This window comes from Triturus cristatus, chromosome 3_1, assembly GCF_964204655.1.
Source record: "Triturus cristatus chromosome 3_1, aTriCri1.1, whole genome shotgun sequence".
In the NCBI taxonomy this organism is placed as follows: domain Eukaryota; kingdom Metazoa; phylum Chordata; class Amphibia; order Caudata; family Salamandridae; genus Triturus; species Triturus cristatus.
Genome location: NC_140583.1, coordinates 916,197,106 through 916,773,821, shown reverse-complemented (window position 1 = coordinate 916,773,821; position 576,716 = coordinate 916,197,106). Strand labels below are relative to the sequence as shown.

The window sequence follows — 576,716 nt, the reverse complement described above, 5'->3', positions numbered from 1 at the left end:
ACATTGGCAGGTTTTTATGGTCCTAACCTGGACGATTCATCTCCCTTAGAGTCTCTCTTTTCAAGTCTGTTGCACTTTCCAGATCCCATAATTCTTACAGGGGATTTTAATATAGTGCTGGATCCAATGTTAGATAAGACCCCCCGTAGTAGACAGTTGACCCCCTCTAAAGCTAGAGCTTTTTTATTGAGTTCCATTAAGCAGTATGGGTTCACCGACATTTGGCGGGCAAGAGCAGGTACAAAACCAGGTTTTTCATTTCACAATTATAAGTACCACCATCAATCTAGAATTGATTACTTCCTGATAAGTTTCGCCTTGGTTGATTCTGTTAAAGATATTTCTTACTATCCATCACACCTTTCAGATCATTCTGCTGTTCTTCTTGAGATAGTCGGGGTTATTAAACCTCTTACTACTTCCTGGTCATTTGACAGATCTCTACTCTCTTGTCCCCAAGATGTCCTGTCTATTAGAGCTGACACTCTTGAGTTTATGCGTATCAATTTTGGATCCTTAGACCCTCCGGTCGTTTGGGACGCATTCAAGTGTTGTCTTCGAGGATTAATTAAAAATAAGGTAGTATATCGAAGGAGGCAATACACGCAGAAGATATCATCCATTGAAGCTGCACTTCTTCAAGTGCAAGCGGAAGTTAATTTTACTAGTCAAGACTCTACAGATAGATGTCTTGCTCTCCATGAGAAACTTGCTTCCCTTAAAGCTGATCTGGCATCTGTATTAAACGAACGTATTTTGCATAAATGGGAAGCGAGTAAATTATCGCACTTTGAATATGGAGAAGGGGCAGGCAAGCTGTTGGCCTGGAAAACCAAATCTGATAGGGCGCATAATATAATAACCGCTGTAACATCTCCCCAGGGCACTGTCTTCTCGGATTTGGAGATTAGAACCACTTTTAAAAACTTCTTCCAGAACATCTATCAGGAGGATAATAACATAGACTCATCAGCTATTGAGAGTTGGTTAGCGGGTATTTCTCTTCCGAGATTATCGGATCTGCAATCTGAAATACTGGAAAGGGAGATAACCAGGGAAGAGGTAGAGGAGGCTGTGCGAGCTGCCAAGGCAGGGAAAGCTGCTGGTCCGGATGGTTTACCGGTAGAGCTATATAAGATCCTAGTTGAAGAAATTTCTCCTTCTCTTACATCATTGTTTAATCAAATCTTAGTAGGAGGGGTTACACCACCAGCAACTTGGAATGACGCTTCCATTACCCTTATATTAAAACCTGGCAAACCCCCTACCGATTGTGGCTCTTACCGCCCTATATCTATATTAAATGCTGATTATAAAATTTTTGCATCTCTGTTGGCAAGAAGGCTGGGTCGAGTCATTCCAACATTAGTACATCCCAACCAAAAGGGTTTCATTGCAGGCCGTCAGCTCTTCGAGCTAACATACGACCTAATAGGGGCTATCGACATGGCCACTTTGAGTGCAGCTCCACTGGCCATTTTAACACTCGATGCGACTAAGGCCTTCGACAGGGTCAATTGGTTGTACCTGTCGGGGGCCTTGACCAAGTTTGGTCTGGGAGGAAATTTTCGAAGGGCTGTACGTTTGCTATACAATCGCCCAACAGCTCGGGTACTTGTTAACGGAGGTCTTTCTGATGCATTTGTTATCTCCAGAGGGACCCGTCAGGGTTGTCCTCTTTCCCCCCTCCTATTTGATCTCTATATTGAGCCTCTCGCTCAAAAAATACGCGAAGAACACTCCATCATACCTTTCGCATGTAGGGGATGGGAGAAGAAGGTTGCGTTATATGCGGATGATCTCATGGTTATGACCTCTGACATCGATTCTGCCTTCCCGGCTGTCATCGGGCTGGCTGTGGAATTTGGAAATGTTTCTGGTTATGAGGTAAACGCAGCCAAAACAGAAACATTGGTGTGGAACGATGTCGGTAGCAGCTGTGGTAATGGCTCAAATAAGACTCTTCGCTATTTGGGCTTAAACATTACTAAGGATATCTCTCAGATCGCCCCTACCAACTTTGCTAGAATTGCAAAAGAATGTCGCAAATTGATGAGAGCTTGGCTTCACCTTCCCCTTACTGTAATTGGTAGAGTTAACCTGGTGAAAATGTCTATTCTCCCTAGGGTTTCTTTCTTGTTTAATACAATTCCTCTTTACTTTGAACCCGTTTTGTTGGCTAAACTCCAGAGCGAGATAAGCTCTTTTATTTGGTGTAATAAAAACCCAAGGATAGCCTGGAAAAAGATAAGGCGTCGGAGAGAGAAGGGGGGCTTGGCCGGGCCTGACCTACAGGTTTATCTCTGGGCATTCCAGCTTTCCCACTCACGTATGCTTTTAAAAACACCTTCTGGCGTCGGGATCGGCAATTTGTTTGCCACTCTGTTGAAGTGCGAAGGAGTTGGGCAGTCTGGTTTTCTGTTTAAATTCGGAGACCCCAAATTCTTCAAAAAGGTCAAGTTGAAGATCCTACAGGGTCTGGCAAGAACTTGGGCAAAAATAAAATCCCGTATTAACTTGGGGTATTATTCTAGCAGAGCTCCTCTATGGGACCTCCCTGAGGCGCCAACCTGGCTAAATGACGCACTGGCTTTACCACTCAGGGAATCTGGGTTGGTTGTTTGGGGGGATCTCTTTGTGGAAGGGACTTTGCTCCCCTGGGAGGACCTAGTTCGTAAAGTTGGGCCCAATCTTTCGAGATTTAAATATCTACAAATAGCAAGTTGGGCCCAAGCGGTAAGAATGCGACCTACGCGTTCTATTAAGTTCATTCTAGGGGGAGGAAGTCAGTTGGAAACCCTCTTAGTTGATCAGCCTGCTGTAAAAAAAGAGGTCTCGCTATGGTACTCCTTAATAATGGATGAAATGGACGGCGATTTTCTTCTCCCGGAACAGCTGTGGAGTTCCCTGGTACCGACCCCCAATCTTGTAGATCTTTGGTTGTTTTCCTGTAAACTGCTGTGGGAATTAGTGAAACCAGCTAGGCTACGCAGGAATCACTTGTTTACATTACATAGGGCTTACTACTCTCCACATAGACTTTCGAAATTCGCGGCTGGTGGTCTGGTGGCTTGTCCGAGATGTGGACTTATGGAGGCTACTGATGCTCACATGTTTTTTGAATGCCCTCACTTAACTCCATTTTGGGACGCAATTAGTAGCAAACTCTCGGCCTGGCTAGGTCGTCCGCTATTAATAGATCTGAAGCTAGTAATTTTTGGAACATCAGATTGCACACGATCAACGGCTGGTAATCTTCTATTCTACGCAATGTTGGTGGCTCGTAGAGAAATCTGTAAACGTTGGAAAGAGCCCACTGTACCATCTTTCTTTGAGTGGCGTAGATCCCTGCTTCAGTTCTCTATATTAGATATCGCCAGGGCTGGTAATCGTGACAGGAGAAACTTTTGGAGGTTACTGGATGGCCTGGTTTGAATTTGTTGTGCTGGCTGGGGTTTTTTTTTTTTTTGTTTTTTTTTTTTTGTTTGTTTTTCCCCAGCTCCGATGATTATCCTGCCTTGGTACTATCTTGCTGTTCTTCTCTTTTTCCGATGGTCCAGGCTCGTAGGTCTCTACGGTAACAGCACATATAACCTTAAAGTTGGTTAACTTCTGTCTGTTGACTAGTAAGGGTTGGGCTGCTGGGGTGACCATGGCAGCTGTAGGGCTCCTGTATTTGACTTGTCACCTACTGCCCTTCCAGCATCAGCTGTGACAGCGCATTGGTACACTCGCAACTTTCGCCACCCATACAGTTGGCTCTCAGTAGTCTGGAACCATGGCAGTAAATGAGGAACAAAAAAAAAAAACAAAAAAAACATTGGCCATTCTAGCACTGAGGGAGTCTATTTTGGACTCAATTGAAGTCAGGCTGGCCTGCATGGTTATCAGCAAGTCCTGCAAATAATCAGTTCCAGCGTGTTCCACAGGAGGTGCATCGCCCTCAACTAATTTATCAGGGCTGGTGACCATGCCACGGGGATTCCAGTGAGTGTCAAATTGGAGTTTAGTCTGTCATCCATCGGTCTTGACTGTCGTGGCTCAGCAGATGACTGGCAAAAGTTGCAGCGATCCAAATAAGAGCTGAATAAGTCTTCCAATGTTGCACCGAACATCGACGCAACCGGAGATAAGAACAGGACTCCAGGATCGATGCGGAAAACCTCGAAGGTCGGCAAATGGCGAGATGGGGCCATGGAAAATACCCCCTTTAAATTCTGCCCTGAGTGCCACCACAAGTTTACACAACGCGACCCATACAAAGTGTGCAACCTCTGCCTACCGAAGGACCATAAGGACAAGGACTGAGGGGCCTGCGCGACGTTCCTGCCAAACACTCTGGACTCGCCGAAAGCAGAGAGGCTCACTACGCCACCATGTCTCAAACATCTAAGAAGACTTCTCTTAAGGACCTGGTCCTGTCCAGTGATGACAAGGACCAGGGAATGCCAGTAGAGTCGACACACAAGGGACCGAATGTCGAAATTCTGGAAGGTGACTCCCAGAATCCATGCGCCCACAAGAAGGCGAGCGACACAGGGAAGAAGACGGATAGGGTAAGTCACCATACACATCCGTCTGAACCGAAGGGCCAAGAAGGAAAGGCACAACCCAAGGCAGCCCGATTTCGAAGAAAAAGGCAATCTAAGGTCAGCCACGATCTAAAGAATCCCACGGAACCCTTCCAAGGGATACCGAAGTGAAAATCACATAAGATGCTGAAAACACGGGTCGAACACAAACCCCCAAAGGGAAGAGCAACACCGTCTAAAGACGCAAGCGTGAGCAAGACAAAGTCTCCGGTATCCAACGCTGAGAGAACACTCTAGGTCGAAAAGAAGAGAACGTCTCTAGGCTGAGATGGTGACACTCCGGAAGGAAAGTTCGACGCGTCACTTGAAGACTTCCGGATTCCAAAAGTCCCGGTCACTGAACTGGAAAACGTCGACGCGGAAGACACCGAAGGAGAAGAGAAAGACCTACTCTAATCCCCTCCAACCCCCTAACCTCGCGAAGATCACTAGGACTACGGAGACGCTCCAGAAGAGAAGGAAGCCTACGAAAGTTTCAAGGACACATGGAATGCCCTCGACACCAAAAGTCCAGAGGAGGAGGTATGCTGTTATCCGTCGTATGCATCACCACCAGATGACAGCCTTCTACAACCAGCTGGTTAAAAGGGCAGCAGACCCTTTCGGGGTACCCCTCGAATTGGAAAAAGGAGACACTTGTTTCCTGCTGGAAACACTGTTCCCTGCTAACTAGGGAACACCTTGCCAATCCTTCCAAGCATCCTATACCAGGGCAAGGAAACCGTTAAGGAACCAGCCTCAAGCAAAGGAGTGACACCAAGGGTCGAGGAAAAAATACAAGGCCTCGTCCAAGGACCCTAAATATATTCAGGGCAACACTGTGCTTGACTCAATCGTCGCCACGGCCAGAAAAAGAGCTAATGCACTCCAACACTGGACCCCCACGAGAAAAAGAAAGTAAATGGATATCGTAGGAAGAAAGATGGCGAAAGAAGCAACACAATGGTGCATAGCTAACTGCAATGCTGTCCTGAACGTATACGGACACCAGCAGTGGGACGACATGGAGGAGCTCATCAACCAGCTCCCTGGGGCGGACAAAAAGAGGAAAATCTATTGTCAAAGAAGGCAGAAACATCGCTAACAAATGCCTTAAATCTGCATTAGATGCAGCACACACTGCCAGCAAATGTGCACAGGCACCACCGTAAGAAGGCATGTTTGGCTTAGGATCTCCGGGTTCAAACAGCAGGTACAAACCATCATCAACAGGCCCTTCACAGTGGATGTACTATTTAGTTGGAGGTAGACTAATCCATCCAACAAAGCAAAAAGGACAATGAAACCGCGTGATGGGAATCCTGCAGCAAATAGGTACCTTCAAAAGAGGTGGGTTCAACAACAGAAAACCCACAAGATGAGGTGCATTTGGCCAAGGACAGCAAATATCACAACCGCAACAAGGCCAAGGAAACGGACAACAGACCAGCTAACAATCTGGATAGCAAGGTTGGCAACAACAACCCAAGCAGCCCTTTTGAGGGAAAAGGCAGGGGCAGAGGCCAGCCATCTAGAGGAAGAGGAAACTGCTCAAATTGACTTCCAAATACAAGAGGACCCACATCAAACGCCAGTGGGGGGGGGGAAGAACATCACAATTCAAACGGTGGCAAAAAATCACAACAGACAATTGGATATTAAATCTGGTGAAATACAGGTATTGCATAGAGCTAACAAAGACACCACCTGCAAACCCACCAAGAACAAAAGGTTTTCTAAAACAAGAACTCACACACTTAAATTTAGAAATTAAGGAACTACAGCAAAAACAAGCAATAGAAACACTTCAAAGGAAACTCTTCACCATACTTCCTAGTTCCCAAACAGGGCCTATCACTAAGACCAATCCTGGACTGAAGATTCATAAACAAGTTCATCTTAACTTAACACTTCTAAATGGCGACGCTACAAGAAATAATTCCCCAAATAAAAAAGGGAGATTACATGGAAACAATAGACCTCAAAGACTCCTACTTAGACATTCATATTAACAAAAAACATAGAAAATACCTACGGTTGCGGATGTCAAAGTTCACGAAGCAAGATGGCGGCCCGTAACGGCGGCCGATGCAGTAATGCAGTGAGGGCAGCGTGTTAAGCCCCAAGGAGATCCGGCTGCAGCCCGCAGACGCGGCCCTACCCGACCCGGACAATATCGGCCTGAATTACGGAGACGGCGATGCCTACGGCACTTAACGGGTGCAGGCTCTCCAGACAGGCTCTTCGTTTGGCGCTGGCCGCGTTAGCGGCTCTCTTCTGCCAGTGGATTCCGCGGAAGCGAGAAGGGGCGGAGTCCGGCTTCAAGGCTGCGGGGAGTGGCGGCGTGCAGCTCACGGCCAGGGAAGATTGATAGTAGTAGTCTCGGGAGTCTCAGCAGGTGATCACCGGGTCTTAGGACGCAGAGGGACATCATGGCCCCCAAAGCGGCTGCTGGTGTTAAAGCGGTGCTCCACAGGAGGAGATCGAGGGTGAGGAGAACCCGCGAGGACCTCAAATACCAGGAGGACAAATGAGGAAAAAACAACAGGTTGCAGGCAGGACCCGGCTTGCGGCAGCTTCAATCGCGGACATCTTCCCTAAAGTCGGTAAGGAGAAGGGGCCTAAGGGTGCTGACGTTGGTGCAAACTCACTGGTGGATACTCTTCCTGGTAACCCTCTCCTATCTCTTGAGGAACGCTCTGACTCTACCACCCCTACTGGTTTATCCTCCGCTAATATTCCAAGCTCATCATCTTTCCCTGTAGAGAAGGAAGTCGTCCCAGTTGAGCCGGCCCTGAGGAGGTCATCGCAGCACCCTTGGATACAGGGAAAGGATGTGGTGGTATCTCGGGTCAGACCTCTGGGGTTGATCGCACGGGAGGTCAGCCAGGGCTAGGAACAGTAGTAAACAGCGAGCCTCAGAAAGCTGATCTGTTGCCTACTGGTACAATCACCGATAAGGAGAAAGTGCCGAGTGAATATTACTTTTCTGTCTCTGATGGGGCGGAGTGGTCCGAGGAAGAACGTAGCTCTTATTTAGGCTCAGAATCTGACCCTGAGTATGATCTTCCGGCAACTATAGTACGGCCTCCGGTGGTCAAGGATCACGCTCTGAAAAGCGGTCATTCTTCCCGAGAACTGAGCTGGGATCACTCTCCCGACTTAGCCCTGCAGGGAGGACCTGCGGTGGATAGCACTCATCGTTCACTTTTGGAGACCATACACCAGGAGATACTTGCCCACAGGGATGAAACTCACCAGGATAATCGAAAAAAGGCTCAGGCTGCAATGAGGAAGATGCAGGGAGTGGTAAGGAAGATATCGAAAATTTGCACCAATATGGCGGACAGAGTCTCCAGTCTGGAAGAGCGGGTGGTATCCACTGAGGCCGAGGTAGCAGTGGCTACTAGCAAAGTTAATGCCCAATGCTCCCAGGTTGTGGACCTACAGTGGAAAATGGATGAGATGGAGAACAGGATCCGTAGGAATAACTTGAGGGTCTTGGGGATCCCGGAGGGGGTGGAAGGATCGGACATTAGGGCCTTTATCATCAAGCTCTTTGAGCAAGCATTTCCAGAGCTTTCAAGCTGGAATTGGTCTATCGAAATAAGAGTCCACCGCACCCCCTTCAAGATTCGGTCTAATGCTAAAGAAGGGGTTAAGCCCAGAGCAGTTCTGATATTTTTTGGCAACTTCATATTGAGGCAGTCCATTGCAGAAAAGGCCAGACCAGATGCCAGGAGGAGCGACAACGGGTTTTCCTTCTTTGTCCGCCCTGATTACTGCCATGCGACTGTGCAGCGAAGATGGTGATTGAGGGAAATGATTAAACCGTTTCAGGAGAAGAGGATTCAAGCCTATCTTATAAATCCAGCTCAGTTAAAAGTGATCAACGAAGGGAGGACTCTTTTTCTCGTCTGAAATTAAAGCGAAGGAGTATCTGGTCTCGTTGGGCAAGAAGGTGGATTAGTTTGTGGACTGGATATGGGTTGTAAAATGGGGGGTAAAATAATTTCACAGGAATTGGGTGAGGATACGTCCTAAGTCAATCCGATGGGAGTTGATCTGTAAAATAAGTTAAGGGGCTTTAAAGGGTATCATCTATTTTGTTTTTCAGTGCCTGTCCTCACTTGCTCACTGCAGCTCCATCATATGCACAGACTAGGTCTGAGCGCTTCACCAAGGAGGGTTTGGGTGTGGGTCAGTGTAAGGGGAGGGGTTCACATGTGAGGGAGTTCTGGGAGGGTGGAAGGGAGGCGAGGGTTTGGGGGTTGAGGGGCGAAAAAATAAGGGAAAAAATTGCAGTTTGTCTCAGCCTGTTTATTTTTTTTAGTCAGATTATGGTTTTAGGGATTCCGAAGGAGCCTAAAGAGCTGGGTTATTGCTGCGTCCAAATAGTACGTCAAGATGGCATGCATTAGGATTTGCTCTGTTAACATAGGTGGGTTAAATGACTGGAGGAAACGTCTAAGGCTGGCTCACTTTGTTAAGAATGATAGAATCTATATTCTCTGTCTTCAGGAGACTCACCTTCCCTGGTCTAAAAGGGGCTTTATGTCTTTCAATGGTTTTGAGTTGGTGGCTTGTTCTACCCAATCTTCAACAAACAGAGGAGTTGCGATTTTATTAAAAAAAATATGTGGTAGAGATCAGGCGGACTAAGGTGGATAGCAATGGGAGATGGGTTTTGGTGGAATTAGAAAGGGGCCTGACACGTTGTGTAGTGTATGGGTCAAATGAAGATGATCCGGAGCTTTTTGACATACTAGAGCTAGCCACCTGGTCAACCCCCATAATAATGTGTGGGGATTTAAATATCTCCTCTGACTGGGGTGACTCAGTTGTGTATCAGGGTCGTAAACCAAGAGTTTTCAGGGCAATAAAAGCCCTTATCAACTCTCATGGGTTGAAGGATGTATGGGGTGTAAAAGAACCGTTAAAGCCTGGCTTTACATATTTTTCAAATCCTTTTCAGAAATACACGAAGTTGGACTATTTTTTTTATTTCTTCTACTGAAATAAACAGAGTAGGAAACTCCCGAAAATATTGTCTGACCACAATCCTTTGATATTGTCTTATCAAATATCTGGACCTGACAAGGTCAGGACCAGGTGGACATTTGAGAGGCGTCTGTTGGCGGATACAAGATTTACTAGGCATTTGTTGAATTGGGTAGACTAGTTTTTTGCAGCCAATAGGTTCAGCGCTTCTAGGAATGGCGTTTGGGAGTCATTCAAAGCCGCTTAAAGGGGGGAATCTATGTTTTGGGGCCAGGATAAGAAAGGAGGATAAGAGGGAAATGGAGAGGTTAATGGGTATTCTGTCTGATGCAGAAGCACAGCATATGAGAGATATAATTATGGGAGGGGATAGCAGTAAGAGTCAGAGTGAATTGCTGAAAATTAGAGCGGAATTACAGAAGTCGATTACCCAGAAGGCTTCGGGAGAGTATCAAACATCTAAGGCTAAGCGCTATGAAACTGAAGAGCAGGCCGGCAGAGTGTTAGCTCTGCAAATAAGACGGGGGAAAGCTAGGAATATTATTTATCGGATTGAAGAAAATGGGGAGGAATTCACTCGGGGAAATGAGATAATACAGGCTTTTAAAAACTTCTATCAATGCCTGTATGACGAGGGACGGTAGTCAGGGGGATGAGGTGGTGGATAATGGTCCTTGCCTCAATAGTCTGGAGAAGGATGAATTGGATAGGGATATCAGTGGCGGGGAGATAATTGAGGCCTTACGTGAGCTAGCCTCTGGTAAGGCCGCTGGCCCGTATGGGATCGCTATGGTGGTCTACAAATGTCTAGAACCAGTGATTATTCCGTTATTAGTGGATCTATTTAATGGAATATTGTGTACAGGAGTGGTTCCAGCCTCCTGGTTAGAAACCAATATAGTAGTCTTTCATAAGAAAGGGAAACCCCGGGAGAAACTAGGCTCTTATCGCCCAATCTCGCTAATTAATGCGGACACTAAGCTATACTCAAAGATTTGGGCGAAGAGGTTGGGCAGGATCATTGGTGGTCTAGTCTCCCCCTGGCAACATGGGTTTATCCCGGGTCGCAGCACTACGGACCACATTAGAAGAGCAATAGCGCTGTTCGATGCCCAGGCGGCAGGGGGAGGAGAGATGGCCATGATCCTGCTTGACGCAGAAAAGGCCTTCGATAGGGTCGTCTGAGATTTCCTTTGGGGTGTGCTGGTGGGGAGAAAGTTATCAGAGCTCTCAAAGCTATGTACATAGATCCGGTCGCGAGGGTGGTGGTTATGGGAGAGAGCTCTGAGAAGATAGTCATAAAGAGAGGCACCCGTCAAGGCTGCCCCTGCTCCCCGATCCTCTTCGCTTTGTACATTGACCCACTCATCCAGAAAATACTAGCGTCCCCCAGGATTATCCCGGTGGTTTGCAATGTCCACATTAGTAAAATCTTGGCCTATGCCGACGATTTGGCAATTACAACCAACCCTCAACAGACGCTCATGGCCCTGGTCGAAATAGCAGAGGAATTTGGCAAGTGGTCGGGCTACCTTTTAAATGAATCTAAAACCCAAATAATTTGCACTGGGAATATAGTTAAAAGTGATACGAGATATGTGGACTCAGCAACATATCTAGGGATTAAGATTAATACCTCAGTGGAGGAAATAATAGCTGAGAATTATCCCCCACTCCTGAAATCCATTGAAAAAGAGCTAAAGAGGATAGACTTGTTCTCCAGTATTGGGGTGTCTTTCATAGATTCACATGCTTGAATATTCCCCGTCGTCGGAGTGGGAGTCCCACGGTAAATAATATAGCAATATATACAGCCATAATATATATATTATATATATATATATATATATATATATATAAGTAATCATATAAAAACAGAGATTTAAGTAAGTGATAACATCAAGAATGTCCCTATATGAAATCTCCATAGAGATACATGGAAAGAGAAAAAAGACATTCGCAGTCTATCTCTGTCATTATGTTAGTCCAAACTACGGCCAATCAGGCGCCAGCTCCTCTCTAGAACCTTCTCCTCAGAGCTCCTCACCTCAGATTTTCTACCGCACGTCGTGTGAAAGGGAGTCTCCCTGAGCTCTGCTCAGTTTTTTCTCTTCAGGATGACTTCAAGTAAGAAGTCTTTGTTTAGACCTTGTTCTTTTGTGGAAAGCTACGTTATTCTCTGAAGATCCACACAGTAAGTGTATTTACTGTCTTTACCCTAACCATGAAGTGGGTGAATGTAAATTCTGTAGAATTTTCTACAAAAACTCTGAAAGACAGGGAAGGCCGTCTCTTGTTGTGGCTCCAGAGACTTAAGGATAAAGATGAAGTAATTTTCTGAGGTAGAAAACTTTACTTCTGGCCGTTCCCTCACAGCCTCAAAACGCAGTAGTGTACAGGAGTTACCTGCTCCTTTCCTTAAAAAGAAGAAAATGTCTCTGACTATGACATCTGCCACTTCTTCATTGAATACTGCTGTGTCGCCCACGAGACTTGGTTCTCAGGCTAGTGTGGTTTTCAACTTTCCAGTTTAAAAAAGTTTCCGACCGTCGACGATGGCTCCGTCGACGATGGCTCCGTCGACGATGGCTCCGTCGACGATGGCTCCGTCGACGATGGCTCCGTCGACGATGGCTCCGTCGACGATGGCTCCGTCGACGATGGCTCCGTCGGCAATGATTCTTTCGATGGTGGTTCCGTCGACAATGGTTCCATCGACGATTCCGTCTGCGAAGATGTTTTCAATAGCCTTCTATGCCTCAGAGCCCGTCGACTGCAGTCTCATCGGTGAGAAAAAAAAAAAAAAAGGTTTAAAAAAGACGACTTCTGTACAGAGGTCATTAAAAATCCAAATCTCTTCCACATATACAGCGACTACTTTGTCCTTTGCTGCTGTTCCTTTATTACCATTACCACCGAGTACTTGACAAGATATGTCAGGTGAGGTTTTATCGGTGGAGGATTCCCGCCTTCCTTCACCATTGTTTTACCACTGACTCAGATCAAGATTCAGAAGAAGGTTTCGCTGAATCGGTTGGGACGGCACACAGTCCCTTAGATTTAGTAATAAGATGCCAGGAAGATAATAGTGATGATGAGGAACAATTTTATCAGGAAGAAATTCCTAGGGATGACAAACTGCGACGCTACCATTGTCACTGATAATTAATCTGCAACTCATGTTGGACGACTATAATCGGCGTTTTTTTTTCCTTTATCACCACAAGTGTCTGTGGTTCCGCTTATTCCAGTGGTGCCAACAACTATATCGGAACCGGTACCGGCTCCAATACTTTCTGTGGTAATACCTACAGTACCGCTGAGACATTCTTCAACTCGGACAGTACCTCCTCATGATACTGAAGAAGAAGAAATTCCTCAGGACAGGGAGGATGGTGAGATTCTCGATGATGGTGGCGATGCTGATGATGATGATGGTATGGCGGAGTGGGATAACTATCATGCCCAAACACCATTTCCCTCTCCGGTGCTACCTGGTGACTCACCACCTGTTGATATGCAAGTTCCACCAGTTAAGGGATAGAACAGCACAACAGTTCAAATTAACGAAGGATTATTTCCTGTACGATTTCAAAGGTCAGCCTGTTAAACAAACACATACAATCCCTATAATCGAATTTATTTGGGAGGAAGGCAAAAAGATTATGAAGGCCTAAAATAGTTTTCCAGCACGGGTGCCTAGATTGGAGAAAAAGTACAAATCACCATTAGGAGCACCAGCGTGACTCACTGGTCAAGTGAAGCCAGATTCTGTAGTCACACAGGCAGCGCAACGCCGGGCTAGAAACCCTGCATCTACGATCACTGCACCACCTGATCGTGGTGGATGTCGTTTGGATGCCATAGGGTGAAAATTCTCTTCGATGGCTTCCACCATGGTGAGAGCGGCTAATGCTTTAGCCGTCCTGGGTCGTTAGGACCGTCAAGTATGGGCGGATATGTCAACACTAGTTGAGCAACTGCCGGAACCGTCAAAGACCATGGCATATGACGAAGAGGCTTTACTCGGAGATCATGTGGATGAAGCTCTCCAATCGATAAAGAAAGATACAGACACTGCTCGCTCTCTGGGCACATTGCAATTTCGAAAACAGCCCTTTCGGGGTGCACGCGGACGCGGCACCTCCTCTAATTTTCGAAGAGGAAACAATCAATATCGACCTTATAACCAGGGTTCAAACCGATATTCCTCTAACCAACAGCAAACTTCTCGACAGCAGTCTTCCAAGATTTACAGAGGAAAATCCTCTTACAAGGGTTCCACTCCTAAGAGACATGACTTGTATCAGTCCCAGAAAATTGGAGGTTGAATCTATCGGTACTATTTTCAATGGTCCTCCATACAAGGAACCGGTGGGTTTTGGAAATTCTAGAAGGAGGTCACACTTTGGAGTTCATCGAATTCCCTCCACCCATACCTCCTACCAGACTACCACCGGCTCATATCAAAGAACTGTTACAACAAGTTCAACTTCTATAACACAAGGGAGCCATAGGAGTAGTACCAAGATCTCAAAAGAGGGAAAGGATTTATTCCCGATTCTTCCTTATCACCAAGAGGAAGGGGGAATGGAAGCCCATTCTAGATCTGAGGGCTCTCAGCAGGTATCTAAAGAAACAATTTTTTTCATAGGCGAACGCTTGTAGAGATCTTGCAATTATTTTCACACAATCGACCTCCAAGATGCATATTTGCATATCTCCACACTAAGACAACATCGAAAATTTCTTCGTGTTCGAGTGGGTCGAGAGGATTTTCCAGTTCAAAGTATAACCAATTGGACTACGCTCGGCCCCTCGAGTGTTTACAAGGGTGCTAGCCCCTGTGGTAGCGTACTACGTTTCCAGGGTGTTCAGATCTTTCTATATCTGGCCGACTATCTCCTAAGATCACGATCGAAAGTTCAACTTCTACAACACACACATCTTTGCCAGGAGGTGTTTTCGCGCCTTAGGGCTCTCCATAAATACCACAAAGTCCCATCTACAGCCTTTTCATCGCACGGATTTTCTGGGAGCAACTTTAGATACAGTATCAGCAAGGGCACTTCTCTCCCAAGACCGTCTTCAAAAAATTCTCCGACTGGTAACCCTTATCAGATCAAAAAGATCAGTTTCTGTAAGAATATTGAAGTCATTTCTGAAAATGGCGTCATCATGCTCCCTCATTACAGATTACAGACACGCCCCATCCAAGGAGAACTGGATGTCCAAAAACGCCAGGTTACAGGTTCTTTAAACAATGTTGTAAACGTCACAGATCGGAGGAGGTTGGCGCTAAAGTGGTGGACACAACCGTTAAATCAAACGGAAGGCATTTCTTTTCTGACAATGATACCAGACATGACAATAACAGACGCCTCTCTGGAAGGATGGGGTGCTCATTTGGAGGATTTATCAATAAAAGGAAAATGGTCTATGTCGAAAAAAATAAATTAAAAAAAAATAATAATAAATAAATAAAAACCTGCCACGTCAACAGGTTGGAACTCATGGCTATATATTTCTGGCTCTCAAAGCTTTTCATCCTTTAATCCAAGGAGAATCAGTCCTGATACAGACAGACAATACAACCTGCATGCACTATATAAACAAGCAGGGCGGAACAAACTCTCAAACTGTCTCGACTAGCTCAGTCGATTTGGGATTGGTCTGTCAACCATCGCATCATGATTGCAACAGTTCATCGACCGGGGGTATCCAATATCCTGGCGGATTCCCTGAGCAGGTCCTCCTCTTCGACCCACGAATGGGAGTTGCATCAACCAACTCTAGAGAGGATATTTCAACGATCGGGTCGCCCACAGCTGGATCTCTTTGCCACACTAGAGAACCGGAAATGCCGAGATTACGCAAGCTGGCATCCCCACAAAGGATCTCTGGGCAATGCCTTTTTGATGAACTGGTACAATCTGTTTGACTACGTTTGTTCTTCCCCCAATCCCACTCATACCTCGAGTTTCTGTGGAAGATGCGGAGGCAACCTTGCCATCTACTTCTATAGCCCCCCGTTGGCCTCGACAGGCATGGTTCTCAGAACTACTCCTACTGTCTCAATGCGAACCAATCCTTCTACATCCTCGTGCAGATCTGACGATGGACAAAAAAAAAAAAAAAAATTGTCATCCGTATCCCTCCTCACTGAGCTTATCAGCTTGGAACCTGAGCACTGTGAATTTGCCCATTTAGACATTCCACAGGACTGTAGAGACATTTTGGCTCAGGCGAGGGCTCTTTCTACGGTGAAAACGTACAAATTAAAGTGGAAAAGGTTCTCCACTGGTGTGCATCTAATGGGGCGCACCCGTTTTCACTCCAATCCAGAACAATTGTTACCGTTTTTTCTTGCATTTCGCTAACTCCGGATTCTCTCATGCAACCTTTAGGGGTTTTTTCTGGCGGCAATTTCCCGTTTCCGTCAGGATGGTTCAACTTCCCTTTGTTATTCAAGGATTATCCATCAATTCTTCTAGGGGTTATTTTGCAAATTTCCTCCTGTTAGACGCCCTCCTCCATTGTGGCATCTGAACATCGTATTGGCTCAACTAATGAGACCACCGTACGAACCGATTCACAAGGTCGAGTTGAAGTATCTAACATGGAAGGTGGCTCTTCTTCGGGCGCTAACGTCTTCACGTCGCGTCCGTGACATTCATGCATTTACAGTAAATCCACCTTTTTCCTACAGTTCAAACCAGATTCTGTAGTATTGCGTACAAATCCAACTTTCTTGCCGAAGGTGCCTTCAGACTTTCATATTAATGAACCAGTGATTTTAAGAACTTTCTTTGCTAATCCGCAAACTCCTGCGGAGCAGAGATTACATTCCCTGGATGTGTAACGATGTTTAACATTCTACATCAGCAGAACGGCTGCTTTACGAAAGACTGATCAACTATTCATAGCGTTTGGACGCTTTCACAAGGGTCGTCCAGTGACGAAACCAACTATTGCACGTTGAGTTTCAGCTGCCATCGTTTTCTGCCATATAAGGCAAACAAGCCATTGCAGTCACCAGTGAGGGCTCACTCCACCAGAGCAATGTCTTCCTCAACTGCTTTATTTGCTGGAGTGCCTTTGCATCAGATCTGCAGAGCAGCTACGTGGTCGAGCAGACACACGTTTACAAGACACTATTGCTTGACAATCTTTAAACGAGGAGTATGCTGCAGTTGAGCAGGCAGTGCTTCGCAATCTTTTTAAATAAGATGAGCCTCTTCCTTCCCTCCTCCATATTGTTTCCATTTATAATTGACATAATGATGCATTTATACTGTTACAGTTATTCAGTACTGTCATATTCATAAGAAGATTGATTGTCATTACAATTTCGAAGCTGTGTGATCATGGAAACAATGATGGTTACTGCTAGCTATTCTATATTCAAGCATGTGAATCTATGAAAGACACCCCAATACTGGAGAAGAACAATTGTTACTTACCTGTAAACAGGTGGTTCTCCAGTATTGGTGTCTTTCATAGATTCACATGCGACCCTCCCTCCTCCCTTCAGAGGCTCTCTTCTCCTCATACACTCTAAAAGTCACTTTGGTGCTACGAAAATCTGAGGTGAGGAGCTCTGAGGAGAAGGTTCTAGAGAGGAGCTGGCGCCTGATTGGCCGTAGTTTGGACTAACATAATGACAGAGATAGACTGCGAATGTCTTTTTTCTCTTTCCATGTATCTCTATGGAGATTTCATATAGGGACATTCTTGATGTTATCACTTACTTGTATCTCTGTTTTTATATGATTACTTATGTATATATATATATATATTATGGCTGTATATATTGCTATATTATTTACCGTGGGACTCCCACTCCGACGACGGGGAATATTCAAGCATGTGAATCTATGAAAGACACCAATACTGGAGAACCACCTGTTTACAGGTAAGTAACAATTGTTCTTAGATCTCTCTCTGATCGGGAGGGTAAATGTTTTAAAAATGTCTATTTTCTAGAGTCCTTTATTTGTTTAGAGCAATACCCCTTTTTTTGGAGGAAAAATTAATTAATAGCTTGGATTCTATTTTCATAAGATTTGTTTGGCAGTATGGCAGGGTCAGGCGCTCTACAAATCTTATGTCACTTCCCAGGGAAAGGGGAGGGCTGGCCCTGCCAAACTTGAGATTTTATCATTTGGTCTTGTCTCTTGACACAAATGTCCATTTTGTTTCAACACGAGACTAATTTTGGTGTTATTAATTCGGCAGCCCAGGATATACCCTCCATTTTTGAGTTGTTAATTGGGGAAAAGGCCATTGGGCTGCTGTGGCGGGAAGTTGATCGAAGATACTATAGGAGGCCCCGCCTGAAGATCTTGGAAGGGGTCTGGGGGGTTAGGAGGTCTATTTTTAAGCCATGCAAAATTCCAAAGGTAAATCGCTATCTCCACTTGTGTAACTCTAGTTTGCTCCCTTATGTGGGGGCCGACCGGAATTTACAGGTATGGAGGGATTTAGGTATTAGGACCTTTGGGGATATATGGGGAGGCCTCGAACCGCTTGGTTTTGATGCCCTTCAACAAAGGTTTGATATCCCGGTCAATCACCACGATCTAGTGGTTGTTACGCACAGGCTGCAAGCAGAAATACAATGGTGGGCATCCAACAGCATAGCACAAGGCAGACCTTTCAGGACCCCAACTCCTTCTGTGACAATCACTACAAACATTATCCCTCAGCAGATGGGGAGCGCACCTCAAACAGCTAAACGTACGTGGTCAATGGAATGAACAGGATTCCATAAAACACATCAACTACTTAGAAATAAACTGTGTTCCTAGCACTGAGAGCGTTCCAGAAACACATTCAGGAGAAAACTGTGATCCAAACAGACACCACCACAACATTGTTCTACCTCAACAAACTGAGGTACAAAATCATTCCCACTGAGCAAGCTAGCATAGGAAATCTGGCAATGGGCACATCCCAAGCGATCAGCTTGCAAACAGTACATCTACCAGGAGTAGACAACACGACAGCTGAGCAGACACAACTGTTCCCACGAATGGGAGCTGAACCACAAAACGGTACAATACATCTTCAATCTCTGGGAACACCAGTGATAGACCTGTTTGCAACAATACAGAACAAGAAATGCCAGTTCTTTGCCTCTAGATTTCCACACCACCTGTCGAGGGACTGCCCTGTCGCTAAATTGGTAGGGGACATTTGCATACGCCCTTCTGCCCCTTGGTTTTCCCCTCTGCTGCGTGAGGAAAAGAGCAAGTGTAAGCAGCTGGAACGCAAATGGAGAGTAAATTATGATCCCTTAGCCAAATCGGCTTACAAAACTGCCCTAAATCATTTCCACAAACTTAAACGCTCTTCTATGAGAGCTTACTTTTCCAATCTTATTCAACAGGCGCAGAATTCCTCTAAAACCCTTTTCTCCATTATAAAAGATTTCGTAAACCCCCCTGCTTCAAAACCCCTCTGTACTCCCACTCAAGATCTCTGCAATGGATTGTCTGATTTCTTTCAAGAGAAGATAGTCAAACTTTCTTCCTCCTTTGCAGCAACGACTCCTGACCACTCTGAAGATCGCTCTTGTCCCCTCTCCTGTTCTTTCAATTCTTTTTGCGAGCTAACTCCAGACCCTGCGTTAGGCTTGCTACACAACGTCAAGTCTGGTTCCCCCCTAGACCCAGTCCCGGCCAAAGTTATGAGCACCCTCGCCCCCATTCTAGTGAACCCGTTTCTTTCCATCTGGAATGCCTTTGTCGCGTGGCCAATTTCCCTTAGTTTGGAAACAGGCCAGGATTGTCCCCATACTGAAAAAACCCGGTGCCGATCCTTTTCTTTTTAGCAACTATCGACCTATTTCGCTTCTGCCTAAACCTGCCAAAATTCTGGAGAAGGTGGTACAGAAACAGTTGGCACTGTACCTTGAGTCAAACCAGCTACTACACGACTCCCAGTCCGGCTTTAGAACCGGCTATAGCACTGAGACAGCGTTGCTTGAAGTCTCAGAAATCATCAGGGAATCAGTGGATAGGGGCGAGGAGGCCATGTTGGTCCTCCTCGACCTATCCGCTGCTTTTGATACTGTTTCCCATAAATTACTTACCACCCGCTTACAACAGCTAGGGGTGGGTGGGACAGTGCTGGCCTGGATCACTTCTTTTTTGTCCACTCGTTCTCAAAGGGTTTTGATGCACACTTTTGAATCCGAGGACAAACCCCTCTTGTGCGGAGTGCCCCAGGGCTCTGCTTTGAGCCCTCTACTCTTCAATTCTTATGTGGCTCCTCTGGCCAAGGTAGTCGAGTCCTGGGGTGTCAGGGTGGTCTCCTATGCTGACGATACTCAGCTTATTTTCTCCTTTCGAGACCATTCTGACCCCCTCTTTTCCAACTTTAGAAACTGCCTTGGCGACATTTGCACCTGGATGTCAGCTAATCATCTTGCCCTTAACACCGACAAAACGGAGGTTCTTTTCTTCAGCAAGAAATCCCCCCCCCCCCTGCTATCCTTTGGTGGCCTACCATCTTGAATCCTCCTCCCACCCCTGTTCAGGCAGCTCGTAACCTTGGCTTCACTTTTGACAACTCTTTGTCTGGAAGTGTACAAGTCAACAAAGTGGTAGGGGCCTGTTTCTCCAAACTACGTATGATCAGGAAAATCTTCCCCTTCCTCCCCCAATCTTCACGCAAAACTGTGGTCCAGGCTCTTATCACCACCCATTTGGACTATGCGAACAGTCTTTATGCAGGTGCCCCTCTATACCTTATCAACCGCCTGCAAATAGTTCAAAACGTGGCAGCCCGGCTCATTGGTAATATCCCTGCCCGTACTTCAGTCAGAGCCTACCGAGAAGACCTTCACTGGCTTCCCATTTCACGCCGCATCGATTTCAAAATCCTGACCCTGACATTTCGGGCTATTCATGGAATTGGCCCGCTTTATTTGAGAAAGCGTCTTAAAATCTCTGTTTCAGTTAGGCATCTAAGATCCAACTACCTTCGTCTTCTGATGGTACCAAGATTCAAGCTTTCTCGGAGTGGCGGCAGATCTTTCACCGTCACTGCCGCAAAGCTCTGGAACAGCCTTCCCCTTGATCTCAGGTTTTGCGAATCGGAGCAAGCTTTTCGACGCAAACTTAAGACCTGGTTGTTCTCTAAGCGTTAGGGCCTGGCATTGTCAGATTCTCGCATTTTCCTTGTCCCTCTGTGGGATATGACTCTGGTTACTCTTTTTGGGGGATAATTTTGTAATCTTAGCGCCGGGACACCTCCGCCGGAGGTAGCTGTGCGCTTTACGGATGTATGACGTTACAACGCATGCTTTTACACCGCATGCCGTTACAACGCATTTTTTACACCGCAAGATCTGTTACAACGCCAGCCTTTACAACGCATGCTTTTACAACGACGTACACTAGATGGAGTGCTGACATTAGAAATGTATAATTTACTATTCTAACTCCAGTCCACGTTGCAGTAGGGAAGGTGTTTGGATAGTAAAACTACACTATTTCTAATGTTAGCACGCCATCTAGTGCATTTCGTTGTAATAGCATGCGTTGTAATGGCATGCGTTGTAACAGATTTCGCGTTGTAATAGTTTCGTTGTAATGGTAGTGCGGTGTAAAAGTTGCGTTGTAAAGGTTGTTCACCGCGCTTTACAAGCTTCATAAATAAATAAATAAATAAATACGCCTTTTCTCCAATACCCCTAATCCAAAGAGTGCTAGAAAGGGCAAGAAAACCAGGAACAAACGTAATTCTCATTGCCCCGCAATGGCCAAGACAGACATGGTACTGCAGCCTGTTAGAACTGTCCATGGGAAGGATGATCAAGATCAAAACATACAAGGACCTATTGACAATGCTACAGGGCCAAATCTTCCACTCTGAGCCAAAGACGCTACAACTAGCGGCCTGGCAGCTGAATACGTAGAGTTTGGCCAGCTCAACCAGCCTCCACAAACCATGAAAATCCTAAAGGAGGCGAGTAGGCAAGCTATAAGAACATGCTATGCCGCAAAATGGAAGCGATTACACCTCCTGGTGCACAGCTAATAACATAAATTCGATCACCACACAGTGATCACCTATTGTGAGAAAGTGGCTCTGTATATACTGTTCCCAAATAGGTACAGTGTGTACACAGTCCACAGTCCGCAGAGGTTAAAGTTAGATATAACCTTATTCTCTAAAGTGGTAGCTTGGTCGAGCAGTAAGGCAGTATCAGAGGACAGTGTAAAGCATTTGTTGTACACACTGTCAGCAAATGGTCTCACACACTCAAGAACTGAATCTAGGCCAATGGTTTATATAAAATATATGGTTGTTTTATTTTAGAACCAACAATAGGTATCAAAATATACTTTGTCAGAATGAGATGCTTTAAATACTTTTGCAATATGCAATTGACTTTTGTTGGTAATAGTTACAGGTTTTTGCAATAGGCAACACAATTTCAAACACAGTAATACATTGAGCTCAATGGGAACTTTAAGTTTTATGCAATTAATTACTTTCAGGATTACTTTTCTAACTCCAGGACTGGATCCTAGATTCAGTCCTGGGACAGTTCTTGGAAACAAGTGAGTAAATTCGGTTAAGTCACTGATGTGATTTTTAAACAATATTTTGCTATTTTAAATGATCAAATTACCAATGTTATCCTATGGAAGGAAATTCACTTGGCAGGTAAGTGGGGTTATGGTTACTTTTTATAGGTCAATGTTGGATCCTGGATCCAGCACTAGTGTACCACCTGTAAGCAGTTGAGAAACTGCGTTTAAGTTATACAGGCGATTTTTAAGGAATATTTATAAGTTTGTAAAATCGACACTTAGAAGAAATTTCATAGAAAAACAGTCAATGGTTCCCTATGGAAGAAAATTTAAGTTGCGGGTAAAGTATGTTCTTGTTCCTTTTGTAATCCAGGGCTGGGCTCCTAGGCTCAGTACTGGGACCTCTAGCTAAAACAGGTAGCAATTATGTTTTCAGAGTTGGTACGATTTTTTAAAGAATATTTGTAGTTTGCAAAAATCGACACTTAGAAGAAATTTCACAGAAAAACAATCAATGATTTCCTATGGAAGAAAATTGGGTCAGTGGTAAGTACGGTTGTGAGTACTTTTCAGGGTCAGTCCTGGGCACCAAGATCCAGCACTGGGATCTCTCCTAGTAGCAGGTGAGTATTTCCGTTTTCGCTACTCGGTTGATTTTAGGTGAATATTTTAAGTTTTAGAAACTCCACACTTTGACTGGTTTCTTCGGAAATTTCTTCTATGTTACCCTATGGATGAAAAGTGAGTTATCGGCTTTTGGGTAAGGACTCGACTGGCAGAGTTAAGGTTCTGGGCACTCTCGGGGGTCTCCCAGGGTCAGGTTGGTACAGTTGTTACACCCTCAACGGCACTGGGGCGGCAGGGTGCAGAGTGAGTTGGGCCCAATATTATCCTATGGGAGGCAGGGGGGCCTTGGTTGGTGGCTGCTGACTAGCAGGCCACGCGGCTGTGGGAGCTGACCTCCTGGTCACTTGCTCAGGGCAAATGGGGAAGTGGGTAGGAGTAGAAGTTGCACTGCCAGGGCCACTCGGACGGCTGGGTGCAGGGTGCTTTGGAGCCTTCGGGCGCTCAATGGATTCCAATGGGAAAGCTCAAGGATGAACAAAGGCTGCAAGCTCGGACGAAGATTCTTCAGATGCCACCACCACTTCGAGAGGTAAGTTGGGTAGTTGGAGGATAGGTAGGTACCCAGGAGTTGGGCACAGGCGGCCGCAGGGTGCCGGGTGCAGGGGTGCCTTTTGTTGGGAGATCTTACCCTCTGTTGATAGCGGTTGGGGGGGGGGGGGTACCTTGTTCTGAGGCTGGAGGCGTTGGGAGCGTCTTGGTGAGTCCTTGGGTGCCGGATTCAGGGTCACATTTGCCGGGGGAACGTCCTCGGGGTCTTGGTTCACTCCGGCACAGGCCAGGCTTGTTGGGTGCAGAGTGTGCAGGGTTCGCGGTTCCGGGCTGATGCCAGGGTTTAGAAGCTAGTTTTGAGCAGAGCCTCTGCTCATGGGAGTCCCAGATTCTAAGAGCCAGAAGATAGCCAGGTCCTCCGGGGTTTGTGAGGTTGCTGGCCACAAGAGGTGCCGGGATGGAGCAGGAACAGGTTCGAGGGTCGACAGGCCGGTAGGTCTGGGGCCAAAGCAGTTGGTGTCTTCCTCTTCTTAGCAGCTGCATGGCAGGTCTTTCTTTCTTGCTCTTCTTAGTTTTTCGGAATCTGGAATCTGAGGAAGGAAGGTTCAGGGTGCGCCTAAATAGTAGATTTAGGGGCGTTACAGGTAGGTAAAGGGCAGGGACCAATGGGTCCCTGCCCTGGGGTGGGTACACCCCCTATCCTGCCACTCTCCTGTGGGAGGGGGACAGTAGCCTAGTCCTGATTGGGCGCTCGCTATCTTGAAGATGGGAGGCCCTGTCCAGAGATGTGCTTCACCTCGCCTCCCCCACCTGAGGGGTGGGGTGGCAGGCTGGCACATCCCCTGTCCTTATTTGGGGTTTCCGGCCAGGCTTCCCGCCAGAGTGGGGGTAGCAAGTGGCCTGGGGAAGCTCAGAGGCGGCATGCCTTTGAAGCTTCCCCCTGCCCATCCTGGGGAGGAGACCTAGCACTTCGCCCAGGATGTGCAATGTTGCAGGCCCAGGAGAGCAGGGGCTCTCCTACCCAGGGGTCCAACATCATGTCTGCTGTGTGGCAGCCTAGGCATCCTCCCAGACCAGACGTGGATTGTAGGTTAGGTTTCAGGGGGCATCTCTAAGATGCCCTCTGGGGTGCTTGGTACATTGAATCCCACACTGGCATCAGTGCGGGTTTAATGTGCTGAGAAGTTTGATACCAAACTTCTCAGTCTTCAGTGTTGCCACTTTGGTGCTGTGGAGTTCGTGTTTGACGAGCTCTCAGCACCATGTACTCTTAAATGGCAGCACTGCACTTACAGTGCCCAGGAATGGACCTGGGTACAGTAGGGGCACAGGGCTCATGCTCCTGTGCCCACACCACTGGCATAGGGCACACAGCTATAGGGGTGACTGATGTATGCCAGGGCAGTGTAGGTGGTGGGCATGGCACACAGGGATGTGTGCCATGTCAACTTTGTTTTGTCTTGTACCCAGACACTCAGCCTGCCAGGGCAGTGTGTGTTAGGGTACAGTGCCTCTAAGGGTGGCACAATGAATGCTGCAGCCCTTAGATGCCTTCCCTGGTCACAAGGCCCTGGGCACCTAGGGTACCATTTACCAAGGGCTGACATGTAGCCAGGGCTTGCCAATTTGGGTTTGAGGTTTTTATGGAAGGAACATAGGCCCTGGGCACCTGATTGGCAGCAGTACCGGGCACACTCAAAGTACATTCAGCCATTCAGCAAAACGTGGGGGCATACCATGCAAGAAAGATGGCTCTTTCTCACAGGTATGCCAGTAATTATTGCTTCAGTGGAGTGCCAGCTATCATACAGAGTCAGCAAATTAACTGTAGTTGAAGTATGGGGTTGCTTAGTCATTCTCTGAATGTTTTATAGAATTCTTCTGAGCCAGGGGCTTTACTGGATTTAAGGGAGATAGTGGCCTCAGCAATTTCTTGACTGGTGAGAGGGGCATTGATTTTATGTTCCTCTTCAATAAGTGAGGGAAGGGATAAATTATTTAGGAGTTTTTCACATTCACGCTCTGTTATCTCCGTGTTTGGAGAATTAAGGGCCTCATAGTATACTTTAAAAGTGTCTACAATCCGCAGGATTGTGGATTAGATTTGTCCTTTATTGCCATAATACAGTTCCTTTGTTTGTATTTTAGATGAGGCAAGCATCTTTCCTGCCTTATTGGCCTCGCATAATCTTATACTCTTGGTTTTTAACCCAAATCCCTCCTTGTGTACTTAAAATGTTGTTATATTTGTATTTTTTAGTAGTGAGGGAAACAAAGCGGGAGTTTTCTTTGGAACCAGTATGAAGATGTTCTAGAGTTTTAATCTCCCTTTCTAGAGTTTGTAATTTTGAGTTAGTTTCTTTGTTTGTTTTTGACGTGATTTGTATAAGGCTGCCTTTAATCGTGGCCTTTAGTGCTTCCCATCTAGTTAACTGGGAGCAGTCTGATTTGGGATTGGGTTTGAATAAATGTTATTTGACCGTGTATATAAAGAAAATACTATCCACTTAGGAGGGTCGTATTCGGAGAGGATAGGATTGTCTGTGGAATAGCAGTATTCATGATGCATATTAGGTGTTGACCAGATACCAGTTGGGTTAGGTATTGGTCGGATCTTAGCCAGTAACTGGTGAGCTATTGGATGTGGGTCGATACAGTTAGCACAGTGTGGCCTTTATCTGGTGTCTGTTTGGTATCCGATTGCTAGAGTACTCTCTGGGTCAAACCATTGGTGCAGGGACGTTAAGTGTTCTATTGATTTTGGGGGGTGTTAAGCAGAGATCAAGGCATATGTATGTGTATGTCCGGGTTCATTTTTTAAGGTTAATGGGTTTAAGAGTGCAGTTTTAGTCGCTCAAATTGTTTGTCGAGGGCCTAGAGGAAGCCCCCAAATGCCTTGTTACATCGTTACATTACTTCTTTGCATCATTAAAACATCTTTGTCAATGATGACCAGATAGGTTTAAGCCAAACTATATTAGTCAAACCTGCAAAAGCCAACATTTCGGGGTTTTCGACGTAAGTCCATGAACGATTCTTCTTTTTCATCCAGGAATCTCACCTGGTTTTGATGGTCGCTGAAGATATGCTTTGCATGCACCATCCAGGTTAATCCGGAATGTCGCTGGGCCGGCAAAGGAGAACATGTTTTTATTACACAGTCTCTGGTGTAAGGCAAGGAAGCCTTTCCTTTCCTAGTCTCAACAGTGCCCTTCAAAAAATCCTGTGATGTAGATTCTACTTCCATTCTAATTCGATACATTTATTTTTCGTCCTGTGTTCAAGCATCTTTTGTGCATGTTGGAACCTTTGTGGTTTGCAGACGATGGGTCTTGGCTTTTCTGTACGAGAAGGCTTGAAGGTAGGTACTCTGTGTCCTTTCCATCTCCAGTTCTTTGATAAATTGGATGCCGGTTGTTTTTGGGAGCCACAATTCTAGGCACTTCGTGCATGAACCGCTGTCTTCTGCCCCCTCAGGTGTGCCAGAAATTCAAAGGTGCCCCTTCCTATTGCGATCTTCCAGTTCTAACATATGAATTTGCCGAGTTGAGGTGGACTTCAATTAGGTTATGTTGTCTTTTTCATTCGGTTGCAAGTCTTGAAGATTACTGATCCTATCTTCTGGTTTGGCGATTCTGTTGATCGTTTTGATGTTGGATCTGATTGCAGAAATGCTGTTTTGCATTACATCAGTATTTGTCTGTTGATTTGGGTAAGTCTTGTACCTCTGCCATGTTTTTTCGCAATCCTGTCCACAGTCGCATTGATATCTGCCTCTCCTTCAACGGGAGAGTCAATGTATAATGGGGGTCATATTGTGGCCTCATAGGAGTTGGTTTGGTTTCCTTGTCTGCCATAATATCCACTCTAGATCTGCACTCATGGAGATTAATTGGTGCTGAAGGCACAATGAAGCGACATGCCAGATATCTGGATTTTTAGTGTAAGTAATTATTGGTCGATCGTGAATTGAGACCGTGGCTCTAAGTGCCCTCTAAAAGATCCGAGTGCAGTTTGAGGCTTACTTGGTGACACAGTGAACCCCTCTGACTTGTGCTTGTCTTGCCGCTCGTAGTAGGTACTCTGAGATGGGGTTGTGTTGCAGTAGAGTGGTTACCCTCTTCTTTGTCTGGGCACTGTTTACTGAGTGAGTCAGTATGTACTGATTGTGGGTGAGGCGGAAGGTTAGATCACTTGAATGATTGCGTCTCCTAGTGGTGGGTAGGCTGATTTTCCAATAGCTAGATGTACTTGCAGGGAGGGGCTGTTACCCCATTATTTGGAGTGCTGATATGGCACTCGACTGTTTGATTAAGGCGCTATATTCAGGTAGCAGAGCAAAGCATTGTACTGCATGTGACAATGAGATGATGATGATGATGATGGCAATGGTGTTGGCGAAGGTGGTGGCGCAGTTTACTACCAATTGTAGTAGTAGTCTGGGGGGGGAGGGGGGGGGAGGGGGGGGGGGGGGAAGCGCAGCTCTCTGCTCCTGTTGGGCCTACCGCGTGGATTAAGCTTTTAGTTTTTTGGCTGGATGTGAGGCCTGGTATGGGGTATGGGGTGGGTACTGATGCATGACGGGGAGGTCCAGTTTCCAAGTACCCCTTCGCTTAGGCTGTTGGCGCGTACCCTTGGGTGCAGCACATTTCCCCCCAGATCAAGGGGGCCACTAAATAGTTTAGAACTGGGCAGTGCGGTTTTAAAGTGCTGTTTTCTGACTTGTGGTTCTCTCTGGGATTTGGAGGCCAGATGTGGGCATGGTGTGAAGTTAGTGCAGGCCTTTGATGGGGCGCTGCAGGGTGGTACATTTTGTGTTTACCCCTACGTGTCTCTCTCGGAATCAGCAAGTTTTTCCCTAAGCCTAAAGGGCCACAAAACTTTGTTCTCCCCAGGTGAGTTGGAATATCAGGTGGACTCTTCCGGGCTGCTGGAGATAGCCTATCTTCATTGTTTCAGTTGGATATGGATCAGCGATCCGATGTTATGCAATCTTGATTTAGTCATTGTGTTTTTCCCTCTTACCCCCTTCGTTTAGGGAGGCCTGGCCTGGCTTTTATTAAATATTTTGGCAGAGGCAGTTGGCCTAGCTTATTGTTAATAACCTTTGTTGAAATCATTGAGCTTTAAACAACGGATTATCATATTATTGTAACAGGCTGTCCATGTAATCTAACACTATCTTTCTAGGGGAAGGATTTGTGCTGTTGGTTACCACCTTTGACGAACCCAATGGGTAGAAGATTTGCACTGTTATAATTCTAGCTCTTTAAAAGGCCTGGCATGCTTATCTTTCTGCCAGGTTCTTGTAATAAAGAAAAATAATTAAATAACACATTCATCCTTGTATAAATATACCCTACACGCTAGGAGGTGGAAATAAAGATTTACTCCTACAAACAGTACTAGTAGGCAATCTACAAAGACCAGTGCCTGGGTTAAATATGGTGGCATGCACTTGGAATAGATTAATAACACTGTGTAGTACAGGCAAGATAATGCTAGCTGTTATTGCAGCTAGAAAACCACCTGACTATCCCACTATCCTAGATACCCAACGTGAGGGGACATCTACATAATACATGTATGCACAGGTTAGGAGATCTATAGGAGATTTATTTTACACTCCAGAGTTACTGGGATAGAGTGCCATGCACCCCTCTAGATGTATTCATAGTGTTGCCTGAGAGACACTGTGACAGAGGTATCATACTCATTTGAGCTCTGAGCGACAGTTACTCACCATGTTCACTTCCACACCAGCATGACTGATAACACGTTTGAACAATATATTACTAAATACAATTTTGGCAGGATACAGGGATCGTGGGAGACTGACCTGGGATTTGCAATCTCAGATGCCCTATGGTCATCCCACTCACAGAACAGGGAAGCATCTATAAACGGAAGGCATAGGCTAATCCACTCTATTTTTACACAAGTGCAATTACACACGCTCAGTCTAAGAAATATGGGCATAGACGTCTCTTCACATTGTAAAAGATGTGCATCACTAGATGCGGACTTCATGTATCAAGCTTGGCCAGTTATTAGAGTATTATTCAGATAACTTGCATACTACCAAAGCTGGTTGGCTTTGAAGTAAAAGGTACCTTGCTAGAAACCCTCATGGAATGTGATCACCCAAATTGTGTAGGACGTTTATGGCGCTGGCACTAAAATGGTGTATTGCTTTGAGTCCAAAGGTTTAGGACCGGGCCAAAGACTACCTCACCTTCTGTAATGACAAATCTAAGATTTTTTTTGCGCTTATGTTGGAAGTGCTTTTTCTGTGAAAAAAGTGAACAGAGAGCAGCATTAATATGCCATAAATGCTTTTGCATATTGGATATTTGAGAGATCTGTTTTAATGCCTACTGATGTTAAAACCTTCCTGCTCTATGTAAGAATATTAATTTAACTGTGATGGACCCTGTGAAGCTCCATACAAATCCAATGATGCTAGCACTCTTGTATCAGTCAAGGATTTGTCATCTGAAAACCTTGTGTTAATGAATAAAAAATCCGCTGTGATTATATTCCATAGGTCAAGTCACAGCTTCAAACATAACCAGAATCCCTTTAGCAATCTGACTTCTGTAGAGGAGGATAAGAGTACCTTCAATATTTAAATTACATTCTGACTGTCGACCAGTTAGCGTAGTTATATTTTTCCCTCCAGTGTAGGTTTCCATGTTAATCATCCGTTACAGCCATGTACTTGTACCTTAAACCTCTTCCATTTTTTGGAGCTAAAAAAACCATTTTTTTTTAAAAGAGGTGATCTCTTAATTTCCTTCTGGAACCATAAAGGGTACGAATGAGCATATCGGTAAAGTATGATGAGAGAATGCCTTCGTTCCCTAGTGTGGTGAAAAATGTACTCTATCACTACAGCATCTAGTAATTCTCTTCAGAATGTCACATGTAACTTTGCAACATGTATGTTGGGTCTACAAACGTATGTTCTAATGTTATCCAAAGAATTCAAATGAATGCCTTTGGTGGGATCCTCTCCTAACCTGCATACTACGTAGTTATTAAAGTGACGGGTAGATTAGATAAGCAAGAATAGTGAGTCTTTTAATGCCACTCCGCAGCAGCACTTGAAAATATTGTATATCATAAACCATCTAGAACAGGACATTAGAAACCCATAACCAGTCCATGTATAGAACAATCTTTCTCTTGAATGTGCGATTTGTTGAATCAAACTTGCTCTCCTTCCTTTACATAGACTAGGAGTAGATAAAAACCACCATGATAACCATTATAGAAGACTGAATTTCTGTGTATTTATCTGGAAAAAAATCCTTGTTAAAAATTCCTACTGAGCAATTACAAGATATGTGAGACAACGGATTATCATGTTCAATAAGTATTCCTTACATGTAATAAAATAATTGTCGTGAAACATTCTGTTCGAGGCATATGAGCTGCAGATTACACACTGTGTATAGATCGCCATCTGGTGTTGGGCCCGGATGTTTGCAGTTGTTTTTCCTCTTGGAAAGTCACAAGGTCTGTGACTCCTCCTTTGGATTGTATTGCGCATGGGCTTTGGCTCCATCCTCAGTTTTTTTCCGCCATCGGGCTCGGATGTGATCTTCGTGCTCCGGTTCCGAATAGTTTCCAGTTCTCCAATCGACGCGCAATCCTCACCCCTTTTCGCGGTATTATTTTCGATCGCGATTTCCTCGACGACGGCCTTTGGGCCTACCCAAGCTCCGGTCCTGGCTAATGGAAAGGACTCCCTTCAAGAAGTGCCCTCGATGTGGGTCCAAATTCCCCCACACCGACCTTCACAAAGTATGCAACCTCTGCCTCTCCCCTGAACACAAGGCTCGAGACTGTCCGGCGTGCAAATCCTTCCGGTCCGGGAAAACCGTTCGAGACCGGAGGGAACGAAGAACTATGGCACACTCGTCGACGGCGATCCCAGACGACCTCTTCGGGGAAGGTGTCGGCGCTCCAGAAGGACAACACACCGACGGCCTCGTCAGCACCTCCGAAGCCGACGATTCAGATGTGGAGGACATCACTCCGGCACATAGGGTCGTGAGTACCGAAATCCACCCCCTCCCCCCCCACCACCACACCATCCACGGCATCGAAAAAGGCTTCGGTCACGCCTTCGCCTCCGAGCCTAGGCACGACCAAGAACACTGCTTCCCACACCGCACCTTCGGGACCGGTAAAGAAGCCTATTAAGCCTTCCGGCGGCTCGGGCTCGAGCCAGCCCACCGTCTGTGCCGAGAAACACTCCTCCACACCGAAAAAGAAAATGGCCTCCTCCTCGGCACCGAGCTCCATACCGAAACACTCGGCGCTGAGAACCAGCACCAACTCCTCGGTACCGACACCGTCCCCGGAACCGAGCCAAAAACACAAGGCCACCGACACCCTTATCTCGAAGCCAAAAACCATCTCGGAACCAAGTAACCAACCAGCCTTTTCCAAGCTGCATAGTTGAAACAGCGGACTAGTGCAGACTCTAAAACAAAAAAACCAACGGCCCGATGCCTTCGGCGCCGACAGACAAACCACTCTCTCAAGAACTTTTTACGCCTGATCCATTGCAAAATACACTGGTCAAGGATCCTAAAACCAGACATTTGATGCTCACCATCAAAAAGACAGCTGGTCAAGCCTGCCCCAGCTCCACCTCCAAAGAGGAAAGACTGCTACCTCCCCTTTGAGAATACCTTCGCCACCCCCTCCACCTCCTCCCTCTTCCCCCCCCCCCCCCCCCCACCTCATCATTCCCCCCCCACACCCTCTCCGGATGATGACAATGTCTATGATGACATAGGGGACGAACCCATGACCAACCTACAGGGGACTCCACTCCTACAGGCTCCCCAGACCCATGGGACGTCTGTAACATTCCTAACGTCCCGCAGGATGATCTCTACCCTTCGAGACCATCCCCACCAGAAGACTCATTGGGGTTCAGCCACCTACTCCACAGGGCTGCACACTACCAGGGTGTGGATCTCCATACCGACCTTATGGAGGAGGACTTCCTCCTTGATACTTTCGACACCACACATGTGGCCACCTCCATACTGCCCATGCTCAAAAGAGTTATCAAACACGCGCCAGAGGTCTTTAAAGACCCAGTCAGAGCCAGGGTCATTAACCCTTGCATAGACAAAAAATATAAAGCCGCCCCTACAGATCCCGCCTACATCACAGGGCCAGCACCACTAGGATTCCCTAGTAGTGTCAGCACGAAAGCGAGCAAACTCCCAAGCATCAGGCGAGGCACCACCACCTGACAGTCAAAACTCTTGGACCCATCGGGCAAGCGCACTGCATCCCAAGCTGCCAACATATGGCGCATCGCAAATACACAAGCGCTTCTGGCAAGATATGACAGGGCACATTATGACGAACTAGAAGCCATAATGCAACACCTCCCTGACAAATATAAAAATAGAGCCAATGAGTTAATTCAGGAGGGCAAAACAATCTCCAATACCTCCATCCGCTGTGCCCTAGATGCAGCTGACACCACCTCTAGGGCAATTAACACCAGCATCCTCCTCCATCTACATGCCTGGCTATGGATTTCAGGTTTCAAACCAGAGGTGCAAGCTTCCATCCTGAACCACCCTTTTGACCAGGAACATCTGTTCGGCCCAAAAGTAGATGAGCCCTGGAAAAAATGAAGAAAGACACTGATATGGCGAAATCTATCGGAGCCTTACAATCACACCCTCCCAGGCACTCTTTTCGCCGCTCTTCCTTTTGAAGCACATCCAGAGGCTACTCCTCTGACACCACTTCCTATAAAGCCCCTACCCAATCCACCTTTACAAAGGGATACCAAAGAGGCGGCTACAGGGGCAACAATAACAAAGGCAGAGGCAAGACAAACACCTCCCGCTCTGCCTTCACCCCTACCCAATAACTTCCCTCCACTCCCCCCAGACCATCCCACTCCGGTCGGGTGCAGACTCCAAAATTTCCTTCGTGTCTGGACTATCACCTCAGACAAATGGGTAATTCAAATAATTCGGTCAGGATACTGCCTCAAACTAACATCTATGTCCCGTCCCCCCCGCAAACATTCCACCCAAACAACGCCCCATGTCACGGGAACATTTAACATTACTAAAGCAGTAAGTAATCTTCCTACTACAAAAGGGTGCAATAGAACCAGTGCCTACCAATCCACAAAATATGGGAGTTTACTCCCTATATTTTCTCATACCAAAAAGGGACGACACTCTAAGGCCCATCCTAGACCTCAGACCCCCAAATCAATATATATACACTCAGACCTTTTCCACATGGTCACACTCCAGCAAGTACTTCCACTGCTCTCCCAAAACGACTTCCTGGCCACGTTAGACCTCAAAGACGACTACTTCCACATTCCTGTTCACAACGCTCACAGGAAGTTTCTCAGATTTGTGGTGGACGGCCAACACTACCAATTCAAAGTGCTCCCCTTTGGAGTCACCACAGCACCACGGTTGTTTACCAAGGGCCTAGCGTTAGTGGCAGCACACCTGCGACGGCAACACATTCATGTCTTCCCATACCTAAACGACTGGCTCATAAAAGCCAGCTCATACAACCAATGTGTACAACACACCTAAGCCACTATCCAATTGCTTCACGACCTGGGCTTCACAATAAATCACATGAAGTCCCATCTGCCACCATCCCACGTAAAGCTATATCTCAGTGCCACCATAGACACCGCAAAAGCGCTAGCCTACCCCAGTCCAGCCAGGATAGCAAGCATTCACGCTCTCCGTACCAAATTTCAGTCAGAACACGCTCTTCCAGCTCGAGTGTTCATGCAACGAATAGGAATGATGGCCTCTTACATATTCATAGTACCCCACGCAAGACTCCAGATGCGTCTTCTCCAAGAGTGCTTAGCGCGCCAATGGAACCAGGCCCAGGGTCAATTGACAGATCTGGTCTTGGTAGACGGTCGGGCCCATCGCTCTCTGCAGTGGTGGACCACCACAAACATTTCCAAAGGGCGACTGTTCCTGGACCCGGTTCCTCAGATAGTACTGACAGCAGACGCATCTCTCTCTGTCTGAGGAGCTCACCTATTACATCACACCATGCAGGGCAGGTGGACACCTCAACAAAAGTTACTCCACATCAACTATCTGGAGTTACTAGCCATATTCTTAGCACTAAAAGCCTTTCAAACTCGTCTCGGGCAAGGCCGTCTTAGTCCGCACCGACAACATGACAGCCATGTACTATATACAGAAACAAGGCGGCACACACTCTCCGCAGCTCTCTCAGCTAGCACAGAGCATATGGAGATGGGCCATACCCCAAAACATGTTTCTCCTAGCCCAACATGTCCCAGGAGTCAAACACTATGGCTGATCTGCTGAGCAGACAAACCCATAAATTCACGAATGGGAACTCCATCCACAAGTTCTTCACCCGTACTTTCAAATTTGGGGGCATCCACAGATAGACCTCTTCGCCACCCACAAACACCAAATGCCCAAGCTTCGCCGCCAGATATCCACACCCATTGTCCAAAGGCAATGCGATATGGATGAATTGGTCAAGCAAATTTGCGTACGCTTTTCTGCCTCTCCCACTCATTCCATTAGTGGTGCAAAAACTACAACAGCACTCCCACACTCTCATCCTAGTAGCTCCAACTTGGGCCAGACAACAGTGGTACATCACACTGCTGGAACTATCTGTAGTACCGCACCAAAAGCTACACCTCTCTCCACGCCTCTTAACCCAGAACCATGGAGAGATCAGGCACCCGTACCCAGCTCAGCTCAACCTTGCGATCTGGCTCCTGAAATCCTAGAATTCGGTTATCTAAATCTTCCCCCTGACTGCATGAACGTCATTCGAGAAGCTAGACGACCCACCACTAGAGCTTGCTACGCAGCCAAGTGGAAACGTTTTGTGGTCTATCCTCACAACAATAACTTCTATCCCCTAGATGTGTCCATTCAACACATCATAGGCTATTTACTACACCTACAAAGAGGCAATCTAGCCTACACGTCTATTACACTGCACCTTGCAGCCATAGCGGCTTATCTACAAAACAGGCACCATCTATCACTCTTTAGAGTACCTGCCATAAAAGCCTTCATGGAAGGCCTCAAAAGAAAAATTCCCCCCAGAGTGCCACCCTCACCTGTGTGGAACCTAAACCTCGTTCTCACCAGACTAATGGGGCCTCCCTTTGAACCTCTACACAAATGTGAACTCCAATTCCTAACATGGAAAACTGCCTTTCTTGTAGCCATCACTTCCCTCAGAAGGGTCAGTGAGATACAAGCCCTTACCATTCAAGAACCTTTTCTCCAAATGCACCATAACAAGGTGGTTCTCCGTACTAATCCAAAATTCCTCCCTAAAGTCATTTCTCCCTTTCACCTAAACCAATCTGTGGAACTACCAGTTTTGCAGCGTGAATCTTTCTGGTGGTTGGGTCCGGATTCGTAGTCTTTCTTTTATTTTTGTATTTTTATTTTTGTAGCGCAGATGGGCGTCGACGTCCCACCATTTGGTGCACCTCTCGTGGCGTCGTCCTGCTTCCTGCGGAAGTCCCACCTCGGGGCGCCATCTTCAGATTCTTTTTTTCTGCCGTTGGGTCTGGATCATCACCGTGAAGCTCCAGAGTTTTTTGGCGAAGAAAGAAGAAAAAGCACGAGTTTCATCGAAGAAGAAGTTGAGGAAGACTACAGAAAGGAAGAGCAACAAGCCGGGACGACGAAGGAGGAGAACCTCGATCTTCGACGTCCAACGGAGAATGCGCACTCAGGGACACTGAGCGCAGAAATGGACAAAACACCTTTTAAATTCTGCCGTAACTGCCACCACAAATATGCGCAGAAGGACCAACATCCGGTCTGCAACCTCTGCCTGCCAGTTGACCACGAGAGCAAGGACTGCAACGCCTGTTCGGCCTTCACACCGAAGACGCTCCGGGTGAGAGAGAGACAGAGGAGAGCCAACTACAACATGGAGGGCAAGGGGAAGGGCCCAACACTGTACGAACTGTGCCTCTCCACCGACAACGAAGACAACGTCGCTGAAGGACCTGATGACTTCACGGTCGCAGAGACCGATAAGAAAACGTCTGACAAGGTAGGTGACCCGTCGAGCACTAAACCCTCGACAGGGCCCCGAAAAACAGTCAGACTCTCGAAAAACTGAGTCAAAGTCCTCAAAAGGAACACGGGCGCCGAACATTTCGACGACCGCGAGTGGATCCAAGGACCAAGGGACCGGCGGATCCTTTGAGAAGGACTCCGAGGTGCCGAAGACCGCCGAAAGGCAAAGGTCGTCGAAGCAAGGCCATGAAAGTGGGCGATCGACTTCGAAAGATAGTCGCGTCGACACAAGCTCCGAGGAAAAGACCGGCGCTCGACGTCTAACGCGCCTCCGAAATGGAGAAGAAAAAGAGAAGGCTTGAAGCAGTGATGGAGAGCATCCTTCAAAGGAAAAGGGAGTTCGACGAGAAGATGCGAAAATTCACTATCCCAACGAAACCACAGTCTATCATCGTCTAGGTCGAGGAACAGGAGGAGTTCGACGCAGAACTGTCGAAGACTCCCGGAGAGGAAGAAGACCTTTACTATGAGGGTGAAGAATATGAGGAACAACAATCGAACTACGGCTCTACGTCGACGACAGGACCTGGAGTGGCAGGACCTCGACGCCGAAAATCCAGAAGCGCCTGTTGAGACTTACCCTTCGAGGCCTTAGCCGCCAGATGACATAGGGGCTTACAACATGGTAGTCAAAAGCGCGGCTACAGCTTTTGGTGTTAAACTGGAGGAAGAAAAGCCTAAAGCAGACTTTTTACTGGAGACACTGCTCCCTATCCAAACTAGGAGCCAGTTCCTCCCCATGCTCCAGAGTGTCATGAACCAGGGGAACGAGGCGTTCAAGGACCCAGCAACATGCAGGTCCATCACACCTAGGACGGAGAAAAAATATAAACACTCCTCCCAGGACCCTCCATACATAAAAGGATCCGTCACAGCAGATTCAATCATTGCATCTACTGCCAGGAAGAGGGCAAATGTCCCAGCAACCTCTGGACCACCTCCAGACAAGCAAAACAGGAGGATGGACCTGACGGGGAGGAAAATAGAGAGAAACGCGGCAATGCAGTGGCGCATGGCGAACTCCAATGCCCTACTAAACAGGCACCAGTACCAACACTGGGAAGAAATGGGGGAACTGATGAAGCACCTCCCCGAGCAATACCAACAAAGAGCTGCGCACCTAGTGGAGGAAGGAAAGAATATACCAAACTCTTGCCTTAAAACAGCGTTGGATGGAGCAGAAACATCAAGCAGGCTGATGGCAATTGGAATAACAGAAAGAAGGCAAGCCTGGCTCAGGATTTCAGGCTTCAAGCTAGAAGTTCAGAACAACATCCTGAACACAACCCTTTCAATGGAGAGACGCTGTTCAGGGCACCGGTGGATGAAAAACTCACCCAGCTCAAAAAGGAGAACGAAACAGCAAGGTCCATGGGGGGCCCTGCAATTCAGAGGAATGAGAAGAGGTACCCCGACACGGAGACCTTACGGAAGAGGAGAAAACCAGCCGGGAACGTCACACCAAACATTCCAGCAGGCCCATCGGGGCGACAATCACGGGCAGCAGGCCCAGCAGAAACAACACTGGCAGTACCAGCCTCGGGGCCAGTCCTTTCGGAGCAGGGGGAATGGACGAGGCCAGAGACGCAGAGGGGAGACCAACCCACCTCAAAGTGACTTCACACGGAAAAGAGTGCTCACCCACAAAAACCCTCCGAGGTTGGAGCACAAAAGATCAAAGACGAGAGGGTTACACAGACCAAACGCCAACGAACATGCAACACCAGTAGGCTGCAGACTGAGACGTTTCCTTCAAGAATGGAAAAAGATAAACGACAAATGGATACTGAACATCATACAGTTTGGGTACTGTATAGAGTTGGAAAGGAAACCACCAAACAGAAAAGCAAAGAGGAGGGAGCACTCAGGACAGGAGCTAGTGCAACTCGTAGAAGAAGCACAAGAACTACTCCTAAAGGATGCCATAGAGCCAGTACCTTTCAAAGAAAGGAACAAGGGAGTGTACTCAAACTACTTCCTGGTACCAAAGGTGGACGGAACACGAAGGCCCATCCTGGATCTACGGTTCCTAAACAAGTACGTAAGGAGACACAAATTCAAAATGACGTACCTACAAGATGTACTCCCGCAAATGAGAGACGGAGACTTCATGTCCACCGTGGATCTCAAAGATGCCTACCTGCACATCCCAATGAACAGGCAGCACAAAGGTCTGTTAAGGTTCGCCATTGGCAAGGAACACTACCAATTCACAACCTTGGCATTCGGGCTAAAGTCCGTACCAAGGGTTTTCACAAAATGCCTGGCGGCAGTGGCAGCGTACCTGCGGAGGGAAGGGATTCAAGTATAACCTTACCTCGACGACTGGCTAATAAAGGCAAGTTCACGCGAAAAGTGTGAGGAACACGCACAGCGGGTCACGAACACACTAACGAAGCTGGGATTCTCAATACACTGGGGAAAATCCTCTATGGAACCAGAACAGGTGAAGATCTTCCTGGGGGCAAAGATCAACACCTTACAGAGAACAGTGATGCCCAGCGACAAGAGAACACTGACCCTGCTGAAGAAGACGCGCCTCTACCAGAAGGGGCAAGCTCTGACAGTGAGAACAGCGAGGAAGATCATGGGGATGATGGCGTCATGCATTCACCTAGTTCCCAATGTACGCCTACACATGAGGCCTTTGCAGGAATGGCTGCAACAGCAATGGTCACAGGCAAACGTAAGTTGGGAGGATCTAGTGGTTGTAACGCACGCGGTGCACGAAGAGATAGCATGGTGGAACAGGGAGAACATAACTATAGGGAAGCCCTTGACACCACCAAACCCAACGGTGACCATCACCACAGACTCATCTCAGATAGGATGGGGAGCACATATGGACAAGCTCAAATTGAGGGGTCTGTGGACTCCAGCGGATGCGGTCAAACACATCAACTACCTGGAGTTGAAGACCGTATTCCTAGCCCCGAAAGCCTTCCAGAAAAAACTGTACAGCCAGAAGGTGTTGATACAAACAGACAATACAACAACGATGTTCTACATCAACAAGCGGGGAGGAACAGTCATTTCCCCTATCCAACCTGGTGCAGGAGATTTAGAGATGGGCCATTTCACTCAAAATATGCCTGCTGGCCATTCACCTACCGGGGAAGGACAATGTGGAAGCAGACTGGCTCAGCAGGCAGACTTCGGTGTTCCACGAGTGGGAGCTCAATGGACAGGAAACGCAAAGGCTATTCAGAAGGTGGGGTACACCGACAATAGACCTGTTTGCAACACACCAGAAAGCAAAATGCCAAAGCTTCGCATCCAGACAACCAGAAAACCAATCCAAGGGCAATGCCCTATGGATAAGCTGGTCAAAAACATTTGCCTACGCTTTTCCACCAATACCACTGATACACAGGGTACTCAACAAGTGCAGGACCAGCAAGATGACGCTGATCCTAGTGGCACCACAGTGGGCAAGACAGACCTGGTACTCGCAAATTGTGGAGATGGCACAGGGACCACCACACAAGTTCACCAAAAGAAAGGACTTACTCTCCATGCAGAACGGAGAGGTTCTACACCCAGAGCCAGAGATCCTCGGCCTAGCGGCATGGCTCCCGAAGACCTAGAATTTGCACACCTTGGGCTACCTCAAAGCACTATGCAAGTGCTCCGGGAAGCAAGGAGACCGACGACACGGAAATGCTATGGGGAAAATTGGAAGAGGTACACACATTGGTGCAGGAGACATGAACTGCAAAATAAGATGACAAGGGAATAAACGGTGCTAAGATACCTCACGCACCTACTAAAGGCTAAACTATGTTCATCCTCACTAAGGGTACTCCTCGCAGCGATTGTTGCCTACACACGAGGTGAGACGGGTGAAAGTTTCTTTACATCAAGAGTTGTAAAGAGGTTCCTGGAGGGGGCAAAAAGGATAGCGCCACCAAAAAGGATGCCGGCGGCGGCGTGGAACCTCAACTTAGTCCTAACGGAACTTATGAAGGTGCCCTTTGAAACCCATTCACAAGGCCTCCCTGCAAATGCTAACAATGAAGACAGCCTTTCTGGTGGCAATAACCTCGCTGCGCAGAGTAAGCGAGCTGCAAGCGCTAACGCTGCAAGAGCCCTACATCCAGATACACAAGGACAGAGTCGTAATGAGAACGGACCCACACTTCATGCCGAAGGTGGTGTCGGCATTTCATATGAACCAGACAATACAAATACCAAGCTTCTTTCAGAACCCTACCACAGGCGCAGAAAGGGCACTGCACACTCTGGACACTAGAAGGGCGGTGATGCACTACATTGAGAGAACCAAGGAGCACAGGAAAACTAAGCAGTTTTTTGTGTCCTTCACAACAAGCTTCCTGGGTAGGCCAGTAACAAAGGGCACCATTGCGCGATGAATCGCACTCACGATACAGTTCTGTCACAAACAGGCAGGGCAAGAACTACCAGAAAGGGCACGGGCCTACTCCACAAGGAAGAAAGGAGCAACAGTTGCCTTTCTGGCAAACACACCCATTCAAGACATATGCCTGGCGGCAACATGGGCTTCGGTGCACACGTTCACTAAGCACTACTGCGTGGATATACCAATGAATAAGGAAGCACAAGTAGGACAAAAGGTGCTTTAACATGTATTCAATGACCAACGCTCATCTTCCACCCAGCCGCCACAAAGATGACCAACCGCTACAAAATCGATGCACAGCATAGTGAATCCAGAAAGATTCACGCTGCAAAACGAATAGTTTCTTACCTGTCGGTGTAGTTTTGCAGCTTGAAGATCTTTCTGGATTCACTAGCGAACCCTCCCACCTCCGCCAGAAAGATGAGGATGGAGAAAAGGGGGGAAAGACAGAGAATGAAGAACAAAAGATTTGAAAAGAAATGTGAGAAATACGGTAAATGGCCTAGGGTTAAAAAAAAAATAAAAAAAAGAATCCGAAGATTGTGCCCCGAGGTGGGACTTAAGCAGGACGACGTCACGAGAGGTGCACCAAATGGTGGGACGTGGACGCCCAACTGGGCTAAAAAAAGACTACGAATCCGGACCCAACCACCAGACCGCGGAATAATGCACAGCATAGTGAATCCAGAAAGATCTTCAAGCTGCAAAACTACACCGACAGGTAAACTATTTGTTTACTTCTCGCAACCACAGACCGTTGCAGAAAGAGCTCTCCACACATTAGATGTAAAACGAGCCTAGCTGTACTACATCGAGAGAACACAACCCTTTTGTAAGACCAAACAACTGTTTGTGTCTTTCTCACCACCACATAAAGGCAACCCCATCTCCAAATCGGGGATAGCTAGGTGGATTGTCAAATGCATTCAGATTTGCTACCACAAAGCAAAACGAACGCTATCTGTTCCCCATAAAGCCCACTCTACACGTAAGATAGGGGCTTCCATGGCATTTTTAGGGAACATTCCCTTAGATATCTGCAGAGCAGCTACATGGTCAACACCACACACTTTCACTAAACACTATTGTGTAGATGCGCAAACTAAGCAACAGGCTAGTGTGGGCCAGGCTGTACTCAAGACATTGTTTCACACCACTGCAACAGATACTGGTGGTCACCGCTAAGGATGGGTACTGCTATATAATCTATGCAGTGTGTAACCTGCAGCTCATATCCCTCGAACGGCAAATGCTACTTACCAGTATGCATCTGTTCTTGGCATGTAGAGCTGCAGATCTACACACGCCCACCCGCCTCCCCGGCTACCTTTATCTGTTCCAGTTTATCTTATTTAGATACAACACACATGGGCATCTTCACTGTTATTACTACGCTCCATCTTTCCCTGCTGGCGAAAAACAATCTGATGATGGAGCCGAAGCCCATGCGCAATACGATCCAAAGGAGGAGTCACAGACCTCGTGACTTCCAAAGACTTTCCAAGAGGAAAAACAACTGCAAACATCCGGGCCCAACACCAGATGGCGATCTATGCACTGTGTAGATCTGCAGCTCTACATGCCAAGAACAGATGCATACTGGTAAGTAGCATTTGCCTTTTCTCTTTTTGTTGTATTTTTTTATACATGAAATGAAACCAACCAATGGAGGGGGTGAGGGAGGGATAATAATAGCCTCCATGTCTTTAATGAAATTCAGATTTTATTAGCATAGAATTTTGAGATTCACTATTTCATTACAACATTGTTCATGTTGGTAGCCCTCCAGTACCACATTTGACATGTGTTCAGTAGGTTTACAATAATGTTTAGCAAACGTGCAAGCATTAGACCAATCAGCTGCATTCATCATGTCGTTCAGTCTACCACCTTTCCAGAGGGCTTGACTAGCCATGTCGCCTCTCAAGGAATGTGCCACCAAATGTATTCAAATCAACACCTGCCTCCTGAATAGTACATTTCACCCACCTGGCATTTGTTGCTGTGGTCAGTGCTTGATAAGGTTTTACTAAAGAAATCAATTGTTCTGATGGATGCATCTGCCAGTGGATTCCTCACCTTGTGAATATCCCCTGCGCCAGCAACATTCGGAAACTTTTGTAGCAGTCCATGCCGATGAGGTCGAAGACTATGTCACAGAGACACGGCTCCGCTTACGACTCCCCTGACGTCACCGGCTCCATAAGAAGACCTCGTCGGCGTGATGACGTCAGTTCCCTTTTTTCCGCGCTGTCTACTCCAACGGTTTTCGGGACTCTCTCTGTAGCTGTATTTGATACTTTGTTTTCTGCTGGTTTCTCTCTCTTCTTGTCCTCAGCTGAAAATGTCAACGAAGAAGTCTGGTTTTAAGCCCTGCCGGTAGCGAGGAAAGCACATGTCCATAACGGATCCGCATGAAGACTGCGTATGGTGTCTTTCATCGGACCACAATGTAGATGGGTGTTCTTCCTGTCGCAAAATGAGCTCCAAGGCTCTAAGGGACAGGGAAGCCAAATTGTTAGTTGCCAAGATGAAGAAGGAAAAAAGAGGCCGGAGAAGATGGAGATCAAGGTTGAGGTCGGCGTCGAAGTCTACTTAGGGACATGCTTGTAAGTCCAAGAAGCACAAGAAAAAAGAGGCATGGATCTCGACATTGCTCGGATAGGGATACGGCTCCGAAATCGACCTCGCCCTCCTGACGCCTTCAGGACCTTGTATCTCCTTCACCTGTTCCTGATTCTCCTATTGGCCTGTCGTCAACTGTGGCTTCACCGGAGCATTCTCCGGCACCGTCTCCATCTCTGACGCCAGCTCCGGCTCTGGTTCTGATTGAGGAGCATCCAGCTCCGGGTGAGCCTTCGGCTCCGCTGGTTCCACCGTAGGCACTGGTCGGCCAGAGTCCGGTGATGCCTCAGCCTGAGTCTTATCCATAGTTTCCAGGTCAGGATCCTACGCATTATTTTAATGCTATGTATGGTGTCTTCTCCAGAGCCTTGTACCCCTCTGGTGGATCTTCGGGTCCTATGGCCTTCAGTTTGGGAGTTCCCCAAGCTTACCCTCGGGCTCTCTTCATGCCATTTTTCCCGGCTACGCCGTCTTGGCATCCACCGGCGCCGAGGACATTGACGCCGACTCGACCTCGTTCGGTGCCGGCTGTTCCTTTGGATCCGCACTCGACGCTGGCGCCGTCTGATTCAGTCACGGCGCCGCCGACTCCTGCTGTGAGGATCAGGTTTAGGAGGGAGGCCCAAAGGGTACTGGAGGAACAGAGGTACCTGATGGAGGAAGTAGAAGAAGGTGAGCTGATGGAGTCGGACGATGTGTTTGATGAATTGAAGGAGGTTGATGCTCCTTCAAAGGATGTGGCTCCATACCACGCTGTTATTATAAAAGGCGGCTGAACTTCTAGATCTGCAGTTGCCATCTGCAGAGTTTAAGCCTAACATCCTGACAGAGGTTCTGCACTCTCCTTATACTGCATCGGAGCCTTTGCTCCCTTTTAACGACGCCATTATAGAACCAGTAATGGAGGTATGGCGTAAGCCCTTCTCTGCTCCTGCAGTTTCTAAAGTTATTGCTAGGAGGTATAGGATGGCTCCAGGGGACCGAGACTTTATAACATCTCATCCATCTCCGGAGAGTCTGGTGGTTCAGGCTGCCTGTTAAAGAAAATCAACAGGTGCTTTTCCCCAAGTTCGGAGTGACCGGGATGTGAAGAAATTGGACCAGTCGGCCAAGATGGTCTTCTCTTCTGCCAGTATGACCTTAAAATCGACGAATGCCACGTTTCTCTTGGACTGATATATCCATGCTCTTATGGATTCAGCAAAGCAATTGGCCCCAAAGCTGTCAGAAGAGGATAGGATGAACTTTAGGTTGAAATCTTTTATTGGCATTTCAAAAATACACTGAAGAAAAAACTTCAACAAAAGGAAATAATAGCGCCCTGTTCAGTTTCAGGTTGATGCGTAAGTCTCTCAGTTCTGTATTGCACCCTGGGACAGGCTACAACCAATGTGGGAATGTCATAGTGATCTCCAATAGGGTGCTATGAAACAAAAGTAAGGAATCGAAACCCCCCCACCCACACCCCCCCATTCCCTCCCTCTATTCTGCATCTGTCAAACCCAATCTCTCTTAATTTCATCAGCGCCCTGACGTTACCCTTCTTTCTGTGTCTCAGATAGTCTCAGTAAGCGGAGATAGCGGGGACATGTAACTTCCCTAAACTCGGTGGCCAACAGTGACAGGAAGGGCTTCCACAATTCTCCGTACTTGGATCCCTCCCCTGACCGCGTCAATGTGAGTTTCTCCATGCCCAGGACATGCCACAAGCGATACAACCAGCCCGTGAAAGTCGGTGAGGCGTGGGAGCGCCAATGAGTAAGTATGTTCTGCATCGCTGAACCCAGCGCTATGGCCATTAGCCTACCTCTGCGTGACTTAAGTGGGTATGTCAAAGGGTTTGGGAGACCTAGCAATACATACGCCGGAAAGCGCGGTATCGTAGTGTCAAGATGTTTGTCTATTTCATCGAGCACCTGAGTCCAGTACGCCCGAACTCCCTTGCAATCACAAAGTAGATGAGTCAGGGTGCCTATCTGCCCACAACCCCTCCAACAATACGCCTCCCTCTTCTTATCCATCGCGTGTAGGCGTTCTGGAGTGTAATACCAATAGGTCGCCACTTTTGTAAGTGTATCTGTGAGTCCCATATGGTACGCGGAGTGCCGGGCCCTGTAGTATATACCCTCCCACTCCTCGTGAGTCAAAGATCTACCTAGCTCCCTCTCCCTCTCCCAGCGCATTCTTCCTGCATTGTATGTGTGCGTGAATCGCCTTTGGAGTGTTCTGTAGAGGTCAGTGATCAATTGCTTGTCGGAAGAGCGCGTTATTAACCACCGCTCGTACGGAGAGAGTCGCCGGTCTGCCCACGGTCGGACCCTCCCATCCAGCACCCAGTGTCGGACCTGAAGGTATCGAATGCGTTCCACCTCCGGCAATCCGTAGTCCTGCCTGAATTGCTGGAACGGGCGCACCCCTTCAGCGTCGTACATATGAAATAAGAAGCGGCAACCCGCCGGCTTCCACCTATGAAGGCTGCCGAATCCATACCAGGGGAAAAATCTGGATTGTCCAACAAAGTGGTAAGCGGGGAAGGGAAGGTGGTAAGCTCGCGAGCCACATTAGTGCGATCCCAGATCTCCAGAGGAACGAGAGTAATATGGGAGGCATAGAGGTTGGGGGGCCTGTGCTGTCTCCGCAGGAAGGGAATTTCCTGCAGAGGTCTAGCTGCTACCGCCTGATCCTGAAACAGCCAGTGCTTTTCCGACTCCCAGCGACTCCACTAGGTAGCGTAGTTGCGAGGCTTGGAAATAAAGTTGGAGATCCGGGATCCCAAGTCCCCCGCTCTCGGGAGTCAGAGTGGACAGTCGTCTCTTCATGCGGGGCTTCCGTCCATTCCAAATGAACTGGGCCAACTCCGACTGCGTCTGCTGGATTCAGCCAGCAGGCGGGTACAGGGGTATGGTGCGGAAAAGATAAAGGATCTGCGGCAGGATGGTCATTTTGACTGCCGCAATCTTGCCCAACCACGAGAGAGGATAGTATTTCCACTGCCCAAGCTCTCTGCGAATCTTCTGGCGCAGAGCAGCATAATTGAGGGTCACCACCCGGGAAAGCGTAGAGGCCAACTGGATCCCCAGGTAGGGAATCGAGTCCTTTGCCCACTGAAAGGGGAGCGAACCTTCTAAGTACTGCCGCGTGGAGGGGGTCAACGAAAGGTCTAGCGCCATTGATTTGTCCGCATTATCCTTGAACCCCGCCACCTGTGCGAAGGCGTCCAAATCCGCCATACACGCCGGTAGCGCCTCCCGAGGGTTTGATAGAGTAACACGTCATCTGCATATAGGCTGATGGTATGGGTATATCCCCCGAACTTAATCCCGGAGATTCCCGGATTTTGCCTGATTTTCTGAGCCAGGGGTTCCATGTATGCAGCGAAAAGCAGCGGCGACAGTGGACACCCCTGCCTCGTGCCCCGCGTGATGGGGAAGCTAGCGGACGTGTGCCCATTGACTCGGACCATGGCTGACGGGAATTTATAGCAGTTGAAGATGTGGGTGCGGAATCTCTCCCCCATCCCCATCCGTAGCAACACCTGCTCCAGGTAGGGCCAGTGGACCCGATCAAACGCTTTTTCGGCGTCTATCACGAGGAACATATATTCTCCCGATGTGCGAGAGGCATTCTTGACCAGGTGCATGACACGTTTCGTGTTGTCTGGGGCTTGCCGTTCTGGGATGAACCCCGCCTGATCCGGGTCGATTAGGTTTGGCATGCAAGGCGCTAATCGACTGGCCAGGATCCCAGAGTAGAGCTTAAGATCAACGTTCAACAGGGAGATGGGGCGGAACGCTCCACAACGAGTCCGGTCTTTCCCCGGCTTGGGAATCACCGCTATGTGAGCCCGCAAGAGGTCCTGGGGAATCGCTCCCACGACCGAGAAGGAGTTGAAGAGCCGGGTAAGAAGGGGCACCAGGAAAGTACAGAATTTCTTATAGAAAATGGCGGTGAAGCCATCATCCCTGGGCCCTTCGCCAGCTTCAACCGGGAGATAGCCGCAATCACCTCCTCAGGGCGTATGTCTCTGTCCAGCTGGTCTGCCTGGACCCTGGTCAGAGTGGGGAGCTCGACGGAATCCAGAAAGGCCGCCCTGTTGTCCGCTGCCGACCCCGAACCGTCATATAGGGCTGCATAGTAAGCTCGGAACGATTCTGCTATGTCCCTGTCGTCCGTGACTCTTGTGCCATCCTCCCGGCGAATCTCGCGCACCCCCTGGCGTCTCCGGACCTCCCGGAGTTTGTGTGCGAGTAAGCGTCCTCACCTATCACCCCCGTATAGTAAGCGTGTTTTAAACGGAGAGCAGCGTATTCCGCTCTATCTTGATCAAGAGCCATCCGCTGCTGCCGGATGGCCCTCAGTTGCCGCCACGTCCTGGGGGCACCCGTCCTCTGATGCATTTGTTCCAGCTCCTTAGTTTTTTATGTGAGTTCCTCCCGCTTACACCGCCGCTCAGTTGTCGGCAGCCGCTATAGCAATAAACTCCCCCCTGAGGACCGCTTTCAATGCCGCCCATTGCGACGCAAGGGTCGTGGCAGTGTTGTCATTATGCGTAAAAATCCTTGATCGTCCCAGTGATCTGCCGCAGCACGTCCTCTCGGTGCAGCAGTGAGTCCCGAAGACGCCATACTCTATCCGGCTGTACCATCGGCGGCAGAGACAACGCGACATACACCGGAGCATGGTCTGAGAGTGAGATCGCCCCCATCTCAACTGCCACTGCCATCTCTCTAACTGCGGACAACGCTAGAAGATAATCCAGCCGTACGTATGTTTTATGCGCATGCGAGTAATAGGTTAACTCCCGGTCCTGCGGGTGAAAGCTACGCCACAAATCTTCGAGCCCCAACTCTTGTAATCTAGCAAGCCCAGTCGTAGAAATTGCCCCCGTTTGATGTGTACGTTGGCAAGATCTATCGCGTATGTTGTCAAAAACAAGATTTAGATCTCCCCCCAAGAGAATGAGCCTATCACTCGAGCTGTCCTCGAACTTCGGCTTCCTTCTGCAGGACCTCCCCTCTAAAACGCTGGGCCACTAGGATCGCAACTCCTGCTGTCTTAGTAAGACTAGAGGAAAAGAGTTGGACCGCGAATTTGCGGAATCGAAGCCTGTGACAGTCCTGAGCGAGTAAATGGGTCTCTTGAAGGAGGCAGATATCGGCCTGCGAGTTCTCAATGCACGACAGCACAGCTCTGCGCTTAACCGGGCTGTTGAGGCCCCGAACATTGAGTGTTAATATTTTAAGTGTAGGAGGCGCCATGTGATCTCACTTGAAATGTCAGGATGTGCCATGTAGAGGGTGCTGCTCGTGCCCGGGAACCGTCCACAGATTGACGTTCCCCTTTCCCTGCATGTTGGCTGCCCACTTTGCCCTACTCCCTGACAGACGCGGAACCCCCTTCCCTCTTCCAGTCACCCTCCCTCCGAACATCTCAACATCGTAACATCAAAAGTCCAGAACCAGTGCCCTCCACTCTCCAGTGGATGGTGATGGAAGGGCGCAAGGAACAGTAACACAATGAAGAGGCCCCTCTCCCGCAGACAACCCTTTCAAGGATCCAGCAAAGTAGCCCACCACAGCCATTACTCAGCCGCACCAGGCGAGGTGCTTCGCAAGCCTACGGAGACAGTCTCTAATGCATGCTGCTGCCCTATGAGGATCTCCGCTACTGGGGGTTTCTTCGCACGTTTACGACGGCCCTGTCGACGCCAGCCGGGTCCCACCGTTGCGGCCCCCGTTGGACCCTCTTCCGCCCCACTGTCCTCCTGTGGTAAGGTCACGCCCAACAGCTTAGCCGCTTCCGACAGGGACCTCAGCTGATATAGTGTATTGTCAATGAGGAACACCAATCGGAACGGGATGTCCCCAGCTATATTGGATGCTGCGTTGTTGGAGGTGTCGTAATGGGCTTGAACAGCCTACGTTTATGAAGCGTAAGCGCCGACAAATCCTGATATAGCACTGGTGCGTGGTCCCGAAACTTCACGGGATGCTGCCGGCGGGCGTTATGTAGTATATCTTCTTTGGTGCGGTAGTCTTGAACACACACCAGGATATCCGATGGGCTGGCTGCCGCGGGGGACCCACTCTGTGCTCGGTCAATTTGCAGCTCGGTCAATTTGCAGCTCCGTCTCCAGTGGGCGCTCCAAGATATGCTTGAGGAGTTCCCTCGTGAAGGTAAAGAGATCCTTCGAGTCCTCAGTAGTATGCACCCCTCGAATTCGTATATTATGGCGCCGGGACCGGTTTTCCAGGTCCTCCACGTGCGACTGAAGGTCCACCTGCTGGTCGTGAATCCGGAGGATTTCTTGTTGAAGTGCCGCCAGCTCCGAATCACGGCCGTCTCCCTTTTCCTCCAGCGCAGCAACCCGTTCCCCAATACTGTCCACATCTCTGCGCACTTCCTTAACCTCCGCAGTGAATTCCTTTTGGAGGTTTTGGATATCAGTCCGTAGGCCAGTGAACATTGATTCCATAAACGACTTAATGATGGGTTCCGATCCGTCCGGCTGCCCGGGCGGGCTACCCGCCGCGCCCGACGCCATGACGCCTGTTGAGGGCCCTTACCTGAGGTTTCGCCAACAGCTCCTTCAGGGTCTTGTCTCTGCGGCCTTTCGGGGGGACCATAACGTGCTTCAAGTCCACCTTTATCCCATCCAGGGGGGCTCAGCACCACCCGACCATCAACCAGCGCCAGTCTCGGGTCCCTCTCCCCCGGCTCCGCCGCCTCCGATGCCAAGCCAAAGCTGGCGAGCCTCACTGGTCTGGAATGTGTCTTCTGCTAATGCCCCGGGTCCGCGACTTCCTCAATCCTCCTCTCGGCCCTTGCGCCGCCGGGTAGCGCCTCTCGTACTCAAAGAGCCAATCAGTCGCATCTCACCCGCTGCGGCCCAGGGGCGCTCAGTTGCTGTTGTCAGGGGGAGGCCGAGGGCCCAGAATGCCTCGCTGACCCGCGCCCGGGCTTCCCTCACGCCTCTTCCCCGCCTGCGTCTCCCCCAGGGACCTTCCGGGGTGCTCCCGTCTGGAGGTTCCGTCTCTGGACCACCACCGCGCTACTTGTCCCTTCAGGCCGGCCCCACAGATCTCTTCCACCGCAGCGACTACGCTAGGGCCCGCGTTCCACCGTGCACCCCTCCGGGCTCGTCTCCAGCGTCGGTGCGGGCCCCGCTCCACCTTGGTCACGTTGAGCCCCGGTCCTCCACTCAGTCTCCACAGGGTGTAGGTCCCACAACAAGGGGGGCAGCTCCCCCACGACTTCGAGGGCGATCCAGAGGCCGCGCCGCCCCCCGCAAAGGGCCCCACACCCTCGGGGCGTGAAGCCCGGTCCCCGGCTCCGTCAGTCCACTGATTCCGGCCTGCTCCGACCCCCGAGGCCCACCGGCGTGTGGACGGGAGTCTCTCTTGCTGTATGCTCCGCCCCCTGGGGCCAATTACCGCTCAACTGTGGGGCTCTCACCTTTGCGTGGTCTGACGGGTGCACCGCCGGCTCCCGAGTTCCCTGGGTGCTGCACTGATCTCTGCGCCCGGAGGTTGGCCGCCTGTCTCCCAGAAATGGCCGCCACACGTCTGCCCCGGACCCCCACCGGTGGCGCCAGCAGCGCGATCACTTGCCTGCCTGGTGTCGGCACCCCCGCGGGGGCCCCGGGGCTCCGGTCCGATCCAAGGTCCGCCGCACCTCCGAGGCCGTCGGTCCTCGTCCCTCCACTGCCTGGACCGTCGCGCTGGCTTCACCCGGGCTGGCCGCTCCGCTCCACCGGGTCCCCTCGCTACCAGGCCAGTCCTCCGTCCCCGTCTCCAGGGGGGTAGGCGCCGAGCTCTCCCACGCCCGGTCCGCTAGCTCTCGGGGACCATGGGGCCGCAGTCCGCCTCCAGTCGTCCCTGCCTGAATGCCCTCGAGAGCCTTCCGCCCCTCCTCGCGGCAGACCCCGCTAGCGCCGGGCCGCCATCGGCTCCGCGGTACGGGTCTCAGATGCACTCTGCCGATCGGCCTCCGCTCTCTCGCCGGGCACCCCCTGGGCTATTATCTGAGGTGGCGGCCAGTTGGAAGCGGCCGGACACCGAGCTTACTGTGAGTCGCCCGCGGGAGAGGCAACACCACACGTCCACCTAGGCTGCCATCTTGACCACGCCCCCTAGGATGAACTTTAATGAGGTCCTGTCGGATACACAAGCAGCTGCACGTCAGGTAATCCAAAGCGGCTTGGCTACAGCTGACTCGGTAACAAGAATCATGGGTTCTTCTGTTGCTACGAGGAGGAGTGCGTGGCTCAAATCTTCAGAGTTCTCCCCTGATGTGCAATCAACACTCCTGGACTTGCCTTTTGATGGCTCTGGCCTTTTTGGCAAGAAAGCGGATGCTAAGGAGAGTAAGGCCACGGCTAAATCTTTGGGCCTTCAAACTCCGCCAAGGGGTTCGTTCAAGAGATACAGGGGCTTCGGAAGGTCAACCTTTTGTTCTTACAGAGCCCCAGCAGCAAAACACTCTGTATAAGACCTACAGAGGCAGAATCAGAGGTCGCACTCTAGGTCGACGGCTCTCCTCTTCTTCCTCCTCCTCAGCCCCTCCCACCACTGCAAAGCAGCCCTAGATCCTGGGGGGCCGGCTTACCCATTTTCTACAAAATTGGGAATCGGTTACTACAGATCTATGTGTTCTAGATCTTGTAGAAAATGGGTACGCCCTTCCCTTTCGGGAATTCCCTCCAAACTACCCTCCTTGCCAAGGTGCTTGCTCGGAGGATCACCTTCTCCTGCAGGAGGAAGTCCTGACATTACTAAAAAAGGTGCGATAGAGGTGGTTCCAGAGCGGGAAAGGGGTCAGGGATGCTACTCCCGGTATTTCCTGATTCCGAAAAAGGACGGCAGATTGCGTCCAATATTGGACCTCAGGATCTTGAATCTTTTTCTGAAGCAAGAGAAATTCAAGATGCTCACCCTTGTGCAGGTTCTTCAAGCGCTGCATCAGGAGGACTGGATGGTGTCTAGGAAGTATATCTGGTTTACGGTAGGGTCGCAACATAATCAGTTTGCGGTCCTTCCATTTGGTATTACTACTGCACCTAGTCTTCACGAAGGTGATGGAAGTGGTGGCAGCCCATCTCAGAAGGTCGGGGATTTCAGTTTTCCCCTATCTGGACGACTGGCTGATCAAAGCGGAGTTGCCAGAGAAGGTGCTTCATCATCTGCAGGTTACAACTCCGCTGTTGTACAAATTGGGCTTTTCGATAAACGTGCCCAAATCTCACCTGGTGCCCTCTCAGCGCAACCTGTTCATAGGGGCGGTACTGGACACTACTGTGTGTCGGGCATTCCCAACTCCACAAAGGATTCTCGACATACAGGAAATGATTCTCTTGTTTTACAATGGAGCGGTCGTTCCAGTCCTGAAGGACCTTCGCCTGCTCGGTCTGTTTGCTTCCTGCATTCTGTTGGTCAAGCATGCACGCTGGCACATGAGGGCACTCCAGTGGTGCCTCCGCAGGCAGTGGTATCCGCACAAAGGAGATCTCTGGGAGTCTGTGAGGATCTCCAGAGAAGCTGCGGCGGATCTGTCTTGGTGGAGCGTGGAAGGCAATCTGTCTCAAGGAAAGCCCTTCCATCTACCTTCATCGGTGGCCACAGTGATAACTGATGCATCCACTTTAGGGTGGGGTGCGCATCTGAGGGTTCTGGAGATCAAGGGTCTTTGGTCCCCAAAGGAAAGGTTGCTTCACTTCAACCTTCTGGAATTACGGGCGATACATTTGGCGTTCAAGGCCTTCCTCCCTTCCCTTCGCGGTCAGTCGGTTCAAGTCTTGACGGACAACACTACGGCGATGTGGTATGTCAACAAGCAGGGAGGAGTGGGGTCGCTTTGTCTCTGCAGAGAGGCTCTGCGTCTCTGGTCCTGGGTTCAGGATCAGCAGATTTGTCTGATAGCAACTTATTTGGCCGCGGTTCTGAACATTTGTGCAGACAGTCTGTCGGCAGTTCTCCGCCGACCACGAGTGGAGGCTTCATCCAGAGGTGGTTGGTCACGTTTTCCGGATGAGGGGAACCCCTCGGGTGGACCGGTTTGCCACTCCCAAGAACGCTCACTGCCTGTCTTTCTGCAATCTCCAGTATCCGATGCAGGGAGCTTTGGGGGATGCGTTTCAGTTGAGTTGGGGCACTCATCTCCTTTACGCGTTTCCTCCCATACCCTTGATTCCTCGAGTTCTGAGGAAGATTCGCCAAGACCGGGCCCAAGTCATATTGATCGCCCCGGATTGGCCAAGAAGGGTGTGGTATACAGATCTTCTCCACCTCTCCTCGTGCCATCCGCTCCGTCTCCCTCTCAGGGCAGACCTCTTCTCTCTGATGGAGGGGCAGGTTCTACACCCCCACCTCCAGAGCTTACACCTTCATACCTGGAGATTGAACGGGGCAACCTGAATTCTTTTTCTCTCCCGCCAGATGTGGTAGATGTAATTTTGTCTGCCAGATGTCATTCCACCAAATCTATCTATTCCTATAGGTGGTCTAAATTTGTTCTCTGGTGTGGGGAGAAATCTATTGATCCTTTAAGGGCTTGTTTATCTGACATTCTTCAGTTTGCCGTTTCTCTTGCTGAGCAAGGTTTTGCTGTAGCCACTCTAAAGGTATATCTTTCAACCTTGTCGGCATTCCTTTGTTTGCCGGATCAACCATCATTGTTCAAATCTCCTATTGTTTTACGATTTCTGAAAGTCCTTACAAACAAGTTTCCTCCGACTCCTTTTATTGTGCCTCAATGGGACTTAAATCTTGTCTTAACTTACCTGATGGGTTCTCCCTTCGAGCCTTTACACAAGTGTCCCTTGAGACTGTCTTTCAAAACGGTTTTTCTCATTGCGATCACCTCGTCAAGGAAGGTAAGTGAGCTTCAAGCTCTGAATTCAAAACCCCCGTTTTTGACCACTCATGCTGAAAGAATGGTACTCAGGACCAGGGCTGCTTTTCTGCCTAAGGTGGTAACTCCTTTCCATCTGGGGTAATCCATTACCCTTCCTACCTTCTATCCTCCCCCTCACCCTTCCAAGGAGGAGCAGCGGCTTCACCGTCTGGACCCGAAGAGGGCGGTGAGCTTCTACCTTGATAGGACAAAGGACTTTCGAGTGGACGACCAGCTCTTTGTGGGCTTTGTTGGCTGCAGGAAAGGCAGAGTGGTGCACAAGCGCACCCTTTCCAGATGGATTGTCTTCTGCATCAAGATATGCTACTCTTTGGCCGGTAAGGAACCTCCAGAGGGTTTAAGGGCTCATTCTACTAGAGCGAAGTCTTCCACGTCTGCTTTGTCTAGGGGCGTTCCTGTGGAGGACATTTGTAGGGCGGCAACTTGGGCCTCCCTTCACACTTTCGCAAAGCATTACTGCTTGGATTCTGAGGTGAGGGGGGGAGGACATTTTGCTCTTTCCGTCCTTCAGAACTTTCTGGTATAGAAGTGTGGACACCCTCCTCCGGGAGTGGGACTGCTGTGGGAATCTTTTCACAAGGTGAGGAATCCACTGGCAGATGTATCCATCAGAAGAACAAGTTACTTACCTTCGGTAACGCTTTTTCTGGTGGATACAGTATCTGCCTGTGGATTCCTCCCTGACCCACCTGCCTCCCTGTTGTCCACCCTTGTATACCTATAATTCTAATGATGATGTTTCAAAATGTATTTGTTACTGTCCAAGGCATTGTTATTTCTTTTGCCTTCCTATTTATTCTCCACACTGTGTGTTGCTTTGTATATTATATACTGTGTATACTGTGTATATATTGCTGTGAGTCCATCCGTGTGCCTCGAAGGCACGGAAAAAAGGGCGGAACTGACGTCATCACACCGACTAGGTCTTCTTATGGAGCCGGTGACGTCAGCGGAGTCGCGAGCAGAGCTGTGTTTCTGTGACGTCGTCTTCGACCTCATCGGCGTGGACTGCTACAAAAGTTTCCGAATGTTGCAGGCGATATTCACAAGGTGAGAAATCCACAGGCAGATACTGTATCCACCAGAAAAAGCGTTACCGAAGGTAAGTAACTTGTTCTTTACACCTTCAGGTCGAAATTCATCCATTCGGGAATCCTATTCTCCCATGCAATACACTACACACAATTTCTTGCATGAGCTATATCTAGGATAAAAGAAGGGACCAGACTGTCTTAGTTCTTTTAGTAATTTCAGAGGGAATGTAAAGTCTGTTACCTCTAATGTCTAAACATCCAAAACTCTGACGAGATCATACAAAGTAGTGAAGCAAACTTCATATTACATCTTTGTTTCCAAATACCTACTACCTGGCCAAGCAGAAAACCAATTTAATGTCGCACAGGGTCTAATATCTTGGGCTATGCGGTCTTCTTAACCTAATGCTCTTAAGTACTCGACATACACTCACGTTTTTTCTATTGCTCCTGCTATTAATCAAACAATGACTTGTGGCTCTGTAGTAGTTAATAGTCCTGTAACTTCAACCCTTATTTAACTGTTCTACAAGGAAATTAACAATATCAACTACAGGGGCCTCCACGGGATCCAAGTTTCTTTGCATGCACCAACGTACCCAGGATCTCCAAATCCCTCTACCTTTATTAGTCACCCAAGATTCTTGGAGGCGCTCTTCCCTTAAGGCCTGACGTCTCTGAAGATCGCCTGACACTTTCCATGCAACAAGTCGGTGTCTGAGCCAGAGGATGTTTCTCTCCAGCTATGTCCTTCAGTAGACCTGAAGCAGGAAGAAAAAATGGAATGCCGCAAGCTAGTTCCTAGGTCATCGGGGAACCATGTCTGAGGTTTAAAATTGAGTTACCAGAACAAGTTGGCATCTCTTTCCTCATTTTAAGAAGGACCCTCTGTATCCTTGCAAACAGTGACCGTGTATGCATTCGCTCCTTTTCCAGCTGTGACGAAAAGCGCTCACTGCTAAAGCTCCCAGAAATGGCAGCAAATAAATCTATTTCCAGTAGACCCCAGCTTGGATTATTCTCCAGAAGCACTCCATGTTTAATTTGCAATCGCTGTAGTTTCTCAAAAATCTTGAATTCCAGTCCTCAAACATTTTCCTTCCCAAGCAAAACTGTCATCAAGCTGATTTTTATGGTCTAAACAAAAAAAGCCCACAACTTCTTGGCTATGTCATCCAGATCTTGCGATTTTGTACCTCCCAAACGATTTACACTGCAGAAACATTGTCCATTTTCAATAGAACTGCTCTGCCTTGTAAGCAATACCTGAAACTCAGAGCATAAAGACCTTCTGTCAATACTAAAAAGTGTGATGCAACCTCTGTTTGACCACAGTCCACCAGTTTCCTGTACACCCAAATGTCCCCGTCCCCCCCCCCCCTCCTCCCCCCACACCAGTTGGACTCGCATCAGACTACAAAATGAAATCTGGGGAAAAGCTAAATATTGCGCAGCCATTCTAGGTGTTCTAGTTCTCTAACCACCAAGCAAGTTCTATCCTTGCCTTGTAATACTAAGATATCTTGTCTCTGTCCCATAAACCTCGTCGAAGAGCTCTCGCTTTAATCCTCTGCAGAGCACGATAATGAAAAGGGCCTGGAAATATTTCCTAAATAAGAGACCCAAGTCTTGCTAGTTCCCTCAGTATAAGTATTTTTTTAAGGACATATTTGATCTCCCCCTGAATCTTAGCTATCTTTCGATGGACGAGTCGAACTATATTCATCGTATCTATGGCCAAGCCTAGGAATTCTAGTGAGAGCGAGTCGGCGTAAGAATGGACTTTTCCTTCTTTACTATAAAACCTAAACTTTCCAAAAGGAGCATGACCTGATCCAAGTCTTTTAAAACATGTGACCTCAACTGGGACATAATTCGGATGTCGTCTAGATAAACATCATTTGGACGCCCCTCTCTCTGAGGTAGGAAGCTACTACACTCATCTTGGTGAAACACCAACGTGGTTAGGAAAGGCCGAAGGGGAGTAAAAGTATTTGGAAAGGAGACACCGCAAAAAGAATTGAAGGTATGGTTGATGCTCCTTGGCCATGGGAATTGTGAAGTAGGCATCCTTGAGATCCAACTTTACTAACCAGTTGTCCTTCAACCGCAAATCCCTTCCATCTTGAAGTGCCTGCACACCAAGACTGGGTTAAGTCCCTTAGTTTCCTAACCGGTCTCCAACCATTCTGTTTTCTCCACTAGGAAAAGGGCACTTATGAACCCTCTTTTCACGCTATAGTTATACAATTGCCCCTTTTCCTATCATAGATTTACCTCTTCATCTACAGTTTTTTTTTTTTTTATCAACATTCAGGATCGGTGTCTTGGAATGGCATATTGAAAGGGTGTTTCTAAGAAATCTGTTCTGAAACACTGAACTGTTTGTAGGGCCAAAGGATCTTGAGTGATAGTCTCCCAAACATGGGAAAAGTTTGTTGTAACCCAACTCTTCAATGTGAAGAAGAAAACGGAGATATTGTACTCTCCCTGAATACTGGAGGGACCTTGGCCACAAGGTCTACATCCTCTAGCCCGTTGCTGTAGCCCTCTTTGGGGATCGAAAGTGAGAGCCGCTCCACCTTGGTAGCCTCTTTGAAGTTATTAAATTGGGACCTTTTGGGAGCCCCAGTTAAAGAGTCCCATACCGGCCCGACCAAACACACCTGGGCTGAAAACTCTACTCATGTGGGTTTGGGCCCAGTAAATGTAGCTACATATTTGCTCAAAGTATGTATCTTTTTCTCCAAAGAGTAGCCCCTTGGGACTCTCTTGCGTCTTATTTTCTGTTAAATCTGCTAGTTTGGGACAAATTTTTAAAAGCATGGCTTTGCGTCTCTCCACCTTCAAGCCGGCATCGGCATTCCCTAGGAGAATCATGGCGCGCTGGTGCCAGCCCCAAAGATCTAGATCTGTGGGAAGTTCTTTAATGTAAGCTTCTTCAGACATGTCTGTTCTGGCAAGAGGTCAAACTATGTCTCGGAGGCGATCCTGACAAAGTTTAAGGGATCTCTAGTCCCTTTCTCTGTCCATTTTGAAAAGAAAAGTGATGAGTGGAGGAACAAGGTCAGGTGTTAGACATTCAGCCTTGTGGACATTGCACATTTCCTTCTCTAGGGGTTTCTGATCCACCTTTTGAGTAAGTTATAATAATAATAATAATAATAATAATCTTTATTCGGTTTTTGACATTATAAAACCATAAAAGATATCATGACAAACAAGTGTTCGCAATAAAATTTGTTAAGAAAAATATGTTTGGAAAAACAGTTAAAAAAAAAGAACATGTAAAAAGTTAGGTAAAAAATGATTTCACTATTTTACAAGTTTTTTCTGTGCCTCATAATACACTTTAAAAAATTCAATACATGATACACTGTACATTCAGAGTCCAAAGTTTGAAGAGCCAGCATAGCAGGACGACATTGTCTATAGCCCCATTTCTTTAATAAAGGAAATAACCAAATTTTTCGATGGGAATGAAAGAATTTGCAAAACAGTAGTGTATGCAGATTAGACTGTTGTGAAAGATCGTCACATGGACATGGTTCCATCTGGGTTTTCCAGTTGTTTTTCTCCGGGAATGTAACTAGTCTGAAAAAAAGATTCATTCTGAACCTTGTTAGGAGCATCTTTTCATAAGTTGTAAGCTCCATGGTCAAATATAGCTGGATCTTCAGAGACTGCTGTGTCATTATTGCATGAGTGGCTGATTTTTTCGCAATCACTGTTGTCAGTCTAAGGGATTCCAGGTGACTCAAAGCAGCTAGTTTCAATTCCCTTTTGGATATTTCCTTCACTTTTTCCGGCATTTGATAGTATTTTTCTAGGCCCAAATCGCAGAAAAAGTCTCTTACGTAGGAGAGCCAGGCTATTTTGTGAGCATGGTCCAGATCCATAGTGTCGCGTAAGATGGTTTTAGTCAGACTATTTTTTCCTGATACCCATACTCGCCTCCAGAGCAAAATAGGTTGGATTTTTATTAAGTCTTCGATATATGGGATTCCAAGTTCTATGTGTGAGGCATAGATGGAAGTGCCTCTTGGAGTTGATAAAAGGAACCTCATGAAGATGTTCTCCTCTTTTTGGACGGGGCCGGTGGGTACATGTCCCCAGAGCCCTGCGCCATATAGAGCAGTGGCTTGACATTTTGCAACATAGATCTGTAACAATTCTACCGATGGTCTTTTGCCCAGGTTGTTGGAGAATTTCATCAATGCCATAATTGCTCGTTTAAAAAGATGTCTCCTGGCCTCAACTGCCGCTTTCCAATTCAGGGCGTCGTCGATCATAATGCCTAGGTAAGGGTACTGTGAGGTCTTTTCGATTCTTTGTTCCTTTAAGAAGATGGGCTTTGTTGTTTTTCTTGACCCGCCAACTACCATAACAAAAGTTTTTTTAACATTTATATGGAGGTCCAGGGCACCCATGAAGTCTGCATATTTTGATAGAGATTTCTGCAGTTCAATGGGGGTACGTGCTAGGATAACTGCATCGTCCGCGTAGAGCAGAGCGGGGATCGGGCGACCTTTTGCTCTTGGAAGGTCTCTCCCTCCTCTCAGCATAGATTTTTCTAGGCCGTTGGTGTACAGAGAGAAGAGGAAGGGGGCAAGAACGCAGCCTTGTCTCACACCCCGCTCTACCCTAAAGGGCGATGTCAGTTCTCCTTGTGTCCCATACCTCACTCTCGCCGTGGCTTCACTGTATAGCTCTCTCAGAAAGTCCAAAAGCGGGGGATCTACCCCCATTTCTCTCAACAGTGACCAGAGCCTTGCATGCGAGACGCAGTCGAATGCGGAGGACAGGTCCACATAAACCATATAGATGGAACCAGGTTTTGCATGGGTATATTTTGAAATTAACAGGCTTAGATTTAGGGCTTGTTCGACGGTTCCAAAGCCCTCCCTGAACCCGAACTGTAAGTCTGATAGAATGTTTTTGTCTTCTACCCATTGCTGTAGCTTTTCGAGAAGGACTCTGCCAACCAGTTTGCCCACAGAGTCAAGGAGCGAAATTGGTCTGTAACACTTAGGGTCTTGTCGGTCCCCCTTCTTAAAGATTGGGACCATGATAGAGGATGACCATGACTCTAACAGCCCAAGTTTCATTGTTGCAAGGCAAACTCTGGTGAGAATTGGTACCCAGAGATCTGGAAGATGTTTAAATAGATCTACTGGGACCCCATCGGGACCTGGAGCTTTCCCACTCTTACTTAATGATAGGGCCGTATCAATGTCCTGGAGCTCTACCTCCATTAAGATTGGATATACAACTGGGTTGATAATGGAATGGTGTTCTTTGCTCGTAGATGTCAGTTTGAAGATTTTTGAAAAATGATTTACCCACACATCCTCTTCAATGGCCACATCTATTTTTGGGCCATTGTTTTCCATTAACAGAGGGGATTTGACTATTTTCCAGAATGCCTGGCTGTTTTTCTGGAATGCACTTTTGTGCAAAGCCTTCCACAAAGATTGTTTCAATTCTTTTTTTCTGATTTTTCTGGCGATGTTATACTCCCGTCGAAGAGATTGGATATTAGTAATATCTCTGAGTGGATTTCCGAGAGCTTTTTTCAGCTTGGTATGTGCCTTGGTACAATCTTGGTTGAACCAGCCTGTAGAGCTTATGGTGTTTCGTTTAGGTGTTTTGGTTAGTAGCTTTCTCACTTGCTCTATTATTATCTTGTAGTTTTCGATGATTTCATGCATCCCTGCATGTGGATCGAGGCAGATCAAGATGTTGTTGTAAGTGGATTCTACTAACTGTTTTGTAATGGTATTGGGGTCCAGTTTTTCCCATTTTATGGTAAATCCGTTTTTTTTCCCCAATTCAATCCTGTTCTGTGTTAAGGATTTTGCTATATTTACCATATGTGTTCTTAGGTGGTTTGTTTGAAAATGTATTTTCAAAGCGGAATGATCGCTCAAGGTGTTTTCCAGGATTTTAAAGTTGTTAATTTGTTCTTTGAGGCATTCAGTTGCTATTATGTAGTCAACGGTGGTGTTGTAGCCCCTTCCTCTGTAGGTAGGTTCCATTTTGTTGTTTGATTGATGCATGGGATTTATAATTTGCAAATCCAGTTCGGAAAATAATTTATTCATGGCTGATCCCACGCTTGAGTGAATAAAGTGGGGTAAAGGGTTCTCAAATTCATCCACTATTCCACAAATATCGTTTTTGGTGCAGGGATGTAGGTTAAAATCACCACCCCAAATTATGTTAGCATATTCATTGATTTGGTTGGGATGCCTATGTTCATTTATTTTTCCTTGTATTTGGGAAAGAACAATCAAAAAGTTGTCATCCGTTAGATTATTGTAGATGTTAATTAGTATTACGGAGAGCTTTTTCCCTATTTTGAGCGTAAGGAGCTGAAAGTTTGAAAGAAGGTCTATCTTGGAAATCTTCAGGTCAGAGATTGTGTTTGCTAGATAAATGGCCAATCCCCCTTTAGGTCTACCTTAAGTACTAGGGAGGGCAGGCGATGTAAATGTTTTGTATCCCTCGAAATGTATAGGTGTAGTTGACCAGGTTTCTTGTAAGCAGATGATTTGTGTCTCCTTCAAAAAATCTGCTGCAGAGCCGTCCTCTATTTTGTTTCGGAGACCCGCCACATTCCAAAAGATCACAGAAAGCTGTGAAGAGGTACAATCTGGAACGATAGCTTCTGTTTGTGCAGCCGCTATAATAGGGATAGATGGTGCCGGGGTTATTTGTGAGGACTCCGAGGAATTAGTCGTTAGTCAATCGACCATTTCCAGACCGCTGAAGCGATTCGTGGTCGGAATGCCTAACCAGTTTTGCCCCTTGATGGTATCTCTATAGTTAAGTCCATGTAATTGGTGGGGCGGTCTCTCCCACTGCTCCCAATTTCTGGGTCTATTTTGTGGGCCCATAGTCTGCCATGGGGCTTCTCTTTGCTGGAGATTCTGATTTACAGGCCACCAGGAGTTGAGAGGGTCATAATGTCGTAGCGGTAGATTTGGACCGATGAACTCTAATTCCCAGGGCTGTGGAATGGGTTTCCGCCAGATATTATCGGTGTCGTGTAAGATGTTATTATTACTAGGTCTTTTTGGGTAAAAGTAAGACAACGATCTTATAGTGATCACCCCTGTGGTGTTACTATGTTCCCAGGAGCAGATGTACTCAGCTATTGTGGGGTCCTCAAATGAAATTACGACACAGTCTCCCCGAATAGTTTTTTTTCTGTGGCCCACCCACGAGGTCCTAGTGACTGAAACTATTCTTGCTTTCCAAGGTGGGGGAACCGGACGATTTGTATTCAACCAATACTGGACCTTGTTTTTCAATGACCAGTTTGGTTCGGTCCCCTCACCTGTAATCTCCGGGACCCCTGTCATGACTACCACATATGGACACGCCTCAGGTGGCATGTTTAGGTTGGGTCTTTGTTCAGTGGTCCCTTTCAGGGGTCCTTTGATTTTTAATGGCTGCGTATTTGTTGTAGCTAGATTTTTGGGGGCAGATATACTAATGCTTGGCGTTTTTGGCGATGACAAAACCTGGGGATTATTTTGTGTGGGAATATTCAAGGGTTTGGGAATTGGGTTTTGTGGATTACGGATGTTTGGTACTATTGGGGGTATTAGTGAAGGTTGTTTTTTGGGGTGTGGAAGGGATAGAGTTGCAGGTTGATTAAGTGTCGGAGGAGCAGTCGTGGGATTTAAAGCTGGTTTTGGAAGGGCTTGAGAGGATATAGATTTGATAGAGCCAGAGATCTTTATTAATTGACTCTCGATGTTGGTCAGTCTGCTTTCTAATGGACGAATATAGGAATTTAAGAGGGAAGCTATTTCTTTAGTTAGTTTCGATAAGTCTTTCTTTGCCTTGATGGGGTGGGGTTAGGGAATCTGGCGTAGTAATATCTCGGAGGGCATGTGGTGGCTGGTGAATTTCTATCACGTTTTTATTTAAGGAGACAGAATCATGGGGCAATTCGAGAGAATCTGTATCTCCGACCAAAGTTGGATGATCGGTTGGCTTGGTTTTTTCAGTTTGGTTTAAGTTTTTCCTAACGGTTCTTTTCTTTATAGCCCCCTCCCTCCTCCCTCTCTTTTGCCTTACTTCTTCGGGGGTTGGATCGAGAAAAATGTTTGGGGTTTTTTCTAGATCACTTTCTGCAAGGGATATACTGAGTTGAGAAGCTGATAGGTCTACAGTGTTAGGGAGGCTAGGTCTGTTTGGAGCTGTATCCCTTTGAGGTATCCGAGGCTGTATGACCGGAGATCTCACATTTGCCAATAGACCCATTGAGGATCGGCGCGCCATTGCAAGTTCTGTTGAGACCCTCCCCTCAATTAAACTTAAACTTTGGTCTATGAATGTATTGGCTTTTGCGAGAAAGTCATCCATTGGGCCTAGCAATTTCTCTCCTATACCGTTTTTTTTTGATTTTTTATGCTTGCTGGATCTCGTATTCATTTTTGCCGGGATAGGAACAAGGGATGTTTTCTGAGACAGCTATAGAATTAGCAGAAGCAAGACACGGAAGTAGTAAGTACCTGCAATGTGATGCTCTCGATAACAAGGATTTGGAGGATGGGCCGGGCCGGGCTCTCACGTTCTCGAACGGCCTCAAACGGCCCGCTCTTTGCCCGGTCTTCGCCCCGGGCTGCGTCCCGCGCGCGTCCCGCGTTACGCGGTCCGGAGCGCGCTCTTTGAAGGATGGTAAATTGTGGGGGCGTGGCGGTGTGAGGGGGCGCGGCTCACGCGGGAAGAGGACCAGCTGGAGCAGTTGGATGCTGGTCCTCGCAGTCCCGGGGCCTGCGCCTCTCCCTCCTCTGCTGTTGCACAGCTGATTCCGGCGTCCCAGCGGCTCCCAGGGCACTGAATAGGTGGTTGAAGCTACTCCTGTAGCGTGACGGTGTCAGTTCAGGCAGAACACACTATTGCGAGTTGCCCACATGCTCAAGGAGCCACCACTCAGCCCTCCTGGGCTTCTTAATGTTGTGGGGAGAGAACATCTCTTCTCCCAGAGGGTTTTTAATGACTTTAGAAGAAGAGACCAAATAATCATTGAAGAGGTCATCCCAATCCATATCTCCATGATCAAGATCAAACACCTATTCGTCATAGACCTCTCCCTCATAATGTTGGTCGGAAAACTCAACTTCCCGAGTCTCTAAGAGTTGCGTGCTGGTAGGGTCACTTCAAGCCACGGTCGTGTCAAATCCAGACAACTCTTTTGTGCCGCCTAGGACACCACTCTTTTTTGAGGTGCTTTGACCTCCCAATAATTTTGAGGGTAAAGACCCATTTTCAAAGTGCTTGATTTCATTCCCCCCCCCCCCCCCCCCTGTCTTTTTAACCGCCCTATTCGTGGTATGAGTCCCCGCTCAGAGATGGAACACCTCCTTCATCGTTTTTCGGTTAGACCTTTTTTGGCTCTACACTCGGGTAGGTGTTTCATGTACGCAGTTATGCATCTCATGTATTCATTTAAAAAAAAAAAAAAATCCTGCCATCTAGAAAAACAGGAGAGTCTATTTCCTGTTGAGACCTAGTGCGCAAAAATATGGTCCTCAAATGTTTGCTAGTAGGCAATAGGGGAGTATGTTGGGTATAAATTTGCCTCAAGCAATAACCACTAATATTAAATATCTTCCCCAAAAATGCCTCAACATAGCAATGCAGGTGAGGTATCCGTAACACTCAAACACGGTTAAAATAGGGGCTGAGGAGACTTGGACTTACCGGCAATCAGCTGAGACACTGTCAAAACTTACATGACACGTTGGTGTCTCCAGCTGCAACTTAGTGGAAACTAGAACAAAAGGGCTGTAGCCCAAACCAAAATTGCTGCAGTCTTGTGATGAGACGTCGCCATTGAGCATCCCTTCTACGGGAGCTCAAGTCTGTGGGGAATCCTCTGTGGGCAAGTGCTCGAGCACTTGCCGAAAATGCAACGCCAAGCGGCCCAGAATGGGCTTGTGGTTTTCAGCAGGGCACCCAGCGGCAGCGTGTAACCCGCAGCCTCTTGGCAGTGGAACAGGGCTCGACATGCTGCTTTCAAGGCGGCCTTAGCCATGGCCTTAAACGGGGTAAAAAACACCAATGCGGTCTCTGGGGCAAACTACAATAGCGCGATCATTCGCACGGAACAAACTGGTAAATCAAAAAAAAACATTAGTTGGAGTGTTTCTATAAATTGGAAACCAAAAAGCAAAGTGCAAATACATAAACTAATCATAAACACTCAATTGAATAGTATGTTAGTATGATTGAAATAAGTTGAATAGTATGATAAAAAATGAGTTAAATGAACACACACAATAACTAAGAAGAGCAAAATGCTACTTATCTTGCTGAACAGCAGCATTCAAAAGAGGAAGATGGTTCTATACATGGACTGGTTATGTGCTGCTAATGTTCCATTCTAGATTGTTTGATGTAACATACTTGCTGCTGCCGTGTGGCATTAAAAGACAATGCATAATGGTAGCCTCTGGCCTTGAAAAATCTTGTGGTAGTCTTCATGTCTGTTGTGTTAAGCTTGACGACAATGGATTACAATTTATATCTAGAGAAGGTGGTAATACTAGAGCACCAGTGGTACTAGTACGTGCAGGTTTCTCTGGGTGGTCCTAAGCTGTTGGGCACAATCTTAGTTTTGGATGCACAATCAATTGGCTAGGTTGTTAATATTTTAATCTTCCATTTTGTAGCAAGTAGTTGGTTTGTAGAATTTTTAGGCTTGAGGAAAAATGGGGAACATGTTAATTTACATCTTATTTCTTTGACTAAAATGTACATCAGCGACTTGGAGGTTGAAAGTACAGCTTTTCAAATCTGACCTTCATTCAGAAAGGAAATGGCTAGATGTTTTAGTAAACTACATAGACATAATATTATTGTATGCGTTTGCTTGGGTTTTGCTTGCATTTGCAGAGAATAGGTCAGGGAAAACGCAAATGCCATATGTGGTCCAAAAAAATCTTCTGTATTTGTTGTTTGTAGTGACTCAAGGGTAGTCCAGTTCAATTCCAGTCACTTTTACGCTGAAGTGCTTCAAAGATTATTTTGGTGCAAAAACTGTTGCAAGGGTTTCTGGGGATCAATGGAAATAGTAGAACTAGTTTAATTTCACTACTGGGTAAGATATTTCCACAGTCTTTGGAGCTAGTATGCAAAACTTGATAATTCCATGTTAACTCTTGCACTGTATATATCTGCATTTGGGGGTATTCTTTTGGTGCAAATACTTCAGTTTCATTAAACCTGCTGGTGTCAGTAGGTATGTGTGGGCATGACTTGAATGGCACAGAGGCAGAATATTGGCATACATACCCTAAAGTATTGTATAAAGTGGAATTCTTTGGAGGCATTGTTCCTGGCTGTGTTTCTGAAGATTTCATACCTAATACAGCATTTGCAAAATCTGTTCACATTGGGAGTCCGGTGAGGAGCAGGGTTGCAAAACAGGTTCCAAGGACTAGCAGAGATTCATATGCCTCTTGATGCAAACACAGTAGTTGCTTGCTTTGAATCCTGAGGAACGTTCACCCATTATCTGACCATTTACTTCGAAACGTCTATCTTCAGGCTCCAACTTTAATCTTCCCCTATTATGAAGGTGTGAGAAAGTGCCATCTTTCTTGCATGGTATGCCCCCACTTTTTGCTGAATTGCTGAATGTACTTTGAGTGTGCCCTGGACTCCTGCCAATCAGGTGCCCAGAGCCTATGTTCCTTCCCTAAAACACACAAAAACCCAAATTGGCAAACCCTGGCCACATGTCAGCCCCTGGTAAATGATACCCTAGGTACCCAGGGCCTTGTGACCAGGGAAGGTCCTAAGGGCTGCAGCACTCATTGTGCCACCCTTAGAGGCCCTGTACCCTAACACACACACACTGCCTTTGCAGGCTGGGTGTCTGGGTGCAAGACAAAACAAAGTCGACATGGCACACATCCCTGTGTGCCATGCCCATCACCTACACTGCCATGGCATATATCAGCCACCCCTCTAGCTGGGTGTCTTATGCCAATGGTGTGGGCACAGGAGCAGGAGCCCTGTGCCCCTACAGTACCCAGGTCCATTCCTGGGCACTAAGTGCAGTGCTGTCATTTAAGAAGTACATGGTGCTGAGAGCTCGTCAAACACGAACTCCACAGCACCATAATGGCAACACTGAAGACTGAGAAGTTTGGTATGAAACTTCTCAGCACATTAAACCCACACTGATGCCAGTGTGGGATTTAAGGTACCAAGCACCCCAGAGGGCATCTTAGAGATGCCCCCTTAAACCTAACCTACAATACCCGTCTGCTGTGTGGCAGCCTAGGCAGCCTCAGAGCAGACATGTTGCTGGACCCCTGGGTGGGAGAGCCCCAGCTTTCCTGGGCCTTCAACAATGCACATCCTGGGCGAGGTGCTAAATCTCCTCCCCCAGGATGGGCAGGGGGGAAGCTTCAAAGGCATGCCGCCTCCCACTGCAACCTCACACTCTGGCGGGAAGCTTGGCCGGAAATCCCAAATAAGGACAGGGGATGTGCCAGCCTGCCAACCCCACCCCTCAGGTGGGGGAGGCGAGGTGAAGCACATCTCCGGGCTCTCGCCATCTTGAAGATGGGAAGCCCTACCCTATCAGGACTAGGCTACTGCCCCCCTCCCACAGGAGAGGCAGGATAGGGGGTGTACCCACCCCAGGACAGGGACCCATTGGTCCCTGCCCTTCACCTACCTGTGACGCCCCTAAATCTAGTATTTAGGGGCACCCTGAACCTTCCTTCCCCAGATTCCAAAATCCGAAGAAGAGCAAGAAGAAAGAAGACCTGCCCTGCAGCTGCTAAGAAAAGGAAGACTGCTTTGGCCCCAGCCCTACCGGCCTGTCGACCCTCGAACCTGCTCCAACCCGGCATCTCTTGTGGCCAGCAACCTCACAAACGCCGGAGGACCTGGCTACCTTTTGGCTCTAAGCCCCTGGGACTCCCATGAGTAGAGGCTCTACTCAAAACCTACCTCTAATCCCTGGCAACAGCCCGGAACCGCGAACCCAGCACACTCTGCACCAGCCAAGCCTGGCCAGTGCCGGAGTGAATAAAGACCACGGACGACCCCACGGCGACTGTGACCCCGAGTCCGGCACCCAAGGACCTCCCTCGACACTCCTGAAGAAGCCTGCAGCCTCAGAACAAGGTGCCCCCCCCCCTACCGCAATCAATAGAGGGTAAGATTTCCTGACACCAAAAGGCACCCCTGCACGCGGCGCCCCACGGCCCCCTGTGCCCAATCCCGGGGTACCTGCCTATCCTCCAACTACCCAACTTACCTCTCGAAGTGGTGGTGGCACCTGAAGAATCCTCGTCCCCGAGCTTGCAGTCTTTTTCTAAACCGGAGATTTCCCATTGAAATCAATTGAGCGCCCGAGGGCTCAAAAGCACTCTGCACCCAGCCGCCCGAGTGGCCCTGGCAGTGCAACCTCTACACCTACCTATTTCCCCACTTGCCCTGAGTAAGTGACCAGGAGCCCAGCTCCCACATCTGCGTGGCTTGCTAGTCAGCAGCCACCAACCAAGTCCCCCCTATCCCTCATAGGATAACATTGGGCCTAACTCTCACTGCACCCGGCCGCCCCAGAGTCGCTGAGGGTGAACCAACTGTACCTACCTGACCCTGGGGGACCCCTGATTCTATGCCCAGAACCTCAACTCTGCCAGTCGAGTACTTTAAACCAATAACTCTATTTTCTTCATAGGGTAATATTGACTGGCTTTTTCCTGAAATTTCTTCTAAGTGTGGACTTTTCAAATCTTAAAATATTCACCAAAAATCAGCCGAGTAACAAACGAAAATACTCACCTGCTCTTAGGTGAGCTCCCAGTGCTGGATCTTGGTGCCCAGCACTGACTCTGAAAAATACTTACAACTGTACTTACCAGTAACCCAATTTTCTCCCATAGGAAATCATTGACTGTTTTTCGGTGAAATTTCTTCTAAGTGTCAATTTCTGCAATTCTTTAAAAATCGTATAATATCTGAAAACGTAATTACTTACCTGTTTTGGATAAAGGTCCCAGTACTGAGTCTAGGTACCCAGTACTGGATTACAAAAGTAACAAACATACTGTACCTGCAACTTGAATTTTCTTCCATAGGGAATCATTGACTGTTTTCTATGAAATTTGTTCGAAGTGTCAACTTTTAAAATGGCTAAATATTGTTTAAAAGTCATCACAGTGGGGCGTGGCCAAGATGGCGGCTTGAGCGGACGCGTTTCCCGGTCTCTCCTGCCGGCCGTCCAGCAAAAGCACCGGCGACCGGCTGTAGCCAGAGTATCGAGGGTGGTGGGGGCCGGTCGCCGCTTCGTCAGCTCTGGGGGCGGCATTTCCGTTCGGATGCAAGTCCCTGGCCCCGCACGCAGGTGAAAGGCGAGCCTGGGCGATCCAGCCGGGAGGCAGTGCGGCGCCATTGCCAGGGGGAGTGCGGGAGACCCGACCGGCAGCGCTGTCCGGAGGAGGGTTGGAGGCCGGCAAGCAAGCTGAGATTTACCCCTGCATGTGTCCGGGAGGTGTGCGGAGGAGTGCGGGGCCGTCCGCCCTGTGACCTGCTGGTGTGGAGGAGGTGCGGAGACCCAGGGGAGCATTCGGCAGAGAGGAGCACCCGGCGGAGCCGCGGGAGCGGCGCGATGATCGGGTGAGCAGTGGCCCTTGAGAGGAACTGGAAGAGATGGTGGGGAGCGGGCCGACCCGAGCCATCGGAGCTGCAGAGCGGCCTGCCCGGGGTGCCCAGATGACGAGAGCTTCGCCTAAGATGGCCGCCTAGATACGCATTCGGGACCAGCGAGGCCTGGGAGCTTTCTGCCTTCACGGAGGCTGTGGACCCTGCGGCGGCGGCGGACTGCGGGGAGTGACTTCAGCTGGCGGCTTGGCGAGGTGAGGAGGCCGGGGTGCCCCGAGAAGCGGCTGGAGGGAGCAGGCATAGGCGGGGGCCCGGTGGCCGGCGGGGCCGCTTCTTCGCCCGGGGACAGCTCTGTGGAGCAGGTTGACGCCGGTGAGGGCCGGAAGAGGCCCAGCGAGTGTGCGGGAGGCCTGAGCCGCGGACCTACGGGCAGGCGGTGGTGAGGTGGAGGCCTGACAGGGGCAGCCTGTGGGACAGGCCAGCCGGCAGGGGACAGTGGTCGAGTGGGCGGCTCGAGCAGGTTGCCTGGAGCCGGAGGACACGTGAGGTGGCACCGAGGGCGCAGCGTGCCAGAGCGGAGTTTGACGTCGGCCCCGTTCCATCGGGGTGGATTGCTGGCAGGCGGAGGGGAGCGGCGGCGGACCCCGGGCGGCGGGGCTGGGCCCTCCCGGGCACGAGACGACGACGGGAAGGTGGAGACCAGTAATGGTGCCCCCGAAGCAGCGGAAGGATAAGACGTTGAAAGATCTGTTTGCCCAAACCCCGGCAGGTTCCGCGCCGAGAGCCATGGCGGCGGCGTCCAGCCACTAAGCGACACAGCAGGAGGGTGCGGATCAGATTACTAAATCCTTCCTGGAATCCATGTTCTCGGCCCTGCGAACGCATATACAAAACCTGCAAAAGGAATTCACAGCTGAGCTCAAAGAGGTCCGTAGAGACGTGGACAGCATTGGAGAGAGGGTCGCGGTGCTGGAGGAGAAGGGCGACAGGCGGGACACAGAGCTGGCGGCGCTGCAACAGGAACTTATTCGGGTCCACGAACAGCAAGTGGACCTCCAGTCCCACATGGAAGACCTTGAGAATCGTTCCCGACGCCACAATATTCGAGTTCGAGGAGTAAAGCCCACGGCGGACACGAAAGATTTATTCGGCTTCACGACGGCGCTCTTTAACCACATCCTGGACCGTCCATTGGATGCGGACCTGCGTATCGACCGGGCACATCGTATGGGTCCTCCCAGGTCGGAGGCCGCTGCTCCCTCGGACATTCTGGTGTGCATACAGGACTATCGCACCAAGGAAGAGATACTCCGGAAAGCACGTCAGAAACACCCCGTGACTTTTAGGGACCATGCCCCGGTCCTCTATCAGGACCTCTCGGCGCTCACGCTCCACAAACGCAGGAGGTTCCGGCCGATCACGGCACATCTACGGCAGCGCAACATCCCATACAGTTGGGGACACCCTTTTCGCCTGGTGTTTCGCATTGGAAACACCCTATACCAGCTGCGCTCCCTGAAAGAGGCGGCGCAGCTACTGGAGATCGAGCTGCCGGCGGAGGACAGCGGAGACGAGGGTGGCTTGGCGGACGCGCGGCCCGAGCGGCCGGGGTGGGGCCGACAGGGACGTGGCAGGCGCGCCAAGAAGCCCCCGGCGGCGGAGATCCTCAGAGGCCAGCAGGCGGCGTTGGAGACTGTCTCTGCGGGACTGCGTGCCCCCTCACCCACTTGAGCGGAATGCTGCGGTGCTTGGCTCGCTGGCTGGGCTGTCGGCGGGAGAGAGGCCTCTCCATTGGGACACTTTATGCCTCACTACTTCCTTCTATTTTTGGGGAAGATGGAGGACACTGTTACATGACCTTTTTCCTTCTTTTTTCATTTACTTGTTGAAATTTGGGTGTGGGGAGGAGGTGGGGGGAAGGGGGCTGTTCTTCTCAGCGGGGTCCGGGGTTCCACGTCCATCACTAGGTGGGGTCGCAGCTGTTGGCAGGCTGAGGAGCGGGCGAGTAGGTCACACCTGGGGCGCTCCCTGGTAGGGCAAGGAATAGCAGGTCAAGGGCCTTCTAGGCTCTATAGTTGAAGCAAATGGCCCCTCATACACTCAGGGTACTATCACTTAATGTCCGGGGGCTTAACAATCCGGTCAAGCGGAGGGCGGTCCTGTCCTGTCTAGAGAACACACGGGTGGACATCTGTCTCCTGCAGGAGACGCATCTCCTAGCGCTGGACTGTCATAGGCTCAGGTCCCGTAAGTTCCCGACACAGCTTTTCTCCTCGGGTCCTGCCAAGGCAGCGGGGGTGGCGATCTTGGTGGCCCAGCGGTTTCGTGGGGAGGTTTTGCAGAAGGAGGTGGAGATTAGGGGACGGCTCTTGGCCTATAGGTTTGTTCTGGGGGCCCAGACCTTCACCATTGGCTCCATCTATTCCCCAAATGAGGGTCAGGAGCGCTTCTTACAGGCTGCAATCACAGAAGTTTTGTCCACCAGGGACCGTAACGTCCTTTTGGGGGGCGATTTGAATCTCGTTTTTGATAATATGCAGGACAGGTCCTGCCAGCGGACACATCAGGCGGGGGCGTTTTTGGCGGCGGGAGTGGCCCGCCTACGGGACCTAGGGATGTCCGACCTGTGGCGGAGTTTTCACCCCCGGGCTCGTGAGTACTCCTACTACTCTCACGCACACAAGACCTACGCCAGGCTTGATTACTTCTTGGTGCGGGCATTGGCCACGGAGGTGGAGATAGGGGTGGCCTCCCTTTCTGATCATGCGCCGCTCCTCCTGGTTCTGGCTCTACCACCGGTGGTGCGCCCGGACAGAGTGTGGCGTCTCCGAGATGCTTTGCTGCATCGAGAGGAGGTCAGGGTGCAGATACGTAGGGCTATCAAAGACTTTCTCGAGCACAACGCCGACACAACCTTAGCGACCCAATGGGCGGCTCTGAAAGCCGTCCTTCGGGGGGAACTCATCGCTATTTTGTCAGCTGACAATAGGGAGCGGGGGCGTAAAAGGGAGGAGCTCACGCGGGCGACCAAAGAGCTGGAACAGATACACCAGAGGACGGGGGCTCCCCGAGTGTGGCGCCAACTTAAAGCCGCCCGACAACAACTAGCGGCTCTAGATCAAGATAGAGTGGAGTACGCCGCCCTACGCCTCAAACATGCGTACTATACCGGGGGAGACAGATGCGGGCGGCTATTGGCTCATAAGCTGCGGGAGGCACGCAACAGGCAGGGGGTCCGGGAGCTATGCCGAGAGGACGGCGCGAGGCTCACGGATGATCGCGACATAGCTGAGGCATTCCGGGCGTAGTATGCTGACCTTTATGCGGGCTCCTCCCTGGCAGCTGATCAAGGGGCGGACTATCTGAGCGCGGTCACCCTACCAGCGCTGTCTGGGGGCCAGGCGGACCAACTGGACAGAGACATTCGCTCGGAGGAAGTGATCGCTGCTATAGCGCGGCTGAAGCTGGGGAAAGCCCCGGGGCCGGACGGCTTCACCGCGATCTTCTACAAACAATTCTGCAACCAGTTGGCCCCCTTGCTCACCAAGCTATTTAACTCCTTCGCGACAGAGGGTGCGATCCCGGCGGATCTACTGGAGGCCCATGTAACGGTCATCCCTAAATCGAGGATGGATAAGACCAGATGCGGGGCCTATCGCCCCATTTCCTTATTGAATGTAGACCTCAAGCTCTACACGGGCATTTTGGCTAGCCGGTTGGCGCCTTGTATGCAGGGCCTCATAGACCCGGATCAGGTGGGGTTTATCCCGGAGCGTCAGGCCCCCGACAATACGAAGCGAGTCCTACATTTGATTGAGAAGGCCTCCAGGACGACGGGGGAATACATGCTTCTCACGATCGATGCAGAAAAAGCGTTCGATCGGGTCCATTGGCCATACCTGGAGCAGGTGCTGCTGAAAATGGGCCTGGGGGAGAGATTCTGCACCCATATATTCAACTGTTACAAATTCCCCTCTGCGGCGGTCCGAGTGAATGGGCACACGTCCTCTAACTTCCGGATAGAACGGAGCACGCAACAGGGGTGCCCGCTGTCGCCGCTGCTTTTTGCCGCCTATATGGAACCTTTAGCCCAGACGATACGACAGAACCCGAACATCACTGGCATCAAGTTTGGGGGCTACATACACACCATCAGCCTGTATGCGGACGATGTGCTGCTCTCTATCGCTAATCCACGGGAGTCTCTCCCGGCCTGCATGGCGGACCTGGACACCTTCGCGGGGGTGGCTGGGTTTAAGGTAAATATGGATAAATCGCAGGCTCTTAGCCTCTCTTTGACTCGGCCCACCAGGGATTACCTGCGGTCCATGCTTCCCTTCCAGTGGGAGGAGGAGTCTATCCCCTATTTGGGGATACAGCTGGCCCCGACGCTGCCGCAGGTGGTGGCCCTCAACTACGCAGCTTTGAGCCGGAAAATCCGTCGGGAGCTGGGACGCTGGAAGTATTGCCCCCTTTCCTGGCTGGGTAGAATCGCCGCGGTCAAGATGACTGTCTTGCCGCAGCTCCTCTATATATTCCGCACGATTCCCCTATACCCGCCTGCCGGTTGGCTCCGGCGGACGCAAGCGGAGCTGGCCCAGTTCATTTGGAACGGGCGGAAACCACGCATGAAGAGGCTGTTATCCACTCTCCCTCCTGAGAGCGGGGGGTTGGGGGTTCCCGATCTTCAGCTATACTTCCGAGCCACACAGCTGCGCTACCTAGTGGAGTGGAGTCGCTGGGAGTCGGAGAAACACTGGCTTTTCCAAGATCAGGCAGTTCCAGCCCGGCCCCTGCAGGAGATTCCCTTTCTACGTAGGCAACACAGGCCCCCTAACCTGTACGCCTCACACATCACCCGAGTGCCTTTAGAGATCTGGGATCGAGTGAGCATTACGCATGACTACACCACGTTCCCCTCCCCGCTTACTCACTTGTTTGACAACCCGGAGTTCACCCCAGGGATGCACTCGGAGGCGTTTAGCCGGTGGAAGCAGTCTGGTTGCCGCTTCCTCTACCACATGTATGACGGGGAAGGTGCATATCCCTTCGCACAATTCTCACAGGAATATGGACTGCAAGAGACGGAGAGGCTCCGTTACCTGCAAGTGCGGCACTGGGCCCTGGACAGACGGGTGCGCCCGTTGGCTGATCGGAGTTTCTCACGGTATGAGAGGTGGCTTCTTACGCGCACCTCGGATAAACAATTAATCTCCGACTTGTATGGAATGCTGCAGGCTCGGCATACACATACCTTCAATGCGGGGAGAACGCGGTGGGAGAGAGCTGGAGTGAACTCTGACCCACAAAGAATGGGAAGGAATATACCACAGAGCCCGCCACTCTGCGTATCATATGGGCCTTACCGACACGCTCACGAAGGTGGCAACCTACTGGTACTATACCCCAGAGCGGCTCCATGCAATGGATCATCGGAGGGAGGCGTGTTGGAGAGGATGCGGACAGGGAGGCACACTGACGCACTTACTGTGTGAGTGTGAATATATTCGGCCGTTTTGGGCGCAGGTGCTTGATGAGGTGGATAGTCACTTCAACACTGAGATACCACGTTTTCCCGCCTACACACTGCTGGGCCTGCCGAATCCCTTGACCTACCCGCTTTGTTCTAGGAGGGGAAGACTGATAGCCATAGCATTGGGTTCTGCGACACAAACTATACTCACTGGCGCACTAACAACGTTCCATCCTTCACTGAGTGGCTGCATCGGTTATGGCACGTCCTGGGTATGGAAAAACTCTCATTGATGTTGGCGGGAGAGGGTTCTAAATATGGGGAGCTATGGAAACCCTTCTTGGCAATGCTGGTCTCTGAATTCGGGAGGTTACTTGTTCCGTTACCTGCGCTTACTGCGCCTCGCCGAGGAGCAGAAGAAAGAATAGCGCTTCCAGATTGCGGGGGTCCCCGAGGGTTGGAGGGAGATGGACGTGGAACGAAGGGTGGTGGAGGGGGGGGGAAAGGGGGATGGGAGGGTGCGGGGGGGGGGGGGGGAAAGGGGGATGGGAGGGTGCGGGGGGGGGCGCTTGGGTCCTTGGCGCGGCTGATGCTGCAGAATTGACTGGAGGGGAGGCACGGACTCACGCCACGTTGTCAGGGGCAGGGGTTCTGTTTCATGTTGGTTCTTTGTTTAATTTAGGAGCACCATGGGGAGCTTGTAGTTTCAACGGGTCGTCTGCCGTCAGGCGTCGCCTGGGGGCCCCCGGACTATTGCATGAGGCCTATGGACAATATGTATGTGTTATTATCCAAATTTTGCAGATGCGGCCGGCCCGGAAGGGTTGTGGGCGACTTGCTGTGTATAATTGTGAACAATGCGCTATACCTTGTCGCTCCTTGATGTTAGCAGATTCACGGTACGCCGGCCCTTTGGGTTGTAGGCATTTTGCTTCTGTTCCCTGGTTTGAGCTCCGACAATTAATAATAAACCAATTTAATCCTTAAAAGTAATCACAGTAGTTTTACTTCTTTATCACCTTAGCCCTGCTATCATCATCGTTCAACCTTCTCCTGTATCCCTTTTGATAACTTGGCATGTATTTGTTTATTCTCCCGTTCTTTCCACCACATTGAGTTCGGAACGAGAACCTTCTGCTTCCCACTGTAATGCACCCAAACATAACGTGTATTTGTAAAGTGCACGCTCACCACAACAGGAGCTCTTGGCGCTGAATAACTGATGTTTGTTACCCAACTCAATGGTACTCACTTTATTGACTTAAAAAGTATGAAAGGCTGAGTTGGACCTGCCAGGATTTGAACTTGTGACCATGAGGTCAAACACGGGCACCTACAGTGGACGCATTAGTCTACTAAGCCACCAGACAAGACTACTGCCTACCCTGCGCCATGAAGAATCTATATTTTAAAATATTATGCAACACCTACATCTAATTGTAAAAATGCCTTTCGACAGTAAGCGAACCTTATGGTAGCCTTCACCTCTGTGGGTATGTTCGAGGCTCCTTTTTGATCCTGATAATCACTCAAGGGTAACTTCCTAAAGAAAAGGAGAAGCTGGCCAATGCGGGTGTTAGTGAGTGAAACTTACTTCACAAAAAAGGTTGGAAAGAAATATTGTGGAGGTGGGAATTTCTCCTTTTGGTAAAAGCGCTCTCCCACACCCATGCGGGTATCGTGCTTCATCATTGGGCGTTGCTCCTCGTGGGGGTGGTGCTGCAGTCCCCCACAGGCCCTGCGAGAGGAGTCTTTGTTGGCGTTCTTTTTGGAGTAACCCCACAGTTGAGTGTGTGTGTGTGCCTTTATTCAAGGGTCCGAGTGGTAAGGTTAAAATGGATGTCAAGGAAGGCATCTAGAAAAATTGTATCAGAGGGGTGAGTATTTTCCTGTTCTCTTGTTAGTGAGTGTAATTGATAGTGAAAATGTTAGGGCGACATGTTTTGCGCCTTACATGGGTCCCTAGTGGATCCTGTGGCGCTTCATCAGGACCGTGCTGAAAGTGAAAAACGGGAGTAAAAATAGGAATCTGAGACGACGACACTCAGTATTCCTATAGTATCTATATTCAGGTTAATTGGCATCAGAGCGCCTAAAGGAACTTCCACTAGGCGTTCCTAGATCCAACCTAGAGAGGAAAGACAAAAAGGGCAAAACTGTAATAGGGAGATAATCATATACTTGTGATCAAGTAGTACATATGACTAAAACATTCGTTGTCATGGTGCGGGCAAGGGGGCATGCTGTAACATTCACACCCCCTATTGTCAGTGTCAGCGCAGTGCTCATTCACACCACTATTTCAATCCTCCCTTGTCAAAATATACTAATTTCCTTGGCTGTGACACCTTATTGGACTTCTAGCAAACATTTGCAGGTGCTATCTAAATCTTTTTCCCTCCATTACTTCACCTAATTTGCTGTGTCACTCCAAGGCAGAGCATGAACTTTTAACTCGCCGAAAAAGCGCTTTGAATGCCTCGTCAATACAATATATAAACCTGTGGCACTACTTAAACCAGGCTATATTTTTTTGGGACAAATGCTAGATCTCTAACTGTACATATGAAGAACCTAAAGTTGGAGGTCTGTCTCAATACTCCAACTGTTGACAAAAAATAACATTGAATACACGTAAATGTATCCATCCAAGGTACATATGTCAGTAATGAACTGACTCGTGGAAAGTTTAGGTGGCTGTACTTAAATATCAAATTGACCTTTATGGTGTCTCTGCATCTTTCACAATACTGCCTGCTCACAATAGAGCTTAAAACCTTGCTGGAAGTATTTGAGAAACTTTATAGTTTGGTGTCTTTGTAGTAGCTGGTTTAACCAAATGAGTAACTTAAGGTCTTCTATGAAATAGTGAATGGCTGGTGACACAGCTGTTGGATGTTTCTGGAACTATTTTAGAAAATGTTTTAAATTTGGTATTCAGCAAGAAGATCAAACTATTGAATCAAACCTTTGGTACATACAATATCTTCGTCTAGCACTGTATTGAAGGATTTGGTCACCCTCCTTATGCACTGAAAGCACTTTAGCCAATGTTTTACTCAAGTTCTTTATTTATATTCCTCCCACTTGAGTGGTCTACTCTACCTTCTCTTGAACTAGACTTGGCAGCTGCTGACCATGTGTTTAGCGTGTTAAAGTCAAATTTATGCTTAATCATCAAACTGTTCGTGGTTATTTAGACTTCCGGTGTACATTTCATACCAACACTACTTCACAAATGCATGAGCTAAAAGTGAAGCCAGTCCATGATCCCAAGGGCAGTCTAGTTGGAGTGGAGGCCGCACACCCTTCATTATTTCCTCTTTGCCCATGTATGATTGAAATTGGAGATTTAGTGGAAATAATAGCAGATTTTGTCTTCGACCTCTATTGCATTTTATTGCGAAACTGTTAGCTACCTTTGTACTACAAAGTCTGTGTGGACTTAAAGTTTTTTAGGTTTTTCTTCATTCATCAAAATATTGTTGCTCTTTTAGGCAGAGATTGACAATGTTGTAGAAAGACCTGCTGGGGCACTTGCTGGGCAAGAACACATGGCTGGGTGTGCTCCAATCCTTCCTGATGTTTTGTAGGGAAGTGGGCAATCTACTAAAAAAACAAATGGGATGAGTACCCCTTCAGATTAAACAAACTGCATTTTGGATGAATTTTCAATATGTTCAGCTCACTATTTACATTTTGTCATGTTGGTTTTAGATCTATGCAGCATTGTCACTTTAACCACAACAGACCTCATTGAGGCCATTTTAGTTTATCTGATGGTTTGAACCGTTCTTTAGAAGTGTTTACAAATCCATAATTTGTGCAATCTAGGTCTATCAGCCTTAAGCATTTTTGCCTGTGTTACTGGTTAGCCTAATACAGTTTAACAGTGATAAAAGCGTGAGGTAAAATATCCTTTTTCCTTGTGTACTGAACAAACTGTTTTTATTTTTACCAGGATCGAGGTTGGAAGCTGTAACTACTTGTGAGCTTTGTAAAGAGAAGCTTCGTCTTGATTTGGAGGACTTTGATGTTCGTGAACTATACAGGGCACACCACAGTGAAAGGGTTAGTATCTTTTTTGAGAGATTGTGTAGCAAGTAATCCTGACCGAATATTTTTTTTCCCTTTGCTTTCACTTTTTATCAGTTTGACTTTTGTTGGCTCTTTTGTGGCATTTCAGTTGAGGCCAAGATAAGAGCAGTTCCACTCAACAATTGTGAAGCAATGGGGATAGAAAACATTGTGCAGGATGAGTTGTTCCAATAAATTGATTTGGTACTTCAACCAACCTTCACTCCAGTTACTAATATGAAAATGCCATTGTTTTCTAACCCCCCCCGCATCCCACTACCACAGTTCCATCTTGACAGAAATGTGAATTACCCTAAACACAAAAATTGTGAAATTGCCTAGCCACATGCCAACTTATCTAACTCTACCAACATAGCAGTTGGCTGCATTGAACTAGTCACTGGTAAATTTCAACTTTCTCAGCACAGCCATTCCCTAGTTGCCAACGTAATCGCTCCATAGTTCACACACCAAATATCCATAATCAAGCAGCCGCTAATACCTACAGCACAATTTACATCTACTCCTTTCCCGAGGACACATTCTCCTTTCTTGCACTGAGCAGGAGCTAGTCCTTTCCGTACCTACTGACATACCTTTTCATTACCTCATTTAATTTATTTTTCTGGTCAAGCACAGCGCCACCCTTTCAACCAATGCCTGGGTTTGTGCCCCACCATCAGTCTTCTGGACACTGTTCATGTTATAGTGACTATTTTTCCCAACCTCCTTCACAACATGTTGATCATCCACCACTAGCTCAGCCCAGCACTAGCATTTGTTTAAAATTATTTGTATTTGGGGGGCTTAGCAGGCCGACATGGCGGACGCGTGCTAGCCAGCTCCGTCCAGCCCAACATTAATCTGACGTTTATCCTGGCTCCCTCGGACCAGTCCTGGAGGAAGCATTTCGGTGCCTGTCACCGGTGAGGGCAGTTTGGTGAGCGGCAGCGGTGACCGGAGCAGCTGGGTACTGGAACTGACATTTCTGTGAGGCGCGGCCTGGTGTCTGGAGGCGGAGCCGGGAAGTAGTTTTTGGCGAGCCCTGGAGGTGACACGAGCCGCGCGGCTGCCCATGTGAGCCTGCGGCGGCTTGCGGTTCCGACTGCCCAGTGGCAGTGGCGATTTTCGCGGGGCACGTCAGGCTCTGGGACCGGGCTGAAAACACCGGTGAGGATCTGAGGGGGGCGCCCTGGGCGGCGGGGAGATACTGCTGCACCCACACACCGCGCCCAGAAGTGAGGCTGGTTTCTGAGGTCCCGGTCGCGGCCCCCCCCCCGGCCCTCCTGGACATTTGGTGGCTACAGTGCGGCGGTGACAGCAGGGAGAGCAGGAGGCCTCCCCCCTCCAGGCTGGTGACTGTGCCGGGGGATCAGCAGCTGCATCGGGCCGCGGTGGAGGGGCTAGGGAGGCCCTACAGGAGCTGTCTGGTCGCTCCTTGATCCTTGGGGCCCCGTAGTGAAGACGGCGATTGGGCCCTGTGGTACTTTAACCTTGGGGGATTCCTGGGCCTTTGAAGAGATTGGCTGGGAGTGTGCTCCCCCGGGGGCGCCCCGTGATGGGCCAGTGGCAAGAGCAAGACCGGGATGGACAGCGCGGCCGCAGGGTGAGGACGGTGGATCTTGACTGACCTTCGCTGCTGTGTTAGCCCTGGGCGTGGATGCAGGTTGGTTGGCCTGTATTGGTGAAAGTTCCTCTGCCTTGGCTGTGGTGGCGGGGCCTGTGATCGGTGGCTGCGCCTGTTCGTGCCCCCGGGGAACGCGAGTGAGCAGTTTGGGGTCCGGAGGACGGCTTCACCGGCGGGACCACACAGCCTTGGCGCTCAGCGACTTCAACGGGCGGGTTGGTGCGGGGTCAGTTTGCCGGACGAGGTTCGCACCAGTGGATTGCGGGCCCCGGGCCGGGGGTGCCTTCCCTCCTATCTTCCTTTCTTCTTTTCCTCACTTGGGCGCGGGCCGGGCCACGGATCCCCCCGTGGTGTGCCTGTGCAGAGGATGCACTGGTGCCGGTGTCCAGTCCACCTTGACCTGAATTTGCAGAGTGTCCGTTGAAAGCAGTCATGACTAGGGACAAGGGCGGCGGTGGATCCACGAAGCATGGGCCTATAGACCAGTTCACTGGCCCTGGAGCGACGGGTGGGGCCGCCGGTGTTTCCAAGATGCCGTACCAGACAACGCGGCCCTGATGGCGGCAATCACCCAATCCCGGGATATGCTCTATACCAAAATTGTTGCAGTGGGAGCGGATGTTATGTTACTACGCCAGGATTTACGGAACGCGGTGTCCCGCATCACGGAGGCAGAGACCCCGCATTTCAGGGGTGGAAGACGACGTTGGGGTTCTCAAGCAGAGGGTGGCAGGTTTGGAAAGCATTCAGAAGGGCTTGGCACTCTGGGTCGAGGATGCTGAAGGGCGGGCCCAGCGGAACAACCTGCGCTGTGTTGGCTTCCCGGAGGGGTGCGAGAATGGCAATATGGAGCGATTCCTTACCCCAGTATTGGAACTTTCATAGATTCTCATGCTTTGTATCATTCCCCGTCGTCGGAATGGGAGCCTCGGTAACAAATATATATATATATATGTATATAACCATAGAAACAAAAGAGAAAAATAGGCCTAGGCCTCATCTCATTTTGTAGTATATCACCCTCTTTGTGTAAAAGAGCCCAAACTTTTGCCAGGACCAATCAGCACAGCCTCACCCTCTGGAACCTTCCTGAGAGAGCTCAGAGCCTCAGATTTTTCTACCGCACGTTGTGCTAGGGAGTCTCCACTGAGCTCTGCTCAGTTTATCAGAATTTTACTATTGGTTATCTTTATTGCAATCTTTTGTGACAGAATGTCAGAAAAGGAGAAGAAAGCATTATTCAGATCTTGTGCTTCTTGTGGGAAGAAGAGACTGTTTGTGGAAGATAAGCATGAAAACTGCATATACTGCCTGTACCCGGAACACAAGGCCACAGACTGTAAAATTTGTCGGACCTTCTCGACCAAGACCTTGAGAGACAGAGAGGGTCGCTTGCTGACGTGGCTGCAGAAGCTAAAGACCAGGACGGAGGTCCTCTCTTCGGATGAGGAGGAATCTATCTCTGGTACCTCCTCCAGGAGATCTAAGAAGAGGGGTAGGTCATCTCCCTCCACCTCTGTGGAACCCCCTCTCAAAGCCCCTCACGGGATCTCTGACAGGTCTGAGGAGGCTGGTCCCATGAAATCTCCTCACGGCAGTGTAAAGGAGAGGCAGGGACGGGATTCTGCTGTGGACGTAGCCCTTAAGGACAAAAAGGAGGTTGCAACATCTTCCCCTCCGTCCCAGAAGGAGAAATATGTGAAAAAACATGCTGCAGAAACTCCTCAGTCAATTCCAGTGAAGAAACCGCGTCCGTCGACGCAGGCTAAAGCAGGTACGTCGACGACGATCTCCATAGTTAAGACTGTTTCCATGGGGTCGTCGACGAGACCGTCGACTATATCTTCTTCATCGTCTACGACGGCTACTTTCTCTTCTTCGGCGGTGTCGACGACAAAGACCACGTCGACGACGACGAGTTCGTCGATGTTGCTGACGACTAGTTCGTCGACGAGACCGTCGACGGGTGCTCCGCCGACGATGAAACATGCTCAGTCGACGAAGAAGAAAGCTCCGTCGACGACTGCTCCGTCGACTATGATTTCGGAACTGTCGACGGCCTCATCGTTGACGACTATTCTAGCTCCGTCGACGACAGTTACCCTTCAGTCGACGTCGTCGTCGAGTTCGTCGACGCTGGGAATCCCTTTGCCGTCGACCATCGACGACGAAAAATTCAGGATTTGCCATCCAAAGATTAAAGATTACGCCGGACATGACTTCTCCTAGGCGGGTCACGCCTTTGCCACCATCCATGCTTCTCGAGGACTCTGAAGAGGATGAAGAGGATGGGCAGTATGGGGACGCATACAGCCTTTCAGACCTGAATGTGAAACAGCAGGACACTGATACGGAGGACTTTTATGGTCCAGAGGTGCAGGAGGGGCGGCAAAGCTTGACACAGGAAGTACACCCCCGCTCTCTGAGGCAGGATATGATTGCCTTGCCAGTGGCTTTAGTGACGGATTTGCAACTGATGCTGCAAGACTATAAATCTCGTTTTCCGACATTGCCGGATCGCACTCCGGTGCGTCCTTCTACGTCTGTAGTGCCACGTGACATGGCAATGGACTTGCCACCTCTGCCAAGGGACATACCTCGTACCACTTCACCGGTGGTACCCTTAGTGGTTCCCCAACCTTCAGGTACGGAACCTGCCGATCGAGACACACAAGATGTGGATACGGACGAGGACGACGAGGGACAGGTGATCCCTCTTACTGATCCAGGGGATCCTGATGGGGATCCTGATGGGGACCCTGATGATACGCAGGATCCGGATGCTGTGGGCCGAGAGACAAATATTTCGCCTCCAGCAGACATTGGTGGTTTCCATAATTTGATGGAGCGGGCATCCAAGAGGTTTGGTCTGCCCCTTACAGTGGAGCAGTCCGACTGCTTCCTATATGACTTTAAAGCTCAGTATAAGAAGTCGGTCAGATCAATTCCCATCATAGAACATGTCTGGGTTGAGGGAATTAAGACGATGCAGAATCCGGCGACGGTCATTCCGGTTCTTCCCCGGCTGGAGAAGAAATACAAGGCCCCTGAGGGCAGTCCTGCGTGTCTTCTAGGACAACCTAAGCCGGATTCCGTTATTTCACAAGCCGCACAAAGCAAGTCAAAAAATCCGTCCACTCCATTAACCACGCCTCCAGATAAAGAAGGCAGAAGGCTGGACAATGTGGGTAAAAGATTCTCCACCATGGCCAGCTTGTTGGTGTGTGCAGCTAATTCTCTGGCTATTCTGGGCAGGTACGACCGCCAGATGTGGTGTGATATGGAGCCGTTCATGGACCAGCTACCAGACTCGAGTCAAGAGGAAGCCAAGCAGGTTCTGATGGAAGGAGAAAGATGCTCTTCGGAAGTCATTGACTGTGCGATGGACATAGCTTCTACTGCTTTCAGGGCTTTGGCAGGGTCAGCGGTCTTGCGCCGTCAAGGCTGGTTGAAGGCGACCTGGTTTCGCCAGGAGGTCCAGAATAAGATCTTGGACCTTCCCTTTGACGGGGAGATGCTTTTTGGTAAGCATGTGGATGACGCCCTCCAAAGCATTAAAAAGGACACAGACACAGCTAAGTCCTTGGGATCTTTGAACTATCGCAAAGTGCCATTCAGAGGGGCACGTTGTGGTAAATAATTTAATTACCGGGACTTAATTTGATACAGAAACATAATAAAAATAGCTCAGTAAATAAGAGGCAGAATCCGTGGTATTAGAGGTTCGGAATGGGCTTTATTCCAATGGACGATTCGAATCGGTTGCTCCAAGTTCCATCACCACGAAGGTTCAGGAAGTGAAGTACATACATTATTGATAATTAATCACTTTTATACAATAGGCATTACAGTGAAGCAAATGCAAGAGGCGTAACAATTGATAGCAAAGATAACATTTCACATGCGTAGCTGAAGGAGGCGTAATTGGGAGTAACAAGGAAACGTCATTGGTTGTGATGTCACATATGGGTGGACCTATGAAATAATTTCGCAATGTCAGCAGAAATACTTGGCAGAGATGCGCGCACAGCAGTATGACGTGTGATTGACGTGCAACTAGGGGGTGAAGGGGACTTGACATTTAGCTCTACATGTGGCGACAGAAGTCTGGAGGGTCAAGTCAACCTAATCCCAAATCATATCTAACATCCTATGTTTAAAGAACTATGTTATCCAGAAGAGAGGTTTCTTAGAGTAGAATCTTATTCTATACTGACTATACTGACTGTTAGTGCGTGTACAAGCGTCTAAGTGTCTACACTAGATGCGAGGGTAGGAATCTTCCATAGTAACAGGGCTATGAATTACTTGCATAAAGACAGAGAAACCGGGCCTTTGCTCGGTAGCTGGAAGAATGTTTACTGAAACTACTAGACAGGAATGCATTGGGCAGGGAGCGGAGCAGATAATTTCGAAGGTGAAATACAGTTTCTTGGCAGGCAACAGGCTGATGTCAGGCTTCGTGAGCCGCGCAGGGAATGAGACAAAGTTCATGGTCACAGATGCAGGCTCAGACTGGAGCTTCAGAGGCAGAAAGCAAGAAAAGCTTGATGACAGAATCAGGGCCTACTTGCCTGGACTGTAAAATGGCATAAGTGAACCATATAAAGCCGGTGGCCTTTCATACTTAGGAATGGAATATCCGGCCTATTCATGGCTGATCTGAAAGAGGACATGTTGACGGTGGACGCACATGTGTTTGCGTCTTCATAACTGGAACTGGAGGAAACATACATGTACTTGTGATTCATACATGAAACCGTTGGGGTCCAAGATAGGGGACATAACTGATCAGAAAAATCCATATTTCCACAACGTGGTCGGGGGTTTTCTAATTACAGAGGAAACCAACGTCAATATTCCACACAATCAGGACAGTCCTATAAAGGTCAATACTCCAGCCAGCGCCAAGGACAGTCGGCGTCTTTCTCCCGACAGTCCCAGAGGACGTCAGAATCGTCCGGGACGAGACAACGCCAAGAGGCAATAGCGGCCTCCTGGCTCTGGCTACTGTTCCTCCCCTACCACAAACACCGGTCAGGGGCAGGATATCTTTTTGTCTGGACAGCTGGGTGCGTTTAACATCAGACCGGTGGGTCTTGAATATCGTTCAGAGTGGCCATATTTGGAGTTCCAAGATCTTCCTCCAACAAGAGCTCCGGACGCCCGTGCATCGAAACATCTCCGACTATTACATCTCGAAGCCCACCAACTTTTCATCAAGGAGGCGATAGAGCCCGTGCCGCTTTCACAAAGGGGCAAGGGGTTTTATTCCAGGTTCTTCCTGGTTCGGAAGACGGAGGATACATGGCGTCCTATACTAGACCTCAGGGAGCTCAACACCTATCTCATCACTCTCTTTCAGGATGGTCACTCTTCAGGATATTCTACGACTACTCAATCCGGGAGATTTTTTGGCGTCCCTGGATTTAGAGGATGCATACTTTCATGTTCCGATCCACCCAGCTCACAGGCAATATCTACGCTTCACAGTAGGCAAGAGCCATTTCCAGTTCAAGGTGCTCCCGTTTGGCCTTCGGTCGGCACCCCGAATTTTCACGAAGATGCTGGCACCAGTCGCTGCTTTTCTAAGGAAGCAGTCCTTGGAAGTGTTCCCGTACTTGGACGACTGGCTCGTCAAGGCTCCGTCGTTCAGGGCAACGTCTCAGGCAGTGTCAACTTGCATACGATTGTTCGCCCATTTGGGTCTTCAGCTCAATGTGTCCAAGTCGGAGCTGATACCCTCCAGGTCACGGAAGTTCCTTGGGGCTATTCTGGACACGAAACGATGCACGGCTCGTCCGTCGGAGGAGCGTCAGGGCAAACTGACCACTTATGCTCGTCAAATGCTGCACAAGAGACCTGTATCGGTTCGACAGTACAAGTCCTTGCTCGGATCAATCTCATCCTGCATACCTTTGATACCGCATTGCAGGCTTCATATGCGTCCTTTACAGGAGGAGTTGGACAAACAATGGCGCCAGGCAGAAGGCTCGTTCAACGACAGGGTGTGGATAACGCCTGCCATGCGCAAAGCCTGCAAATGGTGGCTGGTGAAGGAGAACATCGCAGGAGGATTAACGTTCCGGATCCCTCCTTCTCCTATGGTGGTGACCACAGATGCTTCCCTAGAAGGATGGGGAGCTGTCCTCCAGGAGCTTCAGGTCAGCGGTCACTGGAGTCCAGCAGACAGACTACGCCACATCAATCTTTTGGAGCTGAGGGCCATTCACTTAGCCTTGCTGGCGTTCCTTCTCAGACTTCAGAATCGTGCAGTGCTGGTCCGGACAGACAACACGACGGCCATGCACTATATCAACAAGCAAGGGGGAACAAGGTCGCGGACTCTGTCCAAAGAAGCTCAGATGATCTGGGATTTTGCGATCTCTCACAAGATCACTCTGCAAGCCGAGCACCTAGCAGGGTGTCTCAACATCACAGCGGATGCCCTAAGTCGACAGACGGAAGTGACGCACGAGTGGGAGTTGGATCAGGCCACGCTGGAAGCAGTGTTCAAGAGATGGGGTACTCCGACCATAGACCTCTTTGCGTCCCCGGAGAACGCCAAGTGCCGGTTTTACGCAAGCAAAATTCCCCAGCAAGGGTCTCTGGGGAATGCCCTTTCGATTGCTTGGTTCGGCGCATTTTGCTACGCCTTTCCTCCAATTCCCCTCATTCCTCGAGTTCTCAGGAAAGTCAGGGCGGAACCATGCAAGATGATTCTCATTGCTCCAGCATGGGCGCGACAGTTCTGGTACACGGAACTCCTGCTTCTCTCCCAGGATCGCCCGATTCGCTTGCCACTGATTCCATCTCTGTTGTCGCGAGATCAGGGGCAGGTGCTCCATCCGGATCCGGAGTCACTTCACTTGTCAGCGTGGCTCCTGAACACAGAGAATTCCGCCATCTGAATCTCTCCAAGGAGTGCAGGGATGTTTTATCTCAGGCGCGGGCACCAAGCACTAATAAGACCTACAGGGCAAAATGGAAGAGATTTTGTTTGTGGTGCCAGAGGAATAAACTCCATCCTTACAAATCCCGGCCACATCAGGTTTTGCCTTACATCCTGTCTCTGGCTAAATCAGGTCTGGCGCACTCTTCGATCAAGGTACATCTGGCTGCCATATCCCGCTTTCGACGGAAGACATCGGGGCCATCTCTATGGTCCGCAAGGATTGTTAAGCAGTTCCTTAAGGGGTTATTTCGGATGTTTCCTCCGGTCCGACCACCCCCTCCTATCTGGCAGCTTAACCTAGTACTGGCTCAACTGATGAAAGCGCCCTTTGAGCCTATTCACAAGGCGGACTTGAAGTTCCTATCGTGGAAACTAGCCCTTCTCTTGGCATTAACTTCGGCTAGGAGGGTTAGTGAACTCCAGGCTCTCTCTATAGTGGAGCCTTTTCTGCAGTTAAAGCGGGATGTGATGATTTTGAGAACCAACCCAAAATTCATCCCGAAGGTGCCTTCGGAGTTTCATTTGAATGAACCCTTAATTTTGAACTCCTTTTTTCCGCGTCCTTCCACACAAGCGGAACGAACATTGCATTCTTTGGATGTCCAAAGATGTCTGAAATTCTATCTCGAGCGCACACGCTCTTTCAGAAAGTCTACTCAGCTATTTATTGCCTACAGTGCACCACGGAAGGGGTTGCCGCTCGCCAAGAGTGGCATTTCCCGCTGGATCTCCAGTGCAATTCAGTACTGTCATCAGGCTGCGGGCAAACCTTTGGATAAAAGGGCCCGGGCTCATTCTACGAGAGCGATGACGTCTTCAGTGGCTCTCTTTGCGGGAGTGGCGATCAAGGACATTTGCAGGGCTGCAACGTGGAGCAGTGTACACACCTTCACGAAGCACTACTGCCTGGAATCGGTGGGACGAGCTGACGCTGCTGTTGGTCAAGCAGTCCTCCGGAATCTTTTTCAATGAGAGGTGAGCTTTCCCTACAATCCCTCCATCCTGGTAAGCACATTTGGTTTCAGTAATGGTTGTTTTATCATGTACACTGAGATGATTTTGTAAAGCCATGTGTTTTCCGAAATGTGCTTGTCGTGATTTACTGCTTGCTATTCTGATACAAAGCATGAGAATCTATGAAAGTTTCAATACTGGGGTAAGAAAACAAGTTGCTTACCTGTAACTTTGGTTCCCCAGTATTGGTAACTTTCATAGATTCTCATGCGCCCACCCACCTCCCCTGGGAAAGCTCTGCCGGTTTACTAAGGTAGTGGCTGTTGGCACAACGGCTACGAAAATCTGAGGCTCTGAGCTCTCTCAGGAAGGTTCCAGAGGGTGAGGCTGTGCTGATTGGTCCTGGCAAAAGTTTGGGCTCTTTTACACAGAGGGTGATATACTACAAAATGAGATGAGGCCTAGGCCTATTTTTCTCTTTTGTTTCTATGGTTATACATATGTATATATATATATATATTTTTGTTACCGAGGCTCCCATTCCGACGACGGGGAATGATACAAAGCATGAGAATCTATGAAAGTTACCAATACTGGGGAACCAAAGTTACAGGTAAGTAACTTGTTTTCTTACGCAGTGGTTGGAGAGTTGGCTCCCTCCGGATACGCTGTCCCGGTGCTTCGTCGTGGAGCGGGCCCACAGAGCGCTTCTTCAGAATCCCCCGGTGGGGGCTAGTCCACGACCGGTGATTGCGAGACTTTTGAATTACCTCGACCGAGATACTGTGCTGGAACAGGCCCGCACCAAAGAACCTTTGGCTCTATAACAATCCACGTATCCTGGTGTTCCCGGATTATACACGACTCGTGCTGCAGCAAAGCCAATCGTTCATGACGGCGAAGGCCAGACTAAGAGACCTCAATCTCCTGATTCTTTACTATTCCCTGCTCGCTTGCGGGTGGTCTTTCAATCCTGCACCCACTTCTTTGACTCTCCGGAAGAGGTCTTTGAGTGGACAGACGAAACAGTGCGGGTGAGTACGCCGCCTGGGCTGCAGTCAGACTCGTCATTAAGTGAGGGGCCGTCAAAGAATTCTCGCGGACAGCGCCGGAGGGAGCATAGAAGATCGCGGTCCCAGAGGCGCTCTGTTTCCCGTGGAGCCTCTTCCCTGGAGGACCCTGCCTCCCAGCCCCAGACATTGGACCCTTGATTCTCGTGAATAGGATGGCGCCGGGGTGCTTCTTTAATTGGACTGTGTGACTGTTTGATTTAAGTGGTATAGAGGGAGCCCTTAGGAGGGCTGAATCCCCACCTGTCCAGGGCTTGTGGGGGGTTGGCCTGGGTGACATGGGCTGCAAGTTGGGGATCCATTGGCGGGTGCGGACTGTGCACCCCCTGTTGGGGGCCTGGTGCCAACCCCGCAGCGACAGGTACTTCAGTGTTCTTGAGGTATGGGTGGGGGGGGGGGTTGTTATGGGGAAGGGTTTGGTTAGGGGTATGAGTTGCGCTTTTACACTGTGCCCATCAGGTCGTGCGCACACGCGGTTGGGACCTCAGATCCATGCTACATCTATGCATGTCGTCCAATGTCTAGTGGGGCTGGGGTGTCCCCGGGCACCCTCCATATTGTCAGTTGGAATGTGCGTGGGGTTCTGGATACAATTTAAGCGAGGGGCAGTCCTCCGTCAGGCGAAAAGGGTCGGAGCAGACATCTTCTTTTTGCAGGAAACCCATCTGATGGGCTCCAAGGCCCTGTGCCTGCAGCGTTATGGCTTCCAGCAGGTCTTTCACGCTGGGTTCATGCAGGATTCTAGGGGAGTAGCGGTCCTAATACATCGCAGGGTTCCATACGTGCACACGCAACAATGGCTGGATCCGCAGGGGCGGTACCTGTTTCTTCGGGGCAAGATTGGGGAGGAATCTATTGTACTGGGGTGTGTACACGCCCCTCCCCCCTTACAGTGGTCCTTGGTGGAGCGATTGCTCTCCTTATGGGCGGACATGCCGGACGTGGCCTCAGTGGTGGGTGGAGATTGGAATGATGTTATGGATATGGGCAGGGACAGAAGCAGGGCTGAGTGGCACTCAGCCCACGAAATTGCATTCTCTGGTTATGAGCCTCGATTGGGTAGACAACTGGCGGCACGGGGATAGGAGGGAATTTACGTACCTCTCAGCGGTCCATAAGACTTCTCCAGGATAGACTGTTTTCGTCCCCCGGGCGACTGCAACGCGGGTAATGTCCGCTAGGATCCTTCCTAGGGGACTGTCGGACCACTCACCGGTGCTAGTGGCGCTGCAGCTGGGTAGGGGGCAGCAACCCTTTCGCTGGCTCCTAGCAGTATGGAACTTGCAGAATGCAAACTACGAGATGCTTATGAGGGAGGCGATCGCGGACTACTTTGTCGCTAATGTGGGGTTGGTCTCCAGTGCAGTAACACTTTGAGAGGCACCGAATCCCACTCTACGAGGGGTGGACATTGCATGGTGCGTGGCAGCCCGTAGAAAGCGTCGATGAGTTGGTTAGGGCTGAGGCAGAGGTGGAAGCACTTGAGCGTCGGAGGCGGGTGGCGGACCAGAGGTGCAATAGCTACTGCTGGCGCAACAGTCCTATGCCTCTCTCCTGATGGATGAGGCTCGCCAAATATGGCTAGCAACACGTAGCAGAATTTGTCAATGGGGCGACAAGTCGAGCAAGATGCATCGGCTCTGCCAGGGTGTTTTTCATCCCCAGGCCATCCGGGGCGTGCTGGATGAGAGGGATAATTGACCCTATGACCATAGCGGAGAGTTTCGCCACCTACTACGCGGATTTATACGCCCCTCTGGAGTGTTTACCGGAGGCAACGGCAGACAAATTCATTGAGGACCTCCCGCCCAGAGCTGTGTCCGATGAGACACGCCAGCAGCTGGAGCTCCCCCCTCTCGGAGGAGGAACTGGGTAAGGCCCTGGGTGAGCTCAATTCAGGGAAGGCACCGGGACCCAATGGGTTCCCCAGTGAGTTCCATCGTCTATACAATTTACAACTAGCATCTTACTATCGGGCGGCGGTGGATGAGGCCAGGGAGGCCGGTCGGCTCCCACCGGACTGGCAACACGCAGAGGTGGTGGTGTTCCATAAGCCTGGTCGGCCCCCGGAGCAGCATGCTTCATACCACCCTATCTCCCTCAATGTTGAGTCCAAGGTTTTGGCCAAAGCCCTGGCTAATCTCCTCCTGCCCCACATTTCGGTTTTGGTCCACCCGGACCAGGCCGGGTTCATGCCTCAGAGGGCGACGTGGCACAACATACGGCAGGCACACGTAGCACTGGCAGTGGTCCGACAGACGGGGGAGCCGGCTGCGCTCCTACTGGCGGACATGGACAGGTCATTTGATTCCCTGAGCTGGGTTTATCTGTTCGCCCTCCTTCGTTGGCTTAATCTCGGCCCTCGGTTTCTGTCGTATGTGATGCTCCTGTATACCGAATTGACAGCTTCGGTCCACGTGGCGGGTGCGGTCTCATCCAGCTTTCCCATCCGACGTGGCACCAGACGGGTGCCCCCTGTCGCCCTATCTATTAGCCCTCGCCATGGAGCCATTGGCGGCCTGGGTGCGTATAGACGCACAGTTGAATGGATTTGAGTGGGCCCCAGGTCAATCTGACAGGATCGCATTATATGCGGATGATGTCTTCTTCTTTTTAACGGCATTGGACAGGTTGGGCCGCGCATCCTGGAGATCATGCAAATATTCAGGGAAACGACCGGGTTGTATATGAACCCCACGCTGTGGGTCTTGGGACCTCGGTTGAGAGTGGGCACGTGGGCGTCTGAGCCGCAGTTAGCCGAGGGAGGACTTAAATATCAGAGTCTTCCTGTCGGAGGTGCCGGCGATATCGTGGGAGCGGAACTTGGCACCGGTATCGGAGCACGTCCGTGCAGACATTAAGACCTGGTCCCGTATGCCTCTAACTATATATGGTAGATCGGCGATCTTTAAGATGGTTGCGCCCCGCATGCTATATCAATTACAGAATCACCCGTTCCCGCCTCGCTGGTTCCGACTGGTGAATTCGGTGCTGGGCTGGTTCCTTTGGGGGCAGAGGGCGGTGCGTGTGGCGTTGCGCACATGCTTTTGCTCCACCTACTGTGGAGGCCTGGTGACCTCAGATATTCTTTCATACTACCAGGCCTCACACCTGTCAGTCCTCAATGAGTGGTGGTATGGGGACAGGGGGGACCCGGCCTATGCATTGGAGCGGCACCTAATGGGGCAAAACACAATCCTCTACTCTGCAACGTTGCGGTGTGCACTGCCGCCGGTGTCAAAGCTAGTCTTCCAAATCTGGCGGCAGTCTCTAAGAATGGGGTGGTGGAATACACTAACTAGGGAAACTCCTCTGTGGCTCAACGGACGCCTGCCTGACCTGGCGGCCCTACAGGTCTTCAGGGGATGGGATGCCATAGGTATTTCGACCCTGGGAGAAGTAGTGCGGAATGGGTCTCTTAAATCGTTCCGGGATCTGTAGGAAGAATTTTTCATCCCTCAGGCACAGTTTTACCAGTACCTCCAGCTCTGCCATGCGCTTTCCCCCAGCCTGGAGGGTCTCGACTTCATCCCCGAGTTTAGCCCGTTGGAGGCAAAGGTCTTCATGAGTGACCTCGAAACCAAAAAGATCTTGCGGATATATCAGTCCCTGGTCACCCACAGTGTGCCTACGTTGAAAAAGCTACGGAAGGTGTGGGAGGAGGACGTGGGTATGTTGGAGGAAGATTAGAGGTAGGCCCTAGCCGCCCCTCGGGGAGTGGCCATAGCGATGCACCTCCGACTCACCCAATTCAAGTACCTCCACCGGGTTTAATATACTCGGGTTTGACTGTATCGGGCGGGCCTGGTTGCCTCCCTGGAATGCCTCTGTGGTGGGGCGGAGGGCACATTCCTGCATACGGTCTGGCAATGCTTGTCGCTGGATCGTTTCTGGAGGAGTTTTTTCTTGCCTATCTGAGGTGCTGGGGTGGTTGCTCCCACGCACGCCACAGCTTGCCCTGCTGCATGTGATGGACGGGATCGGGGGCAATATTTAAAAACGGCATCTTATGCAGCTGGGCCTTACGTTGGCGAAACGTGATATTGCCAGGATGTGGAAGGACACGCGGGCCTCCTCGGTGGCCGCCTGGAAAAATGGCCTGGACTTCTGCATGGGGCTGGAGCAGCCAGTCTTTGTGGCCCGGGGATGTCCGCGTAAGCACTACAAAATATGGAAGCGGTGGGCAGACTATAGAGGCCTGTGGCTGGAGCTTCCGATTGCAACAGAGGATATCCCAGTGGAATGAGGGTAGAGAGATAGGGTGGTTGGGCCTGGCACCTGGGGGGTGGGGGGGTTGCCTGGGGTGTTTGTGTGCTAAGAGCGGGATGGGCTTTCTTCAGTTCTGGTATTTTGTCTGTTTCTTTCCTTTTTGGTCCTTGGTTATCGGCGGGTGGGCGATCATCAGTGGGAATTGCGCAACTCAGGGGGGCGGGGGGTTGACTTGTGGGGAGTTGGGGTTGATATCCGGTACGACACTCCATGTCAGATTGTGGTTGTTTTGTTTATAAAAAGGTCAATTGCGGTCATGCCAATGTATAACTGGATACTGCAGTGGCCTCTGGGGTACAGAGCCCTGCGTTTTATTGTGCAAATTAACAATAAAAATGTGTTTTTTGTTTTTTTTTTTAATTATTTGTATTTGTTGTTTTTTCTTCTCTCTTATTGAAGCTTCACTTGAGTAGTTTATACATGGGCATGGACGCATCCGAGGTATAGATTCCATGTTGTCGCTGCGAAACGCTACTTCAAACCGGAGCGTTTTTTAAGAAATCCATGCTTAACCTTCTGATAATAATTTCCTGTTTTGGAAAAGTAAGTCTGTGGCTTGGCTGTCCTTGCTGAGATTTGCATGAAACATGCAGGTTAAAGGTTTCCATGCTGCAAGAGTACCTAACTTTAATTCTTAGGAGGTCCATTATGAGTACCACTGAGCTGGGAAGAAAGGAACATCTACTAAGCACAAAAGGTTTTTCAATTTGTATTATGTAAATTGCCATCATTCATATAGTTATGAAAATATACTTGAATTCAGTGCTTTAAATGTAATGTGTGTTGAATGTGTATGTCATTTCCTTGCCTTTCTTAAGAATGGGATGCTATGTCTTGCAGCAATTTAAGCTCTTTTGTTATTACGATACACATTAATCAAGCTTGGACTTTGAGCTTTATAAAACAATTGATTCATATTACAGTTACGGTCTTAGCAAATTGTGAAGTGTTTTTGTGTTAATCTTGCTGGCTCTAGAGGGAGGTGTAGCCAGTGTCTGACTGCGCTCCCTTTGATGTGGGACCTCCTTCTCCCAGCTGGAAAACATTTCTGACAGAGCATTATGATTTTTAATTGTCTGAATTTACAGAGGTGCTTTTGGCTCTTTTGTTAAGCTAGTATCCATTCTGTTGCAGAAAGATCTTAACTCAATCTGAAGTTTCTAGGGTGGCATTGCCTAGAGCAAATGTATCCTGTTCCTGCATGACCAACACACTACTTATGAAGTATTTGCTAGTATGCCTATCTTGGACCATCGGAAGCTGGGACATCATGCTGTGCAGTTTGACACTTGCCCTGGTTAGGGCAGAAAGATATCACGAGTTCTCATAGGATTGTTAAAATAAATTTCACTCTAGCAAGGCACCACTTTGCCAAAAAATCAAAAGCATGCCCTTTGAGAAAAAAAAATTATGAATTTTTTAAAATTAAGCTATAGGCTTAACAAGTTGACAGTTTTGGAACCTTATGAGCAGAACTGTATAGATAAGGACGTGGAAACGTTTTTTCAGTGAAGACTTCCGATATGTGGGGGAACACTAGAAGAGGTTCTGGAGCTGTTGCGTTCACATCCTGCTGAACCTTCATCTAATAAAACTGCAAACTACTGTCATTTAGGGCATCAACACACTGCAGGTGTACAGGCTTCCGTCCAAGATGCTGATTTTGAAGACAAACCTTTACTCTGGCAGATATTATTCAGTTTTTAGTCCATGATTAATGTAGTTTTAAAACTTGCTATTGGAAAGTTAGGATTGTTGCAGCTAGAATTGAAAGATAATCTCAAGTGCAAGGCTACACTTGGTGGAGCCCTCCAGAAGTACATGGATTTCACACTGCAATATCATGTAGGATGGTATTGGGTGTCAGATTAACCTTCTCTGAGTTTCATTTGATGCCACAGGGAGCAGAGTTGAAACGTGTGCTCAAATGAATCGGACGATAACAAACTATTCCACGTATTAGCAGATAGGACGATATGACCATCAATAGTGAGACATCAATACATCGATTAAGATGAATGGAGCTTGTTAATGATTAATGGGGTTTGAAGCTTACTGCTACCAAGATAGAAAATAATTTATATAAAATGCCTTTAGTATTACTACCACTGCTTTGATATAGATTGTATTTTTTTGACCCAATACCGGTCATATAGGACCACCTCAGATGGATCACAAATGCTGTTGATGATCATATTTTTTTGTTTGTTCAGGAGCTTAATCAAAACATTTATTTAAAAAAAAAAGACATCAGTAGTGGTATTCCCTCACTACTTATGGAGAAAGGGGAAGAAGCAGATGGAATTGTGAAGGATGATGAAATGTATGTTTCAATTAGTTTTTTGATGAAGCTGACATCAGGAACTTCTGTTGGTATTGGGGGAAGGCATACACTTGATGCTTCTACTCTGTATTCCATACACAGCGGCATGTCTAGACATCCGGTAGGTTAGGTTCCTAACAAACCAGGATACTAAAATCGGAAGTCCAGAGAGGGATTTGCAACATACCCTTTTAGGTAGGAAACAAAGACCGACGTAAAGACAGCCTGGGCAGCCACATGGTGAAGGATTGCCAATGCAGTCATTGGACCAAGCCTCTTATATCTAGACCCATCCAAGCAGCTTGAGCTTCACTACCACCCCTCAATCTACCCTGCTCTGAAACTGTTGTAGGTGGTAGACAACAAGCCACAGTCCAGCTTTCCTGTTTTCTTTCTGTTTTTGAGCATAAGGGAGGTTAGCTTGCGCACCTTCATGCTATTTACCTGTTTTGCATTATTTGGCTAAAAGGGACCTTGACAAAGTTCCATGATGGTTAAAGTCTTGTCTGTGAATGTGAAAGGTCTAAATGGAACCATCAAATGGCATGCACTATGGCATATAGGCAAAAGTGAAGGGCAGGTGGTTTAAGAGACTGAATATGCTAATATATCAGTGGTGCATTGTCTGGTTTCTTAATTTTACTTGAAAGGGGTACACACAAATGCAGTGCTGACTGTATATTTGCACTGTAGCATTAGCTTAAAAGCACTATTGCATAATCTGGCTTGCTGTCTTTGTGGACAATGCTCTATACTAATTAGTGGTGGTTTAATCTTTGGTTCGAAACCCATTCCATATCATAGTATAGCATACTTTTTTTTTTTTGATGCTGTACCGTTTACATTGATGGGGTCAATAAATGTTGCACCTGCTTGAATGCCCTCTCTAGGCAGTACCTTAATTTGCATTCAAAACCCTTTCCAAAGCAAGCCATGCCTCCGTCACACCTAATAAAACATAAATGTTTCCCATTTCAAACATCATTACACTGTGTAGAGTGAGCAGGATTAACCGGGCAGAGCAGTAGGATGGTACTCGGTTTTTATAACTGTCTTATCATTGTATACTGGTGACGTAAATAGAAATGCAATTTTTTGTGGTTTTCTTGCCTCTATTGTAGCTTTTTAATGAACTCGACTGATTCCAAGTTATAGCACTACTTTGGATGTTTTCTCACTATACCATGGACGATTTTACAGCTAACCTTTAATGTTTGATGATTAGTTTTGCAATCGAATGCCACGCATCAAACTAATATTTTGCTTAGCCACTGGGTTTCTGTTCTTGCAGAATTCACATAGTGCTTTGAATGGGCCTTTTGATCTAGAACGCACAGGAGCATCTCCCTACTGCTGCACTTCAGAAAGATTAAACCAACAATTGTATCCACTGGCAGGCATAACATACTAACTGTTTACATATCTTGATGCACAGACTGTTTTTAACAATCCTTATAATGCATCTTGTATATATTTTTTTTTAGGCGGACTATGAGTTTCTCAGCTCTGGGCTCTACCTTGTTGTCTTATTACATTTATGTGAGCAGCGTTTCACTAACCTTTTGGGAACAACAAATGAAGCAAGCACAGAAGCAAGCACACATGATCGAGTAAGTTGATGCATGTTTGTACCAATGATGAAAACCCTTTAAGATGCCTTAAGAGGAATTACGTCTGTCCCAGACCTGTTTCACAGTAAATGCTCAGGATTGGAAATAAAGTGCCTTGTCAATGGCGATCTGGTAACCTACATACGGATGGAGTGGTGGCCTTTAGAAATCTACTGGCTCATCTATTGAAATTTGTAGAGCACTAAATGTTGAGTCAAGCAGCTCCAAGCTTTGTCTAGTAAGTAACTTTGTTCATAGTGTTTTGAGACTTAAAGCTACTTCTCATTTTGAAAGCTAAGCCCAAAGTACTCTTTGGTCGGGTGATAAAGCTATTTTGTATGTACCAGTTTATATAATACTTTGTACATCTGACGAGGCTTAGTGAATCAATTTGCTTCATGTTCCGGATTTTAAAGGAAGAGGTTTGTTAATTGTTCCCAATGTGGTGTATTCAGTAAGATGCACAAGCATTATTAGATTTTGTGCGCTTTGAGCATTTTAAGCCTGATTCGCCTCCTTTGTCTGTGGATCCTAAGTATTCACTGAAGAAAACGGGGACTGTTTGGATCTCATGGTGGGCAATGGAGAGGACTTTGAATGAGATTATTTTGTCCACAGGAAGGCAGTACATGGCCTTGAGAGTGGTCTTGCCTGATTAAGTTTAACACATTTGATGTAGCATGGCAGATCTATAGTTGTTTGCTGATTAGGTGTTGAGACAAATATGAAGGCAACCTATGCATGACTATACTATAGCTCCAGGGGCCGGGCCCCATGAGTGTTCCAACTGAAGGAAAATTTTGCCTTTGGTTATAATGAAGAATAAATCGCCTGGTTGATCTATTTAGGAAAGAGGTTTAACTCCATAATCATCCCTTGATTCTGTACTTGAGCAGGGGTATTATGCAATGGTCTGATTTCCTTTGACCTGGATGGTGGTGCTTGCATATTTCTGCGTCATTCCCCAAGCAAGTATCTGTATTACCAGCGTAGCACAATCTTAAGCCAAGGCAATACGTTTTCTCGTTGAGCCACTATCCTATGACCGTTCAATAGGGTACAATTTCAGACATTGTCAATTACAAAGCCTCAGTTATTTTTCTTTTTAAAACTTTTAAATATTTTGTGAGAATCATTCCTAAATGTTTTAGATTGTGAATAAACCACTTGTTTTGGTGTATCATATTTTACTATAGAATGCTAAATCCTGTTATGGTATAAAACACTACCATTTGAAATTGTGTGGCCAATTCAACTTGTATTTTTTTTTAAACTATTTACCATTTTGATACATAAAATATCCAAAAACATGAGTGTTCACTGTCACATCTGCTACAGCATGTCAATCATACCGCCAATAGGAATTAAGCCATATAACCTCGTCATGTGGTTATGTCGACCCCAAGGATATACCCAAGTCGATCATATATGGGGTTCACATCAGTCCCGCTCTTCCCCAAACCTCCACACAAGTTATGAAATGTATCAAGCTAGTACAATTGAAATATGATACACCAGCATGTTACAGGATGACCCAACAATTCTCCTATGATCGGTCGAACAGTTTGTTACCCCACCCTGGTTGGGACTCTGCCCTGCTCTAGTTGTGTACCTGAGGCCTGGTGCACGGCGGCTGCATAACTCCTGAGTGGGCCCCAGATATCCCTTGGACGTGAAGAATGTGGCAGCGTGCTAGTGTATAGTTCACTATTTGTATTACAATATGTTAAACTATTTCACCAATTTTTTAATGTGAAAGTGGTCTTACGGCCCCAGTTGAAATTCAACTGGTATTCACATCACAAAGCTGCCAGTTATTATGGTTCAAAGCCTGGTTGCTGTGTCCTCTACCAGCTTCGGTCAAGCTTAAACTAAGGAAAACAGTAATTTCAGCGTGGCCTTGTAGATTTATATATACGCAAATAAAACTTGCTTTTTTACCTCAATATATTTTTTTCTTTAGCTCACCTATATAAACTTGAAATGGTATAATTCTGCTGTGGAGATTTTCCGTCTTCTCCTCCCACTGCAAACCCACACATCTCCTCAGCTTTAATTGGTGCCTTGATTAAAGTGATTTCAATTTCCTGAGTGTAGGAATGTAGCCTTTTTTGACATGGTCACCCCCACGTTTTGCCTGGTAACCAATGTGAATTCAACTGGAAGAATACTGTGTTCGTGCCAACCAGGTTCCCAGTGCCAGAGCTCTTTATCAAATCCTGTACAATTGTTAGCCCAATTGGCAAAAACTTTAGCACCCTCTGTAAGATCCTAGTAAATGGCACCCCTGGCACCAAGTGCCTGAGGTACTAAAAAGGGTCCCTAAGGGCAGCAGAACAAATTGTGCCATCCTAAGGGACCCATCACCAAGCATATGCAAGGCTGCCAGTGCAGGCTGCATGTCTTTGTTCAGACAAAAGTTAAAACATAACCTGTCACACCTCCCTGTGTGCCATGTCCCCCAACACTGCATGTAATATTTGTAAATCACCTCTACAGCAGGCCTGACGGCCCTGAGGCAGGGTGCTGTGCATTTCACGTGAGGGCATACCTGCATGAGTAGATATGCCCCTGTGCTGGTCATTACTATTACTGCCAGTGGAAATGGACAGGTAAGCCATTTTGGAACATGTGCTGGACACTGGCAATAAGGAGTTCCCCCAGCTACATGATGGCATCACTGAAAATGGGGATGTTTGTCATCAGTGCAAGTTTGGTCAGTCCCAAATTTCCTATTTGGGACATGGCATCACAGGTGAAGGTGTTAAACCTAAAACCGAGCTAATCGCAGTTATATCTAAGATGCCCCAGCCTTCCAAGAAAGAAGAGGTGCAAATGTCTTCGGGAGTGGTGGAATTTTATGCCCGATTTGTCCCCAATTTTGCGAGTCGTGCAGTAACCATGTCTACTCAGAAAGGGTGTTGAGTTTGGCTGAACTGAGGAGTGTGGCAAGGAGTTTGCAGATCTTAAAGTTGCATTGTTGTCTGCGCAGTTTTTAAAAAGTTTTGTTTCAGGAAAGTCTTGCATACTTGCTGATTCCAGTGAGAGAGTAATGGGTACTATTTTGAAACAAAGGCAGGGAGAAAGTGAGGTCACCATAGCTTTTGCGTCCTGACCGTTGTGTGTGCAGAAGTGTGATTCTTGACTATTGAGAGATAAGCTCTAGCGGTCTGTTGAGCAATTCGAAGTTCATACAATTTTTGGAGGATTTTAAGTTTCTGGTGTGAGCAGATTACAAACCGTTATAGGAGGGTTTAGGAAAAAAAGGGCCTGGACTGTATTTCGTCTAGGATCTGCAAGTGGGTTGTAGCGTTTCAGGATTTTCAGTTTATGGTCTCATCTGCCTGGTGTTGAGAACAAAGTAACGACCACAGCAACGAGACTGCCCTTATAACTGCCACTGACGACATTCGCAGCCTCCTCGAAAAAGTCCTACGACATGACCACATTACTCAACACCTCCGTGACCTCCACTGGCTCCCTGTCAGAAAAAGAATAACCTTCAAACTGTTCACTCACTCCTACAAAGCCCGCCTTAACCCCGGACCCCAATCCCTCAAAAATAGAATCTCCTTCCACGCCCACAAGAGATACTTCCGCGCTAGCCTCAGTCCTAGGCATCCACAGGGCCAGAGCTGGTGGTAGATCATTCTCCCACATCGTGACCAAAACCGGGAACGAACTCCCCCTCCGCATCAGACGAAGCCTGACACTGCACCTATTCATAAAGGAGCTCCACCTCCCCCCAAGCGCCTTGACACCCTCACTGGTTTTGTTTTTACAAAAAATCCTTTGACTGATTGTTTGTCGAGGCTAGCAGTAAATTCCTGTGCTAAGGATGAGCACCATTGGTGGAAGGATGTTGTCAAGGTGTGCAGTGTAACACAGGGTTGTGTTACGGAAATTGAATGGGGAACAGAAAGAGGAGAAGGATGATGTGGTGAAGAATATGACACAATTCATCTCTTGAGGACATGGCTGGAAGAAGCTTGAAAAGTTTGCTGGTTTGCCAAAATATTTGAGGGGCTGTCTGTAAACAATGGCATCCTGATGAGAGGTAGGTTAGTTTCACCACAAGGTATCTGGGAGCGATTGATTGTTTCTCATGAAGTTAATCAGGACATCAGTAAGACCAAAGAAGATCTTAGGCGTGTGTATTGGTGTCCTGGTATAGATCTTGTGGTTGAGAGGATAGTTCAATACTGTTGCGAGTGTAAGCTAAGTGATAAGAATTTGAAAGTGAGAACGTCACACATGATTTTTATAGAAATTCCCCACAGAGGTTTGGGAGGAAAGTGAGCTAGATCGGACCATAAATGGGCCAAACTCTGTGTGTGTCGCCATGGACATGCTATCAATTTGGCCTGAGATGGGAGTATCTAATATCAATACAGTGGCTGTCATAAAGTTTTTGACTGAAGTATTTGTGAGGGAAGTGAATCCCAGGATGTTTCTGAAGGATAATGGATTGTGATGGACTCCTAGAGAAATGGAGAAGTTTCTGGGTGAGAGGGGTATCATTCATAAAAAGTGTGCCCTCAATCATCCAGAAACAATTGAATGTTTGAGGGGTTTAATAGGGCTCCTAAGGAAGCCATTCAAATTGAAAGGAGTAATGGTGAGGATTGGGTCCAAGCTGCCTAGAGACTTGGTGGAAGAATACAGACTCTCCCTACATTCTGCAACTTGTGCTAGGCCATTTATCTTGCTCAAGAAACGTAGGCCTTATACAGTGGTGGATCCTCGCTGGTTGAGAAACTACAGGAAGAGTGAAAAGTGCTGATGAGTTGATGAGAAAAACGGAAGCAAGAGAGATATGCCTACAGGGGGCGAGAAGAAAAATGCAGACCAGAATTTGCTGATAAAGGTGGGTGATGTAGTCAAAATAAGGCTGCCAGAATGCGTATGTGGGATTTCTCAGTTCAGTAGAACGTATGTTGTGATTAAGGTTTTCCAGGGGGCAGCCAGATTTGATGGTCTCATCTGGAATCACAACTACATTGATGTGGTGAAAAAGAATTTTGTTTTGTGAGCTTGATTAAAAGGGGAAGATATGTGGGAATGAGCACATTAAGTCATGACATGTTGTTCGTATTAAGTGTTCATTAGGACCTTACTGTGTTCGGTTCTTTCTTGACCTTTTTCTATAACAATTCCTGCTGCTGCAGAAAATTCGACGTAGAATGTATACACTTACACAGGAGTGGTAAAAGGCTGTTGGCTGAGAGGTTCATCTCAGGATGTGGCTGGAGATTTTAGGATGAATAAACCTATTTTGAAGACCTACTCATCTTGCGTGGATCATGAGGAAAAAAACGATTCACACACTGCTTTTAATGTGTATAAAAATGATGGTCCAGTAGGAATAGATGCACAAGATCAAGCCTGCAGATTCATTCTGGGAACTTTGTCTGGCCAGTCCCTTGGTGAAAAACCAGTACCTGCGTCCAGTGGACCCTAGGGTTAAGGTTTATTCACAACTCCTAGGGTTAAGGTTTATTCACAACTTTGCTATGCAAATCGACTCACTATTAGTTACTATGTTTTAACTGTGCACTTTAAAGCAGATTTCGATTTTGAATCTGTTCTCACCACACAAGTAGCATTCTGAATGCATTTGTTAGCACATACGAACTATTGAAACTCATTGTACTTGGATTTAGCTCCGTGCACAGTACATAAATGTCAAGTGGGTTAGGGCGGTGCAGCCAGATTGTCTTCTGGACTTGAAAAAACCAATGTGATCATATTTTCCTGGCCTTTTCCTCCTTACTTTGGCTCCTTGTGACTGAACAGATTCTTCTTAAATCAGCCCGATTTGTACACAAATTGGGTATGATCCTAGACCTACTCCTTTGTCTCGCTGTTTGGCATAAACCACTCTGCTGTCTCCGATCGAGTGAGGCATTTTGTCTTCTACGCTTTGAAGTGGGGCTTTCTCTGTAGTAATAAATGGAGCTCTTTTCCTATCTCCATTTGATCTGTATTTGACCTGATCAAATTCAGGAAAATCTTGTAGACCAGATTGTTTCCATGTGCTTGCTTTCCACAATGATGTCTCCTTACTGGAGTTGTGTTTAAGTGCAATATACAAACATGGGGTACACCATTTTTTTTTTATTTTTAGAAAAAACATTCATTAAATAAAAATAATTAAAATAAGGCCAACCTTAAGTCTAGCTTTGACTAGCTGATGAGGGGTTGGATGCTTTCATTATACTAGACTATGCCAGCCTGACCCACTTTCTGAGGATTCCCCATCAACAATATTGACTAAAGCTTGATCATCTTTGGCTTGATGAAGAGACTCATCATTTAAGCCTATGAATTTTTTACTGAGATAGGAGTGATGCAGGGTTCTAGACACTTCCTCTGAGTCTTCTCAAACAGGCGCAATCCCACCCTGTATCACTCACACACTAATCTTCAGCAGCCCAGCTCTGACCCAGAAGCCTCTTCTGTCTGTGCACCACTTTATATCACAGAACTGGGCTACCTCTGTAAACCTTGCCGATGCTTTAGCCATCCTGTCACCATATGACGTACCTCTGGAACAACATTGTAGTAGTTATAGGAAAGCTAGCAGAAAAGGATAATCTTAAAGTGAAAGTGGGTGAGCACTCTTCCTCTGCATTAATTGGTGCATAAATAGATACTTTTTCAGCTAATTCGCTTTAGATAGGGACTGTCCGTCTTGCCTAATGTGGATAATATAATTCAGATCAGAGTTCCAGTTAAGTCGTATGTACTTCCTTTTTGAAGGAGAAAATCCCTTTGAAGAAACAAAGTTTGTGATACTCTATAGACTATTAAAACTAACATACAGATGCTGCCATTTTCGGATTACAGATTTCACTCTTTTTATGCTGATGCCAATAAGGATTGAATCGATTTTAGCAATCCTATATCTTACAGTAGCTACAGCAAGGGTCCCCGCAACGGATATCTGATGGAGTACGGTGTCTGTGCCGCAATACTTAGAAAAGCTTTTCCCCCCTCAGCCCTTTTTGACCTTGCAGGTGGGAAGCAGTGTTCCTTTTGTTTAGTTTACCATTTGGTAGAACATTTTATTGGTCAGGTAGGTGCTAGATATTGTCCCTCATTTACCTTCGAATTCATATAGCAACCTTTTAGAGAGCTACCAAGAAAGTCATGTTCGAGGCATATGAGCTTCAGATTATACACTGTGCATAGATCGCCATCTGGTGTTGGGCCCGGATGTTTGCAGTTTGTTTTTCCTCTTGGAAAGTCTTTGGGAGTCACAAGGTCGGTGACTCCTCCTCTGGTTAGTATTGCGCATGGGCTTCGGCTCCATCCTCAGATTGTTTTTTTTCCGCCATCGGGCTCGGATGTAAAACTTCGCGCTCCGGTTCCGAACTTCCCAGTTCACCGATCGTCGCACAAATCCTCGCTCATCGAGCTTCTTCAAAGATATAAATCATCTTACTCATCTTCTCTTCGGCACTTCGATTCCGGTGGTCGACGGTGGCCTTTGGGCCTATTCCGGCTCCGGTCTCGGCTGATGGAAAGAACTCCCTTCAAGAAGTGCCCTCGATGGTGGTCAAAGTTTCCCCACACCGATCTCCATGAGGTTTGCAACCTCTACCTCTCCCCAGAACACGAGGCCCGAGACTGTCCCGCCTGCAAGTCTTTTCGCTCAAAAAAGACCATTCGAGATCGACGGGCTAGACGCAACATGGCGCACTCCTCGACCACCGCTCCAGTCGACATCTTCGGGGATGACGTCGAAGCTCAGGGACAGCAGGACATCGAACAGGACGACGACTACCTCGTCAGCGCTTCCGAGGCCGACGACTCAGATGTGGAGGACATCACCCCGGCGCAGCGGGTCGTGAGTACAATTCCCCCTCCCTCGCCGATCCCGAAAAAGGCTTCGGTCACACCTTCGCCTCCGGGCCTAGGCAAGAGCAAGGACACTGCTTCTGACACCCCACCTCCGGGCCCGGTAAAGAAGCCTTCTAAGCCTTCCGGCAGCTCGGGCTCGAGCCAGCCGGCCACCGGTGCCGACAAACACCCTTCGGCACCGAAGAAAAAATCGGCCTCCACCTCCACATCAAACCTGGCACTGAAGTCTTCGGTGCCGAAACCTGCTCCGGTGCCGACCAAACATCACAAGACCCTCTGCACCGACACTCCCGTGCCGAGACCCCCTTCGGCACCGACCAAAAAAACCGGAGGTTCCCAGGAAGCATGGCTTCAACAAACCTAAGAAGCCGTCGGCCCCGAAACAGTCGGCGCCGACCGACCAACCGGTGTCACAGGAGCTCTTCACGCCGGATCCTTTGCAGAAAACACTCACCAAGGATCCAAAGACCGGACACTTGACATAGTCTTCAAAAAAGAGACACTTGGACAAGCCGGCTCCACCGTTGAAGAGAAAGGACATTGCTACCTCTCCTTTCAGGGTGCCTTCCCCCTCCTCCTTTACCTCCTCCACCCTCTCCACCTCCACCACCTCATCGTTCCCCCACCTTGTCCCCTGTCCCAGACGATTTGGGGGACCCTTACTATGATCCAGCAGATGTGCCACAAGATCCCACCCCTACTGGATACCCAGACCCATGGGATGATTATAACAATCCGGACATCCCAGATGTCCCACAGGATGACCTTTATCCATCTAGGCCATCCCCTCCTGAAGATTCCTTGGGTTTTCACCACTTGTTACAATGGGCGGCACACTACCACGGGGTGGAGTTACATACCGACCCAGTGGAGGAGGACTTCCTCCTAGACACCTTCGATGATACACATAGGTCCACTGCCATTCTACCTATGTTAAAGGGCGTAATTAAACATGCCCCTGAGGTTTTTAAAGACCCAGTCAGGGCCAGGGTCCTAAACCCTCGGATAGAAAAGAAGTACAAAGCCGCCCCTACAGACCCTTCTTACATTAAGGGCCCTGCACCATTAGATTCCCTAGTGGTCTCTACAGCCAGGAAGCGCTCAAATTGTCAGGCGAAGCACCCCCACCTGACAGAGTCCAAGCTGCTAGATGCGTCAGGGAAGCGCACTGCATCACAAGCGGCCAATATATGGCGTATTGCCAATACGCAAGCACTGTTGGCCCGATACGACAGGGCGCACTATGATGAGCTAGAGACCATCATGCACCATCTCCCTGAAAAGTACAAGACTAGGGCTAATGAACTTATTCAAGAGGGAAAAACAATAACCAATACCTCGATACGATGTGCCCTAGATGCGGCAGATACAGCCTCCAGGGCCATAAACACCAGTGTCCTTCTCCGTCGCCATACCTGGCTCAGGGTTTCAGGGTTTAAACCAGAGGTTCAAGCCTCTATACTAAATCACCCATTCGACGAAGACCATCTATTTGGCCCTAAAGTAGATGAAGCCCTGGAAAAAGTGAAAAAAGATAGACACTGCAATCTATGGGAGCCCTACAAACACAGACTCCCAGGCGCTCCTTTCGCCGTTCTTCCTTTCGGGGCACGGGCAGAGGCTACTCATCGGACAGTGCATCCACGTCCTATAAATCCCCCCCTCAGTCTACCTTCACAAAAGGTTATCAAAGAGGTGGATACAGAGGTAATAATAAGGGCAGAGGCAAAACGAATACCGCCCGCTCTGCCACACCTCCTGCCCAATGACTTCCCCCGCTCCCTCCAGACCATTCCACTCCGGTCGGAGGCAGACTACGACATTTCCTTCACGTCTGGGAGACAATCACCTCAGACAAATGGGTGACACAAATTATTCAGTCAGGGTACTGCCTAGAATTAACATCTACACCCCCCCAACATTCCACCCAGGCACCGCCCTATGTCGCAAGAACATACTGCGCTACTAACACGAGGTGATCTCCCTCCTGCAAAAAGGAGCAATAGAGCAGGTCCCCATAAATCAACGAAATTTAGGGGTCTACTCCCTGTACTTTCTAATTCCAAAGACAGACGAGACTCTACGACCTATCTTAGATCTCAGACCTCTAAACACTTACATTCATTCGGCTGCACACCTCAGAAGACAGCACATTCACGTCTTCCCCTATCTGGACGATTGGCTCATAAAAGCCACGTCCTACCAACAGTGTGTGCACCATACCGCCGCTACAGTCCAACTACTTCACCAGCTAGGCTTCATGGTGAACCATCAAAAATCCCACCTGGTACCATCACACACAACAATATCTCGGTGCCACCATAGACACCTCCAAGGGTATAGCCTATCCCACCCCTGCCAGGATTGCAAAAATACAGGCGCTGCGTCAAAAATTCCTATCCCAACACTCTCTCGCAGCAAGAGTTTTTATGCAGCTCATAGGGATGATGGCCTCTTGCATCTTTATAGTGCCACATGCAAGACTCCAAATGCGCCCACTCCAAGAGTGTTTGGCTTACCAGTGGAACCAGGCCCAGGGGAAACTGACAGATCTGGTGTTGGTAGACGGTCGCACCCATCGCTCTCTGCAGTGATGGAACACCACAAACCTTTCCAGAGGTCGACCGTTCCTGGACCCAGTCCCACAAATAATCCTAACGACAGATGCATCGCTCTCCGGCGGGGGAGCTAATCTGTTACATCTCACAGCACAGGGCACATGGACGCCGCAACAGAAGTTACTCCACATAAACCATCAGGAGTTACTGGCGATCTTCCTTGCCCTAAAATCCTTCCAGGCGCATATTTTAGGCAAGGCAGTCCTCATTCGCACAGACATGACTGCCATGTACTACATTCAAAAACAGGGGGGCACACACTCCAAGCTCTCTGTTAGCACAGAGCATATGGAGATGGGCAATTCCACAAAAGATTTTTCTCCTAGGCCAACACGTCCCAGGAGTACAAAACACCATGGCAGATCTGCTGAGCAGACACACACAGCAGATCCACGAGTGGGAACTTCACCCACAGGTTCTTCACCCGTTCTTTCAGAAGTGGGGGCATCCTCACATAGACCTATTCGCCACCCACGAAAACAAAAAATGCCCAAGCTTCGCCGCCAGATACCCACACCCATTCTCCAAAGGCAATGCGATATGGATGAACTGGTCAAACAAATTTGCATATGCTTTTCCACCTCTCCCACTAATTCCATTAGTGGTGCGAAAGCTACAGCAGCATTCCCTAACTCTGTTCCTAGTAGTTCCAACATGGGCCAGACTAACGTGGTACACCACGCTGCTGGAACTCTCAGTAGTACCACACCAAAAGCTACACCTCTCACCATGCCTCCTAACCCAGAACCATGGAGAGATCAGGCACCTGGACCCAGCTCAGCTCAACCTTGCGATCTGGCTCCTGAGGTCCTAGAATTTGGATACCTTAACCTTCCCCCTGATTGCATGAACATTATCAGGGAAGCTAGACGCCCTACTACTAGGGCGTGTTATGCAGCAAAGTGGAAAAGATTTGTTGTTTACTGCCACAACAACACAATAAATCCCTTAAATGTATCCACACAACACATTATATGTTATTTACTCCATTTACAAAGGTGTAACCTAGCATATACCTCCATTCGGTTACACCTTGCTGCAATTGCTGCTTATTTACAAAACAGGCAGCACCTCTCACTTTTCAAAGTGCCTGCCATCAAAGCCTTTATGGAAGGCCTCAAAAGAGTAATTCCACCCAGAGTGCCACCCTCACCTGTTTGGAACTTGAATATAGTCCTTACACGGTTAATGGGACCCCCTTTCGAACCATTACATAAGTGCGAGCTGCAATTCCTCACATGGAAAACAGCTTTTCTAGTGGCCATCACTTCCCTCAGAAGAGTTAGTGAAATACAAGCACTCGCGATACAGAAACCTTTTCTTCAGATGCATCACAACAAGGTTGTACTACGCACCAATCCCAAGTTTCTACCCAAAGTCATTTCTCCATTCCATCTAAACCAGTCGGTAGAATTACCAGTCTTTTTCTCGCAACCCCAAACAGTTGCGGAAAGAGCCTTACACACACTGGATGTTAAAAGGGCTCTACTTTACTACATCCAGAGAACACAACCTTTCAGGAAAACCAAACAGCTATTTGTTTCCTTCTCCCCACCACACAAAGGCAACCCTATATCTAAATAAGGGATAGCTAGGTGGATTGTAAAATGCATACAGATTTGCTACCACAAAGCAAAACTAACGCTATCGGTTCCCCCTAAAGCCCACTCTACAAGGAAGATAGGGGCTTCTATGGCTTTCCTAGGGAACATACCACTAGATGACATCTGCAAAGCAGCGACATGGTCAACACCACACACCTTCACAAAACATTACTGTGTAGATGTGCAAACCAAGCAACAAGCTAGTGTGGGTCAAGCTCTACTAAAAACACTGTTTCAAACGACTGCAACGGATGCCGGTGGTCGCCGCTAGGGTTGGGTACTGCTATATAATCTATGCACAGTGTATAATCTGCAGCTAATATGCCTCGAACGGAATATGCTACTTACCAGTATGCATCTGTTCTTGGCATGTAGAGCTGCAGATCTATACACGCCCACCCGCCTCCTGTATCCGTTCCAGTCTTCTCATTTAGATACAATACACATGGGTTTCTTTACTGTTACTACTACGCTCCATCTTTCCCTGCTGGCGAAAAACAATCCGAGGATGGAGCCGAAGCCCATGCGCAATACTAACCAGAGGAGGAGTTGCCGACCTCGTGACTCCCAAAGACTTTCCAAGAGGAAAAACAAACTGCAAACATCCGGGCCCAACACCAGATGGTGATCTATGCACAGTGTATAGATCTGCAGCTCTACATGCCAAGAACAGATGCATACTGGTAAGTAGCATATTCCTTCTCAAACACCCACAGGAAACCAAGACCAAAACCCAAGATTCGCTTTTGAAGAGTAACATATAAACTATACCAGAGGCACAGAAATGTCAGATTTTACTCCATATTCCTTCTTTTGCTCAGGATCTAGAGAATGGCCTATAATAGATCTGCAATGGTTCAACAAATGTGAAACTGATTCTACCGAGGCTTCCTCCCTGTCATCAGAAAAGGCGACAAGGATGCCTATTTAACATCCTGATCCAACCACGGTACATAGTGCTTTTCCCCCCCAGGTAGAGTGGCATACCTACTTGTGCCATGTCCAAGTCTGCCTCTTAGATATTTAAAACTATATGGCTCTAGTGACTCCTTTCTGTGAAGTAGAGGTCTTGTTGTTTATCTGTACCTCAAAGATTAGCTCATCAGGACTTTGTTCAATCCTCTGTGGCAGGCACTTAAATCCACCATTTGTCTGCTGTAAGTGTTACGACTTGCTTTATATCTTGATGGACATAATCTTTCTGGGTGCCCTGATTACTACCTGTGTGGGAAAGGCTCATCTATCTGCTGAGAGGGTTCAGAAAATTGTGCTCCTGGTTTTTCATATTTATTCACTAAAAACGGTCCTCTTCCGAAAGCCTCTGACTGAGACCGATCTGAGGGCACCTAAACCTGCAATGGCTCAAAGTTGATGGAGACTAGGACAACCTCGCCACCATTGCTGTGCATTTTAGGAAAGACCTTGTATAGTGGCTCAACCGCGACCTTCTCGCAGGCCAAATTCTATCCTTCCTGTTTACAAATCTCTCTTGCAGCAGATCCCTCCATGCTGGGATGGGAGTTCACATGCAGGACCTTTACTTCAGCAGTCTGTGGTCCCAGCCAAAGGCAAAATTACACTTTAACATATAGGTGCTTTGCCCTGCCAGCTAGCCCCTCCAAGATTTCCTTCCATGTGTGAACAAACCTATGGTAATGATTTGAAAAAAATATCTGGAAGTGGGGAGTAACAGGTTCTCTGTTGCTAGAAGCTCAGTGCCTTGTGGGTTGGGTCATGCAAGTCGCTGTGAACATTTCAGATGAGCATTTCTGAGGCCCAAAAATGTCAATGTTTTCGGCAGACAGCCAAGCTAAAGCTCGTCTGCAGTTATGAATCTGAGATGCTAATCTAAAAGCTATTTCTACTAATTTAGTCCTGGAGAGCCCATCCTTGGGACCTATTATCAAATGACCAGCATACCAATTGCTCACCAGCAGATGAACCTGTCTGAGTTGCCAATGCGAGTCATTTACAAAGAGCTGGTTTGCAGGTCTCGCTATGCCTTCTTTAGATCCGGACGCCCCAGAATTGTGCAAGCTGAGGCAGGAGCCACAAACAAGGATTCTGATGGCTCTGACCTGGGTGAGGCAGCATTGATTTTTAGAATGTTGGTAAAATGTAAATACTGTTGCCAGTTTAGTTAGGCAGACCTTCGTTTGTTATCCCAGACAACAACCTAGTTCTCCAGTATTGGTTTATCATTCATAGATTCACATGCTTGATTCCTTCCCTGTCGTCAAGGTGAGTCCCACGATACATTAAAAGCAGTAAGTAATGACTTTAACATTGAAGTAAAGGAAAAAAAAAACATTCACTTTAATCTCGTACTAGTCATGAAGGAATGGTCCAAATTCCAGCCAATCAGGCGACAGCACTCTCTAGAACCCTCTCCACAGAGGCTCCAGACTCAGATTTTCTACCACTTGTTGTGGAAAGGGAGTCTCCCTGAGCTCTGCTCTGTATTTTCTCTTTTAGCCTACTAAACAACTTTTTTTCTTCAGATCAGGATGTCTTCTACAAAAAGGTCTCTATTTAGGCATAGTGACTCCTGTGGGAAGCTCAGACTACACTTGGATGAACCCCACAAGAAGTGTATTTACTGCCTTCACCGTATTCACCAGGTGACACTGTAAAATCTGCAGAACTTTCTCTCAAAAGCCTTTGAGAGATAGAGGGGGATGCCTTCTTCTGTGGCTACAGAAGTCGAAGAACAAAGACAATCCTCTGTCTGACAGCGATTCCTCCCTCAAAACTACTTGTTACAAAAAAGAGGGCAAGTGAGATGGATTTGGTCTCTCCTAAGGGTACAGAGGTGCTTAAGAAACAGCACTATCCTGTAAAATCTAATAATCAGCCCTCCTCATCCAAAAAGGAGTCTGTCTCACCAGGTTAATTCCGTGTACTCTAAAACTTCTACTGCCTCCTCTAAGGGAAACTCAACTCCAGGTCTTAGCCCCAAGCTGGGATTTGCTTTCTTGCGGAACTACTAAACATACATAACAATGACGTGTAGGACTGAGCAGCCGGGTGCCCCATAACCCAAGCAAAGGCTTCACATGACAGGGTGGTCCACCGCTGCGGGGTTACAGTCAGCGGATGATGAATAGGGCTGCGTGCCCCACCCACATTGTTCCTCCGACACAAGCTTACACATAAAATGTGTGACCAGACTCTTGAATTAATCCCAAAAAGGGTGCAAAAAGTGTTTCATTAAGTCCTTCAGTTTTGCTTTTTAGTTGTCCTTGTTGTAGTTCCGCCTGCTTCCATACCATTAAAGCCATGGTACAAAACAGACTAACGTTATCACAATACGCCTCCCTTAACCTCTTCGATGCCGGAACGGTTCCGTCATGCATGTCGGTTGGGCTGTGCTTATGACGGAACCGTTCCGTCATGGCCCCGCCCGCGCTCAGAACTTTCAGCACCGCGCGGGAATCCGCGCAGCGCTGAAGAGGTTAAATAGAATCCTTACTGCACCCACACGCTAGTGTGTGCTGACCAGTTTGTTACCTGCTGATAACCGCTTCCACAAATAGATATAGCGTGCGAGAGAAATGCGGACTTGTTAATGCAATGTCATACTTTTTGTTATGGTGTCATGACTCCTGAAAAGTATTGCCTGTAATGTATACCATGCTTATGACCTCTGTTGACATGTTATATGTATTCATAACAAAAATAAAGCAATAACAGAGTTAAAAAAACAAAGACAACTTCAAGGTCTCTACCGGAGACTATTTCGTCACCTCAGAAAGATGCTCCGTCTAAGTCGTTGACGACACGCTAAACAGCAAAATCTTGCGTCGCCATAACTACAACAACGTTGACCTTCTCCTCTCCTTAAACTAAACTGATAATGTCTTTGTCTATTTCTCCGCCGACCATAGTTTTAGGAAAGGTGAGGCCTTCTACATCGATGGCTGCATCGTCTATGAAAACGACTATGAAAAAGGACTATCATTGAAAGATTCGTCGTTGGATAGCTCATTGCCACTGCAGCTCTTAAAAGCAAGAATCTCTTGTAGATGGTTGCTCCGCCAACGGACTCCAAGCCAATGTCCACGGACTTGCGTCGATTATTTTCGACGTCAAGGATGTAGACAGAAGAACCAGTCCTCCAGAAGACATTTTGGATTATGGGGATGACTAGTAAGGGGATTCAGATGGACAGGTTTCGTGTGGCTCATAGACCTTCGGATAAAATGCCAGGAGGATGATTAGGAGTAAGTTTACTACCCTCAAGACACCAACCAGGATGGAGGAAACAAATAATTCAAATACCGGTTTCCTTAATATCAAATCTGCAATACATGGTGGAAGATTAGTACCGCAGATTCCCTCCATCGGAACAGGCTACCTCAGTCCCTCAAACTCCGAGAGCCCAACCATCTTTGATATTAAGATCTCCTCCTCCTTTTTCTCCACCACCCGCAGCACCGCAACTGCAGGTTCAAAAGAATCACACTGATGAAAGAGTGAGAACTGGATGATGTATCACTGCCTAACGAATGGGACGATTATCAGATACAGATGCAGTCTCCAACCCACCTCCGGTGGCTTCACCACCGGAATATATAGGGGGTTTTCATACCCTTATGGAAAGATCAGCAAAGAGTTCACAGCTTCCCATTGTTACCAAAGAAGCAGATTATTTCCTTTACGTTTAAGGAACAAACCAAGACAGGTTCGTTCAATCCCCACAGTCGATTTTGTATGGAAGAAAGGCCTAAAGGTAATGTGAACACCAGCTCCAATTCCAGCAGTCTTACCTAAGTTAGTAAAGAAATATAAGGCGCCTGACAACTCGCCTGCCTGGTTTATAGGGCAACCAAAGCCGGATTCCGTGATTTCCTAGGCTGATAAATGCCATGAAGAATCCTGCTTCACCCCTATCCGCCCCTCCTGACAGACTGAAGACGGCCTGGCTCCATTGGCCAGAAATTCTCTATTATTGCAGCAAACGCGGTTAGAGCAGCAAACACTCTCCTTTCTAGGTAGATATGACTGCCAAATGTGGTCTGACATTTCGCCATTCGTTTATCTGTCGCCTGAGGACTCTAGGGCAGAAGCATGGAAAATTCTTCAGTAGGGGGAAGGATCTCGGAGATTGATTGCTCTGTAGATGTTTAATCTACAGGTTTCCGTCAGTTGGCGGGGGGGGGCGTCCTAAGACGGCAAGGATGGTTGAGTGCCACCTCTTTCCGCCAGGAAGTACAAAAAAAAATCATCGATATGCCTTATGATGGCAAATCCCTGTTTGGTCAACACATTGATGAAGCACTACAAGGGATTAAGAAAGATACGGATACAGCGAAGGTGCTAGGCACCTTGCAGTTTAAGAGACGGCCTTTTCGTGGAGCTAGACGCCACGGTTCGTCTTCTTTTTGGGGAGGTTATAACCAATACAAACAGTTCCAATCGTACCAGGGACACTCTCAATATACGTCAACACAACGCCAGCAATCGTACAAGCAACCTCCTGCCACTATAGAGGAAAAAATGCCTTCAGAGGCAGAGATGCCACCAAGAAGCAGTGACTAACCAAGTGCACAGGGAGGGATAGGATTTTATTCAAGATTTTTCCTCATAAGAAAAATATCAGGAGAATGGCGCCCCAGCTTGGACCTACATCACCTCAATTTCCTGAAAAAACAGACCTTTTGTATGTTCTCTTCAGGAGGTGCTTCAAGTCGTGAATCAAGGAGGTCATATGACTACCCTAGATCTGCAGGACACCTATTTCCACATCCCCATTCACCCCAAACACAGGAAATTATTACGCTTCAGAGTGGCCGGCATGGACTATCAGTTTCGGGTTCTTCCATTTGGCCTTCATTTGGCACCTCAAGTGTTCAAGTCTCTGGCACCGGTGGTGGGTCTTCTATGACAAGCAGGGATTCAAATTTTCCCTTACCTGGACAATGTCTCGTAAAAGCTAAATCCTTTACAGTGGCAAGCAGTCGTACTCCGGAATGCCTGTCCCTTATCCAGTCTCTGGGGCTGTCCAACGGTACTAAGTCTAAGCTAATCCCCTCGAGGGTCTGAACGTTTTTAGGGGCAACTTTAGACACCATACAGGTAAAGACCTTCGCCTCAAAGGAAAGGCAGGAAAAGATTCATAAGCTGGCCGCTCTACTCGGATGAGACACTTGCAAGAAGCACTAGACAGTGTAAGAATGTGCCCTTTTTCTGGATGGTTGCCCCCACTCTTTGCTGAACTGCTGATGTACTTTGAGTGTGCCCTGGGCTCCTGCCAATCAGGTACCCAGGGCGGCATATGTTCTTTCTGTAAAACTGCATTGAAGACCAAACCCAATTGGCACTCTCTGGCAACAGGTCAGCCCCTGGTAAATGGTACCACAGGAACCCACAGCACTGTGACCAGGTAAGGCCTCTAAGGGCTGCAGCACTCGTTGTGCCTCCCTTGGAGGCCCTGTACCTTTACACTCACACACTGCCTTTGCAGGGTGTGTGTTTTGGTTCAGAACAAAGTGAAGAGTCGGCATGGCGCACATCCCTCTGTGCTATGCCTACAACCCACGGCCCTGGCATAGGTCAGTCACACCTCTAGCTAGGTGCACTGTACCAGTTGTGAGGGTACAGGTGCATGAGCCCTGTACCCCTACAGTGTGTAAGCCAATTCTTAGACCTTGTAAGTGCAGTAATGCCATTAGGAGTATATGGCGCTGGGAGTTTGTCATTACTAACTCTACTGTACCATAATAGCTTTACTGAAAACTGAAAAGTTTGGTATCAAACTTCTCAACACATTAAACCCACTGATGCCAGTGTGGTATTTAATGAAAAATGCACAGAGGGCATCTTTGAGATGCCCCCTGAAAAATGACCTAACACTAGTGCCCTGACTGAGTGGCTGCTCTCCAGCTGCCACCACCAGACATGTTTCTGGACCCCCGGGTCGCGAGCTTGCTGCTCTTGGGGGTCTGAAACAATGCACATCCTGGGATGAGGTGCCAAGCCACCTCCCCCAGGATGGGCAGGGTCCACGAAGGGGAAGCTTTAACGGCTTGCTGCCTTGGTGAGCTTCCCCAGGCCTTTCGCTGCTCCCAAGAACTGGTCACCACTGGTTCTGACCCCACTTTGGGCTGCAGAACCAGCAGGAAAACCAAGTGAGGAAGGCAGGTGTGCCCACGTCTGCCAACCCCACCCCTTATGTGGGGGAGACGAGGTGAAGCACAACTCAGCCCCCACCATCTTGGAGATGGGGGACCCAGCCAACCAGAGAGGCATATTCCCCCTCCCACTGGACAGTGGCATAATAGGGGGTGTACCCTCAAGAAATGGACCCATTGGTCCCAACCTTTTACTTACCTGTAACACCCCTAAATCTAGCATATAGGAGCACCCCTGAACCTTGCCTCCTCAGACAATCGACGACCAAGAAAAAAAGGACTGAACGGCTGTGCCGAAGCTAAGAGGATGACGCCCACTGACTTGGCCCCAGCCCTACCGGCCTGTCCCCACCTCGAAACTGCAGAATTGAAACTCTGGTGTGTCCTGCAGCCAGCAACCTCAAGAACCCTGAGGACCTGCCCTGCCTTCCAAAAGAAAAAGCCTCTGTCTCCTGTGAACACTGGATTTGTTCACCCACCGACTCCAGCTCCGGCAAAATCTGCGAGTCTGCACCTGTTGCCCAGGCCTGAGTTAGTGGCCCAACACCATGAGGAGGTCTCCCCGGCAACCCTGACCTAAGATCTGGTCATCTCTGGCCTGCCTAGAGTCTCCCAGCGAAGCCTGCAGCCCCTTTCTGGAGTATCCCCGCGACCGGACCTGGTAAGAGACACCCGATGCCTAAAGACACCCCTGCACCCGAAGCCCCAGGCATCCTAACTTACCTATCAAACCGGTGGTCACCTCCAGAAGATCTTTGTCCCCGAGCCTGCAGTCTTTGTTGAAACTGGAGGATCTCAATTGAAATCAACAGAGTACCCAACGCCAAACCTGCACCCAGTCGCCCCTATGCCGCTGTGGGTGCACTTTTTGTGCTAAACCGGATCCCCCTTCGCCCTTACCCTAACACCAGGAGCTTTGCTCCCTCAACGCAGTGGCCTGCTCGTTAGCAGCCACCAACCGGAGGCCCTCTATCCCCCATTGGATAATATTGGGCCTCAGCACTCTGCTCCCGGCTGCCCTAGTGCAGCTGAGGGTGTAACAAGGGCATCCTTGACCCTGGGGGAACCCTTGTTCTTACCCCAGAAACTCTACCCCAAAGACCGATTACCTGGTAACCATTAACTTAATTTCTCTCCATAGGAACCTATTGACTGTTTCTCTCTGAAAAATGTTCGAAGTGTGGAGTTGATATCTATGGAAACCTGAAAAAATAGCAATTGTGTAAAACTGATTTTACTTACCTTTTCTCTAGGAAAGGGCCCAGTGTGATATCTAGGCCTATCACACGGTGTAGAAAAAGTAACTTAAAAAGTAATCTGTACAGTAATTTCAATACCTTAATTTACCTGTATTTCAAACAACTGCATTTGAACTTGTATTCACTTGTAAACACTGCATAATATATTGGAAAGCATTTATTTAACTTACCTGTGCCAGGCTTGGCTTGGTTCTAGAAATAAAATAACTTATCAATATTTTTATACAAACAAAATTGGTCTGAGTTCAGTCTTTGTGTGTGACATCATTTGCTGATTGTGTTCAACAAATGCTTAACACTACCCTCTGATACAGCCTTACTGTTGGTCACCACCACCACAAATAGAGAGTAAGGTGCTATCTACTTTTACCTCTGCCTACCTTTGGGCTTCTACTGGACTGTGCACATTATACCTCATTTTGGTATAGTATGTACTGAGCCAGCTTCCTACAGTCAGTGGTTACAGATCTCTGGGTCCTTCGAGGATATCAGGATAACTCCGCAGATTAAAGATGCTTTTCAATGGATGACTCACATGCCAAATGTAACGACAGGCCACTCATTCCGTAGTACGTAATTACAACTGACACCGCACTCGAAGGTTGGTGAGTGCATCTAGAGGGTTTGATGGTCAAGGGCAAATTGGACAGCCAACAGTCCCTAAACATCAGTTTGTTGGAACTCAAGGCTTTCCCTGGCTCTGAAGTATTTTCTTTCAAAAATCTCAGGAGCTTCAGTTTTAATCCAGACAGACAATACTACAAGTATGTATTATCTAACCAAACAGGGCGGAACAAGATTGACTGCCCTGTCTCTACAAGCCCAACAAATTTGGTAATGGGCAATTCAGGACCAGATAACAGCGGACCATGTTTCAGGAGTGGCCATTATCCTTTGCAGATTCCCTGAACAGGTCAATCTCTACCAGCCGCGAGTGGAAACCGCATCAACCAACGTTGGATCGCCGCTTTCAGTCGTTAGACAAACCGAATTTGGACTTACTTGCGACCAATCCGAGCTGTAAATGCCGGTACTTTGCCAGCTGGCTACCCCAGCAGGGATCATGCGGGAATGCGTTGTTCATAAAATGGTCAAAGATTTATGCCTACGCTTTCCTCCGATTCCTTTAATTCCGAGGGTGCTCCGCAAGATGAAGGAACCTTGCCGAATGCTGCTCATAGCACCCAGGTGGCCATGCCAGTTCTAGTTCACGGAGCTGCTCCTTCTGAGTGCAAACCCATTCAGTTACATCTGATACCGAACCTGTTAACTACAAATCACGGCCAGGTCCATCATCCAGACTTAACATCTCTTAGATTGTCGGCTTGGCTCCTGAAAACTGAGTTAGCCGGTTTACCCATCCCTGCTGATAGTCGGGAAGTCCTTGCAAATGCTAGAGCTTAGTCCACTATAAAAGCTTACAAGCTCACATCGAAAAGATTCCGTCATTGGTGTTCAAGCTTCGAGATGCATCCTATCCAGTCACCACCAGAGCAGCTAATGCATTTTTTCCTACGGTTGGTGCTGCTGTCGTCCCCAATCTCAAGTGTTAATGGTGTTAACTCATATAGTACCAATGAATAAGTCTGGATCTGCACCTGTAGCGTAATTGACTGTAGTGAGGCATATAATTCGGAAGTATTGTCATAGGACAAGTTTCAACCAAGCTGCCTCTGGGGGAGAGGGTTGCAAGTGAAATTGGCAGTTTGACTAAAAGTAGTGCAATGGCAGTAAAACAACGCAATCCCAGTGGTAATGGCGTAATATACCCCATTAAGTCATAAGGTGGTCAGCCAAAAGTGTGTTCGATCATACGGGATAGACTTGAGAGATGATTTCAACCTTCTGGAAGGATGTCTATTCCACTCAAAGTCAAATGGAAGAAGTCTGCATGATCTGCCCAACATTTCGGGCATTTGTGAGATCTGGAAGGGTCGAATTATACTAGAGCAACAGGGCTGTGTAGGCTCTGTGCAGATGCTTATAATGTAGTGGCTTATGTCGGTGATTACCAGACATAAGCTTAGTCTGCATACAGTACTAATAGAATACCATACCTTCTTCAATATTGGAGTACCCAGGTCTTGTTTCCATGCTGACCTAGCCTTCACCGGTCCAGAGAGACTTAATTTCAAGGATACGTGATATAATTTAAAAACCAGGTGGCTATTCTCTGGCAATGTGATAGACGGTAGCGGTGGGAAATCTTTGGGTTCAGACTGGAAGGTGGGTAACACTGCCCACAATGTACAGTGTAAACGATGAAAGGTGAAGCTCTCCAGGATAGACTTGTTATCTGCTGTAGCCATTGCGGAGCTGGGTTTGAGTATACCTTCTAAAAACATGGCACGGGTCACCCGTGTGCACCAAGTGTACGCGAACTCTTTGTTCGAGAGTGAGTGGGACCCAAGGGTTACTTATGAGTGAAATATGGGGAGAGGAAATGGATTCCCCACCTCGATACCGCAGGAGCTTGAACCATGGCCAACTAGTAGTGGCTAGCGTTTGGATTGTATTTGGGTCGCGCGATTGTCCTTGGGGCAATATGGTGTCAAGAATTTAGATGTGGTAATTGTGCGCGTTCAGGTTTGAGGAATGGCAGTCTGGCATCCGTATACCAGTAGTAAGTATAATGTGCTTGGCCACATAAAAATAGAACTGAAAATCTGGAACTCAAAAACTGCCGCGCTCATATGGTAATGTCAGGATATCCAGTGGATACGAGGACGGGAACAGGCCCATATTAATTGAATAAGCAGCCCATGCAGTGAAGTAAAAAAAGTGCAAGTTGAGGCAATGGGAACATTTAAAAAAACAAAGCGGGGTACAACTACCATTTTAATAATTGCTATACGCCCGGCCTTACCCAGCGGAAGCTTAATCCACCTTTCCACCTGCGTCTCCCTCCTCATCAAGGCAGGACTATAGTTGTGCCGGATTACTTCTGAGTGCTCCCTGTGAATATGAATGCCCAGATAGTTAGTATAGTCTGTGATCTTGATTTTCCCTTGCAATGGTGCACAAAGTGCGTGGCGTCTGAGTGGAAATAACTCTGACTGCCAATTAATGCAGTCCAGAGGAAACTCCAAATCGCTACACCTCGTGCACCGATTGAGGCAGGTTAACTGCGGGGTGGCAAATAAACATTGTCTGCATAAAGGGAAGGTAATGTCCCATTGGAAAATCTGAGTCCTTCATAAATGGTTTTCCTTGATGTGGCGATCAAGAGGATCCATGGCATTCGTGAATAAAAGGAGAGGGGGCAACCCTGTCGGGTAACGTAAGTGGACCGTTTAGACTCAATCGGACCACCGAGTCTTGATATAACAGTCTCATTAGTTTGCTAAAACCGTGAGGCATTGCCCAGTTTGGCTAGTGTAGCATGCAAAAAAAAGCACTTGAGGGAATCCAATTCCTTTTCGGCATCTAGAAATGCAGCCACTGAAGGAACAGTAGGGGAGCTTTAATTGACCACAGCGAATAAGGTGCGTAGGTTAATTGAAGTAGAACAGTGTAATACAAAGCCAAATTGAACAGGAGAAATAATGCGATCCATTAGTAGAGCAATGCGGGTAGCTAAATCTTTGGCCAAACATTCATTTTTGAAATTGAGCATGGACGATAATGGTTGATACGAAGAGCAGTAATGGGCAGTGTATCTTCACCAGCACCCTAGCGAGTAGTGTAACATGATTTGCATTAGTCAGTGAAGTCTGCAGTATAGTGGCAGTATCAGTACAGTTCGCTCTCTGCAAGTGTTACATATGTTGCTTAGTATGAGGGACGAAGCAAACGTGCCAGTGTTTGGTTCGGCTGGTCACCTTCCCAGTACCGTCGCGCTCTAGCATATTTACCCAAATATGTGAACTCGCGCTGAGCAAGGTAGTGGAACTAATGTAACAATTTCGATCTTTCGTGCAGCTGATGGTCAGGGGATTGCGTCTCTACTAGCAGAGTCTAGCTCAGTCTATCCACCGTATCCAGTTCAGCAGAGATCTTGCGCAAAACACCCCCTCATGCTTCGAGATGCACATTTCTCGCACAGTCTTTGAAGGCCTCCCATAGTATAGATGGTCTTTTAACAGTGCCAGTATTTATGGAGACAAATTTAACTATGACTTCTTGGATTTCAATACGAAAAAACTTATCGCAAAGGGCAGTTGAGGGATAGCACCATTGTCGAAACAGGGGTATGCGCAGCGTGATCACAACAGGGATGTGGTCTGACTGTGTGCAGGGGAGATGAGCAGTGGTGTGTAACCACAAGAGTGTGCTTGGAGAAATGTACCAGTGGTCAATGCGAGGTCACACATTGTGTGGAGCAGAGTAGAAAGTATACTTGCGCTGTGTCGGATGTTTGTGGTGCCATGCATCTGTCAAGTGAAGTGTGCCCAGAAGGTCTGAGAGTCTGTAAAGAATGAGGTTTGAAGATGACTGTAGAGCCAGTGGAATCAAGTTTTGGCTGTCTGTGAGATTTAGGTCACCACCCATTAAAATGTAATCGGTCTGGTGTTGGCTGATCTGTGATAATAAATCGGCAAAAAAGTCGGAGTCTGTTAGTGGTAAATGTGTATGCACCAAACACAGTGCAACTCGCCACTTGCACTACTGGGGTGTAATCGGGATATTGTGAAATGGTAGACCCCTGCTATTGTAAGGACCACCCCGGTTGTGGGCCATACATAGTGCTGTATCAGTCTCTGAAATTTGTCTGGCAATAATCTGCCGGGACGGTGCCCCAGGAACTGGCCAGGGGCCAAGTATGCGGTGCGCCCTCAACTATAAAAGAATTCGTGACGGACTTCCTTTCAAAAAAGATCTGCCTGCCATTAGTTGTTCCACGAAGGTGTCCATCCATCCCATGTTGGATACCGGCATGCCAGCTATACGAATGTTATTTCGGCAGGACCTCGCCTCTAAATCTTCATTCTTGGCTGCAACGGTTTTGAAGCGCTCCACAATTTCATGACGCTTCGTTGTATCAGCATTGCCATCTTCAGTTTCTGACATCCTGCACTTAGCACTAAGTCTCACATTATTGTGGTCCAAGCACTCCCGACATAGCGTCAAAGCGTCCCGCCAAAGTATCAAACTTAGAATCAATAGACTTAAAGCTGGTGTTCGGCCATATTAGCTGCAGTACCATAGGATCAGGGGTCCGCCATTGTGTGAGATGAGGGTGAGCGCTGGCGGCATGGGCCCTAGCAGGCTCAAATGTAAGTGGTTTCTGTTTAGGGTTGCCGTGTCCTATTGCCTTGTATGCCACTCCTATCAGGGATGCCTTATTGATATTGACTGCAATGGCAGAAAGCTCAGCAAAGGATGGACAGGTATACGCAAAACTACACTAGCTAGATGGTAGGCACGGAGGCAGCAGGGGGAAAGTTCGCAGGGACAGCACTGAGATTGGCAGGTACAATATGAAGCTAGTTACCAGTCAATGAAAATTTCTAAAAGCTGGTCATAATAGTAGAGGGCACCTCTGTGGGCAAACACACACTCTGCACCCACCAAGCCTGGCCTGAGTGAACGAAGACCACGAGGACGACCCCACGGCGACTGTGACCCCGAGTCCAGCACCCAAGTACTTCAATCGATGCGCCTGATGACGCCTGCAGCCTCAGAACCAGGTACCCCCCCCCCCCCCCCCCCCCAACCGCGATCAACAGAGGGTAAGATTTCCCGACACCAAAAGGCACCCCTGCACCCGGCACCCTGCGACCCCTGTGCCCAACTCCTGGGTACCTACCTATCCTCCAACTACCCAACATACCTCTCAAAGTGGTGTTGGCACCTGAAGAATCTTCGTCCCCGAGCTTGCAGTCTTTTTCCAAACCAGAGCTTTCCCATTGAAATCAATTGAGAGCCCGACGGCTCAAAAGCACCCTGCACCCAGCCGCCCGAGTGGCCCTGGCAGTGTGACCTTTGCACCCATCTGCTTCCCCATTTTCCCTGAGCAAGTGACCGGGAGCCCAGCTCCCACAGCCGCGTGGCCTGCTAGTCAGCAGCCACCATCCAAGGCCCCCCTGCCTCCCATTGTATAACATTGGGCCTAACTCACTCTGCACCCGGCTGCCACTGTGCCGCTGAGGGTAGAACAACTGTACCTACCTGACCCTGGGAGACCCCAGAGTCTGTGCCCAGAACCTTAACTTTGCCAGTCGAGTACTTACTTGAAAGCCGATAACTCCATTTTCTCCAACATTGACTGGTTTTTCCTGAAATTTCTTCCAAGTGTGGACTTTTCAAAACTTAAAATATTCACCAAAAATCAGCCGAGTAACGAAAACGAAAATACTCACCTGCTATTAGGTGAGCTCCCAGTGCTGGATCTTGGTGCCCAGCACTGACCCTGAAAAATATTCACAACCATACTATACCTGCAACTTGAATTTTCTTCAATAGGGAATCATTGACGGTTTTCTATGAAATATTTTCTGTCAACTTTTAAAATAGCAAAATATTGTCTAAAAATCATAACCGTAACAAAGTCGACTTTTATCACTTGTTTCGAAGTAATGACCCAGGACTGAATCTAGAATCCAATCCTGGAATCCCAAAAGTAATCCTAAAAGTAATTTATTGCAAATAACTTGAAACTTCCATTGAACTCAATGCATTATTGTTTTTAAAATTGTGTTGCCTATTGCAACCACTTGTAACTTTCTACAAAAGCCAATTGCATATTGCAAAAGTATTTAAACATCTAATTCTGAGAGTATATTTTAATACTGATTGTTGGTTCTTTTTTTTTTTTAATTTTTTTATTTTCATCATCACAAATGACACAAGTACTATAATCCAAAAGAAAAAACCTAGAGAAAAATTTAACATCACCTTAGTAATAGATCAAAAAGAACATAGAAAATTGCAAGGAGAAGGAGAGCCACAATCATAAGTAAATCAAGCAGGACCATATAAACAGTTTCATATAGTACTTAAATAATATAGAATTATATAATCAAAAAGACATGGGTCGCCACAATACTTCAAATTTAGCTAAAGAGCGAATTCCCCTTGCCTTCGCTAGGGCGGCCACTAAGCCGTAAATTTCCTTAATTATGACCCAACAATCCTCAACCAACGGCGGTGTGGGAGAAATCCATACCCTGGCTATAGTTAATCTAGCGGAAGCCATCAAAATTGAAAAAAGACATGCCATATCTGGATTATTCTCCCTATATCCCAACATAATTTCTAAATCAGTAAGTGGTTGATCCAACCCAAGTTTAGACTGTAAGAGTTGTTCCATTTTCTTCCAAAAAGCCAACAGAACTGGGCATGATATAAACATGTGTAATAAATTAGCAGCATATAATCCACATTTAGGACAGTGTTTTTTTATCACCCGCCACATTTCCTTGGGCCCATTTAGCTATTTTAGCCGGAGTATAATACAACATACAAACAGTACGTAATTGCTGAAGTTGCAATTTAACAGAATGGACCGATTTTTTTCAGATTCCCTAATGCTTGTTTGATCATACTGGGTGAGACCACTATACCCAAAGTTTGACTCCAGCATTCGGCTAATTTTTTACTACCATCTAATTTAAAACCATGTAAATGTGTATACATCAGCCCTATTAGAGATTTAGTCTTTCTTCCATATATACAATCCCAGACATTTGATTCCATAGGCTCAACTATCCTTAGATTTGAAGTCAAATAGTTTCTTACTTGCAGATATTTAAAGTAAGAATGTAATGGCAAGTTATAAATTAAACACAAATTTTCAAAAGATTTGATTCCTTTCTCACTATATATCTCGCCCAGACATGTAATTCCATACTTAGCCCAAGATTTACCAGCCTGATCCTGAAAAACCTCGGGAAAAAGAGGATTCCCCCACAATGGGCATTTGTTATGAAATAGTGATAGTTTACACTTAGAAGACATATCTCTCCAAACATATACAGTATCCCTTACAGTCTTAAACTTGACTCTTTTAAAATAGTTAGGGTCGTTTATTCCATATAAAAACATATCCAGTTGATTACCTAAAATAAACTTAAAGAATGAATCCGTCTGGTCCAAACCCAACAAACAGCGGAAACGTCCTGTAAATGAGGCCCAAAAATATATTTTGAAGTCCGGGAAACCTAGTCCGCCTTGTTCGTATGAAGATTTGAGTAGCTCAATTGCCCTCCTAGGTTTCTTATAGCCCCATATGAAGCTGCTACAGATACCCTCAAGTTTTTTAAAATAAGTATTAGGAATTTTCAAAGGTATTGAACGAAAAAGATATAAAATGTTTAGGAAGTATTTTCATTTTAATTAAGTTACATCTGCCAAGTAGACCTAAAGGAAGCCTATGCCAGATTCTAAACAACTTAGTAATTGCCCGTAGGAGTGGTACATAATTAAGATCAATAATCTGAGTAACTTTAGCTGTTATCTTTACCCCTAGATAGGTCACGGTTGTATATGCCCCGGAAATAGATTTATGTATCCCGGCTGTAGTGAGTACCTGAGTTTTATTAACATTTAATTTATACCCTGAGACATTCCCATATTTCTCTGCTTCTTGCTTAATCCTCATCACAGCCTCACTTGGATTAGTTGCGTAAACCGCTATATCGTCGGCATATGCCGTAAGTTTAAGTTTGAAAGTACCTGATTCCAGCGGATTAATGTGCGGACAAGATTGTAAAGTACGTAAAAATGGCTCTATGTATAAAGCAAAAAGTAGTGGAGACAAATGGCAGCCCTGTCTAGTCCCACATAGAATCCTAAAAGGTGCTGATCGGGATCCCATATAGGAGAGATTCGCTTGTGGATTACAATATAAAGCCTGTATACAAGATTGAAACTGCATGCCTATACCGATCTTAGATAGCACTGCCCATAAGAACTCCCACCTCACCCGGTCGAACGCTTTTTCCGCGTCTAATAAAATCATTCCAAAATCAGTTTTCTTTTGCTCTGCGTAGTCTAATGCTCCAATAGCCATATTCACGTGAGCGGTGGTATCCCTCCCTGCTATAAATCCATGTTGTCTTTCAGAAACTAAATCCGGCATAAGCGGAGCTAGACGGGTTGCCAAGATCTTTGAAAATATTTTTGCATCTGCATTAATAAGAGAAATTGGCCGGTATGACCCACATTCAGTTGGTATTTTATCCTTTTTTAGAAAAAACACAATCTGTGTCTGGTTCCATGAAGTCGGTACTATTCCACTGACAGCTACAGATTGTATTACACTAGTAAGGGGTAGAAGCAAGGTCTTCTTAAAGGTTCTATAAAATTCCAGCGGCAGTGAATCCGTGCCAGTAGCTTTCCCAATAGGCAATGTTAATAATGCTGCCTCCACCTCTTCCAGCGAAACCATTTCATCCAAAGTAGCAACTTTCTCACTATCTGCCACTGGAAGTTCACTATTAATAATGTAACTTAATACCTCATCTACAGTAATTAAGTCGACTTTCACCACTTGATTCTGAATATTGTCCCAGGGCTGGATCTAGGAGCCAGACCTGGAATTCCAAAAGTAATCTGAAAAGTAATTTATTACAAATAACCTGAATTTACCATTGAGCTCAGTGCATTGTTATGTTTAGGAAATAGGATTGTTTATTGCAACCAACTGTGACTATTTACAAAAATCCATTGCTTATTGCAAAAATATTTATATTCAACCTCTCATTCTGAGTTAGTATATTTTTATTCCCTTTGTGGTTCTAAAATAAAACAAGCATATATTTTGTATATGTAAACCATTGGCCTAGAGCTCAGTTCTTGAGTGTGTGAGACCATTTGCTGGCTGAGTGTGTGCAACAAATGCTTTACACTGTCCTCTGATACTGCCTTACTGCTCGATCAAGCTGCCACTTTAGAGAGTAAGGTTATATCTAACTTTAGCCTCGGCCAAACCTCTGGGGACTGTGGACTCTGTACAGCCTGTACCTATTTGGGAACAGTATATACAGAGCCACTTTCTCACAAAGGTCTCTTCCGTTAATAGGGAGAACCTTGCTCAATCTATTAGCTACTGGTATGAGCATGCAGTATCAGCAGTTATGCACTTTGAAGTTTTCAATGTGTCTTTCACTGGGAACCACGTTTTGCCTAGAATAGAACCTGGGACTCCTGTATGCTTTCGTGCCGGTGATGCTTATGCCAAAGCTTGACGCCCACTGTCAACCTGCCATACACTACCTTCTCCCCAGATGAACTGGCTCTGCAGATGTGAGTATCTGCCCTTCCAAAAGTTGTGGTGGTGGTCCACATCGGTCAAACCATCTCACCGCTGACGTTCTAGGATCTGGTGCACCCCTCAGACTAAGAGCAATGAACTTCTACATCGATCGGATCAGATAAGAGTGGAGCACTTTGTGGGGTTCGTTGGAATTGAAAAAGGCAAGACTATGCAGAAAAGGACCATCACCTGCTGGATTATGCTCTGCATTAGGATCCGCTAAGCATAGGTTAAAATCCAGCCTTTGGAGGGACTGTGAGGTCGTTCCACTATGGCTGCTACCATTGCGTTGGCACAGTGGGTCTTGGAAGTCTGCCAGGCAGGTATGTTCATGAAGTACTACTGTGTGGATATCCAGGTTCACAGTCAGGGGCACTTCACCCGCTTGATCCCACAGGACTTTCTGATTTGACTCCATTCACAGACTCGCCACCAGATAGTTACTGCTTTGGTATCTATTCAAAAGTGGAGGAACCCGGGTAGAAGTCTCTATCGGAAGAACAAGGTTTGGAGCATGTGTGGCAAGAGATATACTTGCTTTGCATACTCCTGCCTAGGGCTGGGTCCGGATGTGAGCAAGTTGTTTTTCTTTGAAGAAATCTTTTAAGTCACAAAGTTAGGTGACTCCTCCTCTTGGTAATCGTGCGCATGGGCATCAACTCCATTGTCTGTTTTCTTTCCGGCATCAGGTGTGTGTATTACGGCACTCAGGTTCAAACTGTTTCTGGCATCTTTTTGGTGGGTAATCCACTGTACCCTAGTCTCTTTTGTTGTCGAATGCGTTTCCATCCCTCGCGTATCGAAAGTCAGTATCGACTCGCTTGTGGGGTTGAGCATTCAAATCTTGTGCTTTGGGCCGTCCCCCATCCACGCAAACTCACTCTTAACTCGAACGATGATACTCCACATGACAAAACAGACTCCCAAGTCGATTCTGCATCCGGTGCCATTCCAAGCACCCGTGGACCCACCTTCAAGTGGTCTGCAATATCTGCTTATTCCACAAGCACAAAGAAGACTGTAAAGCCTTTCTATTTCGATCCAAAAAGACCCTGGGTGACCAACAGTCACGATGCAGAGATATGCAGAAACAGGACATCGAACACCCGCCTGATATCTTTGGTCAACAAGATATCGAACCAGAAAAGGAACCTTTCGACTTCACCTGCCGAAGAGGAAGGAGCCTTTTGGTTGAAGATTCTGATTCCGACTTGGATATACATTTGAAGTTGCATGATCTTCCGCTAGGTCCATGTGCCATGAGTACTCAAATCCCTCACTTGCCCCCACCAAAACCTTCGGTTCCTACAAAACAAAAGGCTGCCACTGCCATCTTGCCATTGTAGGCACCGAGAATAAATTCAGCTTTCCGGCCCTTTTGCTCGGCACCGAAAGCACATACAAAGCCTTCCTGCTCCTCACTGAGGTGAGATCACACCTGTTAGACTCCCTCCGCTCCCTTTCTGAAAGTGAAAACCGGTATGGTTCCAAAACCTTCAACACAAACAGAAATCTACTCCTGCTACTCTCCCGGAGCCAATTTTAGTAATGATGCAGGAAAGATTTGATCAGAATTAAAAACTGATCGATATACACGGGCCGCATTATCACAAAGAATGCATTGGTGCCTTCTACAAAGAGGCAGACTTCTTTCCAACAGGACATTAATCTTCCAATGCCTATGAAAAAGAAGACAAGCATTGGCATAGCCAATAGGTCTCGCATTTGGGACCTTATAAGTGTTTAGCCATGCAACAGTTGCATAACTAAATACTTATAAGGTCCCAAAGCGAGACCTATTGGCTATGCAAAGCGGCCGTGCGGCCGGGAAAGCTAAAGTGATCACGATCACGATCAAACATCAAAGCGGCCATGCAGCCGCGAAAGTGAAAGTAATCACGGTAAAGCGCGGCGCGCGCGCCCGCGCACATCCACTGTAGCTCTAGGCTGGCCTGGTAGCACTTTTTGGAGCCCTCTCAGTAAGTCTCGCCAGACCAGCGCATGCGCTGGGTCAGGCGAGACCTAAAAAAGGGCACGACTACCAGTCCGCTGCACCCTGTTAATCCTCCTCATATCATATACTTCCATCACCTGCACCTCACTCACCACACAATCCTTTCACCATTACACCTCTTAAGATCTCCACATGCAGACCAAGATGCAGATGCAGGAGATGACAACTATGGAGCACTGCCCCCAGCACCAGACCCCTTGCAGGATTGACATTGACCCTCCATGGGAGGGTGGGGCGGGGGGAGGGGTTGAGGTACAGACGCATACCTATATTCTGCCAAACCCTCACCTCCTGATAATACTTCATCATATCAGGAGCTTATAGCTAGGGCAGCAGTGAACAATGGGGTTACACTACACAAATAACCCATGGAAGATTTTTTTAATTTATTTATGGCTTTGTGCACCACACACAGGTCATCTCAATCTCTTCCAATGTTGAAAGGCGTGATGTGCCATGCAGATTATATTTTTAAGGACCCTGCACGTGCTCGCATCATTACCCCCAGGGTAGGTAAAATATATACAGCTGCACCATCTAACCCAATGTTTATTCCAAGCCAGCTTCCACCAGACTCCCTAGTTGTTTCAAATGTCCGTAAAAGGGAAAATTCACAAACTACAGCAGATTCACCACCTCCTGATAAGGAATCAAAACTTATTGATGCGCCAGGTACATGGGTCTCTACACAATCTGCTAATCATTTGTGAATTGCAAATACGCATGGGCTGTTGGGCATGTATGACAGAGCTCACTTGAATGACATGGAGGAGCTCCTCCCATATCTCCTAGAGGTGCATAAAAAAGTGTCAAGAACAGTCCAAGAGGGAAAATTAATTTCCAAGTCGATCCAGCAGATGCGCACTGAAACTGCTGATTCTGCCGCCAGAGGCATCCATACAAGTGCCCTCCTACGGAGGCATGCTTGGCTGTGTATCTCTGGATGTAAGACAGAAGTCCAGCAAACTTTATTAAACGCCCTCTTTGATAAGGAGCATCTCTTTGGCCCCAAGTAGAGGAGGCCATAGAAAAATTGAAAAAAGATACTGATGTTTTCAAATCTATTGAAGCGCTTCAAACACCGAACACTTGAGTCTCCTTTCGTCGATCCACTTATACAGCAGGTTCCAAAATCACCTCCACAGATGCCTCTATTTTCCTAAAGGTCACAAACTCAATCCTCTCCATCTAGAAGATATTTTAGAGGTAACTACAGGGGTGACCACTCCGAAGTTCAGAGCAAAGGTACACAGACCCATAATGCCACATACAGCAATAAACAGTAACTCACTTATTCTCCTGATCATCCCACACCGGTCAGGGGTCGACTACACTAGTTTCTTCCCACCTGGTAGTCGATAACATCAGACAAGTGGGTGCTGAACATTATCCAACATGGTTTTTGCTTTGTACTCCTAAGCAATCCTCCCAATATTCCACCTTGCCCTCACAAACTTTCTCTGGAACATCAGCTGCTCAAACAGGAAGAGCAAGTAATTACTCAGAGGAGCTATAAAGCCAGTTCCTCTACAACTTCATGGTTTAGGGTTTATTCCTTATACGTCCTAATTGCCAAGAAGGACGGCTCTCTGAAGCCCATTTTATATCTACGGCCTATAAATCACTATACACTATCGCAATACTTCTATATGGTCACATTTGAGCAAGTGCTTCAACTTCTACAGCAAGGCATCTTCATGTCCGCGTTAGACTTAAAGGACGCTTACTTTCACATCCCCATTCACCCAGCACATTGCAAATTCCTCAGATTTGTGATAGCAGGAAAACATTTCTAATTCAAAGTCCTTCCCTTCGAAGTCACCACTGCGCCCAATATGTTCAACAAATGCTTAGCAATGGTAGCAGTGCGTTTACACGGACAAAACCTTTAATGTCTTCCTGTATCTAGACAACTGGCTTATAGAATCCAATACACACTACCTATGTCATCAACACACTCAAATTACCATAAATCTACATCAGCTGGGATTCACTATCAATACTCAAATTCCATCTTCAACCTTCACAGCTATAACAATATCTAGGGGCTTTTATCAACACTCTGGTCTAGCCTATCCAAATACAGCCTGGATTCAAAATGTCCAAACCACTGCTACCACAATTTCAAGCTAATCAATACCGAACAGTCAAAATGTTCATGCATCTTCTGGGGATAATTGCATCATGCATTGCCATAGTGCGGCATGCAAGACTAAAAATACGTCCTCTATAGAAATATTTAGCACTACTGTGGACTCAATCACAGTGTCAATTGCACGATCTAGTGTTTGTAGACAGCCACACTCGTCATACTCTGGAGTGGTGGAACACACACAGCCTGTTAAAAGGGTGGCCGTTTATAGACGTGCCAGAGGAATGGAAGCCAACACAAGTGAGAAGTCTTCCTGACTTCTCTTCGGAGATGCAATTGGTCGAAGCATAGCCCTGTTCCAGCCCAAACTGGACTTTCTGGTGCCCAGAGCTTGTGTGGCACCTTATCTCATTGCCATATTCGAGGTTTACATGCGTCTCATGGTGACCTCTGGAGTGCCTTTGGGCTCCATGGGACCTGTGGATGACATTGATTTCCTGCTGACGGGCCCTTCATCAGTGCCATTAGCTCCCTTTATGCTGTTCCAAACAGCAAAGTTGGCTCAGTCAACATCAACTATGTTGCTGACCCTTGTTCAGATGAGGCCCTCGCTGCCTGGTGTGCTGCAGATTCTCATCGCATCCCTGACTCCATAGGTGCCTTTGCCAGCTTGAGAGCTCGCGTAGATGCATTAACAAAGAATGGAGGCCCAATGTCCCCTGGTAGGGAGACCGTTCCATTAACACCATACTCTTTTTGAGCGGTTTGTCTAGGAACTTGATCAGGAGGACCTTCAAGATCCCCCTACAAGAATTTCTAATGGCATGGATACATTGCCTGGACTGGAGTTCCGGGACCAGTCTTGGCATCTTCACCCTGTAAGCACATCATACCACTCCACCATTAGAAAAGCAGTAGATATTCTTATAAGCAGTAGATATTCTTGAGTTGCCTTTGCCCACTGCTAAATCTAAGACCAATATTCTGACTGCAGACCTTCAGCCTTCCACCCTCTAACGAGGCTATCCTAAGCCCCATTCTGGCTTTGTGTAGTAAAGCATCACTCCTGCAGTCACTAGCTAAATCACCAGAAAGTATAGCCCTTCCCTGGATGATAGATTATGGTTATCCAAACATCCCTCAGTAAAAAGCCTAGTGATTGAGGCCTCTTCTTTCAGGCTTATGCCTTGGAAGTTTCCTACCACACCAGCTAATGAGTCAAAGATTATGACTTGGGCCAAAAGTCTTTGCAATGGGAGCCTGTCCTTGAAATTGCTTAATGCCATGTGTCTGCTTGGATGCTATGTGCACTCCATTTGGGACATAGTAACTATGATGGGCCCGATTTGTCTTACCCCTCAACTTCCTCCAACTCCGAGCCGACCTTGCTCAGCAGCAGCTTCAGAACTCCTTGGCCTTGGCACACCTCCGGCAGTAGCTCCTCCTTCCCATGTATCCTCTACTGCCCCCACATGGAAGCAGCTCCCTTGTCTGGCCATTTGAGGCTGGTAGGAGGCCAGGTGTCTCTTTTCCTGCAGGCCTGGGAGGCCATAACCTCAGACCAGTGGATCATGGATTGTGGAAAAGGGGTTCCAGCAATCTCCACCCCGAATTCCCCATTCATATGTTTTGGAGGAACACCCTGTCCTACTGTAGCAAGAGGTGGCCGCTTTCCTTCAGAAGGAAGATTGGACAAGGATGCTGCTCGCAATACTTTGTTCCAAAGAGGGATGGCCGTCAGTCTGATCCTGGACCTCGGTCTTGAACTTCTTTCTGCGCAAGGAGAATTTCAAGATGCTTGCTCAGGTTCTTGTGACACTCTAGATTGGAAACTGATGGGGACGCCAGACTTGTAGGATGCGTATTTTCATACACCCATCCGGAAGTTCAATAGGAAGTTCCTGTGTTTTGGGGTGGGTATGACTCCCTATCAGATGGTGAGTTCTCCCTTTTGACCTGACATTGGGACCACAAGCTTTCACAAAGGGGATTAGTGGTGGCAGCTAATCTCCCAAGGTCAAGGAATTCAATTGTTTCCCTATCTGAAAGAATGACTTCTGAAGACCAGGACTCCAGAGATGGCAGGGTCATCCTTGCTGCACTACCTGGGTTTTTCCTATTCATGTACCAAAGTCTCGCCTGGGGCGCCTTCACTTTCTTCTTCACATAGGGGCATTACTGGATGCCATTTTGGGGTGAGCACATAGGGGCATTACTGGATACCCTTTTGGGGTGAGCCTTCCCACTTGTGTTGAGGATATTTGGCATTTGTGTTATTTCTGTGATTCCAGGAAGCTGCTTGGATTCCAGTCCTGTGTCCTTTGCATGCTCGAACTGTTGTATTCTTGCATTCTTCTGGTCATGCAAGTCCACTGCAATGTGAGGACTCTCCAGTCAGGCCTCTACATGCAGTGGTTCAGGCAGGAGTGTGACCTTGTGGACTCTGGGACACAGCAGCAAAGCTTGCCCGGTGGAAAACTTTATAGGACTGATATCTTTCTATTCCTTCCCCATTTTTCTCTCCCCACCCCTAGAAGCATGGCACTGGTAGTGACGAATACCTTCAGGATGCAGCGGTTTAGTGGTGGGGGAGGGGTGCTCACCTGGAGGAGCTTGAGATCAGAATCCTCTGATCCCTAGCAGAGCTGGGTTTCCACATCAAGGTGCCCAGTGTGATTCTCCTAGCTCCCCCCCTTACCTCCCTTCGCTGCCCGTCAGTCCATATCTTGACAGACAATGCAACCTTTATGTGGTATGTTGTCAAGCAAAGTGGCGTAGGGGCCCAATCTGTCATGAAGCTCTGGTCCAGGACGTTCATCTTGCCGACCACGAGTGGCATCTCTTCCCAGAAGTTGGAAAGCGCATCTTCAATCAATGGGGCATGCCTTAAGCGCACATCTTTCCTGCTCTATTAGATTGGCTTATGTTCTGTGCCCTTCAGTATCTGGTGCACGGAGCATTGGGGGACTTGTATAGTGGAGAGGAAAGTTTCACTTCAGTTGAAACATTTCTGCTCATACCGGGTCCCCGAAATCCTTAGTAGCTCTGGATTGACCAAGAAGAATGTAGTACGCAGACGTTCTGCACCTCTCCCTGTGCTCCATCTCAGTCTTCCTCTTTCTCTCACGGTGGGTCTCTCCCAATCAGAGGCAGATCTTCCATCCTTTCCTTCACCAAATCTGTTTACTCCAGTAGGTTGCACAGGTTTGTCGCTTGGAGCACAGACCATAAGAATAGACTGCTTTAAAGCATGAATGTCTCACATTCTCAAACTTGCTCATTCTGTGGCCCTGAAAGGCTGTGCTGTGGGAACAATGAAGTGGTATCTAGTGCCTTGTCAGCTTTCCTCTGTGCCCCGAATTAACTGTCCCTTTTCAAGTTTTCCATTGTTTTGTGCTTTTTAAAGGTCAGACTAATGTTTCCACTATCTTTTGTTATGTCGTAGTGGAATTTAAACCTGGTTCTTACATTTATTATGGAAGCTGTTTGAGCCCATTCATAGTTCTTTAAGACTTCTAACCTTCAAGGTTTTCTTGTGCCCATTACTAGGCCAGGCATGTCGGTGAGTTGCAAGCACTGAGCGTCCTGCTTCCTCACTGCTTTCTTTCTGAAGAAGTTGGTCCTCCGACCCAGAGTGCTTTACTCCAGAAGGTGGTGAATCCTTTACATCTGGGTCAATCTATCACTGTTCCTTTACCCACCTTACCCTATAAAATAGGGGTCGCAGAAGCTGCACAGGCTGAGTCCAGAAAGAGCAATGAGCTTTTGTATCTACTGCGTGAAGGACTTCTGTAAGGATGGTCAGCTCGTCATAGGCTATGTAGGCAGGAAAAAAGGAACAATAGCGTACCTTATCTAGTTGGATTGTGTGCATTAACATCTGCTATGCCATGGCCCTAAAAGCCACATGAGGGCATTAGGGCACACTTCACAAGAGGCAAGTCTTCAACTTCTACCTTGGTTAGGGGTGGTCCCTGTAGGTGACATTTGCAGAGCTGCCACGTTGTCATCCATCCGTACCTTTCTCAGGCATTATTACTGAGAGTCGGCAGTGAGGAGGGAAGAGTATTTTGCTCAAATTTTGCTACAGGACTTACTAGTATAAGCATCCATCCATCCTGTATGTGATTATCGCTTGGGAATTTTTTTCACGAGTTGCGGAATCTGGAGGCAAAAATCTATCGGAAGAAAAAGTTACTTGCCTTCGGTAATATTTCTGGTGGATATTCCACCTGCAGGTTTCTTCCCATTCACTCCCTGTTTCACAGATTGTTAGGGGACAACATAATAGGGTTCCAAGTTTCTGTTGTTGCACTACTTTTCTTATCTGATGTCCTTCTCATCCTACTACTTTGGCGATGTGGGGAAATAATCTATGTAAACTGATGCTGGTCCGAGTTGTGGAGAAAGGGTTTCTAGACCTTCCTTGCACCTGGAGAAGTATTCAAGAGGTGAGGGATCTACAGGTAGAGTATACACCAGAAATAGTTTTACCAGAGGTAAGTAACTTTTATGGGATACATCGCCACGCCTTAACCATTCACTGACTTCTAGACTCTGCATTTGTTTCAAGCATTTTTGGCTTCTCTGCTAGGAGCCAAGACAGTTGAAGCAGAAGGCAGTTACTGTAATGTAAGGCAGGGAAGTGTAAAGTTCTGCTGCTGTCGCTGTGGATGCTTCTAATGCAGTCTTAGTTCGGTTATTTTGCCTGTATTTGTTGATTCCTTCCATCCTGGGGGCTGTTGACTTCCAGCAGCTTTGCTCCTGTGCCTCATCTTGTGGAGGGTTTTGTGACAGTTAAGTTACTGGTCTGAGTTATGTGGACGCTCCTGCTGGTGCAACATAGGCTTTCCTGTTCGTTGGTTCATCTTTTTCTTGTTTATTCATTCTTGTATGATATTGCCCCTCTCCATGGGACAGAGTGTGGGTTACGCTTTACTCTGAGCAAGCCAAGTTTGCCCGGATGTCCTTGTATTCCAGTTTCACTCCTGCTGATGTCTGTCTGATCAAGACTTCTAGCTGCAGATTCCTTACCTTGGAATTATCTGCAGGCGTCGGCTGGATCTGGATTTTTTTGTTTTTAGCAGTACCCCGGTAGGTGGCGGCGTTCTGCTCCGCATAATGGGTTCTGTGTCGGAAGTGATGTGCGCAGTACCTGTAAAGGCACCACCCCAGCACGCTGACATCAGTTATTCTCTTACTGCGCCATTCAGCTCAGATGCGGAGAGAGCGAACCCGTCATTTTTTGACTGACCCGTTTTGCCTTTTTGTCGAAGTGTTTTGAGATTGTTTTCCTGGTGTGACAGGTATGTCAGCTAGAGAGCCGGCTTCAACCCCCGCAGCACTGGTCTCCGGCAGATGCCGGTGAAGGACCCGCATCTTGTTTGCTTCTGGTGCCTCGAGAGTGACCAAGACGTGAAGACCTGCATCGATTGCAGCGTCATACGCCCCAAGACCTTAAAGGAGCACTCCCTCAAACTCCATGCTGCTCGATGTGTGATGCTGCAATGGTCTTGAACCCGGGCGAGAGGCTGGTCCCGGTATTGGTCATGGAGCCCAAGATTCTTGTTGCACTCTAAATCAGGTTAGTCTCACCACAAGAAGGTTAGGAAGTCAGAGGTCTTCGACTCTGCCCGTCAATATAGTCATCCGTCTAGACAAGGGAGTGTAGTCATTTGAAGCCTGGCTCCACAGTTGAGACTGCACCTTGGCCAGCTCCATGCCTCCCCGAGTTTCTGGGAGCTGGATCAGCCCCCCACCCAATTCCAGGAGTTCTGAAGCCATGAACCTCCTATTTGGGTGAATTGTTCCTGCTAGGACGCCTTCAAGGTCCCGTGGTTCGGAAGAGGCACCCACTGGTTCTCTGCCAGCGGTTCCTTCCCCGTCTCTAGTTGGGACTCTTATTCCCGATACCGACGCTCCCGGTTTCCTCTGGCTTCCCATCCCCATTCTCATCCCCGACTACGACGCGGAGCCGGAGGGGCGGCATCCGATGCCGGTGCCTACAGAAATTGTCTTCCAGACTCCAGCCCTATGCCTGTGGGCTGGGACTCTGGGAGGAGCGAGAGGAGTCACTAGACCCTAAAGAATACCAGCCCCATGACCCTAAAAGTGACTGGTGTGAGGATTTGGCTGATGCCAGCGATCTGGACACCTCTATATATTGGTATGGTGTCTCCTCCTACCGTTGCTATGGAGGAGGAAGTCTTCTTTGCAATGGTGGTGAGAAGAGTGGCCTAGGTCCTGGACCATAAACTACCCTCAGTGGAAGTAAAGACTAATATTTTGACGGAGGTGCTTCAGCCGGTAGTTCTACGGAGAACAGGGGTGCCAGTCTCCCACCCCCAGACGATGGCGGACTCCCACATTCGCTGTGGTTCACTATCCTCATGCTTTAGTCCCACCTGGCTCCCTCTGAGACGCTCCCTTTCAACGGAGCTGCTCTATACACAGTGCAGTTTCAGACCCATCCTGCCAAATGGCGTCCAGGATATTCAGTCTTACCCGATGTTTGAGCCTTTATCCTGGATTTCGCTGAGACTGACTCTGAGGCTGCTGGGACTCATGGCCTCTTGCATCCTGCTTGTGACACATGCCCGCTGGCGCATGCAGACTCTACAGTGAGACCGGACGGTTCCAGTGGGCGCCTAGCGTCAGAGGAATCTTTGACATGGCCCAGACCTCGGAGGGAACTGAAAAATCTGCAGTGGTGGTTAACGAACTGTGATTGGTTCAGCGGCAGACCCCTCTCCCTTCCTCCAACCAGATCTGACAATGGTGACCGATGCGTCCCTTCTGGGATAGGGCGGCCATCTGGGGGTGGTGAACATCAGTGGCCTTTCAGGTCTGGTGTAATCTGGATTCCACATCAACCTTCTGGAGCTCTGTGGCATTAACAGCCTTTCTACCATCCATCTAGGGAAGGCGAGTGCAGGTGTTCATGGACCACACCTCTGCCATGTGGTACTGCAGCAAACCTGGCTGGGTGGAGTCGTGGACCATTTGTCAAGAAGCACAGCTTCTCTGTGTACTGTTGGAATGCCAGGGCATTTCCCTGGAGGTTCAACACCTGGCTCTCTGAACTTCGGGGCATTTGAACTCTGCTGAAGATCCTAGTGGGTCACTAATGACGTCTCCATCTTTAGGTGGCGCAAGCGCCTTCAGCTGGAGTATTTCTATGTGCTGGAGTTTCCAAGACGGCGCTTGCTCTGAGAGGCTTTTTGTCTTGAATGGAATTCATGCCTCCTGCCCATACCACTCCTGCCCAGAGTTCTCAAGAATATCAGGAACAGCCTGGCCCAAGTCATCCTTGTGGTTCCGGACTGGACTTGTAGAATTTGGTATCCTGAGCGGTTGAGCATGGCCATCAGGCTGCCGCATCGGGAGGATCTTCTGGTGCAGCAGAAGGGGGAGGGTTCTCCACCCAAATCTGTGAAGGCTCTGTCTTCATGCGTGCAGCTTGAGCGGTGACAGTTGACAGCTTTCGACCTTCCTCCTGAAGTCGGCAGTGTTAACTTGCTAGCCAGGTGTCCCTCCACGAAGATGATAGAAGCCTGATGTGGGGCAAGTTTGTGGCATGGCATGCAGAGTAACAGGTTGACCCTGTTTCTGCTAAAGTCCTTCTCTCTATCCTTACCCTAGCTCAGCAGGGCTCTCCTCTGGGCACCCTAAAGGGCTATCTGTCTGTCACTCAGCCTTTCTGTGGTTGCCAGATCAGCCATCCCGCTTCAAATCCCCGATTGTAAATTGGTTCTTGAAAGATTTGCAACACGTTTCCTCCTTCCTTCATCCTACCTCAGTGGGTCATTGAATCTAGTCCTAACGTTTCTAATGTGCACTGTCTTCGAGCCATTGCACAACTGTCTTCTCAGGTTCCTTACCATCAAGACTGCCTTCCTTGTGGCAATAACATCTGCCCGGAGGATCAGTGACCTTCAGGCTTTGTCATGCAGGTCTCCATACATGAACATCTACAGAGACAAGGGGAAAATTATAGATAGTTGACATTTGGAAGCTATAACAGATAGAATACACATTAATTTTTGGTTCCTTATGTACCTTTACAATTTGTCTAAATTCCTACTGGTTAAATAGATTGCCGTCCTAGTTAAGTAATTTTTATAGTATGTTGAAATGCCGTGGGCTGGTCATTTATTAGTAAGTACGTTTCTGTAGGCACTTTACCCTTGATGGCTTTGAAATAATTTTTAAGGATATTTTTATGACTGAGTATTACATGATTTATTTTTTGTATTTGTGTATGAATGTAATTGTTGTCTTGTACTTTTATGATTTTAATTAATCGAATAAAGTGGATTGATTCATACAGAGACAAGCTGGTTCGAGGCATGTGGGCTGCTGAATTCATATCTGTGCATAGATCGCCGCCTAGTGTTGGGTCCGGATGATTGCACATTGTTGTCCTGGAAGAGTCTTTGAAGTATCACGAGATAGGTGGCTCCTCCCCTGGACTACAGTGCGCATGGGCATCCCCTCCATCCTTAGATTGTTTTTTTCCGCCATTGGGTTCGGATGTCCTACTCTTAGCTCTTAGAGTATTTAGGCCTTTCTTCGTCGGTATTGTTTTCGTTCGGCGCCGAATAGTTTCATCGAAGTTAGCCATCTGCCCTTCGACGTCCGAGGCCCGATCAAGATCGACGATGGAATCAAAAACATCGAATAGCCCCTTCAAGCGTTGCCCTCTTTGCAACGCTAAGTATGCTCGCTTCGACGTGCACCCGGTGTGCAACAAGTGCCTCTCTCCAAACCACGACGAAGCCACCTGCATGGCGTGCTCCAGGTTTCGATCAAAGAAGACCCTTCGCATTCGTCGAGCAGCTCGGCTTGAGGCGCAGAAAGCGGCGCCGCACCCGGACAACATCTTCGGGACCGAAGATGAGGAGGTCGTGGACCTTTAAGTTTAGGGAGAGATGTCGGATCCGGCGTCGGAGCGTGAATCCGACTATGATGCCGAAGACGAACATATAATAGATGAAGAGGAGGATGACGTCGTCGTACAGGTAGACGACGAAGAGGCCCTTGGGGCCGAGGAGGATGGCTCAGAACATGAGCTAGGCCCTCAGGTCGCCACAGTGCCGAAGGAGGCACTCGATAAGGCTCAGGTCGCGGGATCGCCACAAGGCCTTACCCAAGATCATTCCTCTCGTTCTGCCGCCCCGCATAAACGCCCGGCGTCGAACTATCCTAAAGAGCCATCGGTATCCAAAGCGCCATCACTCGATCAACGAGAATCGAAACTGAAGGCCACAGCACCGAAATCGAAACAGAAAGTAAAAGGGTCTCTCCACGGCGACAAGGCTTTGAAGCCCTCGGAGCCGAAGACACAAAAGACGGCTGTCGACGCCAAGAGAGGTCATGGGGACGTCGAGCCAAGGGTGGCGCCGAAACTCAAAGCCAAGGTCGCCGACCCCAAAGTATCGGCGCCAAAGAGCGTCCACACAGATATGGAGGGCGGCCATTGAGAGCCAACGCATCCCACTATTCCGGTCCAGAAGACGTCATCTGGTACGGGGCTTGATGCCACAAAGAAGAAGGCGTTGAAGGACCGTGTCCAATCCACGACGCCATCGCCCTTTCTCAAGCAGAAGGTGTCTGAGTCGTTATTGCGCATCCACGACAAGGCTTCCACAACTGGTGCGAAGACAGCCCCGCAGCCGAAAACGGTCAGCGCGGTCCACATCGCGTCAACGCATATAAAGTTCGGCCTCCCACCAGCGGTGCGACCGAAAATGTTCGCAAAGAAGGGTCTCGACCCGCAAGAAGCTCTCGACCCGAAGAAAACTGTCGATGCACCAACAGGATCACAGATGGGACAGAGACCTGTTGCAGTGCCTCACGACGATGAGGTTCCACGGCAGTTTATCGACGCCACCACTGGTAGACTTTCCATATACAAACGGAAAATCGTAACAGAGACACCAATGGAGCCATACAAGATTCCATTAAAAAAGAAGAGAACCACATCACCAGTTCTGGTGGAACATATTCAATTTGGCACACCAGAAACTCAGCCATTCTCGCCCACACACTCTGATACGGATGCTGGAGATGATGGTGATGCTGAGGGCACTTATCCTGTGGATACTGACCCTGAGGACCAAAACCAACCTTGGGTGGACAATACGGATGCAGGCGACACACATACTGCTCCGGACACACAGGCATATGTGGCAAAAACATCTCCTACAGAGGACACTGCTGCTTTCAATGCCTTAATTGAAAGAGCCGCCAACAATCATGACGTACAGCTCCACACTGATCCTTTTGAGGACGACTTTCTAATGGATACCTTCTCTACTTCAGAAAGATCTGTGAAAACTCTGCCCATGCTGAAGGGGGTCCTAAAACAGGCTAATGACATTTTTAAGGAGACCACTAGGGCGAGAGTCCTTAACCCTAGAATTGAAAAAAAATATAGGCCAGCTCCAGTGGACCCTGCCTACATAAAAGGACAGTTGCCTTTGGACTCATTGGTGGTTTCCAATGCTCGGAAGAGAGCAAACTCACAGACAACGGGTGATGCTCCTCCCCCCAACAAAGAGTCTAAGGTCTTGGAAACATCGGGAAAGAGGGTTGCTGCACAGGCAGCTAACATCTGGAGAATTGCCAACACTCAGGCACTCCTCGCTAGATACGACAGGGCGCATTATGACACCCTAGAGACACTGCTGCAGCACCTCCCAGATCAGTATAAGGAAGGAGCGGAGACACTTATTAGAGAAGGGAAGCTCATTAGTAACGCTTGCATTAAATGCGCTCTTGACGCAGCTGACACTGCAGCTAGGGCTATCAACACCAGCGTCATGTTAAGAAGGCATGCTTGGTTGAGAATCTCTGGATTCAAACCAGAGATACAAACAACTATACTCAACCAACCGGTCAAACCTAACTCCCTCTTTGGCCCTGAGGTTGACACCACCCTAGAGAAACTCAAAAAAGATACAGAGACTGCAAAGTCTATGGGGGCTCTGCAATCCCAGCAGTTTCGGAGTGGGTCCTTTCGTCGCTCTAGCAACAGAGGACCATCTAAAACACAGAACTCCCAACAGTCGCAGTACACTAAAGGAGGTACACAGCCCACCTATAACAAGAATAATAGAGGTGGATACCGTGGAAACAACATCAAGGGCAGAGGCAGAGTAAACAGCTCCAGGTCCTCCGCCACCAACAAACAGTGACGCCTTGTCACTGCCCCCTGACCACGTAACACCTGTCGGGGGGGAGACTACAGAGGTTCCTGCCAGTCTGGGAATCCATTACTACAGACAGGTGGGTGAGAGAAATTGTCCAGTACGGTTATTGTCTGGAGTTCACGTCCACTCCACCCAACATACCACCAAGACACCGTCATATGTCCGCAGAGCACTTGCACTTATTCCAACAGGAGGTTCTCAGTATGCTCCAAAAAGGAGCCATAGAACTCGTGCCTGCAAAGAAACAAGGCTCAGGGGTGTACTCACTGTATTTTCTGATCCCCAAAAAGGATGGATCTCTCAGACCCATACTAGATCTAAGACCTCTAAACCGTTACATTCTGTCAGCATTTTCACATGCTCACTCTGCAACAAGTACTACCGTTGCTCAGTCAGGGAGACTTTCTCGCAACATTAGACCTCAGATGCGTATTTCCATATACCCATACACCCCTCACACAGAGTATCTCAGGTTCACTGTTCTCAATCAGCATTACCAGTTAAAAGTCCTCCCTTTCGGGGTAACTACGGCACCCAGAGTGTTCACCAAGTGCCTGGCTACAGTGGCGGCACACTTAAGGAGACAACACATACATGTCTATCCTTATCTGGACGACTGGCTGTCCAGGGAAAGTCGGTCCAGCACTGTGCCAGCCACATGTCCCACACCATTCACCTTCTTCACAGCCTGGGCTTCTCACTGAATTATCCAAAGTCCCACCTTCAACCCAACCACGTACAGCAGTACCTAGGCGCAACCATAGACACTCTGGCAGCCACGGCACAACCAAATTCAGTCAGGATCAACAGCATTCAGTTGCTCATAAAGAAATTCAGACCTCAACACTCACTCCCAGCAAGAGTGTTTATGCAGTTGATAGGCATGATGGCCTCCTGCATCTTCATAGTCCCACACGCAAGATTACATATGCGCCCGCTTCAGGAGTGCTTGGCACGTCAGTGGAATCAGGCCCACGGACAGTTAAAAGACCTAGTGTTGGTGAGCGGTCGGGCATACAACTCTCTGCATTGGTGGATCCACAAAACCTTTGCAAGGGCCGACCGTTCCAGGAGCCTGTTCCACAAATCATACTGACGGCGGACGCGTCGCTCTAGGGATGGGGAGCTCATGTACTCAATCACACAGTGCAGGGACTATGGACGACACAGCAAAAGAAGATGCACATCAACCTTCTGGAACTGATTGCGATCTTCCTAGCCATGAAAGCATTCAAAGTACACCTGTGCAACAAAGTCGTGTTGATCCGAACAGACAACATGACTGCCATGTACTACATACAGAAGCAGGGAGGAACACACTCGCCACAGTTGTCTCATAGCATGTGGAAGTGGGCCTTTCAGAGGAACATCTTCCTCATGGCGGAACACCTCCCGGGCAAAGACAACCAGATGGCAGATCTGCTCAGCAGACACAGCCACCAAATGCACGAGTGGGAGATGCATCCATCAGTACTCCAACCGTACTTCCAGCAGTGGGGTCATCCAGAGATAGACCTATTCGCCACAAAGGAAAACGCAAAATGCCAAAACTTTGCCGCCAGGTTCCCTCATCCACAGTCGCAGAGCAATGCAATATGGATGAACTGGTCCTGCAGATTTGCGTACGCTTTTCCCCCAGCACCATTAATACCGCTGGTTGCACGCAAACTCAAGCAACACTCTGACGCTCATCCTGGTTGCTCCAACGTGGGCACGTCAGCCATGGTACACCACGTTTCTGGAACTCTCCGTGGTACCGCATCAAAGGCTACGGCTCACACCCACACTTTTAACGCAGAGCCATGGCGAGATTCAGCACCCAGATCCGCAACAGCTGAACCTGGCGATCTGGCTCCTGAGATCTTAGAATTTGGCTACCTAAACTTGCCTCCAGAATGTATGAATATCAAGGAGGCAAGGAGACCCACTACCAGAGCATGCTATGCGGCCAAGTGGAAAAGATTTGTCATTTATTGTAAAAATGACATAAATCCGCTGGATGCGTCAACTCAAAACATTACCTGTTTTTTATTACACTTATACAGATGCAATCTGGCATACAATTCCATCCGTATACATTTAACCGCACTAGCAGCTTACCTTCAAAACAGACAGCACCTCTCACTGTTCAAAGTGCCTGCCATCAAAGCTTTCCTAGAGGGCCTCAAACGTGTGATTCCCCCTAGACACCCCCCTTTGCCAGTCTGGAACCTAAATGTGGTCCTCACCAGACTAATGGGACCGCCTTTTGAACCTCTATACTCCTGTGAGATTCAATTTCTAACCTGGAAAGTAGCTTTTCTAGTTGCCATTACTTCACTAAGAAGAGTTAGTGAACTTCAGGCACTAACCATTCAAGAGCCATTTATGCAGGTTCATGCAAACAGGGTCGTACTACTCACCAACCCTACATTCATGCCCAAGGTGATATCGCAGTTCCATATGAACCAATCCATAGAACTGCCCGTGTTTTATCCTAATCCTGAGAATGTAGCAGAGAGAATGCTTCACACACTTGATATCAAAAGAGCTCTCATGTACTATATTGATAGAACACAAAATTTCAGGAAGACAAAACAACTGTTTGTTGCCTTCTCTCCACAGCACAAAGGCAACCCCATTTCCAAAGCAGGAATAGCTAGGTGGATCGTTAAGTGTATACAGATTTGCTATCAAAAAGCTAAGCGCACACTAACGATTCCTCCTTGAGCCCACTCCACACGAAAATTGGGGGCCTCCATGGCTTTCCTGGGAAATATTCCTTTAGAGGAGATATGTAGAGCAGCCGCATGGTCCACTATACATACCTTTACCAAACACTACTGTGTAGATCTACACTCAAGACAGCAAGCTGCTGTAGGACAGGCTGTTCTCAAAACTCTTTTTCAGACTGCTGCAGCTGGCACGGGAAGCCGCCGCTAAAGGGAGGGACTGCTATATGTTCGAGGCATGTGGGCTGCTGAATTCATATCTGTGCATAGATCGCCGCCTAGTGTTGGGTCCGGATGATTGCACATTGTTGTCCTGGAAGAGTCTTCGAAGTATCACGAGATAGGTGACTCCTCCCCTGGACCACAGTGCGCATTGGCATCCTCTCCATCCTTAGATTGTTTTTTTCCGCCATTGGGTTCGGATGTGCTTATCTTAGCTCAAGTTAGGAAATTTCAGTTTAAGGCCAAAAGGCCTTTAGTTATCGTCTGTACTGTTCCCGTTCGGTATCGAATAGTTTCTTAGTGCTTTAGCACCTTCTTTCAGCTTTTCGGATCCGCTGGGTCCGAACATCGAACTTCAATCGACGATGGAATCGAGGACTCCGTTAAAAAGGTGTCCTTTATGCCACGCGAAATACCCACACCTCGACGTCCACCCGGTATGCAATAAATGTCTCTCACCGGATCATGATGAGTCGAAATGTATGGCCTGTGCCCGATTCCGCTCAAAGAAGACTCTCCGGAATCGATGGGCAGCGAGATTGGAGGTGCAGCAATCGGCGCCTGCCCCAGCCAACATCTTTAGCACCGAAGATGAGCACGCCGAGAGCGTGGAAGACGTAGACTCCAGCCCCGCTTCCGAACACGATTCCCGATCGGAAGACGACGATGAGGTGATCTTTCAGAGAGAAGTCGTCGTCGAAGAGGTAGGAGACTACGATGAGGCCTTTGGGGCCGAGGAAGATAGCTCCAGTGAGGAGCTGGGCCAACCCGTCGATACGGAGGCCGACAAAATACGTCGTCATGAGGCTCAGGTCGAGGGATCGCCTTCGGGCCTTACCCGAGATCAATCTCACGGTTCTTCGGCCCCTCCTTCAGGCCCGGCCTCGAACATTTCGCAAGAGCCATTATTGTCGAAGACGACTGGGTTCCCTTCAGCGAAACCGAAACCATCCATCGCACCAGTTCCATCGAAACCGAAAGTGAAACTGGTTGTGATCGGCTCGAAGGCCTCGAGGCCCTCCACTCCTTCGACGCCGGCAAAGGTCATCGGCTCCGAACGCGCAAAAAGGGATTTCGGTGCAGAGCTCACCGCAGCGGATACGGTTGCCGAGCAAAAGAGAAAGGCCCTCGGACCCCACAAGGCGCCTCGGCCTCTGGCACCGAAGACATCGGCCCCAACCACCAAAGTCAAGGTGGCCACCTCGTCTCCGTCGACGTCTAAGACGACGGCGCCCGCTAAGTCATCGACTCAAACGACCGTCGATACCTCCCTTCGGATCGATGACCCCTTGACTGCAAAGAAGTCGGGGGCTGCTTCGACGCCTACCTCTAAGGTGCCGACCGGTTCCAAAGAGCCATCTGCGTTCACCGTGCAACAAGTCTCTGCATCGTTGCAACGCATCAGAGAACGGGCAGCCCTCCACTCTACGTCGGGTCCCGACACGCACAAGGCTTCCAAAGCACCCTCGGCGCTGACCAACTTCACGTTTGGGTTGCTGCCGCCCACGGCGCCGAAACTGTTAGAGATTCGGACACGTGTCTGCCAGACACAGTCCCCAGCCACTGGACAAACAGATCTCGAGCCTTCACAGCCACAATTTATCGACTCAAACACTGGCAGGTTGATGCTCCGCAAAAGGAAAATCACGCCAGAGAGGGGATTGGACTCCTATAAAATTCCTCTCAAACACAAATTGCCAGCAGGGTCAGAGCCAGTGCTTCATGAACACTTTCAGCCCTTCCATCAGGATCCACCGTCCTTTTCTCCGACGCCTTCAGAGGCAGACGCAGTAGAGGACTATGTAGGGGATGATACCACCTACCCTGGGGATATCGATCCTGATGATCACCTGCAAGACCCAGATCAGGCATGGGATGACCCCACAGACCAGGGTACCGCACCAGATACCCATGATACGCAGCTTTATAACATAAAGACATCTCCCACAGAGGACACTGCTGCCTTTAATGCCCTCATAGAACGGGCTGCTGCCAATCATGGAGTGGAACTCCATTCTGACACTTGTCGAAGAAGACTTCTTGGTGGACAGTTTCGCCTCTTCCGAAAGAACTCTCAAGACTCTGCCCATGTTAAAAGGGGTTCTCAAACCTGCCAAAGACATTTTTAAGGAAACAACCAGGGCACGGGTGCTAAACCCCAGGATTGAAAAAAAGTACAAGCCTGCACCCGGAGACCCTATGTACATTAGGGGTCAGTTACCTTTGGACTCCATGGTGGTTGCTAATGCTCGCAAAAGAGCCCACTCACAAACTACAGGTGATGCTCCTCCCCCAGACAAGGAGTCCAAAGTGCAGGAGACATCAGGCAAACGGATTGCAGCGCAAGCAGCGAACATCTGGCGCATTGCAAACACACAGGCACTCCTGGCCCGTTATGATAGGTCCCACTACGACACACTCGAATCCCTACTCCAACATTTGCCAGATGAATATAAAGAGGCAGCGGAGATCCTCATTAGAGAGGGACAACTCCTTACCAACGCATCCATCAAGTGCGCACTGGATGCAGCCGACACAGCGGCCAGGGCAATCAACACAAGCGTCATGTTGAGACGGCATGCATGGTTGAGAATCTCCTGCTTCAAGCCAGAGATTCAGAACAATATCCTGAATCAACCGGTCAACCCAGACTATTTATTTGGCCCTGAAGTTGACACTACCCTCGAGAATTAAAAAAGACACTGACACTGCGAAATCAATGGGGGCTCTGCAGACGCAGCAGTTTCGTAGTGGCTCCTTTCGTCGCCCCGGGAATAGAGGAGCAGCTAGAGGTCAGGGGTCACAGCAGCAGTACACTAAAGGGGGCACACAAAGTACCTACGATAAAACCAACAGAGGTGGATATCGTGGCTCCAGCACCAAGGGCAGAGGATGTGGTTACGGCAACACCAGGTCCTCCCCCAAAAACAAAGTGACGCCCTCTCCCTGCCCCCCCGACCACATAACACCTGTCGGGGGGAGACTCCAACAGTTCCTGTCAGCGTGGAAGACCATCACCACAGACAAGTGGGTCAGGGACATTATCCAACACGGTTACTGTCTCGAATTAACGTCCACTCCACCCGACATACCGCCAAAGCACCGTCCTATGTCCGTAGAGCACTTGGCGTTATTGCAGCAGGAAGTGCCAAGTATGCTACAAAAAGGTGCAATAGAGGTCGTGCCCGTCAACCAGCAGGGGACAGGGGTGTTCTCTCTGTACTTCTTAATCCCAAAAAAGGACGGGTCGCTCAGACCTATACTAGACCTGAGACCCCTCAACCAATGCATTCTCTCAGAGCATTTCCATATGCTCACCCTACAGCAGGTTCTCCCGCTACTCAGTCAGGGGGACTTCCTAGCCACACTGGACCTAAAAGATGCGTATTTCCACATACCCATACACCCTTCACACAGGAAATATCTCAGGTTCACTATTCAAGGCCATCACTATCAGTTCAAAGTTCTCCCCTTCGGAGTAACCGCACCCAGGGTTTTTACCAAGTGCCTAGCAACAGTGGCGGCACATCTACGTAGACAACACATTCACGTCTTCCCTTACCTGGACGACTGGCTTGTTCAGGCAAAGTCGGCCCAGCAATGTGCCAGCCACATGTCCCTCACCATTCACCTTCTTCACAGTCTGGGATTCTCACTAAATTATCCGAAATCACATCTCTAACCCGCACACGTACGACAGTACCTGGACGCGACCATAAACACTCTGGCAGCCACAGCTCAGCCAAATTTAGTGAGGATCAACAGCATACAACTGCTAATCTCAAAGTTCAAACCTCAACACTCCCTTCCTGCGCGAGTGTTCATGCAGTTGATAGGCATGATGGCCTCCTTCATTTTCATAGTCCCGCACGTGAGACTACATATGCGCCCGCTTCAGGAGTGCTTAGTACGTCAATGGAATCAGGCTCACGGACAATTAAAAGACCTAGTGTTGGTGAGCGGTCGGGCATACAACTCTCTGCATTGGTGGAATCCACAAAACCTTTGCAAGGGCCGACCGTTCCAAGAGCCTGTTCCACAAATAATACTGACAGCGGACGCCTCTCTCCAGGGTTGGGGAGCTCATTTACTCACTTACACAGTGCAGGGACTATGGACAACACAACAAAAGAAGATGCACATCAACGTTCTGGAACTGATGGCAATCTTCCTAGCCATGAAGGCATTCAAAGTACACTTGTGCAACAAAGTCGTGTTGATCCGGACGGACAACATGACTGCCATGTACTACATACAGAAGCAGGGAGGAACACACTCTCCACAGTTGTCTCATCTGGCTCAGAGCATGTGGAAGTGGGCCATTCAGAGGAACATATTCCTCATGGCGGAACACCTCCCAGGCAAGGACAACCAGATGGCGGATCTGCTCAGCAGACACAGCCACCAAATGCACGAGTGGGAGCTACACCCATCAGTACTCCAACCGTACTTCCAACAGTGGGGTCATCCAGAGATAGACCTATTCGCCACAAACGAAAACGCAAAATGCCAAAGCTTTGCCGCCAGGTTCCCACATCCACAGTCATAGGGCAATGCGATATGGATGAACTGGTCCGGCAGATTTGCGTACGCTTTTCCCCCAGCGCCATTAATACCTCTAGTGGCCCGCAAACTGCGACAGCACTCCCTGACACTCATCCTAGTTGCTCCCACATGGGCGCGCCAACCATGGTACACCACCTTTCTGGAACTTTCTGTGGTGCCGTATCAAAGGCTGCGGATCAAACCCGCACTTTTAACGCAGAACCATGGCGAGATTCAGCACCCAGATCCGCAACAGCTGAACCTGGCAATCTGGCTCCTGAAATCCTAGAGTTTGGCTACCTAAACCTGCCCCCTGACTGTATGGATATCATCAAGGAGGCCAGGAGACCCACTACCAGAGCTTGCTATGCGGCTATATGGAAAAGGTTTGTCATTTACTACAACAACAATGACATTAACCCGCTGGACGCATCCATTCAAAACATCATCTGTTATCTCTTACACTTATACCGATGCAATCTGGCATACAACTCAATACGTATCCATTTAACCGCAATAGCAGCCTATCTCCAAAACAGGCAGCACCTCTCTTTATTCAGAGTGCCTGCCATCAAAGCCTTCTTGGAGGGACTCAAACGAGTAATTCCCCCAAGACACCCACTGGCACCAGTGTGGAACCTCAATTTAGTCCTCACCAGATTAATGGGTCCACCCTTTGAACCTCTCCATGTGAGATTCAATTCCTCACCTGGAAAGTAGCTTTCTTAGTGGCAATCACTTCATTAAGAAGAGTTAGTGAGCTCCAGGCACTAACCATTCAAGAGCCATTCATACAGGTTCACGCAAACAGGGTTGTACTACGTACCAACCCCAAATTCATGCCCAAAGTGATATCGCAGCTCCACATGAATCAAACTATTGAACTGCCTGTTTTCTTTCAAAATCCACAAAATGTCGCAGAGAGAATGCTCCATACACTAGATGTAAAGAGGGCCCTCATGTACTATATAGACAGAACAAAGGACTTTAGGAAATCAAAACAACTTTTCGTTGCCTTTTCTCCACAACACAAGGGCAACGCCATTTCCAAAGCAGGGATAGCCAGATGGATCGTTAAATGTATTCAAATTTGCTATCAAAAAGGTAAACGCACATTAACGATTCCCCCACGAGCCCACTCAACACGAAAGTTAGGGGCATCCATGGCTTTCCTAGGAAACATTCCATTACAGGAAATATGTAGAGCAGCCACATGGTCCACTATACATACATTTACCAAACACTACTGTGTAGATGTACACTCAAAACAGCAGGCAGCTGTAGGACAGGCTGTTCTCAAAACTCTTTTTCAGACTGCTGCAGCTGGCACGGGTAGCCGCCGCTAATGGAGGAACTGCTATGTATTCTATGCACAGATATGAATTCAGCAGCCCACATGCCTCAAACTGAATATGCTACTTACCAGTATGCATCTGTTCTTGGCATGTAGGGCTGCTGACATTCATATCGCCCACCCTCCTCCCCGGCGCCTGTAGCGGCTGCAGCACTCAGAATTACTATATAGCATGGTCATCACTTACTGTATCTACTCCATCACTGCCACAATGGCGAAAAACAATCTAAGGATGGAGAGGATGCCCATGCGCACTGTGGTCCAGGGGAGGAGTCACCTATCTCGTGATACTTCGAAGACTCTTCCAGGACAACAATGTGCAATCATCCGGACCCAACACTAGGTGGCGATCTATGCACAGATATGAATTCAGCAGCCCTACATGCCAAGAACAGATGCATACTGGTAAGTAGCATATTCGATTCATCACATGCCAATAAATCACCTTGCCTACCGTTTAGACTCTGCCACATCCCTCTAAAGAGGAGGAGCCAACTGGAACCAAATGGATCATTGTTGTTCTACCTTGACAACAAGGGTGTTCCGAGTGGGTGACCAACTCTTGGTGGGGTATGTCGCTGCGAAGAAAGAAAAGGCCGTGCAGAAGCTGACCATCTCCTAATGGATCGTACTATGCATTAAGATCCGCTACGTATTCGCCAATAAGCAACACCCGGAGGGTTTGCATGCTTATTCCATCAGAGCCAAGGTTGCAAACACTGCATCAACATGTGGATTTCCGGTCCTGGATATCTTCCAGGCAGCAACGTGGGCTTTCCACACACATTCACAAAGCATTACTGCCCGGACAGTCCAGTCTGTCGGGACAGGCACTTTTGCTTGTTTGGTCCTGCAGGACTTTCTAGTGTGAATCAGTGAATGCAGACCCACCTCCTGGAGGTATTGCTTGGGTATCTGTACTAAGGTGAGAAATCTTCGGCTGGAAGTCTCGATCAGATGACCTTCGGTAAAGCATCATCTTGTATAGACTCTAGCTAGCTGCAAAATCCTTACCGACCCACCCATCCTCCCTGCTCTGCAAATGAAACTCTAGGGACAGGACTGTTCCCCTTTCTAGGCTCTAGTTTTTCACACCAATGGTTAGTGTTCTTCATGGCTCTGCGCTCCTAGTGTGGAAAGTAGTAAAAAGAAACTGAAGTCGGATCGCCAGGTTGGCACCTGTATATGCACAGCGCATGTCACTTCTGGCATGGACGATACCAAGCATAGCGGAGGGATGCCACCTACCGGCTCACAGGGTTACTGCTCACAAAACTTTTTCCAGATCCTGTCTGATTCCTGGAGATAATTCTAAGGTAAGGAATCTGCGGCTAGATAGTCTACCAGATAGGGTGTTACCGAAGGTAACTTGTTCGTGTCTGTGCTTGGTGGTCAAACTTTTCAGGTTCTGGTACCTCCTGTTTGGTTGGCATCTTACTACCTTTATAATTAAATGAATTACATGTTTGAGGCATATGAGCTGCAGATAATACACTGTGCATAGATCGCCATCTGGTGTTGGGCCCGGATGTTTGCAGTTTGTTTTTCCTCTTGGAAAGTCTTTGGGAGTCACGAGGTCGGTGACTCCTCCTCTGGTTAGTATTGCGCATGGGCTTCGGCTCCATCCTCAGATTGTTTTTTTCCGCCATCGAGCTCGGATGTTAAACTTCGCGCTCCGGTTCTGAACTTCCCAGTTCACCGATCGCCGCACAAATCCTCGCTCATCGAGCTTCTTCAAAGACATAAATCATCTTAGTCATCTTCTCTTCGGCACTTCTTCGATTCCGGTGGTCGTCGGCCTTCGGGCCTATACCGGCTCCGGTCTCGGCTGATGGCAAGAACTCCCTTCAAGAAGTGCCCTTGATGTGGGTCCAAGTTTCCCCACACCGATCTCCATGAGGTGTGCAACCTCTGCCTCTCCCCAGAACACGAGGCCCGAGACTGTCCCGCCTGCAAGTCTCTTCGCTCAAAAAAGGCCATTCGAGATCGACGGGCTAGACGCAACATGGCGCACTCCTCGACCTCCGCTCCAGTCGACATCTCCGGGACAGCAGGACATCGAACAGGAGGACGACTACCTCGTCAGCGCTTCCGAGGCCGACGACTCTGATGTGGAGGACATCACCCCGGTGCAGCGGGTCGTGAGTACAATTCCCCCTCCCCTGCCGATCCCGAAAAAGGCTTCGGTCACACCTTCGCCTCCGGGCCTAGGCAAGAGCAAGGACACTGCTTCTGACACCCCACCTCCGGGCCCGGTAAAGAAGCCTAAGCCTTCCGGCAGCTCGGGCTCGAGCCAGCCGGCCACCGGTGCCGACAAACACCCTTCGGCACCGAAGAAAAAATCGGCCTTCACCTCCACACCAAAGTCTTCGGTGCCGAAACCTGCTCCGGTGCCGACCAAACATCACAAGACCATCGGTACCGACACTCCCGTGCTGAGACCCCCTTCGGCACCGACCAAAAAACCGGAGGTTTCCAGGAAGCACGGCTTCGACTAACCTAAGAAGCCGTCGGCCCCGAAACAGTCGGCGCCGACCGATCAACCAGTGTCACAGGAGCTCTTCACGCCGGATCCTTTGCAGAAAACCCTCACCAAGGATCCAAAGACCGGACACTTGACATAGTCTTCAAAAAAGAGACACTTGGACAAGCCGGCTCCACCTCCACCTCCAAAGAGAAAGGACATTGCTACCTCTCCTTTCAGGGTGCCTTCACCTCCTCCTTTACCTCCTCCACCCTCTCCACCTCCACCTCCACCCCCTCCACCTCATCGTTCCCCCACCTTGTCCCCTGTCCCAGACGATTTGGGGGACCCTTACTATGATCCAACAGATGTGCCACAAGATCCCACCCCTACTGGATACCCAGACCCATGGGATGATTATAACAATCCGGACATCCCAGATGTCCCACAGGATGACCTTTATCCATCTAGGCCATCCCCTCCTCAAGATTCCTTGGGTTTTCACTTCTTGTTACAACGGGCGGCACACTACCACGGTGTGGAGTTGCATACCGACCCAGTGGAGGAGGACTTCCTCCTAGACACCTTTGACGATACACATAGGTCCACTGCCATTCTACCTATGTTAAAGGGCGTAATTAAACATGCCCCTGGGGTTTTTAAAGACCCAGTCAGGGCCAGGTGTCCTAAACCCTCGGATAGAAAAGAAGTACAAAGCCGCCCCTACAGACCCTTTTACATCAAGGGCCCTGCACCATTAGATTCCCTAGTGGTATCTACAGCCAGGAAGCGCTCAAATTCTCAGGCGTCAGGCGAAGCACCCCCACCTGACAGAGTCCAAGCTCCTAGATGCGTCAGGGAAGCGCACTGCGTCACAAGCGGCCAATATATGGCGTATTGCCAATACGCAAGCACTGTTGGCCCGATACGACAGGGCGCACTATGATGAGCTAGAGACCATCATGCACCATCTCCCTGAAAAGTACAAGACTTGGGCTAATGAACTTATTCAAGAGGGAAAACAATAACCAATACCTCGATACGATGTGCCCTAGATGCGGCAGATACAGCCTCCAGGGCCATAAACACCAGTGTCCTTCTCAGTCGCCATGCCTGGCTCAGGGTTTCCGGGTTTAAACCAGAGGTTCAAGCCTCTATACTAAATCACCCATTCGACCAAGACCATCTATTTGGCCCTAAAGTAGATGAAGCCCTGGAAAAAATGAAAAAAGATACTGACACAGCGAAATCCATGGGAGCCCTGCAGTCACATAGTCCCAGGCGCTCCTTTCGCCGTTCTTCCTTTCGGGGCACGGGCAGAGGCTACTCATCGGACAGTGCATCCACGTCCTATAAATCCCCCCCTCAGTCTACCTTCACAAAAGGTTATCAAAGAGGCGGATACAGAGGTAATAATAAGGGCAGAGGCAAAACGAATACCGCCCGCTCTGCCACACCTCCTGCCCAATGACTTCCCCCGCTCCCTCCAGACCATTCCACTCCGGTCGGAGGCAGACTACGACATTTCCTTCACGTCTGGGAGACAATCACCTCAGACAAATGGGTGACACAAATTATTCAGTCAGGGTACTGCCTAGAATTAACATCTACACCCCCCAACATTTACCCAGGCACCGCCCTATGTCGCAAGAACATACTGCGCTACTAACACAAGAGGTGATCTCCCTCCTGCAAAAAGGAGCAATAGAGCAGGTCCCCATAAATCAACGAAATTTAGGGGTCTACTCCCTGTACTTTCTGATTCCAAAGACAGACGAGACTCTACGACCTATCTTAGATCTCAGACCTCTAAACACTTACATTCATTCGGACCATTTTCACATGGTAACCCTCCAACAGGTTCTTCCACTTCTCTCCCAGAACGATTTTCTCACCACTCTGGTCTTGAAAGACGCGTACTTTCACATCCCTGTACACCAATCTCACAGAAAGTACCTCAGGTTTGTGGTAGACGGACAACACTACCAGTTCAAGGTGCTCCCGTTCGGGGTAACAGCACCAAGGGTGTTCACCAAGTGCCTGGCAATAGTGGCTGCACACCTCAGAAAACAGCACATTCACGTCTTCCCCTATCTGGACGATTGGCTGATAAAAACCACGTCCTATCAACAATGTGTGCAACATACCGCCGCTACAGTCCAACTACTTCACCAGCTAGGCTTCACGGTGAACCATCAAAAATCCCACCTGGTACCATCACACAAAAAACAATATCTCGGTGCCACCATAGGCACCTCCAAGGGTATAGCCTATCCCAACCCTGCCAGGATTGCAAAGATACAGGCGCTGCGTCAAATTCCTATCCCAACACTCTCTCCCAGCAAGAGTGTTTATGCAGATCATAGGGATGATGGCCTCTTGCATCTTTATAGTGCCACATGCAAGACTCCAAATGCGCCCACTCCAAGAGTGTTTGGCTTACCAGTGGAACCAGGCCCAGGGGAAACTGACAGATCTGGTGTTGGTAGACGGTCGCACCCATCGCTCTCTGCAGTGGTGGAACACCACAAACCTTTCCAGAGGTCGACCGTTCCTGGACCCAGTCCCACAAATAATCCTAACGACAGATGCATCGCTCTCCGGCGGGGGAGCTAATCTGTTACATCTCACAGCACAGGGCACATGGACGCCGCAACAGAAGTTATTCCACATAAACCATCTGGAGTTACTGGCGATCTTCCTCGCCCTAAAATCCTTCCAGGTGCAGATTTTAGGCAAGGTAGTCCTCATTCGCACAGACAACATGACTGCCATGTACTACATTCAAAAACAGGGGGGCACACACTCTCCACAGCTCTCTGTTAGCATAGAGCATATGGAGATGGGCAATTCCACAAAAGATTTTTCTCCTAGCCCAACACGTCCCAGGAGTACAAAACACCATGGCAGATCTGCTGAGCAGACACACACAGCAGATCCACGAGTGGGAACTTCACCCACAGGTTCTTCACCCGTTCTTTCAGAAGTGGGGGCATCCTCACATAGATCTATTCGCCACCCACAAACAAAAAATGCCCAAGTTTCGCCGCCAGATTCCCACACCCATTGTCCAAAGGCAATGCGATATGGATGAACTGGTCAAACAAATTTGCATACGCTTTTCCACCTCTCCCACTAATTCCATTAGTGGTGCGAAAGCTACAGCAGCATTCCCTAACTCTGATCCTAGTAGCTCCAACATGGGCCAGACAACCGTGGTACACCACGCTGCTGGAACTATCATTAGTACCACACCAAAAGCTACACCTCTCACCATGCCTCCTAACCCAGAATCATGGAGAGATCAGGCACCCGGGCCCAGCTCAGCCTTGCGATCTGGCTCCTGAGGTCCTAGAATTTGGATACCTTAACCTTCCCCCTGATTGCATGAACATTATCAGGGAAGCTAGACGCCCTACTACTAGGGCGTGTTATGCAGCAAAGTGGAAAAGATTTGTTGTTTACTGCCACAACAATTCAATAAATCCCTCAAATGTATCCATACAACACATTTTATGTTATTTACTCCATTTACAAAGGTGTAACCTAGCATATACCTCCATTCGGTTACACCTTGCTGCAATTGCTGCCTAGTTACAAAACGGGCAGCACCTCTCACTTTTCAAAGTGCCTGCCATCAAAGCCTTTATGGAAGGCCTCATAAGAGTAATTCCACCCAGAGTGCCACCCTCACCTGTTTGGAACTTGAATATAGTCCTTACACGGTTAATGGGACCCCCTTTCGAACCATTACATAAGTGCGAGCTGCAATTCCTCACATGGAAGACAGCTTTCCTAGTGGCCATCACTTCCCTCAGAAGAGTTAGTGAAATACAAGCACTCACGATACAGAAACCTTTTCTTCAGATGCATCACAACAAGGTTGTACTACGCACCAATCCCAAGTTTCTACCCAAAGTCATTTCTCCATTCTATCTAAACCAGTCTGTAGAATTACCAGTCTTTTTCTCGCAACCCCAAACAGTTGCGGAAAGAGCCTTACACACACTGGATGTTAAAAGGGCTCTACTTTACTACATCCAGAGAACACAACCTTTCAGGAAAACCAAACAGCTATGTTTCCTTCTCCCCACCACACAAAGGCAACCCTATTTCTAAATCAGGGATAGCTAGGTGGATTGTAAAATGCATACAGATTTGCTACCACAAAGCAAAACGAACGCTATCGGTTCCCCCTAAAGCCCACTCTACAAGGAAGATAGGGGCTTCTATGGCTTTCCTAGGGAACATACCACTAGATGACATCTGCAAAGCAGCCACATGGTCAACACCGCACACCTTCACAAAACATTACTGTGTAGATGTGCAAACCAAGCAACAAGCTAGGGTGGGCCAAGCTGTACTAAAAACACTGTTTCAAACGACTGCAACGGATGCCGGTGGTCGCCGCTAGGGTTGGGTACTGCTATATAATCTATGCACAGTGTATAGTCTGCAGCTCATATGCCTCGAACGGAATATGCTACTTACCAGTATGCATCTGTTCTTGGCATGTAGAGCTGCAGATCTATATACGCCCACCTGCCTCCCCGGCTACCTGTATACGTTCCAGTCTTATCTTATTTAGATACAATACACATGGGTTTCTTTACTGTTACTACTGCGCTCCATCTTTCCCTGCTGGCGAAAAACAATCCGAGGATGGAGCCGAAGCCCATGCGCAATACTAACCAGAGGAGGAGTCACCGACCTCGTGACTCCCAAAGACTTTCCAAGAGGAAAAACAAACTGCAAACATCCGGGCCCAACACCAGATGGCGATCTATGCACAGTGTATAGATCTGCAGCTCTACATGCCAAGAACAGATGCATACTGGTAAGTAGCATATTTCTTATAGGACGCTCGACTACCCTGGGTTTGTCTAGGTGCTATAGCTCTTGGCAGACAACTTGGATATGAGAGGAACACAAGTCTAACTGTTGAAAAGCCATGTTTTAAGAGTTTTCCGGATAGAAAACAATTCAGTTCTTTTCTAAAGATCTGAGGGTATTGAATTCTAAAGCTTGGTAGTACAGATGAAGCTCCTGTCCCCTCAGTTAGATCTTTTAAATTTGGGTACTGCTAATTTTCGAGCTGACTATGCAAGTGATCTGAGGGGCGTACCTTTGGAAGCGTTTGTCACTTGGACCCCACCCCGTGCATGGCAAGTCTAAATGCTTTTAATGTGAAGCAAGTGGAGCTGGGAGAGGCCCTGAGAAACAAATTGGTACTTGGGAATTCTCAGGAGTAGTCGTGCCACAGCATTCTGAAGAATTTGCAGTTTTTGTAGGCATCTTTTCTGTATGTTGGTAAACAAGGCATTGCAATGTTAAATTTTGGAAATCCGAGTTTACACAACGTTTTACCGTAGATCACATGGGATGAACGGATGAATTTTCCTTTCGTGTCTTAATCAAAAAAGGTGATGAATTAATAGCATTAAATAACAGCATTGATCTGCCCATCAAAAGAAAGTTTGCAGTCAAAGAGCACCCCTAGGTTTTTGGCCTTGGAGACAGGGGAGGGAGGCGCTTCAAAATCCTGTGGCTGCTGTCTAGGAAACCAAAAAGATGTTTTCCTGCCAATCAGTCGCACCTTGGTTTTATCAGAGTTCAATTTGTTATAGTTACGGGACATTCAGTTCCCAATCTGGAGCTTGAAATCTGTATCATCTGGATTTACTGGTCACTGACACCACTATCTGGGTATAGTCTGCCTAGGACACCACTGCAAGGCCAAACTATATGATCAAATCAGCCAGGGGGGTTCATCCTAAAGATCAAAAAGAGTAGGGCTCAATGAAGAGCCGTGTGGGACCCAACATAGTAGGAAAAAAGAGGGAGAGTTAAACTCATCCAGGGCGACAAACTGCTCTCTGTCTGTGAGGAAAGAGTTCAGAAGCTGGAGTGCCCTACCCCTGATACCTAGAGAGCGAAGACAGTCCATAAGCAGGCCATGATTAACTATGTTGAATGCTGCTGAGAGAGCCAACAAAATCAGGGCAGCATCTAGGCTTTGTCTGATTATATTTTTTATTTTTTTTGTTTTCTTCTTTCGTAGGCAGGGATAAGGATCAATTTGGCGCTATGTTGGCTTCTGAAGTAAAATTGTGCATCATCTAGAAGACGGTTGTTACTGATGAAAGCAAAAACAACAGATGATAAATTGGATGCTGAACAAAACAAGCAGTTCCCCCAGTCGCCCTGCTCTCCATGGAAACGGTCCAGTTCAAACTTCAAGGCCATGGCCTTTCTGGGCTGGAAACGAGCATCCTAGGACCGGTTTGGCAGTATCACCCCTCATCAGCCAGGCTTGCTTGAATCCAGTGGCACAGTGAGCACGGGACCCACATCTGGGCATATGTTTCCCACTCAAGGCGAAAAGAGCAGATGGATGGAATGCTGAACAAATCATTCACCCCCAGTGACAGATTGCTTCTGTTCCAAGGAGGACCTGCCTTGGCAGTTCAGGCTGGACGGTTCTCATGGGGAGCGGGGTCAAGACTGATTTGAATATGGCTGGGTCCAAACTGGGGTGGCATGTAGGCAAAAAATATTGTTAAAACCAGATTCTGTGACTGGGGGTAAATGTTTGATTTGTTCAGCATTCCATCCATCATTTGTTTTTTTTGCTGTTACTGATGAAAGCTGAAAGTTAAGAGTTAATGTTCTAATCTGCAATCTACGCTGGGAAGGCGAGAGATTGGGTGGTAATTATTAGTATCGTTGGTATCTTCCTTTACATGTTATACAGGCTAGTGGGCACCCATTTTGTTTGAGATGTGGTTGGAATGGTTTTCACAGTCCTCCTCCTGATAGCTCTTTAGACTCCACAGGTTTACAGGCTCTCCTTGCGAGTAGCGACATTCTTTGTTGCTTCGGCCTCTACTTATAGCACCAACTTCTGCAAGATGCCACGTGAGGTTTCTCTTGCGGCATTTGGATATAGTTACTTTCTTCTTTATTCAGCTTGTGCTCCTGTTTTCCATTTGTCCTTGTTAATACAATATGATGCTCTTCTGGATCTTAGCATCTGGAGGTGGCCATTTTGTCTGGATGACTTGTTGTATCCTTCCCCTTTTCGTTCAGGTGGTTAAGATCTGGAGTATGACTCTTTTCCTTCCATTGGGGTGGCCTTTGGTTTTGTCACCTTTTGTTGGCATCTTTGATCTGCCAGATCAATTGGTTCTGCGGTGTTGGGTGCTGCTGTTAAGGCGCTTTTTTTTTAATCTTGTATCCTTTTCTGTATTAGCTGATGCCCAAAGGTGTGCCGGTATTAAGCCCTCTCCTTTTTTTAATTGTCTGCCTTAATTTAGATATGTTACTATTTGGGATGTGTAAGGAGGCCAAGTTCCAGTGGGCAATTTGGACCAAAGCGTGCACAGCTATGACAATTTGTCACAAACTAATCCCTTTCAAACTATTTTATTGCTTTCATCATATCGTATTTATGTTCCTTTTGTTTCTTGTTTTCTTTGTATTCAATAAACAGAATTTTACATACAAAATGAACATTTTTGTTGTTCCAAGTGCCATGTATATAACATAGTTATCAACCTAAATCAAACCGTATAAACATTAAATTTCAGCACCCAATGTATCTTGGGACTGATGTCCCTTCGTCAGGGGAAAACCTGTTGAAGACAAACAAAAACAGACTTGTGTACAAATATGGTTCATGACGCTTCACAAATACAGCAGTTTTTTAAGACCAAAATATTCTTTTGTATCTCCAGAATTTTATCCCTCAACGCAAAAACCATATCCATGCCAATCACTGTTACTCTGAGATAATATATTTATAACACCAAGAACTTTGAAGGGGGGTCCGAGGGTATAAATATTTAAAGACCTGCAAGAAGTTGTACCCCTATAAACATACACTGTAAACACAAACTTCTCGGGTCTAAGACAACTTGAAGCAATAAAACGAAGATAAAGTGAATCTGTGTCTCATTAACAAAAACCTAATGGGGAAGCAATTCTGTACTACAACGGAGTACCGACGGAGAGAGCGGGGCTTCCTTCCCTGATTTGTAACCAGGTTGAGGTGGGCTCACTTGTCCTTTAAATTGGACAAGTTCTAGTGATCCTGAATCCGCACTTGGATTACTGGTTTTGTATTAAGGAACTTTATACATATTTATCTTTTGCACTTCACAGCAGCAGTTTTTTGTTGATCGGTCCTGAAGAAAGCCAGACATACTTGTTAGATGGTTAATGGCTGAAACATGTCGACCTTTTTTTCAATCTAGCAGTTTTCAATAGATCCTGCTTTGCACTGCTTTTTAATCCTGCCAGTATAGATGAGTTAAAGTTTCTTTTCATCTGCACTAGGCAGTTTTAGTTTTACACTTTTTCACTCCCTTATTGCGCTGCACCCTCACATCACTAAACTGCTTGTCTTTGGGATTCTAGTATCCATACTTTAGGTTTAACTAAAAACATCCCTGAGCTCCCACCTCTCAGTGAGGTGGTTGTAGCCCTCAGTGGGACTAGATTTTCCCACTGGGAGGAGAAAGCCCAAATGATGAAGCATGTCACCTCTGGTGAGTGAGGGCATTCGTCCTAAAAAGGGATTGCTTCCCCCATTAGGTTTTTGTTAATGAGACAGATTCACTTTTCATCTCTTTCTTTGTTTTATTGCTTCAAGTTGTCTCAGACCCGAGAAGTTTATTGTATTTACACTCCGAGATAATACACATGTGAAATACCTTAAAAGAAACCACTGTTCATGCCGAAAAAGAAACCCATTTCCAAAAGAATTCACTATGTGCCTAAGCCTTTACTTGCAATTCATCGACTCTTTCAGAGTCAAACAAGAATGTGCTGCAACCTAAAGTAATCAAAGAGTCCCAGTTCTCAAGAAACTCTATTAAAAAAACATTGTTCACACATCGTATCAATACAAATGTCGGACAAAGCTAAATCAAGCGTACCTCTACTCATTACCCCTGCTAGGTCGCTTGTTCAAAGTTGTTCACCGTTTCCTCTATTGGCGAAAAAAACAACTTATCAGAATCTCACCACCAGAAAGAGCGGTAATTTTTCTATTCCTTATAGGTTTCTCCTGTTATTACCTCCGAATCTGACGTTCACGGCCGATATCTGTGTCGTAGCATGTTAAAATGCTCTAATTCCAACAGCATTCATACTGACGTACTCTCCCAATAACTACCGCGTCTGGTATAGGCGCCATATTGGAGTGGTGATCAACCGCTATGACTCTGGGAAAGTTGCGAAGTTAAATCAAATGAATTCCGCTAACTATCTGATGTATCGGCACAAACGGCATAACTATATCAAGACAAGATATCCTAGACTATCGTTCTCATATAGCAAAGTCCTGTCTGCACCACTGCGCTGGATCCTCTGGACCGCGCTGCCATTCATAATAAATTGGCCGTGCCAGCGCAAGCGCCATGTTAAAAAGTGTTGGGAAATAAATTAGCTTTCACTCAATCATGTCAACCATAGCGGTCCAAAATTGAGTTGATATAATGGTTTAACCCCTGACGCAGCCCTGCTTATACTCTTGTATTCCATATACCTCATGAAATACAATCTCATTGAACGCAACTTTCATCGAAATTTAATTGTATAACTACTATCCTATGCTGGCTGTATTGTCACATAGAAAACTGCGTAATCTCGAAATGGGGGGGGGGGGGGGGGGGGGAGGAAGAGAGTCAACAAAAGAGAGAAAAAGAACCATAAGGGTTCAAATGGTTTAAATGGTTTAAATTGATCATACTAACGTTGGCGCCAAAATTCAATCACTGGACATAAGCCTTTCTGTGTGCATTATCAAGGTGGGTGTTCACAAGCTATCCATGAAGGAACCTCATCATGTGCCCTTAAGATCTAGTAAGGGCAGTGGCACTCTTTACAGACACTATTAGTCTGCTCATTTGTCATGTTACATTTCATATGTTCAGGAAATGTAATTAACCTCGTGTACAATCGTAATGTCATTCATGTTTTTCCTAAACTACAATGTTTTTCATTAAATGTAATTTCTGTGTCTACATGATGCTGGCTGTCGTTTATTTGTGATGTGCCTACATTTCAGTGAAGCTAACTCAACTATCGGGAGAATATTATAAGAAGTATTCCATCTCGAATTTATCATTCAGAACTTTGGGGTTCAGTGTTAAATTTTTTTAATACAAAAGGCTTCATGTTCTAGTAGTTTTCTGGAGTGGTCTGTTCCCTGAAGAAATGGTACTTCAATAATGTTAAACTTGATTTGTGCGAAAGTGTATCCATTCTGATTCCAATGTACTGCCAAGTTGGAATTTATATTATTCTTTATCTTGCTCCGTGAGGCGGATTTTAATTTTCCTTTATTTTATCTATATACAGTAAGCCGCATGGACATTTGATTTCGTATGCTACATTGCTGGCATTACAGTCCGATGAAAGATTGTTTGATACGTTCTCCTGTTCTAGGGTGAAATGTGTCCCCTGTAATAACGTTGTTGCAATGAATACAATTGACACTTCTTAGTGCCTGCTTTTCCTGGGGGTGTCTTGATAATATTCCTAGACAAGATTTCCTTAATGTTTCGAGATCTTGCATAGGCAAACCGTGGTTTCTCCGTGAACAGTCCATTAAAATCCACTTCTTCCTCTAGAAGTTCCCATTCTTTACGGATAATGTTTATTTCCTTGGATACTGTTGAAAACCTAGATACAAACACCATTCTTTGTGTTTCTTTCTGTAACACCTTCCGATCTATGGAAATTGCCCTTTATACATGGCTTTCCAACAACTCTTCTGGATATCCTCGTTGCTTAAAGCGTCCTTTTGTTCATCGTTGATTTACACATCATGTTCTCTGAAGATATTCTCCTCGTTCTCAAGAATTGAGAATATGGTAAATTTCTGATCAAGTTTGGTGGATGAAAGCTCTGGAAAAGTAACAAGTTGTTGATGCTACCTATCTATCGTTGATTTGCTGTGTCTTTCAGGATACACTTCCAACCTGCCACTGCCTAAATTTGAATAGATTAGCCCGATTGCCTTGGTGGTGCATCCATTGGCCATTTTTTGTCTCGGGCCCTCCTCCATGGGGCACTACTTGGTGGTTAGATTCATGACTCGGTTAGTCTGTAGGTTGAAGTATCCATCGGAAGAAAGTTACTAAACTTCTGTAACTACCTTTCTATTGTATGCTCATCTACCTCCAGATTCCTCACCAAACATGGCTACCTCTCCACTCTGAGGTTACTCTCATGAAAATACGACATCGGATGTCTTTTGAACACTGCCTTCTAGTGATATCCGAGTGCTGGGTGGTGCCATGATGTCCCATCCAGGGAGGCATCTGAGAGGCCTTGCGAGCCATGGTGCCACCTGCCAGTGTGAGAGGGCTATTACAGATTTTCCGGATCGCGTCTAGCGGAGATTCTTGAGGTGAGGCATCTACTGGTAGGTAAAGTATCCACTGGAAAAAAAAATTCTTTTCCTTCCTGAATGCAGTCTTTGGATGACGTATGTTGCAGTAATTGAACCATTTAGTACTACTTACTCTGGGTTTGAAAGATCACGTGAAAAGTTTATCCTTCCAACTAGCCTAAATATTTGAATGAATTTTATTGACTTTTTGGTCTGGCTTGTGGAGAGGCATGGCTCGCTGCTTGACCTCACCTGGTCTAGTCAGCAGTTGGGTGCTTATAGGATATCTAGATCATAAATACACACTTTCCTCTTTAGAAATAAAAAACGGCCCAGGTTTCCAATTAGGTACAATTTTAAAAGTCCTATAATAGCTTCCACTACAGTCCCACCAAAATCTTTTTTTGGACTGTTACACTAGCAGTGGATGTTATCCATTTTACAGTCCATGTGAATACATTTGGTAATCCATTTGTGTACGCTGTGGAGCTTAAAGTGAATGGCCTAGTGAAAGCTGATGTTGCCCTAAGGTTTACGTATTAGTAAACTATTTGATCACACTTACGCTGTGCCGCACTGCTTAGTCATTAAGATAAGATGTAGGCAATGCATTGTTTTAATGTTGATTTGATAAGGTGTTTAGTTGGCATTAGTCAGAACCTTCCCTTTTTTTTTCTTTCCAGTTTACTAACCTTGCAAGGACTCTTCAAGCACACTTGGCAGACCTTGAAAGTAAGTTCATTTTGTTTGACATAATGTTACAATTTTAAGCAACTGTCTGACATTCCAGTGAAAATGATGTCTACTAGTTTGTGTTGCCTTTCATTGAACTGAGAAAAATAGAAGGGACGTTTTAGCCTTGAACGTCTCATGTCGGTCTAATAAAGGATATGGCTATCAAAATGATCGTAGTGGTGAATTAAAATAACGTAGTCCTTTTCTGTTTCCATTTGTGTGGTGAAATCTTAATTTTCTTATTTAATTTAAAGTGTTGTCTTGTTTACCTTTCAATACACTACACATGCTGCCTTCGATAATAGGTTGGTAAATTGGCTGGCCCATTTTTCAGGTTTTCATCTAGATCTAGTCGTCACAATGCTGGGATTTGCTTTTCAGCCATTAATTGTTCTTGGCTGTATTAACAGAGTTCAGATAAGACACTTAATGCCGGATTCAAACATATATACAGGTGGTTAGAACTCACCTGGTTATTTAGGAATGTATGTGGTCCGATATAGATTAGAGGTGTGTTTGCTGAAGGATTATAATTATTGACCTTTTCAAGCCCAATGTGACCAGATGTGCATGTCTCGGACACAAATCTTGAAACTCGTGAATTTTCTTTGGCCCACTTTCAGAGAGCGCATGATGGCACTGCATTTTATTTTTTTGTCTGTAATATTATGGAGGACACTCTCCAGAGTGACCCAAATGCATGGGATTAACATGGTGTGCTGTTGGTCAGGTAGAACATAAACGCTTGACATTGATACATATGGCCTTGATTTCTTAAGATATTAATCTAGTGGCATTGTTCTGTGCCCTTTCAAGAACTGAAGTAAACTAAGTTGCACGATGTTCACCCTCAGTCCGAATGCTGGTACATGACTTATTTCATGAACGGTGACGTACTGTATTGTGCACCTCCTACCTGATCGGTACACCAGCAGTAATGTTTTCAAGAGTTTAGGCTCATAGATATTTTCTCGGACGGTCACAACTGGTATCTATTTTAATTCAACAAATGGGGGATAGAAGGTGGTTTGCGAGTGCTGTGTTTTCCTTCTAGATTTCTTAAGCAGTGGTGTTGCATTACCAGGCGTCAAGGACAGGTAATGACAGGTCATAGCAAGACCTGTCCAAAAAAGGCACATTAAATGGAAGCACGATTCCTTTATTTCCTGCAAGCGTATGTTGCAAGACTTAAATAAGAGGATCGTTGCCACTTACCTGGTTGTCATCTAAATATTGTGAAGATGCATTAATTCCCTTCTGCACTATTGACCTACAAAGCTTTGGCTGTGGCTGGGGCCATCAGGATGTGTATATTCTGTTTTAACAATAACACAGGAGAGGAGGAGCCTAGCGCGCAACCAAGATGGCCACGTAGGTGCGAGGCTCCCGAGGACCACCACGACCTCCTGAATTAATCCTGGCTATATCCTGTCCTTGTTGAGGGGACTGCATCGGTGAACCCGAGCTGAGGCGCCTTCCGTTTTTCTTTTTCGAATCGGACCCCGGACACCGGTGGGAGCACCGATTGAAGGTTGCGGCCTTCTCCGCGCTGGCCCCCCGGATTGGAGTAGTGGGGCGATCCGGGGACAAAGCGAACAACAGCGGCGGGCAGGGCTGGGCGACTCGCGTATCCCGTGCTTTCACTTTCGCTTTTGCGCTCTCCTTGCCCTCAAGCGAGGTAGGGTTGCGGAGCGGGGTGCGGTGGTGTGGCCTTGTCCAGGTGCCCAGCTGACCCGCCGGCCGTGAGTCGTCCTGCGGCCCAGTGGTCGCCCTCCCCCCCCCCCCACCCCCCCCCCCCCCCCCCCGGAACCCGTGAACTGGTTTATCGGCCCTTTCGAGGAGATTGGCACGACGGTGGGAGAGCAGGCATGTCCACCAAACAAGATGGCGACCGGGCGAAGGTGAAGACGACCCGCCGCGGCCCGGCGCCTCAATCCAACAGCATGGACCGCTACACCCTCCAGAAGGGATCTCCGGAGACATCGCGCACATCCCCGGCGGGCCCGACGGAGGCATCTGCTCAATCGTTGGATCTGACCCTCCGGGACGTCATGGGCGCCATCGCAGAGATGAAGGCCTCGGTGGACCAGCGCTTCGACACCCTAGCGCAAAAGATAGACTCGGTCCTGGTGGATGTTAGCCTTGTGAGGGCTGACTTGTCCAAAACCAACGACCGGGTCGATTCCCTGGCCCACACCACAACGAGCCTCGCGACGGACGTGGTGGCCCTCCAAAAGGAGGTGCGCCGGCTTGGCCAGGCGAGCGCCCTGATGGACCGGCGACTGGAGGATTCCGAGGGTCGGGCCCGGAGGAATAACGTTCGCATTGTGGGAGTGCCGGAGGGACGAGAGGCGGAGGCGGCAGATCTTTTTGTGGAAGAATTGATCCTTACCCATCTCCAGCCCCGGGGGCTGAGTAAGCTTTTTGCGGTGGAACGTGCTCACCGGGTCCCTGGGGGCAGACCTAAGGCCGGTGCCCCGCCGCGGCCTCTCATTGCCCGGATTTTTAATTTTCGGGACAGAGACGCTATCCTGCAGACCTCCAGGCAACAGGGACCGGTCAAGCTTGATAACATGGATGTGCATTTCTACCCAGACTTTACTCCGGCGGTCCAAAAACTGAGATTGAGTTTTCTTGGAGTTAAACGTCGCCTACGGGACCTGAACCTTAAGTACTCAATGCTTTTTCCAGCTAAGCTAAGGGTGGAGGTGGATGGGCGCACGCACTTTTTTGACCGACCCGAGGCGGCTGGGGACTGGTTGGACACTCTGCCTGGAGATCGGGGCCGAGGGGGTGGGGGGGGTGCGGTTGGCGGGGAGGGCCCGCCGGATCAGAACTGAGGGGTGAAGAATAGGCCTTGCTCTGGACAACATTCCTTGACCATTTACTGATCGTTTATGTTCCCCTCCGATGGAGGTCGTGTGGGGTCTGTTGGGGGCTTCCCTCCTCCTCTGGGGGACTAGTTAGTTTTTCATCTATGGGGCGACAGGCACACTGCACTTTGGGGGGGCTGTCTGGGCTCATGCAGGGGTGCAGGGAGGGGGGAGTTCTGTTGGGATGGGGGGGTGGGGGGGGTGTGTTGTTTGTTTGCACCGCAAGGCAAGCCCTTTACTGTATTGTTGCTCTCGAGATGCTCTGTGGGGGACGACTGATTGCTTCTACGTATGATGGGGGGTAGGGATTTGACTGTGTTGTCATGGAATGTTAACGGCCTGGGGGACAGGATTAAGCGTGGGGTGGTCCTGCAGTACCTGAAACGTATCTCACCAGATGTTATCTTCCTGCAGGAGACACACCTTATAGGTAACTCCTTTCATGCCATGAATCGGCGAGGCTATCGTTTGGTGGCCCACTCGGGCTTCACCTCGGGCTCGCGGGGGGTGGGTATCATGATTAAGAACTCGCTCCCGTTGGAGATTGATGAGGTGCGCCATGATGAGAGGGGACGCTACACTGTTCTGGTGGGTAGAATGGAGGGTAGAGTGTTTGTTTTTATATCAGTGTACGTCCCGCCTGGGTTACAATCTACTACATTTGCGGATTTGGGGCGCCTCCTCCTGGACCTCCCGGGTGGCCTGCTGGTGGTTTGGGTGGACTTTAATGCGGTAGTTTCTGGGTCTATGGATCGCCATCCCCCTAGGGACCTCCCCTGGGCACAGGCCTGGCTGTCCGGCCTTTTAGATACTCTGGGCCTGGTGGATTGCTGGCGACTAAAGCATTCCGCGCTGCGGCAATACACCTTCCACTCGGGTGCCCATGGTAGCCTCTCGCGGCTTGATTACATCCTTGTCCCGGCGGCCTATGCTGGGAGGGTGGGAGAGGTGTGCCATCTGGCGCGGGGCATTTCAGATCACTCCCCAGTACTGTTACACTTCGATGTCTTCCCTAGGGTGGAGGGCAGGGTGGCTCCAATCAATGCTTGGTACTTGCGTGACCCCACTATTCGTGCCGACTTGATCAAATCCTTACAGCGATACTTTGATGAGAATGTGGGGTCTGTCCCTTCGGCCATCTCCCTGTGGGAGGCTTTTAAGGTAGTTCTCAGAGGGGAGGCCCTCTCCTTTATCTCCCATGCCCGGAGGCGCGAGCGGGAGGAGGTAACCCGGGTGGAGGCCGAAATTGCGGAACTAGAGGGAGACCTGGGGAGCGGGGTAACAGACGCCAAGTTGCATGTTCTGCACCTCAAGCAGGCGGCCTATAGGGCCCTCGTCACGGAGGCGGCCAGGGGCCTCAGTAGAGAGCAACAGGGGCGACTGTATGATGTGGGTGATAAGGCTGGTAAATTGATTGCGTGGTTGGACAAGAGGGAGAGAGCGAGCCGTGTGGTTCCTTTGATTGAGGGGATGGATGGTGTGCCTGTCACCGAGCCGGAAGCCATTGTCTCCTGCTTCGCGGATTACTTCCGCGAGGTGTACTCCCCGGTTTCTCCCTGCTCGGAGGAAGATTCCCATGCCCTGCTTCGGGACATCGCGCTGCCCTCCCTTACGGTGGAGGACAGGGAGTTGCTGGACGCTCCTCCCACCTCGGACGAAATTGCCCTGGCTATTCGCTCGGTCGCATCCGGCAAGGCCATGGGCCCCAATGGTATCCCCATCGAGCTCTACAAGCTGCGACCGGATGTACTGGCGCCCCACCTGCGCGCCATGTTCCTGGCGGCCCACTCGCAGGGTACCCTCCCGCCGGACCAGCGTCTGGCCACAATCGTGGTGATCCACAAGGAGGGGAGACCCCGTGAGCGGGTTACATCCTATAGGCCTATCTCGCTCTTGAACGCGGAGCCCAAAATCCTCGCCAAGGTACTGGCCAACCGGCTGGTTGGCGTGGTGGGCGATTTGGTCCACCAAGACCAATCTGGCTTTATACCCCATCGCAACACGGCTCTTAATCTGCGACGCTTGCATGGGGTGCTCGCGCGTGTCCCGTTTGTGCGGGAGCCGGCCATCTTGGCGTCCTTAGACGCCACCATGGCGTTTGACACGCTTGAATGGCCATACATCTGGGCGATGCTGGCGAAATTTGGATTTGGACCGGGATTCATTAGCTGGGTCAAATTGTTGTATTCGGGCCCATTGGCGCAGGTGGTGGTGAATGGGCGAGTCTCGGCCCCCTTCGCGCTGGGGCGGGACACGCGTCAGGGTTGCCCCTTGTCACCGCTCCTGTTTGCATTGGCCTTGGAGCCCTTGGCGGAGTGGCTGCGGTGGCACCCCTCCATCCGTGGTCTCCGCTGGACCCCCGAGCATGAGGACCGCGTGTCCCTCTACGCCGATGATATCCTTTTGTATCTCGCCTCCCCGCGTAACTCGCTGATTGTCCTGGTTGATGTTTTGCGCTCCTTCGGTCGTAACTCAGGCCTTGTCATCAACTGGGCGAAATCCTGCGTGTATGTACTCTCCGGGGAGGCTCCGGCCCTACCACGGGACTGCCCGATCCAGATTGCCTCCCAGGGGTTCCGGTACCTGGGTATATATATTACTCTAGACCCGGAGGCCCGCTACGAGCGGAACTTGCTACCCCCCCTCCAGCGCTTGCGGGAGGACGTTGCGCGCTGGCGGCGTCTTCCGCTTTCGCCGCTTGGCCGAGCGGCCTTGTTTAAAATGATGTCCTTGCCGCGCTTTCTGTATGCGCTTCAGAACACTATGGACTTGGTTCCGGCGCGCTACTTCCGTGAGGTGGAGAGCCTGCAGCGGCGCCTGTTCTGGGACGGGAGGCCGTGTATTGCTCTGGCTAAATTGACGCTCCCGTGGTACGATGGGGGGGTTGCCCTCCCGGACATTAAACGGTATTACTGGGCCTCCCAGCTAGCTGCGATTAATCATGGCCTTTACGGGCCCGCCCTGAACCCGGCATTTGAAATGGACAAGATGCTCCTGCCCGGTGGCGACTACAATCGAGCGCTCTACTCTGGCGCGCCCGACTCCCGTCTGACGGGACCGACGCGTGTCATGGTGCGTGTCTGGCACGCGGCTAATGCAGCGATGGGGTGGAAGGACCGTTTGACCCGGGCGACACCGCTATATGCGTCTGAGAGGTTGGGCTCCCTGTGGACATCGAAGGGCTTCGAGAAGTGGGACACGATCGGAATCAGCACAGTGGGAGACCTCTGGACAAGGGGTGGATTCAAAACTTTTGAGACGCTGCGGACGGAATTTCAGCTGCAAGGCAGTGAGTACTTTCGGTACTTACAAGTCCGCCACGCGCTGGGCTCCGTCTTCCCTGATGTCGCGTCCATTCCGGAGTCTTCCCCCCTGGAGGACAGAGTGCTGGATGGCCATGTCCCAGACAGCACGATCTCCCTTATATATAAAAAACTGATCAACGACAGATCGTGCCTGCTGACTAGTCTCCGCGAGGCCTGGGTTGCCGACGGGCTGGAACTGGACGACGAGGACTGGATTTCCGCGGTGGCCTCTCCGAAGGAGGTGGCCATCCCGGCTCGCCTTCGCTTCGTCCAGCTTAAGATCCTCCACCGGGTTTACGTGACGGGGCCAAGGCTTCTACGTATGGGCTTTGTTGGTGACGGATTGTGTAAGCGTGGCTGTGGTGCCTTGGCAACTTTCATGCATATTCTGTGGGAATGCCCACAGGTGGAGCGATTCTGGCGTGGTGTGCATGAGGTCCTGCGTGTGGTGACGCGTGTTGTGCTGTTGCCTGAAGCGAGGAGATGCTTGCTGAATGTATGGGAACCAAATGACTATTCGGTCCCACAGACGCGGTGGGTGACTCTGGGATACATGATAGCTAAGCGCGACATTGCTCAATTGTGGGGATCCCGGTGGCCCCCAGCGGTGTTGGCCTGGAAAGAACATATGGATTGGTGTATGTTTCGTGAAAAGGTAGTGTATGTGGCGAGGGGTAAGCCTGGGGCATGGGTGAAAATCTGGGGCCCCTGGAACGCCTATCGCGGGGGTATTTGTGAGCCGCCACTGCTGCCGGCCGCCTCACCAGCTCCGTCCCCCTAGCCGACCCCCTCCCCCAGCCGCGGGCATGTGGTTCCCCTGTCCCTGATCTATTCCCATTCCCCTCTTCAGAGTTTGGCTGCGGGTTGGGATCCCCCACTTAAGGAGCACGTGCCGTCACTTTGGATGGCGGGTTGCCTTGCGGGTGTGGTTTTTTGTGTTGTTCTGTCTTGAAAAAAGGAAACCGTATTGTGGGCTTGGAGTTATGTGGCCTGCGCTATTGATATCTCCTGATTTATCGATCTGCACCGCCAAGAGACTCTTACTGTAGGTATGTCATATGCTTCTGCCACTCTAGCGGCCGGCCGGATGGTTGTAGGCCCATACTTGTAACCTTTTTTAATATGTAATAAACGGTTTCCAAAAAAAAAAAAAAAAAAAAATAACACAGGACAAAGTGGGAGAAGGCCCAAGGGAAATTTTTTTAAAGACCAGCAGGTTGTAAATCCCCTTAACCAAATCACTATAACACTAAACAACCCGGGTCTGGTGCTGAGTCAACAGGGATAGACAAAGCATATCTACTGGTTCCGACATCTCCAGTTAGAGAAGGACCCTTCTGGGAACAGAACCCATCAATCACCGAGGAGTCAGTGTGTTGTCATCATCTGGGTCTGTCTTGATACACCGCAACAAGTCTAGGTGGAACGACCTGTTTGCGAGTGAAGAGAGATGGCATACAAGGGTTGCAGTCAGATCTCCACTAGAGATGACAAAAACCAAAAAGTGAACTCTCGCTCACGTGAGAGGGGTTCTAAAAGTGCAGCACTAAATCATAAAGAGTGAATAAAAATGGCTAGGGGAACTCAAAAGTGCTTTAATTGGTAGAGTACCTCTGCCAAAATTAAAAAGCAAAATGGCAACCATAGCATAAATACATTGTCATTATGCTCATTGTCCATAGTATCTGGTCGACATGTTTCTGCCCGCTGCGATCTAGATAGTATCAAGGGCATTCATCAGGACCTAATTTGCTGCTACTATGTAAAAGGTGTGAAAGTATAAAAATATATAACAGACATTCCTACCACCGGTTGAACTCTACGGATGTCAAAACCGGATACCCCAGAATTCTGGGTAATACCCTCACCTCAACCTGGTTTCTACTCAGGGAAGGGGGCCCCGCTCTCTCCGTCGGTACCCCGGGGCGGTCTATGAGTAAAGACCACTCGCAAACAGGTCGTTCCACCTAGACTTGTTGCGGTGTATCAAGAGAGACAGACCCAGATGATGACAACACACTGACTCCTCGGTGATTGATGGGTTCTGTTCCCAGAAGGGTCCTTCTCTAACTGGAGATGTCGGAACCAGTAGATATGCTTTTTGTCTATCCCTGTTGACTCAGCACCAGACCCGGGTTGTTTAGTGTTATAGTGTATAGTATTCTGTTTTAACCCCACCACTACAACCTCTACCTCATGAAATATGGGCTGTGTATGTTCCAGTATAGTGGATAAGGATCCAGAAGAGGAAGGCAAACCGCTTAATGAGGAAAGAGTGCAGTGATTATTTAGTACTGGACGAAGACTTGTCGGAGTCGCACTATGCATCCCCGTCATACCACAGTATGATCAGTGTTCAGGCTGTATGTTAAATGGAGGAACGTGCCTTTAACCTTCTGGAGAAGCCACCTGTTGCATAATATGGACTAGACATGGCTCTCCCAACATCTGTTGAGGTATCGGTTTCTCATCTAGCTGTTTGAATTAGGAGTTCCACATTGAGCAACAAAGGGATGGAATATTGAAGTAGCAAGGGGCTAAACGAACAGGTTTATTGTGTGATGTTCCTCCAGTTCCAGTCTTTGAAGATATGCATGCACAATTTGGTATGTTTTTCTGCATTTTTATAAGATGGTAACGTGCTAAAGTCTCAAGACAAAGTATGCTTTATTTTTAAAAGCTGTATGCTGTTAGTTTCTGTGCTATGATTAGAGAATGATCCTTTTCCCAAATTAATGGCACTCTATTTATCGATCTCAGAAGGATAAACGATTCTGTTTGACCTGCTGGCCTTCGAACACTCGACCTGCAGATGATGCAGACTAACAAAACTGGCTATTTAATTTGAACACTAGTGAACAACTGGTATCAAAGTATGTCATTGCCATATATTGTTTGTATTCCATTACTTTCGGACTGTTAAGATGGTTTCTCAGCTCTGTTGAGGTTTCTTAGCGCACTATGCAGAAGGTTAATCAGTTTCTTTTTTTTTAGAAAAGTTTTGTAATATCTGTTAAACTGCATTCAATAAAAATACGCTGAGCATGAATTCCAGTGACAATATCGAACGCAGTTTGGTCATAGAGGTACAGCACAAACATAAGTGTCCGTCAGAGGATTGATATCCCTGGTCGTGGCGAGTAAGTAGCTCTCCCAGAACGGATAAAGCCATCCACTGTAGGCAACAATCCCTACCGTAACCTAGTTTTAAGTGCGCGCTCATTCATTGGAGTAGTTTCTATAGTTCAGTCATGGGTTAAGAATATTTTTGCATTTTCTAGGGTAGCCAGAATCCTCGCACACTTTTCTAAGCAAGTCTTTACCAGTCCGTATTAGCAAGCAAACTCAAGATTCTGGATCGCCAAATTGCACCCACCCCCAACTCCCGTCTTGGCCACATCTCAGAGAGCAATTTTAATCAATTTCTTGAGCCACTACTACAAGTATTCAAGTGTCTTTTATAGAGCTGCATACTTTCTGGTTTAAGCACAGCTGGGACTGTTCTTGATGAGGTTGAAAATTGATTTTCACAATTTCAAAAAGATTATATAAGAATATTTTTATTTTTTTCTAGCTTCTGAAGATGATTCTGAAGCAGATGGAGATTGCTGAAGATTGCTGAACATGGAAGACAAAAGAGTTGATAAAGTTAAAATTAAATTGAAAAGTAACTTATTAAGTTACACCAGTGTTTTGTTTATTTCTTTTCTCTATATACAGGTTTATTAAATACAAATTTCGATTATGGTTTTTCTAATCTAATTCACGCACTATAGAATGCCTTTTAACGAGAGGAGTTAATTTTTTTCTTTTTCTGCTATTGGTCTGGAGTGCATCTTCAACAAGTTTTTGGAAACGTTCTGAATTGTACCTTTTTATCATTTTGAAGAGTGAATTGCTTATAGAACAGATGTTCAAGTTCAGAACTTCAAACACTAGCCACTTCCAGTCTCCATCCATGGGTGTCTTCTGGCCTCTAATTAGTAAGTCAGTTGAAGCAGCCCTCCTGCCAGAGGCTAAATGCACGAGAATGCTGGGGATCCATGTTTAACGTTGGAGGGGTAAAGGTGCAGGCGGAGTGGTCACTCAGACTGTTGATGCCACAGACTGCCGGAACATCATAGGAGAATGGCTGTCCCCTAGTGCTAGGAAATCTGAGCTTCACGATCTATAAATTTCATTCAAACATGTTTAAAGACCCCCTTACTGTCTAGAATGAGAACTTTAAACACCATTAATTCCATGGGTGAAGTACCCTTTATTTTTGGACAGCCGTATGGCCTTTTAAAATGGTGAGTGGTTTGCCTTGTTTATTACGCAAATCTGTGTTTCATTATTGTGTTGCTCTAATAATTTATTAGGAAAAATCATTGGCCTTTGCAACAGTTTTTGCTCTTTTACAGGTAATCTAATTACTAGTGTTAGTTGGTTAAGAACATATTAATGTTGGCTAAAGCATTTAATTTGTTGGGGGAAAAAAATCATGCCTTATTGCTTTTTCAGTGTTGGCAATTATGAATGGGTTTTTTAATGTTACAATTTAAAATGTTCTGAATACTAGGCAAACTCCTTAAGTAAAGAGCAATAAGAACTTTTATGGGGCTTTTCCTTTCAAGTACTTTGATTGCATACACATGCATTGATTTGGAAATGGCTAAGTGGGTAGTTAAATTTAATTGTTTATAAATAGCCCATCATCTAGTAATGCAGTGGGGGGTAGAGCTGCAATTCATAACATTTTACTGGAAACCTTTTAACCCTAGCATCATAAACACCGATTATAAAAATGTTTTATAGTTACTGCACTTGTTTATTACAATGAATAAAATGTCACACATATGTGTCACCCACCCTACGTTGTCTGTGGTTGTTGTGCAGTTTCTTTTACTTGTAGAATTTAGTACACACCAACCATGGCAGGCACTCCTGATGGAATTTATGGAAGTCTCTAATTCCTGAACTGTCTGCTTCATAGCAAGCGTTTCTTTTTTAATTACATTTCAGTTACCCGAGGCGTTTAGGTGCTATTATAATGAACTTTATTTCCAATGTGATTTCCTACTTCAGCCACCTGTTGATAAATGCAAATAGACTGGTCAAATTAAACAAGTCATGGTTGGAGCCATGGTAATGCTCTGGAATTATTGATAAATTGGATATTTGATGGTTAGGGTGTCTGGTTGACCTGTGCATACTTACACTTGGCAATACAATATAAAATGCCATATCCTAAGCTACAAAAGGTTCAGGGCCTCCAACCCCTCCTCGACCCAATCTTAGCATGTGATTTATTGTCGAACTAATGTTGTAGGTGTGGTATTATGCATTTATTAAAGGTAGGGCCTTACTTCCTAGTCAGTTAATGTTTATAGGGATGAGGTGCAAATACCAAATGTGTGGAAAATAATCGTCCTATATCGGAGTGTACAGGCTTAAATGAACATAAGTATCAGTAACAAAATACACTTTAAGGTTGGAAAAAATATATAATTGTCACTCGTAAACATCCATGTTAGAACATTTGTTGTGCCAGAGTGCACAAGACATCCATTGCTAGCTATAGACCATAATTCCTGTCGCTCGATTTCCTACCGCATTTCGTAAGATTTACTCCATGCTGACATGCTTTGCATTTAAAACTCTTTCTAAAACCTGTTCTCTGTTGTAGCCATGATTGATTGTCCAAGCTCTCTTGAAATTCACTGTTAACAATCTGATCTTTTAACGATTTAGACATCTTATAGGTTATTTCAGGATGTATTTTAATCTCTGGACCCAAAACCGGATCTCCTCTGATAAGGTGCCAATGTTTTTTTTGTTTTTTTTAGTATGGATCTAACATTATGCTTCGATTTATAACTACTTTTAATACTATGAGTTTTTAAACCAACTTGTTCTTTCTTACACTGTCTTAGGTGGTTCGAATAGTGCCTTCTCTCTGTTTAGATTCCTAGCTTTGTCCGATGCCCAACATATGTTTTTTGGTGCGTAGCCCCTTTGAATAAACCTACTGGTCATCTCTTGTTCTACTGTCATATTCTTCTGTGTTGCTGCTATAAAACTCACCAAAAGGAGTACTCCTAAGGAGTGGAATTGGATGGGAGGTCTCTGCATGCAAAATTGTATTTCCAGATGGGGGCTTACGAAAAATAGGCGTTTCCAGTTTATCTCCTTTGGGTTTTATTCTAATATCCAGGAAGACTATTGAGGTTTTACTGTAGTGTCCCACACGTTTTAAATTAAGATTGTTTGCGTTAAGGTCACTTATCAACAAATCAATATTCGCTTCCGTGCTCTGCCACAGCACGAAAACTTCATCAATAAACCTTACCCACAGTAAGACACCATCAGTCTTGTTCCAGTTCCAGGCCACCGAGCACCCGCTCCTCCCACCAGACAAGTTGTACATTAGCATAACTGGGGGCGAAGCAGGTGCCCATGGCTGTCCCTTGTTCCTACTGGAGCAGCTCATTCCCAAACATAAAAATGTTTTTTGTAAGGCAACACTCCATCTCTAATAGCATTCTGTAATGGTTTAAAAATCTCATTGGTCTCATGTAAAAAACATATTCAGTGGCCCTTAATCCATCAGTATGTCTTATATTCATATAGAGTGTAGCAATGCCAAGAGTTAGTAAAACCATAGTGTCATCCCAGTGTACATCATATGCATGCTTCAAAATATCAGTGGAGTCTTTTATATGCGATGTTAATGATCTCACAATAGGATAAAAAAAGTAGTCAATATATTTGGAGACATTTTCGAACAAACCATTGCACGACGATATTATGGATCTCCGGTGGATTTACAATGCTTTTATGCCCTTTAGGCATCACATAAAAGACCGGTATGACTGGATTCGCTTGTTTTATAAACATGAACTCCTCCCCAACTCAGGAGTTGCTGTTTCCTCCATTCCAGTCTCTCAAAAAATTTATTTTACCATCGTGTACTTATATTTCAATTTGTTTCTAACATTCACTGTTATTCAGTTGACTTAGTGCCTCTTTTTTGTACATATCGCGCCTCCTTTGTCCGAGGGCTTCACTAGGATTCAGTCTTCCTTCAGAATTCTTTTTGACTCTCTGGATTTTTACTTGCTTGGAAATTATCTTTTTCTTTTGATACGCCTTCTTATAGTACAACTGTCTTAAATCCATTGCCACATTGTCAGAAAAAATATTCAAATTGTCCCTCACCATTTGGGGTATAGAACGTGACCGAGGGCGAAAAGGAATATGGTCTTCCTTTACCAGGTGTCAATTCAAGGACCCAATTCAATCATTGTTTCCGGGGAGCCCCTCCTCTGAGGCAACACCCTCATCATTTTCTTTATATAATGACCAAAGATCTAAGATGGGTACGTCTGTTACCGCTAGATTAACTTGTTCATTAGGGGGAATAACCCTTGTTGGAGGTGTTAAGGATGCTTGGAGGCTTCTATTGTTATGCAGTGTAGACAATTTAGCTTGTGAACACATTTGTAAAGGTCCATTCTACTGTTTGCATAATTAAACTCATTTTCATCACAGTATGAAAGGCCTAATTCCAGTACCGATTTTTCCTCTTTCGATAATTCTGCTTAAATTTATCACTGTGGTATTGAAAGTTTTCTTTGATATGTTTCGTATTGGAGCGCATTGATCTGACGGTTTGCCCTCCTCGAGCTTCTCTGGTATCCTTCTCCTCCTCTCCTTTGTTTCCTTTTCCCCCTCCCTCGACCTCTCGTTGTTCGGTGGTCTGTCCTTTGGTCTAGCTGTAAAAAATGAAGTTAATCAGTGACCGTGAGCCTTGTATTGGTTACACCACTTCTTATGTGTTCCTCCTGCTCCACTTCAGAACCAGTATTTGAGCTGGCTTCGCTCTGTGAGGTTTCTTGGCATGTATCCATGCCACTTTGAACTTTTTGTCTCCTCTGTGAATCAAATCTCTTAGCAAATGTATATATGTGCCCTGTCTCATAATCTAGACTGTCACTTAAAAATGTGGTCGCTTTTCTGTCTTTAATTCGTTTCTCATATTTATCTAGTCTGCTCTTTAAGTCTCCTTTAAACTTGACCACTTTCACTTGATCTCCATGTTTTTCCAAAATGGTATTCAGTTCCTTAATTTTCATTATCACAGCTTGTCTCTCTAATTCCGCATATTTAATCAAAATCCAGATCATATTAGTGGAGCTGTTTGCAATATTATCCGCTCATTCACACGAGTTCTGGATTGGGGTTTTCATACGTTGGCGTAATCATGATACGCAATCCTCTTGGAACTCTGCCAGCTTGAATGTACTGTCTCAGGGATGCCACTTCCCACCAACGTGAGATTTCTCTTTTTATTTTGGCCAACTGCATTATTAATTAAAGGGACTGATTCCCCTCTATCCCTATTCAAAGATGTACCTGTCATCAAAGAGCTTGAGAGCTTCTTGCTCTCGTGCTGCACATTCCTCATCGCTTTTGTAGGTGGATTACCCCAGGCTTGGCCGGCGACTCCCTTTCTCTCCTTTCTCTGCAACAGGAGAGGTCGTTGCTTTCCCATCCCGGCTCCTGTTTTCCCTTGGCTCGACCAGCTTACCAGAGTGCAAGTGCTTCTCTGCTGCCAGAAATCTTCTGATCGCAGTCTGCGGAATCCTCACGTTTTCACTTCACTTTTTGCTCTTCTGGCAGTTGTCGTCTGGTTTACAGGGGACACGGCTGCCTCCTTGCTTCCAATATCCAGATAGCGGTTATACCAGTGTGCTTCCTGAGTGCTGGGGGTGCTGGCTGTGAGATGCCCGCCACCTCTCTATGTATCACAAGTAAATCACCACTCTTGTAACCGGCAATAGTCCAGCACTCCAAGGGGTAGTTTCCACTCTACTTTTACTAATAGTGCCGGCATCCATATATATGTGTGTGTGTGTGTGTAGATATATATATGTGTGTGTGTGTGTGTATGCATATGAGCATTGGCATAGCCAATAGGTCTCACCTTTGAGCCCTTATGAGTTTTTAGCTATTCAGTACATTACCTATTACATTGTCAAAGTTTGTGGTAAATCAATGTTGGGAGATATAATATGCTGTTAAGTAAGCAGCTTCAGTCACCCAGCAAGGCTGGGGCAGAGTCAGTCACATGCAAGGCAAAGTCTTCTGGATTCAGCTTGGAATTATGCCACACTTGATTGCATGATCAATCAGTGCTTTTGAAAGTGCAATAGATCTGCTTACTTGTAGTATTATACATCTGGTTGTAATGACGCATGCAGCAACATACCAGTTGGGCGGCGCACTTGCTAAGCACATATTTTTAGCTTATGTCTTTGTAAGCCACGCCCTTAATTACATCAACCACTCCCCTTTGAAAGACCCACGTTTTTTTCATCCCACTTAAAGCTCTGATACTCTGTCTGGGACGGTGGAATATGAGGGGCAGAAAATCCTTTTCCCAAGGGAAACCCTCTTATCCCACCCTTGACGCACTCTTGCCAGGGGCCTTGATGCTGAGAGAATATGATAAGGTGTTAAATTGGGTGAGACACGCAGTGGACAGGGATTCATTTCTACTCTCCGCATCTAACGAATGAATCACTTGATCTATAAAAAGAATGCCAGCAGCACCGTTACCTAGTTAAGTAAAATGCTCAAGTGATGAACGAAGGTAACGTCGGTTTTTACTTTCAGTTTCGAAGTCCAATAATACTTTAGCTAATGGAAATTTGTTTTATTTTAGAACAGGTGATTATATCTCCATTTTTCACATTTATAGGAATTATGCTACTGATAGAAGTTGCTGCTTGCATATAGCGCTTAAAATGTCAAAAATGTTTTAGAGGAATAATATAACACAAACCATGACCACAAATCTCTACTCAAGTTATACGTTTTTTAAAATTCATCCCAGGCATCAACTTGCTTGAGTTTGAACTAAAAATGATAATCACATAAGGGTGAATGTGTGCATTTTGTACAGAAGTCTTTGTGCGCATGCGCTCAGAGGAGGTGGTGTTACAACCTGCAGTCGGTCATTTTCGCCTCTGCCACAAATACTTTAGGGCGGGCCCTGCCTTTCATGTGATCTAAACCCACCCCTATGTGCAGTTCTTCCCTCTCTGGGGGGCGCCACCGACGTAATCTTCCAGGGTTGTTGCACAAGCCATTAGTAAAGCAATGTGAGTTGGGTTTACGATGAAGGATACAACAGCACATTAATGGATAAATGCAAAAAGATTTAAAGCCCAGCAGCAGGTGCTCCCTGCAGTAGTCCATTAAAAAATGAAGAGACAAAAAAGCAGAAAGGCTTAATAGTGCTTTTTGGCAAAATACGCAGAGGATGGAGTAATTAAGGATGGCTGCAGCGGAGTACTGCAAGTGATAAAACTGCAAAGGGGGGTGGGGGGAGGGGTCATGCATCCGTCCGTCCTGTGCAGCAGACGTGACTGTTTGTTTGCGGGCAGTGAAACCCCGGTGCTCGGATTTTAGAAGTAAGGTTTGTATAAAGAAGTTAAAATGCTACTACCGCACTCTCTTACAGACAGAACCAATTAAATGCTCCAGCCCCTCAACTTCCTGACTGAGAAAAGCAGTTGATGGCAGGCGTTTAAGAGGGTGATCACATTAAGGGGAATGAAAAAAAACACTTTTTCGTAGGGCAATATAGGTTTGATAAGGGACTCGCCCAATTAGTCTATGCAGGCATTTTTTTCGTTAAGCACGTGAATGGATGTAAAAAGGAGTAACCTTCGTGAAATGCAGGTCAGCTGACGGGCTTGTTTTCTCAAATACATCAGTCAGACTGAACAGACCTAGGCAATAGCGTCATTCTAGTACAAGGAGTTGAAATGAGACACAGGCTGTTAACTGAAATTAACGTTGCGTCCAACAGACTATCTGAATCCCTCCACTTGTTCTTCCCGCCATCACAGAATCCGAATAGCGTGCAGCGAAAACATATTTTATGTCAAAACACCTTCCAGCATCGACAATCTCTCAATTCAACCTCATTTGGAAGGTGTCACTATCCTTGAGCTAGTTTTCACTCAAACAGAATGCTTTAACTTCAATGGGATCCCCCTCCCAGCCTTCCAAACTGTGGTGCCACCATTGGATTCGGGAGGAACCCCACCCCAATAAAGAACAGTCAATCTAGCCGCCGTGAAGGCTCAGACGTTAGGGAGACATGCCTCTAAAAACATGCTAGTGCCAACAGTTCAGCGCTGCGGAATAACGCCAGGACTGTGTGCGTGTGCACACGACTGCAGCCAGACATGCTGATATGGATATAAAGCGCTCGTGCATTCCCAGGGAAGCCTCTGGAGTGAAGAAGCGGGTGTGAGTTGGGGACGAGGAGCGGCGTTCAAAGGATCAAACATGACCCAAAACAGATGGTAGCCTCTGCTGGCTCCCGAGAGCAAAACGCTCTGGGAGTAAATATTATGTAAAAGTGGAAAGGGAATATGAGGCATATAACCAGTAGGCAGCATTGTTAACCAGTAGGCTGCATTGAAAGAGCAAGAATCGCAAAAACTGGCCCTGTTTAAGAATCTCGCAGTATCTCCATCATGCCCCACAGGTGACAAGTTGGTTCATTTTTCCGGCTCCTTCTGCTAGGTTTCTGGAGCACTGAGCTCTTTTATTGACTAAAGTCCGGAACATTTCACTTGATTTTGGTGAAAAGCTTTTAACTTAGTAGTTGCCAGTACCTGCTGTTTTGACAACCTATTTTCTGACAGAACATATTCTTTATTTCTGTCAAAAATGCCTTCATTGTTTGTGTAGTTTCTTGCCTGTGGCGAGAATGCCTAGACTGATCCCCATGCTCTGTCTATTGTTTGCCTTCCAGAGTCTCACCGTCCTTACTCCTGTCCTCATTGTCAGAAGCTATCAAGGCTCATACTGAGGAACAGAGAAAAGATAGGGCTTCATGGACTCCAGGTGAGAGGATCATCCACAAGAGGCCTGGGGAAACGTTCTGCTTCCTTCAAAGAGTCCTACACTCAGCCTAAAAAAAACACCAGGGAGGCAGATCCAGAGAAAAACGCCACGGATCAAGGTCTCTGTCACCATAGAGGTAGGATGTCGAAAAAAGTACGTTTGCTCTCAGTCGAAGCTGCCACCAAAAGCAGGAACTGGGCATTTCTCGCTGTCTGTGTGCACTCTACGTCGAAGACTGCATCACTGGTTTAGCACCATATGTCGAGGCACTGCACACCACCAAGGCAGACATGATCCATCTAAGCGCATGGAGTCAAAGTATGCAACGCCGTCAGAGTATTCGGAGCTCCTAGCTTCGACATCGAAGACAGTCAGTGTTGCCGTTGAGTGCTAAACGGCATAACATGAAAAACAAGTCTACTTTGACTGGGGAATGCAGAGGGGGACATCACCTGATGTATAGTGTTGGTGGTGACATCACGGCCTCGAACACCAAGGTCTTGATCGATCTCAGTCTCCTGTTCACCTCTCTCCAGGGTATATGGAGGACTTGAAGAAACTACCAGTTTCTGCAACATCAGACTCTGAATATTCGCAGGCAATTTCATCTTCCAGACCTCGTACACCATCTCCAAAGAGGACACCTTCATCTCGGTTCTCTGAGTACTGCCTCTATACTGCCTACTTCCACTCCAAAAGTATCTCCACAAAAGGGACCAAGATCTCAACGTTCCAGGTCGAGGTCTAGGACCAGGTCCAGGAGATTTGATCTCGCACCAGACAGAGGTGATTACCATGAAATCACAAACACATCTGGGCACACCAAATCACTATATCTATAATCCAAAAAACAACCGTCGCAAAGTGAGAATAAAGATTGATGACACTCGAGAGAAGTATTAGTCCAATAAGCCACAATTCAAAATGTCCTTTCAGTTGAGGAAAAAAGAAAGTGTCTTGAATCAGGTTGTTCTTTATATTTAAGTTTCAGTTCACAATGGAATGACAAAGCAACGGCAGCCGATGTACGTTTCGCCCCCCTGGGCTTTTTCAAGGCTTAATTATGAGAATACCGTTTAGATCATAAAGGGCAAAAGCTTCTGAATTAGAGAAATCCGAAAAATCTCGCGGGTAGAGTGCCATTTCAATTACGATGGAAGTCCCCACATCAGTAGACACTGAGGTATTGTGTCCCTTTTACGACGGTCGGCACTTCCGCGTACAGCTGACAATTTTGTTTAGAATGGCTATTCCATATGGTTTAAGTCCCCTCCTCCAGCTGGTCCCCCACCAAAATATCCTGGTACCAACTACCTCTTCTGCGATCAGAATCCACCACCTCGATGCAAAAAGTGGCATCAAAGAGAATTGGGAATATTTGTGGTGCAAAAGAAAGGCCTGAAGTTCAGCCATCCTAGACCTAGGAGTGCTGAACAAATACATCTGACAAAATTAATTTAGGATGCTGGCTCTGCACCAAATAAATCCACAAATGCAGCAAGGTGATTGGATGTGTGCTGTTGATCTGCAGGACACATACTTCCATATCCCAATATCTACCACGCCTTGAAAATTCCTCTGTTTTACTGTGGGATCTTGGCACTACCTATTCAAAATGCTACCATTCGGCCTATAATCTGCGCCATGAACGTTCTCAAAGTGCATGGATGTAGTCTCCGCTTTCCTAAGGAGACAAAGATCGTCATTTAACCATACCTCAACGACTGGCTAAAAAAAAGCTCCTCTCTGTCACCAACAATGGAGCATTTTTGTTTGTGTGTGAAGACTGTTAAGCCTGGGTCTTCACATAAAATTCCAGGAATCAGTCGAGCCAGTCCAAACACACTACTTAATAGCTACACTGGATACTCAGTCTAATAGAGTATATCCTTCAGAGGAGAGACTATCCTCCATTACTCAGAAGTGTCGCACTCTTCTGAAGTCTCCTTGTCCTTCTGCAAGGCAGATAGCATCTCTTCTAGGGTTCATTGCCCGTACATGTATCATAGTTCCCAACAAGCGGTCGCACATGCAACCTCTACAGCAGTGTTAGGAGGCTCCATATAACCATTCTTCCAACTGCTGGGAAGGCGAACTAATGCTCTCAAAAGCTGCACAGCAATCTCATCCATGGTGTTCTCAAAGGAACAATTGCATGGTGGGGGTGTCTTATCAGGAACTACCCAGGCAAACACTGGTCACAGACTCCTCCTTTAAGGGATGGGGAACTGGTATGGATTCCTTTCACACTCGGTGTATGTTTGGACAGAGAACAAATCTACCATTTACAAGTTGGAACTCCGGGCAATCCACCTGGTTTTGAAGTCCTCTCCAGCTCTCACGACCAACTGCATTCTTGTCCAAACTGACAATGATGCATTATGTGAACAAGCAGGGGAACTCACTTTCTTTCTCAAGAGGCACAGACCATCTGGAAATAGCTAGTAGCCGGGAATCTCCCGATAACGACCATCCATCTGACAACTCAAAACGAGCAAGCAGACTGTCAGTGGCAATTTACAAGACCACCAGGATTGGACTCTCAGTGACTACGTCTTGCAGGAAATATTCCTGGACTGGGGGTATCCTCATATAGACTTGTTTGCAGATGTCCGGCACAAAATATGCCGTGACTAGGTGTCCAGTTTTGCAGCGCAAATCCTTTCAGGATTCACATGCTGTGCATTATTCCGCCATCTAGTGGTTGAGTCCGGAATTGAAGTATTTCTGCTTTTTTCTTTTTTTCTGTTGGTGGGTTTCGACATACCACCATTTTGCAATCTTCTGATTCTTTTTTTCTGCCCTTGGGTCTGGATAGTTACGGAAGGAACTCCTGAAGATTGGAGAGAAGAATCGACGAAAATGACTAAGTCTACAGAACAGGAGAAGTTCTTCGACGTACCAGTCTTCAAGTTTAGGAGGCGGGGCGAAGAGGAAAACTCAAGACTTCGTCATACGAGGAATGCACATGAGGGGGCTCCCTGTGCGCGGTAATGGACAAGACACCATTCAAGTTCTGTGACAATTATCACCACAAGTACGCACAGAAGGATCAGCATCCGGTCTGCAACCTTTGCCTGCCGCTGGACCACCTAAGCGACGACTGCAACACATGCTCGGCTTTTACCCCCAAAACTTCTAGAGTAAGAGAAACGGAGAAGAGCAAATTACAACATGCAGGGTCAAGGCCCACCACCATAGCTGCAAGACCTGGGCCTCTCCAGCGAAAAGGGGACAACGTCGCCGAGGGGCCTGAATGCGAAGAGGACGCGTATGTCCCAGTCGTACACCGAAGGAGGTAACGGAACCATCGACCTTGAAAGAGATAGGCGAACCACGAAAGAGTGACTCTAAATCCTCGAAAGGAGCCTCGGCGTCGAAGCATTCAACTACCGCAAGCGACCAAGGACAAACAGTACGTCGGTTCCTTAGACAAGGACTCCGACGGCAAAAGCCCTAGAAAAAACAAAGTCAACAGAACACACTACCAATTCAAGGTGCAAGCATTCGGACTGAAATCAGCACCAAGTCTTCACAAAATACCTAGCTGCTGTAGCTGCCCATCTAAGAAGGCAAGGAGTTCATGTTTACCCGTACCTGGCCGACTGGTTAGTAAGAGCAAGCTCCTACAATCCCTGCAAACCACGTATACAGCAAGTCATACAGACACTGGTCCAACTCAGTTTCTCAATACACTAGGACAAATAGTCAACAGAACCAGACCAAGTAAAGGTGTTCTTAGGGGCAGAAATCAACACAATACTAGGGAAGGTAATCCCAAACAGGAAAATAACAGCACTACTGAAGGAGACACATCTATACCATAAGGGGCGAGCACTGACAGTGAGGACTGTGGGGAAACTGCTAGGAATGATGGCTTCATTCATTCATCTAGTCCCAAATATTCGACTGCACATAAGACCATTCCAGGAATGGCTTCAAGAACAATGGTCACAAGCAACGGGGAGTTGGGAGGATCTAGTGGTTGTCACACAGGCAGTTCATCAAGAGATGGCGAACATAGCACAGGGGAGACTTTTCACACAACCTTCAACAGTGACCATCACAACAGATGCTCCCCAGGTAGGATGGGGAGCGCACATGAACAACCTGAGAGTAAGGGGATTATGGAAACAACAGGATGTGGTAAATCACATCAATTTCCTGGAGTTAAACAGTTTTCCTAGCCTTAAAAGCCTTTCAGAAAGAACTTTACGGGAAGGTGTTAATACAAAAACACAACACAACCACCATGTTTTACATAAACAAGGGGGGGGACACAGTCTTTAACACTCCAACCTAGCCCAACAACTATGGAGATGGGCGATCTCAAGGAGAATAGATATACTAGCAATACATCTGCCAGGAAAGGACAATGTGGAAGCAGACAAACTTCAACATCCAACGAGTGGGAACTGAATCAATCGGAAAAACAAAAGATATTCATCAAATGGGGAACCCTGCAAATCGACCTATTTGCAACTCCCCACAATGCGAAATGCCAACACTTCGCATCCAGGCCACCGTGCAAACAGTCCCTAGGGAATGCGCTATGAATAGACTAGTCAGGGATATTTGCTTACGCTTTCCCCCAATACCACTACTACACAGGACATTAATACTCGTAGCACCTCAGTGGGCCAGACAGACTTGGTAATCACAGATAATGGAGATAACTCAAGGATCAATGCACAGGTTTACAAAGAGAAAGGACCTCTTAACAATGCAAAACGGAAAGGTACTACACTCAGAACCAGAGAGCCTAAGCCTAACGGCATGGCTCCTGAAGACTTAGAATTCACGTACCGCAATATTCCAGAGAGCACTATGGCAGTGCTCCAAGAGGCCAGGAAACCTACAACAAGAAAGTGTTACACAGCAAAATGGAAAATATCCTCTCAATGGTGCCTTAAGGAAAAACTTTCAAAAAATATCACAAGGCAATCAACCGTTCTAAAATACTTAACATATTTACTACATAATAAACTTAGCTGCACATCTATAAGAGTACACTTAGCAGCAATTATAGCATACACAAGAGGCGAAACAGGGAAAAGCTTTTTACATCCCACGTGGTCAAAGGATTTCTAGAAAGCGCAAAGAGAATAGCACCTCCAAAAAGAATGCCAGCACCTGCATGGAACCTCAATGTAGTGCTCCCTCAGATGAAGAAAGCACAGTTCGAACCACTCCACAAAGCAACGCTACAAATGCTCACATTAAAGACTGCATTATCTGAAAGAAACAAGTTAGATTCCTCACCTTAGAATATCCCCAGGCGTCTGGCTGAATCCGGAAAGATTTTTCGTCAGCAATACCCTTGCGCGTCGCTAGGCGTAGTCTGCGTCCGTTGTCTGCGTCGTGATCGCCGGAATGACGTCGTTGGAGTACTTAGACGCTGCCCTCGCGCGCTGACGTCAGTTCTTTTTTCTGCACCAGTAAGCGCCGATCCGGGAAGAGCATACCCTTTTAGTCACTTTTTGACTAAACTTTTTGAACTCTTTTGGTTCTATTTCCAGTCAACCTCTACTCTGGTGCCCGTAGGGATGCCTGGATTCAAACCTTGTGACGCCTGTCACCGACTGATGTAGGTCACGGATCACCACCGCCGGGGTGTCTATTGCCTTGGGGCCGACCACGATGCTGAGTCGTGCCACGACTGCCGAGCCTTGACCTCGGCGGTCCCGCAAGCTGCTCGAGATCCGGCAGTCTGCTCCGCGCCGCTCAAGGTCCCGGTCGAGGAGGAGGTCGAGGGACCGATCGCGAAGCCGCAGCCATCACCGCTCATCGGGGTCGAAGTCTTCGCACTCCGGTAAGTCGAAGCACAGCAAGAAGTCGAAGAGGCGACATCGCTCTTTCTGACTCTCCTCGCCGGTTGCGCGACTTGGCTGAGGGTTCGGGTGGCACCACCCGCGCAGCTGCGTCGGAGCCGCAGGAGTCCCGTCTGACCCCATACCCTCCAGTCCCTGGGTCTGACGCGACTCCGGCGGGGATCAGAGACTTCCTCGTGGCCATGAGGAGCCTGGCTCTGCCGTCGACGCCTGCCGGCGCTCCTTCGGGCCCCACAGGCTCGACTGGGAGGCCTAGTGAGCCGGCGGCGCCGTCACCGACGCCGCTCCCGACGCCGCAGGCCCCCGCAAGATCCAGGCCTGGATCCCGGTCGACCTTACGACGCCGGTGCCGACCCCTCCGGAGGCCGCACCCGGCGCCGATGGATGACAGATTCATCTACTGCCCGGCGCCGACCCTTCCACCTGTATACCAGGAGTCGGATGACAGACGACTGGGAGGGGTCTGAGGACCCTCTGGCACAGCAGTGCCAGTTATCTCAGGACTGGCAGACGAACTGGGGGATGCCAGTGGACTTGATATCTCCCCTGACACTGGCTTCATCTCTCCTCTATTCGTGGCTACGGAGGAGGGTGCTACGTATTCTGTGGTGCTGCGCAAGGTGGCTGAAGCCCTCGGGCTGGAGCTGCCTGCTGTGGCCGTGGGGACTAATCTCACTGAAGTGCTTCAACCACCGGCAAGCTCCTCGGAGCCTCTGCTGCAATTCAGTGAAGCACTGACCGTTCTGATGGGCACCTGGTCCAAGCCCTCCACAGTTCCTCCTGTGGACCGGAACGTGGCCCGGCGCCACCGCCCTGCACCGGGCGACCCCAGTTTTCTGTGGGTGCACCCCACGCCCGAGAGCCTGGCTATCCAGGCCTCTACCTCCCAGACCTCCTTCCCGTCCGCTCCCCCAGATCGGGAATCCAAAAGGTTGGAACAGTTTGGGAAGAAACTGTTCTCCTCCCTTAGTTTGGGGTTGCTGTCTATCAACACCGCGTGCCTTTTGGACCATTACTCTCACTCCCTGTGGGATATGGTGGAGGATGTGTGCTGCCCCAGTGTCCGGAGGAGGCCTGGACACTGCTCGCCCAGGCTCTTGCCGAGGGGCGGGATGCGGCACGTTATTCAATCCGATGTGGACTGGAGTCAACAGACTCGCTAGGCAGGGCAATTGCGACCTCTGTGGTGATTCGTCGTTACGGCTGGCTGCGGTCCATGAATTTCTCCGGGGTTGTCCAGAGCACCCTCATGGACATGCCCTTCGATGGCCGTCGCCTTTTCGGAGACAAAGCGGATAGTGCGCTGGAGCGCTTTAAGGACTCCAGGGATATGGCCAAGTCCTTTGGCCTCTCGGTCCGCGCCCGCAACCTTCTGCTTTTTGCCGCTTTTGTGGCCAAGGAAGGGGCGCCCCCTCACGTCTGCCTAGCCACAGGCTGCAGAACCAGCCTCAATGCGGACGCGGATTCCACCGAGGCGGAGCAGGGGGACAACGAGCCGGTCCGTTCACATCTACCCCAGCAGCATTCGCCTCAATGCCCATTCCATGCCTGTGGGAGGCAGAGTTTGCCATCACCTGCTCCACTGGCGTGCCATCACCTCGGACAGGTGGGTGCTGCAAATCGTCCGAAGGGGCTACTCCCTCCCCTTCGAGGCGACCCCTCCAGCCATGCCACCGCAGTAGCACCGAATTTTGGGGGATCTCTTGCGACTTCTGCAGGAGGAAGTTACGGCCCTCTTGGCCAAGGGGGCTATCGAGCGCGTTCCTGGCCCAGAAGTAGGTCGTGGTTGTTATTCCCACTAATTTCTGGTTCCCAAGAAGGGCAAAGGGGGCTTATGCCCTATCCTGGACCTCAGGAGCGTCAACGCCTTCCTCAGGAAGGAGAAGTTCAAGATACTCACCTTAGCTCAGGTTCTGGCTGCCCTAGACCCTAGACCAGTGTTTCCCAAACTGGGGTCCGAGGACCCCCAGGGGTCCGTGGCACATTCCCAGGGGGTCCGCAGACAGCAGTTTCAAAAGCACTGCAAAGTTCCTTGTAAAATTAGCAGTTTTCGAGCAACTATAAAAGTGTCAAGAAAATGCCAGTGATTAATGTACCTGCTGGAGAGAGATGAGTTTTGTCTAGTGACAGCTTTGACTTATCTAATGTGACACAGAGGGTTAATATGCCTACTGCAAAGAACGTGTACAATGCATTTTAAAAAACAGTATTTTATGTGCATAGGTCAGTGGGCTACTGATTTTGTCACAGATTCTTTTGTCACTGTGCATTCATAAGGGACAATCGTAATCTAGCACAGTGTCCTATAAACTGTCAAAGAGCTGCTTGCAAACTGCATGGTAAAAGTTAGCAACATTTGTTTATTCCCAGTCTATCATTATCCTGATGCTGCTATGTACCCACTTCCTGCACATGAACAATTTTGTAATGCCTTTTTGTCACTTCTATGTGTGCTGCCTAATGCAGCACACATGGAAGTTACAAAACGCCATTATTATTAAAGATTGTTTATGTGCAGGAAGGGTCACCATCCTGAACATAAACAATCAAAGGTGTTTTGCTTTTTCAGTTGGAAAAAGCAAAAACGAGGAGAATTAAGGCATTTCTCCTCATTTCGCCAAGTTAAGACCAGGTTTTTCATGGTCTTAATTTTGGTGCTGTCTCCTATTTAAGCTGACCTTGTAAGTAGAGGGCAGCGTCAAAATCAATGGGTGTTGGAGTGAAATGCCCACTGCAACTCCCACTGCCCACCTTTTTCACACTGAGCATTGCGTGAAAGGGGTCCTTATTTACAAGGCAGCGTTAAGCCACAATAAGTGGCTTAACGCTGCCTTGTAAATAAGGCAAAGACCCTATTGCCACAGGAACATTGCAAAAGGTGATGTTCCCATGGCGATAGGGACTTGTAAATATGCCCCTAAAATCCTTAGTAATTTGAGTATTTGTTTTGTTTGATCACGTTTGTTTATTGTTTTCAAATTACTGTTTTAATGTTAGAAATTTAAATCCTACAAATTGCTTGGGGGTCCCCGGCTTCCAGTCGTGACTCAATGGGGGTCCTCAGGAGTCAAAAGTTTGGGAACCACTGCCCTAGACCCTTGAGACTGGATGGTAGCGTTGGACTTGCAGGACGCTTATTTCCACATCCCCGTCCTGCCGGCCCACCGGTGTTACCTCCAGTTCACTGTAGGCCACGAGCACTTTCAGTTTACCGTGCTCCCCTTCGGCCTCACCAGTGCCCCTCGGGTGTTCACGAAAGTGATGGTGGTGGTCGCAGCTCACCTGCGCAGATTAGGGATTCCAGTCTTCCCCTATCTTGACGGCTGGCTGTTGAAGGCGGGTTCGGCCCAGGCAGTCGTCTCCCACCTCCAGACTACGGCCGACATGCATTTGCTGGGGTTCTCCATCAACGTGCCGAAGTCTCATCTGAGTACCTCTCAGACGCTCCTTTTCATTGGAGCGGTTCTGGACTCGGCACAGTTTTGGGTCTATCCTCCGGAACAGCGGCTTCGGGATATTCAGGCTCTGATTCCTATCTTTCAGCCTTTGTCCCGAGTTTCGGTCAGGTTGGTACTGTGGCTGCTGGGTCTGATGGCCTCCTGCATCCTGCTAGTGCATCATGCCAGGTGGCGGATACGGGCTCTGCAGTGGGACCTGAAGTTCCAGTGGGCCTAGCATCGGGTCAACCTGTCCGACCATGTCCTGATCTCAGAGGGCACTGCAAGACAGTTGCAGTGGTGGCTCACGGACCGCGATTGGGTAAGTGGCGGATCCCTCTCCCTACCCCAACCGGAGCACGTAGTGGTGACGGATGCGTCCCTCCTGGGATGGGGGGGGGCCACATGGAAGAGGTGGAGATCAGAGGCCTCTGGTCTCCGGCGGAGTCCCGGCTCCATATCAATCTATTGGAGCTGCGGGCCATCCGGCTTGTACTGAAGATATTCCTTCCCTCTGTTCAGGGAAGTGTAGTGCAGGTGTTCACGGACCACACCACCGCCATGTGGTATTGCAACAAACAGGGCGGGCGGGGGCGGGTCGTGGACCCTTTGTCAGGAGGCTCTGCGTCTCTGGACATGGCTGGAACATCAGGGCATCACCCTGGTGGTTCAACACCTGGCGGGCTCTCTGAACGCCAGGGCGGACGAACTCAGCTGCCGGTGCATGATGGCTCACGAATGGCGTCTGAACTCGGACGTGGCGCAAGGCCTCTTTCGGCAGTGGGGAGAGCCTTGGTTAGATCTCTTTGCCACCGGAAAGAATGTGCAATGTCAGCAGTTCTGCGCGTTGGAATTTCCAAGGCAGCACTCGCTTGGAGACGCTTTTCGTCGCGAGTGGAGCTGCGGTCTGTTGTACGCCTTTCTGCCTATACCACTTCTGCCCAGAGTGCTGAAGAAGATCAGGCGCGACCGGGCCTAAGCCATCCTTGTGGCTCTGGATTGAGCACGAAGATACTGGTATCCTGAGCTACTCAGTCTATCGATCGATCCCCTGATTCGACTGCCTCTTCAGGAGGACCTTCTGTCGCAGCAGCAGGGGACGGTCCTCCACCCGAACCTGTCCAGCCTCCACCTCCATGCGTGGAGATTGAGCGGCGGCAGTTGATGCCATTTGACTTGCCTCCTGAAGTCTAATGTTGTTCTGGCAGCCAGGCGTCCCTCCACAAAATCGGTATACGCCTGCAGGTGGAACAAATTTGTGGCATAGTGCACAGCAAAGGCTGTGGATCCCCTTTCTGCCCCTCTTTCTGAGGTTCTCCTCTCCCTTCTTTCCCTGGCCCAGCAGGGCTCTGCTCTGGGCACACTCAAGGGATATCTTTCAGCTATTTCTTCCTTCTTACGGCTTCCTGATCGTCCTTCTCTTTTTAAATCCCCTGTTTCTCGATTCTTTAAGGGCATTACTCACATGTTTCCTCCTGTCCCCTTTGTAATGCCTCAGTGGGATTTGAATCTAGTCGTGAACTATCTGATGTGCGCTCCCTTTGAGCCACTTCATAATTGTTCCCTTCGTCTTCTGACTCTTAAGACTGCTTTCCTGGTTGCCATCACCTCTGCCAGAAAGCTGAGTGAGCTCCAGGCTCTCTTCTAAGCTTTCCTTTCTGTCCATCCGGACAAAGTTGTTCTTAGGACTCGTCCTTCCTTTCTCCCTAAGGTGGTAACTGCCTTCCACATTGGCCAGTCTGTTACACTGCCCACCTTCTTTCCGCCTCTGCATCCCTCAAAAGAGGAAGAGAGGCTCCACCGTCTGGACCCAAAACGGGCGCTGTCCTATCTGGACTGCACCAAACAGTTCCGGGTGGACGACCAACTCTTTGTTGACTACGTGGGCGCTAAGAAGGGGCGGGCGGTGCACAAGCGAACCATCTCTCGGTGGGTCGTTTTGTGTATCAAGGCCTGTTATTCTTTAGCTAAAAAGGAACCTCCTGTAGGGCTGAGGGCCCATTCCACTCAGGCCACAGCGGCGACCACTGCCCTGGGCCGGGGGGTCCCCTTGCAGGACATTTGTCAGGCAGCAACGTGGGCCTCGCTGCACACGTTTGCCAAACATTATTGCCTGGACAGCCAAGTCTGGAGAGACTGCTTCTTTGGGTGTTCTCTTCTCCAAGACTTTCTGGTGTGTTCTTGGTTCGCAGACCCACCGCCGGGGTTGGCATTGCTGGGGTATCTATTCTAAGGTGAGGAATCTAACGAACGTGTTTCTTTCAGATGAACAAGTTACTTACCTTCGGTAACGACGATATATCTGTAAGAAACATTAGTTAGTTAGATTCCTCATCGCCCCACCCATCCTCCCTGTTCTGCGAATCGATATCTAGAGTTGAGGTCATCCCTTTCAGGGCCCTAGATTCTTGGCACCAGTGTCGGTCTCTTGCATGGCTCTGCGTTCCTGGCGCAGAAAGCTATGTGCAAGAACTAACGTCAGCACGTAAGGGCGGTGGTGTCTATGTACTCTGTCATTCTGGCGATCACGATGCCAACGACGGATGCGGAGCCGCAGACGACACCTAGCGACACGCAAGGGTATTGCTGACAAAAAAATCTTTCTGGATCCAGCCTGACGCCTGGGGATATTCTAAGGTGAGGAATCTAACTAAAGTTTCTTACAGATGTATCGTTACCGAAGGTAAGTAACTTGTTCTTTAGTTGTAATTACATCACTATGGAGAGTAAGTGAATTCAAAGCGCTAACAATACAAATACCAAGCGTCTTTCAAAAGCCAAAATGGCAAGCAGGAAGGGCATTGCACACTCGACGCCAGAAGGGCGGCCATGTATTACATGGCAAGAACCAAAGAATACAGAAAAACAAAACAAATCTTTGTATCATTTGCCATCAGTTTTCTTGGACGACCAGTGACCAAAAATACAATTGCAAGATGGATTGCGCATGCCATACAGTTATCCCAGAAACAGGCACGTCAAACATTGCAAGGAGCTCCACTGGGTCACTCAACAAGGAAAAAAGGAGCAACAGTCGCTTTCCTAGCAAATACTCCTATTCAAGACACTTGCCAAGCAGCAACATGGTCCTCAGTACACACGTTCACAAAGCATTACTGCATGGACATTCAAATGAATGAATAAGCACAAGTAGGACAAAAGGTCTTACAACATATACTCACTAACCAGTGCTCATCTTCCATCAAACCACCACAAGACTAGCAAACCGCTACTAAGTCTATGCACAGCATGTGAATCCAGTAAAGATTCACGCTGCAAAACGTATAGTTTCTTACCTGTCGGTGTAGTTTTGCAGCTTGAAGAATTTTCTGAATTCACTAGCGAACCCACCCTCCTCCATCAGAATGATAAGACAGGAGGAACTATATAAAGAAAATGAACAATAAAGACAACAAAAAAAATCCGAAGATGGTGACCAAAGGTGGCCATATCAGAGTTGCATTTCTCTTCAATCTGGGTACACCTTGCGGTCGTTACAGCTAATAAGAAATCTCCCTCACAAGTTTCCTTTTTCAGAAGGTTGTAAAGGACTTTCTCAAGGAGCTTTAAAAGGAGTTTAGCCCATTCGGAAATCCCTCTCCTCCATGGGAACTCAACATTTTCCTTTCTAAATTGATAGGCCCTCAATTTAAGCCAATCCATAAAGCCTCTTTTCAACATCTCGCCTCGAAAGCGGATTTGGTGATGGCTATCCCTTCGCCCGTAGGGTACGTGAAATTCAAGCCCTATGTGCAGAATTACCATATACTCTTTCACTTTAACATTTGAGTGGGTATGAGGACTCGCCCCAGTTTTCTCCCAAAGGTAGTCTCAGTTTCACATCAGTCAGACAATCTTTCAACCTACCTTCTTTCCCTAATGCATATGACTATTGAATAGGATCCCCTGGAAGAGAAGGATACATTGCCTACCTGTAAACCTAGTTCTCCAAGGGTAATCGTTCTCAAAGTCATAAGTAACCCACCCACCTACCCGGGTGGAAGCCATTGAACTCTCAGCCAGTTCTGTATATATAATTCTTTATCTCTGCAAAGATTACCTGCCCTAACTGTCACCTCTGGAACATGATGGGATATAGGGGGGTACTGTGAGGTTCTTAAAGGCACAGTGCCAGTTATTTCTATGCTTACTCTTTCAGTGCAGCCAATTGGTTAGCAATGCCTCGTATTCCCTTTCCTTTTTAAATAAAGGTTTTGGAGAAGCTTCCTATAGTCTTTATTTCTTTGCATGAATTGTATTGACACTAAGGTTTTAAAAGCAAAGTAAATTTAATCTGCCCATTTTTAATCTGGTCATTTTACTTATTTCTATAGGCTGTGTGTGTGTGTATATGTATATGTGCGTGTATGTATGTATATATGTTTATATATATATATTTTTTTTTTAACGCTTTACAGACTGAGCAAAGAAAACAATGATTACATACAAACACAATCTGAATTTGAGGCTGAGTCCACAATTGGAATCACTCAATTTGATTAAAACCAGTGCAGGAAAGTCAGTTTAGGGCAAAATAGACTTTCCTGCCTATGATGCCAAAAGATGCCCTGGATTTTTTCCATGACAGAGTAACAGAAGATCTCAAACAACTTAATTGTATAGTAAAACGTAATAGAGGAAAAATCAGATACCGGGATTTGCAATATAACCAGCTAATGCGCAAGTTCAAAAAGAACAATGTAAATGTATAGATATTTATATAGCGCAAATCACCAACCGGTCTCTAAGCGCTTGCTTAGGGAACCCGTCCTGGTATTCCCCTGTGAGATAACCCAGCAGGGCATCCACAAGGTGAAAGCCAGGCATCCCGCCGCGAGGGGCCATTGTGGAGATTAAGCAAGCTATTGCCCAGAGTCGCAGAGTGTGAACCCATGAATCGAGTATGCACTGGAGCGAGAATAATCGAGTCCATGGACAATTTATGGACTCAAGACCCAGCCGGGAATTGAACCCTGGTCCCGGGCTGACCTCTGCTTCCAGGTCTGCCTACTCTAACCAGTGAGCCACACTTCTCCGAATTGGTAATAAATAAGTCTGACAAAGGCGGCAATGTCGTAATCTGGCCGAAAAAGGATTATATATTCAGCAAGTACACCATCAACTTAATAATGCAGATTGCTATGAAAAAACTAATGAAAACCTACAATAAAGCAAAGGAGGGTCTCATAAAGGACCTCTTGCAATGGAAAAGAAAAGGCCTTATTTCCAAGGATGAATTTCATTTTATGCACAATGAATGGCTAGTGCTACCAACTATGTATTTTATCCTTAAAATACAAGAACATGAACCTGTTCCAGGCTGACCAATAATTTCGGCTGTTAGAGTTATCAGTGAGTACTTGCACGATTTATTGATTATTTCCTTCAAGAGCAAGTTAAAAATCGACCTATTTGCATCAAGGACACTGGAGACTTTTTATCTAAACTCAAAAACATCACATGGACCGAGGGGATGCTGCTTGTAACACTGGACATAAAGTCCCTTTATACAAGTATTGATCATGAAGTGAGACTAGCAGCAGTCAGACACTTTCTGAATACAAGACTTCTAATGAGTTACAACCTTAATGTCATGTTAATTGAATTAATCAGATGGTGTTTGTTTAATAATTTCTTTCTGTTTGGCAGGGAACTTTACAGACAAAAACACGGAGTGGCGATGGGAGTCTGCTTCTCCCCCAGCTATACCTGTTTGCATGTGGGCTGGTGGGAGGAGCAGGTTCTCAGTTACCCATGCCACACAATATAATGCCCATGTGGTGTATTGGCTTATTCGTTGATATTTTTATAATTTGGAGAGGGAGTCAGCTCAGTTCTGCAAATTTTATAAGGGATATCAATAGGAACAATGTGAATCTTAAGTTTACATCAAATGTGAGTAGTCAGACAGTAGAATTCCTTGATGTAAAAGTATATATTTCGGAAATGAAGATTGAGATAGCTTTGCATAGGAAAAACATGGCTGGTAACACCACATTGCATGCACAGAGTGCTCATCCTAAACATCTAATAGCCAGTATCCCCTTTGGGGAATTCCTAAGATTAAAAAGAATTTGCAGCACGGAAGGAGAACTTGCTAAAAGCATGGAGGAAGCCATAGTGAGGTTCAAAGCGAGGGGATATACTAATAGAGTCCTCCTGACAGAAGAGGGCAACAAAGCCAAAATTAGAACGAGGGAATCCCTGCTACTTCAGTACAGTGAAGGAAGCACTAATAAAGCCACAACAACATCAGAATTAAGAGAAGATAATAACACGGCTAGGCTTATAACTAAATTTAGTGGCCAACAAAGACAAATAAAAGCCATTATCGAGGAAAAACTGGCCCATTATATTGACTGATGCTGTCTTGGCCCCAAGACTACCTGCGGCTCCGTCTATCACATTTAGAAGTATGCCTTCTATGAGAACGCAGCTAGTGAAAGCCAGCCCTGAATTAAGTCTGATTACCTCATGGCTTGAACCATGAAATATTTCTTTTTTTTTTTTTTTTTAAGTGCTCATCTTGTAGAGCCTGTATATTTGGTGTCAACACCACACATTATGAGACATCCTTTGACACGGATAGGGTAGCCATTAGAGGCAACTTCAATTGTAGAACGGACTTTGCTGTGTATGTCCTCACGTGCACTTGTGGCTTAAAATATGCGGGCAGCACTAAACTGCACGTGAGAATTCTACAGCACTTGAAGGCTATTGTTAATAGCGATGTGACATTTCCTGTGGCCAGACTTTTCAAAGCCGTACATAACAAACTTGAATGTCTGAAATACTTTTTGTGGCTGACTCAGTCCCTACCCTGAGACGAGGAGGGAATAGAGAGAAACTGCTGCTCCAGCTCGAGACTCGTTTGATATTAGAGCTGGACAGTAAGACTCCTAACGGGCTGAACAACAACTAAGATTCACCTAGTGTTTTTGATACTTATACAATTTACTCCATATTTATCCCTCCGTGTATTTTAGCTTACTTTATAAAACACAAACATTTTTATAAAATAAACTTGTTTTTTAATAAAAATGATAAAATATTAAAAATCCACCGTAGTGTGACACAGGTTTGCACTTTTTTTTGCACATTAGCACTTACATAGTTAATTTGCACTTTAAGATTTAGTAAGCACATTAGCATTTTATTCTATCAGATATTCTGTTTACAATTTATATTGCTGCTATAAGCGTAAGTATTTAACCAGACTCTTAAGTTCAAGTGAAATTTCTTTTAAATAGGCATATGTAGTTTTGTTTTATCATTATAGGAGATAAGCATATCAAAGTATGTTGGTCAACGCATTCATGCGGATATAATTAAAGCAGTCAATCCTGGTACTATGGAGATAGAATATAGTCTGCATATTAAGTTTCAGTATGAATTATAATTAAAATTGATGTTTTAACTCCATTCATGTGACCTTTTTAATATATATTTATTTATGTATATATTTATTTATAACAAACGTGCCTAGAATTAGAAACCAAAGTTACTTGTTGAATGTTGTGTACAGCCCCCACTTGGGATTATGCACACTGAGATCGTAGGCAGCAATTGTTAAACAGTCTGTGCACTATGTGTAACACAACGTCACAGGTAGGCGGTGGTATTTATGAAAGACTGAAATGCATTGTAACCATGTGATCAAGGTAACTGCTGTTTACCGAAACGCGTAATGAATACTTACGCGTGAAATAAAGAATTGCGTACCTAAAAGTGGAGTTTGTGGTGCCCTTCTATTGCGATCGCACTGAGGAGGCAGTAAAGGAGGGGTGCTGGTTGGTGTTTTCTCTCTCTCTCTCTCTATATATATATTTACAGGGACATTATAGTTAGGCTCAGATTTTACTTGCACGAAACCGGAGATTCAGCAGTTAGTTAACTGAGCTAACTAGAACTTACGCCCCCGCAGTGCACTGCTTATGACCTCACTTATTGGATCACTCATGACATCATCCAGTGACTGAGTGTTTTTTTAAATGTTGTATTAAATATATATACCAAGGTGTATTGGTGAATCAGTGGGTGTATGAGTGCCTGTATGGATGATTCAGCGGGTGCGTGACTGTATAAGTGAGTGATTAGGTGTCTCATTGAATGTATGGTTGAGTGACTAGGTTTGTGAATGTCTATCAGTTGGTGTCTAAGTGGCTGTATGGTTTGGTGAGTGGGTACATGATTGGCTATATGGGTGGGTGATTGGTTGAGTACCTGATGGGTGTCCGAGTGGGTGGCTGTATGTGTGTAGCTGTGTGGGTGAGTGAGTGGCTGTGTAACACTGATGAGTGTCAGTGGCTGTGTAGGTGAGTGGTTGTGTGAGTGACACTGAGTGAGTGGGTATCTAAATGGCTGTATAAGTGATTAACTGGTTTTAAAAGTAGCTGTGAGTGGCTGTTTGAGTGTTTGCTTAAGAGGTGGTGTGTGAGTGGTTGTATTGGAGAGAGTGTGTTAATTGAGTGAGCAGACATGAGTGCTTGTATGGATGTTTGAATGTGTATGTTAGTGGTTGTGTGAGTGCTTCTATGGTTGAGTAAGTGGCTGTGTTGAGAGGCTGTATGGGTGTGAGTGGCTGCATAGGTGAATAGGTCTGTGTGTGAGTAGCTGTGTGGGTGAGTTACTGGTTGTATGAGTGGCTGTGTGTGAGTGGCTCTAAGGAGGAGTGAGGGGTTGTGTGAGTACTTGTATGGGTGCGTGAGGTTGTGTGGGCGTACGCGAGGTATGAGGGTGTGTGTATTCTGTGGATATTGACCAGGTTATGGGTGATGCAATATGTGAGGTCATCAGTAGTGCATTACGGGGATGTAAGTTATTGTTAGCTCAGGCAATTACAACTGCTGAATTTCACTGTTTTTGTACAAGTAAAATCTGAGCCCAATCATAAAGTCCCTGTAGACTGTTTTTTGAGTCACTTTCTACCGTTTTTTCAAATCTATTTCTGAACTATAGCGTCCCTGTAACCTTTGGATTTTTTTTAAGTGAAATTCTATTGTTTTTTAACTACTATGTGCTTTTACAGTGTGGTGAAGAAAAGGAGCGGGGCTTCCAACTAGCTCTCAGCAATCCCCCCTGTGTCGGACTTACTTGAGGTAACAGGAGGGGTTGTTGGCCTCCAAGGACCCTCAGCATTTAGGGGGACTCGATCCCCCAAACAGTACTGCATCAGGAGGATTGTTTGCATGGTAGTGAATAAGGGGGCGGGGCCTTGGATCACCTCTCTTCAATCCCGCTGTGTGGGACTTACTGGAGGTAACAGGGAGGGGTTGTTGGCTCCCAAGACCACTCACCAGCCAAGGGGGACTTTGTCCCCATACAAGTTGTGTGCCAGGAGGCTCCTTTGCAGAGTGGTTAGAAAGGGGGCAGGTCCTTCGGCAACTTTGCTTGGGGCTGGTTAAAAAAAAATTATGGTAAGGGGGCTGCGCGCCCCTCCCCCAAGCCAATTTTAGCCACATGGGACCCCATACTTTGGGGCCTGGCCATAGAGAAATGGGTGAAGTTACCACACAGCCCCCCCTACCGGAGCTGATTTTGGCCCCAGGTATCCCATCCTCCAGGGTCCAGCCTGTTTTTTTTTGTTTTTTTTACTTTTAATAGGGGTGGGGACCGCGTGGCTCCCCTCCCTGGGCTGATTTTGCCCCCCTTCTCCTAAGGCCCAGCCATATGCTAATGAGGTAAGGGGGCCACGTGGCCCCACTCCCAAGGCTGCTCCCCCCCAATCCCTGGGGCTTAGCCTCTTTATTCTGGGTGCCCTGGTCCCACCCAGGGTACCCAGTTACCCCTATTGGGGACTGCAGGGGGAACCTCAAGGCCCCCACGGTCCCTGGCCGCTCCCTGCCTCCTGTGAGAGCCAGCAGTGCTTTGACACACAAGGAGCTACTAAACATGCAGCTCCTTGTGTCTCAAACCATTTGTTTCCTCTGTTTGCAGACGAAACCTCAGCTCTCAGCAGGCAGGGGCGGTTTTACAGTTCCCACTTGCTGTCAGCAGTGTTTGGTCTGACTTGGCGGGAGCTGTCAGAGCTCCTTCCAAGTCAGGGCAAACTGCTATGTCCCGGGGGTGGGGGCGGGGGGGGTGTAGGTCCCCAGGGCCTGTTCCTTTCATCTAGGAGGTGCTGGTCCGGGGGGGTGGGGGGGTGTTCTACATGGGCCCACATCATAATTAATTGCATCATATTTTTTTTAAATGCCCTTGGGAGGTGGTGGTGCTTAGGAGAGGGGTTCTGTGTGGCGGCCCCACCTCAAAATTGTAAAAATAATCCTAGCGAGGGGTTGTTCCCCGGGCTGCGGGGACCAGGCATTACCACCCCCCCCCCTTCCCGCATTTGGTTGTTTTGCCCAGGGGCGGTGGCTGTCCCTGTCATTTAAAAAGCCTTGGAAGGGGCTCCATGCGTCCCCCGTCCTTTGTTTATAATGCCGTCATGCCCCTGCACCTGGGTGCTTCATTCCAATTTTGCAGCGGATCCACCTGCGATTTTGCTGCAAAATTGATAACAGAAAAAAAGTTTTAACCCTGACCATGCCACTAGTTCTAGGGGGTCAGGGCAGTCCTACCGTGCCCCGCTTTCGTTTTCTTTTTTTTAATGTTTATTGTGGGACTCTACTCAAGCAGATTTCCAAGATGGCTGCCAACACTTCTTGGCTCAAGTGTTGGCAGCCAATCCGATTTCAAAGCTGGAATTGCTGGACCAGCACCCCTATATATACACAATTTTGGATTTCCCTTAATATTTTGTGGACCAAAGCTAGCTTTTTGCCAAACTTGGTATTCTGTCCAGCGGTTCGGGCTATAGGTGTCTCTAAAGGTCCTGTGGTAATTAACATGGCGGAAACACATTTTGGGACCACCCTTTTTTCTCGGCCCCCGCTGATGAACCACCCTGAATTTCCAGCTAGATGCTGAAGTAACGGGCAAACTTATTTGGGAAATTTCCGGAATTCATCAACCGACTCCAAAGATGTAAACAACTGAAAATTACCTTTTTGATATAAACTAGGTCCTAACTAGAACTCCCTACTGGTGATTGCCAATAGGAGATATATATATATATATATATATATGTGCTACCGTGAACAGAGCGTCGGAGAACGCCTGAAAGCAGGCAGCCTAAAGGAGGGGAAAGGGGTAAAGGTGCCCGTGGATGCGTAGTGCATCCAAAAGGGGCAAATCCTAGCGCTTGGCATAAAGAACAACAAGATTCAATGGGCTATTAAGCAGCTGAACCGCTGTCGGGCAATGAAGAGCAGTCATTGAAGTGACAGATTCATTGGTTTGGGAAGTATGTACCGATAATGGAGAATTGGGTTAAGTTGCTGGAGGAGGCTGTGGGAGCCATTTTTGATGAGGAAAGACCAGGAACCAGCAGCTCCAATAAAGATTCAGGAGCAGAAATTGGCACAAAAAACGATGGGCAGTCTATTATGCAGCAATTAGAAAAACTAAGGCGCACCAAAATATCCAAATGGTGGGAAATTAGATAATTAGACAAATACCTTGAGGTTGGAAGAGTCCCCCGAGGTGTAAGAATCCTGATTGCTCCTTGTGAGAAAGTGCCATCTTTCTTGCATGGTATGCACCCGCTTTTTGCAGAATTGCTGATGTACGTTGACTGACTGTGCCCTGGGCTCCTGCCAATCAGGTACCCAGGGCCTGTTTTCCTTCCCTAAAACTGCATGAAGCCTAAACCCAATTGGCATCTCTGGCCACATGTCAGCCCCTAGTAAATGGTACCTTAGGTACCCAGGGCCTTGTGACCAGAGAAGGCCCCTAAGGGCTGCAGCACTTATTGTGCCACCCTTAGAGGCCCTGTACCCTGACACACACACTGCCTTTGCAGGCTGAGAGTCTTGGTGCAGAACAAAACAGAGTCGACATTGTACACATCTGTGTGCCATGCCCACAACACACACTGCCCTGGCATACCTCAGTCACCCCTCTAGCTGGGTGCCCCATGCCAGTGGTGTGGGTACAGGGGGATGAGCCCTGTACCCCTACAGTACCCAGGTCCCTGTAAGTGCAGTGCTGCCATTAAGAGTATATGGTGCTGGGAGGTCGTCATCACGAACTCCACAGCACCATGATGGCTGCACTGAAGATTGAGAAGTTTGATATCCTACAAATATTCCTTAAAAATCGCCTGTGTAACAAACTATTTCTTTCAACTGTTTACATGAAATGCACCAGGGTTGAATCCAGGATCCAACCCTGAATAAGAAAATCACACGCAAAGTAACTGAAATTGCATTTACTTAAAAAGTCCCATTGAGCTCAATGTTATAATGGTTTGAATTGTGTTGCCTATTGCAACAACTGTAACTATTACATTCAAAAGTCTATTGCCTGTTGAAAGTATTTAACTAAAGCATCTCATTCTGAGAAGGTATATTTTGATACCTACTTGTGGTTCTAAAATAAAACTGTTTTTATATACAAACCATTGGCCTAGAGTTCAGTTCTTGTGTGTGAGACCATTTGCTGACTGTGTGTACAACAAATGCTTTACACTGTCCTCTGATACTGCCTTACTGCTCGACCAAGCTACCACTTTAGAGAGTAAGGTTATATCTAACTTTAGCCTCTGCCAAACCTCTGGGGACTGTGGACTCTTTGCACACTGAACCTTACTTTGGTACAGTATATACAGACCCACTTTCTTACGCTCCTACTTTTGAGAATTTAGACCTTGAGATGTTGCAGGAATGGGCGAATAATAACGCGGAATCCTCCAACAATCTGATGAGGATTCTTGTAAAATATGCCAAGAAAGACAGAGAAAAGATTAAACGGCTACAACTTGAACTGGGAAGCTTGGCAAATCTCAAAACAGTCTCCAAATTTGAAAAAGATTTGGAAAGCAAATTAAGTAAATATGAGAGAACCATCAAAGACAGAAAAGCGACTAAATTCACCCGGGACGGCCTGAACTATCAAAGGGTACACATTTTTACCTTAGCTAAAAGGTTTGATACCCTGCGCTGACAAGAGATGTCCTGCAATCCAGCACCAATGAGCAAAAATAACGAGAAAAGAAAAGTTGCTGATACAAGCTCAGAATGGAGCTCAGAGGTGGATACAGACCTCGAGGAAGGTAGGAATGCAAGGGGTAACATGGATAAACCCTCAACTGTGTCAAGAAATGCGTTTTTTAGGTGTGGATTAGATTATCAATGCCAGACAAAGACCTGTAAGAGAGGAAAGAGGCCAGGGTTTCAAAAGAAACTACAACGGAGGAGGAGAAGGCATGGAACTATGGTCTGTATCCAGAACGAAGGAAAATAAACTGAACTAACGGAGTCGACCTCCATCACTGTGATTAATCTTTCTCCTTTAGACCTATCCGGGGTGGAGATGAACATCTTATCACTAGGCCTGTCATTTTGCAGTCGCACAATTTTTAATTACATACAACTCGTACTGAAACTAAGAAAATACTTCAGTAATCGAGTCACCCGAAGCAAACAAGATTTGGAAAGATCTGAACCAGGGAGTGGAGGAAACCTAGTGGTGGAAGACTTAATTCTGCTCAGAGACCTGGATGAGCTGGAGAGGAATATAGCCAATCCAGATTTGGAACTGTCCTGCACAAACACCGCAGAAAGGCTAGGCCTGGATATATATGTAATGTGTGCCACTGAATTTAAAAAGTCGACATTTACACCATGCTGAAGGACTCCATTGATCTTTTTTCGAACCAGGTGGTCATGGACCTCAAAGAATTGGCAAAAGAATTTAGCAAGAACTGTAACAAAAATACAAAAGTGGAAGAGAAAAATTATGCAAAAATCATGGACAAAGTCAAATCCCGAACGGACATTGTAGTAAGGCAATCGGACAAAGGGGGCAATATAGTCCTTTGGCCACTTTGTAAATACAATGACGAAGCAAGGTTGCAACTGAGGGACGTGGAATGGTACCAGAGAGTCCTGCATAGCAATATCCTGGAAGTAAAAACGAAGTACCATAAGGAGCTGGCTAGATGGAGGGGCATGGGTCTGATATCAGAAGCTGAGCTGCAATATTTGAAAGTAGACGACCCGGTGACTCCCATATTATATTTAATACAGAAGGTCCACAAAGATATGGTGACCCCCTCCTGGCAGGCCGATAATATCAGTGATTAGAAGCCTCTTTGAAACCACCTCCAGATAGCTAGATCAAAGTTTGCAAGATTTTGTTACCACGTTACCATCCCATATACAAGATACTGGGGACTTTCTGAGGAAACTACACGAAATCGAGTGGGAAGAGGAAGATTTGTTAATCACTCTTGACGTCACCTCTCTCTATACGAGCATTGCACACAAAGATGGACTAAGGGCCCTTAGACATTATTTAGGCAGCAGACCATTACAAGTGTACCAATATTCAGAAATGCTATTAAAAATGGCAGAACTTTGTTTGGAGAACAACTTTTTCCTGTTTGGCAATGACACCTAGCGACAACTCAGGGGAACAGCCATGGGCACCTGCTTCACCCCCAGCTATGCAAATCTTCACATGGGCTGGTGGGAGGAGCAGGTGGTCAGAGTTACACACAGGAAGGAGTGGAAGGAAAACATCAAGGTCTGGGTCAGATTCATTGATGACTTGTTCATCATATGGAAAGGGTCATTAGTCGGTGCTAGAGTGTTTGTAGCAGCCCTCAATGTGAATGCTCTTAATCTCAAGTTTACGTGTAACATAAGTGGTTCTACTGTACACTTTTTAGATTTGGAGGTTTTTATAAGTGATGGTATTTTACATACTCGTACTTTTAGAAAATCCACTGCGGGGAACTCTGTGTTGCACTGTAGTAGCTTCCACCCTCAGAAACTCAGAGTATTCCCTACGTGGAGCAGCTCTGCATGAAGAGAAATTGCAGCGAAGCGAGCTCCTTAAAACAAGCACAAACTGATTTGAATAGGAGGTTCAAGGAGAGAGGATATAGTCAGACCATTCTTGCTCAAGCAGTAGTATAGGTAGAAGAACGATCAAGACAAGAAATACTCTTTGGAGAAAGAAAGAAAAAGAATGAGGGCTCGAAACAGGACATAAGGATGATTACCGGGTACAATGCCTATCATGCAAGGGTGAGAGACTGCATGAATAGGCATTGGCACCTGGTAAAAGGAGACCCTACCCTTAATAGCTTAGTCTTATGAAGACCCCTTGTCTCCTACAGGAGAGCAAAATCAATGCGACAGCAGCTAGTGAATAGCAGCCCGGAGCTAATCGGAAGCTGGTTGAAGGCCAAGCCTGGTTTCAATAAATATCTTAAATGTAAGGCCTGCAAACATGGGGTGAATAAAAAAGAGATACAGTTGCCATTTATGAACCAACCTTGGAGGATTCCTAGGTGTTTTAACTGTAAAAGTGACCTTGTGGTGTACATGCTTCAATGTACCTGCCCTTCAGTATATGTAGGCAGCACAATCCATATGGCCCATATCAGAATTCTACAGCACCTCAGGGCTGTGAAGAACAAGGATCTATCTTATCCAGTTGCCCACCACATCAATGAGATCCACATGGGCAAAGTTGGGGATTTAACATCTTTGTAATAGACTCGGTTCCCAAAACGAGAAGGGGGGGGGGGGGGGGAAACGTGAGGGCAAGCTGAGACAACTGGAGTCGCGATATATTGTAATGTTTGACCGTATGAGTCCAAATGGCCTAAACGCTGATGAAGACTTGTATGTCCATTTGGCATAATTGGCACATCCCAATACAGCTTCCATGACCCAGTCTTCCCCTTTTAGAGGTGGTTGTATAAGAAATCCCTAAAGATGAAAAAAATCAATTGAGGAAAACGAGTCTGTAGTACGCTTTTATGACCTTTTTAGATTGTGTAAACTGCACATAGACACCTGTTTAAAACAATCAGATGTTGAACATACCCTGGAGTGTTTATTAAAAGATCTCCTTTTTCAAAAAGAGACCCTTTTAAGAGTTTGAAAAAATGTGTTTACTGAATGTATCAATTAATCTGGTGTGTTGCGATGGAATTTTAATGATCCCTTTCATTTAACATTGGATTAATCATTAGAAGTTTGTAGTTTTGCACATAGCTAGCGCTGATACAACTAGCAAAGTATCACAGGCACTTTACTGTAATCAGCAGTGGTTATTGCAACTTTGCACATATTTAAACTGGGATACACAGATACTATTAATGCGCCATCTGCACCTTAGTGACGCTAAGATCCTATGTAAGCACAGGCACTTTACTTCACCTGGCAGCTGCAGTTGCAACTTTGCACTTGAAGAGATAGGAGTATCCGTGTGATGCCCTTAGCTGCTAGTTTGAGAATAGTGCTAATTTGAATTGGGCACCTTAAAAGTAGGTATTTGCAAGCAGCACGTAGCACTTTGAGGTTAAAAGAATCATTCTTACATAGAGAATTGGTGAGATCTGGCATAAAGGTGAATTATATATTCAAGCATTAAAACTCCCATAAGACATGGAATTAAAGAGCACTTGCAATCTAAGTCAGAGAACAGGTAAAAGAACGTTAGAAACCCTAGCCTACAAGTATGGTTTGCAGTAGAACACAGCACTTGCGCGTCTTGCCATAACTTTAAAAATGTTATTATTATTTTTTTTACAGTTTTATATAGCACGAACATGACCCTAATCGGGTATCCGAGCGCTTTACATAGCACCTGTTGCATTACACGAGGACACATTCATTTTTATTTTGTAAGGCACGGGGAGATTAAGTGATTTGCCCAGAATCACAGGATGTTCAGCGTTCTTGCCGAGACTCGAACCCAGTTCCCCAGATTAAGGGTCGACCTCCTTAGCTGTTAGGCCAACTCCTCTCCCCAAACTTTGACACGCAGTCCTAATATAGATGGATTTGCGTGCATCATATGTTGAACAATTTAAGAAATATTCCATGTCTAGTGTACAATGTTGTAACAAATTAAATGGATTTGAAGAGTTAGTTGATAAATCGCACCAGATGATGCATCAGGTGATGAGATATTTGCTATATCTATCAAGGGCTTGCTTGCCTGGTTCAATAAAGTTCATTGAGAGTGACAAAACAAAAAACAAAAGAAAAAGCAATTATAGAGGGAAACAAAAGATTAAAATGTAAAAATGTATTAAGAATTGAAAAGGTTAAGATAGTTGCTTGTTTTAAGAAAACACAATATATTCAATGTAAAATATGAGCTTTATCGGTACTGTGTGGTATGTTTTCTATGTCTAGGTTACCACGAGATGGCAGCAATGCTTTTAAAATAGAGTTGGGAGTTTGGCTCTTTATGTGATCAAGGCAGGGGACCCTGCTGAAACGCGTTGTAGCCCAAATTTTGAAACAAATTATAATTATACCTCAAGCTTGGATTGCGGTGTCGTGTTCTGGTGCGAGGAGTTCAAGTGCTGATTCTGTTTATGGATATATATATATATATATATATATATATATATATATATATATATAGAGTGCTCGAGGGATCTTGTGCATGGGCAGGACTATTCAGTGCTTATGTCTTTGATAAGGATTCCCCTGGAAGAGAACTAGGAAGCAATTTATCAGCCTATAACTGCACCCCATTGAACATGCCACTTTAATAAAAGGGGGACTCCTTTCCCAGGTGCCTTGAAAAAGACCCAGGTTTGAGCAGTGTTTAAGTCGGTTGCAAAATGGAAATGATTTGTCCACTTCTGTATGATTAAGCATACACATTCTGATGGATACTTCTGCATGCAAATTCCTTGCTTGTAATATCCCAAGAGCCAGACTGGATCCTGAACAGTGGCGGCTCCTCCGCTATGGCGGTGGAGTTACACCCCTCGGTGTTTAAGCAGTGCAACGTAAAGGAAATCTAATATGATAACTGAGTTATGATTTTATGTTTGTGCTGCTTTGCAGGTGGCTGGGCGAGGCTGCTCTGCTCTCTGGGCAGGGGAGGATTGGTTTGCCCACTCCTAAGTGCACATGACTGTTTGGCCAGCCCTCTCGGGTTGCCCAAAACAGTCATGTGCAATTTTATTGTTCTCCATGCAGGATACATTACAGCCTGCATCTACAACATGCTTAGGCTCCCGTTCTCTGGCTGAGCGTCGAACCAGGACACTCAGACTAATCACAACGCTGCAATTGTGATTGTAGTGTTGGGATTGGTCAGGGGAGCCTGGCTGTGCTTCCTGTTCCTTGGGTCAAGACGAGGAGAGCAGGAATAGAGATGCAGGAACCAGCGGCAAGGTAAGTGTTTATATATTGTATCTGATAGACTACTAGCCGCAGATTCCTTAACATAGAATTATCCCCAGGCGTGAGACTGGACCCGGATAACTTTCTTGCCCAGCATCTCTGCGCGCCGGGGGGGCGGTACCGCGCAACTCCGCCCGAAGTCCTCCGCGGGCGTGACATCAGCGAGGTCACATAAGCCCCACCCCGGCGAGCTGACAGCAGTTATCATCTTTTCCGCGTGCAACGCGGACCAGGATCGTGTTCCTGGCCTGTTTTCAGGCCTTCCTTTTACGCTTAGCGTTTTCTTGGGTACAGTGTGCGAATGCCTTCGGGCTTCAAGACGTGCTCGTCTTGCGCTCACAAGATGTCAGCAATGGATCCTCACCCCATCTGTATGTGGTGTTTGGGGGAGCACCACAACTCCATGGACTGCAAGGCGTGTCTGCAAATGAAGCCGAAGTCCCGGCAGGAGCACCGGATGGAACTCCTTTTGGCCCGCATGTCCAGGTCGGCGGCGGCGCCGCGTCAGTCACCTGCGGAGGGCTTCAAGACCCGCTGCTTCCATCTCTGACATCGACCCACCCCAAGGCTGTAAGGGCGTCGCTCACCTGTTGGTAGGTGTCGCAGTTTGTCCCCGAGGCCCGGTCCCCGGCCTGTTGGGGGTGTGGGTTCGCCGCGGGTGGTGCGGCCCCCCGTGTCTTCACCCTATCTGCCTTTTCCCTGGTGCGGTGGCCACCAGAGCCCAGATGGAGGCCTATGCGGCTGCCTTGCAGGCCTCTTTGGCTCTTTCCTCTTCTCCTTCCTCGGACGTCTGCGGATCCCTTGCTGCGTGCGGGGGCTCCTGCGTCATCGCAGACTGGTTTGGATCCAGGTTTGGAGGATGTGGTGCCGTCTGGGTGTGGCCCTTCAGGGTTGCCTCCTTCGGGCCACGGCGCCTCTGCCTCGCCGCAAACCCCCGCGGGGTGACCTGTGGTGTCGCGGGAGGTTGCCGGGGTTCGGGCGTGTCCTCCAGTCCCCCTTTGGGCAGGCGGCGGCCTTGTATGAGGCCGAGGTGATGCCGCTCAGGCGCCGGTGGCTGCTGGCACTGGCGGTGCCGTAGAGGCCCGCTAGGGGTCAGCGTGTCCCTGGGCCCCCCTCATCCCTCCACGCAGGTGGCTGCCTCGTCAGAGGTCGAGTCGATGCCTTTTCGGCGCCGTTCCTTAGCTGCCCCAGCTCCGACCCAGCCCCGGTCTCCCGTGCCACACGCTGTGGTAGAGTTCATTCCGGCGTCCCCTTTGGCGCCAGTCGACGTTGACCTGACACCGGTGGCGGACTATGGCACCGGTTCGACGTCAGGTCGTTGATTCTTCTTCAGACGCCCCTCTTCAGAGGTTCTTCAGCTGTTTTTCTTCTTCTCCGGAGATGGGTTGCCGTGTCGTGGCTTTTCCCCGGTGTCTTCTAAGGACGGCTCTTCACCGTCGCCGCGCCCGCAGTCTTTGCCAGAGGTGCCTCAGGTTCCCCATACATCGGTCCACCCTCCCCGTTTCGAGCTTGGCCTTTCCTTCCTCCGGTTGGGCAGGGGGACAGCCGCCTTAGCTTGCAGCCGTCACCCACGGAGGAACTGCTTTTCCCGCTGCGGGGCCCTACAGAGGCGAGTGCTGCCTTAGCTCGTGCTATTTCCATGGCTGAGGGCATCTTGCGCATGGGCGATCCAGCAGCCCATTTCCCCACAGATCATCTGCTGGAGATTCTCCACCAGGGCTCTGGTGGACGGGAGCTGCTTCTTCCCTTCGAGGCTGCGCTCCACAATTCTCTTTTGGGGGCCTGGGGCATCCTGCCACGGGGACCCGGTGCCCCAGCCTCTTTTGCACCGCCACCGTCTTGCTCCGCATGATCCGGTCTGTCTTTCCCTCCACCCTTCTACCAGCGGCCTTTCCCTCCTTGCCATCGGTGTTGTCTCCCCGGTCGTGGTAGGTCCGCTGGTTGGATTCCTGGGGGCGCAACATCTTTGCCTCCTCCAGTACTGCTTTGCGGGCCCTTAACACTCTGTGTATTAGCCAGAGCCACTTCTTGCTTATGGGACTCGGCGGAGTTCCTTCTGTCTTCTGTCTCTCACGAAGGTGCCTGCATAGATCTGGCACCATGTGTTGGATGGCCGAGAGCTGGCGGCGTTTATTCTTCACTCAGCTCTGGACGTTTCGGAGGTGCTTGGTCGTACCATGGCAACTTTGGTGGCACTTCGTCGCCATGCCTTGCTAAGGGATAGTGTTTTCCCTGAGAACGTTAGAGAACGGCTGGTTGACCTCCCCTTTGATGGCGCTCTGTTCCACACCCCTGTGGATTCTGTCTTTCAGAGATTCCTTGCGGGGCTTCGCCCTCCTCCCCATCAGTGACCTGCCTGTTGGTCTGTGTTTTGGGAGGTGTTCTCCCGTTGTTTTCCTGGGGCCTTGTAACGGGTAGTCCCGGTTGTGTGTTCTGTCTGGTTGGTGTGCCTTGGGGGTCCTTTTGTGGGCCCTTGGTGCTGTTGGCTGCTGATCCGGACCTTTTGTTGCCTTGTGGTTTTGGCTGTTGGTAAGCCCGGTAGGCCCTGAGATTAGACCTTCTGTCTCTTCTTTATTGGCCGCTTCATAAGCCGTCTGTGGGTATTTTCTGTAGGTCTTTATGTTTTGTCCTCTGCTGCGGATATTTTTTCCTAAGAGTTGTTCCCATGGTTCTTGGGATGTAACCTACCCTATGTGGGGTACTTGTAGCTATTATATAGCTCTGTCATGTGCTGGGGAGGTGTGGTCACCCTTTCAGGTTCCTTGCTCTCTCTGGCGTCACGGTATGTCGCAGGTGCGATCTTCTTGCCAATTGTCTTGGAGCAGCTTGTGCTAGGTCCATCCTTCTCCTTGTCGCCATGCCGCTCGGCCGGTCTGGCCTGCTGTCTGCGGCATGGTGTTGTGGCAGTTCCGGATTTTTGTCCTGTGTTTTGGATGGGTCCTCTGCCTGATGCTCCAGAGGGTTTGGCTTTCCTTGGCCTGTGTTCAGGTGGCCGGCTTGGGCCTGTTCTCCGTCTCCCTCTTATTTTCTGCCGGCTCCTCCACTTCTTCGTGGTCTGTGTGTGTGTGTGTGTGTTCTGGCTCGCCCCTCCCTTGGGGTGTGTCCTAGTCCTCCCAGGCCTCTGCCTTCGGTTGGCATCTGCCTTTTCCTGGGTGCGCTGTTCCGGTGTGTTGCCTGTTGCTGTCGACGCGTGCCAGTGCAGGACTACTTGTTCTGCTCCACCATGGTGCTCTTGATGCGTTTCCTTGCACCCCTGCTTCTGGTTCCGTTGGGGCTTCGTGCAACAGTGCTTTTCTTCTTCCGCCTGTACTGTTGGCAGTGGCGCCATTCCGGCCTTGTCTGCTGTTTGCGGCCACAGTGTTTTCAGCTCTTTTCTATCTCTGTGCGCGTGTTTCTTCTAGTGGGCCCTGCCACAGGCTCTACCTCTTCTCACTGGTTTTGAAGTGACCCTTGTGTTCCTTGAGGTATTTGGGTGCTGTCTGCCCCTGCGGGGTGTTGGGCGCTCTCTCTTGGTTGGGCTTAGGATCTCCTGGCCCTTTTCCTTCTTGTTCTTGTGCCATGTCCCCTACTAGGGCCCCGATCTCTCCTGGTGGGGAGGCTCTCTCGAAGGCCCTCCTCCCTTCTTGGTATGGCTAGGGTATCTATTCTACATTAAGCAATCTGCGGCTAGTAGTCTCTATCAGATGTACATGTTACTTACCTTCGGTAACAATGTATCTGGTAGAGACCATTCTAGCTGCAGATTGCTTCACGATCACTACCCACCCTTCCTCCCTGTTCTGCGAGGACCCTCTGCTTGGATTTCTGCAGTCGCCTCCCTCTGGGTGGCTTGTCTTCTGTGGGTGTCCTCCTCGTTTTCTTCCCGTCAGGCTTCCCTCCAGCTGGTTTCTCTCCAGCGTGAGGGCCTTCTTTTGCTCTTTCCCTCTGTCATTAGGGTTTCTGATTCCCACCCGGTCTTCTGCGTTGGGGGTTATTTTACCTGTCCTTTGAACGCCTTCTCCTTTCAGAGGTTATGGCCCTCCTTGGCAATGTAGTCTGCGGATGGATTACCTGTCCTTTGACCTTCTACTCCTTTCAGGCAGTATGGCTATCCTTGGCAGTGTAGTCTGGGGATGGATTGCTGCTGTTCCTCTATTCTGGGGTTGTGGCCCTTCCCTTTGTGGTTGTGGTTGCAGAATGTCTCTCTCTCTTCTGTCACGGCACTTTCCCATGCTTGTGCCTCCAGGATGGCTCTCGCCTTGACTTGCATGGTGGTTCCACGGAGTGGTGCTTTGCGCTTTTCTTGCTCTGGCCTGCTGTCGCCTTCTGGTGCCTTGGTGCCACCTGGTGGTGATTCTCACCTTTTGTTTCTCTCTATTTTGTTCTCTGGTTTTTAGCACACTGTTCCCATGCTATCCTCAGTTTTGTTGTGATGGCTCCACGTTGTGGCGCGGAAAAAGTTCTCCGGAGCAAACTGACGTCAGTGTGCCGGGTTGGGGCTTATGTGACCTCGCTGATGTCACAGCCGCGGAGGATGTCGGGGCGCAGTCACGTGGTACTGCACCCCGGCACACAGATTCTGGGCAAGAAATTTTTCCGGGTCCAGTCTCACGCCTGGGGATAATTCTACGTTGAGGAATCTGCGGCTAGAATCATCTCTACCAGATCCATCGTTGCCGAAGGTAAGTAACTTGTACTTTAAATTGCACCCCCCGTGCCCACCCCACCACCCACTGATCCGGAAACTAGAGGGTGCTGGCTTAATGTCAACTCCTGAAGCTGTATCAGATGAAGTCACTGCAACCATGTAGCGCCCATGCTCGTGGAAAAATGTAAGTTCACTTTTTTCCCTCTGCGTGTGAAGTGGATCCAGATTTTCCTCTGTTTGAGTTGTCCCTATTCCTCACAGAAAATGTACTTAAAAGTGCAAGTACGATGCTTCTGTTAGACCTTGTACCATTGGCGCGAGTCTCCCTTCCATTTTTTCTGATTGCCTCCTCTGTTTTTTATATGTTTTGCTGGTTTAGATGCTTTGGCCACTGTGGCACTGCTATTCAGTGCAACAGTGCAAGTGCTCCCCATGTTAAATTGATGTATTGATTAGTGACTCCATGATTGGGTTATTTGGTTTACTTGTCAGACCCTAGTACAGTGCACCATGTGTGCCACGGGCTTGTAAATCAAATGCTGCTGGTGGGCTTGCAGCACTGGTTGTGCCACCCACAGAAGCAGCTTGTAAAGTGTGTCTCAGGCCATTTTAACTGGCCAAGTGCACCCACTTGCCAGTCTCTTAACCTTCCCTTTTCTTCATATCAGACATCCCTATGGTAGGCCCAAGGGCAGGGTGCATTGTAAGTATAAGGTAGGACATGCGCTGGTGGGTGTGTGGCATGTCCTAATAGTGAATTACAGCCATTTTCGTTTTTCACTATTGCAAGGCTACCTGTTCCCCATAGGCCAGAATGGGCAGTTTGATTATTACATCTTATAATCCTAACTGACTCAGGGAACTAGGTAGAAATTCGAGTGTAGTATGCCTGAACTCAGAATGATAAAATACATCTTTTAGTGAAGTTGGCTTTAACATTCTGTGTTTGAAAATACCACTTTTAGAAAGTAGGTATTTTCTTGCTTAACTGTCCAAGACTGCCTCTGCTAGGTTATGTATTGTGTGTCTGGAGTTTGAGTGACAGGGGCTGGGGGATTCCAGGAGACAGGGTGAGTCATCACAGGGCTGAATAGAGAGATTTGCATGTAGATGGGTGGGAGGAGCTGCACCTGAGACCTGAATAGGGCTGTGCCTTCCCGCCACAATGCTGGCTCCACTTCCTGTGGTGTCTCTGATGTCCCTGGCCTACACTGTGAAAGGAAAGGAGGAGTCTTGTCAACAATGTGCTCCAGGACTGACAAACTGGTTTGGACTAAGCAGAGGCCTCTCTGCCTTCAGAGAACAAAGAGAAAAGTAGCATAACTATGGGGACCCAGACCCCAAGACTTTAGATCACTTCTGGAATAACAAGACAAACCTCTGCCAAGGAGAAGACCCAAAGGAAGCTGTAGGAGTTGTACTGCCCCCCTGCCAGTGTGCTGGGTTGGCCTACAGTGGTTTCTTCAGTGCCAAGGAGAGGAGAAGGATCTTTCAAAGGACTTTCATCATCTTGCAGAATATTACTCCAAGGGCTTGAACTTGTGCTTGCCTCCTGCTGAAGTTTTAGGGACAAAAGACTTCACCACCAGCTCCCCTCTGAATTTCCATGCTGGGAATTCTATCTGCAGAAGCCTGCGTGTCGCTGGGAGCTGGAATCGCGACGCAACAAGAAGCGTGTCACCGCCGCAGCTGTAGTCGTCGCATCACCAGAGAAGCGTGCCGCCGCATCTCCCCGGAAGTGTGTCTTCATCAGAGAAGCATGTCGCAGGGCCTGCCGCGGCTCCAAAGTGCAGAGTCGCCGCAAGGCTGCCAGAGCGTGCACGCATCGTCTCAATCATTGTCGCATCACATCGAGGCGCCATCTTGCTGCATCGCAACCGGGCCGCAGTACAAGAATCTACGCATCACCTCCTCTCTGGTAAGGATCAAGACGCATCTCATACTCTGCGCAAGCATTGAGGCGCATCGTCTACCCCGAAGCAAGGAACCGACGCATCTCCAACGCTGTGAGCCTTTTGTTTATTTTGCGTTACGCATCCAGGTACTTTTGTAAGAACTGTCGCATTTAGCATCAACTTGAACTTAGTTAATTCTACCATCTTTAAGTCGTTTCGTTTGAAAAACTTTATTCGATTCATGTGAATCATAAAAGTACATGGTCACAATAATAAAGCACTGCTTAAAAATATTATTCCATATTACATTTTACACATACATCATTAAGTCAATTTTGAGTACAGTATTGTGGATGTTTGTGGTCTTGTGTGAAGTCTATATAAAGAATACTTATTTTTTATAAAACCCGTTTGGTGTCCATCTGTAGTGTTTTCACTGTATTACTGAATGTGTTCACAAATGCTTAACACACTGCCTCTGAGATAAGCCTGTCTGCTCGTGCCAATCTATCAAGGGGGTGAGCAGGGGTTATCCAGTAGTGTAATCCCCTTTCCCTGGCTTAGAAGCAAGGGTCACTATTTGGTCAAAGGTACCTACCTCTGCCAACTAGAGACCCCAAGTTCTAACATTGGTGGTCAGCGGTGAGGATTTGGACCTGCCTTTGTGACTGATGTACAGTAATTGGTGTACACTACTAGTGAGTGCAGACCAAAGGCAACCACATACTTTTTGGTAGAGTTCTTTTTTTCCTTGGACTGTTATTTTTTTCCTGAGAACTGCCATGAGTAGGCCAGCATCTGTTGCATCTATGGATCTCGAGTTTGAGGAAGGGAGGTTGGAAACCTACACTTTGAAACAGCTCAAGCATCTCTGCAAGAAATTGAAAGTTGCTACACCAGTCATTTCTAAAAAGGATGACTACCAAAAGGCGCTGAGGGCCTGGGTAGAAGCAAGAAATGCCCCATAGTCAGTGGTGGAGCCAGATGAGGATGCAGATGGGCAACTGGATAGGCCAGTGTTTCCAGCCAGGTAAGGAGTGCCGTCCCCACCTGGCAGTAGTATGTCTTCCAAAGATCTGTCCCCCAGAGAGTTGGAAGACGGGGAGAAATAGGGCACACAAGCTAGAGATGGCTAAGCTTAAGATGGAGGGTCAGAGGGAAATAGAGAATAAAAAGTTGTCCTTGGAGAGAGAGAGAGAGAGAGAGAGAGAATGGAGCATGAGAGGATGTTGAAGGAGTTAGAGATCAAGGCAAAGGGCTTAGAGATCGCTCCCTCTGGTGGCAGCACACCATCTGTGCCTTCAGAAAGCAGAGTGTATATTCCCAAGGATGTCATCGAAGATTTCCACTAGCATGAGGATATTGGGCAGTGGTTTGAAGCCTGAGATAGCAATGTTGGCCCACCGGGTCCGTGAGAAGGATTGGGGAGCTGGGGTGTGGGGCCGCTTTGTGAGTGAGGGATACTTTGTTAGACCTGCCCAGTGAGACTAGGATGTCTTATGCCCACATGAAGGAAGCCCTAATGACAAGGTATGGTTTTACCTCAGAGCTCTATAGACAGAGGTTTAGGAGTTACAAGAAGCTGGAGGGAACCACTTGGGTAGAATGTGTCTTTCTGTTGCAGAGCTGTGGATGGTTGGGTGAAGGGTAGCAAAGTGGATACTTTTGAAGAGCTCTATGATTTGTTTGCATGGGAGCACTTGTCTGCTAACTGTTTTCCAGTGCTACGCCAGCACCTTATTGATAGCAAGTTAACTAACCCTAGGAAGCTTGCTGAGGAGGCGGACTGCTGGGTCAGTACCAGGGTCCACAAGGGTCATGTGGGAGATGCCGCCAAGGGTGGGCAGGGTCCCCAGCAAAAGAGTGGGGGGGACAAGGGTAAACAGAGGGAGTTCCAGAAAGGGCCCAAAGTTATTCCCAAGGGAACCAAGGGAAAGGTTCCCAGTCTCCCCCTGAGAAGAAGTAAGAGGACCCGACAGGTAAACCTGTTCAGAGGGGCCCCCTACAAGTGCTTTACGTGTGGTCAAGTGGGTCACCATTGGTTTGATGCACAGTGTCCCATGAAGGATTCCAAAGTGCCAACACGTGCACCACCCTGTCAGATGGTGAGTGTAGCCCTGGGAGGAGAGAAGGGAGCCCGAGGTGGGTGGGGTCCCGCAGAAATGTCCCTTGTCTCATTAGGAGACTTTGAGATGGTCCCTAAAACTCAGCTGCCTGATAACACTAAAAAATACAGGCCGTGGGTGACCATCAATGGCCATAGAGTGGAGGCTCCTAGAGACACAGGAGCCAGTGTGACAGCTGTCAAGTGTCACCTGGTGTCTCAATAGCAGGTTGTTCTCAGTGCCTTTTACCCAGTTGTTGCTGCTGACAACACAGAGAGCCACTGCAAGGTGGCTCAGGTTCCCTTACGGGGGAGGGGGGGGGGTCTCTGGTACTCTTCAAGTAGCTGGATTGTCTGTTGGGCAATGATTTGGAAAGCTCCCCTTGGGCTAAGGTGGAGAAGAAGGCTCATTTGGAGATTTTGGGTCTGCCTGAGTGGGCATGTTTAGCCACTTGTTCTATGGCAGCCAGTAATGGTGTTCAAGAGGTCCTGGAGCCTGAAAGGATGGCCCAGGGACCTGCCTTAAAGAGAAGAGGTAGGGGACGCAGGAAACCAGCCCCCAGTGTTCCCACGGTCCAGGAGGAGGCAGACCTTGAGAGGGATGCCCTGGAACCTACAGGGGAACAGGTTGCTGAACTGGGGTACCTGCCTGAGCTGACCCATTAGCAGCAAGTAGGAGGACCCTCCAGGGAGGAATTTTGTGCAGAACAGAAGTGCCCTTCTCTTGTGGGTTTGCGGCAACAGGCCACAAACCAGGCAGCAGGTGATCAGTCTGGATCACATTGGATCTACTGGGAGCACGACCTCCTGTATACAGAGCCGAAGGTTGCTGAGCCTGGATCAGCCCGTGCGCTGGTGGTACCCCAGCGCTTCAGAGCCTTCCTACTGGGGTTGGCTCATGATGTACCTTTAGCTGGACATCTGGGGCAGGACAAGACCTTTGAGAGGCTTGTCACACACTTTTATTGGCCCCAGATGCGGAAGAGTTCAGACACTCATTGTAGGATCTGTCAAACTTGCCAGGCAAGTGGGAAAAGTGGAAGAAAGCAAAAGGCTCCTCTCCAACCTTTTCCTGTAGTCAGTACCCCCTTTGAACGGGTGGGTATTGACATTGTGGGGCCACTGGACCCCAAGACAGCCATGGGCAACAGGTTTATCTTGGTCTTGGTGGACCATGCCACCCGGTACCCGGAAGTCATCCTGCTCAGGACAGTGACAGCCCCCGTGGTGGGATGTGCACTGATGGGATCTTCTTCTGCGTGGGGTTCCCCAGAGAGGTGGTGTCAGACCGTGATACCAACTTCATATCCAGTTATATGAAGTCCCTGTGGAAGGAGTGTGGTGTTACATACAAGTTCACCACTTCTTACCACCACCAAGGTAATAGGCTGGGCTGGTTGAGAGATTCAACCGTACCCTTAAAGGCATGATCATGGGTCTTAAGGAACCAATGAGGCATAAGTGGGACGTCCTCTTGCCATGCCTTCGGTTTGCTTACCGTGAAGTGCCACAAAAGTCCCTAGGGTTCAGTCCCTTTGAACTGTTGTATGGACACCCGGTAAGAGGACCTTTGAGTCTGGTCAAGGAAGGCTGGGTGCAATCTCCCAGGAAACCTCCCCAGGATGTATACAGTTACATGCTGGCCTTCAGGATCCAGACTCAGCCATTCAGAGAGCTCACTCAGGCGAATCTGGAAGCCAGCCAGGAAGAGATGAAGCGGTGGTACGATCAGAATGCCACTCTGATTGAGCTTCAACCTGGACAGAAAGTTTGGGTCATAGCCCCTGTAGAGCCTTGTGCGCTCCAGGACAGGTGGACCGGTCCATTTGAGGTGGTGGAGTACAAGAGTGATGTCACCTACCTGGTGAACTTGCAGTCTCCAAGGAACCCTTTGCGGGTCCTACATGTTAACCACCTGAAGCCCCATTTAGAAAGGTCTGAAGTGGGCATTACCTAGCGACAGATGATGGAATGGAGGAGGAGACAGAGCCTCTTCCTGACCTCCTGTCTACAACAGAGCAAGATGGGTCAGTGGATGGTGTCAGCCTCTCTGCCACCCTGACCCCTGATCAGCAGCAAGATTGTCGCCAACTGTTCGGACAATTCTCCAAGTCTCCAAGATGTTTGTCTTAGGGGTGATTGAGTCCTCCAACACTCCTTGGGCCAGCCCAGTGGTCTTGGTCCCAAAGGCTGCCTCGCCTGGTACCACACCCGAACTCCGGTTCTGTGTGGAATACCGAGGACTCAATTCAGTCACCAGGACTGACGCGCACCCCATCCCCAAAGCAGACGAGCTCATTGATCAGTTAGGGGCTGCACGGTACCTCAGCACATTTGATTTGACGTCTGGGTACTGGCAGATCGCCCTAACTGATGGGGCCAAAGAGAGGTCAGCATTCTCCACACCAGATGGGCACTACCCATTCCGGGTTATGCCCTTTGGGATGAAGAATGCCCCTGCCACCTTTCAGAGGTTGGTCAATCAGGTGTTGGCTTGGCTGGAAGATTTCAGTGCCGCCTACCTGGATGACTTTGCAGTGTTCAGCGCCAGTTGGGAAGAAAATCTGCGCCACCTCTGGGAAGTGTTGATGGCACTGCGCAAGGCAGGCCTCACGATCAAGGCGAGTAAGGGCCAGATCGGGCAGGGTTCCGTGGTGTACTTGGGGCACCAGGTAGGGAACGGCCAGGTGGCGCCCCTACAACCCAAGATTAATACCATCCTGGCATGGGAACCCCCTAAGACTCAGACACAGGTGAGAGCCTTTTTAGGACTCACGGGGTATTAAAGGAGCTTTGTCAAGGGTTATGGCACTATTGTTGCCCCCTTGACTGAGCTGACTTCCAGGAAGCAGCCCAAGAAAGTGAACTGGACTGACACCTGTCAGAAGGCTTTTGACGCTCTGAAGACTGCCATGTGCACAGCACCCATGCTTCAAGCACCCAACTCCTCAAAAGAATTAATTGTTCAAACAGATGCTTCAGAGCATGGTGTGGGGGCTGTTCTATCACAGATTAATGAGGAGAGCCAAGACCAACCTGTAGCCTTCATCAGTAGGAGGTTACTTCCACGGGAACAGAGGTGGAGTGCAATTGCGCGTGAGGCATTTGCTGTGGTCTGGGCACTGAAGAAGTTGAGACCATACCTGTTTGGGACTCATTTCCGGGTTCAGACAGACCACAGGCCCCTCAGATGGTTGATGCAGATGAGGGGTGAGAACCCAAAGTTGTTGAGGTGGTCCATTTCCCTACAGGGGATGGACTTTACGGTGGAAGACCGCCCTGGTACAGAACACGCCAATGCTGATGGTCTGTCCAGATCTTTCCCCCTTAGTGATGATAACTCCCAAGGGGAAGTGTAGTTCTTCCCACATTTTAGCTGGAGGGGGACACGTGTTAGACCTGGTACCATTGGCCTGAGTCTCCCTTCCATGTTTTCTGATTGCCTCCTCTGTTTTGATATGTTTTGCTGGTTTAGATGCTTTGGCCACTGTGCCACTGCTATTCAGTGCAACAGTGCAAGTGCTCCCTATGTTAAATTGATGTATTGATTAGTGACTCCATGATTGGGTTATTTGGTTTACTTGTCAGACCCTAGTACAGTGCACCATGCATGCCCAGGGCTTGTAAATCAAATGCTGCTGGTGGGCTTGCAGCACTGGCTGTGCCACCCACAGAAGCAGCTTGTAAAGTGTGTCTCAGGCCATTTTAACTGGCCAAGTGCACCCACTTGCCAGTCTCTTAACCTTCCCTTTTCTTCATATCAGACATCCCTATGGTAGGCCCAAGGGCAGGGTGCATTGTAAGTATAAGGTAGGACATGCGCTGGTGGGTGTGTGGCATGTCCTAATAGTGAATTACAGCCATTTTCGTTTTTCACTATTGCAAGGCTACCTGTTCCCCATAGGCCAGAATGGGCAGTTTGATTATTACATCTTATAATCCTAACTGACTCAGGGAACTAGGTAGAAATTCGAGTGTAGTATGCCTGAACTCAGAATGATAAAATACATCTTTTAGTGAAGTTGGCTTTAACATTCTGTGTTTGAAAATACCACTTTTAGAAAGTAGGTATTTTCTTGCTTAACTGTCCAAGACTGCCTCTGCTAGGTTATGTATTGTGTGTCTGGAGTTTGAGTGACAGGGGCTGGGGGATTCCAGGAGACAGGGTGAGTCATCACAGGGCTGAATAGAGAGATTTGCATGTAGATGGGTGGGAGGAGCTGCACCTGAGACCTGAATAGGGCTGTGCCTTCCCGCCACAATGCTGGCTCCACTTCCTGTGGTGTCTCTGATGTCCCTGGCCTACACTGTGAAAGGAAAGGAGGAGTCTTGTCAACAATGTGCTCCAGGACTGACAAACTGGTTTGGACTAAGCAGAGGCCTCTCTGCCTTCAGAGAACAAAGAGAAAAGTAGCATAACTATGGGGACCCAGACCCCAAGACTTTAGATCACTTCTGGAATAACAAGACAAACCTCTGCCAAGGAGAAGACCCAAAGGAAGCTGTAGGAGTTGTACTGCCCCCCTGCCAGTGTGCTGGGTTGGCCTACAGTGGTTTCTTCAGTGCCAAGGAGAGGAGAAGGATCTTTCAAAGGACTTTCATCATCTTGCAGAATATTACTCCAAGGGCTTGAACTTGTGCTTGCCTCCTGCTGAAGTTTTAGGGACAAAAGACTTCACCACCAGCTCCCCTCTGAATTTCCATGCTGGGAATTCTATCTGCAGAAGCCTGCGTGTCGCTGGGAGCTGGAATCGCGACGCAACAAGAAGCGTGTCACCGCCGCAGCTGTAGTCGTCGCATCACCAGAGAAGCGTGCCGCCGCATCTCCCCGGAAGTGTGTCTTCATCAGAGAAGCATGTCGCAGGGCCTGCCGCGGCTCCAAAGTGCAGAGTCGCCGCAAGGCTGCCAGAGCGTGCACGCATCGTCTCAATCATTGTCGCATCACATCGAGGCGCCATCTTGCTGCATCGCAACCGGGCCGCAGTACAAGAATCTACGCATCACCTCCTCTCTGGTAAGGATCAAGACGCATCTCATACTCTGCGCAAGCATTGAGGCGCATCGTCTACCCCGAAGCAAGGAACCGACGCATCTCCAACGCTGTGAGCCTTTTGTTTATTTTGCGTTACGCATCCAGGTACTTTTGTAAGAACTGTCGCATTTAGCATCAACTTGAACTTAGTTAATTCTACCATCTTTAAGTCGTTTCGTTTGAAAAACTTTATTCGATTCATGTGAATCATAAAAGTACATGGTCACAATAATAAAGCACTGCTTAAAAATATTATTCCATATTACATTTTACACATACATCATTAAGTCAATTTTGAGTACAGTATTGTGGATGTTTGTGGTCTTGTGTGAAGTCTATATAAAGAATACTTATTTTTTATAAAACCCGTTTGGTGTCCATCTGTAGTGTTTTCACTGTATTACTGAATGTGTTCACAAATGCTTAACACACTGCCTCTGAGATAAGCCTGTCTGCTCGTGCCAATCTATCAAGGGGGTGAGCAGGGGTTATCCAGTAGTGTAATCCCCTTTCCCTGGCTTAGAAGCAAGGGTCACTATTTGGTCAAAGGTACCTACCTCTGCCAACTAGAGACCCCAAGTTCTAACATTGGTGGTCAGCGGTGAGGATTTGGACCTGCCTTTGTGACTGATGTACAGTAATTGGTGTACACTACTAGTGAGTGCAGACCAAAGGCAACCACATACTTTTTGGTAGAGTTCTTTTTTTCCTTGGACTGTTATTTTTTTCCTGAGAACTGCCATGAGTAGGCCAGCATCTGTTGCATCTATGGATCTCGAGTTTGAGGAAGGGAGGTTGGAAACCTACACTTTGAAACAGCTCAAGCATCTCTGCAAGAAATTGAAAGTTGCTACACCAGTCATTTCTAAAAAGGATGACTACCAAAAGGCGCTGAGGGCCTGGGTAGAAGCAAGAAATGCCCCATAGTCAGTGGTGGAGCCAGATGAGGATGCAGATGGGCAACTGGATAGGCCAGTGTTTCCAGCCAGGTAAGGAGTGCCGTCCCCACCTGGCAGTAGTATGTCTTCCAAAGATCTGTCCCCCAGAGAGTTGGAAGACGGGGAGAAATAGGGCACACAAGCTAGAGATGGCTAAGCTTAAGATGGAGGGTCAGAGGGAAATAGAGAATAAAAAGTTGTCCTTGGAGAGAGAGAGAGAGAGAGAGAGAGAATGGAGCATGAGAGGATGTTGAAGGAGTTAGAGATCAAGGCAAAGGGCTTAGAGATCGCTCCCTCTGGTGGCAGCACACCATCTGTGCCTTCAGAAAGCAGAGTGTATATTCCCAAGGATGTCATCGAAGATTTCCACTAGCATGAGGATATTGGGCAGTGGTTTGAAGCCTGAGATAGCAATGTTGGCCCACCGGGTCCGTGAGAAGGATTGGGGAGCTGGGGTGTGGGGCCGCTTTGTGAGTGAGGGATACTTTGTTAGACCTGCCCAGTGAGACTAGGATGTCTTATGCCCACATGAAGGAAGCCCTAATGACAAGGTATGGTTTTACCTCAGAGCTCTATAGACAGAGGTTTAGGAGTTACAAGAAGCTGGAGGGAACCACTTGGGTAGAATGTGTCTTTCTGTTGCAGAGCTGTGGATGGTTGGGTGAAGGGTAGCAAAGTGGATACTTTTGAAGAGCTCTATGATTTGTTTGCATGGGAGCACTTGTCTGCTAACTGTTTTCCAGTGCTACGCCAGCACCTTATTGATAGCAAGTTAACTAACCCTAGGAAGCTTGCTGAGGAGGCGGACTGCTGGGTCAGTACCAGGGTCCACAAGGGTCATGTGGGAGATGCCGCCAAGGGTGGGCAGGGTCCCCAGCAAAAGAGTGGGGGGGACAAGGGTAAACAGAGGGAGTTCCAGAAAGGGCCCAAAGTTATTCCCAAGGGAACCAAGGGAAAGGTTCCCAGTCTCCCCCTGAGAAGAAGTAAGAGGACCCGACAGGTAAACCTGTTCAGAGGGGCCCCCTACAAGTGCTTTACGTGTGGTCAAGTGGGTCACCATTGGTTTGATGCACAGTGTCCCATGAAGGATTCCAAAGTGCCAACACGTGCACCACCCTGTCAGATGGTGAGTGTAGCCCTGGGAGGAGAGAAGGGAGCCCGAGGTGGGTGGGGTCCCGCAGAAATGTCCCTTGTCTCATTAGGAGACTTTGAGATGGTCCCTAAAACTCAGCTGCCTGATAACACTAAAAAATACAGGCCGTGGGTGACCATCAATGGCCATAGAGTGGAGGCTCCTAGAGACACAGGAGCCAGTGTGACAGCTGTCAAGTGTCACCTGGTGTCTCAATAGCAGGTTGTTCTCAGTGCCTTTTACCCAGTTGTTGCTGCTGACAACACAGAGAGCCACTGCAAGGTGGCTCAGGTTCCCTTACGGGGGAGGGGGGGGGGTCTCTGGTACTCTTCAAGTAGCTGGATTGTCTGTTGGGCAATGATTTGGAAAGCTCCCCTTGGGCTAAGGTGGAGAAGAAGGCTCATTTGGAGATTTTGGGTCTGCCTGAGTGGGCATGTTTAGCCACTTGTTCTATGGCAGCCAGTAATGGTGTTCAAGAGGTCCTGGAGCCTGAAAGGATGGCCCAGGGACCTGCCTTAAAGAGAAGAGGTAGGGGACGCAGGAAACCAGCCCCCAGTGTTCCCACGGTCCAGGAGGAGGCAGACCTTGAGAGGGATGCCCTGGAACCTACAGGGGAACAGGTTGCTGAACTGGGGTACCTGCCTGAGCTGACCCATTAGCAGCAAGTAGGAGGACCCTCCAGGGAGGAATTTTGTGCAGAACAGAAGTGCCCTTCTCTTGTGGGTTTGCGGCAACAGGCCACAAACCAGGCAGCAGGTGATCAGTCTGGATCACATTGGATCTACTGGGAGCACGACCTCCTGTATACAGAGCCGAAGGTTGCTGAGCCTGGATCAGCCCGTGCGCTGGTGGTACCCCAGCGCTTCAGAGCCTTCCTACTGGGGTTGGCTCATGATGTACCTTTAGCTGGACATCTGGGGCAGGACAAGACCTTTGAGAGGCTTGTCACACACTTTTATTGGCCCCAGATGCGGAAGAGTTCAGACACTCATTGTAGGATCTGTCAAACTTGCCAGGCAAGTGGGAAAAGTGGAAGAAAGCAAAAGGCTCCTCTCCAACCTTTTCCTGTAGTCAGTACCCCCTTTGAACGGGTGGGTATTGACATTGTGGGGCCACTGGACCCCAAGACAGCCATGGGCAACAGGTTTATCTTGGTCTTGGTGGACCATGCCACCCGGTACCCGGAAGTCATCCTGCTCAGGACAGTGACAGCCCCCGTGGTGGGATGTGCACTGATGGGATCTTCTTCTGCGTGGGGTTCCCCAGAGAGGTGGTGTCAGACCGTGATACCAACTTCATATCCAGTTATATGAAGTCCCTGTGGAAGGAGTGTGGTGTTACATACAAGTTCACCACTTCTTACCACCACCAAGGTAATAGGCTGGGCTGGTTGAGAGATTCAACCGTACCCTTAAAGGCATGATCATGGGTCTTAAGGAACCAATGAGGCATAAGTGGGACGTCCTCTTGCCATGCCTTCGGTTTGCTTACCGTGAAGTGCCACAAAAGTCCCTAGGGTTCAGTCCCTTTGAACTGTTGTATGGACACCCGGTAAGAGGACCTTTGAGTCTGGTCAAGGAAGGCTGGGTGCAATCTCCCAGGAAACCTCCCCAGGATGTATACAGTTACATGCTGGCCTTCAGGATCCAGACTCAGCCATTCAGAGAGCTCACTCAGGCGAATCTGGAAGCCAGCCAGGAAGAGATGAAGCGGTGGTACGATCAGAATGCCACTCTGATTGAGCTTCAACCTGGACAGAAAGTTTGGGTCATAGCCCCTGTAGAGCCTTGTGCGCTCCAGGACAGGTGGACCGGTCCATTTGAGGTGGTGGAGTACAAGAGTGATGTCACCTACCTGGTGAACTTGCAGTCTCCAAGGAACCCTTTGCGGGTCCTACATGTTAACCACCTGAAGCCCCATTTAGAAAGGTCTGAAGTGGGCATTACCTAGCGACAGATGATGGAATGGAGGAGGAGACAGAGCCTCTTCCTGACCTCCTGTCTACAACAGAGCAAGATGGGTCAGTGGATGGTGTCAGCCTCTCTGCCACCCTGACCCCTGATCAGCAGCAAGATTGTCGCCAACTGTTCGGACAATTCTCCAAGTCTCCAAGATGTTTGTCTTAGGGGTGATTGAGTCCTCCAACACTCCTTGGGCCAGCCCAGTGGTCTTGGTCCCAAAGGCTGCCTCGCCTGGTACCACACCCGAACTCCGGTTCTGTGTGGAATACCGAGGACTCAATTCAGTCACCAGGACTGACGCGCACCCCATCCCCAAAGCAGACGAGCTCATTGATCAGTTAGGGGCTGCACGGTACCTCAGCACATTTGATTTGACGTCTGGGTACTGGCAGATCGCCCTAACTGATGGGGCCAAAGAGAGGTCAGCATTCTCCACACCAGATGGGCACTACCCATTCCGGGTTATGCCCTTTGGGATGAAGAATGCCCCTGCCACCTTTCAGAGGTTGGTCAATCAGGTGTTGGCTTGGCTGGAAGATTTCAGTGCCGCCTACCTGGATGACTTTGCAGTGTTCAGCGCCAGTTGGGAAGAAAATCTGCGCCACCTCTGGGAAGTGTTGATGGCACTGCGCAAGGCAGGCCTCACGATCAAGGCGAGTAAGGGCCAGATCGGGCAGGGTTCCGTGGTGTACTTGGGGCACCAGGTAGGGAACGGCCAGGTGGCGCCCCTACAACCCAAGATTAATACCATCCTGGCATGGGAACCCCCTAAGACTCAGACACAGGTGAGAGCCTTTTTAGGACTCACGGGGTATTAAAGGAGCTTTGTCAAGGGTTATGGCACTATTGTTGCCCCCTTGACTGAGCTGACTTCCAGGAAGCAGCCCAAGAAAGTGAACTGGACTGACACCTGTCAGAAGGCTTTTGACGCTCTGAAGACTGCCATGTGCACAGCACCCATGCTTCAAGCACCCAACTCCTCAAAAGAATTAATTGTTCAAACAGATGCTTCAGAGCATGGTGTGGGGGCTGTTCTATCACAGATTAATGAGGAGAGCCAAGACCAACCTGTAGCCTTCATCAGTAGGAGGTTACTTCCACGGGAACAGAGGTGGAGTGCAATTGCGCGTGAGGCATTTGCTGTGGTCTGGGCACTGAAGAAGTTGAGACCATACCTGTTTGGGACTCATTTCCGGGTTCAGACAGACCACAGGCCCCTCAGATGGTTGATGCAGATGAGGGGTGAGAACCCAAAGTTGTTGAGGTGGTCCATTTCCCTACAGGGGATGGACTTTACGGTGGAAGACCGCCCTGGTACAGAACACGCCAATGCTGATGGTCTGTCCAGATCTTTCCCCCTTAGTGATGATAACTCCCAAGGGGAAGTGTAGTTCTTCCCACATTTTAGCTGGAGGGGGACACGTGTTAGACCTGGTACCATTGGCCTGAGTCTCCCTTCCATGTTTTCTGATTGCCTCCTCTGTTTTGATATGTTTTGCTGGTTTAGATGCTTTGGCCACTGTGCCACTGCTATTCAGTGCAACAGTGCAAGTGCTCCCTATGTTAAATTGATGTATTGATTAGTGACTCCATGATTGGGTTATTTGGTTTACTTGTCAGACCCTAGTACAGTGCACCATGCATGCCCAGGGCTTGTAAATCAAATGCTGCTGGTGGGCTTGCAGCACTGGCTGTGCCACCCACAGAAGCAGCTTGTAAAGTGTGTCTCAGGCCTGCCACTGCAGAGTCTGTGTGCAGTCTCTGACTGCCATGTTGACTGGCCAAGTGCACCCACTTGCCAGTCCCCAAACCTTCCCTTTTCTTCATATCAGACACCCCTATGGTAGGCCCAAGGGCAGGGTGCATTGTAAGTATAAGGTAGGACATGCACTGGTGTGTGTGTGGCATGTCCTAATAGTGAATTACAGCCATTTTCGTTTTTCACTATTGCAAGGCTCACTGTTCCCCATAAGCCAGAATGGGCAGTTTGATTATTACATCTTATAATCCTAACTGACTCAGGGAACATGGTAGAAATTCGAGTGTAGTATGCCTGAACTCAGAATGATAAAATACATCTTTTAGTGAAGTTGGCTTTAACATTCTGTGTTTGAAAATACCACTTTTAGAAAGTAGGTATTTTCTTGCTTAACTGTCCAAGACTGCCTCTGCTAGGTAGTGTATTGTGTGTCTGGAGTTTGAGTGACAGGGGCTGGGGGATGCCAGGAGACAGGGTGAGTCATCCAGGGCTGAATAGAGAGATCTGCATGTAGATGGGTGGGAGGAGCTGCACCTGGGACCTGAATAGGGCTGTGCCTTCCCTCCACAATGCTGCCTCCACCTCCTGTGGTGCGTCTGACCCTGGCCTACACTGTGAAAGGAAAGGAGTCTTGTCAACAAAGTGCTACAGGACTGACCAGAACTGGTTTGGACTAGGCAGAGGCCCCTCTGCCTTCAGAGAACAAAGAGAAAAGTAGTATAAATATGGGGACCCAGACCCCAAGACTTTAGATCACTTCTGGAACAACAAGACAAACCTCTGCCAAGGAGAAGACCCAAAGGAAGCTGTAGGAGTTGTACTGCCCCCCTGCCAGTGTGCTGTGTTGCTGGGTTGGCCTACAGTGGTGTCTTCAGTGCCAAGGAGAAGAGAAGGAACTTTCAAAGGACTCATCTTGCGGAATATTACTCCAAGGGCTTCAACTTGTGCTTGCCTCCTGCTGAAGTCTCAGGGACAAAAGACTTCACCACCAGCACCCCTCTGAATTTCCATGCTGGGAATTCTATCTGCAGAAATCTGCGTCTCGCTGGGAGCTGGAAGCGTGACGTAATAAGAAGCGTGTCGCCGCCGCAGCTGTAGTCGTCACATCGCCAGAGAAGTGTGCTGCCGCCGCATCTCCCCGGAAGCGTGTCTTTGTCACAGTTGTCTGCTGTCGCATCCCGGAGAAGCGTGTCGCCACCGTGAGGGTCGCCGTCACATCACCAGAGAAGCGTGTTGCAGGGTCTGTCGCGGCTCCAAAGTACAGAGTCGCCACAAGGCTGCCAGGGCGTGCATGCATTGTTGCATCAAGGGTGCCATCTTATCGCATCCCACCAGATTGTCACATCGAGGCGCCATCTTGCCGCATCGCAACCGGGCTGCAGTACGAGTATCTACACATCACCTCTCCGGTAAGGATGAAGACGCATCCCCTACTCTGCGCAAGCATTGAGGCGCGACGCATCGTCTCCCCCGAAGCAAGGAACTGACTCGTCTCCAACGCTGCAAGCCTTTTGTTTATTTTGCGTTACGCATCCAGGTACTTTTGTGAGAACTGTCGCATTTACCATCAACTTGAACTAAGTTAATTCTACCATCTTTAAGTCAATTTTGAGTACAGTATTGTGGATTTTTGTCGTTTGTGGTCTTGTGTTAAGTCTATATAGAGAATACTTATTTTTATAAAACCTGTGTGGTGTCCATCTGTAGTGTTTTCACTGTATTACTGTATGTGTTCACAAATGCTCAACACATTGCCTCTGAGATAAGCCTGTCTGCTCGTGCCAAGCTACCAAGGGGGTGAGCAGGGGTTATCCAGTAGTGTAATCCCCTTTCCCTGACTTAGAAGCACGGGTCCCTATTTGGTCAAGGGTACCTACCTCTGCCAACTAGAGACCCCCAGTTCTAACAGCTTCCTACCAAGCACTTGAGCTTTAAGCCCTGCATTGGCTTTGAGGCACAGATGTCTATCACTGACCTCCACTCTAATTGTGTCTATCTTGGGTATCATCACGACTGGTTCCTGTGATTTCTGTTGGTGTGCACATGAAAGCCATCCAGGAACACAAGGCCCAGCTGTTCATGCCTTATACCCAGAATATAGGAAACACTGCAAAGGAAAGTCGCCTAGACTCCCTTCAACTCCCACAGGATTCTCATCCTCTGAGCCAGATTTGGTTGTTGTGGAGCTTGGTTTACTCTTCTCTGAGCATACGTACCAATGGCTCCACTAGACTTGACCCCAGAGCCACCTCCATCTTTACTGTCTTTATTACAAGCTTTCCTAGTCCCTTACGCACCAAATCCCTTGTGCCCAGAACAACCAACTCTATTCTATTAATAGTTCCCAAACCCAGGATCCGACCCGGATCGACTTCTTAAAGCTATTTAATCTGCCTTCGCCAAGGCTACTTGGCAGGCCGTCTGATCCCATGACTTCATATGGCATAGCAATGTTTGTACAAACACAAAAAATCCTCGGGTCTAGAATGCCAAACTAAACAAGAAAGAGACATTCATTTATCACCTATCACTTGTTTTTTCGCCGTAGCACTTTTTCTAAGGTCCTGAGGAAAGCCGTGACACCTTTTTGGGTCTATAAGGCTGAAACATGTAGACCTGGTTTTGTCTGTCACATGCTATTATTTCACACTGGTGGTGCACTGTTTTTAATCCTGGCACTAGGAACGAGTCAAAGCTTTTTTTCGCTCTTGGTAGCTAGTTTTAGAATCACTGTCCCCACATTTTTCAAATTAATTTGTTTGCACTGCGCCCTTCACCCCACTAGTTCTGTGTCTTCTCATCTGAGGATTTAGTATATCCTTAACAGAGTAGGAATAACACATGCCTGAGCTCCTCCTTCTCAGTGAGGGAGTTGTAGCCCTTGGCGGGGCTAGGTGTCCTCGTCAAGAGGAGAATCCCAGATGATGAAGCATGCCACATAGGTGGGTGATGTGATTTTGCCCTAATTAAGGGACTCTCCCAAATGCCTGGAGACAATCTTCAGTGTCTTTCTTGTTTAGTTTGGCACTGTAGACCCGAGGATTATTTTGTGTTCGTTCATTACTGTTTTGGAATCTAATCCTCGCTGTTCTATAAACTTCACTTGGACCCCCATTCTCTTTTGTATTTATCTATTGTGAGCAGCCACGGCTGCGGGTCCCGCATTCCGTCCTTGAATCCAAGGCTGTTCTTTCCTTAGCTCTCGCTAGAAACCTGCTCATATATACCAGGATTAAGTTTGCATTCTTTGTCTTCACCATCATGTCAGAAATACAGGGTTTGGCCTTTGATCAAGCCACAGTCCAGGCAATCCTGACGCCACCTAGTATTATTGACACTATCCAGAGTGGGTCCTCTGCACAAGGAGATGACTGGGGGAAACTCCTCACTCTTAAAAGATCACATTCGCGTACCCAGATACATGGTGCAATTATGACAGAGTACCTGCGGGGGAATTGCGCCCCTATGGGCTTCATAGTAACTAACGCACCTAGACTGTTTCTAGATAAAACATTTATGAAGGACTGGTCCATTATCGCCAGGCGGTGCACAAGAGACTGGCGGATTTTAATAATCAGCACAGCTAAACGCATTGCTGACACGATCCTGGTTGAGATCTAGACCCTTGAGACACACAAAATCAATCATCTCAGTAACTTGTATAAGAAACAGGAAGAGGAGACCAACAGGAGTCCAAGTACTCCATTCTCATGGCCAAAATCAACAAATCTAAAAAAAGATCTGACACATTTCTCCTTTGAAAAAGTCTACCCCTAGAGCGCAGTTCTGACTTGAGGCAAGATGGCGGCCAGTCCTCTGGCCGAGTGAGCCGGTACTAGCGTTCTCTCCCCCCATCAGGAGCTGCTAACCCTTATGCTCCATAGCGCGGGGTCCCAGCCGGTGGTGGAAGTTCTTACCTGTAACCGCTGACGGATAATGCTTTGGCGGCTCTGTTGTTCACGCCGCAACCTCCATTACCGGATTTCGGCTGCACGGCGCTTTCCTGGAAGCAGCTTGTTCGCGCTCCACTTCGCTCAGCGCCCTCAGCCTTGTCGGCCCGGTCAGTCTCCTGTCGGCCGAGCGATGCCTCCAAAAAACCAATCAAAGATCCTTCCTCGGGCCGCAGCGGAGTCCACTGTAGTAACTCTGGCGCCAGCTCCAGCCCAGCCCACACCGCCAGTAGCACTGCCAGCTGCAGATGCTTCTAAAAAGACCCAGGCACCTATAATAGCCAGTAAAACGTCTAAGCCGGATTTGGTCCCGGTACCGGCAATGTTTAAACCACGGGTGAGCTCTACTGGTAAGGGCACTTAGAGCCCTGCTGTTGGGAGATCCTCTCGTCTTCCTTATGCTCCCCACATGGCCATTACAGATTCTGCACCTGCAGCTGGTAAGACAAATGCTGTTTCTCCGTCTTCTGTTGCAATGTTTAAAAATATTGATGGGGGCACATCTTTAGCCGTAACTCTACAAACTGAGGTGGAGCAGCCTGTTGACAATCTGATGGGGGTGGCTCCATGTACTGAGGCTGCTCTGGATCTGGGCTCACCATCAAGGGGAATGCTGGGAGACGTCGTCTCATTAGGCCTCGCACTCAGTTCACAAATGGCAGCATCCCATGCCCCTCACACTGAATTGCTGCAGACTCCTGTACCCTCTGTAGGCGCTGATGTTGACACAGATGGAGATCATTTATTTCTCTGTCTGAACATACGGGCTCTTCGGTTGAGGACAATGGGTTAGACAAAGACTGGACTGATGACGAGGGCAGTGATATGGGAGACTGGCGAACCAACGATGCCTTGAATTCTATTGGCATCTCTAGAGGTCTCCCCACAGTTCGTAAGGCATCTCAAGATCCTGGCTCAAATATTGGTTCGTTGGCCTGGGACTATTCATTTTCTGCTCAGTCAGTACCCCATGGCACTTCTCAAGACCTAGCGCCCCATGCTCTGGAAATCTAATACTGGCTCACCTCCTGGTGAAATGACACTGGCTATAATCTATCAAACAATAATGGCCCACCGAGAGGAGACTCGTCAGGAAAGTGCCAGCGCACAAGGGGCGTGCTGTAGGGTCCAAAACTCTCTGCGTAGAGTAATTAAGACCTGTACTGATATTGCATCTAGGGTCACGGAGGCAGAAACTCGGATCTCTACACTTGAAGATGATCTAGTGACTCAAAAGTCCACCATAGATGCAATCCAGTCACAGAGGGTTGACATTCAAGGAAAACTGGTCGACATGGAGAACCGGGCATGGAGGAACAACTTAAGAATTTTGGGGGTTCCCGAGGGCACGGAAGGATCGGACACCCGTCAGTTTGTGATTGACTTATTCACAGAAGCGTTTCCAGAGGTGAAGGAATGGGACTGGCGGTTGGAGATCCAACGTGCCCATCGTTTCCCCTTCAAACCAAAACAGCGTTCGGGTCAAACAGACAAAAGACCCCGTGCCATTTTAATCTGCCTACACAATTTTTTAGCTAGAGAAAGGATCTATGATCTAGCCAGGCCTGATAGGCAAAGGTCTGGAAAAGGCTGTCAGTTTTTTGTTAGGCCGGACTTTTGTCCAGCCACGGTAGAGCGGAGGTGGCAGCTCCGCCAGCTGATTGCCCCTTTTCAGTCTAAGGGGGCGCAAGTCTTTTTGCTTTTTCCATCTAAACTTAAAATTATCCATCAAGGCCAGACTAGATTTTTGGAGTCTGAAATTCAGGCAAAAGCATTTTTGGATTCATTGTAATAAATGTAACTATGTAATTATATGTTCATAACGATATATTTTTTCCTCTTTAGTTATTAGAAGGGTTAATGCTCTCTTAAGGGATGTATTCCAGTTCTTTTTTTTTTTTTTTTTTTTTTGCTAGAAAGCTTTTTTGGTCTCTGGAGGGCTTATCCCCTTTTTTTTTCTTTTTGAGTATATTTTTGTGAAATTAGAAGCGACTCTTGGGGGAAGGGGGGTCCCTGCTCATACCAGCTTCTCCATCACTGGGACTACGGTCCCTGCCTTGCTTGGGGGGTGGTGCGGGCATGGGGGGGGGGTCTTGCAGGGGTGGGGGGGTTGGGAGGGTGGGGTTGGGGCGCATTCAAAAAAATAACCTTGAAACATATTCTTTTTATCATGGTAATCGTGGATTAATTCTGGAAATTATCATAATGGTGATGATTATTCTTAAAATCCTCAATGGCATCTGGTAAAATATCTATTGCTTCATGGAATGTTTGTGGCCTGAATAATGGGAAAAAGTGAGCCTTATTTGCACGGGTTATCCAAGCTCTTCACTTAGAGGTACTGTGTCTGCAGGAAACTCACGTTCCCTGGAATAATAGAGAATGTCTTAAAATTCCTGGGTTTGACCTAATAGTATGTTCTCTCCAGACCTCTATGATAAGGGGGGTGGCTATTTTATTGAAACGTGGGGTAGGCTCATGCTTAAGAACTAGCCAAGATACCGGGGGGAGATGGGCAATTGCGGAGCTCCTGATTAACGGCTCATTGCTGACGGTTTGCACGGTGTATAGTTCAAATCTGGATGACCCTGTACTCTTAGATTATTTAAACGTAGAATTGGCATTATGGCCCCAGCCTATTTGTCTCTGTGGGGACTTTAATATTAATTTATCAGCCAATTTCAACATAGTGGGAGGGCAGACTTACGTGGGCCTAAAGCCTAGAGTTTATAGAGCTTTGCAAGCCCTCGTGCAAGAACATTTCATGATTGATATATGGTTTCGTCATTGTAAGGATATAGATGGCTCTACATATTTCTCTGCTCCCCATAAGAAAATGGTCAGTTTGGATTATTTCTTTGTGTCAGATCAACTGGCAGATACTACATCAATTGCTATTTCTCCCAGAATTATTTCGGACCACAATCTTTTGATTATTAATTGTACTGTAATGGGTGCTGTAAGAATCCCCAGACCTTGGAGCTTTGAGAGAAAACTGTTACTTGAACCAACTTATTTAGACCATTTGAGACCTTGGGTAATTGAATTTCTGAACATTAATAGAGGCTCAGCCCCTAGTAATATAGTTTGGGACTCACTTAAGGCCGCAGTCCGCGGTGAGACCAAAAGTTTCTCATTCTTTCGTCAGAAGCAAATCCAGGAACAAATTAAGGCTCGGATTGATGAATTACGTTGTGCAGAGGTCCAGCTTACAAGCATGATTAGGGATGGTGGTGATATACTTCCTATTCAGTTGCAGGTTGCACGAATCAAAGCCTCCCTGCTTGAGTTCTTTGGCCAGGATCTTGCGGCTAAATACCTGCAGTACCGCTTGACGATGTTCGAGTATGGTGAAAAATCCAGCCGGGTCCTTGCCAAGCGGCTGCAGCAGCGAGGTTTAGCTAACCGTATTACTAGGATTCAGGACCCTCTGGGGGTTATTCGTGATACCCCTGATGGGGTTTTGACAGTTTTCTCTGAATTTTATCGCTCTTTATATATTGAGGAAGTCACCGTTCACACTGTAGATTTTGAATTTAGTGCTTTTATTGATTAACTTAATACATTAAAAATTTCAGATCATGAGAATGCGGTTCTTGCCGCACCCATTGTGTGGGAGGAAGTAGAAATAGCATTAAACTCATTGGCCAGCGGCAAGGCAGCAGGTCCCGATTCTATCCCTTTGGAATTTTACAGCACATTCCGGACGGAGATTCAGGAGGACCTTTTAATGACCCTCAGAGACGCCCAGCTTGGTAAGATTCCAGACTCCTGGCGTCTCACAACTATCATTTTGTTTAAAAAAAAAAAAAAGGCAAACCTGAGCTGGATCCCGCCTCGATTCGTCCGATCTCATTGATCAATACGGACAGCAAAATCTTTTCAAAAATCCTGGTGGCTAGACTAGCATCGGTGATATCCCCATTAGTTTCCATCCGGCAACACGGATTCATCCCCGGAAGGGACACGGCGGACCATGTCTGCCGTGTTTGAGCTCTTCTGGACTGGGCCCAAGTCACGCGATCTTCCCTTGGAGCAATCCTGTTGGACGCCGAAAAGGCGTTCGACAGGGTTGCTTGGGGTTTTTTGTGGAAGGTTCTCCATTGGAAGGGGCTTTGTCCAAATTTCATACATGCTTTACAATCACTTTATATCGCCCCTAAAGCAACTTTGTCAATTTCAGGGTTGTTCTCAAGGCCGTTTGATATTAACAGGGGCACTAGACAGGTCTGCCCCTGTTCGCCCCTGTTATTTGCTCTCTATATCGTTCCTTTCATAAATAAAATAGAGCTTTCTTGTAATATTTTGCCTGTTAAGATCAATGCGGTCGACTTTAAAGCTTTGGCATACGCCGATGATATTATTGTCTTAACCAGCAATTTGTCATCTTCATTTTTGGCTATCAAGAACCTGGCGGAACATTTTGGCCAACTTTCAGGGTACAAACTTAATGTTCAGAAAACCCAGGTTATCCAATCGTCCGCTATGGGTGTGTCGGAGGCACCAGTCGTGCAAAGTGCAATGTATTTGGGGGTTAAAATCACGGCTGCAGTAGAGCAGCTACCTGAAATGAATATTTTACCTATTATAGATATTGCTAACTTTACTCTGCGTAGGCTGGATAATCTACATCTTTATTTGGTAGGAGGAATGTATTAAAGATGTTGATTTTGCCAAAATGTTTGTACATTTTTAGGGCTATCCCCCTGGAATTTGCTCAATCTAGTCTTATTAGTGCAGAAAGATGTTGTAATAGGTTTTTGTGGAATTATCGTCTTCCCCGTAGGGCTGCTAAATGGATGCATCTACCATTGGACAGGGGTGGGTGGTCAGTCCCTAATCTGTTGCTGTATAATTGGTCCGCTTTATTGCAACATCTGGCATTCCCACATTTTGGCTTGCGAGTCTCACTCCCACCACCATGTAGTCCCTCTATCTTTGAGATCGGCTTAGGAGAAGAGGCTATAGTAGAGAAATAGTAGCCCACACAGGTATATATATAAAATATATGTATTTATTCTAGACAGAATCCCACAGTCGCTTTATGTGACTAGTGGCAAAGTTACACTTCAAACAAGCATTTATAAACACAATAAATAGCACAGAAATCAATGGGCCCCAGGGGGGGACCAAACCATATACTAAAATAGTGGTATAAGAACCACGACAATTCTACAGGCAATGCCTAGGGCATTCAGGATCGCTTGCCCCTTCAGAATCCACCCACAGTTATGAGGAAGGGGACCCACGGGAGACGCGTGCAAAGCAAAGAGCTGCTATCGGGATCGCAATGTTAGCCTATGGAGAATGTCGCGGTTTGAAATAAACAGTTTAAAACTACTTCTAGCAGGAGTACAAAGTTAAAACTTTAGACTTAAACTTTTGAGATGCCAACAACCACGGGAGTACCGAAGTACCACTGTTACCTGCCCCAGGGAAGCCGGGTGCATAGGTCGTTTCTGCTGTCGGGTCGCGGGCTGATTTTCAATGGGAAAATAGTCAAAAGTTCTGCTAGCCAAAAGCGTCGATGCCGTGAAGATCAAAGATGTGGAGAATGTAGAGAAGAACCTGAAAGCAGAGGGGACAGAGTCTGGGTCACGGCAAAGTGACCAGGAGGCTCAAAGCAAAGAGCCCTTCGATGTCGGGTGCTTCAGGTGCGAGGTGCTGTTGCTTGGATCTGCAGCCACGGGCTCCGGGAGGCTTCAAGGAAGACCAGCTTCCGGAGGGCAACTGTCCCACATTGGATGAGGGTCGCTGCGGTGTTAGTGTCCGGATTGGATCCACTAAGCCTTGGCAACCGCAATCCACAAAGAATAAACAAATCAGCTACAGTGCAAACCCACGAAGTCTGAGAGAGGTCTCCTTCAAGGAGACTGTAGAGCAGGCCTGGAGCAACCAGGGGAACTCTTGTTTTCAAAGATAGACTTCCACTAGGGCCCACAAATCGAGAGACAAGGGACCGCGGGAGGCGGCAATTTGGCGTGTGTAAAAGGGCACCCACGGGCCACCGGAGGGGGCTAGGGCACTTGTCTTTGGCACAATTGCTGTAGAGTGGTTGGCTCGTAAACGGGCCAAAGCACAACTTCCCCACTGGTCAGGGTCTTGTGCTATGCAAGAGGTGGCTGGTGTCTTGGGGTATTGGGGATCTCGGCACCCACGCGGTCCACGGTGCCCAAACTCGTTGAGCACACTCACTGGCCTCTGGGATGCGCTGGCAACCCACCTCAAGGTTTCTGGAAGTCGTCAAAGTTCGTGAGAGCAGCGAAGTTCCAACCGGGTCACTTGCAGTGTTTCAGGTGCCTGCCAAGCAGGGAGAGAACTCCTTTATCCCAAGGGAGATTTCTTCAGTAAGCTGGGGAGCAGCTCGTCGAAGGTCGTTCTGTAAAGTTCCAAATTAATCTGAGGCTCTGGGGCCACGTTATTCACCTTTATCCCCAAGATTAGGGGAGTGTCCAGAGTAGTGTCCACCAATGGCTGGTGAGGTGGGAAAGGGTGGCTACACCCTCTCCCCTTTGTGTGATCCTGCCTGGGCGAGGGGCAGGATGCCCCTGAACCGGTTCCAAGCGGTGTATGCAGAATTAGGTCTCTGCAGCTGCCTACGTGCAACTCTGAAAGGACATTTGGAGCACCCACCCTGTTCCAATCCACATTATCCTGTCTGGGGAGATGCTACCACCTCCCTGCCACAGGAGCCCTATTGTCCAGCTGCGAGGCTGGGGTTTTCCCCAGCAACAGCCAGCCAGGGTCGTGTAGGTGGCGGGCAGTAGCCATTTTGTGAAACTTGTGCACTTTTAAATTGGTGTCTAAATTCTACCGCTTTTCCCATATCGCCCTTCTAGCAAGGGGGAATCGTACCCTCATGCCCATGGCTGGACTGGGGGTATGATTCCTACATGTTTGACACCAAACACGATATGGTTCTGTGTAGCCATTCTCAAGTTATCGCAATAGACTTATAATGCGGTTAAGAGTATATGGTATGGCTACACTACAAACAACCCAGTAACGATTTTACGAAGGTTGCAGAGAGGCCCTACTCATGTAGGGGTCCCCCCTCACACATACCTCAGCACCCTGCCTTGTAGGATTACCAAGGCCTGCTATAGGGGTGACCTATGAGAGTATATGTGTTGTAATGGGGTGGGATATAGGGTACCTATATCCCTGTAAGGGGTGCTAGCACCACCTTACCCAGACTACAATAGTGGTCTGGTGGTGTCAGTTTGTATGGCTGTCCCAGGGTGGCACAATAAGTGCTGCAGCCCTGGTAGGCCTACTGGGGGACCCATGCCCTGGGTACCTAGGGTACCATCTACAAGGGACTGGTAGGGCATGCCCAGCATCCAATTAGGTTTGTACCTAGAGTACTCACATCCGTTTTAGGGAGAAAGCAGATAGGCTGGGGTCCTGGATAGCAGGATCCCAGCCAGACTAGTCAAAAACCACTCAAATACCAGGCAAAAAGTTGGGGGCAACCATTAGTCAGTTTCCACTCTCCTACACCATGGTATTTTCACATTGGGGGACTTAGCTTATGAGGGCAATATGGCCTCTTTTTCATTTCTAAAAGATAAGTATGGATTGGATTCACATGAATTCTTCAAGTATTTGCAGATACGCAGCTATATAGACCATCTTCTCCATAATACCCCTACCGCGCTTACTAAAAATACACTTATGTTTCTGATTTTAAGGAAGGCTCGAATAGGGGCCCTCTATCAGAATTTATTATCGGGTCTTCGCGATGATCTCTCCTCTCAGAATGCGAAATTAGAAGTTAAGCTAGGTAAGGTTGGTATAGATATTATTCAGGCATTGGACCTTTCTAATACTGTGTTAATCTCCGGGAGCTTACGTTCCCAAAGCTATATGGCTTTGCTCGATTTGTACTTTACTCCCGCTAAAATATCTAAATGGGGAGGCAGTGGTGTTCAGGGCTGTCCAAGATGTGGCCTGCCGGCAGCCAATGATGTACACATGTTTTTTTCTTGTGTTACATTACACGTATTTCTTCAAGATGTCCAATCTTTTATTAATAGCTCCCTTAACATTCAGGTGGTACTTTCTTCCGAGTTAGTAATAACGGGGTGTGAAATTGACTTATGCTTTGACAGAATATCTTATGAGTCTGCTTTTCTCTGCATTGCAATGTCTCTAATTCGATTGTTTATAACTTCTGAATGGATTAACCCGGTACCTCCTACCTTTGTGAATTGGAGAGCAAGAATTCTTGCTCTCCACAACTTGGAATCAGCTGTGTTCTTAAGAGGGGGTAAGAGGAGGCGTGTGAAGGGGTTGAAAATATGGGTGCCCTTTATGCATTGCTTGAATAATTAACTTTTTTTTTGTATTCTCCCCCTCTCATGGTATCTTCCGATATGTGTGATTTACCTGACCTTGTGTTCTTGCTTATTTCATTATGATTCTCATGTTAAACTACATAATGTATTTACTTTCTGTATTGATTGCCATGATTACTTGTCATTTTGTTTTCTATTATGTTATCAAGCTGACTAAAAAAAATGATAAAGTCTACCCCTATACAAGAGATAATTATACTCCACCAGAATTCAGTCACAAAGGAAAGAAATATGGATCAAATTACTCGACCTCAGGCAGTGATGACTGGTTGAGCGACTGATTTGGCAAACAACACGGACCCTCAAAGCACAGGCAGAGTGCGAAGCAACACAAAGAACTAGAGGAGCAGTCAACGAGGTCCCCACCAGGCACAACGGTGGCCAACCACACCTTGGGGTTCCTCAAGAACTACTCGGAGCAAGACTAAACCAACTCCACAACCAGGGAGCAGTCACGAAGCGACCCAGTGGTAAACTTGAGTGACCGGTGACTCACCTCAGAAGAACAAGCAGTACTCCACAGAGGACTGGGGTAAGTCCCCACCTACAAAGGAGATACCCTCCAAATTCAACAAGAATTGGCCCAATTATTTCGCAAAATCCAGTTGCACTTCTTCAAAGACAAAATCTCAGATGTTTATAGAGGAAGGACCTTCCAAAACTGGCCTGAAGAACCGATCGACCTTTAATCTACCTTCTCACTTGATTCCTGCTCAGATGCTCACCTTCGAGATAGCAGTCTCAGAGGAAGTCACTACTTTGTGCAACACCAACAGACATTTCCAGAACCTTCCCAATAGAGAACAAAAGGCTCTACAAACACTGGCTAATGATGAAACCATCACTATTAAGCCTGCAGACAAGGGTGGGGCGATTGTCATCATGAGTACATCGTCTTATCGCACAGAATGCCTACGACAATTAGAAAACAGACGTTTCTACTGAGCATTGAAAGCAGACCCCACAAGGAGATTGACTTTAGAGATAGCCAAACTGATGGAAGAAGCCAAAGACAAAGGGTGGATCACACCTGAAGAGGCAGCATTTCTCACCACATCCCACCCAGTGCCTCCCTATTTTTATATATTGCCCAAAATACATAATGAACAAATGCCAACTCCGGGGCCACCCATTATCTCTGGCATTGGGTCCCTCCTAGGGCCACTGTCAACCTTTGTGGATCATTTCCTTGGACCCCTTGTTCGTGAGATGCCAACCTATCTCCAGGACACTAAAGACATCCTGAGACTATTAATGGATACTCCGTTTGATACCACCAGAGACTACCTTGTCTCATTTGACGTTGAGTCTCTTTACACCTGCATCCCTCAAGATGAGACTCTGGCCGCAATACAGACCTTACTTAACAACCGGGATTTAGATACCATCTCTCCAGTGCATTTCATTATGGAATGCGCCCTACTAGCCTTGAAGGAGAACTTTTTTCATTTTTAAGATACTCTATATTTACAGATAGCGTTTTCGCGCCCAGCTTAGCTTATCTGTATGTACACTTGTTCGAACAAGAACACATCTTGAGAGAAACGAACCCTCATAGAACCCATATTCTTTTTTGGAAGTGCTATATTGATGACGTTTTCATCTGGCGGGGAGAACCGGATACCATCAATGACTTCCACCAATGGCTCAATACAAGTAATGAATTTTTAAAATTCACATTTGAGTTCAGTAACACCAGCTTACCATTCCTGGAAATACGAATCTTTCGCTCAGGTGATGGACTTGGGGCAGACCTTTACAGAAAACCAATGGCTCGGAACTCTCTCCTGTCCTACAATAGCTACCACCCTAAATCGCTTTGTGATAATCTGCCGTACGGGCAATTTCTGCGCATTAGAAGGAACTGTTCCTCCAGGTAGAAATTCAATGAACATGCCAGGACACTTTCCACTCAACTCAGGAAAAGGCATTACCCGGCCAAATTGTTCCGACGCTCTCTGAAAAGGGCAGCGAACAACAGAAAGGCGTTGATTGAGATAGCTACCCTCAAAGAGGAGCCACCCAGGATTACTTGTGTCAACATGTTCTGTACACTCTCCAACCAAATACAGAAGAGTATTTTTTTTTTTTTGAAGATTCGGAGTTTAGGAAATACTCCTATTCCAGAACCCCTGTTTGCCTTTAAAAGGAGCGCCAACCTCAAGGACAAGCTGGTTCACACAAGACCGAGGAACAAAAGACCCCTGAATCGGGACACACTGTGGGGTCTGCCAGCGATCCAAGGACATTTTACGTGTAGTGCTTCTGCTGTGTGCCCACAGACCAAACATACCATCTCCATTGACATTGGAACATTAGAATTTGCTGGTCTGTCCTCAGCCAGTGGGCTGGGTACTTCTCCAGAGATCGACATGGATGTTCAAACTGGCCCGTAATAGTCAGAAGTAATGTCCTTCCGTGCTGTAGTGAAGAAGGCTGTTGAAGTCCAGGAGGTGCATCTTGCAACACTGGAGAACACAAACATCTTCCCTGAAGTTCTCCCTACAGCACCAACTGAGACGCCCCACCCCTTTCCCTTCAGTGAGGCATTACTGGACATTGTTCTGGCACCCTGTGTGACACCCACTTTTTCCCGCTGTCAATAGGCTAATAGCACTATATTACTGCCCTGCCCCGCCCCAGGTGATCCACCTACCCTTTCCACCCATCCTTGAGCCGAGAACCTAGTTATAAAAGCCTCCAGCTTCTCTGGTTAGTTTACTGGGACCTTCTGCCTAGAGGCCTGGGATATGACCTTATTTTAGCAGTTAGCATGGTCTTCAAACCACTTGATGTTACCAGCCTCATAGCACAATACTCTTGCTTTGTGGGACAGTGGACACATAGTTGTGTAGCACATTCCAGAGGTTATGATAGCACACTTCCAAGAAGTGGTCTGGGATGATAAGAATGCCGGTTGGATGCCATATCATTGTCCAGACTGGACACTGCTGTTTCAGTGACTTGGGTGATGGGTACCTCAATCTCCATCCGAAATTCTGCCTAGTTTTGCACATCCAACTTTTTCCTCCAATGTCAAGCTAATCTCTTGCACCTTCAGTTTGATGCAGCATGTCTTTTTGGGGATAAAGCGGATTCTTGGAAAGCCACTGCCGAGTCCTTGGGATAACAATTGTTACCTCTGGCCCGCTATCAGTGTCCATTTTGCCATTTTCGATGCTTCTCAAAGGAATTATTTCGCTAACACAAGCCCCTAACACAGTAACTGCAAAATCCGCTAGTCAAACAGTGTAGAGGCAGGACTGGTTGTAAGGCTGTGGATGAACCCAACAAGCCTCCTCCTCTCCCGCATCACCAGGCAAGCAGTTCTTGATTGCGTCCCCAAACTTTCTGCTGACCTGTGAGGCAATTTCTGCAGACCGGTGGGTCCTCCAAATCATGAAAAGAGGTTACACCCTTTCCTTCCTTTAGGATCCACCCAGTGCCTCTACCCCTTCCCCGTTCGCCATCCCACATTACTCTCTCCAGACCACCTCTCCATCCTGCAACAAGTGACAGCACTCTTACGGAAAGAAGCTGTGGAGTTCGTGCCAGAGCAGGTGATGGCATAGAGATGCTACTCTCAATATTTCCTGTTTCCCAGAGTGATAATGGTGTGCTTCTGATCTTGGACCTCAGGGAATTGAATTTCTTCAACAAGAAGTTTAAAGATGCTGACACTAGCTCAGGTGTTACTGGCATTGGAAGCTAGAGACAGGATGGTATAATTCGACCTGCAGGGTGCCTACTGCCATATCCCAGTCCTGCAGTCTCATCTGAAGTATTTTCACTTTGTAGTGGGTTATATGCACTACCAATTTACGGTAATCCTGTTTGTGAAGACCTGAGGTGCCCATGTCAATCCAAAGTATAATGGTAGTGGTTGCGGTCCATAACCTAAACGAGTGGCTGAGCAAAGTGGGCTCACCTGGGTTGGTGTTGCACCATTTGCAGTCAAAGGTCTCACTACTGTTTGACCTGGCCTTTTCAGTCATAAGCCCAAATCTCATTTGAGGCCCTTCCAACAATGCCAGTTCCATCGGGTCTGTTCTAGACACCACCCTTCTCCACACCTTTCTTAAACCTTAGAGGATTCTAGGCAACCAGCAAATGGTCTCTTCCAGCAGTGTTCAAGAGTCACAGTCCTGAAGATCTTTTGACTAAGTGTGCTGGCTTACTGCATTCTTCTAGGCACACCTGCTTGCTGGCAGATGAGGGACCTGCAATTGCCCCTCAGTTGGACTCCTTCATAATCCCCCAGTGATGCAGCAGAAGTGATTTGATGGGGGGAATGAGTCAAACCTGCATGAAGGGATGGCCTTCATTCCTCCTTTGACTGTAACTATGGTTGTGACGCTGCCTCCACCTTGGAGTGGGGAATTGATGTGGAGAATCTGGAAGTCTGAGGCCTCTGATCTTCAGGAGTGCAGGTGCTTCTCAGCAAATTTCTGGAACTGTGAGTGATTCCGGTATTTTAAGTCTTTGCTCCCCTCCAGCCAAGGGCAGTCCATCTAGATCTTGATAAACAGCAATGTAGTACATGGGCAACGAAGGGAGAGTAGCGTCAACTCCTTTGCCTGGAAGGTTTCAGGCTGTGGTCTTGTGCACACCACAAAGAGATCTGGTTGACAGGCACTCACCTAGAAAGGTCTTTAAACGTCAGAGCCATCAGCCTGACCAAGCAGTATCTTGCCAGTCAGAGGTTGCAAGTTCTACTGGAAGCAGTCCAAGACATCTGTGCCCAGTGGGGCTACTCAATTGGATTTGTTCCACACCTTGGAAAATGCTCAGTGCGAGCAGTTTTATGTACCCCCCCCCCCCCACAATACTTGATTCCTTGAGTTCTGAAGAATATTCACCAAGGACAGTCCGTAGTCTTTCTTATCGCCCTGGATTTGCAAAGAAAGGTGTGGTAGACAGACATTCAGCACTTCTCCACAGACTGGACCTCCTGTTTATCCCTGCCCCATCCCACAAAGTTGGAGGAGTGTTGGTATAAGTTGGATCCTAGGCGAGCGGTTAACTACTGCATAGACTGCACCAAAGACCTACAACTGGATGACCAGCTCTTTGTGGGATACAGTGGAGCCAAGAAAAGGTCAGTGGTAAAAAGGGGAATTCTGTCCCATTGGATCATCCTCTAAATCAAGACCTGCTATGCTTTAGCCAGGAAAGAACATCCAGGAGCTGTTGGGCCCATTCCACCAGGGCCAAATCAACCAGTACTGCTCTTGCCAGAGGAGTCCTGACTACAGATCTGCAAGGCATCTACGTGGATGTCTCAACACACTTTGGCTAAGCGTTACTGTCTGGATTCCAAAGTGCGTAGAAATGGCCACTTCACCAAATCTGTTTTACTGGATTTCCTCATCTAACCGTGAAGAATCTGCTGGTAGAAGTACCAATCAAAAGAAAAATGTACTTACCTGCGGTAATTATCTTCTGGTGGATACTCTCATCTGCCAGCAGATTCTTCACAGACCAGCCTTCTACCCAGTTTTTTAAAAATTGTATAATTCTTTTTATTAAGTCATCGACATAAAATATACAGTACAGAGGATTCAGTATGTTTGTGCACAGTGGAGACAAGCAGCAGTTACAAAATACAACATTGCCTTTTAGAGGAATGCTATGGGGTAGGGGCATCATCATAATCGATGCTACGTGGCGGGCTACATATATTCCCTCTAAGAGTTCTAGGGGTTCCATATTCTGGACCATTTTTGGGGGCAACCTCGGGCCGCGTAGACTGTATTTTCCCTGTACGTGCACCAATCAAGATCTTTTTTCCAGTCTGTTATTGTGGGTGTGTGCGCCGCTCCCCAGAGCTGGGCAATGTTCCTCTTAGCTACCATTAGGCCAAGTGAGACCCATTGTGTTCGGTGAGTGTTCAGGTCTGTGGGCTCCCAAATGTTCAGGAGGCATCTACGTGCCTCCGGACGGAGGACGATTGTTAGTACTTCACTGATTACTTCATGCACCTTTCGCCAGTAGGATTGATTATGTTCGCAATCCCAGATTATATGAATAAATGTGCCTAACTGATTGCACCTTCTTCTACATTCCCCTCCCCTGAACCCTCCCATCTGCAACAGTCGGGGTCCTGTAACGTAGACTTTGTGGAGGATTTTGAGCTGTATTAGCCTACGTCGTGCTGAGATTGCGACTATTCTCGGGGAGGATACTGCTTCCTGCCACTCTTCATCGTCCATTTCAATACCATCCCTTCCCCATTTTTCCCGTAGTGTGTCGAGGGGGTTTACCATGTTGTTTATCAGTTTCCTTTATATTAAAGATGTAGTTTTTTCGGGTAGGTGACCATCAAGTATTCTGTCTTCCAGAGGGGAGGAACCCTTTGGAAGCAGTGATTGGAGTGCATGACAGGCATGTGTGTATTGAAAATGCTCTGAGTCAGCTACCTCGTGTTGCTGTTGAAGCATAGTAAAGGTCTTTACCCCGCCCTTTTCACAGAGGTCCTTAATTTGCGAAATCCCAATAAGTTCCCATCTGTCAAATCCCTTTGATCTCCATAGGTCTCCCAGCATTTGGGAGTCCCATAGCGGGGTTGCTAGCGTGAGTTTCTGCCCCATCCAAGCGATCTGGTGGCAGCATGCCAGACGCTAACTGAGTGTTTAGTAGGGCCTGTCAGTGGATATCAACCAGGTTTTGAGTAGAGTGCCCAATTGTAGTTTCCCCCAGGGAGCAGCTACCTATCCAGGTTATATCCGGGGTCATCGGGTCGGCCATATGGCCGCCAGGTGTGCTGCCCAATAGTATTTCTTGTTTTCCGGTAGGCTGATGCTCTCATCATACCAGTTTAGTGTGAGTCTGTGTAGCGCGATACGTGGTTTCCCATCCCACAATAGGTCCCTCAGGAGCCCTTCAATTTCTCTAAAGTACGAGCTCGGGACAGAATCCAACGAGTTCTACAAAGCATACAGAAAACGGGGTAGCGACATCCTTTTAAAAAGAGCCGCTTTGCCCCACAACGAAAGAGGAAGTACTTTCCAGCTGGTTATGTCTCGCTTGAGCCTCTGCAATGGTGAGATGAGATTACGACTGTAGCAGAGTATCTGATCTAGGGAGATAAATATTCCCAGATATTTTAAACCCTCTGTGTTAACTTGTATTGGGCAGTTTCGCGGTGGGGAAAGCGGGTCTCCTCTGAGGGCGTACAAAAGGGATTTTGTCCAGTTAACACAGAACCCGGAGTACCTGCCAAATATAGCTAGGATGTCAAGGACTGCGACCAGGGACGTCCCGGGGGAGGCGAGGTATAGTAGTATGTTGTCTGCGTAGAATGAAATACGGTCCTCCCAATCTGGGGACCAGCGCAGTCTGCGTATCACTGAATCCCTCCGGATCCCTGCTGCAAGGGGTTCCAAGGCAAGAGCAAATAGAAGGGGAGAGAGCGGGCATCCCTGGTGGGTCCCACGACTGCACTTAAACATGTCTGATTTTTTGTTGTTGATACGACTTGCGCCATGGGCTCGTGGTACAGGAGGCGTATCCATTGTATGAAAACCTGGCCCAAACCCCATCTAAGTAAGTAATGCAAAGAGATAGGGCCACTCAACAGTGTCGAATGCTTGTTCCTGGATCATGGCCGCTCTGCCCAGGACTCCATGGACTCTGCGTAGGTTCAGTGCCGTATTTCGATGTGGCATGAAGCCTGACTGATCTGGGTGTATTAGGCATCCAGTTATTTTTTACTAAACGATTAGCCAGTGGCTTTGCCAAAATTTTGGGCTCTGTATTGAGGAGCGAGATAGGGCGGTATGAAGCACAGTCTGTTTTAGATTTACCCTCTTTATGGATGGTGACGATGGTGGCCACCCTTTGATCCAATGGCAATATCCCCCGCTACCGGCTCTCCTCGTACATAGCTTTCAAGTATGGAGCCAATTTATCCGGCCTGAGTTTGTAAAGTTTTTTTTTTTTAAATAGTTTTTATTCATCAATATACACATAAATTGCAGGCCCCTGAAATCCCAGAGGTACCTGCCGAAGCATTACAACCATAAAATCATTGACGTTTTACATTAGTAAAATACATGAAGATGCACTTCATATGAAAAACATGAAGTGCATGAAAACATGACCCCCGCCCCCCCTCCCCCCCCCAACTCCCGGATCCCCCCCCCCCGACCGCACCAAACCGTGACCAACAAGCAACATCCTGCATGAGCATAGACTAGACAGTTCTGACCCCGGGCCCAGATTAAGCCCTCCCACCCCAGGGGAACTAAAGGGACCCCTCTTCCCACTCCTCCAGGACTGGCTCCAGGGGGATACCTCTGTAATCTGCCCAACGCTTCCATATCTTGTAATGTTTACGTGGACACCCCCTGGCTGCAAATATGGGGAGCTCCAAACCCATGCTAAATTCCAGACCCCTCTTCCATACATTCAGAGAAGGAGCCACCGGAGCCTTCCATGCCCGGGTGACATCTTTGGCCAGCGTGAGGCCCAACAGTAGCAGGTGCCTCCTATATATGTTTCCTCCAATATCAGCCATGACGTGCAGGAGTGTCAGCTTAGGGTCCACGGGAAGATCCCAGCCCAGCACCTCGGATAGGCAGGACAGCACCCCTCTCCAGAAACGGGATTATGAAACACAGAGCCATACCGTGTGAATGAAGGAACCCTCCTCCCGCCCACATCGGAGACACTCCGGAGATGCGATCAGTCTCGCCCGCCACAGCCTCCTACGTGTAAAATAAACCCTGTGCAAGTATTTAAATTGAATAAGGCGTAGTCGAATGGCTATGGCTGGCCCACGGGGCAAGGCCAGCGCCTCCATCCAGTCCGTCTCATCGAGGGGACCAACATCTCCCTCCCATTTCCCCTTTAGATACTGGAGCGAGGAGGAGCTGTGAATGACGAGCATTCGGTATATCTTGGAAATTTTCCGCTCTTGGAGGTCCCCCATGAAGAGCTTCGCTTCCACGGGGCTAAACTCAGCTATGGAATCCAATCCCGCTAGGCTGGGGGAGAGTGCATGGTGGAATTGGAGGTATCTATAGAACTGTGTCCGGGGCATGCTGAGTTTGTAAAGTTTGATGGGAATGCTATTTGGACCCAGAGCCTTACAGAAGTTTCATGATCGGACCACTAGTGCTATTTCGTCTGAAGTCAGGGCGCTTTCCAAAAAGTTACGGTCGTCAACCCAGAGTGTGGGGAAAGTAATAGCCCTCAAATATTGGTGAGAGTCGTCTTCATTGTAGGGTGCTACGGTCGTGTACACTGTGTTAAAATGGCTGGAGAACCGGTTGACGATGTTCTGTGGGTCTGTTATGGGAGCCATATCTGTATCTCTAAGCTCAGGGACCAGTCTGTTAGCCCACTCTATTTTTATCAAGCCAGGCTATAAGTTTCCCCGCCTTGTCACCCAGGTCATATATTCTGCCCAGCTTTTCCCTCTCCAAAGTTTTAGCTCTGTCAGTCACTAGTGCCTTATAGCTGTCTTGTTTAAGGCGGAGCGAATGGAGTGCCTCAGGTGTGTTGCCCGTTTCTAGTTCATGTTCCATCTGATAAATCTCCGCCTCAACATCTGAGATATCTTTCTGTCTATCCTTCTTCCTCCCAGATATTAATGATAGAGCTTGACCCCGGATCACTGACTTGAAGGCTTCCCATAGAGTCTGAAAAGAGTCCACCGTCCCCATATTCTCCCGGACGTAGTCATTAGGGGTCGGCGGGATTTGCGTAGTCGTGCTACGCAAAGCTCCGCAAAATGGTAAAAATTTTCCGTGAGCACGCAGAGTTCTGCGAACATGCGAAATTGCTTGTTCCGCCCGTTCGCGATGCTTTTTTGCTGTTCGCGAATGCTGTTTCGGGGGGAAATATCGCCGCGGAATGCAAAATTACCCAAATTCCGCAAATTCCACAAGCAGAATGGAATTTACCACCCAGGCCTAGTAGTCATCCATGGATTTGATCAGGTCTTTATGAATCGTCGGATCCCGTAGGTACCACGGGTTTTTTGGGGACAAGTCTTCCCACCCGTGTTTGGTTAAGGACTATGTGAACCCACATCGGGGAGTGGTTGGAAATACCCCAAGCTAAGTGTCGGATATCATGAATGTGCATGATTTGTAGTGTGGGGACTATAATGTAGTCAATGCGGGAGAGACTATGGTGCGCACCAGAGTGGAACGTATGCTGTATTTTGTCTGGGTTGTATGTTCTCCATCCATCAACAAGCCCCATGGCCTCCAGAAAATCTGGCAGCCAACGTGACGACTGCCCTATCACATGTGGGGGGTGGTGGTCTAACGTTCCTGAAACTACAGAATTGAGGTCGTCCCCAAGTACTAGCAATCCATCCCGTAATGCGAGTAAAATGGCGCCCAGGTCTATAAATGTTGTAGCCTGTAGTCCTGTTGGTATGTAGACTGACATGAGCGTAATAGTCCGCCCCTCCCATTTACCCGTGATCCCTATATATCGGCCCTGTTCGTCAGTCCATGTGGAGTTTACTGTGAAGGGAAATGATTTTTTCAACCTGATACCCACGCCCCGCTAGCTAGTTGTGAATCCAGCATGTGCGATCATTGTATAGCCCCATCTGTGCATTGCCTTATACGAATTTCCCACTATGTGCGTTTCTTGAAGCATGACAGTGTCGGGGGCCTGTCTTCTAATATAGTGAAGAACCACACTTCGTTTGATCTTGTCCCCAAGTCCATTAACATTCCAACTTAATATTTTAGCACTCCTGTCCCATTGCGCACTCATTTAGTCCAAAATAAGTCTCTGTATCCTCTACGGTGAGGTCCATATGTACTGTCGATGTAGGAACCACAACATTAAACAAACAACCCCCAGCCCAGCAACCCCCCTCCCCGCTTCCCTGCACTCTGGGCGTAGAACTGCCCATTCACAACTTGCCTGTCGCCCTAGTGATTAACTAAAAGTAGATGTAAGTGGGGGTGTATTGTCCCGTTCCCCTGTTCCCCCTTTTAGAATGTTGTAATACAGTTCCCAAGAAGAGTCACGTTCAGTAGTGCCAGGTGGCGAAAACCGGGAGAGGGCCCCGGCGGGTGGTGACCACCATGGGTCCCCAATACCCGAGTCTGCACTCCCGGGGCTTCCTTTAGGTCCGTTGAGGTCTCACCACCATCCTGTGTTGCTTCAATCCCTTAGCTAGGATGCCGGGCCATCGCCGCCGTTATGGTTACCAGTGTGTTGATCTGCCCGGCTCTCAAGCCAGTCGGAAGCCGCCTCCGGGTGCTCAAAGAACCAGACTCGCCCCCACCAGCCTCCACATGAAGGCGTGTTGGGAAGAGCATCGCATATTTAAAACCCTTCTCCCCGAGTTTCTTCTTTACCATCAAAAAGGACCGTCTCTGTTTCTGTACCATTTGTGTGAAGTCCAGGAAAAAGGTGATCACGGCGTTCTATCAAAGTGGAGTGGTGGCGCTGTTCTGGCATTCGGAAGGATCACATCTTTGTCCCTGAAATTCAAGACTCTCGCCAACATTGGACACGGGGGGTCTCCCTGCCTTTGGCACCCCCTTGGAACCCTGTGTGCCCTCTCGATGACGAAAAATTTGCTGAGGCCTTTGGGCTGTAGATGGTTAAGGATAAGGTCCTCCACAAAGAGGTCTGGCACCTGTCCCTCTGCCTTCTCCGGCACCCCCTGTATATGTATATTGTTTCACCAAAGCCACCCTTCATAATCATCCAGTTTGAATTTGGCAAAATTGCGGAAGGACTGCAAGTCACGAACATCACTCTGGAGTTATGTGACATCTCCAACTAGGTTCGTCGTCGTGATTTCTACTTGTTTGACCTTTTCTTTGAGTTTAGTGAGGTCTGCACGGGTAAGATTGACGTCGATTGAAAGGGAGTCCATCTTGTGCTCCAGGGGAGGTCTTTATGCCAGTTATGGCTTCCATGATGTCTTTTAGAGTCAACTCCGGATTTTCTCCTCCCGCGTCGCTCATAGATTTACCCCTGGTGTGAGGCTACTGTGGCGAGTCCCTGGGGAAGGTGTATCGGTCAAGTTTATTGGTTTGGACGGTTTTGGAGCCCTTTGACCCTGCTGTTTTAATCTTGTCCATGGCGGCGTCTGCGTGTGTTCAGGACAGCGTAGGCCAGTCCCTGTTCGCCCCTGGGTCACAGCAGCCTGTGTTTGTGGAGCTATTCCTGGGCACCGCAAGCCGATGAGTCCGCTAGGCAGAGGGGTTCCCGGGAAGTTGAGGTGTGCTTCTCTACTCTGCACATGTGTACTTTCTGAGTATGGCCTTGCTGTGCAGCTATGATGGCTCAGGCAGTCTTCTGGACCTCGCACCGCCCCGACCAGATCACCTCCAGGCCTAGCACAGGGCTCCCTCAGCAAGAGTGGGTCGTCTCCTCTTCGTTTTAGCTCTTCACCACTTCAATTATAGGAAAGGTGGTAGAGGGGGAGCCCCGATGAGTCCCACCGCAGGCACCCCACTACTTCTCACCGTGTCTTCTGGCACGCACCAAGCGTTTAAGCACCGTCTCGGTGTTTCACAGGCCCCCTCTTCCTGCACCGCTTCTCCGCACAACCCGGGTCCCTCTGCTGGTTGTCGCACCGTCGTCCAAGTCTGGCGGGTGTCACTCAGCTTGATGATGGCTCCGGTTCGGGCTGCGGAGTCTGCTCCGAGTCTTACTGCCGCCGAAGTCTGCTGCTCTCGGTCCCTCTGTCGGCCACACGCAGCACTTTAGGCCCCGGCTCATGCGTCAAAGGACGGGGCTTGCAGCGTCTGCAGTATTCGATCCCGGGTCCCGGGAGCCCCCAGCAACGGGTCCGCACACCTTCCGGCACGGTTTACTCCTCCTGGGACTTGGATAGGTACATCGGATAGACGTCGCGGAAATAGGGATTACGGAGAAAACGAGTTAGGCGGCCATCGCGGTCTGCTGCTTGGCCAAGCCCCCCCTTCTGCCCAGTTTGATGGGGCTGTCCTAGGGGAAAATGGAGTAAGATACCAAATGTTTATCTTTGGTACTACACTAATCTAGATCGATGCCAGTTCATCTGATCACCTCAAAGGCTTTGATAACATGAATGGAAACTGACGTTGTTTCGCAGGTTGGGTGTTACATAACTTCAGTGATGCCATGACTTTACTTTCGGTGTTACTGCAAAGTTAGGTGCCCCCTACCAATGATGTGAGTTTTAAAGTTTCCCAATCCAGTCTGGCGCCTGGGATGATAATATAGGTGATGAATTTGCAGGTAGATAAGAGTATCCACCAGAAAGATTACTGCAGGTAAGTAACTTTTTCACATCTGCAAGCTGCAGACCTCCTCGCCCCCAGCCTGGGACAATAATGGTGCCTCTGTTTAAGCCGTTAAATTCTTTCCAAATGCAGTATCTTACATGGAAGGTTGCACTTCTTGGAGCAATCTCTTTATTTTCCAGAGTCTGAATTGCAGACCTTAACGGTGGAAGAGCCTTTCATTCAGGTCCATAAGGATCAGGTTGTCATGGGGACAAATCTGAGATTCCTGCAACAGGTTATCTCCAGATTTATCAATATCAATCGGACAAAGAACTTATCTATTTTCTTTCTGCAAGCTTGGTGAGTGGCAAAACGAGCATTGCACACATATGACATAAAGTGGGCAGTAATGTACTATGTCGACCGTACTGAATCTTTTCTCAAGCCAAAGCAAGTTAGTTGTTTTTGCAAAAGCCCTTTTGGGAAATCCAGTTTTTGAATGAGGCCTTGCTAGATGGATGGTAAAATGTATCAAAGCATGTGATACTAAAGCTAAACATACTCTGAATGAGGATCCTAGATCACATTCTTCTCACAAGAAGAGAGCCAAAATGGCCTACCTACAAAACATACCACTTGCAGATATATGATACATGGTCCACACCACACCTTTACAGGACATTACTTTAACATTCATGCCTGGCAAGAAGCCGAGATCGAGCAGACCATTCTTAAAACATTATTCCAAGCATTTACCGCATTGGCTTGCAAGCCATCGCTTTAGTGGGAGAGCTCTGCTTTCAAATCTATACACAGCAGGCCATCGAGAGCTACACATGCTAGAAACTGAAAAATGTTACTTACCATCTGTCTGTAGCTTTTAGTGCTGTAGATTCACATGCGTCCTCCCATGTTCCTGGATACAACTTTGGGACCGATGCTTTACATTAATGGCTTGTCTTTCACAATTCCCCTGCAAAACTCTACTGTAATTCTTCATTCCACTTACTTTCACTCACCCATGGGAATGGGAAAGTGCAATCTATGGTGGAGTCTGTCCTGTTGCATTGTGGGTTTCTTGGCGGGATCAACAGTTACTTTGAAACTGAACCTTCTGCGTAGAAGGAAAACAACTTACAACATCCATGCTAACTAAGAAGCAAGAGTGTGCAGCATGTGAATATAAACCACTGCAGCCAATAGTTACAAGGCAAGTACATTTTTCCTTTCTAAGATACCGGCATCTAACAAAATGTGTCACCTGGTATACCTTTTTTATTAAACTTAATAAAATAATCCTACTAGTCAGGTAGCCTATACATCCTGCATAAAGAATAGTTCGGGCTTTATCTGCAATGTTGTGTCTTGAATCAACACATAACCAGAAGTAAAATTAGACCTTCTAAAAGGAAACTGTGATGCCTAAGAGAAAGGCAGAGAACAAACTACACAGTTAATCCTAGAAACCCGCTCATCAATATGACAGCTTAAGTATCAGAGCCATCTAGTATGCTGGCTGTACCACAAATAAACAAATTGCAAACGATCTACTATCACTTATCTCATAACTGTAGCATCTCTGATTAAATGATAGCTAGTAATAAGAGCCTGTTTCATAGTAGTCCTCTCATAACCTGTAACATAGCTCCATACCTGATAATCTGCAGCTAGATGTCTAACTTTTGAATTCTCCCAGGCGTCCGACTGGATCTGGAATGTTTTCAGCAGTCCCTCTGCGTGCTGGGGGGCGGCGTCGTCTTACAACTCCGTGATGACATACACTCCAGTTGTGAAGTGGAGTCATAAAAGTCCCCTCTGGCGCGCGGACGTCCGTTTCTTCTTTTTTTTGCTGCAACATGGATCCGGAGAAGCGGTTCCTCAGGCTGTTTTTTCTGGCCTATTTCGCCCGTTTTTGTCGGTTGAGAACAGTGTGCCCTTTTTCCCATGTCGTCAGGCTTTAAGCCTTGTGGGTCTTGTACTCTGCAGATGTCTGCTACAGACCCACATTCAGTTTGTATGCGGTGTTTGAGAGAACACAACGACTGAGGATTGCGGCTTCTGCCAGAAGCTGAAGCCAAAGGCACTGCAGGAAGGCCATATGAAGTTACTGGTGGCATCCCTGTCGCGGTCCTCTGAGACTTCACGCCATTGGTCTTCATCTTCCAAAACAGAGGTCCCTTCACGGGGCTGTTCCAGGAGCTGAAGCGGATCTCGGAGACGTCGTTCTCCAGAGACTTCCAAAGGTAAGTGCAAGTGTTTGAAGTTGCAGCAGCCCCGACTTCGCTGCATGAAGACTCCATCTCCCACGACTCTTCCCGCTCGCTGGTAGAGGAGGCCGTACACCAATTTAACCCATGTCTCCCCGTCTTTCTGGGAGCCGGGGCATAAATGGTCCAGATGAGGGAGTACTATAACCCTCTACATCTCATCTTTGGGCCTATGCCTTCCTCTGGAACACCTCGGGTCCCAAGGAGGTGAGTGGAGCTATGCTGATAAGTTTGCCATCTGTGGTGCCATCTGAGTCGTTGGGTCGGCACGAGCCGACTCCACTCCGGTGCACAGCCCTTCGGAGGACTCCACCTTAGGTGTCCGTTCTTGATCAGCCGACTTCCGTATTGAAGTCAGTGGAGCCGATTGAAGTAACTCCTCCACTTATTGACGTCGAAGTGTGGCCTTCTCGGCGTCGGGTGTGGAGTCGATAGAGCAAACCGAGGGAATGTACCATTTTGCCTTCCTTCTCATGGTTAAACTTCTGGAAGTCATCTTGCGGAGGGTGATACAAGGGAGTCAGGACCATTTCTGAGATTATTCCACCTCAAGTGGAGGAGTATTGGATATCGGCATTCGGTGAGGCTAGTGGGCTGGATTCTTCCCCAGTCTTGTGCTATTTTCTCCACCTAGTCTCACTACTGAAGCAAGTTCCTCCTTTGCTGATATTTTGAGGAGAGTGGCTGCAGTTTTGGACATGTCACTGCCTACGGTGGAGTAGTCTACCGACCCTCTGACCTTTATCAGGGACAGTAGAGGGAAGAGCCTGTTCTTTCATACAGTGAGGTCCTGTTGACATATTGTTGAGTACTTGGGCAAAGCCTGATACAGGGGTCTTGGTGGACCGTGCTATATCATGCAGGCACCTGCCTGCGCCTGAAGACCCAGTTTGTCTCCTCAGGCATCTTACCACTCATAGCTTGGAAGTTCTGGCTGCTACAGCCTCACAGGATATGGATTCTTCACCTAAGACGCCATTGACTAGAGAGTCTAGAAATCAGGATGCATGTGCCAAACACATATTTTCTGCGGCTAGTTCTGGTTTAAGGCCCACCATTACGTCTTGCGTTCTTGGGCATTTTTCCCATTCTTTGTGGGATTCTTTGCAGGCTACGTTGCCATCACTTCCGGATGACCTCAGTTCTGATGTTAAACAGCTGATTAGAGGTGGCCAACAGGCGACCAAACTGATAATCAGCACTGGTATGGATACTTCTGTTTCAGTACGTTGGCCCTTGACATCTTCGGTGGCACTACGACGTCATGCATGGTTACGAACTTTAGGTTTTTCACGTTATCTGTCCGAATTGCTTTAGTTAGAGGCTTTAACACATTGCTAAAGGCAACTTCTCAGTCCCCGTGAAATGAATAGACCAGTCTGAAAAAACACCATTTGACAATAATTTGCACTCTAGTTAGTGTTTCTGCATCAGTCAGTGTATTTTGAGGAACTAATATCACTTTGCTGAAAAAGCCTGATGTGTATAAGCAAATATAACATTGCAGATATAAATCCCAAATAAAGAATGGTAAAACTGTTTCTTGTGCAGAATACAGTGAAAACCACTTGAAAATGTTTTTACAATCTATTATACATGATCAAACTGTTCGAGTCCATCCCTTCCAGAGGTTTTGTGAATCCTTGCTTAAGCTTAGCTGACTGACACATATATGCTCACTCACACAGTTGGAAATATAGACTGTATTTGTGTTTTAGTTTCACGTACCATTGAAAAGCCCCTTTTTGCTTTACTACTAACTTTAATGCTGTTCAATTAACCTGCATGAAATTGGGCACAAAACGAGCACTGTAAGTTTGGGTACACGTTAACAAAAAAATTATTCCGATCTGTTGGTTTGGTGTAGATGATAGAAACCAGCCGACTGTCTTGGTTAGTAATTACAATGTCCAGAAAGGTATTCTGGTTCCTACTGATCGTAGAGGTAAACCCAATCCTATTATCCACTGTAGTTAATCTTTCAATCGCTTTGGATAGTTCCTGTTGAGATCCCTTCCATAGTACAAATATATCATCGATGTACCAACGGTACATGATGAGATTGTCTATCCACTCTTGTTGATTCAGTATGTGTCAAAAATCATTTCTAGGGCCGGGTCTAGTTACATATTTTCCAGAGTGGTAAAGAAGTTTCAAAGAATACTTAAAAAAATATCTGATAAGCATGATTACCAGCATCTACACCAAACCAACAGATCGTAATAATTTACTCCATTACACAAGCTTTCACCAACTTTCCTTAAAAAAACATTTACCATATTCGCATCTGTAAAGGCTAAAACGGATTTCATCCGATAGCCACCTTCGTTACAACAGCTTTATTACCACTGTGGAAAATTTCAAACAAAGGGGCTATCCTATAACCATCCGACAAGGGCCGGTTCACAAAGCAGAAAACCGAACATGTGAAAGCTTGCTCAAATACAATGAAAAACCCAAAGAGAATGAAAGCAGAGCAGTTTTTGTATCTAAATTCTCTACTCGCAGTTACAGGATAAAATAAACTCTACTGAAATATTGGCCAATGCTTCAAATGGAAAAAGATTTCAGAGACTTATTTGAACATCAACCTAAATTTGCCTACTTACTCACAAGCAATCGCAAACAAATTCTCAATAAAAAACTAACAAAAAACCTCAAACAAAAAAAAAATCAGAAATCCATGGTCGCCATCCATTTCAACAACAAAGACCATAATATATGTCAACTCAGGTTTATGATTCTTGAACATGTACCTATTATAGCTGGCAGGGACAATACCAGATTCTTTCTTAAAAGCTAAGTTTTCTGGACTAACTATTTTGACCCAGTAAACCCCAAGGGTCATAATGAACGTATGGATTTGAATTGCTTTTTCTAGACCAGACTCCGTTGACCTTTTTAAAACATTTACTGTGTAAGTTTGACTATAAAGAGCAATTTATTGGTTTCATCATACTACTAAGTGTACATTTCAAAATGTGTTAACTGTACTGTTACAAGTTTTACAGTTCTCAGACAATTACACTCTTCAGCACACCACACTTCACACGTGTTTGCGGTTTTACGTTTCTCACGGTTTGGTTTATTCACGTCTTCTATGTTTTTCACTTGTTTTAAGGTTTTTTTTTTTTAGAACTATGAATCTTTGTTTTTCAATGCAGGACCCTTAGCAGCTCCTTTGGGTCACGTGGCCATACACTTCCGGGTGAAGGAAGAGTTTTAATCCGGGTAACGTTATCGCGCATATACACTCACATTTGAATTTGGGAGACACGGGTAGACATCACTTGACCTCTACGGGCAAGTCTTGCACCACACTTGTTGTGTTTTTGTAACCTCTGTTTGACGGTCCGCTATTTATAATCCCGTAATTATGACGTTTCCGCAATTCCTCGTAAGACACAAGTTCACCGTGTAAGTTATTTTCTTGGGAATGTAAGTTAAACTTTGGGTGATAAGGATAACAGAATTAACAACACGTACACCATTGTTCAAAAAGACATGTCGGGAGACGTGAATAGAGGAGTTGTCCTTACTGTAAATATCAGGCACCACCCTTTTTTTAAAAAAAAAAGAAGTCGGGATTAACCCACTCCATTCTTTAGATTCTTTGATTCATTAATACATGAACAAATAATTGAGCACCTTCGCGAGTTTCACGAGCACCTAGAAGGCATGAATACACTGGCTCTTCAATTCACGATTACCATTAATTACTTGAATTTTTGGACACACCTAGCATCACTGGTCACCACAATTGATTAGCATGGTGAAGTCATCAACTAAAGTAAAGTTGAGTTTCTTCTATTTTTTTAGGAGCAATCCCCTGATTGAAGGGTGCAGCCCGATATGCATTGGGCACATTTATGTTTTTGGATACAAACGTTTGAAGTCAAATGATTAGAATGGATAAATGAAATCAGAAAATTATTCATGAAATTAATAATAAATAAATGTTATTTTGAAAACCTAACGCAACCTAAAGAAATTATCTCACAAGCGCAGTTGGGGACGCTCCCTTGGGTCTGGGGACGGCGCAATCATCATTGGTTCATACCTCATACTCATGAGGATTTACCATCCTGCACCAAAAACAAGATTTTAAACTACGTAACGGAGAGTGCATGAGTCTCACCATAAGGGCTTACCTGCTCCCATAGGTGGGAGGTGCATAGGTCTCAACTTTGGCAGATACTTGCTTTTCCTTGAGGATATGGGTTTGGGGGACTGCCCTGGGTGAGGAGAGTAGTGACTCCCTGAGACACCGGGAAATGAGGTCTATAGCAAGTGAGTTAAGAGTGGGCTGAAGGAAGGTTCAGAGTAGTGTGTACTGTAGGAAAGCTGGAGCTGTGAGTCAAGCGGCCACCCACTATAGAATTCCCAGATCGCTGCACTCCCCATCGCTCTATTTACCCCACTTTTTGGCACATTAACTATTTATTGGTAATTGACTTTAAAAGGGGGGAGGATATTTTTAAAAACTAGAGGTGTACCTGCATTGGTATACTTCCCACCTTGGCAAGGAGTTGGATGGTGGTACCTTTAGCTGACATGAAGGGCAGTCCACTGTGGTGGACATTGGCGACCCTTGCTGGAAGTGACTGTGGGCATTGGCTACCCTTGCTGGAAGTGAGACATCATGTAATGAAGAGGTTCCCTGGTGTATGGAACGTAACCCTATGGCTGCTAAGTGAGAAATCGATTTAATTCCGCCTCGCATTCAAGCAGGTTTAAGAGGCTGAGGAGAGGAATAGAACCTCTGGCATTAGGGTGGGACCTTATGCTACTTACTTCTGTTAGAGGTCCATTCGAGGTGTTTCTTATTCATGAATTAGATATAGCACTGTTGACTCTAATTAAAAAGCTGTACGAGACAAGAGGTAATGCTCATTGTCTCTTGGATACTAATTTTTGCACTAAACTTAATGTACTGCTCCTATTGCCTGGGAAGTAGCGTTAGATATTTGTTAGTAGGAAAAAGGCAGACCTGTTCAGTTTTTTCAGTTCTTTTATGCAACACTATCCTAGAGGGAAGGCCAAGTGTACTGTTCGTGGATCATTTTTGTATGGTTTGGCATTTCCTGGGTTGTATGAGGAACAGACCTCTCGACAAACTAGGTCCAGATTCACATTCGTAAGCTGGGTATAAAGGACAATATTAGCATACAGTGAAGCAATGTGAGGGTACCCCTTAATGCAAACCCCCCTATATGCATGGCATTCTCTATAAGCCCACACAAATGGTTTAATCAGAGTAGCAAATAGTGGTGATGGTGGTTATTCTTTATACCCCGAGACAGTGAGATCAACCATTAAGACACTCACTCTTATCCTAGCAGAGGGAGCAGAACACAGGAGCTGGTCCAATTTTAGAAAGAATGTTCTTACCCCATGTTTGCATTGGACTTCTAATGGGAAACTCGGTTCTAAAAAATCAAAAAAGTCAGGGTTGACATGGTTAAAAGCAGCAGTGAAGGTGTGAGGTTTATATAATGTACAGTGCTCTAGTTTAAGCTCCGACTACTCGGGGAGAGTTAGAAGAAACTAGTCTTTGTTTTCTTATTTAATTCATATTCAAGTGAGTTGAGTAGATGGGTCCCATTTTGTGTAATATGTGTCGATCTCCATTGTATATTATTGACCACAACTGTGATGCACCTAATTATCATCATACAACTCGAATGTCTGAAGTTCGGCGAGCCTGAGGCAGTATTATGAATGTTTTTGGATTGGTAGATGCATGGCAAACAATCCTGCTGTGTATGGATTTACCTGATATATACATATAGTATATTTCCTCCTACAATATTCATGCAATCAATAGTATTTGGGCCCCACCATGATATTATCAACGGCTATGCGTGAGGTTCATCTAATTGTTTAATCTAATCATGCTCCGCTATGGCTGGTTCTTATTCCACAGATGTAGAGAACACCATTTTTGTGGAATATGGATTGGTCTGTGTTGAAAAAGTAATTGGTCTTGATGTAACTGTAGCTATAGTGGATTTTTCGCCGATAAATGGAGTGCACTACTTATGGTATAATAATATTGTAAGAGGTGTTATGCAGGGTCTGATGATCTCCCATCAGCTAGTTAAGTGGAATACCCAACATGGGTTGAGAAAGGATTTCTGTAATCCACTGAAAAATCATCCTACCACTGCAGTCTTTACTGAAAACAATCTGTGCCCTGGAAATATGTGTGCAGATGCATGTGGTGAGAGGTAAGATACAGGCCTTTTTTGGAGACTACAGAACGAGTGGCTATAAATGTCTGTCACTGACTAGTGAAAAATAGTTTTAAATCATAGAATTTGATTTTCGAGTGGAGCAATGGTTGCAGATCCCTAAAGTGTTGTCAAGGTTTTCTTAAACAAAGCAACTAACAGATCTTCAGAACAAGCCAATTTGTAACCAATATTGGCGGTCTGTAAGGTTTGTGGGTTATTAAGGTATCCGGTAGGGACTTTACTACCAAGTTGACTGGGATTGGGGGTGTCTTAAAAGAGTTGTTTCATTGTAATATTGATGCCCGGAAGGATACAAATTAAGGCTTGTGCTTTAAAATCCTATTATTAGAGATTGGTGGTGAAAGTTGTTGAAAGCTACAGAGAATGTCAATAAACCACAATTAAGTCAAAGGAAATGTTACCTATTTCAACTATGATTTATGCTCATTACAAACACCATTTACTAAAATGCTCAAAATAATATTTCAATTACACATTCAAAATTTCTCTAATTTAGGAATTTAAACTGATTTCTAAAGGAACACCACAAACTTCAACAGAAGATTGCGAAAACTACTTTCAATATCAAGAAGGACATCGAATTGAAAATAAGCTTTATTCGATATCCCAATGTGAATCATAAAGCGTATATAGAAAAAGTATACAATATTCAAGTTATAAATTAATTTAAAAATGCATATGTTTTTTCCTCCTCCTTTTTACTTTCTAGAACAACTTTCTACGGATGATAACAGCCTATAAAAACCATGACAAACACATGTATACAAATTTGGAACGGATTGTAAATATAAAAAGGCTGGTCGACATTGCACAAAGTTTAAAGGCTTTAACAATGGCTTAATTAAACAATTCATCAAATCTGAATAATATTTACACAAGAAAACAATGTGCATGGTATTCTGCATGGATACACTGTCACAGGGGCAGTTCTCTAATTCATGTGACCAGTTATTTGTGTTAGGAAAACTGGTTAAGCGATGGAAAATATCCATCCTGAAGCGTGACAATGGAAATCTGTGCTGGGTATTGTATACATTTGCTAAGTAAGGTTGCATATCATGAGTGGTCAGGATCAGTTGATTTTTCTTGAGTACAGAGAGTTTCATTATCTCTGTAGACAGTTTCAATTCCTCAAGCAGTGTTAGGCACTCAGACTTTAGTGCTTTCCTGGAGATACTGATCAAAGGCTCTGGATGATCAAAATACTTGGGGTGACCAATTTTAGACAAACCATTTTTTACATACTTGAGCAAAGCTATTTTGGAAGCGCACACGGATCTTCAGCAATCCTTTAAAATAGCTCGGTTGAGATCTGTGTGCTCGGATGACCAGATTTCATACCAGAGCAGGATAGGCTGTATCTTGGTCAGATCTGCCAGGTAGGAAGCACCCAGTTCCGAGTGGCAAACAGAGGTGGAACAACTTTTAGGAAGGGCAAGGAGAGTCCTTAAATAGGCAATCAGAAAGAAACAGTTCGTTATAGATTTCTTACCTTAGAATTACCCCCAGGCGTGAGACTGGATCCGAAAGTTTTTCGTCAGCAGTACCCCTGCGCGTTGGAAGGTGGCGTCAGTCGACTCTGCGTCCGTCATTGGCATCATGGTTGCCAGGATGACATCGTGGTAGCTACATAGGCGCTGCCCTCGCACGCTGACGTAAGTTCTTTCTTTTTCTGCGCCAGCAAGCGCAGATCCAGAGAGAGCGGTACCCCCAGTCACTTTTTGATAACGTTTTTTTTTTTTAGACTTTTGTCGACTTAGTTTTTGAGTCTTCAACTGCCTCCTGGTGCACGAGGGATGCCCGGTTTCAAGGCATGCGGCCCCTGTACCCGACTGATGTCGGTGACGGATCCGCACAGCGTGTGCCTCTACTGCCTGGAGCGTGGCCATGAACCCAAGTCGTGCTCCAACTGTCAAACCATGGCCCCGAAGTCTTTGGCGGAGCAGTCCCAAATACTCCTCGAGGCCCGGCAGTCTGCTCCACGTCGCACAAGGTCCCGGTTGTGTGGGAGGTCAAGGGACGGATCGCAGAGTCACCATCACTCCTCTTCAAAGTCTTCGCACTCTGGGTCAGGTAGGTCGAAGCATATAAAGAAGTCGAAGAAGCATCGTCGCTCTTTGACTTCCCCTCGTCCGTTGGCCAATGCGACGCAGGGTGCTGGTGGTGCCTCTCCCGCGTCTCCACATGCAGAGCCTTTGGGTTGACTCCGCCCTTCCCTCCTTTCCCGGGAGCGACCCCTGCATGCATCGCTTTATGAAGCGATGCATGCCATCTTTGGGCAGCCCGACTCCGCCGGCGTGCCTTTGGGCCCCGTGGACTTGTTTGGGGGCCCTAGGCCTTCTACGCCAGCAGCTCCGGCCTCGGGACTGCAGAGCCCCCTTGGATCCAGGCCTGGATCCGGTTCAGCGACTGTCGACCTCATGGCACCTCCACCGGCACTGACTCCACCGGCACCACGTCCACTGCCGACGCCGGCTGGACACCGGCTTCCAACCCGACGTGGACACGGAGCCGGACCGGCGTCGGCCGAGGAGGGTGAGGAAGAATGGGAGGGGTCTGGGGACCCTTTGACAGACCAGTTGGAGTACTATCTGGACTGGAGAGAGGAACTGGGGGGATGCCAGTGGTCTGGATACCTCCTCAGACCTAGGCATGTTGTCTCCTCCTACCCTGGCTACGTAGGAGGGAGCGTCATATGCAGTGGTGTTGCGTAGGGCAGTCGAGGCTCTCAACCAACAGCTTCCTATGGTTGTAGTCCGGACTAACCACCTGACAGAGGTGCTTCAGTCGGTAGTGAGCTCTTCGGAGCCCCTGCTGCCGTTTAATGAACATCCTTTTGGGCACCTGGTCCAGGCCCAACACAGAGGCTCCCGTGGACAGGATGAATGCCCGACGCTTGGTGGTTCAAGCCTCTGTTTCTAAAGGCGCCTTCCCTACCGCACCACTGGAAAGGTAATCCAAAAAGCTGGACCACCTTGGGAAGAAAATGTTTTCTTCCGCCAGCTTGGGACTGCGGTCGGTAAACACTGCATGTCTGTTGGGCCGTTACACCCACTCTGTGTGTGTTACGGTGGCGCAGGTGCTGCTTCAATGCCCGGAGGAGGCCTGGGCCATACTCTCCCGTGCTGTTGCCGAGGGGAGAGATACAGTGAAGTTTACCATCCGCTGTGGGCTGGATACCGCCAACACACTTGGCAGGACGATTTCAACGTCAGTAGCCCTTCGACGCTATGCCTGGTTGCGTTCAACTGGTTTTTCAGGGGATGTCCAATCCACACTTATGGACATGCCCTTTGACCGTCTCCTTTTTGGCGACAAGGCACACAACATGCTGGAGCACTTTAAGGACTCTTGGGCTGCGGCCAGGTCCTTGGGCCTCTCCCCCACCCACCCTGCGCAGTCTACCTTTCGCCCCTTTTGTGGCTATGGAGGTGTGCCCCACTATGCCCCGCCCAGAGCCACAAGCCGGCGCAAGCTGTTCAGCCCCAGCGTGGCCGGGGACGTGGGAACCACAGACGTGGTTCTGGGGGCTAGCGGGCGGGCCAGTCCACCACAGCCCCCTCTGCAGCAACCACCAAACCTTCCTAGTCCGACCTTTCAGGGCCACCAAACGCCAGTGGGCGGCAGGATCCGCCATCACCTCCCCCACTGGCGCACCATCAGGTCGGACAGGTGGTATTTGCAAATAGTCCGAAGGGGCTACTCCCTCCCATTCGAGACTACCCCTCCCTCCATGCCACCTCAGTACCATTGCATGTCGGAGGATCACCTGGCCCAGGAAGTTTCGGAACTCTTGGCCAAGGATGCCATCGAGCACGTTCCTGTCCCAGAAGTAGGTCGTGGTTGCTATTCCCACTGCTTTCTGGTTCCTAAGAAAGACAAAGGCCTGCGTCCTATCTTGGATCTCAGGAAGGTCAACCGCTTTCTCCGGAAGGAGAAGTTCAAGATGTTGACTCTCGCTCAGGTCTTGTCTGCCCTTAACCCTGGAGACTGGATGGTAGCGTTGGACTTGCAGGACGCTTACTTTCACATTCCCGTCCTGCCGGCCCACCAGCGCTACCTGCGGTTCACGGTATGCCACAAGCACTTTCAGTTTACCATGCTCCCCTTTGGCCTTACCAGCACCCCTCGGGTGTTCACGAAAGTGATGGCGGTAGTCGCAGCTCATCTGCAGAGATCAGGGGTTCCAGTCTTCCCCTATCTCGAAGACTGGCTGTTGAAGGCGGGCTCGGCCCAGTCTATCATCTCCCACCTCCAGACTACGGCTGACCTGCATTCGCTGGAGTTCTCCATCAACATGCCAAAGTCACACCTGACCCTCTCTCAGAAGCTCCTCTTCATCTGAGTTATCCTCCCGAACAGCGAGTCCAGGATATTCAGGCTATGATTCCAATCTTTCAGCCTCTATCCCGGGTTTCGGTCAGGAATGTCCCTGAGGCTGCTGGGCCTCATGGCCTCCTGCTGGTCAATCATGCCAGGTGGCATATATGGGCTCTGCAGTGGGATCTGAAGTTCCAGTTGGCGCCTCATCAGGGGAATCTGTCTGATTGCATCCAGATCTCGGAGGGCACTGCACGACAATTGCAGTGGTGGCTCACAAACCAGGATTGGGTGAACGGCAGATCCCTCTCCCTTCCCCAACCAGAACACACAGTGGTGATAGACTCATCCCTTCTGGGATGGAGCAGCTACATGTGAGAGGTGTAGATCAGAGGCCTCTGGTCTCCGGCGGAGTCCAAGCCCCACATCAACCTTCTGGAGCTTCGGGCGATCTCTCTGGCACTCAAAGCCTTCCTTCCCTCTGTCTGGAGAAGAGTGGTGCATTTATTCACGGACAACACCACTGCCATGTGGTACTGCAACAAACAAGGCAGGGTGGGGTCGTGGACCCTATGTCAGGAGGCCCTCTGCCTCTGGACATGGCTGGAACATCAGGGCATATCCCTGGTGGTTCAACACCTGGCAGGTTCACTGAACGCCAGGGTGTATGAACTCAGGTGCAGGATGGATCACGAATGGTGTCTTCACTCAGAGGTGGTGCAAGGTCTCTTTCAGCAGTGGGGAGCGCCTTGGTTAGATCTATTCGCCACCGGAGGGAACACGCAATGTCAGCAATTCTGAGTGTTGTAATTTTCAATGCGGCACTTGCTAGGTGACGCTTTTCGTCGTGAGTGGAGTTGCGGTCTTCTATACGGCTTTCTGCCTATACCAGTTCTGCCCAGAGTGCTGAAGAAGATTAAGCGCGACTGGGCCCAAATCATTCTTGTGGCTCCAGATTGGGCACAAAGAGTCTGGTATCCCGAGCTGCTCAACATGGCCATCGATCCTCCGATCAGACTGCCTCTTTGGGAGGATCTTCTGTTGCAGTAGCAGCAGACGGTCCTCCACCCGAACCTGTTCAGCCTCCACCTCCTTGCGTGGAGATTGAGGGTGGCAATTGACGTCATTTGACCTGGCTCCCGAAGTCTGTGATGTAATCTTGGCAGCCAGGTGTCCCTCCACTAAGATGGTATACACCTGCAGATGGAATACGTTTGTGGCATGGTGCTCAGCAAAGGCTGTGGATCCCCTTTCTGCCCCTCTTTCTGAGGTTCTCTTGTTCCTCCTTTCTTTCGCCCAGCAGGGCTCTGCACTGGGCACTCTTAAGGGCTACCTCTTGGCCATTTCATCATTTCTCAGGCTCCCTGATCAGCCTTCTCTTTTCAAGTACCCTGTTGTAAATAGATTTCTTAAGGGCATTACTCATCTTTTTCCTCCTGTTCCCTTCGTAATGCCCCAGTGGGGCTTGAACTTGGTTCTGACATATCTTATGTGCGCTCCGTTTGAGCCACTACATAACTGTCCTCTACATCTTCTCACTTTGAAAACTGCTTTTCTGGTGGCCATCACCTCTGTGCGCAGGGTGAGTGAGCTACAAGCTCTGTCCTCCAAGCCTCCCTTTCTGGCTGTTCATCCAGACAAGGACATCCTTAGAACTAGACCTTCCTTTCTTCCCAAGGTGGTTACTTCTTTCCACATTAGCCAAACCATCACTTTGCCCATCTTCTTTCCGCCTCCTTCGAAAGAGTAAGAGAGGCTCCACCGTCTGGATCCAAAGCGTGTGCTTTCTTTTTACTTGGATCGCCCAAAACAATTCCGGGTGGACAACCAGCTCTTTGTTGGTTACGTGGGCGCTAAGAAAGGTCGGGCCGTGCACAAACGCACCATCTCCAGGTGGGTCGTTCTGTGCATCAAAGCCTGCTATTCTTTAGCTGAGAAGGAGCCTCCAGTGGGGTTGCACACCCATTCCACCAGGGCGATGACAGCTACTACTGCTTTGGGACAAGAAGTCCCCTTAAATGACATCTGTCAGGCAGCTACGTGGGCATTGCTGCACACGTTTACAAAACACTACTGCCTGGACAGCCAAGTCCGGAGAGACAGCTTCTTTGGCCATTCTGTTCTCCAGGACTTTTTGGTGTGAACTTGGTTCGCAGACCCACCTCTGGGGTTGGTATTGCTGGGGTATCTATTCTAAGGTAAGGAATCTATAACTAACAGTTTCTTTCGGATGAACAAGTTACTTACCTTCGGTAACGATATATCTATAAGAAACATAGGTTATTTATAGATTCCTCACCGCCCCACCCATCCTCCCCGTTCTGCGAACTGATTTCTAGGGTTAAGGACATCCTTTCAGGGCCCTAGTTTTGTGCACCAGTGGTCAGTGTCTTACTTGGCTCTGCGATTCTGGCGTGGAAAGTCGTTTACAGAACTGACTGCACGAGGGCGGCATCTATGTAGCTACCGCAACATCATTCCGGCGACCACGACGCCGACGACTGACACGGAGTCGACCGATGATGCCTTCTGACGCGCAGGGGTACTGCTGACGAAAAACTTTCCGGATCTAGTCTGACGCCTTGGCGGTAATTCTAATGTAAGGAATCTATAACTAACCTATGTTTTTTACCGATGTGTTGTTACCGAAGGTAAGTAACTTGTTCTTTTCTACTAGCTGCAGTGAATCAACATTAACTTAACCCCGCAACTCTGACCCATACATAGCTGTAGTCAGGCATTTGGTCTTATATATGGTCATCTCTCCTGGATGCTGATTACTAAGCTTCCTAGAGAAGTTAAGAAAGGCTGAAATGGTATTAACAAATTGAAGCCTTCTGGAGTTCACCACACTTCTCCAGTTTCCATCTTGGTCAAATAAAATCCCTAAATATGAAAAGGATGGAGTGTGTGTTATTTTGGTACTCTCAATTAAGATGGCATGGCATTTTGTAACTATTTTCCCTGATTTCATTTTAAAGGTTTTACTTATGTTAATTTGCAGACCCAGATTCTGCATGTACTGGACAAATTCAATGAGCAATCTCTGTAAGCCCAACTGGGTTTGGGCCATGAGTACCGCGCCGTCTGCATAGAGGAGGGCCAGTATGGGTCGATGCCCAACTTGGAGAAGATCAATAAATGTACTTGCTAGGGCACTACCCAAGCTATTCATACACAAATTAAACAAGAAAGGGGCGAGCACACCCTTGCCGAACCCCTCTCTCTCTGCTAAATGGCTGTGTGCATTCTCCTTTTAGGCCATAGCATACTCTGGCCCTGCTGTGCAAGTACATGTTTCTAAGGAAGTTGACTATTCTAGTATCCACACCCATTATGAGCATGATCGTCCATAGTTTATTGTACGCAACACAATCAAAAGCAGAAGATAAGTCAACAAATACTAAAAAAAAATTACCTTGTTTGATGTGCACGTATTTTCCCTATTAATAAATTCAGATTGATAGCCTGTTCAATTGTCCCTATTCCTGGTCGGAATCGATATTGTAGATCCGAGATGATATTGTTCGAGTCAGCCCAATCCTGTAATCTGGACAAAAGAATGCGGGCAGCCACTTTAATGAAAGAATCCAGTAAGGAAATGGGTCTGTATTGCGCAGGACTATTACGATCGCCTTTCTTATAGATCGGCACTATAAGGGATTCTGACCAGGTATTTAAAAATTCAGAACTCCGCTGGCTCCGAAGAGGAGTGTCAAGAGGGGGCCCCAGAGGACGATGTTAGATTTATAAAGATTGATCCGGATACCATCTGGGCCTGGTGCTTTACCTCCTTTACTTGCCTTTAAGGCCAGAATGACCTCGTCGAGGGTGAAATTGGGGGTAGGTTTGATCATGAGGAAGTAACATCTTGAAAAAGTAAATTGTAGGTGCCAATAAAGGAGGTTCAATAACTCTCCACTTAATTTGAATAGACATTAGAATAGTGAGCTAGCTATTCCGCCTCCGTGATAGCGCTCTCAATTTGGGGGCTATCTGCTTCTCTTAAAAAAAATGGGAGTTGATAACATGCCAGAAGGCTGTGTTATTATGAAGGCATGCCTCATGTAGATTTCCCCAAGCCACCTCCTCTAAGCCTTTTTATGGAGTTTTATGGCAAGCCTAGAAGCATATCTACAATCATGTTACGAGTCCTAGTATAAGCAGAGTCGAACCAACCACAGTTCACCTTTCCTTCATGTTTCTGATAAGAGGATAGCCCTTCTTTGTTTCCGTTGGTGATTAGTTTAAATGCATCGATAATTTTTCCCCCCTCAGCAGTCTCATCTAAGCAAATCTCAAAGGCATTGCTCTCTTTAGTAATTAACTGCTCTAAATATTTTGGATCTATCATGGACCATCGCAGGGGATATCCATTTAAACTGGAGATTTCGATGTTCTCAACTATGGTTTACCCCCTGTTGATTATTAGGGTTGATATTCATATCTATACTCTGGGGAAAGAGATCGCTAATTGCAATATCCTATATAACGAAATTGGTAGGCAGCGCAGAATAACGATGTGGTAACAGCAGATACACTTTTCTCCCCTCTCTCATTAAATGTGCTATTTACTTTACCCGGGGGGGGGGGGCGCTGAGTTGATTAATTTGTTACAGAAATCCAAGTCATTTTTGAAAAGTAGTTCATTAAGTAGATCTCCATAGCCTGTGTGTGAGGAGTGATATCACCATTGTCCGTGTTATCCACAACACAGACTTTTGAATGGCAGGGGACACAATCGGAGGTTAATGTCACCCCCCCTTGACCCCCCCAATAGAGTAATCCGTTCTCTTGAATCATTTAAATATAGTGGCTCATGGTCAGTATCAAGTTGGTGTAGGGCAGATGTTATATCTATATTACAGGCATTATTGTAAAAATGTATTATCAACATTGTTGACAGTGAAATCTGAATGGAAATGATTTGATAAACTTTAGTGGGCGTCACGACGATGTTTGTGGAGATCAACTTATTTGACACATAGGTACATAAGCCGCCTTTAGGCCTACCACAGATCAAAGGAACGGCTGAGGTAGGAAACACTTGAAAACCATTAAAATGTATCGGTTTGACAGATCAGGTTTCTTGTAAACTTACAATTTGAAATCTGGACACAAAATCTAACCACTCTTCAATATTACGCTTGCGACGTAACCCCGCCACATTCCAGAATAGGACGGCGGTGGCAGTAATAGTTGAACTAGCCTGGGTATAATCTTCCAAGGTAGCCCTAGAAACCAGATAAAAACTAGTCTTTGGAGGTGAGAAACAGCAATCAACCATTGTATCAACCTGTGCACACATACTATGATTTAAAGTATCATGTAAGCCTTCACAGTTGCCCTCTCTGTTCCAGTTGACTGAGGCTGTCCACTCCAGTGAGTGGGGACTGTCTGCCAAACCTGTTATAAGTCGGAATGGTATATGGTGGGGGGCAAGATTGCACCGGGTTAGAGTGTGCTGACTGATGATGTGCTTGACTCCGCCTGGAAGGTTTAGAGATAATCAACTGGATCTGCCTTATATAGTTCTGACCAGTTCGGGGGTTTTAAAAGATAACACTATGCAGTCTCCCTGGAATGATTAACGTTCCCTACCGACCCATTTAACTCTCCTTGCCATCTTGATATCTATGAAGAGAGCTCCCCCTAGCCCCACCCTAGCATTTAACCAGGTAAGAGATGTATTACTGAGTGAATCCCAAGATTCTTGTACCAGCCTGGAGAGGATAGGAACATTCGCCAGAATCCTCACTTAGGCTGTCGCTGCCGGGTGTAGGTCCAGAGAATCCGATTTTTTGATAACATGATTAAAAATTGTTTTTTTGTTAAAAATGTGTTACTAAAGAAAGGGGTGGGGGGGATCACAAATAATAGGGATATCTTTTATCAGTAAGTGCATGGACCTGTTGAAACAGAGGAGTTGGATTAGCTCTAAAACCAGTCAGTGGAGTATTAGTCAACGGAACGATAGACAGTCCAGCTACTAAAGGTAGTGGTTAAGATCGATCACAATGCCCTGAGGAAGGTCTAATGACTTTTAAATGTTCTGAACAGGTCCTACGCACACGTTTCTCAGGGTGTGAGTTCTCAGTGTAAAACCATCATTTTGAATGATTGTTTGTACAAAATATGAAGGTTAACATCAGGAATGTCTTTCAACTAGAAGTTTATGACACGTTTCTTCAAATAGATACAGAAAGAAAAACCAGCCGACACGTGTTTCATCATACGTGAATCATCCCGTGACTCTTCAGGGCTGTTAGGGATGAGAACGTGGCTGTGCGTACAATCGCTGGACCGGTGAAAGTTCAATTCCGCTCCGTCTCGTCTTCCGGTTAGTCTCCACCGACCGACCACTACGGTCCAACCGTAGGACAGACATACACGTCCTCCTACTTTTCACGGATTACGAACCTTGGGGTTAGTGACTGACCTGTCCTCCCCTCTACTCGTCGTGGCATCTCCACGCACCTTTCATTATTCACTCATCTCACCGACCGGAATTGAACTTTCACCGGTCCAGCGATTGTACGCACAGCCGCGTTCTCATCCCTAACAGCCCTGAAGAGTCACGGGATGATTCCCGTGTGACGAAACACGTGTCGGCTGGTTTTTCTTTCTGTATCTATTTGAAGAAACGTGTCATAAACTTCTATTTGAAAGACATTCCTGATGTTGACCTTCATATTTTGTACAAACAATAATTCAAAATGATGGTTTTACACTGAGAACTCACACCCTGAGAAACGTGTGCGCAGGACCTGTTCAGAATTTCCAGTGGGGGTTTCCTACCCACACTCTCGTAGGTTTTTTTTTTTTTAGCTGGGGTTTGTTTCCCCTGACCTTGCAGCACCGTAATCACTCATCAATTCTTACATTCTTGTGTCAATTTGCTTGAGCGCCATTTTCTTCCTGTCCTAACCAAACCCTTCACTGAACCAGTCGACTTTGAAATGTTGCTGGGGCATTGCCATATTGTTCTCCGTTAGGGGCGGCTTGCAGGTTGTGAGTATACCTTCTCCAGTCTGCACAGGTTGATTCAGTACTTTTTATTTGTTTTTTTTATCTGTCAGTAAGTGCACTAAAGGATATATTTACCATATCTACCAGTGCTTGTACTGAGGTCACCAGGGTATTCTAATCCTGGATAATGTGGGCGCATTTTTGTTTTGTGCTCTGGTTGTCTTTTTTGTAGCTGCATGGTTCTGTGTCATTATTTTGCTATTAGTCTGTTCGCCCCCCTCCCAGTGGTTCTGAAATGGAATGGCCAGCATGAGTACTTGGTATTTTTGGACGTTTTATTGGGGTTGAGAGTTCAGAATACACAGTGAGGTGTATTTAAGAATGCTCTTGTCTCTTTCAGTTACATCTGAGTTCGCTCTGCTGGGAGAATTAGACAGAAATTAATGTCACTTCACTTGGATTTTACAGGCCCAGAGATCTCCTCAGTGCAGGTAGTTAAAGTTTCCTCCACAGTCATAGACTGCTTTTCTATCGCCCCCGTTGCACCTGTTATATAATTCATAATAGAAGATTGACTTTCATTTGGGGATTTAACCACCGTCATTCCTGGATGTTTTCTTTACCCCATGTTTAATACCTCGCCATAGGATGACGAATAAGGCACGATCAAATTATAACCACGTTTGATTGGAATATTTAACAAGTAGGAGAGGAACAATGTTTTGGTCCAAAGCCAAACTGGACTTGGTTTGAACGATCAGTCATCTTTACTCTGCAGCTTAAGTCAACCCTTAGTGCAGGGCCAGAGTCAAGCAGAAACAAATATCAATAAAAACATATCATGAGAATTGTCATGCAGCAGACCTCATACTGTAGTCGCTCTGCCGAAAAGCTCCAGAAGGTTTGCGTCACGAGGCCAAGAGAGGTGGTCCAGCCGTGCCTCTCCCTGTCGCGATGGCCTCGCCCATGGCCTGGGCTTCATCCGGGCGCGGGTCTCTGCAGCCCTTAAGTAGGGCTGATTCCAAACAGCTATTGAGGTGCGCAGGGGATTATGGGTGATGTAGTGCCCCCGAGGCCGCGGTTCACCCCCGCGGTGACCAAGGCTCCAGAATTGAGGAAGCACTCCAGCAGCAGGCGTCAGATGGTGAACACTTGCGGCACTCTCACACCGCCGTTGATGTCAGGTGAGACCCAGGACGGCAGCAAACAAATCCCCCAAGAAGGACATATGAAATCCGTGTTTGTAGGAATAGAAACATGTAAGTGAGCTATGGTTAAAGCACCAAAAGTAAACTTGAAAGACAACACAATTTAACATTGTTTATGTGCAACTAGAAAAGAGGGGACTGTTTGAAAACCGACTTTTTACAATTTGAAATACTGTCCTACACCTTATAAATGATGTATATTTTATTGAGAGAGGGAACACTGGTAGAGTAAGGAGCACCAAGAATACATTACAGTAAGGGTTATCTGTATGTCAGGACACCCTCAGGTTGCCTTGATGTACGCTGATTACACGTTGATCTATTTGAAGATACAGAGGTGGGAACTGCGTGAGGACAGGTCATGACGACCCTGGATAACTTTGGGAGGATGTCCGGGCTACATATTAACTGGGGGAACGGGAAGTTATGTTTGTGTCCCTTATTATGAGCTCCGGAGGCCCAGCGGCACACGTTGGAGTCCTGCTGCAGTGGTGATACGATTCAAATATCTCGGGATACAAATCTACCATACAGAACAAGACTGGGTAGAGGGGAACATGGGGCTGGCATCGTTTCAAGAAACGCTCTCTTGGACACCCTTCCTTGCTCGCCTGTGGGTAGCAGGGAATAGCAACAATGATGGTCCTTCCTACGCTTCTAGACTTCGAGGCTCTGCCGATCGTCATGGAGTTTCAGCAGGGCCGGACTGGCCGTAGCGGGCACCAGGCGATCCCCCGGTGCGCCGCACGGGTGGGGGCCGGTATTGTGCCCCTGGGGGCCGTTTTTGTTTCAGGGCCATTTTTGCAGCAAAATCGGCCCTGTAACAAAATCGTCCGAAAACCGGCCCTGGCAAAGAGCTCGGCGGCACCCCCAAGCCCCAGGGGGGGCCGGCCGAGCACTTTGCCAGGGCCGGTTTTGGTTCCCAGTCCGGCCCTGGGTTTCAGCATCTGCTTGACTCCTTTATATGGGGCACTGGAAGGCATAGGGCGGCCATAAATAACCACATTGTACACCGCAATGGAAGAGGGGGAATTATGAACTCTACTATGCGGCGGCACAACTTCAAAGGCTTATGCGGTCGCGCGGGGACACACCGAATTCGGAGCGGGAGATGGTAGACCAGGAGCTGGGTGGCAGACCCTTCCTTGTTGGAGTGGCTCTTGGGCTCCCCGGGCTCCACGGCCTCCCCCTCATACGGTTTTGTAATCAACTTCTACGAGTGGCCACATGGTGCTGGAAGAAATATGTTCATAATAGCAAGACGACGGTTCCATATGCCCCGGGGCTTCCATTGCGGGCTACTCCCCTAGGCAGGCGCCTGGCAGAGACATACCAGATGTGAGGGGGGGGGGGGGGCGGGGCAGACTGCGGTGGCACTACGGACAGGGGGGGGGGACGTGGTTACTGAAGGGAGGTTACACCCGTTTAACGATGTAGTTGCTGGGTGCGGTTTGGTCCCAGGACAATTCCCTTTCTAGGTCTCGCCTGACCCAGCGCATGCGCTGGTCTCGCGAGACTTTTTGTGAGGGCTCCAAAAAGTGCTACCAGGCTAGCCTAGAGCTACAGTACATGTGCGCGGGCGCGCGCTATCACTTTCACTTTCACGGCCGCTTGGCATAGCCAATAGGTCTCGCTTTTGGGACCTTATAAGTATTTAGTTATGCAACTGTTGCATGGCTAAACACTTATAAGGTCCCACAGGCGCGACCTGTTGGCTATGCCAATGCTTGTTTACTCAGCTTTGGGTGGTGTGGCAGGTCAGATGTAGGGGTTGGAACTTGATTTGCCACCAGCGGCGGACCAACTGACTGCAATACTGGACACAGATGTAGTTTCGGGTTTGTATGATGCGCTCCTACAAGGGAGCGATGGCCCAGGCAGCCAGGATCAGACGCGATGGTGGGAGGGACGATTGTTGACGGTAATTCCAGAGGCCGCATGGGTGAGAGGTCTGGGCCCTGTCAAGGCAGTTTCCAGGAACCCCTGTTTTCACTTTACACAATTCAATGATGTCCTCCACCCATCTCTCACCAGACCCAATTGCGAGAATGTATGAAGGCACCAGGCCTGTCTGTCCCAGATGGCAGGCTGACCTGGCTGATTTTATCCACATGTTGTGGGCTTGCCCGATAATCACTGAGCTCTGGAGGGAGGTTCTGCACTGCATGTCAGAGGTCACCACATCCACCTTACCACAGGACTCATTGCGCTGCTTACTCCGCATGGGAGTGGTAACCGAGCGCATGAGGCAAATAGTTGGCTTTAAGTGTTTGTTTGACTTTGGTACTGGCTAAGTGCCCCGTAGCCATGTTGTGGAAGTTGGTGACCGTTCCTCCACTTGTGGCGGAAAGATGCGTACAAATGGGCCTTTGCTAAACTGGTGGTACATGCAGGAGCTAGGGCATGGGATGGGAGATGTTGCTCGTGGGGTCAGTGGGAGGTCTACTTACAGGTTCATGGCACTCCCCGTCAGTATATTGGATTGACCTAATGGGGTGTGTCTGGAGGTGGTGGTTTACAGAGTTCCTGATGGGAGTGTTGTGAGACATTCCAGGATGGTGTATGGATTGGGTCAAGGGACCACGTGACCTTTTCCTGATATGGGAGTTGTAGGGAAGGAGGGGTGGGCAGCGTGCATTGTTTAATTCCTTTTATAGGGGTGTTTTTCATGGAGACTGTTAGAATTCTAATACCTTGAGTGGAAATATGCTCATGGGAGTTGCAGGGATCCTAAGGTTTTTGCTTTTTATGCCATGATCAATGTTGAAGTTAATGTTGTATATATATATCTCCCGAAGCCTTTGCCATTGTATTTGAGCTATTAATACTGTGTTAAAACAGATATATATATTTTTTTCAATACATCCATTACAGTTTCACGCTGATAAGCACAGCCTTTAATAAATACTTTGTTTAGTTTTCATAACTTAAAGGCTGCCTTCAGTCAGTTTCATGTGAGTTGAAAAGATGTTTTTTATCGGATTCAAGCCTGATATTGCACAATACCTAATGCTGCTAAAGTTGCTTAGGTCACAGGAACCAGAAGTGGAAACATTGAATGACTGCCTTTGATTCCAGGTCCACAACACCCACATCCAGGCTTATGACCAAGCACACATACTCCAAAACTCAGGATGGTGTTAAACAGTAATTTAAGAAAGAGAGATACGTTGCAAATGCAGTGATGCACTCACGTGGGAAACTGTATCAGTGCTGCAGTCTTGGTACCATCACGATGAGTAAAAGCATTCCTCGTGAACCCCAGATCCAGTTGAGTCATTTCATCTGCAGTTTGTGTTAGACAAGAACCAGAGTGGTGAACTCAGTCTGGTGTATTTGTGTAAATACACACTCAGTGGTGCAGCCCTCAGAGCAGGGTACGTCTAGGGCAGTGCCAGTACAAGGGGGCACATGAGTTATTGGCACACTCATTTTCTTAGTTGCGATTGCTGTGGCTCTTTCATTTTCTGTGGTGGACAAACCAGTGGGGAATGGCATTTTGTCATTCCTGAACATTGTGCTGATTGCCTTTAAACGGTTGTAGTGTTTAATCTCTTATATGCTTTCTACTCTTTTGTATTCTCATTCTTTATTTCGGTAGGTGTACCATAAAAGAACATACACATGTATACAGACCATACAAAAACGATAAAAAAACTGAAAGGTCGTAATAAAAACAGGTTTGAAGTAAAAAAGGTGTGAAGGTTAAAACAGTAAAAAAATCAGTCACTTAAAAGTCAATGTTTCATCTTTAAGAAAGTTCATCCGTTCCCACCACATAAAGCTTAAAAAACGAGATACAGCATAAACTATTTGGAGTTCGGCGTTGTATTTTAGGAGCCTGAATGCTTCTTTGCAGTGGCGTGTACCGAGGTTCCTACACAGCTGAATCAACCATCTGTGTCTGGTTTTGTGATATCCTGGGCAAAAGAAGAATACATGAAGTTCAGTCTCCTCTCCTGATCTACAAGCTGGACACCCCAGAGTGGCGCTGTTCGCTCATCTGTTAGTGAATGTGCGCAGGGGGAGAGTGCCATGCCGAAATTGCACGTACAGTTTTTCTGGCTAGTGCCGGACGTATTTCATCTAAGCAAGGCTCTATGGAGTACATGTCCTTGACTGCCAGGAAATTTACAGTGAGGGATCCAGTGGTGGAGGTTTTTGTGAAGTTTAGCAAGTTTGCCCACCCTGTAACTTCTTACTAACTGTGTGCGCGTGATCGCCGCGCAAGCTGTGTCCGGGTTGTACCATAGCTTGTCTCTGCCAATAGTACTGAGAACTTCCCTGATATGTGCAAACCAAGCCAGCTTGCCTATGCCAGGAGTTCCAGGAGCTCAGACCTGTACTTGGCCAATTCAGGTGTTGCCCATAGCCGTCGCCAAAATAACAGAGGTCTGCACCCAATTTTCTCTGCGATAGGTCTCACGCCTAGATCCAAATGCAGTGGTACTAGTGGGGAGCTCCCCCGGTACACCGAATAGCTGCCTGAGGAAGCTGTTCTCTGTTTTGATGATAGACCTGGGGTGACAGTGCCCCCAGAGTTCAGCCCCGTACAAGGCGGCACTCCGGAGTTGGGTTTTATACATCTCTATAACTGGACTCACGGGCTTGTGAATACAGTTTCTATACAATTTGGCCAGGCCACCAGCGGTCTGAGCCAGTTTAAGGCAAGTTTTGTCCGTTTGAGGCCCCCAGGCCATACTTTCGGTTAAGGTGAGGCCCAGGTAGTCAAAAACGGATACCCGCTCTAGGAGAGTGCCATTCATATGCGGGTTGGGGCGAGTTGTTCTACCGGGGTTGAAGACCATATATTTTGTGTTTTCTATGTTAATCTCCAGACCCCTGTGCCTACAGAACTCACAGAACCCATCTGGTATCCTCTGAATGCCCATAGGGGACTTGGAGAGGAGAAAGGCGTCATCGGCAAACATCATTGCTGGAATTAGCTTGTGTGCTAGTTTAGGGGCGTCTATGTCCTTCAATGTGCTCAATACATCTACCAGTCCATTGATATAGATACAGAACAAGGTAGGGGCGAGCACACAGCCCTGTCTGACTCCCCTATTGATGGGGATTGGCAACGTAAGTTCCCCATTCTTCCCATACCTGATTAGGGCATATTTATCAGTGTGTAGCCTGCTCAGTGTGTTCAAGAGATAGTGGAGTATTCCTAGTTCATTCAGCACCACCCAGAGAGCATCTCTGGGAACCAGGTCGAAAGCACTTTTAAGGTCCATGAAGACCAGATACAAGCTACTGCCTTCTACGTACACCGATTTCCAATAGAGAAGTTGGAGCCTAAAATTCTGGTCTACGGTTGATGTCTTTTCTCTAAAACCAGCTTGCAGGGGACTCATGATCTTGTGTTCCTCCAGCCAGGATTGCAAACGATCTAATAGGATTCTAGCACATACTTTTTGTGATATGTTGATCAGATTGATCGGTCTATAATAAGTGGGTAATAGAGGAGATCCCTTTTTATACACTGGGAGGATCTCAGCTCCTGCCCAGGTAGCAGGGAGTGGCATCCCTATTAAGATAGCATTGTAGACTACCCGTAGATAGGGGCCCCAGATGTTGGGTTCGGTCTGAAAGAGATCCCCTGGTATCTTGTTCAAACCAGTTGCTTTGTCGAGCACTATTCTATTAAGGGCTTTGATTACTTCTGCCAGAGTAATCTCCAGGGCAACTGGAGTAGGACCCAAGGGTGGCAGGATGGCTAGGGTCTGATTACTAATCTCAGCCTCATGTGTAGCATAAAGAGCTTTGCAGTCAGGGACTCCTTGATCTTGGCAACATCAGCAAGGGATGCAGCGATACCTGATGATCTTACAAGCTCTGCAAAAATCTCAGAATTGGGAATAATGGCTTCAAATAGTAGGGCCAGTTTTTTGGGCAATTTTTCTATCCATGCCCACCTGACTTTTCGCCTGTTATTAGTGAGTGTCAATCTGTTATCAGTTGTTGAGGCTGGGTCAGGGGTTCCCCTGATGGTTGGCAAAGACATTTCAAGTGTTAAAGCATTATGGTCACTATCATGGCGTGGCTTGACAGCGAAATCAACAACCCGGGCCCCCCATCCTGGTTTCTACTAGGATGTAATCTATGATAGAAGAGTGACCAACTCTGTTATAAGTGTGCTTCTCGGGAGAATCAGATCTGGTTCTACTATTGCAAGCACGCAGAGAATGCTTTACGGTTAGAACTTTGATTTGGAGAGCCAGCAGTGTCCAGGCCCTAATTGGACTCAGGGATAGCCCACAATTCATCCTCCTCTGTGACAGGTGTGCCATTGAGGTCTTTCTTAGGCTCAAATGGGCAATTGAGGTCACTCCCCAGAACCCCCATAGCATTGTTTGAAAAACTAGAGATCAAGCCATCAAGTTGCTCTTGGGTCAATGATTCTTGGCCGGTCCTCACCGGCCTCGAATAGACATTGATTAAAGCTATTTTGAAATCCGAAGCAAATGTCAGCATGATGCACAGTATGTCAGGTGAACAGTGCACCACAGGGGAGGCCGTACAGCCCAGATGGGAGCCTACCCAGGTACATAGCCCACCAGAAGGTCTACCCTGTCCCCTAGAAACAGCTGGTATTACAAACGAGGCAAACCCCATACATAAAACTTACTCTGTTGTCCAGGATTCCTGAAACAGGCATATATCAAAGGGATCCACAATCCCCCCCCCCCCGCCCAGCGAGTTCGGGCAACCAATCTTGCTCTTCAGACCTGCCACATTCCAGGATAGTATCTTGAGTTTATTCAGAACATTTGGGGTAACTAAATTACCTCCCTGGACCTCATCTGCTATTGAAACAGCTAGCTCGGATGGCGCTAGGTGGCACTTACTCAAAATATCTGTAGAAGCCGCTAAGTAGGTCCTGTTGTCTAGGTTGCTAAAAGTTTCTAGGGTACCAGAGGAGTGAGTTGGAGCATTACAGAGTGTAGAGAGAAAAGAAACGTTCTTCAGTGCCAATGGGGTGCACGTGGGACTAAGAGTCACTAATGTGCCGCTTGTCAGTTTGGAGTGGGCAACAGCGCCGGGATAGATATCCAAAGAGCTTCTATCGAGATCCTGAATAGAGAGCCTAGGTACTGTGGTCTTGGCAACCAAGGCCCTTCTCACTGAAAGTTCTCTTGCTCCTACCATCCAGGGATCCCACCCAACCCCAAGTCAATCGACTTCTTCTAAAACCTCAAATCTGTTTGCCAATGGTAAATTAAAAATGTGTGGTCTCGGTTGAAGGAATGGTTCATGTCCCTGCGTTGGCTGATTCTGGTGCCAGTCGTTCTGTATCAAGTTGAGTAAGCACTGGAGCAAGTTCTTCTCTCACAATGTCCCTGATTTGACCTCTTAGAGCTTCCATCAGGGGAGCCACCCAGGCTGGGAGTGACATGTCCGTTTGCAGGCTGGGCCCTTCAGTTCAGACCTGGTTGTTCACAGATCCCATATTAGCCGGTATTTCGTCATTGGGCTTATTACGCTTAGCCCCCGCCTTAGTAGGCTGTTTCGTTTTGCTGGTCTTGGTTGTGCCCTTATTGTCACCCCTCCTCCGTGTAGTTACTTTGGATATTGTTCCTGTGTCCTCAACGGATGCTTGAGGTGATTACACCAAAGATCTTCCCAATGCACTAGAACTGGTGAGCGACACCGTATAATAGCATGCTTGTCGGAGGTCAGGGGTTAATGACAGTCAAAGTTCTTTTAGTTCTATCTCCGTGGCCACATCCCCAATGGCCCTCTGGAGCATCCTATCAATAGAAGTCTGCAGGGGGGTAAGGGCTGTGGAGCATGGTGAATTATGTTTATGGTACGCTTACCCATCGTTAGGAGTTCTGGAGGACACGTGAAAAAAAAAAAAATTTGCTCATTTGCCTACCAGCTGGTCAGAGATTTGACACACAGGGTCATAATACAGGAGATACAGGGGAAAAAAGATTGCCAGTCACAGAATAAAAACTGAACGGCTAGGCAAATAGTTAAAAGGACACTTACAGATTGTTGCAGTGGTGTTCACACCTGGGCTAATGTTGAACCGGGCCATGGGGCTTTCGTAGTTTCCAAGGTGGAAGTCCCAAAATGCGATCACATTTGGTATCCAGATGGTAGAACCAAGGGAGGGGGCCCAGCCCAGTCTCTTCCAGTCTATGACGGGCTAAGACGGGCCCGTCTTGGCCCAGTCTTCGCCTGGTCCGAGCCCGCGCGCGCCCGCGAGTGTCACGTGCAGCAGGAGCTTGTGTGGACTTTTAAAGTGCCTCCAGGCATTGGAGATTTGCGTAGGCGGCAGCGGCCGTGTTTGAGGGCGGGACTTGTGGCTTTGGTCCCCCCTCAATGCAGCTGGGCAGGCAGGCAGGCGGCAACAAAGACGGGCGTCTCGTGCAGCGGGAGCCTGTGTGGACTTTTAAAGCGCCTCCGGGCGCGGGAGATTTGTGTAGGTGGCAGCAGCTGCTTTGGAGGGCGGGACTTGTGGCTTCGGTCCCCCCTCAATGCAGCGGAGCAGGCAGGCGGCAACAAAGACGGGTGTCTTTTGTATTGTCATGTACTATGTACTTTTCATTTCCAAACAATCTTTCTAAGGGCTTTTCTTGGGCTGTCGCTAATATTGGTAAACGCTAAGGGGCATATTTACTAATCTTTCCCACAATACAGGGCAGCAAGCAAAGTTGCTGCATTGCATGAAAGACAGATAGCCAAAATGCACCTTATCTGCTAAAATATGGAATATCCAATAGACACTTCTAGCTGCAGATTCCTTAACTTTGAATTATCCCCAGGCCAGATCTGGAGATTTTTCGTGAGCAGTACCCCTGTGCGCCAGTAGGTGGCATTGGCTGTGCATGGCATTGACAGCACCAGAAATTACTTGCACACTGCCTATATAAGCGCCACCCCAGTGCGCTGATGTGAGTACTTTTCGCACCAGTCAGAGCAGATCCTGAGTAGAGCTGCCCCCAGTAACTTTTTGGCTGACCTTTTCCAGCCTTTTGTTCAAGACTTTTTGAGACATTGTCTTGTGGTGTGGCAAATGGCAGGATGTCCGCGAGGAAGGCTGGTTTTAAGCCCTGTGGAACCTGTCACTAACAGTTGTCGGTGACGGATTCACACCGTATCTGCCTCTGATGTCTAGAGTGCGACCATAACGTGAAGACCTGCATCGATGATCGCACTGTGCACCCAGGGGCCTTTAGGGGATGGCCCCTCCAGCTCCTTGCTTTGGACGTGCTACTCCGCGACAGTCTTGATTTCAGTGCAGAGAAAATGCCTGGGATCAGTCGCAGAGCCATCGATCTTCATTGCAGTCCAAGTTGTTCAGGTAAGCCCCACAAGAAAAAGAGGTCTTTGACTTTCCCCTGTCCGTTGAAGTCATCTGACGAGACGAGGGAATGTCTGCATTGAAGGGCTGTGTCCTGCGGCTGGGCTGTCTCTGCGCCTCCCTGAATTTCTTGGAGCAGAGTGACCCCTGCTCAACTCCATGAGTTTTGATTCCATGCATCTCATATTTGGATGGCCTGTCGCTGTTTGTGCATGTTCAGGCCCCTAGGGGTTGGGAAGGGCCCCTACTGGTTTTCCGCTAGCGGGCTCACCCCAGTGCCATTTCGGCCCCTTGAATCCATGAACTGATTCAGACCGATACCAGTCGAGCCATTTCGACCTTCCCCGGCACTGGTCTCTTTGCCGACAGACCCAGCACCGGTGGCATCGCCCCAGTTCTTATCCCTGACTCGGACATCGCACCGACTGGAGCCATTCCTTCCAAGCCAGAGCCTCAGCACTATTCCTGTGGGCTAGGACTTGGGGAAGATTGGCAGGGCTGCTGGATACAGGACCCCGTAGATCCCAGTGAGGACAACTGGTGTGAGGATTTGGTGGATACCAGCGGACTGCACACCTCCGTATACTTGCTTGATCTATCATCGTACGTGGCTATGGAGGAGGGAGCCTCATTTGCAAAGGTGGTGAGAAGAGTGGCCGAGGTCCAATACCTTATGCTACCCTCTGTGGCTGTCAAGAAGAACATCTTGGTAGAGGTGCTTCAACCGGGAGTCACCTCATCCAAACGGCTTCTCCCATTTATTAAACTCCTCACTGACATCCTAATTGGGGACTGGTCAAAGCCCTGCACACGGACTCCTGTGATTAGCACAATAGCCTGCCACCATCGCCTCGCCCCAAGGGATCCCAACTTCCTCACCCTACCTCGGAGAGATTGGTGATCCAAGCTTACACATCCAAACTAAATCCTTGTGCATTACCTACCACTCCACCAGATAAGGAATTCAAGAGGTTGGATACCTTAGACAAGAAGATGTTTTCTTCCACCAGCCTGGTACTGCTGTCTGTAAACACCACATGCCTCTTGGGCCGAATCTCCTACTCACTCTGGGACCTCGGTTCGAAGGTGCTGCCTATGGTCTTTTAGGAGGTCCAAACCATACTCTCCCAAGCTATTGCTAATGGGAGGGACGTAGCTAAGTTTAGCTTTTGCTGTGGACTAGATATGACTGACTCACTGGGCCAAGCAGTTTTATCGTTGGTGGCCCTTTGGTGCCATGTCTGGTTGAGACCCACTGGTTTTTCAAAGGCGGTCCAAGCCTCGCTCATGGACATGCCCTTTGATGGCTCCCATCTTTTCGGAGACAAAGCGGACTCCACGCTAGAGCACTTCAAGGACAGCAGTGTTACGGCCAGGTCCTTCAGCTTTTCAAAGGTACTTTGACTACCCCAGTCTGGCCTTTGCTCCTATCGTGGCAACGGAAGGTGCTTCCTGCCATGTCTCTACCCGCCCAGCTGCCACAGCCCAGCCACCATGGCACGCAAGCGTCCCATCGCTTTCCTGCAGCACCCACAGAACTTGTTGGTCAGGTAGCCAGAGGTAAGACCAGTCCACCACTCACCCCCGCAGCCACAGCCTCGAAGCCTGTTTAGTTTTCACCCCAATCATCATGGGCATCCATTGGAAGGCAGGACATGCCATTACCTGCACCACTGAAGGTCGATAACATACATTGGTTCTCCAGATTGTCTGAAGGGGCTACTCCCTTCCCTTCATGTCTACCCCCTAACCCATGCCATCTACTTGCGACAGGCTAACGGAAGACTTCATCTCTTTACTGTGCCAGGAAGTGGAGACTTTCTTGGTCGAGGATGCCAGCATCAGAAGTACGGTGTGGTTGCTATTCTCGCTACATTTTGGTGCCCAAGAAAGACGGAGTCTGCTTCTTATCCTAGACCTGCACCTTAAAAATTCTCACACTTGCTCAAGTCCTGACTACCCTGGACCCGGGAGACTAGATGGTAGTGTTGAACTTGCAGGACGCATACTTCCACAACCCTGTTCTGCCTGCCAATAGATGTTACCTGCGGTTCACGGAAGGCCATAAGCACTTTCTGTTCAACGTGCTTCCCTTTGGCCGTACTAGTGCCCCATGGGTGTTCACCAAGGTGACAGCGGTGGTTGCAGCTAGTCTGCGGAGATTAGGGGTGCCAGTCTTCCCCTATCTTGATGACTGGGTCTTGAAGGCAAGCTCTCACCAGGCAGTTGCCTCCCCTCCTCTAGACTACGGCAGACCTTCCGCACTCACTTGGGTTTACTATCAATGTGCTGAAGTCACACCTGACCCCTTCTCATACGCTCCATTTCATCAGGGCTGTTCTGGAAACAGTGCAGTTTCAGACCTATCCGCCCCAAAGAGCAAGTCCAGGATATTCAGTCTATGATACCAATATTTTATCCTCTATCCTGGATTTTGGTTAGACTGACTCCAAGGCTGCTGGGCCTCATGGCCTTCTGCATCCTGCTTGTGACACATGCCTGTTGACATATGCAGACTCTGCAGTGGGAGCTGAAGTTCCATTGGGTGCAGCATCAGGGGAATCTTTCCGATGTGGTCTCAGAGGGTACTGCAAAAAATCTGCAGTGGTGGTTAACGAACCGCAATTGAGTCTGCAGCAGACCGCACTCCCTTTCCCAACCAGTTATAACAGTGGTGATACGTGTCACTCCTTAGATGGTAGGTCATCTGGGAGAGTTGGTGTTCAGAGGACTCTGGTCTCCATTGGAATTGGAACTTAATATCAACCTGTTGGAGCTGTGAGTGATCTGACCGGCACCCTCCATCAAGAAAAGTCTAGAGCAGGTGTTCACAGACAACACCACCAATATGTGGCACTGCAACAAACAGGGCAGGTTGGGGTTGCGGACCCTCTGTCAAGAAGCCCTGCATCTATGGACTTTGCTGGAATGTCAGAGCATTTCCCTGGTGGTTCAACACACAGCCGATCTTTGAACTCTCCGCGGACAAACTCAGCTGAAGATGCTCAGTGGATCTCAAATGGCGCCTCCATCTGGAGGTGGTGCAAAGTCTCTTTCAGTAGTAAGGACAACCTTGGTTAGATCTGTACGCCACCGCTGAGAACACGCAATTTCAAAACGTCTGCATGCTGGAGTTTCCAAGGCTGCTCTCGCTTGGAGACACTCCTGCCCGCAGTTCTCATGAAGATCAGGAATGATCGGGCCCAAATCATCCTTATGGTCTGGACCGGGCTTTGAGTGGCTGGTATATCAGGCTGATAAGCATGGCTATCGGTCTTCCAATCTGTTGCAACAGCTGGTTCAGCACCCAAACCAGTCAATGCTCAGCCTTCATGCTTGGAGATTGTCTGGTGACAGTTGACAACTTTTGAACTTCTGCCCAAAGTTTGTGATGTTATCTTGGCTGCCCAACGTCTCTCCACCAAAACGGTAGACACTGGATGTTGGGGCAGGCTTGTGGCATGGTGCACAGCCAAACAGGTTGACCCCCCTCATCTGCCCCCCTTTATCAAGTGTTGTTCTTTATCTTTATCCTTGACCAGCAGGGCTCTGCATTGGGCACCTCAAAGGGTTGGTTCTCTGCTATCTCTGATTTCCTGAGGCTGCCATATCAACCTTCCCTCTTCAAGCCCCCTATTGTAAATATGTTCCTTAAGGGTCTCCAGCCCATTTCCACCAAATCCATTTGTAACGACTCAATGGCACCTTAATTTGGTTCATACTTTTCTGATGTGCACTCCCTTTGATCCGCTTCATACCTGTCCTCTTAGGCTTCTCAACATCAAGACTGCCTTTCTGGTAGCATTTACATTTGCCCAGAGAGTCAGTGAACTGCAGGCACTGTCATTTCCGCTTCCATATGTCTTTCTTCCTAGATAAACAGGTATTTCGGACTGAAGAGTCCTTACTGAAAATAGTCACCCCGTTCCACGTATGCCAGTCCATCACTTTGCCTACCTTTTATGCTCTGCCTCATACTTCTAAAAAAGAGGAGAGACTGCACCAGCTGCACCCAAAAAGCACGTTTTCGTTCTACCTTGACCGCTCTAAACCGTTCCGGGTGAGCAATCAACTTATTGTGGTATGTGTTGTGGCCATGAAAGGGAAGGCTATGCAGAAATGAACCATCTCCCGATGGATCGTACTCTGCATTAAGATCTGCTATGCATTGGCATAAAAACAGCCCCCGAAGGGCTTGCTTGCTCATTCCATATGAGCAAAAGCTGCTACTACTGCATTGGCCAGGACCGGAGCTCCACATGCTATCTGCCAGGCCGCAATGTGTGCCTTGCTACACATGTTTACTAAACACTACTGGCTGGACAGTCAGGTCTGTTGGGGATAGGCCCTTTATACATTCGGTCCTGCAGGATTTTCTGGTTGAAATCATGTTTGCAGACCCACCTCTGGAAGGTATTGCCCCTACCCACAATCTGGGCAACACCTTAGATCCCATTTTTGCCAATAATACCCAGGTAAGACGCCCTGATTTTCACTGCGTGGTCAGACCACTTCCTTATTCCTTTTAAGATCAATGGGATGTCGTCCATTCCTGGCTGTTCAAAAGCCTTCACTGTTAAAACGCGTGAATGGTCCTTGATTACTCTCCCTGTCTTTCCTGAGGATTTGACCAGCAAAATTCCTCAGCTAGACACCTGCTGTCTCACAACCAACTGACAGGCGATAGCATGGATAAAGGAGGTGCTATACTTACTAGCCCCAATGAAAGCATGCAACATCTCCCGCTCAAAACCCACTTCCGAATGGTTCACGGAAGATCTTTTATCCATGAAATAGGTTTGTAAGCGCCTTGAATGTCTGTGGCGTAAGAGCTACCAGACTTGTGACAAAATCGCTTACCTGAAAGCGCTGAAGGAGTACCACAGACAAATTGGTTCCACTCGGACCATATTTTTTACTCAAAAGACAGAAGAGGCAAAACATTTGTCACGTGAGATTTTTAGAATCGTGAAGCCCCTTTTCTCCCTGGGGCGAGTCTCTGCTGTCACAATTCCCACGACTAATAGTTGCAATCAGATTGCACACTCCTTCTCCAAGAAATTACTAACATATATGCTTCCTTTCCAGAAAAGGCCAGAAATTATCAATTCCCTACCCTGGGTCTCTCTCCATCTATCCCCCCCGATGGCCTGGCCAGTATTGATACGGTGGCTGAGACCCTTGCTCTCTGTACCAAAGTGAAATAAGGGTCTCTGTGTGATCCCGCTCCTCCGGCAATGCTGGAATGGGGCATAGGGGAGATTGCCCCTGTGCCATGCAATCTGCTTAACATGTCGTTTACAACTGGGTTTATACCATCAGACTTGAAACATGCGATGGGGATCCCCCTGATAAAAAAGCCCATGTTGGAACCCTCAAAACCTGAAAATCTCAGGCCAATTTCTTTACCTTTTTTTATGAAAGTGGCCGAAAAACATGTAAACCACAAATTGATGGAAGTTCATAGAGGAGAAATAACTTCTACATGAGACCCAGTCTGGATTCAGACCCCTTTTCAGAACAGAATCTGCTCTTCTTCTTATCTCTGGATCCCTATGCTGTACTACTCGTTAGATCAAGACCGCTGCCTTAGTGCTGCTTGACTTGAGTGCGGCCTTTGATACCGTGTCCCATGGTCTACTACTTTGTCGGCTATGGAGCCAGGGCATCGAGGGAAGTGCGCTTGACTGGCTCACTGACTTTCTCCACAGCCGTACCTTTTAGGTATTCCAGAAACCCTCTACCTCGGAAACCCTCTTCCTCCAGTAGGGAGTGCCGCAAGGTTCAGCGCAAAGCCCAACCTTGTTCAATCTCCAATTACACCCATTGTTGGATGTGATTGAGCGACACAGTGTCAGTATGGCGTCCTATGCTGACTATACTCCGCTGATCCTTATCCTCACACAGAATGACAGCAGCACTGCAACAAATTAAAAAATTGCTTGGCAGACCTGACTAAATGGATGGATGTCAGCTGCCTGCGACTTAATGCAGGGAAAAGAGAGGTCCTACTGGTATGGAAACAACCTTCAATCTTGTCCTTTGCGTGATGGCCGAAGGAGCTGGGCCCCACTCCAGCTCCTCAATCAAAAGTAAAAAACCTTGGCTGCTCGTTCTATTTGTTGCCTCTCCTTTGGTAGCCAGATCTCAGCTACAGTTGGCTTCCGTTTTTGTTTCCCTAAAATGCTCCTAAAAATTCTGGGGCTCCTTCCAGATTCAGCTAAGAAGACTGTTGTCCAGGCCCTAGTGGTTTCTCGACTGGACTACTGCAACATGCTCTATTTAGGGGCCACGAAAGGCAGACTGAGAAAGATCCAAAGAATACAAAACGCTGCTGCCAGTCTGCTCTTGAACATTCCGAGACTCTCCCCTCTGGGCACTGCACTTGCTCAACTTCAGTGGCTCCCCATCTAGGACAGAATATCCTTTAATGCACTCTGCTTCTGTCACAAAATACTCAACCAGAAGGGACCTTACTACTTCTTCCCATTGATCAAACCATACCTTCCCAAAAGACATCTCAGAACCTCAGCACTGTTTTGACAGTGATTCCGCGGATCAATAGGATTTGTCTTGGTGGCAGCTCCTTTAGATTTCTGGGTGCTAAACTATGGAACTCCTTGCCTCTGTATCTCAGAATGGAACCTACCGAGATCCTGTTCAGAAGAAAATTAAAAACCTGGTTCTGCAGGCAAAACTGTCAGTAGGTCTAGGGTAGGGTCCATGAGTTATCTATGAGAAATCTTAGCACGGGGTAACTTCAATTTGAGTAACTAGGCGCTTTACAAAACACTAACATAACATATTGCTTGGGTATCTGTTCTAAGGTAAGGTATCTACGGCTTGAAGTCTCTATCAGATGGACAAGTTACTTACCTTCAGTAATGCCTTATTTGGTGGAGACTCTATCTAGCTGCAGATTCCTTACTGACCCAACTATCCTCCCCGTGTACGGATTTTAGAATTTAGGGCTGCTCCCCTTTTCAGGGCCCAAGTTCCACACACCAGTGGTCATTGTTCTTTGTGGCTCTGCACTTCTGACGTGGAAAGCCGTGAAAAGAAACTGAGGTCAGCATGCTTGGTTGGTGCCTCTATAGGCACCGTGCATGTCATTTCTTGTGTGGACGATGACACCTACCAGCAGGCAGTGGTACCACTGACAAAACATTTCCAGATCCGGTCTGATGCCTGGAGATAATTCTATAGTAAGGAGTCTGAGGCTAGATAGTCTCTATCAGATAAGGCATTACCGAAGGTAAGTAAATTGTTTATTTTTGCTGTCTCCTAGCACTGGCACACTGTGTGCTGCCTGGCACCAAGGCAGGCACACTTCACCATGGTGTAAGGATGTCTACGTTACCGGCAGGATTGTTTTTTGTGTATAAAGGAATACCTTCCTTCACAAAAACAATCCTTAGAAGCAATTTCCTCTTACTGTGCATGCTTCAGAATGCAGCACGTGGAAAGAGGGAAGTAGCAAGGAGAAATAAATATATTTTTCTTCGTTAACCCTGCTCCAGGGATGCGTAGCTTTTTGCCACAATCCCAGGTTTACTCTTCTTAGTGTATGGTGGATGCATGAGATCATTCATACCACAGTCTGCTTAATGCAAAGTAACGCAAGGCAGTGATTTGTGCTGGCTTGCGTTACTTTGAATGTGCTAAACCACGCAAAGTGGCTTTGCGTGGCTTAGTAAATGCCTAAATTGATTTTGTGGCAGAGGCTGTGCCATAAAAGTGACGCAACCTCAACGCAAAACCTTAGTAAATCTGCCCCCTAATGTGTCTCATTTTCATGAAGATTTCTGTGATGTTCACAAAAATTTGAAAACACAAAGCACTAAAATTATGAAACGTAAAAAAAAAAAAAAGGATAACTCTTAGAACAGTCTTGTGTTTTGAAGAGACACGTTAATGCTGGTGACTGACAGCACTTTGTAGTTTATGCACCAAGACAGAATTACCAATGCAAGTTAAGATGCACTTCTCTGTGAAACTGATCTCGATTGTACTGTTATGTTAAATGCTGCCAAATTGGTAACCTCCAAAATGTGCATTTGTGACATAATTGACATTGCAATGGGCAAGCTCCATCTTTTGGTTGTACTTAAAAAGTACTTCTTGTGCAATGGTGTGACGCTTTTTCTGCACAAAAACAACCCTTAAGTGCATTTTCCTCTTTGTATACACTGCAGAATGCAGCATGTATACAAAGAGGAAGTAACGAGGAGAAATAATATATTTCTCTTCATTACGCCATGGTTGGGGAAACACTATTTTGGCGTAATCCCATGTTTACAGGCCTTTGTAAATCTGGGATTGTGCGAAAAACCATGGGTGGATGCGGTTGTATGCATATACTCTTCCATCCATGGAATGCCTCCCCGCCGCAGTGTATTGTAAGACAGAAATATGCGCTGCCTTGCGTTACTTTGGATGTATTAAACCACGCAGAGCAACTCAAGATGGCTTAGTAAATCCCACTAAAGGACTTCCATTGCCTTACAACGACTTGCGTCACACTAGGGCAATGCAAGCCCTTAGTAAATCTGGCCCATAGTATTTAACCCTTTCATAAATAGAAATCGTAAACTTAACCACCAGAAACTTTATTTACAGAGCACAATATAAATGCATGGAAGCCATGACAATACATGCCTATTATTACGACTGGAAAAGGAGACTGTCTTCTAGTGGGGAAAAACACAGGAAATAACAAAACATGACACCACACTCTACTTCAGTTATTTGCTCTTGCTGACTGAATAAAGTGCATTACACAACTTTTCTACCTGGTGAGAAACTTTCAGAAACTTAGAAAAACTAATTTTTTATATGATTTAGCCTTCCAATGAATGAAGTGGTACACACTAAAAGACAAGTGAATGCACATTTGTTGTTTAGTCTACATATAGATTAAATAATAAAGCCTCCTTGAGCATCCAGACAATTATTTGCATTACTACTGCCAACAACTCAACACCAAACTAAGCATAAATCCACCAGTATGTACTCCCTGCAATGTGCAAATGTACAACTAGCCCCAAGCTTTGTAGCAAAATATAATCACCATCATCCTTGCACATGGCACTAACTACCAATACACTTCACCATTACATACACTTATATCCAGTAGCACCAACACGCATTCACATTGCTCACTACCTTCTTTGATATTTATTTGATTTGAGGAACAAACATAACATTGAATCAGAAAAATACATCATAATTAACTGGCTACTGTCCAATACACCAATAAATCCTCCCTAGCTGTTCATTTAAACTATGTTTGTTGGCCTGGTTAGTAATCAGAAATGATGTAACTGTGTGGTCAATACTATAATTTTTTATACCTCAAAATGTAGGTCTCTTAGTCCTCTTTTATCGCCTGTTGCTTGTTCCATCTCCCTTTGTGCAGCCATAGCCATTTTCCAGCTATGAGTTGTTTTGTGGTGCGTTTGACACAGAGCTAGCTAGATAAGACTGCAGCTGGTACAGATGTCTCTTCATCTGGTCGTGGGTGTAGTCTGTTAAGTCTCCAATCCACTCTTTAGGTCTCGCCTGACCCAGCGCATGTGCTGGTCTGGCGAGACTTATTGAGAGGGCTCCAAAAAGTGCTACCAGGCCAGCCTAGAGCTACAGTGCATGTGCGCGGGCGCGCGCGCCGCGCTTGACCATGATCACTTTCACTTTCGCGGCCGCATGTTTACTCTCTTTCTTGTGAGTTGCTCTCCTCTTACACTTGCTCTCCGAGTTGCTTCCCCCACCTAATCCCCTTCCCCTTTGGCATGTTTTTTAAATTAATTTATTTAAACCATCCCTACGTTCTATCCCTTGCTAGTGCCACTGAATGGCTGACTCTCCCCGTCCCGTCCACTGTTTTTCCCAGGATATCGCAGGCACCTCAACTCGCTTTAAAAAATAATTCACAATCCCCCTTCACCCAGCTCCTTTATTGCTCCACACTTCAACCACAATTACGGCTACCTGGCCCTACTTCACTTAAATGGAACCCGTGCGCATCTCTTAAATTGCTTCCCCCACCCCCCATCACCACTTGCAAATCTGTCATCATGCTCATAAGCTTAAAAACAAGCATTGGCATAGCCAATAGGTCTTATAAGTGTTTAGCCATGCAACTGTTGCATAACTAAATACTTATAAGGTCCCAAAAGCGAGACCTATTGGCTATGCCAATGCTTGTTTACTACAGGAACTGGGTCTCCACCGTGTGCAGCGCCAACGTTTTGTTGGGCTTTCAGCAGAAGACTAGTAGTACCGATTGGGTAAACATCATATTTGTTCAGCATATTCCTCTCATACCCAATAGGGATAATGGGCATGGGGTTAATGTCAACGTAATCATGACAGTAACATACCTGCCAACTCACATGCAGCCACCGTGTGACACACAATATCATCTCCCATATCACGGTCTCCCGGTGAGCGGCCGATATCACATGGTGGCAGGGAAAGCGTGATGAAAACCACTGTAAATAGTGGATTTCCAGCTCATTATCTGAGGCTTTCAACTGCTGACGTCCCTTTAGGGGTGTGAAAACACCCCAGGACATCGGCACCTACCTCAGCAAGCTTTGTTTTAGGTTGTGGGGGTATTGGGGGGTGCGGGGTGTGGTTCCAAAGTGCCTTACAGGTACTTCTCGGCACGGGGTCCTGCCCCCTTCAGGGCCCGCCCCCTCCTCACACTGTGAGATTGTTCTTCATATTGGCAACAATTTTTGTTCAATATATGAATATTGCCGTACACTGCCAGGCTAAATGTATGAAGTATATCACACCCCACTGCAGCAAACTGTATGAAGGCCCAAGGCTATGCAGCCTCTGTGGTGGATAAGATATGACCTATGTAGGGATTCAAATGTATTAGCGGATGTTTACCATTAAGAGAAACTCTTGTTTGGGCCATTACCTACTATGGCCTACATCGGCTTCTTGTGCCTTCATAGCCCATAGTACCACCCTTGCTTGTCTGATTGAGTGACTTCTATTTGAAGTGAAGTAGTGATTAGAAATGTGAGCGATAGTTTTTGTCGAGGCTCTAGAGGAGATGATGAATGCCATTTCTGCCCGCAGTATAAGAAAATATCAGGAGGTATGGGATTGACAATGTCTTTATTGGCCTTCTAGATTACAAATGCATTACTTGGAGATAAGTTACCGAGTATGCAAAATCCCTCCCTCTCTGACTGGGCTTGTGCTTTGGACTCTCGTCTCAGTGGCAATAGTGGGTTATCATCTAAGTGGAGTGTGGGACAACAGAGCTCTTCATGTAACTGATGTAAAGCAGCCACCAGTGGCTCCACTGCCAAGGTAACAAGCATTTGCAATGCAATAGGTTTCGCATTTGCGAGAGTTTGAGCAATTGGCATTGTAAATGACAATGACTTTTATTTACGAGTTGTTTTTCATAACTGATAAATGAAAGGAATTGTCATTTATAATGCCAATTGCTTAAAGTCTTGCAAATGCGAAACCTATTGAATTGTAAATGCTTGCTAATATATGGTAGCTTTTTTACAACCATCCATGCAGCCCTTTATAAATACATTTCTGAGTACACTGTCAATCCTGCATGATGGGATTAACTGCGTGCACTTCAAGTGGTGCACTGTAGAACCAGGGAACACAAGTACAAGCACACCCTGGAGTCCCACCTTTAGGCTTTGAAGTTTTACTCAATTCATCAAACACGCACTGTGGTTTACCACATACTTAATAAACCCCGGCACCCTCCTCTTTCCCCCCTGTGCATGCCTGCTCTCTTTAATTCAAGCCTTGTGTCAGTCTGTAATGCAATTGGTGCTGACGTGATCTGATACCTTCAGGTAAAGTTTGCGCCATATAAAAGTGCAAACAAATAAATAAATTAAATAAAGCCTACCTGTAGCATGTCCGTTTTTATTCTGCAATGCCACTTGCCTTCAGGTCCCTGTACTGCATAACTGCACCAGGCTGTGGGTGACCTCTGTGGCAGGAACAATGGGTTGCGGGTCAGACGCGGGGAAGGTAGCCATTGTCCTGTGGCTGCACCACGGGGTAACAGAGCGAGGGCAGTTCCATGGCAGTGTAGTCTTCCGTGCAGGCTGGGCATGGGGGTTGCTGTTGGCCGACGGGAAGTGATGAGGAGGTGCAGGTTTGGTGTGCAAGCTTCCTGATACACTGATCTTAGGCAGGCTAAGGTAATTTAAAAAACCACACCAAATGGGTGCCTGGCTAAAACATGCCTATTAAAGTGAAAAAACCCCCAAAAATATGGGCGCTGTGCTAAAACATAAAATGCGGCGCACTAAAACACTGATCTTGGGCAGGCGTGGGTTGGCAAAGCGCTGGGGCCCTGTGGCCCATATTGATGTAGGGCAGTACCGTCGGCAGGCAGAATGTGGCAGGGGGAGTCCAGTGTCACGCTGCAAAAGGGTCTGGATCCGTGCACGAAGATGAAGCCACTGACGTCGCTGAGGTAGCTGCTAGATGACAGGCTGGCAGCACTGGCGGCGGCAGGGAGATAGCAACGGCAGGCCACAGAAATAAAAAAAAACACAAAAAAGGGCACGGGCTAAAACATGAGGTGCGGCGCACATTCACGGTAAAGTTACAAATAAAATTCACATATTAGGGTGCCGTGCTAAAACATGAAGCGTGGCGCCCTTGCATGTTAAAGTTAGAAAAAGGTTACAAATAAAATTCACATATTAGGGCGCTGTGCTAAAACATGAAGCGTGGCGCCCTTGCATAATAAAGTTAAAAAAAATCTTACAAAATAGGGCGCCTTGCTAAAACATATAGCGCGGTGCCCTAGAGCAACAAGCGTGCGCGCCACGTGAGTGGTGCGCGCGCGCGTTGGCAAAAGTAGGCTAGCAAGTGGTGTGCGATGCGGTGCGCGTGCAGGCAAAGGAAAGCCATGGGGCTGAAAGCTGGCGGTTGCGCGCGTGCACGCTCGCGTAATCTCAAGCTTGTCGCCAGCCAGCAGCACTTTGAAAGTCACCTACTAAATGTCTCTTCGGGCAGCGCATGCGCGCTGACTTGGCGAGACCTAAAAAGTAAAGGAGATAAAGGTCAACTCTATCATGTCCTTGTGTAATAGTTTTTTTGGCGGAGTACATGCCATTCATTCTGATCAGTGCCATTGGTTGCATGTATAGTAATTTCCTCCAACTGAGTCTTTTCATCCCCTCTCCAATGCCACAAACGGAAAAGACCACTTAGTGGTGTTGTGAAAAACTGCTATTTTCTCAACATCCGCTATGATCTGGCGCATAACAGAAATGAGTGCAATAGGTTGTTGTATGTGGAACGGTTCAGGATGTATCTTGATTGGTCTGGCATGCCTAAGCCTCACTTGTGTTTGAGCAGCCCCATGGGGAGATCCCTGGTCAATATTTTGTTATATATTATGATGAAAGATAATGATCTGCCAGTTACAACATAAGGGGGGCTTATCCGGTTTAGAAAGGGTAATGACCCAGTACTTCTCTTACCATTGAATACAAAAAACCGATTGTAATGCGTTTCTGCATACATTGGGTAATATTTATAAAGAAATGATGCAGCGCTGCAAGCAATTTAGAAGCGCTGCATCACCAAAACACTGGGAAGCACCGTATTCACAAGAATACAGTGCACCCCTGTGCTTTCCCTTGCACCGGCGCTAAAAAAGCTGCCGAGCACCAATGCAGACACCCTTGCGCCATGGTGCAAGGGTGCCTGCGTTGCAGGAATGATTGTTTATGTGCTGAAAGGGACATTTTTCCCTTCCTGCACATAAACAATCATTAATGGCGATTTGCTCTTTCTATGTGTGCTGCACAATGCAGCACACATAGAAAGAGCAAAACGCTGAGAAATAATAGTATTTCTCCTCGTTGCGCCACTCTAATGCCTGATTTTCAATGGTGTTAGTTTTTGGCGCTGCCTCAGACTTACAGATCCTTGTAAATCTGGGGCAGTGTCAAAAAGCAATGGGTGTTGCAGTAGAACACCCATAGCAACACCCATTCCACACCCATTTGATGTAGAAAACTGCATAAAAGGGTACAATATTTACAATGCGGCGTTAAGTCGCACAAAGTGGCCTAGCGCTGCAATTTTTAATATATTGATTAAACCCCAAAGCTTTTAATCAATTGCCCAAGAATCCTCCTTGGTATATTTCCGAGCCACTACACATTTACGTCGAAATGCAACTTCTCTATCCGCCTCCACTGTGAATACTTACATGGCATCTTCAATAGTGCTTGGTACATTTTTGTGTTGCCTGATGCTATCTGTTGTGTCGATAGGGCCTTCCAGTTATTTTCCAACATGGAAATATGGCTCCTGAAAGATGTAAGCACCCCTTGATGGTTGTCCTGAAACATACTTCTGCTGATAACCACCTAGAATGCATCACACATTATGCTTGTGCTTGGAGCTGCACCCAGGTTGAAGCTAAAGTATTTAACAATGGCTTTGTGTAGCTTGGCTTGGAAGACGCAGTACAGCAGTGCCATTCATGTAAATGAGCTTTATCGAATAATGTTTCAGTTAAGTGTGAAATGTGTTGACGCACAAACCTGTCTCTCATTTCCCTACCCCATGCGCATCAACAGCTCAGATTGGAAGCGGTGTAGTCCCTGTATGGACTTTGGTGCTCCCCGATGGACCCGTCTCTACTTAGTAAGTTCTGTATATTTGCATGAAGAAGTAAACACTCTAAATAAGAATGACAGACACGGGCTAAAGTTTTAAGATTTACTCGAGGTATGTAGGTACAGAAATACCTAGCTGGACAATCAGCCAGGTTAGCATATAAATCATAAGCGCAAAGAACTCAGTAAATTTCAATGGAAAATCCAGCACAAGGGCCACATGAACAGAGGGAAACCACATTTTTATAGCACTTTAGACAAAGGGTTTGATACATTCACTACACAAGCACATAGTTTTCGGGCTATGCCCCAATGGGGAACAAACAAGAAGAAACTATTTACTACAGAATACACTTACGATGATAACGTAATGCCATTACATTAGAATCAGATATTCTCAGACCCTACTTTAGTAACATAAATTGATACATAGTATGTGACACGGCATGGGAGAGCAAGGCTGTCCTTGCTTAGGTACCTTGCACTCAGTGTAACTGGAAAAGTCTCAATCTTACCGTGTCAAGCTCACAATTCTTTATTATAGCAAGAAAACTACAGCAGTGATCACATGGTCAATTACATCATATTGAAAATGGAAGAAAGCATGAAATTGGCTTATGTTAGCACAAGCTTGATTTCTAATACATTAAACACTACAAAAAGAAAATCAGATTCCACAACTTTCTAATGCTGCTGCCAACGTGCCATATATCCAGCCAGAAGTCTAATCTCAAGAGTTTATTGTGTACTGAGGGGTGAAAAGTGAATTCCTTAGTTGGGTGGTGTCTATTTCAAAGCCATTTTATATGGTTTGCAAACCTGTATCAGGCCCCTAGCGATTTGTAAAATCAGGCTGGTTACTGTATTGAGTAGGTCCAAGGTGCAGTGTAGAGCAGTAGTAAGGTCTACTTTCTAAAGAATCTCTTTCAGGGTAGGATTATGATTGGTTGTCTTTACCATGATGTTAGACCTGTCATTCTTCAGGTGGTCTTTCCCCAAACCTTTTGCCTGCTTACCTCCTCTTTTTGCTGGCCTTAGGACTCTGAGTCATTTACCACTGCTAACCAGTGCTAAACTGCATGTGCTTCTCCCCTAAACATTGTGAAATGTATCATATACCCAGGGCCTGCAGCACTGCTTGTGTCACCTACATAAGTAGCCTTTGAAACCTTTCTCAGGACTGCCATTTCAAGGCCTGTGCATGCAGTTTACTGTCACTTTGACTTGGCATGTAAAACCACTTGCCAAGCCTTAAACCCTCCTTGTAGTACACATAAGTCACCCCCTAAGGTAGGCCCTAGGTAGCCCGAAGGGCATGGTGCTGTATAACTCAAAGGTAGTACATGTACTTTTAAGTTTTACATGTCCTGGTAGTGACAAACAGTTAAATGTGTTTTTCACTACTGTGAGGCCTACTTCTTCCATAGACTAGCATTAGGAATGCCTTAAAATACTTTAAAGCTGTAATTCCTGACTAGGAAGGAGTAGCTGCATCATGTTTCATAACTTTTAAATAGTAATGATAAATCCTATCTACTTGTAAAGTTGGATTTAACATTACTGTTTTAGAAATGTCACTTTTAGAAAATTGCAGAAACCAAAGGAAATGATGGACGGAGTTTTGAACATTGCAAGCACTCACCCCCAGTCAACTGATCTGGGTTTAATCCATCACCGTTCTTTAGCCCACTCTGCCACCCCAGTTCAGACATGGCCATATGCAAATCAGTCTGACCCTGTGCCTCATGGGAACAGTCCAGCCCGAACTGCCAAGCCATGTCTTCCCTGGACCGGAAACAAGCGTCCTAGGACCGGTTTCTGGCATTTCAGCCGTCTTTAGCCAGGCTTGCTTGAATCCAGTGGCAAAGTGAGCAAGGGACTCACGTCTGAGCATACCCTGCCAACTTATGGCGAACAAAGCAGAAACCAAAGGACTGTTCCCTTAAGGCACAGGGTCAGACTGATTTGCATATGCCCATGTCTGAACTGGGGTGGCAGAGTGGGCCAAAGAACGGTGATGGATTAAACCCAGATCAGTTGACTGGGGGTGAGTGCTTGCAATGTTCAACACTCCGTCCATCATTTCCTTTGGTTTTTGCTTTGTTCGCCATAAGTTGGCAGGGTATGCTCAGACGTGAGTCCCTTGCTCACTTTTCCACTGGATTCAAGCAAGCCTGGCTGAAGACGGCTGAAATGCCAGAAACCGGTCCTAGGAAGCTTGTTTCCGGTCCAGGGATGACATGGCTTGGCAGTTCGGGCTGGACTGTTCCCTTAAGGCACAGGGTCAGACTGATTTGCATATGGCCATGTCTGAACTGGGGTGGCAGAGTGGGCTTAAGAACAGTGATGGATTAAACCCAGATCAGTTGACTGGGGGTGAGTGCTTGCAATGTTCAACACTCCGTCCATCATTTCCTTTGGTTTTTGCTTTGTTCGCCATAAGTTGGCAGGGTATGCTCAGACGTGAGTCCCTTGCTCACTTTGCCACTGGATTCAAGCAAGCCTGGCTGAAGATGGCTGAAATGCCAGAAACCGGTCCTAGGAAGCTTGTTTCCGGTCCAGGGAAGACATGGCTAGGCAGTTCGGGCTGGACTGTTCCCTTAAGGCACAGGGTCAGACTGATTTGCATATGGCCATGTCTGAACTGGGGTGGCAGAGTGGGCTAAAGAACGGTGATGGATTAAACCCAGATCAGTTGACTGGGGGTGAGTGCTTGCAATGTTCAACACTCCGTCCATTATTTCCTTTGGTTTTTACGTTTAGAAAATTGACATTTCTCTGCACTTATTGCTCTTTGTGCCTTGCAGCCTGTACCCAGTACATGTCTGGGAAGGGTGACAGCTACACTTTATGCATTCCCTCTAGACAGCCACAAATACAGTAAGGATGGGTGCACCAGAGAACTCATCTGCATTCATCTACATTCTAAGCATACTGTGCAGGAAGAGGGAGGGGAAGCTGACCACACAAGGGACTGATTACAGATAGCCTGGCAGACATGGCTGGGATGAAAGGGGACCTGTGCACTTCAAGGGCCATCTTTGAAGTCACTCCCACTTCAGAAGCACATTTTGGTGTAAGTACTGGGGCTCTGACCCTGCCATGACAGTACACTACTGGACCTGTGAAGAACTCTGCCAAGAGTAAGAACTGTTGTGCTACAAGTATTGCCACTCTGTCAGACTACTGCTCTGAAGGAACTGCTTTCTGCTTTGCTGAGCTTGCCTGCTGATCTCTGCCCTGCTGAGTACAAGGACTGGACCCATCTCAGTTGAACCCAGAGTAACTCCAAGGGCTTGTTGGCTTGCCCCCTGTTATGAAGTCTCAGGGCCATCAAATACTTCTTTTAACACTGCAACAACATCTGGACTCAACCTTCTGTGAGTCCTGTCCTGCCAAGTGGTGCTAATCCAGTACTGGGCCCTTGTAAGGTGATTTCTGCTGTCAAGAATCATCAAAATCAATGCAGTGACGATTGCACCGATCATTGCCCTCCGATGCCGACGCAGAAGCCGATCAACGACATTGATTCGATGGACAGTGCGGCTCGATGATGCAGTGCCTGCATTGTAAAGGGGTCCTTCACCGCCTGCATGGATCAGAACAGATGCATCAAGACTTCGGCATCATCGCTTTGCTCCACCCAGGTACTTTCTCAGCAGGACCTGCGTGAGTCCTGTAGCTGGCTTGCTCCCCAGCATGACCTGAAGTAACCACTTGGATCTATTGACTTCTAAGCACTATTGTATTATTTAAAAACTTCATAACTCATAAAATACAATCTATTTTTCCAACCCTGTGTGGAGTAGTGTTGTGGTGTTTTCATTGTGTTACTATGTGTATGTGTTGCACAAATGCTTTGCACATTGCATCTTTAGATATGCCTGACTGCTCTGTGCCAAGCTACCAGAGGGTGAGCACAGTTTATCCAGTAGTGTGTATCTAGCTTACCCTGACTAGGATTGTGGTCCCTACTTGGAAAGTGTGCATATCTCTGCCAAATAGAGACCCAATTTCTAACACATGGGAAAGGACAGGTCACCAATGTTGAGAGTATAGGAATTAATTGAGGTAACATATTCTTCTTGAACATGATGGAAAAGTGTGCTTCTTTCAATTGCTACTCCCCTAGAGTGTGTAGAATATGAAGGTAATCATCTAAATGCGCACCATTACTGGCAAAGTTGAAACATGGCAAGTTTAGTAGCTGCGTGTTTTATGGAAATACCATGTTTATATGGTGCTTATCTAGGAAAACTAGGACTGGCATTCCAGGGGTTGTTGAGACATCTCGCGTTCCATGTGATAAACAAAGTTTGATATTTAGTATTAAAATAACATAGCACAATCACAATTAAATTTCATGTATGTGAGCTTATAGAAACTCTTAGTATTTGTTATGGGTTCAGAATGAAGGCCCTTGGAACATCCTCATTTGCTTTCCCTAGACGTTAGCAGGCCCAGACAGATGCTGGAGTCGGGGTTCTTATATTGTAAACGTTGTTCCTAATCATCACATAACCCCTGCCATTGGTCGTATACACATTTGTTAGTCGACAAGGAGAGTGGATAAGAAGGTATCATTGATATTAATTACCATAACAGTGACGATCAATTGAGACTTCACAGGAAATGGCAAGGAGAATTAAAATGAGTTTAAATGTGTTCAAAGCAAATCATTAATTCATTAAGTATTCAAACTTTAGTAATCATTATTACAGATTCAAATAATCTAGAACTCGATATTTTAGAATAAGGTAAAGTAGCATGTTGGTAAGAATTACAAACAGAATCCAGAATATGCAGCTAGTGTGTTTCAGAAAGAAAATCCCTAATCTAAATTAAAGAAGGTTTGGGGGAATACAGCATTTATTGAGCAATATAAAGTAAGGTGTCAGCTTCGGAAAATTAAAGGATGGTTTCTGATGAGAGAATAAGAATGCATAGGAATAAAGCCTTAGCACTCAGGCTGTAGAGATTAGCAGAGACTAGAAGGGTCTTCTCACCTCGAAGTCAGCAAGCATTTCTAAGATCTGCTCTCTCTAGTCTAAAGAATACATGCTATTATAATGTAACAAAACATTAGGTGTAACATTGCAACTCGTTCCCAATTCCAGGAACAAATCATTCTCTTCCAAAGGCTGGGAGCAGGTAAACTCCCCAGTTTTTCATATGTCTACAATGGTTTAAAAATGGCTATGTCCTTGATTTGTTACTCTGAACAGAATCTTGTGATTCAGACAGCTCTTCCCATGAGTCACACTTCCTGGCATCTTCCTCTTCTCCCAGTGAGAACCTCACCATTAGTTGTCTTATATATAATATATTCCTATTTACCAGCCAACAGTAGGCCTCTGGAAAAATACAGCATCTGCAGTGGGACGAAAATAAAAACATCTCGTGCAAAGCAACTGCAAAAATGCGTGAACAGGCCTATTATCAAAATGGTATCAGTGTTTAAGCTTACTTAAATCATTACAATAGGTTCACTCGAATGTCTGCTTATAATGGCTAAGTGTGATTACCCACTACACATTTTGTGCTTACTGTGCATGTTATTTAACGTTGAAATTTGCACTTTACTATTAAATGCGTTTATTTGCAAAATGTGAAGTTTCACCCAGCCCAGATTATTGACCGCTTGTTGTCACTAATGTGTGTTGTGGGATGTCCTTGCTGGAGATGAACCTATTATTGATATGGTCATCATAGATTCATGGGATGTGTTGCTGAGGTCCTTATATCAGTTTCTAAGTTAGAGGATACGAGTCAGTAGCTGATGCCTATCTATTTGGACTTAGTCACTGCCACTCTGTCTTGATTGCTCTTTGTCAGTAGTGGTGGTCTCTCTGCTTTCTTCCAGAAATCAGTTATTTGCAACAGTGAAGAAATGTGCTCAAACTTCCACAGTTATTTTCAGATTTCTGTATATAGCATGGAGTGAGGTTTAAGTGTGTTTTGGAGTTTTTCTTGATGGCCATACATTATTTCATGTTTCTTGGCCTGTTAAAGACTGGAAATATAGACAGGGAATAACATTCATGCTTCTATTTCCTTTCTTGAGCCAGCCTAAAAATTATATTTCTGTCTCTGTAAGTTCAAATCCTCATAATGGTTGATTAGCAGGCACTCCTGGGCGAGGGAAAGGTGCCCGAGAGCATTGGGATTGCTCCACTGTAAAGATGGGAGAAAGACTGGATCTGCCAAATCAACTAGATGTTTTTCTACAGATGTCTCCATCTTTCCTGCTGCTGTGGTGTTTCTGGGGGAGCATGCCTTGTCTATATTTTTGGCTTTTAATACTTCCAAGAGCTTTTCAATTTGCAGACCTTTTTCATTATTGGTGGTAGCATTATCATCTTCAACATCACAAATCCTGTGCCAGAGTTGTTTGATTTCAGAGGAGTCTGTTTCAGGTGGCAGGACTGTCTGTTCTGATTCAGCACCACCCTCTTTCGACGGTTGTCTTATATTGAGAAATACTTTTATTTCTCCTTGTTTTTGCTTTGCTGCATTATGCAGCACACATAGAAACAGCAAAACACCATTAATGATTGTTTAGGTGCAGAAAGGGACACCTTCCTGCACATAACCGATAATTAAATAATGATTATTTGCTACTTATACGTGTGCTGCATTCTGCAGCACACATAGAAGTAACAAATGCCATTATGGATTGTTGATGTGCAGGAAAATGTCCCTTCCTGCTCGTAATCATTACTTGCAACATAGGCACCCTTGCACTATGGTGAAAGGGTGCCTGCATTGTCACTAGACAGTTAATTTTAGCTCCAGCGCTAGGGAACACATATGGGTGCGCTGTAGTGTTGTAAATGTGGCACATCCCTTCGCTTTGAAAATGTCAGAGAATGGTGCTGCGAAATTTGGTACAGCCCCATGCTGCGACATTTCATTGTACACATGCGCCTATATTTCTTCATTAAGTGATTAATGCTGCCCCATTTGAATGGTTGGTGCTGCATATGTTGCCTGGCTAAGGAAGCTCACTAATGTGCATCCATCTTGGTTGCTATTCTCTGATTGCCACTACCATTGAGCCAAAAATGAACCACCATTATTATTGCTAACTCATGTTGCCACCATAATAAGCATTAATAGAAGAATAGGCTCGTCCTGTCCTCTCGATACAGCTGACTGACCGAGACAGGAGACGGGGTGCAGTTTGGCCATTACGTGGAGGGCCTTCCTGAGTGGATGAGTGGACTATTGGCAGTCTCTTCATGAGCAGCAACAGAGCAGAGACCAAAGCCAGGTATGCAACTTGGCGGTGTGGAAGTAAGCCGGTTTAGTGTGAGAAAAAACTGCTGAAAACAAGCTGTTTTGGACTAAGATGCAACTGAACCGCAAAGTCGAGTCACATGAGGCTTAGGGTTAAATTTCTAACACACTCCTTCAAACATACTAGACAGAACTGCACTGGGGTGCTCCGCCACGAAGTTTGTGGATCTACCCTGCCCTCTCTGCCCCTCTAGGAGAGTCTCCATTAGGACGCTCTCTGAAGGGTTGTAGCCCTTAATGGCCGTGCTGTCAAGGATGGGTGCACTTGAGGTTAGCCTTTCCGATACCTCTGGAGGTCCTGGGGGGTTAGAGTAACAATTTCTCTCTCTGGATTGCTAATCCCAGAGAGCCTGTTTCAATCTGGATGTGTTGCGGATTGGTGATCTGCAGAAGACACGTAGGGAGTCTTCACTCTTCCCTCCGGACAGCAAACATGGACTCTAACAAAGGCAAGAAGGACCACAATCTAAGAGATATGCTGATCCGCTTTCCTAATACCCTGCCTGGAGAAGGGTCCACCTCGCAGCCTAGCCAGAGCCTCAGAGCTGGTAGGGAAGAGGGTGCACCACCGAGAAGAGCCTTTATGGAATCCCTTTTTGACACACTGAGATCGGATCTACAGTTGGTGAAGCACAACTTGACATGAGAACTTCAAGAAGAGAAGAAAGTGAAGCTGTTGGAAACAGAGTATGCACATTGGAAAATTGACAGCCCAAGGTGAGGAAATAACAATCCTACAGCAAGAGGTGGTGCATCTTCAGGAACAACAACTAGATCGCCAAGAGCACACATAGGATTTAGAAAATCATTCCCGTCGGACCAACATCAGAATCAGGGGGGTCCCAAATGAAGCTGAGGGGACAGATATCAAGGGGTTTGATACGCGCTCCATTCCAGTAGATATTAGGCAATGAGGACACATTGGAAATTCAGATTGACAAGAGCGAATAGAGTGGGCTGCTTGGTGGAAATAACGCAAAGCCCCCAGACATCCTGCATGCACCCACAATTTCGCAAACAAAGGAGGAAATATTTAAGAGAGCACAAGCTGCTCATCCCTTAATGTTCCAAGGTCACACACTGGCCTAGTTTCAGGAACTCTTGCTGAATAAACTCCATAAACAGAGACTTTAAGCTGATCAAGAACTACCTAGGAAGTAATGATACCTCCTATGGCTGAGGCCAGCTGTTTTGTTTAATATACCGATATTTCACCAGGTCTGCTCAATTTCCGACGTGTTAGGTACGAACTGGGTGGGGGAGGGGTGCCCAAATGACCCTCCTATACATGGACATGGAACATCTAGATGATAAAATACAAAGAAGTATGGAGGGATGATAAATGAACATGCGAAGGCTACCAAAAGGTTAGAGAACATAGGAGGCAAGATGGCGGCCGCTTAGGAGTGCCAGCAGCGGCGCTAGCAGGCTATTGCGGGTTGAGTCCATGAATCGACACCCATGTAAAGACTGAAAGAAGGAAAGACGGAAAAAACAGCCAATCTGATTACAGGAATCCCCCCTCCCTATCCCCCATGCGATACCCTCGTAAAAAAATTTGGTTATGTTGCTCAAGAATCGTGCAATTGCTATTGCAATTGCTATTGCCTCAGAAACCGAGAAGCAGTCGGGTGATGGCTCCCAAGATAGCGGCAAGTTCCGCTACCATTAAAGCGGCGGCGGGCGCTCGAAAAATTCGGGGCAAAATTCCGGCGGATTTAGCGGCTTCGGTGCATTCTCCCGGCCGCCCACAGCAGATCTTTTCACCTGACCCGCCGGCACCGAGGCGAGGAAGAGGTAGAGCCAACAACAAGAACCGCCCGGCTGGTCCGTCCGTGGTGGAGCTCTTCCTAAGCACGAAGGAAGCGCAGGCTGGAGCTGCGGCTGTAAACAATGACGCCGCCCGGGGGCAGAATAAGGAGGTGAGTCGGGAGGAGATTCAGGACACCCCCGAGGCAGATGGTATTATCTCTACATATGCACAGGAAGGGGAGGTCGAGAAAGAGATTCCCCCCCCCCCTCCTCAGCTGATATCGGAGATGGGGAGAATGCCAGAGCAATATTACGAGAGGAGAACTTTGCTGTTGCAGCAGAAAATTCGCCTCTAGCTTCCCCTGAAGGGTTGGCGGTATCAGAGGCTGTAGAGGCAGCATGCAAAATCAAAACAGGCAAAGGGGGGTACATGGACGGCAATGATGGCAGAGAGATTAAGATTAAGGTTAACAAAAAAGGTAAAGCAGGAATGGCACGGGAGCATGAGAGTCAAAAAAGAGGGCAACCGGTGACCCCTATTCTTGAACTGAATGAAGTGACTATGTCAACAGAATCATTAGATAAATCTAGAGGTGAACAAGATAAGGAACCCAGTGATTGTTTCTTTTCGGTCTCAGAGGGGACGGAATGGTCGGACGATGCCCTGAGTACATCACCTGGGGCTAGTAGCCTAGAATCAGATTCTGTAGACAGTGATGTCGACCGCCCCTTGACAGCTAAAAAAAAAAATCTTCCATAAAAAATACTACACAAAGTCGGGGGAAGAAAGACTTGAAATGGGATTATTCAGCGGCTGCCCCTCTATCATGCCCACTCCTAGGCACATCACCAGTAGAGTCTAATGGGATTAATGATACATCCCCCACATTGGATATAATTTACCAAGCTATCCTTGCGCACAGGGAGGAAACATGCCAAGATTGCCGGAAAACTCAGGCAACTATAAGGAAAATGCAGGGGGTTGTCAGAAAGCTCTCTAAAACCTGCTTCAATATAGGAGAAAGAGTCATGAATCTTGAATACAGAATTGTGGCAACGGAATCGGAAACAGCAAGTGCTGTGGCCCTGGTGAGGGCCCAAGGATCACAAATTCAAGATATCCAGTGGAAGCTGGAAGAATTTGAAAATAGACAAAGAAGGAATAACCTTAGGTTGCTGGGGGTACAGGAGGGTATGGAGGGGTCCGACGCCAGGGCATATATAACTGACCTCTTTAAGGCTGCTTTCCCCGAATTGTCTGAGTGGAACTGGGCAGTAGAAATACAGAGAGCACATCGCACTCCTTTTAAACCACGCGTGCCTGCAAAGGAGAGGGATAGACCACGGGCCATATTAGTATTCTTTGGCAATTTCCTACTCCGGCAAACAATCTCAGATAAAGCTAGACCAGATGCTAAAAGATCAAGCGGGGGGATTTCATTTTTCGTGCGGCCAGACTTCGGTAGAAAGGCGCTGGAGGCTGAGACAGCTGATAAAACCTTTCCAGGAAAACAATCTCCAGGCCTATCTCGTCAATCCTGCACAACTTAAGGTCATTAACCAGGGGCTCACGCGGTATTTCTCATCAGAAATAAAAGCTAAAGAATATTTGGACTCCCTGGACAAATAAAGTGGGCCTGGTATATCTAATAATGGGGGTGGCCGAGGGAAGAGAAAAAATAGGGAAAGGAAAGGTATTGTAGGATATAAAAGGTCATTTAAAAAAGAAAATGTTTTTGGGGTGTAGTGGGAAGGAGCGGGCATGGGAGCTGTCATGTTGAATTCTTATAGTACTGCATAATAGGTGGTCTTGGTTTTATGATACCTGGAATATGTATGGGTGTAATGTTTAAAACATTTTTTTGCTGGGCTTTATAGGACCCTGGCCTCTAGCACGGCGCGCATCATATGCACAGACTAAGGTCTGAGCGCCTCAATTGGGTGGTGGGACGATTCCAGGTTAGGGAGGGAGGGATGGAGGGAGGGGCCCTTAGGGGGTGTCTGGTTGGGGGGAAACAGGGTGAGGAAAAGGGGGAAAAAATTAAAAAGGAAAATACCTGGTGTTATGTTTTCTTATGGTTTAAGTTTCTTAGTGTAAAATATTTGATTGGGCTAAGACAAAGGAGACTGGTTAACTCAGCAAATATTAATGGGGAAGCATAAGATCTGCTCAGTTAATATTGGGGGCCTGAATGATTGGAACAAGAGACAAAGGCTCGGGCAATTCGTCAAATCAAACCAGATAGATTAAATTTGTTTACAGGAGACTCATCTACCTTGGGCTAGGAAGCATCTGCTAAGTATAAGAGGTTTTGATTTGTTGGCTTGTTCCGCACAGACATCTACCGTTAGAGGTGTGGCAATATTGGCTAAATCAATGATGGGAGGGGCTAGATGCCAACGGGGAGATGTTTTAGGTAGGTGGACATTGGTGGAACTTGAGCTGGGATTTACAGTATGTACAATTTATGGCTCTAACCAGGATGAGCCCGAGCTGTTTGATCAATTGGAGATAGAACTGGCGAATTGGCCAGGCCCCTTGGTGGTGTGCGGAGACTTTAATATCCCTGCAGACTTTACAGATGTTGTCAATAATGCCGGCTATACAGGTCGTAAGCCTAAGGTATTTCGAGTACTGAGATCTCTAATTACATCACATGGGTTGTCGGATGTTTGGGGGATAAAGTACCGAATAACCCAGGATTTACATATTTTTCATGTCCTTTCAAGAGGTATACTAAATTGGATTATTTTTTTATCTCATCAACGGAACTGAAGAGAGTCGGTATAACAAAATTACCAAAATTGATTTCCGATCATAGTCCTCTAATTATGGAGTATGATATAGATATTTTAAATAAGGGTCATTCAAGATGGACGTTTGAGAGGAGATTATTAGCAGATCCTAAATTTGTAGAGTATATAAGGATTTGGTCTCAAAATTATTATGATATGAACCGGTATAGCACATCTAGAAATATGGTCTGGGATTCCTTTAAAACTGCTCTGAGAGGGGAAACTATTAGTTATTTAGCTAGGTTAAAGAAAGAGGCTAGAGAAGAGAATGAGAAATTAGTGGGCAGATTGACAGAAGCAGAAGAATTACATATGATGGATATTGTTCATGGGAGGGAGGCCGTCGAAAGTCAGCAGAAGATTCTCATCATTAAAGCAGAATTACATAAGTGGATAGCTTTGAAAACTGCTGATGAATATCAGATTTACAGGGGCAAGATGTATGAGACAGGAGAGCAGGCAGGCAAACTTCTAGCACTTAGGATCAGGCAGGGACGGAGTAGGAACGTGATAACTAAGATTCGAGAGGGGGACCAGGATTACACCGAGCCAGAGGATATTTTTAAGGTTTTTAAGAACTTTTATCAAACATTATATAGCGAGGAGAGTAGAGCAGATATTTCTAGTTTAGAGTTCGAGGACATAGGCCCACAGCTAGCTAATGAGGATATAGTAATGTTGGAGAAGGATCTGGCAATAGGGGAAGTGGTGGAAGCATTGCAGGATTTATCAACAGGGAAAGCTGTTAATGGCATAATCTGTTCTGGGGAAATACCAGAATCTTGGAAAGAAACCAACATTGTGGTGTTCCATAAAAAAGGTAAGCGTAAAGAAAATACTGGGTCGTATCGACCAATATCCCTCATAAATGCGGACACTAAGATCTATGCTAAGGTCCTGGCTACAAGGCTGGGGAGGGTTATTGGCGGTCTGGTTTGCCCGTGGCAACATGGGTTTATCCCAGGCCGAGGAACAACAGATCATATCAGGCGGGCCATTACTTTGTTTGATGTGCAGGCTGTCACAGGGGGACGGAGGGCCATGATCCTCCTGGACGCAGAAAAAGCCTTCAATCGCTTTACATGGAAGTATTTGTGGGGGGGTATTGGAGCGAAGGGGCTTCGTCCTAAAATTGTGCAAGCTATCAAAGCCATGTATTCAGACCCCAAGGTCAGAATTAAGATGATGGGAGGAAGCTCAGAAAAAGTTTGTATTTCACGGGGGACTCGGCAGGGATGCCCCTGCTCACCAATCCTTTTTGCCCTGTCTATTGACCCACTTGTACGTAGAATACTACGATGTGAGGATGTCAAGCCAATAATTTGTAAGGGATATGAAACTAAACTGTTGGCTTATGCTGACGATATAGCTATAATTACCCCAGAACCAGAGGCGTCCCTGATTGCTATCACAGGGATAGCCCTGGAATTTGGACGATGTTCGGGGTACCTGCTTAATGAAAATAAGACCCAGATAATATGTACTAACAATATCGGAAGGCATGATCAAAGATATTCGGATTCTGCGGTTTATCTTGGGGTTAGGATAAGTTCCGCAATCGATACAATTATTAAAGATAATTTCACTCCGCTAATTACATCAATTGCGGCAGATTTAAAAAGAATAGATGTTATACACCTGTCTTTAATAGGGAGAGCTGATATGCTTAAAATTACTATGCTACCTAAATTATTGTATCTCTTTCACTCTATCCCGTATATGATTGGGGAGGATATGTTAAAATCTCTAGAAGGATTATTTATGAATTTTATGTGGCAATACGGCAAAACTAGGCGGTCTATCAAATATTTGTCTCTCCCATATGAAAAAGGAGGGTTGGCAATTCCTAATATTAGATTCTATCAATGGGCTTGTCTAATTAGCCGGATGGCAATATTATTTGATTCAGCCACAAATCTGGCTGATAACCCCTTTGGCAATTTGAACCCGCCGTCTATTTTTGAATTACTTCTGGGTAGTGAAGCTCTTGGGCTCCTGCTGCGTTTGACTGACAGACGCTATTACAATAAAACACGTTATAAGGTTTTAGATAGTGTGTGGAAAGTCTGGAAATCAGTCCAAAAAATAATGGCAATTCTTAGAATTAATTATTATACACCTCTTTGGAATTCCAGTATTTTTCCGCATTTTAGTAATGATAGGATGGGAAGAATTTGGGAACAGCAAGGAGTCAGAAGAATGGGTGATTTATTTGTAGGGAACAATTTGTTGAGTTTTGACAATATCCAACGGAGATTCGAAATCCCGAACAATCAAGGTTTTAAATTTGTACAGATATATCTAACTTTGAAGGGTATCAGACCTCGGCTATTTCCAGGGGGGAAAATTAATATAATTGAGTTCCTATTAGGAGGTGGAACTAAAATCAAAATGATATACAGAACTCTATTATCTAGAATACCAGAAGATCTGGATAAATTTGAGTCCTCCTGGATGTCGAAATTGCAAAACCCTGAGGTTGATCTAGATAAAGCATTGCAATTAGCTGGGAAACTGTTCCGCTCCACGAATTTGAGAGCCCAACACTATAAAACCCTCTTTAATTTGTATTTTAAACCAGCCAAATTATATGATTGGGGTAAAAGAGTCGATGATACATGCCCAAGGTGTGTGGAAGGGCCTGCTAATCTTTTGCATATGTTTTATCAATGTGATAAATTAAGTGGAATTCGGGGGGAGATAGAGAAGTTTTGGCAGGGGCTGCTAGGTATTAAGATTAATCTATCCCCAACCCTTATGATATTAGGAATCGATAGTAAATTGGTTCTCAGCAAAGAGGATGAAGCCTTTGTTTTCATATCTGTGGCTGTTCTCCGGATATTATTAGCGGCAGGCTGGAAGGATATTGTAGTACCTTCTTCCAGATGTGGCTGGCCAGACTCCTGGGGATTCACAATATCGAATCCTCCCTATATACTCGGAAGGGAAGGAAGATGAGTAAGCTTGGGATTAGTATCTGGGCCCCCCTTAAGAGCCGGAGAGATTCTCGTTTATAAATTCCCCTAAGGTTGTATATTTTGGATTGTAATGAATTTAAGAGGTTCTGGGGTTGTCGGGAGATTCGAAATTTATGTTGTGTTTATTTCTTGCCCCCTTATTTTTTAGTTGTTTTTCATTTTATTTATTTTTTCTTTGGCAGATATGCAATAATATTCTGTATATCAATGAAATATCCCCTAATCTTTGTAAAGAAAGTTAGGTTATAGTTGGTATTTTGTATAGATGGAAGTATAAAATGTATTGATTATTGATTGTACCAGGTATTTTTTTAATAAAAAAATAAATAAAAAAAAAGAAGTATGGAGGGATGAATCACTCTTTTATTTTTGTCTAAGGCACCATTAATTACCCTGACGTTCTAAATAATTTATGTGGCTACCAATACTCATGATTCAATTAGATACACATACCATTGGGCAGGTCTCAGACACATCAATTGATTTTGCAAAAAAATTAATCACAAACACAAATAATAATACATAAAAATGCACAAACAAATGGACATCTACACAATATCTACAATACCCTAACGATTACCCATACTCGTGTAGACTCATAAATCTGAGTGGTACACTAAGAGATAGAGTTCTTCGCACACGAAGTATCACACCTCTCTCTCATTAACATATGTGCGCATATAACCTTTGACCATATTAAAATTGATTGGACTCCTCAATTTTAGCTGTCGACGCGGTCGCGTTTCAGCCGTTAATTTCTTCAGGCTTCCTCAGGACAAGGGTACACAATATCTAAAATGATAATGGAAGCTTCCAATTACATATATACACATCTCGTATACATATCTTTTTCTATCCCCTATTTGATCACACAGTGCTCCGTGGTGGTGATATTGAAAACCGCAGTACTACCTGCACCAATAGAAAGTGAAGAGATGTGTGAGCTAAATCCACCAATCCCTCAAGACTAACCAAAATCTGTGCGTATAGAAATCATATCACTATATCAGTGCTCCCCAGGGGTAATTAAAAACCCACAGGCTCGTGATCTCAATACCTGGATTACTTTCCAACTCTCGGGGTAAAGACCAATCCAATTCAGTGGGGGTGTACGCCCTCCACGATTCAAGGTTCCATAATGGATATATGAACCTAAAAGTAATGACATAGGGGCCAACAAGAATAAAAAATCGATTCTCCTTGGTTTCGTCTAAACTCAAGATCGTTATTATACACACATACCATCATCATTTAAGCTTTATTTCGGTTGAATTTACCATAAAAGCACATAAAAATACAGAGTTGACAAAACAAACAATCCATTTCATACATATAACCTCTGATAATTACATGGTTGTTATTTGTTCCTTTAAAAATTTAAATAAGTCCGAAATTTAAAATTGACATAACATGGTATTCATAAAAGTTAAAATATTATGGTCTCTCAGAATTCATCTTGCTTAATCTTAGATCAAAACAGCATTATTGATCAAGTTCCTTCGTGCAATCCACATTGAATGTAAAAACTTAGTTACTGCACAGACAATCAGTGGGTCAGTATCTGTTTTAAGTATCCTAAAAAAAGCCAAATAGTGATTTATCCCCAGATTCTTACACAGCTGAATTATCCATATCTTCCTAATATAAGCGTAAGCAGGACAGAATAGGATAACATGAACCGGGGTTTCATCCTCAATGAGGCAACCTGGACAGGGGCGTACTAGTCCCCCCTTCCACCTATCAGAAAAATTAAAAAGGGGCAAAGTGCCATATCTGAACTGTAAATAGAGCTTTTTTGCTAGTGTTTACTGGATTAAATCAATCGCAGGCTCAAAGCTATAAACGGACTTTACATCCAAAAAAGTATCTGTTAAGCTTGAGGATTTTACTAAGCGAAAGAGATTCCTTAAATTCATTTGCTTGGCAGCACTCGCCACTGCTTTCTTAGAAATAGCTGGGCAGGAAACTTCAGGTGTAAACCAGAGTTCCTCAAGACCAGTCAATGCAAGTGAATGTTTGATGAATGCTAGCCAAGGAATCCCACCAGAACCAGTTAGAGCCATGACAACTTTAAGCTCCTCCTTATAGGTCACCAGGTCAGGAGTGCTCCAAAGACGCTTCCAATAGAGTAACGGTCGAATAGTGATAGCGTCAACAATTGGACAGACATTTAAGTCAAGTCTTAGCGGGATTAAAGGAGTGCTTTTTGGAAGATCCAATAGTTGTCTTATACAATTATTTTCAGTTATGGTTAAATTACTTACTGATGTATGGCCCCAGAGTTCCGCCCCATAGAGCGATGAAGCCCTAGCTTGCACTTTAAAAATTTCAAGTGGGGGACTAATAAGTTTAAGAGAACAGCTCTTCTGAACTTTCAGGATACCCCCTGCTGCTTGAGTTAGTCTTAAGTTAGCCTTAGCCACTTGAGGACCCCAACCCATTTTATCATTCAAGGTCAGACCCAGGTATTCAAAAGTTTGAACCCTTTCGAGGGGTTTACCATCCATCATTGGATGGGGGCAATTAACTGTCTTTGCATTGAAAACCATATACTTAGTCTTATTTATGTTAACCACCAGGTTTCTTTTAGAGCAAAAGTTGGAAAATTGGTCTAACACGCGCTGCAGCCCCATTGGTGATTTTGAAAGCAGTAGCGTGTCATCCGCAAACATTAAGGCGGGAAATCTTCGGGCGCCCAATTTGGGGGAGTCTATATCGTTTTTAGCTAAGAGATCTTCGATAAGCCCGTTGAGAAAGAGAGAAAATAGGGTCGGTGCAAGGACGCAGCCCTGCCTAACACCTTTCTCAATCGGGAAGGCTCCTGTTAGCTGGCCTTGTTTACCGAAGCGTACTCTAGCGAAAGTGCCAGTGTGTAAAATTTTGAGCTGGTGGCATAGGTAAGATGGAACCCCCATTGTTGATAAAATGGACCATAGTTGTTCTCTATCCACCATGTCGAAAGCTGATTTTAAATCGACAAATATAAGATACAGACTACCCCCTTCCAAGGTCACATGCTTCCAATAAATCACTTGTAACCTGAATAGTTGGTCGATAGTTGAAATTTTCGCCCTGAAACCCGCCTGAAGCGGAGTCAAGATATTATTATCAGTAGACCAGGCCTCCAAACGTTGTAACAGTACCCTGGCATAAATTTTTTGTGTAACATCAATAAGGCTAATTGGCCTGTAGTTTGAAGGTTGGAGCGGGGAGCCCTTCTTATGTATTGGGATAATCTCCGCCCCAAGCCAAGTATTAGGCAAAGATAACCCCTGTAATATCGCATTAAATAAAACCAAAAGATAGGGGGCCCAAACTATTAGTTCTTCTCTGAATAAATCGCCCGGGATGCGATCAAGACCCGGAGCTTTATTGGGCTGAATCCTGAGAATTGCCGACTTTACTTCCTCCAAAGTGTATAGGTGCGCCGGGCATATAGGGATCGGGGCCAAAAGTCTCTGAGGGGCTTCACTAATGCAAGAAGGAGAAAGAGAATAAAGGTCTTTAAAATAAGTGGACCAAACTTCCTCGGATATATTAGGGATAATTGCAGATCTTCCTACTGTATTCCCAGTATGGACAAGGTTCCAAAAGGACCGCAAATCCTTTGCCGCAAGGGCAAATGAGATGGCAGCCCAACGGTCAGCCTCCCATTCAGATTTCGCATTCTTTAGCATTTTCTTATATGCATGTCTAGCCTGAACAATGCACTGTCTGTTTCCATGGCTAATAGCCAATAGAAGTGCAGATTTTGCATCCCTACATCCTCCATTGAACCATGGGTTATCTCCAGAGCATGGTTTATTTTTAATGGGGCCTGGTTTATAAAAGGTGTCCTTTAAAAGGGTGACCATCTCACTATGAATATCAGTGATTACGATCATGTCGATGTGAGATGGGTCACTAGAGGCATAATTTGCCTTTTCGAGAATGGGGATTACATTTCTATATAGATTAGACATTATTTCAGTGGAAGATTTCGCGGCTGCCCATCGAACTCTTCTCCCACCTTGCTCTAATCTTAAGTCACTACTAGGGGAATTGTTTATAACAATATCCCCACCAGTTAGTTTGAAGTCCATCTCAATTGACAGAGGATTATGGTCACTTTCAGCGCGCCGACATACGGTGAAGTCTAATATTTTTGACCAGGATGTCAGGCTCACCAAGAAATAATCTATAATTGATGAATGCCCCATGCCGTTATAAGTATAAAGAGCAGGGGTGTCACTCTTAAAGCGACCATTACAGGCCCTAAGGGAGAATGTAAGGATAAGAGAGGTCAGTTGGAGAACCAATGCTGACCAGTTTTTTACTGGGTAAGCAATTGGGGGGGGGAACTGACCATATTGCATCTTCAGTCTTGGTGATTGGGGGGACCCCCTCTAAAGGATCAAAGTGACAATTAAAGTCACCTCCAATCAGAAGGACTACCTTACCCCCCAATGTGTGCAATAAATCAGATAGCCTGTCCAGGGTATGAGAAGTTCCACCGGGTTTGACTGGCCGTGAGTAGACATTAATCAAGGCCAGCTTGGGTAAACTTTTGTGTGACATCAGGAGGCACGTAAGATCAGGGCTATTGGTCTCTAATCTTTTTAGCGTAAATCCAAGATGGGTGCCTATCCAGATACACAGCCCCCCCGACGGTCTGCCTCTTGTGCCTTGTACTGCAGGTTCTGCAAAGTTACATACCCAACTCTATGGGTGGGACCTGTAGCCCAGGTTTCCTGAAATAAGCAGATCCCATGGGAGTCCACAAAACAACACCAATCCGGGATGTCTAAATTAGATAAAAGGCCCGCTATATTCCAAGATAAAATATTTAGGGACCCATTTGGTTTTAACAGCTCAGCAGCCAGGCTACCCTCACAACGGGAGTCGGCTGAGCCGTGAGTCCCGAGACCAAGTGAGTAAAAGTCCACATGATTACTAGCAGACTGAGTTTGTGACACCAATGTACTAATAATAATCGTAGGGGTGGGTAAATCAACCCCTAACTCCCCATCTAATGGGAGTGGATTCTCTTTGGCCTTTAGCCCAACCTCTATATGTAAAGCAAGTTTAAAATCGGCTTCTGCCGCCTGCAGATGTTTGTCCCCTGTGGTCTTCAGGGCTTCAACCTTATTGTGATCGACAATTTGGTAGGGCGGGAGTCTGCTGGCTGAAACAGGAAGTCAATCTACTTGATCTAGCAGACTATATCGATTGCGTAACGGGACTTCCAGCAGTTCCCCCCTTGGTTGATCACCCCTACTTCTGGGTACAAGGTGACAGGGATTCTCTTGCTGGGAGCTCAAACCAGACCTCCCGTAATCGGAAGGGGGATGAGCATGTGCTGTGGGATAAAAATAGTCTAACTTCCATGGTTTAATCATAGTATTAAAAGTTGACTGAGGGAGGCTACATATATGATCAACTGCCCTAAAATCCTGAAAGTTAATAATCACACAATCCCCTCCCACATTTTTTGATCTGGAACCCACCCACCTCACTTTTCTAACAAATAGAATTTTACTATAAATAGTTCTAGGCAGGGGTCTATGGGTATTCAACCAATGCATAGTCTTATTCCTGAGTTCCTCATATGATTCTGTTTTATTACTCGGCAACTCTGGAACCTCCGTTAAAATAACAGTGTATGGGACGCACTCCGGAGGTAGATTGATGCATGGTAAGGCTTGAGGGTTGGTAATGCCCGCAACATACTCCTTCCTTGGAATGACAGGGTGTGCAGAAGGTACCGGTAATAAAGGGTGGGAAGGATGTACCTTATCCACAGGATTAGGGCTCTTAATAGGGTCGCTAGTACAAGAGCCCAAAATCGGTCCATGTGTGTTAGTCGTGGGTGGTTGAACCTTTGCATTAGTGGGAGTAGGTATATAATGTGGAGGAAAGGCATTAATTAGTGGAACTAGACCATTGACTTGGGATTGAATGGCAAGAAAATCTTTCCTGAGGCCCAAATTTTCCACAAAACAGGCCTCCATTTTCCCAAGTCTAGCATCTAAAAGTTGCAGCTTGTCCTCCACTGGCTGGATGAGAGAGGATAATACCAGACTCAGTTTTCCCACTAATAAATCTAGATCAAGGGAGCATGAATTTGCGGATAGTCTACCATTCTCAACAGGACTGTCTATAGGCGTCTCAGGGGAGCAAGACTCCAAACGTTCCACAGTCCGTGGTGGCAATTTAGAAGTCAACTTAGCTTGTTTCAATTTATTACCACGTGACGAGGTATCAGCCTTCCTCTTTTTTGGGATAGCACCTTCCTTGGGTCTTAACTCCTTGTCATTATTTAGACTCGGTTCAAATGAGGCCGTAGTTTGGTTAGTGGACTGACCACTGTGTGGTTGCAGAGGGGCTTCAACTTGAGCATCAGTTCTGGGCCCGGTATTGAGAGAGTTTAGTAATGGGTCCATGCTTGCTAAAAGTGGTTGTGTTGGTGCAGGTGAACGTGCATGAGCAGCAGGGCCCAAAGAAGATCTTCTTAAGAAAACCGGGTCTTGGGACAAACGACGTTGTGTTATTTCAATTTCATGCTCCAAGACAGAGGATGCCCTCGATATAAATTGATCCAGTGTCCCTGCAACCATCCCAACAGGTGTGGCTTTTGCGGCCCTTCTCCCAGCCATTTGTGCCAGATGCTAGATAATAGAAAGTATACTATGAGTACTTCCAATGCGAAGTTGATGTTAGTGAGGTGGCCCGGCCCGGCCTCCTCCGGCCCCGGACGGCCACAGACGGTCCCGCCCTTGTCCCGGGCTTCTCCCGGTGCGTCCCGCACGCGTCCCGCGAAGCGGGCTTCAGGGATGTTTTAAGGGCGCCTCCTGGCGCTAACGCTGCGTCAGGTCTACGCGCCGCCGCTGGGACAGCCGGGAGTTCGAGTCCCGGGGCGGCGACGCGGACGAGTGTACCCGCCTCTGGTGTTGGCGTGCTGGGCAATGCTCCGCGTAACTCCTCGTGACTCATGGTGGTGGCGGCAAGGTCGCTGCAAGGCAGGGTAAGTTTGGCTGCTCCCCCCCGCTCCGCCGGCTTCAGGGATGTTTTAAGGACGCCTCCTGGTGCTAACGCTGCGTCAGGTCTACGCGCCGCCGCTGGGACAGCCGGGAGTTCGAGTCCCGGGGCGGCGACGCGGACGAGTGTACCCGTCTCTGGCGCTGGTGCTGGCGTGCTGGGCAATGCTCCGCGTAACTCCTCGTGACTCCTGGTGGTGGCGGCAAGGTCGCGGCAAGGCAGGGTAAGTTTGGCTGCTCCACATACAGTTACCTTCAAATACTGCCACTACTTAAAGGGACGATCCATTCCTTAGGATTACGTGCTGTTCCTTCGCTTCCATCCCTAAATAAAAATACATGTATGTTACATGCCGAAGGTTCTCATAATCAAAAGCGGTCTCTACGCTAAAGTGCTAACGCACTCGTAATCCCCCATTCTATTACCTGCCGAAATGGATACCGCCGCTCGGTCTGGTCCGATCTCTCGCCGCCACAGTCACTGTGTTCCCGGGTGGTTTTCAGTACAACCACCTATTTCGCGCGTTTAAACGTCAGCCGATGTCGGGCCCACGGGTATGGAAGAAAGACTCAGGAAAATATCGCAAGTCACTTCCGGGTGCTCTATGTCGCCAATGATCGAGAACAGACTCCTAGTCGACTCTATTCTCATCATCAAAACAAGGGGGCTTTTAAAAAAAGGGTTCAAGTAAGCAGTGTCTATACATGTTGCCTCTACGTACCAACACTCCATCACACACCTCGGAGTGGTGCACTGCGTGTCAAACAAAGGGCTTCCATTCTAAACATCAGTCAATGTACAAATTCGACTGTACAACCATATATAAAAATAAACAGTAAATAATAAACTGTTCCGTAGCAGATTTTAGAACTTTCAGAGAAGGAGACGCAAATCACCACACAGCACCTGGACTGACCATCTTCACGATGGCCACACGCATGACAGCAACCAAATCACTTAGACGGTCCAGTCTGGATCCAGGCACAATTGTGCAGGAGAGACTAGTCGGTGCTAGATTGACCGTCGGAAGAGACAAACCGCCAGGAGACATGACATCCTGGTAATGCAGAGGTGGTCTGAAGTGTAGGTTCCTCATAAGCTAAGATAGCCTGTTAATTGGATTTGGGTAAGGGGGGGCTGCTGGAACTTGTAACCCCTCGATGATGGACAGTTTTGCCCCAGGCCAGGCTATGCCCATTGGACATATTTCTATGTTTCTTATTCTGAATGAACTCCGCAAATGTTAAGTTGTATTTATTGGGGTTTGATTTGTTTGTGTGGAGTTGTTCACTCATGGTGAGAAATCGAGACTCATTCAGTTATTCCTCCCTCAGCTTGAACTCTCAACAGGTAAGCTTTTAGCACACTTAGCACATGCACTCCTACAACCTCACTTGAGCAACCTCACTTGAGACAGTTTAGCATACTAACAGCTCTAATAAAACAACAAGGTATTTTTTCTATGCTGGAGCAGGATGGCTAGGACTCCAGGAGAGGATCCTGCTATCCAGGGATTTGTGCAAGCCAAAGTCCAAATCATTTCTGTATCAATACCTATTGTCGGGTACATCGAAAAGAGAAGGGGTCTTTCTAGTCATCCCCCAGGTCTTTCGCAGGAGGTGGTAGAGAGCGTAGCTGAAATCAAGAGCAGAATGGTGGCTTACCGCCTAAAAATGAGTGAGCTATACTTTACTATAGCGAGCGTCTACACTCTGAAAAAGCATAAGGAACAGTTCTTACAACGAGCACCCTCTAACATTATGCAAACCCCCAACAGAGCCATTATGGAAAGGAGTGACCTCAACCTCGTGATGAATAATGATTTAGACAAGTTAGGCAAATGGCTCAGGCAAACAGGAGTCTAAGTAAGTAAAACCGGGCTCTTTGGAGACACACTCATCCCACCGGAAGAAATTACACATTACTCTGTGTTTCATAAGACTTATGAAAGCATGGACTAAAATTTGGGTACACGAGCCCTCGGTTCAGACCGTGGACATAGAGGAAATATCTCTGTTGGATCACGCACAGATCTCTATTGTTCTCTGGATGTCTGGGAGGAGGGGTGCCCCAGTCCATAGAGGATTAGAGATAGCATCATATGAAATGAAGTAAACATAGATGCAGTGAATACAACTATTACTCAATATATGTTATACAATGACATGGGTGAGGTATCTCATGATGTCCTGATTGACACACTGAAATCGGTGGTCAGAGGCAAGGGCATTGAGATTACTTTCAGTTCTTGTTAATGGAGCAGGTAAAAGATGATCTACTTGTCTATCTCTAGTTGTTAGTTTCCTACCATATACTTGATCGTGTTCCCTATGACTGCTTCATAAAATGGACATATCAGCAGAAAAGTGAGGCAGGTCCTGGGTCACAGACACATTCTGCACAGGCAACTAATTCATATATTCTTTAGTTGGGTCTTCAAAGGGAGACCTCTTCTTGTCATGGCAAACAGACGCCTCTCCTTGGGACTTGTTAATTTCATAAGATAAGATTGTGTACATTTCCAGGCATCAAAGAGGGCCATATTGATGTTCTGGATGATAGTTGTCAAAATCTTGAAGCTTTGATTCAAAATGAAGGTGGGCTTAGAACACGTTTTTTGTGTTATGTTGATTCTTTTTTCATATTTCAATTCTGTTTATTAAAGTTTTATTAACTTGCACAAATTCACCACTTACAACCTGGAAATTCCAGTATAACAAAATCATTTCAAGCTATTTAAGGTCTTTCTGCTTCTAAACGGGGCAAAACACTATCCATTAATGAAGACATCAAATCTTTTTATTTTATTTTAGACACCCACCTCGAGAGAGTTTTGCTGTCTAGTGAGGTGCATAGTGTCATGCCTATTTTTGTAGCCATTTGGCACTCTTCAGCAGATATGACCCTCCGTACATTTGGTAATTTTTATACAAATGTTCAGTTTTACAATATATCTATTATAATTAGGGCTCCCGGTTTTAAGGTATTTATTTTTTTGCCATTTCCGTCTGTATTTATCCATATTTATTTTTGGGTCATTTTTTCTGTATTTATCCACATTTATTTTTGTGACAAGCAAAAGACGACGCTACAGCTATTATTTTTCCACATTTATTTAAATTGACAATGCATGATTATTTTCAGTAATATATATAAATAAATGCTGCCCTGTTACAAAAACATTGAAAACACACCTCACTATCCCAGAATAATTGATGTAAACACATTTAGAATTTGAAGGAGTGTTCCTGTGCGCTCTAATGACCTGGCAAAAGAGGGTACAAAAAGCTGAAACACATGCTGGTTCCATATTAAAAAGAATTGACATGAACACTGTAGTTAAGCACTCTTTTTAAGACATATTCAAGGTCATTAGGGCAAGACTCCAGAACAGAGCTGGCTCTATCAGGGGGTCCATGAAAGATTAAAGTAAGGCAACATTTCAAATTGCTGTTTGACTGCAGGGTAAGTAAGAGGCCACATGGATGAATGGGCATGCAGAAGATTTTGTGTGGTCTGGAACTAGGGTGCTGACCACGAGCAATCAAGGCCAATGAAAATGATGGAATGTGCCCAAGAAAATTAGTATAACGTTGATGTATAATGGTACCAGTGTTCTCTTTTATTAACATCTTTATTTTCCAATTTCTTTCGATACCAATATAGACAATGCCTCTAAAATCAACTCAGCAGTCAAAACATTAATGTATCCCGTGGGGAGTACCAGAGGCGCAACTAGAGTAAAATTTCAGGAGGGGCTAATCAAAATTTCGGGGGGTGGTGCTGATTGTTCCAGCAATTGGCAGAGTAAAGATGCAGGGGCTCTAAGAAGGAGTGAAAGAAAAAACAAAGCCTCGTTAACAAGTACATGGTCTTTTAAAGACCTGTGAAGTACTGGGGTGCGGCTGTGTATGAACCTGGGAAGCTGTCTCCGCCAGGCTGACACACACAAAGGTGGGTGTGGGGGGGGGGGACGCTGAAGCCCTTTGAACCCAATGCTTGTTGCACGCTTGGGGAGTACAGTAAAAAGGCGAAATTCCAACATTTCTAAACCGTATGCAAACACCTTTTCCCCTCAGCTAAGTTCTCAATGTATAGCACACTACCTTTGTAAATCAAATAGACATGCTCTGACGAACTGGGGACCCTTCTCGCTCTTTCCATTTCGACCCACCTCATGACGGTGGCATTCCCACACAATGCAACCGAGAGGAACAGACCAGACTCTGCGCCTGCACCACCAGCGGTCGTCCGACTGATCTTGGCCGGCCTACGCTGCCTTTAACATTGATTTATAGGCACTAGTGATGGAGGAAGCAGGATGAATGGGGCCTGAGAGAAACCCGCTAGACGCCCCATCCCCCCAGAACCTGTGGTCGGCCCCTTGCCCAGTGGAGGCCCAGAGAACGAGTCAGGTGTGCAGGCAGCCCAGTAGTGAGACATCGCAGGAGCTGGGCAGGCCCGAGTGATGAAGAACAGGCCAGGCTGGCCTCAGCGCCGGAGGTTAGACATGTGCACTAAGGAGGGCTCCGAGAGGTAGAAAGCTCTGAGCAAATCGGGCCATTTGCTAGTATTTTGCTGTTTTTACATATAAATACAGACAAAGGAAACATTGTTTTCCGTCTGTATTTATATGTAAAAATACGTTTAAACGGAAAACCGGGAGCCCTAATTATAATTAAGCACATAAATCAATAAAAACTAAATGTATAAAATCTTATGAAAACACAATATAAAAAAGATTAATTATTGTTCCACCATTTCCCCTTTATCTATTTATTTATCTCTGTATAGGTTCCTGTTCTTATCATTGCTGAATATTCAGATATAGCGGCTTCATAAACGAGTGCTCCTCACTGGTGTATCGGTTATATTCAGATCAATTCATGGGTGTATGCAGATTGATGATTGAACTATAAGAATGTGGTTTGTAGTGTTACATCAAAAATTTGGGGACGTTTAAGAGGTATGAGTGCTTTGGGATAGAGAAATTCTTATCTCCATGGCTAGAATTAACGGATAAACAAACTGCATATGTTACATATCTTAGCAAAACATGACAATCTGATATTTTTATGAAAACAAAGATAAGCAATGGTTCTCGTTTTTTATACATTTATTTTTTTAATCACAGATTCTTATCAAATCAGTAGGAGAATATATTTTGTTATTGTCCTAAAGAAGGTGGTTTCAACCTATTCAACCCACCAAAATGCATCAACGCTTTGTGTTTGTTAAATTTGTGTTACATTGAATCACATTCTAATATGAATTTGTTTCTGTAATGTGATGTTCCGATGTACTTTCAAAAATTAATTTGATTTTATGACAAATTTGATTGTCTTATGTGTTGTCTCTCCCCCTTTTTATACTGTATTTTCATAAGATTTTATCCATTTAGTTTTTATTGATTTGTGTGCTTAAATGTAATAGATATATTGTAAATATGAATATTTGTATTAAATTTGGAGATATAAGTATTTCGGTATCCCAGTGAGTTATCAGCCTTTCTAATTCTGATTGTGTTCAGAATCAGATTACATGCAAAGTGATTGATGTGAGTGACAAAGTGAGCCAGAATGGAATTACATTTTTGACTGTTAAACCAAAATGTAGTCGCAAATCATTCCCATAGGTATCCTGACCCCATAGGACACATGGAGGAGTCTGTGAGAGACCCCTCATGGGCCAAAGATTGACCATTTTTTCTGGCCAAACCACGGATCTACAGCAGCAAACAGTTCGGCCTGAGTGTAACGGCAGTGGATCCACAGATCCGAAACCCAAGGGCATAAAAAATATACTCACTAGCACACCAATACAGTGTGATGTGGGCTTGGGTGCATGCACGGGAGGTTGGCTGCAGGGCCTGGCCACAGACCAAGCCCTGTGGCCAACCCCTGCTGCATACGGCCAAAGGCTGTGTGTGGATATGGGTTATTAACGTACGCTGATTATATATTTACGTTAAAAAAAACATTGTTCACTGAAAAAAACAAAGGTTACAGGGACGTTATAGTTAGGTTGACGTTTTACCCACACAAAACTTTAGAAATTCAGCAGTTATTGTTATACTTGTGCTGTTAAGTAACTTTAGCAAACACAAGATGATGGACAGAGCGCAGAAACTTTTTAGACACTCACCCCCAGTCACAGATCTGGGTTAAATCCATCATCATTCTTTAGCTCACTTCGCCACCTCAGTTCAGACCCAGCTATATGCAAATCAGTCTTGACTCTGTGCCTCATGGAAACAGTCCAGCCCGAACTGCCAAGCCAGGTCTTCCATGAACCGGAAACAAGCATCCTGGGACCGGTTTCTGGGTAACACCCTTCATCAGCCAGGCTAGCTTGAATCCAGTGGCAAAGTGAGCAAGGGACCCACGTCTGGGCATACCCTGCCAACTTGGGGCAAACAAAGCAAACACAAGGAGCTGATGGACGGAGCGCTGAAACTTTTCAGACACTCACCCCCAGTCACAGATCTGGGTTGAATCCATCATCATTCTTTAGCTCACTTCGCCACCTCAGTTCAGACCCAGCTATATTTATTTATTTATTTATTTAGCTTGTATAGCGCACAGATACCCCAACGGGGTGTCCCGGCGCTTGTGTGAGAACATGTACAATGCTAGCTGTGAAGTGAAGATTTAGCAGAATAGAAAAGTTTTCAGGGCTCTCCGAAAGGGAGGTTCGTCTCGAATGCTCCTAATGTACAAGGGTAGGTTGTTCCAGTGGGAGGCAGTGCAAACTTGGAACGTTTTCCCCCCAGATCGAGCCTTTTTAGCCCTCGGGGTAAAAAGAAGATGTTGAGAGCTCGATCGGAGTGAGCGAGCGTTACTGTAAGGGCGGAGACATGAGGACAGATGAGCAGAACCCTTCCCGTTGATAGCACGGTGGGCAAGGGTGAGGGCCTTAAATTCCGACCTTTTATGTACTGGGAGCCAATGCAGCCTGAGGCGGTAGGGGGTAATGTGTTCTCTAAGGGGGAGACCACAAACCAGACGGACTGCGGCATTTTGAACTGTTTGCAAACGCCTCTGGAGACCTTTGGGTAGTCCCAGATAGAGGCCATTGGCATAGTCGAGATGGGAGGTGATTAGCGCCTGCACAATTGTTTTTCTGGTTTGGTTAGGGATGAAGTTGATGAATTTTTTCATCATCCTCATTTTAGAAAAGCAGGCCGCAGATACAAATTGAATCTGCTTCTAGAAAGAGAGATCACTATCCCAAATGACTCCTAAGTTTTTGACGGAGTCCTTAGGCAAAGGAGGGGCACTCAAGTCTAGAGGCCACCACAGAGTAGAATCCAGTGGAGAGGGCTGGTGAAAAAATATTACTTCGGTTTTGCCAGCATTAAGCCGGAGGCAGTTGTTATCCATCCAGGTGGCAATGTTCCGAAGGCAATTTTTTAGTGGGTCAAAGGTAGACTCAGACGGGGAATCATACGGGAAAAGAAGCTGTATATCATCCGCATAAGATGTGGCCTGTATTCCAGATTGGGAGATGATCTCGGCCAGCGGGGAAAAATATACGTTAAACAAAAGAGGGCTTAATGAAGAGCCCTGAGGGACGCCCCACTTAAGGGGACGACTGCATGAAGTGAAGGGGGGAGTGAATACAGCCTGAGTCCGATTAGACAAAAAGGAGGCAAGCCATTCCAAGGCCTTGCCCTGAACACCTTTTGCCTGAAGTCGGTCGAGGAGGATAGGGTGAGAGACGGTGTCGAATGCTGCAGACAAGTCTAGCAGCACCAACACCGCTCTAGAGCCCTCGTCAACTTTCCACCTGATAGCGTCTGCCATCTCCAGGAGGGCAGATTCGGTGCTGTGACCCGACCTGAAACCATGCTGGGAGATGTGGAAGGCGCCGCTCCTCTCAAAGAAACCAGCCAATTGGCCATATACAAGTTTCTCCAACACTTTGGCCGGGGCAGGAAGCAAGGAGATGGGGCGATAATTCGCTGGTTCAGAGGGGTCTGCGGTTGCCTTTTTGATGATTGGAACCAGTCTAGCATGTTTCCAAGAGTCTGGAAAGATACCTGACAGAAGAGAATCATTCCAGATTTCGTTCAGTAAAGGATTGAGCAGAGGAGCAAGGGATTTATACTGCTTCGCTGGCCACGGGTCGAGGGGGGAGCCAGATTTGCACTTGAGTAATTCTGCCAGAGACTGCTCTAAAGAGATCGCCTCAAATTTGGAAAAAACCTTATCCGGATTGGAGCTGGTTAAATCTGCTGTCAGTTGAGGAGGGGTGATGTTACTGGGAAAGGAGTTCTGAATGAGAGCGATCTTGTCTTCAAAATAGCTCGAAAGATTGTCGCAGAGGGCCTGGGAGACCAGTGGTTGGCGCTTAAGGGCCATGGGGTCGGTAAAGGCTCTGACCGTGTCAAAAATGACTCTAGATGAACCCTTAGCCCGGGTGATTTTCTCCTCAAGGTGTGATCTTTTATGATCAATGATTTTCCTTCTGTACTCCTTAAGGGAGGTTTTATATTTGGATCTACTATCAGGTGAATAAGATCGCCTCCAATTTCTCTCCAGCCTCTTGCAGATTGATTTGTGTAGCCGCAATTCCTCAGAATACCAGGGTGCCGAGGGAGAGGTACGAAGGGATTTAATGGGTCTCATAGGTGCTAAAAGATCCAGAGCCGAAGTGACCCAATGATTGAAACTGGCCACGCGAGAGTCCAGATCGTAGGCCTCCCCTGGGGAGGTCATGGAGAGATGAGGGCCTAGACTCTCAAGAGAGATTCTCCTCTAATTCCGCCCCTTGGTGTAGGGCTGAGGTCTGGAGCGATCCACCATGCGGGAGGAAATGGAAAAAGGGATTAAAAAATGGTCCGACCAGATGACAGGGGTGGGCTTACCTAAAGTAGTGTCAGTAAGATTGGTACAGATCAAGTCCAGAGTGTGTCCGCCCTTATGTGTGGGGCCGAAGACAATTTGCTTTAGGCCACCATCAGATAAGGTTGACAAAAAGTTGGAGGCATTGGGTTCATTGATGTTGTCAGCGTGCAGATTAAAATCACCCAAAAGGGTGAAATTGGCATAGCGGAAAGATGCCTGTAAAGCGAAATCTAAGAGTGCCGGAAGATAGGAGATTTTAGATTTAGGGGGACGGTAAACCAATAAGCCTGAGTAGGTAAAGTTAGCGGCCAGTTTAATGCAGAAAGGTAAGGCCTCAATGCACTCTATTTGAGTGTATGGGAAGGAGGAGATCGACCAAATAGATCTGTATATAATGGCCACTCCTCCACCAGGGTGGGAATTCTGCCTGTTAGCACACAGAATTTGGTAGTCGGGAGGTATAGCAAGACAGAGAGCGGGATTGGTGTCATCTCCCAACCAAGTTTCCGTAAGGAAAAGGATGTCCCACCTATTATCCTCGAGTGATTGGGCTATGTCTAACGAATGTTTTGCTAGCGAGCGACAGTTAATAAGTCCTGCTTTGATAGAAGTATTCCTGCCGGACACAGGTTGACGGTGTACGGGCTGACGAAAATGGCAAGCGGGGTGAGAAGTATCATCAGTATGCCGTACACAGCAGGGTTTGAAAACAAGGGATGGCGAATCATCCGACAGTGCTTGGAGTGCCTGTGACCAAGAGCAGGAATTTGAATTAAGGCGTAATAGGGTTTCCCTGTTGTAGGAGATGGAGCTGAGGAGCTCCGGCAGCGAAGGGATAGAACATGGCGCAGCCGCGTCCGGGACGCGGACGGGCGCAGACGGGCAGGACTCTGGCACGACTCCGGCGCGAGTCAGGCGCGCCCGCTGAGCGCGTTCGCTGCGCGAAGTCATGCCCTTCCCCTTTTATGCGCGACTAGAGCGCTCCAGGTCCGATCCACCCCCAAGATGGCCGCCACGCTTCTGAGCCCCGGGACCAACTCCACAGCGTCACTAGTCAGCTATATGAATGTATGACATTGTTCTGCATTCTGTCCATCAATTGTTGTTTTTGCATTTGTCACCCCGAGTGGGACGGGTATGCCCAGACGTGGGTCCTGTGCTCTCCATGCTACTGGAGTCAAGCTATCCTGGCTGAAGAGGGGTGAAATCCTGAAACCGGTCCTAGGATGCTTGTTTCCAGTCCAGGGAGGACCTGGCCTGGCAGTTCGGGCTGGACTGTTCCCATTGGGCACAGGGTCAAGACTGATTTGCATATGGCGGGGTTCAAACTGGAATGGCAACGTGAGCAAAAAAACGATGGATTTAGGCCCAGATCTCTGTACTGGGGTGAATGTATGACATTGTTCTGCATTCTGTCAATCAATTGTTGTTTTTGCATTTGTCACCCCAAGTGAGACGTGTATGCCCAGACGTGGGTCCTGTGCTCTCCATGCCACTGGAGTCAAGCTATCCTGGCTGAAGAGGGTTGAAACCCCGAAACCCGTCCTAGGATGCTTGTTTCCAGTCCAGGGAGGACCTGGCCTGGCAGTTCGGGCTGGACTGTTCCCATTGGGCACAGGGTGAAGATTGATTTGCATATGGCTGGGTTCAAACTGGAATGGCAACGTGAGCAAAAAAACAATGGATTTAGGCCCAGATCTCTGTACTGGGGTGAATGTATGACATTGTTCTGCATTCTGTCCATCTATTGTTGTTTTTGCGTTAAGTAACTTTCGGCCACAAGTTATAGTTTCTTAATGTAAGTATAACTATAACTGCTGAATTTCTATGGCATTGTGTGGGTAAAACGTCAACCTAACTCTAATGTACCTGAAACTTTTGTTTTTTTCAGTGAATATATATATTTTTTCTCTCTCTCATTTATTTGCATTTTTTAATGTGGAAAGGGCCATGACTATTAAGGCGAAACCTTGAGTTGCTCATGCTGCTCAATTCAAATCTAGTTTGAACGATGCTTTTTTATGTGTAGTCATGAAGAAAGCTATTTAAGTAGAATATAGGACTAAATGCATGCACTGATATAGAATCAGATCAATCACACTGTATTGGCCTTGTGATTATTGGAAGAGATATTTTCCTTTGTCAAATATTTGTAACTTGTATTCTGTGAGACCAAAAAGATAAGAGGAAACAATGAGCCACAAAGAAATTATAATACTGCGATTGTTTGCTGTCAGATTTGAAGATTTCCATGTTTACAAGAAATAACTATTGGACTACTTAGAAAATGTCTGGATGTATTATTTGAAATCGGTGTATACAGAAGAATCCAACAGAATTAACATCAGTGAAATAAATGGCCAGATCACTGTGTATGATTCAACCATACTTTTCAACCAAAGGCATGGTTTGATTTGCCTAAAACGTTATTTGCAATGAGCGCATCTGTACCAAATTTGGCACTCACTTAGCCTGCATCAAAGATCCACCATGCAAGATTTCATGCAGTTTCATCTAGGGAATGCTGCTCACAGCTACCGCAAAAACACTGAAAAGATTTACACCAAACTTTGCATGCTTGTAGAACTATACTCAGTAAGAGTGCTTTTTGTGGTTTGTTGTAAATCCTTTTCAGTAGATTTTGACATATTAACATTTAAAAAAGGTGCTAGCTTGGCAGGAAGGTGTTAACAGTTTTTGTATATCTTGGCGCTTTAAAATGTTTATTTCCAAAAATGTGGTCAATCACATTTGAGTTATTCAAGGCATAAGACTCGCTGCTGAAATAATAAAAACTATTTTTCCACTTATCTTGAGAATTCCTAATTTGCACAAAATCATGATTTTAGCTTTGCGGATAGATCAATTAGCCCAATTTTGGGAGGCACTTTGAGAGGCGCCTGTTCCCAATGGAGTGTTGGGTGGCGTTCAGAGGCATGGAAAGTGGAAGCGCAAAAATAGAAAAACAAACCAAATTTGTATAGGCAAAATCATGATTAAAAAAACAACTACAAGGCCACCATTTTGTATTCAGACACAGGAACCACAAAATCATGATTTTCAATGAGATCACATGCTTTTAATAAATCAAGGTAAACTGTTCCAGGCTATGGCTTGGAGAAGGCCCTGGTAGCATGCACAGGTTGTGGTTGGAGGGCCTGGCCTATGGTCAACCCATGCTGCACCAACATCAATGCACAGTATGGACACATGGCAAAGAAATGAATACAGTATTTTATTTTTAAAAGACATTTACAGAAAAAAACGTGTCATGCTATTTAAACTACTTTGGTCATGGGATGAAATAAATGGCAAAGATCAGGGCTTGTTCGGGTTTGAGTTCACTGGGATATAATGAACCTTTACCTGTTTAACACTGTTAAACTGTAACCTAAGTGGTGCAGCGCTTTTGTCCCTATTCCAACATACATTTTGCATAAGGGATAGGATACGATCAAATTGGCCATGTAATATTTGTATCCCATTCTTAGGAGCATCACTTTGTCCTTTCTAAAATATGCATCTATGTAGTATTTGCATAGGGTAAACCTAGCCAAAAGCCTGCAGTATGCTATACCTACCTTATTATTTCAACTTAAAGTGATTACAATGTTTTGATGCCCTGCATCCTAGCCTGGAACAGTGGAGGAGTCTGTTTCTGGACATATTTGGGGCCAGTCCCCAGAAGACTTTTTCATAGTGCACAACATAGTCAATTCTGGGGACCAATGGAGTGACCGGTGGAAGGATATATGGTCCTGTTCCCTGACGTTGAGTCCAAGTTTTGCTGCTTTGATTAGCATCTTCTGTAGTTTGAGCATCTGTTTATTACTGTGTCACTCCGATGGTTTCACTTGAGAAGCAGAAGAGTCTTCCTGAGCAGGTTTATCTGATACTTTATGCCATTCAATAGCAACATTCATGTGTTCATTAAAGGAGATAAGATTCACAATGGATGCCAAGGTTATTTACTGTTTAACAATGGGAGAGGAGTCATTTTGTCTTAGGTCCTATTTGCTTTCATTCTATCACTTTTCAGTAGCACTCATTATATTGTCAAGCTATACCGATGCCATGCCCTCCCTCATAACATCGGAGCCATTACTGTAGATGTTTTTGTTTCACAAATTAATAGAAACATACACCACTGTCACAATTTAGAAACTGTAGCAAGAGGATGGATGTTCCATCATTCAGGTAAGTCTCCTTTTAGAGGTTCTAATGTTTAATGATGCTTTTAACCTACCTCTATGTACAAAAAAAATAATCAGTGGCTGGAAGCATTGCACAAACATATCTTACAGGATAAATATATACATCTTATGTTACATTAACTAGTCATGTTAAAACATTTCACGTTTCCCCCCCCCCCCCCATGTACGTATAGATCATTGTATTCTTATATAGAACATAGTTGCATCCTTTTCCATTTACAATTTTATCAACAGGTTTCAAGCTGTGGTAGGAAAATAAAACTTGCTTTCTTCAGAATAACTTTCATAGGAACACATGCCCTATTAGCATTAAAGGTGTACATACATATTCATCTTGCATTTGTTTCATGCTATATTTGACTGGCATGTGCTTGCTTACTTTTTCTGCAGTTTAGGAAAGGGTCGTAGCTAATTGCTGTGTATACAGCTTCTTCTGGGGTTTCTGCAAAGTCTGGACCTACTTTGTGTCACTCATGTATGCTCTTTGATGAAACTGAGGAACACTTTCTATTTTTCTGCCGAAGATATACCAGACAGTGCTCGGAGGGCTGCACCTTTATGTTGTCTTTTATGATTGACAAATGGAACAAACGCTCTTAAAAATTGTAAAAGTGATTCCACAAGCGTGCTAGTGATCGCTCTATGTAAATGTCTTTTATCAGCCTGCTCTATAAGATCTAAATTGTCCATTTGATTATCAAAGATCAGCACCTGTTCTGGGATCGTTTATACTCTTAATGTAATTTCTAGTGATTTTATTGATGTTTTAAGTGTCCAGCATTCAATTATTGAAATTTACATCTTTTTTTTATATATATTACCTATTGATTTCTGATATGATGACATTTATATGGTTATTGCCAAGTGTTGATGTAATTTTATATTTGATCTGTCAAGAAACTTGAACTTAAATATAATTAGTCATCATATTTTCCTGAAACAGATCTGTTGCTTCATGCTTATAATGGCATTAAAGCATAATTTTGTTCAGGTGCCTTGCAAGCTGAATGTATCAACGGAAGTATCTACACACCAACTACCTTGTAATGCCAGGTCATGGGAAAGTGTTTTCATTTTGTAGGATTCCTTCATCCATGTTGCATTGTTGTATAACACTACATCGGGACACATTTCCTTAAAACATTAAAAAACAAATTTTATAGAAAAAGGGAATTTGTAAATTAAAGTAAATTACTTAGTAATAGCCAGTCCAGCCTTAGACCCCACTTTAGTACTGAGACAGCGCTAATGGACGTAACAGAAAACATCAAAAGCATTTTAGATGCCGGGGGAAAGCCAGTACTGGTCATGTTAGATCTATCAGCAGCCTTTGACACGGTCCCCCACTCCAGACTTCCAATCTACCAGCATAGTGGGTCAAGCCTTGGACTGGCCCGCCTCCTTTTTGGCAGTCAGAAATCAACACTTTTGGACTCCTCCTTTCTCCTCAAAACCTCGAACGCTGACAAAGTGAGTCCCCAAGGGCTCTGCTTTGAGCCCAACACTTTTGAATGCATATCTCACTCCTCTTGCCCAGGCAGCAGAAGCCTTTGGGGCAAAGGTTATATCTTACGCGGACGATACTGAGCTGCTGTTGCAAGGAAGTAGAGATTTCAGGGCTGCCTGACTGCGGTTTTCCATTGGATGGCCGTACACCAACTCAAGTGCTCTCCCTCTAGGTCCACAGGGAGGCATAGTCAAGAACTTAGAGGTCAAATTTCGATGACAGTCTGTCCTTTATGCCACAAAATAAGTCTGTGGTAGGCAATTGCTTTGGAATTCGGTGCTCCCGGAAAGGATTTCTGAATTACCTGTCCACAGCAAAAAAAAAAAGGTTATCCAGGCCCTGATAACCTCAAAGTTGATTGACGGTAATGCCCTTTATTTTGTAGAGCATGAACACCCGTTGGATAGGCTATAGGTGGTCCAGAATGTGGCAAGACATTTTCTTCCCAATTTGTCGGTTAGAGCACGTATTACCCCAAACATATGCTTGCTTTACTGGCTCCCTATCAGGGAAAGAATCTTGTTCAAGGTACTAGTGTTAGATTACGGGGCACTTTACCAGACCAGTGGGGTTTAACTCAGAACAAGGTCCAGCTCCTACACCCCATAAAGAAACCAGAGGTCTGCTAATAAATTCCTTACTGTGACTCCCAGAATTTGTTGTGATAGAGGGGGAGGAAGGTCATTTATCCATCTAGGACCAGAAGCATGGAATAAGTTCCCTCTCTAGCTCCATGCATTGAACAATGTTGCAATGTTAAAAAAAAGCCGAAAACCTATTTTTTCATGCAGGAATAGAAGGCAGGATATTTAATTACATTTGAGCTGTGCTTGGTGCTGGGACACTCCTCAGACTAGGTGTGCGTGATACAAGTCACTTTCACCACCATCATCATCATAAGATATCATGTAAGTTTTGGTGTTTCTAGCTTTTACTTCCCCACTTCACATCCAAAATAAATTTGTGAATGAAATCTTTCTCTATTAATCCAATATGGCTTACTTTGGCAGTTTATTGTAAGGGTGGTGATGTAGATATACCTTTCATTTAAAGGATTGATTAATTCATGTACCCACAAGATTTCTTCTCGTATCCTCACTTTATTGTGTCAGCATGGTCATGTATCTCATATATACAGATTATCAAGTGATCTCTACAATATCTCTCTAGTTTGATTCGCTGTCAATGAAATAATAAAAAATAAATTATGCCATTGAGCCTCACTTACATTCAAAGTCTCTGATGAACAGATTCTCCACATCTTCTATCCAATTTGTAACAACGGTTAGTAGTGAAGAATATGCAAACTATAAAATTCTCTGCCTAAATAGACCTTAGTAAAAAGTCCATTCTCATATTTAAAAGGTCTACTTAATCTAGAAAATTAATTGTGGAATTATACAATTGACATTTATTGTCAACCAATTATTTTGGACTATCATGCAAAGACAAGTTTCATGCTCCTTTTAACACGAATAGAAGAATTTAATATAGCCAGTTTCCTTTATTTGCTGAAAAAGGTTTGATTTCTTAATTAGTTGTTCGAGCAAGCTAAAGAGAGGCTTACTTTTCTTCATGTAGCGTTCTAGAGCATGGATGTATTTTTAATATATACATTTTGTATAAAAGTGTACAGTGTACAAATTAGTGGTAAATATGAAATTGTCAGGCACGAAATTCCCTTTCTTCTGCATCCACAAGAACTGATTCATCATTGAATGGAACTATATTTGCAGGTTGATATGATGTTGATGAAAGTCTGGATATTAATGCTCTTCTTTTGCAATGGGCCAAAATAATTATTATTGCAATTGATATAAGCATGGAGAAAACAATGACCAGTGACAGTGTCAAAATGTTTTGATCTGAAAAAGAAGAGACAAGAGTTATCATTTAAACGGTCATTACAGTGGCTAGTCTTTATATTAATCATTCAAATAGTACACCTATTAACAAATTGACAATTTAGGTAATATACTGACAGAATAGAGAAGTTATGTAGTTGCTAACAAAGATACATGAGTTAGTGGTTTGCAATACAATGCAAGTGCAGTGAATATTATTGTGAGAATTTGCATTTATGGTAGAGTGCTAACCCTAACTAAAGACCCGATTTAGATCATGGAGGATGGGTTACTCCATCACAGTGGTGACGGATATCCTATTCGCTGAAATATAAATCCCATAGGATGTAATGGGATTTATATTTTGGCGGATGGGATATCCGTCACTGTTGTGATGGAGTAACCTATCTGCGAAAATCTAAACCATGCCCTAAATTGGTAGAGTGCTAACCCTAACTAAAGACCCGATTTAGATCATGGAGGATGGGTTACTCCGTCACAGTAGTGACGGATATCCTATTCGCTGAAATATAAATCCCATAGGATGCAATGGGATTTATATTTTGGCTGATGGGATATCCGTCACTGTTGTGATGGAGTAACCTTTCTGCAAAAATCTAAACCATGCCCTAAATTGGTTTTACTCATATCATAGCAAAATAGAAATCTCAAAGACTGTCATAGATTGTCATTAGTGATGAAAGTCCAACTTGCAAACTAAGGGGCATATTATCAAGGACGGAGTTAAAAATTATCGCCGGTTTAGCGGCAGAAAACTGCCGCTAAAGCGGCGATAATGGGCTTGATAATATGCCCTGGAGAATTCCAATAGAAGCTCATGTTTAGGTGTGAACATGGGCTTCTATTGGAATTCTCCAGGGCATATTACCAAGCCCATTATTGCCTCTTTAGCAGCAGTTTTCTGCCGCTAAACCGGCGATAATTTTAACGCCGTCCTTGATAATATGCCCCACAGATGGTAAATGAAGATTACTTCTCTACAAATCTACCCCACGTGGAATATTTGACCACAACTTAGCAATTTTAAGAATTGCAACCTTTTTCTGTAGGGGCCAGTAGCATGCTTTGGTGTTTGATCAAGGACAATACAAACCGCAGCTCACAGTCCAAACAGCAACCCCCCAGAACTCTTAGATCTATCCCTCTATATCTCAATCTATGAATCTATCTATCTTACAGGGTCGGCTTTAGCAACTCTTTAGTTATGGTAAAGTCAGAGTTTAGTCTGAAATGGAATTTTTGTATTTTCTTAACAACTTTGGTGAAATTCTATGAATCTGCACCAATTTTTTTTTTTTTTTTTATTTAAAGTTTTTTATTAAAACAACAATGATCTGCATGTGTAATTTTGCCATCTTAATGTTACTTCTTTACAGTCACTTGATATACTTTTCTACATTGGTACACATATGACTTCAACATCACAGGTCCTCGTCCAAGTCGTTATCTTCTTCTGGGGGCGCGCAGATGTTTCCCCTATATATGTTCCACTTTCCCCACACCCTTCTCCATTTTTGGGGGCATTTCCTATTTATAAATGTGGCCTTTTCTGCTACCATAACCATATCCATATCTTTACACCAATTCAGTAACGTCGGTACAATCCCCACTCCCCACTTTTGTGCTATGTTCTGTTTAGCTATTATCATGCCTGTCGTTGCCCACTGCGTTCTTTGGACCCCAGACGTTAAGGAGGCAGCATTTAGGCTAAGGCGGGACATGTTTCTCTGTGACTTCTGCGATAGTTCTTACCACTGCCTCCCAGTATGGTGTAAGTTTTGGGCAGTCCCATAAGGTGTGATCATATGTACCTATGTCCCCACAGAGGCACAAGCAACATGGGTCAGGGGCCCTTCCATTTTGTGTAATACCGTCCGTGTGTAGTAGGTCCTATGTAGTATTTTAATTTGCACCAATCGCAGTCTAGAGGAGATTGCTACCTCCTTAGGCGAAGCCAACGCCTCTCGCCAGTCAGGGTCATCCAGGTCTTCCACCACCGACTGCCAAAGTTCCCTGAGCCGGTCAAGTGGATCTGCCCGGTTGTTAATGATTTTTTTATATGTTAGTGAGGTCGCTTGTTTGTGCAGGTAGTCGGTTAGTAGTCGGTCCTCTAAGGGGGATGATTCCAGGAGCGTCTCAGCTGTAGGGAGGGCTGCTTCTATCGCATGTTTAATTTGCATATATCTGAACAGTTAGCTCAGAGCCATTTTGTAATGCTCTTGTAGATGGGTGAAACTGACGATTTTCCCATTATGCCAGAGGTCCCCAAGCCAGGAGATGCCGATCAGATCCCATTTTTGAAATCCTTTGCTGTTGCCCAGTGTTCCAAGTTTACTTGTGTCCCACAAGGATGTGTGTTGTGTAAGTCTACCTGACCAGGTGTCTATTTACCGTGTGCCAAATGCAGATAGTGTGCGACGCTGGGCCTATAAGGTCACGGGCTTTTTGATTGTTGTAGAGTGCTCTATTAACACCACCTTTCCCTAGAGTCATTCTGTCGAGGTGGTAGGCCGGGTCTGTGTCTGGCACGTGAAGCCATTGATTGATGACTGAGTTGTGAAGCCCAGTAGTACGCTTTGATATCTGGCAGGGCTATCCCGCCGTCATACCAACTCTACACCAGTTTATTCGCTGCCACTCTTGCCGGTTTGCTATCCCATAGGAGAGCCGCAACCTCCGAATTCAGTGCTCTAAAATATGAATCAGGGACTGAATATGGAGTATTGTGTAGGGCATATAGAAATCTGGGCAGGACCATCATTTTAAAGAGAGCCGCTCCACCTAATAGGGTGAGTGGTAGTGCTTTCCAGTGCTTAATATCGCGCTTCAGTCTTTGCAGAGGGGCCTGTCAGTTGAGTGTAAAAATTTGTCACGGTCTGATGTTACATGTATGCCAAGGTACTTAAAACTGTCCATGACTATTTGGACCTTGCAGCCTTTTGGAAGGCGCGGTGGAGGTCCATGTAATATGTACAGCACAGACTTATCCCAATTAATGGCATATCCGGGGACGGAACCAAACACAGCGCAGATATTGAGTAACGCATGGAGGGATCGCGTGGGTGAGGTGATATGCAGTAGTACATCATCCACATAGAGGGAGATATGATCTTCCCATTCTTCCCTCCATTTTAGACCTTGAACCTTAGGATCCCACCTTATCCACGCCGCCAGTGGTTCGAGGACTAATACAAACAATAAGGGTGACAATGGGCAGCCCTGTCTCGTCCCCTTGCCCAGGGTGAATTCCCACGATATGTGACCATTAGCGACCACATGTGCTACCGGGTCGGCGTAGAGTAAATGTATCCAGGAGCAGAACTTCGGTCCGAACCCTAAATGTTGAAGGACCGCAAATAAAAAGGCCCATTCCACCGAGTCAAAGGCCATCTTTGCGTCCAGGGAGAGGACAGCGGCGTCTTCCTGTATAGTGTGTTGTCGACCCAGTACACCATGGAGGCGTCTAAGATTCAGGGCTGTGTTTCTGCCAGGCATAAAGCCCGACTGATCCGGGTGGACCAATGTGGGGAAATAGGAGGTGAGTCTAAGCGCCAGCGTTTTGGCTAAGATTTTCCCTTCCGCATTAATTAAGGAGATCGGACGATATGATGTGCATTCCTCTATCGGTTTGCCGGGCTTATGGATGGCCACAATAGTTGCCAGTCGTTGATCTCTAGAGAGTGTCCCTATGTCTCGACTCATTTCGAACATTTGCAACAAGTATGGGGCTATCTTGTCCGCTGTGTGTTTATATAATTCTATCGGGATGCCATTTGGACCAGTGGCTTTGCCCGATTGTATTTTTGAAATGGCTGTCTTGAGTTTGTCTACCGTTATGTTTGCTTCTAGACTTTCGGTTTCTTGAGGCGTAAGCTGTGTCATACTGATATCTTTAAGGAATGCGAGTGATTCCTGTACGGTGGTAGTGTTTGTGGATGTATATACTCGCTCGTAGTGTTGTGCTAGTGCGGTCACTATGCGCCGTGGGTCCGACGTGTTTTTTCCTTCGTCGGTCCTAATCTGTACTATCCATCTGTGTGCCCGTTCTCTCTTGTCTAGCAATGCAAGAAGTTTGCCTGCTTTGTCTCCGGACTCATAGATCCGGTATTGGAGTGCTTGCAGACGGGACTGAGCATCAGCCCCAAGGTATTCCTTGTATTCTTGTCTTTTCATGCGTAATGCATGTGTTGCCTCTTCAGTGGGTCCGGCTGTGCACCAATTATTTTTCTTTAAAAAAAAAATGCATCCAGTTTGAGATCGGCATGACAAGTTTCATGCGGATCTCTCAAAGGGAAAACAGGGTATTAAAAAAGTGACTTTACCCCGCATTTTAACCTCTATGGGAATCTTTGTTCTCCAATGCAGAAAAACAACTGAACAGGATTATACCAATGGTGGAATGAAAGTAGAACTTTACAACAGGAAGTGCCTTTGCTTGCTTTGGTGTAAATGTATTGAGTAGTTTTCAAGAAATTACCATTTAAATGTTTACAAGTGACCCTGGTTCATGGATCACCCATTGCCTAATAAAAATAAATAAATAAATAAACTCTAGTGAATGAGGGAGATTTCTTTCCCCCGTTGTAAGAAATTGGATAATTATTTGGGGAAGGAGGGTTGACTACACACCTCAAGGAATAATCACAACCCTTGTCAGGATGAACCCTCAAAGTCACTAAATTAACCTGAAATCAACCCCTGGCAGCTATGGCACAGAGAAGACATGCTTAAATTTGAGCAACCGTAAAGTATTTATGCAGTACCAAAACAGTAATGAAGTTGAAATGCAAAACAATAAAAGTCTAAAAATGAATAAGAAAAATAGAGTATAATTTAATAAATAAAATTATACCAAAATGCCAAAAATCCAATAAGGGGAACTGGAGATATGATTATTTTAAAAGTTTTAAATAAAAGCAGTACAAAGAAGCCCAAAGTGCCAATGACAGTCAAAGGTAGAGGTAGACCGGGCCCTGGGTGTAATTTCACGCAAACCACAATTAGGAGCAGGTCAGAAACACCATCCAGGTTCATCCTGGTCAAAGATTTTAATTTCTGACTTTAGTCCTTTAAGTCCCAGTCCACCCCAGAAGTATACTTTTAGACATCAGAGGAGGCACTCAAAGGGCGTCAGCTAGAAGCCAAACAGTAGGGTTCAATCCAGCTCCAAGTGCAATTGGACAGTTGCAGGAAAAGGTCTTGTTGTTTGTTGTGACCCTTTAGCTTTAACAGGATATCAGCTTCATGCTTTCTTGGGGAGTCCATTTCTTTGTCATGGTTACAAGAGTAAGCAGGTTGAGTCCTTTCAGGGCTTTTTAAGGTCGTAGATAGCAATTTCAGTCCTCTTCTGATCTTGTAGGGTTCTGAAATAGGCAATGTGGATATACCACGTTTATGCCCATCATGCGCTAGTGAGTGGGAATCCCTCTTGTGCACCTCCTAAACAATGGGGTAAAGTTCCCGGGTCCAATTTTCCCACTTTGGGCATTTTCAAAATGGGGGACACTTCAGCCACACTAAACCTGCACTGTGTAGAGGTGGTTGTGTGTGGGTTACATACTATGGTAATCTTAGAGTCCCCCCCAACATCTAACACTAAAATGTAGTTCGGGCAGTGACCCAGAGACAGAAGTCTGGCAGAAGAAAGTGAGGTTTTCCAGGAAACAGACAGTGGGTGCACAACAATTGTTTTGGCACCCCATTCTCACACCTTGAAGTATTGTATTAAAAAGCCCAGCAGACCTGTCAAGCAGAGGTTGACACTACAATGTCAAAAAGAGGCTCACTGTGATTGGAGCCAGCCAGGCTGGAGGTACAAGGAAGGACCCTGCCCAGTTATCTGCTAACATTTGCCTGTGACGAGGAAGGCATCTTTGAAGATCACTTGTTATAAGTAAAGCACCAGCAGACCCGTCAAGCAAGATTTGACTTTCAAGCAGGATTTGACACAACAATCTTAAAAAGGATGCTCAGAGCCCCACCCCGTATATTCTGTCAGGTTCAGAGGGGTCTTTTCTGCCCATTCTGGTCAGCCTATTGTTTCTTCCTGGGATGCATTTTACACTCATTCACACCATTTCAAATGCTATTTACTGGCTAAGAGATGTGGAAGAGAAAATGCAAATGGGCCTCCAGGGACTTTCAGCAGGAAAAAGGTAACTTTCTAAAAGTACATTTTCCTTAATATTTAGCAAAACTCAGACTTCATCAATGAATTGGATTTTTAACGCCTATTAAAATAGTTGTTTTTCCTAGCCAAAATTATTAAATGTAATAATGTAACCCAAAAAAGCCATCCTTGCTTTTGGGACATTTTCACTACAGGGACATGTTTAACATGAAATTCCTAGCTGCCCTTATCGGCAATAAGGCGTACATAGGGGTGACTTATAATTATTTAAGGAAGGTTCTGAGCTGTCAAAATGGTTTATTTGGACAGGTCAAATGTGCAGTTTAAAACTGCAACAGTGAGACTACAAATGGTAGACGTGCAGTCATGTATGTACTGTCACCGATGGCACAATTGGTGCTGAATCCACTAGTGACATTTAATGTACCCATACAGGCCCTAGGTGCACTTTGCACTATATACTAGGGAATTACATGTACCTTCAATATGGCAGAGGTATGCCAATTTAACCATGTTGAAATGGGGAGTACAGACACTTTATCTCTGGTTAGCAGAGATAATTGTCCAAATATACAAGAGGAGGAGAGCCGCTTCAATAGGAAATTACTTGTGTTGGGCCCTTCAGGCCCTAGACGTTTTATACTTGATGAGCTTAACTCGGGGTATGTGGAAGACCAAGTAAAATTATCCCCAATGCTCTAGTGGATAATGATCTGGAGCAGGGAAAATACAACTCTCAATAGGGCAGTAATGTTAGCTAGCTTGGGGTGTCGATATGGCCATAAAATCCAATGGCTGGCTTATATTAAAAGTCTTGCCACATCATCGGGATGTCTGGAATAACCACTTCCCCCATTTGATTATTAAGAATGACAGCCGCAAGATCAAAGAGTTTTTCCTTAGCAGATGAGAAGAGAGAGAATGCTGCCCTGGAGAAACCAACCAGGAGAGCATGTATGCCCATTCTGAACCAACGTTGGTCCTGAGCCTTATCTATCCCAAGTTAGAAGTCCATTATAGAGGTCACTGCTCACCAAGTTCCGACTGGGCACCATCCGACATACGCTTTGTTTTTGTCCAGGACAGTATGAGCCTAGCACAATATTGTTATGCTCCTGTGATGGGACCTTGCCACAGACTCTTGAACATTTAATCTTATTCTATAAGGCATATGATTTCCCTAGGCGGAGGTATCTGCTGCCAATATTGAAATCTAGGGGCTTCTACCAGTACAGATCAGCCTTTATTTACTTGCAGCTACTTGCTGAACTGGCTGTTGTAACTGCTTTTGGGTCCTTTCGGAAAAATGCCCTACACTTGAATGCCACCCTGAACTTGTAAACTGTGTTTTTAATTGAATTTTATTATATTGATGTGAGCTGTACTGATTGGGGTGCTTTTGATATTCTTTTTATCTTTAAAAGCTTTAAAAAAAATTATATTGTGATTTATTATGTCCACTTATTTCATCATGTACTTTGTACTTTTATGATTATTGATTAATAATCGAATAACGATTTGAATTCAACAAAGATGCATTCATAGTTGCATCTCTTCTTAGTGTTAAGGGTAATGGGATATGTAATCTCGTTTGTAAGATTTAGAACATTTGTAGTCAATCTGTCACATCAAGGGTGAAGTCATGAGCACTGCATTTGTTGTGCAAGTTATAGTTTGCCAGACTGTTGTGCAAGTTTTGGATTCCAAGCTGACCATAACTTGCACATTTTGTAAAGATATGTGAATGTGTTATAACCAAACCTAAAAATATCTTCACTTCAACCTTGTTTTCATATTTAAGTACATATTTTGAACCAGCCACTAATTAACTTTGAACTTCTCATAATATTTAAGTGTACATGTTTCAAGGAAGGGTGATTCACATTAGATATAGATATTATTCAAATACTGAATAGCTGAAACATCGAATAATTTCAGAGTTAGTGCTAGCTAAGTACAAAAGGAAACCTTTGGGTGAATGATCAAAAATCCGAGGCTATGAAATTGTCCATTTGGGAATTGCAGTTATTTACAGCACAAAGGATGTTTTCTTAGCCTAGTTCAATAGGATGGCAATAGAAAGAAATAAGCAATGGGAGAGTTATTGGCTTTGTCAATGTTAATGTCTTTTAGCCAAGTAGCCTAAGAGCACACAGTTTTAAGCAGAGAAGCTGTGGTTATCCTTGGTTTCTGGTCTGCTTCTATATTTTTGTTTATTTTCTGTTTCGTACAAAGCAAGTTAAGGAAGCTGTAATGACACAAGCAGAAATTACCAAAATGCATAAATAAATAAGCAGGATGCTAAGATAGTGCAGATGAATGGATGAGTCTGGCTATGAGAGCACTTCCGGGATGTTCCCGATTACCGACTGATGGTGCTTAATCAAAAACCTGCTACTGTAACAATACATTTTCTATTGACTAAAATATTAAAATAAACGCATGTCCAATTATTTAATGAACCAATAAATAATAAGAACTGTTGACTTAGCTGGAGATGTCACTTTAGAGAAGTAAACACAATATGAAACACTGCACTGACTACGAAAATGAACCTTTTATGAATTAACTAAACAGCACCCAATAAACCTTAACCCCTTCAGTGCCCGCCCCTTTCCCCGCCCAGTGCCGGCCGTTGCATTAGCGGGCGGGGTCTATGACGAGCTGGACTCGTCATGGGCACAGCGCCACCGCGGCCCATGACGAGTCCAGCTCGTCATGGGCACTGAAGGGGTTAATCAGGCTGTAAAAATAGTAGATCCGTGTCTTTTAAGACCACTGCTGCAGCAGTTAGCTGCTCAAATGAGGACCGTTTTGGTAAAATGTCTGCTGCATCCTTTCAACAACAAAGTCTGTCTGAGAGCTCGATACGTATATTATGATAGCAAAGTGAAGTTTGGGGAATTAAATCTTCATATGAAAACAATTAGCACATGTAACTAGTGTGGGCAGCAGTAGTAAAAAAAAACACACAGCTAAACATGGGGTGCTCAGAACTCTGGGCCGTGGTGTCACTGCACCTGATGCACTATTGATAGCTACGTCCTTCAGTGTGGTGCTTACATTCACCAACTGATGGCACATTAGCCTATTTGTTGTCACTGGGTAAAAATGGGAGACATATCCTATTAGAGTTGAGGCCACTTTGAGACTTTAAACTCTTTAAGTGTCAATATATTATAGCCTTATAGCTCACCGTAGCGGGCTATACTGGCCATTAAAGGCCCGGTCCAGCGTTAAACAAGGGAGCAGGACTTTAATGGCCGGTATAGCCCAGCTACGAAGGGCTATAAGGCTATTAGAACATTCTGCCACTAGAGGGCAGAATGTTCTAACAAATAAAACAAAGGTCTCTCGGAGCCCGACGGGGTTTAAATTCCCTCGGTCTCCAAGAGGCCTTTGTTGACAGCAACAGCTGTGAACAAAGGCAACATTGGAATGTTGCTCTGCGGACTTTTACTAGCCGGTAGAAGCACGGAGCACTCCATTGTATTCAATGGAGTGCTCCACATTACAATGTTCCAATATAGGCTTATAGCCTGCTACGAAGGGCTATAAGGCTATTAGAACATTCTGCCACTAGAGGGCAGAATGTTCTAACAAAACAAAGCCTTCAGGGAGCGCGAGGGGATTGAAATCCCCTCAGGGTCCCTTAAGTTTTTGTTCACAGCCAGAGCTGTGAACAAAGACATATTGGAATGTTGGTGCTCCGGGCTTATACCAGCCATTATAAGCCCGGAGCACTCCATTGTTTTCAATGGAGCTCCCAACATTCCAATGTTCTAATAGCCAGTATAGCCCAGCTACGAAGGGCTATAAGGCTATTATAACATTCTGCCACTAGCGGGCAGAATTTTACAACAAAAAAAACCAAAGCCCTCTCGGAGTTCGAGGGGTTTAAATTCCCTCGGGTTCCGAGATGCCTTTGAAAACAACATTGGAATGTTGCTTTGCGGGCCTTTACCGGCCTGTAAAAGCATGGAGCAGTCCATTGTCTTCAATGGACCTCTTAACATTCCAATGTTCTAATACATATTGCACAATTAAAATGTACTATTGTTCGCTTTGGAACATTAGAAAGAAAGACTTTGGCAATCACAAGGCATGCTCGTTCTAAAAATGTTGCCCTTTGAGGGAGCCTTATGTAGCTCAACGTAATACCCACATTGATGCTTTTTTCGATGCGTCATATTTGATGAGATGCCAATGCCGAAATGTGGCTGCAGGCCATCGCGGTACTGCCAGCATGAAAGTGGATTATGTTCAGAAATCAAATGGAGGCACTCAATTTTAGGGAAGAAATCTTGCCATTCAGACTCTGAATTCATTCTTACAGACTGTCAGAAGCATGTTTAGAATTTTAGGAGACATGTTTTATAGGAAAAAGAAAAGGTGTTTTAGAATACTTTGATGACTGTTCGTGTTATATTTGCTTTTTTTTCTCTTGGCATGATACAATACATATTGACAAATAAAAATGGTGTGAAAATGTTTCATGAGATGTTGAACCTATAACTAAACTCCTAAAACCTCTGAAACAATACTATTTTGTTCTGTAACCGAGTGCTCTGGGTTTAAATACAGCACTGTCAAGCAAGCGATTGCACACTGAGAGTGCTTCATTTTCTGAGTCACTATTCGATGCATGATGGAGCGAGTGATAACACGAGCACTCTGGGGTGTGGTGCTCACTCAAAGAAAAAAGTTGCTCCTAAAACGAGAGCAGTGGATGGACACAGGTACTTGGTCAATGTTCAGGTGGAGGGCTAAGCAAAAGAAGAGGCATGATGCATGGATGCCATGGACAAATAGGGACAACGGATTTGAGAGCAATGATGAAGCAAGGAAATGGTAAGCCTTTGGGCGGGCTGAAGCCCACAGATTGAAAACAACATGCTTCTTCAAGACAGTGCATTGTCTGTCTAGCCGAGACCTAAAACGGTATCAAGTAAATGGGAATCTCTGTCCATGACTCGTCTGATTTTCAGGTCATAGATTTGAATTCCAGAAAGGGGAATGCAGGATTCCATTCTTTTGAGTTTGGTAAATTTGAGTACCTTTGCATTGGTGAATAGTAAAATCTGGTACTTACAGCACTGTTAACACTGGTATGCAGAGCTTTCTTAAAAAAAAAAAGTATTATCACTGGTTGAAAGTAAATTATAAAAGTGTTTGTGATTCCCAGATTAAACATTTTTGCCAGTACTCTTTAATCTTTTAGGTATTATTTTTAATATTTGGAAAAACAAGCAAGTATGTATTAAACGGAAAAACGTCACTAGCAGAAATATTACTAGTGGTTTATCATTTCCTGACTTTTGACCACATTTTCGATCTAATACAAGTGGGATACATTTTTAGAATATTAAAATATGAAAATGACCCTGCCTACTTGGATGCAACAATATCACTGATCATAAAGGTTTAATTATAATGATGGGGATAGTGGTAAAAGCAAATAAATGGGATCCTATAAGATGATATAATGTATAAATGTATCTAAAATATGTGCTTTTCCTCTATTTTGGTCCTCTTACACTTAGTAATTGCCAGCCAACACTGATGAACATGTGTTATCTGATGTTCTGGTACACCCAAAGGATTGTTGTACTCATTCACATAATAGTCTTAGCTAGAATCTGACATAGGCTTGACTAACTAAGTATCTAGGGTGCTAACCACCATGAAAGCAATAACAGTTGGCAATTCAAATCGGGACTAAAGATTTCAAGTGTTTAGCTGGTATTATTTTCTATTCTTAAATATGCTCTGTAACATGCAATGAATAAGAAAGAGCAGGCAAGAATGAACTGAATTCAGAAATGAGTCATCAAACCTAAATCAGTTCTTTTTTGCGGATATGTTATCCTCTTGCACATGTAAATAGACAATCCTTTCACCATCTGTGATGGTCTTTAAACTCTTAAGAAGGTGCATATTTTTTCAGACAACTGAAAAAATAGAAACAAATTGCAAAATACCACTCTTAACTTGGCCCTCAAGTACTGATGTTGACATATGCAGCATTTCCTGAAGAAAAAACCCCATTGTGCTAAGTGTCCATGAAGGAAACAGAGGCATACCGCATACATAAGGTCGACCACTTTCAGTTAGCCAGTGTGTGTGCTGCAATCTAATGTTCAATGTACACAACTGACCAGGATGCATATAATAAGAATGTGATACACCTAAGGAAGAAGGCATACATTTCGGACACTACTAAAAGGTGAAGTGGGGAAAGAGACTGGTCTGGAGTCGAGTACCTCATAAAAACCAAACTAAGAAGTAAGCACTCTCATGAACAAAATAAGGCTATAATTCATTGTCATAGAAAACACTACTGGGAGAATCACAAGGGTGCCTAAAATATGCTTTATCAGGTCTATTGACATACTGGTACTGATATTCAGTAGGCTTGATGACCCTTGTTTTCCGGGCACAGTTGTTAGTGGCCATAATTTAAAGGGTTAATAACATAGAAGGACACTAAACTGATTCCCCAACTTAATAACCCAACAGAAAATAACTCGGCATCCTTTCACTTTCTGTCTGTAATTTAGTGTAACTGTAATCAATGAAAAATTAACTTTGAACTTGATCTGACCCGCAAACATTTGAGTGCATGTTTGCATTTGAGGGGCTAGTTAATTTTCAACCCACGTTTCTAAACATAAGCGGGCTCTGTAAGTCAAGTACTCAAGTTTGCCATTACAACAGTACAGAGGAATGTAGTGGACTAGTGACAGGTAGTACCATTTCACTTAAACATCTACAAACTCATAGATTGAAAGAATCTAATTAAAAACGTTTCTATGAGCAATGTATATATGGGAACAAACTGACCTGTATTAGGCTGGAACGGTCATTTTGTACATAATTGTAACTTTGTCCTTGTCACTACACCTTTACCCTGTCCCTCACTTACCAATTCACTACTATTGCCTTCTTGCTTCTCACGTTGAGCACTGTAAATATTGTATGATTGCAGGATTAGGAACTGTACACTATGACTGAGAAAGACAAAGGAGGTAGAGGAAGGAGAGAGAGAGAAAGAGAGAGAAAGAGAGAGAGAGAAAGAGAGAGAGAGAAAGAGAGAGAGAGAAAGAGAGAGAGAGAAAGAGAGAGAGAGAGAAAGAGAGAAAGAGAGAAAGAGAGAAAGAGTGAAAGAGTGAAAGAGAGAGAGAGAGAGAGAGAGAGAGAGAGAGAGAGAGAGAGAGAGAGAGAGAGAGAGAGAGAGAGAGAGAGAGAGAGAGATTTTGTATGTGTGCTATTGTGCAGAATGTTCCAGTGCTAGCTGTAATGTAGTGGTAGCTGTTACATGTGGGGCACCAGGACCCTGCACAGAGATAGTGAAAGCAAGACAGGAAGGGTAAGTGAGGAACCGGAAAGGGAGGGAACGAGCCGATAGAAGGAGACTACGAAAGAAAGCAGGAGCATGAGATGGGGTCTCTGTGCTGCCGAATATGTCACGTTATTATTTACCTTTGTGTGTCCGAGTCTTTTGTAGACACACAGACACGACAACTGGAGATGAAGAGTGGTCCCGACGACTTTCATGTTGCCACAAGCCCTCCCCTCTCTCAGACACGAGATCTCTTCTATCTCCTCACACACGGTCACTCCCCTGTGTTCCTTTCATTCACCTGTCCCCCCCATTATTATTATTTTCCTCCTTTTCCCCCCCCTCTGCCTTCCTCCCCAAATGCCCTTTCATCCCTCCCTGGCCCCCCCAACCCTCGGTATAGACCCCTAGTTGGGGTTTTTTGAGCTTGGTGAGCATCCGACGCAGGTACTTCGGCGGGGTGGGTCGGCCAAGCAGCGGCACCTAGGTTCTTTGTTTGGTTGGGTGTGGTGGGGGGAGGGTAGTTGTGGGAAGGGGTTGAAATGAGTGTTATATGGATTCGCATTTAGCAGAAATGATACCTCCTGCAGGGTGTAATGCTTTGGTTACCTCTCTCGCTTGTAACTATTGTACTCGCTGGAATTGTTGAACTTATTATGTGGAGACTGGAATTTGTGAACTCAGTATCGGATCACTGAATTTATAGAAATGTTCACAATATGATAAATCAATGCGATATGTAACTGTAATCTTAATGTGATGCTCAATAAAAATATTTTCAAAAAAATGTTGCCACAAGCCTTGTGCCTTCCAATCTTCCCTGCCATGGAGTGAAAGCGGCGACTGTTTTCCTGGTGCCGCCAGCTGAGCAGAATCGGAGCCCACCCCGACCATGCCTCACTGAGCTGCTGCTTGTCGCAATGTTGGGAACCTTCCCCAGACACGTGCCCATCTGCTTCAGGGACCATCTTCAACATGACTGAAGAAGCCTACCCTGGCCGCATATGCCTGCTGCCCCATATTGACTGCCTCTTGCAGTGACGTGCCTTTGGGAGCCCACCAAGGGCGCGTGCACCTTCATCATGCTGAAGACTCCTGTTGCTTGACCCCGGGAGCCCACCCCAGTTGCTTCCTGTCCTGGTGACACCTACCTGTTTCTACTCCTGCCAGTGAGTGTAGCTCTGTATGCCGCTGCTGCCCTGTGCAAGCCTCTGCTTCCTCTACCTACTCCTGGACTCTTGTGAGACTGCTGTTCTCTACCGGCAGCTATCTTAACATCAGGCAGTCTCCTTCAATGAACATTGGCCAATATCTGGCGGCCATTTTAAAGTCAGGCACCATTAAAATTTTCCATTTGCTGTATACATGGTGCATTCTTCGTCCCGTGGACTGGCTTCCAGTGCTCACTTCAGGCAATTCATGTCTCTTTATGCTGCCTGCCTTCACTCCACATCGCATCGGTGGTCTACGCAGTCACCTTGAACTGCATCAGCTACACCCAGCTATCTGGGTCCATATCCGTCTCACCTTAGATATCGATTTGCCTCCTGACTGAGGATATCTAGCAACCCTGTTCACATTCACCAGACATGATGGTGTCCCCGTCCTCGACGCAACGCCAGGATTGTGATGTGGGTGAAGACACGCTGGAGCCCCCTGGCTCTCCCTCACAAGTAAAGCAACAATCTGCCATCCTGGAGGCCCTTTTCTGCACCCGCCAGAACCTCTGGCCCGCATCTCTGGTGGTGGCATGGGTGGAAGATTTTGAAGACTTCATGAAAGGCTCACAAGTCTCTAGCCCCGATTAACAGTTCATTGCACTGCGCAATTTAATTGGTAAGGAAGTCGGCCAGATCATCAAGGAACTTCTGGTAGAAGCAGCATCCTCCTATTAAGATGTCTGTGAGGCAATGAACAGAAAATTTCTCCACAAACAGAACATTGATTATGAACGTTACACCTTCAATTTGGCCTCTCGGGAGAAAGATGAATCCATGGGAGAGTTCATTTCATGAATCAAACAGATAGCATGCTACTGTGCTTTTGACAACTTCACAACAGAAGATGCCCAACGTCTACGAATTATCGAAGGATGTCAATTGGAGTCCCTATGCAGACGTCTTTTAAAGAAAAGTTACTCACTGGACAAAATAGAAGAAATGGCGAAGGTCAACTACAAAGCGAAAGAACATACAAAGAAGATGGAGGCTGGCAAGGTAGAAAAAGAGGAACAAGCCTTTCGGCTTGAAGCTGACAGTCATAGGAAGTCAATTCCCATCATCATGCAAGGCTGTACAAGACCGCTGAGATCATTCCATCAGCTCATCGCGATCAACTCTTTACTCGCTTGCCACCTACAGATCTCAACGTTCTGAATCACAAGTCAAGAACTCTCACTCCCATATCTCAAGATAGTGAAGACAGTGAAGACTACGTCTACATGGTGGCAGATCCTGACAGACTAAAAAAATACCCACAACTATATCTCCAGATGAGTGAACACCAGCCCAAATTTGTGTTAGACATTGGAGCGTACCTCAATTACATTTCAGTCGCAGAATACAATAGAATGACCCCGCAACCTCAACTGCATAAAGCTGCTGTGCGAGCCTATACTTGGATGTCTAAAGAACCCCTTCCCTGTCTAGGACAATTTCAAACATTTCTCACATACAAGAACAGAACCATTTCAGCTTGCATTCATGTCATTGAAAGGCCAGATGCAAACTGTCTCCTCAGCTTACCCACTGCTGAACGACTCAAATTGGTGGAAGTACTATGCAGAGTGGACGATGAACCCGACATCATCCACAAATTCTCGAAGTTCATACAAAGACCAGAACTGCACCACATAAAAGTCAAAAAGAACATATTAACACAAATATTTCATAGCTTTGTATCAATAATTCCCGAACACTCCAGTAGTATTTCTTCATTTATTGTTGCTTCATATGATTATTCATAAAAATCAGCTAATGCGTTTAGTCCAATAAACAAAGGACTTCTTTAGGGCTGAAGGTTAAATAAATACATGTACCATATGAACAAACAATTCAGAGCAACTGTACAATTATATACATATAAATACAATGCATCCACATACACTTAATGGCCAACTTAACACATAGTTTTAAAAAAGATAAAGAGGCAAACCCATGACACACTGTTTAAAAAAGACAAGATGTTAAGCCATGACAAATAATCACAAACAATACACAAAATACGATATAGTCATTTTGATTGTAGTCATAGACACAAAAAGAAGAGGGGGGGGAGAGAAGGAAGTGCTGTGATATTATAAGAACCAACCGTATCAGACAAATCAACAAAATAACCCGTCCGTGATAGATGGCGAACCAAAGAATAACAAAAAAGTATAAGGGAGATATAGCATCCCTTAGGAATGGGATGTCTGCGTTGAATGTTTGACCATAGTGCTGTTCATTCACTAAAGGTCCAAAATGAAAATGACATAGAAAGACCCCGGTGCAAGGCAAAAGAAACAGAAAAGCGAAAATGAGGCTGAAGTGGTATGTTTTTATAAAACATACCAAAAATGTTCTTGTCGTCCATTGGTTCCAGTCATTTCATTGATTAGATGAGATTGGTTTTCTGCGCATGAACCATTTCAGTATGGCATCTGCAAAAAACGGTTTTCACGGGGTGGACCCCCAAAAAAACTACCCGGCCTGGGTCAATAATACAGTATGTGGAGGAGAATGGTCGAGGTAGTTATTTCTTTTTTACAAAATAATTTAGGAAAACATAGTAACGAAAAAACACAACCACAATTCACCACTTGAGATCAATTCAAAAATCGAAAATCAGAAATTTAATTTCTATAGGTAATGTAAATGTATAGGTATTTATATAGCGCCGATCACCACTACGGGTATCTCAGCGCTGTACTCATACCGCGGCAGGAACCCTTCCTGGCTTTCCATGTGAGGTGTCCACTCCTGGGCACCCCCATGGTGAGGCCAGGCATCCCAGCGCTGTTGGGGCCGTTGTGGAGATTGAGCAAGCTATTGCCCAGAGTTCCAGCGTGGGACCCATGATTAGAATAGGCACTGAGGCGAGAATATCTGGTCTGCGGAATTTATAGCCCGAGACCCTGCCGCGATGGGAATCGAACCCTGGTCCCGGACCAGTGCTCTGCATCAAGGTCTGCCGCTCTAAACATTGAGCCACACTTCTCCACATTAAATGCGATTGTCAATCAAAGCATCAATGGGTTGCAATGCATTAGTTCCAAATACATTGGTAGTGCATACAATATTTACAGTGCTCTCAACGTGAGAAGAAAGAAGGCAATGGTAGTGAATTGGTAAGTGAGGGACAGGGTAAAGGTGTAGTGACAAGGACACAGTTACAATTATGTACAAAATGACCGTTCCAGCCTAATACAGGTCAGTTTGTTCCCATATATACATTGCTCATAGAAACGTTTTTAATTAGATTCTTTCAATCTATGAGTTTGTAGATGTTTAAGTGAAATGGTCTACGTTTCGACCCCAGCAGGATGGAGGGTGAGTAGTGTCCTCACTTCGGGGTCTTCGTCAGGACAGTTATACAGGTGAGCACTTGCATGAGGAAGGACGGGCAACGTACGATCCTTAATGGGCTCTCAGAGGGGCTCCTGGAAATTTCTGCAGCTTTCCTTGCATGCGGGGTAGTCAATCTCCTGATGCAAGAACGGAGTGAATCCAAGAACAGAGTCTCCTTAACGCGGCCTGTCAGCTCAAACAATGAGCCGGCCTTGTTCTTATTTAATTTTACACTGGTCATATTCCGCCAAGGATTTGGTATAGTCCCCAGCTGTGGACTCCAGTTTTAATTGATCAATACACAGATTCCGGATTTTTGTATCTATACGTACTGCATTTCTCAGTTAAAACTTTTCTGTTGACCATAGGCTGATAGTGCTGGTTCACGTTATGTAAATATAACTTGTAATTACTGGTATGGGTCTTCAGTTTATTATCCTTTTTGAAAGAAGACTTATGCCTCTTTTCCATACAGATTGTATTCCTATATAGTTATGCTGGCCCACAAGGCACACACAAAACCTGTGCTCATAGGAATAGGTTGGAAATGTGTTTGTAATTTCAAAAGTTTTTCGTTACACCTGGGCATATAGGCCATCCCCTTTTTCCTCTCTTCTTTGTCTTTTTTTGGTTTAATCCGTCATGGTCGTGCCATTTTTTATTCTTTCTGTACATATATTTTATTCACCCACATGTGCCAGTCATAGGGTGGATGCTCCCCTACCTATAGGACTGTAATCATTTGACCATTGGATATGCACAACTGGATGGATTTTTGATGAACTTGTTTATAAAAATCACATTCGAGCAACGTTGTTAATACAGGTATGCATTCCTCCCCACCTCAGGCCACCACTTGACAACTTCTTCTAATAACGGCATATTTTGCCTCATGTTACTTTTTGTCCCTTACTAAGCACATGTCTGTTTTCTGAAGATGCCATACTGAAATGGCTCATACGCAAAGAACCAATCCCATCTAATCAATTAAATGATTGGAACCAATTGATCACAAGAACAGTTTTTGGTATGTTTTATTATAAAATCCCACTTCAGTCTCATTATTGCTTTTCTGTTTCTTTTGCCTTGCACATGGGGTCTTTCTATGTCATTTTCAATTCGGACCATTAGCGAATGAACAGCACTATGGTCAAACATTCAATGCAGACATCCCATTCCTTAGGGATGGTATATCTCCGTTATACGTTTCGGTTATTCTTTGGCTCTCCATCTATCACAGATGGGTGATTTTGTTGTTTTGTCTGATACTGGTGGTTCTTATAATATCACAGCACTTCCTTCTCTCCCCCCCTCTTCTTTTTGTGTCTATGACTACAATCAAAATGACTATTTAGTATTTTTTGTATTGTTTGTGATTATTTGTCATGGCTTAACAACTAGTCTTTTTTAAACAGTGTGTCATGGGTTTGCCTCTATCTTTTTTAAACCTATGTGTTATGTTGTCCATTAGGTGTATGTGGATAAATTGTATTTATATGTATATAATTGTACAGTTGATATGTATTGTTTGTTTATATGGTACATGTATTTATTTAACCTACAGCCCTCAAGAAGTCCTTTGTTTATTTGATGAAACACGACTGATTTTTATGAATAATCATATGAGGCAACAATAAATGAAGAAATACTACTGGAGTGTTCAGGAACTATTGATACAAAGCTATGAAATATTTATGTGTTAATATGTTCTTTTTGACTCTTATGTGGTGCAGCTCTGGTCTTTGTATTTATATCTAATTTTCTCTAGTGAAGGAAGCATTTGGTGGGCAGAAAGTGCATACAGGGAAGTTCACACAGGATTTCTAACATTAGCTAATTCCTATATATTAACTATAGGGATATAACTGTGTGGGTGCTGTTTTTGTGCTCAGGTCCATTGCCAATTTCATGTTACATTGATTAAAAAATTCTCGAAGTTATTCACTGGACTTGGCAAGATGGCTCATTTTCAAGTCCGCATGCACATTAATGAATGAGTAACACCTATAGTGCAGCACCACAGAAAGGTGCAGTTTCATCTCCAACAAGCCGTAGGGGACGAGTTGCAAGATCTCCGAGCGGACCTAATCGAAAGGACCTTCGGACCCACTCCCTGGGTACCTAAATAAAGGAGCCAAAGGTAAAGTGCGTCTCTGTGTGGACATGAGAGCCCCAAATACCCCCATCGAACAAGAAAGACACCCGGGACCCCATATCAGTGACATGATTACACTATTAAACGGAGCGAAAATCATTTCTAAATTTGACCTTAACAAAGGTTATCACAAGCTCAAACTCCATTAATGTTCTTAATACATCACCACTTTCTCTACCCCTCAAGGTCTATTTAGATACAAACGTCTCATCTTTGAAGTTTCCTCAGCAGCTGAGATTTTCCAAGAAGCCATTAGAGGAGTAATTCGTCATATCCTCCACACCCTAAATTACAGTGATGACATACTGGTGTTTGGAGCTACTGCACAGGAACACAACAAAACACTAGACAGGATGTGTTATGCTCTCCTAGAAGCAAATCTAACCCCTCAACAAAGAGAAATGAGAACTCCACAAATCTACATTGAAATTTTATGGACACATTTTTTTCGAGTGCAGGAATGAGACCGGACCCAGAAAAGGTCTCAGCATTGAGCAACACCCCTTGTCCTTGAGATGCAGGTGATGTGCGGTCATTTCTGGGGACACCTACCTATTGTGCACACTATATCAATGACTATGCCACCATCAGCTATCCCTTCATGGAACTTACAAAGCAAGGTCACACATTCAAATGGACCACAAGATGCGCTCAAGCATTCCAATCAATTAAGGGCTCCATGGAATTGGCCAGCAATCTGGCCCACTTCAAACCTCGAAAAAAGACCGAGATCACTGTGGATGCTAGTCCTGTGGGACTGGGAGCCATACTAGTGCAATATTACAAGGAAGGTGATCAACGACACATAGCAGCCTATGCCAGCTGCAGCCTGACTGACACCAAGAAGGCATACTCACAGCCAGAGAAGGAAAGTCTGGCTGTAGTCTGGGCCTGTGAGCACTTCCATATCGTCATCTATTGGAAAGCACTTTACACTCATTACAGACCACCAAGCTCTAATAACCATATTCGGAAACCCCCTGGTAAAAATGCCACCCAGGATAGAGCACTGGAATATCCGCCTTCAAGAATATACGTACACCATAATCCACAAGCCTGGCAAAGGGGTCAATCTGGCTGACTACATGTCGAGACACCCTAAGACATCCTCACGCACAAAAGCAGTCGCTAGAAGAGGAACACATTCACTTCGTCGTTGATCAAGCAAAAGCACCAGCTGTTCCTCTTGAAGCCATTCTTGACACCACCACAACAGACGCCACCCTGCAGGACATAATATATTGCATTCGAACAAATAGATGGAGACACCTGGATGAGCCAAGCTGCCACCAACTCACTGTCATTCAAGAACTGACCTTTTTTCATCACGTAAAAGACAAATTGTATATCACTAAAGATGGACTTCTACTAAGGGACAAGAGGGTTGTCATTCCGAAACTGCACCAAGGGGTCATCAATTTGGCACACGAAGGACACAGGTGAATCGTGGCTACGAAAAGGATCTTGCGCGAACGGGTCTAGTTCCCCTCCCTTGACCAGATGGTCGAAGTCACACTAAAGACTGTCCACAATGTCTGTTGGTTAGTGAAGAGCCAATAACTCGAACAAAAGTAATGCTCTGCCTGTTTAGATAAAGATGGATCAAATAAATCTCACTGATAACTCACCCACACTTGGTCGTCAACGGCCACACCATTGGGAAGAGAGCACACAAACAAGTATAAATTGTGATTAAAGATAATATTTTTCTTTATTCTTTTTGTTCAATAATTTTGTTGATAAATATACAAAGAAAACACATGTGCTCAGAATAAGCAAAAAGACAGATTTTTTGAAAGGATATATGCAAAAAATCAAAATGGGCCCCCACAGGGGGGTTGGAGGAGTGTATAAACAATTAAATAACAATCATTCTCATCAAACAACCCATACAATCTTACACAATCAACCACAACATAAAACATACATTTGCTCTACATTAAAATATTTGTAAATATACAAATGAACAATCTCCTCACAGTCTTGGAGTGTCTAATATGTTGGACACCACTAAATCATACAGAGGGACACGCCAGATCGCACAAAAAGACACGCCGACGCGCGTTTCGGTGCAATCACCCAATCATCAGGGTCCCACCTTCTTCAGGGCGTTTTCTATAATCACAGGGGGCCCAAATTCAAATCCTAAGGAACATCAAATAAGATCGGGAAGCGATCACAGGATGGGCTGTATGGGGAACCGCTACGATAAATGTCCTTTCAAGTTGTGCGGTAGAGGCTCAGATCGGGGAAGCTTCAGGATCGGTAAGCGCCCCTTATTCTGTTCGTTGGGATGGTTAATTCCATTGACTGCTTGCAAGCTTAGAATCCGTTGTGCGATGATAGAAGGTCAACTGGTCACGTCGCGGTATCACAAGGATCTTAGGAGCAATATATCCCGAGAGCAGCCGCTCAAGTGGAAATGTTGGTTATTGACAGGGCAATGAGGTTGAACTCATGAATAGGTTCCTGATGTCTCAAGCCGATGAAGGGCAAGGATAGCGAGGTTCCGAATGAGTGGTTATCGTAGCAAGTGGCGCGGTTACTTGCTACGATAACCACTCATTCGGAACCTCGCTATCCTTGCCCTTCATCAGCTTGAGACATCAGGAACCTATTCATGAGTTCAACCTCATTGCCCTGTCAATAACCAACATTTCCACTTGAGCGGCTGCTCTCGGGATATATTGCTCCTAAGATCCTTGTGATACCGCGACGTGACCAGTTGGCCTTCTATCATCGCACAACGGATTCTAAGCTTGCAAGCAGTCAATGGAATTAACCATCCCAACGAACAGAATAAGGGGCGCTTACCGATCCTGAAGCTTCCCCGATCTGAGCCTCTACCGCACAACTTGAAAGGACATTTATCGTAGCGGTTCCTCATACAGCCCATCCTGTGATCGCTTCCCGATCTTATTTGATGTTCCTTAGGATTTGAATTTGGGCCCCCTGTGATTATAGATAACGCCCTGAAGAAGGTGGCACCCTGATGATTGGGTGATTGCACCGAAACGCGCGTCGGTGTGTCTTTTTGTACGATCTGGCGTGTCCCTCTGTATGATTTAGTGGTGTCCAACATATTAGACACTCCAAGACTGTGAGGAGATTGTTCATTTGTATATTTACAAATATTTTAATGTAGAGCAAATGTATGTTTTATGTTGTGGTTGATTGTGTAAGATTGTATGGGTTGTTTGATGAGAATGATTGTTATTTAATTGTTTATACACTCCTCCAACCCCCCTGTGGGGGCCCATTTTGATTTTTTGCATATATCCTTTCAAAAAATCTGTCTTTTTGCTTATTCTGAGCACATGTGTTTTCTTTGTATATTTATCAACAAAATTATTGAACAAAAAGAATAAAGAAAAATATTATCTTTAATCACAATTTATACTTGTTTGTGTGCTCTCTTCCCAATGGTGTGGCCGTTGACGACGAAGTGTGGGTGAGTTATCAGTGAGATTTATTTGATCCATCTTTATCTAAACAGGCAGAGCATTACTTTTGTTCGAGTTATTGACTTTGTCCCCTACTGCTCTCCCTATATTCAGATTGGGGTACCCCTTCTCTTAGTGGTTAGTGAAGAGCCACCATCACCTCTACATATGTCGGAACTGCTGGAGGGCTTCTAGAAAAATGTTGCAGTAGATGTCTTTGGCCCGTTACAATCAAGCAAATACATTCTTGTCATAATGGACAAATATTCTCGATTCCCACTTGCACATCTGATCTCATCCACCAAAGCATCCAGAACTACATGAATTCTTGGCAGCATGGGGAATAACTGAAGAAGTTAAAACAAACAATGGTGCTCCATTTAATGGACACAAGTTTGCAGCGTATGCCAAGCACTAAAACTTCAAACATCGGAAAATCACTCCCATGTAGCCACAGGCCAACGGGATGGTAGAGAGGTTTATGGCTACGCTGAAGAAGACCACACAGCAAGCTGAAATGTCACGGCGCGATGTCCAGACAGCTGTGAATGACGTACTACGAGCACACAGAACGACACCACATAGCACAACGGACAAATGTCCAGCCACCTTGATGCTGGGCCGTACTGTGTGCACAAGAATACCTTTTCGCACATGAGGAAATGAGTAACTAGTTTGAGCAAGTGACCCTGCCACCTCTCTTTGCTATTATTTGCACAAGAATACCTGTTTGGGAAAACTCAGCTAGTTGTGCTCACCAAAGTACTGATCATGAACAACAAGTAGAGGTAGACAAATCCAGAAAGGCAAAGATGAAGGAATATGCACACTGACATTTTAAAGCCAAGCCTTCAACTATCCAGGAAGGTGATTGGGCACTTGTCAGGCAAGAACGCAAGAAAAAGACTGATAGCTGTTATCACGCACATCCACTTCAAATAGTAAATCAAAAAGCTACCATGATCACGGATGCCTCTGAGGATAAGAGGATAACCAGGAATGTTTCCTATTTTCGTAAGTGGACACCAACAAACAGAGAACCGTCAGCTGTAGTAGAAAGTGAAGCTGGTAAGGACAACTAAGCACCAACCAGTGCGTCTGCAGCTCCCTCCCCCTCGGCCAAAGGGGGCGATTTGATCAGGACTCAGCTAGCAGACCACAGTGTGCAATCAGAAGACCTGCATGTCTTTTGAAGAACTATAAATGGTATGTTATTAGGCGAGACTAAGCAAGGGGGATTTGTAATGTAGTGGTAGCTGTACAAGTGGGGCACCACGACCCTGCAGAGAGAGAAGGTAGGGCAGGAAGGGAAAGTGAGGAACCAGAAAGGGAGGGGATGAGCAGCTAGAATGAGAGTACGAAAGAAAGCAGGAGCGTGAGATGGGGCCTCTGTGCTGCCAAAAATAAAAGTCACATTATTACTCACCTTTGTGTGTACCAGTCTTTTGTGGACACACAGAACACAACACCAGCCAGTGCTGAAGTACCTCTAATGGGTGTCATTGGAATGTTGAAGTTGAGGAGAAGGTGTAAATATTTTCAGTTACCTGGAGCCTCTGGGGCTGATCCTCAGAGAGGCACCAGATTCCTGAGACCACAAAAAAAAATTGAAAACCAAGACACTTACCTGAGAAGATTCACTGCTAGATAAGAGGTTGACCTGGAGGAAGTTAGAGGCTCATGTGAACTGTCAGGATTCCAGATTTTAGGAAGCACTGAGATAATGGGATATTTCCTTTGTTTGCTAGATAAGGTTACAGGATGGTCCTTTGAGGCTGATAAACAATACTATCTGAATGCGACATGATCTGAAATTCTAGTTTTATAGAAGTATGTCTGTTAGGAACAGAAGGAAGCCAAAACAGGAAATTGTTACTGAGCCAACCTTATAAAAATATTCACGGAAAATGGCTACCACTGTCTAAGGAACACTGTAACTTAGATTTATGGTACTCTATATCACTAAACCATAGTGTGTGAAACATACTAGATAGGAGACAATAATTTGGATATATACTAAAGAGAAGGCTACATCATAGCAGCATGTAGGGAGTACTCAGTGCTGTCACAATCTTTGGTGGGGCCCAAGGCAAAACATTTTGGTGAGCACCTTCAACCCAGGAATGTTCTTAACCTCAGAAAGATGAAAAGCTGAGTCGCTTTATTAGGATTCAAATTTGAGATTTACAGTTGAAACACAAATCTACACAAAAAACACATTTACTCCTATCAATTTCACCCACAAAAAAGACTGAACTCAGAAACAAATGTGGCGTTCTATTCTTATTTTATTATGAGGCACCTTGAAAGCACCATGGAGGAAATTGTCTTTAATGCATTTGAATTAAACAGTCTGTGGTGCAGGGACATTGCCTCTCTCTTCAGCAAAAACTAGCCTCTCCTCTCTGTCCTTTCTCTGTCTCTCCTAATTTTTGTCTGAACATACAGTAGAGTCATTCCTTATTCTGTCACCACCCAGTACAGTCACAAAACATGGGTGTGTCTCATGCAAAGCACCTCTATTGCAGAGCCTGCAATCACAAGGCTATTGTTAGAAGTTGTTAATTTTGCTATGTTCCATTAATGTTGCCATAAGTTGTAAACTGAAGTGGGGCCCACTGTAAGCAAGGGCCCTGAGCAATTATCCCTAGTTGCACACCCCCTAGTGATGGCCCACGTGCTTTGTAGCAAGACATTTATCTCAGCAAAGTTAAATGCCAGCAACTCAAAGTAGGAGGTGAAAGATGTTAATAAAGTTCAATCAATGAGTCTTCGACTTATGTCTGGATATATGTGTATGTATGTGGATGTATGGATAATTGTGTATTAGGGACAGGAAAGTAAACTGAGCACCCTAGATGTCTTTGCCTTTGTGCATTATGGGATATGTATTGTGTTATGTTTTCAACTTTTTAACTGTTTTGATACTTCTAAATACTTTACATATTTTCTTAAATTAAGCCTGTCTGCTCTTTGCTATAGCTCCCAGGGGATGAGCTCAGGTTCAATTTACTGAAACCTTTACTAGATTTAAGATTAGTGATATTGTTGCTTATGTTGGACTGTCATCCACCCCAACGAATAATCCACTTTCTCACACAGACGTCCCCAGTTTCTTTAATAACTCAAGCCCCCGTCACATTGAATCAAATTATCTTAACCATTCTTTCACTGTTTCTGCATGCCTTTGCCATCATGCCATTGCTATCCTCTGTGTGCCAGTGTTGCCCACTGATTTAATGCCATGTATTTCATCTGCACTCAGTTTTCCAGCACTTCACTATCACAGGACCCGGGAATCCATTCCTGCAGAGACGCAACCTACGTCACAGCACACCAAAGCACTGTCACTCTGCCCCCCTCGTCATTCTGGCTGGCTCCTTACTCTGTCTGCAAGGGATTCGCTACCTCACGTGATGGCAAGTAGTTCAGTCAGGCGAGTGTCTACGGCAAGCTGCTGATAGTAGATGTGATGTTAAATAACAGCGGGCAGTGTTAGCTTTCCTACAGCCCAGGGAGGAACTGGCAACTTGGCCACCCTTCAACCGGAAGCTATAACAAATGCAAAGTCTGAAATCGTAATGCAAGAAAGTGCTCTGCATGGTACAATTACAACGATGAATCACAAGCACACATTTCAGTCCCTTGTGACTCACACAAGTGTTATGCCTTGACAATGCATTTCTGCAGCTGTGGGGACGGGGATGTTGCGCCGTGCTAATCTTGGCAATGGGCATGTTGCTGGCTGCACTGCAGCGCCTAATTTAACCGCACTGCAGCTGGAAGTGGGAAATGTCTTTCGGCAGGCTGGGGCACAGGGGACAATCCATATAATAAAAAAAACAAGCACTGGTAAAGCCAAATAGGTCTCGCCTTTGGGACCTTTTAAGTGTTTAGTCAGAGCTATTGGTTTTGCTAATGTGTTTAAGCTATAGTGTGGAGCAGCGTGGCTGCTAAGCAGCATGTTGGAAAGTTATAATTAAAAAACCGTTATAAGCATTTTTTTGTTATCTTCTCTATAATTAAGATGAGATTATGTCTAATTGAATGGTCTTATTAAAATAAACATGTATATAAAAAATGTTTAGTGTTGTCAACTTTTTCCTGCCTCTTCTAATTTTTGTTATAGTTTTTTTATTTTGGAGTGGGGGCAGATATAAATAACGGGAGAGTAAAGATTGGGACACGGTAGGTGAATTATAATTTGAGTAACGAACGGATATTAGGGGAGAATTAACAGATGCCAGATTTTGAGGGTACTATGGGGCTTTAGCAAGAGGCAGCCCTTACCAGCGCTACGAGGCCATGAAAGTCACAGAAGTGCGTTATACAAAAAGTGAGTAACATAGCCAACAGTGCACTTTTACCCTCTTCTTTACTCATTTATAGACACTGCCCTCCTCTTTGTATCCAACTTAGAGCACCGTTATCACCATTGAACACGAAAACATGAAAAGGGAAAATAAAGAGTGGGGGAAAGAAGGAAGGACAGAACGCTAAGATAAATAAGAACAGAGCAAGAAAAGATGAGAAAATAAAAAAAAAACTGACAAGAGCCAGTAAAGGCAGGAACAAGAGAAGGAGATTAAAAGATTCAAGAGGAAGAATAAATAAATAAGAAAGGGGGCAGAAGAGAAGAGGAAGGGGGAAAGGGCACTATGAGAAAGATAAAGGCGGAAATAAATAAAAAGGTTAAGATGAAAGAAAACAGTGAATACAACCATCAGGCAAAAATGCCCCTCATCTCTCCGCAGCCCCTTTCTCACATCCATTTCATTTGTTTTAAAGCGCTGGTGAAGTCTGGCTTTACTAATCCACTCAGCTATCCACATAAAATACAGACCTGTTTGCAGCAGGCATGTTAACCATCTACGCTACTATAAAGCAAGTCAAAAGTGCCACAAGACAAAACTTCCATCTCTCTCTCTCTCTGTCTAGCAGGAACATTAATCACAAGAGTTATCTTGACATTTTTGTTGCTGCCTGAAACCTGGATGCCCAAGAAACTGCGGCAGGTGTTTTTAAATCTTAAATTATGCTAAACACAGCACGCCCCCTCAGGTCAGCACCCCCCTCCAGGTCAGCACCCAGTGCAGCCGCACTGGTTGCATTTCCCTAAAGCCAGCCCTGGAATGTGACCAAGTAGAGTCTTCCATGAAGTGTGGGGTGAAGGTTGGTCTCAGCTACCGTTGGAGGATGAGCCCTCCGTAGTGTGCTTGATTGTAATTAATATTTAGACTCTGCAGTGCGAGGTGAGCTTGTGTCCTGGCAGCAGTTTGGGGTGAGGGTTGGTCCCGGCTGCTGTTTGAGGCGAGTGTGAGGATGAGACCCCTGCAGTTTCCATGAGTGTACTAAGGTTTGTACTCTTCAGTGTGCGGTGAACTTGAGTCCTTCATGCAGTGTTGGCTTAATGTTGATGCCACCTACATTTTGGGCTGAGTGTGAGACTGAGACCCCTGCAGCTTCCATCAGTGTGACATTTGCACCTGTGCAGTGTGAGGATGAGCACACTGTAGTTTGCGTTAGTGTGATGAATGTTTGAACTCTGCAGTGTGAGGTGGGCTTCAATCCTGGCTGCACTTTGGAGATTGATGTGTGACTGAAAAGTCACACCTGTTGCATTATCTTCAGTGCATCTATACATTACGACCCAAAAGTACAGGATCTTGAACTGGACGACACCGCAGACAACAGATACCGCTACGAGACATTATTTATATCAGACTCGGGAAATTCCACATGAAACGCAGGACACAAGTGCATTTTACGAACAAGGAAACCACTTTCAAGAAACTTCATGCACCAAAACATCCAGTAAAACCCACGAATAAACTGAAATAAGTTAGACCATCACTCCAGCCACAGAAACCCGTCAGAAATTCCAGGGAGTCAGTATCTGGGCAACATATCCACCTGTGTCACTCCAACAGAAATGGTGAAGATGTTCAGCAATGACAGACACATTTCACCTGTCTTACGATTCGACAAACCTGAGAGTTGACCGCCCTTTGAATTTCTGACCTGCTCTATAAGTGGAAAAGCCTGGCCAATATTAAAGGGGCCTGTAATAAAATGGTAGGAATTTGGTAATTTCGTTTACATTTCTAGAGCTATGTCCACGATGCTGACGTGGCAGCAGATTGGTAGACGATGCTCTCACCTAGATGTGGTATTGAAAGTGCTAGGTGCATGGACATGGCCCCTTACAGTGCGAGTCGGAATGGAGGCGCCCTAGCAGAGCTATCTGTGCTGAGTGACCCTTTCAATGGACGTGCACGGAGTGCTTCCTACCAGACCAGAGTTACCCTAAAAGAGAGGCACGTGACCACGGAGGAGTTCTTGTGGATATTGCAAGTCGGTATAATTGAGGTATATTGGGCAGAACTTCCAATGCGAGGAAAAGTCTTTGCAGAGTACAGGCAGGTTTTATTAAACCGGGGTAGAAACGCAATAGCAGAGGTGTTTAAGTGGGGCCATGCACTGAATTCTTAGGGCTAGCCTGGCACGGCTACGCATACCGCAAGGGGCCCCTGCAGATGTGACCAAAGGGCAGGATGCAAGCTGTACGAATGTGGATGGAGGTGCATCGGCTGAGCTGTCTCGCTTCCCAGCAAGAGCAGACGTGGTGGGAATCCTCGAGGCCGCCACAGAAATGCAGTGTGAGCACTGCGTGCCGTTCAGACAACCGCATCTATGGAGGTAAGAATTCAATGCTCCTCTCATCCACCAGAGCTGCTCCCCACCATCCCCTGCCAAGTCTGCATGTCGGTTCAGGTGCATCGAGATATACACCAGGGTCCTGACGTGATGTCTGAGCCCCGACTCAAGAAAGATGGGCGAGAGCGGGCGAGGACGGAGCTGGCTGCTGCCGGGGTGGTAATGAGAGTTTACATTCTGGCTAGGAATTATTTGCAGACTCTTGGCAGCTGAGAGACAGCCACAGCCCGTGGGAGCCAAGCGAGTGAAGGAGGAGAACAAGCAATGGCTTCAGTAATACGACATCTGTGATTGAGACAGAGAGGGCGGAGCGAGTGAGTGGCCGGGACTTGTGGGTGAGGAGAGAGGCGCGCGCATGCTTGAGAGAGCAGTCTGCTCATTTTCAAGCACTGCACTCGTGCTTGTGGCGCGCCCCTGCTCGCTCCCGCATGGTGGATGCCGCCACAAGCACGAGTGTGTGCTTGAAAATGACCACAGCGATGGATAAAGGCCCTCCTACGCAGCGCATGTGCGCTGCATAGGCGAGACCTAAAAAAGCAGCAATCACCACTGGGCAAAAACCAGCGTTGCAAGAGAGCGGTTCTGGGCCCTGCGGACAAAAGTCCACAAAACTGGTCATCTATATTAATGGATCCTAAATAATAATGCAGCTCCCTGAAATCTTGGGATGGAGGCCTGCATGGAACAGTAGACCTACATCCCAATTGTAGGGTCTTGGGCCCTAGGCACACATGCTCAGGAATAATGGACACAGATATAGTGGGGGTGGTACTGGAACTGGCCCAGGTCACGTGCGCCCGGCCCCTTTTATTAGCAGGGTCACCTGACCGTCGGTGTACTGTGGGAATACAGCCCAAGCCTGAACACCAGAATGTGTCCAGCAGGACACTACACAAATATTCGAAATTACAATCCAGTGACTAAAAGCTTTGGTTGAAGGAACTGACAAACTGATTTGAGGGACGTCTTTTTACAGCTTCTCCTAGGGACTGCCTTACGATTCAGGCCCCATCAATATAGATGGCCAATATGTGACTTCTTGTGGCACAAAGGCTTTCATCATCCGTGGCCCCCAAAAAGGAACTGGCTGGTCACAGCACAATCGAAAAGGTAAAACTCCTTCTTTCTGCACCAGATGATGATGTTCATGCATTTGAGAACGGGGAATTAGGTGTGAAAAAAAGCTCAATGCAGATTTATGAAGATTTTTTTAGCTACAGCAGTGTACATGCATTTAGAAAATCACACTTTCTTTTTTTTATTAATGCGCTTTGCTTTCCGAATTCTAAATTCATGGTGATCAGACAAAATAAGCTCTAGTCATTCCGGTTGCAGCCCATAAAACGGGGCCCTTGGACTACGCATGCCCAGCAGAAGAAAGCAAGGGAATCGTGTCAATAAAATATGTACTTCAATGTATGTTTACACTTCATCTGGAATCAGTCGGTACAAACAATTGCCAACAGACATAGTAAGACATCAACGATTAGTTCCAATATGAAATTATAAACAAGTGACAATTTCTCTATAACAGTTCAGAGTGCGTCCAATTCACAATAAGCCACTGCCAGCAACCACAAGAAAGCATATGCAACTGTCCAAGCCTACATTTACTCAGGGATAGCCCCCCCCTTTGATGGAATATGTAGTTATATATTGGCAAGGAAATGCACAACCAATATCTAAGAAATGAACACACAATTTATTTGGATTGTAAATAAAGATTCTGGTTAGCATTCTACCAGAAATAGTGCATGTTTAAAAGTAGGCATGTTTCAGTCTGAGCTAAGGATTATTTGGGGCGAAGCCAATCCATCAGTTTTGTCTAATCTTAATTTCATTTTATTTAGCCAAATTTAACCTGAACACCCACTGTCCTAACAAATATTGGGAGTCAGGGGTCGCAATCAATCAATCAATCCAATCAATCAATCACTCAATCACTCAATCAGGATTTACAAAGCGTGGCTAATCACCCGATTGCAGCCCCGGAGGCTTAGTCGAACAGACAGGTCTTGAGGGTCATTTGGAATTCCGGAAGTGAGGTGATGGTCTGGAGGTGCGCGGAAGAGGCTGTTCCAGTCTTTGCTGTGATGTGGGAGAAGGAGGGGTCTCCAGTTCTGCTCCAGTAGATGTGGTGAATATGGGCAAGTGAAAGCAAAGTGGCAGTGGTCACAACAGCTGCCCCCTTAATTAAGGATGGTACAGAAAGGCATCATGCAAATAAGGTGCATTGATAAGTGGACTACATCTATCTTAACCCGTGACTTAGCTTGTGGCTAGGATTCTCCCTGATAGATATTAAATGTTAGCAGCCAATCAAAACGCAGCATTTTGCTAGTTGTATGAGTTGCAACATAAAATAACAACTCACCTGAGGCACCGTTCTTTTTCTTTGGATCTAGGGCAAAACAAAAAAGCATGATTGGTTTCAGTTAGGTATTTCTTTGAATTCGGAAAACAGTGAGCATGATAAAGATTAACTAATCACCTAACAAAGCAAACATTACTATCCTTCTTGTGGTAGCTTGAAATGGTTGAAAGACATGTTAAAAAACATAAAGATTTCTTAAATAACCAGCCTTAAGATACATAATGACTTTGGAACAGAGAAGTAAGGATTGAGTCAGCACAGACACTGTTACAGTACATCAAATGTATCTCTCCTTTTCGAATTATTTATTAAAATACTCGCTAAATTGCCTGAAATGAGGGATTTAAGATCTTATTGCTCTAATATTTTAGAGTCCAAGTGGTTTGATTGCTCAACCAAAATATGTATATTAATGCACGATGAATTGAACGAAAATAGTATATTTAAAAATAAAAGATTGCATTGCTCAGACTTCTTTTCCGAAAGTTAAGCAATATCCCACTTATTTGCTCATAAATGCTTATTTATTTATGTATTTATATCACAAATCAGAAAGGTACAAGTCAAAACTGCTCATTGAACAAAAAAGCCGAAGGAGCCAGTCACGAAAAAATGACTTCCCTCTTAGCTTTAGTCAACTTAAGACAATCAAATGGCAGAAGTCTGCAAGTAAAATGAAGAGACTAACAAGTGTCACTGCACAGCGGTGAACACCTTACCAAACACGTTTAATATCCACTGTAGACCCTGAGCAAACCTGATGGCCTGGATGCAAATCCAGCACACAATCATGAAATTCTTGTTTTACAGATGCATCGTGGCTCATTTTGCCAATGTAATGTTATTGTTTTTTGCATTTGTGTGTTTACCAACTGTACCACCAAACGCTGACATTTGCATGTGACTTGCCTACCATGCTTTTGCTTTGGTACTCGGGGACTTTTATTTGGGAAATTTGACCACCTACGACCTTCCTGGAAAGGGATTGAAGATCAGATGTAAGTTGACTGACGCTATAATTCAGGCACATGAGCATGTTCCTCTGTGCTTTACAAATTAACAGAATATAGATCACCAGACTAGAGACCGAAAATTGCTCGAAGAACAGGTGATGGAATTTCGCTTGCAATGAGCTAAGGATCTAGAATAAATTAAACTGAATAAAATATAATTAACACCTTCACTCCTCCACATTCTTAAATAAAGGCCCACCTCTTGGAAAAACAATTCACATGGAATAAGTAACATCTGCAGTTTCAAAATTGGATATAATTTTTACGGTGAGTCACCATGCGTCACCCATGCAGCACTGTCTCCCTTCTTACCAGCATTTTGTTTTACAGCCAGGTCTGCACTATACATCTACCCGCTTTACAAGTATGCATGTAGAGGTGGTGAAACAATACAATATATAGATGTTAAAAGGGAAAAGTAGGGGCGTGGCTTGCGCGCAATTAAGATGGCCGCGCTGTTTTAGGCTCCGGCGGATCGCGGAGACGGCCGCTCGGCTTTGTATACTTGAATTCAACTTTTCCGCTCTCCAGATGGCGGATTTCGGCAGCGTTGCATCGCGGGACCTGTTCTGTTGAATTTCGGCTGTGTTGGGTCGCTCCTGGCCATGCGTTTTGAAGCTTTTCTCCTCACGGAGGCTCACAAAATGGCGGCGCATGAAGCCTCCCAGAGGAACGCTGCAGTTCTGGACCACTTGGGACTTTGGTGACTTGGCGCGCTTCAATCTTTCACTGTTCTTTGAGGTATGGCGCCTAAACATGACTTTCCCCTCATCTTTTGAGAGGTTTTTGTGGGAACTTTGCAGTGTGTCATGTTGGTTCTGAGGAAACCCCCACCATTGACCTTAGTCATATTTACCCAGCTGAATGCTAACAGCCGCTGCTTCTTAATGTTTGCCTGCTCATACATCGACTGTATCTGTACCCAGGTGCTGGAGGCCGCTGATGATGTCTTGTTTGCACCCTAGGTATTCCTTTTTGAGCGCAAAGTTCCAGGAATATTCTTGATGTGGAACTTTTGTCTCTAGTGCCTACATACTCTTTGTTTCTCGGAAGGAGAGTTTCAATTTCATCTGCCCCAGACACAATGCTCTGCTCTCCTTTTCCTCACCACCACTGAAAGGACTCTTCTTGATGTTATTTTCTAAGGCGGTGTGACTACGCCTGATGAATGAAGCAACGTCGGATTTATTTCTTAGAACCAGCGCGACGAATTTACAAACATAGGCAACTTGATTTGTAGCTAACCAGAGGAATACTTCGCCGAAGGTTGCGCATCTTCAAGTCATTGCGTTTGTCACTCTTCAGAACAGTTATACGTTATTTTCGCTTGGTGATTTATGTATACTCATCATTGTCCTATTGTTTCCCTTTAACTAACTCTTAGTCTCTTCATGGGAAAACTCCGGAATTTAAAACTGGCTGCTTCCTCTCAACTACCTGTAGAGTCAGACTCAGATTCTCCCCTTCAGGAAATGGTAGACTCCACGCAATCTAAGTCAGATTTAATACGAGGAGCCATCCCAAAAGCACGTAACAAAGGGAAACTGCCGTCCTCTCTAGCTTCCCCTAAACGCCTGAAGAAAGACCCCCCATCCCCAGGGAGTGCCTCCTCATCTGCTTCCATGGATCTCATCTTGGAAGAACTTCGTGCGTTCAAACCCTTTATGGAAGCTACTACAAAGAACATGCAGGCTATGCAGGAAAAATGGTCATCTCTGGAGACACGTGTTCAATCATTAGAGACCTCCACAGACTCTTTGCAATCCTCTTGTTCCCATATTCCATTAATGGAGGCAGAGATACTTCTACTCAAACGTCAGACGGAGGATTTGGAAAATAGAAATCGTAGGAACAACCTACGCCTGTATGGTCTTCCAGAACTTACAGAGGGGTCAAACCCCACCGTCTTCTTCCAATCCTTTCTTGCCAAGATCTTAGATGCTCCAGCCTTGACTTCCGTTAATATCCAAAGGGCTCATCGCCTTGGTCCGAAGGTCACTAATAAGCCTAGAGGTGTCATTATGCTGTTCCTGCAATTCACTGACCTCCTACAAGTTCTTTCAGCTGCTAAGCTCAAAAAGCAAATTATGTGGGAAGGTCACCGCCTCTATCTCTCACAGGATGTCTCCAAGGCTACTGCGGACCGCAGAAAGAAGTTCTTGGACATGAGACCTCAATTGCGATCCCTGAATGCTAGATATGGTTTGCTACATCCTTGTCTCTTCAAGGTCACTTACAAAGATAGAACCATCACGTATGATGATCCTGCAGCCTTGCAGGCATTTCTTCAACGGCAAGGCTCTGATGTTATGGATGTATCTAGACCTGGTTGACATGACCCGCTACTTCTTCTTGGAACTTATTGCGTTATGATTCTGTTGTCTCTTTATTATTGCTGATGTTGTGAATGACCTATTGTCTCCTCTTCTAGCATTCCATTTCCTTTTCATGTGTTCCCTCTGTAGTTCAATTGTAGTTTGTTTTTTCCTGTTTCCCTGCGATAGATCTTTTCCTTTAATCGTATATCTCTCTTATCTCTACAGGCATCTACTCCCTTCCCCCTACCCTGTTGTGTCATACTACTTTTTATATGCTACGCTTTTGAAGCCATGGTCCTTGAGATTGGTTGTATACCCTGGATGTTGCCGTCGCTGTCTCCCGGCGCCACCACCCCACCCTCGTTTTTGACTTTTTCGTTTCGTAAGTATGTTTTTCAGTCGTTCGTTTCGAATGTGTACTGTCTTCTTGTTGATCTTTGTTTCTGTCCCTTTTTCTACCCTTGTTCTCTTATTACTTGCTCTTTCCTTTCTTTTTTCACTTTTTCTCACCTCCCTTTTCCCCTTTTTTCCTTCCGTTCCCTGGATTCAGTATTATATTTATAATGGTTCCCCCCCTCTTTTCTTTTTCTTTCCTTTCCCTTCCTCTTTACTCTCTCTCCTTCTACCCTCTTTCCTTCATCAACTGTTACAGTTCTCTCAGTTTTCACAAGTCATTTTTTCTGTATTAATAAGCATGTTGCTACTAGCTGTTTTTTCTAGTTATTCCATTCCGTGTTACATCGTGGAACGTTAAGGGTTTAAACAACCCCATTAAAAGGCAAAGGGTTTTATCACATTTGGCGAGACTTAAGTCTGATATTGCCCTCCTTCAGGAGACTCATCTCTCTGAAACGGAGGCTCTGAAACTCAAGCGTTGTTGGGTGAGTCATGTTTTTTGCTCCCCCACAATTTCTAAGAAAAATGGTGTTGTAATTTTATTACATAAGAAGTTAAATGTTTCCTCCATTTCTTACGAATATGATGTTGATGGTCGTTGGGTTATTGTTACACTACTTATAGATAATATCCCTATCACTCTTTTTAATGTGTACGCCCCAACCGGGATTGACAAATCATTTTGGCCCTTTATTTCAACTAAACTGTCCTCCCTTTCTGCAGATTACATACTTCTTGGGGGAGATTGTAATCAAGTTGTCGACCCCTTCCTTGATCGTCATTCCAATGTTAAATTTGTCTCCTCCAGGATGCACTCTCAATTTGTTAACACCTTCCACAACAATGCCTTGGTGGATATCTGGAGATTGTGTAATCCTGATCTTAGAGAATACAGTTTTTACTCCCCTCCACATCAATCACATTCCCGCATTGACCATATTTTCCTTAGTAAATCCCTATCCCAGCACGCTATTCGCTCTGATATTGGCTCTATCCTAATCTCAGACCATGCCCCAATTCATGTGGACCTGGACTTACTTCCTCTTTCCCCTCACTCTGGCAGATGGCGTTTCAACAATGCTTTGCTTTTGGACCCCACTTTTTGTTCTGAATTTACTGCCTTTGCCACAGAGTTTTTCCTTTTTAATCATACCCCTGACTCCTCTTTTGTTACTGTTTGGGATTCCTTTAAAGCAGCCTCTAGGGGTTTTATTATTAACTTTGTAGCCCGACGAAAGAAAATTCGAGAAGCCGAATCCGAACGCATCTTAGCTAATATTAAGAATTTAGAACTTGATTATAATACTTCTAAATCTGAGATTTCCCTTAAAAAGCTTATTGATGCCAAAATTTCCTTTAATAAGTTTACAACTGATGCTGCCTCTAACCTATTACTAAAATGTAATTCCCGGTACTATGGGGGTAGGAACAAAATGGGGAAACTTTTGGCCAATTACTTAAAGATCAGGAAGGAACGTACAAAGATTGAGTCCATAAAGACTTCCAATGGGTATTCTTGCTTTAAAGATAAAGACATTCTTTCCGAGTTTGTTAAATTCTATGACAATCTTTATACCCCTGAACATGTCCCGGAGACTACAGATCTTCTTTCATATTTCCATTCGCTTCCCCCCCCCCCCCGGCTTCTCATGTTGATTTTACTACCCTTGAACGGGACATTTCGCTTTCTGAAATCTCTCATGCTGTTTCCAAATTGCGGCACGGGAAGTCTCCAGGCCCTGATGGTTTCACTATTGAATTTTATAGCCACTTCGCCTCTCTGCTTCTCCCTAAACTGCTACTATTATTCCAATCTTTTCTTACAGCGGGTTCCTCTAGCGGCTCCTTCCAACAGGCTTCAATCTGTTTAATTCCTAAAGAGGATAAGGACCACTCATTATGCAAAAATTTCAGACCGATTTCCCTGGTTAATACGGATTATAAAATTTTGGCTAAAATCTTGGCATTGCGCATGGATCCCCTTCTACCCGACCTCATTGGCCCTGAACAATCCGGCTTTATCAAGGGCCGTCTCTCTTCTGATAATTCCCGTGTTTTTCTTAATATACTTAGCAAGGCCTCTTCTCTGTCGCTTCCCTTCGCGGCTATTTCTTTAGACGCGGAGAAGGCCTTTGACAGGATTGACAGGATTGGGTGGGATTTCATGTTTCAAGCCTTACGCTGGATTGGCTTTTCTTCCAAATTCATCTCTATTATTTCTTTACTTTTTTCTAATCCCCAGGCTTCTATCTTTTGTTAACGGGATGTCCTCGGATTATTTCTCATTACATAGGGGAGTGCGTCAAGGCTGTCCTCTGTCCCCCCTACTTTTTGTTTTAGCCTTGGAACCCTTTCTTACCAAAATCCGTCTGGATAACAGTATTTCTGGTTTTAAATTCGGTTCACATCAGGTTAAACTCTCGGTCTACACGGATGACATTCTTTTTTACTGCTATGATCCTGTTTCCTCCGTTCCCTCTTTTCTCAAGCAGGTGTCCTCCTTCTCTGCAGTCTCCGGTTATCGCCTAAATGCTGATAAATGCGAGATTCTACCCTTAAACCCCATTTGTCAGAAGCATCTTTTTTCCCAATCGGGTTTTTCATGGCAACCATCTAAGATCAAATACTTGGGTATTTGGTTCGCTCCTCTTTTATCTGATACACTCAAACTTAATTTTGATTATGTCTTCAAGAAGATGGACACGGCTATTCAACGCTGGAATCCGCTTTTTCTGTCCTGGTGGGGTCGGCTTAACTCTATAAAAATGATGCTATCCCCTCTTCTTCTTTATACCATTTCCATGCTTCCAGTACACATCCCAGCTTCCTTCTTTAAACGAATTGACTCCTTGTTACTGAAATTCTTATGGAATGGCAAACGGTCTCGGATAGCTTTGGTTACACTACGCAAGGATAAGGCTCAATCTGGTGTGCGCTTTCCGGACTTCAGGGAATATCACCGTGCTTTCTCTCTGAAACAGTCGACTCGTTGGTTCTCTTCTGACCGTCCGCAATATCCACCCGTCTGGTTAAATATGGAAGCCTCCTTTCTGTCCCCATTCACCTTCCGCGAGTTCTTATCCTTCACGTCTTCTTTAGTTCGCTTTCGTACGCCTGTTATTTCTCATTCCCGCACTCTCCTTCTCCCTTACATACCATCATCTTATCCCTCCCTTCTCTCCATTCACGAACAACCAATATGGCATAACTCTCTTCTTAAAATTCGTAAACGCACCATCTTTTGGAAACTATGGCACTCTCGAGGATTGTGCTGGATCTCTCAATTAATCTCCCAGGCTACTCCTCTCACATTCCAGGAGCTTCAATCCTCTTTCTCATTGCCCTCTTCTGCTCGATCGCAATACAATGCTCTTCTCCCAGTCTTGATTTTATATCTTCGCTCATTAGCCCCATCTTTTGATATTCCTTTGGACCGCAAAGCTACTTCTTTAATACTGGAGACGTCTCCCTCAGCCTCTACTATTTATAATTCTTTCCGTTATTCCGTTGACAGATTTAAATCTAAAATTGAGACTGCATGGGAATTGGATCTTTCTCAGGATTGGCCGGTATCTTTTTGGGACAAAATTTGGGCTAAGCTCCATAAAACTTCTAGAGCTGCTAATACTACCCAAACCTTATATTTTATTTATAACAGAACTTTATGCACTCCATATGCCTTATCCCGTTTTTCACCTGACATATCACCTATTTGTTGGTCTTGTTCCTGTCCCGCTGCAGATCTCAAGCATATGTTGTTTGAATGCCCTCCTATCTCCAAGTTCTGGCACCTCGTTTGGACACAAGTACAAAAATTATTCCAACTTCAAACACCTTTTTCCCCTTCGCAAGTTTTTCTGGGTTCCCTATCACCTTCACTCCCACAATCTCCTACCCACTTTCTATTACTTGACCTTCTAGTTGCTGTAGCCTTCCATACCATCACTTCTAATTGGAAGCAGGCTGCAAATGTCTCCTACCAATCTTGGTGGAACGCAGTTTGCTTTCATCATCGTTTAGATACTAATTATGTATCTCCCGTTTCCCTAGCAATTAAGCGTGACCTGATTTGGCTCCCTCTGGTATCCTATCTCTCCTCCTCTGCCCCATCACACGCCTCTCCAGACCCTGACACATTGGAGGTGCGTAAACCACCATAAATTTCTGATTTCTTTATTGCCTTCTTGCTATGATGTTACGTTCTACTACATTATATGGTATTTTCATTCTTATATGTAGGTTTCTGTTCATGTACACTTCATGCTTGTTATATTTGCTTTTCATGAGAATATCCTTTGAACTGTTTATTCTTTGTATTTGCTTTTTATGATGATTATATCCCACTCCCCTCCCCTTTTCCTTCCCTCCTTTATTTCTTCAATAAACTCAAACTTAAAAAAATAAAAGGGAAAAGTAAAGTGTCATACTTATGTATAATGTGTACATTCCCTGTTGCAATGATGTGTGTTCCATAGAATGCTGATGACATACACTGCAGAGTGTCATTAGTTCTAGGGATGAGCGCATTAACATCTTTTCTCCTGATTAAGGGTTTACTGCATGGAACATGCATTGGATCAAAGAAACTTGCGACAGCCAACCTTTATTGGCCCTGGATACTAATCCTCTTGGTGTATATGACTAACTTCAAATGGCAATGACGTCGGGGTTGGTCTTGAAGAGTACCATCACATAAGCTGAGTTTTAACACACCACTAATGGCTACTGGCACCAGGCTGCCAAAAAGGATGAGTGGACCTGCAGTTGTAGATTTTATTTTGAAAAAAAGGAAGAACTCTTGCACATGTCAAATGAACAGAGCTGCTGCTGCCGATCTCCTCAAAATGGAGGCATGATTTTCCGCTGCTCTTTGATACCCCAGTGTGGTGGAGAGAGTTTGAATCCCTTTCTTCACACAACTAGTTAACATGTTTTCAATCCAAGATACAAGAGACTTCTTTAATAAAGTATCAGCACTACAATGAACAGAAATGCAATATTATGTTTCCAATTGAGGTACAGAATCTAGATACCTCCATACTCCATCACCAAGGCTTGGAAACGATACAATGGATACTTCACAAAGAGTCAAATATCAACGCTAAGAAAATATTTTTGATCAAAGATTACATTTTGTTCATATTTGAAGAAAAATATAATCTTAAAATAGCTGATGAAGAATGGGTTTTAACATGGGACCAGCTTATGAGAAAATATACAAGTATCACTTTGAATCAGAGCGCATTTTAGGAAATCCTCTACTAATAGACCGCCTCATTTTCTTAGTTTGATAAAAGACACTGCCTTTAGTATAGGGAAAGAATCAATAGAGGGTTTACATCACTTTCATCATGAACCGAATATTATTAATTCAAGAATACAAAATACTATGTCAGTAGGTGATCCATACATAAAATACCATGAAATAAAACATTTTATTGCAAAACAGCTAACTATGATTTACTGTCAGCGTACAGAAGCAATTGTTTTCTTCATCCTAAAAGCTTTTAGACAAAACATTATCAAGGGTCTTCCTTATAGCCAAATACTGTGCATTTTAGAACAAGAGAGTACCCAGAGGATCTTTCGGCAACAAAGCAAAAGAAAAAACGCAACAAATAACCTATTCTTAGCTGTTGTTATTCAAAGCAAAAGGAGATTCTCCTAATCTTTCTCTTTTATTGACAACAATGCAGTAGCTTGCTTAAACATTATCACACCTTAAAACTGGATGCATCTTTATAAGAGGCCACAAAAATATAATTCATATTTGCTAACAGAAATAATCCATTATTTGACTAATAATAATAATACCAGCACACAGCTACCTCCAGACAGGTGTCCCAGCGCTGGGGGCCGTCAGGAAGATTAAGCAAGCTATTGCCCAGAGTAACATGGTGCTGGGCTAACCTGCCGCCGGAGCCAGGGATCGAACCGTGAACCCTGTGGTCCAGAGTCAGGGACCCTGGCCACTGCACCACAACTCTTTCTCTTGCAATATATGTTACTAGATGCATGTGTGGAAGTTACTATATAGGACAACTTTTTGTGTTTTCTCTAAATTAAGAAAGACTGGAAGATAATACAAGGATTCTCCAACAATATACAAAATTTACTGAACCTGACTGTAAACAGGACTATAGAGAAATATGTACAATAATATATGTCTTACAAATCTTCACAATTAAGCCCTGTGTTAAGCTTAAATGGAATACAGTCACCACTACAATGTTAACATAAAAAAAGAAAATGGAGACAAATGATTAAGCTTCAAAAGTACTGCTAGCATCAATCCAAGTTTGTATCCAAATTATTGATCATGTATCAGGATGACTCATACCAGAAGCACATATTGAGGAAATATGAAATGATGAAGAACATAAAGCCCACCATATTACCACTCTAGACAATGCTTGACTTAATGCATATTGATCAGTGAAAAACTGGATCTGGAAATAGAACACGCAAGACTGTTGACCTCTGAACGCTTTGGAAGGTGTCTTGCATATTATATGAACTTTTACATTTTGATTTTGGAATAAACACTATATCCACAATGCAGGGTAACAGTTAAGAGTAACCACATAAAAAATACAGGTTATTCATTTCATGAAAACTGTCAGAGGGGTACGGCGATTTTGAGAGCCTTACGTGATTTACTTTTAAAGTATTGCTTTACTTTAAATTGTAATTTTATTTGTTTTGTAGAAAACATCAGGAACTAATTTGCAGCATATGCAAAAAACTCTTAAGGTTTTCCTCATGAAGGGATGATTGTAATCCCCAAATGCATCGGATACGTTACATGCCTTGTGTAATGCCTTAAAGAAAAATAATTTTAAACAGGAAACAAGCCAGTTTCACCTATAAGTGTTTTGTGCTAATAGGCATAACTAAATAACTGGGAACTCTACTGACACAAATACACTTGTGCAAGCGACATAGCCTGGAAACTACTCACCATATATATATATATAAAATCAGTGATATTTTATTTATTAAACACATTCACAGTTACTGAAAACCATTACATACAAAGAGATTTTAAAAAGAATAATACAAAAGTTTATCTCAAAGCAGCTCGTAAGGCCCCAGGATTTAACAAGGAATTGTTAAAACCGAGTTGGTACCCATTGAGAAACTTTTTGAGTAAAAAGCGCAATAGGTGCGCCAATTATGACATTGATAGAATCACTGTATACAAGAACTTCGGGATAATCTCATAATGCATGTGAGGGGTAATTCTATGAATCTGCTTGTTTGGGTGTACATTTGTAAAATGTAATCTCTGAAGTAAAAGTTTGGCAATAGAATGCTAAAAGGAACAGCGTGGGTCAAACCACGGTGGTGCTGTGATGATCTTGTTCTCCGAGCTTTTGGGTGAAATCTGGAACTCTTCAGTCTAGTCTTTTAGTCTCTGTTAGATTTGGGGGTCTCTAGTTGGCATAGGTAGGTACCTGTGACAAATAGGGACCCTTGCATCTAGTCAGGGTAAAGGGGTACACTCCTAAAATAACCCCTGCTCAACCCTTGGTAACTTGGCACGAGCAGACAGGCTTATCTCAGAGGCAGTGTGTAAAGCATTTGTGAACACATACAGTAATCAAGTGACAACACCACAGCTGGACACCACACAAGTTTTATATAAAAAATAAGTATTCTTTATATAGATTTATCACACGACCATAAATGACAAAAATCGACAATACTGTCACTTTAAAATGGTAGAATTTAGCTTAGTTCTCTTAAGATGGTAAATACGACACTCAGAGTTCAATGTACCTTAGATGCAACACGCAGGGCAACGAAAGTGTTGCAAACACGGTGATGCGTTGAAGATCCGGTGCAAATAAACAAAGATGGCGTTTTCTTCTTGATGCGACACGCTTCCCGGTGATGCGGCGGTGCCTGATGCGACGTCGGTCCTCTTCTCCGGTGATGCGAGATGTTTCCTCACGATGCGAGCCGCGACAGGCCCTGCGACATGCTTCTCAGTGATGCGGCGGTACAAAAGAGGGTGGGGATGGACGGAGCATCAGAACCAATCAAACACTCACACCCAGTCAACAGATCTGGGTATGATCCATCACCGTTCTTTAGCCCACTCTGCCACCCCAGTTCAGACATGGCCATATGCAAATCAGTCTGACCCTGTGCCTCATGGGAACAGTCCAGCCCGAACTGCCAAGCCATGCCTTCCCTGGACCGGAAACAAGCTTCCTAGGACCGGTTTCTGGCATTTCAGCAGTATTCAGCCAGGCTTGCTTGAATTCAGTGGCAAAGTGAGCAAGGGACTCACGTCTGAGCATACCCTGCCAACTTATGGCGAACAAAGCAGTACAAAAGAGGGTGGTGATGGACGGAGCATCAGAACCAATCAAACACTCACACCCAGTCAACAGATCTGGGTTTGATCCATCACCGTTCTTTAGCCCACTCTGCCACCCCAGTTCAGACATGGCCATGCGGCGGCATCTGCGGCGACGTCGATCCTCTCTCCTGGCGATGCGAGTTGCTCCCACAACGATGCAAGCCGTGACAGGCCTTGGACACTCTTCCCGGTGATGCGGCGACGTCTGTGGCGATGTCGATCCTCTTCTCCGGCAATGAGCCGCGACAGGCCCTGCGACATGCTTCCCAGGTATGCGGCGGCATCTGCGGCGACGCCGATCCTCTCTCCTGGCGATGCGAGGCGCTTCGGTGGACCTGCGTTGACTCAATGATTCTTCTGCGACCCGCTTCCCGGATATGCAGTGGCGTCTGCGGCAACGTCGATCCTCTTCTCCGGCGATGCGAGGCACTTCGTGGTGTGAAGCGGCAGCGGCAGGTCGGCGACACGCTTCTGGTTCTTGAGCCGCGCTTCCAGCTCCTTGCGACACGCAAGTCCTCCAAAAGTCCGGCACAACTGCAGGCACTTTAAAAGAACTCTTGGGGAGCTGGTGGGTGAAGTCTGTTGTCCCTGAGACTTCAGCAGGAGGCAAGCTCTTTTCCAAGCCCTTGGAGATCCTTCACAAGTTGAATGAAAATGCACACAAAGTCCTTTCTCCTTTCTTTGGCAGTCAGCCAACAACTGTAGGCCAATCCCCCAAGCAGCACTTCAGCTCAGGGATAGTCTCTCCTCACTTTCTTCTGGTTTCACTCCTCAGCAAAGGTTTCTTCTTGTTCCCAAAGTGTTCTTAAGTTCTTGGGTTTGGGTCCCAATATTTATACCAAGTTTCTCTTTGTTCTCTGAAGGCAGAGAGGCCTTTGCCTAGTCCAAACCAGTTCTGGTCAGTCCTGGAGCACTTTGTTTACAGGACTCCTTCTTTCCTTTCAGAGTGCAGGGCAGAGACATCAGACGCACCACAGGAAGTGGAGCCAGCATTGTGGAGGGAAGGCACAGCCCTATTCAGGTCCCAGGTGCAACTTCTCCCTCCCATCTAGATGCAGATCTCTCTATGCACCACTGGGCTGACTCACCCAATCTCCTGGAATCCCCCAGCCCTGTCACTCAAACTCCAGACAAGGAATACACAGCCTAGCAGAGGCAGGTTTGAATGGTTAGACAAGAAAAGACCTACTTTCTAAAAGTGGTATTTTCAAACACAGAATATTAAAACCAACTTCACTAAAAGATGTATTTTATCATTCTGAGTTCAGGCATACTAAATTTGAATTTCTACCATGTTCCCTGAGTCAGTTAGGATTATAAAATGTAATAATCAAACTGCCTATGGAGAACAGGTAGCCTTGCAATAGTGAAAAACAAAAATGTCTGTAATTCACTATTAGAACATGCCACACACACCAGGGCATGTCCTACCTTATACTTACAATGCACCCTGCCCTTGGGCCTACCTTAGGGGTGTCTGATATGAAGAAAAGGGAAGGTTTAGGGACTGGCAAGTGGGTGCACTTGCCCAGTCAGCATGACAGTACCAGACTGCATGCAGGCTCTGAAATGGAATGCCTTAGACACACTTTTACAGGCTGCTTCTGTGGGTGGCACAACCACTGCTGCAAGCCCACCAGCAGTGTGTGGATTACCAGCCCTGGGCACTCCTGTTGCACTGTACTAGGGTCTGACAGGTAAACCAAACCCAACAATCATGGAATCACTAATTCATACATCAATTTACAATAGGGAGCACTTGCACTGTGGCACTGGACAGCAGTGGCACAGTGCTCAAAACATCTAACACCAGCAAAAACACATGAGGCAACAGCAAAAATGGAAGAGAGACCCATGCCAAGGTGCCAGGTCTAACACGTGTCCCTTCCAGCTGAAATGTAGGGAGAACTACCCTACCTCCTGGGAGTTCTCATCACTAAGGCGGAAAAATCTGGACAGACCATCAGCGTTGGCGTGTTCTGTACTAGGGTAGTGTTCCACCGTGAAATCCATCCCCTGTAGGGAAAAGGACCACCTCAACAGCTTTGGATTCTCACCCCTCATCGGCATCAACCATCTGAGGGTCCTGTGGTCTGTCTGAACCCGGAAGTGAGTCCCAAACAGGTATGGTCTCAGCTTCTTCAGTGCCCAGACCACAGCAAATGCCTCATGCTCAATAGCACTCCACCTCTGTTCCCGTGGAAGTAACCTCCTACTGATGAAGGCTACGGGTTGATCTAGGCCTTCCTCATTCATCTGTGCAAGAACAGCCCCCACACCATGCTCTGAAGCGTCTGTTTGTACTATGAACTCTCTGGAGAAGTTGGGTGCCAAGAGCACGGGCGCCGTGCACATAGCAGTTTTTAGGGCCTCAAAAGCTTTCTGACAGGTGTCAGTCCAAATCACTCTCTTAGGCTGCTTCCTGGAAGTCAGCGCGGTCAAGGGTGCAACAATGTTGCCATACCCCTTGACAAACCTCCTGTAGTAACCTGTGAGTCCTACAAAGTCTCTGACCTCTGTCTGGGTTTTGGGCGGCTCCCAAGCCAGGATGGTTTCAATCTTGGGCTGTAGGGGCGCCACCTGGCCGCTCCCCACCTGGTGTCCCAAGTACACCACGGAACCCTGCCCGATCTGGCACTTACTTGCCTTGATCGTGAGGCCAGCCCTCCGCAGCGCCATCAACACTTCCCAGAGGTGGCACAGATGTTCTTCCCAACTGGCGCTGAACACTGCGATGTCATCCAGGTAGGCGGTACTGAACTCGTCCAGTCCACCCAACAACTGGTTGACCAATCTCTGAAAGGTGGCAGGGGCATTCTTCATCCCAAAGGGCATCACCCAGAACTGGTAGTGCCCATCTGGTGTGGAGAATGCTGACCTCTCTCTTGCCCCATTAGTCAAGGCGATCTGTCAGTACCCAGACGTTAAGTCAAACGTGCTGAGGTACCGTGCAGCCCCTAGCCGATCTATGAGCTCATCAGCACTGGGGATGGGGTGCGCGTCAGTCCTGGTGACTGAATTGAGCCCTCGGTAGTCCACACAAAACCGGAGTTCTGGTGTGGCACCCGGTACGGCTGCCTTTGGGACCAAGACCACTGGGCTGGCCCAAGGACTGTTAGAGGACTCAATTACCCCTAACGCAAGCATCTTGGAGACCTCCTCCTTGATGCAAGCTCTCACCCTGTCAGTCACCCTGTAGGTTTTGTGCCTTACAGGTATACTATCCCCAGTGTCCACATCATGGACGCACCAATCAGTGACACCGGGAATCAGGGAGAACAGATCAGAAAACTGTCCCAGCAACTGGCGGCAGTCATTCTGTTGCTCAGGGGACAGGGTGGAAGAGAGGTTGACACCATCCACTGACCCATCTTGCTCTGTCGCCGACAGGAGGTCTGGAAGAGGCTCGGTCTCCTCCTCCATTCCACCATCTGTTGCTATGAGCATGCCCACTTGGGACCTCTCCAAGTGGGGCTTCAGGCGGTTTACATGCAAGACCCTCAAGGGGTTCCTGGGAGACCGCAAGTCCACCAAGTAGGTAACCGGACTTTTGCGCTCCACACCTCAAATGGTCCGGTCCACTTATCCTGAAGCATGCAGGGCTCCACGGGGGCCATGACCCACACTTTCTGACCAGGCTGAAGCTCTACCAACAACAGAAGATTACCTGCCAAAATTATTCAAGAAGGCCCTTGTGAAGGGTCCTAATATTTACAAAACACACACCGGTGCAGACAGAGATAAATATTAAAATGATCCAATAATGTGATTATTTAATCAAAATAAATTATCATTTTTATTTTCATATTATCAAGACCGTTTTGTCAATTAAATGTAGAACAAACACATTGCAAAGGAATATTCAAAATCAGATAAATACAATAGCCATGTACCACACACCTCATTCAGAAAACACAGTCATACTATCACACATTCCAAATAGCGTCATCATTTATACAAAACAAAACATTTTTTTCCACATCAACAATGTACATCAAGATGGTAAAGCTGCCACATGATGGTTAGATGACAGGTTCACAGTTATCATCCAAAAAATGTGTGGGTAGGGATGATTCAACTACCAAGCAACAATGAAAACGCCAACGCACGTTTCGGTGTCTAGCCCCAGCCGGGGCTACACCTTCATCAGGGCGAGGATTGACAAGTGGTGTGGGACAGACACACCTAAAATCACGAATAAAATATATATACAATATCAATATACAATCTGATATGAATTTGAAACATCAATACTCTTTTTAAATAAGATTTTATAGTAACTCAAAATGTGCCACCAGTGTGAGAACAATTGTTCAGGCATATAGTGAGCATCAAGAGATAAAATGGAATAGGGTGCACCGCCAAATATAGATAAGAAAAGAAAGAAATGAGCTGAACTCAAGCTTAGTCCTAGGCAGCGCCCAACTCTCAAACCATTTGATAATGAAGCTCTACCAGAGTGGCATTCTGGTCGTACCACTGCTTCATCTCCTCCTGGCTGGCTTCCAGATTCGCCTCAACGAGTTGCCTGAAACGCCTAGTTTGGTTCCTAAAGGTCAGCATGTAGCTATATACATCCTGGGGAGGTTTCCTGGGAGATTGCTCCCAGCCTTCTTTGACCAAACTTAGAGGTCCTCTCACTGGGTGTCCATAGAGAAGCTCAAAGGGGCTGAACCCTAGAGATTTCTGTGGCACCTTACGGTAAGCAAAGAGTAGGCATGGTAAGAGGACATCCCACTTATGCCTCATGGGTTCCTCAAGACCCATAATCATGCCCTTCAGGGTTCGGTTGAACCTTTCAACCAACCCATTTCCTTGGGAGTGGTAAGGAGTGGTAAACTTGTAGGTTACCCACACTCCTGCCACAGGGAATTCATATACTTGGAAATGAAGTTAGTACCTCGGTCAGCCACTACCTCGCGAGGGAACCCCACTCTGGAAAAAATTCCCATCAGTGCTCGTCCCACCACGGGGGCCGTCACTGTCCTCAGAGGTATGGCTTCCGGGTACCGGGTGGCATGATCCACGAAGACCAGGATGAACCTTTTGCTCATGGCTGTCTTGGGGTCCAGTGGCCCCACAATGTCAATATCCACCCGTTCAAAGGGGGTGCTGACTACAGGGAATGGCTGGAGAGGAGCCTTGCGCTTCCTCCCACTCTTTCCACTTGCCTGGCAAGTCTGACATGTCCTGCAGTGAGTGTCTGAACTCCTGCACATTTGGGGCCAATAAAAGTGGGTGACAAGCCTCTCAAAGGTCTTGTCCTGCCCCAAATGTCCTGCCAATGGCACATCATGAGCCAGCCCCATTAGGAAGGCTTTGAAGCGCTGGGGTACCACTAGCACACGGACTGACCCAGGCTCAGCAACCTTAGGCTCAGAATACAGGAGACCGTTCTCCCAGTAGACCCTATGTGACCCAGACTGATCACCTGCTGCCTGGTCTGCAGCCTGCTGCCACAGAGCCACGAGAGAAGGGCACTTGTTCTGCTCCTCACAGAACTCCTCCCTGGAGGGTCCTCCTTCTTGCTGCCAATGGGTCAGCTCAGGAAGGTCTCCCCGCTCAGCTACCTGTTCCCCTGTAGGTTCAAGGGCATCCGCCTCAGGGTCTGCTCCCTCCTGGACCGTGGGAACTTCGGGGGCCAGTTTCCCATGCCCCCTGCCTCCTCTCTACAAGGCTGGTACCTGGGTCGCCCTCTCAGGCTCCAGGTCCTCTTGAGAACCCCTACTGGCTGCCATGGACCGTGTGGTGACACACGCCCAGTCAGGCAGACCCAATATTTCCAAATGAGCACCCCGCTCCACCTTCGCCCAAGGTGAGCTCTCCAGATCGTTCCCTAACAAACAGTCAACAGGCATGGCGGGCCTCACAGCTACCTGAAGAGTACCAGAGACCCCCCCACTCAAAGGGAACCTGAGCCACCTTGCAGTGGCTCTCTGTGTCGTCAGCAGCAACAACTGGATAGAATGCATTGGGGACAGCCTGCTCTTGAGAAACCAGGTGACATTTGACAGCTGTCCCACTGGCTCCTGTATCTCTAAGAGCCTCCACCCTATGGCCATTGATGGTCACCCACTGCCTGTATTTCTGTTTTTTTTTTTTTTTTTTTTTTTTTTGAAACCGTTTATTACAATCTCAAATAGTTACAAGTATGGGCCTACAACCTTCTGGCCGGCCGCTAGAGTAGCAGTAGCATATGACATACATACAGAAAAATCTCTTGGCGGTGCGAAAAGAGTAAATCAGGAGGTATCAGCAGTGCAGGCCACATAACTCCGAACCAACAATACGGTTTCCTTTTGTCAAAACACAACAACACAAAAACAACCACACCCGCAAGGCAACCCGCAATCCCAAGTGACAGCACGCGCTCCTTAAGTGGGGGACCCCAACCAATCGCCAAACTCTGAAGAGGGGAATGAGAACAGATCAGGGACTGGGGAACCACGTGCCCATGGCTGGGGGAGGGGGTCGGCTAGGGGGACGGAGCTGGTGAAGCAGCCGGCAGCAGCGGCGGCTCGCAAATACCCCCGCGATAGGCGTTCCAGGGGCCCCAGATTTTCACCCACGCCCCAGGCTTACCCCTCGCAACATACACCACCTTTTCACGAAACATACACCAATCCATGTGTTCTTTCCAGGCCGACACCGCCGGAGGCCTCTGGGATCCCCACAATTGAGCAATGTCACGCTTAGCGATCATGTATCCCAGAGTCACCCACCGCGTCTGCAGAACCGAGTAGTCAGTTGGCTCCCACACATTCAGCAAGCATCTCCTCGCTTCAGGCAACAGCACGACACGCGTAACCACTCGCAGGACCTCATGCACACCACGCCAGAATCGCTCCACCTTTGGGCATTCCCACAGAATATGCAAGAAAGTTGCCAAAGCACCACAGCCACGCTTACACAGTCCATCCTCAGCTAAGCCCATACGTAGTAGCCTTGGCCCCGTCACATAGACCCGGTGGAGGATCTTAAGCTGGACGAAGCGAAGGCGAGCCGGGATGGCCACCTCCTTCGGAGAAGCCACCGCGGACATCCAGTCCTCGTCGTCCAACTCCAGCCCATCGGCAACCCAGGCCTCGCGGAGGCCAGCCAGCAGGCCCGATCGGTCGTTAATCAGCTTTTTGTATATGAGGGAGATCGTGCTGTCTGGGACATGGCCATCCAGCACTCTGTCCTCCAGGGGGGAAGACTCCGGAATGGACGCGACATCCGGGAAGACGGAGCCCAGCGCGTGGCGGACTTGTAAGTACCGGAAGTACTCACTGCCTCGCAACTGAAACTCCGTCTGCAGCATCTCGAAAGTTTTGAATCCCCCCCCTCGTCCAGAGATCTCCCACTGTGCTGATGCCGATCGTGTCCCATTTCTCGAAGCCCTTCGAGGTCCACAAGGAGCCCAACCTCGCCGATGCATATAGCGGTGACGCCCGGGTCAAACGGTCCTTCCACCCCATAGCTGCGTTAGCCGCGTGCCACACACGCACCATGACATGCGTCGGTCCCGTCAGGCGAGGGTCCGGCGCGCCAGAGTAAAGCGCCCGATTGTAGTCGCCACCGGGCAGGAGCATCTTGTCCATTTCAAATGCCGGGTTCAGGGCGGGCCCGTAAAGGCCATGATTAATCGCAGCTAGCTGGGAGGCCCAGTAATACCGTTTAATATCCGGGAGGGCAACCCCCCCATCGTACCACGGGAGCGTCAATTTAGCCAAGGCGATACGTGGCCTCCCGTCCCAGAACAGGCAACGCTGCAAACTCTCCACCTCTCGGAAGTAGCGCGCCGGAACCAAATCCATAGTGTTCTGGAGAGCGTACAGAAAGCGCGGCAACGACATCATTTTAAACAAGGCCGCTCGGCCAAGCGGCGAAAGCGGCAGACGCCGCCAACGCACCACGTCCTCCTTCAAGCGCTGGAGGGGGGGCAGCAAATTCCGCTCGTAGCGGGCCTCCGGGTCCAGAGTAATATATATACCCAGGTACCGAAACCCCCGGGAGGCGATCTGGATCGGACAGTCCCGTGGTAGGACCGGAGCCTCCCCGGCAAGCACATATACACAGGATTTCGCCCAGTTGATGACGAGGCCTGAGTTGCGACCGAATGAGCGCAAAACATCAACTAGGACGATCAGTGATTTACGCGGGGAGGCAAGATATAGAAGGATATCATCAGCGTAGAGGGACACACGGTCCTCATGCTCGGGGGTCCAACGGAGACCACGGATGGAAGGGTGCCACCGCAGCCACTCCGCCAGGGGCTCCAGGGCCAGTGCAAACAGGAGAGGCGACAGGGGGCAGCCCTGTCGCGTACCCCGTCCCAGTGCGAATGGGGCCGAAACTCGTCCATTCACCACCACCTGCGCCAATGGGCCGGAATACAACAATTTGACCCAGCTGATGAAGCCCGGTCCGAAGCCAAACTTCGCCAGCATCGCCCAAATGTATGGCCACTCAAGCGTATCAAACGCCATGGTGGCATCCAAGGACGCCAAGATGGCCGGCTCCCGCACGAACGGAACACGCGCGAGCACCCCGTGCAAGCGTCGCAGATTAAGGGCCGTGTTACGATGGGGTATGAAGCCGGACTGGTCTTGGTGGACCAAGTCGCCCACCACGCCGACCAGCCGGTTGGCCAGCACCTTGGCGAGGATTTTGGGCTCCGCATTCAAGAGCGAGATAGGCCTATAGGATGTGACCCGCTCACGGGGCCTCCCCTCCTTGTGGATCACCACGATCGTGGCCAGACGCTGGTCCGGCGGAAGGGAACCCCGCGAGCAGGCCGCCAGGAACATCGCGCGCAGGTGGGGCGCCAGCACATCCGGTCGCAGCTTGTATAGCTCGATAGGAATGCCATTGGGGCCCATGGCCTTGCCAGATGCGACCGAGCGGATAGCAAGGGCAATTTCATCCGAGGTGGGAGGAGCGTCCAGCAAATCCCTGTCCTCCACCGAAAGGGAGGGCAGCGCGATGTCCCGAAGCAGGGCATGGGAATCCTCCTCCGAGCAGGGAGAAACCGGGGAATATACCTCGCGGAAATAATCCGCGAAGCAGGAGACAATGGCGTCCGGCTCGGTGACACATACACCATCCATCCTCTCGATCAACGGAACCACACGACTCGCTCTCTCCTTTTTATCCAACCACGCTATCAATTTACCAGCCTTATCACCCACATCATACAGTCGCCCCTGTTGCTCTCTACTGAGGCCCCTGGCCGCCTCCGTGACGAGGGCCCTATAGGCCGCCTGCTTGAGGTGTAGAACATGCAATGTGGCATCCGTCACCCCGCTCCCCAGGTCACCCTCTAGTTCAGTAATTTCGGCCTCCACCCGGGTTACCTCCTCCCGCTCGCGCCTCCGGGCATGGGAGATAAAGGAGAGGGCCTCCCCCCTAAGAACTACCTTAAAAGCCTCCCAAAGGGAGATGGCAGAAGGGACAGACCCCACATTCTCCTCAAAGTACCGCTGCAAGGATTTGATCAATTCGGCTCGAATAGTGGGGTCGCGCAGGTACCAGGCATTAATTGGGGCCACCCTGCCCTCCCCCCTCGGGAAGACATCCAGATGCAGCAGTAGTGGGGAGTGATCTGAAATACCCCGCGCCAAATGGCGCACCTCTCCCACCCTCCCAGCAGAGGCCGCAGGAACAAGGATATAATCAAGCCGCGAGAGGCTACCATGGGCGCCCGAGTGGAAGGTGTATTGCAGCTGAGCGGGATGCTTTAGTCGCCAGCAATCCACCAATCCTAGGGTATCTAAGAGGCCGGACAGCCACGCCTGTGCCCGGGGGAGGTCCCTGGGGGGATGACGATCCATAGACCCTGAAGCCACCGCATTGAAGTCCCCCCCAACTACCAGAAGCCCATCCGGGAGGTCAAGGAGGAGGCGCCCCAGGTCCGCAAACGTGGTAGATTGCAACCCCGGCGGAACGTACACTGATACAAAAACGACCACACTGCCCTCCATTCTACCCACCAAGACAGTGTAACGTCCCCTCTCATCATGGCGCACCTCATCAATCTCCAATGGGAGCGAGTTCTTAATCATGATGCCCACCCCCCGCGAGCCCGAGGTGAAGCCCGAATGGGCCACCAAGCGATAGCCTCTCCGATTCATGGCATGAAAGGAATTACCTATAAGGTGTGTCTCCTGCAGGAAGATCACATCTGGTGAAATTCGTTTCAGATACTGCAGGACCACACCACGCTTAATCCTATCCCCCAGTCCGTTAACATTCCATGATAACACAGTCAGGTCCCTACCCCCCATCATACATGGAAGCCATCAATCGTCCCCCACAGAGCATCTCAAAAACAACAATACAGTAAAGGGTTCGCCTTGCGGTGCAAACAAACAACACTCCACCCCCACCCACCCATCCCAACAGAACTCCCCCCTCCCTGCACCCCTGCATGAGCCCAGACAGCCCCCCCAAAGTGCAGTGTGCCTGTCGCCCCATAGATGAAAAACTAACTAGTCCCCCAGAGGAGGAGGGAAAGCCCCCAACGGACCCCGTACGACCTCCATAGGAGGGGAACATACACGATCAGTGAATGGTAACCAAAATGTTGTCCAGAGCAAGGCCTACTTTTCACCCCTCAGTTCTGATCCGGTGCGCCCTCCCCGCCAACCGCACCCCCCCCACCCCCCCGGCCCCGATCCCCAGGCAGAGTATCCAACCAGTCCCCAGCCGCCTCGGGACGGTCAAAAAAATGCGTGCGACCATCCACCTCTACCCTCAGCTTAGCTGGAAAAAGCATTGAGTACTTAAGGTTCATGTCCCGTAGGCGACGTTTAACTCCGAGAAAACTCAGTCTCTGCTTTTGGACCGTCGGAGTAAAATCAGGGTAAAAATTCACGTCCATATTATCAAGCTTGACCGGTCCCTGTAGCCTGGAAGTCTGCAAGATAGCGTCTCTGTCCCGAAAGTTAAAAATCCGGGCAATGAGAGGCCGCGGCGGAGCTCCGACCTTAGGTCTTCCTCCGGGGACCCTGTGAGCACGTTCCACCGCAAAAAGTTTACTCAGCCCCCGGGGCTGGAGATGGGCGAGGATCAGGTCTTCCACAAACAAATCTGCCGCCTCCTCCTCCCGTCCCTCCGGCACCCCGACAATACGAACGTTGTTCCTCCGGGCCCGACCCTCGGCGTCCTCCAATCGACGGTCCATCATGGCGCTCGCCTGGCCAAGCCGGTGCACCTCCTTTTGAAGGGCCGCCACGTCTGTAGTGAGACTTAAGGTGGTGTGGGCCAGGGAATCGACCCGGTCATTTGTTTTAGACAAGTCGGCTCTCACCAGGCCCACCTCCACCAGGGCCGAGTCTATCTTCTGCGCCAGAGTATCAAAGCGCTGGTCCACCGAGGCCTTCATTTCGGCAATGGCGCCCATGACGTCCCGGAGGGTCAGATCCGCGGGTTGAGCAGACGCCTCAGCCGGGCCCGCGGGGGATGTACGCTGTGCCTCTGGGGATCCCTTCTGGAGGGTGTAGCGGTCCATACTGTTTGACTGAGGTGCCGGGCCGCGGCGGGTCGATTTCACCTTGGCCCGGTCGCCATCTTGCTTTGTGGACATGTCGCACTCCCGAAGTCGTGCCAATCTCCTCGAAAGGGCCGATAAACCAGTTCACAGGTTCCGGGGGGGGGTTGACCACTGCACCGCAGGACAACTCACAGCCGGCGGGTCAGCCGGGCACAGGGGCAAGGCCACACCACCGCACCCCGCTCCGCAACCCTACCTCGCTTGAGGGCAAGGAGGGCGCAAAAGCGAAAGTGAAAGCGCGGGGTACGCGAGTCGCCCAGCCCTGCCCGCCGTTGTTGTTCGCTTTGTCCCGGATCGCCCCACAACTCCAATCCGGGGGGCCGGCGCGGAGAAGGCCGCAATCTTCGATCGGTGCTCCCACCAGTGTCCGGGGTCCGATTCGAAAACGGAAAACGGGTGCCGCCTCAGCTCGGGTACACAGAGACAGTCCCCTCGTCAAAGACAGGATATAATCAGGATTAATTCAGGAGGTCGCGGAGGTCCTCGGGAGCTTCGCACCTACGCGGCCATCTTGGTTGCGCGCTAGGCTCCTCCTCCACCTGCCTGTATTTCTTAGTGTTACCAGGCAGTTGAGTCCTGGGGACCAACTCATAGTCTCCTAAAGAGACAAGGGACATATCTGCTGGCCCCCACCCACCTTGGGCACCCATCTCCTCACCCAGGGCTACACAAGCCATCTGCTGGGGGGCTGCACCAGGGGGTGCTGTCTTCACAAACTGGCGGCACCTGGGATCATTCACCCTATGACCCAGGTCCCCACATTTGTAGCATTTCAGGGGTCCTCCTTGAACAGGTGGACCTGTCGGGGCCCCTGAGGGTTTCTGTTGGGGAGGCTAGGAACCTTTCCCTTGGTTCCCTTGGGGATTACTTTGGGGCCTTCTCTGGAACTCCCTCTGTTTACCTTTCTGCTGGGGACCCTGCCCACTCTTGGCTGAATCTCCCACATGAACCTTGTGGACCCTGGTAGTGACTCAACGGTCCGCTTCTTCAGCAAGATACCTAGGATTAGTCAGCCTACTATCAATCAGGTGCTGGCGTAGCTCTGGAAAACAATTACTGGACAAGTGCTCCCATGCAATCAAATCAAGGAGCCCCAGAAAATCATCAACTTTGCTACCCTTCACCCAGCCATCCAATGCTCTGCAGAAAAAAGTGACATAATCCACCCAGGTACTGTTCTCTATCTTCTTGCAACCCCTGAACCTCTGTCTGTACAATTCAGGAGTTAAACCATGCATCTTTCATGTAGGGATATGAATTATAGACTTCAGAAGGCAAGTCTAACAGTGTGTCCCGCCCCTCACTAAGGAACCGCCCCCACAACCCCGCTCCCCAGTCCTTCTCGGGGACCCAGTGGGTAGACATGGCTACCTCATAGGCCTTGAACCACTGCCCAATATCATCATTCTTGAAAAATTCTTTCACCACATCCTTGGGAATATACACTCTAGATTCAATAGGCAATGACGGTGTGCTGCCACCAGAGGGCGCAACCTCTAAGCTCCTGGCTTTCAATTCCAACTCCCTCAAACTTTTCTCATGATCCAATTGCATTTTCTTTTCCTCTAGGGACAGTTTTCTATTTTCTAACTCCAGTTGCCCACCCAACTTGAGCTTGGCCAGCTCCATCTCATGAATCCTGTTTTCTTTCCTGACTGCCAGCTCTTCTGGGGACAGGCCTCTGGCGGAAACACTGCTACCTGTTGGGGAGACTGCTCTGCTCCCTCCTGGACCCAATGGCCCACCTAACAGCTCATCTACATTATATACCCCCCTCCACAGGCTCCGGGGTGCTCCTTGCTTCAAACCAGGCCCTCAGCACCTTTTGTAAATCCTCCTTTCTGGAGATACCGGTTGTAGAAACTTTGAACCTTCTCCAGAAGTGCTTGAGCTGGTTAACAGTGTAGCATTCTAGTCTCTCCTCTTCCCAATCAAGATCAACAGATGCCATGGATGCTGCTTTCTCCATGATGGCTAAACTTGGCAGTTCTTTTAAAAAATAGAAAGTCCTAGAAAAAACAATCTACCAAAAGTATGTGGTTGCGTTTTGGTCTGCACTCACTAGTAGTGTTCATCAATCACTGTATATGAGTCACAAATTCAAGTCCAAATCCTCACCGCTGACCACCAATTTTAGATTTGGGAGTCTCTAGTTGGCATAGGTAGGTACCTGTGACAAATAGGGACCCTTGCGTCTAGTCAGGGTAAAGGGGTACACTCCTAAAATAATCCCTGCTCACCCCCTTGGTAGCTTGGTACAAGCAGACAGGCTTATCTCAGAGGCAGTGTGTAAAGCATTTGTGAACACATACAGTAATCAAGTGACAACACTACAGATGGATGCCACACAAGTTTTATATAAAAATTAAGTATTCTTTATATAGAGTTATCACAAGACCATAAACGACAAAAATCCACAATACTGTTACGTTAAAATGGTAGAATTTAGCTTAGTTCTCTTAAGATGGTAAATGCGACACTCAGAGTTCAATGTACCTTAGATGCGACACGCAGGGCAACGAAAGTGTTGCAAAGACGGTGATGCGTTGAAGATCCGGTGCAAATAAACAAAGAGGGTGCTTTCTTCTTGATGCAACACACTTCCCAGTGATGCCGCGGTGCTGATGCGATGTCGGTCCTCTTCTCCGGTGATGCGAGATGTTTTCTCATGATGCGAGCCGCGACAGGCTCTGTGACACGCTTCCCAGTAATGCGGCGACGTCGATCCTCTCCCCAGGCGATGCGAGTTGCTCCCACAACAATGCAAGCCGCGACAGGCCCTGCGACACTCTTCCCGGTGATGCGGCGGCGTCTGCGGCGACGTCGATCCTCTTCTCCAGTGATGAGCCGCGACAGGCCCTGCGACAGGCTTCCCAGTGATGCGGCGACGTCGATCCTCTCCCCTGGCCATGCGAGTTGCTCCCACAACAATGCGATTCTTCACAAGTTGAATGAAAATGCACACAAAGTAATTTCTCCTTTCTTTGGCAGTCAGGCAACCATTGCAGGCCAATCCCTCAAGCAGCATTTCAGCTTCAGCTTAGGGATAGTCTCTCCTCAGTTTCTTCTGGTTCCACTCCTCAGCAAAGGTTTCTTCTTGTTCTCAAAGCGATCTAAAGTTCTTGGGTTTGGGTCCCAATATTTATCCCAAGTTTCTCTTTGTTCTCTGAAGGCAGAGAGGCCTTTGCCTAGTCCAAACCAGTTCTGGTCAGTCCTGGAGCACTTTGTTTACATGACTCCTTCTTTCCTTTCAGAGTGCAGGGCAGAGACATCAGACGCACCAAAGGAGATGGAGCCAGCATTGTGGAGGGAAGGCACAGCCCTATTCAGGTCCCAGGTGCAACTCCTCCCTCCCATCTAGATGGAGAATCTATATTCACCACTGGGCTGACTCACCCCATCTCCTGGAATCCCCCAGCCCTGTCACTCAAACTCCAGACAAGGAATACACAGCCTAGCAGAGGCAGGTTTGAATGGTTAGACAAGAAAATACCTACTTTCTAAAAGTGGTATTTTCAAACACAGAATATTAAAACCAATTTCACTAAAAGATGTCAAATCATTCTGAGTTCAGGCATACTAAATTCGAATTTCTACCATGTTCCCTGAGTCAGTTAGGATTATAAGATGTAATAATCAAACTGCCCATTCTGGCCTATGGAGAACAGGTAGCCTTGCAATAGTGAAAAACGAAAATGTCTGTAATTCACTATTAGAACATGCCGCACACACCAGAACATGCCCTACCTTATACTTACAATGCACCCTGCCCTTGGGCCTACCATAGGAGTGTCTGATATGAAGAAAAGGGAAGGTTTAGGGAGTGGCAAGTGGGTGCACTTGCCCAGTCAGCATGACAGTACCAGACTGCATGCAGACTCTGCAATGGCAGGCCTTAGACACACTTTTACAGGCTGCTTCTGTGGGTGGCACAACCAGTGCTGCAAGCCCACCAGCAGTGTTTGGATTGCCAGCCCTGGGCACTCCTGGTGCACTGTACTAGGGTCTGACAGGTAAACCAAACCAACCAATCATGGAATCACTAATTCATACATCAATTTACAATAGGGAGCACTTGCACTGTGGCACTGGACAGCAGTGGCACAGTGCCCAAAACATCTAACACCAGCAAAAACACATGAGGCAACAGCAAAAATGGAAGGGAGACCCACGCCAAGGTGCCAGGTCTAACAGAAATTTTGCAGAGCAAGCGGTTAGCCTGAGATCGGTGGCTAGCAGGGATTCGATCACTGCTCTTCTACATGTTCTGATTCCTCTTGCTAGGAAGATTGGTGCGAGTCAGTGCCTACCCTCTATCAGGAGGGCAGAACAAGCACAAGTTATATGTTTTATGGATTCCTGTGGTAGTTCCGTAGCTGGCATTTAAACTTTCCATCTGAGTTCTGCAATCTCGGGGCCATGTCTAGAGTTGGTACGTCCACAAGCCAACTTTTGATGATCTGCCATTTTACCATTAAAGAAAGGACAACACTCAGAAAGGGTTGGCGGTGCTTAGCCTTGCAACTGTTTATGACCAGATAAGCATGTAATCGCTTTGCCGTAATGCTCATATCTGTAATAAGGGAGAGATGGTGCGTGGCTTTGATTACTATAGTCTTAAATGCCAGGAACAAAATTGCCTTACCCCATCGTGCACCCAGTTGCAGATTTACAATTGCCTGATCCAGGTATGCACCTTGGGCCTCCATTTTTTTCCGTAATAGTCGGTTTAATATATCAGGTTGCAAACAGAGAAAAAAGATCCCGTCAAATTACTTTGTGGCTGGTAGGTCTAAACTCCAGCCGTATTTGGGCTGGGGATGCCCCGGGCAGTAATAAAAAGATCTTTCGATATGTTCTTCGGACCAGGGTGTCAAGGAATTGTGAGTCCCTACAGGACAGGGCTTCTGAACCGTATGTAACGTCGGTATCAATTTTGTCTTGATTACCTCTAAGAGCTGTTTTGAGGCGGACCCTCGCAGGTGCTTTCTCAGTTTTCTGAAAGCATGTACGAGAGATCCTGCCTTGTTACGAAATCAGTAATAATAACTAGTGGAGGATTCAACTTAAAGAGTCAAAGAAGTAAATCTCACCTTGAGATTAATTCATCGTCCAATGGTGTGCAGGAAACTGAAACTTATAAAAAGAGATAAAATCAGGCTTTTAAGGTCTATAATGGGTGCAGCACACAAAGTGAAGGTGGAAGAGAGCAGCACTTGCTCACGTGGAACAATTGTGACTGAGAGCGAAGCTAGGAGAAGCTTACCACAGCACCAGTTTTAGGAAAGGAAGCAGGTAAGCATTTGGGTACCAGTTCTGATGAGCAGATATTTGTCTCCATTGTGTGGTTTTCAGTCAGAGATGAGCTTTGTAGAGAATCTAGAGCCCTAATGTCATGGGTTAACATTTGTACGGGTGTGCCGTGTGGTGCGGTTTTTGACTATTAAGGGGTGTGTTATTATTTGTTCTGCTGTCCCTTAACTTGTGAGTATGAGAGTTCTCTGTTTTGAGATGTGTGCATTTTGTTTTACTGCTAATGGCATAACGTACAGTGCATCTTGTTAGCCCTAAGGTTGAGAGCAAAAGCATCTTCGCTCCTAGTGGGGCATCTACTGCTAGGAAAAGTTATGCAAATAAAGATGCCAGAAGAATACCTCATTGGTCTTCTGTGCTCATTATCTGCATGTGATTTGGCTACACCTCCCTGAATTTGAGATAAACATGTTTACGAGATGAAAGTGAAAGTAAAGCTAAGCATAGCAGGCTTTAGTAATGGGTGCAGATGGCTGTGAGCAAAAGAACCCACCTCACACTACTACAAAGGTAATTAATAATACTGCGAAGAATAGTTAATGCACTGGATTCTGTCGTAGCATCACAACAGTACAACCTTTGGAGACGTTAGAGTGACTACAAGAATCACCTTGTACTCTAAAGAATCCCTTTATACTATTGTACTAGTGGAGTATTCAGCTTATGATCACTAAGGTCAGCACTAGTGGTGGCATTTTTCTTTATTCTGCTGTAAGTTGATCAGATTCTTCGTGCAAATTTTTCACAGACTTTACATCTGCATACCATGAATAAAAAAAACGCCAACTGCAGACAAAATGAACATACACACATGCAGGTTTTAGTACTCATAGTTCACCTCACTGGAACTGGGTGAGGCGAAACGTGAGAACTGATAACTGCATGTGTAGTACTGCCATTCCAGCAGGCAAGTGTGACACATCCATGCTCCCTCCAGATTCAGGCCCCTGCCTATAACTCTTGTGTTCCTTTCAGGAGTATTTATCATAAAGATAAACCAAGCTGGTGCATTAACCCAAGCTAAAACTACACTCTGGTCTTTATTGCCTTTTCCTTGAACCGGATATCCTCATATGCAGTGTGGCTTCATTAGAGATTGCAGTAGCATTATGGGTGATGCTGAAAGCCCGGAATGCTACTACATTTTCCCATCTCACCTAGGGGAGCCACCAGCTGTGCAGAAACCTAGTTACAAGGTTCAATCTTCTTTCCTTTTCAGACCAGTCATGCAAGAGATTGAGGCTTTGTTACACAGCATGCTCCACAATACGGCTGGACTCTAAGAGAGACTGTTGTGAACTGGAAACAATGCAATATAGACCAACCTTGAAGTATTTGGTGGTTTCAGTGGCCGCTAAGATAAATCACTGCATTAGGTACAAGCTACATACTAGCTGGTAGAGCAAGATCATTACATTACCCCCTCCTGTTTCACATTCACAGGGAGCAGCCGGGAAGGCAAAAGGAGACATTATTAACTGCAACTTCAGTTGGAGTTAGTATGGAGAGTTTACAAGAGCATTTAGTAAATGTGTGTTAGCCGTTATTTTATCTTACAACACAGACTATTTTTTAGGTTATAATGTGCAAGTAGCTGCTTGAAGGATATCTCCTTTGTTTTTCACCCTATCACAGAACTCTATAGTAGAGATCCTACACGAGACGAAATAGACCATGACTACAGTCCGGAATAGATAACAGATGATATTTCAGATGATTAGGCCGTGTTCACAAGAAAGAAAGGACATTTGAAAACTTGAAGGATTCGCTTGACTCATAATATTGGGAGTCCTGAAGAAGCGAGAAACTCGCGAAACACATGTTGCCTTAGTTGTGGAAGTCATGTACTTAAATGGAGAACTTTGAATTATGTTTGAAATAAAGACATTTTTTAAATAAAGACTATATATGGACTTCTCCATTGCTTCGTGTGTCCTTCCCAGAACATGAACTGAAGTGGACCATATGAACTATTCCCTGTGAGTAAATGGGGATCTGAGACACAGCGCTGGGCTAAAATTCTATTTTCCCTGTGTGAACTCCCATATTTATAAATACATATATTTACGCGTAAGGACATAAAGAGTTGTTAAGCTGCCACGTATTTCAGACACAATAAAGCTGTCAGCCTGAAAGGACACCGAAGCTGTGAGCTCTTTTTCTCATATATATATATATATATATATATATATATATATATATATATATATATATATATATATATATATATTCACTGAAAAAACCATAGGTTTCACACACGTTATAGTTAGAAATTAGCATTTAAAAAACCTTGCAAATTCACTTAAAAAACCATAGGTTTCACACATGTTATAGTTAGCTGGACATTTCACTCGTGAAAAACCATTGAAATTCCCCCGTTATAGTTAGTGCAGGCAACTATAACTCACGCGACCGCAATCCTCTGCTGATGACGTCAGATATTACATCACTGTATTTAGACACTTATTTACCCATGTCTTCTTCCAATAATTTTTAGCTATACATATATTACAAATATTTTTTTTTCAGAAAGATACATATGTCATCAGTGATGTAATATCTGACGTCATCAGCAGAGGATTGCGGTCGCGTGAGTTATAGTTGCCTGCACTAACTATAACGGGGGAATTTCAATGGTTTTTCACGAGTGAAATGTCCAGCTAACTATAACATGTGTGAAACCTATGGTTTTTTAAGTGAATTTGCAAGGTTTTTTAAATGCTAATTCCTAACTATAACGTGTGTGAAACCTATGGTTTTTTCAGTGAATTTGTACGTTTTTTTAAATGCTAAGTTATGTATTTTTTTGTTTTAAGGTTTTTCACCGTGCGCGTACCGTACGCGCATGGTGCGCTTCGCGTACCGTACGCGCACGGTGCACTTAGCGGAAAACGGAAAAATTCTGCGAACCGCGCGCCCACAGCGCGCGGTTCGCAGAATTTTTCCGTTTCTACCGTACGCGCACGCTACGCGTGCTCCGCGATTTTTTGCAAAAAAATTAAAGGAAATTTTGTCCCTTGGGGGTCCTTCTGGGGCCCCCTGACAAAGGCTAGGGGGTCAGGAACTGTCCACCCTGCCCCCTTTTCACGTTCTCCACCTTTGTTTTTCACCCCCTCAGACTGCGAGAGACAAAATGTCGGCCGACACTTCCTGGTTTCGACCGATTCGAATGTTTACTAAGATCTAACAACCAATCAAAATCGCGCACGGCAGCGTGCGCGTACGGTAAGTTTTACCGTACGCGCACGGTGCGCGCTTATAGATATATATATGCTTTTAAATGGTATTTTCTCAGGAAATACTGAACAGATTTACATCAGACCTTCAAAAGGCACATCCCTGACCTGAGGACTACCTCTCTGCCAAATTTCAAGTAATTCTGTTCAGCCGTTCGGGCTGTAGCTTGGACTAAAGGTCCTACGGAAAAATGCATGGGGAAAACGTGTTTTGGGACCCCCCCTGTTTCTCAGCCCCCGCTTGACGAATCCCCCCAAGACTTTCAGGGAAGGAGCTGAGCGGAGCGCCCCACCTATTTTGAAAATTTCACGAGGATTCGTCAATCGGCGCCAAAGTTATTCCAAATAGAATGTTGCGGATTTCCTATGGAAACACGATCCTAACTATAACTATCTACTGGCGACCGCCAGTACATAATATATATATATATATATATATATATGAGTAGGTAGTTATAGGTAGTTATAGTTAGGACCTATTTTCCATAGGAAATCCGCAACATTCTATTTGGAATAACATTGGCGCCGATTGACGAATCTTCGCGAAATTTTCCAAACTTTTTGGCCAGCTCCGGTCCACTCCTATCCTGAAAATTTCATGCTGATTCGTCAAGCGGGGGTCGAGAAAAAAGGGGGGTCCCAAAACTCATTTTCCCCATGCATTTTCCCATAGGACCTGTTGACGCAGCTACAGCCCGAACTGCTGAATGGAATTACACCAAATTTGGCAAAGAGGTAGTCCTCAGTTCAGACTCATGCCTTTTGCTTAAATGGTGTAAATCCGTTCAGTAGTTCCTGAGAAAATTAGAGTTAAAAAGATAGATATATCTGGGCGGAGCCTAACCACACATCTCATCGTGAGATCTGATTGGCTGTCAGTACTTCATCCAAGAAGTGTTGGCAGCCATCTTGGGACCAATATACATGATAGTGCTGGAGCGAGGTTTTCCCTAAGAATTATATACCTCCTCCATTTTATCATTTTGAATTAACATGAATAATTGATTAACATTAATAGTAATAATGGTTTGCTGTGTGTTTAATTAATCAACATTACTAATTAGAAAATACACGTGGGAATCGCATTTGCATGGCCGGATTGATACGTAAACTAATTTTGTACGCATATTAATGGCGGATATTTAGAATTTGCATGATATATGTTGCTTTTGTGATGTGATTTGTGAATCGTGCTTTAAATTGTGAGTATAAACTGCAATGCGTGTTGCTTTGGCTAGATAAATACATACATAGAGGGTTTAGTGAGGGAATAACATTTTTATAGTCATTTCCATGTATTAATTACGTTTTATGTTTCTTTGCTTAAGTTGACCTTTCTGGAGTGGCCACAAAATGGCTGCCATCCCTATTTTGACGCACAGATAAGACACAGAAGTCACTGATTGAAGTGCGCCTGCGCTAAAAGATGAGCAACAATAACCTCGTCCTGACCCCAGGCAGACTGTACTCGTGAAGGACATCCTGGGAGGAGTGCCAAGTCTCAAACAATGAACTTCCTTAAAACATGAACTGTTATAATTGATGACACTTAAGGACACAAACCCGCATGGGAATCAGCATGGACTAGAAACTGTTGCTATTTTTTAATAAATTGAGAGCTGCATCTAATGCAACATCTAATGCATGGGAATCAGGAAGAATGATCCTGGTTCAACCAATTAAAATTTGTTCTAAAACATGTATTGAAACATTGTTGTTAAAATTTACTATAAAAGTAGACTAGAGAAAGTAGGATATTAGTCGCTTCCATTGCGAGCACACCTTCACTTTACCAGATTGCCCGACGTTATGCTGACGGAGAGGACGGTGACACTGCTGGACAACTGCTTGCCAGAGACTCTGATGGACTGACCAATTAACTTACGAACTGATTCTTTGATTTATGGGCATAGAGACGAAAGATCCGAATTTGACATAGAGGACGCCATTTAGCCAGATTAGGTAAATATGCGAACCAAAATATTGAATGCTATATGATTTCCTTTTGCTTCAATTAGATAAACATATTATTACATTTAAAGAACTGTGTCGGGTTATTATTTGAAGTATTTCAATGTATATTGTTTAGAAGAATTAAGTGTTGCTATTCCCAGCAACTGGCTGATCCATGGCCAATAGTATGGGAGGAACTACTAGGTTATAATGTATTGAGACCCTGGTGAGGTAGGGCGGTATAGGTAAACTTGTTATTACTCATCAGGTGATTGGTGCAATCTTCCTCCTATTTTCCAGCGCATGGAAGAGAGAAAGGATTCCCCTCTCTCGATGACCATTGATCTAAGAGTAGAATGAATGATTGGTGTTATGGGCCCCATTGGTGTTATGGGCCCCACCAGTGACTGAGTGAATGAAATATGTTTGTAGAAAAGGATCTGTGGTCTGGTCTGTAGCGAGGGGATTTGTGGTATTCAGCGCTGGAGCAATAGCACCTCATTAAAAAGCATTGCAGTTAATAGAAGGTGTTAAGACTTTAGTTACATTATAAATCATTTGTTGATGGTACCATACTAATTTTAGGAATTGTGGTGTGTTCTAAGGCGATTTTACCATGTGAAAAAGCCTTCTGCTGTGATTTCATGAATCATGTTTGAGAGAAAACTATTTTCTCATGCTTTTCCCACAGAGGTTTGGAAGGTGATCTATAAGCTAAACTGAGAGCATATTTTCTGTAAATTCACATTATCTTTCTCAGTCATGTGAGAATGAAGTCTGACATTCTCAGTAAAACCTGTACATCCAACAAGGGCAGAGACTGTCAGTTGATTCCTTTGTGTTCTACTGCAGCTTCCCAGAGTGTTCTAAAGAACAACTAGAGCGCTAACAGTCCTACTTATGACAAACGTATTGCACACCTGAAGCCATCTTGATTGGAATAAAGTGGTAACTCTTAAAACATTTAATTTAAAAAGGAACAACATGAGGGGGTTCATTTTGCCATAGAAAGTATGATTAGTGCTGCAGAAAGAAAAATTAGGGGACATTTTGAGTGACTTCTCAAATCCTCTTATATTTCATTAAAAACTTCTGACATGCAGACTGAAACATGCACTTTCCATACCAGCAGCAGACTTCCCTGGTGAGCAGTAGCTTTACTACAGTGATCTAATAAGCAACTAGAGTGCTAACATTCTGAATTTATGGCAAATGTGTGACACATCTGAATGCCTTCTTGATGGAATCAAAGTAAAAAACTGAAAGTATTTCCTACTGAGGAGACTGTAGTAAATGAGGAAATTAGGAAACTTCATAACAAATAAGTCTCCCAAAATGGCCACCAGAGACAAAAGAGCCCAAATGTAGCCCAAATATCACCCAGATGTAGCCCAAGTATAGCCCAATGACAGAATGTCGCAGAGTGTTCTAACGAACAACTAGAGCGCTAACAGTCTTACTTATTACAAAAGTATGGCACACTTGAAGCCAACTTGATTGGAATAAAGTGGTAACACTTAGAACATTTAATTTACAAAGGAACAAAATGAGGGGGTTCATTTTGCCATAGAAAATATGATTAGTGCTGCAGAAAGAAAAATTAGGGCACATTTTGACTTCTCAAATCCTCTTCTATTTCATAAAAAAATTCTGATATGCAGACTGAAACATAATAATAATAACAATACGGAATTTTCTAAAGCGCGAACAGCTACCTCACAAGGAGGTGTCCAGGCGCTAGGAGAGCAGGCATGGCCACTGGGGCCACTTTTGAGCACTTAGCGCGGTTGAGTGAAGAGCCAAGTCTTCAACATCTGCTTAAAGCAGGATTCGGAGGGGGCCTGCTGAAGCGCTGGGGGCAGGGTATTCCATAGCGCCGCCATATTGGCCGAGAAGGTTCTTCCTCCCAGCCGAGCCCTTTTTGTTTGTGGAACTGCTAGCTGAACACGGTAGTTGGAGCGGAGGGAGTGGGCCTGGGTGTATCTCGGCAACCGAGCTCTCAGGTAGTTTGGGCAGGTGCCATACAGAGATCTAAAGGCCAGCGTGAGTGCCTTGAATTTGATCCTGCTGGCTACTGGTAACCAGTGAAGTGAAAAAAGGTGTGGAGATACTGAATGTTTGAATGGGATACGCATTAACAGTCTCGCAGCCGCATTCTGGACCATTTGCAAACGCTGAGTTAGGTACTTTGGCAAGCCTAGATAGAGGCCGTTAGTGTAATCCAGCCTTGATGTCACTGTGGCATGGATTACTGTTTTTCGGCAACCCTCTGGTAGGAGTCGCAGAATCTTCAGTAGATTTCTCAACTTGCACAGACAGCACCCAGCTACCTGCTGGATATGCGAGGCAAAGGACAGGCTATCGTTCCATCGCACCCCCAGATTTTTTGCCGATTGACTGGGCGAAGGGGCTGGTCCCATCGCCGCCGGCCACCAAAGGTCCGAGGGTGGAGGGGAGCCTTTTCCAAAGAAAATCACTTCCGTCTTGTCTGCATTAAGTTTTAATTTGTTGGTGTTCATCCAGCACGCAACGTCTTGGAGACAGCCTTGAAGCTTGAAAAGGCCGCCTCCGACACCTCCGAATACGGAAACACCAGTTGGGTGTCATCGGCATATGAGATTGCCTTGACCCCCCAATTGGCAATCAGCGTAAAAAGCGGAGCCAGGCAGATATTAAATAATAATGGGCTAAGTGCCGATCCCTGAGGGACGCCACAGCTGAGAACCTTAGGTGTTGAAGAGACGGTCCCCAGTGCCACCTTCTGTGTTCTCTGAGTCAGATACGACTGTATCCATCCCAGCGCCTGGTCCTGGAGGCCTACCTCTGCCAGTCGCTTTAACAGCCTCACATGGTCCACCGTATCAAAAGCAGCCGATAGATCCAGAAGCACCAGCACGGCTGAGTCTCCCGCATCCATCAACCACCTCACTGAGTCTGCCACCTCGATTAGTGCTGTCTCGGTACTAAAACCGGGTCTAAAGCCTGACTGCGTCTCATGCAGTATCCTATTTTCCTCCGTAAATTTACTTAACTGCCACTGGATTACTTTCTCAAGCATTTTGCCCGGCGCTGCCAGCAGAGAGATCGGACGAAGGTTACTAAGGTCCGTGGGATCCCCATTTGGTTTTTTCTTTAATGGGAGGAGGGTGGCGTGTTTCCATATCTCCGGGAACACCCCGTTGGAGATGGACATATTCCAGATGCGCTGTATAGTGGGAGCCACAAAGTCAGCCATTGTGCTCCAGAGCTTAGGTGGGCAGGGGTCGTCAGGTGACCCTGACTTACAGCATCTTAGTTCCTGCATGACCGAGGTCAGAGCGATAGGCTGAAATTGAGCCAGAGTTTCACCAGCCACCTCTTTGACAGCCAGATCCGTCTTCACAGTCCTCCTCTCAGGGCCGAAGGACTCATAAACCCGCTTAATTTTGCAGTCAAAGAATTCTGAAATGCTATCGCACAATGTGGCCGACGGGGGTACCTCCCTCTCAATACACCTGGGTTTGAAAAAGGACTGTACCACGTTAAAGATTTCCTTGTTCTGCCTGCTGAATCAACGTCGCAAAGAACTGTTTTTTGGCCTTTCCAACAGCCTTCTGCAGTTTTTTGGAGGCTTCCTTGTATCGGGCTTTTTCCAGTGTCCCGTATTTTACCCTCCAGAGCCTCTCTAGCCTCTTACACGCTGCCTTCTCTACTCTAAGGTCCTGTGAAAACCAAGGAGCGGAAGGAGATTCCCTCTTGGACATTGCACGATTTGCCGGTGCAATGGACGACACCATGTTCCCAATCCAGTCATTAAACAGCTGTGCATCTGTATTGACATTCGAGGTTAGGGTTAGTTATTGGCCGGGACTAGCTTCTTCCATTGTCTCCTCATAAAGGAGCACTTGCTTGTCGCAGGTCTATCGGCCACTAAATTTATTTTAAATGGAATAAGCGAATGGTCTGACCAAACTAACGGCAGTGCCTCCTCCACCGCCACATTTTTAATGTTGGAGAAAATTAAATCAAGCGTATGACCCGCTCTATGTGTGGGGCCATCGTTGATTAGTCTCAAATTGGCTGCATTCAATGTGGCCCTTAGTGTCTCTGCAGGGACACAGGCCTCATTATCCACATGGATGTTAAAATCCCCTGCTGTGAGGAAATGAGGATGAAGGAGGGAGCTCTGAACGATCACATCCATCAGAGCTGTCAGGTTGGGGTTATCCCCACCAGGAGGGCGATATATAACTAGTCCCGCTAGGGATAGCTGAGGACCCGCCTGAAGGCAGAAGTGTAGTCCCTCCAGTCCCGGAATCAGGGTTGGAGCAGAGGATGTTAGTGTAAACTGCTCCTTAAATATAACAGCCACACCCCCTCCTCTTCTAGCACCTGCCCGGTTAGAAAAACACATTTTGTAGCCTGGGGGTACCGCCAGCGCGATGGCGGTCACATTGTCCTCATTGAGCCAGGTCTCTGTTAAAAACAGGGCATCCCACTCATGACCTTCCAATAGCAGCCAAATATCGTCTGCATGCTTGGCTAGGGATCTACAATCCAAAAGGCCAGCTCTGAAACCTCTGCAAATGAGCGGCCTGGGCTTGGTATACCCCTCCGCCCCCATACCGGCCATCGCTCCCAGAGGTTTCCCACAAGCCCCACATGCCTGAGGGAGGGCGACAGACCTTAGGTCTGTCCTATGAGCGCAACACTCAGCAATCGGGTTAAGCGCCCACAGATCTTCCCGCGACCACACGTTCCTCACCTCTGACGCCCCCTCACTGGCAGCATGCCTAGCCCCGGCCACAGACTGGTCACGGACGGGCGCAGACGGGCTTGCCTTAGGCGCGCCGGTGGCGCGCCCGCTGCACGCGTCCGCTGCGCGCACTTTGAATACCAGCAGCAGACTTCCCTGGTGAGCAGTAGCTTTACTACAGTGATCTAATGAGCAACTAGAGTGCTAACATTCAGAATTTATGGCAAATGTGTGACATATCTGAATACCTTCTTGATGGAATCAAAGTAAAAAACTGAAAGCATTTCCTACTGAGGAGACTGCAGTAAATGAGGAAATTAGGAAACTTCATAACAAATAAATCTCCCAAGATGGCCACCAGAGACAAAAGAGCCCAAATGCAGCACAAATATCACCCAGATGTAGCCCACATGTAGCCCAATGACAGAAGTGTGCAAAACACTTATTTTTTGTGTATTTGCAGTTTTATATAGTGCAGACTTGTCAGGTATTGGAGTGCTTTACATGAGCATTGGTTACATCACACAAGATCAAATTCATTTTGGTTGTAGACATGGGGAGATTAAGTGATTTGACCAGAATCACAGAATGTTGAGCTGAAGCAGAAACTCCAACCTGGTTCCCCAGTTGCAAAGTCTGCAGTTTTGGAAGTAACACCACATCCTCTCCCCTAGATGCAACATTTAATCAAGTGGTCAACTGGATAAAAAAGCATAAAGATTACAAATAATTTAAAAGTTCTTTGTCGCTATTTGAAAACTGAGAAAATATGTCCTCGTTTTAGTTTTTAGAGCACTAACCATAATTTTGATGCAAATAAGACCCTCTAATATATGTAATTTCTAAAGGAAATGCTCTAGGTATTACAGTTTTGATTACATCAAGATGACGTCAGGCGTTCCAGACTTTTGTAATAAATATAGAATGTTAGCAATCTAGTTGTTCATTGGGATAGTGTTGAGTTGCAGAGGCCAGGGGCACGGACTCTGAAAATTTAAGGCAGGTAGGAGAGTGCAGAGGCAACAATTTGACCACACTGGGCAGGCAGGAAGGGCAGTAGCAGCACAACAGACTATGGAGGGCAGTGGAAAGGGGGGCAGGGGCAACAAACCAACAATACAGGACTGGCAAGAGAGGCTGTGGCAATGTAATAGACCATTGTGTGCAGAAGGAAGAGGCAATGGTAGTACAACCATACATGCCAACAGACCCGATTCAGCCAGGAAACGTCCAATGTTTTTAAGCTCAAATGGGCTTTATTTGATCTGTCTCCTGTCTACAATCTCCTCTTTTTCAATGTAACTCAAAGGGGAAAATCAATACCCCAGTTTTTTTTCAAAATCTCCCTCTTACCAAGTTCAAAATGTTCGCAAGTATGGTTCATTGGATCATGGTAGGCAGGAGGAATTGGGGTAGGGACATGGACTCGGATAACAGAGGACAGGAGGGACATGGAGAGGTGCACCAAACTGACCCTACAGGGCAGGCATCAGCGTTTGCAGCAGCACTATACACCACACAGGGCATGCGGGACGGGAGTGCAGCACTACAATCCATAGAAAGCAATAGGGAGGGGACAGGACCATGCACATGGACAACAGAGAACAGAGGGGAAACAGGCAATGGTAGCTAGCTGATCATAATGGACAGACAGGAGAGAAAGCTGCAGCATAACAGACCATAAAGGGCAGGAGGGACGGATTAGGGGCATTACAATGGAACAGACAAGCCAGGAGGGAGGGAATAGGGGTCTGCACATGTAAACAGAGGGCTGGGGGCAAGGGGGCAGGGCAGGAGCAGCAAGATGACCATGGAGGTCAGGCAGGATGGGCACTAGAAACAAGACACACCATGGAGAGCAACAATGAGACTATGATGGCAAACACACAGACCATGGAGGGAAGGTGGGAGGGGGTCAGGGGCAGCTAGCTGACCACACAGGGAAGGTGGGAGGGGCCATGGCAGCACAGAAGACCATGCATGGCAAGCGGGAGGGTTAGTGGCAGCACAATGGCTATGATGGGTAAGAAGGAGGGTGCAGGGGCATGCACAAAGGACCATGGAGGATAGAAGGGAGGGTCAGGACCTGGGCACAGACAAGAGAGTTCAGGGGAAGGGGCCTCGCAACAGACCACGCGGGGCAGGCAGGAGGAGCAGTTGCAGCACAACAGACCAGGGAGGGCAGAAGGGTGTGGCAGTAAAATGGACCATGGAGGACAGGAGGAAGGGGATAGGGGCATGGCATGTGGACAGGCAGGGTGGAGGTGGCAGGGACAGGTTACAGTCATCTGACAATGCTAGGCAGGTGGAAGGGGAGTGGCAGCTCAACAGAACACTCAGAGTAGATAGGAGTGGCAGGTTCATGGAACATGGTGGGCAAAAAGGATGGAGCAGGGGCATGCACAAAGACATCGGAGGGCAGGGGAAAGAGAATAGGGGCAGCAAGCTAAGCACAGAGGCTAAGCAGGAGGTCAATGATGGGCCATAGAATTGGGCAATGGAGGGCAGGAGGAGTGGACTGGTACATCATGCTAAATGGAGGGCAGTGGCAGCACATCAGACCATGCATGGCAGGAGGGAGGAGGCTAGTCCATGGATTCAGACAACAGAGGATAGGGAGGAGGTGGATGGGGCAGCAAGCTAACTGTTCAGAGAAGGTGGGTATTAGGAACTTTATTGTTTTTAAAATGTGTGTCTGTGCGAACTACTTAAAATATGAACAAGTATGCAGCATAATCTCACTTTTATTCAGGAAGAAGGGGACGTTTGTGACTGTGACTCTGGGCTCACTTGGCAGAAACACCCCCTGACCCTCCACCCCGCATCGCAAAATGTAATGCCCGTGAAAAGGGTAGGTGGACGCAGTGTTATATAGAACATAGTCCTGAGAGCACGATTGAAAATGAAAACTAGATATAGTATATGGTATAAACTATGCACCAAAAAGTGTGATAGAAGATGAACCGGGGCGTGAAATATAATATGCAATACATTGTGCGCAATGACAGAGTCATTGGAGAGCGCAAGATAGTACAGGCACTAGCGCGTGCTATGCGATATACGCCTTGGAGTGTAATATGCACAGGGCAGTGATGTGTAACCTAACTAGTCTCTAAAGTTGTAATATAAAATATGTGCTGGGGAGTGTAACGTTACATATGCACTGTGACAAAGATATGGATCCCAGATTGTAATATGTATGGCATAGCGCTGTGCGTTATAACATAGGCATCGAGGAAGGCACGTTAGATGGGTCAATATAACCGGTGCGAAGACACGTGTGGCATGACATATTCACGGGGTGGTGTTACAGTGCACATGGGCTAGAGAGTGTCATAGCATACTTACTAGCTGGTGGAATACAACACAGAGGTGTGTGGCACTCGGCGGGCAATGGTGGGTGTAACACAGCATTGGGCTCAGCCAGGAGCACGCTGTGATTCTCAAGTGAGGTTCGTCTCCTTTCCAGAGAGTAAAATAAAAAGTATTACACATCCGGCGGTGGATGTGTGTTTTATTAACCATGAGGGGGGTTTCTAGCATAGTTTGGTTGAATTTTTGTCGAATCCCCTTTGAATGGCTTGGTGTGCATGTGTATTAAATGTGCCCGTCAATAGCTACTCATGTTTGTATAAATAAACAACAAGGGTGTCTACTTAGAGAGTACCCACCGGCGGGGGCGCCGGGATTAGGCACAGTAGGGCGTCAGACACATCAGAGCTTCACTAGCGGTGTAAATACATTCCACGTGGATTCATTGTATGCATAGTCGCCTTTTAATGAATATCACGCAAATCGTCATGGTGATAGGTACATACGGTTTGTCCAGCATGTCCTAGGTGTTTCTATAAATATATATTTTTTTAAAATAATAAAAAACAAAGGCCGGCCTCGGGGGATGGGGTCCCCAGGGCCATAAGTGGCCTGAGGAGGGGGGCAAAGCAGCCCCCCTCCTAAAGAATAATAAAAACAAAATGCCATGACCCTGGGGTTGGGGTCCTCGGGCCGATTAAGGCCTTGGGAGGGCCAAAAATATTTTTTTTCAACAAAACAAATTAGGGTGCAGGCCCTGGGGGATGGGGTCCCCAGGGCCAATAAATTAGAAAAAGAAGGGGGGCCACACAGCCCTCCTTCTTAAAAAAATAAAATAAATCAAACACCGGCATCGTGCCAGAGGCCACGCCCCCTCCTTGCAGCACTCTGCAAACGCGCCCCCTGCCCAGTTGTAAGTTGGGGATACCTGTTGGGCCAACTAGCCCAACAGGTATCTCCAGTATGCGCCAGGGAGCTGCGTTGCAGACAGGTGTTCTGAGGCCATGCCCCTTTTTACACCTCTATGCAACGCAGCTCTGTGGCGCTTACTGGAGGTACCTAGTGGGCTAGTTTGACCCTAGGGACCCTTAGGATTCAAGGGGACTTAATCTCTCAACTTAGAACGGCCACAGGGCGCGTTTACACAGTGGTGAAGGGAGGGGACGGGACGTGAGGTGACGTGTGCAAACACGCCCTGTGGCACGTTTTAAATTGGGGAAATAATCCCATTTCAATCCTGAGGGACCCTGGGGGCCAACTAGCCCACCAGGTGCTTCCAGTAAGCGCCACTGCTCTGCGTTGAGGTGGTGCAGGCCGTGCCCCTTTTTACACCTCTCTGCAATGGCGCTTACTGGATGTACCTAGTGGGCTATTTTGCCCCTAGGGACCCTCAGGATTCAAGGGGTCTTAATCTCCCAACTTAAAAAACGGCCACAGGGCGTGTTTACACAGTGGGGAAGGGAGGGGACGGGGCCTGAGGTGACGTGTGCAAACACACCCTATGGAGCGTTTTAAGTTGGGGAAATAATTCACCTTCAATCCTGAGGGCCCCTGGGGGCTAACTAGCCCACCAGGTGCTTCCAGTAAGCGCCACTGAGCTGCGTTGCAGAGAGGTGGTCCAGGCCGTGCCACTTTTTACACCTCTCTGCAACGCAGCTCTGTGGCGCTTACTGGAGATACCTAGTGGGCTAGTTGAACCCTAGGGACCCTCAGGATTCAAATGAACTTAATCTCCCAACTTAAAACGGCCACAGGGCGTGCTTACACAGTGGGGAAGGGAAGGGACGGGGCCTGAGGTGACGTGTGCAAACATGCCCTGTGGCGCGTTTTAAGAGGTAGTTTTAATCCCCTGCCCTATTATATACTAGGGGCTTACAGAGAAGGTCATGCTAATCACAGGGGGACCCCAACGCATAGTATTCCCTAGTGTATGTAGGTGTTTTCACTGTATTCTGAGTGTCTTTTAACATAGCACTGGCTCTAGGACTGGTTAGTCAGACTCAGTTACCACCAGTAGCCATCTGAAAAAGTTGAGGGTACAGGATGATTTTGCAACAAGGCTTCTTTCTGCTCTTCTGTTTGCTCTTTCTGCACGTTATCCTTCTTCCTGCACTTTTCTTTGTCTTTGAGGACTTCTGTTGCTTCTTTCTGCATTTCTTTTTTTTCTTTCTGTGCGTTTTTTCTTCTTTCTTCACATGTCCTATCTCTGTAGGCATAGTTAGAAATTAGCATTTAAAAAACCTTTGAAATTCACGGAAAAAACCATAGGTTACAGGCACGTTATAGTTAGGAATTTGCATTTAAAAAACCTTAGAAATTCACTGAAAAAACCATAGGTTTCAGGGGCGTTATAGTTAGCTGGACTTTTCACTCGTACAAAACCATTGAAATTCCCCCGTTATAGTTAGTTCAGCTAACTATAACTGGCGCGCCCGCAATGCACTGCTGATGATGTCACATATTACATCACTCATGACATGGTGAGTGACATCACTCATGACATCACTGATGACATCATCCTTGTGATAGAGTGGCAGACCTCCTCTGCCCCTAATATAACCTTTGATACACACATTCAAAAATAGAAACTAAAATGTTCAAAACAATGGACATACCAATACCAGTTACAACAACCTATTCAGTAATTCTAAGATCCACAGACACATACACTCATTCACCAACAGTCCTATACAGTCACTCATACATGTACTCACTCATCATATGTACTCATACACCTATACATCCTGTTACACAACGCCACTCATCCATAGAGTTACTCACACACATAGTCACTCATGCTAATAAAGAATCAAACATCCATTTACTTGCATATACAGTTATACACCCACCACCACACTTACTTCTACAGAAACTTGCACATACTTAGTCTTTTAAACAATCACTTATAGAAACACATAATTATTCATACAGGAACTCTTTCAATCTCTCACTCTCACATATACTCACTTATATACACCAATAGTCACATATACTAGTTTAAAACATATGTAGTTACTCATAAATACACTATTGAGACAGTCCTTCACTTACTAACACACCCATGCACACACTCATCCACCCATACAGTCCTGCACACATGCTGTCTTCAACACATACAAACAGTGAGTCACTCATTCATGCACCTATGCACTACGTAATACCCCCCACCGAACCATACAGACACTCATACTGATATTCAAAAAATAAACTAATAACCTATATAGACACTCATGTAGCTACTCACCAACCCATGCAGCCACTTATACACAAAGTGAGAGACTGATACAGATATTTACATATTTAAACATTACTCACTAAGCCATGTATTCACTAAGATACACTTAATCAGTCAGTTATACAATCAATTTTTCAAAAACAAATCATCCATTTAGACACTTATATACCCATTTATTCTTCCATCGACCTTGAGATATACATATATAAAACATATGTAATTTTCAGAAAAACACACATTCACTGGATGATGTAATCAGTGATGTCATCAGTGATGTCATTTGAGATGTCATCAGTGATGTCATGAGTGATGTCACCGACCATGTCATGAGTGATGTAATATGTGATTTCATCAGCAGTGCATTGCGGGCGCGTGAGTTATAGTTAGCTGAACTAACTATAACGGGGGAATTTCAATGGTTTTGTACGAGTGAAAAGTCCCGCTAACTATAACGCCCCTGAAACCTATGGTTTTTTCAGTGAATATATATATATATATATATACACACACACACACACATATATATATATATATGTATACATACATATATATATTTATAGATACATATTTTTTTTTCAACACGCCCGTTCCCGCTCCGAAAGCAGGCTCCAGCACGCTGGGGTTCGCTCAAAGCAGACTTTAATTGTGGCTCTGGTGAGGCGTTTCGACCGTCAGCGTGGTCTTTCTCACAACAACTGTAAGGCGCCATTTTGCACTTTTATCAGTTGCTCATTTTCAAATATTTTGGAATTTGTTGAAAACGCCCAAACAGTAACAGTATTTCTTGTGTTAAAACCAGATGAAGAGGATACCCCGTCACCCTCCCCTCCTCTTTCCATGCTGTGTCTCTCAGCCTCCTCTTTCCCTCCTCCATTCTCTGTCTACTTCCCCTGCTCCTATCCCCTCCCCTGAATCTCTCCCCTTGCCTGCTTTTTCCCTTACGTATATGTCCTTCTTGTTTGTCTCTACCTTACATGTAACTATGTTACCATGCTCTAATAACTGTGTAACCTTTGTAACGATGTAACCTGCAACTGTGGTCTGATACTCATGAAAAGCGCTCTGATACCTCCGGGTCTAGCCAGCGCTATATGAAACCGTTAAAAATAAAATAAATAAATAAATAAATACAATAATACTTACACAGTGTTGCTTTACACAGAGTCCTCATTTCTGCAAAATTTTCACAACTCATTTTTCTCCATCGTCCAGACTGTGTGTGCAGAGCTGCACATGTATTTAGTAGTTCTTCACTGACATCCTCCTCAGTCCAATTCGTAAAAGATACTTCCGAGTTGTCAAACCATTTAAAAGTATTATCTATAATGGATAAACGTTTATTAGAATATAATTAGTGCTCAATGGACTAAATTAACCATTTGTACCTGGTAGGTGTCTTCAGAAGTATTATATAAATGATGCACTTTTGTGTAACGCAGAAACTAAGAGTATATGCTGTGTGCCCCTTGGATCAACTGTAACTATCTTTTTTTTTTTTTCATAACAAATTTTATCATGTATTTATGACAGAGTGGCCCAGCGGGCTACATATAGTAACCATCTTCTTTTAATTTGGGCAACAGTCCTTGGACACATGTCTGCAAGTCTACAGCTCGGGCACTCACGAGGGCCCTGACAGACTATCCTAGTTTCTGCTACTCTAAACTTTCATAGCAACAGTGAGGCCTCGCAGGTGATGTGACTGCTATAAAATGAAATGCCCACTCATTTCAAACATCAATGACCTCGAACTAAAAAGCATGCACGTTAGAGTGAGACCTGCTCTACCTGTAAAACAAACATTTCATAAGCAGCGCACTTTTGCTTTCCATTAACCCCTTCCCCGCTCATGACGGAACCGTTCCGTCATGAGCCACGGTTGCCGTGTGCTCATGACGGAACGGTTCCGTCATGACACGCCCGTTGGCGGCCGCTCCGCCTACGCGGCGCTGTTTCCCCGCCTGTGCGGGGGGACAACGCAAATGGGCGGAGTCATGACGGAACCGTTCCGTCATGAGCACAGGTCAACCGTGGCTCATGACGGAGCGGCTCCGTCATGAGCACAGGCCCGCCGCGCTGCCCCCCTGCCCCCCCCCAGCGCTGCAGCGGAATGTCCGCAGCAGCGAAGGGGTTAAGCAAGAGCTAGACGTAGATCTGAATACGGTAAACAACAATAAGGCTACAAAGTGTAGCATACACACCAGTTACCTGTATATAAATCATTTATTAGTTGTTTCTTTTTCCGCAGTTGTCCCTTTTAAAGTCTAGTGTTAATCAATACCTTTTGATTTTACTAAAATGAAATAAATCATATACTTAATTATAGGGGCTTTCAGCAAACCCTTTTCAACCAATGCTTGCAGTGCTGTGTCATTCACATACTTCGTCCGCCCACTACAGCATAGAGCACGAGGCGAGCGGCGGCTACACATTAATGGCAGAGGAGCATCACCATGGACAGCAGGGAGGAGGAGAGATGGGCACTGTAAGTGCGCATGTAGGTTTGGTTGGTTGAACCGACATGCACATTTAGATTGCGCCAACCCAGCTGTGTTGTACAGCCGGGTGGGGAAAATTCACAGACTCTCTGTGCCTGAGCGAGCGTTAAACCAGCCCGCTCAGGCCAATCCCGTCACTGCTCTCATACTGGGTAATAGCATGAGAGCTGCGTCTGGGTTGGGAGGAGATTCGGGGAGTCTGTGCTGTGTGGCCGCTAGGAGCAGAGGAACACCGAGGCGGCCAGCAGCAAGACCAGGAGCAGCAGCGACAGGTAAGTGTTTTTTTATTATTATTTCTGTTGCCAGCAGCCACCACTGCATAAGGCACTGGGTTAGATATAGTGATGAGGAGATGACAGATCCCCAACACTTGAGTTGTACAAAAACCAGGACAAACCAAAACAAGCTTTGGTACAGTCAAAAAGCTGCCGCCAAGCCAGTCTCCGGACACCATACAGCTCACTCCAGGGCATACCATGGCAGCGACCGGAGAAAGCACAGCTTGGCAGTCCATGCCACTATATGGTGCTGGGCTGCTAACACGTGGTTCAGTGGAAAGGGACTCTCGCGTTCAGCTCCGGTACAGACAATTCGCTCAAAAACAGTGACAGGAGTGTTGCATGTGTACCTCCATCTCCCAGGAAGTGCCACTGCAGTGTAGCCCTAATAGAGGTGGATGGTCAGGATTCTTTGGCGCCCAACTAGAGCACTAGAAAGACACAGCTGCCATCTTCGGCGGTTATCCACATCCCCTTACACACCCAGGTAGCCTGCTAGAAAAGTGTTCTTCAAAGAAAAAAGGGAGCTAGCTGTCACCCTGCTGGGAGAAGCAAACAAATTTTCCCATCCCAGTCTTAGGCAGGTGTTAAAAATGTATCTTATCCAGGTGATAGACATCAAGTTTCAGGCAGTCAGCAAGGACAACCCTATTGGATGAGGATTGACTCTTTGACCAAATTCTAAGCCACAGGAGGAGAGGTTGCATTTTTATAAATTCATTATTATACCCAATCCCAACCTCTCTGAATGGCATATGAAGGAGCTAGGACTTTTAGGGACAGATAATAGCCTTGTAATAAAACCATCCTCAATTGTTTCCAAACTCTCCTGATCGCTAATTACCAACACCCCAGGGCCATAGGAAGCAACAGCACAGCATTTGGCTTTATACATGGCCGTGAGTTCCCTATAGGGCTTCTGACCTAGTTTACGAGCAAAGTTGAGGACAGCCTGTAGAGCTTTGGAAAAGGCAACAGCTCTACTGGACTTCAAAGGACCCCATATTGATGCGTGTCAAAAGAAATTCCTAGATAGGAAAACAAGGGGACAGTACTGACCTTATTGCTGTTGACTACAAAGGCAGTGCTATCCTTATTCCTTGCACCAAAGATCATTACATGCGTTTTGGCCTGGTTGCCCTTAGGTCTAGGCTGGCCATGAACTGGCAGAAACGGTCCAGCAAGTGTTGTAGACCTATTGCTGCAACTGGCTATTAGGACAGTATCGTCAGCGTAGATTAACATGGGAATACTGCGATCACCTATACGGGGACAATCTGCCCTAAGCTCTAATAGCTGGTCCACCAGGCCATTTACATACAGTGGACGCAGTGGCTCACCCAACCGGCAGCTGGCTGATACCAACAAAACCTTGCTCAATTCGATCTCTGGGCCAGCAGGAAACATTATCAGGGGCCAAAATGGAGTAGGAAAGCCCTGAGGGTGACAAGTGTGGGCTATGGTCTGGGGAGGACATATTCTCCAAGTCAGGGTCAGCATAGAGCTTCGTAAAATGCTTAACCCAAGTATCAGGAGGAATCACAGTGCCAATACCAGGGTCTTTAATGGTCTCAAAATAATTATGAAGTACTTTTGCACAAAACACTTTGCTGTCTCTTTGCTCACTTGCTTGCGGTAGGGAGGAATAGGCTTCTTCTCTAGTAGTGTTCTTTCTCACTCTAAGGGCATTTTGTTACAGGGTCCTACAGCTTCCGACCATCCTGATCTCTGGGTATCTTCTTCTGGCAGTTAAAAACTGCTCATGCACCTTGGTACAAATTGAGTCGAACCACTTGGCAGGCTGCCTGCTACCTGATTAAATTGAGACCAAAAACAAGTCATAAGCCACATGACTGATCCTGTCGAAGCTATTAAGAAGCTCGATGCCACCACTCTGCTTATAATTATCAACAAAGCACATCAAGAATTCAGGAAGTGAGGAGGCCACCAGATGTGTTAAAAAGGTCACCAAGTGGCAAGTCAGTGAGACTATAATCCAGCAACAGGTACTTCAGTGTCTATGAAAAAAGGATAAAATAGATATGGCTAAGAGTACCCCTCACCACATAGGTGGGCATAGTCACGCTTCTAGCTCCAGAAGCATCCTGCGGGCCCAACCTGGACACAATGGTAGGCCTGTCTTGGCTAAGACTTCTTACTATTCCCAAGGCGATGTCAGCCAGGCCATCTGGGGCCTTGGACTGCGCAGATGGAGCCTCGTTAGTAGTACTGCCTATGGGGCTAGGTGGCAGTGAACTTGCAGAGCGATGCACCAGCACGATGTCCCTCAGGTTAGCCAATGCTTCCTCCACCTTCTCCAAGCAAATCAAAATTGGGTCCAACGCCCTTGTGAAAGAGGACATTACAATCCTACACACTTCCCCAGATAAGCCAGATAGAGTCTCCTGAATATGGTTTAAAGATTAAGAGCTAGGTTCCAAGTTTAAAACAGGAGCTGGGGTGAACGTAGCAACCGGGGGGGGGGGGGACAGGGCATTGTGTCTTAGACTTGGCCCCCATTTCCACCCTTTTGTTCTTACCCCCTAGACTTGTTATCTTGCCTATGTTAGTCAGGCAAGGCAATGATTGATCCCTCAGGCAATGGTCCTGAAACTCCTAGGCCACGGTGACATCCAGAACATTTGCGCTTGGAGAGTGATCAAGGCATCATAGCTTGTAGTTAGCATGGGGGAGTCAATGTTCAATCAATCAATCAATCAGGTGTTTGTTAAGCGCGACTACTCACCTGTGAGGGTCTCAAGGCATTAGGGGGGATGGGGGGGAGCAGGTTCCAGTCCATCAAGGAGGGGGTCTGTCAAAGATGACCGGGGCTGACATGTTGACTGACGTATTGAGCTGAAGGTGGATCACATAATTGCTCAGGTGCTAGCTCATGCAGGCATGACAGGGAGAGATGCTGTTCGACGAGATCAATTTCCCTGCTGATGTCCCCCATGGCTCGCTGCAGGAAGCCAACAAGGGGAGGGCTCGGTGCTGATTTTGTAGGTGCAGCCCTCCGTTCCCCATGATGAACCAGCACAAAGTAGACCAGCAATTGATAGGTCAGCAAAAGCCAAGGTGCAAATAAGTAGAGATAAAAAAGCGAAGTGCTCAAAGTAAATGCTCAGTACATTTGGTGGCAGATGAAAGGGTGGGTAGTCCAGCACAGCCTACTCGGGGCAATGATGGGCGTAGAAGGGCCCCCCTTGGCATGGGTTTCGCATGGGCTTTGCTCTGGTGTGTCCCATGCAGCGTGAGGCCAAGTCCCATTTTGTGCGCATTAGAAGTGGCCCTGCCTCTTCCTTGGCCGATGCAGCACCTCCGGGTGCAGTGAGTTGTGGTGTCGGTGGTCCAAAGGACTGGCAGTGCTCGCGGTGGTCTGATCCCCCTCGTGGAAATTACACATATGTCCCGCCAATCAATCAGTTGTAAATCTCCCCAACTAGGGTTGCAAGAAACCATGGTGCAAGTCTAAAAGGAAAGGTGGTATGGATACCCTCTTGGGTGAGTAGTGAGCTATACAAATCAATATAACATAATATAACAACAAATAATAAAAACACATTCTTGTACTGTTTGACTATTATTTACCTATTCTATAGATAAATATATTTGTACATAAAAAAACTACTTATGCACTTGATGGAAAGAAAATTGTAAGAAAATCATATTAGCAAAAGTGAAATGCACACTTACCATCCGTGTCAAAAAAGATTCCAAGAAAAACCTCTTCTGGCCCTTGCCATTCATTTTTAAATGTTTCAATTATAAATTTGTTTTCCTCCTCATTATTGATACTGATGACGTCAGCACCAGAAACTAAATGACAAAGAAGAAACATGAGACAAATTCTGTTAGATTTCTATATTCAAATGTATGGTGAATGTATCACACACTTTTAGCAATCACTGAACTGTAGTCATCATTGTAAGAATAGGATCTTAAGACTTTGACCCAAGATATAAAATTGCAGAATCAGAAGCCGGAGAAAGTCGAACAAGCGAATTTGTCCTCCGGGTTAACCCTGGCGCACCGTCCTGTCCCGCATGTTAAGACAGTTTTTAACTGTTACTCAGTGTTTTGCAGAGATAGCTTATATCAGGGGTACTCATAGTACGGCCCGCGGGCCGTCAGCGGCCCGGCAAGCCTTCCTTGGCGGCCCGCTGGGGCTCTCAGTTGTGCATACTTAATTCCGAGAGGTAATCAAATTGATTTCCGAGGCCCGTGTTTCAAGAGACTGCACAAGCGCAGACGTTCAAGTGGTGGCGCTAACAGAATTATGTGACTGGGAGGGAAAGTGCGAGCACTTTGGAGCAGCTGTCGAAAATCACATGGTGCTTCGAGTTACCACCCGGGATAGCCTTCCTTCGTGCCATGAGGCCTCCTCGAAGGCAAGCAATCTTGCCTCTTGGCTGACAGTGGCATGCATGGAAACCCCTCGAAGCTGTCAGAAATGGACTCGCCAAAAGGCCTCTTCGCAATAAACCACCTTCCCTAAATGTATTCCGGTCATATCTACTATCGGTGTGCTGCTACTTGTTTTTTGTGGCATCAAAAGCAAAACGCGTGCAGATTCCATCAAAAATCTACCCCAGTTTCTTTATTTGCCCCTTAAAAATACACAGTGCAAATTTTGCAGATAAACCCTGATAAATGCACAAAGCAGGTTTTCTATAATTCTCCCAGGACTTGATGATCATCATTGACTCGACCTGACGGTATTGAAGTGCTTTACATGAGCACCAGCTGCATTACAGATTAACACTTGCATTTTGTTAGGCACGGGGAGATTAGGTGATTTGCCCAGAATCACAGGATGCCGAGCGTCCCTGCCGTGTAAAATTACAGTTTCACTACGTTTTTCACCCAGCATACAGTTAACAGACATGCCAACACTCCCGATTCAGGCGGGAGACTAGCAATGAAACCTATTCCTGCAAGCAAAAACCCGATTCCTCGGGGTTTCAGCAGACAGGGCTCGGTATTGTGTAACGTGCTAATTCTTCCAGCAATAGTCAGAATGGCGATGCAGGAGGTCTAGAAGAGGTGAAATACCAACAAAGCCTCATTAACAAGCAATGGTCTGTGAAGTACTGGGAGGGGGGGGGGGGTGGCGGCTGTGTGTGTGCCCGAAGCTGTTTCAGCCCGGGCTGACGAGGGAGGAGGGGGAGGGAGGAGAGGGGGGGGGGTGTATGCACTGGCCACAACCTGCCAGGCCAGTTCAAACTCTTGCATCCCCCTCTTTCTCAGCCTGCGATTGCGCTCCATGCTTCTGAAAGGTGATTTAAAAAACACGTGAATTTGCTTTCAAATGTCCGATCCTGCAGCAGCACATTCAAAGTCCATACATGACAGAAACCCGATTGAAGGCCCCATTCTCCTGAATTTTTTTTTTTTTAACTCTCCCACTTTGCTTTTCTGGAATGTTGGCATGTATGAGTTAATATCAAATTCTTATGACATTAAACACTGTACTTTTGTATTTATTGAAAAACAGCTTTTTTCAAATGTACCAACCAAATGTTTAACAGGTTCTCACTGTGAGGAACATATTAAGTCAACGGCGCGTTAACATGTGTTGTTGTTGTTGTTGTGCTCATCTCTAGCCCGCCCCGCCTCCCAGCTGAGACGCCCTCGCCCCTCCCCCTCCACTACCCATATATGACAACAGTTCCCGCGCGCAGCGTCCACGCGCAGCGTCCGCGCCCAACCCGCGCCGAAGGTGCGCCAAAGGTAAGCCCGTCTACGCCCGTCCGCGCCTGGACCGCGCCCAGCGCCAGACCCCCTGCCCCGCGCGCTGCCCAGCCCTCCCGCATTACCTACGATGCCACCACCCTCCTAGCCCTTAACCCCGGTCGCGCCCCCAACTGCGTCCAAGCCGCTCCTGGACAGACCCATGGTCCTTTCTCCTGCTACTCCTGCAAATTCACCGGCACCAACAACATCTCCGCTACTACCACACCTCAGATTCCCGACCCCAACCACCTACAATGCATCCTTCTCAACACCCGATCTGTCCACAGACACGCCATTGACCTATGGAATCTACTAGACACCACCTCCCCGGACGTCGCCTTCCTAACGGAAACATGGATGAACGCTTCCTCCGCCCCAGACATCACCATTGCCATCCCTGAAGACTATAAGATCACTCGCAAAGACCGTACCAGCCACACAGGAGGAGGAATCGCTATCGTCCATAAGAAATCAATCCGCATCTCAACCAGCTCTGACGCCAACCTCGCCAACTCCGAACACCTTCACTTCCAGATCCACATCGACCCCAAGACCACACTCAGAGGCACCCTCCTCTACAGACCACCAGGACCCCGCGCAAAATTCAGTGAAGACATCACGGACTTCATCACTCCACTCGCGCTCCCCTCCAAAGAATACATCCTTCTGGGAGACCTCAACTTTCACCTTGAAAAGATCAACGACCACAACACCACCACCCTCCTGGACAACCTCGCCAACCTCGGACTTAAACAACTGGTCACTTCCCCTACCCACATCGCAGGTCACACACTCGACCCCATCTTCACATCCAGCAATCATGTCTCCTTCAGCCACACTACGGATCTCCTCTGGACTGACCACAGCTGCGTTCACTTCACCTACAACAAGCCCAAACCCACCAACCACCTCCAACCGACTCTGCAAAGAAACTGGAACAAAATCACCTCCGACCAGATCTCCTCATCGCTCCTTCTAAACACCCCAGCCCACTCCTCGGACCCAAACCTAGCCGCCGCCAACTTCACCCTATGGCTATCCAACACCGCAGACACCTTAGCACCACTGAAAAAACGTCAAAGCAAACCTGGCAACAAGAAGGCCTCATGGTTCAACGATGATCTTAAGAAGTCCAAGAAACTCTGCCGCACCCTTGAAAAAGCGTGGAAAAAAGACCCAACCACCAACACCAAGGACGCCTTCAAAAACGCCACCCGCACTCACCACCAACTAATCCGAAAGGCCAAGAAAACAGCATTCAAGGACCGACTCGACAACAACGCCCACAACAGCAAGGAACTTTTCAACATCGTCAAGGAGTTTTCCAATCCCTCGGCCAACTCCAACGACATCACCCCCTCTCAAGCCCTCTGCGACTCCCTAGCCTCATTCTTCCACAACAAGATTGCAGACATCCACAACAGCTTCGACAACCAACCCGGGGCCCAACCCACCCAACCACATGCTGAACACTCTCCCCCCGCGAACACCCTTAACGACTGGAACCCAATCTCCACTGAGGACACCATCCGCCTAATGAACTCCATCCACTCAGGATCCCCCACAGACCCATGCCCTCACCACATCTTCAACAAAGCAGACTCCGTCATAGCACCGCACCTCCGAGACGTCATCAACTGCTCCTTCAACTCCGCCACCTTTCCGGAAACCTGGAAACACGCTGAACTCACCGCCCTTCTGAAAAAACCCACAGCGGACCCCACCGAACTCAAAAATTACCGCCCCATCTCGCTCCTTCCATTCCCGGCCAAAGTAATCGAGAAAGCTGTCAACAACCAGCTCACCGCTTTCCTCGAAGCCAACAAATCCCTCGACTCCTCACAATCTGGCTTCCGAGCAAAACACAGCACTGAGACCGCCCTTATCGCAGCAACAGACGACATTCGAACCCTACTGGACAATGGAGATACAGTCGCCCTCATCCTCCTCGACCTCTCTGCTGCCTTCGACACAGTCTGCCACAGCACCCTTTTACAACGCCTCACCAACATCGGAATACATGGAAAAGCACTTGGATGGATCACCTCGTTCCTCACCGGAAGAACCCAGAGAGTCCGTCTTCCACCATTCAAGTCCGAGGCCACCGAAGTCATCTGTGGCGTACCACAAGGATCCTCTCTCAGCCCCACCCTCTTCAACGTATACATGAGCCCCCTCGCGACCATCGCCCGCCAACACAACCTCAACATCATCTCTTACGCGGATGACACTCAACTGATCCTTTCTCTCACCAAGGATCCCAGCACCGCCAAAACTAACCTACACGAAGGAATGAAAGAAGTTGCTGAATGGATGAAACATAGCCGTCTGAAACTGAACTCGGATAAAACAGAAGTCCTCATCCTAGGTACATCCCCCTCTGCATGGGACGACTCTTGGTGGCCGGTAGCCCTTGGAAAAGCACCCATCCCGACAGACCACGCACGGAACCTAGGCGTTATCCTGGATTCTTCACTTTCAATGAACAGACAAGTCAGCGCCGTATCTTCATCTTGCTTCAACATTCTTCGCATGCTCAAAAAAACATTTCGATGGATCCCCACCGAAACCAGGAAAACAGTCACCCATGCTCTAGTCACGAGCCGACTGGACTACGGAAACACCCTCTACGCAGGCACTACCGCTAAACTCCAAAAGAAACTCCAACGAATACAAAACGCCTCAGCCAGAATCATATTAGACATCCCTCGCAACGAACACATCTCTGGTCACCTGAAAGACCTCCACTGGCTACCCGTCAATAAGAGAATCACTTTCCGACTGCTAACCCACGCACACAAATCACTCTACGACATCGGACCAGAATGCCTCAACTCAAGACTGTCCTTCTACACCCCCTCCCGTCAACTACGTTCCTCCAGCCAAGCCCTCGCCACCGTGCCTCGCATCAACAAGACCACCATGGGAGGCAGATCCTTCTCTTACCTGGCTGCTAAAACATGGAACTCACTCCCCACTCACCTTCGCCTTACCCAGAACCACCTGGCTTTCAGAAAGCAACTTAAAACGTGGATTTTTGACAAGTAATCCTCCCCCCCCCCCCTCCTTAGCGCCTTGAGACCCTCTGGGTATGTAGTGCGCTTTATAAATTCTCTGACTTGACTTGACTTGACTAATTGGTGGAACAACTTTTCGTTTTCGCTTCACATTTGCGTGCTTTTGATGTCCCAGGCTGCTCACACCAGCAGAGGAGACTTCTGCAAACACACTTAGCACATGAAAGGGTGTTTGGTGCAGTCACACTGCCCAGTGCCAGGGGGGGGCAGGGCCGCTAGAAGCACCTTTTGTTTTCCTGGTAATCAGATTGTCAGTCTGTTGTTGTGACAGAGGCAGGCAGGGACAGACAGAGGCAGGCAGGGACAGACAGAGGGAGGCAGGGACAGACAGAGGGAGGCAGGGACAGACAGAGGGAGGCAGGGACAGACAGAGGCAGGGACAGACAGAGGCAGGGACAGACAGAGGCAGGCAGGGACAGACAGAGGCAGGCAGGGACAGACAGAGGCAGGCAGGGACAGACAGAGGGAGGCAGGGACAGACAGAGGGAGGCAGGGACAGACAGAGGGAGGCAGGGACAGACAGAGGGAGGCAGGGACAGACAGAGGGAGGCAGGGACAGACAGAGGGAGGCAGGGACAGACAGAGGGAGGCAGGGACAGACAGAGGGAGGCAGGGACAGACAGAGGGAGGCAGGGACAGAGAGAGGGAGGCAGGGACAGAGAGAGGGAGGCAGGGACAGAGAGAGGGAGGCAGGGACAGAGAGGGAGGCAGGGACAGAGAGAGCGAGGCAGGGAGGGAGGGAGGGGAGAGGGATATGGATATGGATATGGATATGGAGAGGGATATGGAGAGGGATATGGAGAGGGATAGGGAGAGGGATAGGGAGAGGGATATGGAGAGGGATAGGGAGAGGGATAGGGAGAGGGATAGGGATAGGGATAGGGATAGGGATAGGGATGGGGGAGGGGGAGGGGGAGGGATATGGATATGGAGAGGGATATGGAGAGGGAGAGGGAGAGGGATATGGATATGGATATGGAGAGGGATAGGGAGAGGGATAGGGAGAGGGAGATGGATAGGGAGAGGGATAGGGAGAGGGAGATGGATAGGGAGAGGGATAGGGAGAGGGAGATGGATAGGGATAGGGAGAGGGAGAGGGAGAGGGAGAGGGAGAGGGAGAGGGAGAGGGATAGGGATAGGGAGAGGGAGAGGGAGAGGGATAGGGAGAGGGAGAGGGAGAGGGAGAGGGAGAGGGATGGATGGAGAGGGGGAGAGGGAGGGATGGATGGAGAGGGGGAGAGGGAGAGGGAGATGGATGGAGAGAGAGATGGATGGAGAGGGGGAGAGGGAGAGGGAGATGGATGGAGAGAGAGATGGATGGAGAGGGGGAGAGGGAGAGGGAGAGGGAGGGATGGATGGAGAGGGGGAGAGGGAGAGGGAGAGGGAGGGATGGATGGAGAGGGGGAGAGGGAGAGGGAGATGGATGGAGAGAGAGATGGATGGAGAGGGGGAGAGGGAGAGGGAGATGGATGGAGAGAGAGATGGATGGAGAGAGATGGATGGATGGAGAGAGAGATGGATGGATGGATGGAGAGGGGGAGAGGGAGAGGGAGAGGGAGAGGGAGAGGGAGAGGGAGGGATGGATGGAGAGGGGGAGAGGGAGAGGGAGGGATGGATGGAGAGGGGGAGAGGGAGAGGGAGATGGATGGAGAGAGATGGATGGATGGAGAGAGAGATGGATGGATGGAGAGATGGATGGAGAGAGATGGATGGATGGAGAGAGATGGATGGATGGATGGATGGAGAGATGGATGGAGAGAGATGGATGGATGGAGAGAGAGATGGATGGATGGATGGAGAGATGGATGGATGGATGGAGAGATGGATGGATGGATGGAGAGAGAGATGGATGGATGGATGGAGAGATGGATGGATGGATGGAGAGATGGATGGATGGATGGAGAGATGGATGGATGGAGAGATGGATGGATGGAGAGAGAGATGGATGGATGGATGGAGAGAGAGAGAGAGATGGATGGATGGATGGAGATGGAGAGATGGAGAGAGAGAGATGCGCGCATGCCGGGTCTGGTGGCTCAGTGGACGAAGGCATCCGCTGCAGGGGCCTGTGTTCAAGCTCATGGTCACAGTTTTTTTTTCTAGCCCCGCCCCCTCCCCCGCTGGCCCCGCCCCCTCCCCCACTGACCCCGCCCCCACCGGTGCGGCCCTCGGCCACAAACCACACTCTAAATTTGGCCCCCGAGAGAAAGTTTGTGAGTACCCCTGGCTTATATGGACGTTTGGCCTTTGCCCAAACATAAATAATCCTCATCAGGCCAAGGATCTGGACTTGTGGGCATTGTTTCAGACCACAAAGTGACAGGGAAAAAAACATAAGTCGTATATCTCCAATGGGCTGGCCGTCCATGCTCGCTAATCACAGATGCACAGTTTTTTGAGGGATGCAATAGCACATTATTAGCAAGTTAGATTCGAAAATGCCACTTTTTTTTAAATATTGCCCCATTAAGACGAAGGCAGGGCCTGTATCGTATATAGTGGGAGTGACCTGTAACACAGTCATTCTCAATGAGGCCAAAGGTAAATGGTCATTACTAGCCCTGCACTGTTGACCACGTGTCTCAAAAGGGCCTGCCAGGTTTCAGCAGCTTGAACTGGGGCAGAAGGGTGTAATGCAGCTAAGGTGTGAGAGGTAGAGACAGACAGAGATAGATAAACTGAGACATCACAGAGCAAACAACAAAATCAAAACTGTGCATGTGCGTGTGGTAGCCAGGTGAATGGCCAGATGGCGGCCAGGAGAGCTCTGAGCTCCGACCGAAGGTCTCTGAGGGTTAAACAAGGGTTGTTGAGGGTCTGCTCGAGGTGTCTGATGGCACACAGAGGGAATCTAGGCATGAACATGCTTATTGATTATTTTTTGCATGCTGTGCTTTACTATGATGACAGGATCGTAAATACCAGGGGCCTTATCACAGAAGGTGCCCTGGGGCGCAACAGGCGTTTGTGCCTGCTTTGCACGTCCCCGGGGCTCCTTAGTATTAAAGAAGGGGGCGCAGACGCTTGTGCATCCCCGCGCCGGTGCTATCAACAGAGGGTGTTCCCTCATTTGCATGGAGTCAGGAAAAACAACATGGGTGAAAAAGGGCACCCTTGTCTGGTGCCCTGCATAGAGGTTTGGAGGAGATAACAAATCATTTACCTTAACTCTCTCATTAGGCTCAGTGCAAAGTAAAGCAATCCATTTGATCATAGCTTTGCCAATGCCCATTCTTTGGAGTACAGTCATGAGCAAGGGCCATTCTACAGAATAAAATGATTTAGCTGCATATAAAAATGTGGTCACCGCCTCTATCACTGGGTCATCATCATCAAAGCAACTTTTTTCGGTCTGAATTAGATAATAAAAGTGCATAACAACATCATTACATACATCTATCAGTCAATAAAAACAGAATGCATCAGCGTTATTAGGATAAAATCAATAAAAAGACTGAATGCAGGTTAATGCATCAAGTAAAAGAGCACCTGTTCCATCCTGGACTATATATAAAAAAATATAATGGACATGTTGGAAAAATGTTAGCCAAATATATAAATCAACCAGGCAATTCTGGCCAACACAGCACCATACTTAGCAGAACCCCAAAATACTTACATGAAAGCAACAAATCACAACAAAGTGCATTACATTCAGAGTCAACTATTCCAATAGTCATTGGATATTCATAAAAAATATCAAACAATAATAAAGTGCATACTGCATAATGGATCAGGTCAGCCCTAAACTCGTATCTAGCGTCTTACGCAACCTCAATGATACGGCCTAAAAACATGCAACAACATAGGTTGTATAAACAGCAGGTAGTAACTCAAGGTGCAAATCTGCAGACTTGACCAGGACAAAACTCAAAGATTTCAGCAGGGGTAATAAAACAGTTCTACGAGGGAGATCATCCAACTACAGAAAAACATAAAATGCATAAGGTCTTGGGCAGAGAAATTATCACATGTGCAAAGCCCCAATGGCACGTTCCAGGTGTCAGGCTTAGGAAAAGCCAGCAACAAGTGAAATTGATTAAATCGAAATATGGTAAGACGAAACCGATGGTGACTAGTGGACACGCTAAACAACTGGTTCAGTTAGAATTTGTGCATGTCCTTGCACCGAGGGCTTCTCAATTTCTACACTATCTCTCTCAGCTCTTCTCCATGATAGGAAACTACTCCGTGTCCAAAGAATAACCGCCTTCAGAATATTAAGTGGCAAGTCAAACAAAGCTGGTCTGCCTAGCTTAGTTTCAGTATTAAAGTCCTGCTGCAATAGCTTTAACGGATGTTAAAACTATATGACGTGTCTTAGTAAAGATAGAATTTTAACAAATATGAGATTTGGATTATGAGAAGTGATATTGAAATATACCTTGCGATGCTAATGAATTGCAAAAACTACGAAATATTGAAAAAATTGAAAAAATGAAATTAGAAAAAAAGAAGAAAAAATTATAGTTAAAACAAAGTAAAATGTAAAAAAGTTTTTTAAGAAATATATTCAAAGACAGGACATGGGCCGATTCAAGGCGAAATGAAATGTGTGTACCATGATATAATGCTTGCTCGCAAATTGACATACGGTTGATGATCGAATAGTGTGTAAATATGAGTTTATATAAACTATGCACATTTGAGTAAGGTACCTTTGAAACATTCATAAATGAATTGTAAGGTGCAGTGAATAGGAGTGTATATACCTATTACAAAATGGCGCCTATGTTAGAGGGAATGTGTTAGTACCTTCTTTGTGTTTATGATAATGGTAAAGTTGAAAAACATGGCGTTTCCGGAGTGCTGGTGACATCGAGAAAGGCATCTCTGCCGAAACGCGTCTGTTGCTGGTCATTTGGTCACTTGAATAAATTTTGTTGAAAACGCCCCCGGGAGTGCGATATTTTCCTTTGGACGAAAACAGAAGGAGTGGAGCAAAATATTGTTGCGGGGTCCACAGACGCAAAATCTGCACCTGCCTGAGAGTGCTCCGCTTTTTGTGTGGAAAAAGGAGCGTGTGTATATATATATATATATATATATACACACACACACACACACACACGCACAATATAAATACCCATGTATTTTTAAATATATATAGATATCTTCGTTTTACTCCGTTTTACACACTCCTTTTATAAAAACGGGCATGGACTACAGCATTGTGCAGGAAAATTGTTGTTTATTGCTCCAGGACCTCTACAACCATGACGCGTTTCAGCCCGCCACGGGCCTTGATCACATATATATGTAGATACATAGATATATATATGAAACAGCATCCCCTACTGTTCCCGACTGCATCCACCTATAGGCTGGTGTGGATATATCCAGATTTGTGGATATATATATCCACAAATACTTGATACCATTCAACCAAGAAATAGCCGGCACTCCAGGAAAATACTTCAATGATTAATTTATTCAACTGACTGACGCGCTTCGACCTTACGGTGGCTTTGACGAAGACCGTGAAGTATTTTCCTGGAGTGCTGGCTATTTCTTGGTTGAATGGTATCAAGTATTTGTGGATATATAGATCCACAAATCTGGACATGCTGTTTTCTTGCACTTGCAGTAATTTGCACATTGCTCAATTTGCACATTTGTTTTTATCCGAGTAGTTGGCATGTTGTTTTTTTTTATAAATTAAGCAACAACCAATTAGCATTTTGCATTAACAATTCCTTAATATCGCTACTCGAAAAGTTGACCTACAGTCTGTGTTTACAAATGTTGCTGCATTTTTATACCTTGCCAATCTTGCTATTTTGCACATTATGTTATGTTGTACAATTCGAAGAATTTGTACTATCGTATTCTGGTCTCACTGTCTCATGGCCACACTCTGTATTTTACATTGATATGTCTTTTATGTCTATTGGCCCATATATCACGTGTTACAGACACTGGCACTTTAAATAATTTGGCATTTACCTCAGGCGTCATGTGATCAAGGCCTCCGTGTTGAGGCCGAAACGCGTCATGGTGGTACGTGTTGCACTTATGGATTAAAAAAATCTTCACGCACTGAATTGCTTGGGTCCGTGTTCGTCCTTCCAGAGTATGTGGCAGCAGTGGCGAAGTTCTTATTCATGTTTGATACACCGAAACGCTTCCTCGGTGTTTCACGGACCCCTCCTTCCAGTGGGCCAAGCGGCAGGAAGCCAGCTTCCGGTAACCCGGAAGCATCTTTGTGTTCCGGTAAGGATCAGCCGCGGCAGCCCCCGGTCAGCCGAACGTACACCTACCGTCAAGCTGCGGGCAGGAATTGGAGGATTATACCCAGCCCCGCAAGTTGCAAAGGTAGGCGCCGACAGGCTTTAGCCGGTGAAGGAGTGTGCCCGACCTGGCTGACACCACTATTTTATCGAGTGTTCAGCTAGTTGTCGGTTGATTAACATTAATCGAGCTTTAGTGCACCATGGCCGCCGACACTGTGAGAAGCCGCGAGGAGGCGGCAGCTCAGATGTTCGATGATGCCCCCGTCACTGAGACTTTCAATACGGTGCTGACAGACACTGGCAAACCTGGGGGTAGTGAACTAAAGGATACTTTCAGACAGTTGGAGAAAGCAATGCGTACAGAGCAATCGAAATGGTGGGAGCACAAGTCACTCTCACGGTACTTAGAGGTGGGTCGCATTCCACGTGGCCTCCGCATAATGCTGGCTCCAAGCTACGAGAACCCCGACCCCAATATGTTATCAGAGTGGGCCAAGTGTAATCTTGATTCATCTTGTAGACTGGTGAGAATACTAGTTAAATATGCGGAGAGTGACGTGATTGCAGCAAAGATCAAAATTGCGGAACTCAATGAACTAATATCAAGGATTGGAGATTCAGAATCAGAAAAAAGATTCCGTGATGACATGCATCGCCGATTAGCTAAGGAAGAGGACACTATAAAAAAACGCAAAGGGTTTAAATTTCAAAGGGACAAGATGGATTATCAAAATGGACAGGTTTTTACATTTGCTAAAAAGTTCGATTCTTTTAAAAAGACCAAAGCATCGGCGATTATGCAAACAGCGCCACCCAATGGTAATTCTCTAGTTCAGTCATCCTCCTCCGTCTCGGATTTAAGCTCTGTACCCGGCAGTGAATCTGAGAATGAACAAGCTACTGCTAGCTCACGGCTGGGGTTTACAAAATTCTCCCTGGGCCAAGAGCTAGACTGTCTGCGCCAGGACCGCAGACAAACCCTCAGACCCCGGGCAGTAAATCGCAAGCCAGACAAAGAGCAAACCTCAAGCGGCGTGAGCGCAGAGAAAGCCGCAAGAACAGACAACGGCGGCAAACCGACCTCCAAAAAGCAACAGAGGAAATGGGTTCGGAAATGAGCCCTTTGGGTGACAATTCATTTTCCATCATCAACCTCTCCGATGTCCATCTCACTTCCGCTGAAAGTAAAATCCTCTCCTTAGGTTAATCTTTTTGCCCGCCCAACGACTTCAACTACACGCAGACCCGCATTGATCTGTACAAATATATTCGCAAACTCAAACTGAGGAAGTTCCATCTTCAGAATACATCCAAACGCGCAACTCCAGTTACCAGCATGGTTGCTAATCTCAGTCCTTCTTGCCCTACGATAGGGGAGTATGAGTTACTTTGCAATTTACAGGATTTACACAGGGAAGGCACGATAGATGAAAATCCCCCTGAGTATGATATACAGCCTAGACTGGACATGCCTGGTTGTTCCGGTTTCAAACCCAAGTCCAAATTCAATCCTATTATGGTACATGATAACATTGATATCTACAACGATTTGGTCATTACCCAGCTTAAAAAATTACATATTTCAACTTTAAAAGCTCAAAAACAACGCCAAAGACAGAACAACAACTTTGGTAGTTTAATGAAGAAGCTGCAAAGCAATGACAGTGTGGTAATTCGGCAGTCTGATAAGGGGGGCAACATTGTCCTCTGGCCAAAATCAATGTATATGACAGAGGCCCTTCTCCATCTGAACAACCGTGATTATTACAGACGAGGCGATTGGACAGCTGTTAATCGAGCCTGGAATGACCTCAATGCCAAGCTGTTACCATGGAAAAGCATGGGTTTACTCAGTGGTGACGAATTAAATTTTTTAAAAACTAACTATCCAGTCATCCCTGTTTTTTATTTGATTCCAAAAGTTCATAAAGACTCTGCCAAACCTCCGGGGAGACCTATTATCTCCGCCAGAAACAGCATGATGGAGAACATCTCACGGTACATTGACTTTTTCCTTCAGGAACATGTTAAGAACTTACCCTCTTATCTGCAGGACACGGGGGATTTCCTAAGGAAAATTAGTACTGTATCCTGGCAAGATGATTACCTTCTGATAACACTGGATGTCACTGCCTTGTATACCAGTATCCATCATCTGGATGGAATAAGAGCAGTTGAACATTACTTGCGAACTCAACCTGTTCACATGCTGCAGCACAGTAAAATGCTGATTGATATGATTCAGATTTGTTTGAATAACAATTACTTTCTCTTCCAGAGTCAGGTGTATCAACAACTGAGAGGTGTGGCTATGGGGGCTTGCTTTTCTCCCAGTTACGCCTGTTTACACATGGGACTGTGGGAGGAGCAAGTCCTCAGGGCCCGCTTCGGACATGTTTTGGACAACCATGTTGTATCTTGGTATCGTTTCATAGACGATTTGTTCATAATCTGGAGAGGCTCTGAAGCATCAGCGAATGTATTCATTGAGGGAATTAATGTAAACAATCTGAACCTGGAATTCACTGCATCTGTCAGCAATTCGTCTGTTAACTTTTTGGATGTAGAAGTGTTTATCAAGGATAATCACATTGAGACTAAACTACATCGTAAGGTCACGGCAGGCAATACGGTTCTGCATGCCTCTAGTCATCACCCAGACCATCTGGTGCGCAGTATCCCATACGGGGAAATGCTGCGCATCAGACGGATCTGTAGCAGGGATACTGACTATGTAGAGGCTCAATTGGAGAGTAGGCAACGCTTTATTGACAGAGGTTACACAGCTAAAGTGCTAGATACAGCAATAAAGAAAGCTAATTCCATCTCTCGCTCAACAGCACTAAAATGCAGTTCTGACTTGATTGCACTGTCTAACGCCACCAGTCCTATGTTCGAACCACCAAGGCTAATTACCACCTACAACTGTCAACACAGTAAGGTGCGGACTATTTTTAACAAAAATTGGCTGTTGGTTCGTAATGACCCAGTAATTGGGGAGTTGTTGCCTAAATCCCCAGCTATCACATTCCGCAGACCTCGTTCAATGAATGATATGCTGGTGCAAAGCTGTCCAGAGATCAGTACGAACAACTCTTGGCTACAGAGCTCTAAGGGTTTTTTTAAGTGCGCCAGCTGTAAAGCCTGCAAACTTGGTCGGAACAGGACATCCTATATGACTCCTTTTAGTGATGTTCCTGTTTTGATTTCAAAGAAATTAACATGCAAAACTGAATTTGCCGTGTATGTGCTGGAGTGTGCGTGTGGCCTGCAGTATGTTGGTAGCACCAAGCTGCAGGTTCACAAACGTATTCTCCAGCACATGCGGGCTATCAGTAACAATGATGCAGCATACCCGTCACCAGACACTTTAAAGAGATCCATGACAGTTGCCTAGACTTTTTAAGCTACTTTGTAGTAGACTCAGTCCCACGGCTCCGGCGAAGAGGCGACCGGGAATCCCTGCTTAGACAGTTGGAGACTAGATATATCCTCATGTTGGACTCTAGAACCCCCAATGGTCTTAATTCTAGTGAAGATCTCTTTACCTGTCTATAACAACAGCCAACACCCCAGGAGACAGTGGACCACTGTGTTTCAATACAATGGCTACAATTGGATTCAGTTCCGATGCCCAATTTTGTTTGAACGCAGTTCATCCCTGTCGTCTATTGTTATGCATATAGCAATACTATCTGAAACATCAACATCTGAGTTGCTTTTGTAACATATATTTTTGTGTAATGATCTTTATATTATTATTACTATTTTTTCCCCTCCTCTTTTTATACACACACATTTCACTGATGCGTGATTCTCTCTGGGCAGATTAGATATGAGACTCTATAGATTGTCCAACACAATATAATCGCAGGCTTTTTTAATGGTTGGTAACATTTTTTGAATATTTATGATGTAATACATATTTAGTATAAGTTATTCCGCATGTTTAGGAATCTGGTTCCCCTAGCGGGTAAGGCTGATATATTTTACAACCAACTCAATATCCAAACACATGAAGTAGGGAGCTACTTATGATGCACAATCATTGAATATGTGGTTATGTTTCAGGTTTTTTTTTTAAAAGCAATTGATTATCAGTTGGACACCTTGAAGACTTCTTTGACTAAACTTGTGATCATTAAGATTTTGGACATTGTACTGTAACTGTTTTTTGCACTAAAAAATGTTGGCATTTGCACTTTAGCATGTTGCACAGTTTGATGGCATCACCTCACTTTGAGTAGCATCTTTGACATGCTGTTTTCTTGCACTTGCAGTAATTTGCACATTGCTCAATTTGCACATTTGTTTTTATCCGAGTAGTTGGCATGTTGTTTTTTTTATAAATTAAGCAACAACCAATTAGCATTTTGCATTAACAATTCCTTAATATCGCTACTCGAAAAGTTGACCTACAGTCTGTGTTTACAAATGTTGCTGCATTTTTATACCTTGCCAATCTTGCTATTTTGCACATTATGTTATGTTGTACAATGCGATGAATTTGTACTATCGTATTCTGGTCTCACTGTCTCATGGCCACACTCTGTATTTTACATTGATATGTCTTTTATGTCTATTTGCCCATATATCATGTGTTACAGACACTGGCACTTTAAATAATTTGGCTTTTACCTCAGGCGTCATGTGATCAAAGCCTCTGTGTTGAGGCCGAAACGCGTCATGGTGGTACGTGTTGCACTTATGGATTAAAAAAATCTTCACGCACTGAATTGCTTGGGTCCGTGTTCGTCCTTCCAGAGTTTGTGGCAGCAGTGGCGAAGTTCTTTTCATGTATTTTTAAATATACATATATATAGATATCTTCGTTTTACTCCGTTTTACACACTCCTTCTTTTAGAAAAACGGGCATGGACTACTGCATTGTGCAGGAAAATTGTTGTTTATTGCTCCAGGACCTCTACAACCATGACGCGTTTCAGCCCGCCACGGGCCTTGATCACATATATATGTAGATACATAGATACATATATGAAACAGCATCCCCTACTGTTCCCGACTGCATCCACCTATAGGCTGGTGTGGATATATCCAGATTTGTGGATATATATATCCACAAATACTGGATACCATTCAACCAAGAAATAGCCGGCACTCCAGGAAAATACTTCAATGATTAATTTATTCAACTGACTGACGCGCTTCGACCTTACGGTGGCTTTGACGAAGACCGTGAAGTATTTTCCTGGAGTGCTGGCTATTTCTTGGTTGAATGGTATCAAGTATTTGTGGATATATATATCCACAACCCCTGAAATCTCTTGGCACCCTAAAAATTTCCCTTACCATCCAAAATCCCATATCCACCCTAAACCCTAAACATTCCCTTACCACCCAAAAGCCCATACCCAGCCTAAACCCTACAATTCTCCTACCACCTAAGAACCCATACCCACCCTAAAAATTCCTTTGACACTCAAAAACTCATAACCAACCTAAACCTTAAAAATTCCTCTGCCACCCAAAAGCCCATACCCACCCTAAACTATTAAAATTCCCTTTCCACCCAAAAACCCGTGACACCCTAAACCCTCAAAATTCCCTTACCACCCAAAAACCCATACCGACCGACCCTAAAAAACCCACACCTACACTAAACCCTAAAAATTGCCTTGTCGCCCTAAAACCCATACCCACGCTAAACCCTAAAATTCCCCTACTACCCAAAAACCTATACCCATTTTAAACCCTACAATTCCTCTACCACTCAAAAACCCATCCCCACCCTAAACCCTAAAAAATATCTTGCCACCCAAAAACCCATCCCCACCCTAAACCATTCAAATTCCACTACCACCCAAATACCCACACTCACACTCTACCTACCTGGATGTGAAGTGTATTCTGGGACTTGCAGTTCACAAGAACCTCGTGATCTGTATTGGGTGAGCTAACACAATTGGGGTGGAACGGACTATAACCAATCAGCATGTGGCGGGACTTACCAATAGCGATGTTCTTTATGCCTCCTGAACACCTTTGGCGCTGATGAAGGCTGACTGAGCCGAAATGCATTAGCCGCTGTAATTTTGAATAAAGGTGCTTCCTCGGTCTCCCCCAGTGTGGCCTCTGCTCTTTCTTGGAGGAGTTTGTTGGTGATATTGCACGCGTCAGCCAGAGACACGTTTCAGAGGCCCCCGCATCACAAGATGGCCTGGTCTTTACTGGCTTTTGCTACGGCAACATTTCCTGTGTTCTCCGAGGGATTGGCGGTACCTGTGCCCACCTCTGTGTTCGGAAGGAGATGGGGCGGTGTTGAGGTTATTAACCTCACGCTGGGCTAGATGGATCGCCATTCCTGCCCCCGCCGATTGGATTTCTGAGCTTGGAGGTTGATGCGATGCGGGGACCCGAGGAGGCGCATTAATTCAACAACATAAACAGGAGAATGGTGTTTTTAGCATCGCGGACTGTCCCGCTTAAGCCCGTATAAACAATTGGTTCTTTTAACACCCCCCCACTACTTACCTGGATGTGAAGTGTATTCTGGGACTTGCAGTTCACAAGAACCTTGTGATCTGTATTGGGTGAGCTAACACATTTGGGGTGGAGCGGACTATAACCAATCAGCATGTGGCGGGACTTACAAATAGCGATGTTCTTTATGCCTCCTAAACACCTTTGGCGCTGATGAAGGCTGACTGAGCCGAAAAGCATTCGCCGCTGTAATTTTGAATAAAGGTGCTTCCTTGGTCTCCCCCAGTGTGGCCTCTGCTCTTTCTTGGAGGAGTTTGTTGGTGATATTGCACGCGTCAGCCAGAGACGCGTTTCAGAGGCCCCCGCATCACAAGATGGCCTGGTCTTTACCGGCTTTTGCTACGGCAACATTTCCTGTGTTCTCCGAGGGATTGGAGGTACCTGTGCCCACCTCTGTGTTCGGAAGGAGATGGGGCGGTGTTGAGGTTATTAACCTCACACTGGGCTAGATGGATCGCCATTCCTGCCCCCGCCGATTGGATTTCTGAGCTTGGAGGTTGATGCGGTGCGGGGACCCGAGGAGGTGCATTAATTCAACAACATAAACGAGAGAATGGTGTTTTTAACATCGCGGACTGTCCCGCTTAAGCCCGCATAAACAATTGGTTCTTTAACACCCCCGCACTACCTACCTGGATGTGAAGTGTATTCTGGGACTTGCAGTTCACAAGAACCTCGTGATCTGTATTAGGTGAGCTAACACAATTGGGGTGGAGCAGACTATAACCAATCAGCATGTGGCGGGACTTACAAATAGCGATGTTCTTTATGCCTCCTGAACACCTTTGGCGCTGATGAAGGCTGACTGAGCCGAAATGCATTCGCTGTTGAAATTTTGAATAAAGGTGTTTCCTTGGCTCCCCCAGTGTGGCCTCTGCTCTTTCTTGGAGGAGTTTGTTGGTGATATATATATATATATAACGCTCCGCTGTTGAATAACAGAAGGACCAGCACTCACGTTAGTTCAAATCCCGGTTAGGATTTATTTGTGCAAAAAAACTCAAAACAGACGCGTTTCAGCCGTAGCTTTCGTCAGTGTCGGCTGGCGTCATAAGGCGGAAGTTTATATTTACAGAAATTAGTCAAACTAAAGGAAGGACTCACATGATCAATTCCAGTCGCCATATTGGAGTGTGCAAGAAACATCGTAACAGTGCATTTACGCTTTTCACATGAACAGTATAATTCTTAGTTCATTATGTTTTGATTCCTAATGACGTTTAGTTTGCACAATGAATTAAACTCTCCTTGTTTATATTTAAATCATATTCCATTACTCATGACTCATATATCATCTGATTCATAAGTGTATCATATTCCGGTCCTCCTAAATTTCATGACAGATACTAATCAAGCTAAAGGAAGGACTAACATAATCAGTTTCCATTACCATATTGAAGTGTGCATAAAACATCGTAAAAGTGCCTTTTCGCTTGTTTCCTAAGCAGTATAGTTCATAGCTCGTTGATAAGTAATTCCTGAATAAATATATAATAATCCCAAATTGATTTTTCTAATATACATGATTTCAATATTTCCAATCAACTTGGCCTATTTACAAAGGAACCAACATAATTTGTCGATATTACGCCCTGGATGGGCTGACGTTAATTTGCACAATCAATTAAACTCTTCTTTGCTTATATTTAAATCATATTGCATTAATCATCACTCTTGTATAATTTAATCCGTAAATATATCACATTTAGTCCTCCCAAATTTTCATAACCCAGACATATCAGGTGCTGCACAAAATTTTGTACCTATATGTACATTATAAATGAGTTATTAACTCTTCTCCAGCATTTAAGCCATTTGGTGACTTCGTCTGGAGTTCAATAATGTATCTGGATTCCAGACGCCGCAACCTTTTCTCTTTATCTCCTCCCCTGATGTCATTTGGGATACAGTCTAAACAGAAAAACTGTAGAAGGGTTCTGTCGCTGTTATGGTGGCTAGCATAGTGGCGCGATACAGGGTAGTTTTCATCCTTGTTAGCAATAGCTTTTTGATGTTCCAGTATGTGCATTTTTACTGCGTTCACTGTGCTGCCTATGTAGCGATAGCCACATGGGCACTCAAAGCAGTACACCACATGCGTTGTAGTACAGGTCATTAATTTATATATATATATATATATATATATATATATATATATATATATATATATATATATATATACACACACACACACACACACACATAAATTATATATGTATGTATATATACATAATATTTTTAAATATGTATAATCACTGAAAAAACAAAGGTTACAGGCACGTTATAGTTAGGCTCAGATTAAACTCACACACCCACACAACCACTCACATACCTATTCACAGACCCATACAGGTACTCACACAACCACTCACTGCTCCTTACAGCCCCTCAACACAGCCATTCAGTCACCCATACAACTACTCACACACCCACTCACAAAGCCATGCAACCACTTGCATCACCATTCACACATCCATATAACCACTTACACACCTGCTTCCTCACACATATAGCTGCTCACTCACACATATAGTCACTCACACAGACACCCACTCTCCAAAACAGCCACTCACACACCAACTCACCCATCCATAGAGTAACTCACACAGCCACTCATTCACTGATACAGCCACACACACAATCACCCACCCATGCAACCACATACACAGCCAATCACTCACCCACACAGCCACTCACTCACCCAAACAGTTCCTGACACACCCACGTATTTGCCTATATAGCCCCTCATGCATGCATACAGCCACTCAGACAACCACTCACACACTGATTCAGACACTCACACACCCACTCAGATAACATATGTTGAAAATAGTATCACTCAGTTGTACAGAAAGAAAAGTAATTTGACTTATGCAGTAGCTTAGTATAGAGTTTTAAATCTCACAAAAGTTTTCAAAACTCTTACACTCAGTGGATGTCACCAGTGATGTCATTTGAGATGTCATCAGTGATGCTACTGACCATGTCCTCCTATAGAGAAGACGAAGAGACTACAAAGAGGTAAATCTCCACCAAGCAAGGGTCCTTCCTCGTAACTATATGAAATAAGTGATTCTTTGCTTGGTGGAGATGTCCTCATATTCCTCAGCATCAAGAACCTCTCACCAAAATAGGCGGTAAACACGCTGGGGGGGCACAAATCAATGGGTGGGGGAGGACTGCAAAGCCCCCTCCCTGTGTAGATTTTGGCCTTGGGGACATCATCTCTCGTGGCCTGGCATTAACTGAATGGGGAGAGGGACCCTGCGGCTTCCCTCCCTGGGCAGATTTCAGCTCCGGAGACCCCGACATCCGGAGCGTCGCCATGTGTCCCTGGGTGCCCAAATCCCACCCAGGGCACCCAATGTGGTTTGATGGGGACCGCTGGGGGAGCCTCAAGGCCCTTGCGGTCCCAGCCAGCTCCCCGCCTCCTGTGGTAGCTGGCATTGCTCTTGCATGCAGGGAGCTGCTGGAAATGCAGCTTTCTACAGAGAAGAGCAATATTAACATCTATATACCTAACCAAATGTCTGCGGGCAGGGCAAGAGATGAAAGCTCCACTTCCAGCAGGCGGGAGCACTTTGACAGCTCCTGCTTGCTGGAAGCGAAGTGTTTGCTTTTGCTTGGCAGGAGCGGTGAAAACTCCTGCAAAGCAAAAGCAAACAATTATGTCCCTGGGGTAGGTCCCCCTGAACATAGCAGGAGCCGGCCCTAGGGGGTGGCAGTCCTCAGGCCCATATATGACTCCAGGGTGGGGGCCGCATGGTCCCCTTCCTTTGTTGTGCACCAGCAAACCCCGGGGCTGGGGTCTATGCAGCCCCCTTCATTTTGATTTAATTAGCCCCCCGGGAGGTGGTGGTCCCCAGGGCTTTTAAAAGCCCTTGCAGGGGGTACCACATACATCCCCCTCCTTTTTTTAGGTCGAGCCAGGGCAGCGCATGCAATGCTCTACAAGGCATGCTGTATTCAGGTATGGACTTGAAGCTACGTCCACTCTCCGCCCACTCAATTATCTCCTGTTACTGTCCTTTCTTATTGGCTGCTTCTGATTCATTAATAGGCTTCTTAGTCCCTCCTTAGTAACGCCTTGTCTGCATTTGTAACCTGCATTTGTGACCTCCCATGAGGACTGTACTTTTTACTTGTGTTGTTACACTGTAAGTTTATTTAGTCTGTGAGCACTACTTTCTTTAATTATTTTGTCCTACTGCAGATAAGTCATGCATTTCTGCGCGAGGCATTTTCAGGTTCGAGAACGGCAGCTGCTCATTTCTTTTGTTATGCGCAACTGCCGAAATTAACACAAACTCACTAATGGCGCCTGCTGCTCGCAGCCCTTCATCTCCATCCTGCCCATGTTGTTCCTGCTTACATTTCAAATGCTTTGCTTAATTTTGTTTTTAACAGTAGTTCTTGCAGCCCGAGAGGGCTCCAGACATGCTGCAATGCTGGTTTCATTATCTCCCCACCCCGTCCTTTCTTAAGTGTGACAGCCGTCTGCTTTTGTTTGGTTCTGCATACCAGTGCGGCAGTTGCCCTCTACCCCACCTCCCCTCACTGCTTGGTATTTGAAGGCATTGTGAAAGTTAGGAGCAAAGAAATCTATAATTATGCACTGCAATAAATAAGACAGTCACTACTGTCTTAATTGTAGCAGTGCATAACTATAATTTTATTTTCCAAAAACTTTCACTGGTTACATGGTTCCATGGTCATGACAATATCTGCTGCATGGGGCACAGATCCAGCATTTGCAATGCAATAGGTCTCGCATTTGGGAGAGTTTAAGCAATTAGCATTGTAAATGACAATGTCTTTAATTTATCCTTTTTAAAAAAACAACACATAGAAAAAGGCATTGCCATTTACAATGCCAATAGTTGAAACCCTCGCAAATGCAAGACCTATTGTATTGCAAATGCTTGTTAAATATTGCCCAGGGGAGGTGATGGTCCCGAGGGTGGACCACGTATATGTAACCCCAGGGAGGTGGTGGTCCCCGGGCATAAAAATGCCCTTGAAAGGGGGTTACGTGTGCCCTCCCTCCAATATCTTTAGTAAACTGTGCATGCCAATCCGGGGGTTTTGGTATAAACAAGCTGGGGGTACCGCACTTGTTTTTTTTCTTTTCAATTTTGCTGCAAATTTGCGGATCCACCTGCGATTTCATGGCAAAATTGGAAAAAAAAAAGTTTAACTCCACCACCACACCTAGGGGGTCAGGGTATTCCTCCCCTGCCCCCTTTTCTTTATTTTTAATGTTTTTTTGTGGGACTCGGCTGAAGTTGAGTCCCAAGGTGGCTGCCAATACTTCCTGGTTGAAATGTTGTTAGCCAATCAGATTTCAGCACGCTGACTCTTAGATCCCCGGAGGATCCGCGCCCATAATTATACAAATCAGGTTTTCGGTTAATGTCTCTAAAACTACTAAACAGATTTACACCAAATGATAAAAGGTGTGCTTTCTAGACCAGGAGCTAGCATTCTACCAAATTTGGTGTAATTTCATCCGCAATTATGGCTGCCATCGTGTTCAAAATGTTAATGGGAATTAACATGAGGAAATTGAGTTTTGGGACCCCCCTTTTTTCTCGGCCCATGCTTGACGAATCAACCCAACTAAGTACTATATATATTTATATATATATATATATATATACACATACATCTACCATGATTTTTGTGGTAAATGGCATCCCTGGTAAAGCCACATTCACAGTAAAAAAAATTGTTATAAAAGATTGTTGTTGAAAAGGCTTTTCCACTTGTAAAGCCTTCGTTGTAAAGGCATCCCATTGTTCAGCCTTCGTTGTAAAGGCTGTTTCCCCTAACCCATAGGGAGAGCCACCTAAGCGGGGGTGCAGAGCAATAAGATCCGATAAGTAGGGCAGCTCAAACTCCTAATGAACCATAAAGGTGGGATTAGATAATGGCACTGCCAAAAGACGTCTACAGAATCCATTCTCCTCCACTATCATTGGGTCAATTTAGTGTGTTTGATGTAGTTTTTAGGTACCAACAACAACTAGTATTTTGCATAAAGCATGCAACATGAGTGCATTGTAATATGCTTGGCTCAGCCAACCATTTCTACTCTATTATAAGGTGTTGTGCATTAAATGGATCTTAAAATGGTTTATTTATCCTTTGAAGTGGCTGTTTAAACACTTCGCTTCACGGTGGAATTTACCACGGTTCTGCTCCGTTGCCAAAGATTTGGGGACTTTTTCAACACAGCCCGATTGCCAGCTCATGAAATAGTCCCTATTGAACGCCCTCCGTGTGATGCCTGTTGTTTATGAACAAGAATATTCTGCTTTCAACCACACTGTTAAACTGCGAAATGTATCCTTCTCCTCGAAGTAGACCGATGTTCACGAATGGAATGAGCATCAGCTTGTACACGTTCTGATGAATTTACAATGTGGAATAAAGAACTAATTTCTCTGTCAACAATTTGCAGATAATATGCTTTTCTAATTTGCCTAATTACACCATCATGTCTAGTTAATCTGGGAATGCATGTTATCCCAAAAATCTTTACAAATTAAAACACCTCTGAAATTTTCTACTAATTAGAACAAATCTATCTGAATCGCTTTTTCACAATATGTTTCCTGCTAAATTACAATCAGCCAATCACAATTAGTACCGATTTATGATAATTCCAGAGGAGGGAAGCCTTAGCCAACCTCATTGCAACATAATAATCCGTGAACCACAGATTTATGTATTTTCCAGCAGGTGCCTTAATTGGACAATTGATATTATTGGCACAATTTAAGCACCATTTAGTCCAATGTATTGTGCAGTTTCTCGGCCACGAATAAACAGGATAGTAGAAGGGTTGCAGCGACATTGAAACATTGCCACATGATATAACAAAAACAGCCGACAAGAATATTACCCAAGCTTCCCCTTGGGTGATGATCCCAGCACATACCGTCTGTGTCCAAGCACGCCCCAATCAACAGTGCGCTGTAAAGGCCCCTAATTGTCCTTACTTCCCTGATCAGCGATCCCCAGCGTTTACACCTCGTGAGTCGCCCCTACAGTGCTTAATTTAGAAAATGAGTGCCGGTGCCCAACGCACTGCTCAAAAGATAGTGACTGGTGCTATTAAATGTCCCCGCGCCAAATACCAAGACTGCGTAGTCCAAAATACACCTCATGCCTCTTTAATTAACTGCCAGGAGGAACTCCCTGCCTCTTTATCTCAATCTTGCAAGTTCCTGCTTTCTCCCTTGTTGGTGGGTTTTCAACCTTCTCTTCCTTCTTTTCCATTTGTCTGTTTTACCCTCTCCACCGGCCCAAAAATAAGTGTCTTTAGGCCCCACCGACTCAAATTAAGAACTGCAACCCTAGCACACACCCACATTACCGCAAACAGAATTTACTTGGTTGAATGTGCGTCGATGTCAGTGTCTGGGTGAGTGGCTGACAGTGGAAGGGTGAATGTGTGCATGGGTGTGTGGTGTCTGCTTGAGCATCTGTCAGCCTGTTTGTGGGTGTGTCTTCTTGGATGTTAGTGGGATGGAGACTGAATGAGATACTGTATGAGTGTCGGTCTCTCTTGGAGAGAGTGACTGCCTGAGTATGGATGAGGGCCTGCGAAGAAGGTCTTTAGTAATGCGGGTAAATGGCTGCAGCAGTGTCAGTAAGGGTGTGCCTGTGGATGGTGTATCTTCCTGATCTAAAAATGTCTACAAACGGGGGGCGTGGCCAACTGCCGAGGGAAATGGCCGCACTGTAGCGGAGCTCCGTAATATTCGTATTATCGCTGCCTGCCCCGGCCGACATCGCCCATTCTATTGCCCTTGAACAAGCGACCAAGTGGCTGGAGACCGGATCCGATCTCTGCTCCTCGAAGGCATCGGTGAAGCGCAGCGGACCTCAAGTGCGGGCTGGGACGCCGGCGGCGCGGCACGGACCCGGCCCCTCATCGGGCGTGCACGGGAATCGACGCTGAGGTCGCGGCGTGAGGCGAGGGCTGCGTCGGCGAAAGCCAGGCCGAAACGCTTTGTCTGCCAGGTGTGGAGAGGCCTGAATTTACTGCCGCTTGTGTGGACAGAGGCTGGGGAAGCATGAACTCTGCGCCGCGACCTACTGTGAGCGGTGAGTCCCGTGTGGGCCGTCGGGGGCGGCCTGGAGTCCCGTGACACTCGCGCGGGTGTCACTGAGGGCGGGATTGCATCAGGGGCCCGGGGGACTTCCAGCCCAGGCCCGTAATTGGATTTAAATCGACGCCGGGGTCGCGGCGCGGTGACTGCTGCCGGCGCTGGATCCTCTTGTCCCTTCCTGCCAGCCGCTGGGGCTGCCCCTATATCTGGTGCCCGGAGGTGCCTCAATCAAGTCCTGCCACACATCGGTCTTCTTGACACCCGTGATAGGGTGCGTGGGTGTCTCTCAACGAGTGGTGCCCTTTGGGCAGGCCCCTGGCGGACTGGACGGGGGAGGATGGCCGTGCCCGTCCCTGCTGCCTGGCCCCTATCCTCATGGTAGCACCACGACGCCCTAGGACGGGCTGTGCCCGATAACGACTCGGGATCGTGCTCCAGGCTCTCAATGTGCAGGCATTGTCCCCCCTTAATTTGTGCGATTGTCAGCGAGCCTTCATCCATTCACTCACTCTGCCCGTTGGTGACTCCTGCTGCGTCCTTGGGCAAGTCGTGGCTGGGGGGAGCGCCAGGCGGACAAAAACCGACAGGCCGGTGCGGGTTGGTGCCCGTGGCAGGCGGCAGCGAGTAGCCCGCGGGGCTCCCTTCGCTCTTTCTTCCTCGCACGCTACGGACTGTGACGCACGACCACCGAGATGGCGACGGGCCGCAGTGGTCGCAACGCGGTCCAGGCCAAGCTCGATAAATTAGCATGGCAGGGGGGTCAGGAGGGGGAACAGTCTAATCCCGAAGCCCCAGGAGGTCGACCGGAGCCCACATTGCAGGACATTCTCACAGCAATTACGACTGTGCGCACCTCCCTTGAAGCCAGCATAGCGTCTGTGGCGACAGAGGTGTCCCTGATACGGGCAGACATGCATAAAATGTCAGAGCGAGTAGGGTCCGTTGAGGTGACCACAAACGAACTTAAAGCTGATTCGGAGCTTCTCAAGCGCCAAGTGTCTGAGCTCCAAACGGCACAAGAGGCGCTAACGCTGCAACTCGATGACTATGAAGGCCTGATGAGACGCAATAATGTTCGCATTTTAGGCGTGCCGGAACCGGCGGAGGAGCCGGCGACCGACCTAAACGTGGAAGACTTGATCCTCAAGCAGCTTCAGCCAAGGGGCCTCTCAAAATGTTTCTCCATTGAGCGCGCCCACCGTGTCCTGGGTGGCCGACCTTGGCCTGGGGCCCCACCCCGGCCAATTCTGGCGAGGGTGTTCAACTACCGCGATCGTGATGTAATCTTACAAACAGCGAGGGCGGCCTCTCCAGTGGTCATCGATAATAGCAAGGTCACCTTTTTTCCCGACTTCACAGTGCGGTCCAGAAGCTGCGGCGCAGTTTCCTTGAGGTGAAGCGCGCCTTAAGGGAGCAAGAAATCAAATATGCCATGGTGTTTCCCGCCAAGCTTCGCATCGAATCGGAAGGGAAACTTTGGTTCTTCACCCGTCCAGAGGAGGCCTGGGACTGGCTTGATGGCTGGAGAACTGTTGGCAGGGGTCCCCGCAGGCCCAGGGGGGATGCTGAGGGACCCGAGGGACGCGGCCGCAGGCCAGGGATGCTGACACAGGACGACTCGATGACCGGCGCCCCAGAGGGGCGATGGACTCGGATATCCAAGTATACTACCTATCTAGAGAGACTGAGGTTCCCTCTCAACATTTATTCATACACCAAGACTGTACTTGAGGAGTTCTATATTTTTTTCTTTTTCTACGGGGGACAATTCAGCTGTGTTGCGGGTTTGATGTGTTGGGGGGGGGTGGCCCCATGGGTGGAACAGATTATTGCAGCAGAACTATTGGCCTATCGGCAGACTGTGATAAGCGGCTCTGTGATCGTGACATACCTTACTATAAGAGGGCTGATGGGTCGGGGCGGGCACTGTTTTCTTTCTTGAGGCTCTAGGGAATGGGGTTGTATCACGTACCTTGAAATGTTTGGGGTGGGCAACAGGCACTCTGCAAGTTGGGGGTGGCGGGTGGTTTTAGGTCCGTTATGCAGGGAGGCAGGGAGGGGAGTGGGAGTTGGGGAGGTGGGTCGGGAGGGGTGTTGGTGTTTGGCATGGCTAAGGTTTTTTGTTTTAATTTGTTCTATGTCGGTGCATATTTGTGTTCGTCGCTCACACACTCGAAACGGTCTCAAGACGTTCAGCGCCACACGACTATTGCCACATCCTGCTACGCCTGATCCTCCCTCGACCCATATGATGGCTAAGGCCGATATGCTTAAAATGGCAACTTGGAATATCAATGATCTTGGGGATAAAATTAAGCGGGGTATTGTACTGCAGTATATCCAACGGCAGGGGCTTGATGTAGTAATGTTGCGGGAGAAGCACCTCATTGGCAACACATGTGGAGCCCTAAACAGGAAAGGGTATCGGCTTTTGGTCCACTCCGGCTTTACCTCGGGCTCCAGGTGAGTGTGAATTCTTCTCTGTAGGAACTGTCTATACATTGTTCATGACTCCTGGACGGACGCACAGGGCAGATATGCGGCAGTCACTGGTACATGGGAGGGGAGTGTTGTCAATATTGTTTCCGTTTATGCCCCCCCGGGGTTGCAGAGACTGACGCTACGAGCAATGGGTGCCTTGCTTTTGGAATTGCCCATGGGGACGTTGGTGATGGGTGGGGATTTCAACTTGGCCATGGATGGGTCTCGTGACCGACTGCCAGCTCGTGAGGATCCCCCGCGGGGCTCACAACTACTTCAATTCACTAATGCCTTGGGGGTGGTGGACATTTAGCAATGGCACAACCCTCTACACACGCACTTTATGTTTCAGTCAGGGGTACATGGTAGCCAATCCCGTATTGATCACTTATTTACACATGCCCAAGACATTCACTCCTTTGTGGTAGCCTCCTGCCTTGCTCGTGGGATCTCGGACCATTCCTCTGCCCTGACATCTTTCACACTGCGTCGGGTCAGAAGCCCGGGTACCCTCGCCGTGCAGCCATGGATGCTGAGGGTCCCCCACATTAAGGACGCATTACGGAGGGACGCGGAAAACTATTTTGTGGACAATGTGGGAACAGTACACTCGGCCTTGACTTTATGGGGCACGTTTGGAGCTGTAATAAAAGGTAGTGCCCTCTCCTTGGTGGTTGGGTACAGGACTGAGAGGTCTAAAAGAGTGGGTGAGATGGAGGCTGAACTGTTAACGCTCGAGGCATCCGCCGCGGTCGGCGCTGACCACGAGGTGCAGCATAGCCTCAAAGTCAAGAGGCAGGACTATAAACAGTTGCTTTTGGAAGAGGTCACAATGCGCGCGCTTTCCTCACGACATAGGGAGTATGAACTTGGGGAGTGAACTGGCAAACTCCTGGCGTGGCTGGAGCGTAAGGAGCAGGCCTCTCGGTGGGTCCACGTAATAGTATCCCCGGACGGTACGCGTCTCACAGATTACCAACTCATTGCTGACTCTTTCGCATCTTACTTTAAAGAGGTCTACACCGCGTCGCCGACTTCTCAAGCGCCATTGTCTAATGACCTCCTGGCCACCATGGGAATTACTAGCATCTCCCAGCAGGACAGGGAAGCGCTTGAGGTGGATTTCACTGAGACTGAGATCCAAAAGGCTATTCATGGAGTCCGCTCTGGCAAGGCAATGGGTCCAAATGGGCTCTCCATTGAACTTATTAAGTCCATGTCTGCACTGTTGGCCCCACATCTGCTTAACCTCTATAAGGAGTGTTTCGAGTCGGGAATTCTTCCGGCTGATATTCGTAACGCCACCATCGTGGTCATCCACAAACCTAACAAACCGGTAGATGAATGTAAATCCTATCGCCCTATTTCCCTGCTCACAGTTGAGGCTAAAATCTTGGCTAAACTCCAAGCTAATCGACTTCTGCCGTATGTCCCGGACTTAATTCACCCCGACCAATCCGGCTTCATGCCGGGCAGAAATACGTCCCGCAATTTACGGAGGGTGAATGGGGTCCTTGGTAGAATTACTACTATCGAAGAAGACGTGATCCTCCTATCTTTGGACGCCAGCATGGCGTTTGACGCTATTGAATGGGAATATCTGTTCGCAGTGTTGGCGCGCATGGGGTTCGGTCCCAAATTGGTACAATGGATCAGACTATTATACACGCAACCTAACACGCATGTCACGGTGAACAACCATAGGTCGGCCACATTCGCACTGCACCGAGGCACGAGACAGGGGTGCCCCCTGTCTCCCCTGCTCTTCGCTCTGGCTTTGGAGCCATTGGCTGTTTGGGTCAAGGGGGATCCGGCAATCCGGGGGCTCAAGTGGACGGCGGATCATGAGGACCGCATTTCTTTATACGCTGATGATATTCTGTTATATTTGGCATCCCCAGCACGGTCAAAACGGCGAGTGCTGCACATTTTTCATATTTTTTCTCATTCGGGCTTCAGCATAAACTGGTCTAAGTCCCAAATGTTTGCGTTGCGGGGTGTTCCTCCGGCCAGTCCGAGGGGCTATGAGATACCAGTCGCAGGACGCGGCTTCCGCTATCTGGGCATATTCGTCACCCCTGATGCGGATCTCTTCCACGAACACAACCTGGTCGGGCATCTCCAACGTCTTAAGTCCTTCATTGGAGATCGCTCCCCCTCACACTCCTGGGACGTGCGTCCCTGTTCAAGATGCTAGCACTACCACGCTTTTCATATGCATTGCAAAATGCCCCGACACTTATTCCAGAGTCCTACTTCGCCCAAATCGATGGTGTTCTCCGGGGCCTCTTATGGGAAGACAGAGCCCCACGCATCTCGTTATCCAAGCTCACGATGGGTTGGTATGATGGGGGAATAGGGTTGCCAGATCTACGACTCTACTATCAGGCCTCCCAGTTGGTCACCATTAACTGCTGGGTGTTCGGCTGATATGATGACCCTAACTTCCGAACTGACCGCTGGCTCATGGGGAAGGGTGGTTACAATAGGGCGCTGAACACAAGTCCCCGTAAATTGCAGCTAACTGGCCCCACCGCACGCACGGTGGAGACCTGGCATAAAGCTACACGACAAATGGGGTGGTCCAATCGTATGACTAAGGCGACACCACTTTGGGAGCCTGAAAAGCTGGGTTGACTCAGTCAATGCCCCGGGTTCGATAAATGGGACACAATAGGGATTTCCACAGTGGGGGATGTGTGGGTGGGGGGGGGGAGGATGGCATCCTTTGGTGTCCTTCAGACTAAATTCCAACTTGCGCCCTCGGAGGCATTTCGGTACCTCCAAATCAGGCACGCCATTTTGACAGCTATACCGAGTGGAACCCTTCTTCCTGATTCGTCCCCCTTGGAAGATAGGCTGCTACTGGACCCCATGGACCGCAAGGCCATTTCATTCAAATACAAAAAACTTATTAACAACCGCCCTGATCCAATGCGGAAACTGAATGGGAGTTGGGAAACGGACCTGGGCATTTTAGAAGAGGAGGATTGGCGTGACGCATTGGCCTCCCCTAGGGAAGTAGCTATTCCCATGAGGCTTCGGCAAATCCAGTTGAAGATCCTCCATAGAGTCTATTTTGACGCTAAGCTCTTGCACCGTCTGGGTAGGCGTCCTGACATGCTCTGTCTGCGACATAGTAATCTAGTTGCCATCTTTTTTCATATTATATGGGAATGCCCACACATACAACACTATTGGGATGCAGTCACCCGTCATATGTCGAGATCGTGAGATAAATCGCTGCAAAAGTCCCCCCAGCTCTGCCTGCTAAACATCTGGTCGGCAACTGACCTCTCCCTGGCCGAACAGGCTTGGGCTGCAATGGGCTTTGCTATCGCAAAGCGCAACATTGCACAGAAGTGGGGTGTGGATGGGGCCCCATTGGTACGAGATTGGGCAAAGGATATGGACGCGGCCATGATCGCTGAAAAAACGGTATACAAGGGGCGGGGCTGCCCTGGGAAGTGGGACCACCGGTGGGGAAAGTGGAACAGATACCGAGACGGGATTTGTGTCTCCCCTACGATAGAGCTGCGGCGCGAGTGGCTGAGGAGGTTGGACCAGTTAGCTTCTGAGGCCGTGGCCTCACCTACTCCAGAGTAGGAATTTACTCTGCATAATCTAATAATTTTTTGCTGTTTCTGTGCAGGCGTCCTCCCCTAGTAATGTGCCCCGGGGACAGTGGGCTAGGGGCCTGAGGGTCTACAGAGTTTGACAATGTGTGGGGAAATGTATGGAATGTAGAGCGCTGGTCATATTGTGTGGGAATTGAATTCAAAGTGATGATTCATGTAATGAGCCGATATTTTGTTTTTGACAACAAAAATTGTTCAATAAAAAAAATAAAAATAAAAGAAATGTCTACAAATGTGTTTTGGCTCTTTACATTGAGATGCCAAAAGGCTGTGCGCTCACTGCCTCTATAATCTGTCTGGAAATGTTTGTATTCCTGTACTCAAAAGGCTGTTTAAGTCAGTAAATGCGCCGTGGCGTACATGGAGAAGATCCGCAAACTACATTTTTAGGTCGAGCCTGGGCAGCGCATTCGCTGCTCTGTGAGCCATGCTGTATTGGAGTGTCATTGTCCTTCGTAAATGCTAGCTTCTGATTCGTTATCAGGCTTGTTAGTCCCTCCTTAGTACTGCGTTGTCTTCATTAGTAACCTCCCATGAGGACTGGCCCTTTTACTTCGGTTGTTACACGGTACGTCTTCTTTAGTCACTAAGCACTATGTTCTTTAATGAGTTTCTCTTACTGCAGGAGGGCATTAGGATCTCTCGTGTGCAGTTGTGACCACCGGCTTGTTTATCTCGTAGCAAACAGGGAGCTCTTCAGGGGCCATGGGAGACAGAAGGGGCCAACTCAGCGATGCCTTCAAGCATTTGGAATGCAATAGGTCTTACATTTGAGAGAGTTTAAGCTATTGGCATTGTAAATGACAATGCCTTTCATTTATGTTTTAAAAAACAAAACATAAATAAAAGGCATTGTCCATTACAATGCCAATAGCTCAAACTCGCGTAAATGTGAGACCTATTGCATTGCGGATGCTTGTTTTTTTTAAGTGAGTAAGTCTGTCAGGAATTTACAATAAGCATAGTAAATTGTCAGCACTTCACAGACCCACCTGCGGTAAACTAAAGTAGTGTCTGGGTGCAAGAACTCCGAAAGGCAATCATTTGCATTCATTTTTATAGGCTCGGCAACTACATAATGCATCCTTGTTAAATAGGGTTAGTCCTTATGTGCTCCAAATGTGTGTTGTGATTACTGCCACTATTACATCCAGTTCTACATGTTCTTCTTGCCCGATCAGACCTGCAACTAGCCACTGGTCCATGGAGCCGATTAAGAAGGGTCTGTATATAGCATTCTATGCTGTGTACTGTACATAGCGTTCTCATGTATCTTAGCCCATGAAACACTTAACTTTTGTAAACTGCTTGTATCGAGTAGTAACTGTTCTTTGCAAGGAGCTCTGACACCTTTTTGGGACTTGTTTGCATTATATAAATCGCACAAGTATGTGGGGCATTTATAATATTAAATTTAAAAGTCATCTTTCCAAAGTAGTCTACACCTGAAAACTGCCTTATTGGCTAACTTTTGTCTTTAACTGTCCTGATTTTCTTTTGTGTTTTAAATTTTTGGGTGTACACTACCTGAACTCACCTGGGCTAGTCTCCTTTACTTTTTTGATTTTGAATTTTCAAGAAATTGTCCAAGGTCGGGAGGCTTTCATTAACCCTTCAAGTGAAACAATTATGCCATCTCGCTATGGCTTACTAGTTTTTGTCCCACCGTCTAAGTGACTCATACATAAGTTGTATTCTAAGAGCTAATATGTTTAGAAGGCCACTTCAAAACAATTTTACTTTTTTTCCAATATGTATTTATTTTTACTGTAACATTCAGGTGTCTCCAGTTGTGTGGAGATCCATCTACTGGTTAGGCTGGGAACAAAATTAATGTTGTTATTTATTTTTAATTTCAACTGCGGTCTACTGACTGAAATGCATACTTCTAAAAGGCTGCTTTTGTGATTTTTTTCCTCAGATATCTTGAGAGAAATGGCTGAAGCAGCCAAGAATTTGGGTATTTTTCTGTTGTTTCTACCACTGGTAGGTCTAAGTCAATTTTTATTTTAGATGGTACAACTGTACTTGCTTTTAGGGTTACCAGAGCTAACATTTCCATGTATGTTTGTGACAGCTGTAATAAAGGTAAGAATTGCCTCTGAAATGTGTATTTTTCAGAAAAGGGTAGAAAACAAGCTTTAGAATCATTTCTATCATCAAAATATCACTTTGTTCAAAGGTAACCCTTTTTCAGTAGCTGAAAAAATAGTGTATTTTCCAATGACTTCATTATATAGGAGGCAAGGGTCATCAATTTGTGTTATTATTACATTGTCAGGTATGATAACATTGTCAGGTATGATAATATTGTTGTGGAAGCGGATTATTGATATCCCACTGGCGCAGGGTCACCTCTTCGTCCACGGGTTCTTAACAAGTAAGGAGGAATCAACACTGGAGCAAAGTACAAATCATAGGTCATTTATTAGCATTCATGAATGGGGCCTCGTCCAACAAGCACCATACAGATACTCAAGGAGGAAGCACACCGAACGATGGTTACATGGGTTTTTATAGCAAGAGATCACAAACACGGGACGCCCAGAAGCAAACAGAGCTTTGGGAAAAACACACAAATGAGGTACCGGTAAGAATCGACAGCCTTGGTGCCTTGTGCAATTGTCGCGTCCTAAAAGCTGCACAACAAGATTATGATATCTGGGTATACTTTACTTGAGGCTTTACCATTGTTTGACAAAGCCCAAGCAGACGCCAGCTGTTCTTTTGCACTGACTCTGCATGTAAACACAGCCTACAGTGCCCCAATCTTGATTCTTTACTCATGTTTATACAGATGCAGTGTCAAGGATAGAGCCGGGCTGCAAGTAGGGTAGGGGTTAAAAAATGGATGAGGCATAGCTTAATCAAAAAATGAGAGAATCAGATTTTACATTTTAACATTGTGATAAGGGGTTGGGTAAGTTATTTCCTAACCATTTGCCTTTTCCTATTCATTGCTGTTTTACAATTCTAAATGGCAGTATCTTACACTGCCAAATGTTGGGGACAATTTCTTCTTTGTTTCTTCGTGACAGAACCAGAGGACTCTCTGAAAGTAGTCTTTATTTTTATAAAAGTTTCTAGTTTATTGTATCTAACATTCTATATCTGTGGTTGCATGGCTATGTTCAGTTGTGTTTTCAACCCCCCTCTCCTACCATCTACTACACTTAATACTGTATTAATTAACATAATTTCAGTGAATGCTGGCTTCTGTATTTCTTTCTTTGGATTAAAGGTAGCCTTATGGCCAAGAGTCCGTATTCATGCCTACACTGAATATTTTTGAAAGGGTCGACATTTTCGTTGTTTGAAGATTTTGTCAATACATAAAAGTAAAAACCAAACATTAAAAAAACGTAAAGCATTACTCCTTTAATACCTAAATTTTTTTTTTTTTTCTCTCCTTCTATTTCTGTTTTTCATTTTACTGTGAGCATTTCCTGTTAAAACAAGCATTTGCAATGCAGTTGGTCTCACATTTACGAAACTCTCGTAAATGCGGCACCTATTGCATTACAAATGCTTGTTTGTAAAATAATCAGAGCTTTCTGATAACCTTTGAATTTTCTTGTGTAATCAAACTGAGCTGCCTTAGCATCAAGCCTGATTGAAAAGCAGCTGCCATCCAGCTAAACACATTTGTGGGCTGAACAAGTTTCATGTACTGATGAGAAGTGAAATAAGTATTTCTACTTACCCACAGAGATGAAATATGGCTCCAGACGTGACTGCTTGCAGCTACTGATTGTCACGGAGATGCCTTCTTCCAGTTCCCACGACTATTGTAGGGTGATCGGGGGCGGGGGACAGGGGGCGGTATGCAGAGCAGGGGGTTGTTGTTGAAAAAAAGGCGGGAGTTGTTGTTGAAAAAAAGGCGGGGGCTGCCATTTGCTGCTTCTCCAAGGGAGAAACAGGTGCGCAGCCGCTATAATAAAAGCATGTCGTGCTTGCAAAATAAATATATCAAGAATACATATAAAAAGGGGCAAGTTCAGAACACAAGAAAGGCGTGCAGCCGTTTGAAATAAATAAGCGCAGCCGCTAAAGTGAAAGCAGACCGCACCGTAAATTAAATAAATAAGTGCAACCGCTATAGTTAAAGTGGACAGCACTGTGAATTAAATAAATACATTACAAAAAATCATATAAAAGCGGGCGGCATGCTGCGACGTTGTGGGTGGAATAGGGGAACATCATTAAAGAAAAATGGGTGGAGGTCCATACCTCAATACAGCATGCCTCGCAGAGCAGTGCATGCGCTGCCCAGGCTTGACCAAAAAAGAATGGTACTGAACATAGAGACAATGTTGAATATTTCCCGTTAATTGATTTTCTTGTTGGTTGTGAGAGAGGCTTAGGTAGATTAGTTTAGTTATTACTTTTTATATTTAAATAACATTTATTTTTTCTTGAGGCTTGTGACAAAATGGTTGGACTCTCCTCCCCGTCACCAATTGTTCCAGTGGTTCAGCAAACCTTTCTGCATGGGAAAGAGGAGGATGCATTTTTTTCAGAAAGCATGTACTACCTAATATTGACCATCGAGAATATCGAGGGACAAAATATTAAAAGATTGGTGCCTATAGAGAATTATAGATTTACTATTCCTAACTCCACATCTATGTACTTTGAAGACATATGTACCGCATGGGTACATATATGTGAAGTTATGTATAGAAAATCCAGACGTACTGGTCTAACTTTTTTCCGATATTCTGTCCTTGAAATTCGTCTCAAGGATATTCAGGGGTTCTAATTTAGGGTGCACACCTTAAGGAGGGGTTGTTGAATATTTCACAAAAATTGTACATGTGTCTTTTACTGTATGATTTGTGTTTTATGGTGCATGTATTATCTTGTGAACTTAAATGAATACAGTGGAGAACTACTAAAAGAAGCTCTGACAGCAGCTGCATCTTGCCAGGTACTTAATGTCCTTAAGGGTGAACACATAAAAAACAATTTTTTATATTGGTTTTCCTAAATACATTATTGTGAAGAACCAGACATCCTTAACAAGTGGGTCTGCTGAGTTCCCTTCAAGATTGCCTTAGGAAAGAGTGACTCCTCCCAGTAGCCACAACCAACACTGTACAGACTATTCCACATGATAGGTGACAGGTGTCTCCACTAGAGGGTCACAGCTAGGAAGAAAAACCAATGAAGGAGAACAAACCCACCTCAGGCCATCTATGCAGTTTTTGATTAAAGATGTAGATTGCATTGGTGAAATCAGCGAGGCACAAAACTCCCCCTGATGTTAGCAAAGAGAAAAGAGTTGAGCAGGATTCAGGCCCAGAGTTAGAAGTTACACACAGAAGTTGATCCAAACTGCTTGAGCAAAGAATGACAAGAGCAGCAGAGATGCTAAGCAAGAAAATAGATAAAAGAGAATAATTTCAAATGAAGGAGCCAGTCTATGGAGAAACATCAGGGACAAAAATTTCCGGTTGAATAAAATAACGTCCTGTTAAAAAAGAATGCGTCAACAACTTCAAGGAACTTTTCAACATTGTTAAGAAATTCAACAAACCAGCTGCCAACAAATACAACATCACACCCTCACAGGAGCTGTGCAACAACCTTGTTGACTTCTTTAATGACATGATCGCAACCATGTACAGAAACTTTGAACCCCAACCCATGCCTACGGACTTCCTCCAAAGATACGCCACCACCGCAACTGACACGAACCATAGACTGACCACCTGGAACCTTCACTCCACCCGGGACACCACCTAAACCATGAAATCCATCCACTTGGGTGCTCTCACAGACCCATGCCCGCACCACATCTTCAACCTCGTAAACCAAAGGATCGGCCAGGTACTCACCACACTGCTCAGCACCTCTATCACTACCGCAACATTTCCTAATTCCTGGAAATACGCCAAAGCCTGACCATTACTCAAAAAACCCTCAGCTAACCCCCACAAACTCAGAAACAACTGGCCAATCGCACTGCTCCCATTCCCAGTGAAGGTACTGGAAAAGATCATCAACAAGCAACTCATGACACACCTGGAGCAGAACCAGCTACTCGACACCTCCCAATCTAGCTTAAGCAGCAATCACAGCACTAAAACTGCTCTGATCGCAGCCACAGGCGACATCTGAAACCTGCTTGACCGAGGAGAAACAGCAGATCAGATCCTCCTCAACCTCTCAGCAGCCTTCAACCCCATATCCCACCACACGCTGATCGAAAGACTCTACCACTTCATTATCCCAAGGCACGTGCTCGGATGGATCACCTCCTTCCTCACAGTAAGAACCCAGAGGATCCACCTCTCGCCTTTCACCTCCGAACTCAAGGAGATCAGCTGCGGTGTCCCACAGGGCTCAATCCCTCAGCCCCACGCTCTTCAATGCATATATGACCCCGTTTGCCAACATTATAGATCCCACAGTCTCTACATAATTTCTTACGCAGACAACACCCAGCTCATCCTCTCACTCACCGACGACCCCACCACTACTAGAACCAACTTCCACAGATGCATGACAAGAATCGCCGACTGGATGAAGGACTGCCCACAGCTGAACACAGACAAGTAGGAAGTAATGATCTTCGGCATCAGCAGCAACACTTGGAAATACTCCTGGTGGCAATCAGAACTAGGACCCGCACCGACTACCTTCGACCATGCTAGAAACCTTGAACTCATCATTAACAGCAAGCTCACCATGAAATCACAGATCAATGCAGGCTCCTCTGCATGTTTCTTCACTCAGAGCATGCTATGTAAGATCTTCAACCGGCTACCCCTACACACGAGATGCACCATAACATAGGCCCACATCGCCAGCCAACTAGACTACAGCAACACCCTCTACGCGGGAAGCGCAGCACACCTCCTACAGAAACCTCAGACCATACAGAACGCCGCAGCTAGACTTATCCTTGCCTTCTCTGATGAACCGACATCACACCCCTCCTCAGGAAACGCCACTGGCTCCCCTTACAGAAGAGATGTCAATTCAAGCTGATTTTTTTTTAAAACATGTATTTTTATTGCAGCATTTTCAGCAAAATAACCATCGGGGCAACCGACACCCCCGTACAATCTCCGATCACACCCCTCGGTTTAGCAATGCACACAGCCATTTAGCCCACATCCCGGGGGCCGGGCGGCATATATAGACAGTTAAGCAAAGTAACACAACTATCGCCTCATAGCGGTACCCGGTCCAAGCCCCATGAGAGCCTCTGCTTTTCTGTCCAATCAGATTCTCTCCCCATCCAACTCGATATAACACTACCCTCCTACCTCAGGAACTCCCCCCCCCCGCCCACCCCACCCCCCAACTGCTGCTGATGTAGGCCCCTCCAGTGGTCCCTAACTCTAATTCGTGCCATCCGTCGGAGGTTACGTCTATTTTCCCCAGCCTCAAGGAACTCCGCTCTCCTCGCGCTCTCGTTCCGCCTGCTCGAGCCGGCTATCCTGCAGGGCCTGCCCGATCATCTCCCAAGCCCTCACCCACTCCAACCCCTTTTCATTATCCGCCTTAGTCGCCTGCCGCCGTCTAGCCTCACTCTCGCATCTAGACCATTTTAACAACTCGGATATCCACCGCCCGACTGACGGGCCCTCCCGGGACTTCCAGTGACATGTAATTTCTCTCTGAGCCAGCATGAGCCCCAAGTCAATGAATTTGCTCGTCACTTTCGTCTTTGCTGTGTGAGGGAACCAAAGCAACAAACACGCCCCCATGTCAAACTCCACCTCCCGGTCAGTGATAGTATTCAAGATCTCTCCCACCTCAGCCCAGTACGACCCAAGCTTCGGGCACCCCCACAGCATATGATCTAGTTCAGCTCCCAGTGTGAAGCAGCGCGGGCAAGCGGCCTCCCGCACCTTAAAGTACCGGCTAATCTTTCCCGGGGTCAAATATGCCCTATGGAGGATGAAGAAATGCACCTGCTGAAAGCGGGCATTCCCGCTACCCTTCCATGTCCTCCGCAGGATGTGGCTCCAGATCGTGTCCGGAATGGGTTTGCCTATGCTTTCCTCCCACCGCTCCTTCAATGCCGCAAGCGGCTCCAGCCCCTCCTGCAGCAATCTAGCCTGTAGGCATGTCACCGCCTTAATCGTTCCCGCCGCCATCACCACGTACTGACAGGGCAGGGCCGCAGAGGGTTCCGCCAGCCCCTCTCTCCAGTATTTTTGTATCGCCGCGCTCACCGCCGCGTGCAGGAGATAACTCCCATCCGGGAGGCCAAACTGCTCCTGCAAAACCCCGAAGGGGGCCAGCGCCCCGTCTATGTAGAGGTCCCCCACCATCTGCAGCCCCAGCTCTTCCCACTCCGCAAGCGGGGACCAGTCGCCTCCATGCGGCAGTGCCGTCAACATCCCCAGCGGGATCTCCGGTGCATAAGGTCTCACCGTCTTCGCCCTCTTCATACCCCTCTGCCAGCATAGCCGGAGAGTCCGCTCCTCGATAGATAAATCTCTCAGGTCCAATTTCTGTTGCATGACTATGTAGGACAGGACATGCCTCTGGATGCCAGTCCCCCGTCCCTGCTCCGGGCCTCTGAACACTCTGGCTACATTCTGTGTCAGCACTTGTAGCTGTGCCGCCAGGTAGTATAATTCAAAATCGGGGACCGCTAGTCCCCCCTCTAGTTTAGGCCGCATCAGAGTTGTCAGGGCTACCCTTCGCCGTCCCGTCCCCCATAGGAAGCCGATGACCTGCGACTTCAATTCTTTGAAGATCCTCTGCGGGATCCATATTGGCAGTGTGCGGAAATAATAGAGCAGTCTGGGGAGAGCCACCATCTTCAACAACGCAACCCGGCCCAGCACCGAGAGCGGGAGGGCAGCCCAGAAGGCCATGCACCCCTTCAAGGCCCTTATACACCGCCCTACATTACCGTCCAAGAAATTCACGACGTCGTGGTATATCCGGACTCCCAGGTAAGTAAAGCACATAGCTTCCCATACCACATCCCGAGTGGGGGGGCAATATGGGACATCTGCCCGCAGCGGGAAAACACAGGTTTTGGTCCAATTGACCTTGAGGCCCGAGAGCTTGCCGAAGCGCGACAGCATCCCCACAGCCCCCTCCAACGCGTCACCGGAATCCTCCAGGTACAACAGGAGGTCATCCGCGTACAGGGAAATATGATGCTCCTCCTCCCCACAGCGAACCCCGCCGTACACCGCTCCCGTTCGTGCTTGTGCTGCCAATGGCTCCATCGCCAAGGCGAACAGCAGGGGGGACAACGAGCATCCCTGCCGTGTGCCCCTGCGCACCGGATAAGCTGCGGATACGACCGCTCCCAGCCGCACCCTGGCCGTAGCAGAGGAATAAAGGACCCGTGTCCACCGTCCAAACCCCTCCCCCAGGCCGGACTTCTCGAGCACCGCATCGAGGTACCCCCATTCGAGGCTATCGAAAGCCTTCTCGATATCCACGGAGAGCACTGCCGGCCGCTGCTCCGGGCCCCAAACGCTGTCCATGATACGGACCAGGCGGCAAATGTTCCAGGCCGTGCTCCTGGTGGGGATAAAACCGGCTTGGTCCTCGTGAACCAATTTGGTCATGTGCGGCAGTAATCTAGTGGCCAATATGCGACTCAATATTTTGTAATCGACTGTCAGCATAGACAAAGGTCTATACGACATCACATCCGAGGCGTCCCTGCCGGGCTTCAACAGCGGCACCACCAATGCCTCCCTCATCGACTGGGAAGTCTCCCTAGCTCCATGGCCTCAGTGTGAACCAGCAATAGCCTGGGCGCCAAGGCAATGTCAATTCAAGCTGATGACCCACATACACAAGGCTCAACCCAACCAAAGACACGCCTACATTAACCATCACCTGAACTTCTACCAACCGTCGAGATGATTATGCTCCGCCCCCTCTCACTTACCCATACTCCCCAGATTTACTGAAGCAGAAGTGGAGGGCATTCCTTCTACCACATCGCAGCAAAGCCCTGGAAAAGCCTCCCCACGCAACTCCGGACCATCACCTCACCTCTGAAATTCTGAATGTCCCTCAAACCTGGCAGTTTGAATAAGCCTCTGGGACCTGAAAGCGCCCCGATACCCTATCTGCTGATTAGCAGCGATTTATAAATCCTGATTGACTGATTGAATATGTAAAGCAAGCGCCGAAAACCGCAATGAAAATCAAGGAATTAATGCATTGTGACACATCGTGCCTTTTCAAGCGCTGGCTTTCACTTGCCTAAAACAAGAACTGACTTTACAGGAAGAGGCTTTTTTGTAAATTGTATTGAGAAATTCTAATAATCCCAAAATAGTGGCCTCCAATTTAAATCTTGCACTTAATAGTCAAACTCTGCCCGTGACTGGACGGCTGCCATTAGCTCACAGCAGAAAGCCCAAGTTTGATATTTTGCATTCCATGTCATGTCAGAGGCCCGCTGCTTGCACTCCGTCACATCCGGTACCAGGAGGTTACTTAGTTAATCAGAAGGCTCGTCTCTGAAAATGCTTTCACCATCATGCAGTGCATAGAAGTGAGTAGGAGACTGCTTCCTGTTCGAAAAGTGTATGAACTCGAGGGAGCTCCGATCTTTTGTTTAGTTCTGGACACAAACATTACACTTACCTAAAAGTGTAAAAAGTATGAATGGGGATTTGTTTATGGAATATAATTCTGATTGAACTATATGAAAACATGAATGGATTTGTATGGTTTGAATAATATTATTGCCTTTAACTGTGTTAACTGCTGGGCCAAAGCCATTTTTTTAACCTTTGATTATTATTCATAATATATTAACGTTAATTCAATATATTAATTTAGTAAAAATAAATATTGTTTTTCAGAAAAAAACATGATGATTCTTAAATTATTTTTACACGATTTTAAAATTATTTTTAATAAAGATGTACAAAAAATAGGAGGTAGTGGTTTCCAAGATAGTGGGATATTCCATAATACATTTCTAAAAATAATGTAGTAGAAATTGATGTAGAAACTGCTTTGTAATGAATCATGATGTAGTAATTGCAGTGTAGTGACATAAAACCAAGCAAAATATTTTAGCAAAGAGAACATTGGGCTCTCTGATGTGCATCTGCTAACGAAACCTTCTATACGTAGGGTGACAACCTGCTGCCAAAATTGTCATGTATGTTGAAAGGGCAAACATTGCGGAGGTGGCCCTATGAGATTCAAAATCAAAAGGATAAAAAAGACATACTGGGTATGATCAGAAAACATTTTTGTGGTGAGGCTATTTTATGTCCACAATGGCAAATTGTGCACCGTTTCCAATTCACACAATATTAAACACTGTCTCATCAATACAGGGTTGTAGCAGTGGTATTGTGTGACAAGGGTGGTTGCCCCGGTTTTAGCAAATGGACTACAGTTTTGCAACAACATCAGAACACAAAAAAACACCATATAATAAAAATAGCAGTGATATAACACAGCCCCATCATATCAAAATAACATAACAGCACAACAAACCCAATGATACAAAAACAAAACTCCATGACACAACAAAAAAGCAAAAAAACAGCACAATACAGCAACTTAACACCACTCAAAACAAAATCACAACAAACAAATAGTACAACAATATAATTGTGTTGTGTCTCACTTCTCAGTTGTTTTGTCTGAAATTATTATTCTGTAATAGCACTGTTGTCTATATGTTAGTGCCTTTTCACATAATTTTGAGGTTTACATTGTAGATCTGAATCTGACGTGGCGTTTGATGATTTGTTTTGGGTATTGTCTTCTGGTCCATCCATTGGTTGGTGGCGATGCCATATTCAGTGAGCTGTATGATTTTGGTTTTAATGTGTGATGGAGGTCATAGATAGTCTATGTGTGGTTTACAGTGTACTATTATTCAGCTGCCCTGGATTGTGTGTGTGTGCCTGTGTGTGTGTGTGTGTGTGTGTGTATATGTGTGTGAGAGAGACAGCCTATATGACGGAGAGTGTGTGTGTGTATGTGCAAGTAAGTGCATCTAGTACTTGCGTTTGCTATAAATGTTTTTCTGAGAAAGACTCGAAAGGCTTTTGGAACCTTATCAACAAGTGGGTTAGGAGTACCTCCCCTCCAATCTCTAACCATGTAACTGCTAACCAATGGCTGCTTCATTTTTCCAAGTTGTATTCTGCTGATGTTAATCTGCCCCTTTCCCCCGATACGGTTTGCCTCCCCTTCACTGGCGCTCCTGCCCATCATCTAGACTCCTTTGAATTGGGTGAGGTGGTGACAGCAATAAAAAGCATAGCTCCAGGTAAGGCGGCGGGCCCAGACGGACTCCCTGGAGATTTGCTCTTCCATTACCCTGAGACATGGGCAGTCTTCATCCTATTGACCCTAAACCTAATAGCGAGAGGATCACCTGTGCCCGACTCTTGGAAAGGCGCCGAGGTGGTCCCCATTTTTAAAAAGGGGGAATAGGGAGGACCCTGCCAACTACCGTCCGATTAGTTTAATCAATGTGATACAGAAGGTGGTTGGCAGGGTCCTACTAGCCAGGAAGGGAACTTGGATGGAAGATAACACCATTCTGTCCCACTTCCAGGCTGGCTTTAGAAATAAGGTGGGAACAATCGATCAGGTGTTCAGATTCTTCATGATCTATTGGAAGACAGTACTTCTGGCGAAGGGCAGTTTGTATCTGGCTTTCATAGATCTGAAGACCGCTTTCGATCTAGTACCACGGGGGAAACTTTGGTATACCTTACAACAACTAGGCATCCCCCCCTGGTCCTTGACATCACCCAGTGCTTACACAATGGCAATTATGCTAAAATAAGATGGGGGTCCCAAGGGCAACTGACCGAGAGAATTGCTGTGAACAGGGGTGTCCGCCAGGGATGCGTGCTGGCACCCACCCTGTTCTCCCTTTATATCAATGGGGTGGTTTATTTCCTGCGACAGGAGTCGGCCGACGCTCCATCCCTGGCCGGGGAGAAGATTCCGACCCTCCTGTTCGCAGATGATACTCTCTTGATCTCAAAATCACCGGGGGGCCTTCAGAGGCTTTTGAACAGGTTTGGCACTTTTTGTGACTCGCATGGGCTGACAGTCAACACTACTAAAACCAAGACTATGAGTATTAACCCGTCCAAACGTTTTAAAAACCACTTTACCCTGGATGCTGTCCCGCTGAATAATGTGGAGGGTTTTGACTACCTGGGGATTCGTATTGCTAAGGACATGAAATGGGGTCCCCATCTCGCCAAGATGCTTTTAAATCACAAGAGGACTTCTGGCGCTATCTTGAGATAACAGCGCCTTGCTGGGTGCAGGCCTGTGGCCCCTGTGCTTGCGGTCTATGCTGGCAAAGCGCTCTCGTCGGCCCTGTATGGTTTTGAGCTCTGGGGCTTTCAGAATGTTGGTGAACTTGTCACATCTGAAAATAAGTTCATGAGAGACATGCTTTCCCTACCTACCTCGACGCCTTTGAAGCCTTTATTCTGTGAACTTGGTAGGCACTCATTCCAAGATATAGCACGTCTGCGCCCTCTTCTTTTCTGGGCCCGTATCAAAAGGACTGCCGAACTGTCCAATTACGCGGCAGCTCTTGATGAATTGGTAGCAGCCGACTCTGGGAGTAAGATCAAATGGCTAACGGATCTTCGGAAACTTTTATCCGCTATTGGACTAAATGAGGCATGGTGTAGCCAGACCCCACCTACAAAGCAGGTTTTAAAAAAATCTACTGGGAATGGGTGCAGATCCAGGAGGTCACTCAAAATCCCAGACTGGGAAAATTGGCGGAGGGATTGTTCCAGCATAAAACCACCTGCACATTGGAACCTTATTTAGATTTTATCCAGATCCCCAGAGACAGGGCACTATATATGAAGATGAGATTCGGGACTCTCCCTACCAACAGCTTAGTTGCATGTTGGAAAGGGCCAAACATGACACCTATACCCTGTCCGGGTTGTGCTTATCACAATGACTCCATTGCCCATCTCTTGTTCGCCTGTCCGGCGTATAGGCTCCCCAGAAATAGGTGGCTAAAGCCGGTTTGCCAATTACTGGGTCCAATGAGTCATCACAACGCTCTCCGCATTTTATGTACAGATACCTCCTCACTTACTTTGATATGCGGGGTGGCCAAATTCTTGGGCTCTGCCTGGTTAACAAGAAGCAAGATTTTGGCTGGGAAGCCTTACTGCTTAATTAGTGCAGACACTAATTGTGATCAGCGTCCACCTATCTAGGGTTACAGAACTGGGTCTCCCTTTTTTACATAGGGCTTCAGTTTATACTTTTAGTTTTAGATTTTCTATGGCTTTTAAAAACAAATCATGAACAAAATATGTATTGGAATCTGTATCTGTATAAGCTGTTTTAGCCGATGGTTTAATTGTTTTTTTAAAATTAATTCTGTAAATATGTTTCTCTTTTTATTCGAAAATGCACTGCTTTTTATGATATTTAATATCGAATAAAGCTTATACTACTACTATAAATGTTTTTCTGTGTTATGTTTTGTCTGATACACTGTTTAAGATATTGATGCCTTCATAGTGATTTAGTGCTCTTGGCATGTTCATGAAGCGTAGTAAATGAAGTGTACATAATGCTTTGTCTAATGTGTTGTTCGGTTTTTGAGGGTCATCTCATCTTATCTCATTTTGACTAGGGTGATAAGTGGTTGTGTGACACCTCACTATATAGCCTACTTTTCTTTGGTGCGTATGAGAACCCTCTGCTCCAGGTCTTTTTAACTTTTGAGTTAATGATATATTAATATTTTGTATTCTGTTTCTTGCATATACTTTTTGGCCGCTGCTGGTGTTGAGAATGACATAAAGCCAGCAAGATAGTATATATGTTACATATTGGGTGTATGGGAGCACTTCTGTCAACTGTATTCTACTAGACGTTTGCGTGTAGCAAAGTTTAGTATAAACTGAGTCGGGTTAAGAGCACCATTTATGCTGGATGTTTTTGTGTGACCTATATTGATGATCAATGTTTATGCAATCCCAAAAATAGCAGGCTATGGGGCATATCTCTGCTTGTTTGATGCGAGACGCGTTCTCTCTAATGTTTACTGTTGATGCATCTAGAGGAATAGGGTAACTGATTGAGTAAATTTGATATGTTTGCTGTGCTTGATGTGTGTGGCATGTTGTGTCTAATATGTCCTGTTGGATGCTAAAACAGCTCTGTGGGAACAATGCATTAATGTGGATAATCCATGATTTACGTTACATTGGAAAGATGTCAATCGTAAAGTTATGATAAAGCATTGAAAACAGCTAGTCAATACTTTACCTGCACTTTCATACAGAGAACGAATAGATGATATGATGATTCGCCACTGGCATTTGATAATCATTGTCAGCTGAAGTTATACCCAAAACAGTAAAGGCATCTGCACCTCTCACATTTTGAGGTGGACTGGGGTGATTGGATCAGCAATAGCAGTCGTGGCTGCAAAGATTATGTGTGGAATCCGGGTGTCCTTCCATAAGGGGTAGATAGTTGGAAGCACGGAGAAATAGAAAGGGTAGGAACAACTCATATGGTAAGCATGAGTTGGAAGACAAAATACTGCAAGAAGAACCTAAGCAAGAGGGTCAGTTTTACCACCGGTGATTAAGGAAAGATTCCTGGTAATCATAACTGGTAGCAGCGGATGGGTGACTGTGAGCAATTAATTGGAATGGACATAGCATGTACTCCAGAGAATGACTGAGGGAGACTGATGGGAAACACAAAGGAAAGAAGCAGATTAGAAGTTGCAGTAAGACCAAGAAAAAGGAGTCAAGAAGTCTGTGGTGTAGAGGAGGCTACAGGCAGAGCAGAGGTGCATAAAGGGCTGTTGTACGGCGGCTACCGGCCATTAAAAACTGCACGAAGAGCACCAGATCTTAACATGGCCACTAGTAACCAGAAAATGCTATTCATGAGTCATCTGGTGAAAAAGGGAAGGCTATGAAAGGATGACAATGGGAGAACAGAGATTACATGGGGCTAGAGATGAAGATGAAGATTGCCATCAAAAGTCCAAGGAAAGACTCTAGCGGTCATTAGATACAAGCAAGGTTAAAGTGAGACCACAAAGGGGGAAGAAGATGGTATAAATGGGAAGAGGGTAGCAGCAGTAGGAACACTATATGGCAGAGGGACTGTGAAGCTGGCAGAGTGGAATCTGATCTGGAGGGCAGAGGAAGACTGGCAGTACCACAAGGAATTAGACAGGAACCATGAAGGGCAACAAGAGTCACAAAATACAATCATTGACAAAATCAATAGGTTTGGTGTTTGTACAGTACCGGTATCCAGAGGCACACAGTATCCCGTGTTACATGCAGACCAAGCATGGCATTTAAAAGCTTCCATGCATACTCAGACCAGCACAGATAGAGGCACCTATGCACACAGACCAATGCATATTCAATTATGTACCTAGGTAACAAATACAGGAAACCATGTACACTGACACCAAATATGAGCATACATACAACCATGCCAGATTGCCAGGTGGCAGATTTAATGTTGATACCTTCTGGGGACGCTTCTCCGACCATTAATGTCTACTATAATCATGCTGGTGTGAGGATGTAGGACCGTATACAGAGCTCCAAGCAGGCGCAAAAAAAGCAGCTGACTAAGCCTACGACGGAGGACGGTTGTCTGAGTAATTTTGGGCCAGGACTCTGCCTACCATAATCATGCTGGTGTGAGGAGCGAGGCTGCATACAGAGCACTGAGCAAGTGCATAGAAACAGCTGGCAAAGCCTGCAGTTTAGGATGCACCAGGTTGTGCGTCCGGGTGAAAACCAGGCCAAGAGCGGACCCGTCTGCGCCCATCCGCATCTACAGCCCATTTCCTCCTTTTTTGTTTTTTCTTTCTTCCCCCTCACGACTCCCTGAGTCACTGGAAAACATGGGTGAGTGGAAAAACCTCTCCCAAGTAACTGAATCAACGGATTCAAGTATGCACAAGAACTCCTAAATTGTGTCTTTTTTAGCTTCTGCAGTGTGTGTATTAAGTGATTAAATTTCTTTAGTTGAGGAAGAACTTGGGCTTGGAGGCAGGGATGGCTTTAGTGCTGGTGGCGCCCTGTGCGACAATGTTTGTTGGCGCCACCCCCCCCCCAGTCACCACCTCCACCACGGAGTCTCTCACTAGCACCGTTTAACAGTGACCAAGTCTCCATAACCACACTCTCTCAGATGCATTAAATTAGTTATATAGCGTCACTCATACCAGTGTAGGGTGTCCGAGCACTGCATCACTCACACATTACACAGAGACAATCAATCATACGTGTGTAAATCAGTGTATAGGAAATGTTACATAAGCCAAAGGACTAAAAGTGTAGGAGTGACATGTCATCCATACTGGTAGGCAGTATAGTTTAAGAGTGCTTGCTGTGGAGAAGCACAAACTCAGAGTCGAAAAAGAAACAGCATAGTTGGGAGTTTTCTTTAATAATAAGAATCGATTTCTAGCTAAATTAACCCTTTTTGTAACATTAATCAATGTTCTAATAATGTATACTTTGCAGTGTGTATGCAGTTCTAGGATGAAAGTTAATAGCTCACTATGTTATATTAGGACTTTCAGTTATAAATTGCAAGTAAAAAAAGGATGTCTCTTTTGAAAGCAGTAACCTGCTAATCTGTTTACATCACACGCACTCTGTAATCTACTTGGTACACGTTCTTTGCAGCAGGCATATTAACCCTCTGCACGAACTTCACCTAAGTCAAAACCTCAACTATACAAAATGCTGATCCCTCTCCAGGAAGATAATTAATCACACGAGTTATCTTGACATTTATGTGAGGCCTGGCAATTGCCGGCGGAAAGGAACGCTGCAGCAGGTGCTTCAAAAGCATAATCAACTTTCAAACACGGCGCCCCCAGGAAGCCAGCACCCGGTGCCGTCGCACCGCCCTAAAGCCGGCCCTGCTTGGAGGAAGCTGTGCAGTAAGGGATCAAGGAGATACGGTGGCAGTAGTCGGCAATTTGTCTGCTGGACCTACTATTTCTAATTCTGACCATGTCCTGTCAAACTTGCCAAGATGTCATGGCTGTATGACAGTCGCCACAGTTGTTTATTCCTCTCCTGAGCAGCCCACTCTAGATGTGGCCCCCATGCCTGTAAGAGGAAAAAGAAAGAAAGACCTTTCTACAAAAAGTGTTACTGTTACAGGTCAACTTGAGGTCTTGATAGGGGTCTCTCCAAGATAGGTGCAAATAACTTAGAGTCTTGTAGAGTTTTAAGTAGACTAGCACCCACACAGGCAGACTCTTTGCTGGGAGACATTTACTTTGCTGGGAGACATTTACTCCAAAGAAGACATTTTGTTAAAAAAATCTTTAAAGCCCATCTATCAAATACTTTCCTCAATAGAAGAAGTTCTTGGAGGTTTAAGAGATCGCCACATTCCTATTGTGAACACAGTCCCTGCTTTTCAGAACATCCCCCTTTAGTCAGGGGTGTAAGTGGTCAGACATCTATGGATCTGGATCGGTCGGGGGTGAATCAGGGGTCTTGCATAACTCCAAGGTCTTCGTTGGTCTATTGGAACCTCCAATACTCCCAGGACTAAGTGCTTTTAACTGCTTTCCAACACGCCAAGGGTCAACCCCTCACTCTTTCTCCTCTACCTGAAGTGGGAGTTTTGCTTCTAAGGACAAGAGAAGGGGTAGCTCTCTGCCTTATAATCAACCAACTAGATTGCCCCCGTCCCCTGAAGCCACACCATACATGGTTCTATTGATGAATGTTCTGCATTTCAAGGTGGGATGTTATGAATCTACACAGTAGTGTTGTTCAGTGATGTAATTAGGCTCTTTTTTGTTTAATCACATAAAGATGGCAAGGCGTGTTGATTAGATTGGTGGGGGTCAGCAGACTTTTGAAGGAGGCTGAGTAGTGGTCAATTTTGATCAGGGTGACATTGCCGGAAGCCTGTTTTCGCTGCTTTTTTGTACATATAATGCTCTATGTAGGACTATACAGGTTCACCCCCATGGATTTTTTACCCCCCACTCCCTCAAGGTACAGTCTGTTCCATTAAGGACAGTGATCCTCTTGCCATCTGAGTGTGTTTTCAATATCCCCTCCTTCAATTCTTTAGAGTTTTTGAATCCTGGGGTTAGTAACGATTGACTGGTTGACTGCTCCCATTGTGCGTACATCTGCTAAAAAGAGACCTTTGTTTTATGCTAGAGGGGATCACAGTTCCTTGGATTTTCTTGGGAATAGTTGGAATAATGCGGGCCTGAGCTCCAAGAAAAATGATGCCCTTTGGCATAATCCTATTCGCAACTTAAATATCATTTGTTTTTAGGAAATATGGGCCATTGATAAATCTTTCTATTTGGATGGCTTTAGCTCTTTCTTTTAAGCAGCCAATCCTGCTTCATATGGCCATGCCAAAGGGGGTCTAATCACCCGGATCGCCCTGAAGGTTGGCTGCAAATTATGTTTGTTGAGTCCTTTTCGTGTCTCACTGACAAATAGCTTATTGGGTATTCATTTTTTATAATTATCCCTCAAATCATAGGAGCACCGATCATTTGATTGCTTTGCAGGTGATTCTAGAGTGCTGTGGAGATGACTTCTCTTTACTTATTCTATGGTCCTTATAGGCGACGGTAATTTACACCTTTGTGTGGAGAGGGAATGTCCCCTTGGCCTTGGGGAGGCAGGGAAGCGGAGGACGCATTTCATATTGAACATTCTCCTGAAGGGGAACTCCTTAATACAATCTTGAATTAATATAATCTGAAGCATTCTCTTAGCAAGCGTACTCAGACAATTTTTTCCCTGAGTCCCACTTTCACCAGTGAAAGGTTCCTCAACAATTAATTTCATTTTTATTACGGCACTCCATCTCAATAATAAAGTATTTTATGGTTGGTTATATGGCTTGGGTCCAGTGACCACAATATCTTAACTCGCTCGTTGGGTTGCGAACAAGCTTGAGACTAGGGTCATAGGCCCCATTCTCCCTCAGCTTGCTATGGATTTTCCAGTCCCTACGGATCAGGGGCGCAGGTTGAAGTGGTCCAAAATAATCCCAGAGACACTTCATAGTAATCTGATTGCTTCATGTACTGCAGAGCTCAAAGAGTGTCTCTCGGAAGGGTCCTCTGATGCTTGAATACTAGCTTCTTATAGGATGATCTGTAATAAAGTTTACTCTGCATTAACCCTTAAAGAATCTCAATCATCTTTTCCTCTCTATTGATGGTTAGACAGCAAATGCTCAAGGGTGCACTAGGAGTTGCAGAAAGTGTTGAGAACGAATCTTAGAGACAGACCCCTGGCCGTAACCAGTCAATTGGATTATAAAAGGGTTATTAACAGGAGGTTGAAAGATCTGAAAGAGGAAGCATGGGATCACCTTTTGCAAACTTGCACACTCTCCCAGAGCTTGCTTTTCTGGGAAGTTATGAATCGCCCAATGTTTTAACAAGAAGGTGCATGTTGTGCGTTCTCACATTCTACCTCAGAGTTGGGTTAAACACTTTGAAGGGATGTATAGATCTGGTAATGTTTCCTCCCCTGAATTGGAATCTTGTTCTCTTGAAAGCACCTCTAACATCATCTTTTGTTTAGATGAAGTTTATGAGGCCCTTATCTAGCTAGTGAAGAATAAAGCCCCCAGCACGGACCAGGTTTCTTCTGATTTGTATTTAATGGAGCCTAATCTCTGGGCCCTTTACTAACCAAGGTTCTTAATTCCTTATTTAGAGAGAGTTTACCTAGTTTTAGGTCACAATTTATTATTGTTTTAGGTTTTAAAAAAGGGGCTAAGAGGGATCCACAATGTTACAGGGCCGTCTCGCTGCTAGACTCGATAGTTAAAGTGGTTGGCCGGGTGGTCTTACCTAGACTCTTGGCCTGGACGGAAGATAATGTGATAATTTTTGATCTTCAATATGGCTTTAGGCCTGGGCAGAGCACCCATGATTAATGCCTCATTCTGCAGCTAATTATAAATAAATATATTGTTGCGAAATGAGCAGTACATATTACCGTCTTGGATCTTACATTAGTCTTTGATTGGGTTAATAGACACATTTTGGGCACTGTTGGTTTCATTTGGGGGGGCGTTAGACATTCTGCATTTTATTAAGATATCTGCATAAGGACATGTCGACTGTTGTACAATATGGCTGTTGTACGATATGGCATGAGTGGCCAATGCTCTGTGAGCTTTGTGTGAAGACAGGGGTGCATTTTGCCTTCCTTCTTATTTACCCAGTACATTAATCAGTTAGAACAAGCCTTACTTCAGGGTGATTAGGACCTGCCTCGAGTGGACGACAGGCTTATTCTGGCACGGGTCTACACCGATGATACAGTTTTGCTAACCCATACATCTCTTGGTTTGAAACACCTGCCTCAATTTTTTGCAGCATTTATGACCTTTTTGGATTTATATATTAATTTTTAAGAAATTGCATATAATGGTTGCAGGTCCTAAGCCCACGAAATGCTGTTGACATATCATTTCAAGCTGTGAATTTACTAGAGAGTCCATGTTCTCTTATTTGGGGGTTCAGTTTGATGAGAAAGAATTGTGAACCATGCTTTTAAATTCTAAGAACCATTTGTCGAATTTTTTGCTTTGCCTCTAGATTGGGTAACAAGCCACTTCCAGCTATGGAGAAAATTTAGCACGCCAAATGCATATCAGCCACCACTCATGGGAGGGATATCTCGGTTACGAGAACACTTTGACTCTACAAACTGTGGAGAATACATTTCTCAGATGTCTCTTGTCCCTTCCCCCGAGAACCTCAGCATATGTAGTTCATGAGGAACTCACAGTGGGTTATATTTTTTATGTATTCGCCCTTCGACCTTTACTTAGATGGCTCTATGGTTGGGCATCCAACAAATTTTCACTCAACAAAGACATCTTAAGGGACATTTGAATTTGATGGCTGATTTATGTTAAATCTATAGTTTTTTCTCTCGGCCAGGCAGATTCATTGAAAAAAACACTGAAAGCTTTATAAAACCAGATTGAAAGTAGACTAAATGTAATGGTCCTGCCTAGAATAGGAGGGAGTCTGAGCCGTTTTTTTAATCTGTGCAAGCACAGTCCCTTTTGAAATGCTCCTTGTTCATGGAGCCTTATTTGGTTAGGGTACAAAAGAATAAATCACTGATATCTCTTAACCAGATTTAGACTAAACCTAGTACATTATTTAGTCGCAGTGCCAAAAGGTTGGCATCAGGTTAATATCCTGGCTCCTTGTGAGTGTGATTCTACCTCAATGCAGGACACGTTGCATTTTCTTACCTTTTGTAGGTTTTATGCACATTTTGAGGTCCACATTTCTAGTACCACTGTTAAAGGGCTTACATTTTATTGAAGCTAGACTACCTTTAATAATTTTGCACTTACTGTCCACGGAGTATATCTGTTTTTCTATGGCTAGTTTTTGAGGGAGGCTGAAAAGCTGAAGCTGTCGAGGATTGCTAATAATTTTAAATTGCCATCTTATATGAAATATATATGTACAGGTTTAGTTTGTCCTATTGCGGAGCTTTTAGCTTACATGTTTTCGATTTTTAGCTGATTTTACCGCTTTTATTGTTGTGCATATTTATTGTGACTGCATGGTTTATTTCTCTACTAAACCGAAGTAAAAGCATTTTGACTGGCTGCCTGCCTGCCTGCCTTCAGGCAGTCATGGGGTCTTAGCCATTTAGCATTTTGGCTTTTTAAACCTATAATAAAAGCACATCTACAAGCCACAGAGCACAGCGTTTTGTTGACTACGAAGCATATAACTGCTTAAGATGCCACATATAGTACAAGACATTTAGCAGCAATGCCCACGCATAGGATGCAGGATGAATAGAATATAAAAAATATACATTTGGTTTTTGTAATGTTAACAATTTACCTTGTTTTAGTTTGGTTACTTTTTGGAGAAACAGTAATGAAATACAGGTAATGTTTCCCCTTTGTTTGAGTGCCCTACATTCAGAAAATAACTGTTTGATCAAGGAACCACAAGGAGAATTTGCCTGAGCAGTACAAATGTAACTGTCTGTATGACCCACGCAATTTCAGCTACGTTCACTTTCCTGGAATTATGTAAGTTTGGGTATTTTGAAACAGACTACATTTAAAAAAGCAAATTTGCTACACACATTTTCAGTTCTTGCACTCTGCTCCATTACTAACACTTTGTGTATGTTCAGATTTACTTCAGACAATGGTTCCTATACAATAAATACTGTAATGGTACATGATGGATAATGATTTCTGCTAACCAGTGAATTGGTACTGCCACACACCAAATATATCATAGCACATGTCTGGCTTGGGCAGTCGCCACAAGAAATATTTGTGTTTAATTCCATTTTTTAGTCATTGTCCAACACATCTGCCCACACAAAAATCTTGAAAAACGTGCCCTAGAACTTTTTTTTGCTATCATCACACTACCCATCATCAAGGACATACTATTTAAATAATTCACTATTACTGTATGATTATAAATCTCAGCCTAAACTAAACTCATATTTACATCTTATCCTAAAGTTTGATCTTGATCAATATTTTTCTAATCTTTGTATTATTTATTCAAATCATATAAGGTAAAATAAGCACGTATTCAGCACAGCATTCATTTCACACTTTTAAGTCCTACTTGTGCCTTTTGCAACTAAATAAATATGCTCAAGTAACTCAGATTAGGCATACACCAACAGGCCTTGTGAAGTTATTTCCACTTAATTTTAAGACAAATGCAGGGGAGTGAAGGAGGAGCTGCTCTTACCAATTGGTGTCACTTGTACTTAATACAGTATTCTACTTCACTTTAATTGTTGAAGATTCATTGGCAAGCAGAACCTAACAAGTGGCGACAACTTGCCTGGGAGGAGACAGTCATACGCCAATCTCTCCTGAACCCAAGTCAATGGCGTTTGGCAGTTCTTTCGTTCGTTTCTGAAGTAAATGGTGGAACGTTTCAATACTTCAAACACGATTTTCAGCGGATATACTATCTGTGGCAAGTATCTGTTATATGTGCAAAAGACTGCAAAAGAGAAACCGTACTCAATTCTGGTGAGGAATGCTTTCCATTTATTATAATTGCAGCAAATTTATTTCGGCACTTTTTTAAGAGTGAATGAGGGCATCTCAGCGAGTTACGAGCAGAGACTGGAGGATATCGGGCACGAGACATAGGGCCATATTTAGGTACCTAAATACCGGTCGGTAACGGCCGAAAATCGGTAAATATCCCGTTACCGACCGGTATTTAGGCAATTGAGATGTAGGTGGCTGGATTTCAGGATTCGGGAATTTACCGAATCGGAATTTTAAGAAATCGGTAAGATACCGATTCGGTAAATTACCGAATCCTGAAATCCAATGTAGGGGGCACTCAAGTGAGTGCATTTGTGGTTTCTGGATTTGTTATTTACCACCAACTACAAGTTGATGGTAAATAACGAAAACCTTTTCAAAAGCAATTTTGTGCTTTTTGACAAGTGCCACGTCGCAGACATACATGCCCTTAGGGCATGTGTGTGCGCCACATGTCCACACATGCACGATTCAGGGGTGCAACAGGGTGTCAATGTGACACCCTGCCACCCATGAATATGCTCCCCCTATTACCGATTCGGTATTTACCGAATCGGTAATAGTGAATGGCTTCCCATTCATTCCTATGGGCCTCCAGGCCCATAGGAATGAATTGGAAGGGATGCATTATTACCGAATCGGTAAATACCGATTCATAAATACCGAATATTACCGATTCGGTAATAATTACCGAATGTTTACCTACATTCTATTTACCTATTCATAAATACCGAATCGGTAAAATTCGGTATTTATGAATCGGTAAATATAAATTACCTACATATGGCCCATAGTGAGCAGTGTGGGGAAGATGCTTGAGGAGGCAGTCCGAGCTAGCGATTTCACAACGGTGTGAAAGCCAGTGGAAGGAAGCAGCTCGAGGGGCCAGCGTGTGCAAGCAATTACACAATGGTAACATCTAACCTGACATTTCGTGAAGACACTGCAACATGCATATGCGTTTTCACGTAAATGTCGCTGACCATCTTGAATTGGGCTTGCACACAGCATAGTTACATGGCAAAACATTTCATTGTGTGCATATGTAGGTAGCGCTTATGCACACAGTAAATTGTGTGCGATTAAGCATGTCTAATTAGGACACGTTCACGACGCTGACATACACACCAAAGCGGTGTTCATTGTTAATGGCACTGATGCACACATCAGAACAGTGACAAGTGTATTCACAGTGCTGACGGGCTTAGCTAGAACATCCTTATTTCTGGATATTCACAGTGCTTATACGCACAGCTAAAAGGTACTTTTTACAGATACAGTGCTGCTGATCAGTACGATATGGCACGATAAACATTTTGATTGTTAACATGTACAAAGCGCGAATGCGTAAAGCAGGAAGATTTTAAGTAAATGTGTTGTGATGATGGATTATGTTTCTACTTCAGGACCATTGTGATGTCACTGTTCCATCCCATCTCATTAGTGTCTCTCTTCACCCCATTCCCTAAGATTCTAACCTGACAGTTGCAGACATTAGACCTGTCAGTTGCATCCCTGCGTGGTCAGCTGCTGGTCGTGTTTGGGTTTACTTACAATAAACTTACCTTGTAAATCCTAAGCGTCTTCTTTCTACAAGTGGAGACGAGCGGATAACCCCACACGATGCCGGTCTATTCTCCATGATTATGGTAGGAGAATCATCTTCAGGAAATAATTAGAAGAATCCAGGGATCTTTTCTTTCTTTCTTAATGCAGTGAGAACTCCTGTGTCACCAGGACCTTAATGCGGATGGTCCATCATCAGTCGCAGGTTCCATGAGAAGTTTTCAGATGTTACATTCTCCTTTTGCGAGTTGGCAGCTGCCTCGAAGGGACCTCCAGCCATTTCAGTTACTGATATCCTTCAGTTTGACTCGAATGTGTTGTATGATGGTTGAACGGTATCCTGGCTCTGTTCACGTTTGGCAAAACACACAAGATGATGGACGGAATGTTGCACATTGGCAAAACATTCACCCCCAGTCAAAGATCTGGTTTTAATCCATCGTTATTTTGCTCACCACGCCACCCCAGTTCAGACATGGCCATATGCAAATCAGCCTTGACCCTGTGCCTCATGGGAACAGTCCAGCCCGAACTGTCAAGCCATGTCTTTTCCGGACCGGAATCAAGCATCCTAGGACCGGTTTCAGGGTTTGGGTAAACCCCGAAACCGGTCCTAGGATGCTTGATTCCGGTCCAGGGAAGACATGGCTTGGCAGTTCGGGCTGGACTGAGGACAATGACAAAGTAGCTTTGATATTCAAGATGGATTGGAAGGTATTACTTTTTCTGAGTGGAAAGATCACATGTTCAATGACAAGTGTTTACAACTAGTACTTGATAACATATATAAGAAATGGCCCAAGAAATGTGATCTTAAAAACAAAGAAAGAATTCTATGGAAAGTCAGAAATGAACTTTATGCAGAAGGTGGGTTACTTTTTAGATCTGGCAAAATAATTCCTCCCACCAGTTTATGGAAAAGGTTGCTCAATATATGTCATGAAGGACATCTGGGAATGTCTAAAACCAAACAAACAGTCAAAAATAATTATTGGTGGCCAGGTCTAGACAAACAAATTGAAACTCTAGTCAGAGAATGTGTCACCCACAATGACTCTGATAAACGCTTGAAAACATTTAAAGCACACCTGTGTCCCATCGAATGCCCTAGCATGTCTTGGGAGGGAGTCGGTCTAGACATAATTGGACCTGTAGAAGGTCATGATGTCACTTTTAAATACATTTTAGTTCTCGTGGACCATTTCTCCAAATGGCCAGAAATTAAAATTGTACAGAATACTGTTTGTGACAGTGTGATATCATTTCTGGACAAAGTGTTTTAATGAAGGAGTAACTAAATGTATCCTAACTGATAATGGCACACAATTTACTTCAGCTTCATTCAAGTCATTTTTAAACAAAAATTGTATCGCACACAAAACTACTTCACTATATCACCCTGAAGGCAATGGACTTGTGGAGCGCTTCAATAGAGTGCTCAAAGGATGTATTCAACTTTCAAGAAATAGTAACCTGAACAGAAATCTTTAAACTCATATAGGCTTATAGAATCACTCCCAGCTTAGTTACAAGTAAAAGTCATTTTGTTTTGATGCATGGTAGACAAGCCATGAGCAAAGATTTGAGTTGGATACCTGTGTCCAAACAAATTGAGTGGTCACCGGACTGTGTGAGGAAAAAAGTCAAATTAGCACAGGATTATTACAAAGATTGGTTTGACAATAAACATGGCATTAAAAGTTTGCACTTCAAATGAGGAGATCTTGTCAAAGTTTGTCTAGAAGAAAAAGTCAGAAAGAGCAAGAACAGATTCTCTCCTCCCCTTAAAATATGAAAACTTTATTGCAGCGCTGCAGAACTAAGTGACGGGAAAATATGGCACATGAGTAGATTAGCCAAATGTAACAGTGAGAAAACTCTCAATGATGATAGTATATGTAATATGCGCAACAACAGGGATTTATGGCTTGATTTTGATGATACAGGCATTATGTCCAATGAGGCACATATTAGCTTTAGTAACATGGATGACAGTAGTAGAACCACTGTTGATAGACCATCATCCTTTTTAGGCGAGTGTTCTAGACTCAGGTCGGATTGCAATGATAAAAATGTCACCTCTTCCAATACAGGACAATCAGTGGGTAACTAGATCACCACTAGCAGATGTGAAAGACCCATCAACAAACCAATTTTTTTAAATTACTTTATCGCTTTTGATTAACAGTTTAATATTGTTCATGTCTCCCCTAATGTAATGCACTTAGCCTTCCATGATGTTTTGTTGCTCACTTTTCCATATTGTATAAGTGGAAGATGTTTTGTAATTATGTATTATGGTCCTACTTCAGGACCATTGTGATGTCACCGTTCCATCCCATCTCATTTGTGTCTCTCGTCACCCCATTCCCTAAGATTTTAACCTGACAGTTGCAGACGTTAGACCTGTCAGTTGCATCCCTGCGTGGTCAGCTGCTGGTTGTGTTGGGGTTTATTTACAATAAATTTACCGTGTAAATCCTGCCCATCATCTTTCTACACTGATCAGTACGATATGGCATGATAAACCTTTTGATTGTTAACATGTTCATAGTGTGAATGCGTAAAGCAGGAAAAGTTTAGGTAAATTTACAGCACTGATGCACACAGTGGTACTTTCGAACACTAACCAGTACATTAAACAGGAATCTGTATATTAAACTCTGGTAGGGTGTTCAAATACAGGTTATTATGTAATCATAATTTTGATAACCCAACTATGGCTCCAGTTAATTTACATTACACCCCCGGTATTCTTAGCTGAAAAAGGATAGGAGAGCCAGTTTTGCCATGGAAAACTTGTTTGATTCTTATTTGATGCACTAGGGGAAGAAAAGGTCTCCGCAGTATGGAAACAAGCTGTATTGTTACACAATTTGGGTATAGAGGGGCGATGTATATATGATAGTTTAGAAACAATACCAGTAGGAAATGTGGAAGATGATGCCAAAGATGTATATGACATGTCAGTAAGTATGTTATAGAAACATTTTGCAGACAAGATTAATGTAGTTTTAGAGCATCACAGTTTTTTTGCCTGGGAAAAATTTAAGTTTGGGAACTATGGGGCTGATTAGGATGGCGGGCGGACACACCCTATTGGAAACGGAACCGCCCAACAGGCTGTTGTGGTCCTGACATAGGCATTACAATGGGACCGCCATCACGGCGGTCGCAATGCCTACATTTTGTATTGCTGCGGGTGCTGCTGTCTGCAGCACACACTGCAAGACAAAAAGGGGTCACTGCACATATCCCTGCAGTACATTCACCCATAGGTGCCCTCCAGGGCTCATGAGGGCCAGGGGTAAGGGGGGCCCGCTATGGACCCAAAGTCTCTTTCCACCAGCCTTTTCATGGCAGGTTTGACTGCCATGGAAAGGCAGATGGAAAGGGACATCATAATCCCTACGGCGGTGCCTGGTAGGCACCGCCACCGTTGTAGGGATATGATTCCCCTCCGACGCACCAGCGGGCTCAAGGAGCCTTTTGGATGCTTGGCAGTCGACCTTTCCCACTGCCAACAAATCACCCGCCATCCCATTGTGGAAGGCGGGAAACCTGCTTAGGATGGCGGTGAGACTGCCACCGACAGGCCGTCGGTGGAGGTCTCACTGCCATCCTAATCAGCCCCTAAGTTGCATGCTTAAGAACATTGGCACATACTAGCGATTTTGATCTTTTGACAGATTCTCTGATTAGAGATCGACTAATATGCTGTACTAGTAATGTGAGAGGTCAGGAAAAACCTTTAATGAAGAACCTTGAGCTTAGGGAAGCCCAAGCTATTGTTGAAGGGAGGAAGAGCACCAATTCTTGGGTGAAGGAGATGCGCGAATTACCAATTTTTGCTTGGACTGCCAATGTGTCACGGGATCCAACTAATAATGAATCTAGTCAAGTTGATTTGGTTGCTAACATTAAACCTGAAGGAAAGCAATCATTGAGTAACAGTGACAACAAGAATGCCAAAATGAAGTGTTTCCCTTGATACAGTCCGGGTCATACTGTAGACAGTCCAAGATGTTATGCAAAGAATTCCACTTGTCGTAAATGTGGCAAAAAAGGCCGTTATGATAGGGTTTGCAAGAGTGAGAAAGGCCAAAACTAGACTGTGGGAGCAGTATCTGATGAGTTGAAGTTACTGCTAAATGTGAAAGCCAATCCTGTTTATGTGGATTGAGATCTTATTGTTATGCTTGAATGCTCTGTTACTCTGAATGGCATAGAATTGAAGCTATTGGCAGATTTCAGATCACACTATACATGGTTTGTGACAAGAATTGGAAAAGAATGTTTAGAGGGCAAAACATTTCTCTATTGCCACCTGATATTAATCCTGTAAGTTGTGGAGACAACAAAATTGATGTGCTGGAGTACACCGTGATGACTATAAATAATTGTGAAGGTATATGTGGCAAAAAGAGGTGGCAGACTATTGGGGTGGCATCACCATAGAGACATGGACATCACGCTTAATACTAATGGCTCACAGCAAGTTGTGACCATATCATGTGAACATTACGATATTTTGAGTCAATTTTGCAAAGTATTTTGTGAGCAGTTGGGTTTACTCAGAAACTTTGAGCATAAGATCATTTTGAAGAATAATGCATTACCTTGTGTGTATAAAGTAAGGAAGGTTCCGAATATTAAGTTGGAGACTCTCAAGGAAGAGATTCAAAAATTGTTATCTGATGGATTAATTGAGGAAATTGAATCCCCCGACTGGCTGGCTCTAGTTGTGTTGGCCCCGAGGATGGGGGCAAAAACTTTCAGATTTGTGTTGACCTTATGGACTTGAATAGGCATATCTATGTAGCTTGGCAACCACTTACAAATATCTCAGACATTTTGGCAATTTTAGAGGGGGCAAGGTATTTTGTGTAATGGACTTATCATCTGCTTATTATCAAATTAAGTTAAATGACTAAACTAGGCACCTTACCTCTTTTGTTACACCCCTTGGTGTCTACCATTTTCTCAGAATGCCATTTGGATTGGCATCAACCGTTGCTTGTTTCCAAAGGGTAACGAAAAAAGTATTGGAAGGAGTAGAGAACATTCAGTTTTTTCAAGATGACATCCTAATTTATGGTAAAGATACGGCTGAGCAGGATTTTACATTAAAAGTAGTGTTGGGAAAATTGTCAGAAGCTGGTTTAACCTTGAAAAAGCATAAGTGCACATTAAGAAGAAATTCTGTGTCTTATTTGGGTCACACCATATCGGCTGATGGGGCCAAACCTAAAATTGAGTTAGCTGATTCTATATTGGAGGCACCTGTCCCACAAGATAAATACCAAGGGAGAACATTCCTAGGTATGGCAGAGTGTTTCCAAAGTTTGTCCAGAATTTCTCCAGTCTAGCTCAGCCCCTCAGGTCTTTAATTAAGAAGGGAGCCAAATTTGTTTGGTCTGAAGATTGTGATTTGGCTTTCAAAACAATTAAAGAAAATATCAGTAAAATGCCAACTGTAGGACATTGTGATGTGAGAAATACCTTCTTTATTACGCATGCAAGCCCCAATGGCTTAGGGGCTGTATTGTCACAGAGTAATAGCAGTGAGGAGTACGTTTTGGCATTTGCTTACCACTCTCTTACAGGAGCTGAAGAGCGGTACTCAGTTGTGGAAAGGGAAGGCTTGGCATGTACTTGAGAGATAAAACATTTTAAATTTTATTTGTGGGGTTTGAGCCATGTGGTTTGTTTGGATCATAGGCTGGCTTATGTGTGAAACACTTTCTATAACCGGGGGTATAGTCATCTCTTTGAGTCACCGCAAAGTATAACACCTGATCTTAAATTAGAAGTCAAGGAGAGCTATAAAACTTACAAAGATGGAGTTAGAGTAGAAAAATCCCTTGATATATCTAAAGTTACAAGATACATGCAGATATCCACATCATCTAATATGGAGCCTGGTCTGAACTGGATAGCAAACCCAGAGCACAGATTTTATCTCGCTAGATTTAGACTAAATATAGTTAATTGCCTTGTGGCTTTTCCAGTAGTGGGCTCCTGGTTTCTCTCCTTCCCACGCTGCCCCTGTGACTGTGCTACTGTTCAATCAACTGTTCATTTTATGTTATTTTGTACTTTATATGACTCTCTTAGTTTGCACTTTTTACGCCCTGCCCTACTACATAGGCACTTTAATTCTTATAAAGAGGGCTTGATCTATCTGCAAAGCTTAGAATAACACGATGTTTACACTGCTGTTCTCAGTTATATCACTGCTGCCATCAAATATGCATTTTAATGATTATCTGTTTTATGTTGCTTTTAGAGTGTTATTTATATTTTATGAAGATGTAAATGTCTTAACCTGTGCTTTTATGGTCCTACAATGACCGAATAAATTTGAATTTGAATTGAATGGATCATAGGCTCTTGGTACAATTGTTTGCTACGAGGAAAGATGACGAGAACACTCCCAGAATCAAAAGATGGGTGAAAGGAGCAATTGATTTTGACTTTTATGTCGACCACATTTTGGGTAACAGAAACTGTGTTGCAGATTGTTTATCTAGGCTTCCTATAAAAATGAGGACATTCTTCAGGGATATCATGAGCTTAACAATATTTATTGGGTTTGCCAAGATGCCATACAGAGAGAGGAGTGGAGTGAAGCAAGAGAGAAAGATACAGAAGGACAATGTCTTAAGGAATTCACTGTGAAAGGGTGGCAAGAACAGAAGTCTCTGCCAGAAAACCGGTTAAGTTATTGGAATGCCAGTGATGAGTTAAATTGGTCAGGTGATGAGTTGTTTAGAGGTGAAAAAGTTATTCCTTCTAAAGCCCTTATAGAGATTGCGATTCTTGTGCAAAAAATTACAAAAGCAAAACAGTTGTCAGCTCACCACTGTCTCCAGTATCCGTTCCAAGTGAAGCTTGGAAAAATGTAGGGTTAGACTTTGCGGGTCCTTTATCTTTTGCCAGAGAATGAGAGGTATGTCATATTATTGGTGGACTAAATGTGTAAGAGGGTAGTGACTAAGGGCCTCATGTAGGTAGCCCAATACCGGTCGGTAACGGCCGATTTTCAGTAAATATACCGTTACCGACCGGTATTTAGGCTTTTGATATGTAGGGGGATCATTTCTGTATTCGGTAATTTACCGAATCGGTAAAATTACCGAATCGGTAATTTTACCGATTCGGTAAATACCGAATACAGAAATGAGATGTAGGGGGAGTGTGTGGTGGGTGTGGGGATTCGTTATTTACCACCAACTGAAAGTTGGTGGTAAATGACGAATGTCTTAGTTAAGGCATTATTTGGCCCTTAGATGTGTGCAATGTGGCAGACACACATGCCCTCAGGGCATGTATGTGTGCCACATGTGCACACATGCAGGAATCAGGGGTGCAACAGGGTGTCAATGTGACACCCTGCCACCCTTGATTGAGCTCCCCCCATTACCGATTCGGTATTTACCGATTCGGTAATGGTAACTGGCTTCCCATTGATTCCTATGGGCCTCCTGGCCCATAGGAATCAATGAGATACAGGTTACCATTACCGAATCGGTAAATACCGATTCTAAAATACCGACACTTACCGAATCGGTATTTTTTTTACCTACATTACATTTACCGATTCATAAATACCGAATCGGTAAAATTCGGTATTTAAGAATCGGTAAATGTAATTTACCTACATAAGGCCCTAAGTGTGTGAGATCTCTGGATACCAATGTTGCAATTGAATTCCTAAAAGGTGAGTTTGTGAGAGAGGGCATACCAAACTGTATTGTGAGTGATAATGGAGTCCAACTTACGTCCCAGGAGATGCAAGAATTTCTTAAAGGGCTTTTCATTAAACATCCAAGAACTGCATTATATTCCCCATAGGTTAAGCGATAGCTGAACGGATTAATAGACTGGTCTTTTGTAAGGCTCAAGGTAAGATTCTAAGGAAGGGTTATCAAAACAGATTAATGGAAATATATGATTAAAAGACTATGTGAAAATGGTACCCTGGGAGGTGGGAGAACTGGCTCAAGAAAAAAAAACAGGATTTGTGAAAAAAGGATCTTATAGATTTATGGGACCTTTTGTCATTAAGAGAGTGATGACAAATGTAGTTAAATTAGAAAATAAATGGAGATGTGTGGAGTATGTCTAGATTGGCAAAAGCAAGGAAACATATTCAGAGCAAACATATTCAGAATAAATGCTCATCAACTGAAAGCGGTACTGACTTGGTTCCTGCAACAACTTGAATGGAAGAATTCCTGTTAAATGCAAGAGACAGGTTAGAAATGCACACAGACCAAAAGGGTGGGATGATTATGTAGTTGGTAAACGTTAGGTGGATAGAATAGGAACTTATTTGTATGTCATGGAACTCTTATTTTGAGTGGTAAACCTATACTCATTCTCTCCTGTTATTGTACATAATATTTTACATATGCATCTTCATTGTTGTATATGTTATATGTATAAGTTACATTATTATTTTTAGGCTTTTCTTTTTCATTTAGAATTGTAGGCAATTTCATATCTCATTTATATTTTTTTGTATTACTGGAAGAGGGATGTGTTATGACCTCCTATGTACATGCATTCCAGTGATAATGTGAGATAATGTGGGCATGGAATGTGGTAGTGTGACAACTCAGGGATTTGACAGTTGAGCTGGGGGAGTGAAGGAGAAACTGCTCCTGACGATTGGTGCCCCCTGTACTGAATAAAGTACTCTACTTTAATTGTGGAAGATTTATTGGCAAGCAGAACTTAACAAAGTTGATAGGCATATTGCAAAACTAATTGAGTGTCATGTCATAAGGGCTTGGGGAAAGAGGGTAATGTATAGCTATCTAGTGCAATCCAATTTGCTTTCCAGTGATAAAATGTACACTTCTTATAGGACGTCAAATTTATAATGGTTATTCAAGACGTGGTTGTGTATATTTCCCTGCCAATGTAATTAGGATCATGTCTCAGGCCTCCATGCCTGTTGTTCCATTGTTAGTGTGGTTCTGACAATGGACTGCCACACTTTCAGGTTCAGACCATTTTAACTGTTGATGGTGCATCTGGGGCATGTTGATGTGGCCCCTGGGGATTTCCATGGTATAGCAATGTGCCTTTTAGCTGAAATCAAGTGCATTCTAGTTTCCGACTCTTGGATCCTGGCATTCAGCTGAGTAAGCAGGCCTCCATGTTTCACAGTATTCTTTGGTGTATTGTGTGTGCGGTGAATTCTGTGATTGATTGCCAGATTTATGCAGGATAGAGCATAACTAAAGAATGTGTAAAAAGTCAACTACATTAATAGTGTACCTAGGACATGTACCCAGGGCCCCCGGCTACATTCCATCTAATCTCCCAGATTTTAACTAAGTTTGATGTAAAATATTATATCACATTGATTTAAACCTTGGGTATCTGGAGAACCTAGCTGGGTATTTCAGGGGTCGTGCCCATTCTGACTGAATAGGTGATGTATTCTGTATGTATGTATGTACATATATATGTGATGAAGACCGTGAGGTAGCGGTCAAAATGCGTCATGCTGGGCACTGGCCAAGGATTGACGGGCTGCTATGAATTTAAATCATGAAAAAAAGCACTGCATTATTTATTCTACATTTGGTGGTCCTTACCTGTTGTTGCCTTGCGAAGGGATGTGGCAAGTCGGGATTGTGTTGTGTGTGTGTATATATATATATATATATATATAACTGCTGGCAATATCCTCGTGCAGACGCACACAGATAGGACCACGGGCACAAAATATGCTGTTGCTAATATATGGTGCTTTATTTAAAGGAAAAGTGCAGCCCGTGAACAAGGACACATAGTGTTTGAAACGCGTAGGGCATTTTGAGATAATGGTGTGGAGAGAAAGACTGCAACACTGGAGTTTTCAATTAAAGGTTTTTAAACTTCCCGTGAGCGGCGTCTTCACTTGAGGGCAACCTTACTGTTGGATGTTAGCGGCTTGCTCAGCCGCAAAGACGCCCCGCCGCTACCCATGCGGATCCGGTGTTTAGGCAGACTGATTCGCCAAGGAACGGGTTGTTCCGTGTTGAAGGACGTTTGAAAAACAGTGCTGCAGATCTTTGGCTCCCATCCAACCCACTGGGGCAAGACTGTAGACAGTAGATAATATATATATATATATATACATATTATCTACTGGCGGTCGCCAGTAGTTAGTTATAGTTAGGACCGTGTTTCCATAGGAAATCTGAAAATTCTATTTTGAATAACTTTGGCGCCGGTTGACGGATCCTCGTGAAATTTTCAAAACTAATGGGGCACTCCGCTCAGCTCCTACCCTGAAAGTCTCGGGGTGATTTGTCAAGCGGGGGCTGAGAAAAAAGGGGGGTCCCAAAACACATTTTCCCCATGCATTTTCCCATAGGACCTTTTGTCGAAGGTACAGCCCGAACGGCTGAACAGAATTACTTGAAATTTGGCAAAGAGGTAGTCCTCAGGCCAGGGATGTGCCTTTTGCATATATGGTGTCAATCGGTTCAGTAGCTCCTGAGAAAATTGCAGTTAAAAGTACATAAATATCTATAAGCGCGCACCGTGCGCTCACCTTAACGTGCGTGAGCGTAATTGTGGTTGGTGGTTACATGTCAGTCAACATTCGAATCGGTCGAAATCAGGAAGTGTCATCCGCCATTTTGTGTGTGACAGTGAAAAAGAAAGGTGGAGAACGTGAAAAGGGGGCAGGGTACAGAGTTCCTGACCCCCTAGCTTTTGTCAGGGGGTCCCTGAAGGACCCCGAAGGGTGAAAAAAACAGTTTATTTTATTAAATCGCGAGGTGCGCGCACCGTGGCGAGGTGCGCGCACGGCGGAAAAAAATCATTAAAAAAATAGAATTAAAAATCAAATTTAATTGTTTAGATGTTAGGTGGCTCTAAAAAGAGCCGTTGTGTTAATTGAGGAACAGAGGAACAAAAAAATGAAAAAAATTATGGGGTGCCGCATGTGTGCTGCTGTATCTTGCTCTCTATTAGGGGAATGCTGGTGTCACCATAAGAGAGAAGAGCATTGCACGCATTGCACCGTATATGCACCCTCTTGAACAGAGGGTGCATATCCAGAGGAACAGAAGCAGGTGAAGCTGCCGCCGCAGATGAAGTGCTCGGCCGATGATGTGCTCGGCCGAGCTGTTGCGGATGTGCTCAGCTGAGCTACTGGAGGGTTGTCTCTAGCAGCTCGAGGAAAAGCCACAGGATGTACTCCTTTAACGTGCCTGATCATAGTGAAAATACTAAAAGAGTATTCCTTTTTAGGATCTCCTCTTGATAAGATAGTGCAGGTGACTTTGGAGCATTCACCTTCTTCTGCCCCTCTGGAAATGTAAAAAATTGCCATATAAAAGAGTCTTTCTGTTTCCTCTGTCTCTGTAGCACAAGGGTCTCCTGCTCACTCCCAGAAGATGACTGCTGCTCTGCCATTCTCAAGTACTGGAGTACTGGAAAAGCTGCTCAGCTCATTCTCCCAGGGAATCAGAAGAAATAATGAGGGGAGTGGGTGTGGTGTTGGAAGTTTCTGGAAATGAAACTACTATAAACCAATGAAAAGTGTTGTTTCTTAATCACATGACTTGCCGTGCGCACACGGAGCACGCGCGCCTGCGCGTACGGAGCACGCGCGTACGGAGCACGCACGACGTATGCATGCGCACACGGAGCACGTACGCATGCGCGCACGGAGCACGTACGGATGCGCGCATGGTGCGCGCACGGTCAAAAACCCTTAAAAAAAATATCTTTTTTTTTAAAGTGTTTATAAGTTTATAGAAGATATTAACTATGCTGTTCAACTTTATCCAAATAAAAAAAAAAAAAAAGAGCTGAGCCATTCCATATTACAGGATACAGTCAATCTATAACTATATACATAGGTAGCTTATTGTAAAATTAATATTAAAAAAATATAATAATACATTCATAAATTAGCATTTAAAAAACCTTGCAAATTCACTTAAAAAACCATAGGTTTCACACACGTTATAGTTAGAAATTGGCATTTAAAAAACCTTGCAAATTCACTGAAAAAACCATAGGTTTCACACATGTTATAGTTAGCTCGACATTTCACTCGTACAAAACCATTGAAATTCCCCCGTTATAGTTAGTTCAGCTAACTATAACTCTCGCGTCCGCAATCCACTGCTGATGACGTCACATATTACATCACTCATGACATGGTCGGTGACATCACTCATGACATCACTGATGACATCTCAAATGACATCACTGATGACATCACTGATGACATCATCCTTGTGTAAGAGTGGCAGACCTCCTCTTATCCGAATATAAACTTTGATTCACACATTGAAAAATACAAACTAAGGTTTTGAATACTATAGAGATACCAATACCAGTTAGAACAACCTATTCAGTAATTCCAAAATCTACATGCGCATCCACTCATTCATCAACACTTCTATATAGTCACTCATACATGTACTCAGTCATCATATGTACTCATACACCTATACATCCTGTTACACACCTACACTCATACATAGAGTTACTCACACACATACTCACACATGCAAATAAACATCCATTAACTTGCATGTACAGCTATACACACACCAGTACACTTACTTCTACAGAAACGTACACATACTTACTCTCTAAAACAATCACTTATAGAAACACATACTTATTTATACAGGAACTCTTCCAATCTCTCACTCTCATATATCCACACTTATATACATCAATACTCACATATAATAGTTCAAAACATATGGACTTACTCATAAACACACTATTGAGACAGTCATTCACTCTCTTACTCACCCATACACACACTCATCCACCCATACTGTCCTGCTCACATACTGTCTTCAAAATTAGGCTCCTGAGGCTTGAGCCGGGAGCGAGTGGTACACAGTTATCTGGTATTGCACCTGATTGTTCTGTCTGCTATCCTGCTAACGCGCCGTTTCTCTAAACTTTGTTTTTAAATTTGATAGTGACCTAAAATACTTTTTTAACTCACCCGAGTTCATCTGTGGCATTTCTAGGGCTGTTGGAGCCGCTGTGTGTAGAGGGGGAGGCTTGGTGGCTTGGGGCTTCTACTTCCTCCGGACGGTCGGACTAGTTGCGGCCATCTTGGATTGGGGGGAAGCAGGCTTGTCAGTCATCCAGGCCGGATCCTCCCAGAGGACTACAAATGCAGGCGCAGCCACAACCGCGCCAGTATTAGGCTCGAGGCTTGAGCCGGGAGCGAGTGGTACACAGTTATCTGGTATTGCATCTGATTGTTCTGTCTGCTATCCTGCTAATGCGCCGTTTCTCTAAACTTTGTTTTTAAATTTGATAGTGACCTAAAATACCTTTTTAACTCACCCGAGTTCATCTGTGGCATTTCTAGGGCTGTTGGAGCCGCTGTGTGTAGTGGGGGAGGCTTGGTGGCTTGGGGCTTCTACTTCCTCCGGACGGTCGGACTAGTTGCGGCCATCTTGGATTGGGGGGAAGCAGGCTTGTCAGTCATCCAGGCCGGATCCTCCCAGAGGACTACAAATGCAGGCGCAGCCGCGTCCGCGCAGCGGGCGCGCCGCTGGCGCGTCGAAGGCACGCCCAAGGCAAGCCCGTCTGCGCCCGTCTGCGCCAGTCCGACGCCAGGCGCCGGGCTCTCTGTTATAAGTGCTAGCGACCGAGTTAGGTACTCGCGGGATGATCTCCTTGCCATGGCCTCGACTTGCCCTTCTTCACCATGGGTGCTGCAGGAACACTCTTATCATTGTGATCTTTGCTCACTTGATTTGCCTCTAGTGCAGTGGGACGGCCGCCAATCAATGTTTAAAGAGTTTAGACTCCTCAGCCTTAACTGCCGGTCCCTGATAAAGCATCACGCTGAAGTGTTTGACCTTCTGCTTGACGAATCCCCTGATGCCCTCTTCCTTACAGACACCTGGCTAAGCCAAGAGATTGTGGCAGTACCTTGGCTGGCTCTTCCATCTGGCTACGTCTTAAAAACGCTGAATCGCGAGGGGGGAAGAGGGGGCGGGATGGCAGTGGTAGTCAAGGAGGTCTACACTCTTAGCCTGGATAGGGAAAGTATAGTGGGCTGCGAATCTGCCTTCTTCAAAATTGGGCTAACTCGCAATTTTACACTGACGGGTCTTCTGATATATAGACCTCCCGGGTCGTCGACCGGCTTTAGAGAAGATCTTCTAAATAAAATGGGACACTTTGTCAGCAGGGCAGCAAATTTTACTATCCTGGGCGATCTTAACCTTCATTTTGAAAATAAGGAAAGAGCGGAGATCGGTGGTTTTTTGGCAGATCTAGAAGCCTTTCAATTGAGGCAGCATGTGCTCGAAGCTACGCACGTAGCAGGCCACCTGCTGGACCCTGTTTTTTCTAACCTTCCTCGGATTCAAATGTGTACTCCAATCCCGCAGGCCTGGACGGACCACTTTCTGGTCTCTTTTTCCTTATTGTTGCAGATTAGGTCAGACCCTAACTGCCCTACTAAGGTTTTTAAACGCCCTTGGCATCGGCTTGATCCTGAGGTCCTTTCTACCTGGTTATCTGGCCATTTACCTCAGATATCTTCGGACGTTGACGTGGCTAATCAGTGTTACCACGATTGGCTGACGGATGGCCTGGACAACTGTATCCCAGCCAGATGGTGTAGGAAAGGTCGTAGACCTTCTAATCCATGGTTTGACGACACTTTGTCTCTAGCTAAGAAGAGCTGTAAGCGGCTGGAGCGTGCATGGAGACGCTCTTATGATGAATCAGCAAAACTTGAATATCGAACGGCCCTTAAACAATATCATAAAGGCATTCGAAGAGCGCGGCCGGACTTTGTGGCTAGCAAAATTCTGGGTAGTTCTAACCCTGCCAAAACGATTTTCTCTTTGTTGGGGGACATGAAGGGTACAGGTGCTATTGGGGCTGCGCCTGTCACCTCCAATTGTCAATGCGATGAGCTAGCCCAGTACTTTGTTAAAAAGGTGGAACTGATCTATCTGGCTCTTCCTAAGGCAGCCCCACTGACGGAGGTAGATGGCATACGGGGGGGAGTTTGAGGTACTATGTCTAAAAATCAAATCAGACTCCCCGGCCGATCCAGTAACCCCTGCCTATTTTCACCAGCTCTATTCTTCCATATCAGCCGTGGGCCTGGATCTGGCTAATCTGTCGTTGAGGTCGGCACTGGTCCCCCGGGCTTGGAAACATGCAAAGGTCATCCCCTTGTTAAAAAAACCTTCTTTGGATACTGCCAATCCGGCCAACTATCGACCCATCTCCCAATTGCCTTTTTTTGGCTAAAGTTGTGGAGGCTCATGTGAATACCATTCTGGCCAATTTTGTTGAGCTACATGCTATATTTGATTCTACTCAACATGGCTTCCGGCCCAGACACAGCACTGAATCCGCCCTCCTGGCTGTATCAGAAATCATCAAGAGCAGCCTTGATATTGGGGACTCAGCGGCCTTGGTCCTTTCGGACTTAAGTGCTGCTTTCGATACGGTGTCCCATACCATACTTCTCAAGCGCCTGCAGGATATCGGGATCAGGGACTCAGCCCTGGCCTGGATTAAATCATTTTTATCGGACAGATCCTTCCAGGTCCTGGCACCCCCCTTTTCCTCACAGGAATTTGCACTACACCAGGAGGTTCCACAAGGCTCCATTTTGAGCCCTTTATTATTCAACCTGTACGTCAGCCCTCTAGCAGTGCTGGCAAAAGAGAGGGGGCTGTCGTTGGTGTCGTACGCGGATGACACCCAAATAGTGATATCCTTTTCCAGGAAATGTACCTCCAGCTTAGACAATTTCAAGGACGATCTGTTAGCTATATCTGATTGGATGGCAATTAATTGCCTCCAGCTTAACTCTGGCAAATCTGAGATCCTTCTATTTGGAAAGGATAGGGAGCTGTGGTCAGACCTATACTGGCCGGATCGATTAAAACCCGCCCCACTTCCGAAGGAAACTGTAAAAAATCTTGGGGTATGGTTCGATCAGGGACTAACCTTTGAGAAGCAAACCAAAACGGTTGCGGGGGTCTGTTTTGGACTCCTGCGGGGTCTAAAGCCTCTGCTTGGGTTTTTTCCTCCTTCAGTGCGTCAGACTATTGTCCATGCATCTGTTCTCTCAAGACTGGACTATGGCAACTGCCTTTATTTGGGAGCTGCCTGAGCCAGCGTTAAGCGCCTCCAGAGGGTCCAGAACGCTGCAGCACGGATTTTGGTCTCACTACCCAAACATTGTTCAGTTGCACAGGTTCTCCCCAAACTTCACTGGTTGCCAGTGGACAAACTAATACAATTTAAAGCACTATGTATTTCACACAAGATTCTGTCTAAACAGGCCCCGCCTGGCCTTCTCCAGTTGTTGGAGGCTTATACACCCAAGCGCCCCTTGCGTTCCGCTAACCTAGCCATGGTCTGCACCCCGTGTGTGTGGAGGGCCAGGGCAGGGGGGCGCTCGTTCCGCTGGCTGGCGGCAAAATTATGGAACTCTCTCCCAACTTCTATCAGAACTATTTCTAACCATCTGCCGTTTCGTAAAGCTTTGAAGACGTGGCTTTTCCCTACCTCTACTATTTAACTGTGTCAACTTGCTTTGGTCTCTGTCTCTGGTCCTAGTGTTGCGCTGGGACGCCCCGTTGCTGGGGCAGCCATGCGCATTATAAATCCGCAATAAAATAAAATAAAAATAAAATACATACAAACAGTGAGTCACTCATTCATGCATCCATACGTTAAGTAACATCCCCCACTGAACCATACAGACACTCATACTGATACTCTAAAAACAAACTAATAACCCATATACACACTCATGTAGCTACTCACCAACCCATGCAGCCACTTATGCACAAAGCGAGACGCTGATACAGATATTTAAATATTTAAACATTACTCACTTATACTTGTATTCACTAAGATACTGTTGATAAGTCAGTTATACAATTAATTTTACAAAAAAAACCCATCCATTTAGACACTTATTTACCCATTTTTTCTTCCATTAACCTTTAGATATACATATATAAAAAAAATATATTTTTCAGAAAGACACACATTCACTGGATGATGTCATCAGTGATGTCATCAGTGATGTCATTTGAGATGTCATCAGTGATGTCATGAGTGATGTAATATGTGACGTCATCAGCAGTGGATTGCGGGCGCGCGAGTTATAGTTAGCTGAACTAACTATAACGGGGGAATTTCAATGGTTTTGTACGAGTGAAATGTCCAGCTAACTATAACATGTGTGAAACCTATGGTTTTTTCAGTGAATTTGCAAGGTCTTTTAAATGCTAATTCCTAACTATAACGAGTGTGAAACCTATGGTTTTTTCAGTGAATATATATATAAATGAATATGCATATATATATGCATATATATATATATATATGTGCATATGTGTGCGTGTAGAGAGAGGTAGAGAGAGGTAGAGGTGTAGAGGTAGAGGATAGTAGAGAGCAGTAGAGGGAGTAGTAGAGAGTGAGTAGTAGAGTGTAGTGGAGTAGTAGAGAGTGAGTATTAGAGAGTAGTAGAGAGCGAGTAGTAGAGAGCAAGTAGTAGAGAGTGTGTAGTATAGAGAGTAGTAGAGAGTAGTAGAGAGTGAGTAGTAGTAGAGAGTAGTAGAGTAGTAGAGAGTAAGTAGTAGAGTGAGTAGTAGAGTGAGTAGTAGAGTGAGTAGAAGAGAGTGAGTAGTAGAGAGTGAGTAGTAGAGAGTAGTAGAGAGTGAGTAGTAGAGAGTAGTAGAGTGAGTAGTAGAGAGGGAGTAGTAGAGAGAGAGTAGTAGAGAGTGAGAAGTAGAGTAGTAGAGTAGTAGGGAGTGAGTGGTAGAGAGTAGTAGAGAGTAGTAGAGAGTGAGTAGTAGGGAGTAGTAGATAGCGAGTAGTAGAGAGTAAGTAGTAGAGTGAGTAGTAGAGAGAGTAGTAGAGAGTAGTAGAGTGAGTAGTAGAGTGAGTAGTAGAGAGTAGAAGAGAGAGAGTAGTAGAGAGTGAGTAGTAGAGAGTAGTAGAGAGTGAGTAGTAGAGAGTGAGTAGTAGAGTAGTAGAGAGTGAGTAGTAGAGAGTAGTAGAGAGTAGTAGAGAGTGAGTAGTAGTAGAGAGAGTAGTAGGGAGTAGTAGAGTAGTAGAGAGTGAGTAGTAGAGAGTTAGTAGTAGAGAGTAGTGGAGTAGTAGAGAGTGAGTAGTAGAGAGTAGTAGTGAGCGAGTAGTAGAGAGCAAGTAGTAGAGAGTGTGTAGTAGAGAGTGAGTAGTAGAGATTAGTAGAGAGTGAGTAGTAGAGAGAGTAGTAGAGAGTAGTAGAGTAGTAGAGAGTGAGTAGTAGAGTGAGTAGTAGAGAGTAGTAGAGAGCGAGTCGTAGAGAGTGAGTAGTGGAGAGTGAGTAGTAGAGAGTAGTAGAGAGCGAGTAGTAGAGAGTGAGTAGTAGAGAGTAGTAGAGTGAGTAGTAGAGAGTGAGTAGTAGAGAGTGAGCAGTAGAGAGTAGTAAAAGAGTGGGTAGTAGAGAGTAGTAGAGAGTGAGTAGTAGAGAGTGAGCAGTAGAGTAGTGGAGAGTGAGTGGTAGAGAGTATTTGAGAGTAGTAGAGTGAGTAGTAGAGAGTAGTAGAGAGTGAGTAGTAGAGAGAGTAGTAGAGAGTAGTACAGTAGTAGAGAGTGAGTGTAGAGAGTGAGTAGTAGAGAGAGTAGTAGAGAGTAGTAGAGTAGTAGAGAGGGAGTAGTAGAGAGTAGTAGAGAGCGAGTAGTAGAGAGTGAGTAGTGGAGAGTTAGTAGAGAGTAGTAGAGAGTGAGTAGTAGAGAGTGAGTAGTAGAGAGTGAATAGTAGAGTGAGTAGTAGAGAGAGAGTAGTAGAGAGTGAGCAGTAGAGAGTGAGTAGTAGAGAGTAGTAGAGTGAGTAGTAGAGAGGGAGTAGTAGAGAGAGAGTAGTAGAGAGTGAGAAGTAGAGTAGTAGAGAGTAGTAGAGTGAGTAGTAGAGAGTAGTAGAGTGAGTAGTAGAGAGTGAGTAGTAGAGAGTAGTAGCAGCGAGTGAGTAGTAGAGAGTGAGTAGTTTAATTTAAAAAGAACACAATGAGGGGGTTCATTTTGCCATAGAAATTATGATTAGTGCTGAAAAAAGAAAAATTAGGGCACATTTTGAGTGACTTCTTAAATCCTCTTCTATTTCATTAAAAAATGCTGACATGCAGTCTGAAACATGCACTTTCAAAACCAGCAGCAGACTTCCCTGGTGAGCAGTAGCTTTACTACAATGATCTAATAAGCAACTAGAGTGCTAACATTCTGAATTTATGGCAAATGTGTGACACATCTGAATGCCTTCTTGATGGAATCAAAGTAGAAAAACTGAAAGTATTTCCTACTGAGGAGACTGTAGGAAATTAGGAAACTTCATAACAAATAAGTCTCCCAAGATGGCCACCAGAGACAAAAGAGCCCAAATGTAGCACAAATATCACCCAGATGTAGCCCAAGTATAGCCCAATGACAGAATGTCCCAGAGTGTTCTAAAGAACAACTAGAGCGCTAACAGTCTTACTTATGACAAAAGTATGGCACACCTGAAGCCATCTTGATTAGAATAAAGTGGTAACACTTAAAACATTTAATTTGCAAAAGGAACAAAATGAGGGGGTTCATTTTGCCATAGAAATTATGATTAGTGCTGCAGAAAGAAAAATTAGGGCACATTTTGACTTCTCAAATCCTCTTCTATTTCATTAAAAAATTCTGACATACAGACTGAAACATGCACTTTGAATACCAGCAGCAGACTTCCCTGGTGAGCAGTAGCTTTACTACAGTGATCTAATGAGCAACTAGAGTGCCCACATTCAGAATTTATGGCAAATGTGTGACACATCTGAATGCCTTCTTGATGGAACCAAAGTAAACAAGCATTGAAAATGCAATAGGTCTCGCCCTCCTTTAAGTTAAAGCAATTCTATTTGCAATTAGGTGGCTTTTTAGCTTTGCTTGTATTAGTGTTTTTCAAACTTTCATGTACATAACATGCGTATGTATGCATATATGTATATGTATGCATGCATTTATATTTGTATTTATACAGATATGCAGATTATATATATGTTTACATATGTATGGATATATATATTTATTGAAAAAAACCATAGGTTTCAGAGACGTTATAGTTAGAAATTAGCATTTAAAAAAGCTTTGAAATTCACTGAAAAAATCATAGGTTTCAGAGACGTTATAGTTAGAAATTAGCATTTAAAAATCCTTAGAAATTCGGAAAAAAAACTGTAGGTTTCAGGAGTGTTATAGTTAGCTGGCCATTTCACTCGTACAAAACCATAGAAATTCCTGCGTTATAGTTAGTTCTGCTAACTATAACTCGTGCGCCCGCAATGCACTGCTGATGATGTCACATATTGCATCATTCATGACATGGTCAGTGACATCACTGAATACATCACTGATGACATCTCAAATGACATCACTGATGACATCATCCACGTGAAAATCTGATACACCTCATCATACACTAGTATACCCTTTCATCACTCACTGTAAAATACAGAGTACCATGTTTGAAACCATTGACACACCAATACCAGTTACTACATACCCACTCACAGATTCCTAAGTCTACACACACAACTCCCCATTCAACAACAGAATCATTTATACATGCAGTCACTAATTATTAGAACACTGTCAAATGCACTTATACACATATATAGACATTGACACATCAGCAGTCATCTTAGTCGGTAATGCAGTTATCCTACTCACTCATGAAAAAAATTAATCACACTTACATTTACTCACTTGCACAATTATCCAACAACGCCTCATTTATTCAAACACATAGTAACTCATATTGAATATGTTAAAAAATCACCATTACAATTATACACTCATTCATATAGTTACTCTCACAATCACCCACTCTTACACATACTTATTTATATACACCAACTCTCACATACAATGCCTTTTATTTTTTTACTTTGTTGAAGATGTACAACTAATACATATATTCGCTCACCAACACACAAATAAATACACTCAGTCACCCAAACAACTGTTTCCACATGCACTCTTAAACCTATACACCTAGTCAATCAACCATTCACACATCTATGCATAGAGTTACACACACCCCTTCCAACCACACACAAACTCAGTGTCCCATACAAATACTCACCCAACTAATCAATAACTAATATACACACTCATTTAGTTAGTGACCAACTGATGCAGCATGTTATACAACAACAGAGACAGTGATGTACACATTCACATAGTTTAGTTACTAATCCATGTATTAAGTGAGACACTTTTAATTATTCACTTAAACAGACAGTCAGACAGCTACTAAATCCTCCATCCAGACAGTTATATATCCACTCAATCTTCAATACAGATTGGTATATATAAAATACATATTTAAATTTCAAACTAAACCACATTCACTGGATGATGTCATCAGTGATGTCATCAATGCTGTCATTTGAGATGTCATCAGTGATGTCATCAGTGATGTCACCGACCATGTCATGAATGATGCAATATGTGACATCATCAGCTGTGCATTGCGGGCGCGCAAGTTATAGTTAGCAGAACTAACTATAACGGAGGAATTTCTATGGTTTTGTACGAGTGAAATGGTCAGCTAGCTATAACACCCCTGAAACCTATGGTTTTTTCTGTGATATATATATATATATATATATATATATATATATATATATATATATATATATATATATATATATAATATGCTCCCAAGCCATCTAATGTGTTGTTAAACCAACGAAAAACTGTTTTGTACGCTTAACAGTGACCCCACTGTACAGGAACATTTTAGGAATTATAGAGAAGATAATCAAATCAGCCTGCTACAATTAGCGGTTGCTGGGTATAGCCACAAATATCCTACAGAGTCAGGCTGGCCAGTGAATAATAAACCTTGGTTTACATTGTGGAACGCTATGCAGAGACTTAAGGAAGAAATAATTACAAATACTATTTTTAAACATGATTCTGAGTGGGGAGAGCAACAGCTATGTCCTTTTGAGTTGACAAAAGAGGCTATACAATGTTCTTTAGATGTTTGGCCAATTCAGGAAGGAGACATTAAATTACGTGTGACAGTCCAGGGGCAGTAAGGCAATTGGAGTATGTGGCAAAAACAAGGAAAGAAGAGGGTGCTGCTGGTATTTAGACTAAAATATTGCCAGATGCTGGAGAGTAGTATACTCCCTTTGAAAAACAGTTGCTGGTGTGTTGCTGTGCTCTGATAGACACTGGGCAAATGACAATAGGGCATTATGTAATTTTGAGACTTGAAATTCCTTTAATGGGTTTCCCTAAGTCACATAGAACAGGGCATGCACATGAAGCATATGTGATCAAATGGAAGTGGTACATACAGGCAGAAACTACAGTGCTGTGTGAGCAGGTGGTGCAGGTCCCAATGGAAGATACAGAGGTTTTACAGGATGTGTCTGAGATACAGGAGTCCCCTGTGAAGTGGGGTAAGGAATTGTAGCAAGAGATTTGTGAAATGTTAGAGCAAAGCACAGTTACTGTGTTTCGTGTAAACTTTCACTGTCCTACCAGTTTATTAAATGATTGGCTTAATTCCCTTACAGATGAAAAGGCTTAACCCTTGAAGGCTAAGGTGGTGACGCAGGATTCCGATTTGATCAGAACTGTGATTCCTATTTGTTAGCATACAAAACACAGACCAGTCCCACAGGTGGTAAGGGACCAGTTGGAGAAAGGAAAATTACTAGCACAAATATGGCAGATTGGTTAAATTGGGTTTAGGCCAAATAGTCAAGGGTGTACTAATTCAGCAGTGTATGAAAGAACAGTCAGAAAGGGGACTGCCCCAGACCTTCTTACTGTGTGAGGGAGAAAGGGTTTGGCTCTACTAACAGGAACCCAGAGGCCAAAGTGTAGGTAGAATTCTCAAATCATTCCTCAGAACCAGCAGAGATCATTGCAGACGGAAAAGACACAACTTTGTCATTAGATCAAAAGCAGAAAAAGGAGAACATGTACTGTCTGAAAAATATTACTTTCAAGAATAGTTATAATTGTTTCTTTCCTAAACCATAATGCGGAGTGTCGGCATAGTGGATGTCCCACTCTGAATGTGGTTGGCTGCGTCTGAGTGGGGCCGTGAGGGACTGGGAGCCCCCAGCCCTGAAACGAAAACTTGACAGCGCACACTGACGCCTTTTGCACCACTCACAAGATGATATAGCACAGACTGTTTTCCACCGGTCGTAGTTAATGTGCTTAAATGAGGCTGAACTAAACATATGCCAAAAATGAAATGAGTCCAGCTTGATGAAAATGGTGACTCTAAGACAGAATATATAAGACTTTCCTCAACAGTTCATATTTTTGAATCACAAATGTCCATTAAATCAAGCCTTGCATACCCAGAGTACAAGAGAAACAGTTCAGTTTGATAAAGATGGTGTTTTATTAGTCTGAGATTTATTTATTGGCCAAGACACAATATATAAGCTTAGACACTTCTATAGTAAACATTTCAGGATTAGCCATTAATAACACAAGAAGCATTAATAAGTTAACATGTTTGATGGTTTTGTGTATTTCTTACACATTTATTTCTGTAGTAGAGTTATTATTAGATATACATGAGCTATTTTCGGTGGAATAATCATTGTAATATGTGTCATGATTTTATTATGTGACTATTTTAATGTGTGCCTAATTTTATATTCATGCTTTTACCTAAAACAGTTGATTTTTTATATGTATGTTATGAGAGTCAATGGTCAAGGGGTGGAGTGTAGTGCTACATGCAAATATACATCGTGAGATTGTGGTGACCATTGACTCGGTGTGTTTTAATTAACGCCATTTTGAATGTACAACATGATTTTGTGCTCTTGCGTGATCTCATTTTGTGCCTTTTTGCAGCTTCAGAGAGGGATGTTTTTATTTCTTCAAAGCACAGAGCAAAACAGCCTTATTTGGAACAGAACATGTGGGATGTGCATTTGAAAGCATAAAAGATGAATGTACTTCTCTGTCCCAGAATCAAAACACAGAGGTTTGGCCATCTTTTGTCTTGACCTTGACACAGACCCGTATGGTCAGCCTTGGTGTTGCAATAGATGAAGGGTGGGGGGATTTCTAGAAGTCTCTCTCTGTGTTAGTAATGGTATTAAAGGCAGGAACTTTTGACAATCAGACAGGCACTCTCCTGGGTGCGGATGCGTAGCCCAGCGACGTTCTTGCTCTCCCATTGAGACTTCTGAATGACTGAAAAGGATTCCCACTCAAGCCAACCAAATTGATGTGTTTATCTCAATAAGTGATGTATTCTGTATATATATACATTTCATATGTTTCCATGCTGTATATACATGCTCTTTATACTCGAGTCTTCCATTTGACAGTGCTTATTTCTAGCATTTCACAGTGCTTGTTTCTTGCATTGGACATCCATTATTTTTGCATGTGTTTTACTATTTATTATCTGCTTGTGTTTTATCTCATGCATTTGATAGCTGGATTACTTGCGAGTGTTTTATTATTACTTGCTTGTGCACATATATAAATATTTATACACATTTGCATATTGTTTTACCGGTTTCATTTGACATCTAGGAAAGTCTTTCTGTTAATGTTGTATTAATAAAATCCCACGCTTTATCTTGAAACTGCATTTCAAAGGCTAATTTGCCACATTTTGTGAGTACTGAGTCTCCTTTCCAAGTAAAGCAAGACACCACCACATCACTCTACCCAAATTGACTCTACTCTAAGCCACTCCACATAACTCTACACCATGGCGTTGCCCTCCACACCACTCCAGGTGTTGTGGGGTAACTTAAAACAATCATAAAGACAAGACTCCTCCTGGCAAGGCAAACCCAGCTTTTTACTGTTGCGACAGGGGAGTACCTATCTCCACACAGGTAAACAGCTGGTCTCAATTTGCTGCTTCACAGGCAGCCGCTTATATAGCAACTTTAACAATGCTTATTACAAAAGGTAAAATAAGAAGTTACTTAGCAGTTACATATTGGTTACAGTAAACATCTTGTCACCAGTGTCCATAACCTCTTTACCTATTTCCTACACATTCCTTATTTTAATTATAACAATTCTTAACAACCCTTTATTTACTGTGTTTGAATGCATGTGGATTTGGGTGTGTGTTTCAGCATTGTGCTCCCAAGAATTCTTATCAGATTCTGTGTACTCTTGGCTAATTCAATCTCCTGCTCCTATTCTTCAATCATGTTTTCAATTTACTGGGACAAAAGAATAAGTGCTTGTGCTGAGACCATAAATTCCTTCAAGTTTACAAACACAGGTTTTCCGTTAACCAAGACCTTGCAGGTCATGCGCTTTATTGTCTAGTGAACTCTACACATCTCTTGCATCAGAGTAAGATTTAGGTTTGCACTGCACTTTCACAATGTATAATTTGACATTGCTTTCTACTGCTGTCTGCTAAAGCGCAATTTCTTCACATTTAATTTCCTCTCCAACATTCCCCTCCTCTAGTTGATATTTCAACTACTGGTTCTAAATCTTGGTCTACACTTAGCACTAGGTGCTATCTATTGCCCTGAGCATCTACTACTCGTGTTGGTGTCCTAACTGGAAACATCCCGCCCGCCTTTGTACTGATCCTCCTATAACATGCTAAAATTAATTGAATACCACAATACATCAATAACAGGGCCACAAGATCTGACAAGAAGGCTCCCAACAGTCCTGTCATCCAGGATGGCAGTAAAGAAAAGCACCCACTAAGCCAATTACCTGGGGAACCTCCTTCATCTACCATTTTCTTCTGTAGATTATGCAAAGTTTGCATAGCCTTTGACAGAGTTCCACTATCTGCATTATTCGCTTGGACATAAGTACTGTAAGCAGTCCCAATCTTTGCACATACACCTCCTTCCATGGCCGTCATATGGTCAAGTACATAAAGGTGCTTCATTGTCATCATTCTAATTGCATGCAGTTCTTCCTTTATGGCATTAAATCCATATTTCTTAGTATTTAAGGATCTGATGAGTTCCCATTGAGTTATCTTAGGCTATTGAGCAGTTGCCTTTGCCTAAATAAATGGTGAAATACTTCCCAAAAATAATTGTGCATCATTAAACAACCGGTACTCTTGGGGAACATTATTCCAAGTGGTAGTGCCATAATACTTTGCAGTTCTTCTTCTTCGGTAATGATATAACAAATTCATCTACAAAACTCCAAGTCACTCTACTCCGCTTCAATTGACGCCACTCCATGCTGCTGTACAACATGGCTAAAAGACATTGGCAAAGCCAATAGCTTTTGCATAGCCTTTGCCATTGCTTGTTTCTTTTGTTTTTTTAAACATTTTTCATTGAGTTTTAAGAATACCACATGGGTGAGGGCCTGACAAAATCCACAAAAATGACATAGTATAAAAGGATTACCCCTTATGGAATTATCTGTGAGTACACTATTGCTTGTTTTGAGTTGGGATTATTTTTCTCTTTGTCTAGTCCTCAGCCACTTTGAACCACAAGCCTTATAAGTTCAAATTAAGCCTTTAATGTTGTCCTTTTAAAACTGAAAGAACAAAGATGCGCCAATGCTGATAAATCATTCAAAATGTCAATTCAATTCAACGTGGAAGATAAGACCAAACGACCACGGGAAAACTACTTAATAGTATTTATTTTATAAAGTTTTTTATCTATTTTGTGTTGAACACACTTTTTTAGGTACAAAAATCAGAAGCCATCAACAGTTTATAATACATGAACAATAAAAAAACATTTCAGACAAACAGGAATTTTTAAGCAAGACAACCTTTTTTATGAAGGCAGGATTAGACCACACTAAACTGCCAGAGAGACAGACATAAAACTAGCGCCAGGCATTCATGCACCACTCCTCAGACACACCTGCACACAATCAAACACATTTTCCTTCGGTAACCTATTCGTTTATCTTCTTCTGATTTACCAGAAGGTCAAACAAAACTGGTGAGATTTTTCAAAATTGTCTAAAGGTGCATAACAGGAATTGTAAACCAATACATCGTAAAGAAAGAATTAATTTGAATGCACCAAACTTTATGTAATATTGACACCAGTATTTGTTAGCACAAAACAACAGGTCGACGCGTTTCGAACCCCTTAAACTTTTAAAACAGCATTTCATTTATAAATAGATCCTTCTGTTGAAATCCATTGTGAAACGCTTGTCTCTCCACATTTGGCAATTTTGTAAGGGATCGTTATGCTTGTTTTGAATTAGTTCTAAACTGCTTTTGAATTTAACAAAACCTTCATCAGGGTATATAATGTACACCACACAGTGTTGTTTGACTTCGTGTAGGAACGGGTTGTGTTTTAATTCATAAAATGCACATGCTTTAACGTTCCACATTTCATCTCATTTTAGTAGGTTCACTTACACCAATGAGAGACACTCTGCCTTGATTCAAGCTAAGCAAAGTTGAAGTGGATAAGTTAACTTTTCTAGTCCTAATAAACTGGTCTGTGCATGGCCCTGCTTTTAACCTTGCATAGCTTACAGCACCTGAAAGATTAAGGGCCAGAAGTACTTTTTTGAGGTCGCTAATGTCCCAACCTGGCTATTTGTGACTGCAAAAGAATCCCAATTTGCGATTCAGTAACCTATCACCGAATCGCAAATTGGCTTTGCGATTCGGTATTCGCAAGGGGCGTGTTTAAGATGCCCCTTCCTATTAGCGACTTGGAGGGGTGTGTGTGAACATATTTGCATTTTACCGCCTACTTAAAGTAGGTGGTAACCCATTTGAAAATGGGAAGGGGTCCCCAAGTGACCCCTTCCCCTTTGTGAATGTATGTAAAAACGTACCACTGCCTTCTCTTAAAAAATGAAAAGAAAACGTTTCTATTTTTTAAAATTTGAAATGCATCCAGTTTTCCTTTAAGGAAAACGGGCTGGATTTCAGAAAAAAACATTGCTTTATTTAAAAGCAATCACAGACATGATGGTCTGCAGACCCCAGCAGGCCAACATCCCTGTGATTTTAGCGATTCCCAATGGGTCACAAACCGAGACCTACCTCATGAATATTAATAAGATAGGTCTATTTGCAATCCAACTTGGAATCACAAAATGTGTGACACACACATTTGTACATGGGTTCGCAAAACCTAACCTATGTACATATGCCCATAAGTGGCTTATACCTCAAATGCAATTTCAATTTCTTTTTGCTGGTCTACCAGCCTGACAACTATGTTGCTATGGCATTACCTGTAATGTAATAGGATATGGCCACTTACGTACGCTAAAGGAAGCGACAAAGAGCTTGTGCCAGTATATGGTGAAGCACCACCATTTTTCCTCGAGGTAGGGAAAGCGTTCATGACATAGTGATAGAGTCAGCATTTCCTCCCACTTCCATTTTTAGGTCTCACCTACGCAGCGCGCATGCGGTGCTTAGGAGGACCTTTAGCCGTCGTTCAGCTGTTTTTCGAAGCACATACTTGGGCTTGTGGTGGCATACACCTTGCGGGAGCGCGCAGGGGTGCGCCACAAGCACGAGTATGTGCTTCAAAAACAGCAGACTGCGCGTGCACTCCCTCTCTGACGTCCCTTCATTGCTTTCACTGGGCATTCATCCCAGAGCAGACTGCACCCCTCTCCAATCACTTTAAGCGTTTCGGCCCGCATTCCTTTCCACGTTTCTGACCACCCTTGGTCTCTAGTTCCGATTACTGTACCCCCACTGAGCACACCGCCACCCTCTCGATATCGCGCTTAACTTTCTCTGCGTTCCGCCTTGCCGTCAGATTTTTCTCTGCAATACTGCATCGCAATCTACTGCCTTCCGAATCCCCACCATCAGGTCTTCCCTTGGTGACAGCTACATTGTGATTCTGCTTATTTTCTTGCTGCCCGTCACAACCTGCACCCATTTCGGACCATGCATTTAATTAGCCCGCTGTTTACTTCAACACACTATTACACCCCCCTTGCATTTTCTACCCATCTGATAGCGTTTTCTGTATCGAGCTTCATTTGGCATTCTGTTCCTTTGTTTACAAACATCCCTTTCCTTTCTCCCCACTGCCATTATTTGGTAAAAGCTGGTCTGCACATGGTACCTTTTTTTGTGTGTGTATAGCACCGTACTGCCATTTTGCCTCAGTTCTGTCGGACGTATAGCCTAGGTCGCTCGCTCAGTGGGTTTCTATTTTGCAGCGGGCGCGTAATTGGGGTTAATCTTCACTCCAAAGTTTTTTGATCTGCTACGCCCTTTCAAAACGAGCATTTGCAAAGTCAATATTCCTTGCTCTGATTCATTTTTTAGGTCTCGCCTTGCTATCGCGTAAGCGATCGCAAAGCGAGACTATTGTAAGGGGGTTTTAAAAGTGCTCCCAAAAAGCGGATTGCATGGCTAGCACGCGCACAATCCCGCGCATCGTGCCGCCATGCAATCCGTTTGGCAGCGCACTTCAAAGGGTCCGCTCCCCCGCCTGGAATGCGCTGCCCCGCACAGCGCGCGCCCCACGCTCCGCCGGGCTTGTCTTGTTTTTCCTTGTGGACTTTTCTTTCACAACTTTCTCTTAACTCATGGCAGATCCTTCCCGAGCACGGGCTTGTCTTGTTTTTGCTTGTGGACTTTTCTTTCACAACTTTCTCTTAACTCATGGCAGATGCTTCCCGAGCACTTCGAGCCCTAAATTGTCAAATGAGTGCACTACTCTGTTATTCATTATCAAGGTTTGCCTTGAATGCACAATAACACACACGTGCTCTCCTCCTTAAGACTTCTTGCTCTGTGCAGCCAATTTAAAGCTTTCCTTTCCCTCTCATTAAACCCTTATTGAGTTTTCTTCCCCTTCTAATAGATGGTTTAATGCTCTATGCACTGATGACAAAGGCTTGTATCCGTCATGTGATTCCCTGTTTTCAGGCAGTCCCGCTCTGCAGGATTAGCCGATTCTAATGACTTTAATCTCTTTTCTAAAAGTGATTTCTCTTGTTCTGGTAAATGCCTTCGATTGCATTAGAAAAAACAGAATTGTTCAAAAAAGGTTGATGCGAGGAGGGATGTTGACATCAGGTTTAGAAGACTTGTTCCTGACAGTTTGTTACAGATCGGGTAATAACAGGTTTGTTTTGGGAGTGAATATTTATGCACTAAAAGCAACTCGCTTCACCCTGAACACCACAGCTGGAACTCACCATGCTTGCACGTCCTGTTTGGATGACCTGGTGAATGGGCTAACACTCGGCAGAATAGAACTAATTTCAAATGCCTACATGAATGGGGCAAAACATTTTTAAAACTAACATAACCCCCGTTTCTTCCTTAAATAAAACGAATGCAGAATGGTCTGCAGTTCTTTTTTGGGTAGAAAATTGCACATCTTGCTCCAAATCAGCTTTACCGCAACGTAGTGATTACTAGTGGTAGAGATAGTAGTAGCTGCTATGGGGTATCTTTCGCAAAACTGAACGCTCAAATGCAATTTCCACAGTTTAGTTCACAAGAGAGCAGAGGGAGGGGGAAGGGTGAACCAAGAGCAGGGGGCATTGCTTTTGTTTGGTGCAGTCATCGTTGTCCCGCTTCCATTTCTCGTTCCGAGTCACTGCCTTTTAGGTGTATGTAAATATTCGTTTATAGTCACCTCCCCCCAGATGTTGTGCTTTCTGTCTTGCTGATTTTTCCGAGCACGTTTAAGAGAAGTTAGTTGAGACTTCGATGCTAAAACCGATCTTCTGGCGAGTTGCATTACCCAGTCGTGGGTTCCAAGTTTCATTTATGTTTATACGCGTGGCTTCGTTTATCCAAGCAGTCTCCAGATTGGAAGAGGCTTGCATTCCCCACCAGCTCAAACCGCAGCACATCCATGGCTAATAATAGTGGGTTTTTCATTTGGCAGAGCACACGAGCAGCAGAAAATTCGCATGTGGATTACCCTAATAGAACATCATGAAAACATTCCACAATTGATTGAAATCCCCTTGGGTTGCGGGTGGCATTTTTCAGACCATCCCTCGACTGTCTAGCAAATAAAATACATAAACTAGAAACAAAAGACAAGCTCCCTTTCTAATCTGCAAAAAGCATATAACAAATAAACCACTACAAAAAAAGACACACAGCCTTTCATCTGTATATCCGCACATAGGTTGTCCTTTAAATGAAGGGTTAATAAAATACAACAACCTTTTGTTTGTGCCACTGCTGTAGCAAAATTTAAGTGTGCTATTTTTTTTCTCTGCTGCACGTTAACATTTTACTTTTGAAAATATAACCTATACAAAAAGAACACAGCATAAGGCTTAATAGCAATACCAAACCTATTTACTACTTGAAAACAAGGTTTCTCCCATGGTGGGAAGCTTCCCATCCTGTGATTAAGGGCATTTCACTGAATCTTTACATTCTGAAAACAGACACAGATGCAAGTCACGAGCAATAGTGATCTTTAGAGCTATTTCAGTGTTCACTTTGAAAGCGCATTGTTTACACATTACACAAGCATTGGCATAGCCAATAGGTCTTGCATTTTTCTACTTCTGTCCCCTTCGCTGCCCTGTGATTCTGTGCCTTTTTTTCTCCCATCCCCTTCGCTGCCCCCGTGATTCTGTGCCTTTTTCTCCTTCTGTCCCCTTCACTGCCCCGTGACACAACCACACACACAACCACAAACACACACAACCACACACACACACACACACAACCACACACACACAACCACACCCAACCACACAAAAACAAGCACACACACACACAACCGCAACACACACATGCACACAACCACACACACCAACCACACACACACACACACACCACAACCACACACAACCACACACCCACAACCACACATACAACCACACACACAACCACACATACAAAACCACACACACAACCACACACACAACCACACCATCAGTGCACACTTTCACCAGGCACAGACACCACCAGCCGTCAGCGCACGCTTTCACCAGGCACAAACACCACCAGCCGTCAGTGCACGCTTCCACCAGGCACACACACCACCAGCCATCAATGCACAATTTCTACAGGGAAAAACACCACCAGCCATCAGTGCACGCTTCCACCAGGCACACGCCACCGGACGTCAGTGCATGCTTTCACCAGGCACACACACACACACACACCACCAGCCGTCTGTGCACGCTTTCACCAGGCACACACACACCACCAGCCGTCAGTGCACGCTTTCACCAGCCACACACCACCAGCCGTCAGTGCACGCTTTCACCAGGCACACACACCACCAGCCATGAGTGCATGCTTCCACCAGGCACACACACCACCAGCCAGCAGTGCACACTTCCACCAGGCACATACACCACCAGCCATCAGTGCACGCTTTCACCAGCCACACACACACCACCAGCCATCAGTGCATGCTTTCACCAGGCACACACCACCAGCCGTCAGTGCACGCTTTCACCAGGCACACACACCACCAGCCGTCAGTGCACAATTTCTACCGGCACACACACCACCAGCCATCAGTGCACACATCAATTGTTAACGCATCCACAATTAACTATTGGAGCAATCGCAGTAAGGTGCACTTTACTTTTAAACATATTCATCTAAAGCGCAGCATGCCACCATTGCTAAAAAAAAAATACACATTTTTTTGGCCTACAATTTATAGACTTTTGTTGCAATTGATGTTGCAATATTTAACAATGCCAATAGCTCAAACTAAATTATTGCGAGACCTATTGCATTGCAAATGCTTGTTTTGTTTTGCAAGCGAATGCTCTATAAGGGGAAATGAGACCTAAATGAGGCTGCCGCATGTTTGCACGAAAAGTATTTAACTTGTTAAATTCATGATGTGGCCGTTTCACTGCTTGCTGACTTTCTTTCACAAGCTTTCAGCTATACTAGACCTTTAATTTGTGAAGGCGACAAGAATAAATCGCATAAGCAAGCACTCAAATTGGAGACCTCTACAAATTGGGAAGGTGTCTGATGCGGGCATTATGTAATTAATAGCTTATTCCTTACTTATCCAACATGAACACAATGCTTTAAGGTGAGGGTGCAACTAGGTGTAGTACCACACCCCATTTGGTTACCACTTATAGCCCTAGAAAACAAGCATTGGCATAGCCAATAGGTCTCGCCTTTGGGACCTTATAAGTGTTTAGCCATGCAACAGTTAATGTTGTTGCAGTAAGGATATTGTGCTGCATAACTAAATACTTATAAGGTCCCAAAGACGAGACCTATTGCCTATGCCAATGCTTGTTATACATGCACTCAAGAAAAGATGCCTGTTGTGAGGGTTGCATGACAGACCAACGAGTTCCACAACCCCACATGCCTAAACCACACGGTCTGAATAACGACTGCGTCTTAGCCATGCACGCATGAACTTTTGTGGTAAAGGCATGCATGGTAAAGGGGTATGCATGGCTAAGGAAACCACCTCCTCCTCAGTGCCCTAGGGTACAACCTCCCCCCTCCAGTGGAGGCTCCACGAGGGAGTCCTGCAGGGCGTTGTGGCAGGGTGGGGGAGGGGCAGGGTGGGGGGTAGTAAACTCCGGCATACATCCGAACGGAGTTGAGTAAATAAATAAATAAAACAAATTACATTGCGCTTGCTGCAACGCCAATTTGACGTTGCAGCATGCACAATGTAATTGGTTTTATTTATTTATTTACTCAACTCCGTTCGGCCGTATGCCGGAGTTTACTAAACCCCCTGATCAATCACTCAACCCACATACTAGGATGAGTGATTCTATTGATCCTTGCCACATGCTCAAGTGTAACCACTGACAAGCCCGCTCTTTTCTCTAGTTCCAGGTCTTTTTTGTATTTTATATTTCATGACAGCCCAATTGTGGCAGACAGTGAGATGCCCAGACACATTCAATAGTCAGTTGACCATTTCTCCGCCTTTCTTTATAAGATATGCAAGAAGATATACAAGTGGACTGGCAAAGAGTGTACAAAACCCCATACCAGGCATAGGAGAAAAAAATACACAGAACCATCAGTAAAGGAAAGATGAGCACAATTGTGAGGTGGTCGGCACTCTTCCAGGACCCAATACATACAGGTGCCCTACCTTCAATTTCATCTCTCAGTGTGTAAATTCAGATTCCCTCAACTAGCTGGGAGAAAGAGAGAGAAGAGAGAAAGAAAGCAAGGCTATTTGGAATACAATATGAGCAGTTAATATGTATGAGAGAGGACAACACTGGACCCTGGCACGTTGCAATGCAATAATACAAAAAAATACAGCAATTACATTTTATGTTAAATGGCACACATTGCTATGAGGGGTGTAGCTATCACTGGTGCAGCAGGTGCAGTGGCACTGGGGTCCAGAGACATAAGGAGCCCACTAAACCCTATTCATTGTTGTTTTTGATCAGCATTGAGGGGGCCTTTGCTTTGCTTGCACAATGACCCATGGCACACGTGCTTCGCCACTGATAGTTATGACGTAAACAAAAGGAATTTTACTCCACTTACTGGGAAAATTACAAGGTTATCCACATGTATACCAATCCCACAAGGCCTGTGTGATAGACAACATGTATCATGTTCTACTGGAATACTTTACAGGCGATTGTCACAAGTATCACCCACAGAGTGCACACTAAAAACATTTAGCTTTGTGCTTAATTACACTATTACACTATTACTATTGGGCAGTAGTAATGTCTGCCTGATGACTACATTGGTATCTAAAAAAGGAGACCAGTAGCTAGGCAGGCTGTAGAACAACTGATGTTCACAAAGGTCCAGTGGACCCTTCCATTGTGTCCTCTAAATGACTATTTGATGTAACACGATATAAACCTTCCATTACTGAATCTCCTTTCCATGGATCAGTTCCTTACTGCAGTGGAAAGCTTTGAGTGTACTGGTGAAGCTAAGAGCTATACTGTCAGGAGTGCAAACTCCTAGAAGGGACACCCATGAAGGTAAGGTTAAGGATAAAGCACCAAACCAAATCTGATCTGCTGAAGGAGGAAATGGCGACCCACTTCAGTAGAAGACCCAATAACACAACCCTGATTGAGCAAAGTGCAGGTTTCAAAGCAATGATTGTCAAGATCAAAGGAAATAGCCCTGCAGCTGCATAAAGCTAAATGTGAAAAAGACTAAAATCACGTCAACAGGAGTCTTACAAAGTCCAAGAATTGACAATCAAGAAATCAAGATTGTCAAAGACTCATTTTCTGAGGATCGCAGCTAAGTCGAGATGGTAATTGCAGCCCTGAAGTCAGAAGACAGCTACTACTAGGAATAAAAGCAATGACGAGCCTGTACATAGTGATAAAAAGTGAAGACATCTTGCTGACAACAAAGAAACGAATCGTCAAAGCAATGGCCTTTTCAGTCACAAAGTATGAATGTGAAAGCTGGATGACTAATAAAAATGATCGGCGAACAATCAACTCTTTTGATTACTGGTGCTGGTGAAGGCTTTTACGTATCCCATGGACTGCTAGAAGAATGGATAAATCAATACTTGACCAAATCAAGCTGAAACTTTCACTACAATAGTTTATGATAAAAATTATGCTAAAATATGTTGGCAACATAATAAGAAGAGAAGACTCCTTGGAAAATAATATTATGTTTGGCATGATGGAAGGAAAACGGAAAAGAGGAAGACCAAGATTACAGTGGTTAGATGCAGTCAGGAATGATACAAGAATGAAACAAACAAGACTCCTCAGGACTTAAAGAATTCTGTTACTGATCAAAACAATTGGAGGAACTTTATCCGTCAAATCACCAAGAGTCAGACGCGACTGAATGGATAAAACAACAACAGCAACATGACTGTATATAGCATTGATTACTGGCCCACCAAGGTGCACACTCTGGCTGGCTAAGGCCCCCGCTGAAATTCAGAGTACTGCAGCTCACCATAGGTCATGCGCCACTCCGCTAAAACTTGGCATGTGCTGGGGATAGCCTCAATGAATCTGTGGGCTGGACCCTCGTGGGCCCCATCATCTAGCCAGGGTTGCAGGAGGGGTTAAGATCTCATCAGTCCAAACATGGGTGATGGGCATGAGTCATCATGAATATCTGAGGCCATATGGACTCTCCAGCCACGTATAGGAATCACAAAATACCTTGTATTCAAAGCTCCATTACTGCCAGCCTGATACACTAATAGAGACCCTTGGTGTGGGCTTGGCAGAAGAAACACCCACAATCACACTGGTCTGCTCGTGGTCTAACAATCCATCAAGAAGGTCGGCTGGGGCCCAAGCTTTTGCTGCATTGGCCCAAGACCTTCAATGGAACAGGGCAGGGTTTAGGGTTGTGCCTGGGAGCCAACGTCTACCTGTGAAAGAGAATAACCCTTATATTAGGGCTGTTGCATATTTTAAAAAACAACACCTGCTATGGAGGTCAATCTTTGAAAAATGAACACAATGCTGGTGGGTCCATCATGTCACCATAGCCTAGAAGACTGATGAGCATTGCGTGGATTCACCAAAATAGTTATAGTTTTAGTGATGGAAGCTTCTTTGGAGTTGATTATCTGCTAAAGCGTAGTGAACTTTAAATTAGGCAGGCCAGATTTCGCTCAGTCACCAGACGTGGTGCTCCAGCTGTTAGAGGTGCTTGACAGCTAGCTTGCCCCACATAAAAGTATGCCCATAGTCTTTCACTGAACAAAAACACCCATATCTCTCTGACCTAGAAACCATAAATACCGAACATTTTTGACAGAAGTGTGTAATATAGTCTCCCCTCAGTTCATGAAGCAAACTATTGGCCCAGCAATGACCAAGTTAAGAAATGTAATACTATCTCATTTCCCTGATAAACAACCAACAAACACCTCCATGCTGCAAACCACAGAACATATGGGACCAACATCCAGTGACACCATAAGATGCAAACTTTAACTGTTTAGAGGATTGTTTACCAGAAAAAAAGACATAGGGAGAGCACGCAACTAAGGAAATCAATTCAGACCTCACAAGAGCCAACCCACAAATTAGAGCAGTGCCAAATGCTTGCCCACTAAAAACCAGAACTGGGAAGCAGAACTAAGGGCCAACAGAAGATAGCACTGAAGCCAACTATCACGTATATTAGTATCTACTATACAACCAAACTGATTAACACACATTGAACACAAAAGTATTTGATTGAGACTTCAAAAAATAAAATGGCTATATTAAGCCAGATGGGGAGGGAAAAGCCTATCCCACCGGGCAGCCAAACTTTGGAACAGGCTGCCGATTACTATTAGGCTACAGCCCAATAGGTCTCAGTTTAGGAAAATGGTCAAGACCTGGCTATTTCCCCCCAAATAAACTCCGTAACTGAGCCTGGTCACTCACGACATGTCACTTCTAGTGCCAAGACGCCACGCATTCATGCGCTCTACAAATACTTTACTTACTTACTTAAATTATAGGCCTCACTGAAATATGGTTGGTGACAAGTAGGTGACTATTATGAATAAGATTCCTTCCACAGGTTCTGGAATGAGCTAGAAAACAGGGAAGATGGAGAGCAGTGGATGTACTGGTAATATTTAGCAAAGAGTCAATTATCACTATTCAATTTATTTTGAAGGTTGCCTTCAAGATCCACAATGGACCAAAGCACATCCTGTATTGTAACTTTGTCTACCATATACGAGATTACAGCACGACATTTTTGGATTAGAAAGCTTGAACTAACATTATGCATTCAAACAAGGGAGTAACATAAGATTATGGATGGGAGAGTTAGATTAAGGAAAGACTCGAGCAAACAAAAAGGATGGTGAACTGGTAGAGAATATCGGGATCCTGGATTTTAACCAATGAGTGAAGGGCCCAATGTGGATGGCTGGACATATCATTGACCTCTTGCACAAGAGACTCAAAAAAGCAATCTCAAAGTGATGCCCCACTTTGGTTAGCCCACTTTCAATCCCTCTTTGCTGTTTACTTTTAAAACCTCTATTATGCCACTCCTCCCATATGCATTAAACACACATAACTTACTCCGTTGAGTTATATGATCCATATGTATAAGTAACCCCTGCTTCTGAATCACATATTACACAGTTGAGCAAAGGCCACGCAGATTCCAAAGACCCAGAAGACTGCCTAGATACATAATCAAAACATGAAACAAAGGCCTTCCCTTAAAAAAGTAAACAAGCAACATCTTGTGTGCCTTTTCGCATACCCCCATTTTCCTTCCTCCCGATCACCATCAGTATTGAGCACAGTCTTAGACTTGTTCGGCACAGTTGTTTCTAGAGTTGAAGAAATTGAGTATCATCAAACCCACCTTAAAAGTACTGCATTGGTTACCTAGTTGACACCAGGGGCATGATTATACTTCTCTGCACCATGCAAAAAGCCTTCTAGAACATAGGCTAAAATCAGAAACAGGCGACACACTATAAAGCAAGTAGGCAGTGGCGGAACAAGAGTCTAATGGGCCCTGTTTCAAGCAAGGTTGGGTAGCAAAATCAAGCACTAATCAGGGTTCAGTTGGATCTTTAGGCATCTAAGTCCCATTGCCACTGCTGCACCATTGATAGCTATGCCCCCGCAAATAAGAACTTTCACTTAGCCAAAGCAATGACAGTCTGTCCAAATGACTAAACCAAGGGGGCTGATCTCTGGTGGTACAAAGACTAAAATTATCCCACCTGTCATACAGGTACAGCCAAAGTACCTTGTCTGCTGGAAACTACTAAAACAACTCCTCAGTGATATGACAAGAGCTGAGATACAGACAGACAAAGTGAGGATGGCTGAATTCCTACTTAGGACAACCGACACAAACTGTGCCTACCCATCACTCAAGACTATTTACACACCTTCAGTATTAATGTTGCGATGCTTAAAAGACACAATAGATGCCTAAATCTTTGGTTATTAGCTCAATAGTCCACTGTCCCTCATCACCTCAGAGGATACCCGCCTGACATTCAGCTTTGCTCACGATCTTCATTTTCAAATGTAAGAATCAAATTCCAAAATGGGCAAAGGTTGGCATCTTCCTTTGATATAAAACACAAAAGAAAACCCCTAAATACTTCAAAATAAATCAATTCCTGTTCACTTCTTCTCATGTATTTACACAAAGTGGCAATTGAAACTATGTAGACCCTTGCCCTACATAAATAGATTTGTCTGTCCGTCATTTTAATAAGGTGAAACGTTTAACCGAGGATGCAATTTATAGGACTGGCAAAAAGATTATATTGATGCTTTTTACAATAACAATAGAAGAAGCGTGGTCAAGTGTTTAATGTTGCCTCAGAACCTCACAAATAAGTTTAACAAAACCCTCTTCCTTCCCTAGTTTTACTGGTATCAAAATATCCAAATATCTGAAATTATTAATACCACTGACAGGGGTTTCAAGAGAGGACACCTGCCTTTTACTCTACTTGGGAGTAAATCATAAGTCCAAATGTCATTTGCCTAGATTCTGATAGCCAGGAGTTTTCTATAGAGCACAAATGCAACAAGATTCTGATCTAAACGTTTCACAACCATAAGAACCACTTTAAAACTGGACCATGGTAACACATTCAGCCAGCAGCTGTAGCACTAGAACACATGTATAGGCAGTGGAGACAGCTGTAGACAATGCCTCTTTTCTAATGAGAAGCTACAGATACAAGAATCTTAACTCCTTCTCTTGCTGATGGCCTAATTAACAATAGGTTGACTCATTCTAAAAAGTCTATTCTGGGTTTCATTTTCTCTAGTCATCAATATAAGGCGTCACCTTAGAGAATCCAAAGTTTTGTGGTATCAAAGAACAATGGGCCTGAATCACAAAGGCACTCTCACACGTTTGTGTAAGTTTACAATTTTTCGGTATTCACAAAGGTAAACTTAGACTAAAAGTCTAACTTTACTACTTTTCATTATTACCAAAGGTAAACTGAGACCAAAAGTCTAAGTTTACTACTTTCTGGTATTCACAAAGGTAAGTTACTACTAGTAAACTTAAACTTTTGCTCTAAGTTTACCTTTGTGTATACCGAAAAGTAGTAAATTTAGGCTTTTGGTCTAAGTTTATCTTTGTGAATATCGAAAGCAGTAAACTTAGACAAATGTTTAAGTTTAACTTTGTGAATCGGCCCCAATATTTCCAGGGGGCTCTGCATTTTGTTGGGTTTAAGAAATTACCCTTGTCGACCTGCGTATTATGAAGCCACTATGAAATGTGTAGCAGGTTGCAACCACTGTGAGGTGTCTACCAGCCAGGACCATTGTTAATATTGTTTTCTTCATATTAAATGGGGACTCTGTCAGTGACAATACTAATCATCTACAGTATTTCACAACACACATTTATTGATGCTTACAACTTCCTGCAATCACAGAACTGTTACAAAACCTTTTTATCCTTTTATCCTTTTGTGTTTCTTCCCCTTCAATTCCTGTATACTTTTAATCCTGGCACTTGCCACACAGTTAGTTATGATTTCAATTAGAATTTGAATCTCTTGTCATTCTGCTCTTGGACCCGGACTGAGCAGTACTGTGCCTTGTTCATTAAACTCCTTATATCTTCTTCTGGATTTTATGGCTCTTTACTGTTGGAAATTTAACAAGAACCCTACAACCAGAGCCGCTGGCAGCACCTCTCACCCACTACACCCCAGACACATATTATACACATGCAGCCACTCATAACATCGACAAATCTACTTATGAAACTCACCCACTGGCTTTCACAATATTACTCACTAACAGCTTGTCAGCCACCCACCATCAAAAATAAAACCCCTCAGTTACTTAACTTTAATTGGACTCCCTCCAACCTCACAACTCATGCATTTCCTTACCATCATCCATCAAAAGGCCCATAAAATATACTTAAAATCAGCACCCCTCCAAAAATGCTTAGAAGTGTGACAGTTTCACCTTAAGAATGACTGTAAACCCCACAATTGATATGCCACTACACACAGACTGTTTCTTTATTATTGATACCTATATGCTACAGACATCAAAACCATCTTAGCATACGTGGCATCAGTCAACTAGCCAATCATAGCAGTAACACACATGCGACACAGCAGTGGTAGTCGGTCAGTCATAAACGGGTCACTCTAGAACCCTACCAAAGCCTTACAGACCAAAACACGGGGATTGACACCTTCAGCCTACATGTCAACCTAACTCAGAGAAACAACAACTACATACTTTTCTGCCAGCAACAAGACAATAAAACCCAATTCTTAAATTTTTTATCCAAAAAAAGATTCAAATTAAGCCTAAAGACATCCTCAGGAGTGCTGTAATAAACCTGGTGGTAATGTTTAAATGTGAGCAACATACATTTCAATTCCATAATGCAAATAGGGTGTTGCTTATTCATATCTATTTTTTAGAGTTACTTACCATGTACAATTATAATTATAGTTTGCAGTTAAATACTGCAGCAAGTTATAGTCCCCTTAATAACATTATTTATTTTAATGCTCAGATATATTTATTGTTTCTAGGACCCTGAGGCTAATAGAACAGTTTACATAAAATGAGCACTGCCGTTACACAGAAGTGAAAGGGATAATAACAAAGTAAAGGAGGAAAAAGCTAAATAAAGATAGTGTATCCTCAGTGTGGAACCAAAATAATGCTGTCAGACTAATAGATATATATTTTTTTGCATTTTTTTTACAACAGTGCTGCAAACTATCAGTGACAGGTGAAATACTTTGTCCCGAAGAAAATGCTGAGATTTTGGCTTATTACACATTTGTCATTTTACACACGTTGTAAGAGAGTCCCCGTATGAATCGACTCTTACAGACAGGTGGAGTAGACTATTGTTTTTTTTTTATAACAAATTTTTATTCATTTTCTGGTTTGTACAACTTCTCTAGACATTGCTTTACATTAATGTGTCATTGGTGACATGCTACATAGTTGTTTTCAATATACAATAATATCATTAACAGTGAAACATCAATGACGTGTTCATACATATTTACATGTACCTTCCAGAGTGTAACGCTGTCAGACTAATGTCTGATATACATATTGTGTCCTGAGTATCATCTATACGATATTGCCCTAGTTGAATTAAATATAGGATTATATTTTGTAAAACATATTTAGTACACAATAATTATGTCAGACAATATTTCTGTATAACATATTAGGGCATGAAACCATACATTCTTTCAGGGAAAATAAACAGACGCAATTCGAAGAGTAAGATAAAGTGAGTTTCGGCGAATCTTTATAGGAACTGTCACAAAAGGAATATTTCCAAGTTTTACCTACATTAGAGGGGAGAAGAGGTTAGTGTGAGGTTTTGACTGTAAATTTTTATAAAAGTGAATACCTTTATCTGAGGCACATCCATATAAAGAGATCTTAGGAATTCAGACGCACAGCAGGCAGAGCTGGCACCTGTCATAGTTCCAGTCACCAAACCAGCCCTTGAACTGCTGCTCCTTTTTCTGTACTCGGATGTGGGGTTAGTGGTGCAGCCTTCTCTTTGGTTCCCATATCCCTGGGAGGTCAGCAGTGCAGGACTGGATTTACTGAAAAACCCTCATCCTTCTTCCCAAAGATACTTCGTATCCGATTTGGTTCCTGAAGTTTTGGATATATGGTGCTTATAGTTGTGTGTGTAGAAGCTGCATTACATGTGTCTTTACCTGAAGCTGTCCAGTCTTCAGCTCCAACGAGGGCAGTGAGTACGACGACCTGGTTTCACTGACACATGTTCTCTGCAACACGCCTGGTGGGCGTGCATATGTTTGGGAGGCACGCTACAGTGGTGGTGTTTTTGTAGGCCATAAGCACTGAAGCACTTTATAGGTGTTTAGCTCTCCACGCTGGAGCACCTTGCAGGTAATTAGAACTGTGCACTTTCTTTGCTTTGACTATAAACGCTGGAGCGCTTTAATTTCAGATTAAGTAATAAACACTGCAGCGCTTTCATTTAGGATTGAATATTAGGCGCAATCGCTTTCATTTATGACTGAGTATTAGGCGCTGGAGCGCTGTCATTTTCTATTGGCAATAGCGTGCTATGTTTGGTGGCAGTGGCCGGAATTGGGAGTGGCCATCCCCTGATGACGTGAATAAAAGGCACCGGAACCTGAACCTTGGGGTTCGGCGTCCACACGAGTAGTAGTGAGCGTGTGTGTCCGTTTTCTGTTGCTGGCTTAGATTCAAACTATAATCTGTACCTGCGTCACAACAGGACAACTGGTCACGAAGGTGGGATCCACTCCTCTGGCATTTTCTGCTGTTCCTGTCTTCCGTGGTGGTGGTCTTGGTCCGTTGAACTGCTCCAGGCCGCCGTTCGTTTGCTGCGAGGACGAGGGGTCCACAACGCATTGTATGTGGCGCCAGAACGGGCTGCACTGCTATCTGCCTGTTTTGACCCATGTCCGTGTGGTGTGTTCCTGCAGCCGACGCGGCGTATTGCCGTCGACGCCGCCCCGTGTGTGCTGTGTGCACTGCTACGGGCCGCGAGGATTGGCCACGCCCTGTCTGGTGAGGCCGTGCTGGGCTCCACTGCGGCGGCCTAGAGACTGTTTTGATTGCCGCCACTGGGCACCTGGAGTGTTGCTGGTGCAGTGCCTTTGTTCCTGGGCCCCGTGAGAGTGGACAAGAGCTGGGGACACCTGGAATGAGAAGACCGGACATTTTTGTCAACTGTGGCCCTGCAATATCCTGTATTTGGAGGTACCTGGTAGAACTGCAAGTTTGTTTATGACTGAATCCAAGCTGTGTTTTTGCTGGAGGGGCCCACGAGGCAGCATACAATTCTATGTGCCTGGGACGTAGCACAAGCCTGCACCTGTTTGTTCGAGGGTGGTCCATCTTAGTGTCAAAAGGTCTTTGTGGCATCAGTGGGACTATCATTCATCATTTATCATGTCCACTGTGCCACCTGTTGAGCCGTTCTTGCTTGATGGCCCACCATCGGCACAGGCAGCCAATTGGAGGGACTCGCTAGAACGCCTTGAAACTTATTTTGCGGCAGTGGGCATACAAGCTCAACATCAATGCCCTATGCTACTACACCTGGATGGTGCTGCATTACACACGCTACTGAAGTCAGTAGGGAAAGCTGGACTGCTGCATACCTATGCTACACTGAAGGCAGCCCTGACCGCCCATTTTGGACATCTCACTAACCCTGATTGCAAATGCTTCCTACTGTGACAGGCGAGACAGCTCCCAGAGGAGTCCGTAGATGGTTTCTATGCCTGGCTCAAAGAGCTGGCAAGCATGTGCTCGTTGCTGGACACCAATGATAAGATACGTGCGCAGTTTATTTAGGGATGTGCGTCCGCCAAATTGAGGGAGCACATACTTCAAGTCCTGGGGATGGTGATGGCGGACATACTAACAATGGGATGGTCAAAGGAGTTGTCCAAAGTGCGAGCGGCGCACATGGTGGCAGCTCTACAACGCCAGGTGAAGACTAAGTCGGTCAATGCTGTACTATCTGGAAATTCTGGCAAGAAGTTGGTGCACAGTAAGTCACAAACTTCCAACAGAACATGCTACGGATGCGACAGGCCTTTTCCCCACCAAGGCCTGTTAGCTGCTCAAGGTAAAAGATGCTCTGCATGTAATAAGCTTCACCATTTTGCAAAAATGTGTTGCTCTGCCATCCGAGGAGGACCGCAAAAAGAAGTAAATGCTTTGGGGACTCCTCATTCCATGGAAGTAGATGGGGACATGGATGATGACGACGTGGAGGGAGCCATCCACGTCGTCGTTATTCACGCCATGCAACCAGATGAAGGTCCATGGAGGCAGACCCTGAGGTGTAAAGTATTGATCGCAGGACACCCGGTTCAAGCAATGATCGATACTGGGGCGTCTATGAACATCATGGCTCGCTCAATGCTGCGGACTCTTCCCTTACAACCGACTCTATGACGCACGTCAACTCAAGTGTTTGTATATGGGTCCACAGCTCCTCTTTCATTGGATGGAGTATTCACTACTAGTATCTCTTATGATTCCCATTCCACTCGGACTAAAATATATGTTACCCAGGAGGGATCAGGGATGCTATTAAGCTGTCGAACAGCAGAACATCTACAACTGGTGGCTTTCGCTTTTTCCATTCATTGAGAAAGTGTGGATTCATTAGTGGCAGAATTTTCACTGTTATTCGAGGGCATCAGATGCCTTAAAAATCACATGGTCAACCTTCACATCGATCGTTCCATTCAGCCAGTGCCCCTCAAGCACAGAAGAGTGGAGTTTCATCTGAGACTGAAAGTTAAGGAAGAGTTGAAGAAACTCGAGCAGGCTGACATTATCGAACGGGTTGATGGCCTGACTCCCTGGGTGTCTCCCATCGTTGCAGCACGGAAGCCCAAACAGCCAGGTGAGGTGAGAATTTGGGTGGACATGAGGTTACCCAATCATGCAATCCGGTGAGAGCGTCATCTGACCCCTACCGTAGAGGACATTGTGGCTGAGGTGAGCGGTTCCAAATGGTTTTCCAAAATGGATCTACGAGCAGGATACCATCAACTGCTGTTGGGCCCTGAGTCAAGAGCCATAACCATGTTCTCGACACATGTTGGTCTTTGGAGATATAAATGCTTTAGCTTCGGAGTGTCCAGTGCCGCCAAAGGTTTTCAAGACACCATCCGAGGGGTGCTAGCAGGCCTAAAAGGAGTTCTCAATGTCAGTGATGACATTCTTGCCCCCAGGTTTGAAGAACACATGGACCGCCTGAGAGATACTTTCCAGCGTCTGCAGGAGCGTGGCCTTATTATCCATCGTGACAAATGTGAGTTTCTCAAGACGATGATTGATTTCTTTGGATACCGTTTCACTCAGCACAGAGTGTCACCGGATCCGTCCAAAGTCCATGACACCCAGACGGCGCCGGCTCCCACATTGATGTAAGGAGTTTCCTGGGCATCGTCACATACTGTGGATGTTTCATCCGAGATCTGACAGGCCATACTGCCCCGTTGCGGGAACTAACGAAAACAAATTTCATTTGGGACTAGGGGCTGGCCCAAGAGCAAGACTTTAAGGACACCAAGCAGGCTCCCTCAGCAGATACCACTCTGGTGTATTTCGATTCAGCCCGAGAGTATGGATTGTCAGTGGACGGAAGCCCCTTTGGCCTTGGCGCTGTGCTGTCACAGAAGCAGAAAGATGGAGAATGGTCTCCTGTGGCTTACACGAGTCATGCTCCGACGGATACCAAGCAACGATATTCGAACATTGAGAAGGAAGCCATAGGCGTTCATTGGGGCAGTCGCCATTTCCACCTATACCTCTATAGGCAGCTGTTTTATGAATGGGTTACTTTTTATGGGTCATTCCTCTAAGCCACCGCCGAGAATTGACAAGTGGATTCTGCAGTTGCAGGAGTATCAGTTCCAGTCTATCGTACAGGGGCGCACAACCCCGCTGATTTCCTCTCCAGACACGCTTGACCGGCCACGGAAGAGGAAGAGCTTGCAGCAGGCAAGGTGGAGGAATATGTCAGGCTAGTGTTGGAGTGATCACGCCCTCGACCCATTTCTTTGGAGGCAATCGTGAGTGTCACAATTGGGGATGAGTGCTTGCAGCTGGCCATCGCTGCAGTGTCTTCGGGGAGATGGCACCTGCTGCTGGAGAAGTTACCTTGCAGGACCAAAGAGGCACGAGCAGACCTGAGCGCATTATACAACGTTCGTGTCGAACTGGCAGCATCTCCAGAAGGTTGCCTCGTGAGAGGATTTCCTTTAGTGATTCCCAGGACACTACAGCAGCGGGTGATCGATTTAGTGCACATGGCCCATCAGGGGGTTGTTAAGACTAAATCTTGTTTGCGTTGTAAAGTGTGGTTTCCCAACCTTGACAACATTGTGGAGTGGACCGTTCACCAGTGCCCTCTGTGTCAAGCAACTGGCCCAGCGGAACCCCCGCTCCAATTATCACAGAAGCCATACCATCTTATCCCTGGCACAGGGCTAGCGCTGACTTTCGAAGTCTCCCTGATGGACGGCACATGTTAGTCGTCATTGATGAATTTTCGAAATATCCATAGGTTGAAATCCTGGATTCAATAATGGCAAGTAACACCATACCACAGCTGGAGAAGATAATGGTCACGCACTGACTTCTTAAGGAATTGCGTACAGATAATGGCCCGCCTTTTACCAACCATGAATTTTCAGAATATCTACTGTCTCGGGGTGTTCAGCATCGAAAGATCACCCCTCGTTGGCCCCAAGCCAATGGGGAGGCGGAGCATTTTATGCACACACTGAACAAAGTCCTTCGAATAGCACTAGCCTGTGGCCAGAACATGGAATGTGCGCTGTATACGTTCCTGAGGGAGAATCGACTCACGCCTCATTCAACAACTCAAGTGAGTCCGGTCTCTCTCTGTATTAACAGAGGGTTGAGTGATATCATACCACAGGTGAACCAACCATCCGAATTGCAGGAACACGTTGCGGTGAAACTGAGGTAATGCAGGCCATGAATGAACAACATGTCTAGGATCCGTTGAGCTAAGATAAAATCTTTTGCTGTTGGCGAAGCTGTCATGGTGAAGACCTGCGTCCCCAGAGAAAATTCACGATTACTTTTGAGGTAGACCCCTGGATAATTCAAACTAGGAAAGGGACAATGGTCACGGCCCAGAAGGCAGGGGAGATCATCACCAGGAATGCATCCTGTTTTAAAGAGTACATAAGTCTGAGAAGCCCAGGGACAGGAACACCTTATAAAATGATGGATGGGGGGGGGGGGCAAATTTCGATGATGTCCACATTTCTCCAGAAACCCCTGATGATGAAGTTTCTCACCTGGGACACGTGGTGTGGATCTTAACGGAAGTTCTGAGACTGTTACACACACGGTTTCGGAACCTTCTTCTCAGGGAGACCTTAATGGCTGTCAGCGCTCACCAGGGACCAGGGGAGATGATGGTCGGCGCGGAATGGGAGATACCACCTCCGACCATGTCCTGCAGCATCCTCCCGCCTAAAGGACTTAGTGCTGATCTAAAGTTCTGAAGCATATACTCGTGTTTGTGGCGTATGGTTTTTTTCTCTCAGTTTTTGTTTTTCGCTTTTTTTTCGTTTTCTTTCTTTCTTTCTCCTCTCTCTTTTTTTATTTTTTATTTAAGCTAAAGGATGAATGTTATGTTTGATGGTACTGGCTGGAATTAAGAGTGGCTGTCCCCTGATGACGTGAATAAAAGGCCCCGGACCACGGGGTTCGATGTCCACACGAGCAGTAGTAAGCGTGTGTGCCCGTTTTCTGTTGCTGGTTTAGATTCAAACTATAATCTGTACCTGCGTCACAAGACATAGCGCTGGAGCACTTTTGTATATACTTTGCTAATACACACTGGAGCATCTTCATCGGTGCAGTTTAATCAAAGCCTGAATAGTTTTTAGTAAATGCGTACGGACCGCAAACCTTGATTTACTCACTCAGTGACATCATAACTGAGTAATCCTTAGAGAAGTTCCTGGACTGGGATCTGCTTGGTAATTCCAAGGTGAATATATACTAAGACTGTTTCTCCTCTTATGTGAAGGGTGAGCATGTGCACAGTCCTAAACATTTCTTTGTCATTTTTTAGGATCCCTGCCCTTCGCTCCTTTCTGCACCTACCCTATCAACATACACTGAGTACTCTTTCCTGGTAGTTATAGTGACCGGGGTGGGTAGGGGTACACGTACACATGTTACGTTTTCCTGGTCCTGACCTTGTTCTTTTGTTCAAACTGGAACCACAGAGAAATATCCTCCAAAACCTCCAGGGGCTCCTCTCCCAGGCCCCAACCTTCTTCCTTGTCCTCACCTATGCAGTTAGGAGGAGAGGGATGGTGGAGTTGGTTAATATAGTCTCTGCAGGATCATTTTTCGGACTGCAAGGTAAGGCTCGTGAAGATTTGACAGCATCCTATGAACACATTATTAAGTTAATGAGTCTGAAAATAATGAACTAGGACGTAGTTTCCATGAAAGGCACATTTTGACGAATTTTCACAACATTTTTCAAACTAGTTTGCCAGGCACTTCAGCTGCTGTCTGGAAAACCTCAGAGTGAGACGTCAAGCGGGGGCCGAGGATAAGGGGTCAGGGGTCCCAAAATGTGTTTTCCCATGCAATTTCCCATAGGGATTATAGGCACGACTACAACCCGAATCGCTGAACACAAACACACCAAATTTGGCAAAAAGCTAGATCTTGGTCCAGAAAGAGTGCTTTTTGTAATATGATGTAAATCTGTTCAGTATTTTTGTAGTTATTAAAGTAAAAAGATTTATGTATATCTAGAAATGATCATGGAGGATCAGCGAAGCCACGCGTCAACAGCAAATGCCTTAATTGTCTAGCCGCAGCCTGAGAGGAAAGTTGCGCCTGCCATTTTGTGCATCGCAACACGGTTTTCCGGGAATGGCGGGTGGGGGAAAATAAAATGTTAAAATGACAGAAGAGGTCAGGGTAGAGGTTCCCTGACTGTGAAGGACCTCTCCAGGACAAGAAATTGTCCAAAAATGTTTTTTAACATGTGACGGTCTGCAGATCCTCCACGGTGTTCAGCTTGACCCCCTGTATGCTTCGTGGTGGATCCAGAACCCAATAAATAAACACATACACCCACTCACGGGCCCACACACCTACTCACACTCACTCAGTGAGATACTCACTTACACACACACCAAACCACTCATACACCCACTCACAGATCCATACAGACGCTTACACAGGCATTCACTCACACACCCACTCAAATTCACAAACCTACTCACACACCTACTCACAGACCCATACAGCCACTCACATAGCCACAACACCACTCACACACCAACTCACAAAGCTACTCACACCCTCACTCACACACCCACTTACATACCCACTCACACACCCATACAGCCGCTCACACAACCACTTACATATCCACAAAACCACCCACACAGCCACTCACACAGCCACTCACAAACCTATACAGTCATTCACACAGCCACTCACACACACAGGCAGTAATACACTTATAGAAATTGCAATAGCATATGTTTGTGTTAAATGTTTTGTTGTTTTAGTATTGAATGTGTGCCTTTGGTTGGGAATGGATCCGTGGATCCATAAAATGAATTTAAAAAAAAGAAAGACTTGGTGCATTGCATTTATAGAAAGACTACATAAGTTGTGTGAATAAAATGTATTTATAAACTGGTGAAAATGTATTAGTAAATTGAACTTATGGATCAAATTGTAGTACAATTTATGTTTAAAAAAACATAGAAAATGACCATAAAAACAAAGGTTACAGGGACTTTACAATTACGTTCCGATTTTACACACAGAAAACCATAGAAAGTCTGCAGTTAGACTTACCTGAGCTAACTATAACTTACACCCCCACAATGCTCTGTTTCTGACCTCACATATTATATCATCCATGACATGGTCAGTGACATCACTGATGAGATCACTCATGACATCTCATAAATGCACTTGCAGGAAAAGAGTGAATAGAGCTTAGCGAGGATGTTGCAGAAGACAGAACATCTCAGACTATAAAACAATGAATAAAATCTGAGTACATTTCAAAAGAACTGATTAAAATGAGATAATGATTCTTGCAAGTCAACAACTTCAGAGAAGGGACAAAAGTGATGTGAAAACAAGTTACACCAATACCTTTGCAAAGTTCTCGTGCTTTATCGATACCGAATGTGTTTGTCAATGTTGCTGGAAGAAGAGTGTAACAGCCACCTCTAAACTGAATCCACATGGACGAAGGGCATTCTGCAGAGTAAAGCATGAATTAATTTAAAAACAGAAAATTCACACCTGTGCCGAAAATGAGTTTATGCTATCCACATACAAATGGCACAATGTTTTGAATGCATGCAGTAGTTAAAGTTGTGTCCTATTTGTTGACATTAAAGTGCACATCAATAGAATTAAGATAGAATTATGACAATATATGTCTGCAGTTGTAGAATACACCTGAGCAAGTACTTACCAGGCTAGTGCCCCAACCCACAGCAATGCTAGAGCATCAGCGGTCCATGCAGGTAAGAGCGGTGGGGCAAGGTTGGGAGGGTGGAGAGTTTGACAGACAACCACGAGGGAAAATTCAATAAATAATTAACTTCCCTTCGTTGTTTTCTGTTGAAATCACCCCCCCCCCCCACCCGGCGGCTCTTATCCATTCTTTTCAATGATTTTGTCTTATTTTTACACGTTTGTGTTATTTCTTGCGTTTTAGAAATTATATAAAGGAACGCGACTCTCTAAAAGCCAACTGAGTAGGTAGTTCCTATGGTGGCTGTCAATAGAGCGCTGTGACAAACCTGGTAGAGTGGGTGGAATCTCAACACTCAGTTAGTCCACACTATTGCTTTAGCTTTGTTCTTGTTCATGTTTTTCTGATTTTTTGGCTGGGCTAGTGAACAACCTGCTCTGGGCAAGCTGCCCAGCTTGCTCTGTGCAAAACCTTCACCTCCTGTTCTCTTGCTTAAAACAAGCATTGAAAATGCAATAGGTCGCGCCTTTGATTAAGTTAAAGCCATTTGCATTGCTAATGGTATTGTATAGCAAAGAAAATATCTTTAACTTAAACTTAACCATTTACAGGAAGTCCTCTTAAACTTTATTTGATACTAACAAACTCTATAATCCCAAGTTGGGCCTCTCTTCTCCCTTCCAGCTGAAAGAAGTGTTTGCTTCAGTAGAATACAGTGTCAAAGAATCTTTATACTCCCTTTGCCCCAAGCCCTTTCCATTCAACCTCCTATTTAACAAATTTTTGCTTTTCCTTAGGATAGCCGGTTAGTATGAAGTTTTCAGTTCAATGTTTTTAACAAGGTCTGACATTCCACTGGTGGTATCCTGAATCGTATCTATGAGTGTTGCAGGTGGCAGGCATCACAGGTTCAACTTAAAGGGGATGCCTTCTCATTCCTACACAGCAGAGTCGTTATGCAGATGTTTGATTTGACATTCTCCAGGCTTGTTTCGGACAGAACTTAGCCTTAAATTGTTTTGGCAGGTACCTGGGATTCGGGACTAGCCTTTGTTACTGCCAGCATCTCTATGATTTTTCTCTATCTTGTGAGTGTCAGGAAACCCAGAAGCTGTGGGCTCTGGGTCAATATCGTGAGACATGCCTTCAAATTGTACACCCCATTCCTTTCCCTGCTTGCTTCCTTGGCAAGCAGGATTTTGTTGATGTAGGAGCTTGCTTGTGCCCAGTGAATGTAAGAGCCTATTTACATTTCTTCTTTCCAACCCTCTTGCGCTACAAGCAGAGCTGGGCTGATGAAGGGGGGCGGGGAGGTAGTCAGTGGCAGAGTAGGCAGCTTACAAAGCCAGCAGCTCCTATAGGGAACAATTTGTATAAACCCATACTTGGGACTTTCCTATGCAGGAGTGCTTACAGTAAATGTCTGTGAGCTTTGCAGCAGGCTTCCTGTATACCACCTTCTCCTGAACACAGTAGAGCTACAAGGCCAAAGCAAGTCATTTCTAGCACAAACCTAGTGAGTGAAAGTGTGCATGCCTGACACACACTAGCAGCGAAAGAAAAGTTATGTGTGAAGTTATTCAAAATGGAAACACATCTTGGCAATCAATATGTAGATAGACACCGACAGTCACGGGCAAGATACATTAAAGCATTGACTGAGCAGCCAAACATAGGTCCTCAGACAGTCATTGAACAACCAAACTGATTTAAGGGCACAACTACATACAGTGACATACACTCAAAACAAGAACAACACCCTCTCAACCACGCACACTACACGGTGGATTCTCGCTATAAGTGCTATATAAATACTACACTACAAAGCACATTGGTACTACCAGAGCAGAGCAGTCACACAAACACACAGACACACACACACTGGTCAGTCCCAGAGTAGACCAACACAGAAAATTGAAGAGCATCCACACAACACACTCACACATGTGATCACATCATACATAGGGATTTAGAGACCAGCCACGAGCAGGCAGTTATAATGGTGCAAGCAATACACAGGTAGTCACAGCACACACAGGCAGGAGTTAATTCATACACCTAAATGAAAGAATTCAAGGCCTCCACCGACTAATGAGGAAGACCGCTCCCTGAAAGTGCTTCCTCCCGTGCGCCTCGGTGGGACGCTCCTGTGTCTAAGTGAACGGACAAGGCATTGAGTCAATAAGGAGGTATTAGAGAGAGTGCGTGTGGAGATTGCTTGCAGCAACGTCGAAGACATTGGTGATTGCAACAACTGTCCAACCAACTGCAACCTGGAGACTTCACTTAATCTAAGTGAGTGTGAAGGCGGCCTGGAGATGCAGGAGCCCTCTCCCCCTCCCGCTCATAACTGCACACACTATCGACAGCTAATTGGTGCCAGTGGGCTGGCGCTAATTGTGCTAATGCAGTCCTGCTGATGGGGGAATCATCTGAGAAATAGGCCGTCTGAGGAAAGCAAGGAACTGTGGGGCCCAGAGTGGGGGAGGAGAGCAGCACACAACCCTCGTAAAAGTGAAATTGTGGGTAAGGGGGCGCACTTTCATTTCTTTCTGTCATGCATAATTGACCTAAAGGGGGCCCACCTGGGAGCGGCAGCAGACAGAGAGAGGCAGCGGCGCTACTGTGTCGATCTGCTCCTTGTGGTTGGCCGCAAGAGCCTGTGGGGATTGGACCCCCTCAGTTTTTGTCGACGGGCTGCACTTCTGTTTAATTAATGGTGAATTTTTAATGCCCTGCTAACACTGATCAGTTTTCTCGGAGTTGCAGTGGATGGCGCTAGTCGCCTGGTACCAGTCATTGCTTCGGGATAATGCTGGCAGTAGTGGGTTGAAGCAGGTGTGTGACTTAGGTTGGGAGTGTTGAAGCGCCTCTTCGGAGAACAAGCAGCGTCTTATGTAGGAGCCCGACTTGCGGGTTGGCTAATAAAGTAAATAACCAAGCGCGGCCGCTAATGTTAGCGGACAGCGCTACAAAATATTGAAATAAACATATGCAAATGTGAAAGCGGCCCGCACAGCCAAACAATTAAATAACAAGACTGTGAGCCCGGCGTCAAGTGTGGTGGAAAAGAGTGTGTAGGGACCAGTTAAAGGAGACAATATCATGCCGCATGTGAAAGATCAAATCCTGGTGGGCGGGGCTAAAAGGAGACAAGGCGGCAACAAGGAGAGACTAAGAAGCCTCCTTTACAATGATAAGCCTGCATTTAGCCTAAGCTATGACGCGAGCCAATGGGAAGAGGGGGCGGGGCTTTAAGTCCCCTTCCTTGACCGTATTGATTTCAAGAAGCTCTCGGATGCCGAGAGCAGCGCATGGGCGCTGCTTTCGCCAGCCGAGACCTAAACAACCTAAACCACCCAAACAGAAAACCAATGTTAATTCATCCAAGCAAAACCACCAGCACGAACGCCTGCAGCTTGTCAGATGCAGTAATAACTTAAAATAAAAAAAAAAAGGGGTTTTTTTTACTACTTGTCCAAAATGTTAACTCCTCATTGTTATACTAAAAAGTTACCAAAGATGGCCTTATCTAATGTTTGGTTAAATCCAGTAACCAGCCGCCTGCCTCTAAAGTCGCTACTTCTGTTGACAAACACTTTACCTTATATTGTAATTTAAAAAAAGTAATATAGCGCACCTTATCAAAATGGTTTAAGGAGCCCCATGTATATTTAAAAAAGCGTTAAAAATGACATTTCCAATCTTCTAACATTACCTATTCCATCACCAAAAATCTTCATTGGCATTCCTAATGATTACCGATGTTATCTCTTGAAAAAGACAACTTAAACAAAAAATGTCACGTTATCCACCAAACATGACCATGCTATATTGCCACCGTGGGGTCAAACATAAAATCTCTCAATTATCCATGTGAACCTAAAACACACATAAACCTCAAACGCAAGAGTCTATGGCCACAACCAAGTGGCACTGAGGGTTTGCTCTCTATTGTTCACTGCACCACACCTGCACAACCAAGGCATATCCTACCCTCAAACAAAACCTACACAAGGTGTGTAATATTAAAATCATATGCCAAATGTTATGTCTTGTCCTGAGAACAAAAGGAATGTTTTGGCGACTAGTGCAAGCCTGTATATGAAAACACAAGCCAATCTTAAAAAGCATTTGGGCAATGCAATCGGTCACGCCTTTGGGACCTTATACGGTTTTAGCTATGCAGACAAAGAAAACAATGTGTATAAATTCGATATTTTAGAATGCCAATGGATGCTATAACTGGTTCAGTGCGATTATGAATATCCAGTTTTTGATATCACATGGCCTCAAACAGCATGATGCTATTAAAATGAGCACAGAGAAGCAGTACATCTTTCAATTGGCCTTAGTAATGAGGCTGATTTTTAGTTGTCCCAATTGTTTTTTGACCATTCTGAGACCTGTAGTTTCAAACATTTCCTATTGCAAGCATGGGCCTACAAGTCCCAGCATACTTTGTATTCCTAAATTAGAACAGGAAAGACTGGGAGTTACTATTATGACATTTGGCAATTGTCTGCAAAGTACTTTCCAAAAATAATGCAGAGTATGAAATCTTGTTATTTGAAACCTCTTTTGGGAAGTGATTTTTCTTATGTTGCCATGGGTGAAAAGGCAAGCAAAGTGAAGAAATGTAAGCTGTTTAATGGATAAACGAGCTTTGAACACTCCTTGTTAGGCTGCAGGCCATATGACACCATTTACAAATAGAGGGCCAATGATCCTAAACCGGATCTGACTACAGCATCCTGAAGCGTGTGAAAAAACACACGTGGTCCTCAAAAACAAAAAGCAACAGAGTGAAAATTTGGGGGTTGAAGATATCACACTTTACCATTTGAACAAAAAAAGCATAACTCTGGTTTAAAATGAATGAGGGCGAGCAGTGGTGGTTTACACAGTCCAAGGCTGCATCTCTGTGCTCCACGTGTGTGAAATGCACACAGCCACCTGAAACACTCCCAGCTATTCTAGGTGCGGTGCTTTTAGGGATGGTAGTTTGAGTCCTAACCTTCTAAACATAAGTAAAAACAATCCCACGGTACAAATTGAGTAAAAGCCAGGACCAGGCAAAGGCCCCACGCATGGCATGTCCACAGAGTACATATGAGTTGATGGAGGCATTTGGTGTGGCCAAGAGTGAGACTTCAACCCCTTAGAAGTGAGCTGTGCTTAGTCTAACAAAACACCCAACATATGTACAAATGATGTAGGAGTCCTTTGCACATTTGTAGCTTCTTATGCAATGTTTTTGCTTAATTAACTATGCAATAAGAGTATTTCTTTCTTTCACCCAACATATGTTCTGAACAATAATGCAACATAAAAGCTGGAAAACTAAAGTTCAGTATCATGACATAGTCACACCATGATTAATTCTCCATAGCAAAAAATCCACCTGCATTGCTCTACAAGACATGACAGCTTGCAGGGCTGATTTACTGTGTATGCACGGCCTTTAAGGGTTTCCCAAGAAGGAATCCAGTGTTTGCTCTGGGTTTGGTACTTCTTTGCAGCGGGCAACTCCCTCCACAGCAAGACAGCAGCGCAAACAACGGCTACACTTTGAAGGGAGTTGCCAGGGGGGTTCTTATGAGGTGGAAGGTGTGGTGTAATGACCAGAGCTGCCAACTTTGGAACTGGGGAATTAGGTTTGAGTCTTGGTGTCGGCTCAACACCCTACCAAAAATGAATGTGTGCTTGTGTAACGTAACTAAGTGGTGCTCAGGTAAAGCACTCGGGTCGAGTTTGCGCTATATAAAACTGGAAAAAAAAATTATAATCTGGTTTTGTCTCTATGCCTTCACGTGAACACGTCAATGGCGATGGGACAAAAGGACATGTTTACGTTGTATGGCCAGCACTGGGGCTTCTCGTCTGTTTAGCAAGTATCCCACCAGCCCACGATCACTCCCAGTTTTTGAAAAGAGGCCTTGAGCTGGGACTCTTACATGTAGGAGCAGCAAACCAAGAGGATCCAAGCCCGGCAGCTGTGCTATCAGAGAGCTCTGCGGAAATGCTGTGACTGACGAAAGGTGATAAGTGGTCCTGTCGGGGAGGAGGTGGCGCGTGTAGCAGCCTCACAGAGGCAGTGGCGTCTGGGGAGAGTCATTTGGTCTGCACTGTGAGGCCTCGAATAGGCAAATGTTTTTAGCTGTACACTCGCTTCTTGAGTCCATTTAAGAGATAATGTTGTGAACAGTGGACGCCAAATTGTGACTAAAAAGAAGTGTTATGCGACAAGAGGTTTGAATGGAAGCATGTGGGGTAGGATGAGAGGGAGCTGGGGAATGTCCAAGTTAAGGTGGTGAATGACCCACCCCCTTCTCCACCCGGGGTGTTGCTTTCTTTGGTTTAGCCAAGGCACTGGTTGGATGTTTGACAACTCTGAAAGGAACCAGTGTGACGTAATGTGCCCCAAGCAGTGCCAGGTATAGCTGTGTGCTCAAAAACAAGGGTCTTGCTCCGAATTCAAAAGAAAGTACCAGAATCATAAATCCCCAAAATAACAATAAAACCAGTTACTACTGCTAACCTACTCCAGCCACACAGTAGGGAGCCGGAGAGGCAGGCCCGGCAGGAATGTGTGCATCACAAACTTTTATAGCAGTGGCGTCACCTTTCTGTTTGCAGTCAGGAAGCACCATCGATTTCTGCTCACATTACACTTTTCAGGCACACGAGAAACAAAATTATAATACATGTGTGTGCGAAAAGAAGATAAACCGAGCAAACATTAGCATGACCTTAATGTCACTACCTGTTCCTCCAGAGGCCGCTCCACTCTCAGCTCCCTGTTGTGCACGGCGGTATCTTCAACACACAAGGTGCACGTTGGTATATTTAGCGCGATGAGGTAACTGCGCATACACGAGGAGGGGAAAGTAAGGGTAATGCAGCGTAGAGCGCCTTGAGAATGTGCAGCTTAAAAAGATCCAGAGACTCCGTGCTGCCACCGCTGCTTTCCCCACCTCCTGCTTGGGAGCCTCACTGCGAACTGCTGGTGGGGAGAAAAAACAAGCGCTCGCCATTGCCTTGTCCTCCCCGTGACCCCGTGCGCCTTGCCTGCTTCACAGCTGTAAGACTTTTCTTATCTGCTTGTTAAATAAACAAGCAGGTAAGATAAGTCTTCACGACGGTCGTGAATAAGGTGAGGCAGTCCACCAAAAAGCTAAAGGGAGGCAACCTAAAACCCTCCTTTCCAATGGGAAGCCAGCGTTTAACATAAACGCTGACGCTACCCAATGAAAATGAGGGGCGGGGCTTCGAGTCCCCTTCTTTAAACTGACTTGTTCACTATAAGTCTCGAGGCGAGGGGCGCATGCGCGCTCCAACGCCAGCCGAGACATAAACAGGCGCAAATGCTATGGAGATATTCCACCATGATGCGTTTTGTCTGCATAGCTCTGCCTTGTTCACAGGAAACCATTATACAAGTTACATAAAATTCTGAAGACTTGCCGGAACTCCAGGCAGTGTGTCGTAAACAATTCTGTATTTAATTATAATTTATCATGTAAAATAGAAAATCACCAAACGCCTTCAACCAGATCAGTCTTGTTCAAGGCTGTTGTGTCATGGGCCCTAGACCCGCATAATTAATAAATGAAGACAGTGACATGGTGTAGGTGCTTACTGGAACTGGCCTTAAGCACGTGCACTCGGGCTCCTTTATTGGCAGGGTCACTTTACCGGTGACCCCTGTGTTGGATGAGTGTGGGATGGGTGTATGGGCCGGCCTTCGAGGGATGGGCTGGCAAAACACTAGACTGTGTCCAGCAGGACACAACAAAGGCTAGATAAAAGATGTGTCATTAGTTTTGGGGCTGAGCTCAGTTGGTATAGTAGTAAATAAGAGGCAGTTGATCTTATTTCAATTAAAACTATCTTCTCCGACATTTGAAAGCTGTGAAATGAGTCGCAGTGCCTTCTCAATATTAACCAGGTCCAATAACTAATTAGAGAATAATTTTGGCGTCACGAAGCTTTGCTTTGGCTCACCAGGAAGGCAGCTAATCAGCCTTTTATCACTCCTAATTCTGATTGCCAGCTGGGACACTGACGAGTTCTAAGAGCAGTGTATAGACTAGCCCCCCTGCCCGATTCCATGGGTCATTAAAATCTTTTCCTGTACTTTTTCAGTGATGGTAGGACATGACCAGGATCCCAAAAATGCGCCCATGTTCTATGTAAGTCCCAGCTCACAAGATCAAATGCCTTCTCAACAGGTGATTAGTCCTTTATTGCTGCCATCATTTAAATACAACATAGCTTCAGTTAAAAAATAGGTTTGTGTCAAAAATGATTTGCTCCTTGAAAAGGTTTGCCTTGGTATGAATGTTTTGCATTTTATCGACATTTACATGTAAACTCATAAATGCTATTTTGCAATATTCACATTTAGATTGACAATAGCTAATGTAGGACTCTACATAAAATAACTCATTTTTGGGTGTCATCTTATTTCATGTCACGTGTATTTTATTTCTACGAGAAGCTTAAATCCCAAATTAACAAATATGAGGTGTCTTTGCTTTCCTTCTAATGTGAAATGTTTTACTTTACATGCAAACTGTAGAATGTTCTAACTGATTGCAACAGTCCACCTGCATAGAACAGGCTAGTCCAAAGTATGTTTTTTTGTTGCAGATAAGTTTGAAGGACGCTTAGAGATTCTGTATAGTGAAGGATGCTAAGAAAGTAATGAGCCCTAGATTTATGGTTTAACTGTATTGGATGGTTTTGTGGAAACTATGTGCAAGTGTGTCAAATGTTAGAATTATGTGATTTAGGCTAGTGCAGAGTAGATAGCTTTGTCCCCTTCTGAGACAGCTTTGGCTAGAGTAGAGTACTCTCTTTATTGAAGAATTGATTTACTTAACTGTTCCTTTTAAGGAAACTTTATGATATTTAGTCCTATTACTTATATGACTTTTTTGTGGAGCTTAATGTGCTTGTCATTATTTAATGTATTGATTTGATGTCTAGTCTCAGTTGCAAATTTCAATTGCAAACAAAATTGGTAACAGAGGAGGGGTTCCACTGAGGCTAGGAGGATTTGAACTACTCCCCTAAATCCAAACTCTGCTCCGACTAAATCTGAGTTCCGAATTTTCAAGATATGTTTGTGAGGCGCATGAGAAACTGAAATGATTGGCTACCGAATTTGGGTTGGATTTGAATAAAAGTCAGAAATTAAAGAATTACAGAATGCTAATGTCCCCCAATGACACACTAAAGACGATGAGAACACCAGGCTTGAAATTGCATGTCAAAGATTTGGGGGAATGCATTAGGGAGTGGAAAGATCCACAGAGGTATAAGGACTGTTGGACAAGAAAGGAGAAGAAACAGAGACGTTTCCCTAGTGGCATAGCCTTTACAGAGGCTTGCACACAATGTGTTTGGGACAACAAATGCACAAGCACCTTCCTAGTGCTCAGAGAGAAACTCTACAGTGAATCAGTCCTAGGAATGCCCGATTATGAAAAATACTTTGTATTATACGGTCATGAGTGTGAAGGGTGTATGTTGTCTGTTTCGAAACAGACCCATGGGAAAGCAAAAGGTTCAGTAGCTTGTTTTTCTGCCACACGTGATTCAGTGGCCGCACACCTTCCTGGATACCTTGAGGCAGTGGCTGCAGTGGGTGTCAGTATCCAACAATGTGAGGGCATTGTTATGGCTACTCACTTACTGTGATGGTTCCACATTCGGTTGAGATCGTGTTGACCCATACTCAAACACAGCACATGACATACAGCAGACTCACTTAATATGAACACGTAACTTTGGCAGTAGAAAATGTATCATTTGGCTTCAGGGCACAACACAACACAGTACGGAAACTGCCCTGCTGATTGTGGTGGAGGAGTTAAGACAATCATTAGACCAGGGAAAACCAGCTGCATTGCTTTTATTGGATCTGAGCGCCGCTTTTGATATGGTGGCTCGTCGTATATTACGCAGAAGGCTCTCAGTCATTGGAATCAGGGGCACGGCGCTCAAAGGGTTGACATCATTTTTGAGTGATCGGACATTTCAAGTACAGGAAAATACCATTCTTTCCAAAACCATGTCTCTGAAGTATGGCGTCCCACAGTGCTCGTCATTGAGTCCAACACTTTTTAATGTCTATGTTGAACTGCTTGCCAAAATTGGACTGGAATACAAAATATCCATGACTTCATATGCCGATGATATGCAGTTGATTATTTTCCTGGACCCAAAAAACTGCAGGGATGATGAGACTATCTTCCTGCTTGGTAAAAGTTAAAGAGTGGATGACGGCAAGTTGCTCAAACTTAAATGGCTAAAAAACTGAGCTATTGCTCCTTGGAAATAAAGCAATACCCAGGCCCATTATAGACTGGCCTGCATGCCTAGGTAAACCACCCATTCCTGCAGAAATAGTAAAAAAACCTGGGATTCTGGTTAGAAACGGATCTCTCTATGGTTACACAGGCCAATAAGGTCACAGCAACTTGCTTCAGACTTCTCAGAAGTCTGTAAAAAATCTTAGACAGAATTCCCATACAACTAATGAAAACAGTGATCCACTCTCTGGTCACTTCACGATTGGACTATGGAAACTCACTGTTCCTGGGGGCACCTAAATATGTTACTCAGAAACTGCAGGTAGCCCAGAACGCTGCTGCAAGACTGCTGTGTGACATCCCGGTACCGGAATCAGTAAGAAAGCATCTACTTAGACTCCACTGGCTTCCGGTAGAGGCCAGTATAAAATTCAAGGTACTGGTCATTATCCCTAGAGCACGGCATAACAGAAGCCCAAAAAACGTCAGGAGGCTAGTCTCTCCTTATATACCAAAGAGGCAGTTGCGATCTAGCACTGAAGAACGTCTAAAACAGACAAAGGTCAGGAGGGAAAAATGGGGAGGAAGATCTTTTTCCCACCTAGCTCCCAAACTCTGGAACTCCCTACCGCTGGAATACAGACTGAGAGATAGAGAACTACAGTTCCGCAAAAAGATCAAGACCTGACTGTTTATGCAATATCTTTAAGGCATGATCTGCCCATACTCAGTACCTGACTGCGCAGCACTGGGAAGCCCTAGGGCAGTCATGCGCTTTACAAATCCCAATAATAATAATAATAATAATAATAATAATAATAATAATAATAATAATAATAATAAAATTAATTGAAAAGATGCAGCATAATTAATTCTGCTACACTCTTGCCACTTCCAGAGAATGATGATGAGGCCACCATGACAGATTAGATGTTACTGAATTGTGCACCAATCCAAGACCTGACAATCGAGACGTCCCATTGGAAGAGCCTGATTTTACTTACTTTGAGGACGGCTCTTGTTTAAGAGATAGAAACAGAATTCAGCTTACACTGTGTGTACCTTAGGTTCGTGGAAGCCTCCTACATGTGCAATGCAACTTCCACGCAGGTGGCTTGAGCGATTGCTCTTAACAGAACATGTTGCGTTTTCAAACGCTTGAGCATCACAATTTACAGAGATAGTCAATATGATTTTGTCGTGGTTCATCGTTTTGAGCAGTTGTGGTCACAGAGGGGTTTCTTGACTTTCTCTGGTTCCCCCATAAGAAACAGGAAATATGTCATAAACCTGATAGAAGCATTGCAACTGCCTAGAGAAGTAGCTGTTGTAAAATGTGCCGCACACAGGAGTGGATGGAATTTTGGGACTGCCGGAAACCATTATGTGGATGGAATAGCAAAGTAATGCGCTGCTGAGTCCTGCATATGCAATCAAGAAACCCATGTTAATTTGAAAATGTTGATGAACACTATTGATACTGATATTCGCAAGAAGAAAATCGCTAACATAAATTCCATTTGGTCTGTTACTGCCAGACACCTCACCACTAAGACAAGTGTTGAGAAGATTTTCATTAAAAAATTGTAATGCGAGTTGAGATGTGCAATACGCCTCTATAGACTGCATTTTAAAGGATTGTTACTAGGCTTGAGAAACATATAGTGCAAAGCACAGAATGAGGGCTAGTAGTCACCTGTGGATACCTCACTAAATTATTTATAAGTCATTGCCCATCAAGGTGGGTGTCTTTACTGCTAGCAGTGTTTTAATGGCGTAATGGCATAAGCAACTTCAGTATAGCATACAGGGATGCTCAGACTATTAGCTTAATATTGGTGGTCTAGAGCCGCTTACAATAGTCTCAGATTACGTGATCATCGTTTCTTTAAATAATCCTGTATAGAAACTTTGTAGAGGATTTCGAAACCTCTTCAGGCCCACTCACTACATGAGCAGATTTTGAGTCTTCATCAACACATTTCGTTTTGAGTAACCTTACTACCGGCCTGCCAAGCTAGTTTCTTACCTATTTTGCTAATTTTAATAGCATTTATGTAGTTCAAACCACTCCCAATACTAGCAGTTACTTTTTTAATGCATAGCTTTCTATGGTAGAATACTCTTACATTCTGTTTGAATCCACAATTTTGTTGACTCAAACTGTTACAGTGATATTAACATTATTAAATATCAATAAAATTAATATTACTAGGATCTCTGTTGAGACTTGCCAAGTGCTGAACCTGCTCTAATATTTAGGACTATTGGAGTATGAACAGTGAATACTGTCGGTGTTATTTCAGCCTCTAATATTGTCAGGATTTTGGACACAAAAAATAGTCAATCCTGAAAGATGTGCCATATTTCTGACTCCAACAAGTGCATGGACTGTGAGCTAGGCATATTACCTTACCCTCTATAAGACGGTAGGCTAGTACTTTGTTGTAGGATGTTTGTCTCCTTTAAGGCCATACGCTTCCCAGACTTGGACCAAACTCAGGGGCCAGAGCAGCTTAGAGGTAAGAACCATTCCTCACATTTGGAACCCAAACGTGTGATAACCTGTCTCTTTTCCCTGCTTTTAACCCCCTGTCTTGTGTGCCCAGTTACGTTGTTTCTTCACTCCACTTTTTCCCAGCTCTCTTCAACTCCACACCGTCCTTGATAGAGTGTGGCACTACTGAAGATGTTTGAATCCGAGCTTTCCCCCCAAAAAACAGGCATGCCAGACATAGCAATTCTTAGGGTACTGTCAATGGCGCCCATGTCCCTTCATCCAGCTCGTCCCACCCCCAAAGGAAATAAGGGAAGAAAAACATTCCTATGGACTCTGCAGGGCCCGTAGTTCTGATCTAACTAATAATATTCCTAATCATAAAATACTCCAGTGTAAACCCACTTTACGAAAAACAGACCTATTGTGCCAAGGGAGCAGGGAAGCAGGGCTCCTGATTCCAAGCCACAACTACTACAATGGCTATAAGAGAGCTATAAAGAAGGGGGGCATGACCAAGATGGAGGTCGCAAGGGTCGACCTTCTCTGAGCTACGCTAGAAGCCGCAGTTAAATCCTTTACTACCCTGGGGCAATCCCGCTCATCGACCCCAAGCTCCCAACAAGCTGCACTCCCCAGTAAGCCTGGCCGACTTTGGCTGACAATCTACCACTGGGGATGAGAGGGACAGGCTGGTCCTGTCAGAGCCCGACATAAGAGGTCCGGCGGGAGCAATACTGCTAAGCGTGCCATGGAAGCCTTGTGGTAGTGTGTGGTCATGCTGTGGGCTGCAAATACAAAAGAGGGTGATGCTGCTCCACAATAGAAGTAAACTCGACAAGCAGATCTACACAATCGCATGGTGGTGGGAGCAGGTGAAGGGAGTAGCGGAAAAGCCAGCAGCTTGATCGCAGTCATCAGTGAGGTGCTGTGGGAACTGAGCTGATAGTAGCTATCCCAACCATCTGGCCATCAGTATTGAGCAGCATTGTGGACTGCCGGGCACCCGCCCAAACAGGCCACCCTGCCATTAGATTGTGCCAGGCCTGCTGGTCCCTGACTCACGAGCCCTAGTTGGAGTTCTAGGATCCTCCACTGCCAGGCGTGAGTGGCATTGAAGGCCCAGACTGTCTGGGAGGGGGAGTCACCACCAGGCATCGCCGATTTGAGCTTAAAGGTGGGTCTTTGCGGCTGCATGGAGGTGAGACCGAATGAAGGTGGACTGGACAGGGATGTGGCTCCAGCCACCTGGGGAGAGCTGGCCATGCCGCCTGGGGCAGAGAAGGCCTAGTTGGCCGACCCGGGGCAGGAGAGCTCGAGTGCTACCAGGCCCTCACAGCTAGCGGCTCTACCACCAAAATGGGAGATGAATTGGTGCTCCTCCAATCTGAGGACACTGTGAGAACAACCCAGAGAGAGCAACACGACCCGGGCCTTTGATATATGCGTGTGGTGATGTGGGCCACCGCAGGTGGCTCAAGACACGTGGACAAAGACTGCTTTGTCGAAGTGGGGAGGACCAATTGAGGCCTGTGAAGAGTGCCATGTGGAATTGTTGAGCTTATGGTGACAAGACCCCCTCCCCCACCTAAGACATCATGGATTATCTGACAACATCCTCTAAAGAAAGGGGGGGTGGGGGGGTGACCCAACTCGAAACGTACTAGCAAAACATTCAAGGCAGTTCAGAAAAGTGTTACAGACAATTCTTAATATCAAAACGTATTCAGAGGCCAACATAGATACATTTTCAATAGTGATGAATTTGCTTCATCAGGACCATCAAAAACTGGAAAAGAGAGTCAATGAGACGGAATCAGCCGTCACCTTGATGCGCCCCATGCTCAGGCACACACAATCTCAAATACAAAGCATGAGGGCCGACATTAAAAATCTTCAGTTATGAGCTAGAAGATGTGCAGTTAAGCACAATACACAACAACATCCATTTTGTGGGCCTCTTGGAATGTGTGGATGATCCGAACAAGGAGATGTTCCAAGAGCAATTTATTTATTTTATTTTATTTTGAAAGTCTTATATAGCGCGAACAAGATCCTTGCGGATATCAGAGCGCTTTACATAACAACAAAACAGTAAGTTGGAACAAACAATAGTGTGCAGGTAACAGTCATATAAAAACAATATTTGGAGCAAGAAATCTTAGGAGGATTAAACAAGTAGAGCATTTTAAACGGGCTCTAAAGAACTGGGGGCAAGGATGGCAATTGATCATGTAAGTTTTGCCATGAGCAAAGCTTTAACTTCTTTTTTGAACGATGCGGAAGAGTCATTCAGTCTGGTTTCAGGGGGAAGAGAGTTCCATATTTTGGGCGCCATCCCTGAGAAGGATCGTTTATAGGTTTTCTTCTTGATGAACCTTTGTGGTTTCAGTAGAAGTTTTCCAGCATTTCTAGAGGACCTAAGACCACCAGAGATAGTCAGTTTCTGCGCGAGATAGCTGGGGGTGTTGTGATGTAGGGCTTTATGAGTCATGCACGCAATTTTTAGATGGATTCTAGCTTCAAATGGTAGCCAGTTCAGGGCTTTAAGGTCAGGGGAAATGTGAGCCCTTCTTTTCGAGCCAGTGATGAGTCTAGCTGCCGCGTTGATAGTTGCTCGAAGTGGGGCTGCAGCAACTTTTGGGAGGCCACATAAGGAGACAATTCCGTACTCGACATGAGGGATAACTAGAGCTTGTACTGCCAATTTGAAGTCCTCGAAGGGCAGGAAGGGTTTTAGCTTCCTCAATGTATTTATCTGGAAATTAGCTCCTTTTGTAGCGTTGCTGATGTGTTTTTGCATCATTAGGTTGCTGTCGAGGGTAATTCCCAAGGATTTTGCTGAATCCACGATGGTTGGTTGAACGTTGAAGGCGGTAAGCTGTTTGATCAGGTCGTGCAATAAAGGGACTTTGACCGGTGGTGCTATGAGGAGGAATTCTGTTTTTAGCGCGTTCAGTTTGAGATGATGATCTGAAAGCCAGGACTGGGTGGTCCTGAGAGTGGAGTTAAGCAAATTAATGTCTTCTAGGGAGTTGATCTTGAGATAGAGTTGTGTGTCGTCCGCGTACATATGGAATTGTACGTTAGACGCATGCAGAATTTCAGTGATAGGTTCCATGAACAAGTTGAATAAGGTCGGCGAGAGTGCGGACCCTTGCGGAACCCCAAATGTTACAGGAGAGGAATTGGAGAGCGTGTTGTTGACCTTGAATTTTTGTGTACGGTTATGGAGGAAGGAGGTAAACCAATTTAACACTGTGCCAGACATACCCATTCTGTGCTCCAGAAGATCGATTAGTTTCTGGTGTTTGACCGTGTCAAAGGCTGAGGAAAGGTCTAGCAGAATGAGTAGGCACGCATCGTTCTGGTCAAGGATTTGTAGCGCATCATCAATAATGTGTGTCATGGCTGATTCAGTGCTGTGACCTGCTCTGAAACCTGATTGGTGTATATTTAGGAGTTCAAAGTGATCTATGTGATTGGTTAGTTGTCGGTGAACACATTTTTCCAGCAATTTGGCGAGGGTGGGAATATTGGATATGGGTCGATAATTGTTAAGATCCGTAGGGTCAGCAGTGGGTTTCTTTAGAGTAGGTGAGACTTGACCAACTTTGAGGGAGTCCGGGATGCAACCTTGATGAAGAGAGCTGTTAATGATTTTGGTCCAAAGTGGAAGAAGCCAAGGGGCAAGGTCTTTGACTGCGTTGGCAGGGAGGGGGTCAATGAGGTGATTGGCCGGTTTCAGGGAATTTAGGATTATGCTTAGGTCGTGTTCAGTGTACAAATCAAAGGAGGACCATGCTGCCTCGTTTTTAGGGCCAGGCTTAGGGTGGGGTTGGCCAGACGTGGTTGGAATGGAGGTGGAGATTTCTGTATTAGGAGCAGCGTGTGGAAGTTGGTTATTGAGGAGATCCTTCGAGATGTTGTCGGTCTTCAGATTAAAGAAAGTAGAGAATTCTTCACAGTTAGGTTGAGGGCGAGCTAGGTCTTGTAGCCGTCGGGGTGCATCCTTGGATTGATTTTTGATTAATTCGAAAAGTTTTTTTGGGCGTTTTTTTGCTTGGTTTAGTTGATGGCTGAAGAAATCAGCTTTAGTGAATGGTGAATAAACACTGTCCTGGAAGATCTTAAAATTCTCCACTAAATAGCACTCCATATACTAGGGTGCCCCACCCGGAGCGGCTCCATGGCCTGTGATCACACGGCTGCTTGATTACACAAACAGAGACCTCATTTTACAATTATTTCGAACAAAAGCCCTGTGACAGTTTGAGAAGAGTGTCATTATAGCTTACCTAGACTACACAGTGGAACTACAGCAAAGACAGAGGTCGTATACTGCGGTTAAACAACAACATCAGAAGAGGCCTGGGCCTGGATTCGCTTGAAAGGCACAGAAACCCTGACAATGAATGTTCCACCCAAGGAGGGCTGGTAGACTCAGAAATCGCAAAGAAGGCACAGTTAGAAATAAGGGAACAGCTCAACGAATGAGCAGACCGCAAAGGAGAGGGCACAAGTGGTAGCAGATGTTCTACAACATAGTCAGAACCCCTTCACTGTCCTCTCATCAAACTATGGTTCAAAATCTGAGACTGGCACCAATGGATCTTCTGGCTCGAGGGTTGAAGGCCCCAAGGGCCAGCACTCCTGCAATATCTGGCAGGTGACATAGTATGATACAGTAGTCTTGTTGTTTATTGTTGGGGGCTTGACTGGGAAACACTCACTAAAATCTTCAAAGGCAAGGTGCCCCATAAAAAAGGAGTCTTTCAAATTCGCAAGATTTTAGTCCATCATCTTCCTTTATTTATCCAAAAGAATTGCACAAGAAAAATGCTTCCTTTTCTAAAAATCAGCCAACGCGTTTTGTTCCTGGATGCCTAGGCAATTCATCAGGGCTCAGCATGTAGTGTAGTGTATTCACGGCGCCGAGCATTTTGCCCGGGCCGTTTTCGGCCCATTTTGTTACAGGGCCGATTTTGCAGCTACGCTGCAAAACCGTCCCTGTAACAAAAACAGCCCCCAGGGGCCCAAACCCGGCCCCACCCGTGCGGCGCACCGGGGGATTGCCCGGTGCCCGCTACGGCCAGTCTGGCCCTGCCCAGGTAATACCAAGGGGATACACAAGCAGGAGGAGAGGGGCGGATGAGGGTAAAAAACTGGGTCATACTTAACTGGGATGCATAGTCAGCCTCACCTTATAACCCTGCCTTTTTTCCAAGCTGGACATTGACATAATGGTAATGGAAGGCTACATATGTTGGTATATGTTACATTTGAGTGGCAGGATGCACAACAGGTGTCCTGCTGGGGGGGTGTTAGGAATGTTGTTATTCATGTTGGTACGAGGTTCTAGTAGAGGACAATGCCTCTGGAATCCCGACTGCATGTCAACTGCTAAGCTTCACCTCCCTAAACCCTCCATCAAGTCTGGCTCTCCGTCAGATCCATGCCGTCCCTCACTATTTCATATGGGTTCGGCCAGTATTAGTACACTTTTGGCCCTGCTCCTGAACAACAATCTTGGGTCAGGAATCTATTGAAAGAAAGCTTGCATATTGTCAATTCTAAAAAAAAACTCACTTGATCCCTCCAAAGTGAAAAATTACCAGCCCCTATCAGGCCTAGTTCTCCCAGACAAAATCTTGGAAATGTCCATTAATCATGAGATGGCGTGCTACTTAGAAGACAATGATCTCCTGGACACCACCCAACATGGCTTCAGACCGACCCACTTAACAGAATCAGACTTAGTCATGTTGGACTGGAAAGTATTTTCTGCCGACTCCTCCTGTTAGCATTATGCTTAAATCAGCATTTGCGGCACCATTTTGCTTTCAGTCGCCATTTTGTATGATGATCGAAATTAACTTCTGTCTCACTTCGTCTGTCTCAGCAGAAAGCAGCCTCGATATTTTTATTCTTTTATTTCATGCAATCCTCTAAGGCTGATTTTCATTGTACTAATGAATACATTATCACACCATTGCATACCTCTCTTGCTAGATAGGCCTGTTCTCATCTTCACAGTGGCGGGCACGGGCAGAGTGACCATGACACTGAGATAGCATGTACTCGGTCCCAGGAGTGTAGCTCATCCTTCTGTGCCTCCTTTGTTAACCTGCTCCAACTGGAAATTTCTAGCCTGGGCAGGTCTTTGGGGAATTGGAAATGTATAACATTCTATGTTACGTTGGTGGGGGCAGTCCCTCGGCAGCTATCTGAGGAGGCTGGTCAGACTAGACTCTGCTCGAGCGCATACTAATAAAGTAACTTTGGTTTGTATTCTCTAATGTTTGACCCGACTCTTCATTTGTATGGAAGGCTGGGACCAAATCAGGTCACTTCCTTCAGTCATGGCCACCGAGGGATTTCGTAAACAGCTTTGACAGTGGGGGAAGGGCTGTACTCATCCAGCTTGACCTCTCAGCAGCATATGACACTGTTTACCATCTGGTACTAACGCAAAGGCTGGAGTCAGTCAAAATTAAAGGGACGGCCCTAACCCTGCTCACCTCTTTCCTTACGTCGAGGGAACAGAGTCTGTGCTGGGGTAATCTGACATCTGATGCCTTTTCACTCCCTTGTGGGGTGTTCCTCAAGACTCAGCACTGTCCCCTACCCTACCCTGTTCAACATCTACATCACCGCTCTGGCTAAGCTGATTAAAGCACACTGGTTTTCGTTGGTTTCCTACACTGACGACACACAGATAGTCATATCCATATCCTCTGGTGCAGAAATAGTGGCTGGGAGGTTCCACACCTGCCTGAAACACATCATTGGGTGGATGCATCAGAATTATCTTAAACGTAACAGATAAAACAGAGGTGGTTGAGTTCGGAAAGGGACCATCACTCTGGAACCATCTGTGGTGGCCAGCAGAGGCAGGACGTCGGCCTGATCTCATTGATAAGGTCAGAAACTTAGGAGTTTTGTTCTATGATCAGCTTAATTTTTCAGGCCAGATCAATCTCCTAACCTCCTCATGTTTCTTCCTTATAAAAACACTGCACAAAACGTTCCCTTTCATTCCACAAGTACTGAGAAAAACTGTGATAGTGGCCTTAATTCTTTCCAGAATTGATTATTACAACGCTCTCTTCCTAGGCATCGACAAACGCCAACTATCTCCAGTCCTTGCAGAATGCCGCAGCACGGGTGCTGCTAAATATCCCTAAATTTCATCCCATTTCATTAGCATTAGGTACCTGCACTGGCTACCAGTCCAGCAAAGAACTGAATTTAAGGCTCTTTGCCTGGTGCATAAAGCACTGTACGGTGGAAGGCCTCGGCACCTACAGAATCTTTTTTCCTGGCATGTCCTGCGGCGGGACCCAAGATCATCCAGCAGAGGAATGGTTCAGGTCCCTAGAATTCGAAGGGCAAGTTGGGGGGGGAAAGAAGTCTCTCCCATTGGGCAGCTAAGCTTTGGAATACGCTGCCAGTTGCAACTAGATTACAATCAAACAGACTCTTGTTCAGGATGACGTTTAAGACTTGGTTATTCCTGTCAAGTAATTAGTAACTACTCCCCCTCTCAGGTGAAGCACATGTTACACATTACTTTTAGCACCAAGACGTCTCAGCATTTGTTGCGCTTAACAAATGATTACTTACTTATAGTTGAAGCCTGCAAAACCTGACACGACAGGAAATACTCACAGTTACATACATTAGAAGGTACACGGAGCGGCAGTTCGTTCATAGGGGCTTTTTACAGGTTGTATGATGTTACAACGCATTCTGTTGCAACGCACGGCTTTACCACGCATGGGTTACAACGCGAATGCAATTACTACGCATAACCTTTACCACGAAAATGCCTTTACCACGCATATTTTTACAACGATTTTCGTTGTAAATCTATGCATGTTAATGGCATGTTTTGGGTAAAGGTTATCTCCGATCCCTGCCCCAATTCTATAAACTGCTCCCGATTCCCACCCACAAACCCTTTTATCAAATACCCCTCCCCTTAACCCTAATAATTTACCCCATCTCTTCACAACCCCCTCATCCCTTACATTTTTATTTTTAAAAACGAAAATCCCCCTTACCTTTCCTCAACCTCTCCAAGCTCTTCCTTTGTGATGTTGCTCGTCGTAAAGAGGAAACGGAAGTGTCTTTCCGTTTCCTCTAACGACGCCGATTGCCTCCACATTGCGACAGAAACAGGTGAGTTTTTTTGGGGGGGCGACCACCCTCAAGCCCTCTTCTTTTTCGCATGTTTTTTTGGGGGGGGCGGGAAGACTCTCAAGCCTCCTTTTTTAATAAGAGCCTTTACCACACATGCCTTTACTACGTATTTCATAGTAAAGGTATGCGTGGTAAAGGCTATTCGTGGTAACCACCCATGCGTTGTAATGCATGCGTGGTTAATGTTATGCGTGGAAACGGCCGTGTTGTAGTGTCCATTTCCCCTTTTTACCCCTAGTGCTGCGACCCACTACGAGGCTCATTTGGCACTTATAATGATCACCGTACATCCTCCATTTATTTTATTTTGTTATGGGGCGGGGGACTCTCAGTGGGTGGGAAGAACAGCTGCTGCTGAGCTGCCCATGTCAGATTGGGCGGTATTGCTGCTCTGGTCAACCTGACACACGCAGTCTAGGCTTCCACATAAAGGCTGCCATGGAGCTGCGTCAGCAAAGATACAGCCCCATCCGTCTTCAGTGGAGCGTTGTGCTCGCATGCCCCAGTCAATCCTAGCACTGCTCCTATGCTGCTTTGTATTATATGCAGGTGCAGCATTAGAGCAGTGCTTGGATTGGCTGATGAGGGCCAGGAGGAGTCGGAGAGAGAAGTTTGACTACCTCTACACGAGGGTGCAGACAGAGAGAGTGAACCGCTGAAGGGATGTCTCGATTTAGGGACGGAGCGGAGCACAAGTCTAAATTCAGGGAAGGAAACTCTCTTTACCTCTCCTTTTATCATTTTCTTTGAGGTCGTTTTAATTAAATCCGAGAAACCTAGTTGCTGCACTACAACTTACAGAAAACACATTTTCTAACGCCCGGGTAAAGAAATAGCACTGGTTTCAGTGAACGCCCTGACTGTCGCTGATTTGTGTGACTGTGTAAGCGTGCGTAGGAGAGAGTATGTGGGCCTGCTCTGTCTTTCAAAATGTTTTTATTTATAAACATGATTCACTTGAATTTTGAAACATGCTTCTGTGTCATTAGCAGTCAACACCAGCAGCGGCTGGTCCATACGGGCGCCAGGGCGGCGCCCCACCTTTAAACTGCTAACTGTCTGCAGTTCGGCAACGGAATGTAAGCAGACGAACTGACAGCTTTCAATTTGTCTGTTTACATTTCCCGGGCCAGGCGGGTAAAAGTGCGCATGCCAACGCACAGCGCATGCAGGGGAGACTGTGGTCTGACTGTGCATGTGAGTGAGGAGCATGCGCTCCTCACTCACATTCAAAACCATTAGGTATGCTGCGCATGCCTAGTGTAGCGTGCAGGCCTCTGAATAGGATCCTGCTCGGGCGGTGACGTGTTTTACGCAAAGTCGCCCCATGCCCTATCAAATGCCAGGGTCAGCCGCCTCCCATCGCATCCAGTCTCCTGATTTGGCAGTTTAGTGTGCAAAAGAAAAGAGCGGGGTTAGTTCCACCACGTTGCAGAGGAGACGAGCGGAACTATTCATTAATTTAAGGAAGCCCAACTGGCTAGAAATTGCTGCCACTCAGTCAGTCTACTCTAAAGCCCTCATTATTAGGGAACTCCATTAGTAATACCGCACCCGGGAGTAACGATACCACGAAGATGGGTGTTTCCACGTTGCAAGATACTGGGCCACTATTATGTGCTCGGAAATAACTTCATGAAACTCAGCTTCCGCACCAATTGTAGCAGGGATTCCCGCCATGCTGGTCGGGTTTCTACATTTACATTTCACCAGAAAAACCCCAGTTGTGATTTAACGCACATTTTGTAATTCCAATTTAGGCAGAGACTTTTGTTTATGCCCGCATCCGAAGTAGAACGGAAAACAGAATATGGGATTCTGAAAGAAGTTACTAGAACACGATCTTTAAAAATGCTCTTCTGTTGAAGGTATTTTCTAAGCTGGTTTGATTTTTAGTTTTTGGCTTGAAATTATCGGTAGCCGTCTCACTCGCTTAAGGCCGCTGGCTTGTAACACGTGGGTATATTAGTGGCCAAGCTTTGCTCACTTGTAGCAAGATCTTGCACGTTGAATGCTTTCCATACAAAAGACACGTTTATATATGAAATATGAGACGCATCCTAAGGCACTGAATGGTCTGTGGTGGTTAATTAGTTACATGAAATGTATGTCTGCCATATTATGGGGTAACTGTGCATATGATGACAGACTGATGTGTGATGTGACACTTTAGTATATAAAAGCAATGGCAATCATTGATGCAGGTTGTATTTTGAGTGTATATCCTAGAGAAAAGTGATGTCATTCTGTGGTTATACTGAATAGGCAGCTACCAATATCATTTTCATGAGAAATCTTTTTTTATTGATGTCACAACTACGCTTTCACAAGTGCCTTATTAACCTTCTTACTTTCTCAAATTTGCTTGAAAATGCACTATTTGCCACATCTTTATTCAAAAGGTTCTCAGGGGAAGAACCCTCCTCCCGCCTCCAACCAGACTTTATGACAGTTGGGCTAGCTCGCTACGCTCGCTTGATACACATCAGTCACGCGATTTTGTTTACGCCCCACAACTTTCAACTGTCACCCGCCGCTCCTGGTCAACACACATGCGTCGGATGACTTTCAGCTTACGTGGCTCCCCTATGCTGCACTACAACCTACTTACAGCACTACACATTTTCTGACCCTGAGTGAAGAAATTAAAGTGTTTTTTAGTACAAGGTCTGACTTGTGCAGATTTGTGTGACTGTGGAAGCCTGTGTATGTGAGAAAGTATGTGTGCATGCTCTGTCTTTTAAAAAACTTTTTTTTAAACGTGATTCACTTGAATTTGGAAACATTCCTGTGTACCCACTCTAATGACAAGGGTATTAGTCAGTTGTCATGTACGTATATCAGAGAAGTTTCAGGGCTTGGACAAAGTGGGCTCTGGTCCAGTGCCCCCAGCCTTTAGGGGGCCCCCTGATAGAGCCAGTTCTGCAGTCTTGCCCTGATGACCTTGAATAATTCTTTAACAGATTTTTTTAAATACAACAGATTGTTTGAAATACCATTTCCTGTAATTTATGTTTAATGTAGGTGACGTGAGAGTCTATTGAAGACATTTTGCCAAGAAATGTTGGGTTTATGTTTCATGCAACATCCATTAAAAAAAGTTTATTTTAGATCAACACGGGACCTCACAGATGAGAAATGGGAGGGTGTCACAGAGATTATTTGCAGTAATATTAGTGAGCTGCTGCTGCTGTTTACAATATTGAAAACCCAAGTCACTATCCATGAATGTTAGATGTAAACACATTTAGAATTTACTCAAGTGTATCTGTGCACTGTCAGTGACCTGGCCAAAAAGAGCATGAAAGAGTTGACATTAAATCATAAATTCAAAACTGTTCCAAGCAGGGCCCCCCAAAATATGTTTGACCCAAGGACCCAAATGTCCTTAAGGTGTCCCCGGTATATATGTGGCCTAGTTTTTTATGATACATGAAGCAACATTTACAAGAAACAATGTTATTTTTTATGAAATCCAACATATCATCTCTTTCTACAGAGCATATACTCCTGAACTTGTGTATTTTAAGGTGCACTCGTATATGATAATGAAGAAAAGGGAGGCTAGTGAAGTCAAATATTTGCCTTAGGATCACACAGTTTGGTTAAGTGGGGGAGCCGGAATTGGTCCCAGGATTTCTGCTTTTACATTGTGCAGTTCAGACCTTAGGATCCTGTGGCTGCCACACTCATGCCATGAAAGTTGGAAATAACTTTTACGCCCACTACTTTAAAAAAAAAAAATCACTAGCCACCACTGGGTACAGGGTGAGGCTCTGAGGGGAAACTCCAGAGACATGCACGGACTCGCTCACAGGTGACAACAACATTACGCACTCTTGAGGCCATCCAACCTCTGAACGAAACCAATAACCTATACAGACATAGCTAATGGGGCAGCAATCGGCTCTGACCTATAATATCATGACCTGGAACTTAAGCGGTTTGGTCACACGTAGGATAAGACACGAGGACAACACATACCTAAGGAGCAGCAAACGCCTATAGTCTGCTTACAGAAAACACAGCTGACACAAACAGAACTATAGAAGGACAGAAGCGGAGGAGGGAACAAATATATGGAATGTCCTTCTCATCCTTTGCAAGAGGAGTGTTAATCTGTATATCTCCGGGGGACCCATATGTGGTCGAAACACACAGAATAGACTTGGAAGGCAGATATATTGTTCTTATAAAAAGAATATCAAATGAGTGCTAGGGTTTGTTGGTCCAATTTTTGGGGCTACTGACCAACATGCCAAAAATGGCACAAAGTGTCTGGCGCCTCCTATAATCTGCGGACTCCTTCCTATATGCTCCTCTTAAGTTCGCAGGTCTGAAAACAAGGCTGCGGACTAAATGAACTGATGTAGAGTCCTCTTTTACCGTCTGTGGTCTTGGTTTTGAGGCTGCAGACTATGGGCTAAGGAAGATTGTGCATGAAGGGGTCGGTGATCCAGTTGTCGAGATCGAAGACAACAGGTACAATTTTAGATGTGTCCTTCCGTGACCCTGAAAAATAGCGAACAGCCAGAAAAGTATTAAGGCCACAAATAGTTAAAACACTAAACTATCACTCACAAAATGACACACAGACCTTTCCCTGGCACTACCTTGAAACGTAAAGTGCCCATTCCACAGCCTCTCTTGCAAGACCATGGACCCCACTGGCCTAGGAACAAGAGGCCAGGACATGGAGGGAACAGCATGATGAAGACAAATTATGTTTCCCTTATGGGCATGAGGGAGATACATTTGGTGGTGGTTTAATTTTGCATAGTGGTGCTGGAACAACTTTCAGAGCGATATGCTGTCATCAATGTTACATCACCGAAGTCATAAGGATTGTGAAAGATCAGAGCCTCACACAAAGGACAAGTGTAGCAAATGAACCATGCCCAATTAGCAGGGAAATGGTAAAGTTGTAGTGTGCAGGCATGGTGTATTTGGTGCACACTGTTACAAATATATTACTAAAGCATGGTGTGGTATCAGACTATCATTTACAGACACCAGCAGACTACTTTACATTTTAAAAAGAAAAATGTTCATTTGCTAGGCATTCAAAAAATGAAACACAATTTTGAGAGGAGCATGAAACCTCAGATGGTGTTTCTTCAACTCGCTGTTACGTGATGCCCAATAATGGCACAGCTGAAAGAGCCAGATCTGCCACAAACATAGATTGCAGCTGCTCAGGATAAGGAGGAAGATGTGCTGTGCCTTGGCAATGCAGCTGAAAAAGAAAAACAGTCTGTTGTGTGGGAATTATTTACCCACTGAGAAGGGGGTTTGGGGGGGAATAGGTGCATCCAGAGGTATATGCAAACTCTACAAAACTAAGCTCAGTCGAGGGGGGTGGGGTGGGGGGGGGGGGGGTAAGAGGACATACACCCCGAGGACATCCAGTATGCAAACACATCTAAAGTTGAAGCATAAACAGGAGTACACCAGATGGCAGAGGGGAGGGAGAGAGCTGGAGCAGAGGCACTGGATGGCACAATATTGCCTTGATTGCCTGAAGACATGCTCCAGAAGTAAAAAGACGAGACTAATCCATACCTGCAACTGTTCATTCTCTGTTGTATCAAGTGCACACGTGGTGTGGGAGCAAAACAAAAAACTTGAAGGAGAGCAGATGGAGAATAACTACAAAAGGTTCCGCCAGAAACAAGGGATATTTGCTAAAAATGTTGCTCAAGAAAAGTTTAAAACACACAAAAACAACCCTCCGTCCCTAAAATGTTTCTTCTTGGAACCAAAACATGATGCTGATGCATGACTATGCATCAGTCCCAGGACGCGACACCTGCATGTTAGATGAAAAATCATCGTTTAACCATGATTCGTTTGTTTTAAATATATTTTTTATTCTTATTTTTCTCTTTTGATGTGTCGAATTGATAATTTCGATTTTCAAGTGCATGTTATATGCTCAAAAGGCCTTAATTACAGCATGTCGAAAAAATCCAATACAACAAGTAATCATGAAATAATTTTAACCCAATGCATTTCGGGCTTCTCGCCCTTCTTCAGGGGTAACTGTAAAACCTAGAACAAAACAACATATCAGAGACGCCTCAGAGGCACGATTCAAATCATTTAAGTTAAAAAGATCTAGACCTATAGCAATAGCAATACAAGGTAATTCAATTGCAGAAAACACTGTAATTGCAATGTCATGTTGAGACTTCAATAAAACATCCCATCTGTTGTTGAGCGAATGCTTCCCCCCCGTGATAAATGTAAATAAAATAACTGAATAGCAAATGGCAATAAACTCATGCCGTGACTCAATTATAACTCAGAAAGCAAAATAATTTAAAGAAACCTGCAAAATGAACTTTGAATAAAAGGAGTGCGGGTTGCCAACTAACCGAGTCTTCTTAGAACCACCAATTACAAACAAAGACAATGTCTCTTTTAAGTCTTAAGCCAGTGGGTGGCTTGCTGTTTGCCTGGCCGAAGGGAAGGATCTGTGTGGTCAACCACCACTGTGGGCCCTACACCCAACCCCCGAAGTGCATGACCAAAGGTGTGCACAACAAGGGTTGGGCACCTGCAATGGGCTGGATGTAGAGCCTGCAGTTGGTGTGCCAGTTATGGTTTGCATGCCTGTTGTGGCAGTTATGGAATGTGGTCCTAAACATAACTTGTGAATTTCAGTGACTTTCGGTTTAGGTTTGTGGCGATAACTGCATTTAAATGCGATTTATCAATACACACACGTATGTATTATATAACATTTTAATACATATCTATTTCTAAATGTATCTCATTTTTAATGTCCCTACAGCCCCACATGGGTAGCAACATATATAGCCAAGATTTGGGGTCAGAGGGCACCTCACACTAGTAGACCTCGGAAAACCTGAATCTGTCGCACTACTGATAGTTATGCAGCTCTACCACGTAGTGTCTCTTCCTACTTTACATTGTGCAGCACCTGAATGAACAATACAACTCCACAGTTCTGCAACCCTGGCAGGAAGTTACTAACACACTTTTAGGACATCCCCACTTATTAGCAGGGGCAGCTCCTCCGTTTCATCGGAGGAGAGTCACCCGATGAACCACAATGCCCAAAAAGAAGACCCAGAAATGAAAAATAAAATGGCACTAAATTTAATTTATTAAAATGTTATTTTTCATTCACCCGTCCCGAACCGAGGGTCAGGATGGGGCGGGGCCTGCTATGTGACTGCAGCAGGGAGGAGGGTGGGCTGCCTGGACAGTTCAAAGAGCACATGTCCTTTTGGTCTGCTGTCATGCGACGGCCAGCCAGACACACGCACTTTGAAACCTCTAACCCAGCTGTCTTAAGATGGCTAGGTTAGACCAAGTCTAGGCCTCTAGGTGCCTCAGGAGGGCCGAGAGAGTCTGCTCCATCCAATCCTGGTGCTGCTCTCATGCTGGTTATAGTATGAGAGCAATGGCAGGATTGGTTAGGGGAGTTGTTGAGGGTCCCGCTCTTGAGGCAGAGCCGAGAAGAAGAAAACCAGAGCGATGAGGAGCTTTCCGCTGGTAAGTGCCTTTTTATTTATTTTCTTTATTAATTGTTTTTATGCAGCTACCCACCCATTTGCCCGCCTCACCAATCGTTAGTGCTGCCAGCCGCGACTGCTTATAAGTAACAGTAGCCCTTGCACTATTTCCTTTTTTCTTGCTGCTAGAAATAAGTGCATTCAAAAATTGTGTTTGCTAATATTGGAATGGAATTTATTGTAGATGAAGTTGGTGTTTGTTTGGTGTTTAAACCAAGGTTTTGATTTCTTTAGGTCAGTTATGTCACATGTGCCTACTTTTAAAGCTCTGTGTGAAATTGTTACTTTGTTACTTTGCTTCAGCACTCTGTGCCTGGTTTGTTTATTAAAGGCCCGTTTTCGAAGTTCGGGTGTGAAGAACTACATTGTAGCAGCACAAGGCTGCTGGGGAGTTTTACCTACATTTATTTCTTGGTCGGATACTTTGGGTTATTTGTTGCAAGGCAGATGCTTGCCAGGGGAACTGCTTATGCTAGCAGCTGCCAGAAATTAGGTGAATGCATTTAAAGGCACAACCCTTTTTCCTGGGTGCTTGTTTTAATATATTTGCTATATATACATTTTTTAAAGATTGTGGGTGTTCAGTTCCCTATTGTTTGTTGATTTGAAGGACTGACTCCCGGGTAAATATGAGGAGGATTTTTTTTTATTTTTAAAGTAAACGTGAATTTTAAGATAATTCAGTTTCTAATTCTATTCATAACGTGGTCTCTGCATCATTGAGAAGTGTGGCCACTGCTATACGAAATGGCTAATGCTATTAAAAGCTCATTATCTTCTGCAGATGGGAGGCTACATTCCCAGCTAGGTGAATTATGTAGCCATGGCGGCAAAAGAATGATGTCGCATAACTAGGTTTTCTCTTTTGGGCATGAGGAAAATGAATTTGGTGGTGGGTTAATTTTGCACAGTGGTGTTGGAACAATTTTTAGAGTGTGTGTTTTTTTTTTTTTTTTTTTTTAAAAAACCCTTTATTTTAGATCAGTGACACAGCTATCCAGCCGACAACCCGGAGGTACGGCAGCTTTAGAGATTCAACACATGCTTGCGTCCACATATCACTGACAGGAGAGCCAAAGGTTCTATTTTGCATAAACATAAATACAACCCTAAACACAAGCAAGGCGACAGGTACTGTAAACACCAAGAGAGGTTCCCATCAGGGGGGACGAGCCCCATCACGTCCAACAGGCACAGGTCTATAGTAAGGGAAAGGAGGGAAAGGCAGAGACTCTAGAAACAATCACATATCAGCGGGAAAGTCAAAGCTGGAAAAAGACTAAGGGGAAAGTTGCTAGAGTGTGTGTTTTTATCATGTTACATCCCTGAAGTCAGAGATTATGGAAAATCCAAGCCTCACACAAAGAACAAGTGTAGCAAATGAGCCGCGCCCATTCAACAGGAGAGTGGTATGGGTGTGATATGTAGGTGCATTTGATGCACGGTGTCACAAATATATTACTAAAGAATGGTGTGGTAGCGGACCATCATTTACAGAAAGCATTTCTTTAAATTTCCTTTAAAATGGCCACAACATTAAAATAGTCACGCTGTTTTTTTTAGCAAATATTTACTATTTGTACATCATAAAGTAAAGTGTCCTGATTTGTTTTGATCCTACTAAAATCTTTGTTTCCATCACACAAACATGTGCTTCATTTGTGCTTCCCTAACATATGATGATTTTTTAAATATTTATACAGTCCATTTACAGGTATTTATATTTTGTTTTGGGTAGGTAAAACACGGAAATAATTCAGCCTTTCTTTCACACTCCCTGTATCCTAGTAAGACGGTCATATAGTTCACTTTACAACATCCTCTAACTTTGCAGCTGGAGAATGAAAAGAAAAACGCCAACCTCTATGTTAAAGGCTTAAGCAGCAGTTTATCAGAAGACATAGCTTGTCGTTTGGCTTCTGCCTTTGAGCGAACAGCAAATGTGTCAAGATAAAACCAAATTTCAGAGGCATCTTTATTTCTCAGTTATCTTCTGAACTCCAGCACGGTTATTTTTTCGGGGTGCTGCAGCACTCACAGCATCTCTACTTCCAGCGCCTATGACTATGGAGAGAGATAATGACTTGATGCCAACATGGCAAAACTCGATTGCGAGTATATGGGAGGCCCCCTCTGAGGATTTATGTTGACAGAATTTAAATGAATTCCATGAAAATGACAATATAATGGTGTTTATGATACTCCTCATATTGTTATTTTGGACAAGACGGTAGTCCCATATTTGAGTCTGGGATCTTTTGGCACTAAAAATCAGCAGAGTGGGCTCCTATGCTGTTTATTGATGAAGACATTAGGTCCAACATAAAAATGTTGAGTGGACAGGAGTGTTAGATCTAAATAAATGTTCCCAAAGCTGATCATATCTGGGAAATAGGCCATAACTCCAGGATTGGAGATGATGGGCCTGATTCACAAAGCTAAACTTAGACCAAAAGTCTAAGTTTAGACCTGAAGTCTAAGTCTAGACCTAAAGTTTAACTTTACTACTGCTAAAGTTAGACTTTTGGTCTAAGTTTAGACCAATAGTCTAACTTAGACCAAAAGTCTAACTTTACTACTACTAAAGTTACACTTTTGGTCTAAACTTAGACCAAAAGTCTAACTTTACTAGTAGTAAAGTTAGACTTTAGGTCTAAACTCAGGGCCCGATTCACAAAGATAAACTGAAACAAAAATCTAACTTTACGATTTTCGGTATTCAAAAAGGGTATTTACGAGTAGTAAGGTTAGACTTTTGTATCAGTTAAACTTAAGTTTTGATCTTAAGTTTAACTGAGACCAAAAGGTGAGACAAAAGACTAACTTTACTACTGGTAAATGCCCTTTGTGAATACTGAAAGTCGTAAAGTTAGACTTTCATCTCAGTTTACCTTTGTGAATCAGGCCCATAGACTTTTGGTCTAAGTTAACTTTTGTGAATCAGGCCCGATATTTTTTACGTTTTTAAGCCAAGGTGAAAGGTTTAGTTGGGGCACGGACCTCATGCCAAGATAAATTATTGGATACCCCAAGTCCTCGTTCCCATATTTCCTGTGCGCTGAAGAGGTAAAGAAGTAAGAGGGTCAATTGGACCAGGAAACATATTTTGGTTGGGCCCAAAGGGCGATCTGCTTTTTTATTAACATAAATGCGGGGCTTTCATTTCAGAGACGCAAGGGACAGTTGTTGCAAATTGATCCAAACTTGGAGAGCTAACAGGCTCAGATGTAGGGGAAAATTCTCAAGAGCCTCTGTTTGGGGATGAATTTAACACATTTGGTTGTACATTCAGATCTGTGAGTCTCTGGACAAGGCACAATCATCCCGGGCTTGTGTTTTGTGGATGGGTTTCTCCCAAGACTGGTGGCTATGGGGGTTGTTTCGCTAGCCGTGGGACTTTCTGCAGACCCTTCTAATTCCAGCAGTATGGATACTGAAGGCCAATATTCCTCCCACAAAGAAGAAAGGGAGAATGCTTTGTCATAATCGGAGGCCAAGCAAGAGCAGGCAGAACTCAAGGTAAATGTAGTGTCCTCTCCCCTTGTGACAGTGGAAGAAGGAAGGGCCTTTTTTGTTCAACAGTGGGGTTTAACATCTAAAGACCCATGTGCATTAAAGACGAAGAGGGTTTCAGGTAGAATTCTATGTACAATATAGACCAGAAGGCCTTTTCCAATTCATTTTGCTCATGAAGGCTGCTATTTGGTCACAGCAGCATAGGAGTTGTAGAAGAGGACTACAGAACCATGTCGTTTACACTCTAGGGTTTTTATCAGCAACCTGTTCGTAGTTCAGAAGAAAACCCAAAAATATCAGCCAGTAATACATTTGAGGGAGGCAAACCTATTTGTTCTGTTCCACCATTCTAAAAGGGAGACTATCATATGCCTGAGGAACATCCTAATTCCAGGGGACTGGATGGTGCATCTAGATTCAAAAGGTGCCTACCTGACTGTGTCAATATGTAAAGAGCACAGGAAGTCCCTGCAGTTTCTGTGGCAAGAACAAGTGTTCAGATTATGGTCCCCTCTATTTGATCCATCCTCCACTCCTTCATTGGTGCTTCACTAAGTTGATGAGGCTTCTGGCAGTGACCCTCAGAGCACAGGGACTGAGGATGGTGGTGCATCTGGATGATATCATATTGATGGGATAGAAGAGAGGGAGGCTGGTGAAGTAAGCAAATTCAGGGGCCATAGACCTTTTCAGCCATTGGGTTTCATTATCAATGTAGAAACACCAGGGTTGGTGCCCTCAAGAAGTATGGAATTTTGAGGGTTTCTGGTGGATACTGAAAAGGAAATTCTTGTGTTGCCAGTTTAAGGTGATAAAGAAGGCATTGAGGATGATATCGTCGCAACATCAGATTTCTCTCAGACAGTTGGTAAGGTTGGTAGGTCTGCTCTTTTCTTCAATTCAAGTAATTCTTCCAGGACCCCTTTACAACAGGGCTCTCCAGTGCCGAAGATGAGCCAACTTTAGAAAGGTCCGAACACTCACTAACAGTCCTATTAGATGAGAAGTCAAAAAAGGAGAGAAGTTGGTAGCTAAGTCATGTAGACACATGGAATGAGAGAGCCATCTTTCCTACGTCATCATATCTTGTCTTAGAAATAGAACAATATATGCCAGTTACATGACAGCAGTCAGGTACCTAAACAGGCTGTGAGGAACAAGGTCAAGGCTTTTGGTGAGTCTAGCCAGGTTAATTTGGGAATTTTGTCAACAGGAGCAAATATCTCTGGAGGCAGAGTATCTTTTGGGACTGAACAATGCAGTAATGGATTGGTATTCAAGGACAATTTCTGACACAAGTGAGTGGTGTCTGGATCTCCCAAGTATTTCAGACCCTGAACAAGACATAGGGTCCTTTCAGCATAGACCACTTTGTGTTCTGCTTTACAGCTCAGTTAGGATGTTCTAGCAGCAGATGCATTTATTCAGGATTGGTCCAGTAGGAATCTTTATGCTTTCCCACAATTTGTTCATGATTCCAAGATGTGTTTCCCAGATCTGCAGACAGTTGGCAATAATCACACTGATAACAACATTGCGGAGGGTGTAGCCCTGGTTATCTTCACTCCTAGGAATTGTCCGTCAATTTCCAAATTCTTACTCCATCCTTTCATCTGTTGAGGGACCCTGTGTGGCATTCTTACAACTTGGGTTTGTAGGGAAGGCTCAATCGGGTGGCACGGAGACTTTCTGGGGTGCTCACAGTCGTGCTGGGCCTTTCAGAATCAGCTTCTTCTTAAAACAAAGAGCCCTGAGCTAAAGGTACAACAAGGGCCTATAAGTCGGCATGGGAAACCTGGCATGGCTAGTGTGTGGGAAGAGGTATTGATCTTGTTTTCTCTGATGTCACATGTTATAAATGTTCTAGCATCCTTTGCAGTGGGACAGAAGGCTTATAGAACTATTAATGGATAAAGATCATCTACATCAATAGGACATCAGAAAGTTGAAAGTAAACCGCGTAGTTGTTAATTATTAAAGGATATTAGATATACGCATCAATCTAAGCCTCTGTATTCTACTTTAGCGGCAGTAGAGGCATATATACAGCCTTTCCTATCAATAGGACAATGTTAGGTTATCCTTAAAATTGTTTTCAGCAAAATGTGTAATGATGGTATGTTTGGTTTCTTTTCAAAGGTTTTTGAATGTTAGAGAACTAGATATTTCTGCCATGCATTTTTGTCCAGTGGGGGTTCATTTTACAATATCAAGATAAACTAATAATGCCTCTAATTCCATCGAGTTCCCTGCCTTTCCTCCACAACCTAAGTTGTGTGTGGTCAGATGTCTCAAGCAGAACATACATTTAAGAGAGAGTTTGAGGACATCTGACTGGCATCTTTAGATAGCTTTGTGCGTGTCACTTAAGCCCGTGTCTTTTACTATCCTTAGTTAATGGGTTAAAAGTATAATGGCCATGGTCAGCCACGGTCGGTGCAGGTAACAGCGGTGGGGCCAGGTTTGGTGGGGGGGGGGGGGGGGATTTCGAGGGACGATGCCGAGGGAACATTATTTATTTATTTATTTATTTAATATCCCCTCTGCATTGTCCCTCGAAATACCCCCCAACACTGCCCCACTGCCTCACCGCTGTTACCTGCATGGACCGCGGCTGGCCATGGCAGGGTTATACATGGATTGTTCTGGGACTCTTTTGTCAAGGGGTGAAATAGTTTCTAAGAATTTTTGGGCTGGGGCAAGGGGCAAAGTTGAAAGAGATTTTGAGAACTGCAGATTGGTCAAAGATATCTAGAGTTTACAATTTCTACTGTAAATCTATAGAGCATGTGGCTATAGCAATTGTGCAAAGGCTTTTACCCTGCATAATGGAGACTCCTAGCTTGTAATAAAATTACAGATTTTCCTAGATGATATTGAAGAAAAGTCCTGATTTTACCACAGAAGTGATGCGACTATTATCCCAGCTCTGATATTTGTGAGCCCTCCTTAGGGCAGGTGGTAATATATATCTGTTTGATTACTTCTAGTGGCAATCTTAACTAGCCAAGCAATGGGCTTAAGCATCTAATCATAATCTGGCTGGACCATGGCACGTGACACAAGTTGAACATTCATTCTAGGGGGTGGATGACCAAAGGAAAGACCTTCTTTGGCTGTTACTTGGTTTTCTGTAACTGTTTGTGATTTTTCATTATTTTTATAGAATATAGACTCTCTGACTCATGAAGAACAGAAGAAATGGTGTATGAACTGCTGGTGGCCGGCCGCACAGGGAGCTGCACCGATGCCCACTAACCACGCACGCAACTTGGGAGTCATCCTGGACTCCGCATTATCAATGACCCAGCAAGTGAACGCCATCTCGTCCTCCTGCTTCAACACCCTCGACATGCTCCGCAAAATCTACAGATGCATCCCCACCGGTACCAGAAGGACAGTCACCCTGGCCCTCGTCACTAGCAGACTGGACTACGGCAACGCTGTCTACGCAGGAACATCAGCCAAACTCCAGAAACTACTACAATGCATATAGAACGCCTCTGCACGCCTCATCTTCGACATCCCCCTACACAGCCACATCACAGCCCACCTGAAAGACCTATACTGGCTCCCCGTCAACAAGAGGATCACCTTCAAGCTCCTAACCCACGCTCACAAAGCTCTCCACAACACCGGACGAGTGTACCTCAACAAACGACTCACATTCTTCACCCCGAACCGCCAGCTGCGCTCCGCTGACCTCGCCCCCGTCCCCCGCATCCGTCGAGCGACCGCCGGCGGCAGATCGTTCTCCCACCTCGCCGCAAAAACCTGGAACACCCTCCCCATCCGCCTACGACAGACTCAGGACCTGCTGGCCTACAGGAGACTCCTCAAGACCTGGCTGTTCGAGCAGTAGCAGCACCCCTTCCCCCCCCCCAGCGCCTTGAGACCCTCACGGGTGAGTTGTGCGCTCTACAAATGTACTGATTGCTATTTATAGGTGGGGGGTGTCCTTAGTTTGTATTAATAACGTCCTGCCCAGGGAGAAGGATTGTGGGAGTTTTAGGGTTATTTTAAGTGCTGTACAAAATAAAGCAAAACGATAGACTGCCTAATACTTGCTTCCCTTGTATTTAATAAAATCAGGGTACTTCTTCAGCCTCATCTTGGAGAATCAGCAATCTTACGTCCGAGTTAATGCAAATCAGTTGAACATTTTTTGTGTTGTGTGTACTGTGGCAAGCCAGAATCCTTTTCTGAATTCTGAGCCTCACCTGCAAATATATGTGTAGCACCATTACAATTAAGCCTGGTCAAAACATGCATAATTTCTTATTTCCTTAGAGGAAATTACGTGAAATACCCATTACACAAGAAAATTTGTTAGTACACAAAATGCACTGTCTGCCTCTTAGCATTCAAAATGGACATGAGGAGGCATTTAATTCTCAGAAAATAGCTCAAATTCTATAGGATGCGAAAAACAGTTGCTCACATTTGCGTTGTTCCTGTGCTCCCACTATAAAAATGTTACCGGAATGAAATCTTGTTTATATGACATGGTGTAATAGGATAACCTTGAACATTATGCGTGGCAACTGTAATGAAAAATGCTGGAAATTACAAACGATTACATCAGTGTAAAGCAAGTTTCATCCGGCTTAATTCCAATCAAAAACACATATTATCACCCCAGCCACTTCATATTCTCAGCTCATAAAAAACAAACCTGGTAGCCATGCCTGTGGGCAAATGCAAAGTCTGGGAGACATAGGCTTCTGACCGATCGCTCCCTAATTCTAGAACTGGCTGATCAGGGGCATTGGTAACACCTACAGCTTTGTGCAGTTAAAACTCACCTTTTCTTGACCCTGTCTTTCTTACTTTATCACACCTTTCTGAAGCTTGCATCTGTAGAACTACCCAATGTACATGCCTCTCGGTCTGTATGATTTCTTTAAACTCACTGCCATTTATAATCCAAAATTAGCATAACCTCCTCCAGCCTTTTTAAAGTACTATGCCACATACCACAGTAAATGAGAATTGCATCGATGCATCACTTTAATCAAGATCTGTCTCTATGAATGAGTGCAACCAGTATCTGCTTATGTGCATTATGGTAACTGAGACATGATCCCACTCTATGCAGCAGTGTAATCAGGATATGTTTCTTTCCATCACTGTAACCAAGACCTTCATGTATGTGGCACTGTAATAAAGATCTGTCTCCATGCATTACTTGAACCAATATCTGCCTCTACTGTATTACTGCAACCAAGATTGGCCACTATGCATCAAGTAATGAAGAACTGGGTCTATGCATCATGTAGCAAATATCTGTCTCTATGCATCAAGTCTGCATCTGTATTATTGTAATTAATATCTTGCATCATTGCAACTAAGATCTTGCTGTTTGCAGTGTTTTAATTACCATCTTGAATGACGGAATGAACGAATGACGAGATTTGTATAGTGCGACCAGCTACTCAAAATTAATGGTCATTAAGACGCAGATTCTGTGCTTCTGAGTTGAAGGGGGAGGTTGTTCCAGATCTTGGCAGTGCATACTAGGAAGGAAGTCCCATTGCATCTTTATTAAGCAGGGGATTACTATAAAGTGAGCTTTGCTGGAACGTAGGCTTTTGCTAGGTTGCTACACTGTAATTCTTTTATTCAGCTAGCTGGCTCTGACATTGTGCATGGCTCGTGTGCTAGGGTGACAGCCTTAAAGAGAATTCTTTTGCTGACTGTGAGCCAGTGCAAGAAAGGGTGAGGATGCCTTTTCACAGGTTGAACAGAAGGTGTGCTGCCATGTTTTGAACCACTTGCAGTTGCTAGATTAGGTATGCAGGTAAACCCAGGTACAAGGCATTGGCGTAGTCCAATTGGGAGAGAATTGTGGCTCCGACTACCGTTTTGCGGGCCTTCCAGGGAAGAAGGAATTTTCTAACAGCTTTGAAGATTCACATACAGTTTCTGGCTACTGAGTGGAGCCGAGTCTTAAAAGAAAGATCGTTGTCGAAGATGACTCCCAGATTTCTTGCTGCCAAAGTGGGCAGAGGAGGGGTGGGATCATCTTTGGGCTATGCGCTAGCCCAACCCGGAAAAGGATTAGATTCTAACAAAAAGATTTTAGTTTTTCTGGATTGCATTGTAGTTGGCTTTCTTTAATCCAACCTAAAACTGCTTTCATGCAATCTGAGAAGAAGTCCTTGTAGGCGTCTGAGTGGCCCTCAAAGGAAAAGACTAACTGGGTGCCATCAGCATATGAAACTATATTGAACCGAACGACTCAACCAGAGTGACCAGGGGAGACATGTAAACATAAAATAGTGTTGGGCTGAGAGAGGAGTCCTAGGGGACCCCACTTTTTAAAGGATTGGTTTTTGAAAAAGTTGGTTTTGTCTAGACTGATTCTCACTCGGAAAGAAACAAGGCCAGTCAATCTAAGTCCTCTCCCCGGACACCACAGTTAAATAGGCATTGCAGGAGAATGCCGTAGGGGACAGGACCAAAAGCCGCTGATAGATCTTAACAGAATGAGTGCTGCATTGTGTCCGTGATCTAAGGATATTTTTCGTGACGCCGAGACTTCCAGCAATGCAGTTTCGTACTGTGTCATGAGCGGATGCCTCATTAGGAAGGGTGCAAAAGATCGTTGGATTCCAGAAATTCTGAGAGTTGTTTATTTACTATAGATTCACAAATGTTTGTGGCTGCTGGAAAGAAGGAAATGGGTTCTGAAGTTAGAAAGGATTTTACTATGTTTTGAGGGTTTCTTCAATAGCGGGATGACACCGGTTTTATTCCATATCAGGGTGACAGTGCTTGTTTGAAGTGAGGCGTTAAACACCTTTGTATAGAAAGGGCCTATAATCTCTGTTATTTGACCCATTTTGACTCATGAATTGGATCATTGTAGCTCTCCATGTATCACTGCAGATCTGACTTCACTATGTGCAACAATGTAAAAACATCTCACAGTGTAATGAAGTAGATCAGTGTAACCAAGAAAGGGTCGCTGCAGCAATTCCAAAGAACAATTTTGTATTTTTATGGCCTGGCTTGATTGCGCAGCTGTCGCCAGACAATTATGTGAGCATCACTATAGAGGGGCTTTGACTATGCCCACAGGTTGGGAGTCAGAAGTACATGTTTTGATTAGGCAGAAGGTGTGTGCTTCCATAACAAAAGTGGTTGCCCTCCATAAAGCTGTAATCATTTTGTTTATTTATCCAGCAGCCTGAGCTTGAACTTTTAGGGCCAAACACATGCCATTGGAATGCTATTTAAGTGTCTTAGATAACCAGATAGTTTTTGCCGTTTCTCTCTGGCAGCAGCAATGATGAGAAGAGGCCAGCCACTAACGTACACGGATTTTTAGGTCTAGCTTGAGACCTATTGGCATTGAAATTGCTAGTTTTTTGTTTTAAGGTGTGCACTTTACAAATAAACATGTTTTCAACTGCTCAGTGTAGATATAGGATTTCATGTAAAGGCACCTTGTGGATAATTAAGATCTACTTTTATAAAAGTTGAAGTTACCTTATTTGGTCTCTGGTGGAGGAAGGGTTTATTTAGCCCCTGGTTAGCCTGACCCAGTACCATTCACTGAACATGCACAGGTTTTGTTTCTTGCGAAATACTTTTTGCGGCACAATCCGTGCCTCCGTGCCAGATTTAAAAGCAATTCCCTGTAAACTGCAGCTGTCCATCAACTTTGCTTGCAGTTTCGTGGCTCTGATTCGTCCCTTTAGCTCATATAAACACCATCTATTTGAAAAGCAAAAGGAATCCGCTGTTTTCCTACGTGCTCGTGTACAAGCCAGCAGACACACTGCTTCCTCCCTGAATGAGGGGAGGGCGGGTTTGTTATCACTGCTGCATAACTTCTGATTTCGAAAACTGTGGAGCCGCAGATGAACGCAGCTCGCATCGGAGCAGCAGCTGTATTCTAGTCGGAATCTGGAAAGTTCACTTACCGACATTTCCTCCAGCACGGATCGAGTCCAGAAGAATTAGGAAAACAGAGACTATCTGGAACAAACAGGATTTCATGATTTAACAATTTGTCCTCCAGTCCGAGCAGACGAAAACAGTGAACTGATTCTGTCCGACCCCTTCGGGGGGCGTTGCTTTGCTTCTGCTGGGCGGGGAGGGATCCGTTACTCCCAAACCTGATTTGTGAGGAAAGACGTCCGTCATCAAGCCAGTCCCAGTCGCTGCTGAATTCCGCTTTCTATTGAGCAACATATAGGAACGAGGTACCAGAAAAGCGGATCCTCTGTATACCCACAGTCTCAAACTACCCACAAGATGCGCATGCAATCTTCTGCAGGCTCACATGATATTTGTTCACTCTCTTATAGCGCGAAATTGGTCCACCAATAGGCAATCACGCTTTTCATGAGTTATCCTGTCTGACAGCCAACTTCCAGATGACAGGGGTTGTTATTCCTTGCCGGAAGTGCTGTGTCTCTGGCCTTAAGTGCCTGGAAGCCAGCCTGCCTACTGAGAGAGGGAAATACCCTCCAACCCTGCAGGAGGTGTTGGAGCAAGAGCAAGGCTCTGTGCTGAGGGTCTACCCTAGGAACGGAGGCTGCAAAGACGGATTGGCGAGTCCGATAGAAAGGTCACAGTCTCTCCAGAAGTGAGGTGCCAAATGGAAATTGTGGATTGGCCGCCAACCTGGCCGCAGTGCAATGAGAATGATTGAAGGTGTCTTGCAGTTAATGTGAACAAACTGTGCCCATGGACATCTTTGCATCAAAGTCAAAACCCATGCCTGTCACCACTACTTCATTTACAAAGTGCACACCGTGACTGCTAGCATGCCTCTGTGTCCCTGTCTACGTGGCTGCCCATCTGCTGCTCAACATCAAGTGACTCAGAAGTGGGTCCAATGCCTGCCGTGAGCTCCCACCACCAGGATCTGCATTTGTGGAAGAACTCCAGGCTACCAATCTGGCTGCCCGTCCTGGTACAGCTTACCGAGATCGAAGGCCACTTCTGCAACCAACAAGTTTCATCCCAGAAGTGGGAGATATTGGAGACACTTGCTGCCAAAAAGACATGGAGACCTGCGCTGTGGCGAAACTGTATCAAAGGGACTGTATTGAAATGAGCACAAGCATTATTGAACTGGGTTATCTGCGCCTGAGCCTTGATTCGTGTTGTACAAAACTCCCTAACCTAAAGGGGACATGCCTAGATTCACAAGAGGAGGACCTTCTGGGAAATGGGAAAGGGGATGGGGGGCATTATCCCAAGGCACAATAGCTTCTGTGCCAATATATATTATTGTACCTGCTACTATTACCAATATCTCATTCCATCTAAAGTGAGTTCTCTTCCTATCCAAGTTAAGCACTGTGCTGGGCAAATATATTGTTTTGCCTGGTTGTTGAGCCTGAGTTTGTGCACCCCCACACTACCTCCCTGAGAAGCCTGTGATTGCTTCCCATTGTTAGCACTGAGACTCAAGTGCAGCAGAGGATGTACTTGACCCAGTTTGCACAGCCCTTTGGTTTGACATGTCCTTTAACCCCTCCCCTGCTCATGACGGAACCACTCCGTCATGAGCCACGGTCGCCGTGTGCTCATGATGGAATGGTTCCGTCATGCCGCGGCCGTTGGCGGCCGCTCCTCCCACGCTGCGCTGATTCCCCGCCTGTGCGGGCGATTAGCGCAGTGGGCGGAGTCATGACGGAACCACTCCGTCATGAGCACAGCTCAACCGTGGCTCATGACGGAGTGGCTCCGTCATGAGCACAGCGCCACCGTGCTGCCCCCAAACCCCCCCCCCCAGCGCTGCGGCGGAATTCCCGCCGCAGCGAAAGGGTTAATAGAAAGAGTATGTATTCAAACTGA

At 46.1% G+C, this 576,716-nt stretch overlaps 2 protein-coding genes across 5 annotated transcripts in view; one reads left to right on the top strand and one right to left on the bottom strand.

Annotated features, from left to right (window-relative positions):
- MARCHF7 (membrane associated ring-CH-type finger 7) overlaps positions 1–178,792 on the top strand; it is a 398,067-nt gene extending 219,275 nt beyond the window's left edge. For all 4 annotated transcript variants that reach the window (XM_085645470.1, XM_085645468.1, XM_085645467.1 and 1 more), the window contains 4 exons: positions 79,407–79,516; positions 98,205–98,330; positions 167,708–167,756; positions 177,512–178,792. In XM_085645470.1, coding sequence (XP_085501596.1) covers positions 79,407–79,516; positions 98,205–98,330; positions 167,708–167,756; positions 177,512–177,549 — 323 coding nt within the window. In that variant the 3' untranslated portion in view covers positions 177,550–178,792. The remainder of the gene's footprint in view (positions 1–79,406; positions 79,517–98,204; positions 98,331–167,707; positions 167,757–177,511) is intronic.
- A 158,377-nt stretch (positions 178,793–337,169) lies between these two features.
- Positions 337,170–574,986, bottom strand: CD302 (CD302 molecule). The gene is made up of 6 exons (XM_085645466.1): positions 574,829–574,986; positions 534,483–534,590; positions 426,139–426,261; positions 420,810–420,986; positions 374,249–374,275; positions 337,170–341,540 (listed from the first exon to the last, which is right to left on the bottom strand). The coding sequence occupies exons 1-6, from the start codon at positions 574,902–574,904 to the stop codon at positions 341,341–341,343; spliced, it is 711 nt and encodes a 236-aa protein (XP_085501592.1). The 5' UTR covers positions 574,905–574,986; the 3' UTR covers positions 337,170–341,340.
- Positions 574,987–576,716: the final 1,730 nt, after the last annotated feature.

Bases quoted from the DNA above. Each gene is read 5' to 3' on its own strand.
- CD302 (XM_085645466.1), bottom strand. From the start codon at position 574,904: ATGAAATCCTGTTTGTTCCAGATAGTCTCTGTTTTCCTAATTCTTCTG. The intron at 534,591-574,828 runs GTAAGTGAACTT...TTTACTCTGCAG, and splicing joins CCGTGCTGGAGGAAATGTCG to AATGCCCTTCGTCCATGTGG. The intron at 420,987-426,138 runs GTAAGTGTGCAT...TATCCATTATAG, and splicing joins AATCTTTTTTGACACGGATG to ATAATACTTTTAAATGGTTT.